This window comes from Talpa europaea (genome assembly GCF_964194135.1).
Source record: "Talpa europaea genome assembly, chromosome: 2".
Lineage (NCBI taxonomy): Eukaryota > Metazoa > Chordata > Mammalia > Eulipotyphla > Talpidae > Talpa > Talpa europaea.
In genome coordinates, this window is record NC_140068.1 from 91,880,313 (window position 1) to 92,457,028 (window position 576,716).

General features: G+C 39.8%; 6 protein-coding genes and 1 pseudogene across 7 annotated transcripts in view; 5 read left to right on the forward strand and 2 right to left on the reverse strand.

Moving 5' to 3' along the window:
- Window positions 1-20,270: 20,270 nt before the first annotated feature.
- On the forward strand, window positions 20,271-25,631 carry SAYSD1 (SAYSVFN motif domain containing 1; the record flags this gene model as incomplete). Its single annotated transcript, XM_084227743.1, has 2 exons — window positions 20,271-20,602; window positions 25,287-25,631. Exons 1-2 carry the CDS (start codon window positions 20,396-20,398, stop codon window positions 25,629-25,631), a joined length of 552 nt encoding a protein of 183 aa, XP_084083869.1. The 5' UTR covers window positions 20,271-20,395.
- Window positions 25,632-41,617: 15,986 nt separating this feature from the next.
- Window positions 41,618-74,994, reverse strand: GLP1R (glucagon like peptide 1 receptor; the record flags this gene model as incomplete). The annotated part of the gene is made up of 13 exons (XM_084257545.1): window positions 41,618-41,755; window positions 46,071-46,112; window positions 46,986-47,124; window positions 47,433-47,521; window positions 47,655-47,724; window positions 48,558-48,618; window positions 54,470-54,629; window positions 55,144-55,297; window positions 58,597-58,703; window positions 59,048-59,166; window positions 66,173-66,280; window positions 67,187-67,283; window positions 74,917-74,994. The coding sequence occupies 13 exons, from the start codon at window positions 74,992-74,994 to the stop codon at window positions 41,618-41,620; spliced, it is 1,362 nt and encodes a 453-aa protein (XP_084113671.1).
- Window positions 49,328-50,561, forward strand: LOC311167605 (non-histone chromosomal protein HMG-17-like; annotated as a pseudogene). Its single transcript has 2 exons — window positions 49,328-49,443; window positions 50,261-50,561. The product of its transcript is annotated as a non-histone chromosomal protein HMG-17-like (transcript).
- A 22,035-nt stretch (window positions 74,995-97,029) lies between the features above and the next one.
- DNAH8 (dynein axonemal heavy chain 8) lies at window positions 97,030-396,224 on the reverse strand (the record flags this gene model as incomplete). The annotated part of the gene is made up of 89 exons (XM_084228672.1): window positions 396,099-396,224; window positions 391,103-391,292; window positions 386,381-386,544; window positions 382,524-382,700; window positions 379,592-379,705; window positions 375,618-375,725; window positions 372,853-372,954; window positions 366,285-366,431; window positions 360,789-360,986; window positions 357,984-358,060; window positions 356,201-356,300; window positions 355,367-355,486; window positions 353,509-353,644; window positions 350,728-350,915; window positions 344,736-344,816; window positions 344,214-344,330; window positions 343,274-343,393; window positions 329,347-329,479; window positions 327,955-328,067; window positions 325,275-325,381; window positions 316,303-316,378; window positions 314,849-315,041; window positions 307,428-307,624; window positions 306,757-306,883; window positions 304,223-304,458; window positions 302,338-302,442; window positions 300,055-300,168; window positions 298,423-298,485; window positions 295,022-295,122; window positions 291,324-291,461; window positions 290,908-291,148; window positions 289,479-289,678; window positions 287,700-287,853; window positions 285,931-286,094; window positions 284,023-284,125; window positions 282,369-282,473; window positions 281,852-282,013; window positions 278,406-278,630; window positions 272,222-272,394; window positions 270,670-270,848; window positions 265,303-265,490; window positions 262,842-262,928; window positions 262,635-262,742; window positions 261,480-261,614; window positions 259,429-259,590; window positions 257,243-257,489; window positions 256,912-257,153; window positions 256,688-256,828; window positions 251,664-251,901; window positions 244,573-244,715; window positions 243,918-244,052; window positions 243,405-243,527; window positions 238,215-238,428; window positions 233,579-233,688; window positions 228,985-229,148; window positions 227,593-227,785; window positions 223,271-223,393; window positions 221,585-221,715; window positions 216,390-216,543; window positions 214,909-215,073; window positions 213,599-213,825; window positions 211,241-211,359; window positions 208,856-208,959; window positions 207,543-207,719; window positions 204,731-204,898; window positions 203,999-204,214; window positions 199,980-200,117; window positions 198,717-198,844; window positions 197,585-197,756; window positions 195,316-195,471; window positions 190,838-190,993; window positions 189,551-189,733; window positions 185,375-185,480; window positions 183,481-183,733; window positions 183,179-183,369; window positions 177,250-177,371; window positions 173,968-174,086; window positions 171,771-171,973; window positions 164,799-164,872; window positions 162,664-162,816; window positions 162,129-162,284; window positions 153,937-154,053; window positions 151,769-151,870; window positions 143,454-143,614; window positions 120,913-121,069; window positions 116,724-116,876; window positions 116,453-116,642; window positions 100,365-100,486; window positions 97,030-97,317 (listed from the first exon to the last, which is right to left on the reverse strand). Exons 1-89 carry the CDS (start codon window positions 396,207-396,209, stop codon window positions 97,030-97,032), a joined length of 13,473 nt encoding a protein of 4,490 aa, XP_084084798.1. The 5' UTR covers window positions 396,210-396,224.
- Window positions 141,581-142,117, forward strand: LOC311167569 (actin-related protein 2/3 complex subunit 3; the record flags this gene model as incomplete). The annotated part of the gene is made up of 1 exon (XM_084228673.1): window positions 141,581-142,117. The coding sequence occupies one exon, from the start codon at window positions 141,581-141,583 to the stop codon at window positions 142,115-142,117; it is 537 nt and encodes a 178-aa protein (XP_084084799.1).
- Window positions 396,225-427,724: 31,500 nt separating the features above from the next.
- On the forward strand, window positions 427,725-449,069 carry GLO1 (glyoxalase I; the record flags this gene model as incomplete). The annotated part of the gene is made up of 6 exons (XM_084228950.1): window positions 427,725-427,808; window positions 441,763-441,845; window positions 444,541-444,681; window positions 445,523-445,590; window positions 446,316-446,405; window positions 448,981-449,069. 6 exons carry the CDS (start codon window positions 427,725-427,727, stop codon window positions 449,067-449,069), a joined length of 555 nt encoding a protein of 184 aa, XP_084085076.1.
- Window positions 449,070-535,766: 86,697 nt separating this feature from the next.
- BTBD9 (BTB domain containing 9) overlaps window positions 535,767-576,716 on the forward strand; it is a gene marked incomplete at its 5' end in the record, with an annotated part of 335,693 nt that continues 294,743 nt past the window's right edge. Inside the window, 5 exons of the mRNA XM_084256954.1 lie at window positions 535,767-535,951; window positions 538,338-538,701; window positions 539,860-540,124; window positions 548,307-548,526; window positions 551,177-551,296. Of these exons, the coding sequence (XP_084113080.1) occupies window positions 535,767-535,951; window positions 538,338-538,701; window positions 539,860-540,124; window positions 548,307-548,526; window positions 551,177-551,296 (1,154 nt within the window). The remainder of the gene's footprint in view (window positions 535,952-538,337; window positions 538,702-539,859; window positions 540,125-548,306; window positions 548,527-551,176; window positions 551,297-576,716) is intronic.

Genomic DNA, 576,716 nt, shown 5'->3' on the forward strand with positions numbered 1-576,716 from the left:
CCACCCATTAAAGAACCACTTATGTGGGCTTTCTGCTTCTCAAAATTCAAATTAACCAGAAAATGTACCACCGGGTAGTTTCACCTAAATATTAAAATATTGTATCAGTCACAGTCCTTGCAGGAAGCAGAAGGGACACTCGTAGGGCTTAACTGAAGGGAATTTAATATGGGACTACTTATAAGGCTATGGGGGACACTTAGGGAGCCATCATGGGTGCTGATGTAGGGAGCAAGAGGGGAAGAAATGCCCTTGATCTCTCTTTACTTTCTGTCTTTCTTCCTCCTGCTGGTGCCTTCTACTGGCAGAACCAAGACAACAGAGGAGATTGAGTGATGTGGTTGGTGGAAGTCAGCCTGGAGGGCCACAGAGCAAGGCGGGCCGGGCGAGCATGGTTGGGATGGGGGAAGACACTACCCCTTCACACAATCATTCACCTTCCCTCCAGCAGCTTAGGAGGAAGTTCAGAATTGCTGTCCTCGCAGAGCTGGCTCTCATGGAATTCAGGTTACTACCACAGGATTCTAACCACTGTGAAGTCCATTTACTAAACTACTCTGAAAAGGCCCAACACTGTGCAGCTGGTTGGTATTTCATTGTTATTCCTGTTGCCTGTTGGTATCTGAGAGAGGAAATCCTTATGTCCCTTTTCATGTTTCCTTCTGTTCAAGACCCGAGGGCATCTGTGAGTATATGATTTTATTAACTCACAGGGTGGCTTTGGCTTTCGTGTCTCCTTGGTATGTAAATTTTTACTGTTAAGTGATCCATGTATAGAAGAGTACCTTAAATATACGCAGAGTGAAAAATATAATACATTTACACTTATGTACTATCCACAAAAAAAAAAAAATTAGTCACCTAAAAACCATAGGCATTTATTTCTTGTGTCCATAGTCTGAGGGTCCGCTGAGTGACTACTTTAGGCCATGGGTTGGGTTCAGTTTGGTGCCATTTGTCTCACATTCTGGAACCAGGGGCTGTGCAGTATATGCTTTTCTTGTGGTAGAGGAGCAAATCCATTCCAGTTTAAGTCAGCTGGACTTTTGTCCTACATCATTTGTAATCCCAAAATTCCTTTTTGCAGCCTTAGTAGCCGGCTGGGCCCAAGACTGCAAATCTGGAACTGCTACTTCATACATCAAAGATGGTTTTGCAGGTAGGGGAACATGTAGGTCATTTTTCAATGCATGTGACTTTCTTCAAGCAACCCTGAGCATCACAAGTGGGACTTGGGAGGCAGGACTAGATAGATAAACAGACCCACAAAACTTAATGTCCCTCTTTAAATAAAACCTCCATCTTCCTCCCCAGAGGTATAACCACTATATAATTTTTTTTAATCCTTTTTTTTTATAGAGGCATGTTTTATTTATTTATTTATTTGTTTGTTTGTTTTGTTTATACATGCACTGGGTACAGTCAGAAGCGCGGGAGGGTGAGAGAATTCACCAGAGCCAGAGCGGGGAGCAGAGCAGGCAGAAGGACCGAAGTACACTGCTGAAGGGAGCAGTGGGTGGCAGGAGAGGTCTGTGCGCCATGTGGGACCCTCCTCCCATGGCCGGGGGGCAGCCGGGGATCGAACCGGCGCCGCAGAGGCTGCGGGCAGCTTCGCAACCCAGCGCTCAACCGCTGCGCCACCGGAGAGGCCCCCACTATATAACTTTTGTGTTAATCATTCTCTTGATTTTCTTTTTGGTTTTACTACATAATTATATATACTGAAACAGAGTGTATTGAGTAGAAGCACACATTTAGCTGAGAAGGGAAAGGTGATGTTGTTTCGGTGTGATGAAGATGTTCAGGAGAGAAATAAGCAAAATGAAGTCTCTGTGCTAGTCTTGTTTCAGTTTCCCCAAGTGCTCACATGAGCTCCTTCTGGGGAAGCAGGTAGGGTAGACAAGACCATGAGTGGATCTTGGGAAACAAAGGACACAGCAGGGTTGAGAATCTGCTAGGGCTGTAATGTGGCCCAGACATTGGGTATCCAGAAGAAATAAGGTCTAGATAATGGATTGCTCTGAATTTTCTGCTTTTCCAGTTACCTTCAGCTTATGAAGTAGAACAAAGCAGAACTGGGGAAGTGGGGGTGATATGACCTTCTTCAGCTGATCCAGAAAACAGGCTATTGCAGGAAAAGCAGCAACCTCATCAGAAATAATTAAGATAAGATAGGAGTATATCAGTCAGTCACCCAGGAATTCTGTTAACAGGTTAAAATTAAATAAGATCAATAGCAGTGGGGATGTTGGCGAGGCTACCTCTCAACATATAATTTTTTTTAGGTTATTTTTAGCCATTCTGCTGTTTTTGGACTGGTTGTCCTCTATGTCTGGAACACTCCTGTCAATCTGAGATCACCATTTACCATCTTCTTCATTTCTCTAATCCCTCTCCAGTGTTGGGCCTCATGTTTCCTTGTTCAGTGTTTTTCTCTTTTTTGGCTTACTATCTCTTTGTTTGTGTGTGGTGGTGTGATGCATACACTCTAACTCCCCAAGGAAGGGGGAGGGAAATTTGTTGAGACTACACAGGGATAGGAGTGTTTTTATTCTATAGTACTTGATTTATAGTTGAGCTGGTTATCAAATTGCTGGTGGGGTTAATTTTTCCATCAGTTTTGAATTTTTGCATTTAATTTTGAAGTTACTTCTCCATTGTCTGCTTGCTTCAAGTATGACTGTTGGAAAATCTGAAGCCATTCTGATTCCCAACACCTGGCAGCTTGTAGAATTTTTTCTTTGTTAACATGTTAATTGCTCACTCTCTCCCTTTCTTCCTCCCCCTTCCCTTAGGCTTGGCACTTTATGGGTTCTTCCTATTTGTTCTGTGAAATTTCTTACATTACTTGTGAGAATTTCCTACTCCTCTGCATTTTTTCTGTTGTTTCCTTTAGAACTGTCATTATTCAATGTTGGATACTTATGATGGCCCTGTCCTCTTTTTTTTTTTTAATTTATTTATTTATGCATATAAGAACTGGGGTATAGGCAGAGGCGCAGGGGGTGAGAGGATTCACCAGAGACAGAGTGGGGAACAGAACAGGCAGATTGATGAAATACACTGCTGAGGGGAGCAGCGGGCAAGGCAGGAGAGGTCTGCTGTGCCATGTGGGCCACCTCCCTGGCCAAGATCAAATTCTTGGTGTCGTGCATGCAAATAGCCTCATAGTGTGTGACTTAACCCCTTGGACCATCAGGGAGGCCCAATGTTCTCTTCTTTTTAATTTTTTTTATTTTATGTATATTTATGTTCACTCTTTTTGGGGGTTGGGGGTTTGGGAAGTGACATGAAATTTCTTCATTATTTTCTTACCCAGTTACTTTCCCAATTCTATCAGGTTTTTCATTTTTAAAACTTTTGAAAATTTCTCAGGATGTTGCTGCTTGTCCTTGTTCTTGTTCCTCCTCTTCTTATCCTTATCCTTATTCTTCTTTTTAAAAGCATCCTGTTCTTGTCACATGGAAGTCCTTCTTTTATTTCTCAAAGTTAATTAATCATAGTTTATTTGGGAAATTTTATTTCTTGGCATAGTTTTGTTTCTTCCAAATTGGTATTTTCCCCATTAAAAAAAAAAAATCTCTAACTCCTATATTAGAGCCTTTCCTTAGATGTAAAACTTGGTTGTATGTCATGATAATGAATAGAAGGCAAAAACCAAAAACCAAAACAACAATTACTGGGAATTACTGGGAAGGGTGAAACAGGGCCTGACAACTTTGAACTTTGAATTAGGATAATCTGGTTAAACTGTTTGTTGGGAGAACATCACTTCTTTAAGCATTTATGTTTCAGATGGTTAATAACTCAAGGATAGTCTTCCAGTATTCTACCATGAGGGTAAGGATCTTGATGCTAATATATTGAAAACCAAGTGTGGAAATAATATGATCATACTCAGAGTTAGTCTTTACAACTTTTCCCCCCCAAGAATGGAGAGTGAAAAGGACAGTGTCAGTTCATGCTTACAAGACTGAGCATCCAGGAAGTAACAGACAAGAATTTATTGAGTGTTTCTCTTATTTAAGCAAAATAGTAGTAACTGTATGTACTTGAGTGTCCGGGCCAGCCGGGCAGATCAATGTGGTACCCGGGGGAGGAAGCAGGAGCTAGGTATAGGACAGGGGTACGCGAGGAGTGGAGACAAAGCCAGGATCATTGCCAGTCTCATTTATTCAGGAATGTGCACAATGTTATATAGGGTTCAGAGGAGGAGGTCTCTCGTTATCTGGAACAAGGAGAGACCACCAATACAAACAAGCCACCAGGAGCAAGCAGGGGGAAGGGTTCAGTCGTCACAATAGGAAACTTGAAACCTTCACTCGAGCTAACATTCAATACCTGCTTCAGGCAAGAACCCGGATGTTCAGGTCTGGGCCCCGAAACTTGAGTTCATTTAGAGAAGGGAGAAGATTCAAAAAATGGAGGGAAGAGCACAAGAGACTATGGTGACAGTACACAGGTGATTGGTTGTGGGAAGTTTATGGGGATTACACCTCAGGGGATAAATCAAACATTATACAAAAATGAACAATGATGTAAGTAAATTAATTTAATTTAATTTAAAAAAGATTTATAACCTGCTTGCATGCTAGGTACTGAAGAATTATTGAAGGTTTACCCTTTTTCATTTTTCAGTATAAAAATGTCCAGTGAAAATTAAATTAACGGATCCAAGGCCAGACAACTATTGACATACTTAGAACTCACACCTCAGTCCTTTGATTCCAAAGCTCTTTATTAGTTTATTTTAAATAGTTTTAAGAGTCAAAAAATAAATTCTATATCGATATTATTAGAAAATATATAAAATCCAAAATAAATTTTAAAAATACAAAAGGCCACCAAAGCACTGTAATATACTTTTATAGGGACATGCAATAATTTATGACTTATAATACTAATTATAATTTATTTGACTGCCCTCAAATTTGAATCTTTTGGGTTGATAAATATATGTTCTTTCTATTACATGCCATTAGTCAAGGACAGCAAGCATGGACAACAGTCAGGGTAAAGGAAAGAAGGAGCAGGATTCTAGGGCCTCCCTGATGGTGCAAGGGGTTAAGAGGCAACTTCTGAAGCTAACTGCAGCCACTGCAGCACGAGTTCTATCCCTGGCCAGGGAGCAACCCACAGGGTGCAGCAGACCTCTCCTGTCTCGCCCGCTGCTCCTCTCAGCAGTGTATTTCAGTCAGTCTGCCTGTTCTGTTCCCCACTCTGTCTCTGGTAAGTCCCCTCACCTTCCCACACCTCCAGACTGTACCCCAGTTCTTGTATGCATAAAAATAAATAAATGTTAAAAAAGGGGGGGGGCAGGGTTCTAATAGAGCACTAAAAGCTGCTGTTCAGAGAGATACCGTTCAGTACCCTGGAGAGCGTCACAGACGTACCATTCTCTTAGAGAAGCCACAGAGCAATAATTGGGAGCTCTTTAGTGTTCTGAACTACTTCCCAAGAATTAAATAGCAAATGAGACCATACCACACAGAGAGGTCTCTTTGTCCTGAGGGGTTCATCATCACGATTTCTCAGTTCAAAGAGCTTTGTGAGAGTAGGCCATTATTCTCACCTCTGTGCTTTTTCTCTTATCTCCTCAGCTGGGAATACCTTTCTAATTTCTACTCATCCTTTTATTTTTCCATTTTGTCATTCATTTTTTCTAAAATGCTTTATGAGCTCCCTCTGTCTTCCCTCTCAAAAATTTCTCCCTGTTCCTCCCTTCCTCTGTATCTTTCTTGGTCATCATATATGCCATACTATATTATAATTCCCTGTTTGAACATTCTCCTAACTAGGATATGAATTCCTTTAACTCAGTCTCAGTTATCTTTGGTCTTAGTAAATACTCAATAAATAACATTAAATATTTCATAAGTGAATGCACATTATTTAAGCAATAGGGAGCTATTGCTCTCAAAAATTTTGTCCCCCAAAGGACATCTGATAATGTCTGGAAATAATTTTTGTTGTTGCAACTCCAGGGCGGGGGTGAATTGTGAAACTGACTAGATCGAGACAATGGATGCTTCTCATCAGCTGTGATACACAGGTCAACCCCCGCAACAGGAATTATCTGCCCACACATATTACTTGTACTGAGTTTGGGGAACCCTACTAGAATATTGAAATGGATTTAACCACATTCTTTATTGATTGATTTAAGATTCTTCCTAGAATAGTGAGTCCAACTGGCTCATCTTACAGATAATGAGGTAGTTGGTTGTGGGGCTACACAGCTCTACTTCACTGACATTACTTTTTCAGCCAGCCAGCACTCTCAGTGCCGTAGGGACAGAATGGTTTTCTTATTCAGGTTTAGGGGACAAGGATGAGACTATTCAAACTGTAGAAAAAATATCATGCAATAGACACATTCACCCTCCTCCCCCATGCCCTCCCCCCCCAACCCCAGTGGAAAGGTGTGACACAAATCTAGGGCTGAGTGAGAAGAAAGAGTTCCCTCAATAATTCATTTCTGAACAATTCAATCTGCTCCAGGAAATGAGAGATTAGGCTGTGGAAGAGTGAGTTATTTTAAGCCACTCTGCATTAGAACCAATTAAAGCTCTGGAGGGCCCAGCCTGACACAGGAGGATTCACTCTAATTGCTACAGACCAAGGGGATCCAGTATAATTTTCCTCCTATCAGCAAATAATAGCATTTGGGGAGATGAACTCAATCTCCAAGGGAATCTTTGAAGCACGTATGATAGTTATCTTCCTTTTCAAGTGCCTCAGATTTAGAATACCTCTGATCCTAAAGGGGACCCAGCCATAACTCTCATGAGTGAGACCTGCCATTTTCCCAGCAGTAGTCACATGCTTGGACTTTTTCCATTCAGCTCTGTTGACTTAGAAAAACCAAGTGATTCATGCATAGTACACAGTGAATCAGCAAAGGAAGCAAATGTAGAAAAAAGAATTTGTGTGTCATCTTGAATAAAAGTGCCTTCCAATAAATTTGGGGAATTGTCTTCAAGGGAATCAGCTGAATTTGTTAAGCATTTATTGTATATCATAACTGTCTGGCATATTCATGATTAGCTGGAAATGATATTTGTGGGTCCACTGAGGCTCTAAAATGATTCAGTAGGGATACTAGTTTCTGCAGAAGAAGCTCAACTTTCTTTTCTCAAGTTGGCCTTGGAGCATTAAAGACTGTTCCTGTATTTGCTACTACTGGGGTGAGAATGGTGAAGTTAGTGGGGTGGGGTATGTGATATATGCACAGAAAAGAGTAACAGCAACAGATCCTAACAAGGAAATGCTATCTTACCACTTCTATTTCATGTCCTATTCCTTTCCACTACATCCTCCCCCATAACACACACCATGGGGAGAACTAATGGAATAACTCTGAATTTGGACTCAAATAGGACTAGGTTTGAATCCCAGTTCTCCTTTTCTGAATCTCACATACATCACCTATAAATTTGGTCCAATAATTTTATCTGTAGTTTGTCAAGGGTTTACATGATGTTTTCATGGCAGAAACATTTTAGACCCATGGCAGGTGATATGTACAAAACACATGACTCATGAATGCACTAAATAAATGTTCTGTCACTATGAGACTCAACCCCTGCCTGAGTAATTTTTGGAAGACAGAAAACTTGGTCTTAAGGATTATTGAGATGGGAATCATGGGATATGGATGGACAAATTAAAAAAAAATCTCTATTAGGGCTTCACTTGAAGTTTTAACATCTACTGATTTTCCAAACCTCTTTACAAGATGTAAAAATGTTGGACTTGTGGTTAGCTGAACTTTAGAATTGCTGGACTCTGTATTTAAGTTGCTAGAGAGTGAATTTGTCACTGAGTAAGCTTGGAGAAGGTGAAAAACTTACTGGCCATTGCAATAATCCAGGTTATATATTTCAGAAGAATGTCAAAAAAGCATCACCTCCCATGGGTCCAAGAGAGAACCAAGTTTCTGCCATGAAAGACAAAAGTAATTCAGTTGGTAAATCCGTAGTAAAGAATAAATACAAGGTTGAGGCAGGTCTCCTATGTACAAAGGTGCCTATACTCAACTCTTTATCAGAATCACTGTGAGAATTTTTAAAACTATCTTAGATTCTTGAGCCCCACCGTGGAGATTCAAGGGTTATGGAGGGGCTTGGGATCTTGTTTCCTTTTTATTAAAGTATCAAGGTGATTTTGATGATCAGTCAGGTTTGGAAACAGCTCGGAAGGTGACTGGCTCCAACCCAAGTTCTCCTGCTTTTGAAGTGATTCATTGAGCTGAATCTCACTTCAGAGGCAGTGATTTTGGAGTATGTACCTGAGAAATGACAGTATGTGATGATAAAAGCTACAGATCTTCATCTGTCTATTTTTGACATTCAAGTCATGCTCATTGAGACCTGCTTCTTCATGATCTCATCTCTAGTCACACCCCACTGGGCACTCAAAGTGTTTCCCAGTATGCCTTGAACTTTTCTAACTCTTTGCACATCTTCCTTCCCAATCTGCATGAGCTCATCTGCACTGAGACAGGCAGAATGGCATGGAGGTTAAGAGCCTGGCTTTGGCAATAAGGCAGGTTGAAATTCTGGTGTTGTTATGAGCCAACCTACACTATGCTGGTCAACACCCTAAAGGCGGCCATGCAACAATATACAAAGGTGCCCATACCAGAGGGGGCCTGGGTTGCTCTTAAGTAATGTTTAGAAGGAAAACACAAACTTCTATCCTGTTCAAGCCACTATTATTTTGGTCTTTATTAAAAAATCTTAAACTATATCCTACCAACTAGTAGGCCAAGCACTATAATACAGGTGATACGCGTTGCTATAGAAGATGCACTTGGTGCTGACAGAGCATACCTGTGGGAATAAAACCTCACCTTGGAGCAAAGCCTAAACCTCCTTAGAGAAGGAGATAGTCAAGTATTGAGATGAGTTGCACTTTGACGGGTAAGGGAGGAAAGGATTCCCCAGATAACAGGGTGGGCAAAGGTACAGAGGCAGGAAGCAACATGGGATGTTTGGGAAATTATATTAACATTGCTAAAGAGTAGGGTTTGAATGGGAAGTGAGAAATAATAAGGTAGCAATTTGGAAGTAGGTTCTGTTTGGGAAAAGCAGAGGGTATGGTGACCATCAGAGACTTATGGGAACTCTCCATACCTTTAGCTACTCCTCGTGAGGAAGGACTCTGAAAGCCCAAGATGGTTTCCCCTATGCTTCGCTTTCTAATGAAGATCCCAGATCCGGAAAAGGGCTCAGACCATCATCCCAATCAGCTAGGTTTATTGCGAGGCAGGAATTTCCAAACAGACCACAGGAGGTTGATAGATTGATAGGTCTATCAAGACCACCTCAAATCAACCTCAAAGGGAGATCAGTGGTTGAGCAAATTTCACCATGCTTATTAAGGTATTGGGAGGAAGCGGTTTATTTTGGTTCAAACAAGTTTCTGCATAGTGTTGAGAGTCAGGAGAGAAGGCAGGAACAGAAATCTTAGGTCATTTTTTTGATATGAAAATAAATTCGATTTAACCATCTCAGATGAATAGTATCTTCCTTAGTCTAAAAATCTACCAAGGGGCCTCCCTGGTGGCACAGGGGTTAAAGTCACAGCACTATCAAGCTATCGCCATCCCTGTGGCCTGAGTTTGATCCCGGCCAGGGAGCTACCCACATGGCGCAGCAGACCTCTCCTGTCTCGCCCAATGCTCCCCTCAGCAGTGTACCTCAGTAAACCCACCTGTTCCGCTCCCTGCTCTGTCTCTGGTGAATCCTCTCACCCCCTACACCCCAGTTCTTGTATGCATAAATAAAAAAAAAATCTTAAAAACAAGCAAACCGATAAATAAGAACCTACCAAGGTACCAGTTCTCCACAAGTATTCTGATTCCTCTGGGTTAGGAAAATCTTTTCCTCCCTCTGTTTTTTCCCCAGGCCTTTGGTCACCCAATGATTATGGGTCATGCTGATTTCATACTCCATTAACTACCTTTGCTGACCGTGGGTCTGCAACGAGCCTGACATTGCTAGGCACCTATTAGCTCACCTTGCCCTGGTATTTTCCTGTGAGGTGTTTCCCTATTTCAGATGGAGAAATACAGGGACAAGTGCCTTGCCCAAGACAAAATGAAAGGTGGAAGCTGGGGATTTTGTTTATTTGACATTTACAACTTAAAAAGTCACAGTTATCACAGTGATACTTATGAAACTTAAAAGTAACTTGCATGGAAATCATTTTATTTTTAAAAAATGTACCAAATTCTATCAAGAGATAAAACTTGGTCAGCATTATTTCCCATTTAAATTACTACTACTTCCTTCTTCCCCACCTTTCTGAAAGCCTCTTCTGGTTCCAAAACCCTGCTTTCTCCTCACTCCATACCATCACCTCTCTAAGCCTCTCTTGTTATAGTAAAAGAAATGGAGCAATAAAGAGAATGAGGAACTTCCCTGTGATTGCATTACAGTGCTGGAATTTGAACCCATATGTTCGAAGTACTCTTGCACTTTGGATCATTTCTTCTCTCAACTCACTTTATTCCTCTGCATCTTTGAAGGCCAAGAAAATGTCATGTTCCCCCATAGAAACCTTTAGGCCACCCCTGCCCTCTCTGACCTCTTTCTCTGCCTGGTGAGTTCCTGCCTGCTTTTCCACTGATGGGATACCTTGCAGATAGGACCTGGCATTATTTAGCATTTCACATACTTGTTTCATTTTCCCTATGAGTTTTTTGAAGGCCAGAGGTCATAACGTGACACCTGTTTACAGTCATAGAGCCTTGTAAGTGGTTTGCACAGAGGAGAAAGTGGCGAAAGAGTGGATTCCTGACCTCTGAAGTCAGACTCCGGTTCAAATTTTGGCTTTGCTAGTTGTTTGCTGTGTGACATCAAAATACTTAATCTCTGTCTAAGCACCTTTATGAAGGGTTGTTGAGAAAAAGTAGATATGGTAGTCGGTTTCAGGGGTGTAGCACAGTGCCTGGCACACATGAATCATTCCATAAAGGTCAACTATTATTGGAAGCCAACAAATATTTATTGTTGGTAGTGAATTACTCAAGTTGTCCTCAAGGTCAAAAAAATTCTTTTAAAGGATGAACTGAGACACAAAATCTTTCCATAGGATACAAATCTAAAAAAAGTAACTTGCAAGTTGGAAGGAAGGCCAAATGTTGGGTGGGAATTGCCTCACTTCCCCTCCATCACGTCCATCTTACTACAGACACAGTAATGGCTCCCCAGTGTGCAGAGCATCAAAATGACTAACAGCCAAGCGGACGACCACAGAGCCAGTCAGTGGGGTTGGCGGAGTTCCTGCTGCTTAGTCACGCAGAAGGGGCTGGTTTGGCCTCTGAGCCTCACAGGCGCTAATGCTGTTAGGATGAAAGATGTGTCCTTTTGGGCCACAAGTCCTGGTGTTCAGAGAAGACTCTAGAAGGTCAACGCTTAAGAGAAGAAATGCAAGGGTTGAAGTAGGAGTTTCAAGGGCAAGACTGAGCAGTCAGTTTTGTCAGGAATCAGAAATATGCTACTCTGGGTACACATGCATTTATTTCCGCAACAGCCCATTTCTTCAAAGGACTTTAAAGGGCAAAAACTGGCCTTCCTTCCAATTTTATTCCCATATGTAACTGTGGTAGAGCAGTTTCACCTAAAGCACACCACACCTGCTGCTTTATATGCATTCTCAAAATGCAAAGAGATTCTTCTCCAAATACTTTCAGATAAACTCTTCTTAATAGAGTTTTGGGACGAAGATTACACACAGATTATCTTTGCTGCAATTTGGTGGGTTTTATTTGATCACCTGTCCTGCAAGCCGCAGGAGGCATTTCTCTAAGCATCAGAGCTAAGCACAATAGAACTCAAAATAGAATGATGTGTCAGGTGGGTGGGGAACTGTCAGAAGTAGAGATCTTGGAAGCCAAAGGGAGCTAGGGAGATGCAGAGGAGGGCTAGGAGGAAGCTTCAGTTAAATGGATCAGGCAGGATTGACAGGGAAAAGCAGTAGAGCTGGTCTGGCTTTTTGGGAACACAAGTGCTCTGTCATTGGACTGGGGCACAAAAAAGCAAAATTTAAACCAGAAGGTCTTAGGCAAAAGCTATTGTGAGCATCAGCTAAAAGCAGGAGGAGGCAGAGGGGACATGCTGCCACACCTTCCACTATAAATGAAAGAGCTAATAATAAAAAGAATCAATCCATCACCAGATCTGTTTGTCTACAGCAGTGCCCAGGAATTCTATCACCTCACCAGCTTTCTGTCTCTGGCTTCAGTTTCCCCAAATTTAAGTCTGAAGAAATCATCCTGCTCCTGGTCTGAGCCCAAGTTAGTGTCCCTCCTTTGTTCCCACTGGCATCCATCACTGATTTCTGCTTCTTTGACTAGATCTTAAACTCCTAAGGGTTGGGGCTGTATTTATTTCTGCATCTTCAAAGCCTGGCACAGGGAGGACCATAGAGCAGGTATCCAACCAACAGTTGCTGACTGATAGTCTGTAACATTCTTGGATCAGTCATTCTGATTCTGTCCACCACAGAATTCAACTTGAAGTATGGCCACATCCTGTCCCAGAAGCTGTCTTGAGAAGCACTGTGGCCCTGCTCTTTTTGCCCTTGCTCTTTCCTTAACTTCTTTATTCCCATCCCAAATATTACTCTTCTAGGTCTATGCCAACTTAAAGCCATTTTGCTTTTTTCAAACTTCAAGACAGGAGTTTATAAATGTGAAATAATAACCAGGTCTCTAGTTTTCTTTTCCTTTCTACAAGTCCATAGGCCTTGCTCAAGGCTTGCTTGGGTCTTAGATTTTCTTGGAAGAAGAACCTGAGATAATGATATGAATGGAAGAGGTTTACTGGGAAAGTGATTCCAAGAAACGTTGATAATGGAGCAAGGAAATGAGGTAGGAAAGGGAAGGTCATAAAGCAGGTACTGCTGTGGGTAAGTGGGGCTCATGCCTCCTGAGGAGTCACTCTGTGGAACACACCCGAGAGCCATCCCCCAGGAGGCATGAGGGAGCTGGGGTATTTAGCCACTAACTCCCACAGAACATTGATTGGAGGTTATTTGAAGGTGGGGGGAATAACCCCCCACCTCTGCTGCTCTGCCTAATGCATAGTTGAACACACTTCTGCAGCCAGAGGAAACCTCTGGATATTTGTAGAAAGAAGCATCAACTGTGCAGCCCCAGTGAGGGGCCCACGGCAGCAGAAGCAGCACCTTCTGTGACACCTTCTTAGTCTGATGCCCCACAGTTCCCATTTCTGCCTCCCAGTTTGCTTTACTTGGATTAAAACATAAAGTCCTCTAGTTGGAAGAGATCTGGTCATTGGGTAACCAAATCCCTTTTCACTTCAAAGACCCTCTTGCAACATGCCCGACAAGTTCTTAGTCAGCCTCCGCTCCCACACTGCTAGGGGCGGGGATGTCAGAGCGCTGAATGCCAGTCCATGCTGTCTCTGGAACAGCTGAGTTGTAGAAAAATCCTTTTCAGTTTCCACATTTGTCACCATGTAATTTCCAACTTTTCTACCTTTTGGAGACACAGAGAATGAGTCTCCTTTCCCACTCACAATCCTCCTTTTAATAGTCTTTAAAACTAATAATATGTTTTTGTGATGATTTCTTCTCTGGCTCAAATCATCCACTGCCTTTACTACTCTCACGCCAATATGGTCTTTAGATTAGGCCTCCTCAACAGGGGTCCAGATCTGCTTTGGGGGGACACTTGGCACTGTCAGAGACAGTTTTGGTTGTTACAACTAGCAGAATCGAACTATCACCAGAAACCCTTATTATCTGCAGTGGCCAGGATGGTGACCAGGTATGCTGCCAAGTGTCTACAGGACACAGGACGACACTTGCCACAAAGAATTCTATGCACCCAAATGTCTAAAGTAGCAGGGTTGAGAAACCTTGCACTGGACACATCACCCAGCTCACTCCCCCTATAGCTTGCCAGATATAGAAAGCATCGTGCTGAGAACTTTGCATGTGGAACCTGCAGGGATACAGCTACAGTGGAATAGCTCCTCTCTCATAATGACAGTAAGATTCCCTGTAGTAGCTAAAGCATCCACCACATATGTTTTAGCTTCTTCTCTAGTCTGTGGTCAGTAGAAAGCTCAAGTCCTACTCTCAAGTCAATAATTAAAAAAAAAAGCAAATGCAAACCTAAATCAAAACATACATGCAAACCTAAATGGAAGGAGAGTTTCCTCTCAGCATCTCTATAAGCCTTTAATCATAACTTAAATCAAATTCATCTCAGTTTATTTTTTCCCTAGAGACATTGTAGACTTTTCCTATCACATTTTTGTCACCTGAAAATATGATAAATTGCCTTTTATATTTTTATCCAAGTTATTCCTAACAACACCAAATAGGACAGACTGATGTTGATCCATTTCTTAATGCTTTTTGGGTAAGACTGTGTTGACCAGCCATGAATCCATTTAATTGTAACTTACATTGTTTTATCTGACCTAAGAAAGCATAAGGTCTAGATGATTTTACTCTAAGTTCTATCAAACAGTCAAGAAATAAGTTAATTTCTATCTTATTCAAAGTGTTCTAGAAAACTGGGCGGGGGTGGGGGGCAGGATGGAGGCATATTTTAGCTTATTTTATAAAACTAGTATCCTAAAACCAAAACATTTCATGTACATATAGTACATAAAAAGAAAAGTATAGGAAAATCTCATTAATGAACATAGATGCAAAATTATTTTTAAACAGTCACCAAATTGAATTGCCCCTTCTAGCTTTTAATTTTATATCTTACAAAGTGACTGAGGTTTATTATGGGAATGGTTTAACAGAAAATTAGCATATCTCACTACATTAATAGATTGAAGGAATCAGGAATGGAACACACGTACACAAAGAAACCTTCTTAAATAGTGGGTATGTATTGGTTAGCTGTTTCTGTGTAACAAAAATACCACAGAATTTGTCAGATATAGTGTAAGTATTTATTTTTCATACAACTTGGGGTAAGCTGGGGACAGCTATTTTACACTGGGCTCAGATGGGCAGCGGAGTTTTAAACACCAGGTCTGTGGGTCATCTGGGTGACTGTATCCATGGGATTGTCATTATTCTTGGACCAGCTAGTTGCAAGTTCCTCTCATGGCATGCAGAGTATTAAGAAGATGTGTTCAATAGGACAAACATACTTCAAACCACTTGCATAATGTCTCTTTCATCCCACTGGTAAAAGCAGCTTGCAAGGCTGAATTCAAAATCAAGAAATGAGAAGTATACTCTGCTTTATATGGCAGGAACACAAGGAGGAATGAAGAATTGAGGCTTAGGACTTAATACATGACAGTACATATGGTTATTTGATTACTTATATATATATGGTCTGTACAAACTATTTCATAATGAAAAATGAAATTCGCACATTAAGTACACTTTGGGGCCCTTCTTATTTACTAATTTTACAATCCTAATCCACAAAAGGAAATGTAGTTCGCTCGTTAGCAGGAATTATTTCACGGTAATCTTTTTCTTGCCTTTTCCCAGTCTTTCAACCTCTTCTAAAAAGGATTTAAATTGGCTTACAGAGTACTGAGACAAAATAAATTTAGAATAAATCAGAAAATACAGCAAAGGGAAAATAAATTTATCAAAGAGGCATGGAGCCAAAATGACTTTAGCTCTTGGTGGATATTTATTGGCTATACTGGTCCTCTTTCCATCCTTCTCTAGCTGTTTAATGCCCCTTCTAGGGGCTCCTTTGTCTCAGGCTTCTCCTGTAGCTACAAGTCTGATGACTGCTTTGTCCTCTTACAGCAAGGGCCCTTGCTGGTAATACTTCCTGTGAAGCATCCCTTGTTGACTTCCTTAATCCTGCTGCACCAGTGTGACTGCTCTCTTTCATTAAGCTCTCTTGTGTAACCCTTTTGAAGGTGCCATGTTTCCTGCTAAAGACCCTGATTGCAACAACCCCTAAATCCCATACCTTAAGTCTACATGCCCACACAAGTAGATCTTAAGTATAGCTCTAAGGTCTCAATGTGATTGACATGTGATAAACATAATAAAAGAATCTTCAGATCCTCAAGAAAAGCAGGCCTGACAGCACAATAGGCAAGAAATTTTCTTTGTGGTTACTCAGTGAGGTATAGTGACCCCATTGTTTTCTGTCCCACAAACCATCTCTAATCATTACTCAAATTTTCTTATCCACGCTCACTCTCTATTTGATCTGATCTAGTCTCACAGCTCTAAATACATTACACCGATGACTGCCAATATCTATTTCCAACTCTGACTTTTCCTTGAATTCCAGTTTTCATTATTCAACTGCCTAACTGCTTATACTGGATACCCAATCGGCATCTCAAGCTCTGCAGGTCCAAAACAAATCTTTGAATGTTTGTTCCATAATCCTCTTTTCCTGTAAGAGGAACAGTGACGTGCAACCTCTGAGTCAGTGGGTGGTGCTCAAAGCCAACTTGATGATAGGAAGCGGTGTTTTCCAGACCCAACCCCCTAATTGGGAGCTGATAGGAAGTTGGGGAGAACCTTGGGTTTTGAGCAATTAAACAGCTAGACTTTTTTAGCAGTTTTACTACGGAGGTTTTTGGTAGCTAAACCACTGGTTTATGGTAGTTAAACTGTTGGGCTGTTCTTAAGTGAGTGTGGGAGGACCCACAAACTGGGGCAACTCAATTCCCCTGGGTTTGCTGTTTCATTCTTAGTCTTCCTCCATTTTAGTAAAGTGCCCCATCATTTACCCCTCATGTTTTGGGGACAGATAAGAAATCCTATTACAGAAATCTGTCACCCTTAATTCCTTTCCCCCACACTCCACAACCAGTCCATCTGTATACCATGCTGGCTCTGATCTTCAAAATACATTCAGATTCTGACCAATTCTTACCACCTCTATCGCTACCACTCTAGGTCAAACAGCCACTCTCCTCATACTGTAACTGTTTAGGGCAACTAGGGGAGCTAAAATGTCAAAGTTGGCATTGGTGGAGTCTCAGTTGTGTGCCTACAACTGCATCTTCAGGACACAGCTCAGGCTCAGGGTTCAACAACAACACAGTTTCAGAGGAGAGAGAGAAGGTGGGAGAAAGGAAAGAGAGACAGTGTGAAAGAAGCAGCAATGGTTTGAAGGTCTCAGCAGAGGTGCTACCACAGCAAACAGCAAGAGCAATCCTAAGGGCAGAATGGGCAGCATTGGACACCAGACAGGTCAGCACCAAAGGCAACAACACCAGGGTATGGTGAGGGATGTATCAGAGGCAGGGACCAGTGTTATAGCTCTCAAAGGTGCTAGGCATAAAGCCAACAGCAGCCAGCTCTTTTGGGGATACCTAGCATAGGGCAATGGTGTCATTCAGCAAGTTATGGCAGAGGCACAGAGATCAGGTCTGCAAAGGCATGGTGCCTGAGGGCTCAGTGTTACAGCTCAATGAAGTGTTACCACTCTGGACAAATCTGACTGCATCTTCAAGTCCTCTTCCAAACTCCACATAGGAAATGTTGGAGCCTGGCTTAAATACTCTCCAGGGTGATGGCCTTTCAAGCCTGATTGGTCATTTTAGTTGATTGGCACCCATGGGAGCTCCAGTCGGATTAGGAGGTTTACAATCCTATATTTGCATAACTTCCCTGGGAAGCCCAATCATATTGGAAGGTTTACAATCCTGTATTTGCATAACTGCCAAAAGGGGGTGAAGGGGAGATTTGCACCATCTGGACCTCATAACTGAACACTATGAAACAAGTGGGGGCAGGGCTCCAATCCGAGCTGTTTGATTAGTACTGATCAAGCTCTCATCAAATCAGTCTATTTTCAAGCCCATTTATCAATCTCCTGCAACCTGATAGTAAAGGGAAGAGCCTGACCCTTGCCCAGACTGGACCTGCATTGAGGTCAGGGCAGGCTCCTGGGCTGGAGGGCTCCAAGGAACCATGGCAAGAGCTAGTCTCAGAGGAGCCAGAGGCACCCATTGCCCTTCATGGGGCTGGGTTTAGTAATTTAGGAGGCTCTGCTTCATTGTTACTGTATCTGCTCCTAACTGGTTTACATCCTTCTACACTTGCACACTTCCAGAGCCCTAACTCTGGCAGCCAGCGTGAGCCTTTAAAAATATGCCACATAGGGCCTCCCTGGTGGCGCAGGGGTTGAGCGCTGGCTTGCAAAGCTGCCCGCAGCCTCTGCGGCACTGGTTCGATCCCCGGCTGCTCCCCAGCCACCGGAGGAGGGTCCCACATGGCGCGCAGACCTCTCCTGCCGCCCGCTGCTCCCCTCAGCAGTGTACTTCGGTCCTTCTGCCTGTTCTGCTCCCCGCTCTGGCTCTGGTGAATTCTCTCACCCTCCCGCGCTTCTGACTGTACCCAGTGCTTGTATAAATAAATCAATCTTAAAAAAAAAAAATGCCACATCATGTCATCTCCTACTCAAAATCCTCTAATTGCTTACCATTATACTCAGAATTCAATAAAGTCTTCAGCATGGCCCATAAGAGATTCCATTATCTGGAACCTAACTACCTGTACATCTTTATTTCCTACCATTCCTTTCTTTCCTCCCTCCCTCTGCTCCAGTTATACTGTTTTCCCCAATGTTCTGTGTATAGATCAAGCACACTACTTGAGGTCTCAGGACCTTTGCGGTTTCCTGACTGAAAGACTTTTCTCCAGATATCTACATGCCTCAGTCACTCATTTCATTTAGGTGTCTGCTCAAATGGCAACTCTTTAGAGAACTCTTCCCTCATCATTGACTCTAAATAGCCCACCATTCCTATTTTATATTTTTTAAATAATCAGTAACAAATATAACATGTAAATAAATCAATATAAATATTAATAAAAATACATAGTTATGCAGTTGTCTATTTAGAATTTAAGAGCTAAGAACCGGGTTTTGTTCACCTCAGCATTCCAAGTGCCTGGTACAATACTCAACACAGTGGGTTTATTTTTTTAAGATTTATTTATTTATGCATACAAGAACTGGGGTACAGGCCAGAGCTGCAGGGGGAGGGGTTGAGAGTATTCACCAGAGACAGAGTGGGGAGCTGAACAGGCACATTGACTGAAATACACTGCTGAGGGGAGCAGAGGGCAAGACAGGAGAAGTCTGCTGCATCATGTGGGTCACCTCCTGGCCAGGGATCGAACTGGTGCTGCAGTGGCTGTGAATTGCTTCACAGTGCTGCCTCTTGATCTCTTGCGCCACCAGAGAGGCCCCAACACAGCAGGTTCTTGATAAATATTTTTAAATGAATGTCTACATTTGAGTTTGTCTAGTTTCTTGACTCAAACTCAGCAAGATACAATAAATATTTGAGTTTCAATTATGAGTGACACTTAGCTAGATGCTTAAGAGCTTTAAAATCAAACAGTCCCTGACCTGAACTGTGGCCTTTTTTGGGTGAGTACTAATTGGAAGACAAGGACGCCTTTGGGGATACTAAAAATGTTCATCTTCTATCCGGGAAGTAGTTATATAGCTATTTACAAAAGCACAAGCCTACTGAGCCAGACTCTTAAGATCTGTGTCTTTTAAATGGCATCCCAGTCCGTCTATTTTAAGTTTCTGACCTATCTAGACACATCAACAAATAATTTCCATTGAGGCAAGAGCAGGGATAGAGGTCTGCACAGTGTCAGTTGTGAGAAAGCCACTCTCCAAGTGCTAAGATCGGCAGGTCCATTCATAGGAAAGGGCAGGCTTTATCCGGATGCCAGAGCTTCCCAAAGACACTGGGACTTCTTCAAAAGCCCTGAGGACACCTTTAAAAAAAAAAAGTTTGAAACTTTTTTTTTTTAAGATTTGTCTATACAAGAACTGGGGTACCGTCAGAGGCGGGGTAGGGTGAAAGAATTTACCAGAGACAGAGTGGGGAGCAGAACAGGCAGACGGACCGTAGACACTGCTGAGGGGAGCAGCGGGCGAGGCAGGCGAGGTCTGCCGCGCCATGTACTTATCTCCCTGGCCGGCTGGGATCGAACCGGCGCTACAGAAGCTGCGGACAGCTTCACAGTGCGGCGCTCAACCCGCTGCACCACCGGGGAGCCCCGGGACACCTTCTTAAGGACTGAAGGATGCCTGACCTGCTGGGGAGCGGATCCCTGAAGTGCGATAATGCACAGTAGAGCGTCCCTGGGAGGAGCTGGGGCAAGAGAGACCAATGGGGCGGCCTGCACGCCCTAAGTCATTTACCACATAGCCTGAGGAGGTGCACGCCGCGTTCACGCGTCTGGAGGTGAGCAGCACCGGTACCGACAGCCCAGTAACGTCACAAGCCCGCGCTGGGGCCCCGGCGCGCATGCGCAGCAATGAGTAGCTGCGACGCAGGCGCGCTCTGGTCCGGCGCGACGCAAAACGCGGGCAGGAGCCCGGCGGGCGGGCGAGCCGGCGCGCGCTTCCGGGCGGGCGCGCGTCATGGAACAGCGGTTAGCCGAGTTTCGGGCGGCTCGGAAGCGAGCTGGGCTGGCGGCTGAACCCAGCATTTCGAGCCAGAGCACACAAAGCTTGGGAAAGAAGTCGGAAGCTGCTACGACGCCAAAGGCAGCCCCGGGTTGGCTAAAACGGTTCCTGGTGTGGAAACTGAGGCCCGCGAGTGCCCGGGTCCAGCCCGGCCTCGCTCAGGTGAGACGAGGGAGGCTTGGCCCCCGGGACCCGGCTTCGTAGCCTCCCAGGAAACTCTGGACAAGGCCACGCCCCAGCCCACGTGGCGGCTCCAGGCCTCGCCCCCGCCGAGGGGCGGCCCCGCCCACCACCGGGCCTCAGGCCACGCCCCCTCGCGTCTCGCGGCGGGCGGGGCTGTCGCGCCTGCAACTTTCTCGGGCGCTGGACGGCTTGTCCCCTGCAGCATGCTTTGCGAGACCTCCACAGCCGTGTAGAGCCACAGCCCCCTGCCAGTGCAGGGTAAAAGTTCTTACGTGGCGGCTGATAAAAAGTGGCAGTAATTAAGGCTCGTTTGATTTCGCCCTTGGGCCATGTGCAGCCAGGAGCTCACCTAGCTGGTGCTTTAGAAATAGGGTTTGAATACAAAATTTGGCCAGTGCAGCCGGTAACTGCCGGTGAGGGCATAATGCTTCTGCAGCACTCTTGAGCTTTACAAGGGAAGCTTATTCAAGTTCGTAATGAATGTCCAAGGTGGGGAAAAAATTAGTATGATAGCCTTTTTACCGTTCAGGCTGCTTTGGTAATCTGTAATTTTGCAGATGAACTCATAAGTTTTGCCCTTGAGTAAAGTGACAGGTAACTTGCTTACCAGACTCGAGTGCCCGTGGGAATACAGGACAAACCTCAAATTAGTGCTTTTGATAAGGCCTTTGTTTCTTACAAGTGTATAAGAGCCAAACATTCTTTTTCAAAATTAAAATGGACTGGAGCCCAAGTGTACCTTACTCCTCTTAAAATTCTCCTAAGTTCATTTATTATTGTGGGACATCGGGTTTCAGGTATTTTTTTTTTTTTTAAATCAAGGAGGACTTACTGTTACTCAATTTTAATTAGATATTAATCTCCAAAACACGCAGAATTCCAACTGACTTGCAGAAAGAGTGTAGCAGGGTTCAGACAATCCATTTCCTTGCGTGCAGTTTGTCTCAGGATAACTTTATTGTTGATTAGAACTCACTGAGCACAATTGCTTAAGATTTTAGAATTGACTTCCCCTACCCTTTTTCCTCCTCACAGCTAAAAAACAATATCTAACCCACACAATGAGTTTTTGATTGCACGTCTCATTTCCAAGGGAATGTGAGATCATTGAGTTGCCCCAGAGAAGCTGAGCTTGGCGATGCTTCTATTATTAAAAACCCAAAAAGCTGACATCCTGACAAAAGGGATGGCCAGCTATTCTTATTAATTACTCTGTTTTTCATAAGGAAGTCTGTCTTAAGCTCATTTTCATTGACTCAGTTATTCCTGGATTTGCTAGGGTATGAAAATTCTCACTGAATTTTTTTCTCTCTGATTTACAGTCTCTCTTTTTAATAACTTGGTGGCACACTATGGTTTGTTGGAGATTTCTTTAGCCTTCTCTTTGCAATTGCTGCTTTTCCGTAGTCATTGATGAGGAAGCCTCTACTTTCTCCTTCCACTCTCTGATTTCGCTTGGGGGAAAGTAGTCCTCCCAAATAAATTATTTCTGCAACAAGCTGCAATCACTTTAGGACAAAAATGCTGGTAACTTTTTTTTTAATCCTGCAGAAAGCTTTCCTCCCCAGCCAGGTCCCACACCAGCCTCCAGTACACCATCTAGTCCCCAGATTCATCCCCCACACTCCTGTCGCTCCTTGCCTCCAAACTGGCTCTCACTGACTCTTCTTTGGAGTCATCAGGCTAGTCGCAACCTTGCAGTAGCCCCTGCTCCCCAAATCAAGAGCCCTCTTTTAATTTCTTCCTCTCCCTCACCATTTTTTTCATTCAAGAGCATGCATCCATGTCCACTATGTCCCAGCTACTGTTTTAAATCCTGGGAGACAGTGTGGTCAAGACAAAGAAAGCCCTGCTCCCACACAACTTGCATTTTGAGTTTGGGGATGCAGGGGAAGGTGGGCAGCGAACCAAAGCTCACAACCATGACTGCTATAAAAGACAAAAACCCAGAATGCTGTGATAGTGAATGGGGACCGAGGGCAGCAGAGTTCTAGTTCAAACTGGGAAATAGGGAGAACCTCACTGGGGAGGTGACTTATCATAAAAAGAAACCTGGGACCTAAGCCAAGGGCACATGCGATGTCTTTATCCAGGATTCTAAGAGTAAAGGGAGCCAACCAGGTGATGGGGGGGGGGCATTCCTCTCATAGGAAACAACACATGCAAAGGCCCTGAGGCTGGAAAGGAGCTTGGTATTTGAGGAATAGAAATGCCTGCCCTAAATTGTGCCTCTGTGTGCTGTGACAACCCCAAACGCTCCTGCACACAGTTTTTACAGCTGAAGGTGGATTGCTAGTCAACCTAGATCAAATGCAAAAAGAGGCAGAGAAATTTCCACCTCCCCCCTCTTGCTTGTTTCCTTTGCCAGTTCATTTAACCTCTCCCTAGGTTTCTGATCCTTCCTTACTAGCTCCATAAAGCCCCTAATTATGTAAAAAGGGCTTCCCAGGGAGAGCATCCCAGGATCTTAGACCTCTCTGGCCTCTGCTTATCACTAACTATGTCACTAGAGGAGTTAACATCTCAGTGACTTCCTTGGGAGCAACTAAATTGGGAGCAACAATGCCTGACTCCTGGGTTACAGGTCTGGCAGTCAATAAATGCCTGCCATGAACATTCTTCTTTTTATGCTTTCTGAATAATCAAATAAATTCAGTTTATTGTGGATTTCAAGTCATACATATTCAAAGTGTATTCTGTATCCATCAAGCATCATTTCCTCTGACTTCTGTGTCACACTCTAATCTGTGCCTGCTTCTTTCTCACTGGGCCTCCTGCATCAATGACTAACAATTTCCCTGCTTCTGCTCTTGCAGCCCAGAGTGGTTTTAAATATAAGTAGAATGCATTAGTTCTCTGCTAAGGCTTTCAGTGGTTTCCCATTTCCAGCATCTTTACCATAGCCTGCCTGGCCCTAAATGTTCTGGCTCCTACCCCCTCCTTCCTGCATCATCCCCAACTCTCCCTCTTGCCTAGTACACGGCAGTCACACTGTCCAGATAAGCCACCCTGATACAGTCCCTTCTTGAGCAAACAAATGCTATCCACATGGACCAAATCTGAAATGGACACTTGGCTTATTGACTAAATGGGAGGGAGGGGAGTGGTGTTGCTGATAGTATGTTAAGTGACTTTCCAATCTAACTGAAAAGATAATTACAATGTTGATGATTAAAAAAAGGCTCTAACAAAATAGAATTTCTGACAACTTAAATCTGATGACCTTTGTTTTTTATTGAGACCAAATAACATTTCTGGTTTCCTTTTAAATTTGTATGTGAAAAGTGTGGGATGTAACTGAGGAAGAAACAAAGTAAAAAGTTCAGCTGTGTATTGAGAACCTATGTGTGGTGCTGTGGTTGACTTTAGAGACATCTAAAGCCAACAAATGGCAGTCTTGGCCTCCTGCTGCTTATAAACAACCAAGGGACACCACAAGGGAAGATTGAAAGGGAAGATGACATATCCCAGTGAGAAACAGAGCTAGTTCCTGCTCTGGGTGGCAGGGGGCGCCCTCCCTGATAGCCCAGGGAGCTTGGGCATGCTCAGAGATTCCCCACGCTTGCAGGAGGGAAGGCCAGAAGTTGAGCAATGGAAAGGAGAGTAAGACCAGTTGGAGTAGAAGGTTTGTTTATGGAGTGATAGATGGTGGATGTGTTGGACAGGAAAGCTTTTAGACCATTGTTTTTCAAACTTTAAATCATGACCTTTAAATCATGGTGATGTCAATTTAGAGGATCTTGTCTCTCATTAAAAATAAATTTTAAAATAATATGAGCTTCACGTATGGTAAGGTTATTTGTTGATGGTGCTTCACATGTAGTGAGGGGTGTGTGTGTGTGTGTGTGTGTGTGTGTTGGGTTTGAAAAATACTAGACTAGAAACCAAGCTCACTAAAGTTGCCCAGGTAGCTTTTAGCACCTGGCAAAGGGGCTGTGTCCTGGCATTTCTGTCAGTTCAATAAATGGAAGTCCTTGGTTTCTAGCCCAAGGAAACTGGATTTTCATCAGTGGCAATAGAAATTTGGTAAAGGTTTGTGTATGAGGTTGAGGGGCATTTCAGGAGATTCACCAGGCAGCTGCTCATAGGATGATTTGGAGCAAGAAGAGATAAGAGATGGGGTGTCCAGTTAGGGGGTACTGCCTTGGACCTGTATAGAATGGTCACGGGGGATGGAGCTGATTGTGTTTAGTGTGTGAAAGGGTTTTTTGTTTCCTGTCTCTGGTATAGTTGAATGGCAGTCTCCGTCTTAGAATCATGTCACTCAAAAAGCTCATCTAATCAAGTTGGCAAAAATATTGACACTGATGGTGCAAAGCTGTGTGTGACTGATGCGTTTTCGGTTTCCAGGAAGTTTCTGTAGGAGGCCCAAAGCAGCTTTGACTAGCAGCCGACGAATCTGAGGAAATGTCTCTCATGAATGGGAGTCTCTCTGAATGCTGTAAGGTTTTTTGGGGGTCACATCTCAGTGCTGATCTGTTTGATTCAGTCGGAGCAAGGCGCATGAGCTCTTTGGAGATGGTTGTTTTAGAGAGCAGGGCAAGAAACTAGAAATCAATGAGCCGGAAGCCTTCCCAGGGCACTGAGAAAGGCCTCTCCAGATTTGTTTAGCTTCTCTCAGCCCCATTACCCTTTAGTCTTACTTTGGTTTGTTGTGTCCTAGGAGGCGACTCAGCCTGGGAGCAGCTTGTCACCACCGCCTCAGAACACAGCCGTTCCCCCACCCACGCCACTGGACCAGTCTCTCCTGACCAAAATCACCTTCTTGAAGGTTCTCCTCTGGCTGGTCCTCCTGGGACTATTTGTGGAACTGGAATTTGGTCTGGTTTATTTTGTCCTGTCCTTATTCTACTGGATGTATGTGGGGACACGAGGCCCAGAAGAGAGGAAAGCCGGCGAGAGGAGCGCCTACTCGGTGTTCAACCCCGGCTGCGAAGCCATCCAGGGCACCCTAACGGCTGAGCAGTTTGAGCGGGAGTTACTTTATAGGCCGCTGGAGGGGAGATAGGGCCCAGCCGCTGTCCTGCATCCCTGCCACCTCAGACACATTCCGACTTGGGGACAGACTTGGGGGTTCCAGGTGCCGGAAAGGAAGGACAGCTGGTGGGTTAGCGAGTGACCTCGAGTTTCTTCTTCAGTTTTTCTGCGATCTGCTGCTGCAGTTCTATCCTTGAACAGCTTCTCTTTGCTTTTGTTGAAACTCCCTGAAAGACACTGTGGGTCTGATGCAATTTATAAAACTTGCATACTCAAGAAAGAGATCACCGATTATTTGAGGTGATTTTTAGAGTGCTAGAAAGGCATTGGGGAGAAAATTGTTTAAAATATCAAACTGTTTAAAGTAATGGTTTTGCATAAATCAAGACTGTGTATTAAAAGTAAATGTTCTCCTTAAGACTTAATATTTATAGCATTTTTTCCCTTGAAAAGTTTTAGGTTGTGAGTTTGTTTGCTTGTTTACTTTTGCTTCTTGCTTTAAGTCTTCCCATTTCAGGTATTAATGGTATTGAAAAAATAAAATTTCTTTAAAGCAGCTGCTTTCAGAAAAGGCATGATCATTGTCAGTGTGTGTCTTCTACTCTCTTCAGTTATCTCCACCCCCCCCCCCCCCCACACACACACAGAGTAAAGAAAGAGAAGACAAAGTCCTCAGTGACTGGGGTAGGGAGAGATTTCACAAAGTCAATATTGGTAGATTTGTTATGTGGACACTAATGATAAATTCAAAAAGAAAAACTTTTGAGTGTGTGCAAAGGGGAACTCTGGATGTGGGACTCCACTTATTGGCTACTTAGGCGGTTTCTGATTTTCTGAAGCTTCAGAGTAAGCAGGCAGGCCCTTCCCCTGTGGGCCTCTGGCGAGAAATTCTGTAGATAGTGATCATCAAGCACGCTTTCAGTGTTCCTCCTCTGGGACAAAGTTAGAGTCTGGCTTCATTAAACATGGGCAAAGTAAGCCATTGAGTTCTTTTTTTGTTGTTCATACTGATGAGTAAGCGAACTTTGGATTTAAAACTTTTTTTTCAAATTGATGATTTTAAGAAATTAATCCTTCAGTTTGTTTATAACTTCAGACTTCAGTTACTATGAAAGTAACTAATATTTATGAGACTTTACTGTGTAATAGGTCTTTTATTGTTCTTTGTTCATTCTTGCCCAATTTACTTATTATTAGTAACTCTGTGCTCATTTTCTTTCTTTCTTTCTTTTTTTAAAGATTTATTTATACAAGAACCGGGGTACAGGGCAGATGTGTGGGAGGGTGAGAGGATTACCAGAGACAGAGTAGGGAACAGAACAGGCAGACTGACAAAATACACTGCTGAGGGGAGCAGCGGGCGAGACAGGAGAGGTCTGCCGTGCCATGTGGGACCCTCGCCTGTCGGCGGGGATTGAACTGGCGCTACAGAGGCTGCGGACAACTTCACAGTGCAGCACTCAACTGCCTGCGCCACCAGGGGAGACCCTAACTCTGCTCATTTTCAATTGAACTTTTATTCAGTGAATGCCAGGAGACTTTTGATATAATAATGAAAAAAGTGAACATATTCCGAGTTCTTCTAACATAGCAATACCAATAAGAGACTGAGATGCTTTATTTATAGAAGGAATTACAGGAGGAGATGTTTAGCTATAAGAGCGTGTTCTCATTACTCACACCTAGTAGCTGACTAGCCCCATGTGTTTCAGCCTTGTTGAATAGTCTTCTGATAAGCATGGCTTCTCTCTCCAGGCCTTGAGTGATTAGGAGTCTGGCTGTCTCTCAGAGCCACCCAATTAAGCAGATTTCCCTTTAGCTCACAAAGCAGTTTTTCTTCCATGACTTCTATCTGAACTGGACCTGTAGAAAGTATGGGAAGCAGGCAATTCCCTTTTAAACATGAACATTTGTGTTGTATTTAAGATACATGATTTTCTTTGCTGATTAATTTCCTTGAGGTTTTCTTCATTTCCCAATGTGTAACTTGGGCTTTTCTGCTTCATAAAAGCCAAATACAAGGGAGAAATATCCCTAATCAACTATTCACTGCAATCCTCAGGGCAATAAACATTGTTCTAGGAAATAATATGCATTTTAAAATACATATGTATATATTTGGGGAGAAAATGATTTAAATATATATATATAATTCAAACTTTCCCCTAAAATGAAAGGCCTGTAACTGAATTAGGGACATTCGATTCAGTTAGTAAACCCAGCAAGGTAGGAACTTCTTTTAAGCATAGAAGATACTCAACTTCGGAGTGGATCTCAGTAGTGTTCTTTGAAAAACAACTTTTATAATGAGGTGGCACCTAGGTTGCCTTAAGCCCGTCTTTCATGGAATTTTCTTTGAATGATGTGTCACCTCTTCATGCCTGCCTCTTCCTGAAGGTTACATGAAATGAGACCATTAACTTCTAGGAACAGTGACCAATTAAATGCCTGACGGGGAGGAGAAGGAAGGACAGTTCGTATTTGCTTGCTGTTCTTATCAGACCATTAAGCTTTAGGTGCAGTCTTGATTTATTGAATTTAGAAGGCCTATTGATCTCGAAATTTCTGCTCGGGACCTGACCATTAGCCTGGCAGGCAACTTCCATTAAAAGGTGCTTCTATCATAAGGGAATTTGAAATCTTAGAGATGTGTGCAGTTCCTGTGATGGCCATGTCATGGAGAGCTTGGTTCTGTCCAAGTCTGAGAACATTCACATTATCCCATCTTGCCTATTCACAGAACTGTTAAATGAGCCTCTACTTGTAGGGCTGAAAGTGACCCCAAAATGATTTCAAATGCCTCTCCCCTGCTTTGGGCAGGGTCACATTTATCCCTAAAGTTTATTTTTTCTTCTAGTGATCCCGAAAGAAGAATCCAGGTATAAGATTAGGGTACTTCCTAGGAGATTTTTTATGGAAATAACCTTTGCCATCCTCCCTGTCACTCCAGATTATTCTCATCTCAGTAGACATGAAACACCATCCAGACTGGTTAGCCATTGCCCAGTTGTTATTTTTTAAGATTTATTTATGCATATAATAACTGAGGTACAGGCCAGAGGTGTGTGGGGGGGGAGGGGGTGGTGAGAGGATTCTCCAGAGACAGAATGGGAAACAGAACAGTCAGATTGATTTAAATACACTGCTAAGGGGAGCAGCGGGCAACTCAGGAGAGGTCTGCTGCGCCATGTGGGTCAGCTCACTGGCCAGGGATTGAACTCGTGCTGCAGTGGCTGCAGATAGCTTCATAGGTTGCATCTTAATCCCTTGCTCCACCAGGGAGGCCCCGTCATTGCTGTTTTCTCTTAGTCCTCTCTGTTCTTCAGGCTACATCATCCAAGTTGTACTTTTGGTACATCATTTTCAAGCTAACCTGACCTATTCTGAGGGTTCCAGGTCTGGGGTGAGATGAACGTCCTGTTGGTAGGTGCAATGAATATTTCTTAAAAGCTCTGGATTTTACCAAAGATGATTTAGGCATGTATATTTTGTGGTATTAAGATTGTGCTTTGAGTATAGGATCTTCCACATTTGCTTTTCAGACTGATCTGTATGTTAAAATTACACCCCAAATCCCCGTACTAAAAAAAAAAATTTTAGAAAATGACACAATTGGCAAAATGAATCATCTTCAGTTGGGCAGAAGAAAGTCAAAGTCTGTGTTTTTGTTTTCCGTCACACACTCTTACAGAGTTACAGTTCACATAAATATAGGTTAACCCCTAATTGCCAGCAAATATTTGTAGGTACACTGGGCTTACAGAGTCTGAGTCAGTTTTGAGAGTCCCATGATGTGGGGTGGGGCTGGGATGCTATGGAGCATCTTACCACCAGGGGGTAGCATAGAGCTGCCTCTGTACGTGGTGGCTTCCTTCACCTCACACTTCATAATTAATGTAATGTGGAAACCCCCCTGGGATGTTTATCTGAACCACTTGCGCTGCTTCTCCAGGCAATCCTTTCACTTTAAGATTCACAGAGGAAAGGGCTCATCAGAGGTCCTGGGAATGGCATAGAAAGCTATCAGAAGTGATTTAAACATGTTTTAAAATAAAACAACAGTCCCCCTCTAGACTCAGAGGCTGTATTGCACCATGTTTGTCCACATCTGAGCTTTGTCAGGACAGGGGGAGAAAAGACCAGGAGCTGGTACAACTGGCAGGGATACACAATCCCTAAGCCAAAGAAAGCAAAATTTGAACTGTGTGCTTTGCTTTTTGTCACACAAACTTTTATATCACAACATGGGAGCGCTGAGCTGGATAAAGACCTGGATCTCACTTTCAAAACATTGTCAGAGAAGACAAGGTGAGTACCTAGAGCACAATGCAGATGTTCACACAGCTGTGGGGAAAGGGTGCAGGGAGGGGCTGTCAGGAGTGATCACTAGCAAATCATCTAAATTTTATACTGTTTAACATTGTCACTTTTATGTGAAAAATACAAATTTTCCTGAAGTTATAGAGGAAGGTTGTGAAAAGTATGTTCTGTGACCACCTGCATGAGAATCTCCTAGAGCAATGCTCAAATGTAGGTTCCAGGCCTCCACCCACTCAGAATGACTGGAGATAGGACCTCAAGAATCTGCGATTTACCAGCCTCTCTGGGGTCAGCTCCAGCTCACTGAAAATCTAGAGCCTTCAACATAAATCATAAATGTTAAAATAGGAAGAGAATTTCATGATCAAGAGTGCCAAGCGGAATCTTACAAGGGACACACAGCTCACCATTTTCAGCGTGTTGTTTTGGAACACCAATGCTAAAAAGAAACATATATGTGGCTTCAAAACAATGAGGAACTGGGGCCTCCCCGGTGGCGCAGCGGTTGAGCGCTGGGTTGCGAAGCTGCCTGCGGCCTCTGCGGCGCCGGCTCAATCCCCGGTTGCTCCCCGGCCTCCCGAAGAGGGTCCCACATGGCGCGCAGACCTCTCCTGCCGCCCGCTGCTCCCCTCAGCAGTGTACTTCGGTCCTTCTGCCTGCTCTGCTCCCTGCTCTGGCTCTGGTGAATTCTCTCACCCTCCCACGCTTCTGACTGTACCCAATGCATGTATAAACAAAACAAACAAACAAATAAAAAAAAAAAAACATGCCTCTATAAAAAAAATTAAAAAAAAAAGAAAATACTAAAAAAAACAAAAAAAAAACAAAAAAAAACAAAACAATGAGGAACAAATTCCAAAGACAGCTCAGTCATTAATTATAGTAACCACTGTAAGTAAAGGGGCTTTACTTTAAAAATAATTTTATATTAAATTTATAATTTTTTAAATTAAATTTAATAATTAAAAATAATTATTACATAAGGGAGTCCACTCATTTTAGAACATTTTGGAAATGTAGAAAAGACTATTTTGCTTTTGTATTTTCATGCTTGTATTTCAGAACTCACATGGACATGGGAGACAGTCTCTCCCATCATCACATTTGTTCTTTCTCTAGCCTACAAATGATATAAATAAACTTCTGTCCCCCTCCTTTTTTTCTTTTTTAGAATTTGGGCTTTGGGCTTTATTTATTTACCATTACCAAAAAAATTTGCAATTTTCATGTAAGGGAATGACGTCCAGTTTTCATTTTTAAAAGATCACCTAGGCTAGCACATAGAGAGTAGATTCTCTATGTCATTCATTTATTCATCTGTCTATCCACCCTCCGTTCATCCATCCACCCACATCCCAACCAACCATCCATCCATCCATCCAGCACATAATCTTTGCCAGACCTAGTCCTGATCACATAGAAACAATGCAAGTCCTTTTCTCGGGAGCGCACAAACAGACAGTTAAAGTACAGTGTACTAAACAGTATGAGAATGGGTGTTTTAAATGAAGTCCTTAGCATAGAAAAGGGATATCAAACCATTTAGGGGCTCAGGAAAGGCTTCTAAAGACAGTGACAGAAAGAAAGCTCCTTGCTTACTTTTTTCTTTTTCAGGAGTTTGAGTTTTATTTGCATGCACCTCTGGAGCAGATAGACTTTGTAGATCAGACTGTCTCTGGCACAACTACTCAACTCTACACTATTTGTAAAACCAGGCAGCTTGACCTATTCCATTGTTCCCTTTGCTGAGGACTCGTTTTTCTGGAGCATCCTAGGACCTGTTCTCTTACTCCATCCAGGCCTCAGGTGTCACCTCATGAGAAAGGCCTTGCCTGACCGTCCAGTCTTTTTTTTTTTTTTTTAATTTATTTATTTATGCATACAAGAGCTGGGGTACAAGCCAGAGGTGCAGGGAGTGAGAGGATTTACCAGAGACAGAGTGGGGAGCAGAATAGGCAGACTGACTGAAATACATGCTGAGGGGAGCAGCGGCTGAGACAGGAGAGATCAGCTGTGCCAAGTGGGTCAGCTCCCTGGCCAGCTGGGGATGGAACTCATGCTGCAGAGGCTGTGGATAGGTTCACAGTGCTGTGCTTAACCCCTTGTGCCATCAGGGAGGTCCCGTCCAGTCTTTTGGATCCCTAAGTTTCCATGTCCCTTTCTGCCCCGCTCCTAGGGTGAATACTACATTTCATTGCCTTATTAATACTATTGATCATATTTTGATAATTCCTAGAGAAAAACCTAGGTGTTAACAGCAGAGTACTTTTATAGGTGTAGCAGATCATGACAGCGACATCTCTAACACAGAAATAGCTTTGTTACATGGAATTGTTTTAATCATATTCCCTCTAGCAACTTCCCCCCCGAGATTTAGATCGAGGTTGGCAGTGCCAAACATATCTCATGGTGACATGGCACAGAGTGACATGAAACTATTGCCTTGTTCTAAATCTTCATCGTTGAAAAAAGAATGTCTTTGATTCTTCTGGCTCTTGTGGATGATACCAGCTTCGGCCCCACTATGTCACTTTCAAAAACTTACATACAAAGAGAGCATTTCCTATATAATTTTCATGTTTCTCATAAGCAGGGGAAGCCTCATGGTGTAATAAAAGACCAGTACTGGGTGACTGGGAGAACAGGAGAGACTTCCTGTGGAAAGATGAACATATAGGACATTTGGGTCAGAAGATGATCAGGTGCTGGAGGATCCAGCCCAAAGGTGGAGAGAGAGTTTCAGAGGAGTCCATGCAGGGCATCTGTGACCTCACTGCCCAGTCTTTCAAAATCTACACCAGTGCATCATTTTGATGGAGCTGAAGACAGTGTCCTATGTGGGCCACCAGCACATAGGATACATGAGCTGCCCATGTCATCGTGCAGGTGGCTCCAGTCTGGGCCCATGGCTGGGCTTCGGTGGCTTGATGTGCTCTCAGATGTCTGCACCATGGGCCTGGCCAAACCATGTCTGCATCACGGACATGGCAGAAAATCTCAAGTGACCCCAGCCAGTGAAGGAGCCTGAGAGCAGGGGCTCCCCTCCTGCTGGAAGACGGGCTGGACCTGAGAAGCAGGCAGAGATCCAGGTGAGGCATGTGCCAGAGAACTGCTGCTGCAGCTGGTTCTGAGACTCTGTGGATGTGTCATATTTCCTGACCTCGTGGCCGCACCAGGCTTTGGCTCACGGGCTTCATGGTCTCTACCGATTTCTTTAAGAAGGTATATTGGTTAAATCCCTTGTTTTAGCATGGTGTTCGGGATATTTTTCTCGATTGCTAAGAATATGCCAACACAGTATAATTCTTAATGTAACGCAATTCTTTTATAGACAATTAGTATACAAAGGTGCCTTTCCTTTGTACTTTTAACTATGCTTTTCAAAAGATGCGGTTGGAAGGACACAGATTTCGCTTAATCAGAATGAGATGGCTTTTCTTTGGTGTGTGTCTCCTACGTTTTGGTTTTCTAGTCTCCATTTCCCACACCAGGCTTTGAAAAAGGAAAGAGCTTGAAGGTGGTTTCACTGTAAATTGGCATTTAATTGGTGAGTACCACCAGCGGGGTTCAATAAAAATCTAAATTCAATTGCCTAAGAATCTTGAATGTTCTGTAACTCTCTGGAGGGTCAAAACCACGGTGGTTAGGCCCCTTTCCCTTCAAGACAGAAAATGTGCGTAATCGCTTATAGATTGTGGAAGATTGGACCTTAAAGGTAAAGTAACTATCATCTTTTTGTTGTGATTATTCAATTTGTGTAGTTACGTTCCTTAGTCCTGAACTGTATTTCTAATTCTGCCTTAGGTCATTAGAATAGGAAAATCTTCTGTAAACAATATTATTTCAAGTTAAAAAAAAAGAAAAAAAAAGGCTTGCCAATCCCCTCCAGGTGTTACCAGCCTGCTTCAGCTCCAGAGCAGTGTTTGGGTTGCTGGGTTGGGACTGCTGTGTTTATAATACTCAGCTATTGATTTTATTCTTGGAGATTGTAACACAGATAAATACTGACGTCTATTGGCCCTATAAGAGGCAGGGCAAGATTAATTCATCCTAACACTGGTGGCCTGTATAGTGCGGGAATAATATGTTGGCTTTACTCTAGGCAGTGAGTCTTTTCCTCTTTCTAAAATCATTGTGTTAGTTAAAATGAGCCTTTTTACCAAAGAAAATAATCTGTCACAGTTCGGGATTAGAGGACTCAGGAGAACAGGGGAAGAGCTCAGATTTATGGAAAAAGGACTTAATAACATTGACTAGAGATAGGGCTCCTAACCTAGCTGCCTATAAATAGCTTCCCAGTTGTAATTCTCATTCATTTTTCCACCTCTGCAATTTCCTTCTTTCTTTTACTGCAGCTTTCCCTGCCCCACCCCCCACAAAGATTTAATCAGTGTGCTGCTTTTATTTACTTTTCTTATGTTCTGTTCTCTTCAGCATCTCTACCCTTCCTACCACTGGGGACAATTTCTATTCCTGTTTTGTCCTAATATTCAGTCTATTTTCCCATCTCCAACTATCTGGCTAATTTTGTTATTTATTCCAGCTTGTATTGTGTTTTTTTCCCCCTTATTATCTTTAATAAGGAAGACCCCACTGTTTTCAGTATTTTTCTTTAGTGGGCAAGAGAGAGAGAGGAGGGGGGAGAGAGAGGAGGGGAGGGAAAGAAGGAAGGAAAGGAGAGAAGAGAGAACTGCATGTGTTGCTGCACAGGCTTTTTTTTAGGATTTATTTATTTATGCATACAAGAGCTGGGGTACAGGCCAGAGATGTGGAGGGGGGGGGGTGAGAGGATTCACCGGAGACAGAGTGGGGAACAGAACAGGCAGACTGACTGAAATACACTGCTGAGGGGAGCAGCGGGTGAGTCAGGAGAGGTCTGCTGCGCCATGTGGGTAGCTCCGTGGCTGGGGATTGAACTCATGCTGCAGTGGCTGCAGATAGCTTCATAAGTTGCGTCTTGACCCCTTGTGCCACCAGGGAGGCCCTACTTCATAATTCTATGAGAACTCAGCTCTTCCCATCTGTGGGAAACCAGTATTTTCTATTGCATGTGAATGTAGGTGAGTCTGAAGGTCAAGCATTCTCATTTGTTTTCCCTGTGGCTGGGCCTCCGCAGAGGCTCTCCTTATCCTTTCTTCAGGTTGGAGATAAGCCCTATTAAGCCGAAGTGCACCCTCTTTTCCTGAGGTTGCTTATACCTGACTTATACCATCCTACGAATGTGCTGGTCATAATTGGTTTGGGCAGGTGTTTTCCTGGCGGCAGGGAAGGGAGAAAACCCTCCAAGCACCATCTTGCTCCTGCTTTGTAGCAGGGTAAAGACACACACAGGTGAGGAAGATGAAAATCGTGAAGATGAAGAAAGACAATAGAGGAGTGAATGAAGTCGAAAACAAGATTGGTAGATATTCTGTTTGCACATTCTAGGAGTTGGCTAATTTGTGTTTGTTCTCAGAGTAAGAATTACGATGTTTGAAGGAGACAATTACCACTCTTTTAAAAAGGTGTGTTGTAGGGTAAAGAAAATATCAGGCTTTTCTGCCCTTCCGCCATCAGGATAGATGATGGATCCTTGTCCTGAATGCATGCCTGATGGCGGGCACCTGGAATAGGGTGTGGGCATAGGTAGATGGGATTCAGCTGAGTTAAGACTGTGCTTTTTAAGGGCGGTGTCACGGGGACGCCAGCAGCAGCAGCAGCAGCAGCACCAGTAGCAGCAGTAGCAGCAGTAGAAGCCGAAGCAGAAGCCGAGAAGCAGCAGAACGAACGCTAGAGAGCCCAGATAGAGTGAAGACTTGCTGGGGGCTGGGAGGCTGGCAGGCCTGCCAGCCTCCCAGCCCCCCAGCCAGCACCCCTGCCTGCCATATGCCTGGTGAACCCCAAATAAAAAACCTGCAAAACTACTGAGGACTCTGACTCCTCCTTTACCCGGTCTGCATGGGATCAGAAAACCTGCACCGTGTCTAGTCCTGCCTTTACATGTGTTTAAGGAAACTTTAAAATAAGTACATTGGTTTTCAAGCAGTAACTGAAATGGTAGAGGAATGAAGGAGATTTCTGAAGTTCCTCTGCTCTTCCGTAAGAGTGACTTGTGAATTCAGAGACCGAGCGATTATTTAAATTAGAGAAAAGTTTTTCTGAAAATGAATCTCTGAACAGCAGCTCCATTCAAATTCTGTAGCTGCTTTGCAAACAAGGTTTGTGCTTCTATGGCATTTTTTTTAAAAAATGGATTTAATGGACTGAGTTTATTTAGACGGGGGAGATCAAATGAATGAGTGGAATGAGAATACACATCCATTTTGGCCGTCAATCGTTGTTTAAGCCACTCGACCACCCAAGTTCTCTAATTAAATGACTTTGCAGTCCCTGTACAGAGGCTGCGATGGATAAATTAGTACTCGGTAAGTGCTTTGAAGATGAAAATCACGATATGAGTAATGAGCGAGGTTTTTTTTTCCTTGGGTTGGAAACAGCATCTTTTGTGTTTTCCCACTGCACCGTGAGTCACCTAGGTTGACATTGCAGAAAACCTCCTCTTCCAAAGGAAGAGCAAATGAGACACAGTAATGACAGGCTTTTATTTGATTTAAAGGCAAATTAGGAAAATGCCTGAGCCTGTTCACATCTGTACAAGGAATTATACACCACACACATTTGCTACCTATAGACACAGGTCATATCTTACATGAATTTATACACGAAGGAATAGCATGAAAATTATCATGTTTACACATTCATGAAGAGCAAACATCCCCCAAGAGCACTACAGACAGAAATCCAGCTTTATCCTAAGAGCGTGGCTCACCTTTTCTTGGTGCATTTAGAGATCTATGTAGAACCCTCTCCCAAACCAGTGTGATGCTGAGGTTTATCTTCTTTGAGAAGGTAATCATTATTTTCAGTTGGAGGGACTTAGGAGAACTGCAGATTTATAAGTAAAGTGTGAACTGCTTAGCAAGATCCAGCCCTGTCTGTCTGGAGGGGTAGATCTTGCCTATTAGAGATTATGTCTGCAGACTCGCCTTGCAAAGAAGCGAGAAGCTAACTTGTTCTTTTGATATTTGTTCTTTGCCAGGAACTCTTCTCACCACATATATTCATTCTCCATTATATCTGTTTCCCTTCTCCTGGACTGCACTGATGCTGTGCTGATTAAGCTAGATGGTCCAGGTTGCCTAATTACTGATACCCTGACAGGCCCCATTGGAGAGGTCACAGAGCCCCAGTGTAAGTCAGGGTCCAAGCTGCTGGCTGCAATGCTCCCCGCTGCACCAGTGTGGGAAGGCGGTACATCATTTTCAGCCCTGGCAGCGCCTCACTCTCATCTGCACCCCCAAATTAGTCACAGCTGAGATATTGGCATTCACAGCACACCTGGCAGGGTCACCTCTTACTGAGGCAGCAAGAGGAAGATTGAGGGGAAGCTCATTTCAGGGATGGGGGTATGGAGAAGAAGGAGGGAGGATGGAAGCAGCAGAGGGAAAATGTACCACTGCAAGATGAAACCCCGAACAACTGGCTAAAATGACCAAGGGGAAGGAGAAAAAACTCTTCCCTCTGGTAATGTCACATGTAGGTGAAGTCCAAGAGATGTTAGGGAGTTAATTGGAAAACAATTATGCTTATCTGCTTCCTGCCAATCTGTACCCACTGACAGAGCAGAAGTAATTATAGATACTGTAGACACACTGTGGCATTAAGTCAAGTGTTTGAAATTATCCTGCTTAACAACGTTTCCTGACCCGCCCCTCTGTGGGACTAGAGGGTTGATCGGAGGGAGCCAGCGGGCCAGCGGGTAACACCGCAGGGGCCGAGTGATGTTGTTTGCACAAGTTTCTCACATTGGACCATTTTCTTTCTCCAGCCATAAAAAGGAGGACTAGTTTGAGCTGATACTAATTTGGTTCTGTTGAATATTTAGTATGTCATTCACATAGCTGCCTTAGCAGAGTGAGCTGACGTATTTTATTTGAGGGTTTTTATAGAGTTTGCCTCATACGAGGCAAAAGCAGGGTCAGCACTGTAGATTATAATCAATTCAGTGGAAGGAAAACAAACCTTTGGAATATATTTTGCCTTCCCTGAGCACGTCTCAGGCATTAGCAATAATGGGAGTCCTGTCTGTGCATGGAGACGGAGCATCTGCTGCTTGGGCCCCCACCCAGCCTCACCCTGGTTGTGCGTCCCACTGACCTTCACAGTGGGTGTGGTGCTTTGGGCTCATCCTCTCTTCACTCTATGCAACTGTGCACAGTGTCACACCACACACACACACACACACACACACACACGAGTTCTCCCTTGTAGAAGAGACAGGGGAGAATGGTGATGAAGCTGCTGAAACACGGTCCACACCCATGAGGAGGCAGCCTTTCAGGGCATGGGTGTGAGCTGACTTTGTTTGCCCTTTTTGGTAGCTGTGCCCATTCTGCTTGGCTAATGTTACCCAGTTTGCCAGTCTTCTCTAACTTCAGGGAGGACTGGAGATGCAAAGGGGAGGCTCAGGACCTTTCTAGAAGTTGAATTTTCAGTCCACTCTGGGTTGCTTTGATGCCACTTCTTAAATAACACAGCTGCATTAGAAAAAACATTAAGCAAAGCCATGCTAGGAGTGCACTGCATTTCCTATCTGAAAAGGCTCCTTTGCTGTTTCTGAGTATGCATGTGTTGTTATGTACTTCATTTCTTAATTTTAAGACAAGGATGAAAGAGGAACTCGAGTAGAGATATAAAGCACACCGTCTCCTCTTCTCAGCAATGTAAATCATTGAGGAGATGGCACCTTCACCATCCACTGTGTCTGGCATTGCTACTGTGTTTCCATTAACGGAAACTCCAGATAATGCTGTGAACTGACTTTTACTTACAGTATCTCGGCTGTTTGTGTTTTCCTCCTATCCTTCCCAGTCTCTCACTGGATTGGGAGGGAGCAGTTGGATTGGGTCTAGACCAGCTCAACCATTATCTAGCACTGTGACCTTGGGCAGGTCACCTCTGTAAGCCTCACTCCTCACTTCTCTGATCAGGCAAGTTATTCACTGTTATGAGTCTGCAAATTTCAACTGTCTGATTTTGCACTGAGGCAATTGAAAATCATGCCCATAATCTGGAAAGTTGCTTTAAAGGGAAGGCAACTTTGCAACCAGTTCTGTGATTTTGCTGCTCCAAAGATTAAAATGACAAAAATGAGTTGGAAGGATTTAAGCCCCTAACAAATTTGGGGGAGCTGGCCAGGGTGCTGAACTCAGATTCATGACCATCATTAGACCTTGCATGCTGTCCAGCTCACACGTAGCACCTACATCCTGCTGGCCAGGAACAGGACGGAGGCAGGCAAAAAATTTCTCAGCAAGTGCCAGGCTCATGGCATCAGACATGTAAATAGCTAGTGGAATTTCAGAGTACATTGCATTCCCAGACCTGTTGGAGCTATATTTGGCTTAGGAGAGTTTGGGAATAGCTTGGGAAGAATATACTGCCATTCAAACGAATATTAATAGTGTGGGTCTCAGAGTAAAGAAAATATTTCTTCAGTTCTATATCTGGTGTGTATCTGAGAAAGAAAAAGTTCCTTAGTTAAAAGGCTTGGGGGTGTGGAGGGTGATAAGCCTTCTGAAACCAGGGATCACTAGTACCAGTTGGGAAGTCTATTCATAGTTTCAACCAAATTTTCTGAACTTCCAGGTTTCTAACTAAACACTTCCTCCCCATAACTTCTCAACAATTAATTTCTCACAGACTATAACAATCTGACTTTTTCTTTATGGCTCTATGGTGTATTAGTGATTCTCAAAATCTTCAAGGTTATCCAAAACTTGCACCAGAGCTATACACTGCATCAACTGGCCACTTTTGGAGCCTCCCCACTGCCAAGAGAAAGTCAAGTTACCTCCTGGTAACTCTGCCCTTTTTCTTATTCTGGGGGCCAGGGGTGAGGGGTGAGGTTGGAGGGGTGAGTTTGGAGGGATGAGGTTAGAGGACTCCAACTCTCTACATTTTCCCAGTCAAGGAGGCCATCTGTACAATTCTCTTCTCTAGCCTGAGGTCCAACTTCCCTATTAACATACACACAACACTTCACTGAACCTGAAGTATAAGAAATTTTCTGCTTGATGTATTTTATATCCCATTATTATCTCTCCTGCATAACACATGCCTCTCTTAGGGGCACAGGAGAATGTATCTGGCGGAAGCCTCTGGGGGAAGGCAACCAATCACTTACAAAAGAGTAGGGAGAGACTCAACTCATAAAAGAAATCACCCAAAGCCTTTCCCACTGCCTTCCCAGGAGGCCCAGATTCCAGAGTTCTCTCATGCCCAGAAACTTCCTCTGCATCTATGATCTCAGCTGCCAGCCTCCTTGGGATGGGTAATCCCCTTTAGTCTGGGTCTCTGCAGCACTGCTATGTGTCTGCTTTCTTACTGTGTCTGCAGCAGGATTGATGGGTTTGCCTCAACTATCCTCTCTGCTGCTCATTCTTTATGAGATAGGACTGAAGCAAGGCAAACACTAATTAGCTCAAAAATCAATTACTACTTCACTCCCCCAAACAACATCACAACCACCACAATGATTTAGTTCTTATTTCAGCAGGTGTGAGAAATCAGAATTGCACATTTACACAGATTGTTCACAGCAATAAAATGAAAAACGAATAAAGCACATATAAAGCTCCCTGGTTGGAAAATTTCTCCCTGGTGACAATGGGAGTGGATGGTTTCCCCGGAAGCATTTTTCTTGGTCACATCCCCTAATGATAGAGGGTGCACCAAACTCCCATGTATGATACATAGTCCTCTCACAAATAAAAAGTATTTCTGTGGAGAGGTAGAGGCAATCTCTTTCAGTCCCCTGGGTCCCCAAAAGTGGAGGTAATCTACACCCTCTGTGTGAACATCCCCAAAGTTCCCTAGGTGAACCCCAGAACCTTGAGCATCTTTAGATACCCAGGGTCAGATCATCAGTGGTGGGCCTGCCTTGGCTCCCTGGGCCTGGTGGAAACAGGCACCAAAGTAACTCAAAACACCAGGGGAGAAGCGGGTACCAGCAAAAGAAAGCTTCAGGCACCTTTCCAATGTTTATTCTCCACACCATCCACAGCCATGTCTAGAAATAGCTGCTGGTGGCCCAAACAAAGGCCCCAAAGAGAAATTGGGTGGAAAGACAAGGGAACAAGACGAGGGAGATAAGCAACCCAGACCTACGAACAGCTTCTGTTAGTGAGAAGCAGATAGGGGTAGTGACCCCAAACTGGAGGCAAGCACTTCTCACAACCCCCAAGCTGTGCCTCTGACCAGGATTTATCAGAGCCACCTCCTACTGCAAACCCTATGCCCACTAATAAGCCATTGACCTTGAGTTTGAATTTGGGCTGATTTGCTGCTCTGTCTGGGGGAACCCCAGGGGCCTTGTGGCTTAACGGGAAGAAATCCTCCTCATTTTAGCAGCAATCGTTTTTTCCTCTCCTCCAGCCACAGTGATCAAATTAGCAGGCTGCTTTTCCTCAGAGAAAATGTGTCCACAGGTCCCAGGAGGCACTGCCCATTTGCCTGTCTGATGGGTTTGGGAAAGGAAACCAGGGATGTATGTGTGCACGTGTAACCCCCCCCTTCCTCTGTCCCCAGGAAGGCCTGTCCCACCTGGGATGGCCACCCAGCCAGCACGAGGCCACAGGGAGGGCAGGTGCTGGAGCCCTAGCCGCAGGAGGCCTGGCAGGTGGCTGCATACACACTGCTGGTGGGACACTGGAGGGGCTTCATGCTGCTGTCCCTCTGGATGTGCAAGTGCTCCAGCCGCCAGCGCTCCCAGCTCTTCCGAAACTCCATCTGGACCTTCCATGGGAAAAGGAGGCAAACGAAAGCCATCATGCAAACCAACTGCCCACAGAATGGCCCCGTGATTGCATTAGCAGGAAAGGGAAAACATCCACTACATTATACTAAGAGACACAAGTCAAGGCCTCCAGGCGCCTAAATTAATATCCCAATAAAATTGTTTATTGTTGTCTCCTCAAGAGAGAGATGGGCTTGATGATCTAATTGATCTCTTCCATCTTTAAACTCTGTGACTCAGCTAAGTACCTTTTACGGTCCATCACGGTGCTGCTTAACAGAAGAGGGAGATGCAGGGAGATGGACATGGGAGAGAGAAGAAAAGGAGGAGACAATCTGACTTTAGAGCACACTCTCAGAATGCAGCCTGGACCACAAAAGGGAAACCCTCTCCTACACCAAACCCTTTTAATCTCCCTGAGGGCTCTCACCCTGGCCCAGCTCAGACAGGGAGGGAGAAGGAATAAGACTAAGACCAGCAGCAGTGGTGAGGAGGGGGCTGCAGGCAGGGGCTTCTCAGCCCAGAATTGAACGAATCCCATCCAGGAATGAGTCCCAACCCATGAGCCCAGCCCAGGTGAGCTGAGTCAAACTGAATCCCGCCTGGGCTGGCTTCAGGCCTCCCCATCAGGAAAAGTCTCAAAAGGGCTGAACTTTAGGGACCAGGTTGTTGCTGGGGGTGGAAAATGCAAACTCAAGCTATTTGATCAAGTTATTTGTCCCAGATGGGAGGGCCACCCAGCCAGCACGAGGCCACAGGGAGGGTGGGTGCTGGAGTGTTGAACCCAACACTTCGAGCCTGGGGGGTTCTGGTCCAGTGGAGGGGCTGATGGATTTTACACAGCTAGCCTGGAGGGGTCCACAGTGTCTCTTGGGAGCCTTTCCCTTACATTTGCTTCCAGACCTTCTCTGCTGTGTCCCATCGTTGTCCCCAGACCTCCCCACACAGAAAAGTCTAGGGCCTGGAATCTCCTCTCAGGCTCCAGCCACAGCAGGGCCAGCTGCCAGCGGCGGTAGCAGGCAGCAGCACGCTGCCAATGTCCCTGTGCAAACATCCCTCTCCTCCTCCTGCAGGCTGTCATCCATCTATCTAAGCCCAGGAAGATGCCTGGCATAGCTGCATGCCATCCCTTAAAAGAACTCTTCTGCACTGAGTGGAGCTGAGATGACCCAGAACCTGCCAGGATGGCCCCAGATCCCAGGCAGCGCCATAGAGTCCAGGCTGGGATGCCGGAGGGAGGCTGAGCTGACCCCACTATGACCAGCCAGCTCTGTGCCAGCTGGCTGCCCGGCTGAGCCTGTGGGGTGCGTGTGCTCACAGCCAGGATGGGAATACCCGAGGTCGAGGGGGGCCTCTACCTGTGTGGCAGCAGAGAGACCAGTCTTGCCTCACAGCCCTTAATTGGCGAGAGGGTGGAGAAAGATGATAAACTGAGGCACACCTGGGGAAGCCACCTCAGAGACTGAAGAGGCTTCATGAAAAACAGCAGGACCAGGATTTCTCTGCGTGCTGACACACATGTCCCCTCACACCCCCATCTCCCTCAGCACTTTTCTGGAACCTCTGTTCTTTATGCCCAGAATTTTCCATAGAAAATTTCAGTTAATGTTCGTAACGACCCTGTGCAGCAGCTCCTGTTATTATTTCCTGATTAATGACGAGGAAGCATTTCTCATCCAGGTCTTGAACCTTATCTGAGCTGACTCCTGCCATTGGCGTCCAGCCTTTCATGACTGTTTGGGTCACGCTTGTTTCTGGCGGTATCTCCGCCCCACTCGGCTGGGTGCCTGGATATCTTCCTCATGCAGTTTCTCTGAGCCTCACACAGGGCCCAGCAGGCAGCAGGTACTCTACGTGTGTTTTTAAATGAGCCAAACAGTGAGCTGACACTGGCTTCTGAGACTGAGTCCTTACACCAAACCAACAAAGTATTCTGGGGACGATGCGCTCCTTCATACACCAAGTTCACTTGCCTTTGCCTCCCATGTCTTCTCTGGCAGGCACCAGGCCAGGCTCTGGGATTTGGATGAATTGGTAAAGCTCACTCATTTCCTTTTACACTTGGGGAGAGACAAAGGGACCGCTCTGGGTCACACAGCTGGTCGTGGCAGAACCCACACCAGCACACAGACTCTCAAGAGCTGCATGAGAGGACAGTAGCCAGTCTAGGCCTTTTCTCCTGTGTGCACTGCCCCTCCATCCAGCCCTCCCCCTGCACCAGTGCTGACACTGCCAACCAGGCAGAACTAGTGTCCAGGGCATCTTTTTTCCTTGGGTCACAAGCACCTGGTATTGCCATGGCAATTCCAGGACTAGAGAACAGCTCTTGTGGATGGAGGCCTCAGCCCAGGAGCTACATGTGTCTTGTGGCCCAGTGATGGTGACATGTTCGTCCTTGTGTGTGGAGAAGCCAATGCACAAGGCATCACATCCTGGGAAGTTTTAAAGGAGCTGTGTGGTGCACTTAAACTAGGTAAGTTCCCAGATCTGCCACTACCACCACTCCTCTGCTCGGTCTCTGCTGAACGCCAGACAGAAGCCTAGGGAAGCCCGGAGGGAGAGATCAGTCAGGGATCTGATGATTCAGGGTCAGTTATTTTCCAGGAGCAGAGTGAGGGGAGGTGCCGATCCCCCACTTCTGCAAAGCTAGGCAAATCTTTCAAGGGCAGGTGAGTGAGGAGGTGATGGGGTGGCTGGGCTTGGAAGAATGCAATCAGAAGAGGAGATTGAGCCCGGGTCTAGGGAAGACTCACAGAAGTGGCAGGGAAGACATGCACCCTCACATATCAGTGGTGGGGGACATGGTGAGTGTGCTGCATGGCTTTGGGGAAAGAGGAAGAAGTAGAAACAGGGGCTGAAGGATAAGACGGTGAGAAGATGTAGTAGGGAGCCTTAAAATCTCTTCACCAGTCTCTGTCCCCTGGCCACACGGGGATACCTGCCACCCACCTCTGTCTCCTGGAAAATAAAACAGTAGAGCTGAGGACCAGGTAGCACATCATGCCTTTGGCTAAGAACAATGCCTAAAAGTAACACCAGCCTGCAGAGATATTATTTATGAGCACTTGGATGGGGAGGGTGAGAACCAGGACCAGGCGGAGAAGGAGGCCCCTCTGAGTGTGGCCTTCACCTGCCTTCCTTCCTTCCTTCCCTGGCCCACCTCAAGCTGAGCCTGGTGGACCCACTAGACCTGCCCATGGGAATAGCCAGAACCCATTTATGGGCACCACCCATTGCCATGTGCTGCCTCCACCCAGCCACCCTGAGACACCAGTTGGGACCCTCTCTTGGCCTATTAGTTCTACCACCTTCTAGCTGTTGAACTGAGGGTTACTCACTTCAATTTGCTGAGTCTTAATCTTCTCATCTGTAAAACGGTAATAAATCTGCTAATAGGATTTTGATTTAACAAAAACACATGAGTATCTTACAGTCAGCTCTCAGAAAATGTTATTTCCCTCCCTTTTAGAGATGGGAAGTCTTCACATTACTGCCTCCATTTTTAGATGAAGAACTGATGTTTGGAGTGGGCATGTGACGTGTCCAATGGACTCACATTCCGTCTTTGAGCCATTGAATGGCTCCCTGAGGCACTGAGGCCCTCACCCACCACTCTCTGGTGCCCCTCACCCACAGCAAAAGGCAACTCTGTATTAATGCACTGGCTCTAAGCTGCCTGAGCTCTGGGACCTCAGACTCAGTGACACAAAAGTGGCCCAGAGACTGCCAGGTATTTGAGGAGCCTGAACGCAGCCCCACTGAGGCAAACTCTTACCTGGGCATGAGTTAACACAGTTCTCATTTTTCCCCAGTCTGGGGTTTAGGGGGTTACCTACACTCTCTTCCCTGCTGGGGGTTAACCCTCTTGTGGTTACTTCCCACAAGCCCTAGTGCTGCCTCTAAGACTATGCTTTGATTTCCCCTCTGGAAGGATTTAGGTGGAGGAGATGCTCTGGCATTTATGACACCTAGTCAGGGCCCAATGCCCAGGCACCCATAGCTGAGGAGCTCAGAGGGGGTGTGTGTGATGAATCACCTTATAACACTCACCGCCAGGATCTCCATTCCATGAGCTGGGTCTTTCCCAAACTCACATACCTTTAGGGTATGCCTGATTTTGTGTGTGTGTGTGTGTGAGAGAGAGAGAGACCATGATAGAAAACGATACATGGACAAGGTACCTCCTCAACTCTAGTGCCTCATTGGGGTGAGAGGAGGTTTCAGCTGAAAAGGCTGAGGGGAGTCCCCTTTGCATAACTCACAGCAGCCCATGGAAGAGGCCACCAGGGTCCAACGTCCAGCCTCAGGCCTTACCTCATTGTTGACAAAGCAGTACAAGATGGCCACCATCAGCCCCTAGAAACAAAGTCATATGAGCAGAGAGGAAGCAGGAAGGAGGAGACCAGCTGGCAGGCCCAGGTCAGCCCCAATATCCTCCTCAGATGGGGCAACCCAGGCAGACCTGGAGGTGGGGGTCCTGGGTTCCTTCTTTCCCTTTGGGAAGAACAAGGGGTTCCCTTGCTCAGAAGCTCTTCAAGAACCCTCTCCTTGAGGGGGTGGAGCCCAAACAGTACATCATCTCTGCTCCTGGGGCCTTCCCCACCCATTCCTCATCTGTTCACTCAGGAGCCCTGGTGCTATGTGGGGGAGCGCAAGTGCATATGTGTTTAAGTGTGTCCATGCATGTAAGTGCACATGTTTGTGGCAGTGCCATATCCTTCCGAAGGCACTGGGGCCAATTTCTTATATCTCTACACCCTCGCTGACGCGCATGCTTCCTTAGTGCATCGAATGCTGGTAGAGAAAACCAATTTTTGCCTTTAGAAACCATGTGCCCCGGCAGATATCTTTTAGCATCTGGAAGCCTCAGTTTCCTCCTCTGTAAAGTGGGGAGAATCCTGCATACCCCTTGGCATTCTGTGAGGATCAGATGCGCAATGTTGTAAAGTACCTAGTAGGGTGCCCACCACCTGCCACCCAGGGGCTAGGAGCACCTGTGACAGCAGACTGGGGGTCCAGGGCTCCATCAGGAAGGCTTCCTGCCCACCACGCTGCCAGAGAGCCTCACCTAGGTCTGGTGTGGGGCAGCGGGGGATTCTAGCTCTGGCTCTGCTTTGGGTAAGGAGCACGTCCCCACGGGCCTCAGCCTGCCCATTGGCACGATGCAGGTTCGTCCCAGCCCCACCTCCACTTGGGACTTCACAAAGAAGGTCCCAACTGGGAGGTCACCTGGAAGGAGGTAAAGGAGAGCTCCGTGAACAGCTTGATGAAGCGCAGCGTCCCCCGGGCGTGCTCGTCCATCACGAAGGCAAAGATGACCTCATGGGTCCCCAGCAGGGGGATGAGCGTCAGCGTGGACTTGGCAAGTCTGGCGGGGTGGTGTGAAGATGTCATTCCACCCCTCTCCAGTGACCCTTGTCTCCTTTCTGTGCCCCCCGCCCCTACCAAGGTCTGGGTTAGGGGTACCCTCCTACCCCTACTCCCCAGGGACAGGCTCTCTAGAGGGGACAGGCTGTCCAGGTACCTCAAAGCGTAGGGGCTGCCCAAGTATAAGGGTGAGGGCATGGCCTGGGTGGGAGAAAATCACATAGGGTTCCAAGCTCAGCACCCCAGGATCTCTGCTATGCAAGAAGGAAGGGCTATGGCCCCCCCGCAAAGCCAGCTCAGTCACACCACCTGCATTTGATGTCCGTCTTGCACATGAGATTGGCTTTCAGTTTGGACACCACAATGCAGATGACCCGGATGAAGATGAGGAAGTTCACCTGCAGGGCATATGGGAGGGTAGCTGGGGGTACTCTCAAGATGCTCACTTTCCCCCAGTCCTTCCCTGGGCATCACCCCAGCCCCACCATGACTCCCTTCTGCCCTTGCTCCCCCACACATACCATCACTCACCCCAATAGCAAAGAGAATGGGCAGTCGAATAATAAGCCAGTAATTCATGTTTGAGTTCCTGGTCCAGCAGCTGGGGAGGAGAGAGAGACTCACACAGGCACCTCACAGGGCACACAGAGACCCCCAAATCACAGCTCAGGCACAGGGGCACACGAATACACATGGGCATACCAAGTGACACACAGAGCCACACAACATGCCACCAGGAGCCACGCAGCAAGCAACAACCAGTCCACAGACTCACACAGAGCACACCCGCATGTGCACACACACTCAGAAATACTTGTTCCTAAATACGTAGTCACACTGTGGTCACACACAGATACACACGACACACCACCCTTCATAGACCCATGACCACAATCAGGTCTGTACCCAACAGGAACACAAAATAACAAAAACATTTCACCCTGTTAACACAGAAACTCCTGCACAGAGCTGCAAGTCCACACAGACGCAGCACCCCTGATGGTCACACGACCCCAGGGAAGGAGGGGATTAGAGAACTAAATTTGTGGGCAGCAGCCCTCCTGCCCGCCTGTGACTAAGCAGATGTGTCTCATCACCAGCCTCCCCTTGCAAAGCCGCAGAGGCGGCTCTCCTCCCTAGGCTGCCCGCCTGGGACTCTCAGGCCTCTCTTTTAGCAAAACTGTCCCTTCCACGGCAGCTCTTTCTGCCCGCTTGTGTCTGTGCAAGCATCCCTGCCTTCCCTTTCCTTTTTTAAAAAACCTGCCCTTTCGATATAGATATATAATATAAATATATTAAATAAATAAATAAATAAATACATTAATTTGTAAATGAAGCTCCTGGTCCCTCAGTTTAACCCCCCAACAATTCCAGAGAATCCCACGGGTTTGAAGGGGATTTTGGGTGCACCCACCCCTGCAGCAGGACACTCACCCCTCATCCTCAAAGAGGTACTTGACAATGCCCCAGGGGACAACAAACAGCAGGGGGACACCTAGGAGGAGAGAGGGAAAGAGACAGAGGGGAGAGGGGATGGCAGGCTTGAGCAACCGCCAAGCATGCACACCTGACGCCTCTCCTGACCCAGGGTCTGGCCCACCTCCAGCCCTTCCCCTGACCTGGCCCCAAACCGCACTTTCTAGCAGGGCTGGAGCTAGGCTGGCCTGGGTGCGTGTGAGAATGGAGGCAGCAGTCCCTCCCAACCACCACACTGGGGCTGAGTTAGTCTTCACCAGTCTGCCCCTCCCATGGCCAGTCACACTGTCAGAGCTGGCCACCAGGGTCCTGGCTGAGCCCTGAAGACATAGCCACCCAAGAAGCAGAGGGAGAGGGCGGGGAGGGAGAGGACATGCTGGATGAGGTGGGAACAGTTCAAAGCTCTGATGCCCTTCACCCCCTGCCTCAGGCCACATGCCCAGTTCAGCCAACTTCTTCAGGCACTAGAAACCCCCTCCAGTCAGCTGTTAACTGACCCCCTGCACCTACAGGTCGCTGGATGAAAACAGGAGCCCTATCTTTACTGCCATCAGCCCAGGGAACTGTGTGCTGGCCCCATAACAATGGCCAGCACACTTTCCACTTGGCTGAGACCTGACTGGGCTGCAGGCAGCCTCTGGGATGGTCTCCAACCCTTGCCCTGAGGGACAGCAGTGGCCGTGTCCTGCGGGCACTTGCATAGCCTAAGGAGAGGCCCTGGTCAAGGAATGGAGACTCCAGCCAACAGGCAGCAAGGACCAGAGCTTCTTGCCAACAACCTCATGAGTGAGCTGGGAAGTGGATTCTCCAGCCTCAGTGAGGCCCGAGGTGAGAGCCACCCTGGGTGACTGCTTGATTGCCTCTCTGTCAGAGACCTGTTTCAGTAGCTAAATTGGACCATTCCTGACCTTAAAAATGGAGAGATAATAACTGCTTGTTGTTTTAAGCAGCTAAGGAGTGGGGTCATTTGTTAGGAAGAGATCACTGATACAACTGGTTTCCAGTACCTAAGGGAATAGGGAGACTCATTCATTTTCAGAGCCTCAGTGCCCAGCTCACCTGAGAGCTCAGTAAGTGTCTGTTGATTTCAGATCAGATTATCCATCTTCACATGACAGATGGAGATGGATCAGGAGCTCAGGAGGGTACAGGAGGGACTAGCAGCAGGGCTGAATCCCACACCCATGCTGGCACTGTCAGTGGCTTTCTGCACCAACTCTCTGCCTGCCTGTCTCTATCCGTGCCTCCCTCAGAGACGCAGATGGGCAAAGACATGCATCCTAAGGCAAGGCATTGAGGGGAGGGGGCAGGTGTAAGCACGTGTGGCTTTAGGGCATCTCCCCCAGGAGCACACTTCCAAGGCAGAACCACTTCTGGGCCTTTCCTATCACCAACGTGAATGTCCTCACTCATAGATGTCTGCTCAGCATTTGGAGCAGTTGCTACACTTGGCTGGGTGCCTACTGGTGCAGACGGGGATGGAGGAGGCAGAGCAGCTCACAGAATAGCAGTAGGCCTTCATGAGATTGGACAATGATGAATGGCCTCCCAGGACACAATTTGGGGCACAATATGAAAATGCTCAGTAGAGGAGCAGGGTGAAGAAGAGGTGAGAATGACTCCCCTGGACTGACCAAAGCCCCTTGGCCCCTGTACCCAAGGGGCCACACCTTTGTCCCTGCCATCACCACCACGCTTAGGAGAAAGGCCGGAGGGGAGGCTACAGGAGATAAGGCCCAAGTGAAAGACGGACCCCAGAGAAGATTCCCAAGGTTATCTGCTAAATTTGCTCTTCCAAAGCCGGAGCCCAAGACTAGAAAGGCCCCTGTGAAGAAGTAGGAGAAGGCACCCCCAAAAAAGGGTAAAGCTGACGCTGGTAAGGATGGGCACAACCCTGCAGAAAAGGGAGGTGCCCAAACAGACCAGGCACAGAAAGCTGCAGGTGCTGGAGATGCCAAATGAAGCATGTGCAATTTTGAGAAACCACTTCTGGTGACTGTACAGCTTGAAATACTAGTTTTCATCCAGTTTTATAAAAATGCAGAATTTTGTTTTACTTTTTTTTTTTAAGCTGTGTTGTTACCTCACAGAACACTTTTTAGGGAAGGGATATGCCATTAATAAAATGTCTCCGAAGTAGGATTGCTGCCCGGAAGAGAACACTTTCCCTTCTCATCTTCCTCGTGGTTCCCTTGAGGGATTCCTTGATGTTGACACACATTAGCCACCGTGGCACCAATGCCTTGTGGTGCGGAAAAACTAGAACTCATTTTTTTATGTCCTTTTCTCTCTTTGCCTTCAGCATAGCCTCGACTCCCTGAAGCATAGAGAGACCTGTTGAGACCTGACTACAAAAAGTAGTTATCAGGTGGGCCTCCCTGGTGGCGCAAGGGGTTAAGCACCATACTATGAAGCAATCCGCAGCCCCTGCGGCACGAGTTCGATCCCCGCAGCCAGCCCGGGAGCTACCCACATGGCGCAGCAGACCTTTCCTGGCTCGTCCACTGCTTCCCTCAGCAGTGTGCTTTGGTCAGTCTGCCTTTTCTGTTCCCTGCTCTGTCTCTGGTGAGTCCTCTCACCCCCCACACCTCTGGCCTATACCCTAGCTCTTGTATGCATAAATAAAATAAATCTTTAATAAAAAAGGTAGCTATCAGGATGCCAGGCTGTCTGGACTGGCCCGTGTCATCATCGAGATGGTATCCCTCAAAAGAGCAGTGGCTCCCTTTTTATGTTGTGGATCTTCAGATTGATAAATCTGCCGTTTTCATTTCATTTCCTGAAAGCCAGGGTTGGCTGGGAAAAGTTGTCAAACAGCAAGCTAAATGTGAAATGTCAACCCTCACGCTAATCTTTCCCTGTTCAGAGCATCAAATGGAGACTTCATTGGGTTAGATAGTGGCTTTCTGATTTGGGCAGTCCATTGAAGAGGGGAGTTTGAAAGTTGCTGTATACTATTCATGACTGCCCACATCCTGCCTGAAATGCCAAGATGATTTATGAAAAGTATCTTTAGTAAAGTATCTTTAGTAAAGTTAGATACATTCTGTTCTGTAGAACAGAATGGATGATTAGATGGATAAATGCACGAATGAATGATGAAGGAGTCACTATATCAGTGAGAGAGGGAAAGCTCTCCAGGCAAGAGCACACCAATTCCCTGGGCCACACACATAGGGGGCCTCCTTCCTGGGCTTCCCCAGACACCCGCTGTCCTTTTTCTCCGAGGCCCACTCCAGGACTGGGGGGCTCACGCATTATCAGCCAGACCGGGTGAGCTTCATTCATCAGAACTCCTTCACAGAGTTGTTTGAAAAGCACAGGCACAGCTCTGCTGTCTACACACATTATACATTTCCTACTTGGTTTCATCTTTCTCCCATTTAGAAAATGAACAAGACAGGCTGAAGATAAAGCTCGAATTAAGACACACGGAACTGGCTCTGCGAGTGAAATTCCCTCCTCCATCACCTGCCTCCCTTCTGTTAGCTCCCTGCAGTTTATTATGAGGCCCCTGGCAGCGAGACCACAGCAAAGGCTCATGTGAATTTGGGGGACTCCCCCAAGTGTGTTGGGGTCCCAATTTTATTTTATTTTATTTATTTTTTATTTTTTAGATTATTTTTTATTTATACAACAGCTGGGTACAGACCAAAGGTGCGGAGGTGAGAGAATTCACAAGAGACAGAGCGGGGAGCAGAACAGGCAGACAGACAGAAGTACACTGCTGAGGGGAGCAACAGGTGAGGCAGGAGAGGTCTGCCGCACCATGTGGGAATCTCCCTGGCTGACCGGGAATCGAATCCGTGCTGCAGAGGCTGCGGACTGCTTCACCGGGGAGGCCCGCAGTGGGGGTGGGGTCCTAATTTTAATTTCTCTGGTCGTACAGGAGGCTGAAAGTTGTTTTCCCAAGCATTTTGACTTGCTCTAGGCCTCATAACAGAGCTCTTAGATTTCTAGAATCTCTCTCTGTCCTTCTGTCTTTGTCCCTCTACTCCTCTATGTATCTCCCCATCCTAATTCCTAAAGACACAGATGTTTCTAGTTGGAAATAGAGGTCTCCTATTTCTGTTCTTGAGCCCTCTCAGCCTCGGAGCCCTGAGCTGGGGTATGAGGAAGTGGGGAAGGACTGGCACCCCCTCCCCTAATTCTCATGCAGAGACCTCCAGGGCTCCATGTATCCCTACCAACCCCCCACCAACCATTTCTGCTCCTCTGCACACATCACACTGTCCCTTTGGTTGTTCCTGCCCTTGGATCGCCATGGTGACAGGCACTAACAGTGCTGATGCTATTTCCCAGAATGGATAGACACTGTCCCCCACCCTGAGGACAGCCTTCCCAGAGCTCCCCTCCATGGCTTGGCTCCACCCCCACCCATACTTAGCTGCAGGGCTCTCCAGCTGCCCTCTGCCTGTTAGACAGCCCTAATGGGATGAAGAGGACTGGGTGGGGAAGAAGTCTGAGCAGGGAGGAGATGGCCCTGGGAGAGGAGGGAGTCAGGGCGAGGGTAGGGAGCTGTGTGCAAAATCCAGGCCCACCTGCACAGCTTCAGTTCAGAGGACTGAAGAGACACTGCACAGGCCTGAGAAGTCTGCACAGCAGAGTCTGGGAGTCAGGAGGCCTGGCTGAGTGCTTGTTCTATCCACAAGGCCCTTCCATCTTAAGACACCAATAACTCCCCCTTGAGTTACTATACTGTGGTGTGGTTGTACAGAGCTACGGGGCCGAGGAACACCAGCAAAAATGAGTGCAGTGCAAGGACAGGTGAGAGAGAGGCTGAAAGGGCCTGACAGAGTACGGAATCAGGGCCTGGGCAACCTGAGGCAGCTTTCTGAGGAGGCAGGCTGGACCAGGAACACCTTACAAAGGCTCAGGGGCAGCAGCCTGTGGGAGGAAGGGATGACCAGGGAGGAAGGTGGCTGTGACTGAGAAGGGATGTCCTTGAGGTCAGTGGGCAGAGTGGCCAGAGCAGCCTGAGGCAGGCAAATGAAGGAATGAGAGGAGGGAATAAATGAATGGTCTGTTTAAGGTCGAGGATAGGGTCCTGTGGTGAGGAAAGGGGACACCCACAGATTAGGGAGGGTGAGGCCAGAGCCTGTTCTCTGGTTCCTTCCTGGGTGGACCCCACCAGAAGAAGAAGGGCAGGGGGTGGGAGGGCTGCCTGGGGTGTGTGTGGGGGGGTGTCCCAGCCCCTGCCCCATTCCATCTTTGTTCTTATCTTAATCCCACATGGCGAGAGGCAGAAGCACAATCAGAAATGTTCCAGCAAAAAAAAAGATACAATGGTTCTCGGCAAACTTTTTTGGCTAGAACATTTCCAGCTGGGCTCCAGGCATATCCACAGTCACCCTCTCTACTCAGCTGGCTCCCGGCCGACCCACCACTCATTTCTTCTCTGCTCCCCTCTCTTCCTCACCGTGTGACAGAGCCATAGCCCCTCAGTCCCACCCAAGGCCCAGGACTTTGCTTTTCCTCCGGGCCTTAACTACCCAGCCCCAGAGGCAGGGCTCCATCCCCCGAGACTCTTAGGAGCAGGGAGATTTGAGGTCAGTGTCGTGACTACCAATGGTGTGTGTGGTGTGTTTAGCCAGAGAGTGGAGGCTTGTGCTTCCATTAAGAGAAGAGGGTTTCACAAAGGAGAAGAGATTTGACCCCCTGCAGTGCCTTGACAGCCCTGTTGCAGGAGTCCTGTGTCCAGGAGGGGACTGCTCAGTGGCTCAGCTGCAGGCTCTGAGTCCCACATTGGGTTCCTGGGTGTAGCCTAAAGCAACAGTTTTAAGAGCGGTCTCCTCCCACCCCCCACCCCCCACCCCATGCCACAGGTCAGGGTGTGGGATGGAGGTGAGGTGAATGGTGGTGGGCCTTACCCCAGCCTATGCTCAGATAGAGCCTGAAGATGCGCTGCTCGGAGAAGACTGAGAAGGCCAGCAGCGTGTACAGGTACACGCCCTCCACCAGGAGCCAGTAGTAATTGGCTGCTACGCAGTACTGCATGAGCAGGAACACCAGGCGGCAGCCCAGAGAGTCCTGGGGGCAGAGGAAGGTCCCAGGGACCACAGCTCTGGTCCTGCCTCTCCTGCCCCTCCTCCCCTCCTGCCCCAGCTGCTATCCTGCCATGTGAAGGCAGGAGGAGGGAACTAATGCCTCCTGACCAGGGCCAGAGCTGAGAATGTGACGTGCTTGTTGGATCCTCACCAAACTGGCTGGAAAAACTATTACTTTCCTCAAGCAGGTGAAAAAACTGAGGCTCGGAGAAGTTAAATGTCTGGCCCCAAACTACACAGCAAGGAAGTGGCAGAACTGGGAATAAACCCAGAACTTTCTTCCAGATCACCCCCCTATTCAGACGGAGAACTCCGGAAGGGCAGGGGCAGTGTCTCCCTCCCTGGGAGGTGGGGGAAGCCCAGGATGCACTGCCTCTCCCATCAGTTGAGGGGCTCCGAGGCATGGGCAGCTCTTGCCTTTCTTTAGCCAGTGGGATGGGGCAGGCTGACCGCTACCGACCACCCATCCCTCCCCAGGCCCTTCGGGACACACATACCTGGTAGGAGAGGAGGCCGTCCCACTGGTGCTGCTGGGCAGCCGTGCTGTACATCCACTTGAGGGCCGCATCCTTGATGAAAACGGACAGAGCTCGAAGGATGAAGGATGCAAACAGGTTCAGGTGGATGTAGTTCCGTGTGCAGTGCAGATGTCTATGGGGGAGAGCAGGACACTTCCCTTGCGAGATGGCCAAGAGTTCTGCTTTACCACCTGCGGCCCTCAGGCTAATACATACCCCAGGCATGTTCTGAGACTACACCAGTGTCTTCCTTGCCCTGAGAATGCTCTTCTTCCCCATAGCCTTGAAAATCCTTCAGGTCTTGCCTTTCCATGAAGCCTTCAGCTGTGAAGCCACTGCTCCCAGCCCATCCCGGAATATCCTTCTCTCTGTGGCATCTTTTATATAAAGTCATGTGTAACCCAAGTGATTCGTGTTTGAGAAACACCCTTCCAAAAGAGGGCTTTGCTTTGCTCCTTGACCACAGGGCCCACACCTTATATGCCTCCAGGCTGTCTCATAGAGACATACTGGGGTTAAGCACATAGTAGGGATTTATAAAGTATTGCATAGAGTTTCGATAATCTTTCTTGTAAAAATGTGTAGCCAACAGAAAACATGAGAGTCTTTTTTAGCCTGATAAAGACAATTTACCCAAATCAAGAGCAAATATTCTGAGAAACTTTAGAAGCATTCCCTTTAAAATCAGGAACAGAATCAAGACCATCTAGCTATCAGGAGATGACATCACATCTCTTCAACATTGTACTACAGATCCCAGCCACCATAAGAAGACAAAAGAAAAAGAATTGCCACTATTTGTGGATGATAGACTATCTTCACAGAAAATCCAAGAGAATTTCCATCTGAATTATTAGAACTAACAACAAAGTTTAGCAAGGTTGTTAATATGTGTATTTCTAAGCAGCAGCAACAACTAAAAATTAAAAAAGAATTTTAATTCCTTTACAATATTTTTAATTGGCTACCTAGAAATCAACCTAACAGAAAGTGGGAAGTTTCTCTATTTATTATGAAGAGCATAATAAAACCTGCTTCAGGTCATTGAAGGAGATTTAAATTAATGGAAGATATGTCACATTCCTGGATAGAAAGACGTGCTATTCTCCACATTAACTGATAAGTTAAAATATAGTTATAAAAATTCCAACTGTTAGATTTTTTTAATGAAACTTTATAAAACCTATTAAGAGCTGAGGACCAAGAAAAGTCCAGATTTCCAAAGATCCATAAAGTAGGGGCAATTGCTATAAAAGAACCATGATTTTTAATGAATCTGTACTAGTTAAGGCACCAGGGCATTGGCAAAGGGAGAAATATTAGACCAATGGAAGAGAAATCAAGGACAGAAACCAGCCCAGCAGGACAGACTCTTGCTTCAAGGCAGAGTTAACACTACAAGCCAAGGGTGAGAAGGATGGGCGAGCAGCAAATGGTACTGAGGCAACTCACCTTTTGTATATATGAAAACATGAAATTAAATCTCTTATTTCCACTATAGACAAAAGTAAATTCCAGGTGGATCAAAGAACCCTAATGAAAGAACAAACCTAAGACCCTAAGATAAGATTTCTTAAGCAAGACCAGAAAGAAATTTTGTCTTTGAGAAAAATGGATAGTTTTTTAATCACGTTTTTATCAATTGATATCATTTATTGGTAAAATTAATATAATGAAATTAGATTCACTGATCTATTTCAGCCCATTAAGATTTAAAAAATCTGTACATAAATGGCACCATAAAGTATGAAAAACTAAGCCATGGACTAAGAGAGAGTATATCCTGGATTAGTGTCCAGATATATCAATATAATGAATGCCTAAAATAAAAAGAAAAACCCAAATGAGCCAATGAAATAGTAACCAAAGCGTATGAACAAGCAGAATATTCACAGCATAAAACATTAAAAAACGCTTCATGTCTCTAGGAATCAGGGATATGCAAATTAAAGCTACATAATAAGGTATTTCACACACTTCAGATTAGCAACAATTAAGACTGAAAATACTAAATATTCCTGAGGATGCGAAGCAAAGTGAACTTTCAGTGGTCAGAGGGCAAACTGGTAGGACCGCTTTGGAGAAGGATTTAACACCACCTAATAAATTTGCAAAAGCATGCAGTGCTGTTCAGAGAAGGCAAACGCCAGGAGGTATGTGCCCTTGGGGAACACACTGTTCATTGTAGCAAAGTTTACAGATAGGAGAAGGGAAAACTAAGAAACACCTCAAATGCTATGAATAGATAAGAGATAAATCAACTGTGATATATCATTCAATGGAGAGTGCAGAGAGAGTTAAAACCAAGTAGAACTAGCCACATCCACATGAATCTCATAAAAATACAACATTGGGCCAAAAATAACATTACAGAAGAACCTGCACAACATGCCACCAATAATAGGCAAAGCTCACACTCTGCGTATTTACAAGGACCTACACTTGTGGGGATTAGAAGCGATCCCCTCAGGGGCTCCCTCTGGTGAGAGGGGTGCAGGAAGGGTTACCCAGGAAGCAGAGGCTTTAGTTTGTAGCCTGGATGGTGAGTGCATAGGTGATCGCAGCTTGGCTACTACATTTTTGGATCTCGGGAGTACTTCAGAATGAAAGGGGAGGTATTTAGTGGGTGGGTGATTGTACTGAGCAGTGACTGGGGGCCAGCACTCAGCACAGGGGTCTGGGGGCTGGCCCGTGTCCTGAAGTCCCTGCCCTCAATCCCTCCAGTCTTTGAACCCAACTCCTCTGGCCCACTTTGGCCAAGCAGGGGAGTGCAAAGAAGCTGGGACTCTGGAAGGGACGGCTCACGTAGGTTAGACCTAAGGACAAGCTTTTCCACAGGGGCTGACAAGTTTCAAAGAGAGCAGACCTCTGAGCCCCTGACATCTTGCCTGATATCACAATGAATCTAGTTACACTGGAGAAGGTTTCTTATAATCTGACCATCTACTGCTGAAGCTTGGAGATACGCAAGAAGTGTGTGTACACACGTGTGTGTGTGTGGGGTGTGTGTGGTCCTTTTTCTCTTTTTTGCAGTGTTGTATGTACACATTTGCATGGCAGAGATTAGATAAAGTTGACTGTTGTATCCTGTTTTCAACCTCACAGTCTACATGGGCTCGTGGACTCTTTTTTTTTTTTCCGGTAAACTTCTGTAGCAATTAATCTTTTGTTTTTTTATTGCAAAAGTCAATATTTCACAGAAAAAAAAAAGAATGTTAAACTTAATGTTAAAACCCAACATTACATGTTCTCTTCCAATTCTTTTCAAAACAGAGAGCTTAGTGCTTGCACAAATATAATCAGGAAACACAATAAATCCTTTAGAAATGAAGATTGCTTAAGAGAGGGCCCTGCAGTAGTGATGTTTTGGTTTGGTATCCCCTCCTCTGTGAGGAGACAGGATGGGAAGTGAGGATACAGCAGCGCCCTTACCTGAAGCCCAGGAGGATGGCGGAGGCGATGACCAGGGCAGAGAAGGACAGTGCGTAGCCCACGGTGTAGATGATGTGGAGGGACAGGAGCTGCTCCTCTGGGGAGTCCTGCATGCACATGGGACACGCTGGACACGGAGCAGCCGAGCCCTCCTCTCCCATGTCCTTTTTCCCCTACACGAGGGCACAGGAGGAGGCCCAGGTGCAGCCCCACCTGGGATCCCAGGATGAAGAGAGTAACCGATGGGGATGGTTCTCAGATTTCCAGGGCCCCTTTCTGAGACAGGGAGGTGAGCACACACCCCACCTCTATCTGGAGAGCCTGGTGTGCAAAGCCCCCAGAAGCAGGAGCAGACAAGATGGCTACAGGCCAGCCTGCCAGATGCCGGGGTCCCTGCCCCAGTTACCCCCTGGTACCCCTTTAGTGACTCAGAGCCACCTCTCCCACTCACTCTCTCCCCTCGCTTGGACTCCTCACACTCCGACAGGTCCCTCCAGGGCAGGCTGGAGTTGTCCTTGTGTAGCCACAGGCCTTCGGCGGTGCAGAACCGGTACACGTGACCCTGCAGCACTGGGCCAGAGATGGGGAGCTGAGCCTCGCCCAATGCCACATGCCCCGCACCCCCACCCCGGGGCCACCCCGGCTCCCTCAGAACTGACCCTTCAGAGTTAGTAACATCTCTCTCCCCCACCTCCCCCTCACCACTCCACCTTCCTCTGCCATATGCTCTCTGAACCCAGGGACAGGAAAGGGGTTACTAAGGCGACGACCACCCAGCCCCACCCTCAGCATTTCCTCTCAGCCACCCCGGGATGCAGTTTGATGAATCCATATCTTTGAGGTGAACATTGGTCCACTTCCATGTCCCTGCCTCCAGCCTTACATCACACAACAGACAAGGACTAGCATTGACCAGTAGTGACCCTAAAAGCTCCACTGCCCCACTTTAACTTCTAATTCTCAGGGCTCAGCGCCCTCCCTCTAGCATTTCTCAGGCAGAGCAGACCCTGGGAACAAACTAAAAGCTGCTTCCCCTGCTGCAGGGGGAAGGCTCTGAGTGAAGGAGGAAGAATGGAGATACCACCCAGGCCCTGGGCGGCAGTGGCTGGTCAACAGTGTCCTCCAGGACAGAGGGCAGCAGGACCTATGTCTGGGCAGGACGTGTGCATGATGGGGAGCAAGGCCAGCCGAGGGCCTGCCTCACAAGGGCCCAGGAGGGTCAGACCACTGAGGACAGGGTCTCTAATTCACAGTCCCAAACCTGCCCACCGATATTGTGTGCAGAAAGACCTTTACTGCAGTGACCAGTCCGGTGAGAGCCCTCTCCCCTCACTGTCAGGTGCCAGGAGGGCCTGCCTGTGGGGCCTTTGTCCCTCCTTAGCCCATCCCAGCCACCCAGCACCGCTGCCCAGTTCACGCTTTCCCTTTCTCCTGCCCCCTTGCATGAACAAATCCTGAACCAGGTCCCTCTTCAGAAGGCAGAACTTTCTGGCAACATAGTGAGGTAAATCAGCTTGCAGTTGGACTATTCTAGCAGAATCTGCTTTGAAAAAGAGACTTCACTGCTGGTGGGAGTGGTGTGGTGAATAGAGATGTCGAGGTGTGAAGCCGTACCCCCAAAATCTAGGCAGTATTGCTAACCAAAGTTACCACAAGGAGAGAGAGGGATGGAGTGGGGGGGGGGAGTGAGGGGAGAGAGACTGAGAGAGAGGGGAGAGAGAGGGGGGAGAGAGGAGAGAGAGAAGAGAAAGATGGGGGTGGGGGGGGTCGGGGGGAGACTTACCTGGAAGAGAAAGAAAAGATAAAATCTAAATGGAGGAATTCCGGGAGTGGGAAGTCATGTCCTAATATCCCCATTTATGAACCAAATTGGGCAAAGGCAAGAGCAGAGAATGGGGGGCATGTGGTTTGATTTTAGCAACTTGAAGGGTTCCTCTCAGGTGCCCATATGCCTCTCTTATCTGCTGAGGGGATGCCTCGAATTCTTCACCAGAGGTAGAGTCTTCTGCTAGGAGATCAACCCAGGCTTCAGCATTGCTAACCCCAGAGCAGGGAGGGGACTTGGCCTGGCTCCATGGGACATGAACCTGAGCCAGAGCCTTCTCTCCAGCCTGTTTGGATGGGAGGAAGGGGTGAGAACAGAGGGAGGCAGAGGGGCCAGGGGAGGGAAAGAATATGGCGATGGGGCACACACCTCAGAACTGCTGGTTGACCCAGGACTCAGCCCCCAGCATGTGAGCCTAACAATACCCACTCGCCCCGGCTGGCACTGAGCCTGGCACTGGCACTGGGCCAATCCACCACTGCTGGTTCCCCCGGCCCCACATGCTCTCTCTCCAGGCAGAGCACTCACAGGATCATGTCTGTGACTCTGCTCCATGTCTGACACCGCAAGCACCACAACCACCTTACAGGGCTGGGCACAGTTAATCTCATTTTACGGATGAAGAAACAGAACCTCAGAGAAGCCCAATGACTTGCTCAGGATGGTCTAGCCAGGAAGGACCAGAGTCAGGATCCAAACCCTCCGTTCTTTGCCTTCCGAGGCCCTAAGTTTACAGTCAAATGCACTAACAGTCAGCAATGGCCGTGCGCAATTTCTCTGCTGCTCGTCCTCTGGACTTGGACTTCTAGAAGATGCCCACAGTAGGGAGGACCCCCAGCAGTCTGCACTATCCTTAGGCCTGCTGGGAGGGTGGGGAGGTGGTGCATGCACAGATGTGTGTTATAGGCACAGTGTCAAGGAATGACTGCATCCCTGAGACACTCAGGAGCTCATGCCAGTGCGCTTGTCAATAATCCTTCATTAGCAGCGAATATTAAAAGCCAGGGCTGGTTTCCGATCGGCCCTGTGGTCCCCAGATGCCCATCTTGGCTCAAGGTAGGGTGAGCATGGGCACAGTCCTGCTTATCATCCCAGCTTTATCTGGCCCGGGAGCTGCTGGTAAATCACAACCAGAGACTTGGCTTTGGTCTTGTCAACACTGGGAGGCAACGGCCGCATGCCAGGAGGTCCAGGAATATTTCATTAAGCCAGACCCTGGTGCTGGAAATAAAACCCCCAATTAAACACTTCCCCTCCCGGAAACTGCAGCGGCGTCTATAATCAAGCTAACAGCCGCCCTTCCACATGGACGCAGGCACTCAGGGCTGTGGAGAGCTGCTCACGAGCCCATTAGCTCCCGTACCCTGGCAACCATGGCAGCCAGCTAGGGCTACTGGGCCCCATCACACATAGAGACTGGGAAGCTAAAATTTGGACAAGGTGGTCCAGGCACACCCTAGAGCGGTAGAGTGAGGGTCAAAGGAAGGGCTGGAACTGAAGGCGTCAATTTGGGGCAGGGGAGTGGGGAGAGTATCACATTGTGGCTGGGAGAAGCAGCTCAGTTTCTGACTATATAGACTCAAGGTTGACCTGCTGTGGGACCTTCGGCAGATGTCTCTGGGTCTCAGTTTCCTCACCTGTCAAATGGGAACCATAATGACTTCCCATATCTGTGGCTTAAGGACCAGCAGATAAAGCATGTGTCTGCTTGGTGCTTAATAGGTCCACAAAACCTGGTCATTGGCCTCCCTGGTGGCGCAAGGGGTTAAGCACTGCACTATGAAGCAATCCACAGCCTCTGCAGCACTAGTTCGATCTCCGGCTGGCCAGGGAGATATCCACATGGCGAGGCAGACCTCTCCTGTCTTGTCCGCTGCTCCCCTCAGCAATGTATTTCAGTCAGTCTGCCTGCTCTGTTCCCCGCTCTGTCTCTGGTGAATCCTCTCACACACCGCCGCCCCCACCCCGCACCTCTCTATACCCTAGTTCTTGTATGCATAAATAAATAAATCTTTAAAAAAAAAAACCTGGTCATGATGGAGGCCCTGCTGCTGTCCCATCCCAGTTTCTCAAAGGGGTGCTCCTTCACTGGGGCTAGGACTCAGGAGATCCCCCTCAGCCGGAACTCCTCCAGGGTCAAGAATGGGGGCCCCCCTGGTAGCGTAAGGGTTTAAGCACAGTACTATGAAGCTATCTGCAGCCTCTGCAGCATGAGGTCAATCCCCGGCCGGCCAGGAAGCTACCCACATGGCCCAGCAGACCTCTCCTGACTCGCCCGCTGTTCCCCTCAGCAGTGTATTTCAGTCAATCCGCCTGTTCTGTTCCCCACTCTGTCTCTGGTGAATCCTCTCACCCCCACCCCCCACACCTCTGGCCTGTACCCCAGTTCTTGTATGCATAAATAAATAAATCTTTAAAAAAAAAAAAAAGAATGGACCTCTGTCCGCCCTCCACAACACAGGCCTTTGGTGAGAGCTCCCGGGCTCCACATTACTTGGGGAAGCGCCTGTCAGAGTTTCCAAGAATTGTGAGTTATAGACTATTTTAAAAGCATTTTACGACTCTCGTATAATTAGAACTAAGCTAACAAACAGGTAGGGATCAGGAGGGGGTGCAGCTAATGAGACAGGAATGATTTGTAACAAGCAGATCAGCTGTTTGTGGGTAAACGAGGCTGCTGAAGGGCCCTCAGGCTCTCTGAAGTCACTCCGGCTTTCAGATTTACAGAGAAAATCTTGTTGACACCGGATATCTCCTTCCTTAACTCACCCGTCCCTCCCTTTTCGCGCCATCCTGAGCCCCAAATTCTGAATTAGAGGGCTCAGAATCCAAGGGTTTGGCGGGCTTCCCCGGGACAGCTGAGGTCTGAGATGGGCCCATCTCCCAGGGGGGTCCGCGGTCCTCCCTCCCTGGAAAGCCCTCTCTCCACCACCATCTTCACCGATACGCCCCTGCTGCTTCAACACTTCATCTTAGCCAAAAGGCCGAGAAGCAATAACCCTGCTGCTTCAATAACCACTTTGCATTCCATTCTTTTTCGAGTCACTCATTCTCCTGTCCGGCTGGACACCCTGCAAGGCTGACCCCTACAGACTGCTTTGCTTGGGCCTGCTGCCTTCCATGGGTTTGGTCAATGGGAGGTCAATCTGCAGAAGGTAGGAGGGGAGGAGGGAGAGGTTGAGTCGTTTCTCCCTTGCTCCCTTCAGGCCTTGATTTGGAGGTTCTGGCAGTGGCTTCGTCCCTCTGGGGCTATAGCCCTGCTCTGTCACCATGACCTCCAGCTATTATGTGGGTCCTGTAGCCCCATTTCTGCCCCATTAGGGTCTAAGGACATTAAAGCTTTGCTCTCTTCTAGTCCTTGCTGCTTTAGAGACCTACTGCCCTCTTAATTCTGCCCAGACTTTATAAGGGGCCCTCCATTAATTTTCTTCAAATTCCCAGCTGAGTGTATTTTCTGCAGGGACTCTGCCTGAGACACCCCCTCTTGTCCCTGCTGTCTCCCCAACTCCAACTCACACAAACACTTCCTTGAAAACTCCAGACTTCCCTCTTCCTGCTCCCCCAGGCCCTGGTGGTGGTCAGGGAAGCCCCAGGTGCCAGCCTCTGCCAGGGGGAGCTACCCAGTCAGAGACAGTGATTATGCTGCAGGAGCCAGCAGAGGGTGTCTCTGTGAGAGGCCTCACTGAGGGAGAGGGGGAGGGAGGCAGAGTCAATGATTTCAAGTGTCAAAAAAGGGAGTGAATTAGCCTGGTGAGTCCGGGGAGGGGGTGGAGGCTGGCAGGGGGCCTGTGCAGCGACTGTTATCTTCGTGGAGAAAGCAATAAAATTGTGTTCGCTCATAAACGGGCACCACCAGGACCTATTTCCTGCTCAAATAAAATTAAAGGTGATGGATGGAGCCTCCAGTGGCAGGCAGAGCTGGGGGCGGCTTAGAGCTGAATGATGGGCCCTGTCCTGCTTCTGGCTCCCTGGGGTCTAGAGGCACAGCCCAGGCTGGCCAGGCAGCCAGTCTCAGAGCCTCAGGAGGCAGGAAAAGTATGGGTATTGTGGGAGGTGGGGTAGGTGTGTAGGGTAGGTGCAAAAAATTAATAGCTACCATATTTTGAGATCCTGCAAACCTCCCAACACCGACATCACCCGACTGAATCCCATCTCCCAGATCAGCAAACTGAGGCACAGAGAGGCTGGGAACTTGCTCGAGCTCACAGAGCCACTCAGAAAGTCGGCCAGCAGAACCACCAGATTGCACAGTTCAAATTTTTGGTCAGGGAGAAGGCAGACAGCTCATTGCTCTACCTTAGGGTGTCCAGCCAGCAGAGGCCCAGGCCACTCATCTGTCTCTGTACTCAGAACCACAGGCACAGGAGCACACGTGCACACACATGCACACGTGTGTACATGCATACTGAAGGGAACTTGGTGCAGCAATTAAGCAGACTAACTCCTGGATCTGCTACTCTCTAGCTGTATGAGCTTGGAAAAATCACTTAACATCTCTGTGCTTCAGTTTCCTCCTCTGTAAAATGGATAGAGTATTTGCTTCATGGGATTGTGGTGAGGATTCAATGAGTGTACAAACAAAAAGTGCTTACAACAGGCCATGGAAGTGCTGTGTGAGGAGCCACTGGGCCACTCTCTCTTGCCTAGACTTTCCAGGCCCAGCCTTTCCCTGTGCCCCTCAGAGTGTGATGGGTGTGTTGGGAGGGGGGAGAAGGAGAGAGACTCCTTAGGAGTCCCACCTGGGACTCATCTCACTTCATTTCTGTGTTCTGAGGTGAAGCTCACGCCAGCCCTGGCTCGATGTTCCACTCAGGGGCCACCACCTCCAGGAAGACCTCTGGCTTCTCACTGTATGACCTCATTCTCATGCTTGCTTCTGGGCCAATGTCTGCTTGGTCTCCAGCCCCTTCAAGGCACAGTGGTTAAGAGCACAGGCTGGGTTCCCAGGCTGCCTCTGCCATTTACCATCACACTCAGACCAGGTGATTAAACTCTCCTCATCTGTACAACAAGCAGAGCCAAGGGGTAGTTGTAAAGACAAAGTGCATACTCTGTTGTAAGGCAGGACTTGGCACATAGTAGGTACACAATAAATATCAGTTATTTATTGAGCTCCTTGGGGCAAGGGTGCTGGCCTCTTATCAGTCTTCCCGTTGCCTGGGAAGGTGGGTAGAGGTGGGAGGGCATTAAATACCTCTCAGTCACAGTTCCCAGGCAGGTCTGTACCCCAGCAACCCTCTCACTACACAGCTACATGGTACAGGCAGGAGTGAGGTGGAAAGAGCCTGAGGCATAACCCCCAATACCCTGGCCCATGAAGCCCTAAAGAGTCAGGAGGTGGCTGGGTGCCACTACCAGATAAGGGGTACCCATAAAAACACGTTATTCACACAAACATATACATGCATCAGAGCAATGACAACCCTGGGTAACACCCCACTCCCAGGCTCCTTTTTTAACTGGTAGGTGGAGGGATCTTTCTCTCTTAAGTCAGACCCCACACTCCCTACCACCACCATTTGCCAACATAAGCCTCAGGTCCGGTGGCATCTGCTAACTACCCCCAGTGCCTGTTCCCCCACTCCTGGAAGACAGCAGACCACTCCTGAGGAGACATAAGACCTCTAGGGTGAGAGGCTGTGTCACAGATGAAAGGAAGGAGTAACCCCCCCCCCCCCCCCCCCCCCCCCCCCCCGCCACCAGGGCCTCTTGGATATGGGAGGAGGGTGCTCTGCAGGGGGAGGGGCTCACCGCTGCTGGCCCAGGGCAGGTACCAGGGACAGCTGACATTCACGAAGGAACCAGGCAGCCCATCTGGCCAGCAAGCATAGTCGTCAAAGGTTCGGTTACAGAATAGACCTGTGGGCAGGGAAAATAATCTGAGTCCCAGCCTGGCCTGGGTACTTCCCCTCCTTGGCCCTCCTCATCAAGGAGGCTGGCGGGGGGACCCTGCTAACCACTGCTGAGCTCTCACGTGATGCCAAGCACTGTCCCCACCCAGCAGGTGCCAAGCAAGGGGGCTAGGCCACTTGTCAGTATTGACTTTGAGCAAGTCACTTAATGCCTGTGCTTCCTCATCTGTAAAATGGAGGTCACCTTGGGCCCAGAGGACCTTGTGGGAATTAACAGTATATGTTCTGTAGATACCTGAACACAGTTAAGTGCTCAATAAACCACCCCTAAAAGCCTATTCTTAAATTATACATGACAGATGAAGGGAAAGGAGATGCTCCAGAGGCTGATACACCTTTCCTAGGTCACCGTGTCGTGATTTCAGAGTCAGGCCTATCTGACGCCAATTCACCCCACAATCTCCCCAAAACATTTGTTCCTATAAATATGTTGCTTGTAGTCCCTCCACAGGTGGGAAAAACTGAGCAGGACATAACATGGAAAGGTCAGGTCCTTGCTCTTGAGGGGCCCAAGCCAGGGCTGAGGAGGATTAAGACAGCAACAGGTGGCTGACTGCAGAGTCAACAGGTAAGAGCCAAAGACCTCAGAATTCCTTGTGGGAATATCTCCTGGAGAAGCTGGGATTTTTACTGGACCCTGAAGACTCTGAGAATTTTCCATAGTGTAGCAAGGGCAGGAAGGATCTGGGTGAGGGAACAGACTGGCCATAGGAATGGAGGCACGGGGCAAATGTGTGATCTTAAAAGGATTTTTGAGCCCAACCATGGACTTGGGGGCCTTCGGAGCCTTTTAAAAAAGTTGGGAGTTGGTGGAGTGGGGAGCACTGAGGATGAGGACCCCATCTGGACTCACCTGTGGCTGGGGGCGGCTCCTCAGTCAGGAAATCCTGGCACTGGCGCCGGTATTCTCGCCATTTCTGCACGGTCTCCGAGAGGGACACAGAGGCACCCTGGGGGGAGGGGCAGAAATGGTGGGCACCGTGGGTCTGGTCAACTTCTTGTCTGCCCTCGACTCTCCACCCCCCCCCCACACACACACACTTGGCGTTTTGATTTCCAGGGCACCTCAGAGCCTTAAACTCCACCAAGCACTGGCCAGCTCTGAAAGGAAAGAGACCAGACACCCCCACAGAGAGGCTCCAGTAGGTGTTCTTCCACCTCTACCTCCCCCAGGGCCCTGGCAAGATGCTTGTGTACTGACTGCTCATCAAACCTCTCCTGGATTGATGTTGCTGGGGCAGAGAGAAGGGGTGTCTCATTCATGGTCTCCTCTGACCTCCCCAGGAAGGCGGGGAGTGTTCCTCAGGGCCCAGACTTCCTTTTTTGTCATGGGCTCCTTTCCAGAGCCCAGAAGCCAGGTTCTCTCACTTTCAACCATTCAAGTAGGGCTCAGGGTGGGAGAGGAGCTCCGGCAAGGTTGCACAGCATCTCAGGGAGCGGAGCTAAGGCTACAACCCCAGGTCCCTGGATCAGTGACAGTGAGGGAGCCCTGGAGGGCCCTGGGCGTGTGTGACAAAGCCATTAGCTGCCCTCCTGCAAGATGCAATCATGTTAGCTCCCAGATCAGCACGACCCTCAGGGTCCCCTTCTGACATAACAACACAAATCAAATCTTCAGTCCCGCTTCTACCAACTGGGGGGGGGGGGTTCTAAGAACAGAGAGGGATGGGGTCTGAGATGTTCCACAACAGGAGGGCAGCCCTGCAAGGGGAGGGGTCCTCCTGTCTATAGGTAGGGAGAAAGAGACCTCAATTTTCAGGTAAGGTAACAGAATAGGCTTTTTAGCATAGAGACCCAGACAGACCCACCCAAGTGAGAACTGTCCTTCGGAACCCTGCTGTATACTTCCTTTAGATATGTCTTGGGACTGCGTTTCCTTTTTATTGCTATTTTTCCTAAGCAGGCTTAAGATTATAAATATTCCACATTTAGAGGCTACAGATGCAGAAATGACCAGAGAGCCCCTTGTGTAAAATTTAGGGCCCATACATAATGTAAAACAAAACTTCACTTTTCGAAATCACAAAAATGTGCCCATGTACTGAAATTAAAATAGCTTCTCTCTAGAAGCTTCTACTCCTGGCTCGTGGAGCCCTACACACCCTGGTCTGGTTTCTGGCCAGTTCAAGCTGGAGTCCTGGCTTACAAGACTCCTCCCGTAAAGACAGATTGTCCTGCTCTCATGCCTGGGGAGTCCCAGGGACAGGGCAGAGCCAGCCACATTCTTGGAGTGTGTGTGCTGAGGTCACTTTTTCTGAAGGACAGATCGCCTCTGAGGGCAAAGATCAAGTGTATTTGTTTAAAAATTAAGTAAAAGAAGGACCTCCCTGGTGGTGCAAGGGGTTAAGTCAGCACTATTAAGCTTTCGGCAGCCACTGCAACACAAGTTCGATCCCCAGCCGGCCAGGGAGCTACCCACATGGCACGGCAGACCTCTCCTGCCTCGCCCGCTGCTCCCCTCAGCAGTGTGTTTCAGTCAGTCTGCCTGTTCGGTTCCCCGCTCTGTCTCTGGTGAATCCTCTCATTCCCACCCCAGCTCCCACCTCTGGCCTGTACCCCAGCTCTTGTATGCATAAATAAAATATTTTTAAAAAATAAATAAAAATTAAGTAAAAGAACAAGGAATCAAACACAACAGCAAAGGCAGCACTGCTTTCAGCAACCGGGGTGCAGCATGGATGTCACCAGAACTGATGCTAGTGTACCAAATTCCAACCCCTCCCCACCCCCACCCCCGCCCCCACTCTCCTCCCTGCTTGGATTGCTGGAGGTGGGACTTGACTTCTTTTCCTAGGAGGAAAGGAAGCAAGGTCACTGGTGGGAACTGGGGCAGAAGGAGAATGTGTGGCAGGAGTCGGGAGAGGGATCCCATGGAAACCAGAAGCCTGGTTGGGGAGATTGGGCAAGACTGAGGACACCACGGGGAGGGCCAATCTTGCGACCAACAAACACCCCAAGAAGCTTCAAGACAGAGGCCACTCTCTGGTACCTGCTCTGAGCAAGGCTGTGGGCCAGCAACTAACTTCAGACTGCCTCAGGGAGCCAGGGCTGTGTCTCTCCGTCTCAGACTGAGGGCAGGATGTATCTCCCCTCAGACTGGGGCAACCTGAGGCAGGGCTGTGTCTCCCCTCAGACTAGAGCTCCCTGAGGGCAGAGCTGCGTCTCCCCACTTCAGACTGGGGCTCCCTGCAGGCAGGGCTGAGCTGTGTTTCCCCCAAGATAGGGAACATCCTGACAATAGGGGTCCTCTACCTTCTCCCTGCACCAGTTCAGAGTCTCCAAATACTGCTCACACACACACACACACACACACACACACACACACACACACACACACACAAAGTCCCTAGACCTCTGGCCTCTACCCTAACTGGTGTTTATGGAAGCCATATTATGCCAGGCTCTGGGGTGGGGACAAGGGGTGGAGGTGTTAAGAGGTGACATGAGGAACACTTATGAATGACAGAGCTCTGGTCCAGGAGAGCCCTGGCTACTTGGGGGTGGGGTGGGGGGTCAGAGGCCTTGCAGGACACAACAGAGGAGGCAACTGCTGACAGTGTTCAGGGAGGGGCTGGGCCAGGCTCAGTGTAGACTCCAAAACATTAGGGACACTGGACCTGTGGGTAGCTATGAGTAGAAGTGGGAGAGACTGGACCTGTGAGGGGAGGGGTGGGCATTTCGGCAAGAGGACCCAGCAGGGATAAAGGTGTGGGGGGTGGACATGAATGCTGTGGATGGCAGGGGAAAGCTGTGGATTTTCTGGGCCAGGGAGCACAGTAGGCAGCAGCTGAGACAGATGCAAGACTCTGGCCAGACAAAACTGGGGCCTCCCTGAGCAGCAGGCCCCATGCTCGGGTGCACATAGAGGAGGCTGAACCTTCTGGTCCAGCTTCGGGCTCAGCAATAAGCCTGATCCTGGCTCCCCATATATAAAGTCTGTGACCGCATACATGAGTTTCAGGTTCCTCTAGACTCAGCATATACACATGCAAAATGGGAGTAACAATAGGCACAACTGCCACCCCATCACTGTGAGGATGGAGTGACTTAGAAGAGCTCTGGGAGGGCTTTCCCAGTGGCACAATGGGTTGAGTGCCATGCTGTGAAGCTGTCTGCAGCCTCTGCAGCACGGGTTCGATTTCCTGCCGGCCAGGGGGAAACCCACATGGCGTAGCAGACCTCTCCTGTCTCAGCAGTGTCTTCGGTCCTTCTGCCTGTTCTGCTCCCCACTCTGTCTCTGGTGAATCCTCTCACCCTCCCACAGCTCTGGCCTGTACCCCAACTCTTGTACAAAAATAAATAAATATTTAATAAAACAAAAAAGAACAGCTCTGGGAGCAGAGAAAAGGTGAGATCAGGGGGCGGCCCTTCTGATTTCTGCTGTTTTTGGGAGAGCAGAGCAGATTTGGAAAGTGGCCTGGCTTCCTGGAGCATCTGGGTCCCACCTCTCCCCCACATGTGGGATCAACAAACTCTCAGAAGGAGGAAATGAACATATTTTCATAGTTCATGCCCACGGACAAATCATTTGCTCATTTTGTGATATCTTCCGGCAGCAACCACAGTAGGTGGCAAAGCAAAGAGGAGAGATTCAGAACTCCATGGCCCTGGGCAGGAAATGTGGGGAGGGCCTTGGGCCCCACTTCAGCCTCCTGTGATATGAGCCTCTGTTGCAAGCCAGGAGCGATGGGCCTGAGGTTGGAGGCCCCTGCTCTCACAGGAGCAGAAGCTGGCCCAGACAGGACGGCCGTGATGCTGGTGGTGCTCAGGGCCTGAGCAGCCTGCGGGAGGGCTGGCTGCAAGTTTTTAGAACTGCAACTTGCTGGACTTCATGGGATCTCTCTGAGAGGATGAAGGCAAATGAGAAGGCCTGGGCTGGGTGGAGGTTACATTAAAGAGGGGGTGTCTCAGATTCAGGAGTTTGGGAGGAAGCAGAATAGGAGAAAGAGGATGTGAGGAGGGAGTAGTATGCAGCAGAGAGCCCTGGACAGAGGGTCATAAGCCCTTGGTTTACAGCAGAACACACTTTAATTTAGGGGCCTCAGTTTTCCCACCTGTAAAATGAGCATATGATTCTTCTCAAAGGGTTACTATACAACTCAACAAGATAAGGCAGGAGAACATCCTTATGAACTATGCAGCCCTGCGCAGAGGCAGTGTGAGGAGAGAAAGGATGTCTGTGGAGTAGACGCTCTCGAGGCGAAGGGCTTTCCTGCCCCTGGGAAGGCATTCCAAAGACTGGATGCTGACTTCAAAAGTCCCTCCTACCATTTTATTTCTCACTCTGAATACTGGGCACTGTTTTGGTTGAGGGGTAGGAGGAAAGACACCTTGCCTCTCTGGGTTCCAGAGAGGGGGAAAAGGGGAGCTCTCCCAAGGGGAGAAAGAGGGCTCCATCGGCACCTCCCGGGCTCTCCCAGCTTGGTGCACTTCTTCATTTTCCCTGGAGACTCGTCCCAGGACCCCCAGATGCCTTCCTCCCTGCCTACCTCCCAGTCCCAGAGCCCAGCCATCACCATCAGCCCCTGTGCTGGACCAGGGGCCTGCCGGAGCCCTAGCTCTTTGCCCTTTTTTTTTTCTCTTAAGGGTTGTAGGTATCTGGGCAGAAGTTTAGGGAAAGGAAAACTGCACACACATTCCCACATGCACAAGACCCTCACATGGACACGCTGTGACACGTGTTATCACACACCCCATCCAGCACATTCTTACATTACACATTGAGACAGAACAGGTCTCTCTCTCTCTCTCTCTCTCTCTCTCTCTCTCTCTCACACACACACACACACACACACACACAAATTGACTCACATAGACTCACCCCACACTATCACACATTCTGTCACAAGCACCCACACATGGACACATACTGGCAGACCCCTATGCACACGACATCAAGATTTCTCTCTCTCTCTCTCTCTCATACACACACACACACACACACACACACACACACACACACACACACACAGAGGAATCTGACTGGGGCAAGCCACAGCTAAGGAAGGGCCTGTTTTCCCCAGCAAGGCATCCAAGGGAAGGATGTGTGGTTTCCCAGCTGCTCCTGCCCCAGACCCTGCCTGGGGTCCAAGTCCAGCAGGGAACTCAGCTCAGAGCAAAGTCTGCACTGACCGCTGTGCATGGACCCCGTCTGCCCTTCACCAGAGTGCCGAGCCCACTCCAAGCCCTGTTCTGCAGCCCTGAGGAAGGCTTCCAGATTCCTAGGACGAATGGGTCAGTTCCCCCAGCTGCAGTTTCAGGATGCCAGCATCTCAGTCCTCACCACAACCCTGTGTAGCAGCATTAGTGATCTCTATTTACAGATGAGGAAACTGAGGTTCGAGATGGTTGCGTGTCCTATGCAAGATCTCCAACTGAAAGCAGACCCCATATTTGAACCCAGTTTTGTCCAGTTCTAATTTTGGGTGTCAGAGGCTTGCCTGACTCCTGCAGACAGCTCTCACACATGGGTCTCGGGCAGGTAAGGAATGAGGCAAGGGAGGGGGGTGCTCCTTCTCAGCAACAATGAAGGGGTGGCCTAGGTCACTTTCAGAGCTCAAGTCGACCCTCACCCACCCACAGAGAGCTGCTCCCAGCCTGGCCGGAGGGACATGGACAGCTCCCTTTGCCTTCTTCCTTAGTCCCGCCGACGCAGGCTGGCATTAAGCACCTGCTCAGCCCTGTACCCCCTTCTCCTATCTGTCCCTGATATGCTGGATCACCTTCACAGGGAACCCTCCTTTACTGAGCTTTTGTGTCCACATTGGTGCAATGGAGGGAGTAGTTCCAGTCTTGCCGACCACTTGAGCAAAACATAAATTGCAGAATTCACCATTTTTTAGAGCTTTGCAAGAGGCACGAGGTTGTCATGTGACTGCAGTCTGGCCTCCAAGCTCCTGTGGCTCAGATCTCTGCAGTGTCTAGGGGTTCTCAGTGCCCTCCAACAAGAGCACCCCCCCAAATCCATCCTCTCCACTCAGAACCTGGCTCTTCCTGTCCTGCTCTGCTTCCCCCGGCCTGTGATGGACCAGGACATGCGGCTTTTGGTCTGGTCCAAGGCTGAGGAATGAAGGATCAGAAGAAAGGGCAGATGCCAGGAACCCAACCCCTCTGGGAAAGGGAACTTGGGGGAGAAGAGAGGCAGCTTCCAGAACCTGTCTCTCCCCTTTCTACTTCCTTCACTCCACAGAGGGTCTGCAAACCAAGCAGGGGGGTAAGATGGGGCCAGGTAGCTGAGGTTTCCACTTCCACCCAGAGGAGGAGGAAAAGCCGGTCATGGGTCTGCAGTCCTGGCTCCCAAAAGGACCTAAGAAGTCCAGGGAAGCCAAGACCTGCTGGGCTGGAAAAAGGTGCCAAGGGAGAGAGGGCATCTCTTGGGGTTAGGGGCAGCACCTGGGCTGGAAGCAGGGAGACAGAGAGCCCGAGTCTGAAAGAGAAATTGGGGGGCTGAAAATGGGCTGGAAGCCCATTTGGAGTCTCAGCCAGGAGTGGAGTAGGCCCTCATCAAGGCAGGAGCCCCTCATCCTGCCTCCCATCTGGTCTGGGATACACTTCAGAGCAGATGCAGTCTCCTGCCCAAAGGTCTCAGTTCTTTAGGTCTGGGCATAGGAGAGGGAAGCTCTGGGAAGAGTTCTCTGGCACAGGCTCCATATTGGCCCTCTGCTCAGTCTTCTCACAGCATCTTTGGATAGCTCCCCTCTCCCAAAGCAGGCCCACCATAGTGCCCCTGGGGCAGGAAAGGCAGGGAGAACCACCTGGACCTGAGAGCAAGGCTGCAGGGGTGCACCTGTGGCCTGCTCTCCTCTGGTGGCACCAGGAAAGCCCAGGTGTCTCTGTGCGTCAATCTGTGCCCTGGTGTGTCTTGTCAACCAGAGGGATCAGAATAGGGTATCAGGCCAGTATGTGAGGGGGGACTGACTGCTTTCAAAGGAGCAAGGAGCCTCCTGCTCATCTGCAGCAGGGGCTGGGGGGGGGCACTCAAGTTACATCTGGCAGGTCATGGGGAAGGACAACGAGCTAAGCTGCCACTGTGGGGTCCTTGGGGATAAGAGTCAAAGCTGTACTGGGGTGCTGGTGAGGGGCAAACAGAGCTGGGTGTCCACACCCTGGCCCTCTGCATCCACCTGAGCCTGGGGGACGGGTGGGGGTGGTCTTTGATGGCTGCTGGGTTGGGGAAGAGGCACCACCAGGGAAGGAGGCCCAGGGTAGTGGGAGAAGTGAGGTCAGCTGTGCCAGGGGCGCTGACCTGGGTTTACTAGAAGGAGTTAGGAAAGTGGTCTGGGGAGATGCAACGCACAAGTCAGCGCCCGGGGCTGCAGGCCAGCTGGTGCCACGCAGAGGGGTCAGGGCGGCAGGGAAGCGGCCCCTCGGGGATCCGGGAAGTGGTCAGTCATCCAAGCCCCCACCTCGGCCACCCAGTCCAGGGCGGCCAACTCTCCAGACCCTGCTCCCTCCCAGCCTCTCGCTTCCCTCCGCCTGCAGGAGCGGAGTTTCGCCCAAGTCCGGGTCGCCCCTGCCAGGACGCTGCGCCTGCAGCCGCCGCACCACCCACCTTCCCCTGTCCCCAGGGTCAGCGGAGCTCACCTGCGGGCGGGGGCCGGCCCTGCCCACCGCCCCGAGCAGCAGGAGCGCCAGACGGAGCGGGCCGGGGGCGCCGGCCATGGCGGGGCGCTCAGGACTGGGCCATCGCTGCCACCTGCGGAACCGCGCGCGGCGACTAATCCCAGGCGGGCGGCGGGCGCCGGGGGAGGAGCCGGCGCGGGGCCGCCCCGCCCGCGGGAGGGGCCGGGCGGGGTCCCCTGGCCTTCCGCCCCGCGGGCGGAGGCGACTAACCTAGTACCACCGCGCCGCTCAGCTGGTGCCACCGCGCGCCTCAGCCCGTCCCGGGCCCCGAGGTACCCGGCGCTGCGCTCCGGGTGAGCGCTGCTCGCGTTTGGGAAGCGCAGGAGCCCGAACCCCAGCTCCGAGCGCCGGCCGTGCCCTCCACCCGCCCCACACCCCGGCACCGTGGACCTCCACTCAGGATCCCCGGGCCAAGGAAAGCCAAACACCCCCACTTTTTCGGGGTAACACCAAGGACACGGAGGCCAAAGGAGCTCAGGGGTGTAGTCCAGGGTCACGCCGCCCTTCAGATCCCTCCCAGAAAGTGTAACCCTACATCTGTGAGTGACTAGAAAGATCCAACCAGCAGGGCTACCCCCTCCCCAAGCCCTCTCCGCATTCCCGGACTCTGTCCCCAAAGCCGCCCTGGGACAATCAAGGTTGGCGGGAGGAGGGGGCAAAGATGACAAATAGATCAGTGGGGTCTTGAAAGTGAGGGGGTCTAGAGGGATCCCCCTGTCCAGCCCCACTCCTGCAGCGCCTAGGGCTCCTGCTCAGTATCACCAGGCTCTCATAACCCGGGTCTGTGTGACATCAGTGCCATGGCTGTTCCTGTGCTGCCTGTATCTCTCTCTCTGCTTTGTGGGAACTCTAGTTTTTACCAGCTTTTATGTCCCTCCACCCCCAAACACAATATGATGAGGGGTCAGGCGTAACCAGTGGTGCACAGACTCACCCTCAACCAGGTCGTGGGGGCCTTGTTAGAAGGTACTGGTTTTCTGTTCCCTAGTGCTAGTGAGGAATGGGGGTTAACCCCACCCCCACACACTCAAAACACTCAAACACATTTTGATATCACTGCTGGGGAGGGAGGGGGCCGCAGCACTCAGCCCTGGACCTGCCTTGGGCATGTCTGGAATATTCCAAAGGGAAAGGGAGTCTGTTGGAGTTAGCTGCTCCTCAGGGAGAGAACAGAACTTCTCAAAGCCCAAAGAGAGTTTGGATCATCTAGGGAGAAAGGGAGCAGGGGGAGGGGAGTGGGGAGAGCAAGTGGGAGGGGCCAGGGACTCTCTTTAGACCAGAGGGACCCTCCCCTCCCGCTAGTTCTACCTTTATATCCTGGGAGTCAGGTATTTCCTCTCTCCCCAGCCCAGAAATCAACCTGGCAGCCACCTTCCACTCACCACTTAGGGTTAGCTTGTTCAGCTGCTTGTGACAGAAACCCCCAAATAGCAATGGCCTATCAAGGGCTCTGTGGTGTAAGGCAAAGCCAGAGGTTCAGCCCAGGGCTAGAAAGCAGAGACATCCTCATCTTCAGGATCCCAGGCTCATCAAGCATCCACCATTCTCAAGATCTAGGGTTTCCACCTAATGATCCAGGGTGGGTGGTCTAGCTGCACCCATGCTGTCCACACACCAACCAGCAGGAAGGAAGAAAAGGTAAGGACCCCCACAAGTAAGGACACATCCTGACAGCCACAGTCATCCGTTATCCGTTCCATACCCACTGGTAAGAACTTAGACATGTGGTACTCTTAGCTCCGAAGGAGGTGGAAAAAGTACTTCTCATTCCAAGCAGCTGCTGGCAGGGTTAAATATTGGGGCTTTCATTACTCTCGAAGAATGCAAAATAGAGAGATAGGTAGTTAGGTAAATAGATATTTAGGAAAGCAGGATTGGAGTGGAGCGAGAAGAGAACCAGGTAAACGGGTAGAGAAATAGTCAGATAAAACCAGGCTTTTGTTATGAACTTATTAACAGATATACAAGTTAAGTTCATTCAATAAATATTTACTGAGCACAAAGTATGTGCCAGACACTGAACTACATCCTTGGCATAAAGTGGTGATGCTGTCCCTCTCCTCAAGCACATTATATTCTAATGCAGGAGGGGACACTACACACATAATTAATGGAGTCATTTATGTAATTACAATCTGATCAGCCCTGTCAGGATGGACAGATGCTTGAAAGCCCACTTTCTCTCTGCCATGGAACTTTGCAAGAAGATTTTGTGCTCAATAAGTACAGAGTAGGCGCCCCAGGAGCTGCTCTCAAGCATGGAGGGCAGGAGTGGTTGGATAATACCCCAGCTCCTCCTCCTCCTGAGTGCCAGTCTCCCAGAGACCCCAGGAATAACCTGTTTAATAATGCACATTGTGTTGGTTTCCTTCCCTGACTAGTCTCCATTTCCAGCAGTGGGGGACTAGTCCTCTCCAGTGAAAATAAATTGCTCATCCTTAAACCCTTGCTCAGGGTCTGCTTCTGGGATAACTCAACTTAAGACAGTGGGCATGTGAAACTATCCAGGGCTGGGGACAAGCCCCTTGATCCCAGAGGCATTTGGGTGGCAGATTACTCAACTTCTCCTTTGAACACCTGGGAGTCCAAAGCCTCTGAGTTTGCTCTGAGCCTGACATCTCATGAGCAGCTACCTCTCTGGATTATAACTGTCTCTTCATTGACCAAGGCTCCCAGCAGACCAGCTGTATTTCAGCACTGGCATGGGTCTGAACCTAGTAAGTGCTTGGGGTTGGAAGACTCTGCCTGGGCCTTCTGTAGATGAGCCCTCGGCTCTATGGTCCCGTGTTAGGCATTTGGGAGATTTGTCTTTCCAACTTGCAAGCTAAGTAAACTTAAGAGTAGGTCCAAGGTCCGATTGCTTTTTGGTAACAACTTAACTGTTCTCCCTCCCTCCTTATCCAGTCTCCTAGAGGATATGCTGTCTCAAATCCTCATCTAACCTCATCCCTGAGCCTATCCAGGGGTATCCAGGACCAAGTCCTTGAAACTCATTAGCATCTAAAGAGTGTACTTGGATCTGCTCCTAGCTAGCTTCCTAACCAGACCTCTTACAAGTACTTCCATTGCTTTGCACGCACAGTTCCTGCTGCTGGAGTGTCCTCAGCCACTCTGCTTGCTGATCTGCTCATACTTCAGGACCCAGGTCAGGCAGCCCCCTCTTAGAGACAGTAGAGGTGGTCTTGTCAAAAACAAGAGCACCGAGAGGCTCCCCTACCTATGAGTGTCCTCCAGGATTTAAACTTTTGCCTACCCTCAGACCCTCAGAGAATGGGTCACCTCCACCAGGAAGCTTTCCATGATTCCAGACTTCCCAATTCTTCAGGGCCCAGTCCCTTGTGCTTACCAGCATCTGAGCATTTTGGAATTCTCTTGGCTATGTGCTGGTCAGTTTCTCAGTTTCCCAGCAGGGTCTTGTTTTATTCATCTCTATATCCACAACACCCAGTGCTGTGCGTGGCACATGTTAGATGCTCAGTGACTCTAGTTCAAAACAATGGATTGAACAGAAGCACTTACATGTTTTGTCACTGTCCTTGTTACGACTTTACCTCGCTAGGCGTGAGTTCCATGAGGGAAGGGATGTTTCATTGTTCGTCTCTGAATACCTGGCATCAGCACAGGCGCTGGCAGGTATTGGGTACTCAGTAATGCTTGTTGCAATTGAAATGTGGCGATCCAAGTGTCCAGTGGACTGTCTGACACATACTGGGTGCTCAAAAACTTAGCAGAAGAAGGGTAGACTGGGAGAGAGAACAGATTATGGGCAGTCCTCTCTCTACATTGTTATCAGGGCCCCTGAGCAGGCCCTGCTGTCATCTGAATGGTGGTTCCCTCCCTGCCCAATTTTTATATTGAAATCCTAACCCCCAAGGTGATGATATTTGGAGGTGGGGTTTAGGGGAAGAGATTAGATCACAAGAGCAGAGTTCTCATGAATGTGATTGGTGTCTTCATAAAAAAGGCCCCAGCGAGCTCCCTCCCCCTTTCCACCACATGAGGACGCAGAGAAAATGGTCATCTATGGACCAGGACACCAATCTACCAGGGCTGTGATCTCAGACTTCCAGCCTCCGGGACTGTGGGAAGTAGATGTTTGTGGTTTATAAGCCACCATGTCTGTGAAGCTTTGGTATAGCAACCCAAATAGACTAAGACAGGCCCTTTAACACAGAAGGCTCTGTGAGCGCCATAAGGGTCAAGTTGAACAGACAGTATCATTTGTCTAACTAATATTAACCGTGAACAAAAACAATAGCTACATTTGTTGAGGCCCCAGTCTGAGCCAGGTGCTGCTGACTGCCCCGTATGCCTGATATCAAGGTTTAGGAGCAAGTATTATTATACCCATTTTCTGGATGAGGAGACTGAGGCTCAGGGTTGAAAAGTGACTTGCTCACAGTGCAACACTGGCCTTCATTCCAGGTCCACCTGCCCTGAAGCTGGTGCAGCAGATCCAGGCACAGCCCAATTTGTGAAAACATAGAGGGTGCAGGTATCATCTCTGCCAGCCTCTCTCTGGGGCACCTTTCCTGTTGCTCCTTCTTCAGCAGCATAGAGCTCCTGGCCCTGCTTCTACCCCATGCTCAAGGCTTCTCCTATGGCTTTAAAGTGTGGCCGTAAAACTACCCCCAAGCTTCTACTAGAAAAACTATCAGATTATCTTCAGAAATGGGAACGGGAGCAATTGACATATGCACCAGAGGAAAAAAGACTGCAAGGCCCTGTCCCTATGGAGACAGACCCAAGAGCAGGCTGCCCCGCTCTTGCTTTCCTTAGCAGAAGACCTGGCCAGTGGGGAGGGAGGGAGGGAGGAGGAAATGAGAGAATGTGGCAGAAAGAAAAGGGGAAGGAAGGGAAATGGAAGGATGAGAGAAAGAACTGCTAAAAAAGACAGGTATCTCCCTGGTGGCACAAGGGGTTAGGATGCAGCACTATGAAGCTGTCCGCAGCCACTGCAGCACGAGTTCAATCCCAGGCCAGGGAGCTACCCACAGGGCACAGCAGACCTCTCCTGACTCTCCGGCTGCTCCCCTTAGCAGTGTATTTCAGTCAATCCACCGGTTCTGTTCCCCACTCTGTCTCTGGTGACTCCTCTCACCCCCCGCACCTCTGGCCTGCACCCCAGTTCTTGTATGCATAAATAAATAGATCTTTAAAAAAATAAAGAGTTATCTCTTGCCCATAGAGTTCAGATTCCTTTTCAAGCTCCAAGTTCTTAAGTAGTTTTCCAAAGCTCAAGACTATTTATCTTTTGAGGGGGGAAGAACCAACATTAGTTTAGAACCAACATTAATATAGACACATGTGCATGCACAACACACCCCTACACAGATCTTAGAATCTGTCATTCTTGGGTTCAAATCCAACTCAGTCACTCACTGAACATTTTTGAGCCTTTGTCTCCCATGTTGTAAAATGGGTATAGTAACAAAGGCCAACATTGACTGAGCACCTGCCTGAGCCAGGCACTCATCTAAGAGCCACTTGAGTATTATTCCATTTAATGTTCACGATGGCCCTCATTCTAGTCACTGCCAGTAGAGTCTGTGCCTGAGGACCTGATGCCGGGAGAAAGCAGAGCCCCAATGGGCACAGGTAAACCTGGCCGCCAGCCTCTCCTGGGGCAGAAGGAATGTGCCATGGAGGGTGTCCCTGTGGGCAAGGCCTCAACCCCGGGCCTCCTGCTTTTCTTCTGGGACTCTGTCCTCTGCCCCTGACGCAGCATTTCGGGAGCCACCCTGGGCTGTGAAGTGGGATAGTTTTGTATCCCCATTTTACAAATGATGGTGTGAAGCACAGAGCAGTGAATGAACTAGCGGGAGATGGTTCAAGATGGCCTACGGGAGATTGGATACAAGCACCCCTGGGCCTTACACGCTGCCTGCACCACCCACATTCACCACCCAACAGAACTGTTTGTCCATCAGATCAGAAACAGCCCTGCCCAGAACCTGGCACAAAGAAGTCCTGGGCAAATGGCAGTGCTAATACCACCGTTATTCTCGAGGCCTCCCATCCTCCTGTCTGTCACTGCACCAGCTGGGTCAGCTCTCAGCAGGATGCCTAGGGTGCTGGCTTTAATTCACCCCTTCCAGCCCATGGGGGCTACAACCAGTATCCCAGGCCTGGGGGATGGAAGAAGCCAGCTGGACCAAAAAGGCCCTTCCCCTGTGAGGTGCCCCCATGACCGCCCCCACTACCAATCCAGCTGATCTTTCCTCCCAGGTGCTGGGTCGCGTCCAGCTCTGGCCAGTCAGCTGGAGAGGATTTACAGCCTCTCAAGTCACAGTGATTATTGCTCTCTTGGGTGGCTGCAGCACGCTGTATTTCCTAAGTGTCACCGTATTGTTTTCATAACTGACTCTGTTGTTGAGAGGGAAGTCAGTGGGACTGACTCCCACTTTACAGGAGGGGAAACTGAGTCTCACAGGATCCAGGGATTTACTCAAGGTCACTCAGCAGGATGTCGGCACGGTCTGTGCCCCTCCAGACCAAGGAAGAGAAAATAACGAGGCAAGAACAAAGTTCCTCTCTCTTCTCCATCTGGGAGCTCTGCCCAGAAATGACTGGGGCTCCCGCCACCTTCCCTGGGAGGGAGTCTGTCAGCAGTGGGGAGAAGGTGAGAGAAAACTTAGGGGAGGGAGAGGAAGGGAGGGGGCTTGGCAAGTGTGGTGGCACCAGTGAGGAAGGCACACGTTACCCTCAGAGCCGTCCACCTCATCCTACTGATGAGAAGACTGCGTAGCAGAGCTGGCTGCATGCTCCCTAAGCCTGGGCCCACAAGCATGTTGTTTTTCTGGGGCTGACCTCACAGAGCACCACACACTGGATCTCACAGTCTGGTGTCTTGAAGTCTGAAATCAGGTTTTCTGCAGGATTGGTTCTTTTGAGCACTGAGAGGGAGACCCTCTCCTGCCTCTCTCCTAGCTCTGGCAGCTCCCTGCAGATGGCTTCCTCCCGAGGCCTTCACATTGCCTTCCCTCTGCACATGTCCGATTGCCCTTCTGTGTGCGAACTCCAGTCGTCACGGAGTAGGGCCTGCCCTAATGACCTCAATTCCATTTGGGTCATTACCTCTGTAAAGACCTTATTTCCAAACAAGCCTACATTTTTACCTCTAAGTGAATATAAGCTTCATCTCACCGGCCACAAAAGTTCTAGTGACCTTTCCATTCTTAGGTCGACATCCTCCAGCTTTCCTTCCCACCCCCGTTTCCTTCCCTCTGGTAACCACCGTATTTTTCATAGTGTCTGAGTTCTTTTTATTGTGACTTGTTAGTTCATTTGCTTTGATTATTTATATTCCACATGTTAGAGAAACCATTTGATAACTGTCTTTCACTTTCTGACTTAGTTTGCTTAGCATGAGTACCTCAAGTTCCACCTGTGTTGTTGAAACAGGCAAGATTTCATGGTTTTTTTTTTATAGCTGAGTAGTATTCCATTGAGTACATATACCATGACTCCTTTATCCAGTCATTTGTCAGTGCACAATTAGGTTGTTTTTATGTCTTAGTTATGGTGAATAGTGCTGTTATGGACACAGGGGTGCATGTGTCTTTTCAAATTAGTTTCCCCTTGCCTCCCTGGTGCTGCAAGGGGTTAAGACACAACCTATGAAGCTAACTGCAGCCACTGCAACACAAGTTCGATCCCCAGCCAGGAAGCTACCCACATGGTACAGCAGATCTCTCCTGACTCGCCCACTGCTCCCCTCAGCAGTGTGTTTCAGTCAGTCTGCTTGTTCTGTTCCCCACTCTGTCCCTGGTGAATCCTCTCACCCCCTGCACCTCTAGCCTGTGCCCCAGCTCTTGAATGCACAAAAATAAAATAAATCTTTAAAAAAAAATTAGTTTCCTCTTGATGTTTAGTGTAACCAACAGAATGTGGAGGAAAGTAATATAGGACACCTCCAGATTAGCTCATCAAACCTCCCACACGCTCTCTTCCTCCATTTACCAGTTGGACACAGATGAATCAGTGGGGAACCCCAAGGCCCTGGGGGACTATGGAACCATCAGACAGAAGGAGCTTGGGACTCTGAATGACTGTGCAGAGTGGCTTGGATGGGATCTGTTGAGCCACTGAGCTCTGGGGGCTGTTTGTTGCTGCAGTTTGTCTACTGACAAGCACGGCTGGCTTGTGACCCCAGGTCTGTCTGGGGCAGAGCTAGTTAGTCCAAGCAGGGGGCTTTGAAGGTCCCCTCTGTGGAGCTGCAGTTAGGGGAGGGATCTCTTCACTTGAGGTCTTGTCTCCTTCTCCTCAGCTCCCCTCACCTTTGTCAGTGGTTGGCTGAATCAAAAAGGGAATTCTGGGTCTGTGTGGCTGTGGCCTCTGTTCCTGGGGAGCTGACCCATCAGTTCTTACCCATCTGGCTCCTCTCCCCTCTTCCCCCAGCTGTTCCCACCTGTCTGCCTTTTTTCTCTGAAGAGAAGGTGGGGAGCCGCCTGGGACTAAGTGGTTATGACAGAGCCCACATTGTGCCCTCACAGAATTAAAACTTGGTAAGAAAAGAGGAAATGTGTCAAATTTCACATGTTTGGGAATCAAGTGAAAAAGAAGCATCACTCAAGCTTTCTCACTGTAGCTTTCAGTGTTTCTGCCGTGGCTGAGAAACCCACTGTGACCAAAATGAGAAAGGAAACCACTGCCAACCAGAGATTACAATCAGAGGTGTCCTTGGACTAACAAGATAACCAGCTCACAGCAGCCACCTCCTTAGAAATTCTCCCCAGCTGTCCCCCCCTACAGTGTCTTCAGACTGCCCAGGCACAGGCTTCATAAACCTGGGGTGGAAACACTTGGCAGAGGGGCCTTGTGGGCCACAGAAGTTGTCTCTGAAAAGAATGTTCTGAGCCAGGGAAGGTGGGCGAGCTGTCACTGGCTTTCAAGAATCAAGATCACTGCAGGGCTGAGCCAAGGGTGCTGTAGGAGTCCCCTGAGAGGAGGAAGCACCAGTACATGGGACAGGTGGGACCTAGGCGACAGCCTGGCTCTTGTCTTGGAAGCTTCTGGAAGTCCATTTCACTGACACACTTAAGCTAAACAAAGTCATCTTCCTTCGTTCCGCATAAAAGAAAAGTGATAACCAGATAACCCCACATGATCTCTTTTCTAATTAATAGAAAAATGCACAATAGAAAATCTGAATGCTTCTAGCCAACTCCTCCCAGCAAACTGCTCCCTGGTGCCTTCATCCTCTGGGCATAAATGCAGAGATTCATCTATGGCCACCTAAGATCTCACACGTCTCACTGGGACCCAATGAAGTGGCTATAGGCACCTGGCCAACACTGCAGACCTTCTGCACCTGCCCAGAGTCACAGCCCACAAGTTTCCACTCTTGTCTCAGGTTATTTCTCAGTCCCAGCTGATTATGACATGAGGTCCCACAAGCCCCTGGCCTGTGCTTGGGGGAAACTCAGAGTTTCCTTCTTTTGTGGTTTTACTTCTAGACCTGGCCTCACATGGACCAGCAGCTTTGTTCAGCAGGTGATATTTTCTGAGGATCAGTCTATTATGTTCTTTCCTTTTGTAAGGCCAGATCAAGAGATACTTCCTTCTCTTTCCTGAAAGACCTCACCCTAATGCATTCAATGATGCTCTGGTTTCTGGCTCATTTGCCCAATGGGAGGGCAAACAAATCTATCCAGCACCTAATGGCACAGATGGCCAATCACCCACTATCCAGGTGCTCTCAGAGGGAGAGCCTCAGAGGCTCAAAGAATTAATTTCCAGCCATATGAAATTGCCATATGAAAATGCACAGTCACTTTTCCAAAAACCAGTGTTGTATGAGAGATCCCATAGTTGTAGACCATATAGGTATTGGCAGCAGTGGCCAGAGCAGAGGGTCTCAGCAATGGTCAACAGCAGGGCGGAGGCTCCACAGCCCACAGAGGCAAGGGAAGGACATGGAGTGGGTTCCTACCGTTAAGCAGTTGACAAATCCCAGGTCTGATGATCAAGTCCCTGGAGATCTGTCTCTTCTCTCTGCTCATCAAGAGTTTGAGGTTTGAGGTCATTGACTTGGAGTTGAGGGGAATACTCCTCAAGGATGCAGATCATGTTTGTGCAAGAGTGGGGCTAGTCTGCCAGCAGACCAGGTTCAATGTGATCATAACCATCAGGAGCTGTAGCAGTCATGTCAGTCTGGATGTCAAGTGATTTTCACTGCCACCAATAGGCCTTTGTCCTGCCACCTTCTCTGCCATCCTGATGCTGTGGGACTGCTGGAGGAGCAAGATCAGCAAGCCCCACATAGTGGCACAAGGCCGTGGCTCTGTGCTGGTGGGCCTCACTCCCACCCCTGGTGATGCCTCCATCTCTGGCTCCAGAAACCTGCTGTGGATGGCAGTTCTTCTAGCTTCACCAAGGCCACTTCAATATCACCTTCAAGGTCCACCTCTGACCTCTGGAAAGAGACTGTTGGCCAGGTCTCCCTATCAGGAATTCCCTGATCCACACCAGAATACCTGCGAGTGGCCACTGCATGTTGCTTTTCCACAAGAAAAAAAACAAAACAAACAAACAAACAGTGAATTAAATGAGAATGTAAGCCAGTCAACAAAAATTCCACAAACATACCATCTGGGAAGGTGCTCAGGAGGCTCCCTGCTGCCACGTGGCTTCGGGGACAGGCCCTGGCAGGGTGTGGGGAGCAAATGACCTCAGCTTTTTTTCTTTTAAAGATTTATTTATTTATACATACAAGAACCAGGGTGTAAGCCAGAGATGCTCGGGGGTGAGAGGATTCACCAGAGCCAGAGTGGGGAGCAGAACAGGCAGATCGACCAAACTACAGTGCTGAGCAGCGGGCAAGGTAGGAGAGGTCTGCTGCGCCACATGGGTTGCTCCCTGGCTGGGGATGGAACTCATGCTGCTGTGGCTGGCAATAGCTTGACAGCGCTGTCTTTAATCCCTGAGCCACCAGGGAGGCCCCTGACCTCAAGTTTCCAAGTCTCCTTTCTCTCGTACATATAATCATGCCCACAATTGCCTGCTTTAGGATTGTCGTGAAAACCGCATGAGATAATGCATGAGAAAAGCTTTGGAATCAAGGCCACCATCTACCCCAACCCCTCTTGACCCTCCACAGCCATGTGTCCACAGACTTTCCTTGCAGCTCTCCCCTCGTGTCATTGTCACAGTTTAAACTTGACCTGCCTCTGTCCACATGGGCCTTTGCTCTGCTGTCTCTCTGCCTCTGCCCCAATTTCCTTGGGTCAAATCCCATTCATCCATCACAGCTCGGTCTAAATTCTACTTCCTCGGAGGACCTGGCTCCATCCTCCCAAAGAAAAGTCAAGTCTCTCCTCTGCACTCCATCCTCAGCGTGAAGAACTCTCTCTGGCTTGAACTCTTCCTGTGCAGTATGTGTTCTCTGCTCTGCCAGGTGCCTGCAGGCTCCCTTTCGCCTCTTGCCTGAGGGCCACCACAGAGCTTGCTCCCCAAAAGCTCTTGACACCATCATATTGTGTGGCAACGAGTTGGAAAGGACCTCGGTTGGTGATCAATGACTTGGGACCTGGATGCAGAAGACGGTTGTCCAGACTCCAGGGAGCAAGTCCATAAACATCTTCTGACAGAAAAGCCCAACTTCAGAGCCGAGCAATTTTAGATTATATTTGCACGGAAGGCTTTTAAAGTAGCAAAACTTTAGATTTATGTCTCTGTGAACAGATGTGGAAAGGAAAATCAATTCCTCATAGGATTGGCTTATTTGTTTTTTATCGCAGTGCTAAATATTATGCACCGAGTGACAAATTAATACATAAATTGACCTAGAGACATCTACACCCGCCCCCCTCAATGAGAACGATTGGGAAGCTGCCAGGCTGCTCCTGTCTGGACGCTCAGTCAAGTCAGAGCTTCCCAAAAGAAGCTGAAGAAGAAGACAATTCCCATTGAGCCTTAAAGAAGTCCAAACTTTTCCCAGGAAGAGGGAAAACACCCACACATTTTGTTTTGGGGAGCATGTGGTAGAGAGGGCGTGTCCGATTGTATTGCTGGCTCAGAGCTTTTCCTGGATGGTTAGACATTAGTTGGGAGACTTGGCAGTATCCTGGCTGCCTGCCACGGTGCCCATCTCTTCTCCAGGATGAGAGGAAGAGAATGGAGAAACGTCACACTGGCCCCGAGAGTGGGGCCTTTGGGGGCTGCCCACCCCAACTGACCACCTGCTCTCCCCTGACGTGGCTCCCCAGAGTGATGTGGGCAGATGATGCTTGAGCTGGACCTTCCTCCTGCGGGTGTCAGCCCCTGCAGGGAGCCTGGAGGGTGGGGCATCAGGTGGGCCTGCAGGGGCAGGGCCAGGTGAACACTTCATGCTGAGCCTGTGGGCCAGCTGTCCCACCTAGCAGGAGAGAGACCCCTGGGAAATGTGGGATCTCAGATCCACTAAGGATTTCATGCTGACTTCTGGCAGCCGAGGACTTGCTTGCGCTTCTGGAGAAAGCAGAGCAGACAGAACAAGTCTGTTCTTGAAAAAAAAATTCCATAAACATGGAAAAACACTAAAAGTGACTGCTTTCCCCAGGAGAGGGGATGACACATAATAGACAAAGCTTGTGATGTGGACTAGCTAAATGCCAAGGAGATAGTTTTTAACTCTGCACGGGAGGGGAGGGGCGGAGGGTGGGGAGGGAGTGGAGGGGGCGGGGGGTGGGTAGAGAGAGAGAGAATGAATAGAATTGATTTTTGCCAGTCTGCCAACCTCTCATTCAGGTCCTTATCATGATGGACATCGGCTGTCCTTTGGGGGACAATAGAAGGGACAGGAGGAACAATGGAAAAGGGGAGGATTTGCATAATCAGGAAGGAATACAAGGAAACCACAAAAGACAGATGAGAGTCCTTAACCTCTCAGACACAGATTGAGGTCTCCAATCACATGTCTAAATACCCCTGAATCTGTCAATTGGGAGACTGGAAAAGACCACCCACTCCCACCCTTCATAAACACCATCCTGAAAAAACTATAAAGCTATCAAGAAATGAGAGGTTCAAACATCGCATGTCTGCATCAGGTCAAATGAGGATTCTGCCTGGAAATAGAGAGGAGGTGTTTTAATTAATCAGCCACAGGCTGAGTAAGAATGAGAGGGAGATGCGGCTTCTGTCAGGAAAGGCTGGGAGCTGCCAGCTCGACACTTGTGTGAAGCAGAGAGGAATTTCCCTGCTCCGAGAATTCTTGTTCAATCACAACTGTTTATAAGGAAACAACTGTAGCAGTGTCACCCCAACATCTCCCACACCCCCAAGCAGGACAATTTTGGAAGCCTCAGGGATGGAAGCCACTGTGAACCCCTCCTTCCCTGGCTCCTTTTGGGGAAAATGGAGCCATTAGGGTCATCTGCCACAAGCCAAATGAGTCTAAGGAATTGATATTGATTCAGGGTAGACGAAGAACATTTTCATTTCTTGAGCATTACTCCAAAGTATTTATATTCATCTCAGAAGATTGTATGTAAATCAAGACTTGTGTGTTCAGAGAATCTGGTTCCTTTGTGCAGTCCTAGCCAAATGCTGGAGGAGAGAAGCAATAGAGTTCACTAACTTTTTGTCATGTGCTCAAGGCACAGAAGACATTTTTGCAAGGCAAAATACAGTTCTAATGGAATGTATGACTCCAAGAAAAATAGCATTTAAGAATGGGTGTTTTCAGATTTCAGTTGTCTTTATAGACCACCCCCCTCTTGCTCAGTGGCTTACTGGGAAGGGGTGAAAATCCCATTGAAAATCCCATTTCCTTGAGGTATTTCCCCACCTCTTCGGGCTCTCTAGAAAGTCTCTGCACTTCAGGGATTTGTGTGTAGTCTGGTGCAGATGTCAGAAATACTCTCGTTGAAATTAAGCTCCTCTGAGGAGACCATAAAGAGGAAGCAAGGAAAACTGTGTTCATGATTTGTTTTCAAAGCAAAGGAGATAGAGAAAGAAGATGAGAGGAAAAAGGAAAAGGTATGGAGGAAAAAAGTCTATGCCCTGGATATCTGCACCGCCCTGACCCCCTAGGCCCAGGATTTCCTCCCCGCATTGTCAGGGGTGTTGGTTGTGACTGACTCATGCTGCCCAAGCCCCTCAGCCCCCTGGCCCCTTCACTCCTTGTGGGACCAGCCTTCAGGGCCATCCCTCTCCCATGGGCAGCAGAGGCCTTTGTGGGATGGCAGGGAGGCCCAGCTTCTCCTTCTGCCCAGTCTTGCCTCCACTGCACCCCTGCATGCTGGTACCAGGACTCTTCCCAGGACGTCTGCACTCCTATCTCCAGCTCACTGTTTCTAGAGACCCTGACCTAAGACAGGGAAGAGGGGCAACATTTTTAATGGTACTTATAGGTGGACATTTTTTAAAATCAAATATAGCAAGGGCTCATAAGCCAGTGTCTATATATTCCTGGATAGTTTTTGGTGAATTCCTATCCCTTTAACAACTATCTCTTTAATATTATATATGCTTTTGGATCTATGCCCCATGTCCTCACCATTCCTAGAGTGTTGTCATGTGATGTCTTTTTATATTTAAAGCAGGATGATTTTTGAACCTTAAAAAAAAATTAGACATTCTGTGGCCACTTAGAATTAAGTTACTCACTGAATGACTTCAACTATGAGTGGCTTTTGAACTTTTAAATGAAAAAGAGCCCCACGGTTCCCTAATTTTTTTCATTTAGAAGAGTGAATTTTCATACTTTTGCTCTCTTTTACCCTTTGCCAAATTTTGTTCTTGAAAATAATATTGTAGTTCCATATTCTTCTTTTGCACGTAGCCCAGGAAGCTACCCAGCACAGGGCCAAGGCCAGGACTCCATCCTGGACTCCACTTGGCCTCTAGGACTATTTCTCCAGCCATACTCCTTCCAGTTAATGTATAGTGCACCTGCAGGTTTAGAATGTTTAAGTGAGTCTGGAAACTATACCTTAAATGAACCTATGATATTCCTTCAAAATTCCTGAATTTTACATGTATGTTTGCCTGCATAATGTCCAGGGCTGATCATCTGTGCTATGCACTTTATCTTTTCCATCTGGGTAAGTGTCTCAAATCAATAAATCAGATAAACATAAAGATAATATTTTCTATACATAATTATGAATTTTGGAGATTTATGCCATTAGACGTTGGCCTTTGAAAAAACTCCATGCTATCTTGCAGAGTGCATCAGGACATGGAAGCATTCAGCCTGGGTTCAGATTCCAGCTCTGTCCTTTACTAACTGTGGGATCTTGGGCAAGTTATTTAGCTTCTCTCTGCTTTAGTTTCCTATCTGTGAAGTGAAGATATAATAATATTGGTGCTGACTTCACAGGGCTGGTAAAAGAATTACATGTGTTCAATTGTGTCAAGTGCTTAGACTATAAGTACTTAGGCATAAGCAACAGTGTCATGAAGTCCCAGACCTGATCCTGAGCCATGTTGAGCAGACAAATCTTTAAGTCTTTCTTCAGAGACTCTGGCAATTATTTATAAGCATTTGACTAGGAAAAAGCTCATCCCCCTGACTGTAAGGGCAGGAGAAACAACCAACAAAATTCTCTGTTATAAACTTAATCGTCTTTTAACCCTTATTGTTTATCTCATTAAATTGGTTTCCAAAACCTGCAAATTCTCACCATGAAGTGCTTTACTTCCATTCTCATTGTGTTCTCTCTCAACCCCATCCTCTTCTCAGCCTGTTTGGTCTACAGCAAACACCTCCTAACTGACCTACTCCCTTCCATTCCTTTAGCCATGTGCCCTGTTGTCCATGAATTCTAGACTCTCCCAACATGGGCCCACCTGACCTTCTTCCTATCCCAGACTTTGCCTACTTTCACTATTTCAATTGCATTACTTGCTCTTCATTCCTTCTTTCATTCAATTAATACTTATTGGGGTGCTAAAAGGCAGGATCTGCTTTCAGAAAGCTTTCCTTTGAGTTGGGAAGACAGGCATGTTATTAATTCCTAGGGTTAAGTTTACTAGATTCAGTTGTAAGCAAAATGCAATAAATCCTACTAGGGGGAACAGGGGAGGATGTCCCCACAAAGGGTGAAGAAAAGATTGAGTGGTGTAGGGAAAATGTCTCTTTACAGCATTGTTGAGGTGTAATTGAAGTAGAATAACCTGCACACGTTTAAAGTATACAATTAGAACATTTTGACGCTTGTGAAACCATCACTACAATCAAGAGAAGGAACAAATCCATCCCCTGCCAAGTTTCCTCCTCTTCTTTGTAATTTCTTTCTCCTGGCCTACCCTATTCCCCACTCCAGGCAACCACTGATCTGCTGTCACTGTAAATTAGTTTGCATTTTCTATAATTTTATGTATAAATGGTACCATATATTATATATGCCTTTTTTTGTTTGACTGCTTTCACTCAGCATAATTATTTTTCACCCGCATCAAGTTTGTTCCTTTTTCACTGCTGAGTAGTGTTCTGTGGAATCAGTATACCATCATTTGTTTATGCATTCACCTGTTTATAGATATTCATGTTGTTTTCAGCTGTTGGTTTTTACAATAGCTTCTATGAGTATTCATGTCTAAGTCTTTATTTGGACTCATGCTGTTACGCAAATACCTAGGAGTGAAAAGCCCTGCCCATCTGGTAGCTATGATGTTTAACTTTTAAGAAACTGGTGGCCTGTGTTCCAAATATGGTTGTCACCTTTGCATTGCCTTCAAGAAATATGCAAGTTCCAGTTGTTCTATATGGGAGAGTTTTCCTTGATAAGGAAACAACAGGGGGTTAAAAGTATGTGTAATATTCAAGAAACATCAAATATCCTAATGGCAGAAGCAATTCAGAAAGTTGAGTGATAAGGTGCTAGGCAGAAATCTTATTTTTTATCAGTTCCTGGGGAGGCTTTGGCAATTGGAATGTAGATTCCAGCCAATTGAAACTCATGAAGGCTCCTGAGGAGGGGACCTCATGGTCTGGCCTCTGTCTCTGCCTATTCCTTGCAGGTTCCCATCTTGTTGCGTTAGGCAACACCACACTGACAAAAAAACGGGAGTCATGGAGCAGGTTACACAAGGCAGGATGCTGCTGAAGTGTAAGATCCTGACCTTTTTATTGACATACACAGTATCGGTTATAAGGGGACCGAGCAAAGGGAGATTAAGGGGAAGGAGATTAAAGAAAGGGGAAGGGTGTAGAAGATTAGGGATTGTGAGCCTGCCCTCCAGGCACTTCTTATCTACTTGATGACTTGGTATTGTCATTGAGATCACACCCTAATTCCCAGCCAAGGTTTTAATCTTATCAACAGGGCGGTCCACTGATCATCTTCTGGGGTCCCTTGTCATACATTGATCCTCGCCCCCCCTCCCCCCAGCGTTCCCTGGTCATACCTCGTGATGTGTAAGTCGGGAGTACATGTTATATGCATTGGTCCTCAGCCCCCTGGGCATTCCCGGTCATACCTCGTGATGCATAGCCTTCCCAGCGTGATCCAGCTTTGTCCTTGTAAGGGCAGGAATGGGCACAGTGCAGGTTTTCTGATCCCATGCAGACCGGGTAAAGGAGGAGTCAGAGTCCTCAGTGGTTTTTGCAGGTCTTTTATTGGGGTTCACCAGGCATATGGCAGGCAGGGGTGCTGGCTGGGGGGCTGGGAGGCTGGCAGGCCTCCCAGCCCCCAGCAAATCTTCACTCTTTCTGGGCTCTCTAGCGTTCGTTCTGTTACTTCTCGGCTTCTCTTTCGGCTTCGGCTTCTGCTGCTGCTGCTGCTACTGGTGCTGCTGCTCCTGCTGGCGTCCCCGTGACGCCGCCCTTAAAAGCACAGTCTTAACTCAGCTGAATCCCATCTACCTATGCCCACACCCTATTCCAGGTGCCCGCCATCAGGCATGCATTCAGGACAAGGATCCATCATCTATCCTGATGGCGGAAGGGCAGAAAAGCCTGATATTTTCTTTACCCTACAGTCCTCTTGTTTGATTTGAAGGGCATCTTGAAGATATTGGGCTCCTGTACCTAACTGACCAGGCCATTTGACCTTGCTTAGGATTTAGAAGTATAGGTGACAAAAAATGGTGGTCAAATAGGCTGTTTAGGAGTGGCAGACCCACACCATCTTTATACTATTCTCTCCCTCATGTTGCTCCCTCCCTCACTATTCTCTCTCCATACTGTTCTTATCCATCTACTGTCTGGGAACCATCCACAGACGACCAAGACTCAAGTGAACTGCTACCTTGTCTTCAAGTTCATCCCTCAAGCCTGGGTTTCTTTAACTGTTCCTTTGTGCTTAAAACCCATGGCCTTGACTCCCACTCATTTGCAGGTGAGTCCTCTAATGGTCTGACTGCAGACAGTTGGGTTCACTCATACACCATCACCCACAAGACCAAGCCCTTTTCAAAGATATATCATTAGATACTTCTCTTTTTTTTTTTTTAAATTAAGGTTGCCTTTGTTTCCAACACTGTAAGTTTCAAAAGTACAGCTTCACACCTGTAAAAATGTGTATACCACATCACACTCACCACCCAAAGATCTCATTACCATCCAACACCATCCAATCAAACCCTTCTACCCATTCCTCCCACCCCCACCCTCTTTCCCTCTGGTAACCACCACTTTGTTATTAGAATTTGAGAATCTGTTTTTGTTTTGTTTATTCATTTGCTTTGTTTCTTTACATTGAATTTAGGAATAAAATCATATGAGGGCCTCCCCGGTGGCACAGTGGGTTGAACGCCGCGCTATGAAGTTGTCCACAGACTCTGCAGTGTGGGTTTGATTCCCGGCCGGCCAGGGAGAAAACCACATGGCACAGCAGTACTCTCTTGTTTCTGCCCACTGCTCCGTCTGCCTGTTCTGCTCCCCACTCTGTCTCTGGTGAATTCTCTCACCCTCCCGTGCCTCTGACTGTATGCCAGTTCTTGTATAAATAAATAAATCTTTAAAAAAAATCATATACTTGTCTTTCTCTTTCTGACTTATTTTGCTTAGTATAATCCCCATAAGGTCAGTCCATCCATGTTTTTGTAAGTGGCAAGAGTTCATCTCTTTTAATAGCTGCATAGTATTCCATTGTATGTTTTATATATACACCACATCCTCTATCACTTCACTTGTTGATGGGCACTTAGGTTGTTTCTATATGTTGGCTCTTGTGACCAGTGCTGCCATGAACATAGAGGTACAATATCTTTTTTAAAATTAGCATTTTCACATTCTTAGAAGTGGAATTACAGGATCATATGATAGTTTTATTTTTAATTTTTTGAAGAATCATCACACTGTTTTCCCTAGTGACTAAAAAATTTATATTCCTACCAACAATGTATGAGGGTTCCTTTCTTCCCCCACACTCTTGCTAACACTTGTTTCTTGTCTTTTGGATAAGGTCATTCTCACAGGTGTGAGATGTTAGACCTCATTGTGGTTCTGAGTCTCTGTAATAACTGTTGTGATGATGAGCATTTTTTTCATGTGCCTGTTGGCCATCTGTATGTTTTCTTTGAAGAAGTGTCTATTCAGATCTATTGCCTGTTTTTTAAATCTGTTTGTGGTTGTTGTTGTTAAATTGCATGAGTTCTTTATATATTTTATATGTATCAATCCCTTGTCAGATGTATGAATGGTGAGTATCTTCCACCAATCAGTTGGTTGCCTTTTTGTTAGTTGTGGTGGTTTCTTTTGTTATGCAGAAGGTTTTTAGTTGTACTCTCATTTGTATATTTTGCTTTTGTTTCCCTTGCCGTTGGAGATGAATCCACAGAGACATCTCTAAGACCTAAGTAGATGAGCTTATCCCTTGTTTTCTTTTGTATATTTTATGATTTCAGGTCCTACATTCAAGTCTTTAATACTTTTGGCCTTATTTTTTATGCAAAGCCCAAACTAAAATAACATTTTAAATCAATGGAGGTATAAATCTCATTGCTTATTTTGCCAAAACCAAAATGAGAATATGTGGACAGATAACCAACGATGAAAAAAGAGTACTTTGCCTCTCTCCCAGTTTCAGTTGGCTTAACCATCATGTCCCCAATCCTTTGCTCTTTTATTCTCACCAGGTCTCCCTCTCTCAAGTGTGGAAAATTATGTAATTAGTGAAAGAGCAACAATTTTGCTGCATAGATGGTTATGTGTTTATGGAAGTTTAATGGCTCAGAATGTCTAAGGAAACCATTTCATGAGCCTAGAGAAAGGAAGCAGAGCTGGATTCCAACCAGCTCTGCAAAACAAGGGATTGCTGAGAAGTACCCCATTAAGAAGGCCATTTTGAGGCACTGCTTGCATGCCAGGTACCCAGTCCTGTGAGGTAGGGCCCTCAACATCCATCTTTCTCTTCTTTTGTTGACATAGAACAAAATAATCAGTAACAATGCAGAGTTCCCAGGAAATGGTATCTAAGCACGTGACTTTAGACACTCTAATTTATGCCCTTTACTAGGCTGACATCTTTTCATCTCGTTTCCAAATTTTCCGTAAGACTTTCAAATCATAGAGAACATTGAAATTAATTGTTATTCTCTAAAAACCTATTAGGATATCCCAGAGTTTAGACTATGCAATTTGCCTTCAATTGTTTTATCAACTGAGCAGGAATACGAGGACAATGTGTGTTTTATTTTGCCACCAAGGTTGACTTGCTTGAAAGTATTTCACTTCCTCCATGCTCACCTAGAGTAGCAGATGCTCCCAAATTCTAGCCTTAATTAAGAACACTTCCTTTCCAGAGAACACTATCTTTTCCTGTCATGTGCCTAGTGCCCAAGGGAAGTGCTAAAACACTTGGGTCAGTGGTTTCATTTCCTTAGTTTTTAAATTACCCTGGAAAGTTCTATGTCTCTGATATTGAATCAGTATCAGAAGCATATGAGAGACCACTGCTACCATTTGCATTTCCCAATATGTTTTCTATCGTTGGCAAGTATATAAGGCCATGGTTGAATTTCCACTTGGGCCTTCCCTGGACACCTTCACCTGGGCCATTGTATGACCTTCTGTTTTTGCTTATTGGTGGTATCTCTGATCAGAGTGACAGAAGGATGGGAAGGGAGCAAGGCAAGTTGAAACACTTGCCTTCTTCAGAATAAACAGGGAACGGAGCTTGTAAATTTAGCTGAGGGCAGGCAACAAGATTCTAGAAGATCAGTAGAGACACTTCTTCACCATCCTGAAGCTACATAGAGCATTCAATATAGGACCCCATCTGTTTTGTTAAATTGACAATTTCCTTTAGCAGGAAATAAAGGTTCATACTGAGTTTCAGACTAGCTACAGAGTAAGAAATAGCTTCACTTTTAAAAGACTTTGCTTTTTAAGGCATTCAGCATGTAACCTAATTTTATTTGATGGAGTTTGTTTTGCCTCCTCCATTTGCTGCCTAGAAATGTGTGTTTCATTATCTCCTGCAGAGCTGGGGTGGGGGTGGGGCTGGTGAGATGGAGACACAGCTTTCTCTGGGCTTCCAAAGCATTTAAAATAGAACATTAAATAATATTAAATAAAATTAACATGAATAACAAGTGCAGTCATCCCAGTGGATAGTCTGTCTCTAACATTTCACACCACACAACTGTAACGCCTAAGGAATCTGACTCAACCCTTCTAGTTTTCATTTTACAAAACATCAAACACATGCAAGCAAAGGATTAACACATTAGCACAAACATGGTTTGATTTTATTCCAGGGATATATGGTTTTCATTTGAGAGAAGTTTGTAGGAGGCTCCTTTTTGGGGTGCAACAATTACTACTTTAAGTTTTTTTTTTAAATTCAAAACTTCCAAAGTGTTCTAATATGAAGAAAGTTCTTTAGCTTAAATATATGTAGATATGTATGTAAACATATGCACATGCATGTGTAAACATATGTGTGTATATGTATTTTATACATATCCCATACAAAATTGCAATGGATGGCCCAGAATAAAAAGCAGTACTTTTGAATTACCTTTTTGAATATTGAGATGAGGGGGGAAACACACAAACGACTCCTGCTATAGAAATGTCAGCTTTTTAATTTAGAATGAGCAATAGAGCAATCATCAGAGAGAAAACAGGCCGGTCGCCAGTCCCTCCAGAGCGCGGCCATCTTCACGCCCTCAGTGGATCGGGGAGTGCAAGTGAACTTACTTGATGTCACACAAAAGGGCCACTCCTCTCAGGATCCAGTGATCCGGGGACAAGACCGTGCGCAAATACACCACGGTGATGAACGTCAAGTCAGTTCGCCTCGGTTTCTTGTAAATAGGGCACATGTACAGTTTGGGGTCCTTGGGCGCGGTGGAATTAATGGCGAAGATGTGCAGCACAGGCAGCTGCGTGAAGAGCACCTTGGGGGTGGCCTCTGTGAGCTTCCCGTTCCGTCTGTCCCAGGTGGCTCCGTCCATGTACAGCCCATAAATGTATACGCCTTCCTGGAAGAGACAACCATAAGGTCAAAGGATTTCCAAAACAATAGGTGCTATGAGCTGGGCGTCCATTTCTGTAATAAAAGCCATCCGTGAGGAAAGCAAGCATTCACCAGTCTTAAAACGCTACCAAAAGAAGACACCACTGGGCACATTGCATTAGTGAAATCCTGAGCCCAATTTCTCCCCCGGCGGCACAGCTTGAGGCTGTGAGTGCTATAGAAATGTTCCCGTTATTGGGTATTTGAGAGTGGGGGGCGGCCTTCCTCGGACAACGAGCTTAGTCAGTAGCGCCAAATCACCTCTGCAGGCTGCCAGAAATCTCTAGGGGTCTGGTCTGAGTCGTGGGAGGGCGGGAGAATAGATAGGGATTTGGACCTGCGCGCCACGTGGGATCTCAGGCTGCACAGGCCAGGCCAACCCGTGGCTCTCACTTCATCTCAGTCACAGGATAAAATGAGATTTTTGTAGCTAAGCCCTGCGAGCAGGAGTCAGGGCGCCCCTAGTGTCCAGGTGTGGTAGAGCGCGCATGGGCTTGGCGGGCAGGGAGGAGAGTTGGTTCAGCGTCCGACCATCATCCTGTGTCTCTCCTGCAACAGGACCTGCCCTTGAGGTCCTCGCCATTAAATCAAGAGAGAAGATACATACATGGGGGAAGAAAAGCAAAAAGCACGAATTGAATACCAGCAAACACTGGATAGAGGAGCTCCCCAGTTAGCAGCACTGAGGGTAAGTGCAGTGATTGGAGGTGTGAGGTTACTATTGGGCCAGATTGCGCAGGGGATTTTGTGGAGAAGATGTTGTTGAATTGGGTCTTAAAGGGTGGGTTGCATTTGTAAAGACAGGGGAGAGAGGGTGGTCTCCCAGGCAGGAGCGATGGTACAAGAAAGGCAGGATAAGTGGAAAAGCTCAAACACTTAATGTGGCAGAAAATTCAGTGGTATTAAAATAAGTTAGGGCTTGACCATGGAAGAGACTAGGTGCCAAGCTGAAGCATTTGAACTTTATCTTTTAGGCAATGGGGAGCCATAGAACATGCATTCAGTAAGAAAAGAAAGGCTAAGAGGGGTCACAGGGGAGACTCAAAAGATCGCCTAAGCTCATAAGATGTATTTATGTTGAAGATGGTGAGCATTTTTCCATTTCTAGTGAAGGTTAGGAATGGGGAAGTAAATGTAGATTATAATAAAAGAGACTGAGACTAGTTGCAAGGTGTTTTCCCGAATTCCCTTGTGGGGGCTAACAGTATAAGGGTCACATATTTTAACCAAAACCTAAAGAACATGTTTAACAGTAAAACCACAGGCAAGTCCAGAAAATCAGGACATAAGATTATTATCATTAAGTCAGTGGGGTGACAATTACTCCATGAATCATACAACCATTTAGGTAGCATCTGAGAGTAAAATTATATGCCTTCTAGACATCGTTCAAAGTTGCAGTTAGAAGTGTCATGGATTAAATAATGGCTGCCAAAAATTCATGTCTGCCCAAAACCTCAGAAAGTGACTACTTGGAAATGCGTTCTTTGCAGATGTAATTAGTTAAGGTCACCAAGTCCAGTGTGACAAGGGTGCTTATAAGAAGAGAAGGGATCCACAGAGACCCACACAGGGACAAGGCCTGGGGACAATGGGCAGACAGGAGTGATACAGCCACAAGCCTGGGTTGCTGGTAACCACCAGAAGCTATGACAGAGGCGTGAGATTCTGCCTCAGAGTCTTCAAAAGGCACCAACCCTGCCAATACCTTGGTTTCAGACTTCTGGCATCCTGAACTCTGAGATACCTTGTTGCAGTTCTAAGCCACCAGGTCTATGATACTCCGTTAGAATAGCCGTAGGAAACTCATACCATTCTGGTTAGCCTCAGGAATCAGGGCTAACATACCTGAAAACATGAATGTGACTTTGGAATTGCATCATGGGAAGAAGCTGGAAGAATTTCAAAGTTCAGAATAGAAAATTCTTAGGTTGGGCCTCCCCTGGTGGAGCAGTGGTTGAGCGCTGGGCTGCGAAGCTGCCCGCAGCCTCTGCAGCGCCAGTTCGATTCCCGGCACCGGCAAGGGTCCCACATAGCACGCAGACCTCTCCTGCCTCCCGCTGCTCCCCTCAGCAGTGTACTTCTGCCTGCTCTGTTCCCTGCTCTGGCTCTGGTGAATTCTCTCATCCTCCCGCGCTGCTGACTGTACCCAGTGCTTGTATAAATACATAAATAAATCTTTAAAAAAAAAAAAAGAAAATTCTTAGGTTGCCTTGAATCTAGAGATTGTTGAAGAAAATAGAGATTTAAGGTGCTTCTGGAAATAGGGTTATTGAAAATGCTATTGAAAAACAGGGGCCAGTGATCCTTGTCAGAAAGTGGCAGTAGGAGCCAGAACTTGAAAAATCTCTGGTCCAGCCTATTTACTTGACAGTTGAGATAAAAGGCAGAGAGAGAAAGAGGGACTAAGATTTATGAGTGTGGGGTCCAGCACCAAGCCAAAATGATCCCATTTACTTTTCACAATCATGAGGTTGAAATATCATCCTCATTTTACAGATGCAGAAGTTGAGGCTCAACAAAATTAAGGAACTTGCCCGAGTTCACAGAGCAGGTACGTGACCAAGCCCCGGTCCCAGAGGTGTCTGCTTATTTTAGAGCCTTTGCCCTTCCCCCGGCCAGTCCCCCTTCCACCCAGCAACACACAGCTCTAAGGGGACAATGCTGGAACTGGCCCCAGAGCTCAGGACCACTACTCCTGTTAGTCTCCACTGCCCTCAATACTTGTCAGTTCTGTGGGTAGCTCACAGCAGCAGCTGGAAACATGTGGAAAATCTTTTTTAGCAAATACAAGTGCAACTTGTAATTCTAAAGAAATGCAATCTGGGGAGTCTGCAAGGGAACTTGATCGATCCCTGATCTGGCAAGTGGAGGAGGTTTTGGCATTGAGGTCTCCTGGTTACATGGGAAGAGACCTTGGCTGCAGAGCCGATGGGCTTCACTAAGGCACTCATGGTTCAGTGTTAGGAAGACCTTGATCTTTCTGCCCCAGTGGTGCACGGTGGTGCCTACCATAGGGGGGGACGTGATCTCTTCCTTGGTCTGCCGCAGAACTTCATTGTGGATGGTCACGGAGTCCAGGGCCCAGCCTTTATGGGCGCGGGTCACTTCCTGTCTCATGGCTGTGAGGAAGCCTTTACAAAAAAAAAACACAAAAAAACAGAAATGGTTTTGATGCCTTGTACAGACCAATCTGGAAAGAAGAAAGGAGCAGTGTTAAGTGTTAGTGGCCTGTCTCCAAACAAGTGCCCATCCGAGAGGAGTAGAGCTCAAACCTCGAGGGGACATTTCTTTCAGTGCTTTGTTTCTATGGAGACCTACGGTGAGCTAAATATTTCTCACCAGCTGATAGCAGGAAAGCAGCCACCCTTTCTGCCTCATACAGGGCCTTGGTTTGAAATTCCCCTGGGATTTCAACCACTCAAGTCCCATAAGGGTTGTAAATCAGACTAGCTCATAGTCGCTATTGAAAATACAACATCTAGGAATAAGACAGAGATGGTAAAATATTCTGAGAACAGCATTCCAATTAAAACTCAAATCAAACCATTATCAAGCTTCTATTTGCTATAATGGAACAATTGCATTTCGTCTACGGAAATAAAGCATAATGCCAATATAGAAAACCCAACTTCCAATTTGATCAAACAAAGCATTCACAGCGGAAAGGAAAGCTACATGTTTTAATGTCCAGGATACAGTTATTTGAAGACAAACTTAATATTTGCAAACAGTGTCATTCAATTCAATAAGAGAAAGTCTTGGAGAGTAGCACTGGATGTTAGAAATTGTACCCTAAACTTCAAAGGGACCTCAAAACCTACAAATCATATTTAGGATTCTGCATTAATGTTGAAAAAATCATGGGCTCTCTGTGGAATACAATTCTGGGATCTGTATGTCCCTGCTACTCCTAGATTAGTGAGCTGTAACCGCTGTTATGCACAAACCAATAGGTAAATGGTAATATTTTATCAGGCTTGAATGGGAGTGGAGGGAACAGGGGATTTGCAAGGCATAATCACAAGCTCTGAGTTAATATTCCTTGGAGTTGGAGAGACGAGCAGGTCCCTAGCCTGGCTAAATGAGACAGTCTAGTTCTTTCCAAGTCTCTCCAGGCTTATTAAACTAGACACATGTGGAGGCACTCAAACGTTCATTCATTCATTTGTTAAATCAGTGTACCAGGTACTGGGGGTGGGAGGGGGGAATGACACAGATAAAGAGGCCAAGGAGCTCAGTCTAGCAGGAATGGAAGGAGGCAGAACACATGCAGCACTATGCCATGTGAGCCATCTGGGAAGACAGGTCAAGGAAGGCTGAATAGAAATGAAGTTGAAGGTGACTCTTGGAAAATATGGGGGAGTTTTTCAGATGGAGCAATTCCAGTTAGAGGAACAGCAATGCAAAGGCAGGGAAGTCTAGGCTAACATAGAGGCAATGATGCTTGTAAGGTTAGAACAATGGTGGAGGAGCATCAGAATTTGTACTTGATTTTTGTGGATGATGGGAAGCCATTGAATATTTAAATTAGGCAAGCAATAAGGTTTACTCAGAGCCCTCACTAAAACAGGATTTGGGATGCCCAACAGCTCTCTCTTGCATTAATCCGAAAGAAAAGTTGGTCAGTCAACTGATTCTGATAAAGCTATAGCTTCATGAAACTGAGGGCCTACTAGAAAATGATGATTTTTATGACACAAAATGTTAACTATTTGGGGCAGGAAATGTGGTGGGGTATTGCTTGGTAGCCATTGCTGGCCCATGCCTATCCACACTTGAGGGGATTTGATCAGCATGTGATTGTGTTGACTTCCCTTTAAATACTGGGGGTCCCATACTTCCATTTTCTGTGTTTGCCAGTCAGCGGTCTATAGGACCACAATAATAAAATTCAATTCACCCTTCCACCCCACTCCATGAAAATGTCATTTTCATCATTCAACATTAAGTGTGTATCCATATGGTTTATTAGACACTATGTATCCAAGTAGAGTACTTGAAATTAAATTGACCCTATTTTATGATATTTTAAAATTCATCACTGATCTATGAATCTGTAAGGTCATAATGCATAAGACACGAATCTGATCTTAACCATCCATCTGCACAACTTGAGTAGCTGATTTTTTCCTATAACATGTTGAATTCCAACTAAATTGCGAATTTGACCTCACTCCACATGGCTGTATTTAGAACAACACCCTCGGTGCCAGAGGACTAATTGGGAGCCCCTCTTCTGTAGTACATCTGTTTCAAAGACTCCAGCCATTTTCATAAACCTCTGAAAAAGAAATTTTTCAATTTATTGAAATTAAAAATTTTAGTGCAATTAAAAAGGGACCACATCCTCTCTTCTCTCTGTTGGGGACTATGCACGCTGCTATCTAGCTGACTTCGACAGTAAGTCTAGTGTTTAGAAAACACTCTGAGTAAGATAATGGACAGGATCTAAAAAGCATCTGCTCTTGAGCTACTGAGAGAGGAAAATGTTAAATAAATGTATCTGAGGCTTGAGAGTGAAGGCCAGGGAACTGTTCCATGAACCACTCCCATTCAGAGAGCATGGACCATAGTTCTATTTTTCCAAGTCTCAATAGTTTTGTATTGGCTCCCTAAAAAGAACATGATTTTGTAGAATTCAAACCATAGTGAATCCATTAAATTGTTCATATTGAATTTTAAAAATGAACAGCCATTTTTCTCCTAGGCTGATATCAAGTCTGATGGAATCAATATCTGTGTTTTCTGACGTCTGTATCATTTTAAAAGACTATTGATGTGTTTTTCTTTATAAAATCTTGAAAAGCGGTTCTTTTTTTTTTTTTTTTTTTTTTTTTTTCACAATTTCATAATGACTTTATTTTTTTTTTTTTGATGTTCACAATAGTGTTATTTTTTTTTTTATAAATTTTATTGTTATATTCCCCATACAATTGCAGCCCCCCATTCTGACCCCAATCCCTCCCCTCCCGCCCCCGCCCCCCTAAAAGTGTCTCTGGTTCATAGTTTTTTGTTGATTTTGATTTTCACTTTCTTATAGTTATTCATTTTCCTGGTCCCTTATTTAAGTTTTCTAGATTCCTGCTATGAGTGAGACCATCCGGTATTTTTCTTTTTCTTTTTGGCTTATTTCGCTGAGCATGATCCCTTCCAGCGCCATCCATGTTGCAGCAAATTGCATGTGTTTATCTTTTTTGAATGCTGAGTAATATTCCATGGTATATATGTACCACATCTTCTTGATCCAGTCATCTATTTTTGGGCATTTGGGTTGTTTCCAAAGCTTAGCTATTGTAAACAGTGCTGCTATAAACATAGGGGTGCAGGTGTTCTTTGGAATTGATGTTTCTGTGTCCTTTGGGTAAATACCTAGGAGTGGAATTGCTGGGTCATATGGAAGCTCTATGTTTAGTAGGTCCAGAAATCTCCACACAGCTTTCCACAGTGGTTGGACCAGTTTGCACTCCCACCAACAGTGCAGAAGAGTTCCTTTTTCTCCACACCCTCGCCAACATTTGTTGTTGCTAGTTTTTTTAATATGTGCCATTCTCACTGGTGTAAGATGGTATCTCATGGTAGTTTTGATTTGCATTTCCCTGATGACAAGTGATGTTGAACATTTTTTCATATGCCTGTTGGCCATTTGCATTTCCTCTTCAGAGAAGTTTCTTTTAAGCTCTTCTGCCCATTTTTTGACTGGATTATTTTCTTTGTTGTTGTTGAGACTCATCAGCTCTTTGCAGATTTTTGTGATCAGTCCTTTATCATTAGTGTTGGGTGCAAAAATGTTCTCCCAGTTGGTGGGGTTTCTCTTTGTTTTTGTTATTGTCTCTTTTGCTGTGCAAAAGCTCTTTAATTTGATATAGTCCCAGCTGTTTATCTTTGCCTTCACTATCACTGCTTTGGGTGATGTGTCTGTAAAGATGTCTTTGATGTGCAAATCACGTAGTGTTTCGCCTATATTTCCTTCTATATATTTTATGGTTTCAGGTCTTATGTCTAGTTCTTTAATCCATTTTGAGTTGATTTTTGTGTATGGTGTGAGGTGGTGGTCAAGCTTCATTCTTTTGCATGTAGCGACCCAGTTTTCCCAGCACCATTTATTGAACAAACTTTCTTTGCTCCAATGCATAGTCTTTGCTCCTTTGTCAAAGATTAGTTGACCATAAACCTGTGGGTTTATTTCTGGATTTTCTATTCGATTCCATTGGTCTGTATGTCTGTTCTTGTTCCAATACCATGCGGTTTTGATGATTATGGCTTTGTAGTATAGTTTGAAGTCTGGGAGTCTGATGCCTCCATTCCCTTCTTTTTTTTTCAGGAGAGCTTTGGCTATTCGGGGTTTTTTGTGATTCCATATGAATTTCATCAATAATTGTTCTATTTCTTTGAAGAATGACATTGAAATTTTGATTGGAATAGCATTGAATCTGTATATTGCTTTTGGAAGGATGGCCATTTTAATAATGTTTATTCTTCCAATCCATGAGCAGGGGATGTCTCTCCATTTCTTTGTGTCTTCTTCTATTTCTTTTAACAGTGTTTTATAGTTTTCTTTGTATAGGTCCTTTACCTCTTTTGTTAGATTTATTCCCAAATATTTGATTTTTTTTGTTTCAATAACAAAAGGGATGGTCTTTTTGATTTCTTCTTCTTCAGATTTATTGTTTGTGTATAGGAAGGCTACTGACTTTTGCGTGTTGATTTTGTATCCTGCCACTTTACTGAACTGATTGATGAGTTGAATTAGCTTTTCTGTGGAGTTTTTGGGGTTCTCTATGTATAATATCATATCGTCTGCAAATAGTGATAGTTTGACTTCTTCTTTTCCTATTTGGATTCCTTGGATGTCTTTCTCTTGTCTTATTGCCCTGGCTAGGACTTCCAGTATTATATTGAAAAGCAATGGTGAGAGTGGACATCCTTGTCTTGTTCCAGATCTTAATGGAATTGCTTTCAGCTTTTCACCATTGAGAATGATACTGGCTGTTGGCTTGTCATAGATGGCCTTTATGATGTTGAGGTATGTTCCTTGTATCCCAAGAATTTCAAGGGCTTTTATCATGAATGGGTGTTGCACTTTGTCGAAAGCTTTCTCAGCATCTATTGATATTATCATATGGTTTTTATATTTCTTTTTGTTGATGTGTTGGATAACGTTGATTGATTTTCGGATGTTAAACCATCCTTGTGCCCCTGGAATGAATCCAACTTGGTCGTGGTGAATTATCTTATGGATACATTGTTGGATTCTGATAGCTAAAATTTTATTCAGGATTTTTGCATCAGTGTTCATTAGGGAGATTGGCCTGTAGTTTTCCTTTTTTGTGTTGTCCTTGTTCGGTTTTGGTATTAGTGTAATGTTGGCTTCATAGAACGTGTTTGGTATTGTCCCTTCCTTCTCAATTTTTTGGAAGAGTTTGTGAAGGATAGGCACTAATTCGTCTCTGAATGTTTGGTAGAATTCATTTGTAAATCCATCAGGTCCTGGGCTTTTGTTTTTGGGGAGGTTTTTGATTACCATTTCAATTTCGCTAATTGTAATTGGTCTGTTTAGGTGTTCTATTTCTTCTTTATCTAGCTTTGGGTGATTGTAGAGTGAAAAGCGGTTCTTTTCTCTTGGCACCAAATTAGTTTTACTAATTCTTAAACCAAATTTCAATCAAGAAGGTAGAAAATGATTCATATGTTCACATTTGACTCTGAAGTGAAAAACAGAAGGTTGGGAAAGTCTTAAACAAAAATAACCTATTCTTCATGAGATTTAACCGCCCACATGAAAATGGGTGATTTGACTATTCAAACATCTGAGTTACATGTAGTCTAAATAAGATGCTTAAAAATGTTTTTCCTTCAAGCTTATACAGCAAAATGAATTCTTAAAACGCTTGTCAAGGTCGTTCTTTAAAAAAAAATTCACTTTTAAGCTAGGATTATACTTTGGAAACTCAGGTCCAAAGTAACACGTGTTATGTCTTAATTCTTATAATGGCATCAATCCAACATTTTAGCAAAATAATTACTGCGGTTGGACTTTGCAGCCAGTTGACTTGAAGAAAGCTTTATCATTTCAAACAAAGTCTGGAAAGAGAAAGAAATGAGGATGGTTGTCCCTCTCCATTTTATAAGGAGGTGGTTGATATTATAAGCAATGTTGTGTTTTGTTTTGCTTTTTTAATAAATGAACGAGTACTTATGTAATGGGCCTTAGGTTGTGCCATATTTCCTGTTTTATCAGTTACTAAGCCTTCCAACATCATTTTAGAGGATGAGGAGAAATGATGTGACTGTCACAAGTTTATGACAGGCAGTTTTTCCCCCAAATGAGAAACAAATGGAGTTCACTGGTAAGTTAAATAAAAGGTCGGAAATCATTAAACCAAGATGGGTCGATCCACAAGTTGAATAAAAATGCACAGGGCATCTCCCCTGAACCTTTGCTAGATGCTATAAGGTGGGGATCTGAAACTTGGCAGAAAATCAGAAACATCTGGGAAGACTCTCAAACTCCCATTGCCAGCTCCTTGCCCAGATCACTGAAACCAGACTCTCTAGAGGTAGAACCCAGGCATCCATCGTGTTTCAAGGCAGTGCTTGAAATCACCTGAGAATCACCTGAGGAAGGAGCCCTTATTAAAACACAGGCTTTGATGCAACAGGCAGGTCAAGGGTGGGGCCTGAGATTCTGTATTTCTATCACACTCCCGGGTAATGCAGATGCTGCTGGTTGGTAGAGGGCAGACTGAATTGCAAAGGTCTAAGGCCAAGGTTCTTTACACATTAGAATGACCACAGGAATGTTTAAGAAAACACTGTACAGACCTAGAGGCCTCATCCCCAGAGTCTGATGTCCTTGATCTAGGGCCTCAGACAATAATGTTTTCAAAGTCCTGAGGTGACTCTCTACACCAGCATAGCTAAGGACTACCACTTTATAAAAAGATCTTCAGGACAGGCCATTGACAGGTCACTGACCCACATTTGTTTTAAGAACAAATCTGACAAGTGGGAAGAGAAATGCCTCCTGATACAAGCATACTATCAGGAAGGCTGTCAGTAGTACAAACTTACCAGAGTGCCCCGAGACATGCATGTTCTCTGAAATGTCATGAATCCAGGACACGGTTGGCCCTGGGAAAACCCAAATATAAGTGGGAGAGCTGGACCTCATTCTCTTGGCTGGGTTGTGTTCAGCTAAACCCACCTGTCTCGTGTTCCAAAACGTGATTCCCTGCATTGCTCCAGCTTATCCATATTCTATTTGATACCTTGTTCGACTTCCTCTTGACCCAATCTCCACCTATCCCCTACTCTCCCCAAACCTTCCCACTGTTCCCCTGGAGTGGTTCAGTGATTAACAAACTCTCATATTTTCCCCCTCTTCACAGAACATTCTCTCCATCGTCTTGCCCTTACTGAAGCCTCAACTCTGAAGACATTGGCTTTCCCAATTGTTCCTTCACCTCTGCTTTCTTGATGACCATGCCCTGTAGCCATATGCAGCCCCCTTTGATGTCCCTGCCAAATACCCATTTGCTCTCTTTCACTGAATAGCTTGCCATCACCTGGGTCCCTTTCAGCATGGTGATCTCTCAGTTCCTTGACCTCACCATTTTTGGTAAGCTTCTTCTCAACTCTACTCTCTCTTCACTTTCTTCCCTATTTATCTATATCCATCCATTTCACCACTTTCTCAGCAAAACCCAGTTCTGGATAAACACAAATGTTCCACTTCTTATAATTATACCAGTTGCTGAATAAAACTGGGACCACCAGAGAGTTAACCACCACCTCCCTCCACAGGATTCTCAAAGCTGGCAATCGTTATCTGTGCCCTCATGAGTCCTCTTTCTCTTGCGTCTTCCACATTCCTTAAAGCTGTCCTTTCACATCTTACTCTTGAGATCATTTCAGCTCCTTCTTCAAAAAGAAAATAGGAAGCCTCATATGAAAATTCCCTTGACTTCTTGCCACCATAAAATCACTTGCATCTTATATTCATTCCGACCTTATTGCTCTTGTTTAATGGATGAGGTGTCCCTCTACTGGGGTGGCTCTGGAGTTGGAATGGATACCTCTGCTTGGAGCCATCACCCCCGCCCCCAACTCTTATTCCCTCTCTGGTATCTATAGTCTCTCTCTCCGCCCCCCTCTCTTACACACACACACATCTGGCTCTTATTCTTTCTCCTTTATCATGTGTTGAATATACTTAAGCCCGTCCTATCTTTTTTAAAGAAAAAGCAAGGCCATTCTTTCTTCTTACCCATACTCCTTCAATGTGATTTATCCTCCAAAGTCAAATTTCTCAAGGGCTTTATCCATACTGTTCATAGTCACACTCTGCTTTCCATTTCTTGGTCTTTCATTCACTTGTCCGACTCTTCCACCCTCCTGCCCACTCCACTGAAACTTTTCTTGCCAACAATCTCCTTGTTGATAAAGTCACCTGACCATTTTTGGCCCTATCTTCTTTCACCTCTCAGAGCATTTTTCAATTCCTTCCTACTCTCCCCTTCTGTCCCATGATACTATGCTCTCTGGTTCCCGTCTTCCAAACTATTTGGACATGAAGGAACCATTCACGAGAGTTTGGATGATTTGGAGTTTGGTGATGCACAAGCAAATGGAGCAGAACCCTGATGAGGCTGGTTTAAGAGGAAGCTGACCAGATGGTAGCATGCGTGAGGTTCACAGGAAGATGGCAGTGAAGAATCACAGCTGGAAGTGAGGAATCAGAATCTTACACTGAGACTTTAGATAAGTCCTTCATAGGTAGAGGTGAGCAGCTATATCTGTGAGAATGACTGAGGTCATCAATGAAGGGGCTAGAACCAAGGGCAGAACCTGCCTGAGAGCCCACAAAGTAGTGTGAGAAGCAGCTCTCCGACAGGTCGTTGGAAAACCAAGGAAGGTGACAGACTAAAGTCAAGGTATGAAAGAGCTTCCAGAATCAGCATTCAAGTACAGTTAACCTTTGAACAACACAAAGGTGGAGAGCACTGGTCCACCTCCCTTATATGGTCAAAATTTCTACATAATTTTGACTCCCCCAAAACTTTACTACTTATAATAGCCTACTGTTGACTAGAAATCTTAATGACAGCATAAATTGTTGATTAACACATGTTTTGTATGTTGTATGTATTATACACTGTTTTCTCACAATAAAGTAAACTAGAGAAAAGAAAATGTCATTAAGAAAATCATAAGGAAGAGGCCTCTCTGATGGACTAGAGGTTAAGCCTCAGCACTATCACCACTATGGCCTGAGTTGAATCCCCAGCCAGGGAGCTAAACCACATAGCACAGCAGACCTCTCCTATCGGCCTGCTGCTCCCCTCAGCAGTTTGTTTCAGTAGATTTGCCTGTTCTGCTCCCCACCCTGTCTCTGGTGAATCTTCTCACTCCCTGCATTCTTCTACGCAAAAAAAAAAAAAAAAAAAAAAAGAAAGAAAGAAAGAAAGAAAGAAAATCATAAGGAAGAGAAACACTTAGAGTATCATACTGTATTTATTGATGCTGTTAATATTGTCTGTTCATATGAAAATCAAGTGGAACTGTGTGGGTCAAGCGCCAGCTGCACAGTCAAGGAGGATGACCTTGGCAGGAAGGTCAATTTGATGACCCCGGAGAAAGTAGCTTCAATGCAGTGATGAGCTAAGCAAGTTACAAGGGACTAAAGTGTTGGTGAGGAAGTGTAGAGGGCAGGAATGGCCACTGAGCAGGTTTTCTAAGATCCAGCAGACCAGGTAAAGGAGGAGTCAGAGTCCTTAGTGGCTTTTTGCAGGTCTTTTTATTGGGATTTACCCAGTACACAGCAGGCAGGGGTGCTGGGGGGCCAGGAGGCTGGCAGGCCTCCCAGCCCCCAACAAGTCTTCATTCTATCTGGGCTCTCCGGCCTTCTCTCAGCTTCTGCTTCTCTTGCTTCTCTCTCGGCTTCTGCTTCTCCTGGCGTCCCCATGACGCTGCCCTTAAAGGCACAGTCTTAGCCCAGGTGAATCCCATCTACCTCTGCCCACACCCTATTCCAGGTGCCCAACATCAGGCATGCATTCAGGACCGCAAGGATCCATCATCTATCCTGATGGCGGGAGGGCAGAAAAGCCTGACATTTTTCCTTACCCTACAGGAAGGTAACCTGGTGCAGAGACCAGAATCGAAAGTATTGCAGTTACAACCAAAACCAGTGCCTGTAAGCCACTCACACACAAATGCAGAGAGGACAGATAGTCATTTACTCTGGAGTCAGTTCTAAAGTGTCCACTGTCCTATTGATCTATGATTCTGGATGGCTGTTACTCAGATTGAGGTCCATTCGCCTGGATTCCTGCAGACTTCATGGTAGCTATGATTCAGTGGTGGGACCTGCTGGAATTGCTATGAGATTAGCAGTTTCCTGGTCCCTTCCAGTCCCGAAGTTCTATTAACACTTGGTGCACTTTCCCACCCAACAAACATTAGGCTTTTATAACTATCCTGAAGACAAGCATTTAGAAATTGCCACTGCTAGCTGATGGCACTGCTTTGAAAGCAAGCACACGGGCAAGAGGTGGTAGATGATTTTTACAGTAACAAAAGATAACAGGACAAGAATGATCCATCCCCTTGCTTCAGGGAAAAAAAAAAAAAACCCTCTCTGAAAATCTTGATTTGTGTCAGTGAATAATAAGTTGTCGCTGGTGTCTGCTATAATAGACTGGCATGGGCTGTCAAGAGACTGAGAGAAAAAAAAAAAATACCAGGAAAAAGTAGCACAGTGTGGCATCCAAACGACATCAAGCTCCAAATTGAGTTAAACGTGTGGGAAATAATGATCCTGCGTGGCCCAATCTAATATAGAGGCATGAGACCTGACAGCACCTTCAGCCACTGCCTGCGTGTCATTAGCAGCACCTGTGAGTCATACCCCACCTCAAATGGCAAAGTGTGGTTAGCAATTAGGAGGTACTGATGTCAGGCAATGCCCCTGTGTGCAGCCAGGTTCATCACAACTCACAGTCTTGGTCTACATGCACACACAACCTCCTCACCCCACTCACCACCCAGAGTCCAAGTCATGAGTACATGATGCTCTAAAAAGATACAGAGAACAACAGACCTCTGAAAAGCACAATCTTAGATAATATGTGAATATGTATACCAGGGACTGCTGGGAAAACCCAGAAGAGCACAAAGTTTCTCCAGGACCTGAATAATCTGCTGGGAGGCAAATCCAGACACTGCCTCAAGCTGCACCATTGAACAATGATGACAGGAACCTGGGTCCAGAGAGTGTGTCCATTTTCATCATTCAATCGAACTGCCACACAGTCGAGTTTGTCCATTGCTACAGCAATGATCGTGAAGGCGGCAGAAAGCACTAGGCTAGCTCCACGTGGCTGACTCAGCCTCTTCAAATAAGACAAAGTACTAGCTCACCCTAAGGGGGCACAGCAGTGCTACAAACAGCATGAATCCCATCATGGGCTACCCGGGGGCAAATAAGGTCTGTGATCTGAACTTGCAGCAGCGTGGACCTCAAAGTCACCTCAGCCTGAGGAGCCATCACCACAGATGATGGGAAATGCACATCAGACAGTATCAGAAGCCACAGAAATTAGAAGAATGTAACATAAATGGTCAGATGCTGTTAAACGTCCTACAGTCTGGGTGAGTTTGCCCATTTATACTTATTAAGAAATTATGGCTTCTTTGCAAACGGCACCTACTTTATTTAAACATAATATAGGGCTTTTTTGTTATTAAAAACACTTTCCTTAAATGTTTTGAGCCAAAGAAAGAAATTATTTCATCAAATGGCACCAGGAAATACATTCATGTTGAGAAATAAATTGTGAGTGTCAGATAGTGGCCAGGGAGGCTTCATTTGGAAAAGACTTTATCTGCTTGCCCGCTGCTATGAAAGTGTGTGGAGTCGCTGTCATCTTTATGCTTTCCAAATTTGACCACGGGATACAGAACAGAAACTCAATTTTCTGTCATGTCAAGAGAAAGAGAAGGAAGCAGAGAAGTGTTTAGTGTGCAGGGAGAGTTCACCCCACCCTTCCATGCTACAAACAGAAAGCAAGTGTAGGTAAGGGTGTCTGTATGTGTGTACACAAAGGATAGGATACTCTGGGCCTCCCCTGTGGTGCAGCGGTTGAGCACTGGGCTGCAAAGCTGCCCGCAGCCTCTGCAGCGCCAGTTCAATCCCCGGCTGCCAGGCGAGGGTCCCACATGGCGCGCAGACCTTTTCTGTCACCCGCTACTCCCCTCAGCAGTGTACTTCGTCATTCTGTCTGTTCTGTTCTCCGCTCTGTCTCTGGTGAATTCTCTCACCCTCCCACACTTCTGACTGTACCCAGTGCTTGTATAAATCAATCAATCAATCAATCTAAAAAAAAAAAAGGATAGTATACTCGAATGAGCCAGGACTGTCTAAACCATGAAGACTCACAAGAGAAAGAGTATAAGTTTGACTTGAAAACAGAAATGAAAAGAGGAAGGATTAGTATTATTAATAAGTAAAGACAAGTAAGAAGTTAATTTAAATGGGTATCTATATTTGTATATCTTTAAATATTGCTCTTATAACACTGCTTAACAAATAGTAACAATCAAAGATTAGATCATGTTATACTTTGTCATGTTAAGTCACATGTTGAATGAGAAGACATGTCATTAATAGAAATTCTGGGGCCTCCCTGGTGGCACAGGTGGTTGAGCGCAGCACTATGTAGCTGTCCGCAGCCTCTGCAGTGCAAGTTCGATCCTCATCGGCCTCGGAGCAACCCACATGGTGAGCAGACCTCTCCTGTCTCACCTGCTGCTCCCCTCAGCAGTGTATTTTGTCAGTCTGCCTGTTCTGTTCCCCACTCTGTCTCTGGTGAATCCTCTCACCCTCCCACGCATCTGGCCTGTAACCTGGTTCTTGTATAAATAAAATAAATCTTAAAAAAAAATAGAAATTCTGTGCTATGTCATCCTTAGTCATCCTGTCTATGGAAAATCAAGGATCAACTGACTCCTCTCCTTTGGTTTTTGTGCATCAAAAATACCATCTTACATTAAAAAAAATTGCTGGTCCTTGCCCCTCTCCTGAACGCCAAGTCAGCCAACACATTGCCCACCTGGGTGTCCTGCCAACTCCAGCTGATAATCCTGAGCCCTTTGCCTTTCCTCCCAAGCTGTCCCACTTTCTGTACTCCCTGTCTGTACCTTACCTGCAGCCCCAACCACTGTCACCTCTTGCAAAGATCCCCATGAGGTATTCCATCAAATCCGCCTTCTCCTTTGCCCCTGACTAAGCCCCAGACCCACTGGGTCCTATCAGTCTCATTGCTCTGGACCTCCATATTCCAGGCTGCCCTCCACCTTCTCCTCGGAAAGTCACCTCATCTTTGGTGATTCCCATTCCCTTTATTACCCAGTTCAAACTCCACTGGAAGTCTTCACATTCCAGCCTCACTCCCCACTACCCCTACTCCTGCTTCCTGAGTTCTAGCCACACCAGTCTCCTTTTCTTGCTCAGGCCTCTGCCTGGAAAGTCCTTTTCAAGTGTCCCAGTCTCTGCAAACCCTACTCACTGCTTCCAGTGGGAAGCTCCCTCAAGCCCTGTCTCAGCTGGATTCATTTCTCTTGTCCTCTGTATTAGTGTGGCACTTAGTTCTCACTCCAGCGGAGCACTTATCACATTACGCTCAAGTTGCTGATGTGTCTGTCCTAGCAACCAGATTATGGGCTCCTTTAGGGCAAGAATCAGGTCTCGAATCTCTCTCTATTGAAAGCACCTAGAAGAGAGGGCTGGCAAATGGAAGGTGGTTAAACAATCCTAATTAAGTTAAATGTTATTTCTTCAGGCTCCCAGCCAGGAATTACCTGGTGACAACTTACTCATATTGAGGGCTAATGAGGAAGAGACCCATAAGTAGACACGCAAAATCAGAAAACCATAAAAAAAATCCCTTCCCCAATTCGGTGGAAATTCTGGTAGAAAAAAATAAAGAAAAACCAGAAGGGTGGTCCTTTCCAAATCTACAGTCTATTGATATAACAATATACTTGTAACTTGGTGTATGTTCATAAAAAATATCATGGCTACTGGTTTAGATTTAGAAAATTTTAAGCATTGAAAATGCAGGAAGTGAATGAATGTATGTACACAGAAGACAATTAAATGTGTAATTTTAAGGTATATTATTTGTGAAGTGTTATCTATACAAGAAAAGTACACACATGGAGTGTACAGCTCCATAAATTCTCTCCAATGGAATAAAAGTCATGTAGCTAAAATCCAGATGAAGAAACAGACCACCTCAGAACCCCTGCCCCAGAAAGCTCCCCCCGACAACCTGTGAGCTTTTGCAATCATTGACCTCCCCCCCACCCCCACCCCTGCCATGGGAACCACTAGCTTGGTTTTTAATTCCAACCTTTTGCTTGTTTTTATGCTTTGTGTAAACGGAATAATGTAACTGACATACATTACCATTATGGTCTACATATATTGCAGTGTTTTCTGTTTGACTGTCTTTATGCAACATTATTTTGAGATTAAACCACATTGCTTTGAAAAGCAATAATATATCCTGAATCTTTAATTGTGAATGCTTCTTAAATTATACTTCAAATAGAGTTATATGGGGCTATACTTCAAAGAATCCAACATTCCTCCATTTTGGCCATGAATTTCTTGAAGAAAAACCATCCATTGTTGTGAGACAAGAAGTAGTTGTGTTACTAAATCTTATGAACTCTACAACATACAGCTAACAACTCAGTAAATATTTCTAGAATGAAGGAATAAATGAAATTAAATCACAGCACACTCTTTCAGGAAAACAAAAAAACAAATCCTGAAGGGGACAGCCCCCTGAAGTTCACTGAATAAAACTTCTGCCACGTGGTCATTTTTTAAATCAGTCTAATTTTCTGGACCTTAGGAATAATTTTTGCCAATTGGGTGCTTCATTTTTGTCATTATTATAAACATTTAAAAAGTAAGGTTTGAACAATGAAATACCACCTCACTGTGAGAATAGCCCGTATCAAACAAATAAAAAACAACAGAAAGAGGTGCTGGAGAGGGTGTGCAGAAAAAGGAATGCTCTTATACTGTTGGTGGGAATGTAGACTGGTCCAGCCCCTATGGAGATTCTTCAAAAGACTAAATATGGACCTGCCATATGACCCAGCAATTCCACCCCTAGGACTCTATCTAAAGAACACAAAAACACTAATTTGAAAGAGCACTGCACTGCCATGTTTATAGCAGCACTATTTACAACAGCCAAGATATGGAAACAAACTGATTGCCCCAAAACAGATGACTGGATCAGAAGATATGGTATACATACACAGTGGAATACTACTCAGCAATCAAAAAGGATAAACTCATGTTATTCATGGCAACATGGATGGAGCTGGAAGGGAAATAAGTAATTATTCCTAAATGAAATAAGCCAGAAGGAGAAAGATAAATACCAGGTGGTTTCACATATATGTGGAATATAGAGAAACCAAAGAATCAAATAAAGACAAACTTTAAAACTGACCCCTGAAAGCAGTCCATAGATCTGAGGCATCTAGAAAGGAAGGGGAATGTGGAGGGGGAGGAAAAAAACAGAGAGGGAACATAATGGACTATATGGTGAGGGACAATTGGTGCTTTGGCGGTGGGAGAACCACTGGGACCACACCTGAGAGGAGAAATCCTGTAATTGTGAAAAAAATCAACAAGGAGGTAAAATAATGGTACTTCATTAAATATACATATATTTTTAAAAGTAAGATTTGATCAAAAGTTATTCTTTTTTTTTTTTTTTTAACTATTTCACGTGTCTTAACCATGGACTGGTTGTTTGCTGCAGTGGGTGAGGAGAAAGAGGGAAGGCCATGTCCCCACATTATAGAAACAACATAGTAGAAAGAATTTCAGCTTGACTTTGTGAAACAAATACAGAAGGATCATCTGTGCTCTCCTCCCTCTGAAAGCACATGTCCAGCACCCGGCAAGCTGGACCTTCGTCTTGTCTTAAATAGCATACACTTACCACACAATGCTACTGTCCAGTCACACATAGGCCTAATTTGCCTATTCTCCTATGAGCACATACCTTGGGGATTAAAGAAACCAGTCATCCAAAACACATTGGGTCTCCCTTCAAATATCCAAGTAGAAAACTGAGCATTTCTTTCCAAAAGTTCGGTAAACCAGAAGCCCAGGGTGGATGAATCCCAAGACACTCGCTTCCAGAGCTGAGGTATACGAGCATCATACATGTTGTCCAGGGCGTCTCGCAAGTTCTGCAGAAGGTGAGGTGAAAGGGTGTGAATAATAAAAATCAACAAAAAAGGAAAATGACTACTGAGATAATGGCAGCTCACCTCACTCATAATGATTGTCCCTTCGATTGCCAGTTTTAGATCATTCAGGCTACTGCGCAGGATTGAGATGACTCTCTGCATTCGGTCGATTTCTTGTCTAAGAAATATGTTCATTGAATTAAGGTGCCCCATCTTTACCAAACGAGCTTTCACCTAAAAGAAAGCACACAATATAATAAAGGAGAGTTTTAAAATCATCTGTCACTTCTCTTTCAATGTCCTTTCCTTTCTCTATTCATTTTCATCCTCCAGTTGTGTCTCCACAGCCCAAATGAACTCTAAAATATCTCTTGCAGAACCAAACTTGCCATTAAATTCTCCATTTCCCGCTATTCAAAAACTACTGTTCAACTAAAATGATTTTTATTTCCTACTGATTGTACTTAGTTGATAATTGGAAATGTTACTTTAAAGAGCTGAAATAAAATTGTGCCTTTCTTCCCTTTCAAATGACTGTCAATGAAATATTCTTTTGCAATCCAACCTTTATAAGAATGCAATTTGAAATACTTTTTTTTTCATAACGCTCACCACGTTGTTATTAGAAATGTCATGGAAAGTTAGTACAGCCCAAATCTTTTACAGAACAGTAACCAGTGAATGTGATTAGGTGAAGTCTCCTGAGATCATTGTTCCCTGGGGGAGGGTGGCTAAAGAGCACCTTCCCTAATCTAATCAATGAAAAATTTGCCTTTGTGGGGGAGCCATTAAGTACCCGTCATTTGTTCCTTTTGGTATATCATTTATTGACCCTTTTGAAGAAATCAATATAAAAACTCAGGTTGTGGAAACAATAAAATATAACAATTATTGGAAAATTAGCCAGCATGTATACATATTTCAATTTAGTGACATATGTTTGAAGAAAAGACTGAGTTTGCACACTGGCAGGAACTGATAAAGAGATTGGAACTTTCTGCTGGCCACATTCAAAGAGATGCTGGCATCAGAAGAGCGAGAGTAGACACGTGGGCATCTGTTAGTGAGAGAGAGATGAAGAAGGGGAGGGGTATTGTAAAACTGAACAGCCTGAATGGGGATACCCGTGATGGTAAAGCAAGTGGTGGTGAAATGACAGTCAAACATGCCAGTGGAGGACCCTAACCCATCTGCCATGTCAACCTCTAGGCAGTCTCCCAAGTTCCCAGGAAGAGCTTATAATGTTGTAGGACCCACTACCCCGTTCTCATCTCTGTCCTGAGCCTTCAGCACCCAGTGATCGCAGAGCACATATATCACTCTTTGAAAATCGTGGCTACTTTGCGGAAATTCACACTTAAGGAAAAAGGAAATTAATGGAAATACATTTGCAACCCCCATTAGTGGGAAATTAAGGTATTGGCTACAATGTAGATCAATAACTCAGGTACCTTTTAGCAGGCTAACAGCCCCAAACAAATTGCTTTGCCCTACTTACAGTTTTAAAAGAGCAATTTAATTTGCAATAGAGGTATGCTTAGAAGAAACTTAATTTGAAAATGTAAGTTTAGTACAGGTTTTATTTTGAGTATGGTTATTGTTCCTGCCTAAAAGTGTCTTTTTATGAATAAAATGAAAGATTTGCTGTAGTTTTGCATAGGATTTTCATGTTTCTGGGATCAGGTAGGATTTTCTATGGCCATGTGGCTCCATTTTTACTATGGAAGGCGATGGTATAATTAAATTTTAATTTACGAAATTCACTTCACAGTCACATTTTCAAGAGCACATCTCTTCTATATATATAATAAGGAACACTAAAAAGTTAAGTGGCCTTGGAGGAGGAAGCAGTTTTAGATGTTTCTTAGCACAAATTCCCTCCCATACAATAATCCACACAAGGGAGATCCTCACTCGGCTCCCGTAGGTCATTGCTGTGGTGAAGCCTGTTAGCTTCAGCACCACCCCGTCATCTCACACTATCCCAAGGTCTTGATCCAACACCATCCTTGTGGTCTAATCATACAGAGTTAAGTTAGTTTGTTTGTTTACTTATTTATTTATTTATTTAGGCAAGCACTGGGTACAGTCAGAAGCGCGGGAGGGTGAGTGAATTCACCAGAGACAGAGCAGGGAATAGAACAGGCAGACTGACGAAATACACTGCAGCAGGAGAGGTCTGTGCACCATGTGGGACCCTCGCCGGTGGCCGGGGATCGAACCGGTGCTGCAGAGGCTGCGGGCAGCTTCGCAGCCCAGCGCTCAACCGCTGAGCTACCAGAGGAGGCCCCAGAGTTAAGTTTTATTTCATCTTCACTTGCCAGTTTTTTTCAGTTTTTGAAGGCAGGTGTTTTAGTCTCATCTATCTCCTGAAGACCACACACAATGAACCATTAAAAATACATACTTAGAGGGCCTCCCCTGGTGGCGCAGCAGTTGAGCGCTGGGCTGCAAAGCTGCCCGCAGCCTCTGCAGCGCCGGTTCATTCCCCAGCTGCCAGCGAGGGTCCCACAAAAAAAATACATATTTAGAATATTTATCCATTAAAAATATTTTCTCCTCTTGCAAGGAAACATTTTCATAGGTGGGGATACTCATTACCTGCTAAAACTGACTAAGAGCATAGGTTCTAGACTCAGGCCTGTGTTCCAGGGCTTGTTCTACTACTTCTCGGCTTGGCGTCTCCTGGGACTGTCCTGGGGGCTGGGTGGCATGGTGAGTGTAAAGCCCCAGGGCAGTGCTGGCATATGAAGAGAGCTGAAAAGTGCCAGCCACTGCCTACAGCTGCAGTCTGGAGCTTGGGTAGGGAGCATCAGCAGAGAGCCAAGGAGGCTGAGAACAGGAGAGGCCCTGGCAGGAAGGCCACGTCAGAGGACCTCCTCCAGAACATTCCCCACCACCCAGAAATTTTGCCACAATCAAAGATTTATTAAGATCAGCAGTTTTGATAGTATAGGTCAGGGCCTTTCAAAAGCCCAGGGATCCTTTTAGAGGTGCCACAAGGCTAATTTTTTTTCATAGTAATATTAAGATATTATTAGACCTTTTTTACTCTTCTCCCCTCAGGAGTGTACAATGGCATTCCAGGGCTGCAAGACAGGTGATATCACAGTAGAATGAATGCAGAAGGAGGGATGAGAATCCAGCTGGCTTCCATTAAAAGCCAGGCATTAAAGAGATTTTGAAAAAAAATGCAAAATAATACCATTCAGTAAATGTTTTGTCTTGGCAAGTATGCTCATTTTTTAAAATAAAAATATTATTTGTGTCAACATATAATAGGCTTATTTTTTTTTAAAGATTTATTTATTTATTTATTTATTCATACAAGCACTAGGTACAGTCAGAAGCGCGGGAGGGTGAGAGAATTCACCAGAGTCAGAGCAGGATGCAGAACAGGCAGAAGGACTGAAGTACACTGCTGAGGGGAGCAGCGGGTGGCAGGAGAGGTCTAGCACGCCATGTGGGACCCTCCTCTGGTGGCCAGGGAGCAGCCGGGGATCCAACCGGCACTGCAGAGGCTGCGGGCAGCTTCGCAACCCAGCGCTCAACCGCTGCGCCACCGGGGAGGCCCTAATAGGCTTATTTTTATTCTTTATAATATATTAATATTGTTTTTCATTTCTCAGTTTATATTTCTAATAATATATTACATGCCCATGGTTATTACCCACAAATAACAAGTTATTTGGGGTCCTCCAACATTTTTTTCAGGATCTTGAATTTTTTTTTTTTGTTTTAGTTTGAGAAAAACTCTTCTAGATTAACAAACACCTGGGAAGGTTCAAGAAGCAGAAAATCATTGCCACCCAAACTGGGGAATGAGCTCATAAATTACTTGCTTTCCTATCACCTGGTTGAAAGGGCTGAAGGAATGAAAAGGATGGGGGGCAGGAGAGAAAAAGAAGCGATATGTTTAAAGAGTGGACACAGTGGATATGTTTAAAGAGTGGTAGAGAGGTTTGCAGTCAGGAGGGGTAAGCCAGGATCCAAAAGCCAGAGGAATCCAGAGATGGGAGAAAGAGACAGAACAGGCAATTGAAAGAGAAACTGCAGTAAAAAGGAGAAAGGCATGCCCAAAACATAGACTGTGATTCGCAAGATGCTTGAGAAAAGGTAAGGAAGAGAAGACCAAAAAATTAAAAGAAAGAACTGAAAAGGAAGAAGGAATGAGCAGAGAGAGGAAAAGAAAACACACAGTCCCAGGACTGTGCCCAGCAACCCCGCACCCCAAGATGCCAGGACACCCCCAGGGAGGGGCCCTGCTTACCTCATGGGGAATGTAATCAGAAGGCAGTTTGCTCAGCATATCTTCAGATAGTCTGTACACAATAGCTTCCCGGGTCTCTCCCACTCCACCTCCACTCTCTTTGGGTTGAATATTGGTAATTGTTTCGAGAACAGCAGAAGCAGTGTTACTCTGATACCTGATTTAAAAAAGAGTGAACTGCTCAGAACATAGTAGGGAAATGTACCCTGGGAGATCATTACCAAAGTTAAAATGAAATGATAGAATCACTTAAGTTAACTCCCACTAAGAAACAAGCAAACAAAAAAACCCTGCAAGAATGAAAAAACTAGAGATTCATTCTACTGCCTCCTAACAGGATAGCAAGAACATCATAGGAATAAAGAGCCCTCTATTGTCAGGGAGAGTGTGTCCCCAAACGTCCTTGGCAATCCAAAGAGGAGCAGCCGATCTAGCTCATGGCTAACCTAAACACCTCCCACTGGAGACCAAGCACATCTTTTCTTCTTTCCCACTTACGGACTGGTAATAAGAATCTGCCATTCTAGAACAATCTGCCCCATCAAAGAGGACCACTCACTATTCCTCACTCAATTATACATTATTTAAAATATATTTGGCCCTTTCTAGTTTGTTTTCTACTTTCCCACTGTTTTTATGATTTACATGTCTGTTGGCATCTATTCCACCTGTCTGAATGCAGTCACCTGCCTTTAAAACCTGGAAGGGATCATGCTCAGTGAAATAAGCCGGAAAGAAAAAGAAAAATACCGGATGGTCTCACTCATAGCAGGAATCTAAAAAACTTAAATAAGGGACCAGGAAAAAGAATAACCAAAAGAAAGTAAAAATCAAAATCCACAAACAACTATGAACCAGAGACACTCTACGGGGGGTGGGGGTAGGGGAGGGGAGGGATTGGGGTCAAAATAAGGGGGTTGCAATTGTATGGGGAATATAAAAATAAAATTTATAAAAAAAAATAAAGATTAAATAAATAAAAAAACCCCAGATATTCAATAAAGATTTCTTATGTATCAAGCACTGAGTGAAGGGCTTGGATGTTATGGTGAACAGGTCTCTTGCCTCAGTGCCTTTCTTTAGTGGAGGAGAGGGACATTTGTCAATACCATTGGAATCTGTGTTGTGGAGGAAAAGAATAGGATGCTTTAAGGGAGTATTTGTCTGTCTCTCACTCTCACTTTCTAGTTCTCTGTTGGTTTGACTAGATGAGCTGAGGTACAAGAACATAGTTTGCTTAAACTTGCTGGGTTTAGACACATAAGTGTGTGTGTGGGGGGGGGGGGTGGTGTGCGCGCGCATGCGTGTGTCTGTGTGATTGTGTATTGGAGGCCATTTATACTAGCTGATCAGAGAAGGTCTCTCTTAAAATGTCACATGCAGGTTGAAACCTACCATGTGAGCAGGTAGCCCAGGAAAGAGTGGTGGAGTGGGAGGCAAGAAAGGATATTCAGATGAAAGTTAAGGCCTGCAGGTGAGAAGACTTCAGTGACTTGAGGAACAAAGACAAGGTTAGTGAGGTTGAAGCCAGTGATGATGGACAGGATGGAGATCAAACAGGGGCCAGACTATACAGGCACATGTGGGCTACTTGAAGGATTCTGAGTATTATCCTGAAAACAATGAGCAAATACTGAAGATTTCCCAAATTGAGGTGCGGTATGATGAGATTTAAATAATTTATCACCTATAAACACCACACAATTAGATTGTTTGGGGTTATTGTTTTGTTTCATTGCTTAAATTTTATCTCTTTTCCAGATGTCAGTTATATTTACATTTCCTTTCATAGGCGTTAGAGGCAAATCTAAAAGGGATTTAACAAATGCTTGTGATTAGTGACTTGTTTTTTGGTATTATTTCCTCAGACATAAAATAAGTCTTTGTGATAAGGCAATCTGTATCAAAAATTCAAATGTACTTTTTTAAATGTAGCAATCTCCTAAAAAGAGAATCAGACATTTCCATTTGCAACAGTAAGGTGCAATTGTTACCCTGAAAAACTCCTGAAATTAAGTTAAAATGGTGGATAAGATATGAAAAACATTTTTTAAAATATGTTACTGAGCTGATAAGAAATGAAGAAATCCTCTATATTGTGTCAACACAACGTAGAATGAAAGACTGGATCCAGAGAAATAAGGCAAATTTTACCTTGGGGTATCATTTAACCCCTGGTGTTTTGAGTTTCTGTTTGGATGGTATGATGAGAGAAGGGAAATCCTACATCCAGGGTGGGAAGGCTAGTAGCAATCTCCTACATAAATCTTGGACCCCATAGGACTATGCCTTCAGTATCAGGGTCAACTAGAAATAGCCCACCTACTAGAAGGGGATGATAGGTAAATTGAGTACTGGGGGGAATCTATCCTGACAATTCTTAATTCACAGTGTTTGTGACATTTATTATCATTTATTTGAGTTACCTCAAATCAAAAGTTTATTTCCTTTCAGGGTGGTCCCAGGAAGTTCCAAGTAGTACCTGGTAGAAGTAAATTCCCCTAGAACAATATTTCTCAATGCAGGTTTCAAAGACTTCAGTAGTTACTAATAGACAGGAGTTCACGGTCAAATGTCAGAGTCAAGACTCAGGTACTGTGGCCAGAGTCAATAGAAACAACAAAAAGCAGAACCAGACCTGAAAAGATCTTAGTGAATTTTCAGAGGCACCTCATAAAACATGTTTTTACTACATTGAAGAATAAAAAGAGGTGATTAAAAGTATAAGGATAAAAGACAGGAAGTTATAAACATTAATAGCATGTTTTAAAAAGAGCCAAATAGAATTTCTGGAAATAAAAATTAGTTGAGACTTAAAACATATTGTTTCTTTTTTTAATTGCTGCTATAAGATATTACAACAACAAAACTGCTGGCTTAAAACAACACATATTTCTTTTTTCTTTTTTAAAGATTTATTTATTTATTCATACAAGCACTGGGTACAGTCAGAAGTGCGGGAGGGTGAGAGAATTCACCAGAGCCAGAGCGGGGAGCAGAGCAGGCAAAGGACCCAAGTACACTGCTGAGGGGAGCAGCAGGAGGCAGGAGAGGTCTGTGCACCATGCAGGACCCTCCTCCGGTGGCCGGGGAGCAACCGGGGATCCAACCCGCGCTGCTGAGGCTGCGGGCAGCTTCGCAACCCAGCGCACAACAGCTGCACCACCGGGAGGCCCCAAACAACACATATTTCTTATCTTATAGTTCTGTAATTACTAAGTCTGACACAGGCATACCTTACTGGGTTAAAATCAATGTATCTACAAGGCTGGATTTCATTTTGTGAAAGGTCTATTTCTTTGTTCATTTGAGCTGTTGGAAGAATTCACTTTTTTGCAGTTGTAGGACAGAAGTCCCCAGCCCCTCACTGGCTGTCCACTGAAGGCCCTCCCCATCACTTAGAGGTCATATACATTCCTGGACTCATAGCTTGCTTCCTACATTTTCAAAATCAAGTTCCTCTCTTGCACTGAATCTTTCCCCTTTCTTCCATTTCATCTCTCTAGCTCACTCTTCTGTCTCCCTCTTCCATTTTTATGAAATCTTGTGATTAAATGGGCCCACTTGGATAAACCAGGATTATATCCACATCTCAAGGATCTGTAATGTTGTAGAAAGGTTAAGAGTCATGTGGATAAGCTCCAACATCTCAAAAAAGCCTTAGAAAGATATAAAAGAAGAATGAAAAGAAGTTTATAAAATAATGACTGAGAACTGATGAAAGATGGAAATACTCAAGTTCAGAAAACTCAGTGAATCTGAAATAGGATAAACAACAAAATAGAAATCGGTATCTAGACATGTATCACAATGATACTATAAAACACCAAAAACAAAGAGAACATCTTAAAAGCAGTCAGAGAAAAACAGATTATGGAGAAAGAAGGTAGAATTAGACTGAAAGGCAGTTCCTCAGCAGCAACAATGGAATCCAGAAGAAAATAGAATAATGTATTACATGTGCTTGGATAAAACAACTATTAACCCAGACTTGTTTACCAAGCAGAGTAGAATAGATGTTTCACCAAAGAAGATATGTTGCAGCCAATAGCACATAAAAAGAGGCTCAACCTTATCATTTATTAGGAACATGAAAAGTAAAGCTAAAATTAGATGCCACTTGAATGGTTTAATAAGTTTTAAAAAACAGACAATAACAAGGGTTGACAGGGATTTGGAGAAACTTGAACCTTCATACATTTCTAGAGGGCCCTGTAAAATGGTGCAGTTTATTAAAATGTTAAGGGTACATTAGCCATATGATCCATTATGTTCCTAGTTACCTATCTGAAAGAAATGAAAAGACATATCCACACTAGGATTTGTTCATGAATATTCATAACAGCATTATTCATAATAACTCAAAAGTGTAAATAAACTCAAATGTCCATCAACTGGTGGCTAAAGAAAATATATATTCTATATCAGAATATTATTTGGCAATAAAAAGCAGTGAAGAATTGATCTGTGCTACAACTGGGGTGAGCTCCAAAACTTTTTGCTAAGTGAAAGAATACATACACAAATTACCATACAGTATGTGGTTCCAATTATAGGAAATGTCCAGAAAAGGCCAATTTAAAGAGAAAGTAATTTAGTGGTTGCCTGCAGCTGGGAGTGGAGGTGGGGAAGGAAGTCAGAACTGATTGCAAATGGGCACAAGGATTCTTTTGGGGGTGATGAAAATGTTCTAAAATTAGACTGTGTTGATAAGTGCACAACTCTGTAAACTTTCAGAAAATCATTGACTCTTCCACTTAAAAATGAATGAATTTATGGTAGACAAATTATACCTCAATAAAGCTGTTTTTTAGAAAAGGAGAGCAAAACAGACATTTTCAAGAAAAAAAAAAAGTTTATTCACAACAGGCCTCCCCTGAAAGAGAGTCTAAAGGATTAACATCAGAAAGGAGAGTAATTATTATTATTATTTTTAAGATTTATTTTATTTATTTATGCATACAAGAACTGGGGTATAGGCCAGATTGGCGGGGGCAGGGGTGAGAGGATTTACCAGAGACAGAGTGGGGAGTAGAACAGGTGGATCTACTGAACTACACTACAATGCTCACAAGTGGGCGCAGTGGGCAAGACAGAAGAGGTCTACTGAGCCATGTGAGTTAGCTCCCTGGCTGGGGATCAAACTCATGCTGCAGTAGCTGGTGATAGCTTGACAGCGCTGAGACTTTAACCCCTGCACCACCAGGGAGGCCCAGGAGGATAATTATTCTGATGGAAGATTTGAGGTATAAAGAGAATGGGTGAGCAAATAAGCATTGTGGTGTAACATAATAATTATAAATATAATTTTCTGGTGAGAAAAAAGACAAGATAAAACTAAATAAAATACTGAGATGCCAGGAGAGAAGCGACAATAAAATAGGACAAAAATTGATTTTCAGCTAAAAGTCAAAAAGGAAGAAGAAACAAAACATAGTGATGCAAAAAATGCTTTAAAATATTTTACAATTACATTTTATGTTTACTCTTTATATTTTATACAAAGCTATAAATTTGCTTATATCTAGCCAGTATTTAATAAATCAGCTTAAAAAAGAAATGCTCAAATAAGTGTACACAAACATATGTACAAGACTATTGATTATAATGGTTGTAATAAATTCTAGTATGCTCTGTAAAAATCTACACAGCCAGTAAAAATGGTTATGTAGCTCTGTATTCATTGGTAAGGCAAGGCTATTAAATCGCAATTTAAAAAAATAAAATAGCATAGTACAAAAACCATACGGTATGATCTATTTTTTTGTTGTTGTTGATAATATTGAATGTACAGGCATAGGGGGGAAAAAGCCTAAAAGCATATTTTGAAAATGGGATTTTTGTGTGGTGAGCTTTTTTTGTAATTATCACTTTATGCTTTCTATTTTCTGTATTGTTGATTTTTCTCAATAAGGAAGTACGGTCTTTATAATAAAGCGTACTAGCACCATTTCATTTGTAAAATAGAGAAAAACTAGGCCCCCAGAGGCTAAGCCCAGCACAAGTATCAAGAGCTCTGCCAGGATGAGTCAGGGACAAACGTAGTGTTATTGAAACACATCTTAAGAACCCCTACTTATCTTCTGCTGGTGCTCACAGCACAAGGACACAGAGAATTACACCTTCCTCTCTATCCCTAGGTACAAATTAAGCAACCTTTTTAAAAAATGGTCCCACTAACTAGCAGAACCCCAAGGATCAGTTGTTAAGGTTGTCCAGCTTTTTTGCTGATGAAATAGACACATTTTGTGCAAAACGAGGGAATCCTATTCAGCTGGCCTGTAATTACTTAGGAAACAAGCTGAAAAATGGAGGAGACGCTTCTGTCCTCAGCATTTTTATTTGATTAGCAGGTAGAAGACCACATCAGGACCAATCCTGCAAACTACTGCATCCTTCCCAAGAGTCCTGACAAAAGTAGATGCATCTGTCACTGTGCTTTACATAGTGGTCTGCCAGTCAGATACAGTCTTCATGAGGGTCAGACCGAGTGAGTAAGTGTCTGTATCAACCAGAGTTGGGGCATTACCTTTAAACACGTGAATTTCACTACTAGGGACAGAAACGTAAAAGTTGATTTTTTTAAAATGCAAATTTATTTTGTATAATTTTATACATAAATTTTAATTTATTTTTTACTACTTGTGAGCAACCTCTAGTAAGATGTTGGCACTAGAATATCCCCAAAGGCACTTATTTTATTTAATTGTTTTTTTTTTTAATTGGAGGTAACAATGTTTTACAATCAACACATGATTGGGGGTATAGGTTCACACCTCTTCAGTTGTAAGTTGCCACACCACACCTGCTACCAAGCACCCATAATCCTCCCCCATAGTCCATTGCCTGCCCCTTTTACTCCTTACCCCATCCTCTCCCCTTCTGGAAGCCTCAATTCCGCAGTCAGATTTCTAGGTTTGTTTTGGTTTACTTTCATTTGTCCCTTTGTTTTGTTATCTATAATTCTCAGGTGAGTGAAATCATCCGTTGTCTTTCTCTTTCTGACTTATCTGGCTTAGCATAACCCCCTCCAGTTCCATCTATGTAGTCGCAAGTGATAAGATTTCATCTTTTAGTATTCCACTGTGTAAATATACCACCTCTTCTTAATCCATTCATCTGTCATTAGGCACTAACGTTGTTTTCATAAGTTGGCTATTATAAGTAGTACTTGCAACGAACATAAGAGTGTATATATCCTTTAGAATAAGTGTTTTTGCATTTTTTCAGTTGATACTTAGGAGTGGAATTTCTGAATCATATCACAGATGTATTTTTAATATTTTGAGAAGCTTCTAAACTGTTTTCCATAGGGCAGGACCAATCTACATTCCCATCAACAGTGTACAAGAGCTCCTTTTTCCACATCCTTGTCAATACTTGTTTCTGGTCTTTTGATATGGACTATTATCATAGGTATGAGCCGGTGTCTTATTGTGGTTTTGATTTGCATTTCTCTGATGATAAGTGATGCTAAGCAATTTTTTCACTTGCCTTTTGGTCATCTGTATCTTCTTAGGAGAAGAGTCTATTTAGCTCTTCTGCCCACTTTTTGATGAAGTTGTTTTCTTGTTGTTGAGTTGTAGGAAATTTTTGTAGATCTTAAATATTAGCCCTTTGTGAGATATATGATGTACAAATATTTTCTCCCACTCAGTAAGATGTCTTTTCATTTTTTATGATAACTTCTTTCACTGTGAGAAAACATTAGTTTGATATAGTCCCATTTATTTATTTTTGCTTTTGTGTCCCTTGCTTTGGAGTCAAGTCCCCAAACATATCTTGGAAGTCAATGTCATGGTGTGTTTTGCCTACTTTTGTCTATCTATATATTTGTTATGGTTTCATGTCTTAGATCCAAGTGTTTGATCTATTTTGAATTAATTTCTGTGTATGGTGTGAAATGGTGGTCTAGTTTCATTCTTTTGCATGGAGCTGTCCAGTTTTTCCCACGACTATTTGTTAATAAGACTTTCCTTTCTCCAATGTATACCTTGTCTCATATGTAATAAATTTACTATACATATACATATGGGTTTATTTCTGAATTCTCAATTCTATTCCATAGGTCAGTATATCCATTTTTATTCCAAGCCATATTGTTTGAATTACTATAGTTTCATAGTATAGTTTGAAGTCTGGATATTTCTATTCTTTTTTGTTATGATTGCTTTGGTTATTTGGCTAATGTTTGCTCTTTTTCTTTGACAGATGCCACTGAAACTTTGATAGAATTTAAATTTAAATTCACTAAATCTGTATATTGCTTTGGGTAAAATGGCCATTTTAATAATGTTAATTCTTCCAATCCAGGAGCAGGGAGTAACTTTCCACTTCTTTGTGTTTCTTCAAAGACATTTATTTTAAAAGTTGAAAAATAAGTATATCAAACACACACACAATTGCACAATGGACTAGAGAAAAAAAATCTTAGTAAAATGGCACAAAGGACAACCTATTCCTGAAATATGGAGCTATCTCTGTTTTTTTTTTTTAAGTCATATGAACTATTGGAAAATAATATACAGAAACCTTGTTTAAATAAGGACAGAAGACCAGAAGAGAGTTCTTGTGTACATATAATCAGTTCACAAAACAGAATGCAGGCAGAAGAGTCAGGCCTTGCAGCTCTTAATAAAAAGTGACAGCTTAGCTGCTTCAGAAAAAGAAAGAAGGAGGCTTGATCAGTGGAGAATGCTATGACCTGCAAATGAGAAACCACGGCACTGTCCTCCAGCCAACTCTATGTTTACAACAAACTTTCTAAAATATACCTAAGTGGTTTCTTCTCTTATTCAGAGGAAGTGTATGCTGTCTTGCCATGAGGTCACACTTCCTACTTTTTGCCATTGTTACTAGGCAACTCATCATGTGGGTGAAATAATGTACTGTTTATTTGTTTGGGGTCAACAAATACAAGAAAAATACAAAAACTCTCAAGGGGAAAACTTACAAAAAATAGCTGATGTGACAACAAAATGAAGTCATAAAAAGTTAAGGATCCACATGTTACTAAAATCTTTTCAAAAATTTAAATTTGTCTGTGATTCATATTAGGCCACGATCTCATTTTAGAGTTTGACACAGTAATAATGACAGAGCAAGTGGGTAAATTTCCATGTTAGAGAAGATGCAGGTGTCACCCTTGCTGAAATACAAGGCAAGTCTGGGTAATGTTAAAGCTGTGATTTAATCATGAACTCCGTGTCTCCACATCTCCATCAGCAACAAGAGCTCTCTGCTCCTAAATCAAACATATCCAAAGCCTTGCTCATTGCTTTCATTCTCACCGTCCCTCACCTGAAAGTCTTTATTTCACATTGTCATATCATCAACGCCTTTGTCAGCTGCCCAACCTAGAAATTTCAGAGACAACCTCCTCTTTGATGTGGCTACCCAGCTCTTTTTGTTTTCCACATTCTGTTTCCATCATTTCTAGCATTCTCTGGAAATTTCTAGTGGCTTTATCCCCACTGTCTTTAGAAAATCATGCCCCAAATCTTCAAAAGCCAGTCTCAGCATTTGCATCAACCTCACCACTGGGAGGCCCCTCTTTAATCACCCCCCCCTCCCCACTGCTGTAGGCCCATGGGTTCACCAAACTTACACATATCTTCAAGACCCACCTTGCCTGGTTCACTTGTTTATGTGCTCTCATATGTGCCTTTACTTTTTTCCATTGTGCTGAAGTATTTTACTTTTAAATTGTCTATATTTAAGGTACACAATTTGATGCTTTGATGTATATAAACATCCTTACAATTGGTCAATTTCCTGCTTCCTTGCATCCTGCCCTTTTTGTCCCCTGGGGCTGCAGTTTCTTCCTCCCATTCCTTCTCTCTAACCTGAGAGCCTCTGCACATCCCTTAAAGCACAACCCAGAGATGGCCTGTCTCACTAGCATATTTTGATCCCTAAGATGGAATTTATTGCTCTTTTGCTATATATATATATATAGATAGATAGATAGATAGATAGATAGATAGATATAGATATAGATACATCTATTGCTATCAGAACAAATGCATATATATATTTATCGATTTTAGTGTTCATCATATTGTATTACATAACTGTTAACCATTCATCTGTTTTCCCTAATAGGTGATGAGCTCCAAGGGTAAGGATTGTGTCTTTCTAATCTTTTCATCCCCAAGTCGGCTAGAGAGTATGTTCTCAATAAATATTTATTTGTTGAACTGAAGCCAATCGACTTGAATTCTATTAAACCTAAAATATAAAGGAGAGAAATTCTCTAATATTTAAAGGGCATGAAATTTAATTATATGGTCCTTCTTATAGTAAAGGTAGAGTATATTATCATTGCTATTTGTCTATTTCCTGGCATGTTTCTACACACAAAGGGAAATAGATCCTTATTTATTTATATAAATATACATGTTTCTTAAAAGGCAGGAAAATCAGAAGGATATAATTTGAGGGTGAAAGAAAACTATCTTTAAAATCATTTTTAAATACATCTTTAGAGGTGAAAGAGAAGAAAAATCACAGCAAGTTTTCATTCATGCTAAGAAAATCCGAGTTCATGCTTCCTACTTTTTCTAGCTATAAGTAAAATGGGGCAAGACCCTACCCCAGGATGAGAACCCCATTCTGGGAGTCTCAGGAGCTGTCTCGGCTCACCTTCAGCTTAAATCTTCTTTGGAACGTTCTTCCCAAGCACCGGGTGCCAGCATCTCACGCCACTGTGTACATAACTGCCCACTCTTGTCCTGGCCTGGCCATGTCACCAGCACTCCAGAGAGAGGCAAGGGGGATGCTGCTGCTGCTGCTGCTGGGTCTCACCTAAGAAATCACCTTCATGGTGGGTGATTTTATTTATTTATTTTTTTTTAATGAGGTTATCTGAAAGCAGTCCTGAGACATGGATGTCGGGAAGTGGACTTGAAAAGCCTTGAATTCGAGTGCGCAAGCCCTCCAGTTCCTCTCATTTTATCAGGCAAGGAGTGCTGGGGCCGTGCCACTTCCGTTTCTTTTTCTACAATGTGATTTTATGTTTGCAAAGATATGAAAGGCGAAAGCCTGATTAGCTAGCTATAACGGAGAATGGTGAAGATCTCTCTATGACTCAAAAGCCCAAGGGGTTTCAGGAACAGTTCCCATAAATGCTCTGAGATGAAGAATGAGAACTATAATACTCCAGGAGCTTTTGGGTACCAAGTTGCTTCTGGAAGAAAATGTCTCTTTGGAGTAAATATGGAAAGCAGCTCATGCTGGTCTTGTAGCTTGGTGGTTTGGGGAACTCATCTACCTCATCTCTGTTGGGTGGGAGTGTCAGAGTCACGGGTGATAAAAATGGAAAGCAACTAAAACACAGAACTGTCTACAAAATAAACAATTAACCATCTAATGAGATATTAGTGCACTATCATATCCAAACTGGTCTAGATTTATCTACAGCTTTGCACATGAAATATCAATGAGCATAAATTTCAAAAAAAATCTAAAACTCAAAAGCATCAGCTAACACTAAAAAGAATACAATTAAATTCTTCCTGCATAGAAATGAATATAAAAGTTGTAATGAGACATTTGACAAATTTCAAAAGGTAGAAAAATATGCATAACTGCTAATGAGAAAAAGAGTGAAAATAAATAACTGTTTCGACATTGAGACAGTTGAATTTGCCGAGTCCTTGGTATCTTATAAATCTAGATAATAAAATGTGAATAAATTACGCATTTTTATGGTTTCTGTCACCAAGGTATCTAAGCTCTTGGGAGAGATTTTACTTGTTTGAAAACATTTATTCTGCTTGAATCCCCTCCTCCTTTTACTTGTTTGAAAACATTTATTCTGCTTAAATCACCTCCTCTTTTTCTTGAGCAGGAACCCAGGAGAGAGACTTGTAGCTCTCCTTCCCAAGTCTCCTTCCTTATCTCTCCAATTTATTAATACTAACTTCAGAGTGCAGATAGGGCCATGGCGTTCCCCGGCATGACCCAGTGACAGCCCATGAGTCTTTGTGGAAGCCAGAAAGCTTGAACGGCACGCAGGTGTGATTAACTTATCACACCAGTTAATAAGGGTTCCTCTAGCTGAAGACATTCAGAGAGGTTTCACCAAGATGTCTCGGAGATCACTCCTTTCATGGTTTCACCTGATCTCTCTGCACAAATGCATCCGAACCTGTCACTCGGGCTCCCTGTCCACGATTCTCTCCCTACTGAAATACATCATAATGTCTATCCCAACTCAACACTCCCCACATAGGACTCCGTAACTCTCCCTCGAATGCACTCCTGTTCCCAGTTCTTCCATCACCACAGGCCCCTGGCCAGACATGGCAAAGGAATCTTTGATTACTTCTTTCATTTCACACAGAACTTGGAGAGTTACATCTTGCTGGAATGGGGAGGGTCAACTTGGGAGACCAGAGGTAGGTTTTAGCTGGGAAGCCTTTTCCTTTATTGCTTACTGCCTCCTAGCGGCCAATGGGGGAACGGCGTGGGACTGGAGCGCAGCCCTCCAAGAAGGCTGGCTTGGTTGGAGAGAGTAAGGCTGGGTTACAGTCACCAGGTATTTCAGAGCACAGAGGAAAGAAGGAGCAAACCCAGGACAAAGCTCGGTGAGAGACTGAAAATCGCCTAACCGTGAATTGCAGGACAGAGCCTACTGCCGGAACAGGAACCAGAAACAGACCAAAGTCTCTAGGGAGAAGGAAGCAGGAGTGGAGGTGGAAGGCCCTAGAGCCCATCAAATGGTAACTTGAGATTGAAGAGACATCAGGGGGAGAGGGCCTTGGGTCTTCCAGGTCAGCCAATTGTCTCTCTCTTAAAAAAAACTTCCACTTGAGGCAGAGACCAGTGCTTTTTATCTAACTTCACTCAGTGTGCGAGCCTGACACTCTGTTTTGGTAAAATTGGGTCTTTGAGATAATCTGTTCATCCGCATAGCCCTTAAATAAAGGAATATGTGCTCAGCTTCACTCAAAATCAGAGAGTATAAATTAAACTATGCTAATACTCCATTTTCTTACTTGTCATATTATAAAAATTCAAAAGCTTCACTAACAATCCGTTGATGACACTGTGGTCAGAGTGCAAGCAGCACCGCCCCCTGTGAAGGAGTGTATCCATCTCCTTGGGAACACAGCCCACCCACACAATATACCTGAAATGTATTTCCAACAACATGAGAAACCATCAGCATGAGATTATTAATTGAGGATTATTTGAGATAGCAAAAATACTGGCAACAACCTAAATGCCCATCCATAAGAGGATGAATGAATAAAATATGGTAAACATGAACATAAAGTAACACGAAGCTGTAAGACAATAATGAAGACGATATTAAGAACTGATACTGGGTGATTTATAGGATGGATTGTTTAGTGAAAAATACAAGACACAAGGTAGTATATATTGAGAGAATGGCAACTTTGTATAAGAAAAAAAAGCTAATAAGAACATGCATGTGTATATGCACGAACGTACGTATTCACATATGTAGGTATGAGCAAAAAGAAACATGGGTGATAAACCAGAAATTCCTTTCCCCCATAAAGGAAGGGAGAAATGATTGAGAAGGTGTGAGATTTCTCTATGATCATATTATCTAGTTGTGATTTTAGAGTCATGTTCATGCTTAAATGTAATATAAATAAAAACAAAGGAATGCACCTATACATAAATTGATAGCATATAACCATACAGAAAAGACAATTTGAGTAACTTTTGAACCTATTATTCTATACCTCAGAGGGGATATATTCTAAGAAAAGAATGTCAAAGAGATCTTGCCTTTGATATGTTTGTTGGTGGCAGTGTAATTCAGAGTAAATGAGTAAATATGGTGAAGTTGCTGGGAACCAGAGTTCTCATTAAGAGGTATCATTATGAAATGAGGGGAGAAAGAGAAGGGCCCTGAGGTGTGCAACTGGAATTGGAGTCACTAGCATAGCTCATGACTAATGTTTTTTAAAACATCATGATTTTTTTTTTAAATATCTGTATTTTCCTTTTTTTAAATTTTGTCATTTTTAAAATTTTTTTATTTTATATATATTTTTTACATCATTTTTTTTTCATTTTTGCACAATGTATGCATTTTTATCTTGGCTATAGTCTCCATAACCTTGTTTTGATCCTACTCCCTTCTCCCTCCCCATAGTGTATCTCTGGTTGATAGTTGCCTGTTGATTTTGATTTTTACTTTATTACAATTAGTCTTTTTCCTAGTCCCTTATTTAGGTTTTCTAAATTCCTGCTATGAGTGAGACCATCCGGTACTTTTCTTTTTCTTTCTGGCTTATTTGGCTGAGCATGATCCCTTCCCGTTCCATCCATGTTGCTGCAAATTGCATGAGTTTGTTTCTTTTGATTGCTAAGTAATATTCCATTGAATAAATGTACCACATCTTGATCCAGTCATCTATTTTTGGGAATTTGGGTTGCCTCCATAGCTTACCTATTGTAAATAGTGCTGCTACAAACATAGGGGTGCAGGTGCCCTTTCGAATTAATGTTTCTGTGTCCTTTGGATAAATACCTAGGAGTGAAATTGCTGGATCATGTGGAAGCTCCACCTTTAGCAGATTGAGGAATCTCCACACAGCTCTCCACAATGGTTGGACCGTTTGCACTCCCACCAGCAGTGCAGGAGAGCTCCTTTTTCTCCACATCCTCACCAACATTTGTTGTTGCTAGTTTTTTTAATATGTGCCATTCTCACTGGTGTGAGATGGTATCTCATTGTAGTTTTGATTTGCATTTCCTTGATTACAAATGATGCTGAACATTTTTTCACATGCCTGTTGGCCATTTGCATTTCCTCTTTGGAGAAGTTTCTTTTTAGCTCTTCTGCTCATTTTTTGACTGGGCTATTCACTTTGTTTTTGTTGAGTCTCATCAGTTCTTTGTAGATTTTTGCCAGTCCTTTATCACTAGTGTTGTGTGCAAAAATTTTCTCCCAATTGGTGGGGTGTCTCTGTGTTATGGTTACTCTCCCTTGTTGTACAGCTTTTTAATTTGTATGTCTTTCTCTTGTTTTATTGCTCTGGATAGGACTTCCAGTATTATATTGAAAAGCAGTGGTGAGAGCGGACAACCTTGTCTTGTTCCAGATCTTAATGGAAATGCTTTCAACTTTTCACCATTGAGAATGATATTAGCTATGGGCTTGTCACATATAGCCTTTATGATGTTGAGGTATGTTCCTTGTGTCTCGAAAATTTCAAGGGCCTTTATCATAAATGGGTGTTGTACTTTGTTAAAAGCTTTCTCAGCATCTATGGATATTATCATATGGTTTTTATATTTCTTTTTGTTGATGTGTTGGATATATTGTTGGATTCTGTTACCTAAATTTTATTGAGGATTTCTGCATCGGTGTTCATTAGAGAGCTTGGCCTGTAGTTTTCTTTTTTTGTGTTGTCCTTGTTTGGTTTTGGTGTTAGTGTACTGCTGGTTTGGTATTATCATTTCCTTCTCAATTTTTTGAAAGAGTTTGAGAAGAATAGGCACTAGTTTGTTTCTGAATGTTGGGTAGAATTCATTTGTAAATTCATCTCCGCTGTTGTTTTTGGGGAGGGTTTTGATTACCATTTCAATTTCACTGCTTGTAATTGGGCTGTTTAGGTGTTCTATTTCTTCATGATCTAGCTTTGGGTGATTGTAAAGTTGTAGGAATTTGTCCATCTCTTCTAGATTGTTGAACTTGTTTGCATATAACTGTTCATAGTAGTTTCTGATTATTCTTTTGATTTCTGCTGGGTCTGTTGTGATTTCTCCTCTTTCATTTGTGATCCTATTTATTTGTGCTTTCTCCCATTTTTCCTTTGTGAGTCTGGCGAGGGGTTTGTCTATTTTATTTAGTTTTTTGAAGAACAAACTTTTGGTTTCATTGATCTTTTGGATTTTTTTTTAGTTGCGATTTCATTGATTTCTGCTTTGATTTTTATTATTTCCTTTTTTCTACTGGTTTTAGTTTTTTTTTTTGTTCTTTTTCTAGTTCTTTGAGTTCTTTCTTGTTTCTTGATGTGAGCCTCTATTGCTATACATTTTCTTCTTATTACTGTTTTTGCTGCATCCCATACATTTAGGAAATTGGTGTCCTCCTTGTCGTTCAACTCAAAGTATTTTTTAATTTCTTCTTTGATCTTCTCATTAATCCAGTAGTTTTCCAATAGTGTGGGTTTCGATCTCCATGAGGTAGGAGGGTTCTTTGCCTTCTTTTTATGGTTTATTTCTAGTTTGATGCCTTCATGGTCAGAGAAGATGGTTGGTATGATTTCAATCTTAGTGTGTCTGTTGATGTTTGTCTTGTGTCCCAGTATGTGATCGATCCTGGAGATTGATTCGTGTGCACTTGAGAAAAATGTGTACTCAAATTTTTGGGGGTGTATTGTTCTAAAGATGTCTGTTAAGCCAAAGTGGTCTAGATCCTTATTTAGAGCTTTAGTGTCCTTACTTATTTTTTGTCTTGTTTATCTATCCATTGTTGATAGTGGTGTGTTGAAGTCTCCCACCACATATGTATTTTTTCTGATGTCTGTTTTCAGAGATGATAATAGTTGTCTATTTTGGTGCTGCTTCATTTGGTGAGTATATGTTAATGAGTGTTATGTCTTCTTGATGTACTGTCCCCTTGATCATAATGTATTGACTGTCTGGGTCTCTTTTTACCTTTTGAAGTTTGAAATCTGTTTTATCTGATATAAGCATAGCTGTTCCTGCTTTCTTTTTTGGTCCATTTGCTTGTAGGATTGTTTTCCATCCTTTTACTTTCAGTCTATTTTTATCTTTTGTAGTTAAACGTGTTTCCTGGAGACAGAAAAGGGTTGGATTTTGTTTCTAAATCCAGCCTGTGACTCTATGTCTTTTTATTGAGGAGTTTAGTCCGTTTACATTTAGAGTCAATATTGATATGTAAGCATCTGTATTTGCCATTTTGTTTGTCTTTTCTGTGGTTTTATTTTTTTGTCTTGTTTCGTTCTTATTCTTCTCTCTGTTGGTTCCAGTTCTAGGTCTCCTTGTAGTATTTTTTTGGAGTGGGGGTTTAGTCATAATTAAATTCTGGAGTATCTGTTTATCTGGGAAGGTCCTCATTCTTTCTTCAAGAGGAAGGAAAACTTTGTGGGATAGAGTATTCTTGGTTGGCATTTGTTGCCTTGGAGTTTGTTGACTATGTCCCTCCACTCTCTCCTTGCCTGTAGTATTTTTTCAGAGAAGTCTGATGTCAGCCTGATTGGTTTACCTTTGTATGTTATTTGTTTCTTCCCTCTTGTCAGTTTCATTATTTTTTCTTTGTCTTGGATTCTTGGAAGCTTTACTATTATGTGTCTTGCTGTATTTTTTCTTTCATTTTGGAAGTTTGGTGTTCTTCTTGCTTCTTGTATATCTATTTTCAGCCCCGTCTTCATGCTTGGGAAGTTCTCTTTGATTATTTCCTTGAATATTTTCTCTGTTCCTATGTCTCTCTCCTCTCCTTCTGGGATTCCTATAACTCTTATATTTCCTTTTCTCATGGAGTCAGATAGTTCCTGAAGTTTTTCTTCATTCTTTTTCCTTCGTACTTCTCTTTCCTTTTCTGTTTTGGTTCTTCCCATTTCATCTATTCTGCTTTCATTGTTTTTCCCAGAGTTCTTTAGCTCCTCCATTAATCCTTTGATCTCCTGCATTTCTTTCACTTCCCTCTTTAGGGACTCAATTTCATTCTTCTGATCGTTGATTATTTTTCTCATATCATTTTTGACTTCTTTCAGTTTTTCAATCATGGCGATTTTAAATTCTCTATCAGGAAGGTTTAGAAGTTCTTCCAAGTCACTGTTGTTGCAGTCTGGTGGTTGATTTTATTTTTGTGATGTGTCCTTTCCCTGAGGACTTGCTTAGTTGCTTATTGTTTTTCTTCTCCCTGCTGCTTGTTTTCTGATTTGTCCTATGCATTGGGACACTGTCACTGGTACTGGCCGGCATCTCTTTGGTGAGCTCCTTCTGAGATGTCAGAAGGTCTGACTGTGGTTCTAGCCCTTTCTCAGTTCCACACAGTTTTGGTGACCTCACGCAAAGCTCCTAGTCTTAAATATGGCGTGTCTCAGGCCTGGTTATTGATTACTCAGTGAGGCTCATTCACCTCAGTGATGGTTCCCGTGGGTCTCCCCACAAACCTAGGTCATGGGCACAGGGACCTGGGCAGCTGCAATCCACATATGCTTTTCGAGAAAGCACACGTGCTTTTCCACACAAGCTTACCAGATAGCCTTTGGCTATTTTCAGGTCTCTCCACAGAGTCCTTATCTTCCTCTAATGATGCCCAAAGCCATCTGCTCACCTCCATGGTGATTCCTGTTTCCGTTCACGGGGTGCAGTGCCTGCAATAGTTCCTTTCCACTCACTGTCCCGATCGATCTGTGGTTTGTTGTTGTTGTCATTTTCCTCCTTTCTGTTGGTCATAGTGTGCCAATGGTGGAGGGTAGCAGGGTTCTGAGCTTTCCTCTCTTATCGTCCTATTTTATGGCAACTTTCCACTTCGGGCAGTTTGACAGAGTCATGCGTTTATCTTCTGTGTCACGGTTCTTGCAGGAAGCTGCCGCTTTCCCTCCCTATTACCTTTTTTTTTTTTTTTTTTTAATGGGATGACTTACTCGCAGCGTTTCCCTGCCGCCATGTTGATCCGTCTCCTTTTATCATCTAAATATATGTATTTTCTTGCTCTGTCCACTGAGGCCTACACAAACACATATACTCCACACACACACACACATACACACACACACAAATAGATGTGTTTATATATGGATATAACTGTACAGACAGAAACATACAGATAGAGAGAAAAGGCAAATGGAACAAATGATAACAATTAGTGAATCTGGGTGAAGGGATTATTACTTGTGACTTTTGTGAGGATTTGTAATAATTCAAGATTTAAAAAAAATTCACTTATTTTCCACAACACTGGCTCCATCCCAATTAGTTGCTTTTCTTTGGATTCTTCTAGTTCTGGGAGCTGGCAGTCGTCACCCAGGCAGGGAGGTGCCACCTTGTTAAGTCAGGGTGAACTGGTTTCAAATTTGGTTTATGCTTTCTTGGTAGGGCCTATAGTACTGGGCAGGATCATATTCTCTGAGAACAAGCTCTTTGGACTCCTTGGGCTTCTGCCAAGAATGAAGTCAAGGTTCAGAACCTGCCTATGAGGGACCACCTCCATTTCAAATTTACAAGCGTGTTATCACATATTGGCTATTTTTCTGCTACTACCATAACTCAAGAGTTCTTTGTATAGGTTATCCCCATTGATTAGATTCTTCATAATCTAGAAGAGCTGAGTATTGCCGACTCATTGAACAAATATTTCCTGAACATCAAGCACAGTTAGCCCTGGGGGCCAGTAGTGAAAAGAGACAGAGGTTACAGACAACATGGAGCTCATGTGTAACGATGGGAGATCCATAATAGCAAATAAAGAAGTAAATATAAAGTCTGTTGGCTGGTGATATGATCTATGGGACAAAGCAGGCCAGGAAGATAAAGTCTGGGTTGGCAGTAGGGGAATAGCATGTGATTTTTAAATAAAGGTGAAGGAGGAAAGAGACTTCAGTTTGCTTTTCTGGCAACACAGACCTCAGTCTGGTCATTTGTTGTCTGTGTGCTGAAAATGTCACCTTTCAAATATCATTGAAAAGGTGACATTTAAGCCAAGACTGGAAGAGGTAATAAGGTGAGACACAATGATATCTGGGGGGTAAGGGGGGAAAAGCATCCCAGGAAGTACAAATTTCCTGCGGTAGGGGCAGATAGTATTATTGGGTCTCGAAGGTCATCTGTAGGTCACTGTCAGCCTTTGACTCAGCATGAGACAGGAGCTTTGGAGGGGGGTTCTAAGCAGAGCAGTAAAGGGAAATGGAACAGTGAAGGGAAATAGAAATAGAGTGTGGTCTGACTCACACTCAGCTAATGTGAAACTATGTTCTTCTTTTTAGATAATGTCTGATTCTCAAATGGATCCCTAAGGATGCTTTTTTTTTAATCTCTTCACTTCTTTCCTGTCTCCAACTAACTTATGGTAATTCCTTTAAGCCACAGAGCCTGTACCAAAGAGCCATCAACCTTCCACCATGGGGTCCATTCATGGGGCTGCTGGGTCATGCCCACCTCTTTGAAGATAAGCATCAGCACAGGAGAGATGAGAGGATATGGAGAAGGTAGAATTCCTGTGGGTGGCAGAGGCAAAATGGTCAACTCTCCTGCAGAAGGGGAGGTGTGTGTCAGGGTGCAGAGATGATGAATAGAGCACCCTGGCACCTGGGAAAGCCTGAGAAGGGCTGAGGACCAGAAGTTAAGACGTGCACATGCCCATCATCCATACCCCATGACAGGGTTGTTAAAACTGCAGCCGTGGGCCTCCCGGCAATGCAGCAGGTTGAGAGCAGTGCTGTGAAGCTGTCCACAGCCTCTGCAGTGCGGGTTCGAGTACCAGCCAGCCAGGGAGATACCCACATGGTGCAGCAGACCTCTCCTGCCTCACCCACTGCTCTCCTCAGCAGTGCTTTTGGTCTGCCTGCCTGTTCTGCTCCCAGTTCTGTCTTTGGTGAATCCTCTCACCCTCCTGCACTTCTGGCCTGTACCCCAGCTCTTGTATAAATAAATAAATCGTGCCGCTCGCCCCGACCAGCCCCTCGGCTAACACCAGGACGCCGCCAGGATGCCGGCTTATCACTCTTCTCTCATGGACCCCGAAACCAGACTTATTGGCAACATGGCACTTTTGCCTATCAGGAGTCAGTTCAAAGGACCTGCCCCTAGAGAGACAAAAGATACAGATACTGTGGATGAAGCCATCTATTACTTCAAAGCCAATGTCTTCTTCAAAAACTATGAAATTAAGAACGAAGCTGATAGGACCTTGATATATATCACTCTCTATATTTCTGAGTGTCTAAAGAAACTCCAAAAGTGCAATTCCAGAAGCCAAGGTGAGAAAGAAATGTATACGCTGGGAATCACGAATTTCCCTATTCCCGGAGAGCCTGGGTTTCCACTAAATGCAATTTATGCCAAACCTGCCAACAAACAGGAGGATGAAGTGATGAGAGCCTACTTACAGCAGCTGAGGCAAGAGACCGGATTGAGACTCTGCGAGAAGGTTTTTGACCCACAGAATGATAAACCCAGCAAGTGGTGGACTTGCTTTGTGAAGAGACAGTTCATGAACAAGAGCCTTTCAGGCCCTGGACAGTAAAGCCAGCCCAGCAGACACCGTCTCGTCAGCCATGGACAGCGCTTCACAGCAAGATGTACACAGTTCTTTGCATTTATATCTTGCAGTTTTATACAGAAGGAGAAGTGAACATGTCTTTTCTTGAAAAGCTCTCTATCAACTGCCTGTTCTGTTCCCCACTTTGTCTCTGGTGAATCTTCTCACCCCCTACATCTCTGGCCTATATCCCATTAGTTGTATGCATAAATAAATAAATCTTAAAAAAAAAAAAAAGCTCTCCATCAACAATTTGGGTGGGGGTTGAGTGAGGGGAAGATGGATATCAGACTGATATGAAATTTTCAGACTTGTTACCCATAATTGACAATAAAGAAATTTATAATGTTCCAAATAAATAAATAAATAAATAAATCTTTAAAAAAATAAAAACAACTGCAGCTGCAGGGGCTAGACTAGGAGAGAGGTGTGCCACACCCCTACTCAGTCATTACAGTTTCCCATCTGCCCAAGCTGTCTTGGTTTCTTCCATTTCCTGAAACCTCTCTCCTGGACATAAACACTGTGATCTTCCGGTTGTGGGCCAGAGACCCAAAGGAAAATAGCAGCTTGGGACTTGCATTGCTTGCTGTGGAGTTAGCTGGTCTTGTTTTCAGGTAGAGAGATGAGGGGCGAGAACTGATTCAAAGGATAGTTCCTGATGGAAGCTTGAAAAAGAGCTTGGGACTTGGACGCTTTTCTTCTCTCTTCACTCGTATTCTCTTACCACAGTGATGGGGCAGGGGCCTCACACTGCCGGCACCCCCAGACTTTCTCTGCAGCCTGGGTATATGAGCTAGGCTCCTGTACTCATGGCACTGTGTCCACCATGGCAGTTAATGCCAGAAGGATGCAGGTGAAAAGTAAGGGGAGGAGGCCATAAAAGAGAGGCTCAAGCTGAAATACAGTTCTCCATCCTTCTTTTTCTACCCTCTTGGCCCTTTTAGGTTCTATTTATGACCATTATTTTTAATGGATTTTTTTGAGGTCAGAGACAAAGAGCTGGGGAAGTATAGTCCTATCGATGGAGAGCATCAATATCAACAAGCACAACTGGTTTTATGATATGACAGAGGAAAAATGTTCAATGCATAAATTAAAGCTTTAACTTTGTCATAAACTCGGGAGCATCAGGATTTAGTGAGGCAAGGGCAGGCCAAGATGTGACAAAGTTATAATTGGGAGACAGAAAGTGACACTATTTTTCAAAGTGAAAGAAAAAGAAGGGAAAGGAAAGAGATTAAGAGAGAAAAAAATGCACAGTCTTTGCCAGGCTGAGTTACAAATGACCCATTCAGATTAAAAAATTGCAAGATCTTACGTGATATCAGCATTAGGGTGAAGCCCAAAGACTTCAGGGTTATCTAGGGATGGCAATGACTGGATGTATTCAAAATACTGGTCCAAGGTTTTGCACACGGGGATTTTATATCCGGTGTAAAAACAGAATGTTGGTTCGAACATCTTCTCACTGAACCAGACCTACATGGGGGAGAAAAGAGATGAAATAAAACTGATGAACAACTAAATGAAAGCTGCCACTGTAAAAAAGGAAGAGCCACCTTATTTCCATGTTAATAGCTTTTTATATTAGGTTTGAATAATATAAACAAAACCACTGATAGAATAATTAGCACATATGTGGTCACAGCATAAAAGCAATGAAGCCTGAATTTTCTTCAACACCAAAGAAAATACTCTCTAAGTGTGAAGAGAAGAGAACCACCCGGCAAGCCCACTCTGCTCAAGTGATTGTCAACCCTTGATCCTGTATTTGAAGAGTGGGAGCACACTGCATCACCGGGGGAGTGGTGGGGAGAGGGTGTGTATCTGGGCATTTTCATCACCTCCCTTCTCCCCAAATGGGGTGACGCCAGGGGTCTATGCCTGTCTGTGCTCAGGGCGGCTCACAGCAGCACTGAGCTCCACATACAGTCAGGAGTCAGGGAAAATTTCTTACAAGTGCCTCCTCCCACCCTGGGGTGGAGAACTCCCTCTGTTAATTAAGTTATCTCCCTGACCACAAGAAACAAATGTATCCGACCAGCTTGTTGTTCGCCTTAAGACATCCTTTTGTCATTCCATATGAATTGATTATCTGTAATGTCACAGTGAGAGAACAAATATATACTTGGTGTGAATAGACTTATTGTGAAGAGGGAAGAAAAATAATGCTGAATGCCTATGAGCCAGCGTTGAGGCAATGACTTCAGTGCCTAGCAGTGATTTTCCCAGTAGGGAGGGAAATAATGGGAAGACAGGAGGAGTAGAAATGCAGCAGGATGTCTGAATCACCCCAGGACTCAATGCAAAAAGAGATGGGGACTGTGCCTTACTTCTATTGGTCACACTTTCTTTAGTACCTTCCCTCCATTTCTTGCTTCTAGCTCTCTTAGGTGGAGTCATTACACTGAAATACACTGTATGCTGGTTCTCTTGCTTCCCTCACCTCAGTTCTGTCCTATCCAACATCTTTGCACAAGGCACTGAGCTGCACATGGGAACAGGATGCAATTGCATGATAAGCACTATACAAAATGCCAGAAAGTAAAAGCCAGAGGACATGCACAATGAGCAAAATACTAAGAAGGCTCAAAGCAGGAAGAAAGAATAGGTGGATGTCAGGTAAAGCTTTATCAAGGAGGTGAATTTGGAGATAAGTGTTGAAGGGTAGGATTTTGACAGAAGACTTTGTGGTTAGGGAGAACACACAAGCAAAGGCATAGAATAACTACTGTGAAGAGTATGAAGCAGGTTGAGTAAATGGTGAAATTTAAGGTAAATGTCATATAGTGGTAAGAGAGGGCAGGAAAAGTGAAGCAAGGTTATATAATGGATGGCTGAGGGTGTCAAGGTGATGACTGGTGCTCAATTTAAGTGGTAGGGAGCAGGTAAAATTTATTAAAGCCAACAGGGCTATAATCAAGGTAATTAATTAGGAAGATTATGTTTTTAGTGGATGACTAGGGAGGCAGATGCCAGGGGGCTTTCATTACACAGATGACAAATTTCTATGTTGAGTTCTGTGTTGCCAGATGACATCTGTCTATAAAAGCAAAATGAAGTTTCCTCCAAAATTTCCATTACCTTTATTGATATGCACACTAATAGCTAGATTCACAAACACGCAAATACTGAGTTTCACCAAATTAGAGAACATCTTGGGGTATAGTCAAAATACAGAATTTGTGGTCTATATAAAATTACTACAGGAAACTCTGGAAAGCATTTTACAAAGATAAGCAGTCATCCTCCACGGTCAATAAGGTCCTACAATTTTGGGGGTTTAGGAGAGATACTCCACAAGATGCTGAGAGAAAAAAAAAAAGAACAAACAGGGTTTCAAAGACAAGCCCCAAATTGAAATCAGAGGAGAAGAGGCTCCAGTTTGAAGACACTGATACACAGCTGGGTGCTTCTCATTCTGGATGACATGACAAGGGTGAAAGCAGCAGAGAAGCTTGCTCAGAAGGTTGGAAGGTGCTTCTGGATCAGAAGGTGCTTCTGCAAGATAGAGTGTATTGGCCTAGGTGTGTTTCTCTAGGCCCAGTCCAGGCCCAGAGTATGGGACAGTCTAGGTTTCCAGGAGAAGGTTGGTATCAGCTGACTAGCCCCAAATGTTGGGGTACAAAGGGGAAGTAGAAGAGGAGAAAGGCATGTTAGTGTGAAAGGAAAGAGTTGCCTTTCTTGAAAGCTGAAGGTGGAGCAGTCTGAACTTCTTCCCCTCTCTCTCCTTGCCCCAGGTCAGCCTTGAGGTAACCAATCAACTACAAGCAGTTTTCATCTGTGATTTGGAGAGCTGGATCATTCTGATATGGAAATAAAGAGGTTTCAGGGCCTCCCCAGTGGTGCAGCGGATTGAGCGCAGTGCTGTGAAGCTGTCCACAGCCTCTGCAGTGCAGGTTTGATTCCCAGCCATCCAGGGAGATACCCACATGGCGCAGCAGACCTTTCCTGTTTCACCTGCTGCTCCCCTCAGCAGTGTTTTTGGTTCATCTGCGTGTTCTGCTCCCTGCTCTGTCTCTGGTGAATCCTCTCACACTCCTGCGCCTCCAGCCTGTACCTCAGGTCTTGTATAAATAAAATAAATCTTAAAAAAAAAGTTCTCAGAAATCTCCTTTGCTTTGCCAGCAAATTGTTGCCTTACCAACTTTGGTAAGGCAATCTCAATAAAGCAAATGTTAAAAGATAAAACGACTAAGATAAATGGCTAGTCAGCACTTTTCTTGAACTCTAGTTTTTAGAAAGAGTCAAAGAATATTCTTTAAAGCTAATATAAAGGTATGTGAAAAATAAAATAGACCAGTTGTGCTCTGGGGTCAGTAAAAATTCAATCCAATCTATTCTGTTTTAGATGGCTTAACCTCAGGCACATAAAACTCTCAATCTGCAGAGATTAAATTATGTTTATCATCATCAGCACATGTATTGGGTGTATCCTTAGGTGCTAGAGAAAAGGGATACAGAGACCTGTATATATAGAAGATTCCTTTCTTATTTTAGTGGGCTTACAGTCTTGTTGGGGGAGATGAATACATGGATTAAGATCACAAAGGTCTCTTCCACTCCCTAAGGCAATGATCCACACCCATCTCCCCAAGGCAACCATCCACACCCATCTGTCTTCCCCTCAGCTGATGACTGACATACCCTCAGCCAATGAAGATCTCTATTTTACTCTGAACAGAGGCACAAAGGAGAACAACCTCCTCTTCCCCATCACAGTGACCAGTGTCAGTCCCTGTGTTCATCCCATCATCAGGAATGGGCTGCCTTCCTTCTAGCAGGAGGTGAGGGGCAGGAGGTGAGGATGGTGAGCAAAATAATTCCTACATGTATTGGTAAACATAATCACCATTGGTTATTGTTAAGGTGAGTAACAGGAGGTAAAAATAAGGTGGAACCAAAATCTCCACATCAACCATATGGAAATTATAAACCAGAAGGGCTCAGCATTAAAAGTCTGTAAGATGTGGTGAGATTTTTTACTTAAGTAATTCTGTTAGAAATGTAAGGACTAGAATACATCATTTTCAACCATCAGAGAAAAATAAAAATATATTTTTTAAAGAAGAAGGAAAAAGGCCAAAAAAGCCTGGCTAATGAAAATTATCAAATTCGATAGTAGAAATGTCAAGACATAGCAGTAATTATTACAACAGGAAAGTGATTAATTTGCTTGTTAAAATATAGAAACCCTCAGATGGAGTATAAAAATTCAAGCTACTTATAAGAGATAATCTAAAACACAATGACACAGAAAGGTTGAAATAAAGAAATAGAAAGAATTATAGTGGGTATATTAAAATAAGGATTTTTAATCATCAGCAGACCAATAAGAGAATGAAAAGGCAAGGCACAGAGTGGAAAAAGATATTTGCAACCATATAATCAACAAAGGACTTGTTTATGGAATATGCAAAATACCATAAGTCAAGTTCTTTCAAAAAACAGACAACCCAAGAGAAATATAGGCACGTCACTAATAAGAAAAGCTAATAAACTTGTGAGGCAGTTATATTCCATTATTATTCAGAGAAATAAAAATTAAAACCAAAATAAGATACTCTTATAGACCTAGCAGAATGGCTAACATTAAAGAGACTAATATCCCCAGTATTGATGAGGACGTGGACAAATGAGGTATCACAAACCTCTGCAGGATATAGAAATTGGATCGATCACTTTAGAAGCCAGAATGACGTGACCGACTAAAACAGAAATTCCACAAAACTATATAATCTAGCAATTCCATCCTTAACAGAAAGGCACATATATGTGCACCAAGAAATTTTCCCAAGAACATTTGCAGCAGCATTATTTATCATAGCTCCAAATGGAAACAAAGCTTAATTTCCACCAATAAAATACAATGGAAAATTATACAGCAATGAAAATGAGTATAATGATCATTGCTACATGCTACAGCATGTATGAATCACAAAATATTATTGAGTGGGGAAAAGTCTGACACAATAGAGAACATACTCCACAATTACACTTATATAAAACTGAAAACAAATAAAATTAAATGACAGTATGAAGGAGTGCCCACTTCGGTGGGCACTATAAAAGTCAGAATTGTGTTTACCTTGAAGGTATGGGAAGTTATAAGGGAGAAGAGGCATGCAAGAAGTTTGGGGAGTGCTGGAAATGTTTTATGCTTATTTGAAGAAATTTATTAAGCTGTATCTTTATGTTTAAGATATTTTCAGTATTATGCTAAATTGCATATTTTTAAAGTTTTTTTTAAATTTACAAGGCAAATGCAACCAACAAGGGGTTAATATGCAAGATATATATGTTTTTTAAGATTTATTTATTTATGCATACAAGAACTGGGGTACAGGCCAGAGGCATGGAAGGGTGAGAAGATTCACCAGAGACAGAGTGGGGAGCAGAACAGGCAGACTGACGAAATACACTGTTGAGAGGAGCAGCAGGCAAGGCAGGAGAGGTCTGCCATGTCATGTAGGTATCTCCCTGGCCGTCTGGGAATCGAACCCATGCTGCAGAGGCTGCGAACAGCCTGCGTTCAACTCGCTGCACCACCGGGGAGGCCCAAGATATATTTTTTAAATGTATACAATTCAACAATAAAAAAAAACAAGCAACCCACTTAATAAATGTGCAGCAGAGGTGTACAGACAATTCATCAAAGAGGACATCCAGAAACTCAATAGATACATAGGAAATGTTCACCATTGGTTTGAATAAGGGAGATGCAAGTTAAAACCACAGAGAGATACCATCTCACAGCCAGGAGAATGCCATATGTTAAAAGCAAATCCTCACCAAGAGTGCTGGAGAAGATATGGAAAGAATGTAAACTGGTGCAGCCATTTGGAAAGTGATCTGGATTTACCTTAAAGAACTAAAAATGGAAAAACCACATGACCCAGCAATCCCACTCCTGGGCATCTACAGGAAGAATGTGAAACCCTATAAACATCGTGGGCTCCACTATATTTGTTGCAGCACTATGTACAATAGGTAGGACATGGAAGCAACTTAAAAAGTCCACTGATAGAAGACTGGATCAAGAAGATGTGGTATATTTATACTGTGGAATACTATTCAGACACTAGGAAAGACAAAATATTGCCATTTATAGCAAAATGGAAGGAGTTCAAAGGAAATACTGGACATTTACATAGTGGATGATTTAAGAAAGTAAAACACTTATAACAACTAGCAGTCATTAATAAAGTTTCTGAGGTTCAGAGAGAGGGGTCAGGGAGAAAGAGCCAAAGGGAGTATAAGTGATAGTCGTGGAAAAAGGAAATTACCAGACAAATGGTAAGGAAAGGTCAATTCCCTTTACTCATCTTCCCTGACCTCTTCCAGTTGACCTTTTCTTCTTTCTTGATACATTAAAGTACTTAGGGCCTTGTCCTTAGTTTTATTTTTCTTTTTATTTCTACACTTTCTTCTTATATGATGACCTCATCTAATATCTTGATTTAAAATACCATCTATATGCTGATGAACTCCAAATCTTTTTCTCTAGCTCTGAGCTCTCAGCCTGTAAATCCAATTGCCTTGTTCATCTTCATTCATTCATTCATTCTCTTATCCCACCTACTATGTGCTAGTTTCTATTCCAGGCATTGGGAATTTGGCAATGTGTGATCAGGCATTGCCTGCCTTTCTGGAGCTTACAAACTTGGACCACTCCATTTGAATATCTAATTGGCACCTAAAAAGTAATCAGAAAATATTTGACCTAAACAAAACTCAATTTCCACTCCCAGACAATAAAGCTCATTCTTTCTTCAGTCCTTTCCCTTCTCTGTAAATAGTCCCATTTTCTATCCAATTTCTTGGGTCAAAGTGAGAGTGGTCCCTTCCCCCCTCTTTTTTTGCCCTCAGCAGTTTGCTGCCACCATCTGTACAATTTATCCACAATCTAACCACTTCTCTCGGCCTCCAAGGCTGAAACTCCAAGTTCAGGTACTTTCACAATTGTTCTGACACAAGATATACTTACTTAGACATCTTTTATTCCCTCCTCTGAACTGCAGATGCAGAGCTGGGTCTATCATACTCCTTTATTTAATTCTGCTCATGAGTCTGGGCCCATTTCCCCCCCATTCATTCCCTGATATCCACTCCCAGTCTCCTTTCCTTACAGGGCATCTGTTTAAATACACTTGAAAATTAACAATGATGTAAAAAATTTTAAAAAAATTAATATTAAAAAAATAAAAATAAATATACTTGATATATGTAACTGAATATCTATCCTTGCTTAATATACATATACCGGTATTACTTTATAGACAGCATTTTAATTTTTTAAGCTCTGCACTCATTACCACGTGTCTAAATCTCTGCATGATGTCACAGGGATCATTTCTTTTAAGTGCTGCATTGTATTCCATGATTGGAGTTCACAACATCTGATTTATCAGCTTCCTTGGGACTGACCTCTAGGTCACCTCCAATTTCAAAGTGGAAACAATACTATGAATACTGTCTTTGCACATGTCCATGGATGCGTCTGAGACCTGCTCTGATTCTATAACCAGGAATGGACTTCTGGATCAGATTACTCATATTACACACTTGGGCACAGTGTGTGCTTACTACCAGGTTTCTTGAGCTTTTCTAGAAGTTTTCTGAGATTTATCTACCCAGGATATTTAATAACAGTTAAGTTTTTCCCAGTTGCTTTCACAGAAGGACTGTGCCAGTTTAATAATCAGCAACTGGGCTTCAGCTCTACACATCCTTATGGCTATTTTATTATCAGTCACCTTTTCCACATACAGCTTCAAGAAAAACATACAAAGCTAAGTAAGGGCTGAAAGAGAAAAATCCATTTTCTGATGACCCCACAGTTTACCAAAATGTCCCCACAGCTTGTGCTTTGTCAGTGAGGTTTTAATTTTGTTACGGGGGGTGGGGGGAATCATTGAAACAGAATTACAATATAGAGCCTAATATAAGGAATTCAAAGTACCATAAAATATTCCTATCTGACTTCCCTTGTAGGTAAATGTATATTGCCTCTGTAACATGTAAAATTCTTAAGCAGGGTTTGAGTCTGGTGTATGTATTTACACTATTTATCTTTGCTGTGGAAGCCATAATGGTGAAGGAAATGTTTACCAACGTGATATATGTGGATATTTCTGGGCACAGAGAAAAAAATGAATACTTCATCAGTTTTCAATTGTCTGTTCTAATGTTAGAAATGAGGTCTCAAATCATGATTCATTCCCTTTATCGACTTATTTGGGGGCTTGAAATTACCGGGAGACTTGCACCTAGAGAAAGAGGCAGTGGAATTACAAATTACAGCCAGCGTTTTTCTCACAGGTGAGGCGCTGAGGAACGGGGAACAAAGAGGCGGGGCTGTGGGGAGGGACCCTGGGCATGAGCAGCTTCTCTGTCCAGGGAAGATTCTCAGGTCTGTGAGAGCTGACTGCTGTTCTGTTCTAGACAAGTACATTGCTAGTTGGTTTGCTTTTGCTTTTGGTGTTGGTTTCATTTATTTTGGCTGATTCTTTTCAGCAACTCCTCTTTATACTTTTTTTCTCCCTTAAGTTTGATTTACCTATTACCAAAAAAAATTATTCTTGTTTAAAAGGAAATGAAATGTGTCTTCATCTTTTTTCTCAATTGACTTACTCTAGCAAAGCAATTAAGTAGACGTTTATCAAAATCATCTGTCACTCTGCCTCCATATTGTACTTCTCCAATCATGTACCGAACTGTGCTCCATGATACACCCTTTATGAAAAATAAGAAGAGAGTTACTCATTGTCAGTCCAAATGACTCTAGACATCTCAGGTCTTTCCACAGAGGAAAGTTCTAGAAAAGAAAGCCATAGCTAGACTGCTTATAAAATTATTCATTATATTAATTTTGCTACTAAATGACTAGAACAGCTATGGTTTGTTCAAAGACAAATCTGCTGTACAACATTGGTGAATACACTGCTCATTGATTATTTAAAATAGGGGGAAAAGACTATGCTTCACTCTGTGGATTTAATCACCTATAATACACATTACAGTAATACTAAGCTGTTAAAGAAGAAAAAGTCACATTGAGTGAAGGAGAAAAATCAAGTAATCAACGCTTTATATGCTTTTTTAGTAATGTATTTTCGAAATCAGTATGAGAACAACTCAATTATTCATTTGCAAGATTTTTCTACAATGCAATCCTTTGCTGTCTCACTCTGTGAGCTATAACTACACTGAAGTATTAATTTCCATAGCAATATTATACTGTAATACATTTCAGATATTAATAGTTTTTAAATTTTTTATTAAAAAAAATCCAGTACATTTGGGATAGAAGGATGCTTGATTTTTATTTGTTTTCTTTTGGTTAAAATTTTATTTTTCAGCTTCATTAATTTTCTTTCTTTCTTTTTTTTTAAAGATTTATTTATTTATGCATACAAGAACTGGGGTAGAGGCCAGAGGTGTGGGGGGTGAGAGGATTCACCAGAGACAGAGTGGGGAACAGAACAGGCAGATTGACTGAAATACACTGCTAAGGGGAGCAGTAGGGGGGTAGCAGAGGTCTGCTGCACCATGTGGGTTGCTCCCTGGCTGGCCGGAGATCGAACTCCTATTGCAGAGGCTGTGGGTTGCTTCATAGTGCGGTGCTTAACCCCTTGCACCACCAGGGAGGCCCTTCATTAATTTTCAAGGAATTATTTCAAGTTAACTATTATTTGTATAAAGCAAAATGATCAATACAGAATATGAACCCATGTGATACAACTTTTCATTAAACTGTCATACTTTTAATTTAATATCACTTTGTAATTTTAAGGAAAATTGATGGTTTGACTCTAGATTTCCCACTTGTCCAGGTAAAAAATTTATCATGGGTCACCATCACCACACTGATACTGTCATATCTATAGTTATTTTCAAGATCTACTACAAGAAGGGAGAAAGGGGAAAAAATAGTAGGAAGCGGGCACTTACTGGGCCCTTGTTTTCACCATACACTCTACTTTTTCACACACACTAACTCGCGTATTCCTCACAGAAACCCCAGCTATTTTACAAATGAGGAATCAGATTCTGAGATCATTAACTTGCTCAAGATCATAGAAAAAAAAAACCAGACTCTCAACCTTTTGTGTGTGAAAGGACTAGATTTGCCTTTTAAGCTCTTTGATCTTGGGGAAGACCCTTATTCTCTCTTGTCTGTGACCTCATCAGTAAACTGGGGATAACAGCGATTCCTCCTGTACCCACCTCCCAGAGCTGAACGGATAAAAAGGAGGCCCTGTACATGCCAGTTCTGTTAAAATGTGAAGTGCTGTACATTGGTCAATGGCCATTATTTGAAATGATTGCTATTTACATGCATAAAGTCCCATTTCAGTCAAGATGTGACGGAAGGTGAAAAAGAAGTTTCACATGGGCTGGGAGATAACACTTTCACTTTTGGGGAAGTGAGAGGAGATGACTGACTGGTCAGAGGTCTGATTCTTGGTGCATATCCTCTTGAGGTGCAGGGTGACACTTGAGCGTGATAGGGAGAGCTGCACACTGAGTTTCTTCCTTCGTGGTCTGCCTCTGTTATGTCTGTGAGGGAGAGTGGTGGGGGCTGGGGGACACAGCGGTGAGGTGAGAGAGTCTGAAAGCACGCCTGTGGGCAGAGGCTGTGAGTGGACAGGGCTGCACCAGCTAACTGCACAACAGTCCTTTTTTGGGGAAGGTGGGGGCGCCTCAGCACATTCATTGCATATCATAGACCAAAATGGCTGTGGAGGTTTGATTTAAGGATAGCAATAAAAATAGAAACAAGAAGCAGTTTCACTCACTTTTTTAATATCGCATTCATCGAGGTGATTCTGAATAAACTGAACGCTGGCTGTGAAGTCAGCAGAATTGAATTCATAGGGAATATTCCATCCCAAAGGGCCAAATTTGCGCCGCTCCTTGAAAACAGCAAAAGTATTGAGGGAGATTTTAAACTTATAGAGAGCTGATTGCTTCATTATTATTATTATTAAAACATAATCTACAATAAAATTAAGGGATGGTATCAAAATAAGTGACACTGTCACAAGAGAATCGTATATTCATTTGAATATATAAATCATTAGAAATATTACTCCATAGCTCCACAGTCAGATGGTTTACAAGGACAAAGTGCCAGAAACTTGACAAATTGGAGTTCTCAGGCTGAAAAAAAAAAGTTTAGATCTCCAATGCCAACGCAGAAAAGTACAGTGAGTACTCAGGAAATATCTGTCAAATGACTTCCTTTACTCTAAATTGGACTTTCAAAAGTTTCAAGTGTTAAAATGTAAGGGTTTGACTTTTTGTTTTCAGGTTGAATGACTTAAGTACTCAAGTGCATTAAGATTCCCAGCTAGTTTCCTTTTGTAATCTTGCAGATTCAGATTTTGAAAACTGAAGAAATACATTGTAAAATATGACACATCTGTCCTACAATTTTCACATTGCTTTCCTTTGCTCACTCCTCTAAAACAGCGGCTGTTTCAAATTGCCAAATTACCCATAAATAATTAAACTGGGCTCAGCTCAAGTGATTCAATTGCCTTGATGTTCTGGGAGCCATTTAGAGGTGTATAAGATTTAGAACTTATAGATCCAGGCCCTGATCACCTAGCAAATCACATAGATGAGCAATTTTCCTTGCCCTAGCACAAAACAGTCCTTAAGAAGGTCCTGTGATTTCTTCATGTCAACTCCAAGGCCTTGATCACAGTGCCTGAGCTGAGGACCCATATGGAGAATAGAGTCCCTGTACATCGATGGGAAGATGTAATTCTGATTCTCTACCTCTAAATACCTACTAACTTTCCTTTCTCTCTTCAGCCTTCTCCAGCCATATATACGAGTGTGTGCGCGCGCGCGCGAACACACACACACACACACACACACACACACACAGTTTTCACAGGTCATTCCGATCCTTCCTTCTACAGCTGCTTTGTAATAGCTCCTGAATAATACCACCAATTACAGGAATCTAAGTGTATTTTAGCTTGGACAAGTTCATGGACAAGTCAAAAAATAAATTCAGAAAAACAAGAAGCTTTTAATTGTTGATTTTCAGGATATGCTTTTAAAATATTAAGCAAACCATGAGAAGTTCTGGCCTGGGGAGATCAGGCTGAGGGCAAACGACTCTTTTAGATGTGAAATACTACCATTTAGTCTAGACCTATACCTCTTTAGGCTCAACTGAAGGCAGCAGACATTTGTATGGTGAGATTCCCACCCCTATTGGCTAATTCTATCAGAGGAGGACAAGCTGCCTGGGATTTCTTTTCCCAGGAATCCACACCTAGGAATCAAAATTGCTCTCCAGAGTTTATCCAAATCAGCGCTTAAACTAGGGAGACTTGCAAATTCAGGAGCTGGGAAACACAGTCTTCAACCTTGAATGGAGAGTTGAGGCACCTTGACAAGAGAGACACATGGGTTTCATCCATGGTTCTAGAAGAGGGGCATGGATCTTAAAGATGTCAGCTTCTCCTGATATATTTCTGCTTCTGGTCTCCACATTCATGCAAGCATGATCTGCTTTTCTAGCTGTTTCATGTATTTTATGCTGAAATATTTGGTACTGCAATCAGATTTTGAGCCTTGAAGTGAAAAAGAGTCTCCCATTTTTGTTTCTCATTTTGCACCTGTACCTGAGGGGTGCACAATGTTGGGGAAGAATGCATCTGGGGCGAAGGATGGTGGGCTGCCTAATAAACAATAGTTGATTATTATCAGAATGAAAGGCATTCTCCCCCTCAACCCCTGTGGAGCCCATTTCAAGGATGACACAAGGTTTTGAATTTCTTGAGTGGATCCCAAAAAACTTGAGGTGAGTTTCTTCCACGTCATTCTAGGAGCAAGGGTTGGTTGGTAGTTTCTATGGGAGATTAACATGAAAAAGCATCCTCTTTACCCCTTCACTTCTTGGAATTTCTTCCATCATGAGGACTTCAAAGAAAAGAATGCTAACTCCTTATTTGTGAAACACAAGTATTTCCCCATTTTCTTAAACAGAAAATCAAATCTAAAATAGTGTTACTAGGTTTGACTTAATTTTTAAAGTTTACTGTTCAATTAGACAGGAGACTGAATGAAGAATAATTCTTCTTTCCCAATTACTGACGCTGCCTAAATTGACTTTATGGAAACACCCCCATTTATATGCATCGAGCAATTGCAATTTAGTTGCTCCTTAAAACGTGCTCTTGGAAAATTGCCCCAACGCTGAGATTTGCTTTAGTTTGTCATTTGCCATCATCTCATTTAAAACACTCATTTTTAGATTGGTTCACTAAAATCTAGACTCTTTAGCTCACATTGGGGGAGAAAAAGAAAATCTTGGTGGGAGTCTTTTCTTTCACAAACATAGGCATTTCATTTCCTCCTATCTTTTGACCTCACTGAGGTCTCTAAATAACAAGAAAGAAAAAATCCATGCACCTGAATTATCACATTGTGATACTACCAGGATAGATTCAAACTATCAGGACCTAAGAAATCACTGGAAGCTCAAAAGCAGAAGCTTTTGTCAAACTCACTTGAAACATTGCATTTCTTCAGTACAGTTAGTATTTTTAAAGTGATGGGATGAGTCCCATGTGATACAATAGAAAGCTATTAAAGTGTGTTCAAGAAGTTTTAACCTATCTGAGAAAATAAGACTTAGAAATAAAGAACAGAGGAGGTGGAGAACAAGAGGGGAGAGGGTCTCCCCTCAGTGGTTTCTGGTGAAGGTCTATGGGCTGTGGGTGTGGTGTGATAAAAACCTACACCCGACTAGCTGTGAACCTATTCCCCAAATCATATATAGTGTTGTAAACAAATGTTGCCAAAAAAAAAAAAAAAGATAAAAAATAAATTAAAAAGCAAAGAAAGGAATGAACCATGAAGGAAATAATCAGTCAGAGGCATCTGGCAAGAATGAAATGAAAACTGGTCTTTGGAAAGAAGAGAGACTGGACTTCCAGGCCTGGCGAAGGTCATAAGCAAAGACATGGATGCAAAAGCAAGGAGGCTGCAGGTCCACGCTGCCACTGCAGCAGCAGGTAGCTTCCCGGGAGGGGGCGGAACTCCATGCTCACGTGATGAGTCAGGGACGGAAGTAGGAAGATTCAACTGTCAGAGTAAAGAGCTAGCACCGATGCCACATAAGGGCATTATTAGGTCTCACTATATCAGAGAGTGATGAGTTTAGGAAGACTTGTCTACTCTTTGATTAATTTAGCCTGCATGGTTCCTTCTTTTTTATTGTGAATATTATACAAAACACCAGACTACTAGTGAAACATGGAAAACTTGGACCTTTCTCTAGAACACTGAGGAAAAGTTGCTCCAGTGAGTCATCATTTGAATGATGCCAAAGCTATTTCCAACTCAACCCGACAATTCTACCTCCTACAGCCCAGGGCAAATCACATCAGTTGCATTTTTAAAACAAGGCTCCCTTTGAAGATCATGCCCTATTATTTTTTTAATAACTGGAGTTAGTATAAAATGAAAAATATAATCCATATTAGACAACAGAACAGAAACTATAATTGGTAAAAATAATTATGGAAAATGACCAGAACTACTGGGAAACAATATGGAGCAAGGTGCAAGACTTTTTAAAACTTGCATCATATTATTGTAATTATTCTGAAGACATTTCAACTTTATGATCATGCCTCCCAGAGGCAAGAATTTTATATACACTATTAAATTTGAAGGGAGTGTTTGTCAAGACTCAAACTTGAGAATGAAAATGAAATATTGAAGAAGGAACCACTTCTCTATATGAAGAATTGCTAATAGTGGAACTCCCTGAGTTCTGTTGCTATGCCCATTTTTACCTAATATTTAAATTATTTTTAAGAGCCATGATAAAATTTCCAAGTTTGCAACTGCCACTGCAGACCCTCAGAATTCCTATCCACTATTTTTTACAAAAAAAAAAAAAAAAAGATCAGAATTGAGTAGAAGTATTAAAAAAATACCAAATGTGGGTCACAAAGTGAGCAAGACAAGGTGATAGTGGAAAATCCAAACTACAAGAAAAATGTGAAAGTGGCTAAAGGATCCCCTCTTAGGGCAGTGACTATTTTGCAATTATTCTCAATCCCTGCTGCTTATTGAAATCATTTGGGAAGCTTTTAAAAGGACTGAACATCGCACATACACCTACACCCGCTGCTCTCAGGGATTCTGGGGCCCAGGCAATAGCTGAGAGCTAGTGCTTAGGACATTCACTGGGTGCAATGTGCTGCTCCAACAAAGACTGGGACGTTGACCATCAGTAAGAAAAATCCAGAAAATATTATCCTGCCATTCTGCAGCAGGCGTGGAGGGCATGGCGGAGACTACAAATGTAATTATTGAGTTTCAAAAAGCCAAGACTTTGGAGGAAGATATATTTAAAAATAAAATCCTGAAGGGTGAATGTGGGCTTGCCCTGTGATGCTACATTAGAGGTTCAGGAAAACGATCAAGAGATAATGTTGATTATAAGAGAGTTTCCCTCAAGAGTCATCTTCGAGGTATTGAAAAGTTCTCAGGGAGTAGTGGCCAAATGCAGATGAGGCATCACCAGGTGCTGGAAATGAAAGACTCCCCAAGGAAGGTGGGAGGGGCAGCTAGCAAAGGCCATCACCAGACCAGAGTGAGAGCAGCACTGCTGCAGGAGAGTCCTGGCCTGCATAGATGGGGAATTCCTGGAGAGAGGAGAGGGAAGCCAGGAGGAGTCTGGAGCAAGCAGACCTCAGTGCAGAATTGCCTTGTGCTTCTATGCAAGTTCCCAGGGAAGCACCCAGTTCACCATCCTCCTGGATAAGCCTGCTCCCTCGTCAGCCACAAAACAAACCACACCGTCCTTGGGGGGCAGGTTGTCCTTGAACAGCTGGATGTACTCCTCCTTACAGAAGAGGAGGGCCATTCATTTTTGTTCTCTGCAGCAAGAGAAGGGTCTATATAATACACAGTGCCCCTGAGCGAGCGTATGTTGATGGCATAATGCCAAACCACAATCAATAGGAGAAATTATGTGAGGAGCCTTTTATCACTAAGTTCTGCTTTCTTATGTGTGAGCTCCAAGAAGAAATCTCCCCCACCTCTGAAATTCAGATGAGGTGACATGAGTCAATTCCCTGTTCTTTTTTCAGTTGCTGTAGGAATAAGGTATACACATTATGTTTGTATAAAGCAAAGGATACTTCTGCTGATTTGGGGGGATCAATTTACAATTCAGGTGTTTAGTTATTGTGTCCAACATTAAGAAGTTACGGGGAAACGTAGTCACAATCTATCAAGTCCTAGAGTACCTGGACCTCAACCTAGAACAGGCACATGAATCTCCTGTGCATCTGAGCACAGTGCAGATTCTGCTGAGCAGGTCTGGGCTGGAACCTGAGATTCATCTCATACAAGTTCCAAGTGATGAGGATGCTGCTGGCCCAAGACTGCAAGTCCTAAAGAATTCTGAATTCTTCTACTAAACTGACACTATCCTGTCCAAGTCAAATATTTAGGCAATATCACAGTAAACATTACTGAAATTGGTGGTAAACGAGACAGGGGAAATGCTTGGGTTATCCATATCCCCGTATTGTCATAGAACTAGATGACAGAATGTGAGAAATGGGACAATCTTGAAAGGTCTTGAAAGATAGTGTCCTTCTGCTGCTCAGCTGGCAGGTTGGGAAACAGAGGCCCTCACCTGGACATTGTAACAATGTAAACCCCAGAGAAATGGGAGGTTCCTGGTTCCCTGTCCCACTCTAAGGATATGTGGAGCTGGGCAGGAAGGGGAAGCTAAAAAAAAGCTGGAAAATGGAAGAAGGAAGAGGGGGTTGAAGAGAAGAGTTGGAGGAGGCATGTGGAGTAGAGAGAGACATGCAAAGAAGAAAGCCATGCTTGCTGCTCAGCCTCGGACTACTGCAAGGGACTTGGGAGACATGGAAGGAGACACTTGAAACAGACATGGATGAGGCTCACAGTGGAGCCTTTATCTTGACTTGCATTTTGATTTTGTGCTTTTCTGTCCACACTTGCCTGGCCCCTTCTGCCACTTTTCCCACCAAAGGGGCCTTAGACTTGTGGCAAGCTTTCCGGTCTCAGTGGCCCTGCTTTGCAACACCCCTGTTTGGCTGGGCATTTACCCACCAGGGGATGGGTAACTTTGGGTGGGTGTTTCATGGGGAAACTATTTTAAATATATTATTTCTCTTTTCCCTATTGCATATTAATTGTATTAAAGTTTTTTGCTATTTAAAGTCTTATGCACTAAGAGTATTTTGTCTTTATGCAGCAGAAGGCAGAACCCATTTAGGGCAGGCAGTTTTGGGAGTTCAAGGGTGCCCCTCATTCTGTCTACTAGCAACATCACTTGACCAGCCTCACGTAGTTCATTGATTTTACAGCAAGTACCGAAGACCAGGTCTCTAGAGTGTCTGAAGCACTTCTCTAGCACAGAAGGACTAGGTTTTAAGAGTCAACCTCTTCTTCCCATAGATAAGCCTTTGCTAGCATCATACCCCTGGCAGTGGAGATTTTTCTCTGCTTTAACACAAATGTATGTGCTGCCAAGGGCCAGTACACTTTAGCCCCCTGGCTGGACTGAGGTCTTGTTGCCCTTCTGTTTAGCACTTGGACAATGGCGACTAAAACATAGGTTGCTGCAGTGACCATATGGAAAATACCCCCAGTCCTCTCCCATGTTAAGTGTGGTGGAAGAGTTGAATCATCACTGCTGGGAACAGAATCATAAAATACATTATTTGTGAATTGGGAATTAAATAACAGAGTTAAAGCAATATTTGTAGTAGAGTGTGATAAGGTCTAGCAAAGAGAACAATTCCCAGATAAGAATGTATGAAATAGGCTTCTGTGGCTTGAAAGCTGTAATTTACAATCCAAAGGCCACAATGGAATTTAGTAAAAATAACCACCCACAAAGCTTTTAACCCCATGTTACCTCTCCCAGGGTTGGGGGCAGAGAAATGCCCTCTCTGTTAGGCAGCATGGAAGCTGGTAAAGTGTTAAGGTCACTGAACCTGAGGACAAATATGCCCCATATTTTCTGGGGTGAGCACCAAATTAGCCCCCACCTTAGGACAGGGAAGGGAGAGACTAGGAGAAGCTCTGTAGGCCTCTAGGCACAGCTAAAGTTTGACTCCAGGGGCCAGCTAGTTCATTCATTTTGTTCTCACTCCAGCCTAAGGGCAGGAAGGAATGTAGGAAGAAGTTAAAGGAGACTCTATCTCCCTGTGAAATCAAGGATGTTAAAATGAAGTTGCTTTGAAATAGACAACAGAATACAAAATTCAAATATAGAAGGGGGGGAGGCCATAAAGCTGTTAAATATTCCACATTCCATATTGCTATGGAAGTAATGAGACAGTAAAAGCAAATAGCAAATAGCCTGAGCCATCCAGGTCACCAAGGCGTTTCCCCTTCTCAACTCCTGCTCTCCTTTCACTAGTGGGGAGGAGGGCCAGAACATCCAGACCTCTGAGACCAGAGTGCAGAGCTGGGTTCCCAGATCTAGTGAACTTAACTTCTCCCAGTCCCCAATTCCTCATCTTTAAAATGGTGAAATCCTACCATGAAATGGGGTTGTATGATACCAATGTCATACTATGTATGGATGTAACATTCTCAGTCAGCACAGGCTGTTTCAAAAACCATGCTTCTATCTAAATTACTGTTTGTCCTGCCCACAAATATTTACTGAGCACTGGCAAGGAAGGGCCAAGATGACACAGAGACTGACAGTTAGCAAAGGACAAAGCCTTTGCCCTCTGGGGTCTTACACTCCGAGTGCCCAGGTGGAGGCAGGTCCAGGTGGGAGGACACCTCTACAACAGAAATAAATATATCCTGTGCCTGGTGGGGAAAGTGCCTTAAAGGAACAAAAAAAGCAGGGTGAGGAGAGCAGAGGGTGCAGCGGGAAGTGAGCATCCCCTCTGAGGTGCGCAGTATCACCCTCATCCCGGGAGCATCAGACTGAGCCCTGGATTACCTGCACGGTGGAGTGGAGGAAAGCCACGGTGTACAGCATGGGCTTCCACATCGGCAAGTTACTGATATCCAGAAGGTCTTGATTAATTCCAGCAAAAGTCCTTTTTAAACCTGCACGAACGCCTTGGGGTGGTTCATTAGTGAATTTGAGAGAAGTCTGTGGTAAAAAGCAAATGGTAGTTTTGTTTTGATAAATTGTTATTAAGGATAAAATAGAAATTATAATATGTCAGAGAACAGTGCTTACAGTACACTAAATGTGGGCTGGAATTCAGCACTGTGTAAACTAACGACATTCACCAGAGCTGAAATCCAATGACATATCACCAAGTCTTTTTAACTCTCTGATGGAAATATCTGCTATGTAATTTTGATGATTATAATCAAGATTCTGACAATGATAATGTAAGATTTTGCAACACATACTCTACTGGATCAAAATGCCTTATTATGTTTCCATTTTTCACTAATGTCAATTAGGCCATCTTTGTTGGTATAATTCTCAAGGAAAAGCCACTTATCTCATAGTAACAAACCTGAAGCAATGTAATTGGAAATCGATCGTGGGGCTCGGTAGTTATCCACACTCGGAAAGAGTCATCATTGGCTTCGGTGACATTTAATGTCTCTAGCAATTCTTCCATGAATTCCAGGCCAAGGTGACAATTTTGCAGTAATACCCAGCCACCCTGTACTCAAAAACATTTCACATTAGCTCCTTGCAACTTTCTGGCTACAATTTAATAAAACAAAATGTACATTTTTTTTTTTAACCTTGGTTTAGGGCATGTCAATATTCTGTTCTGAGCACACATTTTTAATAAAATTATTATATGTCAGTGCAGTCATTTCTTCTACCACGGGTACAAACTGACTCCTTGGAATTGAGTGGGCTCCAAATGACTGTATTTTGCCACCCCTGCTCAGAAGTGTGCAGAAATGAAAACTTGAAGTCAAACTGTGTAAGTACAGTGTGTGCACCATCTAGCGGTAGGAATGGGTATTTTGGCTTATGCGACAAACTCCTGCCTGAAGTAAATCAGAACCGACTTAGTCACAAACCAGGTCATCCAGTTTCAGAGTACACTTTATGTGAACAAAGTTGGAGACAATACATTTGGTGACGTTTACTACTATAATACTAAATCTTATTCTTTATCATCACTTTCCCCATATACTCCTGAAGTCATGAAACTTATTAAGTGCATCTAAATACTTTAACAATAAATGATACAAAACCATTGCAGGCCTATGAGAACATAGTTTTTTAACTAGATAGCATTTTTATATCCTTGGATAATGAGAACAGATAAATATATAGCTACAAAGTATTGAGTGCAATAAATACATGGTATGGCTTGTAGAGTATTCCTTCCACTGCCAGAGAAACTGCAACTCTGAAGGGCTTAAATAGCAAATGGGATGGGTGACATTGACAAGTAGGGAGTCTACAGGAAGGTGGATTTCACAGTTTGTCTATGTCATCATGGACCCAGCTGCTGTCTGGCTTCCCATTCTATACTCTACATTGTGAGCTTTATTCTAAACCTGGTGTTTCTCAAGTGGCAATGTGGATTCAAAGACTTTTTTTTTTTTTTTTTTTTTTTTTCAGAAAATGCTACTACTGTGAATATTGATCTCAGCTTGAGAAATAGTACATGGAAGTTATAAAAGCTAGTATTCCAAAGAAGGTTAATGTGCACACAGTAGTTAATTTTAAAAGTTTCTCACTCGCTGAAAGTAAAAAAATTATTTAAGACCCAAAGTTAAATTGTTAAATCATTTGACAGAGTGAATCATTTGATCTGAGTAAAAATAATTATATATAATTGCTTTGATATATCTAAATTAAATATATTATATTATTGAATTTAATTATGTGATAAAGATTAAGGCTTAGGACACTTGAGAATTAATGACTAGTTTGAAAATTTGATGACCCAAACAGAGTTTTAGCCCATTAACCTTCTCCAGCCATTAATTTCCAAGGAATAGCTATACCAAAGTTGCTACAGACATCATGAGATCAAGCTTAAAAATAAACCAAGATCTTATTTTATTTTTATAAATGGTGCAATTTCTTGTTATAGCTGAAATTGCTATCCACCAGGCATTTCTAGAAAATTAATGTTCTGTGTATTTATTATGTGTGATGGAGAACATTTCTCAAACATTCTATCTACTTGAAATTTTCAATAAAACCCATTATCAATATTTAAACATAACATCCTAAAATATTTCTTATTTGCTTGAAACTGTCCATTAATGAAAAATAAGTCAACTTTGACCAAAAATTTAAATTTAACTGTCTCAATCTGTCGCGTCTTAAGCACTACCCATTAATATTGATCATGAATTTCCAAGACTGCTAAAGCTGCATCTTTAAAAACCAGAAAGCATGCCTGCCAAATTATCAAAAGTAATATTTAGTGAAAATAAAATGGAACATATACTATAGAAAACAGAACTCACTTTTTGTGAGGATGTCAACAAACTAGCTTGAGGTTTAATATGCACCGGTAACCAAGGTTGACTATATAGACACAAATAAATATAGAAAACTGTGGTGGAGGGTCATCAGGGAGTGCTTCCTCCATCAATGGTGTCCAAGGTAGACCTGATGACCAGAGGAATAACGTAGGCCTCAGGAACAGGAACCCTGGCTGCCTACCTGCTGCATTGACAACTGGATCAGTTTCCGCGCATGCACCTCCTGTCCCTGCCCCATGGAGACAGTTCTACATTCTGTAACACAAGAGAAGTTTCACCATGGTAAAACCTAGAATTTTGTAACAGGATTGGGTCAAAAATGAATTTCTGGGCATCATAGTTTCCCTCCCTCTCTCCTGACTTCTAAGAAGGTGCTTTTGATATTTAAACAGGTGTAGCCTTTGGTTGCATTGATGAGAATAATGAATGTGGCAGCAAGAGGGAGGCCCAACGTAGAAAGGTCAGGACAAGCAGAGAGACAATGCACCAGGTTGGCCTCTTAGAGAGTTTGGGGGGCATTTAGGGACAATAAGAAGAAAAACTGGGGGTAGGCAGCTACCATATTCTCATCAGAACTCAGGGAAAGAGGATTTTTGAATTTTTCCATATGTTTTGTTTGATTAGACTTCCTTTGATGTTCTACAGATGTTTCAGTAAAAATTTAATTGCCCTTTTATTCTTTCAGGATGCCAGGCTTGCAGTGTTTTCTCTTTATCTGTTTTGGTTTTGTTTGGGTGTTTGTCCACTCTCCAAGATGGAACTTGAGACAGGTTCGTCCTATGAAGGCAGCATTCAGGAGTGACTGCCCTACAGATGAAATCACCACCTTGTAATGGAGCGTGAAGAGAAGGTGGGAATACTCCAAGATCGCAAGTGAGGTTAATTCAAGGGAGAAGTCACTATGAGGGTCAAATGTCCCAGGCAGATCACCGTGTTTGTGCCCTGCCTTATGAGTTCACTAAACCCAAGGAGTCGATGAAACTGGAATTGGAAATTATCTTTTGAGCAAGTCTTTGTGGGCATTCTTGAATTTAAGAGACAAGACTGAGGCTGGGGTAATGAGTGGAGTGGGACACTGCGCACCACAGTGTGCTCTTACCCTGCCCTACAGCACGAGCCTGAATCCTCAGGAAAATGAACCCAGCACTGCGGTTAAGCAAACAAAATTGGTTTGGGAGCAGCAAAAGAGTCTACAAGGGACTGGAGAACTTCACAGGGTGGACAGGGAAGTAAGTGAGGAACCAGATAAGTTGTCAGGACACGTCGCTTCAAAGGTGCCATGTAGTTAATTGCCAGAGAGTCTACCAGGGTTTGCAGGATGCAACAGTAGGGATTATTTGCACGTTCAGGGTCACAGGGAGCAGTTTTGCAGTGGGTGCCCACAGATGATGGGAGAGCATTGCTTGGGGAATCACAAAGTGCACTAAGTCAAAGGTTACTAAACAAAGCTAGATCTTCCCCACACCCTGTGAATGGGGAGGAGACACCTTTACCAGGGGTATATAGGAGAAGACTCCATATAACCTACAAAAGGAGACAAAAGCAGAAATGGGACTGAAGTGGGAAGAGTTTCTGATCCTACAAAGAGATACTGAACCCCTGTTATTTTGAAAGAATTCAGAAATATTCAGTAGATCGACGAGGGGGGATGGGTTTGACAGGGACAAAAATTATTAAAATGTGATTATGAGACACAACCTCTCCTTTTAATTCTTCGGAAATACGTCTTCTGAAAGGAAGAACTATTTTTTGTTCAGGCAGCCTGATCTTTTTTTATTTTTGTAAGGTTAATAGTCATGCCCTTCTCTTATGCCTGATTTTACTAATCTTAGTCTTCTCTCCTTTTTTCTTGATCAGTCAAGATTTGTCTTTTTTTTTAATCTTTTCAAACAAGATATTTTTGGTTTGTTGATGCTCTGTAGTTTTTCTATTTACTACTTCATACATATATATATATAATTTTTAATATAAGTAAGTCTACAATTCTTCATTTGAAGCCCATGGGGCCAGAAATGTTTCCAAAATCAGAAATTTCCAGGTTTCAGAAATGCAATATTCTCTATGCTACATAATACACTACAGATAAGAATATTTATATTCATAAAGATAAGGATAAATGAAGAGGATAAGAAACTTCCTATCTATTTCAGGTCAGCTTTTGCCACTAAATGATTTTGTGGCAAAACTTTCCATCTTCAGACCATTTTGAATGTTGAAAAGAGAGTAATTGACTGTGGATTGTGCATATTAAAAAGATTAGAACCAAGATCTCTAGGGAGGGCCATTAATGATCTTCCTGTTCCTCTTTATACGCGCCTACCATTTTCTAAAGTGTTAGCTCTGCCATATGCAATTAGAAATAAAAAGCTTTTTTTAAGGAAAGAAGTAAGAAAATACAAATCTAATTTTGGAAAGATATGGAAAGACTAAAATTTCTCAGATACAAGCAACCAACCAAAAATACCCCCTAGTCCCTCCACCCCATCCCCCATACCTGTGTTACCTACACCAGGATTTCCTGCAGTGCCCACTGTTCCACCTTACCCTTTATCCTTGGCTTGTGCTTTTGTCTATGGTGTCTTGTCCTTCTGGTTTTGGACTCTGGTATTAAGGAAATCTTAGCCATGCCAATAGTGTAAAACTATTCAATTTATTTTTCAAATTCTTCTGTAGCTCAACTGAAACTATTTAAAACTTGAATCAATCTAGAATTTACTTTGGAGTTTAATGTCAGGTAAAATTCTTATGTTCTTCTAGAGTTAACCTGCTCTCCTAACACTGTTTATTGACTAATCCATTTTTCCTCGACTGATTTGAAATGTGAAGCTCACCATAGAGCAAGCTATCATATATGCTAAAATCTAATCTGGGACCTTCCATTTTGCTCCATTGATCTGTTTATCTATGCCGTGCCAGCTCCACACTGATTAAATTATTGCCATTTGATAAAGCTTTAAAAGTCTGATGGTACCAGTTCCCCATCATTCTTTTTCCTTTTCAAGCTCTCTTAGCTATTTCTGTCCATTTATTTTTCTAGATGATCTAAGAAGCCTCAACAATACAATTAGAAAAAAATACTGCTGGAATTTCAGTTAGACTTGCATTCAATTTATGGATTAATTTAGAGACTATTGACGTCTTTACCAATATTGCATATTTATACTGGGGATGTAATTTAACTCTCCATTTATTAGATCCCATTTTTTTTGTCTCCAAGAAAAGTTTATAGTTTTCTTTTAATAAGTATTTTTAAAAATAATTTCTTGGTTTTATTTTTATCTCTATAGTGAGTGGGATTTGCACATATTATTTTACAAAAGGCACCATTGATTTTTTTAATGTATTTATTTTGTGACCAGTAATCTTACTGACCTTATTAAATCTAATCATTTTTCAGTTGATTCACTTGTGATTTTTTTGTTAGACAATGATACTGTCCAAGAGCAATAATGACTTTTGTCCCTCCTTTCAAGTAGTTACATCTTTTATTTATGATTCTCACAATATGTTAACTATATCTTCTACAACAATCGTAAATAACAGGAGTGATGCAGACACCTTTATCTTATTCTGACTTTTATGGACACATCTCCAGTTGTTCGCCATTAAATATGATGCTGATGTTTGCAGTTCATATTCATTACCATATATATAAGATATTCGCCTCTTTCAGCTTTATAAGAGTCGAATGCAAATGTTAAATTTTTTACAAAATGACTTTTTAGCATCGATCAAGATAATCAGGTGATAGCTTAAGGGAATCTTTCATTTACTGTGGTGATGAGATTTCTTAACACCCCAGCACATTTCTACTTAGTTAAAGCACATTGTTATTTTTTTTGCATGTTATTTTTTTAATGTTGCACTCAATTCTTCTCGCTTGCCTTTTAGTTAAAATATATATATATATATATAGGTAAGCAGGATCAATCTGCGGTATTTTTTTATGCAATTACTATTGTGTTCCCTTTTTTTCATCAGGAGAATGCTATCCCCTTAAAATAAAGAGGAAAATATACCCTCTTTTCTCTATGTTTTGGAATGGAAACATATTGGAAGTATGTGAAGATTTTAATAGACATACCAAAAAAAAAAAAAAACCAACTCCCAGAGCCTTTGTTTTGCTAATAATGTTAAAACTTCTAATTTTTCTCATCTTGATTGTTAGTCTACTCAGGTTTTTCTACCCGTTCTGAGAACATCTTGTAAATTTGTATTTCTCCACAAACTTTTCAACTTTAATGAGGTTATCTAGTTTATAAACATAATTATATGCCATTCTCTTGTTATTTACATTTCTTCATCTGTCTATGCTGCTATATTTATTTTCTCATTCCTACTTTTGTATATTTATGGGTTTATATTTTGGTTTTTTTCCTTTGGTCGCATTTGTTTTGGATTCTATTTTCAAACCCCTCCTCCTAAGAGTCTTTTTCTCTCTCAGCCAGGCTTGTGTTAGATCCATCTATTTTCTCCCCCTTGATGAAGCACCCAATGCTTTTGTGCAAAATTTATCTGCTTTGAATCTCTCCCTGCTGAGTCTGACAGGTATCAGAGAGTACTCACAGTGCCCACAGTACCCACTTTTTTCCTACAAAAACCTCTTGAAGTTTACCCCATTTCTCAAGTTCCCTTCAGTATCTTAAGTCATCAAATAAAGGAAGAAAAAAGGAATGAAAGAGAAAGACCACTGAAGTGGGATTCAGAAGCCCCAGATAAGTACTAAATCAGATCTGTGATTTGATTTGATAACTCTCTGCGGGGTGTGTGTGTGTGTGTGTGTAGAAGAACTGGGGTGTAGGCCAGCGGTACAGGGAGTGAGAGGATTCACGAGAGACAGAATGGAGAGCAGAACAGGTGGATTTACACTCCTGAGGGGAGCACTGGGGAGTTAGGAGAGGTCTGCTGTGCCATGTGGGTTAGCTCCCTGACCAGGGATTAACTTCAGGCTATAGCAGTGACAGTGCTGAGACTTAACCCTTAGGCCACCAGAATCCCATTTACCATGGGCATTTTATGATTACAGTACCTATTATCTAGTTATCCAAATAAAATATTTCTAGCTGAGACTAGATTAATGCGTTATTTAAGCTACATAATCACTTCATTTTTTTCAAATATTTTGGGAATTTTTAGCCACAGCATGAGCAGTATGAGACTTCTCAGCATTTCTAGAAGTGATTTAGCAAAAGAGTTCTTTGCAAAATTTACTGGTTCCTTCCTGTCAAAAATCTACTCTGTTTCACTCTCTTAACAAAGTAATCAATAGAAGCATGAACTATTGTTGGAAAAAATAAAATAGAAGTAAGAAATGGAAATTACCAAATTGCCAAACAGAGCAGTATGATAACACTAAAGGCGATCACACAATTCTGGTCTCTATTTAAAGTCATAGTTATAATTTCTCGCAAACAAGGCCTTGAATTTTTTAATTCTTTCTAAACCCTTGTCCTAGACAGCAGCATTATTTTGAGGTAACAATTGAAATGATAACTTTAGTGGAACACCTCCTACTTCCAGGCACAGTGTCCCCTTCTAAAAGAATACCCCCATCCCAGCTCCATATATATGGTTTCTGTTACAAAACCCATCTCCATAGTAATAGTTCCTTGATTGGCCAGACGAGAGCACATGACCAAAGTTAAGCCAGGAAATTTCTTCCCTGGATATCTGGACTCAGGACCAAGGGATTAAGGGAGTTTCCCTGGGTGTGCTGAACTTACCATCCCTGTAAGCAGTGAAGCCCAAGAACCACCAGAGGCTATGAGTTATGCCATATAAGGCTGGTTTGTGACAAGAAAACAAAAAGGAACCTATATGCAGAAAGAAGGGGCAGGGAAAAGCCACAGAGGGACAGATCCGAGGAGAGATTTGCAAATGACCAGCCTATAGAGAGGCACCACTTTCAGACAACTGTAGGTGACTAGTATGCTGCAGAAAATACTAAGGTAAAACAGCCTATTTTAAAAGGTGGTCAATGAAACTTAACCACGAGCAATTGCCAACAGAACGTGGGAACACTTTGCATTGGTACAGTGTTTAGACAGAAGAAAATGACCATTCAAATGGGGATTCACATGGAATACACATGAGCAGAGCAAAAATGAGATGAGAAAAGAATGAGGTAACATAGGCCTTGCTAATGGTTCCCCATAACTTCTTAGAACAGAGGACATGTGGCAAATACTTGGAAATGATTGAATATTTCATATCATGTTTACATTTCATTTCACAGGATGGGTATAGTGATTCATAATCAGTCTTTTGTATAATATCCATAAAGAATTGAATGAATTAATCAGCAAGGCATAGACACAGAGATCAGAATCCAGTGACTATGCCAATAACACTCAGATTTCCAGAGTTTGAAGCACAGATAAACAGTGCTCCTATAAAAGTCATCTCCATAAGAGGGTGGTTCAATCTTAGAAAATTATGCTCTAGTTCTTCTCCTTTAATCTCTCACCATTTCTCCCCCTGGGATAACTTTCCTTCTATCTCTCACCATCTCACCTGGTAAATTTTTATTTTTTAGACCTTATTCAAAATTCCATCAATGTGATGCTTTCCCCACTACCCCATGTATCTTCGTAGCTTTGGATCTTGTAATCAAACATGCCTATGTAAATCCAGTATAGTAGTTGTTACATTGTCTTTAATTACATTTGCATGTCTATCTTTTCCAGCTTTGGTGTGTTCCTCTCTGTACTCCCTGAATCTAGCAGACTGCCTGAACTAATGGTTAGTGAGTGAAAGCATGAATGAATGAATTCTTAATTATTAAGCATTACAATATGGTTATAGTTTTTCAATTTTTGACACACAGACTTTGTCATCATTGTACATAGACATGGCAATAAAATTCATTCCTGTGTGTTCATTCTTACTCATCTGCTATCCATGCAGTATGGTAACTTGCTTACATCATTTAAAAAATGGTATATGTTAGGTGATTATGATTCTCTCTGATCAAAGATTTCTACATTACACCCTCTAGGATATCTGAAAGGGGGAAAGAGGAAAGAGTTTAATATTTTTTTTCTAACTCTGTTTTATAGGTATAGTTGGACATACGGTACAGTTGTAAGAGTAAGTTATGTAATTATAAAAGGCAAAATTTGAAGCCAAAATGTGAAGGTTTTGCTGATCATACCCAGCTTCAGTTTCTTGGCCAATGCATCAATCTGAATGGTGGGATCAGACCCCATGGACAGGAAACATATGAGAGGTGTTCGAGTGTCACTTTCTTCCCAGGTTTTCTCCAGATTTAAGATAACTGGTTCTGTGTACTTTTCCTCCAGAGAGTCTGCGATATACTTTCTTGCTTGAAAAACAGTGCGATCTGGGCACCAGGACCTAAAAATGAATACAAGTTAGAGGGAAAAATTCAGTGTGTTCATTTCTTATTCAAAGCACATAAAGAATACATTTAATTAGCAAAGGACTAAAAGCTAATTCTCCCTTATGAGCGGTATGGCAAGGCTTTCTATTCCTGGAGGAGTACAAATTTAATCCCAGGGTCTTGGGGACAGGAGTTGGCAAGGAGGAAAGCAGAGTCAGTTCTGTTGTCTTTCTGGAAGGGAACTTCAAAGTCAGCTAGTCTAAGTGTCTCATTTGCAGAAGCAGCAGCAATTACTCAGATACTTTTGTTTCATTTTTAATCAATGATAAGTCCTCGTAACTGAGGCTATCATTTTTCAGGTCAGCAAATCCACCTTCAAACTAATACAGGAGCATACTTAATCTCTGACAAATATTTATCAAGTGTCTACTACACAGCATTCCCTATTCTAGGTGCCAGGAACTCAGCCTACACCCAAAGGAGTCCTGGGGCAGCTCTGGGACTTGGTGGAGGCTGGGCTGACCCTCTGTAGGCTCTGAAGCTCTGAAGTCTTCAACCAGACACTTCAATCATGCTTTATCCATTTAAAAATTGGACCCATGTTAAATGAATAGTGTAATCTAATAGCAAATAAGAATGAAAGTGCTTGTTTGTGATCTAACTGTGTCACTGTGTAGAACCTACCACAGTGTCACAACACAACACACTGTCAAAAGTTGATCAGCAAGCATTCAAATGAATCCCATTCACGTGGCCTACACTGTGGTAGGTTCTGCACAGTGACACAGATCACAAACAAGCACTTTCGTTCTTACTTGCTATTAGATTACACTATTCATTTGACACAGGTCCATTTTTTTTAAAAAGATTTATTTATTTATACAAGAGCTGGGGCACAGGCCAGAGGCATGGGAGGATGAGAGGAATCAACAGAGACAGAGCAGGGAGCACAACAGGCAGAAGGACTGAATGCACTGCTGAGGGGAGCAGTGGGTGAGACAGGAGAGGTCTGCTGCGCCATGTGGGTATCTCCTTGGCTGGCCGGGAATCAAACCTGCGCTGCAGAAGCTGCAGACAGCCTCACAGCACTGCGCCCAACCTGCACGTCCAATTTTTAAATGGATAAAGGATTGACATATGTATTCCAACAAAATAAGTAGCCCTATCACATTCTGTAGATGATGAAGTCACCATTGCTGTTTATTCTAATCACTCTCAAAAAATGACATCCAGGGAACAACATTTCCTAAGAAGTGCAAGCTCAAGAGTAGAACATTAGAAAGACAAGTCTGCTCCAAAATAACCAGCACGATAACAAGATGGTCTCTCCCCAACTACTCCATCCTCCTGCTTTGCCCGCTAATATCCTGTGCGCTCTCTCTCTCTCTCTCTCTCTCTCTCTCTCTCTCTCTCTCTCTCTCTCTCACACACACACACACACACACACACACACCTTGCAGATTTTCCAATATATAAGTCTTGTTCAAGCCGCAGGATATTAATAAAGTACACAAAGAAAAGAGGATGATGTTTTTCCTTAATATCAATTTTAAACTTTTGCTTCCATTTTAATAGCATCTATATAATTTAATAGTGTAATATTCTTTCATCTCAGATGAAACTGAATTTCAGCTTATAAACTAATTGCCTTGTAACTTTCTGAAATCTATTTTTTAAGAAGTAAATTCAACAATAAATGATTCACTCAACAGTAAACGATGAACACAGTGAATAATGAAAACATATTTTTCTTCCTCTCTCTCTCTCTTTTTTTTTTTTTGCTAAAAGCACTATCATTAATACACTATCAAAATATGCCATTCCCTGCTACCATCTCCATTTTCGTTTGCTTGTCAAGGGCTGAAGAATTGCCATCCAAAACTGCAATTTGGAAACACATACAGCTCTTATAATATGGGGACATAATGAAGTAAACTCACTGAGATAAGATCTGTAATTTGACGATATGATGAGTGATGCTTCTAGATCTGTTAATGTCTAGTCTCACCTGATAAGTAAAAGTTTCCGGCAGGTGTCTAGTGAGTCATTATATCCATCTGGGATAATTTCCTCTTCTGGAGCATCTTTATCAAACCAGCTTTTCCATCCCTTCTCATTACGAGATATCTAAAATAAACAAGTCAATTAGCAAGCCTGAGGAAAGCAGGCAATTGGTGGATATTGGAGAAGATTCTCAATTATCTTTTGCAGGTCACTTTTTATAGGCAGATAATTTCTCAAACATAACCACACATTTTGCATTTTGCTTCAGAATCAATGACTCAAATAATGTGGATATCACTCTTTGAGTTTTTCAGTGATTTTCTATATTATTCAATAAAATCAGAACCATGTATCAATTACATTAAATGATCAAGCAAGAAAAAACATAGACCAGGACTTCTCCATCTCATTTTGGCCCAGATTATTTTTTGAGGGGGGGAGGGGAGTGTCCTGTACAGTGTAGGGTATTTAGCAGCACCCAGGGCCTATATGCCCTAGATTCCAGTAGCACCATCCCCCAAAACTCATGATAATAAAAATGTCTCCAGACATTGTTAAAGCTCTCTGGAGGACAGCATTGAAGTTGCCCTTGGTTCAGAACCACCAACCTAAGTAACTAAACCTCTAAATGTTAACCTCTATTTAAATAATGATAGGTGGCAAAATTAGTACTCGGATTTCCTAATGATTCCCATGCCTTGAGAGCTTAAACCTCAGAATGGAAGCCATCCCTCCAAGAGCTGGTTTCAAGCCTCTGTTCTTTCCAAAAGATGGAGAGAACCACAGGTTTTCAGAGGCACTGAAAGGCGTTCCCAGACCCTAAATCTAGTTAATGGTCATTCTTTAAGTAATGCTGACAATGTCTCCTGATGCTCCCAAGGTGTTGATTGACTTTAGTTCCACATACCAAGATGACACACATTAAAAAATGTCTGCTCTGGTCATCTTGGGAAAAGCCCATCTGGGCATTTTGCGAGACAATGATCCTATAGCACCTTGGTAAATGACCATCATTTCCTATATCAACTATATCTTCACTCAAATTATGTTCCACAAAGTTGTCTTTATATTTTTATTGTTGTAAATTGAATCATACAGTTGCACTAGATAAGTTTGTTGTTTGAAAGACTCCATAGTTTCTCATTTGGTAAAATGTGCATAGCTACTAGGGAAAAAAAAAAAGACCATTTCTTTAAAAATGATGCTCTCCCTGAGGCCCATATGCTGTCAAAACTAATTACAAAACCTATATTGGTGAGCCTGACTGTGGTTCCTCAGCAACAATCAGGCTGGATTGTTTAGACAGTGTTTATAAGCAAGTTTTAGAAGTCACACACAATAAGTGGTAACAGCAAGTCACAGATGCTTATCTAGCAGACACTATCTGCCAGACCCAAGTAATTCTACTTCTATTATCCTCACTTTTTACTGAGGCATAGAGAGGTTAAATTTCCAAAGCTCACATCATAAAAATATTTCATCATATTAGGAAACCAACAGAATGCAAATTAATACCAAATCAAATGCTGTGTAACTCGGGTGCTCTGACTTTGTCCTTGGGACACTGAAAGATCGAGGAGACTTTCTGAAACACTTCACAACTGCCGGCTCTCTCCTGAAAACTGCAGTGGCTCTCCCTGCGTGGCTGCCCACCAAAGAATGTGGCTGGCACATGGCTTGGGGGCCTGGGTGCTGCTGCAGCCCCACCTTACCTCACTTGTGTCTGTGCACTGTTACCCACAGCGACCCCTGCAGGCCTCCTCCACACCAGCGACTAAGAAGGGCACCAGGACCCCACCACAAGAGAGCTCCTGAGGGGAACTGCACGTGTGATGGGCATGGGATGACTTCCAGCCCCTTGCCGCCCACCTCCATTTACCCCTCCTTTTCCTGGCCCTCCCTCTTAACATAAACCCTTTCCAGATGCCAAGGCCAGGGCAGCTGCTAATCCACGCTATTTTTGTTTCAGTTCCTGATGCTCAGTCAGTGGGAGATTGATCTCTTTCTCTTTCCTCCCTTCCTTCCTACAGACAAGTCAAATCATTGGCCCCCTGATGGCAGGGCCGCAGAGAACCACTGGACATCGCTGAGAATGACTCCTCTCATTTCTGGCCCACCCAACAGATTGAGAGAGGAGAGACATAGCTCAGGATGTCAGGGAGAAAGCATGAGGTCAAATCACAGCTTTGCCATGTACCCGCTCTTCTGTTGAGCAAGTAGTACTCAGCCTGTTTGAACCTCAGTTTTCACATCTAGAAAGCAGGATCAGCCCCACAGTAAGCAGATTCTGCACCATAAGAACTTAAAATCCACTGACAGAGGCAACCAAGAACACATACCTCTGTGTCACTACAACCTGGATGGCATCTGAGTGATTTTTCCACGTTGTTTTTGCAAAGAATTTATTTGGGCCTGGGGGACACATCTGTGACAGAATCTGCAACAAGGCTCACTCTCTACCACAGATGGAAACCAGGGATTCTATTCCATTGACTGATCCAACCTGGCTGAGTCTGCGGAAGGTTCCAGAAATACTACTCAACGAACACACCTAGTGGAGGACTCTAGGCAGGGAGGTAAGGGGAGGTTCATGTTGTGACAGCGCCCTAAGGCCTCACCCCACTGCTGCTGCTATCACCCCACTTGTCAGTCATCAGCAACCACAAAAGAGGTGATTCCACACACCCTCCATGGTGGGGAGAAGTTGCGACCTACAGACCCAGTAATAAAACATCTTAACTTTGAGTCGCATCATTGTTTTCCAGTGAGAGCTGACCCAACAACTAATCTGTTATAACCAACCTAACTATCAAATAAGGAAAAGAACAGAGAACTCAGTACCCCTTTCACTATTTTCATCATTATATTTCACCACTTTATATTTCCAATGTTAAAACGACTGGCATCTTACAAAGGACTTCAACTGTTAATTTGCCTCAAATTCAAATTGGCAAAGATTGCTTAATCATAGGCAGAAGTATCAATCACAGATTAAATATCAGCAGGTTACAATAAAGGATCCATTCCCTAGTTCTGAGTCTGACAGTGACTCAGGCAGGCTTGTAAATGATCCATGCCCATCACACAGAAGGAAACAGCAGTCACCTGCACATACTCAAGGCTTCCTTCTGCTGTCCCTCATCTAAATCTCCCCAGAAAGCCAGAGTGCCTTAAAGCCACACTAGTCTTTTGGGTAAAAGAATTGTCGGCAGAAGGTCCTGACTAATTAAAAGCCTCAGGTGTATCTGGGTTTCTAGGTCAGTATTTTCAGGCAGCTCTTCATTACCTGGTTCATAATTTCTGCAAATTGCGGAAGCTTACTCAGCTCTACAAGATTCAGCCAGGTCATGTCCAGAATCCAGCGAAACGGTTTGGGAGGGCAGGCTTTCAGGTCCAGAGCTGCTCCCCCTGGGGAAAGGCGTCGGCATCAATCAGGTCAGCTGTGCTTCATTTTCAGAAATTTATTTTGCGATAATAAGAATGAGATAACCATATTACAGGGTAAAAATGGGAAAATTGGAAAATAATCGCATAACAGAAAATGTGGTTATCTTTTTCGGTACATTTCCTTCAAGACTTCGTGTTTTATTTACTGATTTATACTACTTTGTAAAACACAGATAGCAACTCTGCGTCATTTTTGCCCCACAAAGAATTTTTCTTAGGTGCCTGTGGTTGTTTGCCTTTTCATTGTCTTTTAACATTATTTTTGAATGATCTGAAATTGACAGTTTTGATAATAGCTTGATCTTTTCAAGTGTGATTTTTAAAATCATTGTCACCACCACTCCAGAAGTTTGATATTCAGTACTACCAGATCAAAAAGATGGAGTGATGGAAGGAGAAAGTGAAAAAGGTAGGGTTTTAAGGGGGTAATGTGTATTCAGATCATTTATTCATTGATTATTCGACAACTTCTCTTGAACAAGCTTTATGTATCTGGCATAATTCAGGCACTGGGGATACAGCAGAAAAAAATCAAACAAGGCCCCCCATGTTATGGAGAGAAGTGGAGAATGTGAATGATTATGTCAGATTATATTTTGAAGCAAACCACAAGTCAAATGAGGAAATCATCCAACAAGACGTGATTATATTTTGCAATTTCAAAATTCCTTGATTGCATGTCTTTGTAAGTTTTATTATAATAATCCCAGATCCCCTGTTTTATGATTCAGATGTCTACAGAACAGTGATTCTGCACTTTTAAATCCTATAATCCTCCTAAACAATTCATCGAGTCCTTCTACTTCAGGTATCAACACTTGGACAAAAAGGGGAGGAGAAGGGACTCATATCTCTCCTCTCCCCTGTGGAATGTTCCCGAGAAGCTGAAGAAGCTGAAGTACTCTTTTAATGCAAATCCCTTAGCTTACCTGTGGGAAGAGTCATACCACCTTTGAAACCTGTAGACCTTCGTCTCACCACTCCGCTCTCTGCAAGCCCCAAAAGAGATTTCCACTCACAGGGAGTGAGTCACCTGCAGACTTCAGGGCCTCTGCTTCTTTAACAGAAATAAATGGCCTCCTTTTTTTTTTCCTAATTGTTTCATGTAACCACCAGCCTTGAAAACCTCAGCAGAGGATGCTACATCGGTGTTCCCAAACATACTGGGGACCAAAAACTAAGCCAGAACAGTCACAGCCTATCCTTGTCCCCAAAATATCCTGGCTCTCGCAATTATTAGCTGCATACACCTGGACAAAGAACTCAAGCTCTTTCTGTCTCCTCTTCTGTCAAATGAGTAGAATAATAGAATCTTCCATTTTGGTTACTTGGGGAGTAGATAAGTTACAATATAGAAAGCTTAGAACAATCCTGACCCATAGTAAGAGCTATGAGTTGTTATTTTGTCATTGACAGTTTCTCTGCTTCGGAAGGCTCAGGTCCAATCAAACCTGGAAGGCAAGAGCTGACTCACTAAGATGTCTTTATGTCCATGGTTTATGACAAGAGAAAGATGATATCTTTTCAAAATAACCAGGCAGGGAAAACAGGTATATCAATTACTGTATAATGCAGGATTACCCCTGGTATCTATTTCATTTTTCAAATTGTTCTGACATTCTCTGTTGAAAAGAACTCCAAAGGCACCTTACAAATGTTGTAGAAAACAAGTAGGAATTGATACAAAGACAGCCACTTTGGGAAATCAAACATTTCCTGATGATGAATAAGTCTTTCTTCTTATCTAACCCTTAGGTATCAAGTTGAAAACAACACACAAACACCAGAAAGATCTCTGATTTAAGGGTCATATTTGTTAACTTGTTAAAAAAAATTAGAAACAAAGTCTTACCATCTTTTAAAATTTAATTTAGTAAAAATGTAAGCCAGTTCAAAATTAACACAAACTGTAAAATAAACCAGTTTTGTTTTTTAAGATCTCTTTTACTGCAGAGCTGATTGTACTTTTGTCAATCAACTTATCATACAATCTGAAATTAATCTTCCTTAAGTATTGTGCTGTTCATATTTCTTTCTGCTCATAAAACATCCAATGGTTCCCCACTGCCAACTAAATTAAATCCAATCTCCTCTCCCTGGCTTTCCTGGTCCTTTACAATCTGTTTTTTCTTTACTCTCCAGTTTCCTGAAATGGGGTCACAGATGTGCTATCCTCACAACCCAGATGTGAAACCTTCTTTAATTTTTTGTGATAAATCTAGTCCTCCTCACAAATCCTCTCTCCTCTGTGTTGCTGTTTCTGTCTCCTCTGACTTACATACTTTCAAAGCACCCAGTCTCTTTCAGGTAATAGCCCTGGTCTGGCTGGGTTTGCTGGGTAGGGAGAGGTGAGGTGGGTGGGATTACATCTTAATGGGAGGATGCCTGAGCTCTAGTCTCCACTTGTCTCTCCCAGGCTGCAACCCCTGCAGGCTGAGCACCTGCATATCCTGCCGACCTGTGTGGGTGCTGGCCTGCTCCCCCAAAGACTGCTCATTATCTCCAGAGCAAAGTTTCCCCACCCTGCAGCTTCTTGTTTGGAACCGCAGGCCTCTGTCTATAGCTGCCTTCTCAACATCTGACATCCACATCCCTGCTGGCCAATCACAGTCCACTCCACCAATGCTGCTGTGCAGCTTCCATGTTGGCTGTGGCTCTGGGCAGAACACAGGGGCATCTCCTTTCAGGATGCTTCTCCAGCATCTCTGCAGTCCTCGAGGTTCTGCCTCAGCACAACTTATATCCCACAGACATAAGGCTGAGATTTAAGGTCCATTTTGTTCCCAGTGCTGCCAGGACTCCGTGCACTTCAACATTCATCCCTCTCCAGAGCCCAGAGTCCTACCACACTGGAGACGTGACCCCAAGACCAAGTGAGAACTTCAAGGTGACTAAAATGAGTCAAAGCAGCTTTCCAGACTTGGCTATTCAGGCTCAACTTCATGGAAACATTCCAGAGAACACAGGCCTGGAGGTCTGAACTCCCCAGTAGAGCCTGTCCATCTCTCCTAGCTGATGCCACCATTGCCCTCTGGGTACATGCAGGCATGAGGTCAGCTTGCTAGTCTGGTGAGACCCAGTCAGTGTCCCTGGTTCCTAGTGCAGCGCTAGCTTTACTGTCCCTGCTGCCCTCCTGCTACATACACAGTAAGACACCAACCTCTCCAGGTGTATCAGACCAAGAAACATATGAACCAGATGACATACTCTGATATCCTTTGAAATATCAGAAATAAAGCTTATGTTTGTAAAGAAGATAAAGATGATATTTCAGAGATGATGCAAAATCTGTGCAAAGTTTCTACAATAGTAATCTGACCTGGATCAGAAAAAGACATTGTCTGAAGCAGAAAGAGATTAATAGAGTAAGAAGAAGGTATAGGTTACTAGCTGTGAATTACACATGGGGTGTGGAGGATAAAAGTACCTAGTGTCCCACTGTGTGGCAGCATGAATTTGGAAACAGTCAACATTTGCCTCCTAGATGATCCCACTCATTGCCATGGCTTGGTGGTTATTGGTGGTTATTTCCCATCTTTGCAACTGTCTGACTTCTAAATTGTTCCATCTGGCCTCCCTCGTGGTGCAGCCAGTTGAGCGCTGCCCTGTGGAGCTGTCTGCAACCTCTGCAGCACTGGTTCAATTCCCAGCTGGCCAGGGAGATTCTCACATGGCGCAGCAGACCTCTTCTGTCTCGCCTGCTGCTCCCCTCAGCAGTGTGTTTCGGTCCTTCTGCCTGTTCTGCGCCCTGCTTGAGTGAATTCTCTCGCCCTCCTGCGCCTCTGACCTGTACCCCAGTGCTTATACAAATAAATAAATCTTTAAATAAATCTTTAATCTTTAAATAAACAAACAAAAACCAAACAAACAAACAAATAAATAAATAAATTGTTATTAGGTCTATCCTTTCTATCTGTCTGCCGAGAGCCGACTAAAATCAGTTCGTTTCCTTTCTTCCTGGCACGTGGGGGAATTGCATTTCCTTGCTGACTTTGAAGTTAAAGGCAGTTGTATGTTTGTGTGTTTTGCTTTGGTAATGAAATATGAGCATAAATCTGACATGTATGTATCAATTTGCCATACACACATTCCTCTGCCATAGTAATTAGGAGAGAAATTTGGATTCCTGGGACTCTGACAAGCACGCTGGGGAGAGAGCGAGGATGACAAGCATGTCTTTGTTGTGTTAAGACACTGAAATTTGGGGATTGTTTTTATGGCCACAAAACTTGGCCAATCCTGGCTGGAACTAAGTCGCCAAATCTCTTCATCCATTCCCACCCTGACACTCAAATGAGCTCTGGTCCAAGTAGACCAGAAATATTCCAACTGGAAATCTAAGGCTCATTTCTGACCTCCCCCTGGGCTCTCAGTGCCAGCCGGCTGCCCTTCTGCTCCCGTCACCTCTCACTGCGTGCCCTTCTCTGCATTCCCACTGAGCTTATCTAGTTCAGGAACACAGTTCTGTGGGTGGGAAGACTGCAATGGGCACCTTTGAACCTCTCTTCTCTAGTTCTATACATGCCTTCCAGATTAATCTCCCTAATAAAAAAAGGACAATAAAAAGTTCCTAAAGGACCACGTCACCACCTTACACAACTCCTTGCTTCTTACCAGGTCAAGAACATCCTTAGCCCCAAGGCTCAACCATTTACATACCCCATCATGTCCTTTCTCAAGCCCTTCTGTCTCAGCACGGAATGCTACCTCATATCTACCTATATTCCAGGGTCCATTTCAAATGCCACTTTCCTCTCGGTGGAGGGAAGAGAAACTAGAAAATGGTTTTGAAGAGGAAATGATTAAACTATATTCAAAGATCATCAGAGACAAGGAGTCACGCTGATGATTCAGGTGCTGTGGTGGTGAGATAACTACAGGGATCACACGGGAGGGGAGAAATCAATACCATTCAAAAACTAACAGAGATATAAGAAAATAAATAAATAAAACATTAAAAAATAACTAAACTATATGCAAAGAACAAAAAGAATAAGAAAAAGATGGGAACACTTTCCCCATGTATCAAATAATCCAAAAAATTCATGGGTTACCCCACAAAGCTTGGTTTCCAAGAAGCTTTTCTTGATCTCACCAACCACACTTACTCGCTCCTTCTTTTTATAGCTAACACTTTGTTTTTTACCTTTCTTATAACAATTAGGTAATTCTGCCTTGTTTCCTAGGTATTTGAAAAATTATCTCTATCCCCCTCATGAGACTGTCATTTCTGCCAAAGCTATATTTGCTTTATTTTTGTATCCCAAACACCAGCAAAGTGGGTTTACAAAGTACTTGCTCAATAAATACTTGTTTAACTCAACTGAAATGAAAAATTTTTTTGTATTCTCAATTATAGTTTTAACATGGAAATAAGCAACAAATATGATTAACTTCAAATATGAAATACAAGTGTGTTCTTTTTTCCAGTTTTAAAAACCATTATACTCCTGTGTTAGGGAATTGCTTTCTTTCAATTGAAGGCTCATCACTTTTCCTCCCCTAGAATTCAGGTCTCCTAATCACAGGCAACCAGGCAAGCTTAATTAGGTAACTCAAAAAATCATGGTATCAACACCAATCTATAAAAAGTCACGTTGAGTAACCAGAACAAAATGAATGGGAATCAGAAAAAAAAAAAAAAGTATGAAGAACTCCACTTTCATTAGCACCCAGTTTCTCTTACTTTATCATAAAAATGTTTATATATAAAAAATATACCAAAACACTACCCTTTACATATCACACATATATTCTGATCACTTCACCTTTTATGAGAGCCTGAAATTCCCTGTGTTTAACAGTTCCTCTCTGAAGATCAATCTTTAGGGTCATGAGCAGCACAAAAAGGAATTTGTGGTTTTCGTACAGGCCTCTGACTGAGTACTGGAAGACTTCATAGGTCAGATACTCAATGATATTTGTAATTCTCTTTTGAGGTAGTGGAGATTTTTCAGACCTGCAAGACATTTTTAAACACCAAAGAAGTGAAATGCAATTTTTAAAGGGAATAGGAAGACCAATAAAATTTTTCAGTTCCTGCTTTGGGAGGAACACTGCAGGGCCCCACCTGGCCATGGACTGGTCAAATAACTTCAAGAACTGGGCCAGCGAGGTCTGGTACATGATGTTGACCATGCTCATCTCCGTGATGAGGAAGTAGAGGATGCTCCCTCGGGTGGCCGCTGGCCGGAACTCCTCCTGAGCTGTGTTAATCTTGATCTCTGTTTCTTCGGCCACATGTAGCTTTTCACTCACTTCAGCTGCCGTCTGCTTGGTGATCCGAAGAACACCGATGAGGGATTCATCATCTACCAAGGAACCTGAGAACCAGAGGGGAGACTGTGGGACACGGAAGTGGCAAGGCCAGATGTGTCACTCCCGAAATCATCTCGTTGATTTTAACTCTGCTTCTTCAAAGCCCAGAGGGTAGGGGAGCAGAATCTGAAGACACCCAAAGGCTTCTAGTTCAACTGCCCCTCATTGGCCCAGTGGGTGAATCCTTCTAAACATCCTGCAGAGGGGTTAACCCCTACTCTGCCGGAAAATTAGTAAAGGGCAGCACAGACCATCACTTTTCAAATATTTATCTGAAGAAATAACCACGTCTCCATCCACTCCCAGTCATCTCAGCTGTTCCTGAGTGACAGCTTTCACCTCCGTTGTCCTCACGGTGTGAGTGGAACCACATGCCACCAGCTACCAGCTGACCTCTGAATAGGACACTCTGCGCCTGCTTTTTTTAAAAAATGTAATTTTCTTTTTATTTTTAAACAATATTTGCTTCCCTCCACCCCCTCAGGTGTAGTCCCCATAGAATTTCCTTCCCCAAGGCACCCATGCACCATCACCTCAGTCCTCTGTGCTCCTCCCTTCCTCCCTCTGATCCCTCTCCCTCCTCCTCCCCTGCAGGATGTCTCTGATTTATTGTTGTCTGTTTTTGCTGGATGCGCCAGCTTCTTAGGACAGTTGCTCCTGAGAAGTCTGGCCTCTCAGTATAATTAACAGCAGGGGGAGCAGTGACAGTGTCTCGCCAGAAAGAAAAATCCCAATTTTTTTCTTTAGTTTTACTGACTTCATTATTGTTATTAATGGAAATAACATGTCCATGACAATAAATTCAATTTGAAGAGAGGGAAGGACACTTTGGGTGGCAGGGGAGGGCTATGCTCAGGAGCTGCGTCACTCTGATGGGCAGTGCAAGGGAGGGCAGGTCTCAGGACTGCACTGAGCTCACCTTAAATAAGGATTGTTCTCAGAGACTGCTGTGAGAACAAGGTGCAATATCCTAAAGGACTAGGTCCTTCTGGGAAGTTAAGATTTTTGTTTTAAGTGTAAGAATTAAAGCACTGTTGGACTGCCAGTTGTTGGTAGAGTATAGGTTGCTGTCATTTGTTTGCTATACAATAGAGTGATGTTGATTTTATTTTCCCTAGGTAAAATTTTCTTTTTATATATTGCAGAGCGAGTACATGCTCAAATCTGGCTGCCCAGGGGAGTACCCAAACCTGACCACTAAGAGGAAGGTGGAGATGAGCCAGGCCTTGGGTGCTCATGAGCTCTGACAGATGACACACATCACAACAGTAGGGTAACTGCATTTCAATGCCAAGTGAAAGAGGCAATTAAAAAAAAGAATAGATTGGGCACATTAGTTTCTTTTGGGCAAGAAAATTAGCCTATTATGAGTTACCTAGCTCTATTGGGAGCCCTTATTTTTCTCAGGAGAGAGCAATTATATCAACAAAACTGTGTTATTCGCAAATGCTCAGGCTCTGTTTGCTAATTCAAAAATCAGACTCTCTGCAGTTCCTCTTTAATGTCTAGATGGAAATTGCCTCCCTGGTTTCTGCATTGATAACTCAACTCTTTCCTAGCATCTACAATCATGAGGGCATTTAAAAAAGCGTGTATGAAATCCTTGTTCAGAACCTATTATTAGACTACTTTCTTAATATCAGTACCTTTTGTAGCACTTAATTTATAGAGGAGGTTATCTTCAAGCTCTTTCATCTTCCGCTTATTAGTAGTCACATCCTCCAAAAGTTTAACTCTCTCAGACTCTAACTCCTGTCATTAAGAAACAAGAAATAACAACTGAACTGTAATTGCCAGTTATTATGGCAAATTCAATTTACCAGTGTTTATTATTGATTTTTAAAAGTTTAAACCAAAGGGTCTTTCAAATGGCAAAAGAAATGACTACTATTAGGTCAAATCTACCTATGTGTAGTTTTGTTTCTCTGGACAATTTTTTAAATTATGCTTGTTAACGTTAAGTTCCCTTTGCACTTACACTGACACACAAGAGAATACCCTGCTAAAATAATTTTGCCTGGTTAGCCCCAGATCTCTATTTAAATTAGAGTGTCCGTTCCCTTGGCCCTGTGTCCACACTGTCTCTGTGAGAAATGCTAACCTGATCTGGGGTCAGAGGCAGTAGAAACAATGGGGCATTAATACCAAGAATTTAGAGGCAGCCTGAGCCAAATGGAGGCTGTTGAGAGAGACCTGCCTGTTAGATCACCAGGTTCCTGGGTTGGCAACACCAGATGCCAGTACAAATCCATTTTCCTTCATTTTGCATCTCCTTCTACCAGAGGGATGTTTACGAGGTATACTTTTCCTACATAAATGATGTATTTTTTTTAAGATTTTTTTAACAATATTTCTAACTTTCAGAAAAGTTGCAATATTGGTACAATGAATTCTCATATACTTTTCACCTAGATTCACCAAATAATATTTAGCTTTATTACTCTCTCTCTCTAAAATACTTATCATTATTGTTATTATTATTGCTGAGCTATTTGCAGAAGTCATAATCCTCTACCCCTAAGAACTTCAGCAAATCTCTAAGAACGGGAACATTCTCTTACATAACCATAATGTACTTTTCAAATTCAGGAAAGTTAATGTGGGTAGAAAACTCTTGCTAAATAGAGAGTACATTGAAATAGTCTTAGTAACATTCTTTATAGCATTTTTTTTTCCTGATCTATACAGAATCACACATGGTGCTTAGAATTATATTAAAAGAAGATGTATTTCAACTACCTATTTGAGAAAGTTTCTTGAAAAACTGCTTCAGAAATTGTACCACCTTCAGTAAGTGTCCCTGAACCAAGTCATCAATTGACAGCCAAGCACTGCACTCACCTGCATACCTGCCACTGCCGACGCTGCAATCTGTGTGCAACATATTTCCCTCCAACTAAATTCTGTGTGTCTAGAGGGCAGGGGCTTATCCCATTCATTTTTTGTATTCTTTTTTTAAAAATTTCTTTATTTATGCATACAAGAACTGGGGTGCAGGCCAGAGCTATGGGGGGTGAGAGGATTCACCAGAGATAGAGTGGGGAACAGAATAGGCAGACTGACTGAAGTACACTGTTGAGGGGAGCAGCGGGCAAGTCAGGAGAGGTCTGCTGCGCCATGTAGGTTGCTCCCCGGCCAGGAATTGAACTCGTGCTGCAGTGGCTGGGGATAGCTTCATAGGCTGTGTCTTAACCCCTTGCGCCACCAGAGAGGCCCCCATTTTTTGTATTCTTGAAAGTGCTTTTCTGGCCACTTTGCAGAGAAGACTTTAATTAGAGCCCAATACATCCTCATGAAATTGAAGTGTGAATTTAGTTTAACTCCTTTATTTTATATCTGGGGAACTAAGGCCCCAGAAATATTAACTCCAAATAACACCCCATATAATGTGCATTGTTAGTTACTGGTGGAGACAACCCTAATAATACTTTGTCCTCCTAAGATGGGTGTATATGGCCACTGTCCTGGCAGGCTTGCAGTAGTGATGGGGTACCGAGGAGGGTGATGGCTTTATTTGCAGGTGAATAACTAATGAATTGCTTTCATTAAAATAGTCACCCCTGGGTGGCAGTATAGGCACACATGAACAAAATGAAATCACAGCTTCCTTTTCAGTATGATATGGAAAAAGAAGCATCATGACACAGGGGGTGCTTGTGAGTTTTACAGTGTGACTGTGACATCTGTCCAGTTGGCTGGGTAAGGGGAACATCCATGTGGGTTGATGGGCTAAGACTGAGACCATGTGCTTTGATGGCCTTCTGGCCTCCACTTGTTCATTTGTCAAAGGGCAGGATTGACAGGAGGGTTAAACGTCCATCTTGTGACGCTTTCGCCATCTTCCTCTACATGTTATTTTTAATGCAAAAGGGCATCAATAATGTTTTGGTATGTCAATTTAGCCATTGCTATTCATCAAATGGTTTTAAAACATTTTTCATATATGGGCAATATACAATATTGTGATCTTTTATAGTAAGGTAATGAATATGTAAAAAAAAATACTCAGAATGCCCTCCTGCAGATTAAGAGTTTTCTCTAGCAAGATGGGTGTGAGCACATTTCTTGACAAGGAAGCTAAAGCCTAAGAATGGCCCTGGGGCGCTCTGGGGACATGGAAAGGTATACATGGAAGGTACACATGGTAGGTAGCTGACCATGGCCAGAGGCGTGGCCTGCCCGACAGGGGTTCTAGACCAGCAAGGCATCATCTCAGAACAGACCATGACTAGTCACATCAGGAAGGAAGGACTTTCAACAGTTGGCCCCTTGTGGCAGGTGATGAAGGCAGTGAATGGAGGGGCCCATGCTCTTGCTGTGCTGTGGGAAGTAGGACCATTCTTGTTCTGGACTGCATAAGCCCCTGGCTGCTTGTTGGAAACTAAGATCATGCAGCTAATGAGAGTCAAAACTGGGATCGGCCTTTGCACAACCACCAGGCTGACGTGCCTCTCAAGCACTGTCCCCCAAGGTAACCACCTCTGTTAACCAAGTCAGAGTTTGCTTCTCATTTTCCTGAATTTCTCTGTTTCCTTGAGCATGTATTATTTCTCTTTCCTTTTTCCCCCTATTTGAATGTCTTTCCTCTGTGTTTGTGGCTATCTACTCATTTCTCTTCCCTTTTTTCCTTCATCAAGTCTTTTTCTGCCATTGTTTTTCTCACCCCTGCATTTTATGTCTCTCTGGTCTTATTATTATTATTTTTTAAAGATTTATTTGCTTATGCATACAAGAACTGGGGTGCAGGCCAGAGATATGGGGGGGGGGTGAGAGGATTCACCAGAGACAGAGTGGGGAGCAGAACAGGCAGATCCACTGAAATACACTCCTGAGAGGAGCAGCGGGCAATTAAGGAGAGGTGTGCTGTGTCATGTGGGTCAGCTCCCTGGCCAGGGATCGAACTCGTGCTGCAGTGGCTGTGGATTGCTTCACAGTGCTGAGACAACCCCATGCACCACCAGGGAGACCCCTCTGGTCTTATTATTTCTAATCTTGAAACTAAATTTCCTTGAAACTAAATTTCTTTGAAATCTAATTAATATTAAGATTAATTATATTTAGGGCCTCCCCTGGTGGCACAGCAGTTGAGCGCTGGGCTGCGAGGCTGCCCGCAGCCTCTGCAGCGCCGGTTTGTTCCCCAGCCACCGGCAAGGGTCCCACACACCCAAAAAAAGATTAATTATATTTAAGTAAATATACTTCCCCAGATTTCATGCAAATATATCTTATATATGTAAACATATAAAATCGTATTTTAGGTGAGGCATTTTATGCATAACATTTAATATTTTCCGAGCTTTAACCTAAAATTAGTTTAATATTATATCAGTCTCTTAAAATCTTCCAGTCTTATGTTGTTCTTTGTTTTATTAGAATTCTCATTATACTTAATTAGTTTATATTTTTATATGAAATTTACTTTAATCTAAGATTACTAGATTGTAATAGTTGAAGCTATTACACTGATAACAATATTCATTCAAAGCAATTTATTTTTCTTGAGGATCATTCTTATTGAAGTTTCAGGTGTATATCCATAGGATTATAGATATGAAAGCCAACATACCTGAAAGTTTATTGATAGAATTAGAAAGAGTGGGGTGTGTGTGTGTGTGTGTGTGTGTGTGTGTGTGTCTGGTTGGAGGAAAGGTGAGGTACATGATTTCTTGACAGAGCTTGAGACTGCAAAAGAAATATTTATGCTAGCAAATAGGGTTTGCTCAATTTTTCTTCACAGATAATGTTAATATACTTCACAATTTCCCAATACATTTTAAACATTTATTATAAGTAGATGTTCTTTGCCTTGAGAGAATTATTACCTGTTTCTCTGTTAGGATTACTCTTCTGAGTAACTGATTTTCAAGTCCTTTCATCGTAACGGTAAAATCAATGACTGACATTTTGGCGTTGATCTCAGGGGCAAAGGCGGGGTTTGCTAACTTTGTGGTAATATAAAGCTTAAATGTATCCATGACATCACATTCCTTATCACCAACTTTCACCTACGTTGAGTCAGATATAAAATTAAAATCAGCTTGAATGACAAGACAAGGAATTTGGGTTCAATTTTAGAAAGAATTTACTAAAGGTCAGTATTGTGAAACTTGAAACAATTGCAAAGGAAAGTTGCCAAATTTTAATCACTAATCTTAAATAATAAAGCCCATTCCTTTAGAATAATTTGAATATGTGGTCCTGCCTGAAGATATTTTTGGCCATGACTATAAGAAGATTAATAAGAAATGTATCTAAAACAAAAATTGAGTACAGGAAAATGCAGACACATCTAACATTTGACTGTCTTTTCATTCTTCAGGAAATTGTTACCTACAATGGAAATTTATTGTGTTTACAGGAAGTATTATTTCCTTTTGCATTTCCCAATCATATCTAAGTATATTTGGCATGTCAAATATGGCATCTAAGGGAATTCACATTATGGAGAAAGTTTTTCTAAGTAAGTATCTCTGTGTAATGAGAAAATTTGTATTGATTCACTGATATTCATAAAATTAAGTGTCCAAAGCTAAAATACGCAATCAGAAATGCTATGATTCATCAAGAAATAAAACCAAAAAACCCTAAAGGTAGAGAATGACACCAGTTAAAAGAAAAACATATTGAAAACAATTCATGTTATCACCAACTATTGGTAATGAAATGCTGTAACTTGCAGCAAAGTCTATGAGTTTAGATTGAAAGTTAATAAAGAGAAAATGAACAAATCAATGTCTCTAGACTATTAAAATACCATTTTCTCCAGTGAGGAAATCGAATTTTATTGTATATATGTATAGACAGCTTGCAAAGCCAATTTTTTCAAAGTTGCTAAAATATATATTTTTTTCTGTCAACACTAATACATATTGACCAGACAGCATCTCCCCTAATATCTTATTTAGTGTCAACTAAATAGCTCCTCCTGTCACTTTTGTATACTATTTTTAAAAAGAGAAAGACTGAAAATGAGTTTGAAATAATTTTTTTTCCAGGTACCAAATACTACCACCTAAGGAAAAATTGCCTTTGCTGCTATGCTCAAAAAGATAAGTAGATGTCACCATTGTTCTTTCCTTTTTTTTCTTTTTTCCCCCCCATCAGCTCACCTTGAAATTGGTGCCTGATTTAATGAAATTCTTTTCTAATACATTATCCAGGGCTGGATCCAGCTCTTCATGAATGTCCTCAATGAGAAGGGGTCGGCCCAAGGAAAGGCTGTCCTCTAAATGTGTGCGGAAATATTTATGGTTCAGAGTTGTCACCTAAAAATAGAGTTAATTACTATATAAGTGGTACAAAGATTATGCCTATTCCTAAGTGGAAACCGGGAGAGATTTGTTGGACAGGTGTCTAAGAATTTTGAGGCTGAATAGGAAGCCTTACTTATAAAAATGAAGGCAACAAACAAAAATCAAATTTCCAAAATTTGGCAAGTCATGACTTTTTGAAGTCCTGGATGTATCATAGGGTCTCTCTGATGGAAAGAAGAGGATCAGTGGCCTTCTTTAGAGATGCCAGCGTCTGCTCCAACACATGGAAGAGAACAATCAAGGATTATCCTTTTAAAGTGACATAGCTATAATCACCCAGAGAAAGCACAGTAACTTGCATATTTGTGATATCCACTTATCTTCTCAGGACCCCTATGAGATGAATAAGCAATAAAAAATGAATATTAGGGCCTCCCCTGGTGGTGCAGGCAGTTGAGCACAGCGCTGTGAAGCTGTCCGCAGCCTCTGCAGCGCGGGTTTGATTCCGGCTGGCCGTCGAGGGTCCCACATGGTGCAGCAGACCTCTCCTATCTCGCCCGCTGCTCCCCTCAGCAGAGTATTTCATCAGTCTGCCTGTTCTGTTCCCCACTCTGTGTCCAGTGAATCTTCTCACCCTCCCGTGCATCTGGCCTGTACTCTGCTTCTTGCATAAATAAATAAATAAATAAATAAATAAATAAATAAATAAATAAATAAATCTTTTTTTTTTTAAAGAACATTGAAATGTCAGAAATGATCCCTGAACCATAAAAAAGAATGCCAGAAATGATATATCGAATCAAACCAAGTTCCATCCATGTTTCCTCTAACAGTGATACAAAAGAAGAATATGATTGATAAACTCCATAAAATTAACCTAAAGATTATACATTCACTTTTTATATTCTTTTTTTAAAGATTTATTTATTTATGCATATAAGAACTGGGGTACAGGTCAGAGGTGAAGGGGGAGACAGAGTGGAGAGCAGAACAGGCAGGCTGACTGAAATGCACTGCTGAGGGGAGCAGCAGGTGAGACAGGGGAGGTCTGCTGCGCACATGTGGGTAGCTCTCTGCTTGGCCGGGGATTGAACTTGTGCTGTGGAGGCTGTGGCTAGCTTCACAGTGCTGTGCTTAACCCCTTGAGCCACCAGGGAGGCCCATATTCTTACCTTAAAAAAAAAAATTAGAATTCTAATGCCTGGTGGGGTCCCCCGTGGTTAGAGCAATGTCTGTTATTAGCTTAACCAGACCAGACTGGTTGATCTCTGGTGAGCTAATTGACTTCACCTTCCTTTTCTCCTGATTCCCTGCCTATGTGTAAGGCTCCCCAAAATTTCAGTTCTCAATTTTCTGTCTCTTTATACGCTACTCTATGAATTCAATGGTTGCTTTCATGCTACTATGAGTTCTGATCTTCAGACATAAGGAAGACCCACCAGGAGAGCAGATGATTAGGAGACTGGAATTAAAAAATATATATCTCACTTGTCATGAAAAAAAGATATGTGGAATTGTGATTTTTTAAACATGTTTTGGTTAAAATGCTTAATAACTGAAACAAAAAATTCTGCATTGAAAGAAGTTGTTCCCCTTGGAAGAATAACTTCATCTTTATCTGTGCTGTGAAAAGCCTCACTATGAGTCCATAGGTAAATAAATGTAAACAGTGAACTTTAACTAGCTTATTAAACAAGATGAAGCACATTCCCAATAAAACCCAATGTAACTATGTCCTGCTCTACTTTGCAGCTCGTAAACTCCTTCCCAAGTGTGATGGTTGATTTTATATGTCCACTTGACTGGCCTAGGAGATGCCCAGAGAGCTGGTAAAACATTATTTAGGAATGTGTTGGCAAAGGCATTTCTGGAAGAGATTAGGATTTAAATTGGCTGGCTGAGTAAAGAGATCTGTCTTACCAGCAGGGGTGAGCATTATCCAACCCACTGAGAGCTGAAGCAGAACACAGAGGCAGAGGAAAGGCAAATTTTTCTCTATTTGAGCCAGAACATCCCTCTCCACCTGCCCATGGACGTGGGTGCTCCTGGTTTAAGGCTTCAGACTCAGACAGTTCCTGTCTCCAAAGTCACAGGAACCCATTCATTACATTCTGGAGAATCCTGAACTAATACACCAAGTATAGAATAATAATTTTCAGGGCCTCCCCTGGTGGCACAGCAGTTGAGTGCTGGGCTGTGAAGCTGCCCGCAGCCCCTGCAGCACCAGTTCGATCCCTGGCTGCCAGTGAGGGCACGCAGACCTCTCCTGCCGCGCTTGCTGGCCCCCTCAGCAGTGTATTTCATATCTCTGCCTGTTCTGTTCCCTGCTCTGGCTCTGGTGAATTCTCTCACCCTCCTGTGCTTCTGACTGTACCCAGTGCTTGTATAAATAAATAAATAAATCTTTAAAAATAATAATTTTCAAATTGTCTATTGAGTGCAAATCATGGTTAATAATCTTCAATACATTTTATAAATTTGAAATAAAATACTGCAGTCATAATTTCAGTTTAAATGACTTGATCTTTCTTGGGTAGAAATACAAACATAGTGGATCATCTGCACAGATACTCTGGTGTTGGGTCTTTACAAGATGGCCAGTGAATTCTTTATAGGGAAACTTGGTGAACATGTTCTTTCTCCAGAAGTCAGAGCTATGGATAGACTGAAGGCAACTTTGGCAAAGCTGCCAAGGTAGAGTGAAAACCTAGAAAGGTTTTTCATTTATGCTTTTCATATTTCATATTATTTTCCTTCTCAAGTAAAGAAATAATTTTGTTTCATTTTGTATTCATGTATACATGAGTATGCATGTGTTCATTTGCCTATTCAGAACAATAATGTTTTATGAGTAAGGAGAACATAGTTCAGTTTGCTTACAGCCCAGGAGCTGATGGTTTCTAAAACAAAGACATATCTCTGGTTTATTTCTATTGCTTCCTCAAAAGTTTCCTGGGCCCAGGTTGCTGAGGGCTATCAAGTAGCTTAATGCCAAAATGGAGAAACAAAGCTGAGATCAGGAAAGATGAGAAAAAGATGAGCAGGGAATTCAACAGCTAGGGGAGGCAAGAAGGAGGAAGTTGGACACAAGTTCCAGTTGAACTGGGTCCAGGGAAATAAAACCAGGAGCAGGGAGATGAGGATTCTCCATGGGTGCACTCATAAAGGTTCCTTCAACACTTCCTCCTCCATTTATACTCCCTAATCCTTTTAAGATTCCTCTGGGTTTTCAAAGTAAATAGACCCATGAAGCAGGGGTGTCTTGGGGTTGCTCCTGAGCACTAGGCAGTGTCCATTTGCCTGCAAAGTCCTGATTTCAGAAGAAAGTCATTCAATATTTCAGCATTAAAAGTGTTTGTTGTAGACTTTTAATAAACACTCTAAATAAAGCCACTCTGACTTAGTTTGCTGAACTTGATATTTACCATGCGCTTTTTTTTTGCATTTATCAAGATGACCACGTATTTTTTTTTCTGTAATGATAATGCACTTTGATAAATTCATTTTATGCAATAAATGTCACAATTCATAAAGAGCTGTGCAGGAAATCTAAAGATAGTATAAAACTATAAACCTGACTAGGAAGAAGTTTATAGTACAATAGAGGAGACAAATATTCAAAGAATAAACTCAAGATGTACTCTAAATTCACAACAGAAATCCAAATAAGACATTGTGAGGGTTCAGGACAGGCTATATTAAGCTGGGGACAGACACATCTTGAATGTTTGAGATTTTTGTCTGGGATCTAAGTGAAGTGGGCAGCAGGGTGGAGAAAGATATTCTGGTTAGTAGAGCTAGTTCAAGCAAAGATTTGGAGCTAGAACGCTTTGAATTCTGGGAAATGTTTAGAAAACAATGAATAGTCTCTATTGGTGGTTGAATTAAAATATCAATGGCAACAAGAGCCCCCAAGGGGTTTGAGAATGTTGGAATCCTGTCCTTATTTTAAAATTAAGACTATACTGGCCTCTAGTATGCTCTGGAGTACAAGTATCTGATCCACACTGGAACACGTGGCTGAAGGATCTCAAGTTCTATTTTTGTTGCTTTCCTCTAAGCCCAAACCCAAGGCCCAGAACAAAAGCCACATCCCACACTGGCACAGGCAGAAGAACCAGGGGAATGGGCAGAGGTGAGAGTAAGGGCACCAGCAACTACAAAAGAGAAAATAATCAGTCTTTGCCCCAAACTGCTATTACAAAAATCAAGGGTTTAAGTCAGAAAGCAATTATGAAAGAGGTGACATCTTTATGACTGGCAGATAGAGTGGGAATTTAGGGAAATTTTTCATGACTTCAAGGTCACTTTCCCATGTCCCAAATGGTACATACCTGCAAGTCATTTCCTTTTTCCTTTGATTTAATCCATGTTTTGCCCTGAGTTTGTGGATCTATGAGGAGTGGGTATCTGGTGGCCTTTGTCACAATAATGCCATTCTGAATTGACAGATCATCTCCTGGTAATCCCTGCAGCCCCCATTCGCCAATCTGAACAATAGGAGAAGGAAATGACCATTTTAAGGAAAACAAAAATGTTTTCATTAATGATTAAAGTGCCATGATATATATAAAAATTTAAGATTTAGACATAATGTTTTCATTAAGACCTAGTGGAAAAAACAAAACTTATAAATGTGAGCCAAATAACATCAACAGTAAAAGAAAAACCCAATTTATAATCTAAAAATACTTTCTTCACTAATAACCCAAGAATAAGTTTAATTCTTTACTTTGTATTTTCATCCTTGCGAGTAATACTGCAAATTGGCTGCACTTTAAATCTGATTTGGGAATTTTGTAGTATGGTTGCTGAAGAATCAGAGAATATAGGGGCTTAAAATACAATGACAATGGGTTGCCTGGTGGGATCCAGACTGGAGGGTGGAGTCAGGTGAATAATGAATATACTGAAATGTCAGAGGAGATAAGCCCCTTTCTTCCCTTTGGTTCTGCTTACATGGGATATAGGGGATTGCATAGCTAACTGCAGAGAAATTAAGGGGAGATGAGACATGATCTTGGTAGAGCTCATCAATGACATTTAAAAAAAAATACTTCCTGACCAGATTAAGAAGGAATAGTCAGGGCCTCCCCTGGTGGCGCAGGCAGTTGAGTGCTGTGCTGTGAAGCTGTCCGTAGCCTCTGTAGCGCTGGTTTGATCCCGGCCGGCCGGCGAGGGTCCCACATGGCAACACAGACCTCTCCTGTCTCGCCCGCTGATCCCCTCAGCAGTGTATTTCGTCACTCTGCCTATTCTGTTCCCCGCTCTGTCTCTGGTGAATCCTCTCACCCTCCCGTGCATCTGGCCTGTACCCCAGTTCTTGTATATAATAAATAAATAAATCTTTAAAAAAAAAAAAAAAAAGAAGGAATAGTCAGCCTGCCTCTACATGGTCAACAAAATCACACAGGCTGATTGGGAATCAGTCTCTACCTTTGTTCCACCATCCTAGCACCTTCAGAAAGTCACAATTAATAAAGAATATTCTGGTCTACTTTGCCTCAGCCGTGCCCAGTGCCTCTCCAATACATTATCTGTTCCTGTATGGACCAGCTGAACATTGTTTGAATTAGAAAAGATGAATATACTTTTTTTTTTTTTACTTTTAAATACAGAGAATGTGAAAATAATAGCATGACTTCCCTAAGGAAATGGCAACTGGGGAATATATTTGCAAATCAGATAATTACTTGTGAATACAAATTGCCTGAGAAGGGCTTAATTCCACGGGAGCTATACAAGATGTACCAAAAATTGACAGTGGCTTCAAATTCCCAGCATGGAAAGTTAGTGTAGTAGGGCATGTCATTACTCAGTGATAGAGGCATGTGCTAGTATGTTATACTATTGGACACCAAAAAAAAAAAAAAAAGGAAATTAATGAGCAAAAGAGGGCTAAGACCAGTATTTCTGCCCGAAGTAATGTCTATATTTGCCAAAAATTTTTGAGAGTATAACTTAATAGAAGTGATGTAAATAATGACGGTTTTAAGAAGAGCTCAGCATCAGCAAGCTGTAACTCATAATCTTTTTTATTCTTAGCAGTGCAATTGCCATTAATTTGAAAGTAAGAGGCCTCAAAAATACATAGAATCTTATACCACAAAGAAGAGGTTTTTTATGTGTTTGGTTATTTTTTTTTTAATAGAGGCTTTTTTAAAATTTATTTGTTTGTTTTGTTTATACATGCACTGGGTACAGTCAGAAGCGCGGGTGGGTGAGAGAATTCACCAGAGCCAGAGTGGGGAGCAGAACAGGCAGAAGGACCAAAGTACACTGCTGAGGGGAGCAGCGGGCAGCAGGAGAGGTCTGCGCGCCATGTGGGACCTTCCCCCGGTGGCCGGGGAGCAGCCGGGGATCGAACCGGCGCCACAGAGGCCGGGCAGTTTCGCAACCCAGCGCTCAACCGCTGCGCCACTGGGGAGGCCCAAAGAAGAGGTTTTTTTAAAAAATAGCTTTTAAGCATTTTCAAAACAACATTTTCAATTAAATGGGGAAAAAAGTGAAAAAAAAAACATTAGGTGTTTCTTGATCTCTTAGTAAATAAGAAATTAAATGAGACTGGAATTCAAATAATATTATAAGGAAAGTCACACTTACTGTTGGAGGATCCACCAACATTGAAATAAGATTCAGGTTTTCAGTGAATGGAATTTTTCGTGCTCTCAATTCTATCTCCCATTGATCTTTAAGCAAATAGTTCCTAAAGATCTGATTGAAAGGACCAAGATAGGAAAGGAATCCAGTGCACAGCAGAATATCACCTACAAGTCTATTAAGAAAACACACAGATTTTTTACTTTATTATAATTAGTCTTTTTCCTGGTCCCTAATTTAGGTTTTCTAAATTCCGGCTTAAGTGAGACCTTCCAGAATTTTTCTTTTTCTTTCTGGCTTACTTTGCTGAGCATGATCTCTTCTAGCTCCATCCATGTTGCTGCAAATTGCATGAGTTCATCTTTTTTGATTGCTGAGTAATATTCCATTGTGTACAAGTAACTATAAACCAGAGACACACTGGGGCAGGGGCGGGGGAGGGAGGAGGGATTAGGGTCAAAATAAGGGGGGTGGGAATAGTATGGGGAATATAACCAAGATGAAAATGCATACATTGCACAAAAATGAAAAATGATATAAAACATACAAAGAAAGCACAACTGGAATAAACGAAGAAGACCCTAACACTGGATGGAGTGTAAACACGTTTATTAATAATATGTATGCCAGCCTTTACTGATATCTAGCTTAAGGGGCCAAATAAATCCCAAAGTGTCACTGTGAAAAAAAAAATATATAAAACATATAAAAGAAAAGAAAAAAAAGAAAACACAAAGAGTGACCTAACACATTTAATGATCTTCCATTAAGGAGCTTGCACAGAACAGCTTCCTTCTGTTACCAAGTGAGAACCTCTCTGCTCCCTGCTGAACACTTAGTTGCCAGAAGAGGAAAGACTGTACAGGAAGTGGCCACATTTGGGGTAAGGTCAGGGAGTAAGAGAAAAGGCCACTCCTTAAAGTCTACAGGTCCAGAGCCTCGACTCTGCTGCATGTTTCTTCCCTCCCTATTTTATTGAGAGTGGGGGTGTTAAGGTGGAATTCCCAGTAGGATATATGGAAATGAAAGAGACAAGATCTTCACTAGAGAAATGGATTTTTTATGTTCTCTGGTGTCACATGTTCTGGTGATGACTAAGTTGGAGAGCAATGAAAACAAAGACCAGAATGTATACCTATTAATCTGAGCTTTGAACTCCTTGCTTTGCTGAGTCCATCGGACTTTCTCCCCACTCAGTCCATCGATGAGTGTGGAAGCTGCTTGCATCTTCTTCCGGCATGTGTCTGCGTCGTTAAGCAAGTCCTACATTTGCAAGGGCAGAAGGTCTCAGAGAACTTTTTTAAGTGTTTTATCAAACATGCACTATATTTACACGTAAAAATTCATGGCGGAATTTATAATAATTTGCAAAATAAATATAATAAGAAAGCGATGTGTGATTCTTTTCTATGTCAGATTCTGGTACCAATTCATTTGTAATACAATTATTTTTACCTTCTAAAAATTTAAGAAAAACAATTTTGTAACCACCTACATTAAATAGTACTTCTTTTAAATATTTTCAAAATCAAATCAAATCAATGAAAACATACCATTTTAAATCATGCATTTAATCATAATTCTGAGTTCTTTACATTCATAAAGCATTTTTTTCATAAAACATTTTTTCCAGGAAAAAATGCTTCACAATTGTGGTGTCCTCCAGTCAGCTTCTGTCAACTCAAATTATTAAATTTTCAGAAAATTTGTGAACTGGTGTTAAATACAGTCATTATAAATAATTAAGTTATATAAACTCACAATTAAACTAATTCTATTACAAGTAAAGGTTATTAGACAATCAGAACTCATCACTTCCTAACTGTTGACTGCATTTTCACGTTATCTATGCTCCTGAGAGTAATACCATCAAATCTGTGTGGTGGAGATAGGATATCATGGTGCACTGCTGTGCTGATTTTTCCAAATCTGCCTTCAGTGTTGTCACACTGGTAGTGAAAACTGACAGTGATGGGAATACCTACATCATAGAAATCAGAAACACTGCCAGTCGTGGCTTTCTAATCCCCACAATTCCCCCTCCCTCACAGCCAGTTGTTGAACATCTATCAAACCACCATTGTTTGCAACCTGTCCCTGTTGTATTAGGCTCTCCACTGACAGATAAAGCCAAATCAACTGCTCCCAAATGCACCACTTTAATAAGTGCCTGAGCTGGATTTCAAACGCAGTTTTCTAACTCCAGAATCACAGTTTACTCTCATAGGATAGAATTATGAAAAGCACAGAAAAGGATTTGGTCAACAGAGTCAGTGAATAATGGCACCCAGGTAAATAATTTCTCATCATAAGCATTTGCCTGAGTTCCAAACACTACACATACTTGTGTAAGTTTTCAGTACATCATTTCAGTTTTCAGTACATCATTTACTCTTACCATTTTCTCATTCATTGCTGCATCAAATTTTGCTTGCACTTTATCCAGCTCACCCTGCTTCTCATCAAGCAGTGCCTGTGCCTTCCCCAGCTCGGCATTGGCAACCGCTAAACGGCCCTCTTGCTTGGCCAGGTTAGCCTTAAAAGGAAGACGAGGTGATCAGTGTGGAGTTGTACTAACTCTGCAAGATATTCGTGATTTTAGTTAGCAAATAACATAAATGGCATTATTTTTGCCCTAGATGATATTCAGAGGTCAATTGGGGAAGCAGAGAGTCTTAGAAATATTTCATTAGCATTTTGTTTGTTCTTTTTAATTGCTAGTGTTCGGTATAGAAAACATGGGATGTGCTGCAATACATACATGGAGAAAAATTACCCTGATTTTACTGAGAGTCTGTAAGCATTATCTTTTGGAAGCTGATAAGTAGCACTTTTTAATTTACTGTAATATAATCATTTCCCCACAACTTTCAACACTTTTTCATGAACATGAATTATATGGCAGCCTAATAGCCCACAATTTGGATGTATCGCAATTTATTTAAACTTTCCCTTTCCTTTTAGATGTTTCCTTTTCCTTTTCCTTTTCCAGTGTTGTTTTTTTTTAGTAGGTTTTAATTTAATTTAAGCATGTTTTTAACTTTTAAGTTTTTTATTTAGGTAACATTGGTTTCCCTGTGTTTGACTCAGGGTTAGGTTCACAGGGAAACAACCTAAGTGCCCAATGACTGGATTAAGATGTGGTACATATACACAAGGGAATGCTACTCAGCTATAAAAAAAAAAAGAGAGAGATGAAATCTTGCCTTTTGCAACAACGTGGATGGAATTGGAGGGAACTACGTACGATAAGTGAAGTTCCCTCTCCAGTTTTAATTTTTACAAATAATGCCTTGATAAATAACACTGTTGGGTAGAAAATATTTTGGTTTCCTTAATAAAGATTTTTTTAAATAAAATTACTATAACAGTAGTTTTTTTTTTTTATCTTTTTCCAAGTCCTGCAAGATGGTAATTATCTGCATCTTATAATTTTTTTTTTTTTTGGAAAGTGCTTCATTTACTATTACCAGTTTATTGCAAAGGCTACAACTCAGGAACAGCCAAATGGAAGAGACACACAGACCATGTTATGAAGGTAATTCTAAAATAATCAGTAAAGTAATATAGCCCTACTCCTGCACCTCCATGTTTACAGCAGCACTATTTATAATAGCTAAGCTATGGAAACAACCCAAATGCCCCAAAATAGATGACTGGATCAAGAAGATGTGGTATATATACACCATGGAATATTATTCAGCAATCAAAAAAGATAAACTCATGCAATTTGCAGCAATGTGGATGGAGCTGGAAGGGATCATGCTCAGCGAAATAAGTCAGAAAGAAAAAGAAAAATACCGCATGGTCTCACTCATAGCAGGAATTTAGAAAACGTAAATAAGAGACCAGGAAAAAGACTAATTGCAATAAAGTAAAAATCAAAATCAACAAGCAACTATAGACCAATGATACACTGCTGGGGGTGCGGGGGAAGGAGAAGAGCGATTAGGGTCAGAAAAAGGGGGTAGGAATTGTATGGGGAATAGAACCAAAATGAAAATGCATATATTATATAAAAATGAAAAATGATGTAAGAATTATATAAAATAAAATAATTTATTAAAAAAAAAGTAATATAGCCCTAAATCTTTTTTGGGATAGATGTTCCTTGAAAACTGTCTCAATCAATATTTTTTTTAATTTAGCATTTTTCCCCAGAAAATGTTTGTTTCAATTAGATTTTCTAATGTACACGAAACTGTAAAATTTACTTTTTAATTATTTAAATCTACACATCTTTAACTATATGGATTCATCTATTTTCATTTGTTTTTGTGAATTTTCTTCTTTATCTCTTACATTTTGTTTTTGCGAAGCACCAATTCTTTTATTTTTCTCTGATTTTTAATCCTATTTTTACTATTTCTATTCCACTTTCTTTAAATTTTGTGTCATATGTGTCTATAAGCAAGTATGTCCTAGAGTATTTATTTATCTGAGGGCTAAGAATATACTATGTTGACCACTCAAAAGCTCTGGTAAGTAGCTTCTTGTTATCATTTTCTGAACAGAAGTGACAGGCATTTTTAGAATGTAAACTGTGATCTTATTGCTTATTAGAAAATGAAGCCTCAGCAAGTTTTGCTTTTCAGAATTGAATCAAAGTCTTCTGTGAGCACTAGATAGCATCAATTTTTGTAAATATTTCATAGATACTAAATAATTCCATATTCTTTGTTCATTTTCAGAAGAATTCTATATAATTGTTGAACCTTAAAAATAATGAGAGAATAAAATCTATACCAAATTATTAATTTATGCCTACTCAGGACTGGCTACATGACTGGCAGAGTCCAGTACAAAATGAAAATGCCAGCCTCTTGTTAAAAAATTATAAAGGACTTCAGAGAGTGAGAGCAGAGCATTAAGCCTGCACAAGCCCCTCTAAAACAGGTCCTGCGTGCACAGGGCACAGCCATAAAGCCTTCAGCCTATTGTAGATTGACAGTGTGTACACAACCTCAAATTTCAATATTATTTTAATTACTCTCCACTCAAAACATCAATGGATTTTGCTTTATGTGATTTGCTATTATTCTGCTTATTGCATAAAGCATGATTGCATTTAAGTCTTCACTTTGGATCATGATTTTTTATCATGACTCTTATAAGTGCCTTTTTTCTTATTCTACATTTGTAGTAACCTTTTTCCTTTGGTATCTTTTTGTGTTTGCTATAGTTGCTCATCCTTTCCCATTGTTAAAAGTTTCTTACATTGATTTATTTTCTATTTTCTCAAAGTTACTGGTGCATGGAGTTTAAATAGGCAGGCATCTCTTAAGGCTTTTTAGGGAAAATAGTAACCGCTGGCCCATCTATTCAGCTTTTCCCACTCCAGAGAGCAACACTTTCAACTCTTAGCCTAATGTGGTGGGGAAGGGAGGCAGCAGTGGAGAAAGTGTGTGTCTGAGTGGTGTACTAAGTATCTTTGCACTACTGAGAATGTCTTTCTGTTCCCTCAGAAAGAGAAGGACATGAAGGATAGCCTAGCTCAGTACACTGTGTGTGTGTTTACCATTCAATACTTAAACTGCAACCTTAAGAATGTTTTTTATTCCCTCATACATGAGAAGCAGCTTGTTGAGCTACTGAATAATCTTGGGTCCACAGCGATTTCCTTCTCAATATATTTTCTGCATATGATTTTCTGTTGTTTTCTAGCATTTAGGATTGTGGGAAAACTGGACATCCTGATTTCTCTTCTTTTGTAAACTACCTTTTAAATTTGGTTGGTTTGTTTCCTAGGTGCATGTAAATTTCTCTTTCTGTCTTTGAGATTTAAAACATTTCTAGGTTTTGGCTTAATTTTTATAATTTTTTTAAGATTTATTTATTTATTTATACAAAAACTGGGGTACAGACTAGATGCGCAGGAGGGTGAGAGGATTCACCAGAGACAGAGCGGGGAACAGAACAGGCAGACTGACGAAATACACTGCTGAGGGGAGCAGCAGGCAAGACAGGAGAGGTCTGCCGCGCCATGTGTGACCCTCCCTGGCTGGGATTGAACCAGTGCCACATAGGCTGCAGACAGCTTCACAGCATGGCACTCAATCGCCTGTGCCACCAGGGGAGGCCCTAATTTTTTATAAATTTTACTTGGAATAGAGTAATTAGTTTCAGCTTCCAAATCTTAAAGAAATGGCAAGTTTTCTTTTATGACAGTTTGATTATTATTCCCAAATAAATTCATTTTCTGTTTTAGTTATATTGGTTTCAGCTTTATGTCTGGGGTGTTAAGAAACGTGTAACAGATGTAAAAAGAATGAGAACTGAGAGAGGACAGAAAAAAGAAAAATTTGGTAACAGACATTTACTTTTCATCAGTCTAAATTATGCTTTGTTTTGCTAATAGAAGTAATATTGATTGATTTGATTGAGCATGATTTACTAGAGAAAGGAGGAAATTTTTACCTTCAGAGGCAACACTTCTTTGTTGATACCAAAAAATGTCACCATAGCAAGTGTCCAAGACAGCAGACCTGCCACATTTCCACAGACTTTTTTGGCACTTTCAAAATTATAGTCTTCCATATTAAAATATGGCAGCAGAAACTCAACTGTCTCTTCATTGATAGTGTCCTTGGGGAACTGCTGGAGGCTCCACAGGAATCCCGTTGCACTCATCAACTGAAAAACAGTATCACAACCTGTAGATTCTGGAAGAACATAAATACTCTATTCCTGAGTCAGAATGTGCTTCTAAGCTGATTTATTTTTTTTTTAGAAAATGTAACATTACTTTTCAATTTAACAAGCAAATCCAAGACCAAGACAGTGGTGAATTTAAATCTGCAAATTGCAAGCTGCCTTTCCTTTTCCATGGTCAGAGTAAAGAAAAGAAAACCTATGTAGATTTACAGTCCTGTGAGTGTTATTCAAAAGCCACCAAGCACACAGGTCTCCTTTTGAAGACTGGGTTATGGTAACCCCAGACTGTGCCACAGCTAGCCAAGGGTTCCGGACAGATGTCTTAAAGAGAAGGCATTCAGCTTTAAAATCTTTTCTAATAACTTGTTGGGAGATGCAGTTTACAATAAACTCTTCAACACATAAGCGTCGATTACTGTCTGGTCTATATTGAGTGTCCTGGAACTGGGGGGAGCAGAGTACCTTACAGGACTTGCAAAGATAGATTTTACTTACTTTTAATGACTCTACCCATGATGGCTTGCAGCAAGGCTTTTCTGGATCCATGGTAACAGGGTCAATTTTCTTTTGAAACAGTAACAGAACACAGTCCATGATTCTCATAATAAGATGTGGGGGTTTTGCAAGTTTTCTGACTGTGGCAATATCATTTGGTTTGATAGTCTGTATTTGGGGTTAGGAATTAAATATATATATTGAATAGTATTAGTAGTCCAATGTAAATTAACAGTTTAAAATAAAGTAGAAAACTTTAAAATGTACTTTTCTCCAACCCATTATCTCCTCAAGGGTTTGCCTTTCAAGATTTTAAAAAATTAATTTACTTATTTTAAATTAAATACCATTGTTTCACATCCTTGTTATTAACAGTATGGGATTTCTCCCCTCTGGTGTGGTCACCATTGCTCTCCCACCAAAGCCCCCCAGAGTCCTCCTTTGGATGTGAGGGTGATCTGGCTGTGTCCATCTGTCACCCTATTGATCACCAGGGTTGGCTTAACTGATCTGGCTGGCTAGACAGGTGACCCCTTCCTCCCTCACCGCAGATTCTACATCATGTGAGGATATTAAAAGAGGAGCAAGTCCTGAAATATAAGAAAACTCACTTTCAGTCTTCATTTGAAGACTGTCAATGGAAAAGGGAGGAATTCAAAGGAGTTAAAAGAAGTTATTGTAACAACTGACTTATACAAATATTTTTGAAAGTTTCTGTGAGCTGGTTTTGGAATAGTCATTATCTGATGATTCAAGGCAAGATAAAACAGAACATCATATAATCAATAAAAAATTCTCCTACGATTCATTTGGAACAGTGATCACTCCCTTTTTATGTTATTGAGGAGCCATAAAGGGAATGTGAGTAGAGAACATGTCCTGGTCATTACCACAATGTTATTAAAAGATTATCATATCTACTCATTAATTTAACAACTACAGCCATTCTCCCATAGAAAAGAAAAATAGCCCCCTTCCTCATAATTTCCAAAGGAAGAGAGAAAACACAATTGCCTGTAGCTAAAATGATCTGCCACCATCAACTCATGGGCTGAGGGAAAAACAAAGGAGGTGTAAAGTACTGAGAATTTTCTGAAAGGGTGAGGTCTGAGCCCGCTCTTGAAGAATGACTCTTACTAGGTAATGAAGGTTAGGAGAGGCAGTCCTGGCTGGCAGAGGGAGAGGCACATTTAAAGGTAGCACACCATGATTATTTCAGAAGTTTACAAGCGCTTCTGTACAATTGCATCATGTTGTCTGTAAGGACAGCATGACAAGAGAGAAAGTTCAAGGGACAGGCAAGAGCAGGGTTATCAGCAGCAACAGAGCCAATATTTACTGAGTACTTTCTATATGCCCAGCAAACAGTATTGAGTTTTAATGCTTACATGGATCCTTCAAGGATTAATGAGGAATTATAAGCCCATGGAAACCCAAGAGAGTTAAGTAAATTTACTCCAGACCATATTTTTAAGAAGTGATAATCATGAGAGGCTAATGCAGACCTGCCTGCCTTCTAACGGCAGGCCCTGCTTGCCTCATAGCTAAGGGTGCCTAACTTAGGACTTTATCTAAAAGCAATAGGGCCCACAGAGCACTTTAAAAGAGCACATGATAATCTAGAGAGGATGATGGAAGAAGCAAGAATTTTCTCCTATATTATCTGACTCCCTTTATGCTATAGGTCAGGCCATTAATCACTAACACTGTTTCTCAGTTCTCATGGGAGGCTGATTTATGAGGTGAAAATAGTAAGTTAAGGGAAACAAAGACTTTAAAACATTAGATCGTGGGAAATGTAATCAACAGTCTATTGGTTTCCAGGGCTTCCCTGGTGGCCTAAGGGTTAGGTCTCAGCACTATTACCACTACAGCCTGAGTTAGATCCCTGGCCAGGGACTAACCCATATGGTGCAGACCTCTCCTGTCTCATCTGCTGCTCCCCTCAGCAGTGTATTTCAGTGGATCTGCCTGTTTCACTCTCCACTCTGTCTCTGGTGCATCCTCTCACCCCCCACACCTCTGGCCTTTTACGGAAAAAAAAAAGTTCTTTTACGGGAAAAAAAAAAAGTTTATTGGTTTTCAGACTCACTGTTTATTGGTTTCCAGAGCACTAATGTGATTTTTAAAATCACATTAAGAATTCAATTAAGAGGGCCTCTCCTGGTGGCACAGGCAGTTGAGAGCTGCACTGTGAAGCTGTCCGCAGCCTCTGCAGTGCCGGTTTGATCCCGGCTGGCCGGACAGGGTCCCACATGGAGCCCCAGACCTCTCCTGCTGCACCCGTTGCTCCCCTCAGCAGTGTTATTTCGTCAGTCTGCCTGTTCTGTTTCCCACTCTGTCTCTGGTGAATCCTCTCACCCTCCCGCGTATCTGGCCTGTATCCCAGTTCTTGCATAAATAAATAAATAAATCTTAATAAAAAGGGAATTTAATTCTGGGTTACCCTGGTGATGCAGGGGTTAAAGTCTCAGAGCTATCAAGCTATCACTGCAGCACTAGTTCACTCTCTGGCCAGGGGGCTGACCCACATGGCACAACAGACCTCTCCTGACTCACTTGCTGCTCCCCTCAGCAGTGTATTTCAGTAGATCTGCCTGTTCTGCTCCCAACTCTGTCTCTGGTGAATTCTCTCACTCCCACACTTCTGGCCTACACCCCACTTCTTGTATGCATAAATAAATAAAAATAACTCCTTTAAAAAAATAATTCAATTCAGTGTTCTGATTGCAAAAATTATGTAGCTAATTTCATGTACTAAACATGGCGCCTGCAGGACTTGTGTTGGGCGGGACAACAGCACACTGCTCACATTCAGGGCTGCTTCTGCTTCTTCCAGTGCAGGTCTAGCTGCTTCAAGTTTGGTCTCAGCTTTCACTTTTTCACTATCAATTTCATCCACAATTTTTTGTGCTTTGTCTTTAACCTCCTGTACTTCATTTTTTACTTTGGAGGCAGCTTGAGCACTTACTGTGACTTCTGCTAAAACCTGTTAAATTGAGGAAACACATGAAAGCAAAGAGAAACCTTTCAAGCAAAATTTACAGATGTGAGTAGCAAGGGAATATTTATTCAACAGAACATGAAATATAAATGAGAGCATGTTTATTCCCCCATCTACATTTCTCTCTCTCTCTCTTTCTCTCTCTCTCTCTCACACACACACACACACACACATACATATATAGTTTTTAATAGAAGTGATAATTGATTTACACACTGTATGTGACTCAGAGGCATAGAAACACACTTTCTCAGATGCAGGTCGCCACACCACACCCTCTGCCAAGGCAAGTCCCTACATCATTATCTATATTTTATATATTTTAAGGGTATTAAAGTAACTCCTTTGAGCAATTCCTTCCAGCCTTCAATTTCCTAAACTTTCCTCAGGCTCAGAATATATTAAAAATATTTTAAGCCTTCAGAAAAGTATTTTTGCACCACGTAATTTCTAGAAAATTAAAACAGTAAAGGTAATAGAAAAAGGGCTGGAAGCCATATTAAGACTCATGCAATAACAATAAAAGTCATTCATGTTTGTTGAGTGCTTACCATAAGCCAGGGATATGCTGAGTGCCTCTCCTATGCCTTCCCGCTCATTTCAGTGACTGTCTAAGGATCAAGACTTAATTGTCTGTTCTTAACTGATTCTCAGTGAGTGGAAGCTGAGAACAGTCTGATAGATGAGGTCACAGATAAAGGAATAGCACACCTATATCTCTGCTACCTGGGGAGGAGCACATATACATAGATTTTTTTTTTTTTAACTCGACCAACTCTTTCTCTTATTCCTTTCCCTCCTTGACAGAAACTTCAGATAAGACTTAGGTCATGCTAGAAGCCTAGAGCATGTCAAGACTAAAGAAAAGCTCAAATATAACGGATAGGAAAGCAGATGTCTCATAAACAGATAAGAGAGACAGACAGAGAAGTATAGTCTAAGCAGAAAGATGCCTTGATGCAAGTTAAACCAAAATATTGAATGATCTTTGTGAACATTATCTTGCCAGAAATAGTATGTAGTTCATACTGTGTTTACCTTTTATTAACATCTTGAAACAATTTTTTTTAAATATGGAAAAAATATTCTTCACTTTAGTGAGAAAATAAATGCAAACTCACCTCATCTGCTTTTATGGAAGCCACTGCCAATTCCTTCTCCTTTACGGCAAGGTCCTGGGAGAGTATAGCAACAGATTCACTGGCCTCCATAAGCTTATCAAGACCTTTAAAAACACACATTTTTGCTGAGTAAATGAATAACTCTTTTATCAAATATTTTTCCCATATCTACTACTTCTAAGGCACTGTAGAAGTACTATGGCAAATGCAAGAAAATTACTTCTGAACAAAAAGCTTTAAAAATACACATATCCCAGCAGCAACAACACTGACCATGTTTCTGAGAGTTTCAGCAGGGGTGAGAAAAATAGCTCTTCTTGAAGAGTATTACCTAGTTGCATTTAAGGGACAGTCATAATACCATATGGAGTAAGATTAATTTAGTGGGGACATTTATTTGACAAACTTATCCTCCCTTGGATTTGTAACCAGCTTGGAACTATCATTTTTTTTCTTTTGTCTTTGAATCATATTGTAGCTGAGATGGCAAATAGACAGAAAATATATATGAAGATTTTTGTGGTTCTCTTTGCTATACAAATGCAAATAATTACTAATGTTTGTGCAATTGGCTCTGTGACTTTAAGGCTGTTCCACCTGTGTTCCAGACAGTGGTGTGTTCGTAAAGGTTTAGCATCTGATCTCTTGCTGGGAAGGGAGAAGGATTCATTTGTATGTTTTCTCTTTTCCATGATGTAAATACTCTCACCATGACAGATTTCATGCTATCAAGAGATTCTCAGAAGCACACCATTATATGGTGTTTACATGATACAACAGAACTGAAATAAACTCAAGGATGTTCATAATAATAAAATATAGTAAAAATAATTAAGAAATAATGTTTTTAGTATTTATCACCTTCATTTTTAATGTAATTTATTTAATTTTAATGTTAAATGATTTAATTTTTTAAAAGATTTATTTATTTATACAAAAACTGGGGTACAGGCCAGAGGTGCGGGAGGGTGAGAGGACTCACCAGAGAGAGAGTGGGGAACAGAACAGGCATATCTACTGAAATACACTGCTTAGGGGAACAGCAGGGGAGACAGGAGAGGTCTGCCACACCATGTGGGTATCTCCCTGGCCAGCCTGGATGGAACCCAAGCTGCAGAGGCTGTGGACAGCTTCACTGCGCTGCACTCAACCTGTTGTGCCACTACGGGGGTGGGGTGCTATATGATTTTATTTTTAACAAAGCCTCACCCCACATCATAAAATATCTAAACACTTAATGGTCAACTCTCACAAACCAGGGTTCTAAAGCATCACACAACACAGTGGCGAGAACACAAGCCATGAGAAAAATAACAGGTCTCTTTCTTCATAGTGTTTCTATCATCACTATAATTTCATTGACCTGGGAGCTCAGCTATGCAATGTCACCAAGTTTTATATAGAAGTAGTGAAAAGAAAGCACTAAGGTTTTGACAGCACAGGTCCTCACATATAGTCATGGTCACACTTCAGACTAGAGCACACTGGTTCTCCACCACACTTTATCAACAAAAAGTAAATAATACTAAATTTTTAAAAAACTGTGAAAAAATGAAAGCCCTTAGGTGTTTCAGGTCATTGGGCCAAATGTTTCTGGACATAAAATCTGTTCCAACTTACACAACTTATATGTTCCAATTTATATCTTTTCCTACTTATTCTATAGCTACAGGTCACTTGGAAAACCATTGCTCAGGTAAATTATCTCTCTTTGGTTTTGTTTCTGTTTTGCCTTTTGCTTTGTTAGAAATTTGAGAAGAATTAAGATGGCAAAGTTAATGCAAATTGTAATAAAACCAAAAACTGAAATTGTGTGTGGGTGTAGTAAAAAAGGCAGCTTTCAAGTTAGACAAAAGCAGGATGGTTGATAGCCTGGGGCAATGCTGATGTGCTCTGCACCGCAGGGACTGATCAATGGAACACCTTCTTAATAAGATTGGAGCCAGAGGTGGGAGCCAAAATTCAGGGTTCAGTTTGACCCACCCTTTTCTGTCAATAAAAAGGCTAGGATCCTTCATCAAGCAGCATCCTGCATCCTACAGTCTGCTCCAGAACTCCTGTTTCTTTTCTTTATCACTGTGGTGTTGCCTGACGCAACAATTATGGTCAGTTCCCACCCTATGTAAACAGCAGCTCACTGACTATGGCAACTCACTACTTAACAGGGTGGGCACAAAGTGAAAGAGCTAGGAGAATTGGTTCCCAAGGGTAAATAGGCCACTTCTGTTTAGACTTTCTTCTCCCCAGAGTTTCTCAATAAACCAAAAGATCTTTAAGAGCATCCCTCAAAGTAATCTATTACTACTAAAATAATAACCACACCAAACAAAACATTGGTTTCCCTATCAAACAAACTCTAGAAAGATCCGACCCATGAATACTTACCAATATTCATGCGTTGGGCTTGTTCATTAATGTATATCAACTTTTCAGTATAAATGTTTTTATAACCATTTATAAATGAGAGATAGGATTTGGGGGTTACGTGCGCTCTTCGGCGGTATCTGAAAAGAGAATGTAAACATGATTTCCATCTCTATCGTTCTAGTATATTTTCTCATAAATTGTCAAAGCAGTCACTCTTCCCACTGTGAGATCAGTATAACTCTGGAAATACTTTCACATGGAGGAAGGTGGGAATTGTAAATGGCTTCCCTAGAGGTGAGGTAGGAAGAATATTAAGTATCTATTGACTTCTGTAAAGGGTCTGAACTTGTGTCCTCATCTGGAAGAGTGTGAGAATCACTGTCACTGCCCTATAACTTCCAGAATTTTATGGTGGTCAGAAGGAAAAAAATAACATTTGAAAATAGACTTTATAAATACTAAGATTCTGTACAAAAATTAAGGCGAAGGGGTTGGAATGAATCTGTGCTGCACTGTTTTCATTCCACTTGTATGTGTTACTCACTGCCCAGTACTGGAAACCTGTTGGGCGGGCTTACAAAGGAGACCACCAGTCTCTACTTGCTTGACTATAGCATCCTTGAAATCCACACCTGATACAACTATGCAATGCACTATTGCATTTATTCTAGCAATTACATTTAGCAATGGAAATAGGTAAAAGGAATAATGATTTTATGGAAGAAACTCAAGTCAGATAAGAGTTTTTCACATGCTGTAAAATTATTTTATCTTTTGTATTAATTTTCTACTTTTGGAGAGGTGAAGATTTTTAACATTAAAAATATTTTTTTTCAGGGCTTGGGCATATAGATATTGTTTAAGTGTCATATAGATGTTCATTCAAAATGAATTTCTACAACTTAAGATGTGAATTCTTTGGGAAATATACTAAATGATCCAAAAATGAAGACAGGTTTTTGTAGTTATAAGGTAAAAATTTCTCTCCACAGATGATGAGTTGTTCATGTTAGGTAGAAAAAATAAATCTTCCTAACAGTGAGAATTAACATGAATTCACAAAGGAATTCAGGAGGTTATCTAAAGTAAAGAGATATGTCCTGGATAAGGTCTTAGGAAAAGTGAAAAGTCTGGGATAAACAACCTTTTGTGATATATGTGTGAAATGGGGGCAACATGAAATGTAGCAGACCACACAAGGGCTAAGCTTGAGTTAGCTCAGGAGGACAAGTTTAGGGCTGTGGGGAAAATTCCAGGCCAAAACAATAGAGCCCGGGTTCCCGTCAAAAATAAGATGTATGTACCCTTTGTACCTGAAACATGGGATGTGGTGAAATGCTCAGCTGCTTGGAACAGCACAGTTTGGCTTCTGTACCCCCACTTGCTATGACAACGGCAAACTCCCAGGTGCGGTATGTAATAGCACAGTTTGCCTTCTGTACTCCCACTTGCTATGGCAACTGCAAACTCCGAGATGCAGTTTTTGGCTTTAAAAACCCTTACCATCCCCTGCTCTGCGCTGCTCCCTATGAGAGGGACAGTCGCCGGCCGGCTAATAAAGGCTTTTTCTAAATTTGATTTAGACTCGGGTCTGTGTCTAGGGGGAGACTCTACAATATAGGAAGTCCTGGAAAATTAACTAAAGTGTTACCCTGACACTCTATGCAGAAAAACAAGCACAGTCTTTCTAGAACCTTCTGTAACCTCCTGAAACCCACCCAGCAGAATCCACTATTCCAGAAATCCACTTTGACCCACTTTCATTCACATCAATCATACACGGTAACTATGATGCTTTGAGGGAAAATGCTGTATTTTTGAACTGTCAACACAGCTGTCACAGAATGAACACCATCACCACTTTCAGGAATAGACTCTTCTATAGTCAATTAGAATTTTGTTTCATAATTATTTGGCATGAAAACATTGATAAGACTAAGTGATGCAAATTCAGAACCAAAATGTTCCCTTAACATAAGGCAATAATGAAACTTTAAACCGGTGTACTTCTTTAATCAAAATAAATAATGCATTTGAATAAGAAACTAATTTCAAACAGTTTATAATGTGTTCATTAAGTCATTTTCAAAAAAAAATCAAGCCAACGAAATAAAATGATTCATTAAGCATCTGTTACTTTGAGGCCTAGAGGGAAAGAGGTACTTAAGTATGGACACTAGTTAATTTTTAAATCCCTTTTATTTATCATCTTTTTAAATACATAATTACTAGAAAATAAAAAAAAAGAAAACTCTCAGTGCACCTGGGACCTTGTGCTCAATAAACATGAAGAGTCTTTTACTGGATGATGCATTTAATTCCTCTTTGCAGTGAACTTCGATTCTGCAGCTATTGTGCTTAATTAATGTCACTTACCTTTGGAAATAATTTTCACAGCTCTGTGAAACCAGATCATGGAAGAGGCCCATTGTTTCTACAACTTGTTTTTTAGTGTCAACAGAGCAGACGATACCATAGTCAGCAAGGATATAGGAGGCCACAGCGATCAGAGCCTCCTTTGGCCAGCGACTAAACCAGTCCATTGTGCACCCAGAAATCAAGCCAGGAAACTTCAGAGAACGGGCACGGAACTTTTCACCAACCTAAGGATAGCAAAGTCAAAAAAGTGTCAGAAACACACAAAGCTTACCAGACAGCCAGAGAGAGGTTTATATATTCTAAGCCATAGTGTGACACCACATTTTGTTTTGTTTTTTTTCATCTTGAGCTGCATTCACACATACCTCAGCTACCAGATGCAGGGAGGTAATTATTTCCATGGCCTGCCCCATCCTAAGACTAGATCTGCTAGATTCTAATGGCTATCTTTTAAGAAGAAACTAGAACGCTACTGGAAGAGATGGCCAGAACAGTAAAAGGCCTGGACACTAGGACAAGCGAAAACAGGAGAAGGCACAGGCGGTATTGGGTCTCAAGAGGAAACAATTTAAAGAGTCTGCAAAAATTTTCCCCAAATATCGGAGGAGCATTATTTGGGAGAGGAATCAGGTTCATTTTATAGGATGGAAACAGAACCACAGGGCGAGAGATGGAGAGACAACATTCAATTGATTGTAAAGAAGACCTGCTCAAATATTAAACCACCTAAAATGTAATCACGTCTTGTATGTCCATGGGACCCTGAGAACAGGGCTGCCCAACAGAACTTTCTGGGGTGATGGATAATGTTCTAAATATGTACTTTCCATATGGTAGCCTCTACTCAGTGTAGTTCTTGAGCACTTGAAAATGGAGCAAGTGGGACTGAGGAATTTAATTTTTATTTTTACTTAATTAATCAAAGTTTCAATGCCTATACCTGGCTAATGGCAACCATATATTATAGGTGGTCAGTTAGAAATATTCAAACCTACATCAGGGACTTTCAAGATGGTGTGTGTATATTAGAAGTAAAGCTGGAAAAGATTACAGCTCCAAACACCTTACAATTCAAATAATCTGTTTCTAGGTAATTCACAGACGTTGTGGGCTATGAGATAATTTCTACTGATATTAATATTTCAAATGCTTGCAACTTGGTATGAGATTGGAGAAGTAAAGTATTAACCAATTTTAATTTGATGTAGCCAATGTTTATTTTGGAACAAATCATCTCATCAGAAAAGGTAAACTATCAAAGTACATTTGAATAAGTAACTCCAATATAGATATAAATAAGTACTCACTGGAGAAAAGCAGAGAACAACATGTAAGTTTTTCCTTGATCTGGAAATGAAGTAGTCATACAGATTATCAAAGGTAGGAGGGTGGCGAGGCAGCTCCCTTTTCATCACCGATATCAGACCTTGGGTGATTTCATCTATTTCATCCCGTGCAAACAAATTGGAAATCTTTGAGGAATAGACAAGAAAGTCTTCTGTATTTTAAGAGTTCCCTACAGCCAATTCACTATCCACATTGTGTCTTATCCCCAACCCATGTCATCTTTTTCATATTTTCTTTCTGCATTTCAAAATAACTATTTTGTCAGAGATTACCCAATTTTTTACTGTGCAGCTTAATCAGGAACAAATGATGTTTCCCTCTATTCAAATAACTATCACCAAAGAGTTATTTCTCTACCATTCCAGCCATTTATCCTTTAGTATCTTTAAGTTATTTCCTTAATTCCGGTCATCTCCTTAAAATGTCCAGTAATGACCTCTGTTCTCTGACTCACAGCCATTCTCAATTCTGACTCTGAGGCAGTTCACCAGCTTGTGCAACATGAAGCATCAGTCTTTACCCCTGCACAGGGATGCAACCACAGCAGGATGGGCTTGAGAAGGATATGCTGCCAGGGTGGGCCCTTGGCTGGCAACTGGAAACTTGGCTTTTGCAACATCTCCTTCATTATTGATAAGGTTGTTCCACAGTGCCTAGATTATTTATACAAACATTGTGATGGATGATGAACATCTGTCTTCCTTCTGGGGGTCTGGAATTTTGACAATATGACTAGGCAGGGAGAGACTATTTGATCAGCCCCTAACAAAACTGCTGTGACCCAAACAGGTTTCACTGAACAGAAACACAGTACATGTATGTGTTACTGAATTACATTCTTCAAGGGAACATGGATTCTGTATTGCCCTTTTGGTGCAAGCAAAGGAAGCCTGAACATAGATGCCTCCAGACTCCAGCCGATGTGTCTTTTTCCTTACTGATCCAGCTCTGAGTTACTGCGATAAATCTTAGCTATGACAACTATATGCTGAGTCCCATAGGACTTTGTAATGAAGCACAAGCATGCAGATAGCCATGAGTGTGCTGATGCACGTGCTGTCAGAGGTGAGACTAAAGCACCCACCCACAGCTTCTGGAAATCTTCCAACCATTCTGATCTGCTGACTTGTAGATAGACAGACAGCTAGATAAATAAACTTTGCTTCTCCTAAAATAAATTGCAGCATTAAATTGAGGATTAAGGAGAAAAGTAAGAAATTATGTTTAAAATGGAAGAAAGCATTCCAAAAAATCTAGAGGAGGGCAATCTTAGTGTCATAGGATCTTCAAAAACATGTTAAGTTTCATACATTAATCATTTCTAAATCGAATAAAGTACGCTAAATGGCCTCACTTCTGAAGGGTTGTGACATTTTCTATTCAAGTGTAATTCACATTTTTAAAATACGAGCTTTTTTCTTTCTCTACTTTGGAGACCTACCTCCCCTGAAGATAGCAGATTGTTGAGATATTCCAGAAATGCCTCATCCTTTATTTCATTGTCAGTGAAGATGAAGGTGATGCCTTTTCCATCAGCACCAGCAACTCTATATAAACTTTTTAAGTCATCTGTTAGATTATTCACATTATAAGACCTAAAAAAGAGAAGTGGGATGAATATAGATATTCTAGATATATCTATAGATAATATAGATATATCTAGATATATCTTCTAATGTATCTCAATATACAACATGAATATGATATTTAGAGCAACATCTGCACCTGGTCCAAGAGACATAAGTAAAATTGTGCTTATAGCTATATGGCTATATGTTACCATTCAAAACAAATATGTTCTATTTGAAAATTCAGAAACAGGAGTTTACCAGAAATGATTCATGAAGAGTTACTGGGAATAGGGAAGTTTCTATTTCCAACAGTCCTTAGCAACAGATTTGTCCAAATGAATATAGAGTGAATATATGTGAAATACCTGAAACTTGTCTGAAATCTGGATGAGTCTGGATTAGTAAGCAAGTCAAGATAAATGATAAATTAATGATAAAGTGCACACATAGTGCACCTTGCATTAAGTGGCAAAATTCAGAAAAAGTCTACAGAGAAAGATGCATTACTGATATAATAGAAATAGTAGAAATGTTATAATTATGTAGTTATAGATTATTAAAAGATCTCAGTCTTTTTCTGGTTACTCTGTTTCCTACTAAGTGTTGTGCTACCAGTTATGATATGTAAAAAACAAAGCAAACATTTTCTGAAGTGTTGCTTACAAATCCTCAGTAAGTTAATGAAGAGGATTACAAAGAAACTCTCATATAAAGGAAGTTTTACGGTACAGATACTAGAGAGTGTACTGTAAGCCATAGGGCCTAACAGAAAGATGATGGGCATTGGAACCAGAAAGTTCTGGATTCAAATCTCTACTCTGCAAAATAAAAATAATACCTACCTGTAAATGTTGTTGTGGGCATTGTAGTAAAATGCTTCACTTTATTGCATTTCCATTTTATACAAATTGAGACTTGGGCAACCCTGTGCTGAAAAATCAATTGGACCATTTCTCTAATAGCATGTGTTTGCTTTATGTCTCTGTGTCACATTTTGGTGATTTTTGCAATATTCCACCTTTCGTGATGAAAATCTTAGGGCCATTTAAAATGGTGCTAAACCTACCCTATCTCTGCTCTGTAAATGGAAGAACAAAGTCTGGATGACAGCACATTTGTTTACAAAATGGTTTACTGAATATTTTAAGCCCACTGCTGACATCTACTACTCAGAAAAAAAAATCCCCTTTTCAAGTATTACTGCTCATTGAGAATGCAGCTGGTCACTGGTGAGTGCTGATGGAGATGTGCAAGGGAATTAAAAGTGTTATTGTAGCTGCTAATATAACATTCAACCAGCAGCCCATCAATCAAGGATCATCTTAAAAGTTTGCCTTTTAACTTTTATTATCTAAAATATACAGTTTGAGAGGTTATAGTTATCCATCCTTTGATGCATCTGGGCAAAGTCAATAGGAAACCCGTGGGTGGGATTCACCATTAGAGATTCCATTAAGAACATTTGTGATTCATGGGAACAGATTAAAATGTCAGCATTCACATGAGTTTGGAATAACTTGATTCCAACCCTCATGGATGATTCTGAGGGACTCAAGACTTAAATGGAGGGAGGAACTACAAATGTGCTAGAAAGAGCAAGACAACTAGAATTATAAATTCAGTCTAAGATGTGACCAAATTGCTGAAATTTCATAACAAAACCTTAAGAGTTCCTACGGATGAGCAAAGAAAGTGGTCTTTTAAACTATGTTGGTAAAGCAGGGGCAGAATTTGAGAAGACTGATCCCAGTTTTGAAAGAGGTTCTACTGTAGGGAAAATGCCATCACACAACATTGCATGTTACAGAACAATCTTCAATGAAAAGAAGAGTCCATCCACACAGCAAACAGCACTGTTGTCTTATTTTAAGAAATTGCTGCAGTCATTCCAACCTTCAGCCACCACACTGATCAGCCAGCAGCCAAGGACAGACCCTCCACCAGTAAAATGATTGCAACTCCCTGAGGGCTCAGATAATTATTACTATCTTCAAAAATAAAGTATTTTTTAATTGAGGTTTATAGACTTTTTTTTAGAGAAACTGCTATTTTATACTATTTTTATACTTAATAGATGACAGTGTCATGTAAACATAACTTTATATGATTCATTTCACTGCTATATGCCTGTATTGCGGTGGTCTGGAAGCGAACCCACAGTATCTCCACAGCATGCCTGCAGAACTCAGCCAAAAGACAAGAGTCATCAAACAAACAAACAAACAAACAAACAAAACAAAACCAAACCATACATCCCTTTCAAAATAATTCCCAAGAGGAATATTCATTTAAAAGAAAAATGGGTAAATGGTTTGCTGAGATGTAGCTCCACCGGTGAGACATCACACCCTTCCTGCAGAAGTGGTGCAGTTGGTGATGGCTCCATCTCACTAGATGGGGAAATCTCTGAATCAACCAGGCAATGAACTCACATCTCCATTTGGGCTGATTTTTTTCCCTTAAACTTACTGGTATATGTTGCGTTCATCATATGTAGACACAATCACCACACAAAGCTTTCCACGCCCTGGCCTCTCTCACTTCTTTCATAGCTAAGTTTCTTGAGGAGTTTCTAAATATGCCTTTGCTTCTTCACTCCTTACTTCAATGTGACTCCTGCACTCAGCCATTATACTGAAAGCTTGGCAAGTTTGACTGCTACTATTTCTTATGTCTTAATCAACATTTTCAGGCTCTCATCTCCTTGGTTTCTGGAAATCATTCTGAGTTTCCTCCTCTCTGTCTCTCATGTCCTTCTCACTCCTCATTGCAAGCCCCTTTTCTCTATGTTGGGTGACTCCAGCATTCTTTTTTATAGCTACGAACCCTATTAATATGCCTCATTCACTTAAAAGTGTGTTCACAACCAAGACTTCTATCCTTGTATCTCTGGAACCATCTCCTGAACTCTACAATGATGAGACTTTCTACAAAAGTCTCATACTCAACATGTACTGAACTGAATTTTCATTTTATCTCTTTAAAAAACTGCCATCTATTCACTCATTCAACACTACTTTTAAAGTGTTAGTTAAAAGTACCCACTTGATAGTAATGGTAGATAAAACAAAGATTACAAAGATCCATCCCTGGGGAATTTACAGCCTAGTGAAGTAGACAGAAATGTGAGCAAGCACTTTCTTAATGAAGTGTGATAAAGCCCACTAGAGAAATTAGGGTGTCATTCTAGATCTTTCTTCTTTCCTCCTATCAATCCTGTCTACTTTATTTATTTATTTATTTAATATATATTTTTACATCATTTTTCATTTTTGTACAATGTATGCACTTTCATCTTGGTTATAGTCCCCGTAAAATTCCCACCACCCTTGTTTTGATCCTACTCCCTTCTCCCCCACTGTAGTATGTCTCTGGTTTATAGTTGCCTGTTGATTTTGATTTTTACTTTATTATAATTAGGTTTTTTTCCTGATCCCTTATTTAGGTCTTCTACATTCTTCCTATTTACAATAGGTAAACTATGGAAACAACCCAAATGACCAAAAATAGATGACTGGATCAAAAAGATGTGGTACATATACACAATGGAATATTACTCAGCAATCAAAAAAAAACACATGCCATCTGCAGCAACATGGAGCTGGCAGGGATCATGCTCAGTGAAATAAGCCAGAAAGAAAAATACTGGATGGTCTCACTTACAGCAGGAATCCTGTCTACTTTAAACTGTCCCATTGGCTCCAACTTTTTTTTTTTTAAGATTTATTTTATTTATTTATACAAGCACTGGGTACAGTGCAAGAGAATTCACCAGAGCCAGAGCGGGGAGCAGAGCAGGCAGAAGGACCGAAGTACACTGCTGAGGGGAGCAGCGGGTGGCAGGAGAGGTCTGCGTGCCATGTGGGACCCTCCTCCTCCGGTGGCCGGGGAGCAGCCAGGGATCGAACCGGCACTGCAGAGGCTGCGGGCAGCTTTGCAACCCAGCGTTCAACCGCTGCGCCACCGGGGAGGCCCTGGCTCCAACTTTTTAGTCCCAATTTCCCTGCTGTTTTAAAATAAACTCAGGATTTGTTTAATCAGGTATGGAGAGACATGTAGACACAGAAAGGACTACCATGAAAGAAGTGGTTTCTACTCACAGATTCCTAGAAACAGGAGAGGGTGTACCATTTTATATGGGGCCACATGCTGCAGTACCAGGGTCTGGCAGGAGGCAGGAGTGAGGAGAGAGCCAGGGCAATGGCCGTCATTGTGATTTCCATGAGAAGAGCAAAGGCAGGCAGGCTAAGCAGACTTAGGATTGGCATACAGAATAATTTCAGCAGGCGCTGGGGCATAGGTGCTTCCCCTACTGGACAGGTACTTGGCTCTGGGTTGAGAAGGATAGAGGACTATTGCTTCCTGGACTGTCAAACCAGATACAAATGGTGAGGGGTTTGGAGTGTGAGCTCTGGGTTGGTTGGTTTATATATGAAAGGCATGGTCCTAGGTTAGTCCTGAGCAGTCTCCAAGAATTGCCTGGTCCTGGGATAGACAGTCTCTGCCCAGTCAGCAATGCCCCAGATGGCAGGGCATCAAGAAGACAGAAATATGAAAATATTGTCAACTACATGCCTTAGTTTAGCCACTGTCATGTCTGACTACAGTATCACAAGCTCAGATACACATAGGAATCAGGCAGAGGATGCCATTGCGGCTGCTCAGTGCCAGCCACCTGGAAATGTGGGTTCATTGTTGCCAGGTCTTCCAGTCATTTCAAGAGAAGTAAGAAAGATGTTCGTCTTTATGCGAAAGTTCCCAATTTTTAAATGTTGACAACTAATTAAATTTCATTTAACCAATTTCTCGACACTTGATGTTTTATATTATTTTAATGCTGTTATAAACTGTACCTTATTACATTTTTAGCTCTTTGGCTGCAGAGTGATGTGTCTGTGAGTGTGTGAACTGAAAAGGTGACCTAAAATGTACATAGAAGTACACAAGGGCAAATATTTGGGGAAAACAAATTTTCCTCAAAGCAATCTTGAGGAAAAACACCAAAATTGCTCAAGACTGCAGAGAAATTATAGAAAACATTATCATTCTGTTTTGCTTACCATACCTGGTCAGTGTTATCTGAAATATTTGATATCCAGCTATGAAAGAAGCCAATCTTGAGAGACTTTGTTTTCCCGAACCACCAACTCCAACCAGCAATGCATTTCCACATGATGTTCGAATGATTCGTGAAATCTGTTTTTGAAATGAAATTATATTTATTTGAAAATAGGTCAATTTCTTATATTTCTTTTTGCATAAAATGGGTCCAAGCTTTGACCATATGTCTGCAGGTGACATTAGGCCCTTTTCTTTAATGCTGTATTGCAGAACTTTTAAAACAAAAGTTTTACATTGATTTATACATTTCAAATTCTTACCTCCCCTATCTATATTCAACCTATTCAATCATGTAAGGCAGAACAGACTTTCTTAGCTCCTCTTTCAAAAACCTCTCTCTCTCTTTCTGTGTGTGTGTGTGTGTGTGTGTGTGTGTGTAACTGTATTAAGTTTAGACTCAATGGACAGTGGCGCTCCTCTTACAAATCCGCAGAAAGAAGTTAGAATTGTTTGCTTCTTTACCCATCAGCCTAACACACTGAATTGTACAGACAATTCAGAAAAGGAATACTTCTGGCAATGAGGAAAAGTTTTAAGTACCAAAATCAGAATGGAGGTGGAAGAGCATTTGTAGAAAAAGATGAAAAGACAATTTATAGTCTTATGTTGTTTTTCTTTGATTTCTTCAGTGAGGATAAGGATCAAGTTGGGGTTGAAATTTAATAAGGTCAGTTGAAGACATTGCTAAAGCACTGCCTTTTATGTTAAAGTCACTGATTTTAAGGAAAGTATAGACAAATCATTAAGTTAATTTCAGCATTAAAAAGCTTTATGTTAATGCCAGTTCCACAAGTGACAGATCAGTAATGACACCTTGGTTGTGAATTAATTTCAGAATTATATTTCCTAATATGTTAATTATTTCTTTGGTTTTGCACCTGTAACAGTGTTCCAGGCACCTAATTATCTAGCCACAGCAGATTCTCTACAATAGGTGAGTGGCTGAAATAGCCCTAGGACATCTGGAAATTTGCCAGCTTTGCAGAAGACAACAACATAGTAAACACAGAGCGAGCAGGCTCCTCTTCACCAAATCTCCCCACTTCATGTTCTGATTTCCTGGAGAAACTCCTTTCCCATCTGCAATTTATACAAATATACAACTCCTTTCTATAGCCTTTCAGACATGGATCAAATAAACTCCTTTTTTGGTGCTGGCTTTAATTAGCTTCTTCTTTTTTTCTTTTTTTTTTTTTTTGTCAGCCCTTACCACTTCCCCATAATCCATTTATCTGTTTTACTCATGCCACTGATATTTTCTAAAGCATCAACTTTTCCTCCACAGAGAACAGGATTCCTATCATATCCAAAAAATTAGAGAAATTCCTTCCTAGAGTTCTCTAGCTTACTTTCTAGAAAGGTTAAAAACTCTGATTCAATGTGTCAAAAGCTCTGAAAACAAAAATCATCAATTTGCCCTTGAAAATCACATGTTGTCACAAAGGTAGATTCAAGTAAGGGTTTTAAAGTAAACCTTTGATTTCTGAGACAGTGAACTGACTGAACTTATGGACACTCTTTTATATACCACCTGATACTATATATTTATTCTCACCAAAAGTTTATTTGTGAAATTGACTATGTTTTCACAAGATCTAATTTATATCATAAAACAGTCAATTATTAGAACCTTAATTAGATGAGTCATTGCATCTTTAAAAAACACCAGATCAAGAGATGTTCCTCTAATGATTTCATTAAATTGTCTCTGGTAAAACTGGAGTTTTTCAGCAAGAAATTCAAAGGAAGGTACCTATGGGCAAAGAGAGAGAAAGAGAGAAAGAAAGAATACTTAAGATCCACATACTTGTGTGAGGAGCAATTGTAAAGATACTCAAAAGTAACTCTAAATTTATTTGCACTTAAAAATAATGTATATTCTGGGGCCTCCCTGGTGGCGCAAGGGGTTAAGCACAGCACTATGAAGCTATTTGCAGCCTCTGCAGCATGAGTTAATTCCGGCCAAGGAGCTACCCACAAGGCGCAGCAGTCTTCTGTCTTGCCTGCTGCTCCCTTCAGCAGTGTATTTCAGTCAGTCTGCCTGTTCTGCTCCCCACTCTGTCTCTGGTGAATCCTCTCATCCCCCACACCTCTGGCCTGTACCCCAGGTGTACATAAATAAAATATACATACCCCAGGTACGCATAAATAAATAAATCTTTTTAAAAATGTATATTCTGTGACCAATGACACAAGTATAATGAAGTTGGCTAAACATGCTGTTCAAAGATCCTATTCTATTATTAATATTCTAGTTATTTTTAAAAGATTCAGAATTTATGTACACAAGTTTGCATCTTTAATATATACAGTTTGGTGAGTTTAAACATATACATATACCTGTAAAGCTACCACCATAATCAAGGTAAAAAATATAAGTTTCACATGTATGAAAAAAATGTAACTTTAAAATAATTGTTTTAAAAACCTAAAGTATGTCTGTAGATTTAATCTACATTTAGTCATTTCCATTTGCAAGGCTTAACACTTTTAACTGCATTAGTTGGTTTCCAAAATGAAATCCTTTACTGACCTTTCCCTTCAAACCCCAACACCAACACTTACGGGTGGTAATTAATGTTGGAATTTAACAAATTTTCTCTCAGTTTTTATTTGCTTTTTAATGTTGTTTATGGATTTCCCCACCACCACCACCTCTTCGGTCCCCTTGTCCTTTTCCCTCCCACTCCTTCTTAACCTCAGATCCCCAGTAGCTTTTTTTTAAGTGTTTTACATTCTTAAATTGTCTGATGTGTGAATGTCCAATATTTGTTTTTATCATTCTCACTTACTTTGCTGCACATAATTTTCTCAAATTCCATTTTCTTGAAAATGGCTGTCTTTCTTTCCTCTCTCCTTCCTTCCTTCCTACCTTCCTCTCTCTCTCTCTCTCTCTCTTTCTTATTAATTATTTATTACATCATTGTTCTTTTTTGTACAACATGTGCTTATATGCTCTCTCCTTTCATGGGTAGTCCCCATAAAGTTCCCACCAACAATTCACCCGTGAACCATCACCATAGTCCCTTGTGCTCTTCTCTCCCCTGTTTTGATCCCTCTATATCCCCCTATTTTTGTTTATTTATTATTTTTTTCCTGATCCCTTATTTGGTTCCCCTATATTCCTCCTATAAGTGAAATCACCCAATATTTTTCTTTTTCCTTCTGGCCTTTTTATTGAGCATAATCCCTCCTAGCTCCACCCATGTTGCTGCAAATGGCATGAATTTATCTTTTTTGATTGCCAAAGGGTATTCCATTGTGTATATGTACTACATCTTCTTGATCCAGTTATCTATTTTTGGGCATTTGTGTTGTTTCCATGTCTTTCCTATTGTTAATAGTGCTGCAATAAACATAGGAATGCAGGCATCCTTTTGAATGAATGTATTTGTGTCTTTTGGGTAGATTTCTAGGAGTGGAATTTCTGGGTCATATGGTAGCTCCATTTTTAATAGTTTGAGGATCCTCCACACAGTTTTCCACAGTGGTTGGACCAGTTTGCATTCCTACCAGCAGTGTAGGAGAGTTCCTTTTTCTCCACATCCTCACTAACATTTGTTGTTGCCTGTCTTTTTAATGTGTGCCATTCTCACTGGTATAAGGTGGTATTTCATTGTGATTCTGATTTGCATTTCCCTGATTATAAGTGATGTTGAACAGTTTTTCATATACCTGTTGGCCAAAAATAGCTACATTTCATCCTTTTTATGGAAACATAATACTCCATAGTGTGACATCTTCTTGATCCATTTGTTCACTGAAGGAGATTTAGGCTGCTTCATATAATTTCATTATTTTTTGTTTAGTTTGAGAAAAATATTTGGTTTTTTGATTTGTATCATGTTAAATTTGTCTATCATTTTAGGGAGGATCATAATTTTGATTATATTGATTTTTTTTCCATCCATGAACATGGTATATCCTTCCATCTACTTATGTCACCATCAAAGTCCTTTAGAAACATCTGGCAGTTCTCATTGTATAGGTCTTTTTCCCCTTGTTAGGTTGATCTGAGGTATTCAATTCTTTTTGAAGCAATTATAAAGGGAGTCACTTTCTTAATCTCTTTTGTGTCTTGCTTATATATAAAAAAAAAAAGCTATGGATTTTTTGTATGTTGATTTTATAGCCTGTCACTTTGCTATATTAATTTATTGTTTCTAGTAACTTTTTGACATAGTCCTTAGGCTCTTCCACATATATGATATTGCTTGCTAAAAGTGATAATTTCACTTTTTTTCCCAGTTGGACTGCTTTTATTTCCTGCTTTGTCTGTAGTGGTGATCAAAACCTCTAGTACTAAGTTAAGCAGTAATGGTGACATGGGCATCTTCTTTTGTGCTAGATCTTAGGAGAAAAGCTTACCTTTAAAATGTTAAGGTAATTTCCTTCTGTTCCCATCTTGATTAGAGTTTTAATTATAAATGGATGCTGAATCTTATCAAATGCTTTGTTTGCATTGATATTATATAATTTTTATCTTTATTTTTGTTAACATATTACATTACTTGATTTTATGTATATTAAACCATGCTTGCACCTGGGATGAAGCCCACTTCCTCATGGGATTCATTTTCAATTTTTAGGATATACTGCTGAATTCAATATGCTAGTGTTTTTGTTTTGTTGAAAATTTTGCATCAATGTTCATCAGGGATACTGTTCTATAATTTATACCTGTTTTTGTCTATTTTCAGTTTTAAGATAATGTTGGCATCATAAAATGTATTAGGGAGCATTCTCTCTTCTTGTGTTTTTAAAAACAATTTGAGAAAGGTAGGCATTACTTATTCTTTAAAAGTTTGATGGAATTCATTTGCAAAGCTATCTGGTCCTGGGCTTTAGCTTTTCAACTGTCTCATCCTGGGTTAGGTCTTGCTAGATTACGTTGATCTAGAAATTTACTCATTTTTCAAGGTTATTTATTTTATTGGCATATAGCTGTTCAAAGTAATCTCTTATGATCTTTTGTAGTTCTGTGTTATCTGTAGTGATTTCTCCTCTTTCATTTGTGATTCTATTTATTAATGTTTTCTCTCTCCTTTTTGGGGGGGAGGGGGAATGAGGTGTAGCCTAGTTATATGTTTATCTGTAATTATACACCCTGTACTGGACACCAACTCTATGAACCCACTTCTTCAGTGTAGTTCTGGGTCTCCAAAGTCCCCAATACAGATATGTTCCCCTGACTCAGCAACTTTAGGGGTTTCCATACAGAATTCACTCCTCTCTTGGGTTGTACTTGTATCACTGTAAACACAATTTAGTTAAAGATTTTCCTACTCCTTTCCACCATACCATTGCTCTGCCTTGTACTGTAGTCATTCCTTTGTCTCTCAGGGATTGTTTATTTTGTTCTGCTGCAATTTATTTGTGATATCTTCACTCTTCTCCTATCTTGTCAGATGCCTCTAAAAATCTTTTTTTAGTTCACTATCTAACAAAATCTGGCAATGGGCTGGATGTGGCCCATGAATTAAAATTTACCAACCTCTAATATGGAGGAGAATTATTGAGTTTTATGTTGATATCATACTTGGTCATCTTACTGGGAACAGACTTTAAATTCTCTTAGATTATATTAATAGATATTCATATTCTCTTAGATTATATTAATAGATATTCATATTACCTGTAATTAAAAATATTTGTTTGTTTTTCTTACCTGATAATTTCATGCTTTCTTTTTAACATTGTGTTGCATATCCCAGAACTTTCAAAGCAATATTTAATAACAGTGATAATAGTAGACATATTTGTCTTATACCTGACTTTATGGGATTGCTAAATTTCACTGAAAGAAATATTTTACATGGTAAATGATGACATGAATCGTAACACTGATATGTCACAGCTGTTACAGCAGCTCCCTGGTAGGACTCTGGCACTTGTAGAAATAATCTAGTTTGGTGAATGATCAAAAAATTAATTTTAAAGATGAATAAATACCAGTTCATAGACTTTGGGCACTTCAAAGAAAGTTTCTTCAGGTTCATCACCAGTTGGTTCAGGCAACTCACGGAGAAAATCTACAAAGTATGGTTCAGGAAGAACAGTTGATACCAAATCTGGACTGATACTTTCTTCAAGTGCACGAATAAGATAGACATTAAACCACTGTTCATCTTCAGGAGTTATAAATCTGAAAGAAAAATACCAGATGTATTTTTTTAAAATGTAAAATATGAAGGCATCTTTTCCAACCCAACAAGCCTCTCAGCCCCCATCCTGTGCCTGCATCTCCTTAGAACAGGGAAACAATATATTCTCCCTTCTGACAGGAAAGTCATAACTCCATCCAATAGTGTTATAACATTCATAGTATTATTTATGAGTAAATGCTGAAAAGTAGTCTCTCCTTGACTAAACTTAGGCAAGTTCCTTTGAATGTTCTTCCCAATAAGACCTCAAATTTTGGACTTGACATTCTTTACCTCACCCAGTTTTAGCAAGAATCCTGTCAAGTCAGTATACCCAGAATCCCCATACCCCAATATCCGATCATACTTGATAGCTGCCCAATTCCTCATTCTTCATTATGCCCCATTTGATTACCTGGTCTGCTTCAAATCCCCCTTCACTCCTAATAGTCATTCTTAGTAATTTTCTATCCACCAACAGTCCTATTTCTTGGCTTCAAGTTCCAATTTTTCCTTCTTGTATTTAGAGCTGAACTCAATCTCTGTCCCCTACTGCAAACCCCATTGTAGGAGTACCCGTGCCTTTCATGAGAGTCCTAAATAAAGCCGTCTGACTGTCTTATGGTTTTAACAAGTGTCATGAACAATTTTCTTTATTTAACAATAGAGAATCACTTAGGTGAGGTCAAAGGTCCCTAAAATGTGCAATAGGGATATACAAGTTATGGTCAATAGCATCCTCTTTCTGAGTTTGTGGGCACATGGTCCAACAAGATCCACTTCAGATTTACAATAGTAAAGGGGGAAAGTATGGTAGACCCTTTAAATTTTGTCAGATTGCAGTAACATCCATATTTTATAGAGCAAGAAATAGAATCTCAGAAAGATGAGTTAGCTCATATACCAGATTTCACCATGCAAAATCTATACAGAACTCCAACTTACAAAAATATCTAGATAACTAAAATTTGTCTCTGATGATAATGTGGTTATTTAAAAAGACATCCTGCTGAAAGTAAGATTGGTAGAGCATTTTTTTAAAGTGACCAGCAGGTGGAAAATGACATCAGTGCTGTACAAACCCCTCAGCAAATGAAAATAATGTTCCTTACTCTACTAATTTGAGTAAATAATGCAGGATTACTCGAGTAGTATAAACATCTTACATAGACATTTGGAGTCAATAACTGTATATACACACCTGTCTGCAATTACTCGGTTACACTCATGTTTGAAAAGCGATAGGAGAATGGGTACTGAATCACACTCTTCAGCTTTTATGGTTAACATTCCTTGCCAAAGTCTGGAAAGATCTCGAAGATTGAAAATGTAATGAAATTTAGAAGGAGTTGGCAGCATCTTTACCTAGAGATTTAAAAAGAAACACATAATACTTAATTCATTTTTTCAGATAGAACTAAGAGTAGAGCTGCTTTTAGATTTTTAATGCACACACTCCTATTTTAAATAAAATTGACTGAGTAAATAAACCAAGATGAAGTTTATATTTTGGTCACAGCACCCACAGAAATAAAATGCATCACAAACAAACCAATATGGAATTTAAAAGACCATAAACCCTTGAAAAATGATGACTTCAAGAACAATGCAATAGATACAGATTCCAACACCTGTTCTACCACCATGGGTTGGCTTTAAACAAGTCACTTTCTCCTGAGTTCTTATAAACTATGTGAGTTGTGGGAATAAGCCTTCGTAGCCAATACTGACCTTATTTAGTATATGTCTGGAAATATGTTATAACAAAAACTGAATGTGAGTTGGTTGTTGTGGTGTTAAGAACAATAAATGTTCACTTCTAAAATCAATAATGACTCTCTTCTACAGATTGCTTTGTTAAGGTCCTCAGTGTTTTTGATTTCCACAAATACAATTGTGTATCATAATCTGAATTTTACTGTGGGGACCCAAATTCAGTCAACAAGCTTTCATATATCTTGATATCAATGATAAATTGACAGGCAAGTGTAACACACAACCATAAATACTAGGTGGTTTTATTTGTTGAACACAAAGACTGTGTTCAATATGTTAATTTACTTATTATTTCTACCAACTTCTAGAATCTGAATAGGTAAAGCTATAACAAGGACACATTGTTATACAGGGAGATGCCAGTTAAGGGGTAAATGAGATGTAATAGTAGGGGAAAGCATTGCTTGCTATGTGTGTGGATTCTAAGTCCTATCGTTAGCCTCATTTTTTGAAAGTAAAAACAACAATAATTCTGAAGATATAAAGCAAACTCTCCAAATAATGAATTCAGGAAAACAAATGCTTTCTTTAACATCTACTCCTGAAATAAAAGCCTTTACTACATCGAAAAAGTATCCTTTTGAGTTTGTAGGGTAATTTTTACAGACTAATTCATAATGCCAGTTTAAAAAGCAGGTAGTATGGGGAAATAGAATGAATAGAAATGTTAGTTTATCAATCACCTTCAATTTTCCTTTTTATTCAGTTCAATTCCAAGTTAAAATGTTCATTCTACTCACCAAAATGTAAAGTATAGCCTTCTATTACAAATACAAATAAAGAGATATGGCCATATAAATATTGTTTTCTTTTTCTTCCCATAAAAGTCTGTAGCTCTGATGGTAGTCATTGCTAACAGAAATAATCACAAAAGAATTAAATAAGCTAATTTATTTCCCTCTTCTTTTCATTTATTAACCTGCTTCTTTCCTTTTCCTAATATTTCTCTTAATTTTTATCAACTTCTTTTTTCACCAGCTTCTGTTTAAAGCTCTGTAAAGTAATAGAAAAGTGAAGTGACATACACAGAAATGCATAGATTAAAAGAGTGTTTAATGAAGATGATTAATTTGGAAAAAAAAAGAAATAAGGAGGGCTGCTCTTTTGGGGGTTGGAGTGAAGGAAGATAACATTAATTTTTCAATGACTATTTCTGATCTTGTCATACTGTTTCTATGATACTGTAGTAAATAAGCAAATAATTCTGCTCTGACTGGAGTTTCCATTCTAGTGGAGGAGTCTGGTAATTAATAAACAAAGATATTGATTAATGAATAAACATATAAAGAATAATGGTAAAAAAAAAAAAAAACAATAAAGCAGGAGGCAAATAATGCAGTAATTTTTGAGGAAAAGGTCCAGGAAAGTTCCATTGAAGTTAAGAATGAAAAAGTAAGTCAGATGAAGTATAACAGTCAAAAGGATCTGAAAAACCGGGGATGTTCAAAGAACAGTGAGAAGGGCAGTGCAGTTAGCGCAGAATGAAGGAAGGGAAGAGAGGTAAGCAGGGCCAGCTCAGATTGCATTTCATGGGATTTATTGTAAGTACAACTGGGAATCTACTAGTGATTTTAAGAAGTAATACTCTCTGGCTTACTTTTTGAGAAATCAGTAGAGAATAGACTCTAATCAAACATGAAGAAAGTAAGGAGATTGGTCAGGAAGTTACTGCATGGTCCAAAAGGCAGATGATGGAAGCAACTACTAGGGTACACAGTGAGATGGCAAGAAGTGCTCAGTTTGGGGGGATATATCTGAATGCAATGTCACTGAGAGTTGCTGATGAAATTTGATGTGGGGGATGAGAGAGACAAGTCAAGGATGGCACCCAAGTTTTTAGCTTGAGAAGCAGGGTAATTAGTGTTTCTGCTAATTAAGATGCAAAAGTTTGAGGAAGGAAAATTAAGAACTCTGTTTGGGCATGTTAACTTGTGTTGGTTATTAGACTAGACATCAAAGTGGTGATGTCTGCCAAGCAGTTAGAAATAAGCCTGGAATCAAGCAGAGGAGCCTGGGATGGCGCTACTGGTTTTGAAGTCATCAGCAGAGAGATGGATGAGATTATCTGGGGAAAGAATGGAGATAGGAAAGGGGTCCTATGGAATCCCCAGGCTGCCTTGTTCTTGGTGCTACTGTGTTGGTGCCCAGAGTTCCTGCTGATCAAGCTAAAACACAGAGTCAGGCAGGGAACCTCCCACCAGGGCAAAAGTCATGGTATGAGGAACATACTGGGAAACCAGCAGGCAGACATTATGGCCAGATTAGCAAGATCAGCTAGAATATCTTACTTGTAAAGATTAGCAGAAAGTTAGGTAAGAATAGGAACTAGAGATAGTAGGCTTTGATTAGTGGGAACTATGGAGTCCCTACCTCACAAGCAAAAGCCCATGGTCACTCCACCCTAGCCTGTACCAGACAATGACACATCCCCAATAACATATTTCCACGCATGTACATTCCTCTACACTCTTGCCCATCTTCTCTGAACCTGGTTCTAAATAAATACGAGACTGCCCAGGAATCGGGGCTGCACCTATTTTGGTGTAGTTCCACTAGGTCTTTCAATACTTGGATTTTGAGTAATCTTTCCTTTGTCCTGTGCTGCTTCCAAGGCTGCTGCCCTGTGAGGCAACAGGGTCCCAACATGGAGATCAGGAGCACTCAGTATTTAGAGGAAGGGAAGAAGGTAAGCCGTGACATAGGAAAAGAGCCAAGAGCATGAATCTGAAATCAATCAGCATCCCCTCTGAAATCAAATGAAGAAAGTGTTTAGAGAGACATTTATGTCCATTGCTACTAAAATGTCGATAAGAGGAAGAAGAAAATCAACCACTGGATTTGGCAATATTGAGGTCTTTGGTGATCTTGATAAGAGCAGTGAACATGAAAGCATATGCAAATGGGTCAAAGAGGTAAAGAATGGTGAAGCGGAAGCAACGAACATTCATAAAACAAAAAACACCAGGAAAGCCAAAGCTTTTCAGAAAAACATGTTTGTAAGCACATTAAATAGAACAGCCCTACTGGAACACAGCTGGGTCTCTACCACAGAAAATCATCTCAGACACTCACACCCTGCCATTCATTTTGGAGCTTCTTTCAGAACGGCCTGTGCAGAGCTGCTGTGTTGGCAAGGCACAGGCCCCATGCAGGGAATTGCTAATGCAGGCAGCTGCATGTTTCCTAAGAAACACCCAATTCCTCTTCTGATAATTCTGTATCTAGCATTCCCCCAGCACACCCAGGTGGCTGAAAGGCTGGCACATTCTCGATTTCCCCAGGACATAAGCTTCTGCCCAGATGTGTGTAATTGGCCTAACAAATGTATCGTTGACTATGACAACTAATCCTTATCTCCTTTGCCATTTTGGGGGCAAATACATCAACTTTGTTTTTATTGCAGATCTACATTTAATTGCCATCTCATAAGTTTGCCTCAAGCCATATGGTGACAGCTACAGCTCTCCTGAGCTTTATTTAGGGCATTGACTTGTGTGTTAAAATCTTGCCTATTTTAAATATACTTCCATCAATTTACTACTCTTGCTCCACCTCAGAGAAACAACTCAGTGAAGACTTTGTCTTGGTTAGCTAAGAATACCAGGAAATCCATGTATTCACTCAGTCTGTAAACATTTGAGCATCTGACATAGTTTGGGAATGGGAGTGGGGGAAAACAGATACAGGGAGTTACAAATAAAAATAACAAGTGGAAAGGCATGTGCTCATTTCAGCAAAATCCTATTTTATCTTGGATGCTGGGTCTAGTTTAGAGTAATATCTCATACATTATGGAAAGCACCACTCAGTCAAAAATTTGCTCCCTGGAAAGAAAAGATGTCATAAATTTATGTGAGTATCTAATTTATCTTTTCAAAAAAAAATACAAAAAACACATTACTACATATGATATTTTGATAATGGCATGAGGCATGGGGTATGAGCTGGCTTGAATAATAGTTGACTTTTTAAATTATATTGACAACTATATTAAAACAATTATATTGACAATTCTGTACCTTAGTCCATTGCCATAGCACTCTGCCCACTAAAACTAAAGTTGAAATCATCTCACATATTTGAGGTTTGAACTTTCTGCAAGGATCAAAATAGCCACAGCCAATAACTCCTGAAAAACAAAAAAGATCGAACAGATAAGCTTACTGAAAGATTACAAAGTGCATGAATAAATCTGGGGCTAAAGAAGACAAACACTGAATTTCATGGACCATAGATCTGAGGCATCCAGGATGGGGAGGGAAAGGGAAAGAATAAGGAAAGGGGTGAAAACAGGAGGGGGAAGAGTACACAGGATTATGACTAAGGCTACCAAAAGGGAAGTGTGGTGGGTGGGAGCAAAGGGGAACTAGTGGTGTCCAATGGAGAATTACTGTGGGTGTGGTACAATGACATACGTTCCTTCGTTCGTATAGGTGTAAACTTACACTCCTAAGACATATATTGTGATGTAAATCAACATTACCTCAATAAATTTAACTTAAAAAAATCTGGAACTGACTGACTGACTGACTGATGTGGGTGACAAGAATTTCTCTCAGGGAATAAGTAATTCCTCAGGGAATCACTGGCAGCTGGGCCAGTGTGACTTAGTTTGTGATAGGCATTTTATAGGTGTTAGATCCTCCCAAGATCCTATGTGAAAGAATCTGGGGCAGTTATTATTCTTGTTATTGTTATTATTCCCATTTTTTAAAAATATTTATTTATTTATTTATTTATACAAGAACCAGAGTACAGGCCAGATGTGCAGGAGGGTGAGAGGATTCACCAGAGACAGAGCGGGGAACAGAACAGGCAAACTGACGAAATACACTGCTGAGGGGAGCAGCGAGCAAGACAGGAGAGGTCTGCCACGCCATGCGGGACCCTCGCCGGCTGGCCGGGATCGAACCAGCGCTGCAGAGGCTGCAGACAGCCTCACAGCGCTGTGCTCAACCGCCTGAGCCACCAGGGGAGGCCCATCCCATTTTAATATGAGTTTAGTGAATTACCCAAGGTCACACAGCTTGCAGGTGGTAAATCTGAAATTTGAACCCAGCCTGGTTCTGGAGCCTATAAAACAGCACTCACCTTAAAGTGAATGAGAGCTGGAAAAGAACTTAGAGGCTCCTTTATCTTATAGAGAAGGAGACCAATAGTACCCCTCCCTGACCATCCCCTCTCAGTTAAAGGGAATTGTTCAAGGTCACAAGGATTGGTTGTTGACAGAACCAGCACCCATATCTGTGACCTGCCTTTCATCAGTTCTGTAGCCTGGGCAGGGTCCCCACAAAACACCAAGCACAAGAATAGTCTGACATAACCACCCTCAGGATGGACCAGCTGATAGGTTTAGAAATGTTCCTTAAAGTCTCAACTGGTTTTGGTTTTAAACCACGAAAATAGATTTACTCTACTTTGCTCAAGTCAGACTCTATGTTGAGTGATGTATTCCGTTCTGAATATGGGCTTTGCAGAGGAATATGAATATGAACATGTGCTGAGCATTGCAGAGCAGGTTTCTAGATGGGCAGAAGCTAAAGAAACTGCTCATTCACACTGACAGAAGAAGAGCTGCCTTGAGCAAACATGAAATTATGCATCAGACAGGCGGTTGGAGGAACTAGATGCCCAAGGGCCCTTCTACTTCCTGAAATCTTATGAGTCTAAACCTCCAACTTCCTGTAGGACAAATGTGTTCCAGAAGCAGCAGGAAACAGGATTAGCATCACACCTCTGCCAGGCACCAACTATGCAGCCTTGATGGACTCTTCCCTCACTTCTCTGAACCTCAGTTTCTGATGTTTCCCTATTTAGTTTTCAAAAGTAATCATATGCAAGACTATATAAATTAGTTTAACAAATAGCAAATACAGTCCACAAGATTGAAAATACAACACTAATATATCACACTAGGCCACCTTGGATGCTGGGTTAGTTTATAGTAATGTCTTACACATCTTCCATCCCTGTCCACAACCCCTTCCTTTCTCCACTATTCTGACTTGGTAGGAATCAAGAATACATTTTTCTTTATAGTTTTGCCACTTCAGTTTTTGAACTTTAATCTCTTTATTTCCAACCTAATTTTTGAAATTTAATGAAATCATGTTCTCTAATCCTCTGTGACTTGTTTCTTTTGCTCAACATTATATTTATGGTCATCATCCACTGTGAAGCATGTGGCAGTGTTCATTCATATTCAAGGCTGCACAGCATTAGACTGTGTGCCAACATCACAATTTATTTCTCCAATTTTACTGTCAGTAAATATTTGGGTTATTTCAAGGTTTTGGTATCATGAACACTGTTCTTTGAAAATTCTCATCTGAGTCTTCTGGCACACACATGCAAAATCATTTACAGGTAGATTAAAGACTTCAATGTGAATGGCAATGTTTGCAGAAAAATATAGAAGAATATCTGTTTGACTAATGGGTAGGAAAGGATGTCTCACACGAGACTGAGAAAACACAAACCACAAAGAAAAATGATAAATTGGTATATACCTGGAAGTGGTACTACTTGCAGAAAATAATGTTGAATAATTTTTCAAGGTACCCAATTCCACCCCTGCCAGCAGGGGATGAGGGTCCTAATTGCTTTCCATTCATACCAATGCCTGGTTTTGTTAGAAATTTTCTTTTTTGCAAATCTAATGGTTATTTTGTTGGTGTTTTAAATTTGTGTTTTCCTGAATACTAATGTTTCTCATCTTTACATTTGATTATTGGCCATTTGGTTTCCTCTTTTTTTTTTTTTTTTTTTAGAGGCATGTTTTTATTTATTTATTTATTTGTTTGTTTGTTTGTTTTGTTTATACATGCACTGGGTACAGTCAGAAGCGCGGGAGGGTGAGAGAATTCACCAGAGCCAGAGCGGGGAGCAGAGCAGGCAGAAGGACCGAAGTACACTGCTGAGGGGAGCAGCGGGCGGCAGGAGAGGTCTGCGCGCCATGTGGGACCCTCCTCCGGTGGCCGGGGAGCAGCCGGGGATCGAACCTGCGCCGCCGAGGCCGCAGGCAGCTTCGCAACCCAGCACTCAACCGCTGCGCCACCGGGGAGGCCCCTGGTTTCCTCTTTTTAAAGTGCCTGGGTTGTTTTGTTTTGTTTTGTTTTGTTTTTTGCCCATTTTTAAATTAGCTTGTTTGCTTTTGTTGATGGATTCAAAAACTTTCTTTCTACACTCAGAATGCTAACTTTTTTGTTTTGATATATGTGTTGAAAATTTCTTTTTCCACTCTAGTGCTTCTCTTCTCATTCTTTTATAGCTGCTTTGTAGATGAACAAAGGTTCTTGATGTTAATCTATCAATTTCATCATATTTCCCTTCAAGATTTTCTGTTTTCTAAGTCAAACTCTTAAAGAACTTCTTAAAGTTCTTCCCTACCCAAAGGTCATTCAGGTATTTTCCTATCTTTTCTTCCAAATATTTTACAACCATGCCTTCCATATTTAGGTGTTTAATCCATCTGCCTGGTTGTCATGCTTACTGTAAGCAGATTTCAGTTATTTTCTCCTAAGAATTACTCAATACCCCAGAGTACCACCTATGGAAATTCTGCCCCTTCCCTTCTGATCTATGTCAAGTAATTACTGTCCATATATGCATGGGCCAGATCCTCTTACATGGCTTCCTGTACATAATTTTTTTTTAAGATTTATTTATATATACAAGAACTGGGGTACAGGCCAGATGCACAGGAGGGTGAGAGGACTCACCAGAGACAGAACAGGGAACAGAACAGGCAGACTGACAAAATACACTGCTGAGGGGAGCAGCGGGCATGACAGGAGAGGTCTGCCGTGCCATGTGGGACCCTCACCGGCTGGCCGGGATCGAACCAGCACTGCAGAGGCTGCAGACAGCTTCACAGTGCAGCACTCAACCACCTGCGCCACCAGGGGAGGCCCTACATAATTTTTGATGGTACAATTTATGTGAGCCCAAAGTTGCTGTTGAAAATCTCATTTCATTAACCTATCAAAATGTTACCTTTGACTGGGTATATATTTTTTTAATTTTATTTATTTATTTTTAATCGAGGCATGTTTTATTTATTAGTTTGTTTGTTTGTTTTGTTTATACATGCACTGGGTACAGTCAGAAGTGCGGGAGGGTGAGAGAATTCACCAGAGCCAGAGCGGGGAGCAGAGCAGGCAGAAGGACCGAAGTACACTGCTGAGGGGAGCAGCGGGCGGCAGGAGAGGTCTGCGCGCCATGCGGGACCTCCTCCAGTGGCCAGGGAGCAGCCGGGGATCGAACCGGTGCTGCAGAGGCCACGGGCAGCTTCGCAACCCAGCGCTCAACCGCTGTGCCACAGGGGAGGCCCTGACTGGGTATATTATATTAGCTTAAGGTTGATCATTCTTAGCCCATTTTTTTCTGAATAACTATGTCAAGAAAACCAAACACAAAGGACTGTCTACCTCTAATGTTAACCTCAAAAAAAAAATCATTTGTAAATATTCCTAAATCTTAGGATAGGCTAGAATGAGTCTTCTTAGTATTAAATCCTACTCCTTGGGCATTTAGAGCTCCATCTCACATACTTATCCCTTACTTCAGACAGAGCCTTTTTATCTGTAAAAGAAAGTTTGCATAGTACATTATGTACTGCAATAAAAAAAAACTAAACACCAAACATAGCCATACCAAAAATTTTGTCTATTGAAGCATTGGAAGGCAATGTGCAATTAAATATAGTAAATTGTCTTTTCAAACGTTGTGGAATGTCATTCCGACCACCTCCAGGGTGGATCATTGCTGCTATGAGGTACACATCAACAATAGTAGTGAAGTCTCCGGGTTTATCCAGGCTATACATTCCTTGCATTTCCATCATCTGTCGCACAATCTCGTTAGTTATCTGAAATTTTATATAGTAATATTTTAGTAATACATCATTATCATATTTCTTCAATGTTACTATAAAATAGTATAGCTGAGATTAGAAGAAACCATTTAACTCTTGTCAACGAAGTCCATGTGACTGTGGGCAATCACCTTCGAGGAAATTTGACTTAAATATTGCCACTTATGAACTCCAAACCCAAAGTTAATCATGTCTGAGAAAAGTCCAGCATGCTTTCCACCACACGGATAAACCCAATTTCCAAGTAAATGTGTATAGGTGAGCGATGGAATATTTTGCTACAATGACAACAGTATTCAGAGTTACAAGTTTTACTACAGTTATGTTTCACACTCAACATTCAACACTGTGAAGTACTTTAAATCAGAATATGGGGTGATTTTACTCTTGAGCTTTTACTATATATATCACTGACTGTCTTGGTTTGGGGATTTATGTTTTTATCTTATTTCCTCTGTGGTCTCTAACACTGCTAATACTCCCTCAATATTGAAAACCTTTCCTCTTTTGGTTTCAGAAGTTCAGTTCTTTCCAGGCTCATCGCAGGACTCTGCATCACTTCCCAAGTCACTCATTCTCCAGTCATCTCTCACTATTCTCCATGGTTCCATCCTTGACCCCTTTCCCTTACTATTTCAAGGATACCATCTCACCCTATACCTTCAAGTATCTCAATTCTGTAAGTTTAGATTTGGATTCTCCATGCGTGTATATTCAAATTCTTATTTGGGCAAATGGATGACACACAATCACCTCATATATGTAACACTACCTCATTCAACAAACATTTAAATAATGGCCACTGTGTGTCCAATTTTGTTGAAGCATACATAAAGCATATATCCTAGTGCTGGGAGACATACATCTGTCTGGATATACAGGTGTATGTAAAACATGGTATATTGTAAGTCTTCTAAAGAAATGAAGTGAAATAGGAGGTGCTGAAGGATACAATTGAACATAGAGAGCAGGGGAGACTTCACCTCCCATGATATTTAAGCAAGGACTTGAAAGAGATAAGAAAATAAACCATTTATATATGTAGGGAAAGAACATTCCAGACAGAGAAAACAGCAAATGCAGAGTCATTGAGTGAATATTATACCCAGTATGTAGAAGGTTTAGTAAGTGTGGTTAGCAGAGTCATGGGAAGATGAGATCAAACAGGATAGGGCCTTTGGGTGACCGTGAGGATATTGGCATTTATATTTTACAAGTCTTATGGGAGGGTTGAAAGCAGAGAAGTGTGTCTGCTTCATATTTTAATTGGCTGCTGACTTGATAGTAGAGTGAGAAGGGAATTGGAGACAATGAAGACATGCTTGTGATGATCATAAAGAAGGTGCCTTGCACCAGATATTAGCAAGGATAAGTAGTGCTCAAATCTTGGTTACAGTTTGATAAGTCAACATGATTTCTTGGTAGATTAAATGTGAAGATGCTATTTCTTGAATTGGAAAATACAACTTGAGAGGCAGGTTTAGGGAGTAACAGGAATTTGACTTTGGCCATGTTAAGTTTGGATTCTAATTAGACATCCTTGATTGGATAAGTGGGACTGGAATTCAGGAGGCCTTTGGCTTATAGGTGATATCCATATATGCCTCTACTCTCATCACTTTCCTGAAACTACTGGAAGGCCTATTAATCTCCATGCCTTGCTGAATGGGAGAGGAAAAAGAAAAGAAATAGAAGCCTTCCCTGAGAGGTTATAACTTCATAGTCACTCTTGCATGGATTTGCACTCTAGGTATAGATCACCTAAGTGGCCAGAGAATTTCAAATCTTAATGTAGCTTTGAGATGATCTTGCTGTATAAGCCCTTAATGATTTGGCAGAAGAAAACTCAAAACCTGTCTGGATGAGGGCACATGCATCTGGGGCTTCAAGAAACAGCTACACATAATTTTTCAAGGGTGATGATTTAACAAATTGACAAAGATACATGCAGAAAAAAGACAGTTTGAACATAAACAAGAATTATTAAAACCAAAGCAAGAAGAAACAGACTCACGTAGACTTCAGATGCTGGAATTAAAGACACAAGACTTTAAGGCAACTATGCTAAACATGTTTAAATAAATAGACAATAAGTTTGAATATATACTCAAGGAATAGAATAAAAATGGCAACATATTTGAAAGGAAAAAAAATACTAACTGAAATTAAACTCAATGGATAAGTCTGACAGTCAATTAAACAAAACAGAGAAGACAATCAGTCAAATAGAAGACCAAGAGGGGAAATTATCTAGAAAGTAAGAGAGAGAGGAAAGGCTTGAAAGTACAAAGAGAAGTACAGAAATATAGAAGGCATAGAAGAAAGTCTAACATACATTTAGAGTCTGAGCAGAAGCAATATTTAAAGAGATTGGACTGGAAATTTTCTAGAACCAATGAAAACACCAAACCAATAGATTCATGAGATGCAAGAAAATAAATATAAAAAAATCTACAACAAGGAACAAAATTTTTAAAAAGACAAAAGAAACTGTAAGAAAGTAAGACAATAAGAAAGTCTTAAAACTGAAAAAGAAGAATGACTTTAGAGGTGCAATATGAGGTAGCGGCTTACTCTTCAATAGCAACAAGGAAAACCAAAGACAGGAACAATACATTCAAAGACATGAAAGAAAACCACTGTCCACCTAGATTTTTACATTCAACAACAATGTCTTACAAAAAAGATGATGAAATAAAAATACATTTACAGACAAAACTAAGAGTTTGTCTTTAAAAGACTTTCTCAAACGAGTTCTAAAAGCAGAAAGAATACCAAATGGAAGGTCTGAGAAGCAAGAAAAAATAAAGAGCAAAGAAAGTGGTAAACATGGATAATACACATGTTTTTTGTGGATAAATAACAAAATGTGAATACATAAGACAATGAAAACAAAGTCTCATTCTTTTTTAAAAGAGAGATATATACTTAAAAAACAAGTCAACAATAAAATTCTCAGTCAGGAGAAAAATCAAGGAAATTAAAATATTCAAAGGTCATTGGATATATAAGAGGGGAGCAAAGAATTTGGTGATTTTTATTTTTATTTTCTATGTATGAAGAATACACTGTCTAGGGTAAGTACTAGAATACAGAAATTGAGTACAGTATATAGATAGTAACAAATACAAGGGAAAAATCAATTTCCTCAAAAGAATATGAAGAAAGCTACCATACATTTATGCTTAGCTGACAGTAGGAAATGGAGGTGTCAGAGGGATGAGTAAAAGAAGAAGGGATGAAAAAGTCATCTGACAGAGCAGGAGATGGAATGGAAATGCAGCACAGGAAGAGACAGGACAAAGAACACCAATGTATCCTAGGCTTCAAGGTGAGACAGGCAATGTATCTGCAGGGCAGCATTAAGAACTCAGTGGAGGTTCATGATCATGATTTTAAAGTGAAACCAGGATTGTTTGATTTTCCGCAGTCAAGTCCATATGCATAGGTGTAGGTGAGTGAGAGCAGGGAGAGAGGTTTAACAAGGATTTAACACAGTTAAGGCTTTCATGATGAGTAGAGGGCATGTGCCAGAGTGATTATCTTGATGGATCATGACATTTTACCTGGTTAAAGAACAAAGTGAGGAAATGGGGTATAATTTAACAACAGGTAAGAACAATGAATGGTTCCTCTATCTGGAATCTGGCTAGCAGAGAGAATGAGCTACAGAGTGGACATGGTGATCAGAGAAACTGAAATAATGAAGGGGTCACAGTTATTGATAATGACAAAGTGTAGAGTACAACTGCATGAATGAGTAAGTCCAACAGATTGTAGGACACCTTCAGTGGAGGAGACAAGGTCAAGGAACTAAGAGGCCCAGATCAAGTATGTAGATACAGGCATCACCGAGATCAGGACAAGCAGGTCCGGTTGATAATTTGCAGGATCCAAGGTAAAATGAAAATGCAAGGCATTGGAGAGCATTAAGAATTTCTAGATGGTGACAGCAAAGCATTAAAGCATGTGCAGGGCTTTGAATGTGAGCTCTTGTGCAATGGCATAGTTCACATAGCCACAGTGACAGGGACAGTATTAGAGAGAGTAACAGTACCTGAAACTGGAATTTTCAGGGAAAGACAAATTGTGATCTAAGGGGTCAAGAACACTGCAATAACAAGGGGAGTGTGAGATCAAACAGACAGGTTTTTAGGGAGCAGGTCAATAAGCAAGGAGGACATACTCCTCCCTTCCTGGCCCAGGGGTTCAAAATTTGAGAAGTCTGCAGGGAAAGCTACATTGTAGGCTTCCATCTGAGCAAGAGAGTTAAGGGAATGTTCAGAAAAGAAGCTGAATTTGTAGGGAATTTGGGCATGAACTCAGGTATACTGGAAAGGTTTCAGGAATGGGAAGAGGAGGAGGTAGGGTCAGAGTCGTGCAATGCAGAGCTGTTGGTGGAGTAAACTCAGGGCAAGCTCAGACCTGGGAATTCTGTCCTCCTAGTGGTGTCTTAGGTGAATCTAGAAAAATGGCAGATCAGGGTCAGTCCTGGCAGAATCCAGGGAGGTAGTATTGATGAAGCAGTGGATGGCCATGACAGGCAGTTGTTGGGGATGCAGAATTCTGGCAGCACCACTGAGGTCCTCTAATGGGGAATGACTCTGGGGTTGATAGATGTTCATAACTGGGACAGAGGGATGTGGCAGAGTTGTTTTTTGCTTTTTTTGTTTTTTTGTGGCACAGTTATTAAAGAAGTGTTTCCTAACAGGATCTCCTTAGGGAGATTATGTAGAGTAAGAGGTAAGAGAGAAAGGATAAAACCCCGGGGAGAGGAAAAGTGAATACTCAGGAGAGCACTGTGGGGAGGCCACATAGGGACTTCACAAAGAGAGAACTTTAGCTGTAACTGAGAAATCAAAGATGACCGAGAATTATTCCTAGACCGATTAAGGTGAAGGCTATTGACATGTTTATATATAACTAAAAATACAGATTACTTTCTTCTGCAGGAGATATTTTTGTCCTACCTGATCTCCCCATTCATTAATCACAGGCATATTAATATCATCAATAAATACAGTCATTTTTCTGCCTCCTGGTGGCCCATAGGTGCTTCCCATTCGCTTATCCACATAGCTTTCAATTGTTCTCTAGAGAAAAGGAAATGATTTATCTAATGCATTAGATTTTAGCATTATGAGCATATTATTCAAAGTTGAATATAATATACACATTTGCTTAATGTGCGCATATATAGTTATTATAATGTATACTGTGAACATTTTAAAAGTAAGTTATTGGAATAACCATTAATTTATATTAGAATAGATACACCCTAAGGGTCAGCTTCAGCTTCAGTATTAAAGACTTAAATATGCAATTTGGATTTGGGTTCAACCTCAGTGTTAGGAGCCTAGATAGCTGAATACCAACTGCAGTACCATTGCCGCTGAGATACAAATATATATGTATGCACATTTTATTGTAACCACCACTTATAATATTCAGTGCTAATTATTACAGCAAATGAGGAGTGTTACCTGAAACATCATTGGTTCTGTAGCAGATGAAAAGTTTAGACATTTGGATAATTGTATTTCAGGGTCAAATTTTTTCAAATAGGCTTTAATCATTACAGTTTTTGCAGTTCCCTGCTCCCCTGTAAGCAAAACAGCCTGCAATCATAGAATAACAATGTTGCAAGGTATTGTAGCATGTTTCCTTTTAAATACCTTATAGTTCTACTAGCCATTCTTTATTTCTCCAAACTCTCCAAATGCAGCTAATTGCTTTTTACAATTATATTTACATCAAAATAAATCCTAGTTTTATGAAAGACTAGTTTTACACTATAGTGTAAAACATACACTATACAAGTGCTAGGGGAAAAAGGGAGATATTCACATTACCATAGGAAGATGGATAGATTTTAGAAGCAGACATCACTTTCCCTCTAGCTGGGAGTCAGCAGTTGGAGGGAATACTGAGTTGCAGTGTACCCTGGCATTTGGGGTTCATTTGCCAAACAATTTCACCTAACTGACATTACCCACAGCACTTTGAGCTGAAATTTAAATTTTCTTTTCTTTCCCTTCTCTATTTTTCTTTTTAGAATTTAATTTTTCTGTCTGTACTGTGTGAAAACGGGATGTTTCTTACATGATTTTCGATCATTTAAGAAACCACCAAACTTACTTTATTTTGCTTTGCAATGGTGTCTATCAGAAAATTTGTTCTAACATTGTCAACATTTGGAACCAAAATTGATGCATATTCTGGAATGCTGTCTGTTGGATAATAGTACGGCTGAAGCTTCTTATTCCAGTGTTCCCAATCACCTATGCAATAAGTAAAAATTGAACTTAATAAAACTGTGCTCTTGGAAAGTTATCTTAAAATACAAAAATGCAAGCGCTAGAACAATAATCAGAATCACATAAACATTTAAAACATTTTTGAGCACTATTTACAATAGCTAAGCTATGGAAACAACCCAAATGCCCAAAAATAGATGACTGATCAAGAAAATGTGGTACATATACACCATGGAATATTACTCAGCAATCAAAAAAGATAAACACATGCAGTTTTCAGCAACATGGATGGAGCTAGAAGGGATCATGCTCAGTGAAATAAGTCAGAAAGAAAAAGAAAATACTGGATGGTCTCACTCTTAGCAGGAATCTAGAAAACCTAAATAAGGGACCAGGAAAAAGACTAATTAATACAAAATAAAAATCAAAATCAACAAGCAACTATAAACCAGAGACACACTACGGGGAGGAGGGGAAGGAAGTGGAGAGGAAGGACTAGGGTCAAAATAAGGGGGGGTGCAATTGTATGGGGAATATAACCAAAATGATAATTCATACATTGTGCAAAAATGAAAAATGATGTAAGAATTATATAAAATAAAATATTAAAAATTAAAAAATAAAATAAAATAAAACATTTTCCTAAAGCATGTTAAAATATCTGCTTATCCATTGTATGCCACATTTGATCATTTAAATTTGTTTTTTCTGTTTACAAGGTCAGGTTTTAAATTGCTAAGTCATCATCTAGAGCAATCTGGGGTGGAATCTGAAATGGAATGAGAATCAGCTAATGATAAAACAAATGATCTGACTAGTACCTGGTAAGAAAGCCACATCAATTGAGAGGATGGGAGAGACCTGGTGGTGCAGGGGTTAAGGACAGCACTATCAAGCTATTGCCAGTCACAGCAGCACCAGTTTGATTCCGATCCCGGCCAGCCAGGGAGCTACCCACATGGTGCAGCAGATCTCTCCTGCCTCACCCACTGCTCCCCTCAGCAGTTATTTCAGTAGATCTGCCTGTTCTGCTCCCCATTCTGTCTCTGGTGAATCCTCCCCCCTCCCTGCACCTCTGGCCTACACCCCAGTTCTTGTATGCATAAATAAATAAATCTTTTTTTAAAAAAGGAAAGAATAATTAACTCCTGGTCATAGGATGTTTGTGCTGAAAAATAGGAGGAAAAGATCTGGGCCTAAAACTAGTGTAATATATAGAGTGTTCAGACTCCTGATGTACAGAAACTACCAATGTGCTGATCCATGTAATTGTTATTATATGGTAATAATTGTTATTACCAATTTAAATTTATTTTAATTTCCAGTTTAGCATCTCTGGGATGCACCTTGCAACCTGTGATGTCTTACAGTCACCATAGGCTAGGCAGACTTACTCAGAGCTGTTCGGATTGCTGCCATTTAAGTTGAAGTGTTGGCATGGTTGGGCCTGCATTGTTGAGTTTAACTGCCATTTTAGGTCTTCAAAAAGATTATACTATGATTTGGAATTGTCCTCAAAAAGTTACTGTGCACACAGAAATGCACGATAACAGAGCAGGGGAGCACACATTTGATAGTAGCAAAGCAAATAATCACTACTAGAATGTAACCTCAATTTCAGATTTCCTGGCAAAATAATTAAATCATATGGTAAGCACATGCTTCACTTTTAAGAAAATCATCAAACTGTTTTCCAAAATAGCTGTACCAGTTGTTCAGAGACATATCAGAGCTCCAGTTGTTCCAATACTCACCAATATTTGGTTTCATTAATCTTTTCAGTGTTGGCCTGCTAGTGACAGTGAGATCACATCCCATTATGCTTTTCATATGCATTTCCCCAATGAGCATTGATGCTGCTTATCTTTTCATAGCTTTTATCGTTACTCACATATCCTCTTTGGTGAAGCATCTATTTAAATTTATTACTTCTTTAAAGTTTGGGTTGGCTGTCTAGTTGCTATTAGTGAAATGTAGGCATTTTTATGCATTCTAGATAAAATCCTTTAATCAGATACATATTTTTCAAATATTTCCTCTCACATCATGGCTGGATTTCTTATTAACAATGACTTTTAAATAGCAAAAGTCTTCCATTTTGATGACATTCAAGTTAACAATTTTTTTTCTTGTATAGTTTGGTTTCTTGTTTTCTTTCTTTTTTTTTTTTTAATGCTTCTGCTCTTGGGAAGGCAGCTTTTTTATAAGTTCTTAGTCCTAATTTATTGAGAGTTTCATCACGAGAGCCTGTTAAATATTGTCCCATATTTTTCTATATCTATTTAGATGACTGTATGATTTGTTTGGTTTTAGTCTGTTAATATGGTAAATTATATTGTTTCTTAAATGTTAGCCCAAATTTCCATTCCTAAAATAAAAACCCATTTGAACTTAATACATTGTCCTTTCCATATACCTTTTTAAATGCCATTTGTTAAAATTTTAAGAAAGTTATATAAATGTTCCTAAGGAATACTGGCCTCTAGTTCTTATTTCTCTGTTTTTTTCTAAAGATATATTTGAAATATGACATTATTAGTTTCAGATATACAACATAATGATTCCATATTTGTATATATTGCAAAATGATAACCACAACACACTTTTACAAAATATCCTAGTGAAAACTTTTAAGATTTACTTTTAGCAACTTTCAAATATGCAATATAGTATTATTAACTATAGTCACCATGCTGTACATAACATCCTGAAAACTATTTACTTTGTTTTCCATTAGTTTGTAATTGTGTTATTTTTACAAGTAAGTTTATTTATTTTCTTACATTATTATTTATTTTTGTGCAGTGCTTGATTTTTCCCCTCTAGTCCCTGTAGCTCTCATGAGTGCTATTTATTTTATAATTGGAGGTTTATAACCTTTGACCCCATTCACCCATGTAGCTTATCTCCACTCACACCTGGTAGCCACCGATCTGTTCTCAGTGTCTATGAGTTTGGGTGATTTTTGTTTGTTTTTTAGATTCCATACAAAGTGAGAGCACATGATTTTTTTTTACTTTATCTAACTAATTACACTTAGCATAATGCTCAAGTTCTATCCATGGTGTCACGATGGGACTGTTTCATTCTTTTTTATTACTAAAATAATATTCCACTGTGTGTGTGTGTGTGTGTGTGTGTGTGTGTGTATGTATACACACACTTTTTATTTAACTATTGATAGACACTTAGGTGGGCTTTACATCTTAACTATTTTAAATAATGCTGCTGCAATGAATATGGGATAGGAGTGAATATATGTTTTTGACTTACTATTTTCATTTTCTTCAGATAGATCGGAGAGAAATTGCTGAATCATATGGCAGTTCTGTTTTTAATTTTTTTTTCAGGAAGTTCCATACTGTTTTCCATAGTGGACCAATTTACAGTCCCACAAACAGTGTATAGGGGGTCCCTTTTCTCCACATTCTCACCAACACTTGTTATAGCTTGTCTTTTTGATAATAGCAATTCTAACTGGTGTGATATTTCATTGTGGTTTTGATTTGCATTATCCTGATGGCTAGTGATATTAATTGTCTTTTCATGTGCCTGTTGATCATCTGTTTATCATCTTTGGAAAAACATTTATTTAATTTCCTATCTATTTTTAAAAGAAGGGAATGGAGGCATTACACTCCCAGACTTCAAACTATACTACAAAGCCATAATCATCAAAACTGCATGGTATTGGAACAAGAACAGACATACAGACCAATGGAATCGAATAGAAAATCCAGAAATAAACCCACAGATTTATGGTCAACTAATCTTTGACAAAGGAGCAAAGACTATGCATTGGAGCAAAGAAAGTTTGTTCAATAAATGGTGCTGGGAAAACTGGGTCGCTACATGCAAAAGAATGAAGCTTGACCACTACCTCACACCATACACAAAAATCAACTCAAAATGGATTAAAGAACTAGACATAAGACCTGAAACCATAAAATATATAGAAGGAAATATAGGCGAAACACTACGTGATCTGCACATCAAAGACATCTTTACAGACACATCACCCAAAGCAGTGATAGTGAAAGCAAAGATAAACAGCTGGGACTACATCAAATTAAAGAGCTTCTGCACAGCAAAAGAGACAATAACAAAAACAAAGAGAAACCCCACCAACTGGGAGAACATTTTTGCACCCAACACTAATGATAAAGGACTGATCACAAAAATCTGCAAAGAGCTGATGAGACTCAACAACAACAAAGAAAATAATCCAGTCAAAAAATGGGCAGAAGAGCTAAAAAGAAACTTCTCTGAAGAGGAAATGCAAATGGCCAACAGGCATATGAAAAAATGTTCAACATCACTTGCCATCAGGGAAATGCAAATCAAAACTACCATGAGATACCATCTTACACCAGTGAGAATGGCACATATTAAAAAAACTAGCAACAACAAATGCTGGCGAGGGTGTCGAGAAAAAGGAACTCTTCTGCACTGTTGGTGGGAGTGCAAACTGGTCCAACCACTGTGGAGAGCTGTGTGGAGATTTCTGGACCTACTAAACATAGAGCTTCCATATGATCCAGCAATTCCACTCCTAGGTATTTACCCAAAGGACACAGAAACATCAATTCCAAAGAACACCTGCACCCCTATGTTTATAGCAGCACTGTTTACAATAGCTAAGCTTTGGAAACAACCCAAATGCCCAAAAATAGATGACTGGATCAAGAAGATGTGGTACATATATACCATGGAATATTACTCAGCATTCAAAAAAGATAAACACATGCAATTTGCAGCAACATGGATGGCGCTGGAAGGGATCATGCTCAGTGAAATAAGCCAAAAAGAAAAAGAAAAATACCGGATGGTCTCACTCATAGCAGGAATCTAGAAAACTTAAATAAGGGACCAGGAAAATGAATAACTATAAGAAAGTGAAAATCAAAATCAACAAAAAACTATGAACCAGAGACACTTTTAGGGGGGCGGGGGCGGGAGGGGAGGGATTGGGGTCAGAGTGGGGGGGCTGCAATTGTATGGGGAATATAACAATAAAATTTATAAAAAAAAAATAATTTCCTATCTATTTTTAATAGGATTGCATCAGTTAGTTAGTTAGTTTGTTTATGGGTTGTATGAGTTCTTCATATATTTTGGCTATTAAACCCTTATCAGATATGTGATTTGCAAATATTTTCTCCCATTCAGTAGGTTGCCTTTTTATTTTGTTGATAATTTGTACTGCTTTGCTGAAGCTTTATAGTTTGATGCAGAACCACTTTCTCTGGTTTCATATCAGGATAATGTTGATTTCATACGAGGGACTTGGAAAATGTTTCTTTCTTAAACATTTTCTTTATTTTGGAAGAGTTTATAATAGAATTGGTATTATTTCTTCCATAATAACTGGTAGAATTCATCAGTAAAGTGGGTCTAGAGCTTTCTTTGTCGGGAGGTTTTCAACTATACATTCAATTTCTTTAGTAGAGACAGAATTATTTATATTTATTTCTTCCTGATACTTTGATAGTTTGTATCTTTCAAGGAATATGTCTATTTAACCTACATTGCCAAATGTATTAAAGTTTTTTTCCAATATTCACTTCTTATTTTTAATGCCCTTGAACTTAGTACCTATTATCCAGAGCTTAACTCAAAATTCTTGAAAGCCCCAGAGAAGAAAAAGCATGTTTCCCAAGATATTGTTTACCTCTGATTCTTGGAAGCCCCAGAGAAGAAAAGAGATGCCCCCTTTTTTTCTTGACAGAAGTAATTTAAGTTTTCTCTTTATTTTCCTTATATTTCTAATAAGAGATCTATCAACTTAATCGATCTATTCTAAGAAACATCTTTTGGTGTGTTCTGACTAAAGATGGTCAGCTGAAAAATTTCATTTACCTCAGTCTTTTTATAAAGGCCCTTTACAACACAAACTTTCACTTAATCACTTAATCCCCATATTCAGTATAATACTTCCACCCCTAAATGTTCCTCATGTCCCCCAACCAGGTGTTAGATTCTCAAAAAAAAACATTCTTTAGTCTTTTCCACTGAGAGGCAGTATAGCTGTCTAGTAGCATGGTTTTGGAGTGTAGTACAGGCAATTTGTTTCTGAAGACGATTTGCAACCCTCTGGTTTTAGCTCTACCTTCAGCCCAATTTCCCATCCTGAGCCCTTTGAAGTTTCTGCAATAATCTTTACATTGCTCCTCATCTCTTCCCATGTCAGTTTAGCCCAGTGAGTTAAACTGTGTGTGCTAACCCAATTGCCAATTACCTTTCTTGCTTTCAAAATGATGTTACTGTTGCCTACTTTTCTGTTCTACTACCCTTTTGAGTTTACCCATTGAAACAAACAAAAAAGTACCTTTGATGTTTTGGGGTTTTAAGAAGAATCAGAGGTGAACACTATTTTGGGAAGCATGCTTTTTCTTCTCTGGGGCTTTTAAGAATTTTGAGATAAGCTCTGGGTGATGGGCACTAAGCTCAAGGGCATTTATTTTAAGGAGAGGTAAGTAGGGCCCTGTCACACAAAGTAGGCTGGGGGCTGAGCCATAGCACAGGGCTTTGTCCAGTCTGCTACTTATAAGTAGGACCCAATCTGCTTGGCTCATTCTCTATTTATTCTGACATTTCCAAGACGGAAGTTGCAGGACTGCTCTGTTATGTGCATTATTATGCTTTGCATCATGAAGAATCTGTGTTCTCTGCACTGCTACTGTCCTCTTCAAGTAATATAAAGTAGACGATGTAAGAGGTATCATTAATTTATTTATACCAGATTTCACTTAGGGAATTCCAAAAGGAGAAGCTAGGAGTGTCTCTAAACAGTTCCTGGGGCAGCCAGTGTACAGAATTCTATCATTTCCCTTATAGGTCCTTTTGAAAATGGTATTAACAATTACATTGTCATTGGCTTACTATTTTCCCACAAAAAGAGTTTATGTAAATTTGTATTTTTCCAATTTTAAAAAATGTCATTTCGCTGTAAGTATATCTCATTGCACTTACCATAATCAGTAACATAAAACTCATACATGGTTTGATTTGTGTCTTTGGGTATTTCTGGTAAGTCTAAATGGCTTTTGTGGTTTCGTAAAAAGACTTCAAGCTTCTCTCTGCTGTCCAATTCCAGAAGTGCTCCTAAACTCCACATCAGGCCAAACACAAATAACTTATGTAGATGTTCAACACATGAAACACCCCCTTCTTCTTTGGAGGGAATCAATCCTTCCAGAAGAGTGAGAGACTGAAAATGTGTAAAATAGAATAAATTTTTATATTTAAATTTTTAATAAAATTATTAATAATAAACATAAAAGGAGGAAGTAAAGACAGAAGAAAACAAATATATCTCCAGATTTTGCTTGAGCATTGTCCTATAGCCAAGAGTACTTAGAAGAAAAAACTATCCATTATTTAAACAGGTTGCCATGGTTAAGCAGAACAGATTCCAATTGAGAATCTGGAGGTGTGGTTTCTACTCCACGTTCATGCCACTAATCTCTCTGAGTCTCAGTTTCCTAACCTAAAAAAAAAAAAAGAAAAAAGGCCTAGACTAGATGTTTGCAAAGGCTATTTCTGAATCTAAATTTAGTTTGGCTGGGGCCTCCTTGGTGACTCAGGGGTTAAACTCTCAGTGCTACTACCAAGCTATTGCCAGGCACTGCTGCATGAGTTCAATCCCCGGCCAGGGAGCTAACCCAGATGGTGCAGCAGACCTCTCCTGTCTCCCCTGGTACTCCCCTCAGTAGTGTATTTAAGTAGATCTGCCTGTTCTGTTCCCCACTTTCTCTGGTGAATCCTCTCACCCCCCACACCTCTGGCCTATACCCCAGTTCTTGCATGCATACATAAATAAAAATGAATCTCTTTAAAAAGTAAATAAATTTAGTTTGGCTATTCAGACATTTGTAAGGGTCAGCAAATTGTGGCCTTAGAAGTCAATCACTTATTTAGCAAAAAAAGTTTTGCTGAATCACAGTCATATTCATTCATATATACATTGTGTGTGGCTGCTTTTGTGAATCAACAGCAGCATTGAGTGGGTGAGATAGAGAATTGTCCAAAGTCTAAAATATTTATTCTCTGACTCTTTAAGAACAAATGTGTCAACCCCCCGTTAATCATTAGAAAGAAATTTACACTACAGTACAATAACCTCAGTCTTTCAAAACAATATTATTTCAAAATAAGATTTTACTTATATTATGAATATTAAAGCAACTGCTGACTAATTGATTTGTGTTCCGAGTATTTCTAAAGTACACACCCTTCACTGACTAGTTCCTCTTACACTAGCATGGATAAGCAGAGATCACCTACACACTAGAATTAAATAGTTGTTAGAAATCTGTGATTTTAGGGCCTCCCTGGTGGCACAGCGAGTTGAGCGCTGTGCTGTGAAACTGTCCGCAGCCTCTACAGTGCGGGTTCAATTCCCAGCTGGCCAGGGAGAAACCCACATGGCGTGGCAGACCTCTCCTGCCTCGCCCGCTGTTCCCCGCAGCAGTGTCTTTGGTCTATCTGCCTGTTCTGCTTCCTACTCTGTCTCTGGTGAATTCTCTCACCCTTCTGTACCTCTGACTGTACCCCAGTTCCTGTATAAATAAATAAATCTTTAAAAAAAAAAGAAATCTGTGATTTTTTGGGTATATTTCATGAGGCCAACATTACCCTGCTATCAAAAGCTGACAAACATATCACAAAAAAAGGAAACTACAGACCAAAATCCCTGATGAACATGGATGCAAAACCCTCAATAAGATCTTAGCAAACAAAATTAAACAATACATTAAAAGATCATACATATGACCAAGTGGTATTTATTCCAGTGATATAGAGATTGTTTAACATATAAAATCAAATAGCATTATTCACCAAATCAACAAAAGGAAAGATAAAAAGTACATGATCAATCATAGATACAGAGAAAGAATTTGCCATTAGAAGGTTAAAAAGGTATTTGACAAGATTCAATATTCATTTATGTTTAAAATGACAGTAAAATGGGAATAAAAGAAAAATACCTCAACATAATAAAGATTATATATGACAAACCCACAATTAACACCATACTCTATTGTGAAAAACTGAAAGCTTTCCCTGTAATATCAAGTATAAGACAAGGATGCCCACTTGCTCATTGCTGTTATCTAACATGATATTGGAAGTCCTAGCTAGAACAATAAGGCAAGATAGAGAAATAAGAGGAATCCAAATGGGCAAAGAAGTAAAACTATTACTATTTGCAGATGGTATGAAAATATACATAGAAAACCCTAAAGACTCCACTAAAAAGCTATTAGAAACAATAAATCAGTACAGTAAATTAGCAAACTACAAAGTCAATATGCAAGTCTGTCACATTCCTATACACAATGAACTAAAAGAAAAAGAAATCAATAAAATAATCCCATTTACAATTGTATTAAATATTTAAGTAAATATACACAATGGAATATTACTCAGCAATCAAAAAGATAAGCACATGCCATTTGCAACAACATGGATAGAGCTGGAAGGGATCATGCTTAGCGAAATAAGCCAGAAAGAAAAAGAAAAATACCAGATAGTCTCACTCATAGCAGGAATCTAGAAAACCTAAATAAGGGACCAGGAAAAAGAATAACTATAAGAAAGAAAAAATCAAAATCAACAAACAACTATAACTCAGAGACACACTATGGGGGGGGTGGGGAAAGGAGAGATTGGGGTCAAAATAAGGGGGATGCAATTGTATGGGGAATATAAAGATAATAAATAAATAAATAAATATTTAAGTACCTAAGGATAAACTGAGAAAAGGAGGTGAAAGACCTATACAACAAACTACAAGATATTGCTAAAAGAAATAAAAGACAACACAAGGAATTGAAAGATATTCCAGACTTATGGATTGGAAGAATTAAGATTGTTATAATGGCTATCTTACCCAAAGTAATAGACAAATTTAATGTAATCCCTATCAAAGGTCCTATGTAATTCCTATCAAAATTGCTTTCTTCAAGGAAACAGCACAAACATTACTGAAATTTTGTACGGAACCACAAAAGACCCTGAATAGCCAAAGCAAACCTAACAAAAAAAAAAAAAAGAAAAACTGGTATTGCACTACCAGGTTTTAAATTATACTATAAAGCAATATATACTGTAAAGTAATCAAAATAGTATGGCACTGTAATAAAAAGTCAAATAGATCAATGAAATAGAATTGAAAGCCCAGAAATAAACCCACACTTATATGGACAGATAATTTATGCAAAAAAGCTGTAGAAAGGAAAGTCTATTTAACAAATGGTATTGGAAATACTGGATAGCCACAGGCAAAGGAATGAGACTACACCACTATTTCATGTAATACACAAAAATTAATTCAAAATGGATCAAAGCCTTTGATAAAAGACCTGAAACCATAAAATACATAGAAGAAAATACAGCAGAATACTCTGCAATATTGGCTTCAGGAATGTCCCTGGGGACTCAACTACAGTGACATTAAAAGTAAATGTAATTTAAAAATTTTGCAAGTGAAAGAAATTATCATTAAAACAAAACAAAAAACCACTGTACCAAATGGAAGAAAATTTCTGTACATTATACATCCCACAAAAGGTTAATATCCAAAATCTACAAAAAAAACCTCAATAAGAAAACAAATACCCCAATCAAAAAAAAAAAAAAAAAAAGGCAAAAGACTGAAATGGATATTTCTCCAAAAAAGACATCCAGATGGCTAACAGGAACATGAAAAAAGTCTCATTATCTTTTATCTTTTATCTTTTATATTTGAGGAAAAGGCAAATCAAAACTACAATGAGATACACCTCACACCTGTGAGAAGACCCGAAACAAGTGTTGGTGAGGGTATGGGGGGGGGAGGGGAAGAAATCCTCATACAGTGTTGGTGGGAATAAACACTAGTCCATTCTCCAGGGAAAGAATATGGAGGTTTCTCAAGTCATTAAAAATAAATCTGTTGTATGATTCAACAATTCTACTCCTAAATATCTACCTGAAGAATACAAAAATACTAACTTGAAGATGTATTTATGCATTTCTACGTGCACTGCAGCACTATTTACATAGCCAAGCTAAATGCCTGAGACAGATGACTGGCTTAAAAAAATGTGGTATGTATACATGATGGAATACTACTCAGCTATAAACAAAAGATGAAATCCCACCATTTTGGAACTGGAGGGGACTATCTAAGTGAAATAAGTCAGAATGTGAAAGACAAATATCAGATGATTCACTCATGTATGAAATACAAAAAAATGAATCAAAGGAACAGACAAAAAGAAAGCCCTTGAAATTTGACAGCAGAACTGAGGCTAACAGAAAGGCTGGAGTGTAAGGATAACGAGGGGAGGGGACTCAGTTGACTAGAGTGAAAGATTATTGGTGTTTTGGTGACAAGCACATAAAAACATACATTTGCAGAGGTGTAAAGCCTTACTCTTGTTACAGGGCAGAAACAAAGCAGAAATCAATGTTACTCCAATAAACATAATTTCAAAATGAAAAAAATATAAAATAAAAACATCTGACAATTTCTGTTCCAAAAGCTAATAAGGAAAACTAAGTGTAGGGGAAAATGCTATAAACTACTCAGAATTGTTTAAAGTTTTCCTCTATCTGATATGTGCTAAATTTACATAGCCAAAATTGCCACCTAAGTTTTCCTGATTGCCCCAAGCTCCTTTTTGTATTCTTCTATAAAACTGCCAGTTTTATTTATCTTGTCTACTCTCATAATTGAAGACAATCTGGGAAGGTTACAAAACTTGATGATGGGAAACATAGTTCATTTCTCCTCCCCTGACAATGGGAAGTGAAAATAATAAAGAAATGTCATTAAGAGCATTAATGAGATCTTTAAGAGGAATCAGACTTGTCAGCACCTTCAAAGCCACATCACAAAAGGATTTCTATAGACTATATGACTTTTCTATTTCAGATGCCTCTAAACTGCAACTGAGTGGGAAAAGGATCTCAAAATCTACAAAGTGACTATCCAGAAACAAACTTACTTGTACAATATAGTTGCACTCTAAGAGCTGCATTTTTGGATGGAGGTTTAGCTTCATATATGTATGCATATCTTCAAACACTTTATCAAACAGATTTAGGAATACAGTAGCTTCCTGTGCAGTGCGCTTCTTCAACCAGGCCTGCAGCAAAAAGACAGGTGTCCTGTTTATTAAGAAAGTGAAGCGTGGAAAGACAGCATGCATGTGAGGGTCTCTCGTCCCACCTGTAATATGGGCCTCCAGGAGAGAGCAGAGCTGCTGATATAGACCATGCCCATCCTAGAGACCGTGGCAGGCGAGGCGTTCTCAATGTTGTGCACTTCAAACAAGAGCTTGCAAGTAGGAGCCATGGGGATGCGATCGCCATTCGCTAATGTGAGGGTTTTATTATCGTCCAACACAGAATTTAAGTTCTCGATCCAAATGGCATCTACAGGGCCATCCAAAATGAGGAAAATGTTTTCACCTGCAAATAATTAAAACAGAAAATTGAATAGGTCATTGTGTCATTAATAAACCGGCAAAGAAAATGATCACAAAGGGGAGCGCATGTACCTTTTTTAGCTTTTAATGTTTTTCTCCACAGAGTAGAAAAAATCCCATCTGTCCAGTCATTGGTAGCAGTGTCCAGTCGGCCAAACATCTGCGGGGCAGTGATAGCTTTGGGATTCATTCGCATTTCTCTGTGAGGCCTCCCGCATTCTGTTAATGCCTTCATCAGGATTGTGATAACGGTTGTCTTCCCAGAACCGCTGGGCCCAAGAGTCATCAGCCCGTGGCGCACCAGAGAGGTCTCGTAGAGCTGCAGAACGAGAGAATTAGCTGGAAGATGTGGCTGAAGGCCCTCTCTCTGACATTCATAGAAACAATGCACTGAAATTTAAAAGGCTTTCAATAAGCTCTTCCTAAAGTAACTAATTCATTATTTAAAATATTTTTTAAAGAGCAAAATAAAATTTTATTTGTTTTAGTAAGTATGGAGAGCAAATTAGCACCACGTCATAAAATTATAGCTGGTAAGGTAATGACAGTGTGGCATTTGAATCGCATTTTGGAAATCATTCAATTTTTGCTTTACAAACTGCTATTCTTTTTTTAATATTTTATTTTATATAATTCGTACATCATTTTTCATTTTTGCACAATGCATGCATTTTCATTTTGGTTATATTCCCCATACAATTGCACCCTCCTTATTTTGACCTTGAGTCTAAACAAACTGCTATTCTTGAGATGTTGATTTGCTGAGACTTGACAAGCAGCTTTCCCAAGCAGGTACCTCTCGGCATCCAATGTGATGGCACTGCCCCCTCGTGTCAGAAAGCAGCAGCACACACCATCACATGAGGCTGAGCTACATTTGCCCTAAAAGTAGATACAGCTTGAGATGAGGATTCTGTACACTGAGTCACTTGTACTACTTCCCCCCAAAACTGATGAAGAAGCTTTGGGGGCAATGGGACAGGAATGGGGGACGTCAAGCGAGGTGTGATTGAGGACAAAATCTATAGAAGGCAGATTGATGTGGCAAGGGACATCGCACTTCAATGTTTGTTCCACACAGAACCAAAGAGACTGAAATTACCTACTTTATTGCCCATCAGTACATAACAAAGGAGAGACTGGTTGGAAGATGTGTGGGAAATAAGCTCCCAAGCCATGGCACTGCCTGCTTTTTGTACTGGACAACAAAGTGGCTGCACCTTTCTAGGGTGGACTGAATGTCTAGTAGCAGCTAAGCATAAGTATGCAAAAGCCAGGGAAGGAGCGTATCTATATATAAAATTCCCTAATAGAAATAAGAAGTCAAAGTTCTTATAACTTCTGAGAGATAAAATTTGAGTCACTGCCTAAGATAGAAATGTTTACTACTGCAACCCATAGTGGGAAAGTAACAGAAACACTGGCTGTGACAGTATGTTCTAAAGTAGCGAGACAGCCTTTGAGATGGCGAGGATCTTAGTCCTCAATGTACTGTTTGTATGTCATATGTAAAATGATGTCTTCCTAGAAATTAAAAAAAATTAAGATGGTTTCTCACACACGGGCAAAGAAAAATACTTAAACTTTCTCCCATAGATTTCCTTGTAAGATTTGGATGTATTTAATACACGGAAGATACATATACTTGCATGTCCTATAATCTGGCAAGAACATAAGTTAAAGTAAGAATTGTTATTCTTCAAATACAGCTTCTAACTCTCTGCAATTTCAGCTCAAATTCAAAGAGCTCTAATCCTGCAACTCTGCTCCAGTTTGTTAATTCGCTTATAAAGTAGGCAGGTGGATGTCACAAGGAGGAAATGTGATGGACAGAAAGACACCTAAAGATAAAGTTTCAGTGCAGGTGTGAACATGTCCAAGCCCAGATTCCTTGGGCTGGTGCCAGGAAAGCACCATGAAGGCACCAGGTGCAGGCAATACCTCAGACTGGCGCAGTGCCCAGCCCAGCTGTCCCATCCCCTCCCAGTCATCTTGAGCTTCTGGGTCTGCCTTGCCTTCTCAGCAGCTGTAAGTAACCACAATTATGGCTTGTTCACCTTGAGGCAGGGAATCTACACCATTCCTCTGGGACCTGCATTCACATCCCCACCCCCAAGGGTTCTTCTTGCAATGATGATGATTTTGATTTAGTTTCAACATTTCATCAAGTCAGACGAGTATTGTGAGTTCTATTCAAATGGAGACCTTTAACAGCACACATTGGTCATTATACTGAGAACAGATTAAAATGTCTTTACCTGCACAAGTTTGAGATTCCAAGGTGGATGGTTAATCAACCCTTCTAGATTAACCTGCTTCTCCACTGCATTTTGCAGTTCCACATAAGTACTACTATCCAGCTGTAATCCTGGAAACAGGTCATTGATTAAGCTGAGGAACAGAGGTTCATCTTCATCAACCTAAGATATCATAGGATAATTTATTCATTCAGTCAACAAATGTTTACTGTCTGGCAAGGAAGCACATATAACTTCACTCTCAAATGATCCTCACTTCTCTCCTAACCAGACTCACATTCTCTAGTCCTTTCTCCTGAAACCACCACATTACCTATAATATTGCATCCCAAGATCCTTGACATTCACAATTGTCTTCCACAATTTAGCCTCAGGCTTCTGCTCTAAGGTTTGATCACATTACCTTATCATAAGAAGGTTCTGCTTCTCACAGACAGCTATGTCCACTGACCTTGAAAACATGCAACATATAATCCCAATCCCATGAGAAAAGAACATTAATATTTTACTTATATAAGGAAATTAACATAATCCTGCAAGACTGGCTCATGCAACATTGGTTGAAAATTCTAAAACTTCAGGGTCTTGCTCTGCCTTATGAACAGCAGGCTGCCAACCACTGACTCACTCTGATTTCACCTTATTTGCTGGGGCTTTTCTGATCCTTTCTGGAATTCTTGTCGAGAAATTTCAAGAACACCATTAATTAAGGGAGGTGATAAAGTGTTCCGAAAAGAGCAGAGGATTTGGCATTAGAAAGTCTTGGGGATCTTTGTTCTAACTTCTCACTAACTATGATTGTGTGAATCCTCCAAACTCAGTTCCCTCATACAAAAAACATGGCCACAGGCACACCTAACCATCTAGAGCCCACAGAGCTGCTACGAGGCCGGAACAAGACAATACCCCTGTGAAGGATAAATGGAGTCATCAGGCTCTTTTCCACCTCCCTATAGCTAGCCTCTACAGATGCTACCCATGGCCTACACAAAAAGTGCTTGGGAGCGTGAGCATAGAGCATGCGCACCTGTAATTACAGACACTGGGCCCAAAGAGCACAGGATTGCACACACGTAAATGCTCACACCTGTGCCTAGAGGCGAAGGATAAAGGCGGTGGGGACAGCACAGTGAAGGGGACCACTCAGCAGTGTGACTTCAGAATGCCAGAGAGAACGCCAGGGAGCAAGGGTGGCTATTATCATGGGTCTGGGGTCTCATTTGCCTACCAGCCCCCACCCTACCTGTCTCCTTGAATGCCACCCTCCCTGTCTGGTGTGTCTGTGTACCTGTTCCCTGATGCACCATTAAAAGGCCTGTATCCACCAAGGGCTCCTGACTCTATCCATCCGCCTGAATCAATAGTAAACCCCCCACCCTGTGCATGCTTGCACCAGACCTTGTAAAGGCTTTTGTATTGGTATGGAAATAAGCAGATATTGATTGTTAGTTTTTGTAACTAGAATGTGAGCATCGTAAGAAACATTTCTTCCTAAACTTTGTATTTCTGGGGCATGGACATAATATGGAGCACAAACCTACCTATCAGCTAGTTCAGAAGAACCAGATATACTTATGATAAAGCATGGAAGTAGTGAAATAACTACTGCAATTTCCACAGCAAAATTTTAATGCATTTTTGGAAATTAGAAAAGATGCTGCTGTTTTAGGAGAGACATAGTCATGAATTAGTCATCCTGAGAAAGAAAAAGGTTCGCCTGGTTCCCTATGAATCCAGATTTTTATGTTTAGAATCTGTGCTACATTATGAAAAAACGGTAGCTGGTCAGACTGATATTTGGGGGCTGAAGCCCCCGGGAGCTGTTTTGTGGCACACAACTGCTAAGAGGATGCATTTCCACAATCTGCTGGTCATTCAAGGCCATGAGGTATATTCCCCCTTTTGGAAGCACAGTGGTTGCTTTGCACGCCCACTGTCCCTGCAATTATTAATGCTCACAGCTCAACATGAGCCAACCCCCATTTGTCATCTGAGTAGAAAGAAACCAGGTCAAATCTTGGAAGAGAAGTGAATTCAGAGATGAAAGATACCAATTTAGAAAGATTCATATCTCTTAGTCCTCGCATGACAGTGCTTAATTCACTATCTTCAGGTCTGGCTCTTTTTTGAGATCCAAGTGTTCTCAACACGGATAGAATATTTCTCAACCCAAAGTCATAATGAACCTAAGATAGGGAAAAAGGGAAAAATTATTTGATTTTAATTTTCAAATGTAGACTCACTGCAAATGTAAAGGTAAATATCTTGGTACTCAGACTCTGTAGGGGTTTTCTTGCAATTTTTTTTTGAGTTTTTTAACATCTATGATAAAATTTATATACAGTGAAATGCAGATGTCTTAAATGTATAATGGTTAAGTTTTGACAGATGCAAGCTACTATGTAACCCTATATATATATTTGTACCTTCGAGTTTTGGAGGTGATTAAGCTGTAAAGTTTTATGAGTTCAATTCTCCTGCCCTTCCTTTGACTGACAATGACCAAGCTGTATGATACAGTGTTCACATTTTAAATATCTTTTGAGAATAATACTATCTACTACAGTCTGAGCAGCAAACATGTAAAATGCATAACCAACAGGTTACATACTATGTGTTTTCCTTTAACATTCTTGAAATAACAAAATGATAGAGATGGAGAAAAATTAGAGGCTGCAAGAGATTTGGAATTGGGAGAGAGGAGACTGTGACTCTAACGGGGTAGTGTGAGGGAACCTTGTGGTAATAGTACAATTTTATATCTTGATGATGGTTATAAGCACCTACACATGAGCATAACAGCCTAGAACTACACACACACACACACACACACACACTCATTCTATAAAGTTTGTTAACTATTTCTTTTGGGTGTCAATTATTATTACTATTATTATGTACTCAATTCAACCTTCTGGTTTTGTTATCATACTATAGTTATAAAATGTTAACATGTCAAGAAGCAAGGTCAAGAGGACAGAGGACCTCCCAGTGCATTTCTTTGCAACTTCCTGTGAATCTATAATTACTTCAAAATAAAAAGATTTTTAAAATGCATAATCAATAGGTCAAATTAATTATAAATATATTTTAGAAATAATCCATAAGATTTTGCTTAACTCACAGATCAGCATTTATCAAGATAAAATTGCAAAGTAAAAAAAATGAAGTTTGATAGCTAAGGGAAAAGAGATTCATAAATTTACCTGTTTAGTAAGTTGCTCTTCACAGAGCTTATAAAGAACATAAAACTTCTGAGCCAAGATAACATTTTCAAGAAAACCACAGCTTGCAAGTTTAACTCTCATAATGATCTGAAAATTAAAATAGTGATATTTTCAATGACTCTTGCATCAAACTGAAGAACAGAAACTCTGTTATGTTTTTAAACTGTATTTTGTATACACACATACCTGTCTGTCAGGAACCATCATAGCAACAGTTCTAAACTGAATTTTTAAGTTTTCTGGAAGTTCCTGGCGCCCAGCATATCCAGGATTCTAAAAGTTAAAATTATTTCATTTTTAATTGTTGATATCATTTCATCTCATGAGTACAAACACATTTCAAATCCCTAGTTCAGATTCTAAGGTGGTACTGAAAAACATTAGATTCAGATCACATCCCTTCTTTCTCAGAAATGTGTATTGGAACATAATAGCTATTAATGTCACCTCACTCCTGCTTATGTATTTCCCTATTATTATACTAGTAAAGTTAAACACACAGAGAGATACAACTTTGTGTAGCAAAAAAACTAAGCATTGTGTATCTAATGGTTAAGAAATTAGAAAACAAGTAAAAGAAAATAAATAAATTCTAGGATAATTATAATCTAATATGTGATTGAAAGAGGAAGAAAATTCAGGATTTCATTGTGGAAATTTTACTTAGGTAAATTTTGTTTCATTTGTAAATTGTGAAAGGAATAAAAGTAGAAGTGGAAAGGAAGCTAAGGCCTGATAAGTAGTTGAAGGTTAGGGATAGGTCAGACCCAAAAATCCCAAGGGAAATGTTAGGGGTTCCAAGACAAGTAAGGCAGAGAAGGGTCAGTTATTTTAAGAAACTACATTAAGAAACCTTCACTCCCTCAACATTTACTGGGCACTGTCAGTAAGCCAGATATCTTATTTCATACTGGAAATATAAAAGATTGCTGGTTGCCTATAGTATTCTTTTTCTTCTTCCTTAGACAACTTCCTTGAACCCCAGCTGTAACCCAAGTGCAGTACGACCCAGTTTAAAAACTACATTTCCCAGCCTGCCTTGCAATCGAATGGGCCTGTTAGATTCTACATTGTACCTACAAGGGATACATGGTATGAAGTATCCTTGATGTTTGTTCTGAAGGAAGTTGATTCAACCAGCTTTGTTGCAACAAAATAGAAATGCTTCTGTAACATCTTGGATCATAATGTAAAGTGAAGACAGAAACAGAAGCAGGATTGTAGGAGAATGCTACATGTTAAGCAATTGCTTTTAATGTTTGTTATTCTCACAGCCTAATGCAGTAGCTAATTGATACTTGTAATATTATTTTTAATCCAGCCAGAATGTTAAACTTCTTTTAAATTCTCCTAAGCCAAAGTTTCATATTGAGTAAGTTTCTTTTCCCATTTCCTGAGTTCTAACTGGTCACTTTAAATTGTTATTTATACCCAATTACTTATATAGATGCTTGCTAATTAAAAAAAAATTCATCAGAAACTTTCCTGATTTTGTGATTTATAATTTATCTTTGTCCACTGGGACAAAGATAATTTATCATAGCTCGCAAATTAGAGAACAAATATAGAGAACATTAAGTAAAGGTGATTCAACATTAATTTGACTTCTCCAGTTCATAGAAAATTTATTTATTCAAGCCTTCATTTTCTTTTTTAAAAATTAATTTCTTTATTTGTATATGTTTTACATCAGGTATAGTCCCCATAGAATTTCCACCAACACTTCACTCCTGTACCATCACCTTAGTCCCTTTTGCAGTTCCTGCCCTCGTTTTCCCTCTCCCTCCCCCTCCCCTGGAGATGCCTTTCATTTTCTGGACAACACTGTATCTCAAAACTCTGATCTCAATCACATGGTAACTGAATTTGCTACAATTATTTGTTACAGGAACTTTATGAATTATTTTGGAAATTTTAATCATTTCCATCAGAGAAAAACCACATGCAGGGGTAAATAGGCAAGTTTTTATGTTAGACAGACAATAATGTTTTTAGCTAAGTGGCTGTGTGACTTAGTTTTTAAATCTCCCTGATCCTCATGTACCTGTTATAAAATATCCATCACACAAAATACAGTATCAGAACTGCAATTTCCTAGCCCCCTGAGGTTGGGCGCGGCCATGTAAAGTGCTTTAACCAATGACTTGTGACTTGTGTCACATCTGTACAGAAACTCCAAGAGCCAGAACTTAATTTTCATGTGTTCTTTTTCCTTTGCTACAGCAACCAGCAATGATGGAGAGAGTACGAGAATAAGAACATACAAAGTACATCCTGTGCTTCCTACTTCTACCTTATCACCCTACAATGGAGATGTGACATGAGAGAGAAATAAAACTTTGTGATTTTAAGTCACTAAAATTTGGGAATTATTTATTACTGCTGCTAACCATTCTGATACAATTCATAAAACACTGAGCTTCACATTTCATACATAATAAGTGCTCAAGTGCAGTGCCATTATTATTGTTAATGTATTACTATCTTATCTTCTGTCTGAGCCAGTTTTACTACGCAAAAATAATCATGCAATTAAAAAGAATCGCTCACCATCCCAGGATAGTAACTTATCCACTAATATATTTCTTTTGTTTTAAGTCTATAACAATTAAACCAGTCAAATTGCATTTGAAGTCTATGTTCTTACCATTGTTAAGAAGATTCCAAATTCTGGATTTAAATCAACACAATCACCATCAGAAAAAATGAACTGCTTTTTTCTCTCTTTTCTTGCTGTCAAAACAATATAAATTTGTTGGGCTGCCACTGACAATACAGGCAATTCAATTCTGTTAAACTCATCAAAACAGCCCCAAGAACCTGACTGTGCAAGACCTGGTAGTGAAAAACAGTTAATTTGAAAGGTGTTACTTTATAATATACCTTCTGGACACCAATTATTTTTCCAAATTGCTCCCTAGCAGTTATATATTGAAACATAATTGATATAAAACTTCATATCTGGTTATTTATAAAAACATATTTAACTACAGTGATGTAGACAGGTTAACTATTTGCACATTATCAGCAAAACAATGAAAATAGTACACTACCAAACTGAAAATGCGGACATGTCATTACACCCAGCGATGCTGAATGGTGATAAAATTTGATTCAGTCTGGAAATGCCACCTCTACTGGGGACAGGGGTGGAAGGAGCCCTAATATTTAAGGAAACTGACAAAATAAAGGATGCCCTGTCTGGGTCAGATCATGCTTTTCCCTTTTTGTTGCAATGAGATAGAAATGTCAGGATGCTGGGTGAGACAGGGAAAGACCAAAGGGATTTCTATTTATTCCTTACATAACCCAGCACAAAGAAAGACCTGAATAGCATGAACATTGTTCCTGTCTAATCTCTAAGGATGAAAACCTTCATTATCTTTAGGGGTACAAAATGATCTTTCTTTTATTATTGCCCCCTCCAGTTTTTCCTCTCTCCCTTAGGAATTTACATTGCTCGAATGTTGGAATTCATATGTCTACCCTTTAACCCTTACATTTTTCCATCAAATTTTCCATTTCTTTTTGCAATGTATTCTCTTGACTAGAGATTCCAATTCAAGAAAGTGTTTTTAATTGATATTTTTGACAATGATTATTCCAATTGTTAGTTTTTTCATAGCAGTCTGTTTTTCTTTAATTCATTGTATATGACAAAATGCTGAATCTCTCTGAAGACATGAATTTTATTAACTTTGGAGTTTTCTTCTCAATTAATTCATTTGGTAGTCAGTATGTCTCTTTGCTGCTTGGGTGTCTCCTTAATTTCTTCAAATACTTTATAATTTGTTGTTGCTGAATATCTCTGTCTATGTGTATATTTCCTCATTCTAAATGCAAATTCCTGTTGGAGGATGCATGCTCGCCTCTGTGATTTGGGGGAAAGGATGGAGGAGGCAGGAGAGCTTCTCCTCTCAGTCTGAGTCTTTCAACCTGACCTTGTACTATGCTTGCCTTTTCCTCACAAACACCCATGGGGCAGTTGATCTTTATCAGGATCCACTTCAGAGAGCTGTGTTAGGACAGCTTTTGTATGGATGAAAAATACTGGAAGCAACCAGTATTTTGTTTTATTTTCCTTCTGCTATAATTTTGGCATTCTAGGGTTTACCTTGTGCTCTAGTCTACATTTCTTCACCACCCCCAACCCTCAGCTGGGAGTGATTCATAGAAGATCCCTTCTCTTTGATCAAAGATGACTTTCAGGGTTCAAAGATGTTTTAACAGGCAATGATAAAAAATAATTCAATGAATATCAATGTTCTCTCCCTATCAAATTTTAATAATTTGCCTCAGATTTCACCCTATAGAATAAAATATTAGAACTATAGTTCACATCCATGTATGCAATACTCCTTCCTTCTTCAGAGGTAAACTCTATGCTGAATTTGATGTCAGTGGTTCCTTTACAGGGTTTTAAACTGTGGTTCTTATGCATGTATTCACAAACACTATACACACTGCTTGTTCAAAATTTGTATGTGTATATATAGCTACCTATCATCTATCTATCAAATACCATCTATATCCTCCAGAAATTTGAGTATTTGCTCAATATTATTTTTTTAAAGATTTATTTATTTATTTATACAAGCACTGGGTACAATCAGAAGCGTGGGAGGGTGAGAGAATTCACCAGAGCCAGAGCGGGGAGCAGAGCAGGCAGAAGGACTGAAGTACACTGCTGAGGGGAGCAGCGGGCGGCAGGAGAGGTCTGCGCGCCATGGGGGACCCTCCTCTGGTGGCCGGGGAGCAGCTGGAGATCGAACCAGCACTGCAGAGGCTGCAGGCAGCTTCGCAACCCAGCGCTCAACTGCTGCGCCACCGGGGAGGCCCCTCAATATTATTTTTAATGTTTTAGAGAGTCCATTCTGATATGTGCAGATCTAATTCAGGCAATGATAAAAAATAATTCAATGAATATCAATGTTCTCTCCCTATCAAATTTTAATAATTTGCCTCAGATTTCACCCTATGGAATAACATTCAACATTTTTAACTGCTGTATTGTACAGAATTCCACTGTATACATATACCAGTTTAAAAATTCACTGTATTCTCAATTGCTATTTGGGTTGTTCCTAATAATTTACTGTAACAATGTACCAGTCTTATTTCTGTATTCTTGCAATATGTGTGTGGAGTGGAAATGCTGGGACAAAGAGTGTGTACTCTTCATATTTACCACTGGTTTTCAAGCTGTTCTCTGAAGCAGCTCTACCAATTTACACACACACACAGTATTAAGAGTTGTGATTTCTGTACATCATTGCCAACAGTGGTTTTGTCAGACTTTTCCATTTTTTGCCAACTGGCAGAATAATGGTATCTCAACATTGTTTTATTTTGTTTCTGAATGATATGAAGAAAATCTTTTAAATGCTGGATATTAATTTTTTGTTAGCTACATTTGTTAAAACATCTTCTCCCAGTCTGTAGATTATGATTTGTTCCTCCTTTTTAAATGGAAAAATAACACAAAAGATTGTCTAACTATATAAATGTATAGAACACACTTACACCTAAATATATATATATATTATATACACACACCTATATAACACATAAAGTTATATACATATATAACTCTAATGGCCAGATAATTAAAGGTGTGAGGAGGATATGTAATTTCATGGAAACTATTACAGGGACATTCTCAAATCCACTGAAAGGAAGGGCTGGATGAGTGAACTCATGATACTGAGCACAGGGAAGCCCCACTGTACATCTCCCCAACTAAGTCCTCTCCCTCACTCCCAGAGGGAGGAACTGTTAGTCTGAACTTTGTGTTTTTCTTTCCTTTTTTCACTATCTGCATATAAATACATTAATAATATACATTTTAATTTTACGTATTTTTGAATTTTAAATAAATTTAATCATAATACATATTTCATGAGACCTGTTGTTTTCATTCTAGATTATATTTGTGGACTGTTCTATGTCAATGCTTCAAGTTGTAGTTACTCATTTTTACCACTATATAGCATTTTCATACAGAATTTCATACATATTTTCCCTTTATATGGAGTACACAAATGATATATTCACAATTCATTATTTCTCTGTCCATTCCACTGTAGAGGACACTGAGTTGTTTCCAGTTGATTGCTGCCATAAGCAATGCTAATGTGAACTTTACACACAAGTGCAGTTTATCAGAATATCTACTAAGAGGTTGGGTAGCTGAAAATACACATATATACTTTTTAAAATTATTGTCAACTAATTTTCAAAAAATCATTTTATACTCCCACCAGTAGTGAATTATTATTTCTGTTGCTACACATTCTTACCAAAGAATTTTTGTTCATTTCTTGATAATAAATAGGCAGTTCTTTGATTGCTGGTCATTTGGTTGTCTTCATTTGTGAAGTGCCTGTTCAAGACTTTCCCTCATTTTGCTGTTGGTTTATCTTTTTCTGATTGGTTTATAACCATCATTCATGTATTTTAGGATATTACTCCTTTATTGGTAACATATGTTGTTAATGCCTTTTTCAATTTCTGGCCCATCATTCCTCTCTCCTTTTTAGTATCCATTGAGGAATAGAAGTTCTTAACTTAGAGTAGGCAATGTGTCCATCTTTTCTTTACAGTTATTGAAATTTGTATTACCAACCCCTTTCTACTTTGAAAATATATCCCTAAAAAGCCATATCATTTGTCTTCTACACTTAAGCTTTTAATCCCCAGAATTGATTTTTACAGATGGTGTAAGAGTTAGGTTGGTAGGGGGCCAATTTCCCTTGTTAAATATTAATCCTTTCTTGTCACAGAGCCATTTGTTGTACAGTTGATCTCTTCATCGGTGATTTACAAACCATCTTTGTCATGTCATGTGTTTGTCCTGTTTCTGCATTCCCTATTATATCCACTCTACTGGTCTATTAATCAACAAATAGGGTCTGTTTTTCCTGCCCCAATACCACATTTTATTAATTATGTCCTCAGTGGTATCTCTCTTTCATTTCAATTATTGTGTGTTTTATAGAAGTAAAATTTATTTCCTATTCTAGTAAGTTTCCTAAATTCTATTTTTCTAGATTCATTAAAGTTTCATTACAGTTTACCAAATAATTGGATGGTGGTGGTTGTTGTTTTGTTCCTTACCATACCTTTAATTAGGATCTAGAGTACAATGATGAATAGAAGAAATAATAATAGGAATCTGTGTTTTATACATCATCTCAAAGACAATGCTTGCAAATTCTCAACAGTATGGTGTTTGCTGTGGAAGACTGAAAAAAGTAGTATGGGGAGGAGTTTGTTTTTGGATATGGTGAATTTGGACCTATTAGACATTAAAGTGGAAATGTCAAATAGGCAGATGTTTGTGCCTATGAATGCAGGGTTTCATGGCAAAGTCCAAGCTAGAGATATAAATTTGGAAGCCACCATATTAACAGTATTTAAAGTTTGGATCTACATAAGTTTACCAAGAGAATGAAGGTAGATAGAAAGATCATATTCTAGTACTAATAGTAAATTCCCCTCTAGTATTTTTTTCTTTGTTCCTCTAAAACCATCTCCTACCTATCTTTTAGGATTGTCTCAAAATTTCCCACCTGTTAATGGTACCCCTTTTTGTTTTCTAGTGTTGCCATACTTTTTTAATATCTTTCATTTAAATGGGAGGTAATGCAGAAAGGAAATTCACATGTGTCATCTGTTTCATAGTCTGATTTTATCTCCTTCACCATTGTTTCAGGCAATAAAGAATTTATTCCATTTTTAATAATCCAATAAAAATTCAATTCATGGATTATATCAGCAGCAGTAGTTCTGAACTACATGAAGTTGATGAACTATTTTTGACCCAGAAAAATGGCAATAACTTATACATCAACCTATACTAAATTTGGTTATTTGGGATTATATCAGTTTAGTTTATATCAGAAAACAACATTAAAATGAGAGCAAATTCCTTCTTGGACTTTTGGCTAAGATCAAGTGTAAAATGCAATCAAAATGAATTGACCAAAATAACTTAACATTGTTTGACACTTACCTTTAAAAATCCTTCCTAGGCCTCTGAAATCCATTTGATCTGAACAGTTAAATACAACCACATATTTTCCCAAACACCTTCCCATGTCTTTTGTGGTTTCTGTTTTTCCAGTGCCTGCGGGTCCTGCTGGAGCACCTCCCATGTTCATTCCCAAAGCTTGGGCTAAAGTGATATAGCATCTGTGAAGGTTAATCAGATAAAACAATGTAACTATCAATTAAGTGATAATGCAATTTACAGTAAAGCTCATGCAAGTTTCTGATGTGACTGGAATAGGCCTATTTTTTAATTTAAGCAGCTCACATAAGAGACACAAGCAACTAAATAAGGCTGCAATAACTTGATATTCATTAGTAGTATAATGACTGCAAAGAAATTATTGGGACAAACTTCTAAATTCCTCAGTCCTCACTTAAAACCTTGAAGTCTTTTCTTCTACTGTGGTCAAGACAAAAAAGACCCACTTCTTCTAAGTCAGAGAACCAAATAAACAATGATGTGATGGCAGATATTAACAACTGATTTGCCAGGAAAAATATAAATCTGATCTTTTTTGCTGATTTTTGCTGTGTAAATACCTCCACCATGGTGATGACAAGCTACCAATGTGATATCACAAAATTGGAAAGAGATGCACATATGAAATTGGCTCCTGCAATGTGTAAAAGCAGACTCCAGCAGACCAAATAAATTATTTTACCACAAAAGGTTTCACTCATTTCAAGAAGTGTAAAGACTAACGTAATGAGTCTCCTTGTGTCCATGATTTAGCCTCTGCTATATTTGCTGCAGGTCTAAATAAAACTCAGTAGAGTTCAATGAGAGGTGAAGTTTAATATATACACAACAATGGAATCATAAGCACACTGAAAAAATTTATGCTACAGTAGCCCTGGGTATCTAAAGAGTGGTTGGGTAAATCAAAAGGAGATTAAAGACATAATTTGACTATGGATTAAGCTAATGGCAGAATTAATTGTTCTGTGACTCAATGTAAGTCAATACCACAAACATTTTTGAGTGTCCTCTATGCACAGCTTATTGGACTGGTGTTGTAAAATGTATAAAGATGAAAAAAGACCCAGTTATTCAATGTCATTTACTGGGAAACACTGTTAGTGGGGTATGCCATTTCCTGATTATTCAGACCTGGCCAAGAAACTTCATTTTAAGTATCATTCCTGTATCTGAAAAAGTAGGAGACTAAATTAGGGGTCCGTTTTCCTTTGCAATTCATTATAGTTGCAAGGACTTCCTTTATAGTTCTAGAGAGATTTTTCTATCTTATAATCTAAAATTCATTACTAAATTACTCATAGTCAACAGTAAAAGCTGGTTTTATTCTTTTATCTTTTTCTACTTCATAAAAATTTAATGTGCATATATATTTAAGTAAACAACTATGGTTATTTCATTGTAAGACTGACTTTGATGAGCTAATATAGACTAAGAATAACACTATGGTTTTGTTAGTATTTCAAATGCAATTTAAAATAATTTTATACATGTTATTTAATTACAGGATAGAATACAAAATAGCTGGGTTTCCTACCTATCTGTCAATGGAGTAATAACAAGACGATCAGTGCATCCCAGAAATTCATTTTGGTAAATAAAATCAACATCTGTAATAGATACCACAGTTTGATCCAAATCTTCCTTAAAATAAAATCTACTTTGTTTTAGCCATTCAAAATCGGTAACTGATTTGATGTGCATTTTTACCTTAAAAACATGAAAAATACAAAAAGTTTATATACTGAATTGCAATCACATGAAACACAACAATATGGCAGTTTTTATCCATTTGTTCATGAACTGACTCTCATTCATTTGACAAATATATATTGTATCCCTCCTTCATCCTCTGCAGAGTAAACAAAGACTGGTATGGTTCCTGCCTTCTGGAGTTTACAGAAAAGAGTAAAAAACAAACAGATAAATGGGTAATTGCAATGATGCATGAAAAGCACTACCAAAGAAATTCAGGGATCATGAAATATATAGCAGGAGGACATAATCTACATAGCCTGATAAGAGTAATGAAGAGAAAAAAACATCGAAACTAAAACTGGATAAATAGTAGGGACTGGACAGGGAAATAAAATGAAAGGAGTAATGGCAGTGTGGAGAAAATGTTCTAGGCAAAGACCCAGAAGATCTTGTTGAAGAAGTTCAGTACCGCTGAAGCTGAAGCATCCAGGACTCCAGAGATGAGAAATGAGGCTCAGATGGTCATGAGAAGGGGGTTGGGCATTGTTCTTATGGAAATGGGAAGCCTCTGATGGGATTAAGCAGGGAACCACATGGTCATATATGCATACATTCCTTTCTATACCACTGAAGAAAAAACAAACTGCTCAGTCATGGTCATCATCATATACCTATGGGGCAAGAGGTTCTGACTGCCATGGCTGTTATGAGACAGAAACGAGCTAAGCACGTGCAGGAACAACACCCTATCACAAGCACAATCTGACTTCCCACTGGCAAAACTGAGTTCTGTCCTTTGAGGGGTATCAAATAGGAAAGTGGCAAATGGCCCACTTCAATGCTTTTAAACCCAGTGGCCCACTTCCAGATAACACTAAAAAACAGACCTCTGACAACTGTATAATGTTCAGATCTCCATAAAATCAAGTCTTCTTGTCCATGCTATTTACAGTCTCACATTTTGTTGTTTCATTGTTTATGACCTTCATTCTCCCTGCAGTTAAAAATTCCAACATCTCTTCTAAAGCAGAGTTTGTTTTCATCACCATAAAATAGCTACTTTCAGGTAATATAATCTGGATCCTATCCCCAGGGACTCTATTCTCTAACCCAAGACTCACAGTCATGAAATGCAGTCAGCCAGCATCATTTTCACAATCTGTTAAGAGGGTAGGGAGGAGGAGGCAGGGAAAGAGAAGAATAACTGGTATTTATTGAGTTCTTACTGTATATCAGGCTCTTCTAAGTATTATACATGGAAAAGTAAAATGCAAATGTGCTAGCCATCAGATCTCATTTAGGTTTGGAAGTAAACTCACTCTGAGTTCAATAGTGACTAATACAGAATGAAAATAATTTTATAGTTTTAAGTTTTATATTATTTTTAAAAATCCACTCTGTATGGAAGGTTTTTTCCATAAATATTTGTTCAGTACTTAAAGAAATTTCTTCCACTGGATCGCAACCTTAACTATCAGTGAGAGATGTATAGACAACATTCTCAATGGTGTGCTGAGAGCAGATAAATTAATGGATTTCACCCAATCAAGCATCATCATGTTTCTTGAGGCAGACTTCAATGTAAATCAAAGTATAATGGAAATTGCAAGTTAGTGAAACTATAAAAGACCAAAGCAATATCATCCAAGTTGGCAGCTTTCTAATGGTTAGCTTGATCTAGAGATCCTCAGACCTAGAGAAGAGCTGAGTCTTGAACTTTAATGTATATATTAATCACCACCCCACAGTCTTGTAGAAATGCAGATTCTGATTCTGCATGTCTGAAAAGGGAAGAGGATAGAGGTTCTGTTTTTCTCACAAGCTCCCACGTGATGCCAATGCAATTAGTCAGGCATATAATACTTTGAGAAGTGAGGTTCTAGGTTCCAAAGTAAAAATGGACTGCTTATCCTTCAGTCTTCAATAAATATAGCCCCTGATCAGAACTTTTATTATAAGTTTGAAAGAGGCTGTCTGTAATCCTATTCTCTAAAAAAAAAGGACCCCAGTTTGCATGAATTATGTCTCCGATAAAAGAGATGCTTTTAATATGAATCAAATCAGATAGAATATAGGAATAATAGTTAAAGACAAAGATAGCTAAATAATGGTATACCATGGCCGCCTGGGATGTCTATCCCATAATAGATAAGTACTGCATCAGGAGAACTCGGTCTTGCTCAAGACCACTGGTTAGAAAGAGTGCTATTTCCAAATCAAATACCATTCCTCTTCCTCCCAACCTACAGCTTGCTCAAGGCAAGCTGATGTTGCCCTGTTGGACACTATCAATTGGATAAATATGCATGAGAATTCTCTGAAGCTCGATTCTACTCAACTTGAACTTCTCCTTTTTCAGTTGGCCCATCATATCTCGACCACTTCCACATAAATTACATCATGTTATTTGTTTCATGGAACAATTCATTTTTATCACATGACTTGGCCTCCAATTTCAGAATGTCAAATGCTAATATACATATGATTATAAACCACCAAGACAGATATACAAAGACACTTGTGAAAAAAGTAGGTGGAATGTTCATAAAGTTAGGAAAAATATCTAATTATTCATTATTACTAAACTATTAATTAGGATCCACAAAATGGAAGAATAGTAAGATTCTGATAAACCTTTCTTCTTAGTACAACCAGAAAGAATAAAACATTGCTCACAGGAAATTTCAACAGTCCATTGTTGGTATTGAAGACTGATCCATGGATATCCTATGCTAAAGTTGGTGTCTCATAGTGATATTAGAACAGGAAGAGGGAAGGAGTGTCGCAGCCAGCTTAGAGCCCATTCCAGGCAGTCAAACAAGTTGGAGACCAGGCACAGATTGTGTGGCGCACAGACCATGTGCAGTGAGGGAAATCTTTGCAGTGAGGGTGAAGTGCAGACCTAAATGCAGAGAGGGGCTGAGATTTTTGGTTCAGTTGCAGAGAGTCTGGCTGTTAGAATAGGTGGTGGAGTTCCCGCCTATCTCTCTTCAGGGATACTAAAGAGAGAAATCTGATGTATATCATGGAGATAAATGGCAAACAGGGAGATCCTAGAACTCAGACTTATGTAGTGGATCAGTTCTTACTCTGGACCCCAGGGGAGAAGGGGCAGTAGAGAATTCTCCACCTGAAATAGCTCTCTCTTTCTTCCCAAGACCAAGACTGAGTCACTGTACTCCCACTTTCCTTCCCTCCTCCAGTTGCCACCAAGTTAAATAAAACATAAATAAAAGTAAAGGCACAATACAGCAACCAGAAAAACAAAATAAGGTAACACACATGGCTAGGAAACAAGGGACCTTGGAATATCAGATGGAAAAGCTGAAAGAGAATAAAAGCCCAGAGACCTAAATAAATGACACAAAATTCAAGGTCCTAACCCAAAGATTTTTAAATGACTATCAGAAAGACACTCAATGAAGGCATAAACATACAATCAAACATAAAAAGGCAGGCTCAGGATCTTACAGAAAAGAGATATAGGAACAGAAAAGTTCTCCACTAAAGATATTGAAGCCATTAAAAAGAAAAAAAGAGACACCGAAAACAAACATGGAAAGTATACTTAGACTAGCACAAGAATTTGTGAAATAGAAGGTTAAAATGTAAAAATGACCCTAGTGGAAAAGGTGAGAAACATAAGAGTTAGAAAAGTGAAGAAAACTCTGTGAGAAAAAACAGACTCTATCAGAATAGGAAACATAGAAAAAAAGACTAATCAATACAAAGTAAAAATCAAAATCAACAAACAACTATAAAACAGAGACACACTACAGGGCAGGGGGGGGGAAGGAAGGACTAGAGTCAAAAAAAGGGGGGGGGAATTGTATAGGGAATATAACCAAAATGAAAATGCATATATTGTGCAAAGATGAAAAATGATATAAGAATTTTATAAAATAAAATATTAAAAAAATTGCACATTTAGCTTGAAAAAAAAAAAAGAATAGGAAACATAGAGATAAGGGGTAAACTAGAAGGTATATATAGAGAGAAAGTTAGACTCTATTCAAAGAAACAGTTGCTGAGAACTTCCCTAAGGAAAGAACTAACCCTAGATGTCCAGGAGGCTGACAGAACACCCAAATTTCTAAGTGCAAAACAACGTACACCGGGCCTCCCCAGTGGCGCAGCGGTTGAGTGCTGGGCTGCGAAGCTGCCCGCAGCCTCTGCAGCGCCAGTTCGATCCCCGGATGCCAGGGAGTGTCCCACACGACGCGCAGACCTCTCCTACTGCGCCCACTGCTCCCCTCAGCAGTGTACTTCGGTCCTTCTGCCTGTTCTGCTCACTGCTCTGGCTCTGGTGAACTCTCTCACCCTCCTGCACTTCTGACTGTACCTAGTGCTTATAAACACATAAATAAACAAATAAACAAACAAACAAATAAATAAATAAATCTTAGGAAAAAAAAAAAACCTACACCAAGACACATCGTTGCTAAATTAGCAAAAGTCAGTGATAAAGAAAAAATATTACAGTCTGCTAGGGGAAAAAGAATGTAGCATATAAAGATGCCTCAATCAAGCTTTCATCATACTTCTCAGCAAAAACTCTACAGGTTAGAAAAGAGTAGAATGACCTATTACAATTCAAAAAGATAAAAACTGTCAGTCAAGAATACTCTAGCCTAGAAAATCATCAATCAAATATGGATTATATCAATCTCAAAATATGGAGTATCAAAGACTTCCCAAACAAAAGTTAAAGGCATTTACACCATCAAATGTTGAAAGGAGTTCTTCTATATGAAAAGAAAAAAGAGAAGAACACAAAAATCTTGAGCAAGGTGATAAATATTAACACAGTATCACAAGTATAAACAAGAATAATATGAAATAAGACAACCATAAAACAGGGCCTCCCCTGGTGACTCAGCGGTTGAGCGCTGGGCTGCGAAGCTGCCCGCAGCCTCTGCAGCGCCGGTTCGATCACCAGCCACCGGAGAGGGTCCTACATGGTGCACAGACCTCTCCTGCAGCACCTGCTGCTCCCGTCAGCAGTGTGTTTGGTCAGTCTGCCTGTTCTGCTCCCCGCTCTGGCTCTGGTGAATTCTCTCACCCTCCCACGCTTCTGACTGTACCCAGTGCTTGTATGGATAAATAAATAAATCTTTAAAAAAAAAAAAAGACAACCATAAAACACAAAGGGGAAGGACAGAATCTGTATAGTCAAATGACAGTGTGTTGATACTGTCACACAAAAAAGACTGTTTTAGATATAGAAAGTTTGTTTCTGTTTTGAAAAATTTCTTAAATGTAGTTTTTTTTTCTTACATCATTAAATTTTGGACAATATGTGATTTCTCCACTTTAGGGATAGTCACTGGGTATCTCCCACCACCAAAGCACCCATAGCCCATCCCCATCTTCTCTTTTCTCTTCCACCCTCTAAGTGTTACCCCCCCTCCTGCTTATCCTCCCCCCTCCCTCCCTGGATATGCCTCGTATCTGTAGTCAGCTTTCAAGGTTTGTCTTTGTCTGATGCTTTGCTTGGTTTGTCTATATGCTACATAAAAGTGAAACCATCCAGTATTTATCTTTTTCCTTCTGACTTCTTTCACTTAACATCAATTCTTCTAGTTTTATCCATCATATTGCCATATCCATCATATGAGTTAATCTTTTTTGATTGATGAATGGTATTCCATTGTGTATCTATCCCCACAGTAATCACAAACAAAAATATGGAATAGAGACACTTAGAAGAAAAAATAAAGAAACAGAGAATCAGTGGGGAAAACCAAAACAAATGAAAAGGCAGATAGAAACACCCGGAAAAAGAAGCAACAGAAAGAAAAAACAGCCAGGAAACAAAATATACAGTGGCAGTAATTAAGCCCCATGTATCAATGGTAACTTTAAATGTGAATGTTCTGAACTCATCAATCAAAAGACAGAGATGGCAGATTTGATTTAAAAAGCATGATCTATCTCTATTATGCATACAGGGTCTCACATTAGATCTAAATTATTAATTAGTACACTAAATTACTGTTAATTAAGAAAAAAGAGATACTCACCAAATCATCAAAAATATCTCTCTGATGCACATGAATGGTAATTAAAGTTTCAAATTTCACTCTGTTAAATTTGGTGAGGTCATGTGTTGTCTGAGCAATTAGCAAATTTAGAATATCCAAAAATTTCTGATTGGTCAATTGCATGATTTTCCTGTCATCTTTAGCATTGTGTAAAGCCTCTTCTGAATCATGTGTCCACAACATCTGAATTCCCAGAAGCCCAACCTACAAATCCATCAGATAAATTTGCCAAATATTTAAAACACATCTGGAGTAACATTTGGGGGTCACTCATTCACACAAAGGCAAAGCAGGTTTTACTCACTTTCTACTAAAAACACATTCATTTCTCCAGTCCTAAAAGGGGTAAAACCATTTAAAGTTCTAGCTAGTGATATTTCATTATTTCACTGTAGATAGAAAAATATTAAAACAATGACTACCATTTATTGAAGTAAATGTTATAAAAGATAATTAGGAAATTTTTCTATTAAGGGTCTGAGACTAGCAGATACACCCATTCAATGATTTTTCTTTCTTAGTAAAAGCAAATGGAATTAATTGATTCTTTATTATATATTTTTCTTCATTAGGATTTTCCAACAGTCTCTTTGAATCTTCTAAAAAGTTTATGCTGCCTATCTTCTTTCCTGATCTCTCCCTCTCTCATATCCATATCTTTATGTCTATTTCTCTGTCTACATATTTATCTATAGAATAGAGACAGAAAGTAAAAGGGAAAGAAGTTTCTCCTGTGTACCCTAATGAAGGTGTAGGAAACTGTGAGTGGGGTCACCTTAGGCCAACAGTTTCTTCCCCAGTCAGAATGCCCTATCCTCACCCCACTTGCTGAAAGATATATCACTTTGGGAGTTTTTGTTCACTCTCAAAATCAAGCAACAGATCTTAGATTATTTGGGCCAATAAGGAACCCACATTTGGCAGACAACTGATAGTGGGGTGAGCAGCATATGGATACTGCCGGCCATAGTATTCATTGCAGGTAAAAAGCAGGAATAAAACCCTTTCCTTAGGAACTTTGTTGTTTTTCCTGCTAGAGCAGTGACTAATCCTAGAGTCTGCAAGATTAGGCAACATCAAGAAACTCCCAAGAACAAGCTGATTCTGACCTGACCCTAATGCAGCAGATGACAAGCACAAGATAAATAAAACAAAGAGAAAAATTACAGAAACAGCAGTGTTAAGTTTGTCAGACTTAAAGACAGACCAGTAGACCAGAATATTCACCTTAAAGTAGTACACTCTAAAAACTAGTCTTTAACATGATTAACCAAAGTGACCAAGAAAAGTTTCAATTACGTTCTTTACTTGGTTTAAGAAGACAGAGAACTGGTGAAGGCTAGAGGAAGTTTCATTGCAACAAAAACAAACTAAGAAAGCTCATTCTCATGAATAGCATTTGATGCCTGTAATAAGCACATTAAAAATACTGGAAGGGAATAAATGCACTGAAATATAATAGTCATCTTTCCCGGAGGCAGAAATACGGAAAATTTATTTCCATATTTTTCAAATTTATTTTTCACATATTTTTCAAATTTTTCCAAAAGTTTGCTACAAAGATCCATAGCATTCATGATCTTCCAAAATGTGTTTTGGAAGAAAACAGAGGTGAAATTTAGAATAATTTTAGATAAAAACTTAAATTAACATTGTAGTGGGCAAATTCGTTATTTGGAAAAAATGCTTTAAAGAATAATGAATATGGGCCTCCCCGGTGGCGCAGCGGTTGAGCGCTGGGTTGCGAAGCTGCCTGCAGCCTCTACAGCCCTGGTTCGATCCCCGGCTGCTCCCCGGCCACAGGAGGAGGGTCCCACATGGTGCGCAGACCTCTCCTGCCGCCTGCTGCTCCCCTCAGCAGTGTACTACAGTCTGCCTGCTCTGCTCCCTGCTCTGGCTCTGGTGAATTCTCTCACCATCCTGTGCTTATGACTATACCCAGTGCTTGTATAAATAAATAAAAATTAAAAAAAGAATAATGAATATATACATGTGTATTTATTCAGTATATATGTCACTCAATATATACATTCAGTATATCCATTCATCTACATTAATACATACATTGCTCTAGGAAGCAATTTTTCCAAATATCTTAAATTTGCTCTCTACAATGTTAAAATTTTTATCTACAATAACTTAAAATTTCACATCTCTGTATGTGTGTATGGCATACACACACTAGTAAATCCTGAAAGCTAGCCAACTTTCTTGTTATGTACTGTTCAGTTTCATCACTGCTTTGAACTTGCTCTTCAACTTTTCCACCTTTAATGCTAAATCCTCTGTCTAACCTAGACTGAGCCTCTCCTTTGGAATATATAAGGTGGTCAAGCTTTCCTGGGAGAGGGAAAGTGTGTTGACTTAGTCTAAGGAGCTATTTTCTCAGCTTATCAAATAAAGTATTTTATAAAGCCTTATCACAAAGGTAATAATGCTAATAAGAATATATTAAAAGTTTTCCCAGGATATTATACAATACAAGAAAACCACATTATTAAAATATTCTCCCTAATAAAGGTTGATTCTATATCTCTACTTGTGTCACCTGAATAAATAATTCCATATCATTTCAGCTGTCTTCACTACATGCAATAAATCAAAGTCTAGAGTTTGGGGCAGAGCAATCAGAGAAGAAATAAAGTTAGGGGAAAATCTCACATTTTTTTCCTGAATATTCCTTGCATTCTTTCCCACTCTATGTCTGACCCAGATCAAAGTCATCACCTTTCATTTATCTTGGCTGGAAATTTAATGAAACTGATGGCTCTTCATTTTCTAAATCCAGTTTTAATAATACTTGGTGCATTACAATGCACTGCTAAGAGTTATAGGCCATGAGAGCTATTCAAGAGCAAGAGAACACCTGCTCCAACCCCAGCCTCTTCAAAATCTTCTCTCTTTAAAAAGTTAGTTGTATATGAAGGTATCCTTTAACAGACTATGCCAATTTTTAATCATTTGAAGGGAAAATAAAAGGCAAGGCAAATTTCATTTCAGGAAAAAGATATGCTTATCCCTTTTATATATGTCCATATCCATATCTGTATCTCTATCTATGTCTGAAGAGAGGAACAGGGAGAGGGAGGAGCTGTATGAGGGTGAGGGAGGTAGAGGGAATGGGAGGGAGAGGCTAAGAGAGAGAGAAGTCTTTTACATATGCGAGATGAAATTTTCCCTAAGTGCTTAAAGTCTCAGTGTTAATCCTTAGATGGCAGAATAGTGGCACATCCTCTTCTGGGGGGTGGGAAGAGTTGTCCTAAAACAGTCTAGGTGACAAGCAGCTGGTTGGGAGTTTAGGGTGGGAAGGCCCCCCAACTCGTTCAGGGCTACAACAGTCTCTACAGCATCTGAATGACAATCTCCTGAGTATCCTCCTACCTTACTTCCCTTGTGACCACTATTTAAACATTGTGTATTCTCACCTGTGCTGGGAAGTTATTGAGGAAAGGCAAGAGTTGAAATCCTGAATCACTGATTTGATAGAATGCAGATCTAATTATATTATGTAATGATGACATCTGTGTCTTTAGCAATTCCAGAAGCCAAATCTCTACAGGACCTTTGGCCATAACAGGATTATCCAACTAAAAAACATATTACAGATGTATTACAAACTGATAGTAATTTGGTATGTGTACAAATGTCACACACTTGACAAACCTTGGTATCTCAATGTAAAGCAAATAATTGTATGCAAATAAAACTTGAGTAAAATCAACTAATGCTATAAAGATCATCTGGTGGTAAAACTTTCATTTTACAGATAGCAAAGTGAATCTCAGAGAAGTTAAATGAATTATCCAAGGTAGTTTCAACAAAGCTGGGATAAAGAACTAGACCCAAGTCCACCACCGTCTTTTGTCATAAGTAAATTACATTCTCCTCAACCTAACATTTTTTTTTAATTCTAGTAACAAAATTTTAGCCAAGTTAAATTACAATAATTTTCTCTCCTTCTCTTGATATGACGGCCAGGATGCGATCATAGTCCTTGGCATGAAATGTCACCTCATTTATGTTGTCAGATACTGCAGGGAGATGTGGCTGTAAGAAGCACAAGACAGAACGACACGTCAGACATGAGACTCAACACCAGAGCTGTGGAGATGTTTTTAAAACCCTTAATATTCTTTCATCTTTGTAAAAGATTAAGAATTTACTTCATTGTCTCAAAAAAAAAAAAAAAGGCTGCTTTGTCCCTGGACTGAGTTTGAGACCCACATTGTGCATGCTATGTTGAGGTAACATTGGCTCACTGCGTTATGTATGTTTAGGGGCTTAGAGTCACACCTCTGCAAATGGATGTGATCACACAACACCCACCACCACCCCATAACCCTGAGGCCACAGTCCCCTGAGGCCCTTCTCCTTTTGTTCCCCCTTACCACCCTCCCCTTCTGGTAGGCTCGGCTTCACAGTCCATTTCAAGGATTTGTTATTTTTGTTTTATCTGTCCTTTTGTTTGCTTGTTTTATATTCAACAGAGGCCCACTTTTTAAAAATCCAGCTCTACAGAATGTTTTCTCCAAGTCCTGGAAATGCCCCTTTCATGACAGAAACTGACTCACACAGTTTGCAGTCCCTGACCTCTTCCCTCCCAGAGACAGCTCCATTCCGCCTTCTCTCTTGGTTCTCTAACTACCTTACACAGTCATTACTTCCCTTCTCTCTTTTCTCATCTCTCTTTTCCACAGTCCCTGGAAACCAGCAAGGAAGATGTTATTAGCTGTGTCCCAGATTCCCAAATGAGATACTGCTCTGGGGTAGTGTTTCTGGGCCTCCCACACCCAGTTCCCTATCCCTTTTCCCTTCCTTCTGGAAGTGTTGCTCAAGGGAATGACTAAATGCATAGAAGCATTCAGGAAGGGAAAAAGGGTGGAGCCAAGCCACAACCCCTACTTGATCTAAGAATATTTAGACTGAAATGCACATAATAATGAATTGCATTTAGTGAGCAAATACTGCATGCCGGACACTTTTCAATGCATTATCTCATAGAATCTTTACCTAATATTATGAGGTAGGAACCATTAATTGTCTGATTTTACAGAAGAGGAAACTGAGGCACAGGAAAATCAAGTTTGCCACCGTCATCTGGCTGGTGAGTGGCTCCATCACTGACTTGCTCCCCAATACCACTGGATTGCCTCAGACTCAAGCCTCCAGACAGAAAATAGGACCGTTTAAAATCAACATAATTTTGGGGGGCCTCCCTGGTGGCGCAGCGGGTTGAGCGTTGTGCTGTGAAGCTGTCCACAATCTCTGAAGCGCTAGTTCGATTCGATTCCCTGCTGGCCCACATGGTGTGGCAGACCTCTCCTGCCTCGCCCGCTGCTCCCCTCAGCAGTGTCTTTGGTCCGTCTGCCTGTTCTGTTCCCCGCTCTGTCTCTGGTGAATCTGCTCAACTTCCCACACATCTGGCCTGTACCCCAGTTATTGTATAAATAAATAAAAATCTTTTAAAAAAATACATTGAAATCAACATAATTTTAATACTCTTTTTCCTACCTGCACTTTTAAGATGTTAACATCATTTTATTATTGATTATGTATGCTGTGGGAAAGAAATGATTCAGGTAATACTCAATTATACCTGTATGGTGTGGGAGTCACTGGCTTGTCCAAGAATTTCCAGGAGAACTGGATCAGATACAAAGAAGAATCTTGGGAATAATAATCGCTTCTTCTCCAGGTACCTTTAAATAAAGCCACATTACCAATTTTTTTCCCCTGAACTGTTGATTTTTGGTTTGTTTAGCCAAAATACAATCACCAGCATCTTCAAGAACGTAATAGCAATGACTAGTCATTTCCCATTTGCTTTGAAATGTTTGGTTGGAACCAAAATTCATGCTCCACCAGTGGAACATGAAAGAGTGCAGAGAAAGTCTGTCCCACCCTCTACCACTGCTCTCACTGACAGACATGGGGGAAAGTCCCTCACCCCTCTGTGCACTTCTGAAGCAGGAAGAACAAATTAACATCAGATAGATTAGAAATGGGAAAAGTCCAAATTGAATTACACGGCTATAAATCCTAAAGTAAATGGGGCAAACCAGGGGCTCATGCCCTGTGCTGAGTATCAAGGAGAGAAGAGGGGGTTCCTCATACCAAGGGGGGATGACTTCACATGACAAAACATTGCCTCTGGATATTTGCTCTGCCTTAAGATAGGTTTCTCTGATTTTAAAAGGCTGTCTCTGGAGATATTCCTACATTCAGGTAATCTTCTTTAAGTAATAGTTACAGTTTCTCCTGAGGCCTATAGGACCGTAATTGACCTTAGTTTCACATATCAAGTCCACGTATTAGAAAAGGCTGCCTCTGAACATCTTGGAAGAGCCTGTCTGAACCTTTTTGGGAAAGCCAACATCTGCCATTGAATATAACTTTTCTAGGTATTGTGAATCTCGTGGCTTAATCCCATGGTGAATACATAATTTATCTCCAAACCAGGACATTTTGAGAGTAAAATGGGCAAGAGGGAATTAATTATTAAGCCAGGACAGAAGCATAAACCAAACAAAACAGGTTATATTGACACCCTATTTCAAATTAAAATTGAAAAACAACCTGCCTTTTAAGAAAATGACCTGTGCATTTGTCTAATTGCTATCTCAGTGCACATGTGTCCTCCACACCTGTAGTGGATTGAATGGTAGCCTCCCCAAAAGTAAGTGCACATCCCATTTCCTAGAACCATGACTGTGACCATATCTGTTTCTTTTTAATGTTTTATTTATTTATTTTCTTACCTCTTCGTTCATTTTTGGGTAGTATTTGATTTCTCCCCTCTGGTGTAGTCCCCATAGTTCTTGCACCACCATAGCACCCCTACTCCATCACCACCATCCCTTGTGCTCTTCCCTCCCATTTTGACCTTTCTACCTCCTCCCCCTCTCCTCTGTTGCAAGTTTCAGATCTATGGCAATGTGACCATATTTGGACAAAGGTCTTTGTCAAAGTATTGAGGTTAAGGATCTCGAAAAGAGATTATCCTGGATTATCCAGATGAGTCCTAAATCGAAAGACAAGTGTCCCCATGAAAGACACACAGGAAGAAAAGTAGAAGGACATGTGAAGATAGAGACAGAGACTAGAGTTAACTAGTTATAAGTCAAGGAGCTCCTAGCCACCAGAAATTGAGGGACAAGGAAAGATTCTTCCTAGAACCTTCAAGAGGAGCCAACAACTTGATGTCAGCCTGCCAGTCTCCAGAATGGTGAAAAAGTCAATTTCGGTTTCAGTGGTCATTCATTACAACAGCCCCAGGAAACTAACACAACATCTTCAATCATCCCCTGCACACCCACGCCTTTAAGTTGAAGGTGTCTTCTTTTTTTTTTTTTTACAGAAAATTTAAATCTATGTGAAATAGTAGATTCCTATCCCCTTTTGAGCCAAAACCACCAAACCAGAAATGCAGTCAATACTATTAACTTGTTTGGGATAAAACACCATACATATAAAATAACAGGTCATTAAAAAACTGAACTCTCACCCTGAAAGTGACTTCTGACATACTTCCAACTGTTCGTGTAAATGAGGTAAGAGTTGCCCCATGGTTTCGTCTCCAACACAGCAACTAATGACATTGGGATTCTCATGAGCTCGCTGCATTATTTTTATCCATGACTTGTCAATGTTCTGAAAACGTTTTGCTTCCTAGAAATGAATCCATAGTAAAGATGAGCATTCAGACAATTGAATAAGGCAAAGTCTTCCATTTGGAATTTCTTATAATTCTTCAAACCAGCCTCTATTAGTCTCAGTTGATATAATTTAAAATGGCAATTATTTTCATCTGAATTAATTCTGAATGACAAAAACCCAGTCATAAAACTACTTACCGAAATACTACTTTATCACAATGGGGTTTATCACTTATTTGTTGCCTTACATTTTTAATACCTTTTTCAGAGTGCTGCGTGATTAATTTGCACAGCTATCAACTAAAAGTTCAAGCCTAGTCTTTCAGCACCTGAGGTGTTTTAGTCTGATGAGCAAACTGAAGAAGCATGAAAATTATTTGATCTCAGGAATCTTTGAATAATTACAGCTCAATAGCACCCCAAGAAAAAGAAAACAGTCAAAACCCAAAACAAAGCTTCATTTACATTTTTGCAAATGAAAAATTTCTATTTACTATGGGTGATAGTAACTTTGCATTCAAATGCAAAAATGCCTCCAGAAATTGGCATAAACTGGCCTTATCTAAAAACATAACTTTCTAATTAAAAAAGATTTATGTTTCAAAAACGAAAAGGAGGGCCTCCCTGGTGGCGCAAAAGGTTAAGCACCACACTATGAAGCAGACCCGCAGCCTCTGCAGCACGAGTTCAACACCCGGCCGGCCAGGGAGCAACCCACATGGCCTGGCAGACCTCTCCTGTCTCGCCCGCTGCTCCCCTCAGCAGTGTATTTCAGTCACTCTGCCTGTTCTGTTCCTGCTCTATCTGTGGTGAATCCTCTCACCCCCCTCATCTCTGGCCTGTACCCCAGCTCTTGTATGCATAAATAAATAAATCTTTAAAAAAAAAAAAAACGAAAAGGAAATCAGCCATTTTCAAAATTTTTTATCCATGATTTTTAATCTATATAGATCCTATTTGTAAGTATAGAAAGTCAAGAAGAGCAGGCTTAATTTTATAAAAGGAAATGAATCAACAATTATTTAAAAGACCCCAAAAGAGCTGTATTAAATTTTATGTTAGAGGCATGTAAGGCTAATTTTTCCTTGTCCCACAGTATGTTTCTGATCTGTTATTAGCCAACTTACTAATAATTTGTTTGTACAGAATATAAGTTGATTTTTATTCTACTCTCAAAAGAGTATAATGCACAACCTTGGAAGGGATGACCTACTATAATTTAATAGTGTCATATTTGATGGTATCTCACATTCAAATAACACAAAGATTAATTACTTGGAAATACATGAGTTTCTTCTTTCTGCTGATGGAAATAAAAGGTCAGCACTTTTTTTAAATTTCTTTTATAGAGTCAGTGAGTAAATATTTTAGTCTTTGCAGGTCTCATAATCTGTTACAACTATTCAGTTCTGCTGTTGTGATGTCAAAGCCGCTACAGGCAGAACATAATGAATGGCTGAGGTTGTGTTCCAAATAAAGTTAAGTAAACTTTTTTTTATTCACATACACACACAGGTGGGCTATTGTTTGTCAATCCCCGGTGTAAATAATTAAGACATGACACACACCAAATTATTCTATCGGTGGTTTATAAAATCCTGAGGTGGTTTTTATTTACCTGAGGCAGCTGTTTGGCAATATCCCCACCTACAAAAACAGCCTCAAGATAAATCCAAAGGTTCTGGACTACTAGCCATTCTTCAATTATATCTGAGGAAGTAGACAGTTTATATACCCAATTCTGGATATTTTTTTTAAATGGAGCGTTATATCTAAAAAGTAAGATAGAAAAATATTACATCTCAAGGAAGATTCAGAACACAGTACAGCCTAACAAAGTAAATTACAGGAGAAACATCTTTGGGAATGAACATTTTTTCTATAAGGTAGGCCCTAATAAATTTCCTATACATAATGATTTTTTTTGGATTTTTACACATAAAACTCTTATAATTAATTCATTTGGCTGAAATTAATAAATATTATTTATTATAAATATTTATATCCTGTGGAATTAGGGACCCATCAGGAAAATGTCACAATCCAGGCACTAGCTAGAGTGAACTCTCACCCATGGACATATATAATTTCATGTCACACCCAGGAAGCCCTAGAGATTCAGCAGGCACTGATCAGACTGTTCTAGAAAAAGTTTTCTGCATTAATCCATTTGGTGCTACCAAGTTCCTCAGGAGAGCAATCTCCTAGAATATAGCGACTTCTTAGATACTCTCATGCTCTTTTCAGTAGGCCTCAACATGGAGTTTATTAGTACTAATGTATAAATACGTATTATAGTAATCAGGTCATATGGGAGTGAAGAATGAAACTAAGAAAACCTTCAAATTCTAAATTCTGTAGCCAGAGAGACTCTGTTCAAGTGAATGGACAGCCCTGTTCAAGAGGTCATCATCCAGGAAATGGCATGGCAAAACCTGCAATGAGCCATGAGGAAGTAATAGCCATAAAGTCTAAGAAGCACTGAATATGTTTGTGCACCTTTGCCAGGGTTGTTCAGATTCCTGAATTTTCCAGAAAGCAAATGATGTACCCTAAAATTTTAATCATAGTAAATTCACACAGAACTTTCTTGATTAGGAGTTTTGTGAATTAGTACAGTATCCAAATGCAAGATTACCTCTGGAATCAGAGGTCATGCAGAGTGCCATCAACCAGCGACCCCTACCTAGAAGATGGTACTAGAATCCCCATGCTCCCTGAACATTGACCTCAGTTGATGATGGGGTTGTGACTTATTTCATATGTGTTTTAGGATGAAGAACAGTTGGAAATTATTGTACAGTCAGCTAGGGGATGAGAGATTGCTAATGCCCAGACATTATAGTGCCCTGACAGTGTACTTAATCTGAATCCCACTGGAATTTCCTAAAGCTGCATTTAAGATCACAGGCACTTTCAAGTTGGTTCAGCAGCCCATACAGGACAGAGGAATCAGCACAAATAAAGAGCTTTTTCATCATAAAAAATGCAAACCTTTAAGTTCCAAACCACAAATAGCATGTTCTTTTCAGGTGTTGCCAGGAATCTTTTCTAGACCACTTGAGCAGGGTTAGCCAAAGAGAGAGAAGTGTGACAAGTTAAGAGTAGTTAAACAGTCATCTTAGTGGGGAGCCAAGATGTTCAGGAAATAAGATACCAATTTGGGGGAGAATAATTATGATGGAGCCCAGCACAAAAAAATAGGAAGAGAAGATGAAATGTAGGCCATGGTTATTAGGAAAGATAGGTTATTCACATAAAGACAGACAAGAGTTAACATGTTAGTACAGAAACTTGTGTTCTGTCCAGGTTGCAAGACTGGGCTTTTACCTTGTATTTTATAACCCTAAATTCCAAACTAAATCCTCATCCCCCCAAAAAAGAAATGTAAAATTACCTGTTGCTTAGTAAGGAACCTAAGATCATCAAACTATCTTCCATTAAGGTGATAATTTCTCCTGATTCTGTTCCTTTGAGTAGGAGTTCTCCTTTGCCCTTAAATTGTGCAAAACTCAGATTCTGGTTGGTCCAGTTCTCAACCACCTGATTCAACTTGGCTTCAATATCCTTCTCCTTAATGGCAGATATGCAAATATCCTTCAAAGAAAAAACCAAAGCATCTGTTATGACAATTTCAATTATAAATTGAGTGGCATCATAAAATCATAGAGTGTTTGAGCTTGGACCTAGAAGTCATGTAGTTCGGTTAGTCACTTTATGACCAAGACTCAAGATCATTCTGCTGTGAGTTCAGATCAGAACCTATTACACTCGAACTACTAATTATTTTCCTGTACCACATGCATGAGACCATGGAATTTAAATCACTTTTCTTGATGATATAATTGGAGTTTTTCAGCCAAAATGGAGATAATCACAGCTGCCCTATCCCAGTGGCTTACTGTAAGAGCCAAGTGAGAATATGTGAGTCTTTTGAACTCTTAAATAAAACTTATTCTAACCCTGAATGAATATCTGATTTGTTCAAAAGTAATGGTACTAGAATACAGACTGTTATTTTTTATGTTGAATTATTTCTATTGAGTTAACATTGGTGGACAACTCTTTGTTTTAAGGATGTAGGTTCACAACTCATCACATGCATGTTACCATACCACTCTAATCTATACCCATAGTCCACTGGGTCCCCTCCACCAACCACCCTCTTCTCTGGTTGTCTCAGTGCTGCAGGCAGATTTCAAAGGTTTCTTTTTTCTTTTTTTATTTTGTCTGTTTCTTTGTTTTGTTTCTTTGCATTCCACATATGAGTGGAATCATCTCGTAGTTTTCTTCTGATTTATTCATTTAGCTTAATCTCCTCCAATTCCATCCATGTTGTTTCAAAAGGCAATATTTCCTTATTTTGCATATATATGGATTATTTTTACACCTTTCTCTTGCCTAATTTCTCTAGCTATGACTTCCAATTGTGTTGAATAATAATTATGAGAGTGGGTATTGTTGTCTTACACCTGATCTTGAAGGGAAAGCTTTCCATTTTTCACCATTAAGTATTATCTCAGCTGTGGGTTTGTCACATGTGGCATAAAGAATGCTATAAAGAAATAAACAGGTTTTATTTTTAAATGGAAGTACAGTTAAGGAATAAGGAAGATAGCCTGTGGAGTTCCAAAACTAATAAATTTCAAATAATCATTTACTTGAATTACAGCATTATTTTACAAAACCTAGTAAGGTATATGACCCTTCCAAATTTTAAGGGTATATCATAGAAAGTAATTTGTATACCCTTTGTACTACTCTGAGAAAAGAAAAAGGAGACATTCTTTAATGGATCCTTGATAAGACCTTAAAATTTTTTGTACCTCAATGTCGTCCTTATTTTTAAGAAGTGGTGCTTCCATAATATTTCTAAGACAAAATGAATCAGATTCCACGTCAAATGGGGTTCCAGTTAACTCAGAGATTCGGTCCCAGTGTCTCTGTTTCATTGCCTTATTGGTCATCATTTCTAGTAGAGGACAAGACTCACTAAAATCATCAATTCTTTTTTTGAGATCCAAAAAAGCTTGCCAATCTTTAAGTCCTTTTGGAAGTTTGCGACATCTTTCCAAAAAAAAAAAAAAAAAAGAGACACATATTATTTTCACCTACACATTTCTTTGAAGAAGGTATTAAGTATATGCAACAATATGTCAGAATAAATTCACTGATGAAATACCTAGAAGATCCTAAGAACACGAGCACCATAAATAGTAAGCTCAATTTGATCGAAACTCACCTGTTTTGAAATTCCTGAAGTTCAGCATTAATTTTTTCAATGTCTACATCTCCCCAAAGTATTTCATAATAACCACTAATACTGCCCATTACAGTATCGTACAGTCCATACAGCTTCTGCAGCAAGTTGAGTTCCTTTCTGGGAAACCAAATAATGTAGTCATTACATAATGCATATTTTGAAAATAAATTCAATTATTAGATAGGCAGAGTTCAAACAATCAAGTATTTTATACATTATGTGTATAAAGTCTTATAAACAATAACATTCATACCACCATAATGGCTTGCAATACACTTTATTAAACCTCGATCAAATAGGTGAAATTTATAACCTCTCAAATATTCTAAATCATACTATGATTTAACTTTAAAAATGATTTTATTGTTATTACTACACCAATCACTGCAAATGATATGACGAAAACTTTATGATAAAAAGATCAAAGCTAAGGCTAAGGTTTTATTTGATTATTTTTTCTATTGAAGGCAAACAAGATTTTTATGAGACCTTCTGCCTTTAAGTTGAAATTAAATATTCTTTTGTTAACAAAAGTTTTCCTTCATGTTACCAAATGAAATTATAACCAAACAACAATTAAAACAGGGATTCCAGGTTTAAATAAAGTAAAAGTTCTACATTTTGTAAAAACGAATTGATCACCCAACAGAGATTGAGTTTTCCTCAGAACTTCCTCAACTTCAGCATACCGTGAGAGTCTAATTTTAGTTTCTGAGTTTACTTTTTAAGTAGTTCTATTTATAATAATTAATATTCAAAACTTTATCATGTTTATCATAAATGATACAGACAAAAGAAAATTTTCTTATGTTTTAATAGACTAATACTAATTTTACCTTACAATTATAACATGGATAGATAGGACCCTTTGATAAATCTGACATTTTCTGCAATCTTAGTTGTCTTGTTTTTCCAATTCTTGATTCATTTTGCTAATTCACCATCCTAGAAATTATATTATTATTAATCACTAATTATTTCCAACTATGTTAAAAATGAATAAATGAATAAAAAAGCAGAAAACAATGAAACCAACTTTAGGGGTGATATAATAGTGAAGAAAATAATCATTGTTGTATCACCCTTCAGTTTCATTATTTAGTTGCCCAAATTATTGCACCATCACTAAAGAAAGTATCAAGAATTCAAGAAACATCATTTTCATTTTCTGTTGATATTTGTTGAGCTTTTACAGTTCAGAATTCAGAGGTTTTTTTGTTTTCTACCTAAAATAGCAAAAAGAAAACTGACAAAGGGTATTAAACAGAAAAGAGACAGAAAGCAGTACTCTACACTCTTAACTTTTTAAATGAAATCTCAGACTATGAATCTTCAGATGATGATTATCTAGATAAATTCTATTAAGCTCAGTAACTTAAAAGTGCAAATATATTTCAATAGAATCAGGGTCTTCATCATACAATATTTTGCAATAAGAATCTAGACCACCTGGTGAAAGATAAGTGGCAATATTCTGTTGTTACTTACAATGCTTGTGTAAGTTTTATTTTATACATTCTATTAATAGAGGATGTTGAAGGCAGATGTATATTCAAAGTAAAGGAAATAAATGATTTAGAAAAGGAAATAGATGGTGTAGAAAAAGAAAAATTCAGGGCCTCCCTGGTGGTGCAAAGGTTTAAGCACCGCACTATGAAGCAATCCACAGCCTCTGCAGCACGAGTTCGATTCCCAGCCAGCCAGGGAGCAACCCACATGGTGCATCAGACCTCTCCTGACTTGCCCACTGCTCCCCTCAGCAGTGTACTTCGCTCAGTCTGCCTGTTCTGTTCCCCACTCTGTCTCTGGTGAATCCTCTCACCTCCCACATCTCTGGCCTGTGCCCTGGCTCTTGTATGCATAAATAAATAAATCGTTTTATAAAAAAAGAAAAAGAAAAATTCATTGAATTGTCTATTCAAATCTATAAAGATTTTTATATCTATAGTGCAAAGAAGATGGCTTTCTTCTCTTTAACAAAATTATCAGTGTCCAAATTTTCAAAAATCTTGAGTTTTAACAACACAGATGCAAGAAAAATCAGAGTAAAGATAAGCTGGAAACTACTGGAGATGGACTTGAAACCTGGGATCAGTGCTGACAAGATGGGCATGCTCTGGCTTCATTCATGACAGCTGATGAGCGGTTTGTATTTGAAAGTATAAAAAAAGTTTAATTAATTAATTAAAAAAAGAAAGTTAGCCCCAGTTACTTTTGCAGTTACTCTGCAAAAGTTTACAGAGTAAAAGTTTAGATTTTCTTTGATTAAATTGTCTAATAAAATTGTTTCTTTACTATTCCTTTATTCTTACTTCCATGAATTATTCATAAAATTACTTAAAATAATTAAAAACTAAAAACAATAAATGAATAAGGATGATTTTTTTAATATACTGAGAGTTAAAATTAAACACTGAATCTTAAACTGACTCTGCAAAAGAATGAATTAGAGAGTTCATGCAGATTTCCTAGGATCCAATCCCAGAGATCCTAACTCAGTAAGTCTGGAGCAAGGACTTTGACATCTGCAATTCTAATATGATTGTTTGTTTGAGTTAAGCTTGGAGAATGACTGCTAGAGAAAAATACATACCCTAATGATTGAAATGCTAATTCATTTTACAGCAATTTCATGTCTGTTTTGCCATGACATTTTCATACTGTGACTTTGAAAGAAGTCAACATAAAGTCCTGATCTAAAGCCAACATCCTAAAAAGCGAATACCACTCTTTTAATTTTACTTTTGAGGAAAACTATATTGAAAATTCTTTTAAAATAGACTTGTTTCAAAATCAATTATTAAAGGTTAAAATAAAGAGGCCTTCAATCTCAATGAAGTCAAAATCTACTCAATGGATAAAGCTCTTAGCATAAAAGCAGTAAAAGAATGGTTGAAAAGGTTGGGCCTCTCCGGTGGCACAGTGGGTTGTCTGCAGAGCTGTGAAGTCCACAGTCTCTGCAGTGCAGGTTCAATTCCCGACTGGCCAGGGAGAAACCCACATGGTGCGGCAGACCTCTTCTGTCTCGCCTGCTGCTTCCCTCAGCAGTGCTTTCAGTCTGTCTGCCTGTTCTGCTCCCCACTCTGTCTCTGGTGAATCCTCTCATCCTCCCACACCTCTGGCCTGTACCCCAGCTATTGTATAAATAAAATAAATCTTAAAAAAAAAGAATGGTTGAAAAGCTTAGGACAGCTATTGCTCTATCCAAATTGCAGTGTTTCTGCATAATCACTGATGCTACTCAAAAATCATGAAAAGAGAAAACAAAGCACAGGCTAAATATGCTAGGCCATGAATGCCCATAATTTATTTTCATTTATTTTTTATATTTTACATCATTGTTCATTTTTAAACAATATTTGCTTCCCCACCCACCCCCAGGTGTAGTCCCCACAGAATTTCCTTCACCAAAGCACCCGTGCACCATCACCACAGTCCCCTGTGCTCCTCCCTCCCTCCCTCTGATCCCTCTCCCTCCTCCTCCCCTGCAGATGTCTCTGTCTATTCCTCTACAACATCACTTTTGTATATGGATGGGTGAGAAATAGCCAGGCATAAGGGGAACATTTAAGAGTAGTCTAAGCTAGACCTCACTCTGCATTCAAAGGTGATGTGATTCTTCTAACAGACAATATTTAGTTATTTGCATATAACACTTGTACATTTTCTCAACTTACCTGGTTTTGTGCAAAACTTCATAGTCAGTAACAGGCAGCCCAAAAAGCTGTTCGCCAGATGAATACGTAACAAATTTCCTCCACAGATCATCAAAGTTGGCCTATAAAAAAGGTTTTCAAATTATACTAAAATGTAATTAATTCAGACTCCATGAACATGAAATTTATTATAACCAGCTACACTGAGGTTTATTTAGTAATATCTATGAATAAGGATTTCTACAGAAAATTTATGCTGATACCAAACCACCAGAGGAAAAGTTAAGCACTTAGGAAAATTAACTTTCAAGCATTCTGATAACATTCATTTTATATAAAATTACTTCTTTAATAAATTAAATGGTCTCCACAAGACCTATATTTCAAGTTTCCAAAAATATGTCAAACTACATTAAAAAAAAACTATACATCAAGCTTTTTCACAAATTTAGATGGTCATCTCTCCCACAGAGTTCAAATGAGGGAAGCATTTGTGTAATTCATTCAGGCCTGTTCTCTACAAGCAACAAAATCTGTAAAACAAATGATTCCATTGTAACAGCATTTGAAATAATGCTAACAATTTAAATCAGCAAAGTTAATGATCAAGTGATATGACATAACTCTAACATAGGTAAAGAGATACTCAGAAATACCACTTGGTATGTGGCAAAGCTATGTTTAAACTACGGAAAGCTTTCATACCAATTGATTTGCTGCAAATGTATGTATTCCTATTAAAGAATAAAATAATGGTTTTTTGGACAGCAACTCTGTGTCTCCCAGTAGAGTGACAGTGCAAGCTGCCTGCATATAAATACAGACAGACATTGGGGTGGGTGAAAAAAAACAAAACACTAAAGGGGATGCAGAACAGAGAGATGTTTATTACTCCTACTTTAAGAAGGAAAGACAATTTTTAAAATCTGCTAAGGGTTCCCCTGAATGGTTTTTTAAATCTGCTAAGGTTTTAACCCTAGTTGGGCAGGGTTCAAGTCTCAGCGCTATCAAGCTATCCACAGCCACTGTAGCATGAGTTCAATCCCCAGCCAGGGAGCTACTCACATGGTGCAGCAGACCTCTCCTGACTCGCCCACTGCTCCCCTCAGCAGTGTATTTCAGACAGTCTGCTTGTTCTGCTCCCCACTCTGTCTCTGGTGAATCTTCTCACCCCCCACCCCGCACCTCTGGCCTACACCCCAGTTCCTCTATGCATAAATAAAAATAAATCTTTAAAGAAATTAAAAATAGGGCCTCCCCGGTGGCGTAGCGGTTGAGCACTGTGTTGCGAAGCTGCCCGCAGCCTCTGCAGCCGGTTCGATCCCCGGCCGCCAGGCGAGAGTCCCACATGGTGCGCAGCCCTCTCCTGCCACCCGCTGCTCCCCTCAGCAATGTACTTTGTCAGTCTGCCTGTTCTGCTCTCCGCTCTGGCCCTGGTGAATTCTCTCACCCTCCCGTGCTTCTGACTGTACCCAGTGCTTGTATAAATAAATAAATAAATGTTTAAAAAAATAAAATAAAATAAAATAAAATCTGCTAAGATTCAGTAAAGAGGAAGAAGTTAAAAGTAAAGGAGAAAACAAGAAGAGACAACAAATACTGTGAAGACCCCCATCCCCCACCATGAGAAGATAGGCCCATCTCTCTGAAATTTATATCACAGACCTGAAATTTTCCCTGTAAATTTGGAGACAAGGTCATCTGTTCAAACAAATACCAAAACTCCTCCTGTTTCCATATTTCTGTCAGTGAATAGCCCTACCTTCTGAAACTGCTCAAGCTGGTAACCTTGATCATTACCCCTCAACGTCAAGCCTATCAAGACTGTCTCTTTCAAAAACTCATGATCCACCTAGTTGTCTTCATTTTAAAGAGTGCCATTTGGATTGGTCTCCATTTTTACACATCTCTTGCTTGTATCACTGAAACTACTGTCAGTCTAGACCATTCTCCCTTGGAAGCATTCTCCATACTAATACCTAATGCCAGAGAAATCTTTTAAGATCACAAGCGTTATAAAATTCAAATGTGTTCATGTCATTCACAGCTTAGAACCTCCAACCCTCAGGCTAGGCTCCTTGTTCTAATCTACAAAACCCTCCACGAGTGATCTCTGCACACCAGGCCTCCATCCTGCAGCATTCTTTTGGCTCACTGCACCCCACATTTCACACCTTACTTTTCCCAAAATCTCCCAGCTTGTACCCTCATTGTTGGACCTCTGAATCAGATGCAAATTCTGCCTGACCTGTTTTTTCTCCTTTCCTCTTGGCTGACTCTAACTTGACCCTTAAGACACAGCTGAGAGGTCTCCTTTTTCTGGAAGTCTCTGCCAACTGTACCAGACCCCTGTGGCCTGGGAGTTCCTCACATCTCTTTCCACAGAAGAAGTTCTTTTACCTAAATCACAGAGCTCCCTATATGGCACTATGATTAGCTCTCTGTCTCCCTATCAAATCTTAGCAAATTAGAGGTAAGGGTCATTTATTAATCATTTTTCTATCAATCAAGCCCCATAGAAGGTATCTGACAACTAGGACATCAAGAAAAGATGAACATATAGACATTCACTGTATGAAAGAGGATGGAGGACAGTAACAAATGACAGGACTGCCTGATGCTCCTGAAAATCAAGTTCACAAAGAAATTCATGAATCTGTAAAACATTCATCCCAAAGGGTGTGTAAAATTTCTCTAGATGAGATGGTGAGGGGTTGACCAGACCCAGTGAGAACTGTACAGTGTGAGGCAAATCAAGGGAACTGGGAAGTTTAAAGTGAAAGTTACAGAAGTAGGAATGATAATGGACACGTAGGAAGAGGGGGAAATCATTTGTCAGTACTTAAAATCTTATTTTGATACATTTTATTATTCCATGATTTTTTCCCTATCATTTTACATATAAATAAGACACCTGGAAATCAAATAAGGTATACACTTATTCTATAAAAATACAGAAAGGCACTCTTTGGAGAACAAGAAAAGGAATCAACCACCTTATTTAGCAGGTAAGAATACAATTAAAATCTGTACACACCTGAAATAGTAACATTTCTACTATAAAGTAAAATACATAAATTTTCTCCTAAAATCATTTAAAGAATAGTAGTGTAGGGCCTCCCTGGTGGCGCAAGGGTTAAGATGCAGCCTATGAAGCTGTCCGCAGCCTCTGCAGTACCAGTTCAATTCTTGGCCAGCCAGGGCCACATGGTGTAGCAGACTTTTCCTGACTCGCCCGCTGCTCCCCTCAGTAGTGTATTTTGGTCAGTCTGCTTGTTCTGTTCCCCGCTCTGTCTCGGTGAATCTTCTCACCCCCCACCCCGCAGGCTTGTACCCCAGCTCTTGTAAGCATAATAAATAAATCTTTTAAAGAAAAAAGAATAGTAGTGCATTGTCAATTAACAAAAAACTTTTAGTTTTACCTGAAATATCTGAAGTCTGTTGCTAGCTTCTTGGGGTGGAATATTTGGAACCATGGGTCCTTCCTGTAATTAATAATATCTCTATTTTAATTCTTAATCATATGTATTTATAAATTTATTGGATTTGTCTATAAATACCTTTTAAATAAATAACTTTGCTTTTAATGTAATGGTCTAATTTTGTCCTGTATGTAAAGCTTTCATTTATTTTTCCTAAGATTTTTATTGAGCTATCATTCACATATTATACAATCCACTCATTTAATCTGTACAATTCAATGGTTTTTATTATATTCACAGAGTTGTACAACCATAACCATAATCAATTTGAGGATATTTGTATCACTCTAACTTTCATTCATTTTTAAAGGACCTTGATGCAGCTAATAAAAAAAATCTGACAAAATTATATCCTGTAGAAAGCTTGTACCACAAGAGCTCATTTTAATTTCATTTATGATTTTAAATGATGATGTTGTGGATTACAATAAATACAGAAATCTGAGAACAGCCTGTTTTCACTAAGAGTTTAGCTCAATATAGAACACACATGAACAAAGCAGAAGGCAGTCTCTGAGTCAGAAAACAGTGGCAAAAAAGGACCCCAGAAGGGCGATATAATCATGAGTTTATGAATATATTAAATAGACCAGATTACCATAATAGAATGATAGGGCAATAAAATGTGGGTAATGCAACTACGAGGTAAATTTGGTTGCTGTTTAAAAAAGGTGCTATAAAAGTAGTTCCAAAGTTTAAATTATCTTAGGAATAATTGTGACCACTAAAAGGAAGTAAAATGTGTTGGGCAAATAAATCCAATTTCTGGATTTAACTTCAAAGAGGTCAATCATTATCAGTCATTTTACCAGGCTGAATAGTCTGTGGAACAGACCCAATATGACATTTATAATTTATTTTCAGTGACTCTTTTGGTTTTCTAAGAGTTAGGGGGAAGTAGTTATATAATGCCCGGGTAGTAGGCATTTATAGTTTCTTACAGCCTTCCAAAAACTATATTACATTTTCCATTATGAGAATTTTGGCCCTGAGATTTCACAATCTTCAAATTTGTTGCTCCTTTTAACAGTTAGATCTTTCTTTTTCTGTATAACATGCTTAAAGGGCTAGCTTTTTTTTTAACATTTATCATTTTTTACATTTTTTTAGACAATATTTGCTTCCCTCCACTCCCTCAGATTGAGTCCCCATAGAATCTCCTTCCCCAAGGCACCCATGCACCATCACCACAATCCCCTGTGCTCCTCCCTCCCTCCCTCTCACTCCTCACCCTCCTCTTCCCCTGCAGGATGTCTCTGGTTTATAATTGTCTGCTTTTGCTTTGCTGTGTTTTGTACTGTTATTTTTTTTTAACACTGATGTCTTATTTGGTTCCCCTATATTCCTGTTATAAGTGAAACCATCTGATATTTTTCTTCTTCCTTCTAGCTTATTTCACTGAGCATAATTCTAAAGGGCTAGCTTTTTTATGATAGTTGCAAATATACAAATATAGCCTCTTACCTCAATGTACAAATCATAAACACCCTGTATTTCTCAGGGTTTATCACTTTCATCTCAAATAAACATTCAACAGAACATTGAATATACAGTATGAAAATACTTAAATACCATCTCATATGATTCTGCAAAGTTCATGACATCTTCACGAAAAACTTCCACAGACTCAAGTAGATTACTTTTAAACTTTGGCTGCACTTGAACTAATTCATCTTGAACAGAAACCTATAATAAAAAAGAATATTCAACCTGAGAGTGAAAGTATAGCATTTAAATGAAAACTATAATTCTTTTCCAGCAAGTTTGTAATCACATAGATGTCATGAAAGCAATAACCCAAATGTACTACAAAGAGACTCCAATTACTGTGGCTAGAGAAACAGTTACTACTATAGGTTACATGCAGTCTCAAGGGCCAGGCTAAGATCTGGGATTAGCAATAGCTAGTAGGTTCACAAGGGCACAGTGTTTGAGCAGTTCCCTGAAAGAGATCTCTATCTTGGTAGAGATGCCCTCCAAATGGTTTTCAACGACGTTTCTCTTAAACCTTCAATCATAATAACTAGCATTCAGTTCATGTTCACTTTCTACCAGGCTCTTTATGTATGTTATCTCATTTAACCTTCACAACAACCCTGTGTGGGAAATATTAATATAATACCCATTTAACAGGTGAGAAAACTGAGCCACAGCATGACTAAGTATCAGTATGACGTAAGGTTAAGATTAAAAACCTGGCAATGTGGTTCAGGGTCCCTCCTCTCAATTAGCCTTATCCATAGCATCTATCTAGAACATATACTACTTTAAACATAATGGTAGTTGTAGTAAAGGATGGGTCACTGGGCTTAACACTAACAGTTAAAGAGAAAGAAGAATAGTCCAAGTGAATCTTTTCCATTGAATAACAAAGTTGGGCCTTACAAAATCTCAACAGAGGGCCCCTATTTCCTTCCTACCACATTCTCCTAACTAAGCAGCAAGAATTTTTCAAAATAAATGATAATCAATAATGAGCATAAATTTAAATAAACATTTCATACACATCATCACAGAAGCCTCATAACAGCATACCAAAAAATCTCTAAAACATTTCTAAATGACCATATGAAGAAATTGAGAAACAAAATTTTTTAACTTGCATAAGGCCACCCAACTGACTGGTGACAGGACCAGAATCACAAGTCATGGCCCCAATTTTCAATTCTGTTCTTTGCCACAACAGCTTGCTTCAATCTCATTCAATAAACTCTTCCATACAAATAAAGGATCTGGATCCTTCCTTGGAGAGCATTTTTATTTTTTTTTCAGATTTTATTTTATTATTATTTTATTTTATTTTTAATTGCAACCCCCTTATTTTGTCCCCATACCTCCTTTCCCCCCCCCCCCATAGTGTGTCTCTGGTTCATAGTTGTTTGTTGATTTTGATTTTTTCTTTCTTATAGCTATTCTTTTTCCTGGTCCCTAATTTAGGTTTTCTAGATTCCTGCTATGAGTGAGACCATCGGTATTTTTCTTTTTCTTTCTGGTTTATTTCGCTGAGCATGATCCCCTCCAGCTCCATCCACGTTGCTGCAAATTGCATGTGTTTATCTTTTTTGAATGCTGAGTAATATTCCATTGTATATACGTACCACATCTTCTTGATCCAGTCATCTATTTTTGGGCATTTGGGTTGTTTCCAAAGCTTAGCTATTGTAAATAGTGCCGCTATAAACATAGGGGTGCAGGTGCTCTTTGGAATTAATGTTTCTGTGTCCTTTGGGTAAATACCTAGGAGTGGAATTGCTGGATCATTTGGAAGCTCTATGTTTAGTAGGTCCAGAGATCTCCACACAGTGGAGAGCATTTTTAATGTGCAATTTGTCATATGACAAATGAACGTTTACCATGTTCAAAAATGCTTAGAGGGAAATTTATAAACTATAAACACCAACACTAAGAGAAAAGAGATCTCAAATCAGTAATTTAACCATCCACATTAATGAACTAGGCCTAGAACAACAAACTGAACCCAGAGCAAGCAGGAGGAACAGAAAATTTTAAAATAGAGCACAAGGATATGATATAGATAAAAACACTAGAGAAAAATCAAACTAAAAGTTTCTTCTTTGAAAAGATCAACAAAATTGAAAGCCTTACCTAGAATAAAGGAGAAAGGATTCAAATTATGAAAATTGAGAATGAAAAAAGGGGCCAGCACTTCCTACATTATAGAAATAAAAATTATTTAAAGATCACAAGTTGCCAGAGGCAATCTATGAAATGGAAGAAAATATTTGCAAATCATGTATCTAGTAAGGAGTTAATATCAGAATATATATAAAGAATTCCTATAACTCATCAACACATAAGTAACCAGTTTAAAAACAGGCAAAGGAGTGTACTTACAGCTTTACTCTGCAATTTGTTGAAAGAATATCTCAAGGTATCAACTGCTTCTGATTCTTCTTTGGTTACTTCAACTTCAAATCTGTTTAAAATAGCATAGGCTTCCTGGAGGGGGAAGGAAAAGGGACAGAAGTTCAGAATCATCACAAGACAGCAACTGCCAAATGATTTAGTTACCGTCTAGAAAAACACTGCAATATCTCTGAAGAAGAGAGTATTCTAGAAGAGTGCTTTCCCAAATTAAACATGTATAAAAGGCACCTCTAGATCCCACTGACACTAATATTGAGTCTAGGTCCTAGGCACTGAAATCTGCATTTGATAAGTACCTGAGTGATTCTGATGGGGATATAAGCAGATCACACTGCGAAACTATTCTAGAAAATATCCCTAGGGTTATTTTGTGTCTCTCTCCCTCCTTAATCTGGTGCCAACACCATGCAAAAAAAATTTTCAATATCCTTCTATCTATACATATATATATATATGTTATATAAAGAATGGAATAAATTGATGATGTTGTAGGAGACACTGAAAAAAAAAAACAAAACTAGAATGATCAAAGGGATGCACTGGCAATTGTCTTTACCAAAAGAATTTATGCTAAAGAATTAAGCTTCTGCAGTTAGAGAAAAAAAAAATGTCATGATAATTTGTTAAATCTTGAGGAGTGGGTGGTAGCCCATACCCAAACTTCTCAAATACCAATATTTAAAGGAGTAGTAAAAGGATGAAGTTCATTAGCTACTAAAGAGTGTGAGCTCTAAGTGGGACTTCGATCATGAAATCATGAGCACTGGGGATCAAGAGATGGCAGTGGGGAGGCTAATTCCCCTGCAAGCAATAAATAATGTCTACAGACAACTGTAAGCAATATATAGTCTATAGATGATTTTAAAGAGAGTAATAAAATGAATTAGGTTTTATTTTTATTATCACCATGAACGAGAAATTCTAAATGTTAGTCATAAAATAACTGTGGGAGACACAACAATGGTCTCCACACTATTGTCCACATCATAATCTCTAGAACCTTACATGGCAAAAGGGACTTTGTAGATTTGATTAAACTAAAGAATCTGAGATGGGGAGATTAGTTCAGATAAACCAGGTGAGCCCAATATAATCACTAAGGGAGAGAAACAAGTGACTGAGAATGTCACTATTCTCTAAGATGTCAAAGATGAGATGATCTCAAGGGAGAGTGTGATGGTATTGCTCAAATGAGTAAAAGACTGCAGATAGGCATTAGAAGCTGGAGGAGGCAAGGAATGGATTCTTCCCTAGAAACTCTAGAAGGAATGCAGCCCTGGTGATATATTAAGTTTATCCCCATGAGACACATTTTCAAACTTTTGATCTCTAAAATGGAAAGATAAAAAATTTATGTTAGGGTATGGTAGTGTGCTGCAGAAGTAACAGGCAACTAATGCAATACTCTTCCATATAAACATCATTTGTTGATCTAAGTTGCAACAGTTTACGATTAAGCCTAAATGTACCATTCCCACCACACTGCTGATGGTCTCCAACAGTCATGAGTGAGAGAATCCTATAACTGGTTTCCAAGAAAAGCCAAAAATATTTGGGTAACTTGCCTGACATGTGGGGACTGAAGTAAGAGTGTACAACCCTTTTCTGTACAATGTTGGTGCCGGCATAAAAAATAATACAGTCTATTGTTCTGCAGTAAGTGTCTAGTAGTATTAATATATTAATATTCCTTTGTATACTGTTCATTGTTGATAATTGTCAGCATCAGAAAAGAGAAACAGGCAGAGTGTGCCATAAAACGGATGAAATATGTTAACAGAATTACTTTTTTAGTGTGTACCTGTTTTTTAAAAACAGTATTTCAAGAAAGAAATAGGCAATTATTTCTTACTTCAATTGGTCCCAAAGTCATGTCCATTTGAATTTCATTATCACGGATACAGGACAAGGCTTCCATTGCAAATCTGACATCATCTAAATCACGGATCGGTCTAGACAACTTTTTCAAGTATTCATTGATAAATGTTATCATGTCTGACATTTTCTTTTTGTATTCCTCATTCAAGTATCTGCAGAGTAACATCTTCCATGCCTTAGCCTCAATTGATAAGGCCAATTTCATGGGCTCTGGTGAAGACAAGAAAAGATCAAAATAAAATGAAATTTGACATTCTGAAACTACACATTCACTTTTTGTATAATCTGGAGCATCTATAACTGTACTGTCCATTATACATGTTGAACACTTGAAATATAGTTAGCCTGAATTAAACATGCTGTAAGCAATGTTATTTCAATTTTAAAAAATTAAGAAAAAGCAAATGTGCTATAAGACTACTAGATTTTGAAGACTTAATTCCTATCTCCATAGAGTATGTTAAACTGTGCATGAGAGGAACACTAAAACTTATGGGGAATTACTTTGAGAATTAGTTCTATGGGAATTAGTTCTAGGACTGTCCAGTTGTATCTGGCCATCCCATTAGCAGCCTTCATTCATCACCCCCTCCTCCTTTTCTTCTAGGTGGCCCAACACAATGGAATGGAAATTTGGATTTCTGCCTTGCATTTCTTATAATTCAATCTTGACCTCTTCTGCATGATTAGAAAATGTATTGATATATAACCAGGCCATGTACCCAGAGCCTACCCGATTGTCCCAGGCAATCCTGGCCTTTCATGGTCCAGTTCAGAAACCCTTCTTGAGAGTTTGGAAGGATATTTGAAGAGGAACCAGATAGAGAAGCAGAAAAAGTCATGCACAGAGGCAAGAAGAATTGAGAGGCAGAAAAAAAGGATTTCCTCAGCTTCCTATATTGTACCTGCTTCTGATCTATTCCTAAGATTTCATTGCATCTTGGATTCTTGGATATACTTTTTTCCCCTTAACATAATTCAAGTACATTATTATTCCTTGAAAACAACACAGCCCTAAATCATCAACTGTTGTGCATTCTTTCTTTCTCCTCACAATACCCATAATCCCTCGTCCTGCCAAGTTTGAAACATGGCTGCTCCCCTCTCTCTCAACCTCCAACAGTTAAACTGAAAGGACTACGGAGCTGAGGAAAGTGCAGCCTGAAAAAAGACACACGCCAGCATGCTGACTTGAGGCTGTGAGGTACGACCTCATGAGAGATCTACATCTCCTAGACCTTTCTTCTTCTTTTCTTCAGGCCTAGAGGATTCATTCACGTTCATCATTCTTTATAACTGTGATCACCTGTTCCATTTCTTAACTGCTTCTTTCTAAAATCAAGCATCTGACCAACTAGAACACTGTATTTAGGCTAGAGTATTACCCACTCTAAGGGAAAAACTCGAGTCTTTGTAGTCATTGTGCCGGGTGTATAGCTTCTGATTCCTAACTAAATAATTTCCCCAAGTATTTGGGATTCTTCTCCAAATCACATCCTTCCTTGATATAATAATAGTATTTAATATTTATTAAACATCAATTATTTGTTAGACACCAAGCTAAGTGTCTCATACAAAATAGTTTATGAGGTGGGCACTGTCATTATTATCAACAGGAGAGATGGAGTTTAAAGAAGTCAAGTAACGCTGGTAAGGCAAACTTGTCTCCTTAAAGGTAGAGCTGAAAATCTACATAAGGAAATTGAAATATCTTCTGAGAATAAAATCTTACAACTTAGGACAAGACTATTATATCTCTGTGACTATAACAATAAGTAGACATCACTACTAGTTTTAAACCCAAACCATAAACCAACTCACCTCAGTTCACATATTTTTACAAGTAAATCAGTGTCAGCCCCACCCTTCTGAATATCAACCAATCAGGAAGAAAATCTCAAGAAGCCCACCTCTGAGTGACAACCAATCAATAACAGTCTCACATGAAATATCTTTTTACAGATGATGGTAACTTATTTAAATCCACAATCCTTGGGCACCATGCTGCCCAGATATTCTGTATGAAGCCAATTATCTCTTCTGCTAGGAACACTAGGCCTGAACAAAGCTCTCCCTCACTAGATAAGCTATAAAGTCAGCTTGCTCTTTTTATTTCAGAAAGGAAGTGACTGATCATCCTTTGACACTGTACTCCAAATGGATTAACTATTCCAGGAAAGCCCAAACTGTTTGATTCCTATCTCATACATACAACCCGCTCTCCTCACAGTAATCTGAAAATATGTTTCACCTGTGATTTTATTTGTTTGCCAGTTGAGGAATTGTGAAGTGTATTAAGCCACCTGGCATAATATTATATATGAAAGATATATATAATATATACTACATATGTTATGTGAACATAAATATTTTATATATGAACAATATTGGTGGTCCAGAAATATTTACAATATTGTATAAAGGTACCTCACTCACCGATTTCCAAATAACATAAATTTCATGTGGAAATACAGATACTTCACATATTTAATAAATATTCTTCAGTACCTGTATGCAATTCAAGTGCTCCTACAACAATAACAGGCTTCAACTCATCAATCTCCTGTTCAAAGGTAGCATAGCGTAGAATTTCTGACCTGATCTCAGTGAGGGAAGGGTTGTTAGCCAAAAACTCCTGCAGTAAGGAAACAACATTATCATTAATGTTTGGACAGTATAAAGTTTACAGTTTTAATAGTTCAATTAGAAAATTGCATTAGCTTATACACTTTTCCATGTGTATGTGCTATCAGGTTAGTGTCTGGGTAAAGAAAGCAATGAACCAGGAGCACTAGGAGCAGAGGCTCATGGAAGGATGTTCATAGACTATCAGGAAAGATGATTCAGAGCTATAATATTTCCTTGAGTCTCTAACCAAAAACATAGCTGAGTCTGTTTAAGTGTGACACACCCTTGAATCCTTGACCTCTAGAGAGTGTCTGGAATACAATTTACTGAAGTGAATTAAAAAACAAAATCTACTTGAGCCTCATTATTATCAACAGCCTTAGAGTGTCACTGTGAGAATGACACCAGATACAAGGCGTCAGGTCACTGACATGTATAGGTTCTTGGCCTCTGCTCAAGAATTCTCATCAATGTCATTACTGTTTTCCTGGTTCTCCCATGAGTTAGGGAAAATTAAAACCCACACTGCATCAGAGTTAGTGAAAATCCACCTTCACTCTCATGTCCCGGTCCTCTGTCCAGAGAGTCTTGTACTTTTGAAAGTCCTGCAGGGCCTCCTGAGCTACCTTTCTCAGAGAGTTCACAGAGGAAGAAAGGAGGAGGACCAACTTGGAGATATCCTTATGCTCGGCTACTCCTGGATAAAAATTCTTCAGCTTCCTCGGAGGAATAATTTCTTCAAAAGACCCTAAAAGTAGATGTTTTTATACTATAGATAACTTGCTATATTCCAACTTTAACATTATCAATTTTAATATTTATAGACTTTTTTCAAGATGTATTTTCTGAAAGACCCTCCCTCCAAGTAATTAATAACTATTCTCTTCCTATGTTCACTTATTCTAACTAAACTATTATGCCAGATTTTGAGGTCCAGATTTCTTTAATATGGGAGAACTATTATCAGAGGAGAAAACTGAAAGACATTGATTAAACCCCCTCAAAGTTTTAAAAGTCTTCCAAGGAAAAACAAAAAGAGTTGAAATTGCTACCCTACAGAACAGCATAGTGATTAAAGCACCGTATGTGTTACCCAAATTGTTACAGGATATGTCATCGCAAAGGGGAGAGTAGCATCACCATGGCTGTGGGCGCAGAAGCCATCTTCCCTGCCCCCATTTCTGCCCATCAGCATCTCAGGTGCCTTGGACTACAACTCCCAGCATGCTATCAACCAGACAGCTGGAACGGGGGAAGCTGGGAAGGAGGAAGGGAAGACAGTGGAGAGGCTGCTCCTGATACTTTAGGGTAGCGGCCGGCAGCTACATCAAGGACAACAGCAGCCATCATTGACATTGAGGTGGATTATTCAGCTGGGATGGTATATTATAAATCTCAGATCTCTCCCCCTCTTCAACCCACTGGGCCCTGCCCAGCTCATGGCTTGTTTTTCCTTGTTGGGAGGCAGTTTGGACTCCTGGTAAGCTTTCCAGCTTTGGGCCAAGCCTCTTTGGCAGGGAATTTGCCCACAAGGGAACGCATAATTTTCAGAGTTTGATCAGGAGTCTCTCTCCTACTCATCTCTATCCATTCCTTTTTACCCACTCCCTGATAAAGATCATTGATCATGCTAGAGTTTCACTGCTGCTTTGACATGGTGTAGATGGTCAGACCCTTTTAGGAAGGGAAAAATAGGTTTTTCCCCTTAATGGTTTGAGGGCTTCCCTAGAAACCCCTCAGTTTGATGCAGTTTCAATTTGTTTCCCTAACTGGGAATGAGCCTCCTCGTTACAAAATTACCTTATGTCGGTTATTTAATATTCACAGAAATATTTGTGAGGATTAAATGAAGCAACATATGTTCCTCTTCGGCTTAGCATCTGGTACATAGAGGTGATGGAATCACTGCCATCCACCACTATAAACATCTCTTGCCAAAATCTGATTCTGTCAATAACTTAATGGAAATTGTCAAGTGTTCTCTATCAAGCAAAAACCAGATATTTTTGTTTGGCACAAGCAATACCTGACTAATTTTTTTGACTTTTTTAAACATTTATCATTTTTTACATTTTTTAGACAATATTTGCTTCCCCACATCCCTTCAGATTTAGTCCCCATAGAATTTCCTTCCCCAAGGCACCCGTGCACCATCCCACAGTCCCCTGTGCTCCTCCCTCCCTCCCTCTCACCCCTCCTCCTCCTCCTCCCCTGCAGGATGTCTCTGGTTTATAATTGTCTGTTTTTGCTTTGTTGTGTTTTGCACTGTTATTATTTTTTTACACTGATGTCTTATTTGGTTCCTCTATATTCCTGTTATAAGTGAAACCATCCGTTATTTTTCTTTTTCCTTCTGGCTTATGTCACTGAGCATAATTCCTTCTAGCTCCATCCACATTGCCGCGAATGGTATGAGTTTATCTATTTTGATTGCTGAATAATATTCCATTGTGTATATATACCACATCTTGTTGATCCAGTCATCTATTTTTGGGCATTTGGGTTGTTTCCAGGTTTTACCTATTGTAAATAGTGCTTCAATAAACATAGGTGTACAGGTGCTCTTTTGAATCACTGTTTTTGTGTCCTTTGGGTAGATCCCTAGGAATGGAATTGCTGGATCATATGGTAGCTCCATTTTTAGTAAACTGAGGAACCTCCAGACAGCTTTCCACAATGATTGGATCAGTTTGCACTCCCACCAGCAATGTAGGAGAGTTCCCTTTTCCCCGCATCGCATCCTAGCCTACATTTGTTGTTGCTTGTTTTTTTTTTTGATAGGTGCCATTCTTACTGGTGTAAGGTGGTATCTCAGTGTGGTTTTGATTTGCATTGCCCTGATTATAAGGGATGTTGAACATTTTTTCATATGCCTGTTGGCCATTTGCATTTCCTCTTTGGAGAAATGTCTTTTGAGTTCTTCTGCCCATTTCTTGACTGGATAGTTTGTTTTTGTTGAGCCGGGTGAGTTCTTTGTATATCCTTGTGATCAGTCCCTTATCAGTTGGATGGAATGCAAAGATTTTTTCCCAATCAGTGGGATGTCTCTCCGTTTTGGTTAATGTCTCTTTTGCTGCGCAGAAGCTTTTCAGTTTGATGTAACCCCAGGGGTTTATCTTTGCCTTCACTATCACAGCTTTGGGTGATGAGTCTTTAAAGACGTTTCTGAGATAATACCTGACTATTTAAAAACAGTTGCCAAATGCTTTTTTCTGTAATGATCCTGTGGTTTTTGTCCTTTAGTCATAGGGTATATTTTAGTAAGTTAAAACTATCTTGAATTTCTGGGATAAACTCTTTTTACATGTTGCTCAGATTCAGTTTGATAAATATTGTTAAGGATTCCTGTGTGGTCACTTCAATTGAAGAATCTTTAAAGAACATTTTTTTAATATAAAGAAGTGAAATTTAAACATATTTTCTCCTATGGTTTGAGCTTTTTATGTCTTGAGAATCTTTCTCTGCCCTGATGTCATAAATATATTATGCTATGTTTTATTCCAAAAGTTATACAATATACACTTTATATTCAATAGAAGTGTTATAAAATATAGAATAGCTACTAAGATACATGCAAGATCTACTTTTTCTCCTATATAGATAAAAGCCCCTACTCCACTTATTAAATAGTATATTCTTATACACACACACACATATATGTAGGTGTCTGTGCACTCTGCCCAATTCTGCTGACCTACTCTTGTTCCAGGGATCTATTCTTGGACCATTAAAAGACTACAATTAATTAGTCTGACTTTATAATACTACTACTATTTGGCAGGGCTAAATCATTGCAGAATTTTTCTTCACAATTTTGGAGGCTATTTTTGACTTTGCATTTCCACATACCTCTAAAATAAAAATTCACAAATTATTGAAAAAATTATGTTGGGATTTTGTAGCAATTGTAGTGAATTTGTAAATTAGTCAAGGAATTGGTTTGTTCCTATATTTCATGTCATTCAATAATAATAATTTTCTACAAAAATGCTATGCAAATACTTTTTTATACTTACTTGCTAAGTACCTTATGATTTTTGTGGCTGTAAAATATCTATTTTTTATTACAGTTTTCCAAGATATGATTGACATGTAATTCTACTACATTTTAACTGAATTATTGGTCATTATAGAAATATTTTCTTTTTGTATGTTGGTCCTTATAAATAATCACTACTGAACACACTGGTTTGAATAATTGTTTCTAGGTTCCTTGGATTTTCTATCGATTGATTTACAATCATTATTCTCATTTTTATTATTTTATTTCATAGCAAAATACTGAATAAGTGATAAGAGCATACTTGCTTGTTTACTCTTCATTTTAATAGGAAGGAAATATTTCTTAATTTTCCACAAATACCATTCTCAGAAAGTCTCTCATATTCCTAGTTTGCTAAGAGAATGTGTGTGGGTGAGTGGAATATAGTTCTATGTACAGAAATGTATATAAAATACTTGTTAAAAAAAGAATAACACATATATAAAACACAGGCTAAAGGAGAAAAAGAATTCCAGCATACTCAGCAGCACCCAGGGTAAGAATAGAAGCTGCCAATATAGGTAATCCTCTCAAATCCCCTCTCCAATCACAGGGTTCTCCCTACTCCCAGAGTAACCATAATCTTGAATTTTCTTTGACAATAACTGGCAAACCTACGGTGGTCATACCTGGTTTGCAGGGGGCGGGGGAGGGGGGCAATCCTAACATTACCTCAATTTTAAAAGTAAATAAATTTATAAAAATATATCTCATGCCAGGCCTCCCCGGTGGCACAGCGGTTGAGCGCTGGGTTGTGAAGCTGCCCGCAGCCTCTGCAGCACCGGTTCAATCCCTGGCCATGGGCGAGGATCCCACATGGCGCCCAGACCTCTCCTACAGCCCGCTGCTCCCCTCAGCAGTGTACTTCGGTCCTTCTGCCTGTTCTGTTCCCCGCTCTGGCTCTGGTGAATTCTCTCACCCTCCCACGCTTCTGACTACCCAGTGCTTGTATAAATAAATAAATCTTAAATATATATATATATATATATATATATATCTCATGCCTCTAAAAAAAAGATAATTTACAGACAGACCAATGTGCTCATCTCTAAACACATAGTGTTTAAGCATAAACCTAGCTGTAAAGGAAAGAAAATGAATTGCCTATGTTTAGGTGAAGGTTCCCAAGAGAAACACTAAGCAGAATCTCTGGGTCTGGTCTGGCTTCAGCTCTCCTACACATTTACAACAGTCCTATGTAGGAAATTTGTGGGGTAGGATCATAAGTGAACCCTAAAAAGTATACATCTCATTATACACAGGGTATCCATGGCTGTTTATTAGCCAAATAATGAATTTCCATCAGAAATAGGGTCAGGACAGAGTGCTAATCTGTATTTCCTAGATCACAATTCCCTCCCTAAAGTTCTCAGTAGCAGGTTAAAACAGAATTTTTCCAAGTGATGAAATGAATTTCCTCAGCCAACGTAGGGCAATGAGAATAGAGCAGTGAATTCATCAGCACAAGGGAAAAGCAAACAAGCACAGCCAAGAATACAGACCAGGCTCACCCAGGCACCCAGTCTTCAAGTTAGAAGACAGTACAGTGGCATCAGGCATCTTGTTGAAGCCAGTCAAAATTTGACTATTTCTTAGGTAGCAGTGGCTGCCTGCTCTTCTTAGAATAGAATTGCCATTTTGTAATCATCCTTCAGCATTCACTGGGAATTCCCTTCACCTCTCTGCTGTATTTTATTCCTGTTTACAATATTCTACATTTTTTCTCTTTTTATTTTCTTGTTTTGGTGACTTTGTGGAAAAAAGGTGTATTAAGGGTAAATTTTTTTAAGACATTGCATGTCTGAAACTCTTTACTTACCATCTTATTTAGCAGAGAATTTGGCAGAGAATAGAATTCTTACTGGGAAGGTTGATGATAAGTCAAAGATTCTTGCATCTAGTGACTTTAGTTTTACATTTAGCTTATTATAATAATAGAAAAACATATGGAATGAACCAGAGAGAGAAGAAACAATAACAGCAAACAGTTGAATTCTAGTCCTCTTATCTAGGTACATCCCCAGTGCTGTCACGAGGTGTGTGACCTTGAACAAATTATTTAATCTCTCCAAAGAAAGTGATGAAATATTTATTTCACTAGGCATTAGATATACATAGATTATGTATGTGTATGTGTATATATACAAATATAGCTCCATCCAGACCTCCTTGCTTCTAATTTTCAATGTTGTTACTTCCAGATCAAGTCTCGTCATTCCTCACTGCCCAGGAGTTCATAGATATTGCTTCAGATCATTTCTCCTGCCTCAAAAAGATAAGACTCTTTGAAGTTCTCCCGACTGAGGAAATTCCTCCTCTCACTGTCCTATAGGGCCACTCCTGAGTAGGCTATAGTGTAACAGAAATCCTTTTCAGCTCACACCAATATATCAAGCCAATTCATCATAGACCAAACCTGAGGTTGTTCATTCTCCATTAGTGGGCAGTAGGGATGTAAACAGAGAAATCAGAGATGGTGTAATATAAGAAGGGGACCTGGGCCACTGTTTATGTAATTCACTTGGTGTCTTGAATTTGCAGTGGAGGCAGTATCGTTTCAGAAAAAAAGACTGAAAATTTTCTTTTTCAGTTCCACCTATTGTTGAGATCATGCAATATTTGTCTCTCTGGGTCTGGCCTATTTCACTTAGCATGATGTCCTCCCGGTTCATCCATGGTATCACAAGATAGCAGGATTTCCTTACTTTTCAAGGTTAATAATAATATTCCAGGGCCTCCCCCATGGCGCAGCGGGTTGAGCACAGTGCTGGGAAGCTGTCTGCAGCCTCTGCAGTGCGGGTTCTATTCCCAGCCAGCCAGGGAGCTACCCACATGGCGTGACAGACCTCTCCTGTCTCGCCCGCTGCTATCCTCAGCAGTGTATTTCAATCAGTCTGCCGGTTCTGCTCCCCACTCTGTCTCTGGTGAACCCTCTCACCTTCCCACACCTCTGGCCTGTACCCCAGCTCTTGTATAAAAATAAATAAATCTTTAAAAAATAATAATATTCCATTGACTGTTATTCAATTAATTCAATAATTCAATGAATAATATTCCACTGTTAACAAACTCATAGTAACAGAGGTTATCAGCGACTGGGGTAGAAGGGGAGCTATTGATCAAAAGGTACAAACTTTCAATTACAAGAGAAATAAGTTTTTAGTCCCATTGTACAGCACAGTGACTACAGTTAGTAATAATGTATTATATACTTGAAATTTGCTAGGGAGCCAAATAAATCTCAAATGTTCTCATCACTAAAAGGTAACTGAGAGGTAATAAATACATTAATTGCTTTGTGGTAACCACTTTACAGAATATCCATATATCAAAATATCAAGTTATATACCCTAAACATATACAATTATTACTTATCAAAAATAAATAATTTTTATTTGTAGAATGGTAAAAAAAAAGTTTGGCTTTCAATACAAGGAAGTATCCAAATAGCAAACATGCCCATGAAATTGGGGGTATCTTATCATACCCATAATTATTTAAGGGAATAGCATATGTACACTACATATATTTACAAGGAATACATGATCCAGGTCTTTCAAGCACTGGGTTCTAGCAAACTAACTTTATCAGATCAAATTCAATACTGAAAGTACATGAGTACTAAGAATTAGTACTGTAATTTTAAGAATTAGTATTGTAATTTTAAACTTCGAATTTAAGATTATATTAGAATAGTGATAAAAATCCTTGTTCACCCATGACTGAAATCTAGAAAGAAAGCTATGCATTTTGTTTAAGACAGAAGATGAAAAACCTCACCTTTTGTTTTGAATACTGAAGTTAACAAATAAACCTGTAAAAATTACTTTAAAAATCAATATTTATCATAATCAGGAAGAAAGAAAGATCATCTACTGACTGTCATAATTTTAAGATTCTATTCTTCTATATTTGTTTTAACATCCTTACTCTCTTCCCTCTTCAGCTTCTTTCCTGTTGGATGGGACTGTTCAGTAGTGGTACGGGAGGAACTGGAAATGGCACCCTTGATGTTGCGGGTTTGCTGTTGCCCCCAATGAGCCACGCCTCTGCTGACCTCCAAGGTTAACTGGATCATACGGTTAATGGCTTGTTGAATGTCATCCAAACTAGGAACCATCACCTGGGGAAAAACCAAACGAGTTCCTGATACTGTCAGCCCATGCAAATGGCTCCCTCTGATTCTCACCATCCCTTTCTCCTGAGTGGGGAAAGCCTCAGGTTGTCCAGTGGAAGGCTGCTTCAAGGAGAGGAATGTTAGAGGAGGGTAAGCTTCAAACACTCTCTGACCTCAAGTCTTCCCATTCTAGGCATCCCTGCAGACCAAAAGATCAAACACAGTACCTGTCATCCTTTGCCTTGGGAGAGTGGCTGTATGCAGCCCAAAATTGTGGGCCATATGTAAGATGTCTATGAAGCAGAATAACTGAAGAAACTATACTGCCCTAGATTCTGACTTTAGTTCTTTGAAATGTGTGAAAGAAGCTACTCTTTTGGAGGCCACACTGAGTAGCTGTGGTGTTAGGTGAGTCATAATTATCAGTGTCTGGGCCATCACCGAATGTACTTCAGTCATTCTGCATGACTTAGAGTTCCAGATGCCAATAAGGAGCTGGAGTGAAGATGCAGATGTGCGTCATGAGAAGGCACAGGGATCCACAGAGCTCAGGGCAGGGGTGCTGTCCTTCTATTCTGCCATCCTCAAGGTTGTATCTTTAAAGGCCAGGATATGGTCATATTTAGATAATCATCTTAAGAAAAAGCAAGATTTTGGGGGAGGGGGGGCTTGAAAATTGATGGCTGAATGGATATCGTAAATGAGTTAAATCAGGCTTTTTTAGACTGTCCCACCACTAGCCTCTATGACCAGCACCTACAGCCTTGCACGTCTCCCCTGATTAAGGACACCTGGGCCCAGGGAGCAGAGGCATGCCTAAGTGTAGGTGCACATACCTGGGCCTAGAAGGCAGGGCTAAAAGGGAGGTGTCGCTCTGGTGGGGGCGGGGGGGGTGCTGGGGCTCAAGTTGCTGTCTCCCTGATGGCTACTTTCCCTTGTTCAGTATTAAAGACCTATAAAAATGATACTGAGGGCTCAAAAACTCTCTTTTCCATCTGCAAGAACCGACAGTGAACCTACGTGGCCTGGGATGGTTGCACAAACTTAACTCTTATGTCAACATTCAACACACCATTAATTATGCAGAAGTTTTTACAGAACAGATATATGAATATCATCATTTTGAATTTTGTTAAATACTAAGACAAAGTCAAAGGATACACAGAACCAAAAAGTTATTGTAAATGAAACTCATATCAAAGGCTATACTTCTTCAATCCATTACCAAAATATGATTGTGTTCATTTGAATACTTAATGATACTTACCACATTAGGAATTGCAAGATGCACTTCAGCTTTTATAAAGGAAACAACATCTTCTGACTTTTTTCGTCCATAAGGGCTGTAATAAAATGGACATTTAACTTAGACACCTTTACCTAAAACTCCACAGGTAGCTTGGTTATGCTATAACTTTTAATCCTAAAAATAAAGATCATTTGCAAAGTACTGAATTACATGAAGTGAGGAGGATATTTATAATGGAACCACACATCTCAGAGAACTAAGAAAACGTAACTTTATATTCTTGGAAATAAAATATTAGTCTCATATATATTTCCTAGCATTTTAACATTGCTCTCTCATAGTTATAATAATAAAAATATAATAAAAATATGTTTACTAAAAGCACTCCTTGTTTCCAGCCCTGTAACAAATGCCAGATAAAATTACCAATAAAAAGCATATACCAGCATATATGTTTATATATTTTTCTGCAAGATTAAAACAGAAGTTTCTGATCAAACTCTTCTATAAATTGTTGTCATGTTCAGGCTATACAGACATACAAGTACAAATAATGAAGGACACACATCAGAATTGCATATTATTTTGGTTAGCACCCTCTGCCTTGACCTCTGACCCCATCCCAGACAAAATTATAATAAGTGTAAACTTACCATAGCAAGAAATACTGTCATTATAAAAGCTAAACCTCCTTCTACAAATATAAGCAGATGAAGGGATAAATCAAAAGAAACATAAAGCCTTCACAGTTCAAAGTAGAGACCCAGCTTTAGCATTCAAGGCCAGAAGTTCCCAGATAGACATACAATTGCAAAGAACTCTTTGAACTAAAGTCAAGCATGCCAGCAGAGGGAATAACTCATCTCATTTACATGTCACTGTAAAATTCAAAATGCAGCAGTAAAACATGGGTAAATTGTATTAAAAGGGAATCTATCTAAGAACAGGAAAGAGTTTCATCAAGTAAAAGAGCTGAATAGAGGCAGTAAGCACCACCTTCGTTCATTAATTTTTTTGACAAATTAGAAGATTCATTTAAGGAATTCTCCAAAATTTCAGATGCAAGAAACAAAGAAGATAGAAACTTCAAGATAAGGTAAGAAAAAAGATAAAGATAAGTCATGTTCATTGAATGCTTAATGGATGCCAGGCACTTTTCCAAGCACATCCCATGAATTAATGGGATCCTTACATAAACTGCATGAGACAGATGGTATGATTATTTCTATTTTGTAGAGTAGGAAGCCAAGGTAGGAGGAAGTTAAATCACTTACAGAGGGTCACTCAGCTCAGCTATTCCTTACTACCTTATGAACTGTACATAAGGTAAATTAAAGCATAGAACTGCTATAATCTGAAGAACAGATTGTCTTTCGTCTTGAAAATGTGTGCCCAACAGGATTACTGGGGAAAATGATCTATACTTAAACGGAATAAAGGGGGAAACCTGTAAGCACGAAGACAATGGGCAGTTATTTAAAAATAACATAAGATTGGCCGCAGAACTCTCATCTGAAAACATGAACAAATGAGAACAATGAAAAAGAATTCATAGTCTGTAAGGAAAGGGGATTGTGTTCAGAGGAGATTAAACAAGCATTTCTATGCACAGGTAAAAGAAAGGCATTTTGGATAAGGGAGGATTTTGAAAAATTATATCATGTATACCTATTCAAAAATTACTGAAGTGCTGCAGGCCATGTAAATCCAGTCTTAGTGAGTTAAGAATTCCAAAACACCTCTTTGTGCTAAATACATCAGAACAATGGATAGAACATAAAGACATGAGAATGCTCAGATACAAGATAAGTATCTCCACGAATCAGAAATGGATCAGACACAAAAACAGTCTGAGTGGAGAGTCTAGCAAGATGGTTGCAGAGTGAATGCTCTGGGTTCACCTCCTCCAGATGCACACAACAAAATGTATGAAAACCCAAGCCAAGAACCCCTGAGGGGAAAACCGATTACAGTATACACAAGAGGAGCATCAGCCTGACTGAAAGGGGTAGAAAAACTGTTAAGCAAAGTTTGTTGAAAGTAATTATAGGGCAGCACAACCCACAGAGGGAGAAGTTGCTGCACTCAGAGCCCCTACAGCTATTGACTATCCAACATGTGAGCTACTAAGACCCGGTGGCACTGCACTGGATAAAAGGGTGCATGATCAGACACCCAGGATGAAGGGTGTATCGTTGGAGAGCTATAGAGGTAAGACACAGAGGCCTCCTAGAATCTGAGGCTCATAATACAACTGCTGTAGCCTGAATCAGTTGAGAGCACCTGTACTTCCTTTAAAAGAAACTACCACTAAAGGCCAGGATAAGATATCTAAAACACTTGCCAACCTTCACAAAGAAACATTTTACAAAAGGAATTTTAAATTATTGCCCTGGTCTTCTTTTATACATACTACCCTTCACTGGCACCAGTCCCTTAACTATTCCAAAAAGTATAGATTTGCAAATCTATCCTCACCAAAACCCATACAAAATAGAAAATAAGAGTCAGAAGACAGTACAAATGACAGAGCAAAATTTAAAAAACTTGAAAGGAGCACCAAATCAGTGGATTTGGGAAGTATGACAGAAGAGGGATTCAGAACAATAGTCCTGGCAACCGTTTTGGAAAAAAAACAACGGCGATCATTTGTAAATATATATAAATATAAAATATACATAAGTGTAAAACAATGGAATAAGCACAAAGAAAATGTGAAGTAGCTACATTAAAAAAATAATGGTACTAACTGCACTCTGTCTCTGGTGAATCTTCTCACTCCTTCCTCTAACCCTCTCCCCACCACTACCTGTGGGGCTTATACCTCTGGCTTATACCTCAGTTCTTCTATGCAAAAATAAAATATTCTGAAAAAAGTAATGGGGCTAAGAAACACTATAGCTAATTTAAAAAATACACTTGAGGGCCTTAATAGCAGACAAACAGAACCAATAAAGAGAATTAATGAACTTTAAAACACAATACTGGAAGACATAAAAATAGAACAAGGTAAAGAACAGAGAATTTTTTTTAAAGATTTATTTATTTATTTATACAAGAACTGGGGTACAGGCCAGATGCACGGGAGGGTGAGAGGATTCACCAGAGACAGAGTGGGAAGCAGAACAGGCAGACTGACGAAATACACTGCTGAGGGGAGCAGCGGGCGGCAGGAGAGGCCTGCACGCCATGTGAGACCCTCACTGGCTGGCCAAGATTGAACCAGCGCTGCAGAGGCTGCAGGCAGCTTTGCAGCCCAGTGCTCAACTGCTGCGCCACCAGGGGAGGCCCAAAGAAAAGAGAATTTAAACAATGAAAATAGTGTCAGAGCTCTCTGGGACAATGTAAAGAGAAATAGTATCTATATCATAGGGATCCTAGGAGGAGAAGGGAATAGGAAACCTATTAAATAAATAAATACTGAAAACCATCTCACTCTGGGAAATGTACCAGAAGTTGATCCAAAAGGCCCAAAGGGTTTCAAACCAAATAATATTATATAGACATACACCAAGACACATAATAATAAAGCTACTGACCACATAATAATAAAGCTACTTACCAACAACAAGAACAGAATATTAAAAATATCAAGATTGGGGGAAAAAAACAAGGTTATAAGAGATTACTATGAAAAACTATATGCCAATAAATTTTATAACCTTGAAGAACTAATAAATTTCAAGATTTTATTTTGAGAAAAATCTACCAGAGATAAACCAGGAAGAAACAGATGAACTGAACAAACTAATCACGGACATAGAAATTGAAACAATGATTTCAAAAATCTGATAAATGAAAGTCTAGTGCTAAATAGCTTAACAAATGACTTCTATCAAATTGTCAAATAAGAACTATTGCCCACCTTGCTCAAATTGATTATTAAAATACAAGAAGGAAGAATGCTCCCTAATACATTTTATGATGCCAACATTATCTAATACTGAAACCAGAAAATAAAGCCCAAGAAAATTATAGACCAATATCCTTGATGAACACTGGTGCAGAAATTTTCAACAAAGTACTAACAAATTGAATTCAAAAGTAAAACACAAGGATTATGCACTATGATCAAATGGGATTCATCCAAGGATACAAGGATGATTTAATATATATAAGTCAATTAATGTAATATACCATATCAACAAAAGTAAAGATAAAAATCATACATTATCAACAGATGAAGAGAAAGTTTTTGATAAGATTCAACACCTATTTATGAGAACAACTCTAACCAAGATGGGAAAAGAAAGAACCTATCTCAATATAATAAAGGCCACATATCAAAAACCAGCAGACAATGTAATACTCAATGGTGAAGAACTGAAAGTTTTCTCTATAAGATTTGGCACAAAACAAGTTTTGCCTATTGTCACCACTTCTATTCAACTTAGTGCTAGAAGCTTTGACCCGACCTAACAGACAAACACAGGAAACAAACGGAATCCAAATAGGAAAAGAAGAGAAATCATCACTACTTATAGATGATACAACATTATATATAGAAGATGCTAAGACTCCATTAAAAAGCTAATAGAAACAATACGTGAATACAACAGAACAATAGGCTACAAAATCAAAATACAAAAATCCAAACATTTTTATATACAATCAAGAAACAAAAGAAATTTTAAAAATAACTCTTTACAATGCCTCAAAAAGAATTAAATACTTTGGAATCAACTTAACAAAGAAGGTAAAAGACTTATGCAATGAGAACACAAGATGTTACCTTAGGACTTACATAGCAACAAAATGAGATGGAAGGATATCCCATACCCATGAATGAAAAAAATCAATACAATTAAAATGACTATCTTGCCTAAAACTACATACAAATTAAACATGATACCCCATCAAGAGCCCAGCAATATTTTTTTAAGAAACTGAACAAAAAATATTGCAATTTAATGTAACCATAAAAGTCCTCACATTGCAAAAGCAAGCTTAAGAAAAAAGGAGAGAAAGGTATCATGTTACCTGACTTCAAACTTTAGTATAAAGCAACAGTATTAAAAGCAATATGATACTGACACAAAAAAAGTTATGTGGATCAATGGATCAGAAACAAAATTATAGAAATTAACCCCTATGTATATATATATACCAGTGCCTAATCTATGATAAAGCATCATGACCATAATATAGGGAAAAGCTCATATTTTTAATAAATGGTACTGGAAAAATTTGACAACTATACATAAAAGAATGAAGTTGAACTATTAGTTACACCATATGTAAAAATAAATCCCAAATGGATGAATTATTTAGGTACGACTAACAACAACAAAATACATAGAAGGAAATACTAGCAATACATTTCACAATATTAACAATAAAGGTATGTTTGGTGGTGACTCAACCCTTATGGCAAGGGAATTAAAAAACCAAAAATAAACAACTGGGATCATCTCAAGCTGAAAAGCTTCCATACAGCAAAAGAAAATAAAAGATGATGAAATAGATACCTTACTGGGAAAATATATTTATACAATAAATAACTGATAAGGGATTAATATTCCAGATATATTTTTTTTAAACTCATACAATTCAAGGGAAAAAACAAACCAATTACAAATGGGTAACCAATATGAACAGACAATTCACCAAAGATATCCAGAAAGTGAAAAGACATAAGAAATGCAGGTTAAAACTACAACTCATCACACCCATGAAAAGGCCCCCCAACAATAAGTGCTTGAGAGGAGAGGATGCAGACAAAAAGGAACCCTATTACACTGTCGGTGGGAACATAAACTGGTAAAACCATTATGGAAAGCAATCTGGATTTCCCCTTAAAAATTAAGAATTAGAAATACCATACAAACCAACAATCCCACTTTTGGTTATATATCCATAGAATATGAAATCATCAACAAATAAACCCATAGGTTCTACAATGGTCACAGCAACTTTATTTACAATAGCTAGGATATGGAAGCAGCCTAAATCTCCTTCAAAAAATGAATAGATCTATAAGATGTGGTTCATACATACCTTGAAATATTACATAGCCACCAGAAAAGATGAAATGCAGCCATTTTTAATAAAATGAAGGGAATTTTAAAAAATTGTATCAGCAAAGCAACTCCAGACAAGAAAGCAAATATTGGACATTCATATAACAGACAATTTGACAACATAAAACACTTTCAAAAACGACTGTATACCAGCAAACATCCTAAGGGCTCTGAGGTTAAGAGGGAGGTGGCAGGGAAGGGGCAAGGGAACAGGAGAGATGGTGATAGGGGGTGGGGAGGAGAATAAATGTAACTAAGGGAAAAATGGAAGGATGAATGGATACAGTGTATCCAGATTAAAAACAACCCCAAAAAACAGCCAGGCCAGGGTTCTGGTGTGGAAATAGGCAGTGAGGCTTTCCAGGAAGCAGAAACTATGAGCAAATATGCAAAGACTTGGTTCTGAACTAAATGTTCCTAGTATCACCTGGTGGCAAAAGTGAAACTTCTAGACAGGGAGGGAAGGAAGGAAAGAAAAATACCCAAAAGTGAAAAAATCCTCTTGCTCAAAGAGAAAGCCTACAAAAAATGCAAGTCCCAATATGCATGAGTAAGTCTAACAAAAAGGGAGAAAGCTAAAGAAATCAATAATTGAAGCAGAAACTTATTGCCAATGAATTTCAATTATGGCAGTATGACAACATCTAAATTAAGCATCCAGGAAATGTTCAAAGAGATAAATGAAGACAATCTTACCAAAAATGATAATAAATTGTTCAGCCAAAAAGGTAGAATGATACAATGTGTAGAGGATAAGAAAAAATGAAATATTTAAGATGTACTAGATCACTAGGTATAGACTACCTACATAGATAATTACTCATAATGTATTCCAAAAAGGTCAAAAATATAAAATACATGTCAGAGTAATTAGAAGACAGAGAAGAAATTGACCAAGAGGTGCCCATCTTTGAGACAAATACATGTCCCGTGTGTCCAGGACAGTTCTAGAAAAGGTCTATCCTGACATTTCATCTAGATAGTGCCCTTTAATTCAAAAGAGTATCCTAGCTGGAATAATAATTTATGTGGTGACATATCAAAAAGACTAGCAGCAACAAGTATTGGCAAGGTTGTGGAGAAAAATAAACTTTCATATATTACTATGTTTCCCTAAGGGAGAAATTCTCTAAGGAGAAAAAGGCCTTAAAATGGGACACTGCATTATTTTAATGCACGATAAAAGAATAAAAAGTCAATCAGGTATATGAAGCTTTTAAGAGATAAAAATTATGCAGAGAGTCTTAAAAGATAGAAAAAGATGTACAGAAAAACTAGGAAAGTAAAATTAATGACAGTCTGAAAAGAATTTGAGGAATCAGGATTAATATGGGTAAAGAATTTCACAAAATAAAAATAAAATAACTATGGGGCCTCCCCTGGTGGCGCAGCGGTTGAGCGCTGGGTTGCGAGGCTGCCAGCAGCCTCTGCAGTGCCAGTTCAATCCCCGGCCAACGGCGAGGGTCCCACAAAAATAAATAAATAAATAACTATGCTCTAAGAAGACTTAACTACTATGACCTTGTATGCACCTACCAACATAACCTTAAGATACACAAAACAAAAACAAGGAAAATTTGAGAAGCTTGTGATGACATTGGGTGGCTTTTACAGTACAATTAAACTAAAATCCAGCAATGAATAGCTCAGGACTATATCTAACAAAAATGTGCAAAGTCATTACAGAAAATTATTAAACTTCATGGAAAAATATTAAAGAATACTTAAATGAATGGAGAGATGATTCATGATTTTGGATATTTTAAGGATGCTAATTCTTCCCAAATTTATCTATCAATTCAATGTAATTTAAATAACATTCTCAAAAGAAAAATTAATTTGCAACAACTTTTAATTGCTTAATGAATTAACCAAATGGTAAAATATACTGCTCTCCTACTATGCGGATTAAATAAATCCCTATAAAAGATGAAAAGAAGGCATAACAGAGTAGGTAAATATTTATTTTAAAAGATAAATCACTAGGAAAAGATAGATATACTTGAACTTTTTGAACTCAGCAAAGCATGCTATCAAGAGAAGGAAAGATAAAGAACAGCTGAGGAAAGCAATGTGCCATATTATCATCAACAAAATAATATATGAGAACACATATGAGTGGAAAGAAAAGAGAAGGGGGGAGAGAAGAGGGTGAGGGGAGGGGAAGGCAGGGAAAGGAAAGGAAGGACTGGGAGGTGGGTCCTTCCTCCCAGGGAACAAAGAGAAAAAAGAAAGAGCACAAAAAAACAAATGGCTCAAATGACTTCTAAGTGAGAAAATATGTTCAATAAAATCAGAACCAGGAAAATGATTGTTTAAATCCCATGGCATGCCATTTTACACCCCTTATGCTGGCAGGAAGTTTTTAATTGAATGATACCATCTGTGTGCAAGGATGTAGAACCATGGACACTCTCAGGTTGGCACTGCTAAGTAGTGAGGCATATAACTCAGGGCCCAGCATTCCATCCCTAGCAGGTGCAGCAGGAGACAGGGACAAGAATGCCCACAGAGGCTTTATTCACAACAGCCCAAACTGGAAACAAACCAAATGGTCATCACCAACAGACCAGGTAAACAGATTATGCATTGTCCAACAATAATAAACTGTATCAACAGATGAATCTCATACAGACAAAATTTAATATGCATTGATTAGGGATGTAGAGATGTGGTAAACTGCAAGAAAAACCAAGACAATAATAAACACTAAGTTCAGGACAGTGGCAACCTTCAGGTGAGCAGAAAGAGGACTGGTAGTGTTCTTTATCTTGACCTTGGTGTCAGGAACATGTTTTCATTTGATCCTATTGTTGCAGTATTACGCACATTTTCATAGTCTTTTCATGAATGTTGTATTTTAAATTTTATAAATAATAAAACCAATATAATTAATAAAAGTCAGAGGTGCCATTAGCACTGTTGTTACAGATAATACCATCAAAGATATTTAGTATATTTTCAACTTGCCTTGAAACAAATATTCTTTTTTTCATTGTGTCCAAAGACAACCGTGTAGCTTTTTGAAGACTGTCCAGTAATTGATGAGAGAAATAAGCATAGACCTCTTTACATTCCTGCAATGAGAAATCATAATAAATTTGCTGCAAAATAACCTCTTACACACCCAAAGCAATAATACAACATCAGAGGTGACCTGTTGAAAGATGAAAGGTAACAAACTATATCATTTCGACTATATTTCAGAAATAAATTCAATCTCAAAGTACTTGTTTTCTTCTTTTTTAACAAATAGAAATATTTGAAAAGTGTTCTTGCATAAACACCCTAGCAAACCATGATGTATTCAAAAGCCAAAATTCAAACAACAGTCTATTCAAAATAATTCTTTCTGCTCAGTCTATTCAAAACAATTCACACAACAAAACTGAAGCACTTATTAAGTGTGGTACATTTCTCAGTGCTTAAGGATATGAGCATGAGAGATATTGAGTTTCCATCCTCAAGAAGCTCTCAGCTTGGTAAATAAACATATTTTAAAAGCTACAATACAATACAATACCAGGGCCTCACTGGTGGCGCAAGGGGTTAAGACGCAACCTAAGAAGCTATCCACAGCCATTGCAGCACGAGTTCAATCCCCGGGCAGGGAGGTGATTCACATGGCACGGCAGACCTCTCCTGTCTTGCCTGCTGCTCCCTTCAGCCGTACTTCAGTCAATCCACCTGTTCTACTCCCCACTCTGTCTCTCACTTCCCACACCTCTGGCCTGTACCCCAGCTCTTACATGCATAAAAAAAATAACTCTTTAAAACAAAAAAGGAATCTCCGGGCCTCCTCTGGTGGCGCAGGCAGTTGAGCACTGCGCTGTGAAGGTGTCCTCAGTCTCTGCAGTGCCAGTTTGATCCTGGCCAGCCAGCAAGGGTCCCACATGGTGCGGCAGACCTCTCCTGTCGCGCCCACTGCTCCCCTCAGCAGTGTATTTCATCAGTCTGCCTGTTCTGTTCCCTGCTCTGTCTCTGGTGAATCCTCTCACCCTCCTGCACATCTGGCCTGTACCCCGGTTCTTGTATAAATAAATAAATTTTTTTTTTTAAAAAAAAAAGGAATCTCCACATCCTTGGGCTAAGCCCTTCTTTCCTTCCAGAGAAATAGCCACATTTATTGGTGAGAACAAAGGAGAGTAGGAGCCCAAGCAAGTATGTGGACCTCAGCTCTTGCACGCATGGGACTCACATCCAGGGCCAGGCTCTGGCCAAACTGTTCCTCCCCATCCTGCACCTCCCTACCTGACAGTGAGTGGGTCAGTCAGGCTGAGCTGGGTCAGATGTGGGGGGTTGGTTACCAGGCATGAACAAAGAGGAATATGATCAGGCTTTGTGAATTCTCAGGCTAATGCACAGGCACGACAATGAGATCTTTGTTAGAGGCCATTCTGACAGCAATGTGGAAGATGGATTTGAGAGGCAGAGGCTATTCTGGAAGCTCCACAATTCTCCCAGTTTGAGACTCAGGTGGGGTCTTTTTCTAGGGACCCCAGGTAGTGTCAAAGGAAATACAACTGAAACACCAGTACCACTAACATGAGATTATACTCACTCTTTCCACCTGACTCCCAGCAAATGGCTCTGAGGGTCTGATGCACAGTACTGAGAAGAACTTATGGCAAAAATCTAGACTGAGGGGCCTCCGTAGTGGTGCAGCGGGTTAAGCACAGCGCTATGAAGTTGTTCGCAGCCTCTGAAGCATGGGCTTGATTCCTGGCCGGCCAGGGAGCTTCCCACATGACGCGGCAGACCTCTCCTGTCTTGCCTGCTTTTCCCCTCAGCAGTGTATTTCAGTCAGTCTGCCTGTTCTGCTCCCCACTCTGTCACTAGTGAATCCTCTCACCCTCCTGAGCTTCTGGCATGTACCCCAGCTATTGTATAAATAAAAAATAAATCTTCAAAAAAAAAACTAGACTCGGCAAGAAAATGTTTCTGGATGAGGTGGTCATATCATCCTTGTACAAGAAGGTGAAAGTGAAATGAATGTGTTGTTTATTTCCGGCACCACAGAGTAGAAAAGTGTATAAAATCAAGAATGAAAAAATGAGTAGGAGGGATTAACAGAAAACCAGAAGGAACAGGAGAAAAAAGAAATAGTACAGATGTGCAAGTGGTACTCAGAGTCAGTGTATAACCTAGAGTGAGGTCTAAGGAGCAGAAAGAAACCTTGTGTCTCCTTCTCAACCTGTATTCTCAACACATACCAACACCTGTGAAAATGGGCCCATCTAGGGTTTCTCCTGTGCTGGTTTAAAATGCAGCTCCCTGGGCCCCAAGTAACCTAAAATCTGGGTCTGCAATATAGATAATTCTATTAAACACTGTTCTTCATTACTGTCAAATGGATTGATACTTAAGGCCCCAGAAGTGACATTTACTATATAAGAAAACATGGTCAATATCAAGGGGGGGGGTAATAACTATAAAAATTGCAATGGACAGATCACATTAGAAACTGATTATGTTGGGGAAAACTGTAAAGAGAGCTATTTCTTGCAGATCATACATGTAAAATTGACAATTCTATTTTGTGGATTTTGTTACAAATCCAGATTGGTTATAAACCCACACAGGCTGTCATTTGGAGTTGTCTATAGTCATAATTCTGTGAAATCACATGCAGTTGTCTCACAATAAATACCTTTTTAAATTCATCTTCTTTCTCATTAACATCATCAGTCACTCTATTAGTATCAAATTCAGTGCTTTCACCCTCTTCTGCTTCACTTCCAAAAACAACACGTTTCCTCTTTTCTACAGATAAAAGACAAAACAAAAACATAGCATCTGGCCTGTTCTTACAGAGATCCTTACAGAGATGGGCAATCCTTACAGAGATCCTTCTTACAAAGCTCTTACTTTTAAACTTTTTGATTTGTTGAATTAAATTAAAACACTCATCTCAAAAGACTCATCATTCTACCATATATCACATAAATATACTCTAGTGTCTAGAGTTAAAAATATTTTAAGAAGTTTTTACATGTTATCTTTCTAAAATATCTGAGTTTTCTAAATTAACAAATTGATATTTTTCTGGTTTGACACTTCTTAAGAAACTGATGGGGATCTCCCAATGTTAAAGTTAAAAAAAAATTAAATTTTATAAGATTTCAGGAATTCTGCAATGCAGTTAAGCACAGCCATTATTAAAAATTAAATCATATAATTTCAAAGGTAAACAAATTATGACTAATATAATAAATACTTCAAAAAAAGAAACTAACTGAATTAAATGGAAATTCTACGGGAAAGAAGATAATCTGTAAATGTTTATCATCAGCTCAGAGTTTCTCAACCTCAGCACCATTGACATTCTTGCTTGTCAGGTGCTGTCCTGTGCATTGTAGCAGCAGCCCTGGACTCTAACCACTAGGAATGGCCAGCAACCCTGATCTCTACCTGCTATGTGACAACCAAAACTGTCCCCAGATATTTTAGAATGTTGTATAGGGGCCTCCCCTGGTGGCACAGCAGTTGAGCGCTGGGCTGCGAAGCTGCCCGCAGCCTCTGCAGCGCTGGTTCGATCCCCAGCCACCAGCAAGGGTCCCACATGGTGCAACAGACCTCTCCTGCCTCTCCCGCTGCTCCCCTCAGCAGTGTATTTCGTCACTCTGCCTGTTCTGTTCCCCGCTCTGGTTCTGGTGAATTTTCTCACCCTCCCGTGCTTCTGACTGTACCCAGTGCTTGTATAAATAAATAAATAAATCTTTAAAAAAAAAAAAAAAGAATGTTATACAAAAAATAAAAAGCTAACAGCAGACCTGAGACTTAACACTTCAGAAAGACCTCCCTGCAAGGCTGGTCCTTGGTTGGCACTGGGGCCCTGGATTTCAGGGTTCCCACCACTCTTTAAGTGATTAAAAGGGCTCACAGTGTCCATTTATACCATTTGTGCAAATGATATGGTTCATGCTGAACAATTGCTTTCCTTCTGGGAGTCTGGAATTTTGATACCTGCTAAGCAGAAAGTGCCTGTTTGAGAATCTATTTGCAACTCTTGTGACTCAAACATTATAACTAGTGAAATTACCTCGTTGTTTTCCTGATTTCCCACTGTATTTAACTTCATAAATACCCTCAAATATAACTATAAGTTCTTTGACAGCTTCTTCCACGTGTCTACTTTTGTGGTTTAGAACATCAGCCCATTCTTTTGTGTATGTCTATTAAATAAAGAAATGACCATTAATTCCAGATACTTAAAAAAATGAAAATTATTAACATGACTTTACTGTATAACTAGAATTCAATGCCACTTGAAAGTATTGTAACTAAGGATAGTTGCATAACGTTTCAGACTCAAAACTGTCAATAGCTACAGGCACAACTGCAAAGAAAAGAAGGAGAAAGAAGAAAAATACAAAGTCTTGGTTTGTTCTCTGATTCAACCACACATAGAAATCTATGTTCACATTCATATGGGTGAAAAGAGAGTAGGTTGGAGATGCAGAGCTGATATGGCAGAAGTGGCAGCAAAGGAAGCATAAAGATGCCACCATGGTATAGCACAGAGGTGGTGCAGAGACAGTGGCAATGCCCAGTGTCTACTGGCTGTGGCTCTCAGATGACAGAAGCTCACAGAATCCCACTGTGGAAGTAGCAGTGGCGGTAGCAGTGTCTGGGTGAATTTATGGGTCTCCTCCTATGCAGGTGACCTTCTCCCTTCCTACAAGTGAGTAGAAGTCACAATGATAGTAACAGAGTAGGTCCCTGGTTTTCCTACCAAGAGTAACATTTAACACTTAAGCAGAGGGGAACTGCATACAGACAGTGTCCCAAAGCTAAGAGATGAACTTGAGCACCCCCTGGACATCAGAGACCAGTGTAGGCTTCAACAAAGGTGACACTGAAGAGATTCATGCTTCACTGAACAGGAGGTACGTGGAGAGAGAAGACAGGAGTACATGCTATGGGGCAAGGGAGACAGACAGTAGGGTTATCAACTCAATCAGGGTCCCTCCGGAGATGGAAACAGAGTCAGCGTGGAGGCACACACCCTTGAAGGAGGGGAAAACCATGCAGGGGGCAAAAGTGCTCCATGCAGGTTGGACCCCCAATAAAGATAAGAGCAGAGCAAGTGCTCTGGTTTTCCCCTCCCCCTGGGACAGATGCTTACCTCATGAATGCACTGAGTTTCTTCTCCTGAATCCCACAGAGGAGGGATATCATCAGTGCCACAGCATGAGCCAGCACTCCCACCAGCTCCAACAGCTAAATCCTTCCAAACCCTTCACCCTCTGCCCCACCTCCCCATTTTGCAGGTACAGAAGCCAGAAATGCAAATTAATTAATTTTAAAACCACAGTGCTACCTCCAGGAGAAATAAAATTATTTCAACCCTCCAAGTTAATGCTACAGATATTTTTAAAAACAACTCTCCAGAATCTAACCTCAAAAACATGGAAGATTACATCTCCCTACCAGATAGAGTTGAGAACTGCTATAATAAAGAAACTCAAAGAGATATAAGAAAACTCAGATAGGCACGTCAAAGTGATATAAAAGAATTCAGAAAAGCTAACTGAGAAATATGACAAAATTCAGAAAAAAAATTGAGCTCAGAAATAAAATTAAAAAAAGAAATTCAAGTTTTAGATAAGAAAGTCACAGAGAGTCAAGATGTTAAAAGTTTAATAAGTGAAATCAAGAATTCCAGAGAAAGCTATGAAAAATTAGTTCTCAAAGTGCTTCATTTGTTTACATCCCAGTTCTCTCCTTCCACTTCAATCCTTAGTATTACTACCTTCAAGGTCACTGATTCAACCTTCATTTGACTATATAAAACACCTATTTATGATTAAAAAAATAACTTAATAAATCAGGGCAGGAGGAACATTCTTCAACATAATAAAGGCCATATATGCCAAACCCATAGCTTGCATCATACTAACAGGAGAAAATATAAAAGCTTTTTCTCAAACATCAGGTATAAGAGAAGAATATTCACATTCATCACTACAAATCAACACAGTATTGGAAGTCCTAGATATAGCAATAAAGCAAAAGAAAGATATAAAAGGAATCCAAATTGGAAAAGAAGTAAAACTAACATTATTTGCAGACATGATAATATAGGTAGAAAACTCTAAAGTCTATGGTATAATACAGCAATTCTACTCCTAGGTATCCACATAAAGAATGCAAAATACTAATTAAGAGGGATATATTCACTCCTTTATTCATTGCACGCTATTTACAATAGTCAAGCTATGGAAACAGTCTAAATTTCCAAGGACAGAGGAGCAGATTAAAATGTATCACATATACATAATGGAATACTATTCATCTAGTTAAAAAAGCAAAAGATGAAATCTTGCCATTCACCATACATGGATGGAACTTGAAGGAGAAAGACAAATACTAAATGATTTCACTCATATGTCCTATGTAGGATATAAAAAAATAAAGGAGCAAATATAAACACTCTCTAAAAATCTAACTGTATATTTGAGGTTACCAGAAAGGGAGGGTACAGACAGGGAATAAAAGGGGAGAGACCAATGGGCTACTGGGAAGATTGGTTGATGGTCTGGTGGTGGGCATGGTGTGTTGGCATATATTTAAGTAGATGTGAGCCCCTAAAGCATAAACAGTGTGATAAACCAAAGTCACCTCAATAAAAAAATGTTTTAAAATAGAAGGCTAAAGGAGTCAAAAGTTGAAAATGAAAAGTGATTTTACAAAAGGACAACCCAAAATGTTACATAGAGACTCAAAAGATATCAAGTTTTTAACTGAGCCATGATATTGAATGCCAGGCAACAACTGAAGAGTTTTATGTGTATTACCTTATTTAATTAAAGCAACTTCTTTGGGTATTCAAGCAAAGAAAAAAAATAACCCTCACTGACTACCAAAAGTTTTTCTGTACTGTTAAAAAAAATGTAATTGCATTCACTGATGGCAAGTGTGGGAACATCTGGCAGGCATGGGGAAAGGACTTCACTCTGCATCTGCTGTTCAAAAATTCTCTTATTCTATTAACACTTTTCCTCTTCATATCATCCAAAATAATTTTTTACTAATTATGGTGACACCCTCATAAAACCAGAATTTTTCTTATCTCTCAACTATAACTGTCACGATCTGCATTAATGTGTGGTGTCTTTTTTCTCAATATCACAAACACATAAAAAAATACTTTTGGGGGCTTCCCCTGGTGGCACAGTGGTTAAGCGCTGGGCTGCGAAGCTGCCTGCAGCCTCTGCAGCACCTGTTCGATACCCGGCCACTGGCGAGGGTCCCACATGGCGCGCAGACCTCTCCTGTCACACCCACTGTTCCCCTCAGCAGTGTATTTCGTCGGTTTGTCTATTCTGTTCCCCGCTCTGGCTCTGGTGAATTCTCTCACCCTCCCGCGCTTCTGACCATACCCAGTGCTTGTATAAATAAATAAATAAATCTTTAAAAAAAAAGAAAAAGAAAAAGTACTTTTTGAAACTAAAAAACCCAACAAAAACCATCAACTTCTCTGGACAGGTAACATTATTATGCACATTTCACAGATGAGAAAACTGAGGCTCAGAAAGAATAAGAAAGTTGCCCAAGATCACATAGTGGGTGGTAAAAATGGGTGGTTGAAACCCACTTTATCTGTTTCTAATAACCATACTTTCTGAAATTCTCTAATAGCAAAGACTTTAGGAAAAAGTTGAAATCAAATTCAGAACAAGGATATTGAATAAGTCTTTTGACATGTTCACAATGTCAGTGTATTTTAGGACAGAGAAATATAAACAGGAGCAGCCGTTTCATATGCTTGCCAAAGCATATGAAAAAAAAAAAAGGAACCTGAACAAGTCTAAGTAAATCCTCCTTCAGAAAAACCTTGGCAATTTCCATGTCCTCCATGTACTGTCCTCATATGTTCCTGTCCTCATATGAGTACAGGTACTCATCTGTACCTGTATTTGAATCCATCCTCATCTCTTCCCAGTCTCAGAGGAGATGGTGTTCTTCCTCTTACCCAAAGATATTCTCTGACCTTCCCCACCATGACTTATTCTTCTGACCTTGCTCCATCATTCATTCACTCCACCTTTTCTGATTTATTTAACACGGTGTTAAATATTAGAGTGGTAATAGTGACCGAGCCACTTCAGTCTAGCAAGGAAAATAAGTGTTAAACAAGTAGATACTCCCCTCGAACCAAGGCAGATATGACACATATATTTATCTACAACAGCTTCCTACTTGCTTTGAAATCCCCAAAGAAAAGAACCAGACACTATTAGCTAAACATGATAGATAGAACGCACATGTTTATCTCAGCACTCCCCTGATATCTCTGAAAACCTCAACAAATAAATATAAAATAATATTTTAAAAAGAATATACCCATGGGAATAAATAGGAGGAGGTCATATAAATTCTGCATGTTCCCAACACCATATATAACAAAGTTATTGTGATTCAACAATTGGTGCTGGGACAACCGAATATCAACTTGTGAAAGAATTAAATTGGATTCCTTTCCTTACACCATACACAAAAATCAACTCAAAATGAATCACAGACCAAAATTAAATGTAAGAGATAAAATTGTAAAACTCTTCAAATAAAATATAGGCATAAGGGGTCCTTCCTGGTGGCGCAAGGGGTTAGGACACAGCACTATGAAAGTGTCCACAGCCACTATAGCACAAGTTCAATCCCCAGCCAGGGAAGTGACCCACAAGACACAGCAGACCTCTCCTGTCTCACCTGATGCTCCCCTCAGCAGTGTATTTCAGTAGAAATGTCTGTTCTGCTCCCCATTCTATCTCTGGTGAATCCTCTCACCACCACACCCCTGCATCTCTGGCCTGCACCCCAGCTCTTATATGAATAAATAAATCTTTTAAAAAAAGAAAATATAAGCATAGAACTTCATGATTTTGGATTATGCAAAGTTTTTTAAGATATGACACCAAAAGCAGAGAAAGAAAAGAAAAAATAGATAAAGTGGACATCATCAAAATTTAAAATTTTTGAGGTTCAAAGGCCAGCATCAAGAAAGTGAAAAGACAAGTTATGGAATGGGGAAAAGGTCATAAATCATATGTCTGATAAGGCAGTAGAATTTAGAACATACAAAGGACAACTGCCATTCAAAAATAAAGACAAAAACTCCAATTTAAAAATGAGGAAAAGATCTGAATAGATATCTGAAGGATGTTTTACCAGTCATTAAAAAGACAACATCACTAGTCATTATCAAATGCAAATCTAAACCACAAGGCGGTACCACTTGCTAGCCACTAGAAAGGTTATAATCAAAAAGACAAACTATAAGTGTTGCCAAGGATACAGAGAAATTGGAGCTCTCATCCAACGCTGGTGGAATGTAAAATAATGCAGCAGCTTTAGGAAATAGGTCTTCAAAAGTCTTATTATGGAGTGAACATATTATCCACTCCTACACATGCCCATAAGAAATGAAAATGTGTCCTGGCTAACATATGTACATTTATGTTCACATTAGCATTACTCTTAATGGCCAAAATTGTAAACAACCCAAATGTCTATCAACTAATGGATAACTAAAACGTAATAGATCCATACAATACAATAAAAAAAACAAAGTACTGAAACATAGGAAAATAGATGATCTTTAAACACTGTATTAAGTGAAAAAAGTCAGCCACAAAAAAATGAATATTGTATGATACCTTTTATAGAGAGTGTCTAGAATACAGGCAAATCTATACAGGCAGAAAGCAGATCAGTGGTTGCCTAGGGTGGGGAAAGTTGAGAGGAAGCAGGGAATGACTGCTAAAAAGCATTGGTTTCTTGAGGTAATGAAAATATTCCAAAATTGGTCCTCCCTGGTGGCACAGGCAGTTGAGCTCAGCGGTGTAAAGCTGTCCGCAGCCTCTGCAGCACGGGTTCGATCCCGGCCAGCCGGAGAGCTACCCACGTGGCATGGCAGACCTCGCCTGTCTATCCTGCTGCTCCCCTCAGCAGTGTATTTCAGTCAATCTGCCTGTTCTGTTCCCACCTCTGTCTCTGGTAAATCCTCTCACCCTCCTGCACATCTGACCTATACCCCAGTTCTTGTACAAATAAATAAATCTTTAAAAAATTTGTACAAACAAAAAAATCTAAAAAATACTCATTAAAAAATATTCCAAAATTGACTATGGTATAGGTTGCATAACTGTGAATATATTAAAACCACTGGGTTGCATACGTTAAAAAAAAAACTGGATAATCTGGTATATGAATTATACCTCAGTAAAGTCATTTAAAACAATAATTAGTACCAGAAATTTTGGAAAGAAAATGGAGATGGGAAATGAGAAATGGAAAGTGAAGGCAGCGTGTGTGATAATTCGGAGAAGTTTAGTTGTGAATAGCAGTGCAGGAAGGTGTGTGGAGGTTTTATTTTCTTGGGGAGTAAAATGAAAAAAGCATGTTAGGCTGCTGGTGAGAGGGGTCCAACAGAGAGGACAAACTTAAAGACAGAGAAGAGAAGGAGGAAGACTGGTGGAGTAGGGTGTCCAAGAAGGTAAGAAGGCATGAGAATTAGAGCTGATTGGGAGGACCTAGATTTTGAAAAGAGGTGGGAAGTCAGAGGATGGAAAAGGTGGATGCAGAAGCAGTTGACAAAGTACCAAGAGCTCTGATGGTGAAAATTATTCACATGGCCTTAATTTAGAAAACTATAAATAGGGCCTCCCCAGTGGTGCAGCAGTTGAACACTGGGTTGTGAAGCTGCCCACAGCCTCTGCAGCACCGGTTCAATCCCCAGCCACTGGAGAGGGTCCCACATGGTGTGTAGACCTCTCCTGCTGCCCGCTTGTACTTCGGTGTACTTCGGTCCTTCTGCCTGCTCTGCTCCCTGCTCTGGCTCTGGTGAATTCTCTCACCCTCCCGTGCTTCTGACTGTACCTAGTGCTTGTATACATAAAAATAAAATAGAAAACTATAAATAACTCCTCCAAGTCTTGCAAGATCACCAGGTGCTGGTTATTCTCTAGCATATTGTTGGCTCTTCTTTGCCCTTCTCTGTGTAAAGGGAAATTGGCTAGTGGGGCCCCTTATTCTCTGGCTTCCAGTTGTTTTTTTTTTTGTTGTTGTTTTTTTTTAAAGATTTATTTTTATTTATTTATACAAGCACTGGGTACAGCCAGAAGCACGGGAGGGTGAGAGAATTCACCAGAGCCAGAGCGGGGAGCAGAGCAGGCAGAAGGACTGAAATACACTGCTGAGGGGAGCAGCGGGTGGCAGGAGAGGTCTGCGTGCCATGTGGGACCCTCCTCCAGTGACCGGGGAGCAACTGGGGATCAATTGAACCGGCGCTGCAGAGGCTGCTGGCAGCTTCACAACCCAGCGCTCAACCGCTGCGCCACCGGGGAGGCCCTCCAGTTGGTTTTGAATTATGGGAAGCTCCAGCAGAAGCTAGGCGAGGTGGAGGAGAGAGGGTAAGTTATTTCTTTGTCATACCCTCCTTGCTGGAAGGTCTGTACCTTCACAGATTGAGCTCCTTCTTCCATGTGGTGCCAGGTTTTACTGGGCTCTGAAAGCACTATTTCCTCCTCTGGTGACTTCAGCCCACAGGTAGCCAGGGTGTGCCACCAGAGTGACTCCTGAGGTATCTCACCTGCTGGATCATCACTGGTACTGTCCCATACACAATTCCCCAGCTTCATCTGAGTACCCGAACCCTGGTCAAAGAACACCTGCAGAAAACCTTATATTTGACCCTTGCTGACTGGATCATCCCAGATGGTCATGGCAATGCACACTGCTATAAATTCCAGGGACAAGAAACTTGGATGCACACATTTCACTGGAAAGAGATTTCATAGGAAATTTCAGTGGCCCTGCCATCTTCTATTCAACACACAGCAAAATAATGCAAGCAAGACAGATAGCAAAAACATCCTCTATACTGTATCACTACCAGTTGAGGCCACACAAACTGAAATAAGTTTTCCTGTTAAGGGCTCCATCTCTTCTTGGAAGATTAACTTGACCTTGAGGATTAAGAAAATTCTTACAACTCAGTGAAGAACAGACTGAAATGCTCAGGGGCAAGTCAGAGACAGACTGGAAGACAGATAAATTGATTTTCTGTCAATTTACCATTGTAGAAGACTCATTGGCTTTTAGCATATTCAGAGAGCTGTGCAACCACCACTTCTATTTAATTCTAGAACATTTTCATCACCTCTAAAAGAGTAGTACCCATTGGCCTATACCCATTGGCATTCCCTCCCTGTTACCCCATCTCCACAGCCCTGCCAAACATGAATCCACTTTCTGTTTTTATAAAGCCAAGTTGATTCTGTTGATAGAATTTTGAGTACCTTTCAATGTAGTTACTGGTGTTTTCCTATCATAATTTGAATCATAACATTTCCCTGATTGTCTATTCCATCTGTATATCTAAATGGTTCAGATATGTCAGTCAGGGTTCAATGAGAAAAACAGAGGCAACATCAACTTTAACAAAATGAGAGAATTTGATACAGAGAATGAACAACTGTTAAAGGAACAAAAAAAAAATGCCCAAGGGAAGATAAAAGTCATACAGAGATAGTCCACCTCCTATATCTTGATTTACATTATTAACACATATCAGCCTTCTGATAATAACAGCTTCTTTTGCATCATCAGTTGCAACCACCACATTCACACTCAGGCACCCTTAATTTATCCCAGTTTGCCTTATTTGTATAATCTCTTTCTATGCATATAAAAAGTCTTTTTTCCTACATTCAAGGTAAGTGAATTTTACCTCACTGAACAGTCAGTAGTGTCAAAACAATTATAGGTATATATACCAATAAGAGATGCAAAAAAACAAGGAAACTGATATTGGAATTTTCCTACTTCTTTGTTCATTTATATTCTGCTCACGTATAAGTAAAACCTGATAGGAAATGCATATAGTCAAAATTAGAATGAGCAAGAAGAAAATGACAGGCAGGAAATTATCCTCCCTCCCTCTCTAGGGTAGGAAACAAACTTCTTAAGACAATTTTCATTGCTAAGAAGACACCACACAGTGTTAAAGGGGCTCTCCATCCTGGAATAAAATAATCAAAGAAGTAGAGGAGACAAGGAAAATCTCAGGTGATCAATTTCTCCACTGACCTGTAAGTAATCAATCCAGGTTGAAAAAGAGGGTTCTGAAAGGTCTCTTGGTGGGGGAAGGAAATGAAGCTCTGATATAATAGTTTGTGTGAAAGTAAATGTGAAAAAAGAAAGACAATTAGAAACCCTAGGAAAGATAAAAAGTTGTATGAAGAAAGATAGATTACAAATACAATAGATGGTTCTGCATTGCCCAATATTTACATAGGCATAATCATATATTATTATTTAGAGTTAATGCTGAAGTAAAATAATTACAACTACATTGAGATGACAAGGGAGGAGTAATAGAGAACAGGGTCAAAGAGCTAAATGTCCACTACGAAAGTAGGAAGAAATATGTATAAATTGGCCAAATCAAGAAATAGTACTCTAAGTATATTACTTAGAGGTGCAGAATGATACCATAAAACAGCTAAAAATTAAAAATGAGAGCTTTTCCTAGAACTCAAACCGTGAATCTCCAAATGCCATTTTTCACTGGTAACATGCAAAGGACCAAGGACTGATTAGAGAAATAGGAGGTGCATATCTAGGGCAGGAAATGCACAAGATGAGTTTTTAAGATGTCCTACAATTCCAGAAAGCAAGGAAGTTTTCAAAGACTACCAGAATCATATCAATATGTCTCTCAGTCTTTTGGCTAAGACCAAGTGTAGAATCATATCAAAAACATAGAAGCTAGCCTAAAGAATTCCACTAGTCAAAGATGGGAAAATTCAAACATCAAAAAGAATAATGACTACAATGGACTGAATTTTTCAGTCTATGTATTCATAAGATTATTTAAACAATTTAAAACTGGTATATGAAGGAAAATTGAAGCATTGAGTCCAACTTTTCTGGCAAACACTTTCTGAGTAACCAAACAGTTAATGAGGGTAATGTCTTCCCTATAGAGGTATTTCATCCATAAAAGCTATAATTAGAAAATCAACACTTTGCAACCTCCAAAAAAGAATGGTTCTAGGCAAAAATAATCAATCACAGGCTGCTAAAACCTTGAGGTGAAGGGTTTGTGGCTGATAAAGCTGGTTATATCTGAGCCCATGGATCGATCTTAATATTACTAAAAGGGAAACAACCTGATATTATGTGCCTCCTGATGTGATGCAATAGAAAATAGCTGTGGACTATTCTGGACTATTCTGCCAGAAAAAGAAAATAAATTAAACCTGACCTGAATCAAGATTTAGATCTTCAGATCTAATTAAAATTTACAGGAAATTCAGGGGATTGAGGGATATATTAACAAATTAAATTACACTATTCAAACATGATCAGCAAAGTCTAGATGGGAAAAAAAAAACATGGAAAAGTCTATAAGACAAATGATACCATTTCTTTAAAATAAAAATCATTAAAAGAAGAAAGCTGGCAAAGGAATTTTGTCTATGCAAAGGACTTGAATAGACATTTCTCCAAAGAAAATATACAAATGACCAAAAAGTATATGAAAAGAAGCACATCAGAAGTAACTAATAAAATGTAAATCAGAACCACAATGAGATATCACTTCATACCCATTAGGATAGCTATTAAGAATTCTTTTATTTAAAAATAAAAAGTAACAAGTATTAGTAAGCACATGGAGAAACTGGAATCCTTGTGAGGGAAGGATGATAAAATGAAATGTGAGAGACACAGCAGTCAAATTCAATATGTGAGTCTGTTCGGAACCTTATTCAAAGAGATCAACTCTAAGATGACAACCTATAATTCAGAAATTTTGCTTCTCAGTATAAACCCACCAAAAGGAATGCTTAGGTCCACAGAGAAACATATATAAGAATGCTCACTGTACACTCATAGCAGAAATTTAGAAAACCTAAATAAGGGAGCAGGAAAAAGACCAATTATAATAAAGTAAAAATCAAAATCAACAAGCAACTATAAACCAGAGACACACTATGGGGGGTGAGAGGAGGAAGGAGTAGTATCAAAACAAGGGGGAGGGCTTCCCCTGGTGGCACAGCAGTTGAGTGCTGGGTTGCAAAGCTGTCCGCAGCCTCCGCAGCGCCGGTTCGATCCCCAGCCACCAGCGAGGGTCCCACATGGCGCACACATCTCTCCTGCCTTGCCCACTGCTCCCCTCAGCAGTGTATTTTGTCAGTCTGCCTGTTCTGTTCTGTGGTGAATTCTCTGGTGAATTCTGGCTCTGGTGAATTCTCTCACCCTCCCACACTTCTGACTGTATCCAGTGCTTGTATAAATAAATAAACAAATCTTTAAAAAAAAAAAGATTAGACAATGCCTAAAAAAAAAAAACAAAACAAGGGGGGGTGGGAATTATATGGGGACTATCACCAAGATGAAATGCATACATTGTGCAAAAATGAAAAATGACATAAAAAAATATATAAAATTTAAAAAGTAATAAAAAAAAAGGTATAAGTGATCCAAATGCCCAATAGTAGAATGGATAAACAAACTATAATAACTTCATGCCACAGGATACAGTACCATAATAAAAATGAAGGAACTCTTGCTTAACATAACTACAGGGACGAATCTCACAGACATAACAGTGAGAAAATAAGTCAGATATAAAGAACATGTGCTGCAAGATTCCATGTATATGAACTTCAAAAACAGGCAACAATCTAGAGATAGAAGCCAAAATGGTAAGCAGTCTGGAGGGGATGGCAGTTATTGCCTGGGGCAATTATCTGTGTTGTGGGAAGTGTTTCCTATCATTATCTTGGAGATGGTTACAGGTGTACATATATAAACATTCACTCAACTGGTGCACTTATGACTTGAGCACATTACTGTCTACACAATATATCTTGGTTTTTACAAAAGGACATGGGCCTAAAATGAAAAGTAAGTGGAAGCCCCAACTTCTGTAGGGACTTTCTTATTTTTCCATAACCAAAATACCAAATAAAGTCTTGGGTCCCTCACAAGGGTAGGAGACTAGAGCTGAGACCTTCCCTACCCATCTTCAGGCAAATCAATGGCTAAACTTTCAAGGAAAGGGTAAACTATAATTAGATGTCTACATAAAAAATAGAATAAAAAACACAAGAACGGAAAAACATTTTATACACATACACACATAGTTGGAAAAGACTAAAAACAAATTTCTAGAAATAGATAACTCAATAAGGTAAGTAGAAAACAAAAACCCAGAAGTTAGAAAGCAAAAGTATATCCAACTATGTTGAGAGTTAGAATAAACATAAACAGACTAAAATTACCAGTTTAAAAAATTTTTTTTCAGAGTAAATTAAAATTAAACACCAGTTTAATGTTCTTTACAAGAGAAAATGGTAACATTAGAGAACCCAGAAAGCTTAAAAATATTGGAATAAAAAAGAATATATACATAAAATAATAACCTAAAAAACTATGTGACAATATTAATATCAAACAAAAGAGACTTTAAGAACAAAAACTTATTAATGATAAAAGAAACAAATGGCCAGAAAGATAAAATCATTTAAAACTTTCACGCACCAAAAACAGAATGCTAAAATGGCTCATTTAGTGTTGTCTCTGTTACAGTCAAGGGCCCAACACTGAGAACAAATGATTTTAAGATCCAATATATTAAGAAGACAGTAGTTCTTAAATAGTAGCAGTTGATGCAATCCTCAGCCCATTGCCCAACTAGAGATTATAGATGAGAAGCTTGCTCATTTGGCGGAGATTGGTAGAGATGAGTGTAAGGAACTTTAGAAGAACCACTCAGAGACCTTGACCTATGTCCTCTAGAATTGGATGATGAAGGGGCTGACCCAAGGCTAAGTAGTCCTGAGGCAAGAGACTGGCCAGCTACCTTGGCCCCCCAAAACAAGAAGAGGTATCCTGGGAAGAAGAAGCTGCATTTCCATACAAAGAGGTCAAAGGCACCCATTACCGATGGGCCAAATTAGGCCTTGTGATGGCACCATCCTTAGGTGTCTTGTAAAGCACATTAGCAAGGTGATCCAAACCCACAGAGTGGTATTAGCAGAAGGCAGGCAAGAAAGAATTCGTTTCAGCAGCAGTGTATTTCAGTAGATCCGCCTGTTCTGCTCCCCACTCTGTCTCTGGTGAATCTTCTCACCCCCCACATCTCTGGCCTGTACCCCAGTTCTTGTATGCATAAATAAATAAACCTTAAAAAAAAGAAAGAATTCATTTAAAGACATAAAATGAGTGCTTTCAGGAGAAGTTGTAATCTGCCAGGCCTCAAAAATGCTTTAGACAGAGTTCATGTCTTTGTGCTTTCAAGCCAATTGGGGATAAATGGGTATTTTTAAAATTTCAACATAATATGATACTAAAGAGGTTAGGTTTTTATCTGGTAGGGATCAGGTGCTACTGTCATTGAAGAACTGAAGCTGTGGAGTGGTACTGGGGACAAACATGGAGACAGAGAAATGGGTTAGCGCCCAAGGTGACCCTCAGAGGCCTGGCCTTAGAAAGGGGTGGTAGGTATGGAAAAGAAGACACAATAGAAATAAAATGTGAGTAAGAGGCAAAGCCTGACTAAGCCTTAAGACTGCCTGGATTTAGGAAATGAGTGGGGAAAGGAGTTCAGATGCCACCTCTGTTTCTGGTTACTTAAAAGGAAAGTAAGGGGTATTTGAAAGTAAGGGGTATAGGGATAGATGCTATTGCCCTGGGAACATAACAAAGAAAGAAGAGTGGTGAACTACTGAGAACCCCAAGGACAAAGGTGAGGACACTAGTAAGATAATGTCTACGGTTGGGTCATGAGCCTGAGCTGCTGAAGACTTACAAGATTTTGGAACTGAGGATGTCCAAGAAAAAAGTTAGGTCATCTAAATACTACTGACACATATTTCTTTAGATCATAAATTAACATTTTAGATTTATAAGCCAGTATTTCTATGATTAAGATGCAATAAATAAATGCCTACCTCATTGAGAGTCAACATATCTTCTACTACGGTTGCACCATGCTCAGGCAGGGAAATTAACACGGTTTTGGCTATCTCCTTTAGGACTGTATCAATGTGCATCTCACACAAGTCATTGATCTACCAACAAGAAGGAAATATATGGAAGAAAACTCTTCTTTTGTCCAAATGTGTACTTGAGCTATAAATTAATTTAGAAGACTAAATTTGGAAGCTTGCTGCATGTATATTTGGTGGAAATTTTAGGAGTATGTCTGCAAAGAAAGCTTGAGAAGGAACTAGTTTTATTGAGGAGCAATATGTGCTATAACATCAAAGATTTATCTCCTTCAATCCTCACTTCAGCATGAGTCATTACTAATTTCAGTTTTACAACTAAAGGAACCAAGACTCAGTGAAGGAAAGTAACCTAGGGAGGAGCACACAGCTAGTTAAAGACAGAGAATCAAACCCAGGTTTACCTGACTCCCAAGTCTCTGAATAGTGTCTATTATACCATGTTGCCACCATAGACAAGAGAAGCACATGTAAAAAGATATGCACATTCTATAGTGCAAACATGGCAGAAATCAGTGGACTGTCCCTAGGTAGATGGCATTGCCTTATCTTGTTAACTTTATATGCATCAATATCAATATTTAAGCACCCCACTCTGCCATCTTTCACAGTCTACAATCATTCCCTTTTAGGTAGTGAAGTTTAGTGAAATTTAGGTTGTGGAATTTGATCATCCTTTAAGCATATAAAAAATAAGGGACAAAAAGAAGGCAAGCCTAAATATAAAGAAACAAAAAACTTTTTTTTTTAATTTAATGGATGTTCTTTTAGTTAAACCTCCCATCCTTTAAAAAGTTTTTATAAAAAAGTTTTTATAAATGATCAAATATTCCTATAGCCTAAGTATTGATGTACGTAGTTTTAAATTTTTTATGTAACATACCTTCTTTAAAAGTTGATTGAACATATCCAAAACTGAGTCAACTTCTTGAAAGAAGCTTTCTAGTGTTAAAGATGACCATGTTAATATTGTGAGTCCCTGCCTCAGCACGGATTCCACCTAGGAAAAAGTGAAAATAGAACTGCTTCCACCAATAAAAGAAGCATCTGTTTATATAAAAAAGGATTTCCTTTATTTCCTGGAAATACTGCAAGTTATTGCTCTCTAACTATGCTTCTCCTCCATGAAACCTAATAAAGGTGACTTTGTCTTTTTAATCATCTTTGGCTGTCTATGAAACAATCATGGATTCTTAGAAAGTACTCATTATTTAGATTTAGTTGTTTTTCAAAGGCAGCAGAACTTAGACAAGAAATAATTCCGTAGAACAAATAGAGCCATAACATTGAACTAGGAAGACAGAGGATCTAGGTAAGAATAGATTTTCAAAAATCCATAATCTATAGAACCAGAATCTAATTTTAAGTTACAGGAAAATCAACATAAACTTTCAGCATTACTAACCTTCTTCATTTTAGGGGTCATCAGATTGACAAACACAGAAGGCACTTCCTGACACAACTCATCATAATACTGCAGAAGACCCTGTAAAAAGTTCAAATGGCATATTTTACTTTAATTAATTTTAAAGCAACAGTCTCATTTTAACTTATGTGAGGAAGGCTTCATTATCCCTCTTTCTTCATAGTCCTGACAAGATAGAGGCTGATCATTCAGATTTATACTAATTTACTGTGTTTTTCTCTCACCTATCAATTACCTGAGCATCCCCGTTAAGCAACAATTCAATGGATCTTTCTATACTCTCATTTTCCATACTTATTATTTACCTTTCTCTATTTATGTTATTTTCAATAGTTAGGATAATTATATTTTTGTGATTCTGGTCATTATACATTCTTGCCCTTTTTGTTCCTTCTGACATATTAAAACACACATCACTGATGCCACACTTGTACACTTGAATCCAAATAAATTTACAGAGTCAGAATTAATAAGCATTTCTTTTCTCTTTTAAATCATTTTTAGGAGATGAACTATAGTGGTACATTTTTTTATAATTTGGAAACGTATTGCACACTGTGATGGAAGAAGTGGATACAAGTTAATTCCTCCCCAAATTAATAATATTAAAATGTTCCAATGTTAACTTAATAGTTTCCAAGTTCTTAATTCCTTTCTTCCTTTTCTGTTATTTGTAGTTTAACTTTTATGTATTCTCGACAGTTCACAAAAAACTTGACTTTCACAATATCATTTAATACTAACTAAAATCCTTTAAGTGCAATATGAGATAGCAACCTGAATTTATAATAGTACCTTGACACTCAACCCTCTAAAGTCATAACTAGGCAGTACAAAAGCCTAGGGCTTTTGATGCTAAAGCAAAAGTTTCCACAATAATAATATTCCTCTGAGGGTTTTTTTTTTTAAATACTAATTAAATCCTGTTTTGGCAAAGGCTTAAACTATTAAACTCTTGGAAGAAAGCATACACATAAATCTTTGGGACCTTGGGTTAAGCAAGTGAAGTGCTTAAAAGCACAAGGGACAAAAAGAAAAAGGAGCTAAATTGGATTTCTCAAAATTAAAGATATTTGTGCTTCAAAGGATACTATCAGGAAAATGAAAAGACAACCCACAAAACAAGAGAAAAGTATTTGCAAGTCATATATCTGATAAGGGATTTGCATCTATAATGTATAAAACAAATGTTAATAAATTCATGACGATTGAAATCATATCAAGTATCTTCTCTTATCACAATGGTATCAAATTATAAATTAAGCACAAAAAGAAAGCAGGAAAAACCTCTAATATGTGCAGACTAACCAACATACAATTGAATGAGTATTGGGTTAATGAGGTAACCAAAGAAGAAATTTTTTAAATACCTGAAGACAAACAAAAACTAAAACTGCTCAAGAGATGCTAAGGTTACTAATATAATTTGTTTTACAGTGTTAGTAAATCATTTGTGTGTCTAAAAAAAAATCTGACACTTTAGTAAAACTGACACATAGATACTAGGGTTACTATTGTAATCTACATTATTAGTGAATCATTTGGGTATTTGAGGAAAAAAGAACTCTTTACATTTTAATAATAAAAAGACAAATAACCCAGTGAAAATGGGCAAACGATATGAACAGACATAACTTCAACAACCTTCAAATGATCAATATACCATGAAAATGTGCTATACATTATTAGCCATGAGGGAAATGCAAATCAGAATCACAATGAAATACCACCTCACATCCAAATGACATTAAATGAAAAAGATAATAGCAAATGTTGGCAAGGATGTGACGGAATTGCAACCCTCATACACTACTGTGGGGATATAAAATAATACACCCTCTTTGAAAATTAGTGTGCTAGTTCTTCAATAGGTTAAACACAGAGTTACCAATTGCTGAAACCCAGCAATTTTACTCCTTGGTATATACCCAAAAGAATGAAAATATGTCCACAAGGAAGTCTGTATACAAAACTTCACAGAAGCATTATTCATAATAGCCAAAAAGTAGAAGCAAACCTAATGTGCATCACCTGACAAATGGATAGCTAAAATGTGGTGTACTTACAAAAGAGAATGTTGTTTGACCATAAAAAGATATGAAGTATTGATACATGACTCAGTATGAATGAACTCTGGAAAGATTGTGCTAGTCAGAGAAGCCAGTCACCAAAGACCATATATTATGTGGCTCAATTTGTATGAAATGTACAGAATAAACAAATCCACAGAGATAGAAAGTATGTTAGTGTTTGCCAAGGGAAGTTGTGGGGAGAGCTAGAGGAAAATGGGGTTTCTCTTGGAGGTAATGAAAATGACCAAAATTTATTATGGTGAGACTGACAGAGGCCTTGCAACCTCCCTTGAGACCCCACCAGACTGAGGAGACCACAGACATGCACCAGGGAAGGTACCAGAGTGGCCAGAGATCTCACAACATCCCATAAGACCCTGCAAGCACCCACCCAAACCAATGAGACCCAAGACTCAAGCCAGGGAAGGTGCCAGAGTGACCAGATGCCTCCTGATCTCCCACAAGACACTGCCAGTACTTGCCCAGACCAGTAAGACCCCAGACTACACTGGGAAAGGTGCCAGAGTGGCCAGAGACCTTGAGACCTCCTGTGAGATCTTGCAAGTTGCTCACCCAGAGAGTGAAACCCCTGACCAGGGTGGTTGGGGAGCCATGCCCAGAGGAAGCCCCACAGATAGCAGCTGGGTTCCAAAGCTAATAATGGGGAAAGGGAAAACCCCAGCAAACAGCAATGTGAACCCTCAAGGACACAGTAAAACACACAGAGAGAACAAATCTCCAAAATTCAACCTCAAAGACAAGGAAGCTACATTCTCCCTATCAGATAGAGAGTTTAAATAAATTACAATGATAAAGAAATTCAAAGACATGGAAGAAAATGCAGAAAAACAAAATGAATATCCTTAGGGAAAAAAATCAATTAACTGAATATAGAAAATAAATCTCTAAATAAGATATAAATGAAATTTCAGGATCTATAAAAAGAGAAATACAGGAAATAAAAAGCTCAGGAGAAAGTCACAGAAGTAGAATAGATCAAGAAGAAGAATTAGTCAATGTAATTGAAGATGTGAATGTACAAAGAACCCAGATAGAGGAGAGAAATTAAGAGGAAGAGGAACAGGAGGAAGAGAAGGAAGAGAAAGAGGAAGAAGAAGAAGAAGCACTCCAAGAATTATCCAATTCCATGAGGAAAAACAACATAAAAATAATGGGACTATCAGAGTCCCATTGACCCATTGGGGAGAGAGAAAGGATCAGAAATGTACTTAATCTTTGGTCAATCTGCCTGTTCTGTTCCCCACTCTCTCTCTGGTGAGTCCTCTCACACACACCCCTACACACACACATACCTCTGGCCTGTACCCCAGCTCTTGTATGCATAAATAAATAAATCTTTAAAAAATAAGAAATAATTGGGGAAAACTTCCTTAAAATAGAGAAAGGAATAAATGTACAAATCAAGAAAGCTAAAAGAATTCTGGCGTACCTAAATAAAGTGAGTGTAACACCAAGACATACAGTAGTGAAACTTCTAAGAGTTCAGGACAAAGAAAGAAAATAGAAGCTTGCAAGGGGGAAGAAGCAGATAACCTATAAAGGTACCCAGATCAGGCTAACAGCCTTCTCTGAAGAAACACTATCAGAGAGAATAGAGTGGAATGATGTGTTCCAAATACTAACGATTAAAACTACCTGCCAAGAATGCTCTATCCTGCAAGATTTTCCTTCAGATATGAGAGGAATACAGTCCTTTTCAGATATATAGAACATCAAGGAGTTCACAAACACTAAGTCACATCTCCAAAAATATTGAAAGGAGATTACACATCTAAACCAAGAGAGAAATATGCACAAATAACTAAATAACAGACTATCATATATCTTATTGATTAATCATGCTAAATGTAAATGGACTGACCTCACCAATTAAAAGACACAGAGTTTCTAGCTGGATGACAAAACAGAATACAACCTTCTGCTGTCTCCAGCAGGCACACTTAAACTCTAAAGACAAACATAGGCTCAAAGTAAAGAGCTAGAAAACAATCCTACAAGCAAATGGGACTCATAAAAAGAAAAGACAGCAAAATTATAACAGAGAAAACAGAATTCCAATTTTAAAAGGTAATGAGAGAGACAGGGAGGGACACTATATAATGATTAAGGAAAAGATACATCAAGAAGACATAAAACTCATCAACGTATATGCACCAAATGAAGGAGCAGTAAAATACATTAGGCAACAACTATCCACACTGAAAGCAAACATTGGGAAAAAACACATATACAGTAGGAGATTTCAACAGCCCATTCTTATCAATGGACATATCAACTAGACAGAAAACAAACAGGGATACACGATAGCCTTAAATAGAAAACTAGACCTCATTGCCCTCATAGACATTTACAGGGTACTGCACAGCTAAAAAGCAGAATATATATTTTTCTCAAGTGTAGTCTATTCTCCAGAATAGACTACATTCTAGGACACAAAACAAATATCAACAAGTTTATGAAGATTGAAATCATACCTAGTATCTTCTCAGACCATAAAGTATCAAGCTCGAAATCTATCAAAATCTTTTGATCAACTATCAAAAGAAAACAAGGAAAATCTTTAATACATCAAGACTGAATAACACACTACTGAAAGACTAGAGAATTAGTGTAAATCTGCATGTTCTATTATTTTACAACCATTATACATTACACAGCCTTCTGAAAATATTTAATGGCATGGAGAAGATACATATGTTATAATGTTAAAACAACATGCAGAATATATATATGGGGTGTGTGTGTGTGTGTATGTGTGATCACAACTGTGCAGTTAAATATGCATGAAAATAGTTCAGAAAAAAAACGCGACTCAAAACTACAATGATATCATCTCATGCCTGTTAGAATGGCTATTATAAAAAAGGCAAGAAATAACAAGTGTTGGCAAGGATGAGGAGAAAAGGGGACTCTTTTGCACTGTTGGTGGGAATATAAATTGGTGTAACCACACTAGAAAACAGTATGGTGGTTCCTCAAAAAATTAAAAATAGGATTACCATATGATCAAGCTATGCCATGTCAGGATACTGAACTAATACATGAAAAGAAATGAAAATAGGATCTCAAAGAGATATCTGCATTTCCATGCTTACTTATTCACAATAGCAAGATATGGAAGTAACCTAAGTATGTGTAGATAGAGACAGATAGAAGCAGAGGTATACAGACAGACAGATATGTGTCTATATATCTTTATCTACATCTATATCGTTATATACCCATATCTATCTATAACTGTATATGGAATATTATTCAGCCATGAAAGAAAGGAATTCTGCCATTTGCAAAAACATGAATGGATAGCAAAAGCATTATACTAAGTGAAATAAGTCAGACATAGAAGGATTCAGTGTATGGTATCATTTGTACGTGGAAACTGAAAAAAGCCAAATTTATAAAAACATAGAATAGAAAAATGATCACCAGGGGTTGGTAGTAGAGGAAATAGGGAGAGGTTGGTAAAAGGGTACAAAACCTTCAGCTATAAGCTGAATGAGTTCTGAGGATAGAATATATAACATAGTTGTTTGTAGGTAATAACACTGTATCATGTAATTGAAATCTGAAGAGAGCAGAATTCAAATCTTCTCACCAAAAAAATGTATGTGAGTATATACATGCATACATTGTGTGTGTGATAAATGTGTTAACTAATTGAATAGGAGAAATAGTTTCACAGTGTATACAAACATCAAATCATCACAATGTACAATTATATTTCTCTGTTATGTATCAACAAATCTGAAAGAAAAAGAATCAACATAGTAACAAATTTCTCCTCCATGTCACATCAGCAAAACTGAAGAGAAATGCTTTTTTTTTTTTACAAAAAAAAACCCTACTTAAAATTAATTAGAAAATATAATTGATCTTACCTGCAAATATAATTTGTCTCCTTTCAATTTACTTTCCAATTTTAGCATTCTCTTTGCTTGTTCTGGAACCTCTAACTTCATTTTTATCATGCACTTAGTTTCTCGAACAACTTCCAAAATTTTGGGATCAAAATTAACCAGCAACTTCCCGGTTTCTGGATGGCGCACAAAAAGTGTGGCTTGTAAAGCTATGAATAAAGAATGTAGATATTACTTATTCTGGATTGTTTCTGTTCCCAGCTATATTTCTATGTCTTTCCTCACCGGATTACTGACTCTTTAAGAGCAGAGCAATAGCTTCAGATGCCCCATGTGCCAAGGGATAGTCTGATATATATGGTCAGAGCTCAAAATTGAGATAAATGGAGTGTGCAGAGGCCAAACATCAGATCCAGAGAGATAAAAATGGACCAAAATGACTCTGAAAGGGTGAAAGAGAGCTGTAATACAATGTTGGTTTGTTTTTACAGATTGTGAATTGACCCCTGACAGAGAACTGGGAGATGTGCACAACTATGAATCTGATACACCTCACCAGTTTCAAATCCTTTTCCACACCTAACCAGTTGGCTTCTTTAAGGAGGTTTATCTGAATTAAATCTCTGTTTTGAGTTTCTGGTAACTACATTCAATATCAGTAAGAAATATTTATTAAACCCACTAACATTCTAAATTCCTAGAACGTAGAGATTTTTTGGTACTACTTCTGAACTACTACCTGGATATTATTCACATAAGTAAGCATTTTCAGATATGCTTTTTATTATGACTTCATATAATCTCAACTAGTTTTTGCAGTATAGTCTCAGATTATTTGCTATCCTAACATGAACTACTTCTAGAGGCAAAATAATAGCACACTTTTAGACTAGAATGTGCAAGCTTGAATTACATCTTATTACTAAGAAACACTACAACATGAGAACATCACATGTATCTCCCAAGCTTCATGTTACTTACCAGAATGTAGTGGCATCAAATTTCTAGTAAAATAAAATAGGCTACATATCCCTTTTAAGTTAGTTGGCTTTTACTCATCAGACAAAATTAGTCCAGATAGGTTCTTTTTTTTTAAAGATTTATTTTATTTATACAAGAGCTGGGGTACAGGCCAGAGGCGCGGGAGGGTGAGAAGATTCACCAGAGACAGAGAAGAGAACAGAACAGGCAGACGGACTGAAATACACTGCTGAGGAGAGCAGTGGGACAGACAGGAGAGGTCTGCCAAGCCATGTAGGTATCTCCCTGGCTGGCCAGGATTGAATTCACACTGCAGAGGCTGAGGACAGCCCCACAGCGCTGCACTCAACCCGCTGTGTCACCAGGGAGGCCCTTGATAGGTTCTTAATGATACTGGTTTCATGAGGATTTGAACTAAAAATTTTACCCAATTCATTTGGAATCTTTTGAAAATTGGCTTAGAAATCATTTGTCCTCACATGTAAATTCCAAAATTTCCTCTGAATATTCATGTAATTAAATCTGTCTTTGTTAAGGATGTACTGAGCTTGCACCAAAGATCATAAAGGTCAGCAAGACACCAAGAATGACAGCCAGGAAGTTGCTCCACAACTGAGCAAATGTTTCATTCCACATGAATCACTATCAGAGCATCTATATAGATAAATCAACTAAACATGCCAATACCTGGCCCCTATATTTTTCCAAGTTCCTATAGAATTAAATGTTATCACATCAACATGACAAAAGCCTTCCAGGACCATTCATCCCACTAAACTGTGTTCATATGTCTCTGTTGCATCCAGGATCTGCCACTCTCTGGCTGTGTGATCTCGGGCAGGTGACTTAACATTTCAGTGTCTTTGCTTCTTCATTTATAAAATGAGGACAAGAATGGTTTCTAGTAGGGTTGCCATGAGGATTAAAGGAAGTTATATATGTAAAGTGCTTAGACACATAATTAGCACTTTGCGTTAACTATGTCTGTCATTTAAAGGGCGCAAAGAGGAAACAGACATAGAGAGTATCCTTGAAATGTGTAGGGAGATAAGACAGATTCATAAGGCATAAATGTCAAGAAGAAACTGCATATAAAGTGTGTGGAGAACTTGAGAGGAGGAAGACATTATTTTCTGTCAAGAAGAATAAGGACAAGCTTTATGCACCAGGTGACTGTTGAAGTTTTTTTTTTTAATGTTCAGATAAAAGCAAAAAGCAACAGGACAAGGCAAAAAGTAGAAAGAGTAAAGTATTGCAGAATCAAATAGCACATGCTCCATAGTGTTAAAAATCCTCTTTTGGGAAGTCCTCTTCAACAAATGATGTTAGGAACCTTAGACAGTCACATAAAATACATTTCAAATAAAATGAAAAAGCAGATCATTATTTAACTCTTTACACAAAAATTAATTCAAATTGGACTAAAGATTTGGACATAAGACCTGAAACCATAAAATACATAGAAAACATAAGTGATGCACTTCTGGACATCAATCTCAGAAACATATTTGAGGACTCAAAGCCAATAGCAAGGGAACAAAGCAAAACTATGCAAATGGGATCATATCAAACTAAAAGATTTCATACCTTGAAAGAAACCACCATTTTTCAGGGGGCAGTGATAATCTAAGTATATCAACTTGAAAGTCATGATAATTTTTTATTTATAAAACCAGTCACAAATGTAAAGAAACAAATAATTGTACCATTCCCAAAGTGAAGTTTAACCATCATAAGATTGTATTGAGGGGATATAAAAAATTGCTCATAAACTCATTCCAAATCTCCTAACACCCCTCTGCAGCATGGTCTCATACATACCATACTGTAACTGTGAGATCTCTTTGACCCAGGCCGTGTGATAGACCACTTCAAACTCCACAAGAACATAGGAAATTTTGTTATACTGACGAATGACTGCTTTACCTTCTGCACTTGATAAAATATCTGAGTTTTTCTGTGTTAAGAGAAAAAGAAAGATTTATTTTTAAAAGACTGTTGAGCACTGGCTCCATATCATAATGTTGTTCATGTATAAAATGACATCACATACTATAACCTTAGATTTTGCCTCAGAGTAAAAGAGATGAGGAAGGCCATGTAAGGCCATGTAGACACGGAAATAGGGAAATGTTATCAGTAGAAAGGGAAAATCGGATAAGGAAAGAAAGGATATTTTTAAAGGTTTATTTTATTTATTTATGCATACAAGAACTGGGATCTAGGCCAGAGGTGTGGACGGTAAGAGGATTCACCAGAGACAGAGTGGGGAGCAGAACAGGCAGATCTACTGAAATACACTGCTGAGGGGAGCAGTGGGCGAGACAGGGGTGTTAGCTCCTGCGTCATATGGGTAGCTCCCTGGCCTGGGATTGAATTCCTGATGTGCTGCAGTGATAGCTCTGAGACTTAACCCCTGCACCACCAGGGAGGCCCAAGAAAGGAAAGATTTAAAAAGAGAATGAGAAATATCTCTACCCCCATAGCCAGGCCCAGGCTTTGAGAGACTACATCCAATTCTGTATTCCCTCCCCCACTTTTCTGGACAATACACACAGAGTGATTTTTCTTGAACTGTGACTATTAGGGCAAATTCCTACATTCCAAAGAACAAATACCAATTTTTTTTTTTATGTACAAACTGGAGGCTATAATTTTGGTTCACCTATGTCAAAACCAGCACAATCTCTGCTTTGTCACTGGAGTCATTCAATAATCAAATCCCCACCCCAGCCTCTTATCTAAAACCAGAGTTTCTATTTATTTTTTTTGATATTGAGAACAGTCAAAAAACAGCAGTCAAACAGAAACAGTGGGAGCTTAATATTTAATAATGATTAAATAAAAAAAAAATTACTTGCAAGACTAGGATTGTTTTGTTCTATATTTAGGCATGCACAACAACAAGCAAACCAATGCTGCTTTGCCCTTCTGTCTCTAAGAAATCAAACAAAACAAAGAAACAAAGAAAAGATAAGCTGGTAATTCCAGAATGCCAAGAGGGCTTAAGAGCATCCTGGTGTTTTTCAGAAATCAGATAACCAGAGACATGGAGAATCAGGGGACTGTGGTATTCCTTGCCCTACATCTCCATCCCACACACAGGAATATAACATGTAGAGTGTCTTTGATTGTATCTTTACCTTCACTAGCACAGCAGGTCCCTGAATAATGTTGTTTTATTCAACATATGTCCTTATACTGTTGATAAGAAAAGTTGAATGTAACAACATGAGGACCTGGTCTCCCTTTACATCATTTCATTTCAAGTGGCAGTTTCCAGAAACCTACTGATGCTATTAAGTGAGGACTTATTGCATTCACAGATGTAAGCTTCAGCACTAGGCCTTTAGTTTCAACAAAATTTTTTTTAAGTCTTTATAAAGTGCCCTATATTAGAACAATTAGTTTTTAAAGCCTTTATAAAATACCTTATGTTATTCATGAAGTTAAAAGATTCATTCCCTTAGAGATAAATGTAATTAAATAGGGTTATCTACCCAAAAGGAAAAAAATTGGCTTAGTGTCTTTCAAGCATATTTATAAACTAAATGTTCTTTGCCTGATAAAAGAATGAGCTCTAACTACTGCTTTGGATACAAATATTACAGCATAAAATGTATTTCTTGCATTAAAAACCACCATAATCCATACCCTGTGAATTTAACTATTGACTTACAAAGAAATAGTTGATGGGCTCACTTATCCGGCGATACAGCTGCCTCACCCACAGTATTTTTCCTGCTATAGGGGGCATGTTGCGAGCAAGAGGGGGGTCATCTTTTTGAGAATGATAAAGCTGTAATTGAAGAGCTGGTATTAATGCTTGAAAGTCAGTACAATGATACAACAAAAAATACACAGCTATATTTATATTAACATTTTACCATTATTCACTTGCTTATATATGCACAGGAAGTAGTCAATAAATATGTAAATGCACCTCGGAGATGATCCCCTAAGCTTCAGAAACTATGCTGTTTACAGTGTATGAGCTTTAATTCTGTCTTAACCCTCATATTTCTTATTACATATTTTTTTTGCCTTTTATGCCAAATGTTAGGGAGATATGCAAAAGAGGGCACTTGTAGTATTATGCGCTCTACATTACATCTACCATAATATTCTCCAGTGCTTGTATTTCTACACACAAATACATTAACTTCAACAGGTTTTTCCATACACATGTGAATGCTGTTACAAAAGACAATTCTTAAGAGCAAAGGGACCCACATGTAGCTGGCATACGCTATTATACAACCTGTCATACATATATATAAACACTGTCCTACACACTGTCATACATATGCATGTATATACATATACGTACACACTGTCATTCAAAGTGACATCCACTGTCAGCACCTTCCCACATAAAGGAGGGAGCATTGAAGGTACTCAACAATGATGGATCACTCTGAAAAGCTTGGCCCATGATAGTGATGGCAAATACTTTCAGAACGCTTTTATTTTTGTACTAAAGTACTATTCTATTTAAAAACATGACACTTGCCTTCTTTGTAGCTTCAAGTTCAGCCACATAATAATGAAGAATACGCTCAATTGTGTGGCTTATTTCCGATTGAAGACAGGGGATGTTTAGCTTCTGGAATCTGAAAGTTATTGAAGGCAAAGAGTTAAAAAGTAATTAAGAAGCCACTTAAGGACTGCTGCAGTCAGTCCTAAAAATCCAATCACTTATTTGACTAATGGTCACACATTGTCTTAGGAGGAGTGATGAGGAGATGGGTGTGGTTCAGCCCTCTTGGAGTGTACAGTTATCTTATGGAAAAGGCAGATCTCAGTAAAGAGATATGGTCAAGTCTGGGGAGTCAGAAAAGATTTCCCTGAGAAAGTGGCATTTCAACTGAAAATTGAAACATGAGTGGGGAGCTGACTTAGTAGAATGGAGGGGAGAACACTGTCTGTCACTCTTTCAACGTCAATGCTCACATAATTCCACATAGCTATAACCAGTCATGATTTTATCAGCCAAATATCACTTCCTCTTAGACTAAGTGATGCATATAAAGCACTAGAACAACTACATTGTGATAATAAAATGGACACTCATATTTTACCAGTAAAAACAGAGGTAGAGAAAGAAAGAGAAATACAAAGACAGAGAGAAAAATGAGTAAGAAATGGTACCCATCATCTGCATAGTACCATCACTCATCAAAATAATTTTATGCTTGTTTTGACTCTTATGATGATGTTATGAGGTGGGGTCTTACCAGGTATGATTCATCATTATAGGGATGAGGAACTATGGAAAAGTCAGACCCAAACCCAGACCTCTGGAGAGAATTCCAGCAGGGTCCCTGGTGTGGTCATGAGCCCTCCAGAGCTAGAAAGAAATGGCCTCATATTCAGCCCATCCCTCTCACCTGGGGTGTCTCTGCCTTGCAAGGGAGCACTGCTATCAGGAATAGGGTAGAAAGGAAGCTGCATGAGCACTCGGGAGGGAAAATGGAAAATTTCACTTTTAGAAGTCCATTCAGTACATTGAATTAAACATTATTTGTTTCCTTTCCAATAACATCCATGAAACTATAGCCTCAAACATATTACAAAGTATAGTAGGGGAAGGCATATGAAATAATTTAATATTCTTATTGAAAGACTTTCTACTAGAAAAAAAGAAATACGGAATATGCCATATTTAAATTTTTTACTAGACTATTTAATGGTAATGTTACAGGGCGAACCCAATGTGAAACAGGTTGGCCTGACTGTGCATCCTCACCCATGCACGTAAAAGGGACTTATAATGAGACTCAACTACAGGCACACACAAAAAGGTTAATAAAGGATTTACAAAAAGGGAGAAATGAAGAAAGGACAAACTCAGGGAGAAAAAGAGAGATAAATTGGTGAATGTGTCCTACTAGTTCTGCCAAGCTGGGACCCCAAGAGCACATGCTGAAAGCATGCAAAAACGCAAACTCCCCGAAGCCCACATGTCTGGGTTATATACCAAGCCTGTCTGCTTAACTCCACCCTGAGTTCCCAGCAATCCTCCCATTGGTGGCAAGGACATTATGGGATTTGTACTCTTTGTTGTCTTGGATCTCTTTGGTCTGGAGTGAGGGAGAGGTCCAAAAAACTTATTTGTGGAGTTTGTTCAGGACATTCTCCACCCCCCAACAGTAACTGAAAATTACAATATTTATCAGTTTTCAGTTTTTAAGTTAACAGAGGAGAGATTCCCAATAACATCTTAATTGAAATTGTATTTTCAGATATAAAATGATCCCACCTAGAAACTATCCTGCTTAATGCATTTTAAATACCTTTGAAGCAACTGAAGAGCCTGCTGAGAAGACAAGATTTTTCCAAAAGTACTGTTCATAAATGCCTGTATTTGGACCTAAAGTAAAATATTAAGATTTAAATGATATTTGACTTGAAGAAGAGATTCATTTTGTTTAACAGCAACTAATGACTTACCAACAGAATCAAAATAGCCTTAAACACATTTACCTTCTGAATAACCTAACTGCACTGGTGACTGAAATATCCATTAATGAGTTTGTACTGGGGCCTCCCCTGGTGGTGCAGGCAGTTGAGCGCAGCGCTGTGAAGCTGTCCACAGCCTCTGCAGCGCCAGATCGATCCCAGCCAGCTGGCGAGAATCCCACATGGCGAGGCAGACCTCTCCCTTTTCACCTGCTACCCCCCTCAGCCGTGTATTTCGTCAATCTGCCTGTTCTGTTCCCTGCTCTGTCTCTGGTCCCTGATCCTCTCACCATCCCGCGAATCTGGCCTGTACCCCGGTTCTTGTATAAATAAATAAATCTTTTAAAAAAATGAGTTTATACTGATAACTTGTTAAAATTATATTTTGAATATGCTGGGTTGAATAAAGCATATTTTTTCAAATTAATTTCGACTGCCTTTTTATTTTTACTACCAGAAAAATTAAAATCACATATGTGGCATGCATTCACTGCTCATTATTCATTAGATATTACTGATTAGGAGAATTTATGAATGTCCCATTGCAAGCATATTTCTTTGGAACATTTAGAAGTTCTAAGCATTATTGGCAGATAAATATAATGACACCAGTAGAGAGCCAGGACAATGGGTGTCATTATTTAGCATAGCCACTCTCAGAAACCTGTCTGTACGTTACAGAAGAACAAGAAGCAGACAATATTTTTCCAAGCTCCTACCTCCCCTAGCAGTCAATTCTCAATTCCTAGTACCAAAACAATGAAATAGAAACACTCTTTGTAAATTTGTTGCACTCATAAATGATACTGGTGTGGTTTCCTGAATCATACCACACCCTTAATCAAACATTGGAAAAGAAAGTAAAACACCTCCTTTTTAAATATTAAAAAGTTATCATAACCTCTAAATTTACTGAAAGATAAAATTTGTACCTATGGCCATAGTAAAGCCTTTATAATATGGCTTTCTTAATATTTTTTTTAATTTTTTTAAAGATTTATTTTACTATTTATTGATACAAGCACTGGGTACAGTCAGAAGCACGGGAGGGTGAGAGAATTCACCAGAGCCAGAGCTGGGAACAGACCAATGAAATACACTGCTGCGGAGAGCAGCGGATACGACAGGAGAGGTCTGCACGCCGTGTGAGATGCCATGTGAGACCCTCGCCGGTGGCTGGGGATTGAACCGGCGCTGCAGAGGCTGCAGGAAGCTTCGCAGCCCAGCACTCAACCGCTGCACCACTAGGGGAGGCGCATGGCTTTCTTAATAAATTATAAAAAGAATTTAAACAGTAAGTTTAAAAACACACGCACACAAACTCCCATTATCATGAAGACATAATTCCCAAAGCATCTGAGAAGCAAATTCCACTAATCCCAAGTAATTAAACACTAATGCAAGAACTAATATATAAGCAGACAATACAGATCAATATCTTTCAAAAACTAAAAGAAAATCCATGCCGAAAAAAAAAATTATTAGAATTTTAGGACCCTTATTTATATTGCCCAGATTACGATTATAGGCAGTGTCATTTTTAAAGAATTTTTGGGAAAAAAATAAGAAAAGATATATAAAATACATAATTTTCCTCATCTCTATGGCAAGAATTTCAGACTCAGGAAGTGGACAAAATACAATGTTGTCCCTCCCAGTGTCTCTCCTGTTACTCAGCAACAAAGAAAACACTCTTGGGTGGAAATCTGGATTCAGAGTTGTGTTCAATCAGAATAACTGAGGTCCTATAAGGCCAAAAGGTGAGAGTAATATGTTAGTTTCACCTGACACCTTTTAACCACCCTTCATCCCTCTGACGGTGCTGAGCTGTGATACAGGATAAGGGCTTCTTTGGAGCCAGCGGACATGTAAACAGCAGCGAGAATGTGTGATTTGTCTTCCTAATCTGTTCTCGAAATTTTTTTTGAAAGAATAAGCATTACAAATTCTCTCTTAAGCAGGAAAAATGGCATTGGCTCTTCCACACAACAGAGATCAAGTACAAATATTTTTTTCTTACAACTTTGCTCATTTTTATACAGTACTTGATTTCTCCCCTCAGGTGTGGTCTCTGCAGTTCTCCCACCACCATAGCACCATAGCCCCTTGTGCTCTTCCTTCCCCTGTTTTGACCCCTCTCCCTTCTCCTCCCCTACAACATGCCTCAGATCTATGGTCAGCTCGCAAGTTTTGTTCTTCTCCTGGCCTTTGTTCAATTTCTCAATATTCTACATATAAATGAAACCATCGACATTTATCTTTTTCTTTCTGACTTACTTCACTTAGCATAATCTCTTCCAGTTCCATCCATGTTGCCACAAATGACATGAGATTATCTTTTTTGATCACTGAGTAGTACTCCACTGTGTATATATTTTAATGCAAACTAAAGGTAAACACTAGAAACAATAGTCCTTTGGATTTCTGATGACTCATGGGCATCTTTTAGTGGTAAATCTCATTTTACATTTCTCTAAAAATGTAAAATATTCCATGAACCAGTTAAAATACTATTCACATTGTTAAATATTTTTATGAAATTTGCAAGAATAATTTGTAATAAATAGCAAATACATGCTTTCCAGTACCAATGATTACATTTCAGCTCCTCTAAAATAAAAGAACATAAAATTACTCACCTCTAAACCATTGATTTTTGTCATGAATTCCAAGAAATCTGTGTCAAATTCTGTCCTTCTTGGATCCAGAACGTCATACTGCGTTTTCTTAACCCCTTGATATATATTTTTGAATTTTATTGCCAAAATATCTATTCCCTCTATGGTAGAACTACTCAAGGCTGAAAAGGTTTGCACAATAGTTATCATTTCCGTAATCTTAAAGAGAAGTGAAAATTTTTAAATGGGATATTAGCATCCTTCTTGATAATAAACTCTTAACAAATCATTGATTAAAAAAAATAAACAGGTCCTAGAATCATTGAACTAAAACCAACCAGAGATAAAATAGAAGACTAATGTGTGTCACCAGTCATCACTACTCTTTGATTAGACAAGAAAAATGCTGCTCTATCATATGCAGAGAGTACTGAGACCTTTTCTCAGAATTTGATCACTTTGTTTTTTAAGGGGAAAGGGAGATAGTTTGAATAAAAGCCCTGTGGATGTCAAAGAATTTCCTTCTTTTGTTCTTGAGAATCTTCTGAAAGTCTTTGTGCTGGATCACTAAATTCAAAAGCTTTGCCATTCTTCTTGGCCCTCTCTGTAGTAACACAAACAAAATCCATACCTGCTCCTTTTGCACCTGCATTCAGGTAAATGCAAGGCTCAAGAAGCCTGAAGGATGAATGCAGTCACTTCAGAAATCTGTAGAGCCCTGGGGACCCCTGACAATGATCTTTATCTTGCAAATGCTGCCTGCATCTGCATGACCACCATCACCTGCTTCACACACACACACACTATTCCTTCCTGTACACAGCCTATTCAGTCCCTTAATCTTCATCAATGGCTCCCCATTTTGATTCCTGATTTGGAAACCAATATTCAAAGTTCTCTAGGGTTAGCGTGATTCAGCCAATAGCTAAACAGAACAAATATGTTTTTAGGGAAAATCTCCAAATACCACACATCAAGAAGACAACACCACAGGTCCTCATATGGAGTCTGCAGAATTCACAGTCTCTGAGCATATCAACCAAAATGGGCCACTTTCAGAGAAATTGTCATTCTTAGACCACGATTATCATTCTAGAAGCCAGCCCAAGCCTGGAGGAAATACAAACCACCTGGAAATTACAGCTCCATCTATATGCTCTCTGTAAAGATAGGAAATATTTGAGTCTCTTCCAAACACATGTGCTCCATTCACCTACTTTACACACTTGTTCAGTTGTTCTAACCTGCTGAGACCCCTTACCTCTTACCCTACTATTCAGAGGCTGGGATGAAATTCCTGTCACTAATAGGTCCTCTATTTTTTCCATGAGCAGATAAAGGTCATCAAGAGGCAGAGAGAACAGTCAGCCCCATGCTTGGGCCTTCAAACTTAGCACACCCCTTGCATCCCTGCCCACCATATCCCATAGCAGCATAGGCAAACTGTGCTAATTATCCCTAACCATGCTCCTGCTTGCTTATCTGGATTTGTTTTTTCACCAGTTCTCTCTTTATCAACTTTTGACCTCTCAGTATTGACAACCAAATTGTAAATCCTTCTCCACTAACCAACATTAGCATTCCAGTTCTCAACTTGCTATAATTCCCTCATCTCAGTGTCACCATTAATAAAGACCCTATCCCTCCTACCAGCTCCAGTTCCTTTCATCTTCCCTAGCAAAACTAGATTCTCACCCCTTCTCTCTGTCTTGCAAATGTTCATGGAGAAAAGAAAGAAAAACTAAACACAGGGCACTAGGAAGCACCAAGTTCACCAAAATATAACACAACAAGAAGAGGAATGAAAAACAAAATACGTATACATTTAATTCTAGCTCTTTAGGAGAGACTAACACTAAATGTACCAGCATGTCTCCACCTACCAAAAAAGGATGCAGCACCCTAAGCTGACATGTTAGAACCTTCCTGCCCAACTTGGAGGTCCAGCTCTCCAACCCCAAGTACAGACCTGTCTGTCCTTTGACTTTGGCACTTGGCCACCCAGATACCTGAATCTCACTTTCCCCAATAGACGCTATCTTAGCTTGCCCTTCTGACTCTCCTCTTCAAGTATTTAAGAGTTTACACTTTGGGACAGACTTAAAATGTTCCTACCATGACCCATTCATCAGGGCAGCTCAGTAGTCACCTCTAGGGGATTATGCAAAGTATTGACCATACTTCCGGGTAAGCTTCATAGTTCCACTGTTGAAAGCCTGGACACCAATTACATATGGGGAAGATGCCAGCACAAGGGAGTCAGGGTAAAGAATAGTCAAGATATACTTCAAGGAAGGTCTCTAGGAGGCACTACTTAAGATCTTTGTGTGGAATCCTTGTGACTCCAACTTATATTCTTGTTTTTTAAAAAGATTTATTTATTTATGCATCAAGAACTAGGGTACAGGCCAGAAATGCGAAGGGTGAGAGAATTCATAAGGGACAGAGTGAGGAACAGAACAGGCAGATTTACTGAAGTACACTGCTGAGGGGAGCAGCAGGTGAGACAGGAGAGGTCTGCTGCGCCATGTGGGTAGCTCCCTGGCTGGGGATCCAACTCGTGCTGCAGAGGTTGTGGATAGCTTCACAGTGCGGTACTCAACCCCTTACGCCACCAGGCAGGCCCCTCCAACTTGTACTCTTACTACAACATATGTTCGCACAAAGGCATGTGTATATAAATGTTCATAGCAGCATTCTTTACAAGAGCCAAAAGTGGAAAACAACTGAAATATCCATCAACTAATGAGTAGATAAATAAAATATGATATATCTATTTAAAGAGTGAAATATTATTCAGCAGTAAAAGGGCTGTTAAAACATAGATGGACCTTGGAAACATGATGCTAAAGGAAAGAAACCACACAAAGACCACAGAATGTATGAAGTATCCAGGAAAGCCAAAGCTATAAAAAATAAAAGTAGATTGATAGTTTCTTAGGACTGGGCAGAGGGGAGAACGGAGTGGGACTATGAACACTGCAGGGTTTCTTTTAGTGGGAATGAAAGGTTCTAAAACCAGATTGTGAATACCATTGCACAACCTGTGACTGTATTAGAAAATACTGCCGTGTACACTATGAATGGGTGAATTATATGGAGTGCGAATTAGATCTCAGTAAAGCTGCTTAAGAAACAAACAAAAAATTGCCCCACAGAAGTATGTACAAAGGACCCCATACAGTCATTTAGTTTTCTTCTATGGGTGTGCTTCCAGTCCCAGTTGGTTCCAGTGGTTACAAGTAAAAAAATAACCTCATGAGAATTGTTGTGGGTTTTGGGGTCAGTGGGTTTGGAGTGCAGGGTCCTTGGGTTCATTCTGGGAAAGGTTTCACCACAGCTCCCCTTTCAGCGACACGCAGCGTTTCCCAGGTGAGTTTCTCCAAGAGACAGAGACATTAGTTATAGTTAAAGGGCAGGTTTATTAGGGAAGGGATAAAACAGTTAAACACACTTGCAGAGACACAGCAGGCAGGAAGAGCTGCCCCAGAAGGGACAGGTTTGCTGAGAGAGGCCTGCGTGGTTGCAGGTGGGTGGCCTTGACAGGTCACGGGCAGGAAGAAAGCTGCTGCCCTGCAGAGGGAGAGAGTTGGTGAAAAGAGGCACCTGCAGAGTCACTGGTGGGCAGTGGGAATGCTGCCCCAGCCAGTGCAGAGACTGCACTGATACGGTCTTCTTCTGTTTGGGCGGGGCCACTCCTTGTGAGTCCTCAGTTGGTTGGTAATTTTGGATAACTGTAGAATTTGAAAGGGACCTGAGATTCTACAAAGGGCTCAATCTCCATATCTTTACCCTGGGGCCTGTGCTCTAGACAGCAGTCTGATACCTGCTTGGATGTTATGCTTTGTAATCTAGGCATCCCTCACCTTGGGATACTAGTGTCTTCCATGCCTCAGGATACTAGTTTCCTCAACTGTGTGTTATGTTAATCTCTTTCACCCCTACCTCCTTGTGTAAGCCAGGTTTCTGGTCTTGTGGAGCCTCCTTTTTTAGTTTAGTTTTTTTTTTTTTTTTCCTATTCTTGTCCTTCATCAAGAATGACTAGGAAATGCCCTTCAACCTGTGTGATTCCCTCACCAGTGTCCAATAAATGATGAGCAAGCTCCTAAATATACTACCAGGACCAAGGGAGTTGACAAAATAGTGGAAAATAGGGAAGCTGGAAGGATGGTGCCTAGATGGTATCTTTATAGACTTTTCAAAGGCTGACTCCAAGAACACTCTCATATGGGCTGCCTTATATCCCCTGAAAAAGTATCACCAACCCCTCACAGACCACCCCCCACCCGACCCTATCAGGCCTCCCTGGAGGCCTAGGGATTAAGTCTCAGAGCTATCACTTCTATGGCCTGAGATCGATACCCAGCCAGGGAGCTAAGCCACATATGGCCATCATACATCTCCTGTCTCGCCTGCTGCTCCCATCAGCAGTGTATTTCAGTAGATCTGTTACAGGGCAAACCCCAATATAAAACAGGGTTGCCTGACTGTGGGTCCTCACTAGTGCGCTTAAATGGGACTTATTAATGCTAAACTGCAGACACACACACAAAGGTTGATAAAAGGTTTATTTACAAGGGAAGGGGGAATGGGGAAATGAATAACTCAGGGAGAAAAAGAGGGAGATAATTTCGTAAATGCATCCTACCTGGTTCCGGTTCCGCTGACCTGGAATCCCAATGACCTGCCGAGCTGGCAAAAACCTAGCACACCTCAGGGCCAGGAAGGCGACCCCCTGGCCACATGGTCAGTTAAATACCCAAACCAAGAGCCTAGTTTCTTAACTCTGCCCCCTCAGGTCCTCGCAACCTTCCCTTTGGTGATCATGGGGTTTGTAGTTCCCAGTGTCGTGGGGGGTGGAGTCCACAAAGCCTGTATGGAGTTTGCTCAGGACATCCTTTCCCCCTAACAGATCCACCTGCTCTGCTGCCCGCTCTGTCTCTAGTGAATCTTCTTACCCTCCAGCACCTCTGGCCTATGCCCCACTTCTACACAAAAATAAAAAAAAATTTTAAAAAAAAGTATCACTCTCTCACCAGCCAGTCTCAATAAATGTATAAAAGGTGCAAAGCTTTCTAACCTGGCAAAGGCATCACTTGCACAATGCTTATGTAGCAGACACCATGACAGGCCTAGAGAGAGAAGGTACGTGTACACCCCAGGTGTTACACAGCTGCTAGGTTCTACAGATATTCAAGATATTTTGTCTCACGCTTTTTCTGTCTAATACAATAGTTAAGTGCAGAGGCTTTTAAATTCAAGCTCCACAGGTAGCAGCACTGAGATCTTGAGACAGGTAAAATTCTGCAATAGCCTTCATGTAAATGGCAACAGACCACAATCAGGATTGGAAAAAATAAGTTATAAAACACAGTGATCTGTGAGCAATAGTGGATGTAATCATGTTAACAGTGAGACATGAGCTATGGAACAATAATTCTCAGTGGTGCTACATTAAGTATGAAATAATAAGGAAGGTATGGCTGGGGGTGAATACAGTGAATGCATAACACTTACCTTTTCCAGTCTTTTGCAGAAAGCTTCAAATTTGCCAAATATATACATTTCTGAAACCTCAAAAGATTTTTCCCCTGAGGATTCTAAAATCTGTTTCCTTGTTTTGTGAAAAGATGTCTGATATTCCTTGAATAAAAAAATGCAATCCTATAGGAAAATTAAAAGGGGAAGAAGGGTGATGAGACATAGTTCAGAAGTCAATAGTTCAAAAATTTGATTCTCACACAGTCCCTCAACAGGTGCAGTTTCTGTTAACATTAAAAATTCAAGTTTTCTGTCTGTGTATTGATAGGTATATGAAAATCAACATACTTTTTAAATTAACATCACCTTTGCATTTTCTTCATTCTCACATGACAAACACTAATTGCTTTTACATTTTCATGACTAACCAAAACTCCTAGAAGATAGAAATTATCTATCAGTTGTATCTGTTATCTATGGGTACCTTATAAATAGCATTCTTTACATACAGATATATAAAATAGTAAGACAATGACTTATTAATTTATCATCCAACCATCATTTCTCTACAAGGAGAGCAAAAGCCTCTACTGAGTATTTTTCTGAAATCCTAATATTTGACCACAGCTATACCATTTGCTGTTCAATCAGGCTAGTGAGACTACTAGAAATAAACAAAGAGGACATTATTACTGGTCAGTAGGAATCCACTGCCATGTCAACATTTCCTGAAAACCAAACCATCTTTAAAAGTAATGTTAAACTTTTTCAGGGCCTCCCCGGTGGCGCAGAGGTTGAGCGCTGGGTTGCGAAGCTGCCCGCGGCCTCTGCGGCGCCGGTTCGATCCCCGGCTGCTCCCCGGCCACCGGAGGAGGGTCCCAAATGGCGCGCAGACCTCTCCTGCCGCCCGCTGCTCCCCTCAGCAGTGTACTTCGGTCCTTCTGCCTGCTCTGCTCCCCGCTCTGGCTCTGGTGAATTCTCTCACCCTCCCGCGCTTCTGACTGTACCCAGTGCATGTATAAACAAAAACAAACAAACAAACAAATAAATAAATAAATAAAACATGCCTCTATTAAAAAAAAATACCTTTAAAAAAAAAAAAAGTAATGTTAAACTTTTTCAAAATCACCAACGGCCACTTGAATCTTTATCATATACTGTCTCTCTGCTTCTGATCCCTCCATTTCCTTCTTCCTAATATCAGGACCTTGGTGATTACATGGGGCTCACTTGGATAATCCAGGATAATCTCTCCATCTCAAGGTCAACTGATTAACAACCTTAATTCAACCTGCAATCTTAATTCTCCCTTGCTGTTTAACACACTATTTTTCCCAAATTCCAGAGAGTAGAATGTGGTCACCTTTAAGAAGTCAGTCACTGAATAAAAATTTATATGGGTGGGACTCAGGAATCTATATTTTTAGCAAGTTTCCCAGGTGATTCCTACAAACATCCAGATTTGTGAATAATTATTCTCATAGCTACTTCATCTTACATTATACCTTCTCTCCTCTCTTTCAGTCTCCAAAACATCATCAGTACTGGCCCAGGCACTATGGAATCTGTATGGAAGTTCCTCAAAACACTAAAAATGGATCTACCATATGATCCTGTGATTCCACGCCTAGTAATCGACCCAAAGAACACAAACACACTAATTTGAAAGGAAACCTACACACCTATGTTTATTGCAGCAATTTTTACAATAGCCAAGATATAGAAACAACCTAAATGCCCCAAAACAGGTGAGTGGATGAAGAAATTGTGGTATATAAACACAACGGAATACTATTCAGTGATCAAAAATGATAATCTCATGCCATTTGTAGGAACATGGATAGAGCTGGAAGGGATTACGCTAAGCAAAATAAGTCATAAGGGAAAAGATGAATATCAGATTGTTTCACCTAAATGTGGAATATAGAGAAACTGAACAAAGAGTCCAGAAAAAAGACAAACCTTGGCAGCTGACCATAGATCTGAAACACACAGCAGGGGAAGGGGAAATAGAGGGGTCAAAACAGGGGAGGGACGAGCACAAGAGATGATGGTGATAGGCTATGGGTGTTTTGGTAATGGGAGAACTACTGTGACCAAACCTGAGGGAAGAAATCATATATTGTCACAAAATTAACAACGCTGCAAGAAAAAAGTATTAAAAGTAAAAAAAAAAAAAAAAATACAGTAGCTCCACAGTGCTCTGGGAATGGGGACATTGGGTCAGGGAAAGGAAACTAATTGTGTTCTGGATTTTATAATCTTGGAGCATGGCGTGGCTTCTTCACTGGTTTCCTGCCAAGGAAGGGGATCCCTTGTCATAGTGCTGAGTCCTGGAGAAGCCAGAGACAGACTATGGGAAGGGGAGAGGCAGGTGGAGACACTCCCATGAGGATCATGGAGAGGACAGGCTGTGCTAGGGAAGCAGCATGTCCCAGACAGCAAGAGTTTGCATTCTGGCTCAACATTAATTTGTGGCTGACTCAACCTCAGCCTCCAGTCTGAAAGATGAATGTATGAATGTGCTCATGTGCATGAGCTGTTGAAGAGTTAAATGAGGCACCAGCCACACCAAAGATGGAGCACATTCAGTAAGTGAACAATAAATCTCTCTCACTCACTCACACATATACACCCGTCCATCAACCAGGCCACCATTCCAAAAAAATGAAAGAAAAGGAAATGGTTAAAATGATAAGAAAATCTCATGTATGTTTTTGCTCAGCGAAATAAGCCAGAAAGAAAAAGAAAAACACCGGATGGTCTCACTCATAGCAGGAATCTAGAAAACTTAAATAAGGGACCAGGAAAATGAATAACTATAAGAAAATCAAAATCAAAATCAACAAAAAACTATGAACCAGAGACACTCTGTGGGGGGTGGGGTGCGGGGAGGGGAGGGATTGGGGTCAAAATAAGGGGGTTGCAATTGTATGGGGAATATAAAAATAAAATTTATTTTTAAAAAAATAAAGGCATATGTAAAAAGTAAATAAATAAATAAATCAGATATCTACATTAAAAAAAAATCTCATGTATGTTTTAGACAACTTAAAATTTTTACTTAGAAGAAAAGGAAGCAAGATTTTTAAATCTTCCCACAAAGAACAAGTCAAGTGCAAGTGACTTAACAGATAAGCTTTATCAGACTTTCTCACATACTATTTTCAGGTTTTTATAAAAAGCACAACAAAGATTGTCATTAATTTTTTTTGTGGTTCTACTTGCATTCAGCACTTGTTCTTGAATGTCTTCCTTGACCTCTTCCACCTCAACAAGTTCCTTGTCTCATTTCAAGTAGCCCATTTTGTCCTTCTAGAACACTGCTTCTATTCCCCTCCACATGATACCTTATCTTCGATGAAAGCCAAGTTTTTGGAGACTTTTCTTTGCCAATAACATCTTTGGCAGTTCTTATCACTTCAGAAGAAGAATGTGTGTTCTTATAATTGGCAATAACTTCCCATCCTGAATTTGTTCCAGCAAGGAAGAGGTTCATAGCTTTAATTAGCAATTACAGATCAATTCTCTTCTGATCAATTTTTCCTGGCATTTTCCACTTTCACCCGTTGATTTCTCTGCTTTCCTAGATGTTTATCACAAAGAAGCATCAACTTTCTTTTTCTCTTTTGTAATTTGCTCATTGATTTCTTCTATATGTTTACCGAAGGAGTCATTCTTACTTCTTTTGTAGGTGATGTGTTTCATTTAATTAATGTAAGCTTGCTAGTTTGAGCTACCACAAAGTTTTCCCACTTCATCATATTAACCTGCTGTACATCATTATCAGTAAAGTGATTCCAGAACTTTCATGAATTTTGAAGCTTTTGCTTTTGACATATAACATTACATTAAGATTGAATATGCAACAGAGTAATTTAATATTGTCTTTCCTTTTTAACAGCCTTTTTTCCTGGATATCCTTTTCCTTCTTTGACAATAATAATGCTTGTTATCTAATTTTCTTTTCTTTCTTCTTAGCTATCCAAGCAGCTTCAAATTTTCAGCTTGTCTCTGGTTTTCTTTAACTTCTCGAACCATCCATTTCCCTTCTGCTTTTATTTTTTCTCTGCTTTCTTCTTGGCTTTTTATCTATATAAGGCTTTATCTGTATATGTATTATCGTCTAGTGTTCTTATTCAGTTCATTTCTTCTTTTTTCTTTGTTCCCGTGTTGCTCTGCTTTTCAATGTCTCTTCTCATTGTGACAATCTGGATTTGTTTGGGGATTGTCTTTATTTAAATAAGAAAATTATCTCCAAGAATAAAAACTATATCAGAAAGATAAAACATCTCTAGTTCTTCAAAGGATGAATTTATATAATCAAGTTTAGGAACTTTCTTTTTTGGATGACCTGAAATTCCTCTTAATCACTGGAGGAAAAACACTGAGGCCTCCCTGGTGGCACAAGGGCTAAGCACCGCACTATGAAGCAACCCTGCAGCCTCTGCAGCATAATTTCGATCCCCACATGGCGCAGCAGACCTCTCCTGACTCGCCTGCTACTTCCCTCAGCAGTGTATTTTGTCAGTCTGCCTGTTCTGTTCCCCATTCTGTCTCTGGTGAATCTTCTCGCTGCCACACACCCCGCCCCTGCGACATATCTGGCCTGTACCCCAGCTCTTATATGCATAAATAAATAAATCTTTTTAAAAAAACACTTTGAAGAAATTACCCTTTGTTTCACTTTTAGAAGGATCTGGGTCATCAAAATTAAAATCTACAGGGCCTCCCCTGGTGGCGCAGGCGGTTGAGCACAGCACTGTGAAGCTGTCCGCAGCCTCTGCAGCGCCAGTTTGTTCCTGGCCAGCCAGAGAGGTTCCCACATGGCACGGCAGACCTCTCCTGTCTCGCCCACTGCTCCCCTCAGCAGGGTATTTTGTCAGTCTGCCTGTTCTGTTCCCCACTCCGTCTCTGGTGAATCCTCTCACCCTCCTGCGCATCTGGCCTGTATCCCAGTTATTGTATAAAATAAATAAATCTTTAAAAAAAATAAAAAAATAAAATAAAATCTACATTGTTAAATTCTCCTTTTTTCATCAACCAGACATTTCATAAGCTTTAGTTAGTCCAGTGTAGTAGTCACTATCTCCTCCTTTTATTGTTTCACCTGCACCTTTTGGTGATGTTTTATAAGCCATTGCTTTATGAGCTGCTGTGGTCTGTCTGTGTGATTCTGTATCTTACATGGCCAAATCCAAGATCCTGAATCTTCCTGTCTTTAGAATCAAGTATTCATCAGCTTGGGAAACTATCCTAACTGTAATTCATCTTCTGATTCCTATGACAGCTCTTTCTTGTCTTCTATTTCTAGAGAACAGAGCATGGCGATGTCAGTGCTCAGAGCCAGCAATCTGAGTGCAGAGGTTCATGTCCAGGTTGAGGGTAGTCAATAACCACTGAAGACAGTCAATAACCACTTCCAAATGGAGCCTTCCTGGGATGGTCATTTCTTTCAGATATTCCAAAACAAGCTCTCTTTATCTTTCTACAAACTTCTCCAAGGAATAGAAAAAGGGGGATATTTCCTTTCCAGTCACCTCCCCCACCATCACCCACCCAACATTCATTCTGAGATGTTACTGTCAAAAATACTGACAAAGACATTATGAGAAAGGAAAATTAAGGCTATCCCCCTCATAAAATTTGTTACAAAATATCCTAAACATGGCAAAATGAATTTGAGTCTTTACAAAAGAAAACTGTTGACTGAGTGCCACGCTGTGAAGCTGTCTGCAGCCTCTCCAGCACGGGTTTGATTCTCAGCTAGCCAGGGAGATACCCACATGGCACAGCAGCCTTCTCCTGTCTCGCCCGCTGCTCCCCTCAACAGTGTATTTTGGTCTTTCTGTCTGTTCTGCTCCCTGCTCTGTTTCTGGTGGATTTTCTCACCTTCCCTTGCCTCTGACCTGCAACCCAGTTCTTGTATGCATAAATAAATAAATCTTAAAAAAAAAAAAAGAAAGAAAACTGTACTATGACTAAGTTGAGTTTATTCTAGGGTTATTAGAATAGTTTCATTTTAGGAAAGCTAAAAATGCTATCCATTACATTAACAGACTGAAAAAAATCTTAGTAGCATCTTAATAAATATGTTCAGAGAAGTTTATTTCAAAACACAGTCATATTTTAAAAATTACCTCCTCATACTAAAATTGGGAATAGAACTTCTTTAATCTAATCAGTTAAAACCTGTGAAAGCACCAGACTAAATGGGGAAATGCTAGCAATATTCTCTTCCAAAAGAAAATCAGAATCACATGCCAACTATCACCATGTCTATTTAAAAATTCATGGCAAACTTAGTCAATGAAAAAAGGTGAGAAAATGAAATTAATGAGAGCTGGAGAGAGAGCATGGGTTCAGAGTACATGAAACAGCACACAGGCAGTGTCTGATAAGGCAGCCATAGACAAGATGAGGACTAAATTATACTCTAAAAGTAGGACTTCCCTAGAGGGAAGTAGGTAACTTCTTTCTATATTCTCACACTATTGTGTACAATGTTTTTGCAAATTTATATGCCTTGTGTATGAACAAAGTAAAAAAGTTGGGCTGTCTTGTGAAAGGTTTGCTTTATGAAAATAAAAATAGCTATACAAACCTGAATTTTCTTTAGTACAACTGGTGTCTCCTGATCCCACACATGGACTGTTCCCCCATCAGTAATATATGCTTTACATGCTGTCACCATTTGATTTGTTACCTAAAATAAATATAAATCCAAAATAATTATAAAGATAAAACTAAATTTTATTTAAATCACAAGTATTAAAGTAGGATAATTAGTAAATATATGGCATGAATTAAACAAAAAATGTTAAAAATAAACAATGAAATATACAGTCCTGTCAAAACAAGGAAACCCAAGATCACATTTAGCTACTGCATTTAAGTCAATGTCACCAGGACCATAAATTTCAAAGTCAATTTTATATGTTCTACTTATCCATTCCTCCCCTACCTACATCTTGATCTAGTCCAAGTATAATTCTTCACCATCCTTCAACATGGAGAATGAATACAAAGTTATTCACATCTGACATTCCCCAAAACAGGGAAAATGAAGTTAGCCATTTAAATGGTCGAGAGATCAGAATAAGATGGCAGGCTGACACATAGAAATTTGGGGGAATTCCTAAAATATAGAAACCAGACAGAATGAAAGCTACAGAAACAAACAAGACTAGAGAAAACCAGAAACCATTTATCAAGAGGTTTAGTGTGTAGGTAGAAAAGTCAAGGGAAATTTTCAAGATAAGAGATGCTGACCTTGGCCATGACTCGGCACACTGAGTACAAGCAGCTTGTACTGCAGGCAAATCGTGACATTTGCTAAATAGATGGGCTCATCAGTGTGGGTCACAGATTAGAAGGAGTGTGGCCATGCTCAGGTAGCTGCTGCATCCCAGAAAAAACTCTCCATACACTCCTCCCAACAGTAAGGCAAATCCCTTCCCCACAACAGACAGGCTACAATAAACAAAACAGAGAGGCAAATTAGGGGACTCAAATATAACTAAAAACAGGCAGGTGGTCAGGAATCACCAAGCACTTGAGGAAAACAAAAATGGTAAGAGAGGAAGTATAGAAAAGACCTATGTAAAATCTTCTAAAATGTATTCTATCCAAACTAATGCATGAGAGAGAGATGAAAGAAGTTTACATCATGAAAATAAAATAACTTGGAAGCTGATTTTTTTACTTTCAAAAACAAAAAAACAAAAAAACTCTATTGATAAACTACCATCATTTGGGACACAAATGAAGAGCAAATGAGTGAGTTGAAAGGTCAAAGGGCAAAGATGAACCAAAAAAAAAAAATAGTGAAGGGGAAAGGAAATTAGATTCCAGGGACATAATTTAATGAACAGGTGCATAAGAAGTAACCAAAAGCAAGAGAGGAAAATTTCCCAGCACTGACAAGGACAAAGTCTTTAGACTAAAACAACCTGACATACATAGAACAAGATAAATGTAAAACAAAATGAAAACAAAAAGAACCACATCACTGAAATTTTAGAAGGTCAAGGACAAAGGAAATAAATTCTAAAAGCTTCCTGGGAGAATAAAACAAGTTTCCCAAAAGGGATAAAGCATCAGATTAGCATCAAATTTCTCACCAACAAAACTGGATAGTAGAAAAAAATATCTTGAAAGTTCCAGAAGAAAATTAAGTTAAAACTTTAATCCCAGTTAAGACTATTGGTTGACGGACAAAACAAAGCTATTTTCGGACATGCACAAATTGAGGAGTTCACTACACACAGACCCCCCTCTCTGAAAAAACCAGTTGAGAATTTTTTTTTTCTGTGAAAGAAATAATGAATCCAAGATGGAGCAAGGTGTAGAAATCACAAAAACCATGGAGATCAAAGAAATTAGCAATGCTTAGATTTTTGCCTAAATACTTATTGATTCATATTGTTTAAAAAAATGTTAACAATGGGGCCTCACTGGTAGGCAGGGTTTAGGACACAGCCTGTGAAGTTGTTCGCAGCCACTGCAGCACGAGTTCCATCACCAGGTCGGGCAGGGAGCAACCCACACAGCGCAGCAGACCTCTCTTGCCTCACCTGCTGCTCCCCTCAGCAGTATATTTCAGTCAGTCTGCCTGTTCTGTTCCCTACTCTGTCTATGGTGAATCCTCTCAACCTACCCCCCCTCCCCGCACCTCTGGCCTGTACCCCAGTTCTTGTATGCATAAATAAATAATCTTTAAAAAATGTTAACAATGGAACTAGAAATCTCTGTGTGGGACATATTTGGCAACTGGAGGGAGATAAGTGACAGGGAAGAATTCTAAGATTCTTGCCTTGCTTAGGACATAAATGATGATTAAACCTATCCTTGTTATTTTTTTTTAAGTTATAGATTGTTATGTTTTTAACATAATATTCAAAATATTTCTATTAAATATGTACTTATGTTCTGCTTGAATTATTTACAAAGAAATTCTATTCTCGTATTTCTTGGATAATTTTTCATATTATTTAAGATCATTTGCGTATGACATTACACAGGAAGATTTTACACAAACAACAACTTTGGTGGGAGTAGCTAAAGAAGTAATATTAGTAGTGGACACAATTCTTATCTCTTGAACAGAACTATTCGGAATGAATAAATTAGAAAAACAGCAGTTACATCTGTAACAAAAAGCCTGGGGCTTAAAAAGAGAGAGGTACCCCTTCAGTCAAGTATAAATGACTATAGTCAACACCTTTCTTTTCTTGTCCACTCAGAGTACTAAAACACAGAACTCTGAGAGAACCCCAACTTCCCATTTCCCTACCCTTACCCAAAAGTCAAGCATTGTGAACTTTTTCACAGGTTTTTGTGTTGCAATCTCATCCCTAGGAAACTTACTTTGATAAACAATGAGGTCATTCTCTCTGACGTATTATAATACCTGGACACACTGTGAATCATCCTAATGGCATTAATTAAATTTTGTATTCCATGTGCCATGGAAACCTAAAATGGAAATATATTAAGTGAATTCCATCATATGGTTATAGCTTTAATCACCAATATCCTATAACTCTGAACATACATAAAACAGTATTATATTTTAATCTTAAAGTAAATTTTACTAAATGCTCCTGGAACAGGAAAAAAAATTAATTTTGACAAAAATACCAAAGTTATACAAGATGTTAGCAGGAGAAAGTGGCTGAAGAGAATTCTATACTATCGTTGCAAATTTTTTGTGCTTCTAACATTAAAAATTTATTTTAAAAAATTTCGAGGTGAATGGTTTTAAAGTTTAATAGTTTAGCTGCCTCTTTTCAAAGATGAAACAATTAATACTTTGAGGAATAAAATGACTGACTTATGGTGGAAAAGCTAGTTACAAACAACAGATGAAATGAGAATTCATTTTTTGCTGAATTCAAATCACCTTTCAGTAAGCATAAGTGCCACTAAGTTTTTGGAAAGGATTTGGAAAGAAATCTAAAAATAAGACACCGACTCCAGAGGTTTCTCCAGAGTGGAAGAGACACACACAAACAACTGAAACAAGTAGAACAGAATAGAGCAAAGCAGAACAAGAACAACCAAGATAGAAAACAATCACTAACATGTTTTGAGTGCTCACTGCACCAGGCACTGATCTGCGCACTTCAAAATCACTTTACTTTGTGCTGACAATGACCACTTAAGGTAAGTTTGATTTCATCAGCTCTAAAACATCACTGGTTTTAAGATTGTACCATTACTTTACTGGTATTGAGAAAGCAAAACTGCCCAACATGGGGAATGTGGGTCCCACATAAAACAGCTCCTCCAGGAGAAAGGGAAAACAACACCCCCACACCTGCACTCACCCCCCAGAAAATTCCTAGCACCAGCCACTGTTCACTCACTGCAACCCACATTCACACCAGTGGAACAAGAAACAAAATCAATCAAACAAAAATCCACCCTTTAAGGAGAGAATTGATTGTTTAACATTGGGTCAAGTCATATCCATGATGATTCATAAAACCTAATCGGCTGTAAAATGTGTTTTTGTGTTCTGAGTACAAAGATGCTAAAATGTGTGTGTGGGGGTGGAAATGGATATTTTAGAATCTATAAAGTGAAAGTGGTGTTCTTAACTGCTATTTGGCAATGAGAATATGGAGAGGTCCCCACCTCTGTTCAAAGTGCCACAGTTGCAACATAACCATAATTATATGCCTGAGATTTTAAGACTCTGATTTTAACTATAATGCAAATTAATATGGAAGAACAGATAAGGTCATGGCATTCTGGCCTGCTAAGAGCTTGCTTTTTAATAAGTAGGACAACTTAAAATATATAAAAGTTTTTAAATAATGATGGCATAATTAAAAGCAAAAAGAACAACTACTTATCAGTGCAAAACATATTCTAGGTTTGAATTATAACTATGATATAATTAAATCAATTTTATGTGACTCATAGAAATTGACATTATTACTTTCTAGTTAGCCTTGAAAGTAATAATACATGTGTTATCTGCTGTTCAAAAAGATTCTAATAAAAATATGCCTAGGAGGAATTCTACCTCAAGAAGGCAAATCTCGATCATATGGAAGCGCTATCTTCAGTAGGTCAAGAAATCTCCACACAGCTCTCCATAGTGGTTGGACCAGTTTGCACTCCCACTAGCAGTGCAGGAGAATTCCTTTTTCTCCACAACCTCACCAACATTTGTTGTTGCTACTTTTTTTAATATGTGCCATTCTCACTGGTGTAAGATGGTATTTCATTGTAGTTTTGATTTGCATTTCCCTGATTACAAGTGATGTTGAACATTTTTTCATATGCCTGTTGGCCATTTGCATTTCTTCTTCAGAGAAGTTTCTTTTTAGCTCTTCTGCCCATTTTTTGATGGGATTATTTTCTTTGTTTTTGTTGAGTTTCATCAGTTCTTTGTAGATTTTTGTGATCAGTCCTTTATCATTAGTGTAGTGTGCAAAAATGTCCTCCCAGTTGGTGGGATTTCTCTTTGTTTTGGTTATTGTGTCTTTTGCTGTGCAGAAGCTCTTTAATTTGATGTATTCCCAGCTGTTTATCTTTGCCTTCACTATCACTGCTTTGGGTGATGTGTCTGTAAAGATGTCTTTGATGTATTTACCCAAATGACACAGAAACAGTAATTCCAAAGGGCACCTGCATACCTATGTTTATAGCAGCACTATTTACAATAGCTAAGATATGGAAACAACCCAAATGCCCAAAAATAGATGACTGGATCAAGAAGATGTGGTACATATACACAATGGAATATTACTCAACAATCATAAAAGATAGACACATGCAGTTTGCAGCAACATGGATGGCGCTGGAAGGGATCATGCTCAGCGAAATAAGTCAGAAAGAAAAGAAAAATACCGGATGGTCTCACTCATAGCAGGAATCTAGAAAATCTAAATAAGAGACCAGGAAAAAGACTAATGATAATAAAGTAAAAATCAAAATCAATAAGCAACTATAAACCAGAGACACACTATGGGAGTGGGGGGGAGGGGCAGGGAAAGGAAGGACTAGAGTCAAAATAAGGGGGGGGGGTGCAATTGTATGGGGAATATAACCAAAATGAAAATGCATACATTGTGCAAAGATGAAAAAAGATGTAAGAATTATATAAAATAAAATATTTAAATAAAAAAAAGAAGGCAAATCTATGAAGTACTTCTAATTCCAATGAAGAAGGCTCAGGAACAGCATCATTAGGAAAATGTCCTTCATCTGAATTTTAAACATCATTATTTATAATAATAAATCCTGAGTGCATTCTTACCTATCTATACACAATGTTCAGATATATTACATGTGAAATATATAATAGTAGAAAAATTTTAAAGTACAATTACCAGGATGATAAAATGAAACACTAAACATAAAATTCACAAAATTTATCAATGAGAAATGGAAGCATCTGTTCTCTGCACTTTTGCTGCTCCAATGGCAGTTACAAACTAAACAGCAATTGCAGGCTGCTTTTAAGGAGAATTTTTAAAATGAGAGAAGAACTTTTGAAACTAGAGAAACAATGGTGTATAATAAAGCAATTTTATTACTCAATACTATTAGTACTTGTCTAGTTTCAAAACATGTTGAAAACATTCCTACATCAGAAAATGTGAAAAGCTTAACAACAAAATAATAATCTGTATATAGAGCAACTGAACGAAGTTTCTTAAATCACGGGGAGGAAAAGAATACCAGAACTAAAAGACTTGAGAATTGTATTCACTTAAAACAGAAGTTGAACATAGTATACCTTAAAATTTAGAGTTCTTGATAACAATAAAAAACATTGTATCTTTCTTCCAATTTTACTTCATAAAATGAAAAACTTTAAATACATGGAAAGTCACAAAGAAGAGAATAATAACCACCATTGTGGAATAATGCTCTATATTTAAATGTAGGTAAAAATATCAAAGGGCCTCTCCGGTGGCGCAGTGGTTGAGCGCTGAGTTGCGAAGCTGCCCGCAGGCTCTACGGCGCCGGTGCGATCCCTGGCCATCGGGTGAGGGTCCCTCATGGCGCGCAGACCTCTCCTGCCGCGCCCACTGCTCCCTTCAGCAGTGTATTTCCGTAGGGCTGCCTGTTCTGTTCCCCGCTCTGGCTCTGGTGAATTCTCTCACCTCACTGGGTACAGCGCTTCTGACTGTACCCAGTGCTTGTATAAATAAATAAATCTTTAAAAAAAAAATCAAAGATAGTTTCTAATTCATTATAGATATATAATAGGAAAAAATCTTTTAAATTTTTCTTCAATTTAAGTATTCCCCAATAGTTACATATTTAATTATTTTTAAATGCATTAATTTTTTAAACTACACCTTATAAAGCATACTTACTAGGTCATAGTTATAGAGAGGCTGACACACTTTTTCTAGAGTATACAAATATCTGACATTATCTTTTGACTCATTTGCTGTATCAGTGATTCTTGCATCCAAATCACGCCAATTCTAAGGAGAAAATGTATATGAATTCTCTGAAATATCCAAATATACCAGTGTGCTATTATTTAATTAAGAAATTCAATCAGCCTTCCATAATTACATATATACTAAGATAGTACATATGTAACTGTGGTTTATATAACTTTTCTTCTAGTATTTAAATTAACTTAAATAAAATTAAAGTTATTATAAACACCTTATATGATTTAATAAAACTGATACTCATTCTATTTGTAATTGGTACCCTGTCTTAGGCTTACCCAGACCTGCCTTCTGCTGGAGTTACAATAAAATATAAGATGTTTAGAAGAAAATACAATAATGATGAGAAAACTAGCCATCCCTTGGGGAAAAGATGTAAGAGGAAGTAAAGTTCAAGGGTTAAGTGTATGATCTTACATCCTGTTTCTTCTCTCGCTAGCTCTGCAACCTTGAGTAAGAATTGTAACCTACCAGTGCTCTATATTCAAAGTGGGAAGATAATAATTTTACATACTTGATAGGGCTGATGTGAGGAATAAATGAGTGCAATAGGTAAGATATTTAACAGTGTTTGGTAGAGAGTAAGCCCACAATAAATGTTGGCTGCTATAATAGCAATAATTGCTATTACCTTTATTATTGTGATTTTAAACTTTCGTGATTCACAAAAATAAAGTCCAATTTAACTAAAGCATGTGAAAACCAAAACCCTAAAAGTAAGGGAATGTCAAAAAGGAAAATTCTATCTTGAATGTAGATTAATCTTTATTTACCCTTTGTAAGAAGGCCTTTTACATGAAAGACAAAAAGCAATGAAGACTGATAACATTCATCTAAATACAAAACTTTGATTGTAAGTGATTTCATCTTATAAATATTCAAATACAAGCCATAAATAAGCACAGCTAGCACCAGATTCAGTTTCTAAGTAACATCCAATAAAATAAACCAGGTCTTTTGTAAAAGTGGTTGATTAGACAAGGTTAGGAAAAATATAAGGGCCTCCCTAGTGGTGCAAGAGGTTAAGCACCTCACTATGAAGCAATCCGCAGCCTCTACAACACGAGTTCGATCCCTGGCTGGCCAGGGAGCAACCCACATGGTGAGGCAGACCTCTCCTGACACGCCCACTGCCCCCCTCAGCAGTGTATTTCAGTCAGTCTGCCTGTTCTGTTCCCTGCTCTGTCTCTGGTGAATCCTCTCACCCCCCACATCTCTGTCCTGTACCCCAGCTCTTGTATGCCTAAATAAATAAATCTTTAAAAATACATATATAAGATGAGCCTTGAGTATCTTGTACCAGTAAATTAAAAAGTGCTCCAGAAAGGACAGGAGCATGTCAAAAGGACACAGGAGCCAACCTGAAAGATTTCCTAGTGATCAAAGCTGGAAAAATTTGAGCAACAAAATTAATGATGGAGGTATTAGATTATATTCCAAAGCTTAAAATAAATATCCATGAGGCTATAGTTATAGAAATCAATGCCAAGTAGATAACTAAAAGGAGAGAGGGACAATTTTATTCTTAAACAAAATTTCAAATCAATAAATGTGGAAAGAATGAGAGAACTAGAACAGCAGCAAATTCTATGGGCAAGCTCCACCTATGAGAGCTAGTTATGGAGTTTTAATGCAGCTATCCCTAAATGGTCATTGACTACGAAAGATAAAATAGAAATTTAAAGTAAGTTGGAAGACTCCACCTTATGCAAATGATCAAGGTTAAATTGCCAGAATTCTGCAGCATTCTTGCAAAAAATGCATAACCTCAATCTACTCAGAAAAAATCATCATACAAACCCAAACTGAGAGATGATCTACCATTTAAGTGACAATTATTACTCAGAATTATTGAGGTCATGAAATACCGGGATAGAATGAGGAATTATTATTCATTATAGATCTATAATAGGATTGTTAAATGGAGGAAATCTAAGGAAACCTGACAATTAAATGTAATGCAAGACTCTAGATCGAATCCCAGAATAGAAAAAGCACATTAGTGGGAAAACAAGGAAATATAAATTAAGTCTGTAATATAATTAATCATATTGCACCAATACTAACTTCTTAGTTTTGAACTCTGTGCTGTAATCATAAAAGGTGTTAACATTAGGTGAAGCTAGGTTAAGAGTATACAAAAACAATGTACTGTCTTACTAACTTCTGTAATTCTAAAATGATTCCAAATTTTAAAATATAAAAAAAAATGAGTCACAGACTAGGAAAACTTTGCACTATTGTCTTGGAATTTTACCTTACTGACAAGCTAATAAATTATCCTGTCCTGTTTCATGGATGCTAAGGGAAGACATGAGAATCCTGGGTCAGAGGCAAAGATTATATTACTCATGGGATAGCAAGTAGCAAGAGCACTGTGTTGTACTGTTCCTCCATGTCCTTCAAAACCTCTTACCACCCCACCCCCCCATCCCTGCAAATGCAATGGTTCTATTGTGGGAGAGGAATACTGAACTTGGAGGAATTTAATAAAATAAATTAAATAAAATAAGGGCAATTCTGCCTTGCCCTTATTGTGTAGTTCTTTGCCTCAGTGAGCCTGCATTTATTAACAATTTCAAAAACAATTTAAAAATTAAAAATGACCACTTTTATGGCAATCACCCATAGTCAAAATTGGTGTGCAAAATATTGAGAAATAAATCTTCATTTCTATACTTCCTTTTCATCTTCTGGAAATAATTTTAGTATAAGAGAAGTCTTAAAGTTTAACTTCTAAGTACATGGTTCTGGTGTATGATGCAAAGAAGCAGTTTGTAAGGGTAATTTTCTAGTTGGCTGTTCTGAAGTATACCAAACTTTAAAATAAAAGTCCTTTTACCTTTAACAATTTGGAGTGTGCAACATTAAGCACATTTATGACAGCCTTACAACTTGGGCCTTTAATTTGCTCAATGATATAATTGAATTTAGCTGACATGCGTTTCCAGTGTTCCAATTCAGTGAGTGGCCCTGAGTCATCAGCTTCTTTTCTCATCTGCTCACTCTCAATAAGTACCTACAATCAAAAGGATTCACAGAATATAAAAATGTTACTTACTTTGTTATTAAAATTTCCCTACTTGCCTCTTCAAAGGAAGCAAAAAGTGTAAATGATATTCAAGACTGAATGATGTTCAAAACACTTAGAAAACTAAGAAGGTGACTCCTAAATGTGATCAATAAGATCTAGCAAAAATCTCAGCAAATACCATGAATAAATATGAAATGTTAGGAAATTTCTTTTTTTTTTTTGGTCAGGAAATTTCATTTTAAAATAAGGTTGCCACTATCACCACTCATTTCTATTCAACCTGGTAGTGGTGGGCCCAGAGTAAGATAAGATTTAAAAGATAAAAGAATTGGAAAAGAAACAAACTGCCTAACAGCTGATTATATGGCTGGCCACATTTTAAAAATTCAAGAATATCTAAAGAAAAACCTTCATGTTCATGGATAACTTGGTGATGGTAATTTTATGGGGATTACATCTGAGAAGAGAAATCAAACATTGCACAAAAATGAGTAATAATGTAAAAAATGTATATATAAAGAAAAAATAAAAACCTTCGCAACTAACAAAATGAAAAATTCAGTAGGGTTGTGGCATGCAAACATAAATATCAGCAGCATATATTTATAAGCTATCAAACAATCTAAAAAGTTTTGGTAAAAGCAATTTCTAAAAAGATACAACTTTCTATGACAAATAATAACGATAAGGAACCTAGAGAATAACAAATGATTTGCAAGATATTCTTGAAGAAAATTAGAAAACTTTCTTTCAATACACAAAAGAAGACCTTAATAAAGGGAGAGATACTCCATATTCATGGATGGAAAAATTGAATAATATAGATGGCAATCTCTGAATGTATACATTCAATGAAATTCCAATCAAAATTTCAACAGAGCTTTTCATGATATTTGACAAACTAGTAAAAAGGGACTGGCCATACCAAATGCTGACTTAGCAAAAAAGCTACAGAAATTAAAACTGCATGGTAGGTGTATGTAAAGCAAATAGGTAGACCAGGGGGTGAACAAAAGGGTCTAGAAACTTGATATATTACAGCGGTGATATTATAATGTGTCAGGAAAGAATAAGCAGTTCCAGGTCAACTGGTTGACTATATAGAAAAAGACAAAATTAGATTCCTACCTCACCTTAACACACACACGCACACACACACATATTCCAGATGAATGAAAAACCCAAATGTTAAAAATATAGTAAAACTTTTTTAAAAAGTAGAAGACATAGAGGCAAAACTAAAAAGGGGGGAAAGCACGGAAATGACTACCATTAATTGTGAAGAAAAAGCTACCACATGGGGGAAGAAAAAGGAGTTAGAATTGACAAGAGGAATGCAAGGTGGTTGTAAGGCACAGGTAATATTCTATTTCTTAATTTGTGCAAAGGCCATAGAGGACTTTGCTTCACAGTAATTTGTTTCTTTTATCATGTTCATGTTGGCAAGTTACATTTCACTATTTGGAGTAAGTGAAAACTTTAGGAGACTCTTCATAACCCTAGAAAGTTATGGGAAGAGTTTCCAAAATAAAAGACCAAAAAGCCACAAAGTTCCTAAACCCTGAAGGTAGCTAATGAAGACTGGATTACCTTCTGCAACTAATTTTTTGCAACTAATTTTTTAATAATTAGATTGTAAATTTAACTATTAAATTGTAATTAAAATGTAAAGGTTTCACATGACCAAAGACACCACACCAAATGAAAAGGCAGGACACAATGGAGACCAACAAAGGATTAACATCAGGGAAGTATTATTTGGAGTCCAGCAATTCAGTAAGATATCAAGCAATCAGAAAGAAAAGTAGATAAAGGGTATGAACAGAAAATTCAACAAAGGGGAATCTTATGGATTCAATTTATAATAATCAGGGTAATGCAAAATAAATCAAGACCATTTCACATTCAACATACTAACAATTAAAAATCTGATGATTTCAAGTGTATTAAACATTTTTAAGAAATGGGAATTCTCATATGCTTCCATTTAAAAAAATAGGTTGGTATAGCCACTATTTGGAGGGCTTGATAACATCCAATAAAACAACCACATATAACTACTCCCAGAAATTCCACTGGGAATCTCACACATATTAAAGGAGACCTGGACAAAGTACTCATTACGTATTACTATTATTATTTGTACAGCAGGAAAGTAGGAAAAAACTGTCCTCCTCAGGAACTAGCTATCAGACATAATTTAAATATCTCCTAAATTCTGAAAAATCTATATAATAAACTGTGGGTTCTTCATAGAGGAATAACAGACAGCAGTTAAGTAAATGAAAATTAAATTCACTTACATGAACCTGGATGAAAGGGAATGTTAGATGAGGGGGAAAGCTGTACAAGGATATTTATGATATTATACCATTTATGTAAATATTTTAAACATACACATTCTCTATATATAATTATATATAATTTTATTATATAACATAGCATAAATGAATATATTATTTTAGTTTAATGCATGATGCTTATAAATATGCAAATGAAAGTAAGATTTTCAAGAGAATGGAAGGTGACAGTAACATCAAAATAATGTCAATAAGGAGGAGGGAAAGTAAAGGATTAGAGGCTTTAATGAAAAGAGACCTGAAGCAAATATGGAAATGGTTTAGTCACAGTGGTGGTTAGAGGAGTGTTTGTTATATTATTTTCTGTACATTTATATTTATAGCTTTTATAAATATATCTAATCTAGTACATTACAAATGTATTATAAATATGTTTATACTTTAAACTGTGATGGGATTTTTAAGAATAAGAATGAGGTAAAATACATAGTTGATTTTTTCAAACCTATGAAGGTTCTAGCTTTAATCCATAAAATGCTTTTAATTTTAATCATGATTTATGGAACTCCTTTCTAATGTCTGTTATTCTACTCCTTTCTATCCTATTAAAACCATTTCCTTCAATAGAATATACTAGACATAATCTAAATTTTCCCCAAATGGCTGAAAGTCTAAATCACTGAATAAAATAAGTAAAATGGACATTAAAAATTAACTAAATCAAATTAGCCCTCACTTAACTGAAAGTTTTCTTCTCTAGTTCCACTGTTCTGTGTTCAAGAAACATAGATCTATGACTTGGCTCCTAGAGTCCTCTGTCAGTTTAGGGCAATTACATAATATCTGATCTTTGGTAGTGCTGGTACTCTAAGTTGGCACCTCTTAAAGTGTTGACATAACTCCATTCATATCACTGCCTTTCTTACTGCCACAGAAAACTGACTTTACCAGAGAGCTGAGCTGCAGACTTGCCACTGTAGCACTGATGTTAAGAAGCCTAGTTTGAACCTCTTTGTCAACACTGCACAACCAAGAGGTATTTATGTATGTATTTGATGTCTATAGTATCTTCATTGTGTTTTTTTTGTTCTCGCTTATGGGGAGTATAAGCAATAAATATAGTACTAGTGATAAATTCTGGCTATTCCTGATTCTTTATTATTTCACTCTCATATTTTCCTCAAGAAATATCTTAAAATTGATTTAATAGAAAACAGATTTTGCACTATAGGCAAGAATAGACTGAGTTTCATAATAGAATATGGAGGACTGTTCTCTTTCCTTTACTTTTAGGGATATAATGTAATAGGGAGGATACAGATGAGAGCTGAATCATATCTGATACAATTATTTGAATGAGCTCACCTGTTCGATCTGTTTGTACCATATCATTAACACCTCCTCCAGTTGACGAACAGTTTCTGAATTGCTAGCTGCAACTGTCACTTCTTCGAAAGTGTGCAGTTTAGAAAAATCAATATTGTCTATCTGCTTTAACTTTACTGTTCCCTCAATACTTATTCTAGCACCTAGAATGGAAAAAATAATATCGAGAGCAGGTGATTAATGTCAATGTATTAAGTGTCAATTGTGGATTCTAGCTGAAATTACTGAAATGTTAGAGATCTAATATTTTGTAGAGATATAATTTCAATTGATCATCAGATAATGACTTGACTTGTTAATTTTTTTTATTTTAACAATATGAAATAATTAAGTCATATATTTTTAAAATAATTAACAACAAAGTACCTATATTTTAATATAATGATTTTTTTTACTTAATGATATAGGAATGATATTTCTTAATGATATTTCTACCATAATGAAAAACTAAATATATCTTACTCTTGCAAAGATCTCTGGAAATAAGAGGAACCAATGATTTGATATTTTCCATCATTTCTCATAATTAGTTTAACAACACTTTTAAGATGGACATTTACTCTAATTTTTTTCTTCTCAAAAAGATTTAATTTTATTGAGATAATACTGGTTTACAACAATGTATGCAAGTCAAAGGTATAGGATCACATCTTCTCAGAAACATGTAACCATACCACACCTATCACCAAGGCACCCTCAGTCCTGTACCATAGTCCATTGTGCCCACACATCTTGGTTTCTCTTCTTCCACCTGCCTGTCTTACATACAGATGCATTCCAGATGTAAAGGGTTTGTTACTGGTTTGGTTTTGAATGACCCATTGTTTGTTTCTCCATATTCCACATATAAGTGAAGTCATCTGGTATTTCACTCTCCCCTGACTTATTTCACATTGCATTATCCCTTCCACTTCTAACCATGTAACAAATACATCTGTGCAGTATTCCATCATACATATACACCTCATCTTCCTAATTAACGCATCTTTTTTGGGCACTTAGGTAGTTTCCATAGGCTGGTTATTATACATAGGGCTGCAAAGAACATAGGAATTTGTATATTGCTTCAAATTAGTGCTTTTGCATTCTTTAGGTAGATACCTAGGAGAGGAATTGCTGGATCATATGTTAGGTCTATTTTGAATATTTTGAGACACCTCCGTTCTGTTTTTCAGAATGGAGGTAGACTGGCTGAACCAGTCTACATTACCACCTACTGAATATAAAGATTTCCTTTTCTCCACATCCTTGCCAACTCTTGTGCTTTCCAATCTTTTTGATATGGGCCATTCTCACAAGGGTGAGGTGGTAACTCATTAAGGTTTTGATACGTATTTCCCTGATGATAAAGGATGCCAAGCACTTCATCATGTGCCTATTGGCCATCTGTATGTCTTCTCTGGAGAAGTGTCTATCTCTTCTGCCCATTTTTGGATAATATTGTCTTGTTCTTGCTGAGTTGCATGAGTTCTTTATTTATCTTGGATATCTGTCCTTTGTCAGATGTATGAGGTACAAATATTTTCCCCCATGCAGTTGAGTGTCATTTTGTTTTATTGATAGTTTCTTTCACTGTAAGGAAGCTTTTACCTTGATGCAATCCCATTTGTTTGTGTTTACTTTTGTTTCTTTTGCTCTTGCAGATGAATCCACAAAGACATCACTGAAGTCAGTGTCCTGGTGTGTCTTACCTAGGCTTTCTCCAATGTAGTTTATGGTTTCAGGTGTTCCATTCCAGTCTTTAATCCTTCTTGGGTTAATTCTTGCATAAGGTGTGAGATGGTGATCTAGTTTCATCTTCTCTGCAGGTGGCTGTACAGTTTTCTCAACACCATTTGCTGAGGAGATTGTCTTCTCTGTTGTATACTCTGGGTCCTTTGTCACAGATTAGCTGTGCGTAGATGTGTGGATTTATTTCTGGACGCTCAATGCTATTCTGTGGGTTAGGGCTTCTGTTTTTGTTACAGTATCGTGATGTTTTGTAGTGTAGCTTTGTAGTACAGCTTGAAGTTGGAGAGTGTGATAACACCACGCTTTCTCTTTTCTGTCAGAAATGTTTTGGCTATTTGGGATCTGTTGTGGTTCCATGTGAATATCAACGTGTTTTGTTCTATTTCTTTGAGCCTTGTTTGAAGGCACCATTGGAGCCTTGATTGGGATTGCGTTGAATCTATAGATTACTTTGGGTGGTATGACCACTCTGACATATATATTTTAATGGTGCTGTGTTTGGTGAACATGTATTGATGAGTGCTATGTCCTCCTGATGTATTGATCCCCTAATTATATAATGTCCATATCTGTCTTTTGTTACATTTTTTAGGTTTAAGTCTTTTTTATCTGTTATATGTATGGCTGCGCTTGCCTTTTTCTGAGTCCTATGTGTTATAGGATTGTTTCCCAGCCTTTTACTTTGAGTCTGTGTTTATCTTTAGAGCTGCAGTGAGTCTCATGGACATAGGTAAAAGATGGGTTTCATTTACTGTTCCAGCTGGCCACCCTGTGTCTTTTTTTTTAAGATTTATTTATTCACACAAGCACTGGGTACAGTCAGAAGCGCGGGAGGGTGAGAGAATTCACCAGAGCCAGATCAGGGAGCAGAGCAGGCAGAAGGACCGAAGTACACTGCTGAGGGGAGCAGCGGGCAGCAGGAGAGGTCTGCGTCCCATGTGGGACCCTCCTCCAGTGGCCGGGGAGCAGCCGGGGATTGAACCAGCGCCGCAGAGGCTGTGGGCAGTTTCTCAACCCAGCGCTCAACCGCTGCACCACCGGGGAGGCCCCACCCTGTGTCTTTTGATTGATGAATTCTGTCTGTTTATATTTAGGGTGATACTTTTTAGATGAAGATTTATTTCCACTTTGTCTTTAAGATCGGTTCTATCCAATTCCTTATTTGGTATTTTTGTAGATTTTTTTCCCCATTGTTTTAGATAAGAAAGCCCCTCTTCCAACATTTCTTGTGGGGTATATGTGATGTTGACAAACTCCCTCAGCTTCTGTTTTTCTAAGAAGAGACTCCTTTCTCCCTTGTATCAAAAATAAAGTCTTGCAGGATATAGTATTCTTGGCTGACAATTTTTACCATTAAGTATTTTGAATATTTCTTTCCATTCTCTCCTTGCCCTTAGGATTACCTTGAAAAGTATGTCAGTTTACAGGATTTCCTCTATAATTTACCTGCTTCTTTTCTCTAGCTAATTTCATTATTCTTTCTTTGTCTTGAAATTTTAGTAATTTCACAACTATTTGACTTGATGTAGCTCTCATTACATTTTGATAACCAGGTATTGTTTCAGCTTCACGGACTTGTATATTTAGTTCCTTGCCCAGATTTGGGAAGTTTTCCTCTATTATTTCTCTGAATAAATTCTTTGATACTTTCCTACTCTCTTCCCCTTCTGGAATGCCCATTATTCTTATGTTACCATTCCTAATGGAACTGGATAGGTCTTGGAATGAGTCTTCATTTCTTCACATTTCTCTTCATTCTTCTACCTGGATCCTTAGTCATTATGATCTCAGGTCACTTATTTGGCCCTCCAAATGGTCTAGTCTTCAATAGCTTTACAGAGAATTTTGTATCTCCTCTCATTTTTTCCTATCCTGCAAGTCCCTTATATATAGATTTGTTTTTGCTTAAAATTTCAAATTTCTATTCATTTTTTTTGTATTTCTCATGTTATTCATTTTTTTCTGCATTTTTTCCTTTTTTTGGATTTCTCTTTAATGTTAATTGCAAACTCTCTGATAGGAAGATAATAAGGTCTTTCACATGTTTTGTTTGGGTTCTGGAGAATTGTTCCCTCCATGTGATGTCATACTCCCTTGAGATCTCAAGTTGTTATGTGCTGTGTTTTTTGTCTGTTTTATAATTTTTGATGTTCTCCCCAGGAGCTCTGAACTCTCCAGCAGCAGCAAGTTGGGAGCTTTAGGGAAAGCCCAAGAGAACACAATGGGGGCAAGTGGATACCACTCCTGACTCTACACTGGCCACCAGCAACCAGGATGCTCTTTGTTCATAGGCTATAGAGACTTGTAATTTCTGACTACACACTATGGGCACAGGCCCATAGATCATTCAGAGGGGAGGGATGGGTGACTTCCCTGGTTTTTCAAAGTCTGTTCAGTTACCCCTGCAGATAGCACTATGAGCAATCTTCCCAGTGGATCTGCAATCTCCCACTATGCAAGGAGGTGGCCACCAAAAATCTCACTGGTCCCAGGCCTGAGTTTCCACTGACTCACAAATGGGGACACAAAAATATCATCTGGGCAGACTGAGTTCACTATGGCTATTTTCAGTTTCTTCCTATGTACTTTAGGTGTGGCCTGGAAGTTGCACAGGGTAAAGAGGGAATGGTGATATATTCACTCTTTCTAATCCCTGTAGTTTAAGAGTCCCCTGCCAAAAAAACTATGTATAATATGCCCAGAAGTACTGAACTCTCTCTATGCAGTGAAACAGGTGAAGAAATTATGCCTGCTCGAGACCACATCTTTTCTGAGTTCCAAAGATAGGCACAAAAAAAAAATCCATTTGGTAGGCTGAGTTCACTATAGCTATCTGTAGTTTCCTTCTCTGCATTCTAGATATGGATCTCAGGTTGTTTAATGCTTATTTTTAATAACATCTTAGGTTATTCTATTACAGACAATTTGCTGGCTTTTGCTAATTTGATAAACATTAAAATGTGTACTTACCATCTAAAAATGAAAGATATCTGTTTATAGTTTCTGTGAAAATGCATTTTTCAGATTCTCCTTGCTTGGACTGGTTTAAAGCTCCCCAATTATTTGTTGCAAGAATGGCTGGTAGAAATATGTTTGCCAGCATATTTCTAATCCCAATTAGGAGTCCTTTTGATCCATCCAGAGCAGTAAATAGCACTTCCTAAAAGGGAAGTGTTCAAATGTTCTTTTATATGCTAATCCCATTAATTATGAAAATCACAAACTATTTCACATTACAATAAGCATAGACAACACATTTCATAAAATATTATGAAAACTGAAGTGCTTGTGAATAATAGAGCTTTGAACTCTCCTGCACTGTTGGTGGGAGTACAAACTGGTCCAACCACTATGGAGAGCTGTATGGAGATTTCTTGACCTACTAAACATAGAGCTTCCATATGATCCAGCAATTCCACTCCTAGGTATTTACCCAGAGGACACAGAAACATCAATTCCAAAGAGCACCTGCACACCTATGTTTATAGCAGCACTATTTACAATAGCTAAGATTTGGAAACAACCCAAATGCCTAAAAATAGATGACTGGATCAAGAAGATGTGGTACATATATACCATGGAGTATTACTCAGCATTCAAAAAAGATAAACACATGCAATTTGCAGCAACATGGATGACGCTGGAAGGGATCATGCTCAGCGAAATAAGCCAGAAAGAAAAAGAAAAAAATACCGATGGTCTCACTCATAACAGGAATCTAGAAAACTTAAATAAGGGACCAGGAAAAAGAATAACTATAAGAAAGAAAATATCAAAATCAACAAATAACTATGAACCAGAGACACTCTATGGGGGCTGGGGGGCGGGGAAATGAGGGCTTGGGGTAAAAATAAGGGGGTTGTAATTGTATGAGGAATATAAAAATAAAATTTAAATTAAATAAATTTGGAAAAAAATTTAAAAAATAATAAATAAAATCAACAAACTTACATTCTGCCCCATTTTAACCATTCACTTGTTGCTCAACGGGACAATTTACTTGCAGCTTTAATTACTGCACAAGGAAGGAGACAAGGCCCGGGGCTATACAATTTAGGGAAATGACTGAGTTTCCTCCATTAAAAAAAAGCTTTCAATGGAAGGATGCTCTGTCCATGAAAGGAGATCAGGAAAACTCTTATCAGGTTAGGCATAATATTTTGATTTATGAGAAATAAGCATTTGGTAATTCAGATGTATTTCTCTGATATATTTAATGTTCTCCACGATTTCTAACTCACAGTACCCAAAATCCTTGGAATTTCCTAAAGATTGAGAGTGAAGAAGTTATTTATTGTTACGTTAGTAAAGTTGCTATTGGATCTCACATGGCTGATTGCCAGTGGGTGCAACATATGATTAGAGAGCTGAGACTTTCAGTCTCTGAAGAGAGGTGATGGGCTAGAGTTGAATTAATCCCCAATGGTCTATGACTTAACCAACCATGTCGACATAATGAAGCTTCCACAAAAATCCGAAAGGGAAATATTTGGGGGCTTCCAGCTTGGAATGGATAAAAAAGAAGTTATACTTATATCAGATAAAACAGATTAAAAACTCAAAAAGGTAAAAAGAGACCCAGAGGGTCACTACATTATGATCAAGGGGACAATACATCAAGAAGACATTACACTCATACCATATACTCACCAAATGAAGGTCCACCAAAATACATAAGACAACTATTATCAACTCTGAAAACAGACATCAGAGAAAATATATATGTAGTAGGAGACTTCAACACACCACTATCAACAATGGATAGATCAATGACACAAAAAATAAGTAAAGACACTAAAGCTCTAAATAAGGATCTAGACCTCTTGGGCTTAATAGACATCTATAGAACACTAAACTCAAAAAAGTCTGAGTACACATTTTTCTCAAGCCCACACAGATCATTCTCCAGGCTCGATCACGTACCAGGACACAAGACAAACATCAACAGATACACCAAGATTGAAATCACACCAACCATCTTCCCTGACCATGAAGGCATCAAGCTAGAAATAAACCAGAAAAAAAAAGGCGAGGAACCCTCCTTCCTCATGGAGATGGAAACCCACACTACTGGAAGACCACTGGACCAACAAGGAGATCAAAGAAGAAATTAAAAAATACTTTGAGTTGAATGACAAGGAGGACAGCAATTTCCTAAATGTATGGGACACAACAAAAGCAGTAATAAGAGGAAAATATATAGCAATACAGGCTCACATCAAGAAACAAGAAAGAACTCAAAGAAACAAACTAATCTCACAACTCAAAGAACCAGAAAAAGAACAACAAAAAAAAAACCCTAAAACCAGTAAAAGAAGGGAAATAATGAAAATCAAAGCAGAAATAAATGAAATAGAAACTAAAAAAAGCATCCAAAAGATCAATGAAATCAAAAGTTGGTTCTTCAAAAAAATAAAATAGACACACCCCTAGCCAGGCTCATAAAGGAAAAGCGGGAGAAAGCACAAATAAATAGGATCACCAATGAAAGAGGAGAAAGCACAACAGACACAGCAGAAATCAAAAGAATAATCAGAAACTACTATGAACAGTTATATACAAAAAAGTTCAATAATCTAGAAGAGATGGACAAATTCATACAACTTTACAATCACCCAAAGCTAGCTAATGAAGAAATAGAACACATAAACAGTCCAAATACAAATAATGAAATTGAAATGGTAATCAAAACCATCCCCAAAAACAAAAGCCCAGGACCAGATGGATTTACAAATGAACTCCATCCAACATTCAGAAACAAACAAGTGCTTATCCTTCACAAACTCTTTCAAAAAATTGAGAAGGAAGGGATAATACCAAACACGTTCTATGAAGCCAACATTACACTAATACCAAAACCAAACAAGGACAACACAAAAAAAGAATACTACAGGCCGATCTCTCTAATGAACACTGATGCAAAAATCCTCAATAAAATTTTAGCTAACAGAATCCAACAATGTATCCATAAGATAATTCACCATGACCAAGTAGGATTTATTCCAGGGACACAAGGATGGTTCAACATCCAAAAATCAATCAGTGTAATCCAAGACATCAACAAAAAGAAATATGAAAACCATATGATAATATCAATAGATGCTGAGAAACCTTTTGACAAAGTACAACACCCATTTATGATAAAGGCCCTTGAAGTCCTCGGGATACAGGAATTATACCTCAACATCATAAAGGCCATATGTGACAAGCTCATAGCCAGTATCATTCTCAATGGTGAAAAGCTGAAAGCATTTCCATTAAGATCTGGAACAAGACAAGGATGTCCACTCTCACCACTGCTTTTCAATATAATACTGGAAGTCCTAGCCAGAGCAATAAGACAAGAGAAAGACATACAAGGAATCCAAACAGGGAAGGAAGAAAGGACATGCTACTAGTTAGTGGGGAAATTAGCAGGCAAATTTGCGTCTATGAGATGAGAATTCCTTTTTACCCACTCTGTCATCCTGCATTCCTAGGACTAGGTAACTTATATTATCTAGGTTAATTCTAGGTCAGTTCTCTCTTCTCTTTCTAAACCCATTAAATAGTTAAAATATTAAAAGGAGGCTACATTAAGTAAATAGTACTTAAAATTATATGAGCAAAGTTAAATGTGTCCCCAGTGAGTGGAACAGTGGTATTTATTTGCATACTATCTAGAAGAAAGAGAATTTTCATGAATCTTAGGCAGTATCTGTTACAGGGCAGGGAGAGGGGCAGCCCAAACCCTGCAAACCTGCCTATTCTAAATGGGTTCTGCCATCCGCTGCATCAACACAAAACATACGAGACTTTAACGGGAAGGAACTTTAATACAATTAGGAAACAACACAGGAAAGGCAAAGAGTCTAGTTTCTAAATCAAGCACCCAAAGTTACCCGTCCCCTCGTGGGTAAAACTCCATCCAAATGGGATTGGCCCAGAGCAAGGCCCCAAAGCCTGCCTCAAGTCTAAAGCATCTTCCAGTGGGGACCCACAGAAAAGAGTCAGAAACAACCAGACAAGCCCGGAAGGAAAAGAACAAAATCAAAATCAAGATAAAAGCTGCCATTGAGGGCCTCCCCGGTGGCGCAGCGGTTGAGAGCTGGATTGCGAAGCTGCCCGCAGCCTCTGCAGCGCCAGTTCGATCCCAGGCCGCCGAGTGAGGGTCCCACATGGCGCGCAGACTTCTCCTGCTGCCTGCTGCTCCCCTTAGCAGTGTGTTTCTTCAGTCTGCCTGCTCTGCTCTCCCCTCTGGCTCTGGTGAATTCTCTCACCCTCCCGGCTTCTGACTGTGCCCAGTGTTTGTATAAATAAACAAACAAACAAACAAATAAATAAGCTGCCATTGACACCTCCCCACATCTGTGTCACCCAGTGCACGACCAAAAGGCAAGCACAGTTTCTTCACATGTCTCTCCATTCCATGTGCCTCCTCAAGGTCTCCTCCTGGCTCTCCATCCTTCTTCCTTCCTTCCTTAGTCTCCTCTGTAGCTTCTCTGCTCTCAGCTCCACCTTTCTTTTGGGTGGGGCAGAAAACCTGGAACCTCCCCCTTTCCTGGGGACCACCCTATTACATATCTAAGGTATACAAACTGCTCAGTTTCTTTGAATATATGAATACATAATTTTCTTAGAGTCAGTACCATACAGAGGAAGAGAGAGCAAAATAAAATAACAGTATCAGTATAACAATATACTCAATGCTTAACTTTAGACTGTCAATATCATGTCAGATATCATAGCAATATCTCAATTGCTATAGCAGAATCAAATGTCAATATCATAGCAGAATCAGATGTCTCTTGTTTGTGCTTTGTTCCTCCACAAAAAAAAATAATAATAATAATTTGGTATCCATCCATGACAAAAAAATCCTCAACACTTTGTACCTCTTTAACATATATAACATTATTTGCAAATTATATCACAATAAAACTGGAACAAAATACTAATTGAATGTTTGGGGGAAATGTAAACATACCTCAAAAACACTTTTGCTATTTATAGCATAATCATTATGGCAGCGAACAAAAAATATACACAGTCCTTTAAGGTGCTCTGGGAATGCATTATCTATATAAAATCTCATCATTTTTGCCCCTTTTGTTGCTCCAGGAATTGTTCGACCACATTCTGAAAACAAAAGTCAGGAACTTAGCATATGATCACACAGCTGATCAAGTGCAGTAAATTACTGTGGATGTTATATCACTGTTTCTTGTTTTATTTTATTGTAAGAAGTTTTCAATATGATTTATAGATAAGCTTTTGTTGTTGTTTTTGCTAAAACAGTATCAATAAATGTATTTTGTACATTTCAACCACCTCTTGTGCCTTTCCCTGAGCTCTTCACTGTTGTTCCTTTTGGCCTGGTCTCAGGTATGATCTTCACCAAACTGTACTCCTACCCCACACCACATCCTTTAGCTACCTAATTCTTAAATCTCTTTCAGGTATCAGATGAAATACCAAAGTTCAGAGAGGCCTTCACTAATTCTGCTGATATGAGCTGGTCCTAAATACTACTAAATTTCTACTAAATACACACAGGACATCCAAATTATATTAACTCCTCCCTTGAGCTAATTTCAATGAAAATCAAAAATCTTAATTTAAAAACTATTAAAAATAAGTTTTGTTAAATGGCTGACTGTACTATTAATAGGCAAAAATCAACAATTCCTACTCAGTAAAATGAGCAACTGAAATATAATTTAAAAATATTTTTAAATCCCCAACAAAAAGGTTCTGTTTGCCCAGTCTTTCTGTTAGAAGAATGTCCAAACTCCAAACCAGTGAACAATGCCCTGAATGGACTCCATCCCTATCTCCATGTTGACGAGATCTCAAGCACTGAGAGTTACAACTCCCAGAATACCATGAACCTGACTTCCTGAATTGGGGGTTAAGGGGATGGGAACTAGAGGTAGAGCTAAGAGATCACATTGGGCTTAAAAGAGTAAATATATGTGTGCTCTTTCTCTTGTTTTATAGCTTTAGCTTGCAAACTGAAGCTTGCTCAGATGAAGTCTCTGCTCAGTAGGCATTGCTGGTGGGACAGATGATCTGGCCATATGTCAGCCAATTAATCTTCTCTCTTTCTGTTCTCCCTCTTATCATTCCCCTTGTAAATAAACCTTTTTTTATTAATTTCTCCCAATAGGTCTGCTTTTGAGTCTTGTCCCAGTCTTTAATCATGCAGGGGAGTACTCACAACCCAAATAATTCCCATTTCCCCCAGAGGTTGCCCTATAACATTCTTTTCTTTAGAGTGGGGGGTTTCTACTGTCCTGTGATTCTGTAGAATACCAGTCTCAGGGCTCTGAAGGGTTGGCAAGTGAAAATTAGATTAATTTGATTCTCTTTAAGAATGTAAATGTTGGAGACACACAAAGACAAAAGGAGATTTTTTGAATGATGTCAATGTAAATGATGAATCAAAGAAACTGCCCTCAAGTTCATGATAATGCCCTATTCCTATCTTTCCCAAGGCCTTATCGTTCAACTAATTCTAAATTTTGTGAACTACTCACACATTTTTTTTGCTAATATAATCAAGTCTATTTCTATTGTTTGCAGACAAAGAAATCTGAATACACAGTATGTAGCCATGTAAGAGCTCAAAACCTCATTCATGGAGGTTGATACAGCGAGTTATCTCTACTCTTAATATCTTCCCATTTTCCTGAATAAGAAATCCTGAAATGTTCCCATTCAGCAACATGTGAGTTCACAGGGTGACAAATTCTTCCTTAGTTTCCCTAGCCCCTGGGATAACAACAATGCTTCAAAGGCTCAACAGTGCCATCAGAAACCCAGATTTTTTTCTCTCTATTCTACCACTCTAAATATTTGGCTTTTGTGTTCATGTTTGCCCCACATCATTACAAAGTAAAGCTTTATGGATCACATTCAAGGCACCTGTGGGAAAGGGCCCAGCCACACCTTTCCCCATTATCAGGAAATCCCAAACTTGTCTTATGTCTTATCAATGAGAACTGTGTTACATATGGCTTCTAAAAATCACAATACAACTATAGAAACTATATAGTGTTTTTTTAAACAATGGAAATCTATGTGTAATGACAGGAAATATCCAGGCTACATTTTCAAGTGCAAAAAGCAAGTAAAGAATGAATTTTGTATTATATGATCATATTTTAAAATAATAATCATTTATATGTTTGTAAAAGCACTATAAGACAGACATGTAGAAGAATACTCACTAAGCTTCCAAGTGTATTACTTTTGTAGACAGCAAAAACAATGATTAAAAATATGTCCATCTTTTTTTCTGGCAATTCCCCTACTAGTAATTATTCCTTAAAAGTCTTCCTAATCCACATAGAATTTAGCTTCAAAATATTCACTGAGGCATTATTCAAAGAAGCAATAAGTAGCAAACAACTTAAATTCTAATAAAAGGAGATATGCTTTCAAGTAATAGATATGTTAACATAATGAAATACAATGCAACTGTTTAAAAATTAATTGTAGAAATATATTTAGTGATAGGAAAAGTGAATATTATCAAATTTAAATAGAATAAGCAAAGATAAATTACAAAATGGGATCCAACTCTACATATATATTTATATATACAGAACTATAGATATTCAACTAGATATACAAGTATATATTTATATATATATAAAAAACACAACCAAAGGCATATTCTCTTTTTCTCTCCCTCTCCTTTTTCCTATATATAGCAAAGAAGTCATAAAGAGACATTCATCAAGGAGTTAACAGTGCTTATTAAATAGGAATGAGAGTGATTTTTTGTTTTGTTATCTTTATATACCTTTCAGCTATTGTTTTTATTTTAGTGAATATGAAAGCATGGAGCATATAATAATCTCTCCAGAGTAGGAATTATGAGGGACAGAAAATCCATAGATCAGAGCTAGTCATTAATTTTGAGTTTACATATTTTGTTGAGGAGGAGATATATATGTGTATCTGTGTATATACAAAAAATACACATGTGTGTATATATATATATACACATATATGTGCATATATATGTAAAATACAATTCTAGTGAAAATGTGTATCCCCTGGAGAGATACACATTGCCAAAAAGACATATTTCCTCCCTAAATCATTATAGTAATGCCATAAGCTTCTGTGAAATTTCTTTATAAATATCTATGTATGAGAGAAAAGATATACTGCACTTTAACATTCACTATTTGCTAGCATAACCTTCATAAGTCATCCTTACCATAACCAGGTACCTCTCCCTCCTGATACAAAATTTTCAATGTCTTACAACCATCTTTCATAAAAAAACGAGTAAATGCATCCAACTGTAAAATAAAATAGAAAATGATGATCAATAAAATGAGGAAACTACAATAAAATGAACCAGCCTTGTCTTGTGCTGGCTCATTTTACATTACCTTAATCATTTTTGTAGATAAAGAAAATGAGGCTCAAAGAGTTTATTCAAGGTACACAAAGGTGGGTACATGAGAGCCAGATTTAGAATCTAAACTAATTTAACTTCAAAATGGAGTATACAGTGAAATATAGTTCCAAAACTACACTAACCATTTACATATATACATGTGAAGCAACTTACCTGACCTCACAGAATCTTAGAAGAGTAAGTCAGTGAGTTCAACAAGAGATAAATATAAATAATTATTAAAGAAACTTGTAAATAGTTGACTTGGGAAACAGGAATCCTGTCTTATTAAACTATTTTGTTTGAACAATTATGTAACAATTATGTAAGTGGTTATCAAGTTGTGATCTGACAAACACTGCAGACAAATTAACTAATATAACAGCAAATGATTATGAAAATGTTCCATATTTGTGAGCATGAAGGTCTCATTACTTATAAGTCAGTGTAATATCTTCATAAATATAAAATTTAATAGGTCACATAAACAAAAATCCTCACCATCACTCAAACTACCAAATTATCATACCACTTTCACCGATTCCCACTAATTCCATATAAGTTTCTCCTGGACAGTGGGTTAGTTCTCACATACTCCAAGTGAAGGAAAGATCCCAAGACTGGCAAAGCCTCTGTCTACTACTTAAATTTAAGTGTGCACCAAAGAAGCATCTAAGAGATCTTTTTAAAATATATAGTGCTATACCTGAGAGTTTGAATTTCTGAAAAGTTAAGGTGATACTGATGTTTCTGGTCAAGAGAAGAAATTTAATAATCACCACCCTAGGAAAGGAAATGGAGCCAAAGATATGGAAAATTCTAGCCCTTAATTTTCTACCATTCCATTATAACATAATAATAACGTTCAAGATACAAAAGCTCTCAGAACAGCTATTTTTGTCCAGCACCACAAAATACATTCTTATTGTATCTGCATACCAAGCAAAGGATCATCAAAATACATAAGGCAATTATTATTAAATCTGAAAGCAGATACTGGCAGCAATCCAATAGTGGTAGGAGAATTCAACACCTTACTTTCACTAATGGACAAATCTACCTGGCAGAAAAGCAACAAGAAAACAATAGCCTTAAATGAGGAATTAAGACACTTGGGCTTATTAGTAATTTATAGGATCCTGTACCTAAAAAAAGCTGAGTACACATTCTTCTCAGTGCACACAATATATTCCCCAGAATAAACCACATGATAGGTCACAAAACAAATGTCAGTAAGTTCATGAAGATTGATATCATATTGAATATATGCTCTAATCACAAAGTATCAAGGTAGAAATCAACTACAAGAAAGCAGGAGAAATCTTTAACATATGGAGACTGAACAGCACACTACTAAACAATCATTGGATAAATGAGGAAATTAAAGAAGAAATTAAAAAGTACCTGGAGACAAATGAAAATGAAAGCACAATCTATCATAGCCTATGGAACACAGTAAAAGCAGTAGTAAGCAGAATAAATATCAGTATAGTCCCACATCAAGAAAAAAAAAATAAATCAAATAAATAAATTTACCTCTCATCTCAAGATACTAGTAAAAGAAGAACAAAGCCAAAAAATAGTAGGAAAAAATGAAATTAATAATTATAGCAGAAATAAACAAAATAGGAATTTAAAATACACTACAAATTACTGACAATATCAAAAACTGATTCTTAGAAAATATCAACAAAACAGACAAACCTGTAGCTAGACTCATTACAAAAAAAAGAGAAAAATTTAATAAATATGACAAGTGAAAGAGGAAAAAACATAACAAGACATTGAGAACTACAGAGGATCCTGAGATTACTATGACCATCAATAAGCCAGAAAATTGAATAACCTACATGAAATGGAGAAATTCTTAAAAATCTCAATCCTCCAAACATAACCTAAACAGACAAATACAAACAAAAAAATGAAAGAAATAGGGCCTCCCCTGGTGGCACAGCGGTTGAGTGCTGGGCTGTGAAGCTGCCTGCAGCCTCTGCAGCGCCGGTTCAATCCCCGGCCACCGGCAAGGGTCCCACATGGCGCGCAGACCTCTCCTGCCTTGCACACTGCTCCCCTCAGCAGTGTACTTTGGTCCTTCTGCCTGTTCTGCTCCCCGCTCTGGCTCTGGTGAATTCTCTCACCCTCCCGCGCTTCTGACTGTACCCAGTGCTTGTATAAATAAATAAATAAATCTTAAAAAAAAAAAAAAGAAATGAAAGAAATAATCAAAAGTCTCCCCAAAAAAACAAAAGCCCACACCCAGTGAGATTCACAAATGAGTTCTAACAAATCTTCAAAGATAAACTAATACCTATCCTTCTCAAAAAAAAAAACAAAAAAAAAACAAAAAAAAAAAGGAAAAGCTTCCAAAAACATTTTGTGAGGCCACTGTCACTCTGATAACAAAACATGACAAAGACATCCATCAGAAGAGAGAGACAGGCAGACAGACAGAGACAGAGACAGAGACAGTGAGAAGTATTGACCCATTTCCTTGGTGAACACAGATGCAAAAAACCCTAGCAAATTCTTAGCAAACCAAATTCAGTTATCCATCAAAGGGATCATACATCATGACCAAGTGGATTTATTCCAGGCATACGGGGATGGTTCAACATTCAAAAATCAATTGATGTAATTCACCACATTGACAAAAGGAAGATAAAAATCATATGCTAATAGATGCATAGAAAGCATTTGCTAGGATTCATCTATGATTAAAAGCCCTCAAGAAACTGGGGATAAATAGAACATTCCTCAACGTAGTAAAGGCCATATATATGAAAAACACACAGCAGTTTCATAGTCAGTGATAAAACATTGAAAGCTTTTCCTCTGGGACCAGACACAAGCCAGGGATATCCACTTTCACACTACCAATCAATGTATCAATAGTATTAGCAGTACTAACTAGAACAAGTAGGCAAAAGAAAGATATAAAAGGAATCCAAATCTGAAAAGAAGGAAAATGATCACTGTGTGCTGATGAAATGATGTGCATAGAGACTCTTTAAAGATGCCACTAAAAAACTAAATGAAATGATAACACAGTCAAGTGGGAGGGTACAAAATCAACTTGCATAAATCAGTTGCATTTCTATATGTAAACAATGAGTTAGAAAAGAAAGGAATTGAGAAGACAACCACATTCACAATTACAACAGAAGGAATGAAATATAGTCATAAACTTAACAAAGGCGGTAAATGACTATACAATGAAAACTATTAAGAAACTGTTAAAGAAACAGAAGACACATAAAAGTGGAAGGATATTCCCTGCACATGGCTTAGAATAATTAATGTTGTGAGAGTGGCCACACCACCCAAAGTAATCTATAGATTCAATGCAATCCCAATCAAGGCTCCAATGGTGCCTTCAAACAAGGCTCAAAGAAATAGAACAAAACACGTTGATATTCACATGGAACCACAACAGATCCCAAATAGCCAAAACAGTTCTGACAGAAAAGAGGAAGTGTGGTGTTATCACACTCTCCAACTTCAAGCTGTACTACAAAGCTACACTACAAAACATCACGATACTGTAACAAAAACAGAAGCCCTAACCCATAGAATAGCATTGAGCATCCAGAAATAAATCCACACATCTACGCACAGCTAATCTGTGACAAAGGACCCAGAGTATACAACAGAGAAGACAATCTCCTCAGCAAATGGTGTTGGGAAAACTGTACAGCCACCTGCAGAGAAGATGAAACTAGATCACCATCTCACACCTTATGCAAGAATTAACCCAAGAAGGATTAAAGACTGGAATGGAACACCTGAAACCATAAACTACATTGGAGAAAGCCTAGGTAAGACACACCAGGACACTGACTTCAGTGATGTCTTTGTGGATTCATCTGCAAGAGCAAAAGAAACAAAAGTAAACACAAACAAATGGGATTGCATCAAGGTAAAAGCTTCCTTACAGTGAAAGAAACTATCAATAAAACAAAATGACACCCAACTGCATGGGGGAAAATATTTGTACCTCATACATCTGACAAAGGACAGATATCCAAGATAAAAAAAGAACTCATGCAACTCAGCAAGAACAAGACAATATTACCAAAAATGGGCAGAAGAGATAGACACTTCTCCAGAGAAGACATACAGATGGCCAATAGGCACATGATGAAGTGCTTGGCATCCTTTATCATCGGGAAATACGTATCAAAACCTTAATGAGTTACCACCTCACCCTTGTGAGAATGGCCTATATCAAACAGATCAGAAACCCTAAGTGTTGGCAAGGATGTGGAGAAAAGGAAATCTTTATTCATTGATTCTTCTAATTCATTTACACTTTCTGTGTCTTCTATTTCTTTAACAATTTCTTATAGTTTTCATTGTATAGACTGGCCTAGCCCATTTGGAAAACAGAACAGAGATTTCTCAAAATATTCAAAATAGACCTAACATATGATCCAGCAATTCCTCTCCTAGGTATCTACCTAAAGAATACAAAAACACTGATTTGAAGAAATATATGCACTCACTCATATTTTCCTTGCATCCCTATTTGTAATAGTCAAGTTATGGAAACAATCTATGTGCTCAAGGACAGAGAAGTGAAACACAAAAATTCAGAATGTATACACAATGGTATAAATAAAAGATGAGCTCTTTCCATTTGCAACAGCATGGATGGAACTGTAGAAATGCTAAGAAAAACAAATCAGGAAAGAGAAATACTAGGTAGTTTCACTTATATGTGGAATGTGGAGAAACAAAACAAAGGTGAGACAAAATCAAATCAATAATAAATTCTTGACATCCGACTGCAAAACTGAGGCATCCAGAATGGGAGTACCAGGTGGAAGCAGGTGAGGGAGGGGTCCCAATGTAGCATGGTAGAGGATAACTTGGGTTTTGATTGTGGGGATGGTGTGAAAATACACACTTGGAGAGGTTTGAACCTATAACCCCTTAAACAAATACAATTATGTAAACCAAGTTTATCTCAATAAACACGATTGTGAAAAAATTCTTAAGAATTTCACAATGGCGGGCCTTCCCTGGTGGCATGCCTCCCCTGGTGGCGCATTGGTTGAGGGTTGGGCTGCAAGGCTGCCCGCAGCCTCTGCAGCACCAGTTTGATCCCCGGCCGCCGGTGAGGGTCCCACTTGGCGCGGCAGACCTCTCCTACCTCGCCTGCTGGTCCCCTCAGCAGTGTACTTCATCAGTCTGCCTGTTCTGCTCCCCACTCTGTCTCCGGTGAATTCTCTCACCCTCCCGTGCTTCTGACTTTACCCAGTGCTTGTATAAATAAATTAATTAATTTAAAACAAAAAAAAAAAGAATTTCACAATGGCAATAGATCTTTAAACCAGGTACAGAGCTCTTCAACACAGGGAACTATTCAAACACGTAGCTCACACGCCATGAAAACAGTCTAACAACACATGTACATTCCCATAAAACAACTTTGGTAACAATAAACCATACTCTACTTCAGTTGCTTGTATGTCATGTTTGATGTGCATATCTCTGCATTTTTCTATCCTTTCCAGTTAAAATAGCTCATAGCTACTGACTTCTCCACACTAATCACATTCCCATATCACTTAAAGGCCTGAGGAAAGCAAAAAAAAAAAAAAAAAAGAGCAATCCCATCAGGGCACTACCAATTCTAAAATTTCCTGGAAGAAGTGAAAGTCAGACAACTTTCCAGAACTTGGCAACACCGCACCAAGCATGGTGCAAGAAAAAGGCTCTTTTAGGAACCATTCCACAGAATCTTGTTTCCTACAGCAAAAGCTAAAGATTTTTGCCTAAGTTCCCTGGCTCCTATAAAAGCAGGGGCGATGGACCCCAGAGATGATCACATCACCATACCATCATCATTCAACACCGTCACCAGTGCATCCAGTGGGACAATGCACTCACCAGCAGGATACACCTGTTCACTGCTCTTACCGGGGTTCCAGCCTAGTCTACCCCTAGATTTGATTTTTAAAAAAATTGAAGCAGCTAATAGCAATTTAATTGAAAATTGACGACCAAAGCTAACAGAAAGGAAGCTACCACACTTTTGCTTCTTGTTGTTGTTGTTAATTTTTTTTTCTTGTAGAAGAACTGGGATGTAGGCCAGAGGTACAGGGGTGAAAGGATTCACCAGAGACAGAGTGGGCAACAGAACAGGAGGATCTACTGAAATACACTGCTAAGGGGAGCATCGGGCAAGACAGGAGAGGTCTGCTGTGCCATGTGGGTCAGCTCCCTAGCAGGGGATCGAACTGGTGTGACAGTTCGATAGTGTGATAGTGCTGAGACTTAAGCCCTAGGCCACCAGAGAGGCCATACCATACTGTTTTTTAAGTACTTCTATGAATGTCACAGTTTATCATACGTTATTATAGTGAAGATTACCAGATAAATTCACCCATCCAAAATTTGGACACTTTCAGGAGTGAAGGAGGGACCATTAATAATTATGCCAGGAAAATAAGCATAACCGATGCATTTCCCTGGCATGCTAAAATGTGTGGTAATTGCCTCAGATTCTACTATACTTACATAGTAGTCACTGTTTCCTAGCTCACATTTATGCATTGTGTTTTCCTACCCCAATGATTTGCAGATGTAGTTCCTATAACCTGTATTTTGAAAAATCTCTCTACTGGCATTTGACTAACCCTCTACCTTCTAAGCCATTTTGAGTTAGAATTTTAAGCCAACTCTGTTAACTTCTCTTTCCTTCCTCCCCAGAGTAGACAGAACTAAAAATATCAACTGCTACATTATTCTAAGTTTCTTCTCTAGTCAGTATAATTCCAACCTTCTCTTTGTAAATATTGTTTTTCATTATGATGACTCCAGTTTCTTAAATCAATCATGTCTCAAAAAGCAATTTAAAAATGAAACTTACCGATGGACAATCCAAAATTAGTTCTTCAACAGTTCCCATGTCCAGTCCCACCTTTTCTGATAAAATTTCAAATATGTATTTGAAGGAAGGGTCAATTTTCGTTCTTCGGTTTTCCCTTGCGTCTCTAAATCTTGCCTAATGAAAACCATACGTACACATTGTGATTATGAAAAAACCCACCAACATGTTTCATTTGAAATTAAAGTGATGCATAGGAAGAATCTTATCATATGCATAACCTGTTTCTCTTTCAAGGTTTCCTGCAGATTTGGAATGCCACTCATGCTTCGGCGGTATCTGGACGATTTACGGGAAGACGGAGAAACCATATCAGAAAGCCTTGATTCAACCAATCGAGGTGCAAGCCTAGGTCGAACTCTTTGAGGGTCCAATTCCTCATCGTCAGAAGAAAAGAGATTCAGTAATTCACTTGCAGAAAGAGCACTTTTACTCGGAGAGATGCCTTGCTCAGAGGCTTGGCCTCCCAGAGGGGACAAGATCTCCTCTCCGGAAGGAGGAACCCCCTCTTCTGGAGGAGGAGGGGCTTCTTCTGAAGACACTGGGGCGTCTCCTCCCAGAGGGGGGGCCTCCTCTTCCTGAGGGGGCGGGGCCACATCTCCTGGAGGGGGTGGGGCACTATCCTCTGAAAGTGTAGGGGCTGTCTCTTCGGAAGAAGCTGCTTCGTTTGGAGGGGGTGGATCATCTTGATTTTCGCTCATATCCATGCTTTCCTTTGGCAGAGCAAGTTAAACTTCAAAACCTAGAATTATATAATGTTTTCTTTTAAAACTGTACAGTAAATTGAGTATTATGTGTTAATGTACTCCTTTCGTTATAACTAGACAAGTAGGAAAAGCATGCATTTCTCCCTCACTATTTATCTAAAGGAGCTACGTTTACAGTCTAGATGGATTTTTTTTTAACCTTTCCGATTCACTTTATTATCGTTCTTCCTCCTCACATACAGAGCTTCTCCACACACATTTCTTGTTGTTATAAAGTCACATGAAGTTTGTCAGATACCATTTTATCTAGAGAGATATTTTTTAAGGAGGACCCCCAAGGGTTTTTCAAATAATCAGTCCTCCTTCTGATTATAATATGACCCTAAGGGATTTTGTTTTACACACAACCCTTTCTTGTCATAATAACCACTGACACGCAGTCCTGTCCTCGAAATAAAAAGAGCCCAAAAAGGGATTGAGAGCTGTTGAATGAGAGGACCAACTGATGATCATGGCCAAAATATTGACTTGGCCAAGTGACCAAGCAAAAATTATATGGATTGAAATATTCCTTGCTTCCAAAAATTGAGTGATATCATTTGCTAATCATCTCAGCCATCTCATCTTAGCATAACTCAGAACCCCAAAAAAGCACAAAACAACCTCTTAACAACCAAAATGAATATCCCCAATTCAGACATAAAATTCAAGCTAGAATGTGACTGACTACTTACAGAAGCAATGGTATTATAAGAAGTATAAATCTGATTTACCCAGTCAGAAAAACTCTAATTAAAAAGGAATGTGGGGCCTCCCCGGTGGCGCAGCGGTTGAGCGCTGGGTTGCGAAGCTGCCCGCAGCCTCTGCAGCGCCGGTTCGATCCCCGGCTGCTCCCCGGCCACCGGAAGAGGGTCCCACATGGCGCGCAGACCTCTCCTGCCGCCCGCTGCTCCCCTCAGCAGTGTGCTTCGGTCCTTCTGCCTGCTCTGCTCCCTGCTCTGGCTCTGGTGAATTCTCTCACCCTCCCAGCTTCTGACTGTACCTAGTGCTTGTATAAATAAAAAAAATAAATCTAATAAATAAATAAATAAATCTTAAAAAAAAAAGTTCTTGAAGAAAATTAAAAAAATAAATAAATAAAATAAATAAATAAATAAAAAGGAATGTGGAAGTTATCATGGACAACAATTATGAAAATTAGGGACACCAGCAAAACAAGAGCAAACACCAGTTACAGAAAAAAAAATTGTAGAACAATAATGAAGTTTCCATCAAAGTAAACAAGTTTTTGATTTATGGTTAAGATCCAGAAACCAGAATAACAGTTAATACTTAAAGAACAAAAAGAATACATTCCAAAGCAGAAAGAGGCTGTCTAGTGAGAAATTCTGAAGACATCACTGCAGACCTGACCCAAGTAATAATGTGCTTCTTATGGAAAGACACCAGTCAATCCCCATTAGACAAACTGCACCCCACAGCTGCACTCTCCAACTTTTCCAAAGAATCCATAAACACCTGAAATTGTTCTCTTTGATATCCTACATTGACCTGAGCTGGACTTTGTTTAAACTGTCAGCTCACCTGTACCCACCCACCACCAAGATGTGGAGACAAGAATGATTGTGCAGTCTGCAGTCTTTTTCTTTACCCTTTTCTTCTTTCTTTTTTATTAATCCTGTTTTTTTTTCCCTTTGTTCCCTGGCCCAATCTATTATCTGTCTTCTTCATACCTCAGTAAATTTGCTTGGAAAATAACTAATTAAAAGTCTCTGAGTTATTATTTGACACAACAAAGATATACAATACCCGGGGGTTGCATGTGGATTACATTTTTACACTTGAAATTGGCCTAGAGGAGTTGGTTGGGCAATCTATAATAACTCAAGAATAAGAATGATGACACCTATTAGTGAAGTCTTATCAACTGCCTGTCATTTGTGCCTTTGAATTTTGCAAAAATAATTCACTTTACTTAATAAGAGAATCTGTGTGCCTCCGCTCAAAGGATATTGATAGGCATGGGTGTTTGGTTTCTAAAGAGAAAGCAAAATCTACTTTAATTTCAATATAGTGGTAAAACACTTGTACTGATGGAACTCAGTAGGACTGGAGAGCTTCTCTGTAGGCACTAATGCTTTTTATAGAGCTACATGGTTAATTAAGTCGCTATTATTTAAACTATGAAGGAAAAGTTAAAATTGAATCATGATATTTTAAGAAATCAGGAAAGTATGCAATAAATCTTAATGAGTTTTCTATCTAAAAATAGCTACCATCTTTTAAGTGGTAGCACAGATTAATTTTCAGAAAATGTTATTATCCAATACAATTTATTTCCTGAGGATTCCAGATAGTTGACATTCATGGCACATAACTTCAAAACCAGAAAAAAAGCTTAGAAATCATCAAGGTCAACTCACCCTTCTTAGTGATAATGAAACTAAGATCCAGAGAAGTTACAGGTCTTACACCCAATTACAGTCAAGAACTATCTTTCTAAACTTCATATCATACACATTACTGCTCTACTTAAAATCCTACTCTGGGCGCCAAGTACAAACTCTGAGTCCTGGGCTTTCTGATAAAATCCCAGTTTTCTTTTGCTGCCTTTGCACTTTGTGCTGCCTGTAGTCACAGAAACTCTAGTAGTTTCTAAAACAAGCAGTTTTCTCACCCCTAGGCATTGACAAGGGGCTCAGTCTAATGAAGGAGGTAACATACCAATAAATGCTGGTGGTTTCATTATGACTACCCAAAACTGTAGAATCTGTAGAATCACAAGAGAAAGTACAGGAGGGAAATCTCCAAGGAGGAGCTATCATATATATGAGTATTTTAGAGAAGATTGGGGAAATGATATTTTCAACAAATGTATGACAGTTTCTGTTTGGTGTGATATATATTGTGCTTGATGTAGATGAGAGAGAGAGAGAACATGAGAGAGATGACTATTCTATGTAATGTTCAATATATTTAATATTTAACTTATATGTTAAACATGTAAATTTTAGCATTTTTAATATACTAAGCCTAATTTACTTGAGTCTTTCAACATTTATATTTTGCTCAGATGAAGGATTTCATTTTTTTAAATAAATGACCAATTGCAGAGCTCACACTTACAAATTTCAAAGCCTTTTAGACTACAGTAATCAAGGCAATGTGGTATTGGCATAAGAATAAAGAGACAGAATGCACTCCTATATTTATTGCAGCACTGCTTTAGGTTGTTACCGAAACAACCTAAAAGCCCATCAATAGGGCAATGGATTAAGGAGATACAGCCCAGCTTTTAAAACAAACATGAACTCTTGCCACTTGTGACAATATATATGGAGCTGGAGAGACTATGCTAAGTGAAATAAGTCAGAAGGAGAAAGACAAATGCTGGATGTTTTCACTCATATGTCGAATAGAGAGAGGTGGGTAAAGGGATCAGACAAAACAAACCCTAGAAATATGACTGAAGAACTCAGACTACTAGATAGGAAGGGAAGGAGGGGGCAGGGACAAAGAGGGGAGGGGGTCCAATGATTAAGGGTGAAGGATTATGGGTACATTGGTGGTGGGTGTGGTGTGATAACATACATCTGTGGAGTTGTGATCTCATTTGCCTAAATCATGTATAGTGTTGTAAGCCAATGTGAGAGAGAGAGAGAGAGAGAGAGAAAGGAGAGAAAAGGAAGGAAAGAAGAGAGGAAGGGAGAAAGGAAGGAAGGAAGGAAATAAGGAAGGAAGGAAGGCAGACAGACATATAGGCCAGTAAAATAAATTTATGAGACTATAAATAAGCTCATATTTATGGCCAGTTGATTTTTCACAAGTGTGCCAAGACAGTTCAATTGAGAAATAATAGCCTTTTCAACAAGTGGCACTGAGACAACTGGAAAATGTATGGGTATACGTGTAAAAGAATGAATTTGGATCTCACACCACATGCAAAAATTAACTCATGATTTGTCAATGACCTAAATGTAAGAGCAATTTCTACAAAACATTTGCAAGAAACATAAATGAAAATCTGTGTGACCATGGGTTCAGAAGAATTGCCTGAATCATGAAATAAGTAATGGTTTCCTAGCTATGACACCAAAACCCAAGAATTCAAAGAAAAATAATTGAACCTCATCAAAATTAAAAACCGTTATACATCAAAGAAAGACACTATCAAGAAAGTGAAAAGATAACATACAAGGTAGGAGAAAATGCTTGCAAATCATATATCTAAAAAGGATCTAGTATCCAGAATATATAAAGAACTCTTACAACTCAACAATTACATGATGAATTGCCAAATCTAAAATGGATGATTTAAAAATGGACAAAGAATCAGAATAGACATGTCCAAAAGAAGTTATATAAATGGTAAACAAGCACATGAGAAGATACTCAACATTATCAGCCATTAGGTAAATGCAAATCAAAACTGCAATGAGTAACACTTTACATCTACTAGGATAGCTATAATACTTTTTTTGGCCATAATTTCTTTTAAGACAACAAAAAAATATTGGCAAGGATATAGGGAAATTAAATCTTGTGAAAATGTTGAGTAGTACAGTTTCTGTGGGAAATATTTTGGCAGTTCCTCAAAAAGATAAACATAAAATTACCCAATTACCCAGTAATTACACTCCTAGGTGGAATTCTACTAGCAATTATACCCAAGAGAGTTAAGAACACATGTGCACACAAAAATGCAGATTCAAATATTTACAGCAGTATTGTTCACAATATCAAAGAGTGGAAACAAGTCAAAAGCTCACATAGGTGATGAATGGGCATATCCATGTAGTGAAGATATGGCATATCCATGTAGTGGATTTTGATTTAGTCATAAGAAAGAATGAAGGACTGTCACATGCTACAACATGAAAGAGCCTTGAAAACATCACTAAGTGAAAATGGACAGACACAAAGGCCACATATTGCATGAGTCTATGTATAGAAAAGTCCAGAAATAATAAATGCAGAGTCAGAAAGTAAGTAGTTGTTGCCACGGAGTAATGGCACTAACTGCTAATATGCCTGGATTTCTTTTTTGGGTTATGGGAGTGTTCTGGAATTGTTACTGGAATCCAGCCACCTCAACGGTGGGAGCCAGCAGGAGTTGTGGCATTCTTTTACCCTGCTGCTCCACCACAAGTCAGTGTGGCAGTTCTCCTTAGAACCCAGTAACTGCCATTTTGTCAGTTATGGCAGTTGCTCCTCAGAGACCTTTTATATAACAATGTACTTCCTGGATCATGAAATGGACCAATCAGGTGTGAGCTATGAGCTGATTGGTGATTAATGGCCCAATCAGCCACAGTAAATCAATTTTTAAAAGGTCCAATCAGACTAATGGGTGGGACACCCTGAAAGAGGATGTTAGCCAGGGTCTGAGGGAGCTGGAGAAGAGATGAACAGGAGAGAAGACACCAGATCCCGAAGAAAAGAAGACAATTCCAGTCTCCAAAGGAAGAAGAAAGGGAAAGACTCCATTCATTTCTGGCCTCTGAAGAAGGAAGAAAGAAGCGTCCAGCAGCCGACCTCCGAGGAGGGAAGAGAAGCCAAAGACCTTTGCAGAGACTGGGCCTTGGTCCTGTCTCTGACATCGCCTGAAAGGAGCACCAAAGGCCCTGGGCCTGGTGTCTCAGAGAGCTGTTGTTGGTGTAACCCAACCACTCACAAAGAGCTGTTAACATTGGGTGTCTCTGGCACCACGTCTGAGGGACCAGTAGTGACCATCCCTACTGGCCAGGGCTGTGCAGCACTCCTGGTGACCGGTGGCGACCACCACTGATGCCAGCTGGGTGAGATAACCAGGCACTTGTGGACACAGTAAGCTCTTTGTTTCCCCTGTTTGTAAAATAAACCCCATGGTGGTTGTTCCTGGAGCCCAAGGTCGCTTGCAATTATGTGTGCGGGTGAGAACCCACAGTGACCAGAAAAAAGTCTCTATTTTATTAACTTATAGAGCTTTTAAAAATAATAAAGGAAAAGAAAAAAAATTTTTTAAAGGATCCTTATGGTTTAAGTAATTTGTGAACATGGAAAACTGATAATCAGGTATCAATCATTATGATGGAGAAGCAAATTCTAAGTAATTTATTATGATTTAAGATGTTAAAAATAAAATGCATAACTTAGACTCTATAAATAACCACTGCTATTTGGGGAGATTTTTGCTTAGAGAAGTTGTGTTTTCTATATGCATTTCAAATGTCAAACTGTATTTGGCATATAATGAACCCAAAATATTAAAATAACAGCTTACCAAAACTTGATTATGTAGTTGATTATAGAATTGAAATGGAAAACTCTTATTGCATTTATTGAACATATTATATATACACTAATGTATACAATATACATTATAATTATACGCACATGATGTTGTTCACTGCAACATGTTTGTAATTGCAAAAACGAGCAAGAAAACACACTCCCTGAATAACACCAAAATGATCCTTGATAAAGTACCCATTCATTTTACTGTAGTACCCTGTTCAATAAAAATTTTAGGCAGAATTTAGAGATAAAAAGACTAATGTAGAGTTATATATTATAGGAAGACTTTCCAGACATATAATTATATGGGAAGGAAAAATCAAGATAACAATATATTGCATAACAATATCAAGTGTGTACATTTTATAAGTATATATATTCATACATGATATTGCACCTATTCTAAAATGCACACTTTAAAAAGATTTAGTAGCAGCATTTTTTCTTTCTTTCCTTACATATTCCCTTATGCAGTTACAAATAATGTATGATTTTCATGTATGAGATTGTATAAAATTACAATTAGTAATAGTTTATTAAAAACTACCGAGGGAAGGGAAATCTTGAGTGGGAATGACTGGAGGAAGTAGAGGAAAATTATGGTTTTTGGGCCTCCCTGGTGGCACAGTGGGTTGAACACAGTGCTGTGAAGCTGTCTGCAGCCTCTGCAGTGCGGGTTTGATTCCCGGCCTGCCAGGGAGATACCCACATGATGCGGCAGACCTTTCCTGTCTCGCCCGCTGCTCTCCTCAGCAGAGTATTTTGGTCCACCTGCCTGTTCTGCTCCCCACTCTGTCTCTAGTGAATCCTCTCACCCCCCACACCTCTGGCCTGTACCCCAGTACTTATATAAATAAAAATCTTTAAAAAATAGAAACTCTTTAAAAAATTATATTTTCAATATTGTAATTTTCTGTATGGTTTTTTAAAAATATATGATCAGGTATATTTTATTTGTATTATATGTGTGTGTGTCATGTACAATAACAAACAATATATATTGATAGTTTCTCCTGTATCTACATAAATACATATCCTAGAATGTAAAATTTAGAACCTAAAATCCCCTATGGATTTTAAGATTTAGCAAGACTACTTCTATAATAAGAGACAGGTCCTTATTCCAAGTATTTACACTTTGCTGGAAGAGCAGAGTTAACACAGGATAAACTCCTCTTCGTCTCCTTTCTCCCTTCTTTCCACTTTTTCATTGATAACCTGCTGCAGCATGTGATCATTTTAAATCTCACCACCCCTTCTCTTTAAGCTCAACTTTGGACATTCATTAAACCATCCATGAAGGCATCCTCTGCCATCTCAGGAGCAGTAAGCCCTTGGCCTCCTCAGCCACAGGAATAGTGGGGTAAGGCACAGTCACTGCACCCACAATTTTCCCTCTTGCCCAATTCTGTGCCCCTATGCCTTCAAGATATAGTTCGTTCACAATTATTCAAAACTTCGGTATGCTTGGCCACTGTGGTTATATATAAAATTAAGAAGTTCCTCCAAAGGAAAAGGTATGAGTTGGGGAGGCTGGCTTAAATATGCATAGGATTTTCAATGCCAAAAAAGAAAAAGTATATTTACAATAGCTAAACTATGGAAACAACCCAAATGCCCAAAAATAAATGATTGGATCAAGAAGACATGGTACATATACACCATGGAATATTCCCCTCAGCAATCAAAAAAGATAAACACATGCAGTTTGCAGCAACATGGATGGAGCTAGAAAGGATCATGCTCAGTGAAATAAGTCAGAAAGAAAAAGAAAAATACCAGATGGTCGCACTCATAGCAGGAATTTAGAAAACCTAAATAAGGGACCAGGAAAAAGACTAATTAAGACAAAGTAAAAATCAAAATCAACAAGCAATTATAAACCAGAGACACAGTGAGGGGGGGGCGAGGTAGGGAGAGGAAGGATTAGGGTCTAATTAAGGGGCGGTGCAATTGTATGGGGAATATAACCAAAATGAAAATGCATACATTGCGCAAAAATGAAAAATGATGTAAAAATTATATAAAATAAAATATTAAAAAAAAAGAAAAAGTAAATTAACAAAGGACTGAGACATCGGCAGGAAGAGAAACTTCTGGAGAGAAAAAACTTGATGGAGAAGTTGACATTTGAGTTGGGTCTGAAGAAGAGCTGACCTGGAGGTTGGGATTGGGGCGCACTCTAGGCTGAAGGTAGTGACAGTGCAGAGCGAGAAAGCAGGAAAGGGCATAGCTTGTTTGGGAAGATGATAAATTGAGTGATGAGACTTTCGTGTAGAGGAAAAAGGCAGAGAAGCAGAAAATATGCCTGAAGAGATAGGTACGGTGTCTGTTTCCAAAAGCGGGGAGTAAGAGTATGAAGTCACCTAGCTGTCCAATGACCGGATTGGGAATCACCAGGGTCAGTGACTTCGCTGATTTGTGTAGCAGGATGTTAACTTGGCTGGTTAGGAGGAAAGCTGGGAGGTTCAGGGCTGAAATATTTGCACAGACTCTGACCTCCCAGAAGAAAAATGCAGGCGCCGCCCTACTCAGCCACCCCGGATCCTTGCCAGAGGAGGGCTCTCAAGGCCAGAGTCAGCGAGTCCGCCCCCAGCGCGTCCCGGCCGCTGCGCTGGGCTCACCCCAGTCTGCCCGCAGAGGCCGCGCTGCCCCCGGGGAGCTGCTCCGGGTCTCCGCCGCCGCCGAGGCCTGGCCGTTGGGAGTCCGAGAGCAGCTCGCTCTGGAGCGCACCGCGCGGGCCGCGCAGCACGCTGCTCCCGCGGGATGCCCGCATCCAAGTGATGTAGGCGAGCTGGGGGTGGGGAGCTGGGGAGCGCTTGGGGGAAGCAGGTGGGCACTGACATGACGTCTCCCAGCCCAGGCCCCACGTATTTGCCAATTTAGTCACACTCTGCCAAGGCCAAGCAGTGAAATATTGTCTAGGGGCCCCCGGGCCACTGGAGGGCAGCTATCTAAAGATGACCGTTGTAAAGGGAGGGATTTGGGGTTTCAGAGGATTCCAAGGCATAGTTGGAGGGGATTGGCATGGAAATGAGTAATTATGTAAAATAATGTTTTCTATGGCATTTACAATCTGAAGCTATTTGTGGCTCAGCTGACAACATCAAATGTTTGTTGTTTGCTCAGGAAAAAATATAATATGATAGATAGTCTGAAGGAAACTGACTTCTTTTCAAAATCCACCTACCTTCCCTTTCCTGTACATTTCTGCTTTTCCTATTGTTGTAGAAATAAATTCTAGCCTTTTACCCAGGCATAGGAAGAAGAAGTGGTAATTCAGGAATGGTGAGGTCAGAAGAAGCTTTATTACTCATGCATGAAGTCCCAAACCTGGGTAGCCGGGTAATGTCTGAGCACCAGTTTAAAGACCAAGGGTTCCTTTTCTACACAACTGTCCATATCTGTTACATTGATAGCAATCATTTTTCAGCAGGCAAAACCATTTCTGGCAAAGTCCCCAGACAAGTGGGGCAAGGCAAGGGGTGTGGGGAAAGATGCAGGCATTAGGGCATGGCCTTGGAGAAAGAGAACAGCTTGTCCAGCTGCCCCATCTTGTAGATAAGAGTGCTGAAGCCCTGGTCATGAATCTTGCAAGGGGAGGAGCTGTAAGTAAGCAAACTTATTAATTATGCCTGCATTGGAATGTTCATTGCACCTGGGCTGGAAGTTCTGCTGCAATCTTTATTATATTCATTTGCTCAATAATATATTTTCTCATCACTATAACTCCCTGACATTATATGATTGGTGTCTGTTTTAATTGAGTATTAAAGTGGACCTTTGAAAGTACAGCAGATCAATTTAAAACGAGGACTGAAAGATATGCCTGCCAACTGGGGGGGGGGGGAGAGAACAATGAATATAAAACTCAAAGTTGGATAAACCAGTCCATCTGTATTAAGAAATACCATGCAGCTTTTATACTGTACGAAACTGTGGGACCCGCAGGGGCCCTGCACATATTGCAGACCTAACTGTCCTCTGACCATAAGCTCCTGTCTTAACTAGTATGTAGGCAATTAAGGAGGTGACTGTGTGACTGAGGAGCAACTACTTGTTTCCCAGGGAAGGGGGATTCAATTTTTTATTGCTTGCTACAAAATATGTTGAGCCCCTGGACCTGGATTCCTTCGCAGACCTGCAACCACTGCCTGCATCTGGGCCCACAGTGTTGCCCAGGGGAACTTGGGAGCAAAACTAGATTCCTATTGCGTAATCCCTGCAATTCACTCCACTGTGAACAAGGATCGCTCTCTCTCTTTGTCTCGCTCTCTCTGGCTCTCTCTGGCTCTCTGTTTCTCTCTCTCTCCTCTCTGTTTTCCTCTCCTCTCTCTATCTCTGTCTGTCTCTCTCTCCCATTTTTTGTCTCATTGTCTATTTTTGAGACTTACAGAGTTGTGGTACATTTAACCCTTAACATCTTGCTAGTCAGCAGTATATCTATGTGTAGAAAGAAGCAAATCTATATGAAATAAGAAACAAATGACAGAATTTTACATTGTTCAAAGAGCTTTAAATATATCCATATGCCTTAACCAATAAATAGCTCTCTGTTGAAAATACATTCTAAAGAAATACTACTACATATGAACAGAGTTTTTGTTCTAAGGATGTTCATTGCAGAGTTAGGTTTGTAGAACCATATGCACATATTGGGTTGTGACCTGAGGATCATCCCAGGTGTAATCTGAACCCAAACAGAAGGTAAAAGAAGGGCCTCCCTGGTGGCACAAGGGGTTAAGACCCAACCTATGAAGCTATCCACAGCCACTGCAGCACAAGTTCAATCCCCAGCCAGGGAGGTGACCCACAAGGCGCAGCAGACCTCTCCAGTCTCTCTCATTGCTCCCCTCAGCAGTGTATTTCAGTCAATCTGCCCTGTTCTATTCCCCACTCTGTCTCTGGTGAATCCTCTCACCCCCTACACCTCTGTCCTGTACCCTAGTTCTTGTATGCATAAATAAATCGATCTTTAAAAAAAAAAGAAGTAGGCAGCCACTCTGCATTGGTCAAAGGCAGTTTTAATAACAAAAGGAACTTAGCTTTGAGGCTTGGTCTTGAGTGGCCACAAAATGGGTGTAGTTTTCTGCACATGCCCACCAGATCTTAAAAATTTATGTAGTTTAAAAGTTTATGTGCATGTATGTATTTTGTCTTATGCAATAGATTATATTGTTGCACAGTTTAAAAGTGCAAAAAATAGTATTGTGCCTCACAGATTCTTCAGCAGATTTTAATTAAAGTTTATGTTTACTGGGTTTAATCATGGGCACCATCCAGATAGCGTTAACAACACATTTTATCTCAAGGGCATGTCCTTGGGGAGCCTTTGGAAGCAGGATGGCAAGTGGAACAAACATTCCAAGGATAAGAGAGGGGACAAGGAGCCTCCAGTGGCTCTGGCCCTGCTCACAGGCAGGCACATTCTTTTGATTGCTTTCCCCAACAAAGGCAATAGTTTCATTCATTAACCCTGACAGAAAAGCAGTTTCATGGAATACAGCCAAATGATGGCACTCCTGAGGATGCCTGAGATATGGGAAAAGCATACCTTCCATAGAGTTCTCTTGAGGCTTCATAGAAAGAAAACAACATGTAGCATATATAAAACATTAAGTCTTTAGACTGCCCAAGACACTGAAAATTAAATGTATTTTGAAAACACATCCAGAGAACATATATATAAACACTATAGCACAGAAGTAATGACTTAATCAATGCTAGTTGTTATTAGCACTATTAATATTAGTGTATGCCGTAAAGGAAAAACATATTGAACTGGTAATCAGGAGACCTGAGTTTTAGTCCTGGGACTGTATTACCCAATAACTCAACTAATTAGTTCTGACACTCAGATGGTGAAACTGCTCCAGTACTGGAAAACCTCATTTATAAAATAGAATGTGGAAGATGAGCTGATCTGTCAGTTCCTTCCCTATTCAAAAATCTATATCTGCATGATGTCTGGTTTCAAGCCTCATCAACTGAAAGAAAGATGATACTATTGACAGGAATAAAAATGTCAAGACAACCAACTGGAAATGTGTGGCTATTGTAAGGAATATGCAATTAAAGTACACAGATTATCACTATCTGTAATATGTAATAACTGCCCTAATATACCACACGATCATATTATCAGATGACAATTTTTAAGTAGCCAGCCGTTCAAGTCAATAGAATATATGTAAATATCCAATAGCTATCCACAGTTCATTCTCTTGAGTTTTGCTTTCAGGATTATAGGATTTTGATTGCAACAGCACTAATTCATATCCTATTTTGTTTTCATTCTATTTGACTAAAAAGAAAAGAAGAAAAACTGCAGTGCAAACATATAAAACATCTGACAAGAGGAAAGGAGACAACTAATAAAATAAATTATATTGGGAAACATTAATAAAGAAAAAAAGTGACTATTTATCCAACTTTAGTTATATAACAGCTTTAGTTATAAAATAATTGTTAATAATAATATGAAGCAATTGTTAATAATATCAGGCAAATCCCCAGTACATCCTTCCCCTATTGCTTCTCCCACTGCCCCTTAGAGGAAATCATGCTCCTGGATTTGGACTTGTTTATTCCCATGCACTTCCTGATGGTATTACTAGATGTGTATTTTGTCATAAGCAATACGTTATATTGTTGCACAGTTTAAAAGTGCAAAAATAGTATTGTGCTACATGGATTCTTCTGCAACTTTAATTTCAAGTGTGAGATTTATCCATATGGGACATGTACCACTGAGTCATTCATTTTCACTGATCTGTAGTGTTCCACTACATGAAAATAACATTCTGTTTTTTTTTTTTTATAGAAGCATGTTTTATTTATTTGTTTGTTTGTTTGTTTTTGTTTTGTTTATACATGCACTGGGTACAGTCAGAAGCGCGGGAGGGTGAGAGAATTCACCAGAGCCAGAGCGGGGAGCAGAGCAGGCAGAAGGACCGAAGTACACTGCTGAGGGGAGCAGCGGGCGGCAGGAGAGGTCTGCGCGCCATGTGGGACCCTCCTCTGGTGGCCGGGGAGCAGCCGGGGATCGAACTGGCGCCGCAGAGGCCGCAGGCAGCTTTGCAACCCAGCGCTCAACCGCTGCGCCACCGGGGAGTCCCCGAATAACATTCTGTTTTGATGTTGGACATTTAGGTTTTATCCATTCTTTTTGCTATTGAAAATGTGTTCGTTACAGAGTATAGGTACAATAATCCTCTAAGATTTACAAAGAGCAGTGGATACTAGGATGTACTATTGAATACCTTTAACTTCACTAGATATTATCGAATTATTTTCCAAAGTGTTTATAATAATGTAGGTTTTCATCGGCAAAGGTAAGAATTTCAGTTGCTCCACACCCATGCAGTGATACACAACCAAAAACTTAGCTGAAAACACACATCACCCAAAAGGGTAATCAAGCTGCCATGTTATGAGCAACACCATGCAGAGACTCATGTGGAATGGAACCAGGGCTCTCCGCAACAGCCAGTGAGGAACTGACCTGTCCAGACCCATAGGCGTGACAATCTGTGACAATCTGTGACAAGTGACAATCTGTCACCTCACTGCAAGTTGTTGGCATCCCCAGATAGCAGCAGGGACAAGGAGCCAGTGGTAGTGTTGAAAGCAGGAGAAAGGACAGTGGCATGTGCACAGCAAGTTTATTTGAAGCAAGGCACAGCAAATCTTTATTTGAAGCAAAAGCAGCAAGGCAAACCTCCTGTTACCAGGAGGGACTCAACTGAGTTACTGTTACTGGAATTAGGGAGGGTGCTCTCATCTGTTTGAGTTTTTTGTTAGTTTGTTCTCTTTTGGGGGTGCAAGGGGATTGTCAGGGGGCAGTTTCGAACTTATGTTTCTTCGAAGTTGCTATTCACTGGTTTTCACCTGTGGCTGCACTCTGGACTTGGGAGCCATCATGTCCCCCAGGCCTGCACTTCCCTACCTCCCTGCAGCTGTCTCCTAATCTGGATCATTATCTCATGCTTTCTGGGGGGTAGGAGTCTAGGAATCATCCAGTTGGGTTGACCATTCTGACTCAACATTTCTCACAAAGTCAAAATTAAGGGATCAACAGTCATCTCAAAGCTCTGCTAGAAAAGGACCCACTTCCAAGCTTACGCCTATGGGTCTGGACAGGTCAGTTCCTCCCTGGCTGTTGCGGAGAGCCCCGGTTCCATTCCACATGAGTCTCTGCATGGTGTTGCTCATAACATGGCAGCTTGATTACCCTTTTGGGTGAGAGATTGGAGAAAAAGGAAGTGAGAGACAAGAATCAGTTGTTAACATAATCTTGTCTAATCTTAGAAATGACAGACCTCACTTTTGTGATATTCTGTTCCTTAGAAGTGAGTCACTAAAGATCTTTCTCAGGGAAGGGGATAAGAGGAGAGGGAGAATACCAAGAGATAGAGACAATAGGGGCCATCATAAGGCTGCCTACCACAGTTTCCATTTCTTGATCTATATCACTGTCATTACCACACTGTCTTACCTTAGGTTTATATTAAATCTAAAGGGTCTCCTACTTATTTATTCTTAAAATATGTCTTGCCTATCAGGGGCTCCAAAAACAGAAATCTAAAAGCAGCTTATTCAGTTCAATGAAAGCCCCATCAGGGGCCTCCCCTGGTGGCACAGCATTTGAGCACTGGGCTGTGAAGCTGCCCACAGCCACTGCAGTGCCGGTTCGATCCCCAGCCACAGGCGAGGGTCCCACATGGCGCACAGACCTCTCCTGCCACGCCCGCTGCTCCCCTCAGCAGTGTATTTCGTCGGTCTGCCTGTTCTGTTCCCCACTCTGGCTCTGGTGAATTCTCTCACCCTCCTGTGCTTCTGACTGTACCCTGGTTCTTGTATAAATAAATCTTTAAAAAAAAAAAAAAAGAAAAAGAAAACTCCATCAGGTCTGCCTGTTAAAGTGGTGCTGCTCTGGCCTGAGACAGATCGCAGTCTGCTTGTGCCAGGACAAGGGAGAATTGCTAGCCGGTTCAGGATTTCCAGCCCTGGTCCCCACAAAGCTGAGTGCTGCAGGGAGCCCCATTAGCAAGAGGTGAAGTAGTCAGCCTCTCCAGACGACGATATTGGATCTAACAATTGGCAGGCAGCCGACTTAGGTAAGAAAGAAAGACGAAAGTTCTTAAAAAAACTTATGGGCAGAGGAAAGAAAAAACATATTGGTGGTTGTCTTGTTATTGGGGACCCACAGGGCCAGCAAGGCAAGGGGCAGGTTCTCTATGGATTCACAGGTAGAGGAAAATCCTGGAGCCCTCCATGGCTTTTTCAGGCTTTTAATCATCTTTCTACACCATTTGTAGTGCTGCAACCAGGCGCAGGGCAGGCAAGGGGGCTGGGGGACCAGGGGGTTGGCAGGCCTCCTAGGCCCCACTGAATCTTTACTCTTTGGGCTCTCTCTGATGTCCTCTCCTGGTCTCTCTAACACTCTCCACTGCACAGCTTCCTCTGTGACACTGCCCTTATATCCTCAGTATCTCAGCTCAGGTGTGCCCCCTTATACTCGCCCACACCATACTCCAGGTATCCACCATCAAGTATGCAAACACCTCTTGCATTCAAGGCTGCAGGTGATAGCCATAGAAGCCAACAGCAAAGAAGTCTGAGCAATCGTCATTTACCCTACAAAATCACAAATCAACATCTCACTTCTGAAGTGGAGAAGAAGACAGAAAAAAGGAAACAAACCAAGGATGAACTGGAGTCTCAGCAAAGTATGGATAGTAAATTATCTGGAAGATACAGTGTTGTGGCTTCAGTGAGAAAGAAGGTCTTGATGGAGAAGGAGGAGATGTACTGGAGGTAATGATGATGAAGACTCGCCTGACCCAGCTGATTAGTGAAAGAAGGATCTGCTCCAGCTACTGAGCATCCTGATAAAGTAGAGGATCTCCAAAACAAAAATGACGCAAAAAGCAACTATAGAAAAGGATGTTTGTTAAATCCAGTGATTCATAACTCCCAAATACATAGTCTTTGTGTTAAAGGTAAGTCTTATTGCACAGTGCGCAGTGGTGGGCTGCTTAGAGCACAGACCTTTGTATGATACTTTTTTTTTAAAGATTGTTCTAAAAGATTACAAAGAGCTTTTGGATGCCTGGATTACATTTTTATGAGCATGATTATAACCATTTTTGTAAAGAGTAGTGTAAGGTAAAAAAAGTATCAGGCTTTTCTGCCCTCCCACCTTTAGGACTGATGATGGATCCCTGCGGTCCTGAAAGCACGTCCAATGGCGAGCACCTGGAGTGGGGTGTGGGCATGCGTAAGTGGGGACACCTGGGCTGAGAGACTGAGCTTATAAGGGCATCATCATGGGGATGCCAGGAAGAAGCAGAACCACAGGAGAAGCAGAGACCACCAGAAAATGCCTGAGAGCCCAGACAGAGTGAAGACTTGCTGGGGGCTGGGAGGCCTGCCAGCCTCCCGGCCCCCCAGCACCCCTGCCTGTTGTGTATCTGGTAAATCCCAATAAAAGCCTGAAAAGCCACCAAGGGCTGCAGGACTCCTCCTTACCCTGTCTGCTTGGGTCATAGAGATCCTGCCCTGTGGTCATTCCTGCCACTACAAGTAGAAGTGGTATAAAATGAGAAATAAATACAATGGTCAAATTCCTTTCATATTCGCAGCCTCAAACCCCTCAATTCACCTTTTGACCTCTTCAAATAGTTACAAGGAAGACACTATTTTTATTTATAGTAGCTATTTCAGCTTTTTGTTTCTTCATATTTTTTCTTATAAAAAGTTTATCTGATACTGTGTTATATTCATGAAAGGTATTTTATTATATATTGTCATAGCAGAACTATTCATCATGGAAATTTCTGCTGCCAGTAACAATCTAAGTCAATATTGGCCATAGATTAGGTACTTAGTTCACTTATTCAGTTCTGTTCTTTTGAATGAAGTTGCAGCTGTTATATATTTGGTACATTATGGTGCCACGGTCTTTATATAATTTGAATTACATTGTTAGATTTTTAATAAATTTTGGTGAATGTTTACAGAATTTATTCCCCTGATTTTTTCGTCCTTTTTTAAGATTTATTTATTCATAGAAGAACTGGGGTATTAGCCAGAGATGGGGAGAGAAAGGATTCAACAGACAGAATGGGGAGCAGAATAGGCAGATCTACCAAATACACTGGATACCCTGCAAAGGGGAGCAGTGGGCAAGACAGGAGAGGTCTGCTACACCATATGTGGGTGTAGTGGCAGGAAGGCACAGAGCAGGATCTCTATGATCCAGGCAGTCAGGTTAAGGAGAGTCCTGGAGCCCTTGGTGGCTTCTTCAGGCTTTCACTGAACTTTTTACAAGGCAGGGGGCCAGGAGGCCTGCTGCGAATCTTCGCTCTTCCTGGGCTCTCCTAAGTTCTCTCGTGGTCTCTGCTACTCTGCTGGTCCTGCTCTCGTTCTGTAGCTCTCGTTCTGTTGCTCTGCTGGCAACCCCCTGACGCCACCCTTATAAGCCCAGTCTCTCAACCCAAGTATGCCCACCTATGCATGCTCACAGCCTACTCCAGGTGTCCTGCCATCAGGCACGCATATAGGACCACAGGGATCCATCATTAATGCTAATGGCAGAAGGCCAGAAAAGCCTGATAATTTTCACTTGCCCTACAGTGGGTTAGCTCCCTGGCCAGGAATTGAATTCAAGCCCCAGTGTTGATAGCGTGATAGCGCTGAGACTTAACCCGTATGCCACCAGGGAGACCCAGTCCTATCTATTTAGAACTATGTAAAACTGAATCTTTTAAAGGATGTTTTTGACAAAAACACAAAATTTAAAAAATCAGGATTTTTTAAAATTAGAATTGCATTACATTAATGAATTAATCTTGAATTTATTATTTATGATATTGAATCATTCTATTAATTTACCTGGCTTATTACTCATTTTCTGGGATCTTCACCAGAGAGGTTAGAAGGAAAGAACAGTTTGAGATATGTTAGTCTCTCCCACAACGTTTTTGGTCTGGACTTCCTATAAACAAATTCAGTGGTAATGCACAACTTGTGTATTGCCTCAGTTCCTGAGTTTGGCAGCTTTAAGGTCTATCTCCATGTCAAAGTTCTGTGCTCCTGCTACATTGAATTTTGATGAGACATCTCTCAATAAGTTAACACCAGTGTGGGGTAAGGTAAAAAGTATCAGGCTTTTCTGCCCTCCGGCCTTTAGGATGGATGACAGAACCCTGTGGTCCCGAATGCATGCCTGATAGCAGGCACCTGATATTGGGTGTGGGCATATGTAGATAGGATTCACCTGGGCTAAAACTGGGCTTTTAATGGCGGCGTCACAGGGATGCCAGCAGAAGGGGGGAGAGGAGAGAGAGAGAGAGAGAGAGAGAGAGAGAGAGAGCAAGAGAGAGAGAAAGAGAGAGAGAGAGAGAGAGAGAGAGAGAGAGAGAGAGAGAGAGAGAGAGAGAGAGAGAGAGAGAGAGCAAGGCCACGAGAAAAGCAAGGCCACGAGATAATGCCGGAGAGCCCAGATACAGTGAAGATTTGCTGGGGGCTGGGAGGCTGAAGGCCTGCCAGCCTCTCAGCCCCCTGTCTGCTGTGTACCTGGGAAATCTAAATAAAAAGACTGCAAAAGCCACTGAGGGCTCCAGGACTCCTACTCCTCCTTTACCTGGTCTGCTGGAATCACAAAAAACATGCTCAGTGTCCCATCCTGCCCCTATAACCAGATATACACAAGTTTTCTGTTGAAATCTTTACCCTGTCCATCTATAAGAGCAGCACTCCTATTCTTTTGGGCAATGGCTCCCCACCCCAGGTAACTCTAAATAATATTGCTATTTACAGTTCCCTGATCACAGGTGTAAGTACACAGCCCAGGCTAAGCCAATCATAGCTCTTTATAAAATTGGAAGTCAGGGGAGAGGTTGACACTCTCTGGTGAAAGCCTTGAGAGGCTGAGAACTCCCATTTTTAGGCTTGTGGAGCAACTGTATCCAACAAAATGAAGTTAAAATGTAGAAAGCAGCCAAGATGAGAGATGGAGACATCTTGGTTATGGCCAGGAGCCTGGTGCCAAGTGCATTTCTATCCTACTTTGGTTTGATTAGATGAACCAATAAACTATTTTGCCCAATCCCTTTGCAACCTGAAGTCCTAACATCGATCTATTTTCTTGTTCATTTACATAGACCCTCCTATTTACTTTAAAACTCTCTGTCAAATCTCGTTCTTCACACATTTAACTTCAAGTCCTTTTCTAAATTATGCTTATACCAGTCATTATCATTTCAGTCTTTTAACAACAGGAAGGATTAATTAAACATCTACTAAGTACTGGTCTTCAGAGACTGCAATGATAACTGAGTCTTCCAAAGAACACAATTAAAATACATACTTGAGGGGCCTCGCTGGTGGCGCAGCGGGTTGAGCAATGTGCTGTGAAGCTGTTCCCAGTCTCTGCAGCAAGGATTCCATCCCTGGCAGGCCAGGGAGATATCCACACAACACAGCAGACCTCTCCTGTCTCACCCGCTGCTCCCTTCAGCAGTGTCTTCTGTCTGCCTGTTATGCTCCCTGCTTTGTCTCTAGTGAATCCTCTCACCCTCACGCGCCTCTGGCCTGTACCCCAGCTCTTGTATAAATAAAAATAAATCTTAAAATATATATATATTTGAACAAAATTTATGTAAAACACACTATAAGATGGACATTTGGATATAAGTGAGATTATGAATTAAACCTCATTTGCTCCTCACCAAAATCCTGCAGGGGAGTTGGAAGAGGGGTTAGTAATTATTCCAATCTTCTCGAGCTAAAAAATAGTGGAATCATAACTTGAACCCAGGAGGTTTACTTGTCCGTTATTTTAATTGTCCTGTTCTGCTTAAACTCGGGGAATAAAAATTTCTGAATTCATTTAATTTACAAGAATAACTCCCAATTCTCTTTCCATCGGATTCCAATTCCCTACCAAATTACAGCACTGAGGTATGGATGGTTACTCAGGACCAAAATTAGGTCCTGAGCAAAACACAAATCCAGGGCTTTCCAGCTTGCAACTTCCCTCCCCCCGCGCGCCGCCCCAGACGTGCCTCCATTATTGGCAAGGCACGCTGGGAATTGTAGTTTTGGGCGCGGAGAGCCCAGCGAAGGCGCTGACTCACTGGGGCCCAATCAGCAAAGAGCCGACTTGCTCTCCGCGCAGCCATTGGCTGGAAGTCAGCGTTCGCCCGCCCCGCGGCGCCGTCGCTCAGTCGCGGGTAAAGGCAGCTCGGGGCTGGCGGGGTGAGAGTGACTGCGGCGTTCGCGGCCGGCGGGGCGTGAGACAGCAGTGCGGCCATGGCGGAACCTCAGCCCGCGTCTGGCGGCCTCACCGACGAGGCCGCCCTCGGCTGCTGCTCCGACCCGCACCCCAGCACCAAGGTGGGCACAAAACTTAACTTCTTCCATAGCTGAGCCCTGCGTGGGCCGCTTGGGCTCCGGGAGGGAGCGGTACCCGGGCTGAGCGAGGCCGCGCTCAGGCTGGATTCGAACCGCGGTCGGCCGCTGCTGCAGCTCCGCGCTAGTGGCGCCCAGGGGAGGACCCAATTCTTATGGTTGTTGCAGACACTGCTGCCCTGCTTGCATTAACTTATTTGAGAAGAGTATCTGGAAGCCACCGCTGACCCAGGGTCAGCTCCCTCTCTGTGGGTGTGGGTGCTCCTTGCCCGATGAGAAGCAGTTTCAGAACTTCTAATCCAGGTTCAAAGGTGCCTGTCAGGCCGGCCCCTCCCAGCACGATCCTTTTTATCCCCACCCCCTCCACACACCCCCTCCCCCCCTCCGTGACTGCCCTGGCTCCAGGCTCAACTCCACCAAACTAATTTGTTCACCCCGAGTTTAACCACGCCTAGAATTTCGCTTTGTGGCCAGCCTTTTGCCCTCCCTGTGCGTGTGCCTCAACCCGCCCCCCACACACACACCACCTCAGACCCCAGGAGAAATTATAGAATCTTGAAGCTTAGATCCAAGGGGAGTCTTAGAAGTTCACTCAGCGACCCCCTCATAGTAGAGACCCAGTAAGGAATAACCTGTTGCACATGAAGGCTTTCATCCCTCCACTGTGCTTGACATGTCTGTACTGAGAGTCAGTGTAACTCATGCAGGTGTGGTGCCTCCCTGCTTTGTCAGGATTAGACACGACAGCCATTCTGGGGTGTGTGTGAGTGGGAGGGAGGGTTCCACTCTACTCCGTGTCAGAAACGTCTTTGTATTTCTTCATTAGACTGGGGTATTTCTAAATTCCTTGATGATTGAATTTGTGCTTTTCCAAGACCTCTACTACGAGTTTGATGACTTTGCTCTCCTGCATGCTTTTTGCCTTTAGGGTGAAGAGTCAGACACCTCAAATTGCTAAAGCCTTTTTCTAGTATCTGGTAGGTCGCTTAGGAAAAATGTGACTGCAAAATTAATGGGAAATAAACGTATTTTTTCTCTCTCATTTGTGTATCTTCTAATAATGATAGTTAATTCACAGAATATAAATTGAGTAAGTATAAATCAATTCCCCAGATTACTGGGAATTTAATGTGCTGGACTATTTAAAAAAGTATTCAGGGCCGTTTTTATAAAATTTTAAAAGTATACTTCCTTGGGCCTCCCCTGGTGGTGCAGCGGTTGAGCCCTGGGTTGCGAGGCTGTCCGCAGCCTCTGCAGCGCAGTTTGATCCCCAGCCACCAGCCAGGGTCCCACACCAAAAAAAAAAAAAAAAGTGTACTTCCTTGCATTCTTAATTTACAGTCCACATAATCTAAATTTCTCTTGGTGATTTGGAGTAATTATTTTTTGATATCAGTAATTTTTGGCCCCTGAAGTACCGTGTGGGGGACATAAAATAGAATATGTAATAGCAGTTGGTATATAATGTGTGTGCGAGGGCCTGGGTGGTGGTTCTAATTTTACTTCTTAATTTAATCCTATGACAAAGACATAATTATTATCCTTTTTACAAATAAGAAACTCGCACAGCAGTGTTGAGTAACTTGCCCTGGGAGGAACTCATACTCCTACCTCCACCATATTCTGTCTCTGGAGTAATGACTGCAACTGAAATTTTGAACATGAGGGAAAATTACACTCCTCAATGAATTAAATTCAGCTTGATTGCTGATCATCTGTATTATGTAAAGAGCATGGTATGTTTCTGGGATACTGGGATGGACAATATGAAGTCCCTTCACCAAACATATAGCAGCTCTAACATAAAATGAAACAGATTAATGTGTTATTGAAATTATAAAGCACCTGGGAGCACAGGAGGTAGAGAGATTCTTGAAGGTAGCCTCTGTGGAGTGGTGTGCATACAGGGTATTTGGGGTCTGAAAACCTGCCTTTGAATCTCCAGTTCTATTACTTTCTGTAGTGATCTTGGCAGGACATTAGGGCTGAGTTGTAAACGCAACATGAAGAGAGCTGCTATGAAAGTAAAATGTGTGGCTGTTCTTCTTTGAGCTGAAAAATGATACAATTCAAGATTGTATTTAAAATATGGAGATCAGAGATCAAATAGAGGGTGGACGTGGGCCCCTACCTTAAAAGATGAATGGATTCCAACCCCATATGGGAGACAGAGTTACATGGGAGGACATTCTAGGTGGAAGACACTTCTGAGGAAAATGGTAGAAAATGCAGTATGGGCATATTCTTGGAGAGGTGAGTCCTGTATTTTTGTTTGAAGTTCAGGTTATCTAAGCAGTGGAGTAGTGTTAGAGAAAGCTAGAATGGTAGATTGGAACCAGATCGTGGAGAGAGCTTTGATTGTCACATCTCAGGAAGCTGGGTTTCATATAGGTAGTGGGAAACCATTCAGGATTTCGAAAAGTATTCTATAGAATTGACTGGAGGGAACCAAGCCTAGAGGTAATTATGACACCTAAAAGACTTTTCTAGAAGGTGAGATAAATGACGGGGCCTGATTTGGAAAGGGGAGAGCAGCAGTGGTAGAAAGACAACTTGCTTGTTGATCATTTGCATCTGACCTAAAAGCAAACCAAAGAATGTATAGCTGTTCGACATCCTGGACAGTCTTACTTGGCTAACTTACTTCAGAAAACCAAATATTTCTTTTCCCAAGAGGTAATGTCCTGAAATTCATTCCTTTTACTGTGTCTACCAGCATTTGATATAATACTTAGAGTCCCACCCCATAGCAGTGGTAGGTCATGGGGCCAGGGAAACTTTCAAAGTTAGTAACACTTAAGCTCAGTTTTCCCAAATACGAGGGAGGTGACCAGGTAGAGTTGGGTGTAGTGTTACAGTAGGAAGAAAGGATGGAATCCGTAAGGAAGAAGGGCAGTGGCCAGACAAGATGACTGACTGTTGTAGGCAGAGAGAATCATCATCTATATAAAAGCACAGTGACATAAGAGAACTATACATGCATTATACTGCTTTGTAATTTAACCTTAGGCGCTCAGAGCTCTAATTATCCCCATTCTAAAGATGTGGAAACTGAGATTTAGGAAAAGTAATGATTTACTCAATAGTGGTAGAGCAGAGACTGACAGGTAACACAGAGAGATTGAAGTTATAGGTAGTGGGAGTTGAAGGGATGGTACCTAGAACAGTCACTGGGCTGCTTAAAGGAAACACGAGCACTTGCATTATGTTCATTTGTTTGCTCTAAAGATTTCTATTGGGTAAATGTATTTTATAATGTTTTATTAGTATATTTCTACATGTATATAATCAAAATAACTGTGCATCTGTTGCGGAGGCATGTTTTTCTTTCCAACTGATAAGTGTATGAAATAAAAAACATTGGAGAGGACCAATTTAGGGAAGTAGTATCAGAAGCTAAAGTTAGAGAAGTATGCAGCTGCCGTATGTGCCTGCTTTGGGGACTTTCTCCTAAATGCTATGAGGATTGATTTTTTTTTTTTAAACCCAGAAATGACACAATTGGGCTTTCATTATGGAACTATCACTCTGGTAGTATTATAAGATCATTCTGATTGCATTTGAATAAGCCTGCATGAGGTAGGCTATGTCTGTCACCGAAGCAGGAAGTAGTAAATACATGAGCAAAATACGGATTCTTCCAAAGGAAAAGGGAAAGATTACAGAGGGATTTAAGCAGTCAGGTTGATAGAACATGTGATTGGACTATAAAGGACGTGTACAGGGAGATATCAAAGACTCCAGCTACCTGACTTGGGAATATTGAAGGGAGTGCTTATTTGGGCTGCAGTGAATTTGATATTTTGACCCAGGTGGAAATGATGAATAGACTGATGAGACAAAAGTCCAGAGAGGAGGTCAGTGGTATGGGCTGGGGCTGAACCCTTATAAGTAACTTGCCCTGGGCCGGGCACTATACTAAACACTTTCCTGTATTGTGCTATTTATTTTTCAACTCAACCCTTGGAACTGAGAACTTTAATTATCCCCATTCTAATTATATGGCGCTTATGCTCAAGAAAAGTAATGATTTACTCAAGGTAACAGTGGTAGCCTGCATTTGAGCCATACAGCCTCTGAAGAATTATGTTTCTCATATTTGACTCTAATTATCCCCATTCTAAAGACGTGGAAACAGGTTTAAGAAAGTTGACTAATATCACAGGTAATTTTTAAAATTTCCCCCCTGACTCTGTCACCCTTGTCTATAGTGTAAGTATATTTAAAGTGTGTTGTTGGCTGTTGAGTTATAGAGTGGGAAGGGAAAAAAATTACATGAAGACAATTTAGATAAGAAGATAGAATAATGTAAAGGGAGTGGCTGTATTATTTTCTGAAGTAGCTTGTCACATTCTGACATAGGGTGAGTCAGGAGAAGTAACAGTAGGTGGAGGAAGATAGGAAAGAAAAACATATTACCCCACATTGTACATCAACCTGTGTTCCAGCTGTGGTGTAGTAAAGTCTTGTTCCGCTCAAACAGGCTTGTATTTCCAAAATGATCTTTTCACTAAAGACAATTGTGATTTTAAAAAGTCAGGAAAAAACCAAAACTTTTCAATTTTAGTTTTACTGGAGATATGAAATCCAGGAGTAAGAGTTAAGCCCTTTTGTCTTTGACGGGAGTCTCACCTTTGATTAACTGTAGCTGTTTTCCAGGAAATAATTTAAGATGGAGTTTGTTGCTTATGATAAAAATAACTGAATTGATAAATTGCATCTGGAGAGGGAGAATTATAAATATCTAATACGAAGCTATAGCTTTAGCTTCCCTGAATGCAGTGACTCTTACAGCTGTCCTTATGGAGGTTCTGGAAGTTCTCCTTATGGAGTTGTTACTAGAGGTACTGGCTCCTGTGGTACATAGGCTTCTATACCAGGGTGAGTCTCATTCCTCCCCAGCGTGAGCTGTCCTTTGCAGACTCATGTTGAGTAAGAACATCTAACACTTTTGTTGGCAAGCTTTGTTTTCCTGATAACCTTTTGGCCAGTGGTTGTCTTGTGAGTGAATATTTTGTTGAGTTTTAAGAAGACTTCCTGCTTTGGGTGAGAGATGATATGACACCTTTGAAAATTCTCTGGAGAAGAGAGTTGATGAGTTCCAAAGGGAGTTTGCCTTGCTGTTATTAAGTCCAAACCACACACTTTATACTGGAGAAATTTGAAAAGGCTAAATGCTCTAGGTATTTTTATATATTAAAAAACATAGGAAGACTAAAAGGTGGAAAGAAAGAGCAAACTAGCTGGGGACCTTGAGGCGCTAGAAGTGGTGTTTTCTAGGGGTTTGCTTTTTGCTTCATACCGCCCAGATTCAGGGTCAGCAACCTGGAAATGTCAATGGGTGCAGACCCAAATAAACCAAAACACCAACACCTGATGGAAGGCCTGCTGTCTCTAGCCACAGGATCAGGACTTTCTGAGAGGATGGAATACTTTTGGACAATAATTGCTTTACAGCCAAACACCACAGAAAACACTGGTGACACAGTCCTACCTATGCCAACAAAAGATGAGTGGGAGCCTGGTCTATCAGCTAACAGGCTGTCATGAAGTGCACAGCGTCTCCCTGCAAGAATGGCATCAGAAGACTGAATTGAAAGCCAAGACTTTATCTTGCCAGACAGCAACAAGGTTCCCCCCACCCCCTTGCTATATCAGTGGAGAAAATGGGAAACCTGAAACTCTACCCTAACCCAGCCAGCAACAGAAATATTTTAAGACAACTATAAATGGAAGAGCATAAAGGGATATAAAGAGAAGTAAGATTTTTATACTTTATTCAAATTGTTCAAATAAAGACACAGAGTAACTGATATGTTACTTATATATAAATGGAGCATCTAGAAAAACCACTAAAAATGCTGTACAAAGAGCATGTGCAAACGCTTAGATGAATCAAAATGGACTTAGAAAAAAATAATTCCAGTGACAAAAAAGCAAAACAAATCATAAGGCAAAAATAAAGAAGCCAGTTTCTCTAATATTTCATTAATTACACTAGATGCATAAATATCAGTTATGACAGAGATTGGCAGAGTGGATTTAAAAATATGCCCCTAATTTGTGTGCATGGTAATGAATGTTAACTAGCATTGTGGAAATCATTTCATAATATAAATATATATGTCATTATACTATATACCTTAAACTTATGTGCTACTGCATGTCAATTATACCTCAATAAAAATAAAATTAAAACTCCAGTTATATGCTGTGAACATGAAACTTCAAATATGATTGAGGCAAGTTAAAAGTAAAAAGATGGAAAAATATGTGTACATTAATCGAATGTAAAAAAGGGGTGACTATTTAGGTTCCAAATAATGTAGTTTCTTGTGCAAAGAAAATTATAGATAAGCGCGTTATATAATGATAAAAGGATCAGTTGACCAAGCAGATATAGCAATTTTAAATGTATTGTCACAAAAAATAGAACTGCAAAAATATGTGACATAAAAACTGATATAATAGTGGGCCTCCCCTGGTGGCGCAGGCGGTTGAGTGCAGTGGTGTGAAGCTGTCTGCAGCCCGTGCAATGCCGGTTTGATGCCGGCTGGCCGGCCGGCAAGGATCCCATATGGCGTGGCAGACCTCTCCTGTCTTGGCCGCTGCTCCCCTCAGCAGTGTATTTCGTCAGTCTGCCTGTACCCCGGTTCTTGTATAAATAAATAAATGAATCTTTAACAAAAAAACTGATATAATGGAAAGGAGTAGACAAATTCATAATTATAATTGGAGACTTCAGTGCTCCTCCCTCAGCAATTGATAGAACTAGACAGAAAAGTAGTAAGGAGATAGACAAATTCAACAACACCATCAGCAAATACGATCTAATAACATTTAAAGAATGTACTTTTCAAGTTATATGTTACAGAACATATAACAAGAATGACCATTTCACAGGTCCAACATCAAATTCAGCATAGTTAGAATAATTGAAATCATACAAAGTGTGTTCTCCAGCTACAATAGAATCAAACTAGCAATTGTTTGCAGAAACATAAGAGGAAAATCTCCAAACACTTGGAAGCTAACATATTTCTAACTGATGTATAGATCAAGAAAGAGTTTCAAGGGAAATTTAAAAAATACATTGAACTAGATAAAAATGAAAAAAAAAAATCCTCAGGTAAAACAGTGCTAAGAAGGTTAAGTCCCTCCTCAAGAACCTAGAAAAGGAAGAGCAAACACAAAGGAAGCAGAAATGATACAGGGCAGCAAGGGGCACCAAAACTGGCCAAGGACAGTGCCCAAACAGTTTACCGGTCACTATCTGTGTTCTTCAGTCACATGTACAATTGCAAGACTACTCAGGTTCAGAGAATAACAATAATGGGATTTATTTAACAAACCAGGAAAAGCAAAGAGTTACTGAGGCCAAAAATGGCCATTTACCTTACTTGAAGCAGTGTCCAATGTTTTTGAGTCCTAAACACACAAATTCCCAAGATGGCGCCTTCCCATCACTGAGGGCCTGGAGCATGTGGCAGCCAGACCATAGGCCGAGATACAAAGACAACAGAAAACACTACAAGAAATGTTCCTTGGAGCTGCTTGCCCCACCAGACAAGTGACACTCAAAACAGCAGCTGTACCTGCCAAATGAATGGACAAATGGCCCACACTCATACAGCTCAGTGAGGTGCCCAGCTCTGGGTCTTTGCCTTTCCTGCCAGGCTGTAATAGCAGCAAAAACTGGGACAGTCTGAGCCACTTGGCTACTTTCAAAGCCTCCGAAATTTTCCTCTCTGAGGTTGGTTGCTGGAAGCCTTTCCATGTTCTTCAGAGGCCCACAACAGCCTTCTGGAAGATCGGCATGGTGGGAGCAGAAATCGCTGACCCCAGAATTGCTGAAGATCCAAAAATACAGAATCCCAAGCTGAATGCTCGGGGCTGAATCCTAACCACTGAATCCTGGGGGCTGCTTCTGTAGATCCTCATATTTCTTAACAGAATCTCCACCCACACGGAAACTTTGTTCACATTTTCCCTGGGGTTATCCATCCTCACTAGCACCCCCCTCCAGGGAGCACCACCTATAGCAGTCTTTGGCTTCAGCCACTGGTTACAGAAGGGAGGAAATAATAAAAGAAATCAATGAAATTGAAAACAGAAAATAGGGTAAATCAATGAAGCAAAGCTGCCTCCTTTAAAAAAAAATCCAGTAGAATAGACAAAGTTGTAGCAAGACACACCAAAAAAGAAAGAAGACACAAATTACCGATATTGGCAATGAAATAGGGGACACCAGTGTAGACTGTGCAGGAAGATAAGTGAATACTAAAAACAACTCAGACATGAATTTGACAGCTAACATGAAGTGGACCAATTCCTTGAAAAACAAACTATCATAATTTACCCAATATAGAATAATTTGAATGGCCATATAATGTAAGGAAGACAAATTAATAGTAATGTTCAAGAAAAAAAATCATTAGGCCCAGTTGATTTCACTGGAGAATTCTTCCAAACATTAAAGAATTCTGGGCCTCCTTGGTGGCACAGGGGTTAGAGTCTAAGCGCTATCAAGCTATCAGCCCTGTGGCATGAGTTCTATCCCTAGACAGGATGCTAACCCATATGGTGCAGCAGACCTCTCCTGTCTCACCTGCTGTTCCCCTTAGCAGTGTGTTTCAGTAGATGCGCCTGTTCTCCTCACTCTGTCTCTGGTGAATCCTCTCACACTTACACCCCATACCTCTGACCTAGACCCCAGTACTATGCATAAATAAATAAATCTTTAAAAAAAATCAATCCCTTCAGGAATTCCATGCAATTCCAGGAAAATTGAAGAGAAGGAAACACAACCAATTTATTTTATAAAGCCAGCATTACCCTAATACCAAAACTAGATACGGACTACCAAAAAATTTTTTTAATTTTACAAAAAATTCATTATGGCTATAGATATAAAATATATATAGAGAGATAATATATAAAAATCCTTGACAAGTCAAGTTCAGCAACATATAAATAGGATTATGTGCCATAAAACCAAATGGTCTAGTTACATAAGGCTGACTCAGTATTCAAAAGTCAAAGTATCTATATTAAGAGCCTAAAGAAGAAAAATTATATGATAATATAATCTTACTAATTGATACAGAAAAAGTAGGTGAAAAAAAATCACCATGATTGAATATATATGTGTGTTAAATGGAGATTAATCTATTCAACTTGGTAAAGAACATCTATAAAAAAATTTGTAGCTAACAAACTCAATGGTGATGCTTTCTCCTAAATTTGGAAGACTAAGACAAGGTTCTCTATACCACTCATTCAGCATAGCGTCAGGAGTTCTAGCCAGTGCAATAAGGCAAGAAAAAGAAGTAACAGTCATATAGAGTGGAAGGGAAAAATAAAAGTGTCCCTTTTTGCAGATGGCATGATTGGCTACATGGGAAATCCTAAGGAATCTACAAATAATTTTTCTAGAACTAATAAGTGCATTCAGCAAGGTTGCAGAATACAAGATAAACATACAAAACAGTTTTGTACTTTTCTAAACTAGGGTTGTGTAACCATCCCAGGTCGGGTAGGTTCATTGTCAGTTCTGGCAGATGAAAAGAGAATTTTGGAGCCTTTGGTGGATTTTGCAGGCCTTTAATGCTGAGCCAGGACTATATACACAGGCAGGCAGAGAGAGACTAAAAGATCAGAGACTGAAAGGCATAACTTACAACAGAGCCTCTACCCCCTCACCCCCCTTTATGCTGTTGAGTGTCTTAACTGATACATTGCTACAAATGCAAGGCCCATCAGTTGTTTGCTGGAAGTCTAGGAAAGGTACATAACATTTCAAAATTATGTCTGTTGTTTGGAAGGCAAAAAAAATTAGCCTGAATTTAACTCATTTTCCTTACAACTAGCAAAGAGCACATGAGCACCAAGATTGAAAATACAATACCACTTATAGTTGCTCAACAAAAATAAATACTTAGTTATAAATCTAAGGACTTATATACTGAAAAAATTACACAGTACTGAAAAAGGAACTGAAAGAAGATCTAAATAAATGGAGAGAGACAATGTTCATAATTGGAGACTAAGCATAGTAAAGATGTCACTTCTCCACAAATGGATATGCCTGTTCAACACAATCCCTATCAAACCTTTTTTAAGATATACACATGGGAGATTTGGTGGAGAGTGAGTGAAATAAATACACTTATGGAGGAGTCACAGTGTAACCCCAAAGTTATATAGATATGTAAACAACTGACAATAATACAAAAAAGATAGACGAGATTATCCTAAAGTCTATATGGAAGGCAAAGAAACAACAATTTTGAAAAGAATAAAATGAAAGAAATCAGTCTATCTGACTTTAAGACTACATAACTACAGTAATCATACTCTGATATTGGAGCTAGATACTGGTCACTGGAGTAGAACAGACACTGATCCATATTAACCCTTTGCACTCCGAACCATTCTGGACATTGGCTACCAGGTACTTGATGCTACTTTGCGGCGGAAACGTGCATTTACAGACCCTCGTATTATTTAGTATAATTTTGGAACCAAGTAACGTATTATAATGATATTGGACTTATATGAATTGGGTGACATCGAGGAATGTATATTTGCAAAAAAAACAATATTTTATTGTTTATAATTTTGTACAGTATGATAAGTTTTGTGACACTCCCCAATATGCATTGCAGGCTGATTAGTGCATGTTTGACATGTCTGTATAGAGGTCTATCTGGAACTCATCTTCACTACTACTTGTGTCACGAGACTCATTCGTGGTTGGACGCTTTGCCATTGTTCTAATAAAAAATATGAATAAATGCATGGGTTGAAAATTTCTAATTGTTATTACTAACTGACAAGATGATATTTACCAAAATAGCTTTCACCAAACAATTTATTCACTAAGAAAAGAATCACTTTTCTGAATTTTCTTCTCGTTAGATCTAGGTGAACTGCTCGAAGCTTCAAACCAAAATGAGCTCAGCTTTGAAAATCTTTGCCTCCAGATGTAGACTTGTTTATTTGTAATTATATATCTCACTATATAGTGCGCGCTATGTTCGAAAACCGACCTTTCTTCTACAAACTCCCCTTATCGCTCTTTTCAAGTGGCGTCGCGAAGTGCTCGGACCGTCGTGAGCACGCATCTCACGTTCTCGTCCAACACAAAACCCGCTGACATTTCTTGTATATATCTTAGTAATTTTACAATATTTTGATTAAATTTCTTGTGCCATTTCAAGATAAAATCTCAGGGAAACGTGCATGTCTCAAAAAGTTGTGTTGAAATAACTCAATTCCCCGTAATCACTAATAAATTGCAATGTCCCCTGAGAGGGGACATCCGAGTGATATGCTAGAATTCCGATGTCCCCTGAGAGGGGACAGTGGAGTGCAAAGGGTTAAGATGCCCAGCAGATTTTTGACAAAGATGCAAAAGCCAGTCAATGAAGATAGCCTTTACAACAAATAGTTCTGACATGAGTGGACAGCCATAGGTAAAGAATAAAGCTTGACCTAAGTCTCATATCTTATGCCAAAAAATCATTTAGAGGTGCTCAGAGAGACCTTGAATCGTTGGTTCATATCCCTGCCCTGCCTTAACAGTTTTGTCAGGATTGTACTGTAGGCACATAGTACATGCTAGAGAAGTAGCCTTGCTTGTACCTCTAGAGTTTTTTTTTTATAGTAGTTTTGAGCCAATTCAATTTGGAGAATATGCCCTCAAAACTGATTATTTGTTATTCCCTTTTGTAAGGCAAAAGAGAAAATCTTTATTACCTAGTAAGTATCCCAGAAACGCTGTAGTAGATATAAAATACATCTTCTGTTCTGAATTTAGAGCTTAATAAGGGAACAAGACTGTTAAAAATTGTCCAGTGAGGTAAGATTGAATGTCTTTTTTAAGCACAAGATATATTTACTTTAAACTATTTTAGAACCATAGCAATAAAATAAAATAATTTTTAGGAACTTTTAAGGAAAGGAAATTTTTCTCAAGATCATTTGAGTGTTTATCTGAAGTACAAAGAATAAGCAGAATATTTTAGTGATAAAAAGAAAATTATTGTGTGAGCATAGAATAAGTTGCTCAGACCAAGCCCTGGTTTTTTGTTATCAAAAACCCACTGCCCCTGGATCCCAATTTATTCCTTCATTGTTAGAGGGACATTAACCAAGGTGATAGAAAGTTAGGCCTTTAGAACCAAAATGCTGGAGCTGGAATTTTTTCTCTGCCACTTACACTCTTTGCAGTAAAATGGGAATGATAATAACATGTATCTCACAGGGTTGTTGTGAAGATATGAGTTAATTTCTGTAAATCACTTATAACAGTGTCTGTCACTCTAATTGTTATTATAGAGGTATTGTAATGAATGTCTTCATCCATAAATCTTTGTCAGGGTTTCTAATTCTCTCCATAGCTAGATTTTTAAAGGGGGGATATCTTGGTCAAAGAGTTTAAACTCTTCAAAGCCTCTTGAGATCCTGCTTTCAAGAAAGATTATAGGCCAGAGCTCAGATAGAGCGGGATAGGGCTAGGAGGGGCAAGGGTGTTAAACTACTGTTACTTGGCACAACATCTACAGAAAAAAAAAAAATCTTGTGGCTAAAGTCATCTGTCATCCAGCAGTGCTAATGTTGAGACTAGAAAGATGTTGGAGAGACAAAATAGGATGTGACCAATATGTCATACTGGTACAGGGATCAATTGAGTCAGTACAGTACAGAACAGATTTTAAGAGGTGATTTTTAGATTCCGTGCTTTTTTTTTTTTTTTAACTGAAGAGACCAGTAATGATGGATGCTGCTTGCTTAGAAAGTAAAAAGTCATTTACCCAATAAATAAATATTTATTGGCTACCTACTCTGTGCCAGGTTGTGTTCTAAGACATCATAAAACCAAACAAACATCCCTGCCCTTATTAGAGTTTATATATTCTAGTGAGGAAAGAAGAACAATAAAAGCTATAGTATTTACTATAGCTATGGTAAATAGCATGTTAAAAAGTGACAAGTGCTGGGCCTCCCTGGTGGCGCAGCCTCTGCAGCGCCGGTTCGATCCCCAACTGCTGGGTGAGGGTCCCACATGGTGCGCAGACCTCTCCTGCTGTCCGCTGCTCCCCTCAGCAGTGTTCTTCGGTCCTTCTGCCTGTTCTGTTCCCCGCTCTGGCTCTGGTGAATTCTCTCACCCTCCCGCACTTCTGACTGTACCCAGTGCTTGTATAAATAAATAAATAAAATCTTTAAAAAAAAAAAAGTGACAAGTGCTATGGGAAAAGAAAAAAAAATGGATGAAAGTAGGAAGATTAGAGATTACACTTTTAAATAAAATGGTTAGGTAAGGCCTCATAGAAAGGATGACATTTGAGCAAGCATTGTGAAAAATTACAAATGACTCTGGGGAACATTCCAGCAGAGGGGAATGTGCCTCACTAGTTCACTAGTTCACTAGTCTGAATGTGCCTCACTAGTTCACTGAGCACCGAAGACCCATGGGACAGAGTGAGTGGGCTGGAAGAAAGGCCAGAGAGGTATCAGGCCAATCATAGCGAGCAATCGTAAGGACTTTGAGATTCTGAAATGGGAAGCCTTCTTCATTTGGGGGTAGAAGGGTGATGCAATGTAACTTGTAAATCTGAGAACAGATTGTAGTGGGTAAAGTGAGAGAGGAATCTGGTAGTCTCTTAAACGGTTTTCCTTCTTCCAATCTTTAGTGCTAGCACCTGGCTGCCTCATTGTTTTCTTCTGTAGTAGTATCTGCACATTTCCATACTGAAATGCATAGTATTTTATTACACATTGCTTTCATTTCCCCTTTACATTGCAAGAACGGTATTGTGTATATAGCTAAGTTATATTTGAATTCTATTTTACAATCTTATTATAGAAAGCACAATTAATGTTGGTAACAAATGGTAAAAGCTAAAGGTGTTTAATATATATTGTTTCTCCTTAGGATTTTCTATTGCAGCAGACCATGCTGCGAATTAAGGATCCTAAGAAGTCATTGGAATTTTATACTAAAGTTCTTGGAATGACGTAAGTAAACTATTGACACCTGTACTGCTTAAATACATAGCTTGGCCAACATAGGGAAAATTTTCAGGTTCACAAAAAATAGATTAAAGTTTGCTTCAGAAGTCAGAAAAGTTCTTTTGGCCAGGAGTCTGCCACGAGTCATCACTAGCTGGGGCTGCTGTCCGGCTCCTCCCCTTCTCCCAGCCAAGCTTTCCTGGCCACAGGACACCAGTTCTTGCATCTTCTATAGCTTCCTTCTGAGAACTGCTGCTTAAATTCTTAACATGTCCAGACCCTTTTGATATTGTAGCTACTCTTAGCTTCTTGTTTACTTTAGGAACAATATAAAGATACGACTTAGAGAATGAATGACTTTGCCAAATACTGGCCATCTGTCCCACTTTTATATAATGCTAAGCAGGTAGTACCTTTTGATCTTGTAATCCTTAATATATATTTATTTTTCTTGATTTGTTTCTATAAATAACACAAATGTTTTTGTTTATTGTTTATGTGTATACATAAAGAATGAAATTAAATGTTTTTTAATTTACTGCCTAGATAAGCTCCACTGACCTTGATAGAAAAGTTCAAGTAATATATTACATGTCTATATTTAAGAAAGCTGATCAGTTCAGAAAAATACAAAATGAAAAGCAAGTTTCCCTCTCCCAGCCCTTTTTCCCAAAGGTAATGCTGTGAACAGTTTCTTGTAATTCTTTCCAGAAAAAGTAGTTTTGTAAATAAATTTATGGCATTATTTTTAAAAAACAGAATGAAGTGAAAGTATTGAAATTTTGCTATTTGCCAGGCACTTTACATGTTATTTCATCCAGTCTTCCCATTAAGCTTGATGATGTAACTTTTATCCCTATTTTCAGTAAAATAAAGAAAGAGTCAAATTGTTACTCACATTTAAGTTACTGGCCCCAAATTCCTTCATGTGTACATGATAGAGATGAATTTGATTCTAGGTCTGATGACTCCCAAAGTGGACCTTCATTTAAATCTGGTTCCCAGCCGATTGGTCCTATAAGGTTTGTGCAGTCTGCAGTAGGGTTAGAGATAGTGTTTCATGATTGGAGTATTTGAGGTGTTTGATACTTTATATAATATAAACATGTTACAATAATTCTTTTTTATTTTTTTAATTTTATGTATGTTTTACATCATTTTTCATTTTTGTACAGTGTATGCATTTTCATCTTGGTTATAGTCCCCAAACAATTCCCACCCCCCCTTGTTTTGATCCTACTCCCCCACCGCCCCCAGCCCCTGTAGTGTGTCCCTGGTTTATAGTTGCTTGTTGATTTTAATTTTTACTTTATTATAATTAGTCTTTTTCCTGGTCCCTTATATTTAGGTTTTCTAAATTCCTGCTATGAGTATTGGTTACAAGTCAGTGTGTTTCGGTGGACCAAGACATATATTATACCTAGCAATGATAATTACACTTTTGCTATGCTTGAACCATTCCCTCTTACTGATTATGAATGAATTCATCTTTGAGCATTCAATCCTTAATCTAAAGAAAATTGTATGTGTACTCGTTCTACTTACTCCCTGGAGAGTAATCTTAAGCTCTTTACACACTTTATAAGCCATAACTTCAGTTATCTTTTTTAAAACCTCAGGATTAGTAGTTCATTCACTCTTCCATATCAGCCTTTCCTTTCACACTGGTTATTTCCCCTTACCTACAGCAACACGTGAATCGTCTCTGTTCTAGGCCAATTCCTGTCCACTGTTCTGTTACTCTCCACATGTACTATTGGCCAGTACTAACCATCGCCAGGGAGACAACACTTACTCTTTTACTGGCTTACTGCCCATTCTCTCCCAGCCCAGGGCAGTCCCAGGGCTCGTGCCCCACCTTGCTGCTCAAAGTGCCTTCACGGGACCCTCGCAGACCTGCTGACCTGTTCTCAGTCTTAATCTTTTTGACCTTTCTGCAGTATTTGGTACTGTTAATCTCTTTATTGTTGACATTCACATCTCTAATATTAATGTCCTTTCTTCTCTGTTGCCATCTTTCCTCAGTTTCTTTTCCTAGGACTTTTGGCATAGTAAAATTCAGTAAATTTACTTTATTTAACTGAATGCCGTATATCTGAAAGAATAATAATATTATATACATTATATACAAGTACCAAAATTCCTTTTCAGCTCATTATATTTGAAGAATTGATGAATTGCCAAAATTTGCTTTTGAAAAAAAGATTATACATGGGTTTATGAATGGGTTTTTTATTTATTTGTTTTTTCAAAAAATTCTTTTAAAGATATATTTATTTATTTACACAAGCACTGGGTACAGTCAGAAGTGCAGGAGGGTGAGAGAATTCACCAGAACCAGATCAGGGAGCAGAACAGGCAGACTGACGAAGTACACTGCTGAGGGGAGCAGCGGGCATGGCAGGAGAGGTCTGCGTGCCATGTGGGACCCTCGCCTGGTGGCCGGGGATCGAACCAGCGCTGCAGAGGCTGCAGGCAGCTTCGCAACCTAGCGCTCAACCGCTGCGCCACTGGGGAGACCCATGAGTGGGTTTTTTAATTAGATTTTTTCCCCATTAATTTCCCACTGCTTTTCCTGTTAAAATTGCTTCATTGTTTATAGCTCTTACTCTTAGTAGAACTTGGATATTGTCATGTTGATTTTAGTATGAATCAACCTTTTCTGTTGTTAATTACTTTGGGCTTATTGTTTAATTTTCAGGCTACTCCAAAAATTAGATTTCCCACCAATGAAATTTTCGCTCTATTTCTTGGCTTATGAGGATAAAAATGACATCCCCAAAGAAAATGATGAAAGACTAGCCTGGGTGTTCTCCAGAAAAGCTACACTTGAACTAACACAGTGAGTTTGAGTTATTATCTTATTATACGTTGTATATTTTTTAAGTTAAAAAAAATTTTTTTAGCTTTTTCCCTTAATTTACCGGCTTAATTTAAACCATGTCTACCTATTATGCTTGTGTTTGTAACAGTTTGTTTCATTTTTCTTCATCAAGTTCTGGTTTTTGTATTGTTCTTGTAGTTTAGGTAGGGCAAGTGAGATCATTAGCCTATAATATAGAAAAGGTAAAACTGAAATAGCAAGATATTTGCTAAACTGTAGCTAATGAATGTTTAGGCACTACATCTAAGGTCTTCATAATTTCAACAGTTGGGTATTCTTTTTTTTTATTCTTTATATTATGTCCATATACTTTTTATTATATGTTTGTTTCAAAACTGTTGTGTGATTTAGCGTGTTCCTTGATTCGAAATAGTTTTGGAATCACACAGATCTAAATACAAGTCTTGGCTCTGACAGTAACTCTGTGACCCTGAATGGGTTATACTGTCTCCTTTGGTAGCTGTTTCTTTTATAAAAATAGATACTTGGACCAGCCCATGGAGCTATCTTGAGGATTTAATGAAAAATAAATAACACAATAAATGATAGATGTTCTTGTTATCATTATTGTTCCTATTCAGATACTTGATTGTACTGTCTATCTAGTTTAGTTAAAATATACTTTGTCCATTTGCCCTTGCCATAGTTGAAAACTTAATATTTACAGTGGCAGAGATTAGACCAAGTATATTAAGTAGCATGTATACATGGTAAGATTTCAAAGACACATAGTTGCAACTTTTTTTCAGAATGTCTGCCCTATGGGTCACTTATAATTATGTTTTCCCTCCCTTTATAGTAATTGGGGCACTGAAAATGATGAGGCCCAGAGTTACCACAGTGGCAATTCAGACCCTCGAGGATTTGGTATGGTTGCCTTACTTATATGTAACATGCATATAATATGTATGGATTTGTATGGTTTTGTGTTGTATACCAGTTTATGATTATAATAAATCTAAAACACTAAGTATAATCAATATGAGGGGTATCATATTTTTATGTTCCACAACTAATTTTATTTAGTTAACTTCATTTTCTTAGTCTAAACTTGACATTTACTCTGTCACAATCATTTTACCTTCCAGTCTCAGTATTATTTTTTTTTTGGTAGACTTTTTGATAGACTACTAAATTTAATAGACTTTTAGTAGACTATAGATTCTAATAAATTTTCAGCTAGTATACACTTTGGCCTTGATCTAAAATCTTTCAATTAAAATAATAGGTTTACAGCTTTAAATTGGATGCTATATAATCAGTGTCAAAAATAAACCTATTAAATATGAGCAGATGATTATTTTTTGATGTGACTCACTCTTAACAGATTAAGCTAATATATGAGGCATTTTTGGGCTTCTTTTAAATAATTCACAATTCAGAGCAACTGGTTGATTTATGATACCCAGCCAGTTAGACCTAGATTGTTGTTCTTTAATATAGTGTAGGCTTTGGTTTCTTTTTTTTTTTTTTTTTTAACTGTATTTTAGGTTTTGATCCTTCTTGAATGAATGTTTTCAGTGCCTTTGTTGTGGCATCTGGATACCGTACCCTTATAATTGTTTCTTCCTTTCTCCACTTTGTCATCTAAGGTCACATTGGAATTGCTGTTCCTGATGTACATGCTGCTTGTAAAAGATTTGAAGAACTGGGGGTCAAATTTGTGAAGAAACCTGATGATGGTATGTCTATTTGTTTTCTTTAGGTCCTCTTTAATTGTATAGCAGATGGCCCTATTATAGTGAGACCCTTTTGGTTGTGAGTAATTTTAAAGACATCTTTTGAAACCAGCTTAAGGAAAGAAGGGATGTTATTGGAAGAAAACTGGGGTATCCTAGGCAACTGGGGTAGCTTTACAGGGGACTTGACTCAGGCTCTAGAGAGCCAGCCATGCCCTAGACTCCGTCTCACAACCTTTGACCCTACCACATTCTCTCATTGGCCACCAGTTTTCACTATCTTAGGGGTATCTAGCCACCCTCAAATCGGTTCCTTTAAGTAGGTTGTATCTGATATAATTACAACTATACTAAATCTTTTTAGTTTTAATTGCCTGGTATTTCTTTTTCTTTCATTTACAAAATTTGCATGTCCTTATGTTTTAGGTATGTCTCTTTAAATACTATCTGTCTGGATTTTGTTGCACTTGCATGTATTATAATTATCTTGCTTAGATGTGTTTTTGCCATCATAATCCATTATTTCAGTTTTTGTTTGAAATATCTGTTTCATTTTAACCCTTCTTTTTTTTTTTTTTTTTTTATTAAAAGCTTTGAGATGCAAATATCTATCCCAAAAAGAAAAGTGTTTGTTCTCTTGTACCCTATCATGCTACTACAATCCTGATTGGGGCATATTGGTTTATTTTCCTTTTTCTTTGGCCTTGACTTTTTTAAAAAGATAATAAATATATCAAAGTATTTGATCACTTTCCTCCATATAGCTCTTACAGTATCTTTTGGATTTTTCTGTGCCTTTATTCAGTACCTCAATCAAACTGTTTTTCAAAGAGCTTGTAAGGCAAAACTTTGCTTAGAACCATGCCTTTATATATAAATGGCAGGTTTTGCTGTTGAAAAATCTGCTATTGCTGTTGAAAAATCTGCTGATTTGTATTCTTCTGTATGATATCTTCAGCTTTTTTCTAAAGGCTTTGTATTTAATTTTTTGTCCTTGCCTTCTTTCTGAGAGATTTCCTTAAATTCACATACCAATTAGCTAATTTTTCCTCTGATATATCTGTTCTGGTCCCATCTATTGTATTATATATTTCATTATCCCTAACGTTTACTTGTTTCCGTTAGTATTTTCTTGTTCTTGTTTTATAATTGGTTATAGTTCTTATTCCTTCTACATGTTTTAATAGTCATTCTTGGTCCATTGGTCTAAAGTTTGTCCTTCTGTTTGAACCTAGAATCCATTGTTTGTTTTATGGTTATGGTCCTTAAATTCTTGGACCTCTTAGGAGGTTGGGTTTTTTTTGTTTTGGGGGTTTTTTGTGGGTGCACTATAAATGTTAGCTATTCCTACCCATCAGTCAGAGTGAATGGGGAAAGGCCAGACCTCACTCTTTAACAACCAGTCATCTTAGATTGATGGGATGGGCAGAGGCCCTATGTACCTGAAAATAAGAGTTAAACACTTCACATTCCTCAGAACAACATTTCAGCATAGATCTTCCTTCTTCTTTGTCACACAGGGAGCAAGAGTATTATCAGCAGGCGAGACATCTGAGATTTATTCCAAAACCCTATTTGTGTGGAAAGTGGAGTCCGGGGGAGATCTGTTGGTTCTCATCTGTCTTCTCAGTTCCCCAAGCACACAGAACGCTGTGCTGCTCTTCCTTATGCTCCTTAGGACAGCTGAACTAGGTGTTTGGGCCCTCACAGTGCAGGGGTAGGTGCTGATGCCCAAGGCACCAGGAAGAGCAAGAACCAAGCTAACAAAACTTAATGTGAATTCTCCTATAGCTGTGATGGACTGTCTAATGGTCCCAGGCAAAAGTACCACCTCCTACCTAGATCAGGTTAAAATTGTCATCCCACTCCATCTCCACCTCTCCTCTCCCCTACCATCACCCCAGAGATTTATTACTTTTTTTCCATCTGTGTTCCTCTGGGGTTGATCTTGGGGAAAGGAGCTAGACATAAATAAGGAGTCAAACTAATGAAGCATCTTGTTTCCTAAATGAATTTCTAAGGTCACATTTTTCCATTTAAGCAAACAACTCTACTAGCAGACCTCCTTGCCTCTCAATCCCAGTTGAGAATTTCAGGGAGAAAGAATTTGATTGGCAGAGCTTATGTTACATAGAATAGTCCTGAGAGGATTTGTATGACCCAAGAGTCTGGGTTTTCTGGCTTTGTGGGTAAGCCATGCTACTTTCCACTGCCATGAGCCACTCCCTGCTTTCATTTTTCATTCTCCCCTTTAAAATGAGACACTTAGTCTGACTACTCATATCATGCATAGTTGTATCATGAAGGTGCAATACCTGGTACCCAGAAGGTGCAATCATTCTCCCAGTTTTATTTTAGGAGAGTTGGTTTCTAGTTACATGTAAAAGATAAAATGTTAGTCATTTTAGAAAAGGTGCATTTGGGCAGCATTGACAATAGAATTTTCTGAAGCTAATTAAAACTTTAAACAAAATAATGTATTTCATTAAAATGCAAATTAAAATTTGTGTTAATTAAAATTTTTTTTTGCTTTTTAATAAGAATCTTTTCAAATAATGAAAATCATTTCATTTTACAGGTAAAATGAAAGGCCTCGCATTTATTCAAGATCCTGATGGCTACTGGATCGAAATTTTGAATCCTAACAAAATGATGGCTATTGTTTAGTTCTGTGAAAATACTGCTTGGAGAGTTAGGGGAAGACATTGTAGGTGATAAAAAAGGAAATGATGTGATTCAATATTTTCAATTTAACAGAAGCATCTAGGACTGGTGGGTCCCTGTCCCAGTTCATATTCTTCTCCAATGGGTTTCCCTTTCCTATTTCAGCTATGACTATTCAGTCATCCTAATTTTAAAGTACTGCTTTGTCTTAATGTCCTTGAATGTAATTGTGTAACTTTACTTTTTTAGGTAATAATTAGAACAATTCCCTTCAGAGGCTGCATTTGCCTTTTATCTTCTAAATAGGACTTTTTACGTCCCTGTCTTTTAATCATCATTTAAAAAAAAAAAAATGCACGTAAGATGTTTTGTTATGGTTACCTTCTGGGGTTTCAGTTCCTCAGAAATTGCTTTTCACAATGGAAAGTAAAGAATATTGAACAAAAGTGAACTTCATGTGCACTTCAAATAGTATACATTGTTGATGTTACAAAAGAGAAGCTCCTCTTGGGAGCAGTTCAGAATCATGCTGACAAGGATGCTGATAGAAGAACTAATTCTCCTTATTTACAAAGTACTTTCAGAGTTCAAAGACTATCCTCTTTATTTTGGCATAGGAGGAGAATGGGAATAATATTTACTGGGCATGCAAACACTGGACTGGTCTGTCACATACTTTATATCATTCTTCCCCATGATTGTATGAGAAAGAAAGCAGGCTAGATGAGAAAAAAACCTTTAATGAATTGAAGGCAATATAAAGGTTTAAGCATTCAAGATATTGTCATTATTTTTAGTATTTAGATTGTATCTCAGAAATTGGTACCCTCCTCCTCATTACCCCCCTAGTGCAAGTGTGTGCGTGCATGCGCACACACACACACCACACAATACCTCCTGTACTAGTCTCCCATTGTGACAACTTCCAGTGACCTTGAGCAGTCCTCTGAGCTCTTGGGCCCGACTACCACTGTGAGGGAACAGCACCCGAGGAAGTCTGGAGCACCGACTGCTCTGGGAACACCTGGTTATTTCTGTGCAAGTGATGTTGTTATTACGTGTGAAGAGTCCCACCCCAAGGTCTTCAAGATACTGGTAATCATTTTGGGGAAATTACATCTTGTGATAACTCAGTTATCAGAAATCAGCTCTTCCCTGCTATGAGTGACATTTGATGGGTTTTTAAAAAACAAACTGATTTTGAAAATTTCTTATGGTCTAGAAAATTAGAACATCCAGTTTGTGATTTAACTACCTTTAGATTTTCCATAGACTGCAGTGAACACCTTTGGACAGGCATGCCAACTATGCTTACAATGCTAGATGCATTTTACACTTCCATTTCTAATGGAATGGATTTAGGTAAGCAATTCAAACAAACAGCAGTACTTTTAGACTGAAATAAAATTAAATTTAAATAACATTATGTTTAATTTGTAAACTTCTTTCCAGTATGCTCATTCTTTAAAAAAAAAAAGTTCCCTCAGGGTGTACTGCAAGTGTGTCTGAAGGTACTTGTGCAGACTCATTTTGAACTGGAAATAGTTGTAATTCTGTACATCCTGCAGAACAAATGGTTTCTATGGATAAGCTAAAGCGGAAAGGCTAGGCAGAGCAAAGTAAATAAAGAATAAAGGACTATCATAGATGAATGTGCAGAGAAGAAAAAAGGTCAGATGTCAATAGGTGAGTCATGGGAACCAATGAAGGTCAAGTTCACATGTCAGAATTATCCAAAGAGAGGGTTATTAGATTCATAACAGAAAAAAGTCATTTAAAACTTTCCAGAGAAAGAAGCCTTTTTTACTTGCAAAGTACAACTTGCCAAGTTCTTTGGTTACTCCTTAAATTCATTCCTGTATGCATTATATATATATATATATATATATATATAGCATGCCATCACCATTCTAGGGATTAGGACTATTCACTTCCAAATTAACTTACTTGAGAGGTGGTGATATAAGAGGGTGAAGGAGAGCACAAGAAGTTTCTTGTCTTCCATGATTGGACAGCAGTACTGTGTAGCTTACTATCAATGTGAATAAATCAGTCTTCTGTGCACTTACATAGGTAAGCCTGGGACTGTTACCATGCAGGTGGTTTGTGTTAGGAGTGGTGGCTGAGAATCACTGTTGCTTCCTCACACAGCATTCTAACCAACCCTGCATACAGTGCATATAAATAATCCTTAGCAGTCTCACTCCCAGAAAAAATAACTGCTTGCAAAAAGGGTTATATCTGTAAGCATGCTTGCTGCCAGCAATAAAAAAAGATCCAATTATCTGCTCTATAAGCACGTCAGAGGTTCTGGAATGAATTGATGGGAGATCCCAGATATCAAGAACCCTGGTTTCCTTCCATCTTTCTTTGCGTATCTCTCAGAATTTTATCTTTGGGCTAATAATACTTGTTATCAGTAATACCTACATGTTTGTAGGTATCAATATATAAACCTACACTGCCCAGGAAAAGAAAATAATCTTTTGTTGCTCGTGTTTCTTAAATGTGTCAGATCTTTCCATAAGTTCTCAGCAGAATTTTCCCTCATATTTTGCATAGAACTGGGTCAGTTCCCTGTCTTCAGTCACTGGCAGAGGGAATAAGACCACTCTGACTTAGATGGATCATGTTTACCCAAGTACCTGCATGAGGGTAGACACTGGACCAAAATTGAGAGGGCTTCTGGGGAGGCATAAACAAAACTTCAACAGGGTCCTAGCTGGTGCAGAGTGATATAAAGAATCATTTTCTATTCACAAAAGCTTGGTCTAAGATTGTGGTTCTCAACCCTTCCAGTCTTAGCAGACCCATTTTAATATAACTTAGGCACATTTATAACATCATACCCACCATCTTGAAATTCATATATAATTTACCTATATATACAACTTCAAAAAGGGTAAATCTAATACCTTTATTGCAATGCAAAGGGGAAGTGAAATCAATTTGTAATAAAATACTATGCATTTCAAAATATAAATGCCCAGATACTAATATACTAGAAAACAATGAAGTAGCCAGGTTAACCTGGAAAACTGTTTTAATAGACTACTGTTAACACTAATGTTTTATTTTTTAATTTTTTTAATAAGTTTTTTTTTTTTAAAGAGGCATGTATTTTATTCATTTATTTATTTGTTTTGTTTTGTTTATACAAGCACTGGGTACAGTCAGAAGCGCGGGAGGGTGAGAGAATTCACCAGAGCCAGAGCGGGGAGCAGAGCAGGCAGAAGGACCGAAGTACACTGCTGAGGGGAGCAGCGGGCGGCAGGAGAGGTCTGCGCGCCATGTGGCACCGTCTTCCGGTGGCCAGGGAGCAGCCAGGGATCGAACTGGCGCCGCAGAGGCCGCGGGCAGCTTTGCAACCCAGCGCTCAACCACTGCGCCACCGGGGAGGCCCAACACTGATGTTTTAAAATAAAGGTTGAATTCATGATTCATGAAGGACTGTGTCACAACTTTAAGAGTATACTGATGATGTGTTTTACTGGTCTCTCAACATGAATAATATCCCTGTTTGAAACTCATTTCTTTCAAAGTGGTAATCAAGTCTTGCTAAAGTCTTTAATGAATAATAATTGTTCTGTTTATAGGGTAGTTTTGTCCTTAGTGAATATTAACATTATATATAATAATATGAAATTACATATAAGTAAAATAAGAGTTCTGGACTCAGAGGAGAAGGTGTTACAATTTAATTGAAACAATAGATAACATTGTATAAGTTGAAGGTATAATGTGTGTTGTGATATTTATATTTTACAACCTATTAATATCATAGGCTTAGCTTGCACCTTTATCATTTTTGTGATGGGAACAATTAAGATCTTTGCAACTCTGAAGTTTATTATACAGTAGTATTGTATAATCACTGCTGTGCATTAGATCTCCAGGACTTATCTACTTGTTCCAGGTTTGTACTTTACACTTAAAAATTTTTTTAGAATAGCTTTAGATTTATAGAAATGTTGCAAAGATTGTAAAGAGAGCTCCCTTATTTAAAAAATCTTAATTAGTGTGGTACATTTGTCACCACTAATGAACCTGTATTGATATGTCTTATTAACTGAAGCTTATACTTCATTGATATTTCCTTAGTTTTTACCTACTTTCCTCTTTCTGTTAAAGGAATACCAGGATACCACATTATATTTAGTTATGTCTCATTAGGCTCCTCTAGAATGTGACATTCTAGAGGTCTTTAGACTTTGGAGGCTTGGAGGGGGTACTAGTCAGATATTTTGTTGTTTCTTAGTTGGGATTTTCAGAATTTTTTTGTCATGATGAAACTGGGGTTATGGACATTTAGAAGCCCACAGAGGCAGAGTACCCTTATCAAAGATACATACCGTTTACATGATATCTCATGTTTGGTGTTAATTTTGATCACCTGGCTAAAGTAATGTTTGTCAAGTTTCTCCACCATGGAGTTAATCTCCACCCATCCCCTTTCTGTATATTGCTGTTTGGAAAAAGTCACTACATGAAACCCACATTTAAGGTGTGGAGAGTTATGTCTACCTCTTTGCGGGGAAAACCAGGCTTTCTGGGTACCTTTCCAAAGCTATGCAGGCCATTGTGGGCCATCCCTGTCCTTTGTCCACTAAATTCCAACAGTGAAACCCAAATGAAAATGCCCCACAAGTTTCTAAAATAACCCCTAGGGGTCAGTATTGCCCTGTTGAGAACGACTAGTCTAGGCGTAGAATATGACTGACAGCTTTTACAGAGGAATCTGAGTTCAGAAGTTACAGTTTTATGCTTTACTCCTTATTTGTGTATATATAAATTTTTGTCCCTAATTCAAAAACAATTTAGTTATTTGCCTTTGAGAGTGCTTCAGAACTTTCATCTTTCCTCTTACATACTCATTGGTTTATACATTTCATTAAAGTATATATTTACTATTACAAGGATAAGTGGCTTGAATTTGTTGGCAGTGGACTCAACTGACTTAATAAACACATAGGTCATTGGGGAAACAAGTGCACAGGCATCCCAGAGAGTGATCATGTTATATTCATCCTGCCAGGATATCAGGGCTTTACTGCAGAAGTGGAGAATCAGCTTACTCCAAAAATCAGTGAAGTGGAAATCAGTCAAGAGAATTGGTTAAGACTGCCATAGTTGAAATGAAACAGTATTTACATAGACTTCATCTAAACTACTGACTAGTTTTACTATAGGCTTCAAGAGTCACTGAGAGGCTTAAATGTTTAGATTCTTTTATCTGGTAATATTGTGATGATTTGGGAATTCCGTTTCCTAGAAAATCATCAGATTTTAGTTTTTAATTATATCCAATTTGTTGCTTCCATTATCTTTCATAATAGCAAAAAATTAGAAACTAATGACCAAAATGGGGAAGTAGTTAACTATTATAGCAACCATATGATAGAATATTATCTACTTTAACACCACTGTGTTTTCAAAAAACATTTAAAGATGTGGAGAGATGCTCATGAAATGTGGAAAAAAAAAAACAATATTCAAACATATACATTATGTTCTTGATCTTGAGGACTATGTGCAGTCCATGGACGTAGCTGCTTTCCACAAGATCTAAAAATCATGGATCACGACCCTTAAAGATTTGAAAGCCAAAAATAAGTAAATAAAATTTTAAAAAAAAGTACACAGAAAGGATCAGAAGGAAATTATGAAATTGTGATATTCGTGATTGCCGGCATACCAATGATTTTGTATCCTTATATTTTTCTGTATTTTTCAAACTTACTGAAATGAGCAAGTATCATCACCATATAGATGGAAAAATAAATGAGAAGTATTGTTACAGGGCAAGGAGAAGGGCACCCCAGAAACCCCAAACCTGCCTGCTCTAAATAGATTCTGCCATCCCCTCCGTCAAAATAAAACATATAAGACCTTTAATGGAAAGGAACTTTAATACAATAAATGTGCAATGCAGAAAAGAGAGAAAATATAGTTTTTAAATCAAACACCCAAAGATACCCATCCCCTCATGGGTAAATGTCCAGCTAAACAGGATTAGCCAAATCAAGGCTTGAAAGCCTGCCACAAGTCTAAAGCACCTTCCAGCGGAGACCCATAGAAAAGGGTCAGAAGCAGTCAAACGAGTATGGGAGGAAAAGAGCAAAATCAAAACCAAGATAAAAGCTGCCATTGTTAACCTCCCCATGGGTCTCTCACCCACATCTGTCCCAACCAGTCCAGGACCAAGAGGCAAGCGCAGTTTCTTCTCATGTCTCTCTGCTCCATGTGTCTCCTCCAGGTCTCCTTGTTCTCCATCCTGCTTCCTCCCTTCCCCAGTCTCCTCTCAAGCTTCTCTCCCTGCTCAGCTCCACCCACCTTTGGGTGGGGCAGAGAACCTGGAAACTCCCCTTTCCATAGGGACCACCCCGTTACAGTATCACTCAAATTACTAATATTTACTTCTTTTACCTGATGGGTAAGTCTTAAAATTCTAAATGAACAAATTTAATGGCATTCAAAATTTCCTTAAACAGCAACACTGTCTTCTCTTAACTGATTTTGAATGAACTTTGTTACTTTACTTTCATTTTGTATTTTAAACTGTAGTCCAAAATTGTGCCCTGTCTGTTGTTCAGTTCAGGCATGAGTGCCACTCTTTTAAGAAAGTGCTAGTGAGTATGTATCAAAACCAATGAACTCTTTTAAGAAAGTGCTAGTGAGTATGTATCAAAACAAATGAACTATAGTCATTCTGCCAGCATCTTGAGCAAGCTAGGTACTCAAAGAGCCTGGTTCCTGTACTCGCAGCACCTAAAAGCTAGATAAAAGTTAATACTTTCATGGCAGACCTACTGAATTAATAGTTTCAAAGGACCCACAGGTGTTTTGCATGCACAATAAAGCTTGAGAAGCAATGTACAGACTCCTTTTTTAAGTCACTAATATCAGAAAAGTATGTATCCAAAAATATGAGTATATTTTCTTCACTAAATAACAAAACTGATTATTTGTGGTAATGATCCCCAAACTGAAAAGTAATGAATCAGGGGTGTGAGAAGTGGACATTTTATTTTGTTCTAATTGCATAAAATTTAGGCCCCCATTTACTGAGGGTGTAAGGAGAAACTTGAATCTCAGTAAATTCAGGATCTCCTTTGATTTTTCTGAGCTGAAAGTTTTAAGTTCCTGTAAGGTCTAGAAAGTTGGAAGGAGCTAAGTAAGCATCTCATCTTCCATAGGTGACTCATTCTGTTGTCATTTACTAAAATGTCACATATCCTGTTTGGTCCTTTATTATAAATCTATGTTGTTTGCTGTTAGACCATCATGCATTCTTATTCTTGAGGCTACTTCAGGTCTGCATCACCTGGCTATTCATTCTGCTCTTTCCATGCTATGCCAGCCTACAGGGGCAACTTTGTAGCCAGGACTTCTCCGTAACATTTGCTCATGGAGCAGGACCACTGTATTGGCTTTGCATCACAAGAGACTGTATGACTTACATAATTACATAGACTTATCTGAAGTTTATATAAGGTCCTATCCAGTAGACAACTGACAGCCATTTCTTTCTCAGGTTTCTTGCTGACTTCCTGGGTTCTATCTGGGAAGCCAAATAAAGACCCCCTCTCCTTTTAGACCTCCAGACACCTATCTCGGAATTCTGTGATTTCACTTTCTCTAACCCAGAGGTGCAAAGGAAGGGAGGGCCTCTTCACAGGGACTTGCCAGGTATTGAAGCTCTCCCTGCTGATTACAAGTCTCAAGACTCAACACATGAATATTTAGATTTTTGAAAGTCAAAGGCTTTTTTTCTTTTGTAACTACCCTAGACCATGACCTAGGTGCCTGAATGGGGAAGGGCAGGGAGAAAGTTAATATTTTTAAATGTCATGCCATATGAATAATAGAATATAAGTGCCTAAATCCTGTTTTATTACTATTATAGTGCAGTGATTGGAGTATGGCTGGGAGGACACAATCATATTAAGTGTTCTCTTAGACCAAGAAGGCTAAAAGTATAAGACAAGGATCCTGTCTTGAGAACATTACAATCTGTAGGGGCAAACTGCACAAAACAACTAGAGCAAAATGTCAACAAGAGCACAACAGGTTTACAAGCAACACTGACTACCCAATTTGAGCCATAGGTGGTAAAGCTACAGTATCTGAAGGATTAGTTTGAAGAGTCCACTCCTACATTGGTGGTTCTCAAAATTTGGTGTGGATCAGAATCATATGGACAGCTTGTCAAAGCATGGGTGTCTGCACCCCGCTTCCAGAGTTCTCATTCACTAGGTCTTAAGTGGGCCCTGGAATTGATACTTCTCACAAGTTCCTGGATGCTGTCACTGCTGCTGGTGATGAACTACCCTTGCCCTAAGTATCAACATTCTTCAGAGACCCGTGGGTTTCATTCTACAACTCACTGTAAAATCTATTCAGCAGTATTTCCTGAGGTCCGTTATTCTTTCACTTGCAGCCCTGTTCCCCATGATTAATGTGTCCCTGCGCTAGTCTCACCATCCTTTCTAAAAATGCAATAAAAGAAATCTCTATTCATGGTAGCCCCTCTTCTATGCTTTGCTTTAAAGTCAGAAGCATACTCCTTGCTCTGCTTCCCTTCCATAGTCCTGTGTTTCTTCCAGTGTAGTACATGCAAGCCCTGTCTCATTGTGAACATAGTCTCAGCATTTTGTTTTCACCTGCTATCCTTGTTAAGTAAGATTTCGAGAATCTGCCTGAATAGGCTTGTAAATGGACTGGAAACAAGAGAGTGAAGAATTAACAAGTGAATTGATCAAGATTGCAGGATAGTCAATTATTCAAAAACCTATTGAATATCAACAAAAACAGCCAGAAAAATTATAAAATAAAATTTTAAAATAATTTCCTTTAAAATAGCTCCTACAACATCAAAACTCTAGTGATAAGTCTAAAAAGATATGCAAGGCTTCTGAAAACAATGTAACTGTAAATTTTTAATGACAGAAATTAAGGAAGACAAATAAGTGGAGGGATATACCATCTTTATAAATTACAAGACTCAATCAGAGGTAAATTCTCCCTAAATTGATCTTTAGATTCGATGAAATCCTAAACCCACAAAAGGATTTTCATGAAAGTTGGCAAACTGATTCTAAAATGCTCAAGGAAATACAAAGAGCCAAAATAACAAACTAATGATCATGAAAAATTAGGTAACTTTTGACCAGATGTCAAGACTTATTATAATGCTACAATAATTAAGGCAGTGTGGTTTTGGTATAACAATAGACAAACAACAAAAAAAGATCCTCATGTATGACCACTATACCCATGACAGAGCAGTAGGTAAAGGAGAGTGTTACAGGTAGATTCCCAGGGAATAGTCTTGGAGCTGGAGACTCATGGACAAGATGGTTTATTGGGGAGTGCTTTCAGGAAAAATGCCTGTTAAACGTGCATTTGTGGGGGCAGAGGCAGTTTAATGTGTTAACAACAGAGGCTTCAACCAAGTCCATGAGGAGCCCTAAAGCTGGGACAGTCTCATAGAGATGTCACAGCTAGAGGCAAGATGACCAGGCCTGTCCATTGTACCCCCGCACTGACCAGAATGCACCCCAGGAGGGACTCCAACCTTAGATGAGGCCTCTCCCTTCTCCCAGGAAAAATTCCTGGAAAGAGACAGTTGTGAGCTACCCAGCTTTTGGATGAATGAGTAGCTCACTCCTGATGTATAATTGTCTGTTTTTGCTTTGTTGTGTTTTGTACTGTTATTATTTTTTTACTCTGATACCTTATTTGGTTCCCCTATATTCCTGCTATAAGTGAAACCATCCAATATTTTTCTTTTTCCTTTTGGCTCATTTCACTGAGCATAATTCCTTCTAGCTCCATCCATGTTGCTGCGAATGGCATCCTGAAACAGGAATCTGGACAGTGAAGGACAGCAATGTAGTCCACCCCTTATGCCACTTAGATCTACTTCCTTTATATAATAAATTTAATCTATCTACAATCATTCCTCTGGGATTCGGATTGGTTTGTTTCCCTAGTTCCTGAAGAAACTTACAAAGGTAAGGTTAAGTGAAACCTACTAACATCCCTCCTACTGAGGCCGTTTTTATGGCAACTGATATTCACCATCTCTTTCATCTATTGCCATTCTAGATTCTCTTCATCCTTGGCTAGCGCCTCTGCTAGTGTAGGTAACTCAGTTGGTAGAATGGCCCAGACTGTCATCACTGGGCCCCTGTACACTGTTTCCTTTTCAGACCAGCCAGGGTTGCAGAACTTGTTCACTACCATTGGAATCAGGCATGAGAATGCCAGTGGGCACCCCTGTGGACCACATAGAAGCTGAGTCTACCCCTAGCTGCCCCTATTGTATAGCAGCAGCCCTACTTCTTCCTAATGATCAGGATCACTTACTCCTGTGGAAATGATGATTATTCTTCTTGTCCAAAGTAAAAGAGCAGCAGCCAGAGCTTAAACATTAGTTGGATTCACCAATGCAATCTATAGATTCAATGAAACAGCTATCAAAATCCCAATGATCTTTTGGGGGTAAAAACAAAAAATTTTATCCTAAAATTAACATAGAATTCCAAAGGAAATCAAAGAACTAAAACAAATTTGAAAAAGAAGAATAAAGATAGAGGACTCAACTTTTTGATTTTAAAAACTCATTGCAAAACTATGGAAATTAAAACTGTGGTACCAGTAAAAGGACAAATAGACTGATAGAATAGAATAGAGGCCAGAAACATATGACCTCATATATTATGGTCAGATGATTTTTGGCAAAGATACCCAAAGCATTCTATAAAGACAAAATTCAAAAAACAAAAGTAAAAACAGAAAAATATTTTTTAAAAAGAAGGAAAAATGAGAAAAATTCAATGTTTTGAACAAATGATGCTGGAAAAACTGAAATCCATATACCAAAAAATTAGGTTGGATCTTCACCTACACCACATACAAAAAATTTGAAATGGATCAAAGACCTAAATGTAAAACCTGAAAATATAAACTGTTTTGGAGAAAACATAGGGGGAAGTTTCATGATATTCGATTTGGCGCTGATTTCTCAGCTATGACACCAACAGCACAGGAAAGAAAAAAATAGGTAAGTTGTTTCTCATCAAAATTTAAAACTTTCGTGTCAAAGGATACTATCAACAGAGTTAAAATAATGGGGGGAAATACTTGAAAAATACTTGCAACAAGAAACAACATAGTTTTAAAATGAGCAGATTTTCTCCAAATAAGGTATTCTGATGACAAACAAGTACATTTAAAAATGCTCAACATTAATCACTAGGGAAACACAATCAAAATCATAATGAGATATCATTTCTACCCATTAGGATGACTGTTATTAAAAACAACAACAACAAAAAAAAAAAAACAGCAGATGGAAGGGATAATGTTCTGTGAAACAAGGCAGAAGGAAAACAAAAAATATCAGATGGTTTTACTTACAGAAGGAATATAGGGAAACCGAACAAAGGGTCAGGAAAACAAAATACAAAACTAGCAGGCAAATGATAAATCCCAGACATACAGCACAGGAGGAGGAGGGAGAGGGATCAAAACAAGGGAGGGAAGAGCATAAGGGGCTATGGTGACAGTTCACAGATGATGTGGTGGGAGTTTTATGGGATTACACTTGAGAGAGAAATGAAATCAAAATCAAATATTGTACAAAAATGAACAATGATGTAAGAAAAATACAGCCACAATACTAAATAAATTTAAAAAAATTAAAAACAGCAGAAAATAACAAGTGTTGGTAAAGAAAATGGAGTCCTTGTGTATTGATGGTGAGAATGTAAAACAACACACTAGGTAACAATATGGCAGTCCCTCAAAAAATTAAGCATAGAATTACCATTTGATCCAGAAATTCCATTTCTGGGTATATACCCAACTGATGTGAAAGCAGAGATTCAAATTCGCTTATGCTAATATTTGTAGCAGTATTATGCACCGTGGCCAACCATGAAAAGAACACAAATGTCCACTGATGAATAGATAAGCAAAATGTGAGCCCTGCATGACAAATGAAATCCTGACAAAAGCTACAGTGTGGGTAAACCTTGAAGACATTATGCTGCATGAAATAAACTAGACACAAAAGTACAATTATTGTTGATTTCATTTACATGAGATCCTAAAGTGGTCAAATCCACAGTGACAGAAAGAGTGGAGGTGTCCATGGGCTAATGGGAAGAAGAAGTGGGGGAGTTATTGTTTAATAGGTGCAGAACTCAGTTTGGGAAGATGAGAAAGTTCTGGAGATGGATCATGGTGATGGTTTCACAACAATGTGAATGTGTTTAATGTCACTGAACTGTATACCGAAAGTGGTCTAAATGGTAAATTTTATGTTTTGCATATTTTAACACATTAAATGAGATTAATGGGACTCACATTATCTCCCCTGGTGAAAGTGTTCCCTTTCAGGAACAAGGAGCTGTAGGAAGCAGAACTTAGAATTGTTGCCTTAGTAAGCACTGTTGCTGCAAGTGGATAATTGAGAGCAAAAACAGTAAGAGGCTGCTCATATTTCCTCTTCTTGGTTCTTGAACCCATAAAACACCCATTGGGAAAATAGCACTAATAATGAGCATTGGTATCTTTTGTATATAATTTTTATATAATTTGTCCTGACAGATGGCATCTCATCATTGCATGGTATCATCTCCAAGCTGGCACCTCAGCTGCATTTTCAAAAGACCATTTCATCACTTTCTCCAACCAGCAGCTGGTGGGTGGTGTGTTATATGACAGGTGCAGTTGGTGTCTGGTCATGTACCACTCCCATGACACCTTTCCTGTGAAGTGATCCTCTTTGGCTGCCATCATTGTAGGGACATACTTCAGGAAGTCATTGCCCTTCCAGTCTGGATACTAGAATGTGACACACAGAGCAGAACCTGCCCAGGTTGTGTCTCGGTCTGAAGCAGAGAGATCTCAGCTGGTCTACTTGGGCAATAAATGAACATTTATTGTTTACTGCTGAGATTTTCTGGTGTTTGTTAGACAGCATTTTTGATGCAATAACTGAATGGTTTATTTCTATATCATTCCCCTTCAAATTTCTTTAGTTTATCGTGTTCTTCTTTCTAACCTCTGAAGTAGAATGATTGTTTTGCTTATCCCTAATGTTTTAAAATCTCATAAGTGCACTTAAAATATTTTTTTCTTCAGAAAAATACATACCACAGCTCTTGATAGATGGATTCTCATAGTTATTCTTTCATAATTTTCAGGGGAAATTTCAGTTTTGCTTTCCTCTTTAACGTGGTACTTTATTTTGTCATCCTTTTCATATGCAATAAACTACAGTTTATTGCATTGCAGTAAGTGAATGTAGATAGTGTCATTTCTTCTTTTTTGAAATTTACTGTAACTTTTTTTGTAAACAAGCATATGCTTGATTTTTGTAAATGTTCCTTGGGCAAGAACAGTATGTTTCTTCTTTCATGAGATATCAAGTTCTACTCAAAACCATTAGGTCAGATGGTGTTTAATTAAAATCCTCCACAGTCATCGTTTTCTCTTCCTCCTCCTCTGTTTCTTCCCCCAACCCCGTTATTAATATTTATATCTAGTTGGTGCATCAAATTCTAAGAAACATACTTTTTCCTTTTATTTTAAAGTTTTTTTCTTACATAGTTAGCTACTGTAGCGTTTCATACATAAAGATTAATAACAGATTACCTTCATTTGGACTTTTATCATATGAAATATTGTTTTTTCTCCAGTGTGATGCTGTTGGCCTTGAATTCTATTATATCTAAGATTAATATTGCCACCTTTTTTCTTGTTTGCTTTAAACTGAAATTTTTGTTCTTTTCATTTAAATTTTTTTCTACTTTATTATTTTTAACAAGTCAACAAAGTATGTTTCCCTTTTCCTCCTCAATCTCATCCATCTTAGCAAATGTTAACAATTTTGTGTATCTCCTTTAACACCATTCTTTACATTTATAAATAAGTATAAGCACATAGGCTAAATAATATCCCCAATGAATGAATCCAGGACTTAATCTCTGCAGCCTGTTAATTACTTCATGTGGGGAAAGGGTCGTCATTCACGTGACCTCGATATGAAAAAGTTATCCTAGATTACCTGAGTAGAACCTAAAAGTAATCATAATTGTCTTTGTTTGAAGGGAGCAGAGGAAGATTTGACACAGAAAGGAAAAGACAATGTGATAATGACAGCAGAGATTGGAGTGATGTCTCCATAAGCTAAGGAATGCTGACAGTCTCCAAAAGCTGGAAAAATAATAAACAGATTTTGGTCTAAAGCCTCTGGAAAGTGTGGCCATCCCCACACTTCGATTTCAGCTGAATGAAACTTAACTTTCAACTTCTGACCTCCCAAAATCTAAGAGAATAAATGTGTTATTTTAAGCAATCAACTTTGTGCTGCTGTGATTTGTTACAATAACAATGGAAAACTAATGTATATGGACGACAAGTCAAAATTTTTCTTCTTCATTTTTTACAAATATAGCCTCACACTTTTAAAATACTCTGCAACTAGTTCTTTTTCCCCTGTCACTAATATATCATTGTTACAGATCACAAATCTATAGATACCATTTTTTAAATAATCGAACAATATTCTACAGTATAGATGTTTCATAATTCATTTAACCATTCCTCTAGAGATGGACATTCCAGTTGTTTCCAATTTGTTATTACAAATAGTGCTGCAGTAAACATCTCTGTGCATGTTTTATATGTTGGGAGTTTTTTGAGGGGAAGAGAGAACCGACTCATGAGGATTTATGGGAAATACATTTGAGAGTTTAGTAGATGCTCTCAGATTACTTTCCAGGAAGGTTGTAACAATCACATTTGATTTGCATTTCTCTCAGTACAAATGAAGTTGAGCATTTGCAATCTGGCAATTTGCATTTTCTATTTTATGTAATGCTTATTTAGTTCCTTTGCTCAATTTTTCTCTGATTTATTTACCCTAAGAAACCTATTCTGTCATTGGTTTTAGAAATATTTCTCCTGTCTTTATCTAGAATTTGATTTTATTCACCTTCTATAGCACTGGGACAGAATTTTCCCTGCCTACTCACATCTAAAGAAGGTTGAGAATCTAAAAGGCCTTTCTCTCTATGTCTCAATGAAGAAATTCCACCTGTCAATTCCTCCTATGTATTTTGGAAGATTTTTGTCCCTTATGTCTCATTTTAACTCCACCATTAGCCTGATGGATCTCAGCCTGATGGCTCTCAATAGCTTAATCTGCACAGATGTTGAAAGAGTATATATAGTATCAGTTAGTATAGGCTAAGTTATGATGAAGTAACAAATGATTTCCCCAAATCTCAGTGATTTACAATAACAAAGATTTATTTCTCCCTTACAATACATATCCACTGATTGTTTCAGCTACAGCTAGTGATACAATCTTTTTCTGAAACATTGTCTTGGCAAAGAACTGAGAGCATAGAAGCTTCAGCTTTAACTTACACATGTTAAGTTTTGTTCACATTTCACTGGTCAAAGTTAGTGGCAAGTTCATGCTTGAGTTCGCTATGGCCAGGAAGTCAAATCCTTCAATGAGGTGAGTCACTAAATATCTATGAATTTATTGCAATCTGTAGACACTGAGATGTACAGACAATGGAAAAACCACAAGTCATAGCATAAAATGGATTGAAGGAAGGAAACCAAGACAGAAAAAAACACCCCAAAAACCAGAATAGACAAGTCCTGGTGTTGGTAGGATCAAATAGACTCTTCCAGAGCTGCTTTTACCCTTCTACTGAGGTACACAGCGTCAACTTCCTTTGACTCTTCAGGAAGCCACTGACCTGAAAATCATTCCCCCCAGGTTCAGAGATAGAACTTCTCTAAGATGCTGGCTCCCAAACTTTTGTCTGACATAGTATCATCAATATACAGAAGTGACCCATACCTGTACGATAAGTACCCTACATTACACTCTCAAGAACCTGAAGCCTCAGGTAAGATTCCTTTCAGATCAAATCTCTCTCTAGGAAAGGTAGTCAAGTTGTGAGTCCAGAAAACACTAATTCAACATTCTGCTCTTGGTCATTTATTCTTGGTTTCTTTCCATAAGGCAAAAATTTTTCTAGAGGTGGCTGCCAGTTCTTCATATCTTTGCTGTCCATCACCCTACTATGTGTGTCTGGAGATCTCATCTCTCTTGTAGCATTTGGATTGCCTTGTTTCTTTTACCGTCACTGGAGAAATCATTAGTGTTGCTCACTAACATCAGGTATGGCAGAATTCTGAATACATGGTAGAATTCACTTCCTAGCTCCCTTGGAATTGGTTTTCTGACTTGTTCTGGCATTATTCATGAGTAGAAATGGTGTCTCTCACTTCTGGGCTAGATAATTGAATAGTTACTTTGAGATCCTCTAGCTTTTTTCTTTCTGGAAGAAGTCACTGATATTTTGAGGTTATTTTTTATTGTTGCATAGACCAGTCTATTTTGACTAATACCATAACATACCCTATTTTAAATGTAAGATATTTAAAATGACAAATTAATGGCACTTGTAATAATAATATTTGATGGATCTTTGGGATACAAAATGTTTCTTACCTCTCAAGGGATAAGTAGAGTCCCAGCATTCTTTTCTCTCCAAATCAAATTTCAATTGACTCAAGCACCCCGATGCCACACTTAGTCCAGAATCACTCCATTGGGCTAGACCCATTTCAATACATTGATTTTTTTTCAATGTAGTTCACACACCAGTTTCACAATCACTTAGGTTGTTAAAAAAATAAATAACAGATTTCCACAACATCCCTTAAATCAGAACCCTGACAGTAGGACTCAATATGCCTCAATCATTTTTTTAAGATTTATTTTTTATGCATACATTAAATGGGGTGTGGGCCAGAGGTGTGTGGTGGGTGAGAGGATTCACCAGAGACAGAGTGGGGAACAGAGCAGGCCGAATGACTGAAATACACTGTTGAGGGGAGAAGCGGGCGAGAGAGGCAAGGTCTGCTGCACCATGCAGGTCATCTCCCTGGCAGTGGATTGAACTAGTGCTGCAGTGGCTGTGGATAGCTTCATAGTGCTGCGTCCTAACCCCTTGCACCACCAGAGAGGGCCTCATTCTTTTTCTTTTTTTTAAAGATTTATTTATTTATGCATACGAGAGCTAGGGTACAGGCCAGAGGTGTGTGGTGGGGTGGTAAGAGGATTCACTAGAGACAGAGTGGGGAGCAGAACAGGTAGGTCTACTGAAATACACTGCTGAGGGGAGCAGTGGAAAGTCAGGAGAGGTTTGCTGAGCCATGTGGGTAGCTCCCTGGCTGGGGATCAAACTCGTGCTGCAGTGGCCACTGATAGCTTCATAGTGCTCAGACCTAACCCCTCGCGCCACCAGGGAGGCCCTGCCTCAGTCATTCTTAGGCACACTTCACACATGGATCTTTCTTATTCTAAAATTACCTTTCCTCCCCTTGTCTAATTCCCCACATGATTTTTAGATGAGCTTTAGCCAATAAAGTTTTTTTTGCAGTGATAGAAACATTCTATATATGCACTGTCCAACACAGAGGTCACTAGCTACATGATTATTGAGCTCTTGAAATGTGACTTGTGTGACTAAGAAAATGAATTTTTTATTTCACTTCACTTAAATAGCTACATGTGGCTAGAGGCTACCATAATAGACATCACACTTCTAGAGTATGAGTCCTTTAGAGCAAGAACTGTAACTTCAATCTCTATATATGCTCTGTGCTGGGCATAATGTATCCTAATAAATAAAAACTAAAATAGGAAGTAGACTTGCACTATTTCCCTTTTTGAGGTTCCCTGTATATTAAGAAAAGATGAAATGTCAAAACAGAATTACAAAATGTGTTTTCTGGTCAAACATCTTAAATGTTTACCTTATACTTATAAGGCAGCTTTACTGTCTATTATCAAGATAATTTCAGGATGAATATATTAATTCACAGATGCATTTGTGTTTAATGACAATGCTTAATAGTTTTGGGGTACTCAATTACCTTTCTACCTTTGACTTAGCAAATATAAAATGTATTAAGATAATGACGAATCTTTCTACATTCCTTCAGTTAGAGTTATGTATATGTGAGAATATATAAACCAGTGAATACAAATCAGATCACTGTTATATGTGATAGAAAGGAGTTTAAAACAAAGAATATGATTTAGGTTGATACAGGAAAGTTAATTTTTCAAATTCGGGCCACTTTGGAAAGTAGACTGAGAGTTGTTATAAAAAAAATTATTTGATTGGAGAATTCTAGTTTCCCATTTATATTTTTCAACTATTACTTTGTTTACCTACCTCCCTCAGAAGAAAAAAAGCAAAATTAAAATAATGATATTGTATAAATTTGCAATAACTTATTTGAAACTTTGGAAATAATTCATTGTTGTGGATATCTTTATCCCATGTAAAACTCTGGAGACCTCATAAACCAGGTGGTCTTGTCAGTATGGAAGGGTGCATTAATTTTCACTCTTGCCTGAAATGAGGGTGAGGGACTATGTGGAAGATAGTCATAACTAAGCATATTTTATCATTTATTTCATAGCTTTTTCCACAATCAACTTTAGCTAGCTAGTATAATCATATGTATGTATAATTAGATTATACATATGTGAATTCTATGTATAATTATAGATTGTATAAAAAATTTTAAGTAAACCTGAGCAAGAAAAACCCAAATTTATGGACTTGCCCTTTTCCAGTAAGTTGCCAAGATGACCAACACAAAGGGAAGAGGAGGGGCCTCTAGGACTTTCAGAAAACATGCAGATGTTCCTTTGGGCACACATACGCACATCTACAAGATTTGTAATATTGTGGTCATCAAGCGTATGTGCACTGTTCAAAAAGGAATACCCCACAAATGTTACCAAGGCAAAATTAGAAGAGTCTATAATGTTACCCAACATACAGCTGGCATTGTAAACAAAGGGCAAGATTCTTGTCAACAAAACTGATGTTCCTATTGAGCATATTAAGCACTCTAAAAGCCAAGAGCTTCCCGAAAGCATGAAAAAAAAATGATCAGGAAAAAAATGGAGGCCAAAGAGAAAGGTACTTGGGTTAATCTGAAGTGCCAGCCTGTGCCACCCTGAGGAACACACTTAGTGAGACCCTATGGAAAGTAGTCTGAGCTGCTAGACCCCATTATCTGTGAATTCATGGCATGATAGGTGTGAAAAGAAAATAAAAGAACTATGCACTAAAAAAACAAAACATAATACAACACCCCAATTATTTTATTTTATTATTCTTTATTATTTTTATTTTATTTTATTTTGCATATTTTTACATGTTTTCATTTTTGAACAAAGTATCCATTTTCATCTTGGTTATTTTTTTTTTGTCTGGTTCTTTATTTTTACCTCTTTTTTTTTAAATAATAAATTTTATTTTTATATTCCCCATACAATTGCAACCCCCACATTCTGACCCCAATCCCTCCCCTCCTGCCCCCCACCCCCCAAAAAGTGTCTCTGGTTCATAGTTTTTTGTTGATTTTGATTTCACTTTCTTATAGTTATTCATTTTCCTGGTCCCTTATTTAAGTTTTCTAGATTCCTGCTATGAGTGAGACCATCCGGTAATTTTCTTTTTCTTTCTGGTTTATTTCGCTGAGCATGATTCCTTCCAGCGCCATCCATGTTGCTGCAAATTGCATGTGTTTATCTTTTTTGAATGCTGAGTAATATTCCATGGTATATATGTACCACATCTTCTTGATCCAGTCATCTATTTTTGGGCATTTGGGCTGTTTCCAAAGCTTAGCTATTGTGAATAGAGCTACTATAAACATAGGGGTGCAGGTGCTCTTTGGAATTGATGTTTCTGTGTCCTTTGGGTAAATACCTAGGAGTGGAATTGCTGGATCATATGGAAGCTCTATGTCTAGTAGGTCCAGAAATCTCCACACAGCTCTCCATAGTGGTTGGACCAGTTTGCACTCCCACCAACAGTGCAGAAGAGTTCCTTTTTCTCCACGTCCTCGCCAACATTTGTTGTTGCTAGTTTTTTAATATATGCCATTCTCAATGGTGTAAGATGGTATCTCATGGTAGTTTTGATTTGCATTTCCCTGGTTACAAGTGATGTTGAACATTTTTTCATATGCCTGTTGGCCATTTGCATTTCCTCTTCAGAGAAATTTCTTTTTAGCTCTTCTGCCCATTTTTTGACGGGATTATTTTCTTTGTTGTTGTTGAGTCTCATCAGCTCTTTGCAGATTTTTGTGATCAGTCCTTTATCATTAGTGTAGTGTGCAAAAATGTCCTCCCAGTTGGTGGGATTTCTCTTTGTTTTGGTTATTGTGTCTTTTGCTGTGCAGAAGCTCTTTAATTTGATGTAGTCCCAGCTGTTTATCTTTGCCTTCACTATCACTGCTTTGGGTGATGTATCTGTAAAGATGTCTTTGATGTGCAAATCACGTAGTGTTTCGCCTATATTTCCTTCTATATATTTTATGGTTTCAGGTCTTACGTCTAGTTCTTTAATCCATTTTGAGTTGATTTTTGTGTATGGTGTGAGGTAGTGGTCAAGCTTCAATCTTTTGCATGTAGCGACCCAGTTTTCCCAGCACCATTTATTGAACAAACTTTCTTTGCTCCAATGCATAGTTTTTGCTCCTTTGTCAAAGATTAGTTGACCGTAAATCTGTGGGTTTATTTCTGGATTTTCTATTCGATTCCATTGGTCTGTATGTCTGTTCTTGTTCCAATACCATGCAGTTTTGATGATTATGGCTTTGTAGTAGAGTTTGAAGTCTGGGAGTGTGATGCCTCCATTCCCTTCTTTCTTTTTCAGGAGAGCTTTGGCAATTCGGGTTTTTTTGTGATTCCATATGAATTTCATCAATAATTGTTCTATTTCTTTGAAGAATGACATTGAAATTTTGATTGGAATAGCATTGAATCTGTATATTGCTTTTGGTAGGATGGCCATTTTAATAATGTTTATTCTTCCAATCCATGAGCAGGGGATGTCTTTCCATTTCTTTGTGTCTTCTTCTATTTCTTTTAACAGTGTTTTATAGTTTTCTTTGTATAGGTCCTTTACCTCTTTTGTTAGATTTATTCCCAAATATTTGATTTTTTTTTGTTTCGATAATAAAAGGGATGGTTTTTTTTTTATTTCTTCTTCTTCAGATTTATTGTTTGTGTATAGGAAGGCTACTGACTTTTGTGTGTTGATTTTGTATCCTGCCACATTACTGAACTGATTGATGAGTTCAATTAGTTTTTCTGTGGAGTTTTTGGGGTTCTCTATGTATATTATCATATCATCTGCAAATAGTGATAGTTTGACTTCTTCTTTCCCTGTTTGGATTCCTTGTATGTCTTTCTCTTATCTGATTGCTCTGGCTAGGACTTCCAGTATTATATTGAAAAGCAGTGGTGAGAGTGGGCATCCTTGTCTTGTTCCAGATCTTAATGGAATTGCTTTCAGCTTTTCACCATTGAGAATGATACTGGCTGTTGGCTTCTCATAGATGGCCTTTATGATGTTGAGGTACGTTCCTTGTATCCCAAGAATTTCAAGGGCTTTTATCATGAATGGGTGTTGCACTTTGTCAAAAGCTTTCTCAGCATCTATTGATATTATCATATGGTTTTTATATTTCTTTTTGTTGATGTGTTGGATAACGTTGATTGATTTTCGGATGTTAAACCATCCTTGTGTCCCTGGAATGAATCCTACTTGGTTGTGGTGAATTATCTTATGGATACATTGTTGGATTCTGATAGCTAAAATTTTGTTGAGGATTTTTGCATCAGTGTTCATTAGGGAGATTGGCCTGTAGTTTTCCTTTTTTGTGTTGTCCTTATTCAGTTTTGGTATTAGTGTAATGTTGGCTTCATACAACGTGTTTGGTATTGTCTCTTCCTTCTCAATTTTTTGGAAGAGTTTGTGAAGGATAGGTACCAATTCATCTCTGAATGTTTGGTAGAATTCGTTTGTAAATCCATCAGGTCCTGGGCTTTTGTTTTTGGGGAGGTTTTTGATTACCATTTCAATTTCGCTGCTTGTAATTGGTCTGTTTAGGTGTTCTATTTCTTCTTTATCCAGAACCAGCATTGGGTGATTGTAGAGTTGTAGGAATTTGTCCATCTCCTCTAGATTGTTGAACTTGTTTCCATATAACTGTTCATAGTAGTTACTGATTATTCTTTTGATTTCTGCTGTGTTCGTTGTGATTTCTCCTCTTTCATTTAAGATCCTGTTTATTTGTGCTTTCTCCCTTTTTTTCCTTTGTGAGCCTGGCTAGGGGTTTGTCTATTTTATTGATTTTTTCGAAGAACCAGCTCTTTGTTTCATTGATCTTTTGGATTGTTTTTATAGTTTCAATTTCATTTATTCTCATCTTGGTTATTAACCCATACATTTCCCTCACCCTTGTTTTGATCCTACTGCCTTCTCCCCCGACTAGTGACTCTGATTTGTAGTTGCTTACTGATTTTGATTTTTACTTTATTATAATTAGTCTTTTTCCAGATCCCTTATTTAGGTTTTCTTTTTTTTAAGATTTATTTACTTATGCATACAAGAACTAGGGTACAGGCCAGAGGTGCAAGGGGTGAGAGGATTCACCAGAGACAGAGTGGGGAACAGAACAGGCCTATTGACCGAAGTACACTGCTGAGGGGAGCAGCAGGCGAGTCAGGAGAGGTCTGCTGCACCATGTGGTTTGCTCCCTGGCCAGCCAGGGATCGAACTCGTGCTGCAGTGGCTGCAGACAGCTTCATAGGTTGCGTCTTAACTCCTTGCGCCACCAGGGAGGCCCCCCTTATTTAGGTTTTCTAAATTCCCGCTATGAGTGAGACCATCTGGTATTTTTCTTTTTCTTTCTGGCTTATTTCGCTGAGCATGATCCCTTCAGCTCCATCCATGTTGCTGCAAATTGCAAGAGTTTATCTTTTTTGATTGCTGAGTAATATTCCATTGTGTATATATATCATATCTTCTTGATCCAGTCATGTATTCTGGGGCATTTGTGTTGTTTCCATAGCTTACCTATTGTAAAGAGTGATGCTATAAACAGGGATGCAGGTGCCCTTTTGAATTAATGTTTCTGTGTCCTTTGGGTAAATACCTGGGAGTGAAATTGCTGGATCATATGGAAGCTTCGTCTTTAGCAGGTTGAGGAATCTCCACACAGCTCTCCATAGTGCTCGGACCAGTTTGCACTCCCACCAGCAGTGCAGGAGAGTTCCTTTTTCTCCACATCCTCGCCAACATTTGGCCTGTTTTTTTAATTTGTGCCATTCTCACTGGTGTCAGATGGTATCTCATTGTAGTTTTGTTTTGCATTTCCCTGATTACAAGTAATGTTGAACATTTTTTCATATGCCTGTTGGCCATTTGTGTTTCCTCTTTGGAGAAGTTTCTGTTTAGCTCTTCTGCTCATTTTTTGACTGAATTATTTTCCTTGTTTTTGTTGAGTCTCATCAGCTCTTTGTAGATTTTTGTGATTAGTCCTTTATCATTAGTGTTGTGTGTAAAAATGTTCTCCCCATCAGTGGGTGTCTCTTTTTTTTTTGGTTTCTGTCTCTTTTGCTGTATAGAAACTCTTTAATTTGATGTAGTCCCAGCTGTTTATCTTTGCCATCACTATCACTGCTTTGGGTGATGTGTCTCTAAAGATGTCTTTGATGTGCATATCATGTAGTGTTTCGCCTATATTTCCTTCTATATATTTTATGGTTTCAGGTCTTGTGTCTAGTTCTTTAATCATTTTAAGTTGGTTTTTGTGCATGGTGTGAGGTAGTAGTCAAGCTTCATTCTTTTGCATGTAGCGACCCAGTTTTCCCAACACCATTTATTGAATAAACTTTCTTTGCTCCATTGCATATTCTTTGCTCCTTTGTCAAAGATTAGTTGACCGTAAATCTATGGGTTTATTATGGATTTTCTGTTAGGTTCCATTGGTCCGTTTGTCTGTTCTTGTTCCAATACCATGCAGTTTTGATTATTATGGCTTTGTAGTATAGTTCAAAGTCTGGGCATGTGATGCCGCCATTCCCTTTTTTTTTTTTTTTTTTTCAGGAGACTTTGGCTATTTGGGATTTTTGTTGGCTCCATATGAATATCATCAAAATTTGTTCTATTTCTTTGAAGAATGTCATTGAAATTTTTATTGGAATAGCATTGAATCTGTAAATTGCTTTTGGTAGGATGGCCATATTGATAATGTTAATTCTTCCAATCCATGAGCAGGGGATGTCTTTCCATTTCTTTGTGTCTTCTATTTCTTTTAACAGTGTTTTATATTTTCCTCTGTATAGGTCCTTTACCTCTTAGGTTTATTCCCAAGTATTTGATTTTTTTGTTTCAATAATAAAAGGGATGGTTTTCTTGATTTCTTCTTCAGATTTTTTGTTTGTGTATAGGAAGGCTACTGATTTTTGTGTGTTGATTTTGTATCCTGCTACTTTACTAAACTGCGAATAGTTATAGTTTGACTTTTTCCTTCCCTGTTTGGACTCCTTGTATGTCTTTCTCTTGTCTTATTGCTCTGGCTAGGACTTCCAGTAGGATATTGAAAAGCAGTGGTGAGAGTGGACATCCTTGTCTTGTTCCAGATCTTAATGGAAATGCTTTCATTCGGCAGGCCTCCCATGCTCTCTCTTGACATGGTCCAGGCATTGGGGGAGATTCCCAAGAAATGGGGAGTCCCTGTGCTCACCTGAAGAGGGAAAGTTGTGCTTCCCAGAAGAGGGGAGTTCTTGCACTTCCAAAAGAAGATCTGAACTAGGGAGTCTCCATGGCAATGCCTCTAAAGCTCTCATCTTTGTTCTTGGTTAATGCTGAAGTAAGTTAGTTATTAATTGGCCTGTGAAAACCTAATTCGGACTCAGCTTATTGTTCTTATGTATGAACTATCACAAAAAAAGTAAATATTGTTAAAGGTATAGTTAGGAAAGAAATGTTTCAGCCCTGAGAACTATGGAGAACAAGTTGCCCTGAACCAGCTGTGCTTGGAAACCATAGCCTAACCTGGGGGGTACCTGTTTGAGGCAACAATACATTTCCTGGTGTATGCAAGAGGTCAATAGTTCACAGGCCGTGTGGAGGTTAGGAATTTCTAGCTAAGAGTTAGACTTCAGTAGAACTTACATAGATTTGATGAGTTGTTTTAGACCACTTTAAAGTAATTAATATATTAACCAGGTTAATTGAGTGCTAGGAGATAGATTGATTTTAGTAATTGACTATAGAATAGGAATTTTACACCCACTTTGTAATTGGGAAAGTTTAATTGTTGCCAAATGTTGTGCTGTCATGTATGATTGATCATGCTAGTAAATGAGCTGTAGCTAGGAAACTAATTGTTCTTAGGTTACCAAAAAAATGGCCTACAGGTGTAAGGCCAAGGGAGTCTTTACATGATCATGAGAAAATAGGCATTGATTGTCTTTGCTCTGCTTCAATGCTTACGCTGATGTAATCCCACTGCTTGCCTTAAGGTATAAATAAAGACCCGCTGAGACCCTCAGCAGGAGATACTTGCACGAACTAAGGTGTCTGTGTCTACCTCACTCCTACCTCGCTCCACTTCCCCTCAGCCCTCCGTAAGAGAAGAAAAAAACTTCACCGACTCCGTCCTCTCCTTTCTGAGATCCCTGACACAACTTCTAGCTGAAGCTGGTCTCCAGCACTTTCAGCTTTTCACCATTGAGAATAATATTGGCTATGGGCTTGTCATATATGACCTTTATGATGTTGAGGTATGTTCCTTGTATCTTGAGGATTTCAAGGGCCTTTATCATAATTGGGTGTTGTACTTTGTCAAAAGCTTTCTCAGCATCTATTGATATTATCATATGGCTTTTATATTTCTTTTTGTTGATGTGTTGGATTACATTGGTTGATTTTCGGATGTTGAACCATCCTTGTGTCCCTGGAATAAATCCTACTTGATCATAGTGAATTATCTTATGTATACATTGCTGGATTCTGTTAGCTAAAATTTTATTGAGGATTTTTGCATCACTGTTCATTAGAGAGATTGGCATGTAATTTTCTTTTTTGTGTTGTCCTTGCTCAGTTTTGGTATTATTGTAATGTTGGCTTCATAGAACCTGTTGGTGTTATCCCTTTCTTCTCAATTTTTTGAAAGAGTTTGTGAAGGATGGGCACTAGTTCATTTCTGAATGGTAGAATTCATTTATAAATCCATCTGGTCCTGGGCTTTTGTTTTTTTGGGATGGTTTTGATTACCAATTCAATTTCACTACTTGTAATTGGGCTGCTTATGTGTTCTATTTCTTCTTTATTTATCTTTTGATGATTGTAGAGTTGTAGGAATTTTTCCATCTCTTCTAGATTGTTGAACTTGTTTGCATATAATTGTTCATAGTAGTTTCTGATTATTCTTTTGATTTCTGCTGTGTCTGTTGTGATTTCTCCTCTTTCATTTGTGATCCTATTTATTTGTGCTTTCTTCCTTTTTTCCTTTGTGAGTCTGGCTAGGAGTTTGTCTATGTTATTTATTTTTTCAAAGAACCAACTTTTGGTTTCATTGATCTTTTGGATTTTTTAGTTTCTATTTCATTTATTTATTTATTTATTTTTGATTTTTCTTTTTTTAAAGATTTATTTATTTATTTATACAAGCACTGGGTACAGTCAGAGACACGGGAGGGTAAGAAAATTCACCAGAGCCAGAGTGGAGAGTAGAACAGGCAGAGTGACGAACTACACTGCTGAGGGAGCAGCGGGCAAGGTAGGAGAGGTCGGCCCCACCAAGTGGGACCCTCACCCGGCGGCCAGGGATCGAACCGGTGCTGCAGAGGCTGCGGGCAGTTCGCAACCCAGCGCTCAACCGCTGCGCCACCGGGGAGGCCCTCTGCTTTTATTTTTATTATTTCATTTCTTCTACTGGCTTTAAGCATGTTTTATTGTTCTTTTTTTAGTTTTTGAGATGTGAGATTATGTTGTTTCTTTGAGTTATTACTTGTTACTTGATGTGAGCCTGTATTGCTATATATTTTCCCCTTTACTGCTTTTGCTGCATACCATACATTTAGGAAATTGGTGTCCTCCTTGTTCAAATCAAAGTATTTTTTAATTTCTTCTTTGATCTCCTCATTTGTCCAGTGGTCTTCCAGTAGTGTGGTTTCACTCTCCATGAGGTAGGAGGATTCCTTGCCTTTTTTTAATGGTTTAATTCTAGTTTGATGCCTTCATGGTCAGAGAGGATGGTTGCTATGATTTCAATCTTAGTGTATCTGTTGATGTTTGTCTTGTGTCCCAGTATGTGATCGAGCCTGGAGAATGATCCATGTGTGCGTGAGAAAAATGTGTACTCAGATTTTTGGAGGTGTAGTGTTCAACAGATGTCTGTTAAGCCCAAGCGGTCTAGATCCTTATTTAGAGCTTTAGTGTCTTTACTTATTTTTTGTCTCGTTGATCTGATAGTGGTGTGTTGAAGTCTCCTACTACATATGTATTTTCTCGATGTCTGTTTTCAGAGATGATAATAGTTGTCTGATATATTTTGGTGCTCCTTCATTTGGTGAGTATATATTAATGAGTGTTATATCTTATTGATATATTGCACCCTTGATCATAATGCAGTGACCATCTGGGTCTCTTTTTACCTTTTTGAATTTTTAATCTGTTTTACCTGATATAAATATAGCTGTTCCTGCTTTCTTTTTAGGTCCATTTGCTTGTAGGATTATTTTTCATCCTTTTACTTTCAGTGTATTTTTATCTTTTGTAGTTAAATGTGTTTCCTGTAGACAGCAAAAGGTTGGGTTTTATTTCTTAATCCAGCCTGCAACTCTGTGTCTTTTTATTGAGGAGTTTAGTCTGTTAACATTTAGAGTTAATATTCATATGTAAGCATCTGTATTTGCCATTTTGTTTGTCTTTTCTGTGGTTTTGTTTTTTGTCTCGTTTCGTTCTTATTCACCTCTCTGTTGGGTCTGTCTTTAGGACTCTTTGTAGTATTTTTTGAAGTGGGGGTTCAGTCATAATGAAATTCTGGAGTTTCTGTTTGTCTGGGATGGTCCTTATTCTTTCTTCATAGAGGAAGGAAAGCTTTGTAGGATTCTTGGTTGGCATTTGTTGTCTTGAAGGTTATTGATTATGACCCTCTGCTCTCTCCTTGTCTGTAGTGTTTCTTCGGAGAAGTCTGATGTCAGCCTGATTGGTTTTCCTTTGTATGTTTTCTGTTTCTTCTCTCTTGTCAGCTTATTTTTTCCTTGTCTTGGATTCTTGGGAGCTTTACTATTATGTGTCTTGCTGTATTTTTCCTTTCATCATGATAGTTTGGTGCTTCTTGTATGTCTATTTTCAGCTCCTTCTTTGTGCTTGGGAAGTTCTCTTCAATTATCTCCTTGAATATTTTCTCTGTTCCTAGGTCTCTCTCCTCCTCTTCTGGGATCCCAATAACTCTTATATTTCCTTTCCCCATGGAGTCAGATAGTTCCCAAAATCTTTCTTCATTCCTTTTCCTTCATACTTATCTTTCCTTTTCTGTTTTGGTTCTTTTTATCTGTGTCTTTGAGAGTACTTATTCATTCTTCCATGTTCTGCTTTCATTGCTTTTCCTAGAGTTCTTCAGCTCCTCCATTATTCCTTTGATCTCCTGCATTTCTTTCACTTACCTCTTTTGGGACTCAATTTCATTCTTCTGATTGTCGATTATTTTTCCCATATCATTTTGGATTTCCTTCAGTTTTTTAATCATGGCAATTTTAAATTCTCTATCTGGAAGGCTCAGAAGTTCTTCCAAGTCACTGTTGTTGCATTCTGGTGGTTGATTTATTATTATTTTTTTTTTGTGGCGTGTTCTTTTCCTGAGGACTTGCTTGGTTGCTTGTAGTTTTTCTTCTCCCTACTGCTTGTTTTCTGATTTGTCCTATGCGTTGGGACACTGTGTCACTGGTACTGGCCAGCTTCTCTTTGGTGACCTCCTTCTGGGATGTCAGAAGTTCTGTGTGGACAGCCCTTTCTCAGTTCCACACTGTTTTGGTGAAGTCTGGACGCGAACCTCCCTGTTTTAAAGATGGCACATCTGGGAGATGCTCCCCTGTACCCTCTGTCTGTCCCTGTGGTGGCTGGATCCCCCTCTGGGCACCAACTGGCTGCTAGTCGGGGGGCCTGTGTGTTGTGGGGTTCAGCTCACCTCTGACTGTGGGGACAGCCCTTTCTCATTTCCACACAGTTTTGGTGAGGTCCAGAAGCAGAGCTCCCTGCTTTAAAGATGGCACATCTGGGAGATGCTCTCCTGAGGCCCCACACCCAAATTTAAATAGAAGGTTAGAATCAAGGAAGAAATTAGAATACAGATAAGCAGGCCTCAAGGTCCTACCCAGACACTAAAGCTAAAATTTGATTCAGAGCTTCATAACAGCCAAAGAGAAATGGGAAACATATCCAGTTACACAATCTACTTGGCTGTAAGGAAGACACATCAGTTACTCAAGGGCAGCCAAGCATTTCATGACACTTGGCTCTAAAGAAAATTCTCTCATGGGATAGCCCATTGGCACCATAAAATGAATGAATGCTCAGCAGCTCTACAGTAAATGTATGAGCGGGCTACCTGGTACTCTGTCTTCTGGAATCCCTTAATGTATGCAGAAGACACAAAATTCAAAAATTCAAAAGACAAGTCACTAAATCACTGCTGGGAGGGCCAAGCCAGTAAAGTTTTAGCTAATCAGAGCAGCTGGTCTGCAAATTCAGACAAGTCATGTGCTTTTTTTTTTTTTTAAAGTTCACATTAGTTACCATTGTTTAGAGATCAGTAGATTATAAATCTGGCAACTCTGGACACTCATAACACCACATGATAATGATCTGCTGTTGATCTGAGTTAGAGTACTTACCTACCTATTAGGCATTTGAATGTCCTATTGGAGATTAGGATTGAAAAAAATTTCAAAGAGGAAATTAATAAATTGCTTACTCTGGCTTTAGAAAACTCTAAGTATCACTCCTACAAAATGTATTGATTTTAGTAAAGTGACTGGCTGGTAAATCTACATGAAAGAATTACTTGCAAAACATAGCCTTTAAAAATTTACCTGGTATTTAGTTACTGGATGTAGGTCAACTATGTCTGGGGATATGTACCAAAACAATTATTCTAATTTTTGAACAGTTGAGCTTTAGTTATTCCTCCTGACAAACAGTAATATGCAGTCAACTGTATATTAAAATTCATCACAGTAAAATGTCATCCATAATCATGACAATGAGTGACTTTCTTATCTCTAAAGCAAGGTAGTTTTAGCTACAGGTTAGATATGAGTGCTACAACTTGCTATTTATGCTACTTGAAATACTTTCTGATCTCTTTGAACACCAATTCTATTGATCTGGATGTCTATGTTCATGCAGAATTGCTGGTTTTATAAGAATGAATTCCATACTGAATTCATGGCACTTAGTTCTTGCCCACAGAGTGAAAGCCTGAGAAACAGAAACCTCTTTTAAAAGCAAAGTTTACTTTTTCTAATTATAAAAGAAGTGTACCCTGTCAACAACTTAGAAAATAAAGAAGTTAGATTATTTTCCCCCAACTTTTTATTTTCAAAAATTTCAAATGAACAGAATACAGACATGTAGGTCAAGGGTCCTCGTAGTTATTAATGCTGAGCCACAAACTTACTCGGAATGTCTTGCAGTCCAAGTGAAAAGAGAAAACTGCCAGTTACATAATTCACAGAGCCTATAACGAGAAAACACATCTATTACTCAATGGTAGCCAAGTTTCATGACAGCTGACTGAGAGAGAAAATTCTGTGTTCATTTAATAAGGAATACAAGATGATCACATTCAAGAACCCCACAGTAATCACATTGGCTCGTTCTGTAAATAAAACCTGCTAGAATCCCTCAATATTAGCTGAGAGTACATGGTAGAAGCCTAGGGGGAAGAGCATGAACTTTATAAATATAGAGTCCAACTACCTGGGTTTGAATCCTGGCTCCCTCACTTAATTGTATGACCTTTTGTAAATCACTTCACCTTTCTGTGCCTTAATTTCCTGATTTACAAAATATTGTGATTAATAATATCACTACATCAAAGGGCTGTTATATGGCTTAAATAATGTATGTAAAACAGTACCTGGTACATAATAATCATTATTTCTACAGTTAATGCTAAAAGAAAGGTGTGTGCATGATGTCATAGTACAAGGAAGGGCACTTAAAGCAACTAAGAGTCGGAGGGAAGTTTTCCCAGAAACAGATTGCCTGTGCTGGGCCTAGATCTTGGTCTTAACTACTGTTATTATGACCTTGCTTAAATTATGTGAACTTTGTATTCTCACCTGCTAGAATAGAGATATGTCAGTTGCTGATACAAGAAGCTAACGTTTGTAAAACAAAACTAGATAATACATAAGGATTAGCTAGCAAATGTAACAGCATAGCAAGCAAACAATAAATGTTTCCTCTTGGATCTAGTAAAAAAAGTAAATAAATTACTCTTGCATTCAACTCTAACAGGTGTCCATTTCCCCTCTATTAAACAGTGTACTATTTCTGAAGTAGCTGTAATAAATGTTCATTCAGGTAACAACCAATCTGGAAAAATGTTACATGACTGGCAGTCTTGTGCTGACAAAACTTAGCACAATTCTATTTGTTTTGTTTTTTTAATCACCACAGAACTGCCTTGGTAAAATTGCATCTATATTTGAGGCACACTGTGCCTATCTCAAAGAGTAATTAAATATAACACATTGATTTTCACTAGGCAAAACCCATTGCACCCTCATCTGTATAACTTTGTATATCCCTCATTTTACTTCTTATCGAATTCGATTATAGCCTGTAGTATGCTGTGATAACATGTTGTAGTTACAGTTCAATTTGCACCTGACTTTAAAAAAGAAATATGGCAATATTTATTTATAAATATAGGCTTATGTATTTATCTCCCTCCCCCAAACTGTTAAGTTTTTTAAATAACTGAGTCATATCCAGATGCCAGCACTTAATAAGACTTAATGTTTGGAGGGCCTCCCTGGTGGACTTGGGGTTAAATCTCAGCACTACTCACACAAATCCACATGGCACAGCAGACCTCTCTTGTTTCCCCACTGCTCTCTTTAGCAGTGTATTTCAGTAGATCTGCCTGTTCTGTTCCCCACTCTGTCTCAGGTGAATCCTCTCACACCCCACCTCTGGCCTACACCCAAGTTCTTTTATGCAGAAATAAAAATAATAAATATTTTAAAAAAATGAATTTAAGACCTAATGTTTGGCAAAATGGTCTGTAAGGGCAGGAATGGACCACTGAGCAGGTTTTCTGATCCAGCAGACCAGGTAAAGAAGGAGTCAGAGTCCTCAGTGGTTTTTGCGGGTCTTCCATTGGGGTTACCAGGTACGCAGCAGGCAGGGGTGCTGGGGGGCCGGGAGGCTGACAGGCCTCCCAGCCCCCAGCAAGTCCTCACTCTATCTGGGCTCTCCGGTGTTCTCTGCTTCTCTCTAGGCTTCTGCTGCTTCTCGGCTTCTTGGCTTCTGCTGGCGATCCCAAGACACCGCCCTTAAAAGCCCAGTCTTAGCCCAGGTGCCCGCCATCAGGCATGCATTCAGGACAAGGATCCATCATCTATCCTGATGGCGGAAGGGCAGAAAAGCCTGACATTTTTCCTTACCCTACAATGTGCATGAACTTAGTGGCTTAAAACAACACAAATTTATTAAATGATGGTCCTGAAGATCAGAAACCCTAAAATCAAAGCATTGGCAGGGCTTAGTTCTTTCTGGGAAAACTAGGGAAAAATTCATTTCCTTGCCTCACCCAGCCTCTAGAGGCTGCCTATATTCCTCGGCTCCATCTTCAAAGCCAGCAATGAAGACTCTTCAATCTCTCTTTCTCTGATTTTTGCTTCCATCAGCATACTTCTCTCACTCTGACACTCCTGCCTCCAGCACAAGTGGGTAATTCAAGATAATATCTCCATCTTAAGATCCTTAACTTAATCACATCTGGAAAATGCTTTTTGCCATAGCTTCTGAAGATTAGGGCATGTGCATCTTAGTGGGGCTGAGGGAGATGGGGATTAGTATCTTAAAACCAACTAAGTTGGTATTGGGTATTACCTGTGGAGAGTGATTCCAAACTTTGGAATTAACTAGGTTTACTAATTTTATAATTCTATAACTAGGCATTCTCAATCTCACCCCCAGGCCCTGTTCCTAGAGAAGCAGAGACCCCCATCATGATAATTCCTGGAAGTCCATTTTCTTTTAGGAGAAAAAGAATGGAATGAGCTACAATGTCCAGTTTTCCTTTAAATTTACCAATAAGGAAGTCACTAACTTTGCGGAAGAGTGAGCAGGGGCAGGTGCAGCAAGAGGCCTGGAGCATTCTATTAATGGATGCCACTAAATATGGAAGGAGGCATGTTGGAGAATATGAACTTCCCCAACAAACATATCCACATTTGAACTCATTCATATATAAATATCTCCTAAGACTATCACTACCTCTATCTAGTAACTTAAAAATTTGTAGATAACCCAGACTCATCCGTGTTCCCCTCTTGCCAAATGTTTCCATCATCTACCCCAATATCCACACTAGAAATCTCCTCCATTCAGTGTTGTCAATTCTACCATGTCAACAGTGCTCACATCCATCTCTCCCTCTATATTCCCACTGTGGATGCCTAGGTTAAAAGACTCTTACCGTTTCTTTTTTCTTTTTTTTTTTTTTTAAGATTTATTTATATATGTGTAAGGGCAGGATTGGGCACAGTGCAGGTTCTCTGATCCCATGCAGACCGGGTAAAGGAGGAGTCAGAGTCCTTAGTAGTTTTGCAGGTTTTTTTTTTATTGGGGTTCACCAGGCATATGGCAGGCAGGGGTGCTGGCTGGGGGACTGGGAGGCTGGCAGGCCTCCCAGCCCCCAGCAAGTCTTCACTCTATCTGAGCTCTCTGAAGTTCGTTCTGCTGCTTCTCGGCTTCTCTTTTGGCTTCGGCTTCGACTGCTGCTTTCTTGGTTTCTACTGCTGCTGCTGGCGTCCCCGTGATGCCGCCCGTATAAAAGCACAGTCTTAGCTCAACTGAATCCTATCTACCTATGCCCACACCCTATTCCAGGTGCCCGCCATCACGCATGCATTCAGGACAAGGATCCATCATCTATCCTGATGGCGGAAGGGCAGAAAAGCCTGATATTTTCTTTACCCTACAATATGATTATAAGAACGGGTACAGGCCAAAGGTGCGGGAGGTGAGCAGATTCACCAGAGACAGAGTGTGGAGCAGAACAGGCAGACTGACTGAAATACACTGCTGAGGGGGGCAGTGGGTGAGACATGAGAGGTCTGCTGCGCCATGTATGTATCTCCCTGGCCGGGGATCCAACTCGTGCTGCAAAGGCAGCGGAGAGATTCACAGCGCTGCGCTCAACCCCTTGGCCACCAGGAAAGCCCTCTTACCATTTCTTAACTGGAGGGCAGTCATGGCCTCAAAATTGTTTTCCTAGCCTCAAGCCTCTTCCTGTCCATTTCACTTCTATACCGTCACTCATGAAATGTACTGTGCCTGGAATTCCACCCTTCCAAGTTAGTCTCTCCAACCTCCTACAACCCGGTTCTTCAATTTGTCCAAAAGCTTCAAGCAACTATCCAACATCAGATGGAATCGAACTTGAACACAGGTTTCTCTGACTCCAAAGTCCAGGCTTTTAACTGCTCTTGCTCGACGACCTTCTTATAATAAAGATATTTTAAAGTGTAAGGGCTTTACACTTTCCAAAGTAACAGAAAGTGTACTTTGCCTTTACTTTTAGCCTCCCAACTCTCCAATGTGGAAAAGATGGATATGACTCTACCCAAGAAGAAACTGCGTGTCCAGGGAGCTGAAGGTTTGGTCCCTCACACCTTGCTGAGTCAGCGAGTGTCTCTCAGCAGTCCCGGCTTCTGGTCTCCCTTCTCGGAGACCCGCCCGCACTTCGCACAAGCTGTCGACGGGGCCAGCGCCAGCCTGGATGAGCCCACCGCTCTCTCCACCACGGGAGTCCCGGGGACCTGCCGCGACAATCACGGCGGAGACCTCCCCATTGGCAGTGACGCGCAATCAGTGACGCCATGCAGTGACTTGCGCTGACGTGCTGACCCGAAGCCAGGGGCTGGCAGGGCAGCCGCACCCTGGAGGCCCCTGCTAGGAGGGCAGCGGGTGGGGGCCATAAAGAAAAACACCAAAAGTGGCCTCGGACGACCTCCAAGCCCCCAACCCCCGAATCCCGCCCGCCCGCGGTGGCTCGGTTGCTAAGTGACGCCAGCGCGCAGCGGCGCGTGCGCGGCCACGGCGGTGTGCGTGAGGGCGGGCGCGCGCCGCGGCAGCGGCGGCGGCGAGGACGGCGACGGCAGCGGCCAAGGGGGCGTTGGCCACGAGGGGGTTGCTGAGCGGGCGGAAGAGGAGTCCGCGCGGGCGGCTGGGTCGCAGAGGAACATCGTTGGGGTGAGTGGCCGGGGCCTCGCAGGGGAGGTGGGGCCTAGCCGCACCTGCCGCGCGGGCCCGGGGCGCGGGGACGCGCGCCCCCACCGTCACCGCGCGCGCCGCTCCACGCCCCTCTGCCGCGCTTTCCGGGGGCGGGGTAGGCGTGGGGACGGGGGCTGGCGAGGGTCAGTTCCTGGCGCGGGCGCTCCGGGCGGTGGCAGCGGGGGGCCGCGTGCTGGAAGGTGGAGGGGGAAGTGGGTATCTGGGGGCTTCGGGTCGGCTTTGTCAAGCTCCCAGACAGGATTCGGAGTCAGGAGAAGTCGGGGTGCCCAGGGCAGCCGCGCACCCTGCCCTGTACGCGGTCGCCCGTGACTGGAAGAGGCGGAAGTGGGGGGCCTGGGGTCGGGGTTGGAGTGTGTGGCGCTGCCGGGGCCCTGCGCGCGCCTGCCCTGGCTCAGACGCGAGGAGGAGCCGGTTGTTATGGAGAGAGTTGTGAATCAGTGCCTGCGTGCGGCGTCAGACACACCCACGACCTGGGCATGGCGATCTGTCAGTGTGGAGAGGAGGCGGCCAACTGTTGCCTGGAGTTTCCAAGTTCACGTGCATGTGCACGTGCTTACTGCGCGCGTGAACCGCGCGTCTGGCCTTGGCGTTCTGTTAGGTTGTTGCTATGGGTTTTGAGGCCCCAGGGCTGATAGCTACTCAGTTTTTACGTGCTCTTAGACTCAAATCATGTCTTATTTCCCAGATCCTTGTTTTTCTTCTGTTGTTGTAGGGAGGATGTGTGGAGGTGTTGTGTGTGTGTGTGTGTGTGTGTTTTCTCCCTTAAAAGCAGTACAAGCCTGGGGGCCTCCCTGGTGGCGCAAGGGGTTAGGCACCGCACTGTGAAGAAATCCACAGCCTCTGCAGCATGAGTTTGATCCCCGGCCGGCAAGGGAGAAACCCACATGGCACAACAGACCTCTGCTCTCCCGCCCGCTGCTCCCCTCAGCAGTGTATTTCAGTCATTCTGCCTGTTCTGCTCCCCACTCTGTCTCTGGTGGATCCTTTCACCCCCTGCATTTCTGGCCTATACCCCAGCTCTTGTATGCATAAATAAGTAAATGTTTTAAAAAAAAAAGCAGTACAAGTCTGCTATTTGCCAGGCAGAAAATACACGAGAAGCCTGAGTATAAAGGTGCAGCAGATCATCTGACCAGCGCTCTGTTCTCAGCGTGCTGGGCTCTCGTGTGGGTGTGTGGGGTCTCTCTGCAGGGGCTGTTTTATCTCTCACGCTCGAGAGGGAGGAGAATTGGAACTACGGAAGAAGTTCAATCTTTTCTGACTGTTGACTCCAAGGCAATGGCTAGAACCAGGAGAAAGATGTCATGATTTGTGCAAGAAAACTGAAGAAAATAACTTCTGAGTATTCATCCAGTTCTAAAATTCTGTGATTCCGTTTCATAACTGAGGATCTGTTGTAGTATGTTACCTGAGGTTTTTACAGCTTGGAAGCAGTAATAGCCTGGGTTTGTAACACTTAGAGTCCTCAGGATTCAGTGTCTTTTCTTCTCTGGACTAAAGTTTTTAGGAAAGGAATCATATGTTCTTCTCTGTGGTCTCTCCAACATCTAGAAAAATTTCTTGCCACAGAGTAGGCATGCAATAGATACGTGTTATATTATCACACCGTGTAAAAGGGATCTGTCAATGTACAGGAAGCATTTAGTCCAGCCCTTCAAGTAGATAATACCGGTGCCCTCTCTGCCCAGCATTACTAGCTGTGGGAAGAGGACTGTGGGATTACTAGTGGCATAAATGACTGTACTTTTACCCATTTATAAGAGCAAACAGGTTAGGACAATAAAGCATATGCATGTAAAGAATTATGAAACCAAATGGTAATATGTAAAAAAATGCTACATGAGGGCTATAAATGCCCCGGAGAATTTTAAACAAAAATTTGTGGGATGAGTTTACTCTGCAAGAAGTAAGATTTGAGCTTAAAAAGAAGTGTAAAATTTGAATTAGAGAAAAGATAAGAGATGTTGAGAAAATAGTGTGAACTTGGTCATTTGGGGATATATTGAGGAGGCTTAATGTGTCTGGTAACTGGAGAGGAAGATGTCTGCTAGGGAACTATTGGGAAGGTCAGGTTAGAAGTTTGGGGATGGAATATGTTAAGACTAAGGCAGGCCTGTCTGCATCCCACTGATAAAATAGAACCTGTTTGCTATATCTTAGAGAAAAAAAAAGGATTATTATTACTTAAAGGATAACCTGAACCAGCAGCAGGTTGTAAACTTCTGATTTCAATTATTATTTGAATAATGTCCTTACTAATGTGAATATTATGTAGTCAGCGCACATGTCCCCATTTCTAATATTTACCTGATGTGGTTTGGACTGTTCCATTTGAAATTTATTGAAATGATGTGCAGAAAGCAATCATCCAGACATCTTCAGTGTTACAGTTTTGCTTGGGATTATCTCATGGCCTGTGCGGTTTGTAGTTACTACTGCTCCTGTAAAATGCAAATGTCAGTTGGAAAGTTGGGAAAGGAGTCTGTTGGAAGAAAGGTACTCAAAATATTGACAAAAATATTTGAGAAAATCAAAGACACTCCTGCTGAATGCTGAACTTTTGGTCTTTATTTATAATATCTTTCCTTATGAAACTTCTTTTGAGTGTTAGGTAAGCCTGAAGGTGAATTGCTACCTAAGACAAAGTTTCAACAGTGTAATAATGTTTCATTATTTAACACCTCAGCAAATATTTACTGGATTCCGGAAGACAAAGAATAAGACACAGTTTACCCTCAGAGATACTGAGTGCTCGTCACTAACATTATATATTACAATAAGGGATAATCCCTTTGGTAATAAATAAAATGCTGAAAGAATGTATCACTTTTGGGGAAAAAAATTGATGAATCAGGGAAAGCATTCAAGAGGATGGAATTTAGCCCTTGAATGCTAACTAGAATGTTGTCACACGTAAAAGTGAAAATAAATATTCCAGGCAGAGTGCAGGGAGCATAAACAAACCTTCAAAGTTTAAAATTGAGTGGTTTTTTTTTAAACCTTGAGTTGTTTCTTATAGATTTGGTTTATGGCAGAAATGGTGAGCCAAGAAAGACCGGCTAAAGCCAAATTGTGAGGGAGTTTTCTATTCTATTCTGAAAAACCTAAAAACTTCCCCCCTAAACCCCCTTCCCTGTGTTGGAGAGCCTTGGAAAGTAGAATAACCAGGTCAGAAATTAACTTTGCAGATTGCATTAGAGTAGTGAGACAGGGACATCTGTCAGGATGTGGGTGGGGGATATTGAAGAGGTACACTGGGAATGGATGGATTGAAGGGATATTTTAGATGTTAAAAATTTGTAAATGTTATGACTAGAGTTGAGACAGTGAGAAGTCAAAGATGACACTTCTAGCTTGAGTAACTGGTGATTATAATGACATCAAATTAGAAAAGTAAAGATGGAGAGATGAAATGATGACATTTTAATTTGAAGGTCTCTGTGTAGAATTGAGAGACCACTAGGTAGTTGGAAAGTCTACTCCAAAGTTTACTAGACAATTTAGGAATAATGTAAGTTACAATATCTTAAGAGTTAGTATAGTAGTTAATCTGGACTTTGGAGCCAGGAAGACCCGAGGTCCAATCTCTGTTCTGCCACATGATGGTTGGATTGGGTGACTTTAGGCAAGTTATCACTAAATGTGTGTTTCTTTCTAAAGTTGGAGTTACTAATACTTTTAAGAATTGTGGAAATTAGGTATAGTATGTGTGCAATGATTAGCACCAGGTACTAATTTATAAATGCTTAATGAATGATAGCTATTATTATTAGTCGTAGTAGTAATACCTACAGTTGTAGAGATTGTAGAAGATACAATTACCCAGAAAACTGGAGAGTGAGAACTGCAAAAGACAGAGGGGAACTTTTGGAGATCAATACCATATCAAACTTAGACTTGAGCATGCATCAGAAATATCTGGAGGCCTTCATGAGGCACATATTTCTGGTACCCACCCTCGTTTCTAATTCAGTAGGTATGGGTGGAACTCAAGAAACTGCATTTTGTTTTTTTTTTTTTTTTTTTTTTTGCATTTTATCTGTTTATTCAGCAGCTTCATAGAGGCATAATTAATATATAAAAATTTCTACATTTAATGTATAGAACTGGATAAGTTTGAGAACATGCATACATATATATTGTACAAATTTTTTTTTTTTTAATTTTTTTTTTAAATAAATTTTATTGTTATATTCCCCATACAATTGCAGCCCCCCCATTCTGACCCCAATCCCTCCCCTCCCGCCCCCCTAAAAGTGTCTCTGGTTCATAGTTTTTTGTTGATTTTGATTTTCACTATCTTATAGTTATTCATTTTCCTGGTCCCTTATTTAAGTTTTCTAGATTCCTGCTATGAGTGAGACCATCCGGTATTTTTCTTTTTCTTTTTGGCTTATTTCGCTGAGCATGATCCCTTCCAGCGCCATCCATGTTGCTGCAAATTGCATGTGTTTATCTTTTTTGAATGCTGAGTAATATTCCATGGTATATATGTACCACATCTTCTTGATCCAGTCATCTATTTTTGGGCATTTGGGTTGTTTCCAAAGCTTAGCTATTGTAAACAGTGCTGCTATAAACATAGGGGTGCAGGTGTTCTTTGGAATTGATGTTTCTGTGTCCTTTGGGTAAATACCTAGGAGTGGAATTGCTGGATCATATGGAAGCTCTATGTTTAGTAGGTCCAGAAATCTCCACACAGCTTTCCACAGTGGTTGGACCAGTTTGCACTCCCACCAACAGTGCAGAAGAGTTCCTTTTTCTCCACACCCTCGCCAACATTTGTTGTTGCTAGTTTTTTTAATATGTGCCATTCTCACTGGTGTAAGATGGTATCTCATGGTAGTTTTGATTTGCATTTCCCTGATGACAAGTGATGTTGAACATTTTTTCATATGCCTGTTGGCCATTTGCATTTCCTCTTCAGAGAAGTTTCTTTTAAGCTCTTCTGCCCATTTTTTGACTGGATTATTTTCTTTGTTGTTGTTGAGTCTCATCAGCTCTTTGCAGATTTTTGTGATCAGTCCTTTATCATTAGTGTTGGGTGCAAAAATGTTCTCCCAGTTGGTGGGGTTTCTCTTTGTTTTTGTTATTGTCTCTTTTGCTGTGCAAAAGCTCTTTAATTTGATGTAGTCCCAGCTGTTTATCTTTGCCTTCACTATCACTGCTTTGGGTGATGTGTCTGTAAAGATGTCTTTGATGTGCAAATCACGTAGTGTTTCGCCTATATTTCCTTCTATATATTTTATGGTTTCAGGTCTTATGTCTAGTTCTTTAATCCATTTTGAGTTGATTTTTGTGTATGGTGTGAGGTGGTGGTCAAGCTTCATTCTTTTGCATGTAGCGACCCAGTTTTCCCAGCACCATTTATTGAACAAACTTTCTTTGCTCCAATGCATATTCTTTGCTCCTTTGTCAAAGATTAGTTGACCATAAATCTGTGGGTTTATTTCTGGATTTTCTATTCGATTCCATTGGTCTGTATGTCTGTTCTTGTTCCAATACCATGCAGTTTTGATGATTATGGCTTTGTAGTATAGTTTGAAGTCTGGGAGTCTGATGCCTCCATTCCCTTCTTTTTTTTTCAGGAGAGCTTTGGCTATTCGGGGTTTTTTGTGATTCCATATGAATTTCATCAATAATTGTTCTATTTCTTTGAAGAATGACATTGAAATTTTGATTGGAATAGCATTGAATCTGTATATTGCTTTTGGAAGGATGGCCATTTTAATAATGTTTATTCTTCCAATCCATGAGCAGGGGATGTCTCTCCATTTCTTTGTGTCTTCTTCTATTTCTTTTAACAGTGTTTTATAGTTTTCTTTGTATAGGTCCTTTACCTCTTTTGTTAGATTTATTCCCAAATATTTGATTTTTTTTGTTTCAATAACAAAAGGGATGGTCTTTTTGATTTCTTCTTCTTCAGATTTATTGTTTGTGTATAGGAAGGCTACTGACTTTTGCGTGTTGATTTTGTATCCTGCCACTTTACTGAACTGATTGATGAGTTGAATTAGCTTTTCTGTGGAGTTTTTGGGGTTCTCTATATATAATATCATATCGTCTGCAAATAGTGATAGTTTGACTTCTTCTTTTCCTATTTGGATTCCTTGGATGTCTTTCTCTTGTCTTATTGCCCTGGCTAGGACTTCCAGTATTATATTGAAAAGCAATGGTGAGAGTGGACATCCTTGTCTTGTTCCAGATCTTAATGGAATTGCTTTCAGCTTTTCACCATTGAGAGTGATACTGGCTGTTGGCTTGTCATAGATGGCCTTTATGATGTTGAGGTATGTTCCTTGTATCCCAAGAATTTCAAGGGCTTTTATCATGAATGGGTGTTGCACTTTGTCGAAAGCTTTCTCAGCATCTATTGATATTATCATATGGTTTTTATATTTCTTTTTGTTGATGTGTTGGATAACGTTGATTGATTTTCGGATGTTAAACCATCCTTGTGCCCCTGGAATGAATCCAACTTGGTCGTGGTGAATTATCTTATGGATACATTGTTGGATTCTGATAGCTAAAATTTTATTGAGGATTTTTGCATCAGTGTTCATTAGGGAGATTGGCCTGTAGTTTTCCTTTTTTGTGTTGTCCTTGTTCGGTTTTGGTATTAGTGTAATGTTGGCTTCATAGAACGTGTTTGGTATTGTCCCTTCCTTCTCAATTTTTTGGAAGAGTTTGTGAAGGATAGGCACTAATTCGTCTCTGAATGTTTGGTAGAATTCATTTGTAAATCCATCAGGTCCTGGGCTTTTGTTTTTGGGGAGGTTTTTTATTACCATTTCAATTTCGCTAATTGTAATTGGTCTGTTTAGGTGTTCTATTTCTTCTTTATCTAGCTTTGGGTGATTGTAGAGTTGTAGGAATTTGTCCATCTCCTCTAGATTGTTGAACTTGTTTCCATATAACTGTTCATAGTAGTTACTGATTATTCTTTTGATTTCTGCTGTGTCCGTTGTGATTTCTCCTCTTTCATTGATGATCCTGTTTATTTGTGCTTTCTCCCTTTTTTCCTTTGTGAGCCTGGCTAGGGGTTTGTCTATTTTATTGATTTTTTCAAAGAACCAGCTCTTGGTTTCATTGATCTTTTGGATTGTTTTTTTAGTTTCAATTTCATTTATTTCTGCTTTGGTTTTTATTATTTCTTTTCTTCTACTGGTTTTGGGGTTTTTTTGTTGTTCTTTTTCTAGATCTTTGAGCTTCGAGATTAGGTTGTTTCTTTGCGTTCTTTCTTGTTTCTTGATGTGAGCTTCTATTGCTATATATTTTCCTCTTATTACTGCTTTTGCTGCATCCCATACATTTAGGATATTGGTGTCCTCCTTGTCGTTCAATTCAAAAAATTTTTTAATTTCTTCTTTGATCTCCTCATTAGTCCAATGGTCTTCCAGTAGTGTGGTTTTTAATCTCCATGAGGTAGGAAAGTTCCTTGCCTTCTTTTTATGGTTTATTTCTAGTTTGATGCCTTCATGGTCAGAAAAGATGGTTGATATGATTTCAATCTTGGTGTATCTGTTGATGTTTGTCTTGTGCCCCAGTATGTGATCGATCCTGGAGAATGATCCGTGTGCGCTTGAGAAAAATGTGTACTCCGTTTTTTGGGGGTTTAGTGTTCTATAGATGTCTGTTAAGCCCAATTGCTCTAGGTCCTTATTTAGAGCTTTAGTTTCTTTACTTATTTTTTGTCTTGTTGATCTATCCATTGTTGATAGTGGTGTGTTGAAGTCTCCCACTACGTATGTGTTTTCTCTGATGTCTGTTTTCAGAGAGGACAACAGTTGTCTGATATATTTTGGTGCTCCTTCGTAAGAAACTGCATTTTGAACAAGTTTCCAGGTGATGCTGATGGTTGATGCTGCTATTCCCAGGACCATTACTTTAAAAACTACTGACTTGGAGCGTGGAAGAAAGAAGAGGAACCAACATAGAGACCAACAAAGAAATTGAGATTGATGGAGAACCAGGAGAGAGTTTAAAGAAAGATAAGGAAGTAACCCTCTAGATTCACTAGTCTGCTTTCCAATTTCATAGGCCCCATCTCATTCTTATTTCTGTTTTCTCTAGAATTTGGTATAATACTTGGCATATAGTATTGTTTGAATTAACCTTTGAATGTTTCTTAGTACTGTCCTTGTGCATGATTGCATGTACTTCACACCTAGATTTCATTCATCTTCTTACATCTCTAGTGAGTCTCAGAGAAGTTTCTAATTTTAAACACACACACACACACACACACACACACACACACACACCCATAGAAATTTTCTTTCAAATAGCTGATGACTAGCAGCAAGGTGCTTTGTGTTAGAGATCCTCCCTTTGGCTTTTTAAAATGTCAGTCCAGGTTGCAAAATAATTATCAGTAATAGTGTCAAGATTCTAATCTGTGTGTTGTATTAGAAGCTTTGCAAGTTTACAAGGTTAGCAAGTAATATACTCTATTTGGGAAGTTTACAGTATGATGAACAAAATAGGAAAAACCCTAAGGAAAGAATCAGAAAGAGATATAATCACAGAAATGTGAATGAGAGAAACTTGAAGAGAAGGATTTATTCCTTGTTTTCTGATATACTTTGAATCTTACATTTCACATATGCTGAGCACTTTTGGCAAATAGCACAAATATTAATTGTAATATCTGATAGGAAGTTATAAGGGAGTTCCACTGTATAAGGAACTCAAAGTTTGTGCAGAGATATAAACACATCTCTAAAGAGGCTTCAGGACTTATATTGGAACTTCCCTGACTAATTAGCCAGGCTTCCTGGGCGCTTGTTCTCTCCTTTATTCCTTCAGCTAACATGCGTTAAGTATTTACTATTTGTCAGAAACTGCAAAGTGCTGGGCGCAGAGAAATGTAATTGGGCATATAACATTGCCTTTAGATGATGCATTGGCTTTAGGATACTGTGTGATTCAGTGTGCACGCATGGCTTTAGGGACAAGATCGGATGTCTAAATTTTGTAATGTTAGAGGGACTTGAAGTGAAATTCATTGAGCTTTATATATGCAAGGAGCCATAAAAACATAAAAATATAGAGATAGAAAATTTTAAAGCAAAGAATATATAACTTGGTAGAGGAGAAAAACCGTTTAAAATACTGTATATCCTATGAAGGCTACTGTATAAATATTGATTATGGACTAGGTTCACTAGGTTCTTAAATTCTTATTGAGTCCTGAGTATTGAATTTTTATTTCAATTCGCAAGCTATTTAATATTTCAAAAATTAAAGCATCATAAATTAACATTAATTTCCTGGGCTGCCTTTTGCCTCTCTATATAATACCAAAAATTTTTCTCAAGTAGACTGTGTCCTTGTTTTTAATTTTGGTTGGGACTTATGGTACATATAAGCAAAAAGGTCATTAACAAGTAACTACTGTTTATCAAATGGCGGTATTATATTTTGCCTTTTCTATATCCTCTTTAATCCTTATAATAACAATTTAGTAAATTGGATAGCATCTCCATTTTACTAATAAGGCAAATGAGTTTCAGAATAGGGAGAACAGTTTGCCTCTAGTTTGTGGCCAGTGAGGTTGAGTTGTGGCTTCAGCCCAAACTTGGACTCCAGAGTCACTGGTCCTCATGTCAACTCCCAGTGTCAACATGAGGTTCTGCAAATGTGCACATGGAGAAGTTCAATCTCATTTCTGATGGATTGGGAAAAGTTGTTTGAAGAAGTTAGAATTTTAATAACTGCCTGACTAATTGAAAACAATTTGATAATATTGTTAGTGATGAGGGTGAAAAGGAAATGGTCACTTAAAGGTCTCAATACTGATTCTTCTGTGAAGAGTTGCTATATTTTACCCCAAAGTTTTTAGTTGGCTGACAAGAGATTTTACTTAAGCTTTCATATTTCCCACTTCTCTATGTCTAGATGAAAAGTCTTTTAGAGGCGGAACTATACTTTTCTAACCTTACCATATTTAAAGTAAATTCAGGGGCCTCCCTGGAGGCACACGGGTGAAGGTCTCAGTGCTGTGGGCAGCCACTACAGCACGAGTTTGATTCCCGGCCAGGGAGCCAACCCACATGGTGCAGCAGACCTCTCCTGTCTTGCCCGCTGCAACCCTCACCAGTGTTTTTCAGTACTCCACCTTTCTGCTCCCCACTCTATCTCTGATGGATCCTTTTACCCCCCACACCTTTGGCCTACACCCAAGTTCTTGTATGCATACATAAATAAAAACATCTTAAAAAAATAAATTCAGAACTTTTAAAATTTCTGAGTGAAAAATGTCTTCCTCCTCACCCCAAACAAAATATATTTGAGATTTCCCAACTGATTTCCCTTCTCCTTCTACCCACCCGAGTGTTTATTTTTTAATCTATCTGCAAGCTAATACTTGTCTGTATATTCTATTTTTGATTTAATGTTCTTATTCTGATGCGATTCCTACTCTTTGGATCCTATGTTACACATTCCTAGAAAGATCAACTATACTTCAAAAAGCATAGTCAATTTCAGTGATAATTACAAATATTTCTATAAAATTACAATTATGGAAATAGATAAATATTAAATCCTGTATTATATATTGCTATGTAGACAATTATCTAAAAATTAAGCAGCCTAAACTAAACATTTCTTAACTAAAATTTTCTATGGGTCAGGAATTTGGTTGCAGCTTAGCTGGGTATGTGCACTCAAGATCTCTGATGAGTTGCAGTCAAGGTGGTGTTTAGTGCTGTGGCAGAGCCAAAGACTTGACTCTGGCTAGAGAATCTACTTTCAAGATGTCTGACTCACATGGCTGTTAGCAACAGGCCTCACATCTTTGTCAACTGACTTCACCCACAGCAAGTGATGGAAGAGTGATCAAGGAAAAAACCACATGCTTTTTATATACTGTTTTGAAGATATGCACTGACACTTCTGCTATATTTTGTTACAAATGAGTTGCTGAGTTCAGCACACATTCCTACCTGCAAACAAGCATCAATTACTTGTTTACTTTTTCCTTTAAACATTTCCTTTAGTCCAATTTAGACAGAGAATTCTCTTATCTTCATTACATTCTGCCAAATGTTAACCTTTTTTTTTTACCATACTTGTTTTAGCTTTTTCTCTGTCCTTCCATATATATTTTTCCCTAACTGTTAAGAATAAGTTGTCAATATCATGTCTTTACCCTCAATCCTGTGTGCATTTCCTAAACAAAAAATTATCAAAACCTGTCAACTAGTATTGATATAATAGTATAATCTACAAGTCTTGTTTCATTTCCTTATCCATGAATATTTTTAGCAACTAACTACAACAAAAACCCATCTCAAAAATAAAAAACAAAAAATAATTGCAACAGAGGGCCACATTAATAAGCAAGAAAAATCCCAAAAAAAGAACTTAATATTCCACCTAAAGGGCCTCCCCGGTGGCGCAGCGGTTGAACGCTGGGTTGCGAAGCTGCCCGCTGCCTCTGCAGCGCTGGTTCGATCCCCGGCTGTTCCCCGGCTGCTCCCCGGCTGCTCCCCGGCCACCGGAGGAGGGTCCCACATGGCGCGCAGACCTCTCCTGCCGCCTGCTGCTCCCCTCAGCAGTGTACTTCGGTCCTTCTGCCTGCTCTGCTCCCCGCTCTGGCTCTGGTGAATTCTCTCACCTTCCCGTGCTTCTGACTGTACCCAGTGCTTGTATAAATAAATAAAATAAATCTTAAAAAAAAAAAAATTCCACCTAAAGCAACTTGAAAAAGAGGAACAAACAAGACCTAAAGTTAGTAGGAGGAAGGAAATTATTGAAATAAAGATCACACATTACACATAAAGCTCAGTGAAACTAAGAGTCAGTTCTCCAAGAAAATAAACAAAAAGGACAAACATCTCTTTACTTTAACAAAGAAAAACATTAACAAACAGAATCAGAAATGAAAGAGGAGAAATTATTACAGATGGCATAGAAGTACAAAGGATCATAAGAGATTACTATGAACAACTGTACACCAATAAATTTGATAATCTTGAATAAATGGACATATTTCTAGAACAATATGTTTTTACTAAGACTAATCTAAAAGAAAGTGAAGAGTTGAAAAAGCCAATAACAACCATGGAAATTGAACCAGTAATCAAAAATTTCCCACCCAAACAAAAGGCCTGGGCCAGTTGACTTTGCAAGTGAAGTCTGTCAAACCTTTAAAGAATTATACCCATCTTGATCTAGAATTCTGAGTATGGAATTTAATAATAGGTGTTTTTATGATGCCTCCTAGGATATTTTTGATACATTTAAAGTTTGAGACCATGGGCATAATCTATAAAATTATAGAAGAAAATTTCAAAGAAACTAGTAGATGCCAAAATGGAGAAATATGTGAAAATCATGAACAGTTAAATTAATTGACCCAGGTAAGAGGTGTCTCAGAAAAAGGGGAAAACTCATTTTTTCCGTGATAGTCTTCCTTTTGTGTACTGCAGGTCAAATGACCTTTGGCCCAAGATACTGGACCTCACTCTGATGCTTTCTTTTCCCTGGGTTCCTGCTTGCGTAGAGAATATCTATGTATTTTTAAACAATTTTTGTTAAATATAAGCACATATTGAAAGTACACGGGAACACAAATGGTCAGCTCAATGAATTAAAGTAACATTCAAGTTATTATCACTCATGTTAAGAAATAAAATATTGCCAGTATCCCAAATCCCATCATATACTCCTTCCCAATCACAATCACTATCTTAAAAGTAACGACTCTCTTCACTTTGAAGAATTGCGTCCATGTTTTTCAAGTTTAATCTACTAACTATATACTTCAAATACTTATAAGTCACTGTTTTTGAAATTTATAAAAATGGAAACATACTTGTGTGTTCTGAGTGTTTGACTTCTTTATCTTGACGTTACATTTGTGAGATTTAGTCATTTTAGCATACAGCTAATTTTGTTCATTTTCACTGCTGTGTAGTATTTCATTTTGTGATTAGTCAGTTTATTCATCCTTTCTGCTATTGATGAACACTTGGTTTTTTTTTTTCAGGATGTATTTATTTATTTATGCATACAAAAACTGGGGTGTAAGCCAGAGGTGCAGGTGGGGGGGGGTGGTAATGAGAGGATTCACCAGAGACAGAGTGGGGAACAGAACAGGCAGACTGACTGAAATACACTGCTGAGGGGAGCAGCGGGCAAGACAGGAGAGGTCTGCTGTGCCATGTGGGTTTCTCCCTGGCTGGCCAGGGATCCAACTCGTGCTGCAGTGGCTGATGATATCTTGATAGCACCGTCTTTAACCCCCGTTCCACCTGGGAGGCCCAAACACTTGGATTGTTAATGGGGTCTTTTTGTTTTTTAAGTTACAGCATTTCTGTACATGCCCATTAATATATTTTATCATAGGGCTTCCCTGGTGGCGCAGCGGTTGAGCGCTGGGTTGCGAAGATGCCCGCAGCCTCTGTGGCACCGGTTCGATCCCCGGATGCTCCCCGGCCACCGGAGGAGGGTCCCACATGGCGCGCAGACCTCTCCTGCTGCCCGCTGCTCCCCTCAGCAGTGTACTTCGGTCCTTCTGCCTGCTCTGCTCCCTGCTTTGGCTCTGGTGAATTCTCTCACCCTCCTGCGCTTCTGACTGTACCCAGTGCTTGTATAAATAAATAAATCTTAAAATATATATATATATTTTATCACAGGGTCCAATAGAGTAGAAATGATGAATCATACAGTATGCAGATCTTCCATTTCAGTATACACCACTGAATTAAATATTTATTCAATTAAATATTTCTGTTATTTTTGAGCCTTTATATTAACAGCATGAATATCACTTCCATCAAGCTGGTTAATTTAATACTTATGCTATATCAGTACCTTGCTAGAATCCTAGACATAGAGGGAAGCTTATTTTTATTTGTTTCATAATTTTGTTCATTTTATTTTCATTTATTTTTAAAAATTTTCTTACATCATTGTTTATTTTTGTACAGTAATTGGTTTCTCCCCTCAGATGTAGCCCCCATAGTTCTCCCATCACCATATCACCCATGAAACATCACCATATTCCCTTGTGCTCTTCCGGCCCCTGTTTTGATCTTCCTTCCCTCTCCCTCCCTTGCGGTATGCCTCAGATCTATGGTCAGCTTGCTAATTTTGTCTTTTTCTTGACCTTTTATTTGCTTTCTCTGTATTCCGCATGTGGGACCATTTGATATTTATCTTTTTCCTGTAGAAGGAAGCTTAATGAACTTCTTTTTGTAACAGCACAGCTAACATCAACTCATTGTCTTTTTTAAGGAGGTAGTATATCAATATGGTACAAAATTTAAAAGTACAATAGCATATACAGTGGTCAGTCAGTCTTCCTTTTCTTCTTAATCCACAGGCATCCAGTTTGTTCCTATGGAAGCAGCCAGTCTTACTGTTGATTTATTAATTTATGCAACTAATTTTTATTCCATGCTTCCTGAATTCCAGATAATATTCTATTATTTGGAGGTGGCAGGGCCAACTATGTAAGTGAAGATGAGCTTCACTTATGGAGACTTCCGTTCTATGAGGGGTGATTAAAAGTAATAAAGTTTCAAGTGTATCTTTTCAATTATTCTATTTTATAGCATATTCGATGTTTACTCCTAAACATAAATGTCTCTTACCATACATACTGTAGTGCATCTTGCTTCTTTTCTCACTAGTTTATCTGTGAGACTATTTCATAACAGTATATGACAAAGCGGCCTCATTCTCTTTATTAGCTGTGTCATGTTCTGTTGTATGAATGTTGTCAAGTGAAATTGTGAAAGACTATGAAATGAGCACAGAGGGTTACTGTATGTTCTGTCTAGTGCACTCTTCCAAATTACCTGTACCTTTCATTGTCTTTGAGCTATTTGTAACTCTGTAGACTGTAGAAAACTAATAGTAATATACGTGATTCCTGTCCATAAAAGCACAGAATCCACTGGATTTTGTCCAGTGGTATGCAATGAAAGTGTTTCTGGAGATCGTGATCAGTTTTGCATATATTTATAAAGCAATTTCAGCCCATTTCAGATAGCTTATAAATGTGTGTGTGTGTGTGTCCTTTGGTTTCTTTCAACCAATTGTTTTACTGGATGCTTCCTTAATGAGTTAAATAAAATTTTTGACATATATTTCTGTCTGTCAGGATTTTTAGAAAAATTATCTTCTAAGAGATATAACAGTTCCCTTTTTGATGGACATTTAATTTATTTAAAGAACACTGCATATCAGTTTAATCTCTAGGAAAATTTGTGCTGTCATGAAATAGTACACTGTGGTACTCTGCCAAGGAGATGAATGTAGGAGACAGTTTTGGTAATTTTTCCACCAAACATGACCTAATCCCTGCTCTCAAGAAGTTTGTAGCTTTGTGGAGGAGGAGGTGCAGGGATATTAGGTAATCTACTAAAGGAGAGCTAAGTTTGGGTTCCATTAAGGGAACTTGTGTGGCTCTGCTTTCCTTATACCTTCTTTCTTCATAGGCCCTTGGTCTTTGCTAGCTGAAGTAGAACTGGGCAACTCCCTCTTTGGAAGCTGGGTGCTAGTGTTCTTAATTTTAGTGTTTGCTGTGGAACTAGTGCAGTTCCAGGGACTCCAGTGTAATCCCTTCTCTCTAGTTACCAGTAGTGTGGTTTATCTATTTTTGCAGATGATGACATTAGTAAGAGAATACAGTGTAATCATTTGGTGTGATGTGGGAATGAGGTTACTGGTTGTATTCTAAAATCAGAACAATATGAAAATTAAGTACTATCAAAATTTTCTTTTTTTTTTTAAGATTTATTTATTTATGCATACAAGAACTGGGATACAGGCCAGAGGTGCGGGAGGTGAGAGGATTCACCAGATACAGAGTGGGGAATAGAACAGACAGATAGACTGAAGTACACTGCTGAGGGGAGCAGCGGGCGAGTCAGGAGAGGTCTGCTGCACCATGTGGGTAGCTCCCTGGCTGGCCGGATCGAACTCGCATTGTAGAGGCTGCAGACAGCCTCACATCGCTGCGCTTAATCTCTTGTGCCACCAGGGAGGCCCTCTTTTTTTTTTTTTTTTTTTAAAGATTTATGTGTTTATTTATTTATACAAGCACTGGGTACAGTCAGAAGCTGGGAGGGTGAGAGAATTCACCAGAGCCAGAGCGGGGAGCAGAACAGGCAAACGGACAAGGTACACTGCTGAGGGGAGCAGCGGGCGGCAGGGAGGTCTGTGCGCCATGCGGGACCCTCTGCCGGTGGCCGGGGAGCAGCCGGGGAGCAGCCGGGGATCGAACCGGCACAGCAGAGGCTGCGGGCAGCTTCACAATCCAGCGCTCAACCGCTGCGCCACCGGGGAGGCCCTCTTTTTTCTTTTTTTTTGAAAGATATATTTATCCATGCATACAGGAACTGGGGTAGAGGTCAGAGGTGTCGGGGGTGAGAGGACTCGCCAGAGACAGAGTGGGGAACAGAACAGGCAGATTGACTGAAATGCACTGCTGAAGGGAGCAGCGAGAGGTCTGCTGCGCCATGTGGGTCAGCTCCCTGGCTGGCTGGGGATCCAACTCGTGCTGCAGTGGTTGTGGACAGCTTCACAGTAGTTAAGCTGTGCTTAACCCCTTGCGCCACCAGGGAGGCCCCCATATCCATTAATGCCTACAAAGTCCCAAGTCATATTTTTCTTAATATACGCTTGTTCCAAGAGAAGCTAATTTAGATTATGAGAATTTAACATTACTGGAAATTTGATCTGACACCCCTACTTTGGCTTAGCAACACCTCACTTCAATGAGTGCCGTCGTTATTAGGCATTTACTGGCTTGCCTCAAAAACTCTACTATGAAACTAACTTTACAGTTATGCAGTTGGTGGTTCTCTCAGGAACTTAATTTGCTGATCTGAGTAATAATAATCTTGTGTACATCTACACTGTTTTCAATGATTTCTTTTCTCCCTCTACTGTTCTGTCACCCCTCCATTAAATGTTTAATTACTTAAATGTTAACATATGTATACTTTGTTAACTATTGAAGTAGTTGTGTACTATTTATTTCAGTGGCTATTGAGTTCTTTTGACATGGACACCTACTAAGAGTTTTTAAAGGAAGGGCTAATTCTCCCAAGGCTAGGTAAGTGTTCTGCCCCCTTCTCTATCTCTTTGTTGTCAGTGTTTCTCCAGAGTCTTCAATTAATTTCTTCATCAGTGGTTTAGAAACTTCTAAGGTCACTGATATCTTCTGTTTCTGTCTTGACTGAAGGGGCATAGGTCATCAAGTGGTGGGGAACACCCACTATTTCTGACTCCTTCCATATGAATAGTTGAATTCACAAAATTAAATTTGAGTGTGATGTTACTCAACAATTGGCCTTATTCAGGTGAAACTGGAACTGGGAAGGAGATGCTCAGGCAGCATCCCTTTTTTCCATGTAAGTATATGTTGACCTTCTGGCTACTAATTTATATTAAGTGCTGTGTGCTAAAGGAGAATAATGTTTCCTGCTCACAGAGAACATGTTGTGAAGGAAGTACATTTAAAGGTTGATATTTGTAACAGTGTTAAGTGCTGTGACAGAAATATATCTAGAGGATTATTAGCTTAGGCTATATGTGCCATAAATACTTAGCTGTCCGTACTTCTGGTACTATCTAATCTTCCTGGGGCAGGTGCTTTCTCACTAAGCTTAAAGAATAGGACTTACCTAGGCAGGGGGGTGACAGAAATGTGGATATTTGGCAGCGAGATGGTATTGTGCACAGGGCAGGTTCACTATTGATTTGGGCAGACAGCTAAGGAGAGTCCCAGATATTTCAGTGGATTTTTCAGGCTTTAATGCTCTCCCAAGGAACCAGGTACACAGGTACATTCGGCAGGGAGGCAGGCACGGACTGGGCATCTGGCAGGCAACTGAACCTCCCAGCCCCCCCCACAAATCTTTGTGTTCTTTCTCTGGGCTTTCCCTGGCATTCTCTCTCCTGTAGCCTCATGGCCTTGCCTCTTCCGTTAGTTATGCCGCTGGTCAGCACTTCCGCCGCTTTTATCATAGTCTCTAGGCGCAAGTGTGCATACTTACACATGCGCACACACCCATACTCCAGGTGTCCACAATCAGGCATGTGTGCCCCACGCCCATGCTCCCAAGCACCTTCTGCATTAACATGATCAGAGGGGCAGAGGTCTCGGACTCCAGAGCCTTTTAATTGGAAAAGTATTTAAAAAGCATTAAGCAAAGGGGTTGTGTGATTATACCTTGATATCATCTTAGAGTGCTTATTCAGTAAGCCAAGTGGCCTTGGAATTGAGGGGGACAAAATGGGGATCTGTTGAAGTAGTTCAGGTGAGAGATGATTGAAATCTGGCCTACATAGAATTTATTAGGTAGGCATAGGAAAGATGAATTGGAGTGATATTTAAGAGGTAAAGTTAGAAGATCTAACTAATTGATTACATAGGGTGGGGTCCAGAAGAGGAAGGCATAAAGGAAAATTGTAGGTTTTTAGCATTGATTACTGTGTGGTGATGCCTCATATTACAATAAAGGACATTAGAAGTATATGTGTGTAAAGGTCAAGAAGACACAGTGCAGGTTTTCTATGATCCAGCAGACCGGGTAAAGGAGGAGTCAGAGTCCTCAGTGGTTTTATGCAGGTCTTTTATTGGGATTTACCCGGTACACAGCAGGCAGGGGTGCTGGGGGGCCGGGAGGCTGGCAGGCTCCCCAGCCCCCAGCAAGTCTTCACTCTATGTGGACTCTCCAGCGTTCTCTGCTTCTCTCTCAGCTGGCTTCTTTCAGCTTCTGCTGGCGTCCCCGTGACGCTGCCCTTAAAAGCTCCGTCTCAGCCCAGGTGAATCCCATCTACCTATGCCCACACCCTACTCCAGGTGCCTGCCCTCAGGCATGCATTCAGGACCGCAGGGATCCATCATCTATCCTGATGGCAGGAGGGCAGAAAAGCCTGACATTTTTCCTTACCCTACAATGTGCATTAAGAGATGATTAGTTGGTTGTTGAGTATGTTTGATTTGAGGTGCCAGTGGAATATATAATAGAATCACATTGTGGACATATGGATCTATACATGTATCTAAAGTTCAGAAGAATGGTCTGGACTAGAGATAGAGATTTAGAAGTTAATAGGTGGTAATTGAAACCAAGAGATAGATAAACTCACCTGGAAGGCATAGCCATAGGAAACACAACTCTGAGGGAGATAGTAATGTGAGAGGAGACACATAGACATAAAGAGAGAAGCAGAAGGGAGAGTGTCACAGAGGTTAAGGGGGTCGAGTTTCAAGAAGTACATGTTTAAAGTGTCACATGCTGCAGAGAGATCTAGGAAGGTAAAGATGGAAAAGCCACTTGTGGGTATTCCAATTAAGGGTCATTGTGAGAGACGTTTCAGTGGAGTAACGGGCTCATAGTGAGAATTCAGTGGATTCAGAAGGTTAGAAAGCAGAGGCCAGGGGTATAGATATTCTTATTTGAAGTTTGAATAAAAAGTGGAAAAACTGGATAACAAAGTATGAAATGCAAATTTGACAAGTGGCTCTCAGTTCTACCTGCTTTCAGCTTTGGGAAAGCTAATTTGATCTTAAAACCTTTGGGGAGTCTAGATTAAACTGCTGAGAGTTGAGGTCAGTGCTTCTTCCGTAGTCTCCTAGTATTTCTATTCCTGAATGTACTCTAACTGCTCTAATTTGTTGTCAGTGCAACATACATGTCAGAAAGTCATCACCAAAGTTACATCATCCTAAGACTTTTTTTGTAAGAAAATAAAGGCATTGGGCTGGGAATTTTGGTGAAAGAAATCCTGGAAAGAAAAATGATAGTTAAGGAGTGGCTGTTAACTGTCAGGCACTGTACTATGTCCTTCATGTGTTTTTTTTTGTTTGTTTGTTTGTTTGTTTGTTTTTTTCCCTTACAGATTTACTTATTTATACAAGCACTGGGTACAGTCAGAAGCGTGGGAGGGTGAGAGAATTCACCAGAGCCAGAGCGGGGAGCAGAGCAGGCAGAAGGACTGAAGTACACTGCTGAGGGGAGCAGCGGGTGGCAGGAGAGGTCTGCGCGCCATGTGGGACTGTAGGGTAAAGAAAATATCAGGCTTTTCTGCCCTTCCGCCATCAGGATAGATGATGGATCCTTGTCCTGAATGCATGCCTGATGGCGGGCACCTGGAATAGGGTGTGGGCATAGGTAAATGGGATTCAGCTGAGCTAAGACTGTGCTTTTTAAGGGCAGCATCACGGGGACGCCAGGAGCAGTAGAAGCAGCAGCAGCAGCAGTAGCAGCCGAAGCCGGAAGAGAAGCCGAGAAGCAGCAGAACGAACTCCTGAGAGCCCAGATAGAGTAAAGACTTGCTGGGGGCTGGGAGGCCTGCCAGCCTCCCCGCCCCCTAGCCAGCACCCCTGCCTGCCATATGCCTGGTGAACCCCAAATAAAAAACCTGCAAAACTACTGAGGACTCTGGCTCCTCCTTAACCCGGTCTGCATGGGATCAGAAAACCTGCACCACGTCCAGTCCTGCCTCTGCAGGTGGCCGGGGAGCAGCCGGCGATCGAACCGGCGCAGCAGAGGTTGTGGGCAGCTTCGCAACCCAGCGCTCAACCGCTGCGCCACCAGGGAGGCCCATTCACATGTTTTATATTACACTATTTTATTGCATTTTCATAGCCACCCTGTCAGGAATGGGGTTATCTCCATTTTCTAAATTGAGATCCTATAGCCTATTGCTCCTTGTCTTATCCCAGGTTCTGCCATTGATGACTGTGATCTTAGACAAGTTACTCAGTTTTCTCATATGTAAAAAGCTGCAGTTTTGATATTTAAATCCTCTCTAGCTCTAGGTTTCTCAGACTTTGTGAATATTTACTAATAGTGTGCTATTTGGGCATGAAAAAAACTTCGGGGAATTTCCCCCCCTTAGTGAATTAATAACTTAATAGTAACACTGTCTGGTTGTCCAGACTAAATAATTTATTTTCCCATCACAAAGTGAGTACCCATTATATATGTGGCCTTAGAAGCTACTGTAAAATAAATCAAGTAAATAGGCTTGGTGACAGGCTCTCCATCAATTGTTACTGGCCCTGGGCACATGGACAAATAGCTACCTGCAAGATTGTGTGATGATTTTAGAGTGTGTTGTAGGTTAAGTGCTAAGTATTTTTATTAATTTAAGAAGTACTTTGGCATGTGGCCTTTAAAAATTACATTATTATATTATCATAAATCTTGATTAAGGCAACAAAGCGTATTTACTATGGCCAGCTTCACAGCTGGGGTGAAATATTTTACAGCGTGTATAATGAGCCACTAGATGATGGTGATTCTCTGTTCACATCTGAAAAATGAGAGTTGGGAAATGAATTAGAAGCTTTAAAGGTCTATTTAATTGTGAAAATTAATTTCAAGGAACAGTATCATGTGCCCAATGAGTGCTTAATAATTGAGGAGTAGGAGGGGGAAGAGGAAATTATGACACTTTCAGACCTTCTTAGTCCATTTGGGAAAAAGGTTAGAAAAAAAATATGATGTTAATGTGACTTTCAAAAACATGCTTTACACCATGATGTATAAAGTAGCAAAATTAACAAATATTAGGCATCTAAAGATTAAATATTCTCCCAGTTTGGAGCTAATATGTTTTAGACACACTGTTCCTGGCAAACAGGTCCTGTGAAATCTTCCCTCAGAAGACACTATGTAAATTTATAGAGGCAATTTTGTTTTCTAGTGAAGTTGAGATGCATGTTATTTTATTATAATTTATTTTCTTTTAATTTCTCTCTTATAATTATTATATTTTTCCAAGTGTTTAGTAGGTTCTAAATCTCTGAATTTTATTTCACAATAGTAGGAGTTGTAATAAGGTATTTGTTAAAAAAGTGGGCATTGGGTTTGATAGAGTTGATGAAAATTGTATTAGTTTTCTATTGATGTGTAACAATGTACTGTTTATAGCTTAAAACAACTGCCAAGTGTTATCTCACAGTTTTTGTAGATCAGAAGTTCAGGCTTGATATACTTGTATTATTTATTCAGGGTCTCATGAGACTAAAATTGAGGTGTGTACAGGCCTGTGCTTTCATCTGAGGTTTTGGATACTCTTCCAAGCTCATTGGTTCTTGGCAGAATTTGATTCCTTGTGACTGTGTGACTGAGTCTTCATTTTCTTGATGCCTATCAGCTGGTAGTCACTCTTAGCTTCTGGAGGTCCTAACCAGGTAGCCCCCTCACACCTTGGCAGTTTTTGTCTTCAAAGCCAGCAAGAGGGCCTCCCCGGTGGCGCAGCGGTTGAGCGCTGGGTTACGAAGCTGCCCGCAGCGTCTGCAGCGCTGGTTCGATTCCTAGCTGCCGGGCGAGGGTCCCACATGTCGCGCAGGCCTCTCCTGCCACCCGCTGCTTCCCTCAGCAGTGTACTTTGGTCCTTCTGCCTGTTCTGCTGCCTGCTCTGGCTGGCTCTGGTGAATTCCCTCACCTCTGACTGTATCCAGTGCTTGTGTAAATAAATAAATCTTTAAAAAAAAAAAAAAAAGCCAGCAAGAGAATCTCTCCAGTTGTCTCTCACAGAGTCACCCAGAAGGTAGTCCGGTCACATGAGTGACTATCCTATATTCACAGGTCCTGTCCACAGTAAAGGAAGAGAGTTACACCGGACATGTACACGTGGGACCCATCTTAGAATTCTGCTTACCATAGCCACTAGTGTCAGATCTTCATACCTATATCTCTTATCTATGTCAGTATAGTTTTTTGAAACAGAACTATATTACTTTAAGCATTCATACAGATATTAAGTACCTACGATATACCAGGTACTTTTGTGGTCATAGAGAAAGAAGAACAGGGAAGAGTCCTTGCTCCCATGGTGGTTATCTTCTAGTGACAAATACAGTGAAGAAAGTAAAATGGAGAAGAGGGTTAGAAGTGGGGTAGGGGGTGGGGTGGTGTTCTTTTCTGTAGGGTGCAGGGAGCAGAGACTTGAATGGTGAGTAGCTGGTAGAGTAGACTCTAGAAACAAAATGTTCTGGCAGAGGAAAGGCAATTATAAGGACCCGAGTCAGGCATAAGCTTCAGGAACAGGAAGGCCTGTGTGACTGGTGCAGGATGTGTGAGAAGTGAGGTAGGAAATGAGTTCAGGGAGGTGGCTGGGTGATGTTCATGCAGAACTCTGTAGGCCTTGGTTTTTTTCTTTTTAAAAAGATTTATTTATTTATTTATTTATTTATACAAGCACTGGGTATAGTCAGAAGAAGCGCAGGAGGGTGAGAGAGCTCACCAGAGCCAGAGTGGGGAACAGAACAGGCAGACTGATGAAACACACTGTTGAGGGGAGCAGCGGGTGCGGCAGGAGAGATCTGTGCGCCATGTGGGACCCTCGCTGGCGGCTGGGGATCGAACCGGCGCTGTAGAGGCCTCAGGCAGCCTCGCAGCCCAGCGCTCAACTGATGCGCCACCAGGGGAGGCCCACTCTCTAGGCCTTGTTAAGGTATGTCTTTTATATAAAATCAGATAGGAAGGTACTAACAGGTTTTAAGCAATGGGCTACTGATCTGCTTTACATATTTAGAAGTTTTGTGTTGAGAAATGACCTCTAATAAATGCTGACACATAATAGTATTTCAGATGCTATATTAGGTCCTGGGAATATAAAGATAAGTAAAACATCATTCAGTATTTGTTGACTACCTATAGGTATTGTGTCCTGGTTATTGCTTTTGAAATGGGGTGGGGGACATTAAATGCAAAGAGGATGAATTCTGCGAAGGAAGTGAATACAGGGCATATGACAAGGGGCCTAGGCTAAGTGACTGAGGTCAAGAAAGGGTACCTAAGGAAATAGCACCCAAGTCACACCTGGCTGTTAAAAGAAGGGTGGACTCGGCAGAGGAACAGCTAATGCCAGTACCCGGTGGCATCAGGGAGCTTCTCAAGTGCCAGAGAACATGATTGTGGTGTTAGAAAAGAGCCAGAGTCCACAAGCCTTAAAAGTCTAGTTATGTTTCCTGTTGTTCTTTTATATTAGGAAACTTGGGAAGTGACTGAAGGGTTTAAAGTGGGCTTGGGAGCCTTAGAAGGAAGGGTTGAGGGAAATGTTTCACCATCACCTTTAAAATTTGGCAGATGCAACCTGACTGCTCTGTGGGAGGATGGGAGGATTGTTTGGAGTGGAAGCATTAGATCAATCAGGTAGGAGCTAAGTGATGATCCAGTGAGACACAAAGGTGGTATGGAGTAAAATTGTAGCATAGAAGTTGCCAAAAAATAAATCAACTGAAAGCTCATTTAGGAGTTGAAAAGACTTGCTGATGAATTGTATGGGAGGTGAGATTGAGAAAGGTGGCAGTATTGTTTCCACAGCTCCACAGCTGAATTTGCTGAGCAGTGGAACATTACGTGAGGATAGGCCTTTAGTGGGAGAAAGGACATAGGGAGTATAAATTAAGATTTTTTTTTAAACTGTTACACTGATGTTTTATGGTGGTAAATAAGTGATTATGCAATTTCTGCTCATACTCAATTCAGAGCTGTCAAAAATGATATTGAAGTAGGCATTCATCTACCAAGGTCAAAGACTAAGCCTGAACGAAAACTGAATAGCATATTTTGGTGTGTTTTTAGTATATTAGGATAGCCTGCTGCCATGAAGAATGATAGTTTTAAAAATAAAGGTACAATGTGATTACATAAGTGAAGTGAATGCCCTAGTCTTTAGGAAATATGCAATGATGTGTTTAGGGCATTTAAAAAGGCATGACAAAATGGTTCAGAAGGGAGGGAGGAACTGAGAATATACTAAAATGTAATCAAGAGCGAATCTGGATAAAGCGTTTGTGAAAGGTTTTTCTACTGTTCATACAACTTTTTTGTAAGTTTAAAATTATCTGAAAAATAAGAGTTAAAAACACACATGTATATGGACAAGTATGTGTATTATCAGGCAAATTAAATCTAAAATGCTAAAAAAAAAAAAAAAAAAAAAAAATAAAGGTACATGAAAATGCTCATGACAGCATCAGTGTATCTTACAAAACAGAATATTTGATTATATAAATGATATGATCCAAATTATTTCCACATGAGCTCTTCATTTCCTGCAGAATAGTGACCTGCTCTTGCTAGTGCAGGTAGGTTAAGCATAAGGAAGAACATTAAGTAATACAGAAAATGACAATGAATTCCAGGATCCTAAAATTAATGGAATTAAAAAAGAAGAAGAGAAAAAGGAGATAAATTGAGTTTTGAGGTAGCTTTGAGGTAACCAAGTGGAGATGTAAAGTAAGCAGTGGGGTAAAGGTTTCAGGAATTCAGAGAGAATGGTCGCATATGCCTCTTCTTTATTTTGAGGACTTCAGTTTCAGATGCTATATTAGGTCCTGGGACTATAAAGATAAGTAAAACATCATTCAGTATTTGTTGAATCCTTTAAGGTACTGTGTCCTGGTTATTGCTTTCAAGAAGCTGACTTACCAGCAAGACAGGTTAAAAACAAAATCACAATATGGTATAATGGGGACAGTGATAGAGGGAAATAGCAGCTGACTCCAGAGCATATAAAAGCACCCTTGACCTAGATTTGCAGCATCAGTGAATGCTTTTATTGAAGGGTGTGAAGTCTGTTCTGAACCTTGACAGAGGAGGCAGAATTAGCCAGACAAGAGGAATACAAAAAGTCCCAGAAGTAAAAGTCACGGTCGTGTGCGAGAAGAGGGTAACATCGCAGAGAAGCCAAAGACTTCCTTGTTTTCACCATAGGCTGAACATGTGCCCAGGCCTGTCACTGGCAGTGTCTGTGCTTACATTGGATGTTTTTATGATGGTGGTGGCAGAGCTCTTACATAGCCATTCTTGCTCCGCAACCATTTCTGAAAGAGGGGAAAAAGAATATTCATAGCTGAAGGAACTTCAGAGAACATTTAGCTTGTAAACAAAGAGGACAACTGACTTGTAGATAGGAACGGCAGGATTCAAGTCTCCCAGAGTTCAGGCTATACTTTATACTGCTATAGGAGTAGCCCTTTAACTCTGTATCATATGTTCTCTCATGTGTTTCTATGGTAAGAGAATGTCCTGGATATGCCAAAAGGCTGCCATTAAGTAATGTGGGTTTGCATATGGGCAGTCTGTGGGCGCCAATGCCAGCATAGAGTTAGTTTTTCACTCGTGTGGCAAAGTGGACCTGTTCCTTATTGGGTCTACCCCTTCCAATTTATAATAAATGGGGCATTGTCTCAGGATAGCCAGTATTTGTACCTTCTCTCTCCATCTTTCTTTCTACCTAATTATGTCTTTGTCCTTTTCTTCTTTATGTGCGAATGGTGAATAATACCGATAGTATAATTGTTGGGACAATAGTGATAGTAGTGGCTAGTATTTACTGAGTATTTATTATGTGTCAGGCACCATAGAAATTGCTTTGCTCTACCTCATTTAATTCTAACAACAGCCCTAAAAGGTAGTATTTTATTATCATCACATTTACAGAAGAGAAAACAGAGGCTTAGAGAGAAATTAAGTAATATATCAAAGGTTACACAATAATAAATGGTGGTGCCAAGATTTGAAGTTAGGTGTCTGACTTTGAACACTACCGCCTTTTGTTAGATAATCTGTAAAGTGGTACTGTCTAATGAAATATGATGTTAGCTGCAAATGGAATTGCTTTTGTAATTTAGAATTTTCTAGTAACCATGCTGTAGAAAAGAAAAAGGTAAAGTTAATTAAAGATATGTTTATTAAGCCAAGTATTAGGAAGATGTGTTATATATGTGTATATGTATACACACACATGTATACACACAATGTAGAATACTACTCAGTTGTATTTAAATAAGTTAAACTCTTGCCACTTGGGACAACATGGATGGAACTGGAGGGGATTATGCTAAGGAAAATAAGCCCAAAGGAGTAAGACAAATACTGGATGGTTTCACTTATATGTAGAATAGAGAGGAAAAAAACAAAGGTCAAATACCCAAACAAATAACAAACCCTGAAAATCTAAGTGTGGAATTGAGGTCACCTGAGCGGGAGGAGGGAGATCAAAGTGGGTATGGGACAATAGACTATGATGGAGGGTTAGGGATGCTTTGGTGGTGGGTGTGTTATGGTAAGGGTGTGACCTTACACCTCTGAATCATATACCATGTTGTAAATTTATTAAAAATAAATTAATAAAAATAATTCTAAGGCTTATAAATAACTTGTTTTTTGAAATGTCTTTTGTTCATTTGTGGAGGGGGTGAGATTGGAGAGGAAGTCATGATCATTTGCTTTCTGATTGCTTAGTTACTGTGTTACTGCACTAGCAGAAGAGTAATTAAAATTTTTGTTTGTTTTTAGGGGTAATGCTCATTATCCATTACTTTCTTTCCCCCCTGTAGCTGGCTTGTAGTAAGTCTACGTTAATTATTTGTTGGCTTGAATGTTAACTGAGAGGGAAATATCCCTAGAACTGAGCTATTTGTATTATATCCTTTATGAACTTCCCTTCTTAAATCACTTGCTTCCCATGGTGTCTACCACTATAAAAAAGCACCACAGGTTCATCCTATCAAACTAAGTAACAGAAGCATAGAAAGAATGGACAGTGCTATCCTTTCTCCATTCTGAAAATACAAACCTGTGCACTATGGAAAAGCGCATCGACAGGAGTTATGATTTTATGAATGGAAAGACAGCGATGACAGTGAAGATTTTAAGGGATTGTTGACTCTCAGGAATACACTGTTGTTGGTGTTTGTTTTCATTCCATTGAAGTTTTTATAAAACTTACAGTAGAAAAGGCCATACATAGAGACTTAGAGAACCCAAGAAGCTACTACATAACAATGAAGTGGTTTTGTAAGTTTAAGAATATTTGAAAAAAAATTTTCAATTTTTTTGATACTAACTGATAACCTCAGTTAGTAAAGCGGAAATTAGGGAATATTTGCTGAATATTGAGGCGGGGAGAACTTCTTAATGAAAACATTTTGTTCTAAGTAGTTGAGAAATATTTCTTTTTAATGAACACATTTTATTATCATTCTTTAGAATGAGATAGAGTCCCATACTTGTGTTTCCAAGTTATGCTGAGATCATTTTATTTCAACGTAGTATTCATTTGTTGAATGTTGTCCTTCTGGGAACCAAGGGAGAAAACCCTAGTCTGTGCTCTTCAGGAATTTGTGTTTTGGCTCATTTTTATAGCTAATATGAACTTGCTATTTTGTGTTTTTCTACCGGTATTGTACATAAGGTGATTTATGTTTCAGTGTCTTTGGATACTTTCCATTTTATTCAACAAAACTTGATTAGAAGGGAAGTTTTTATAATAAAAAAATTCTTATAATTTGTTATTTACTAAATCTCTTTCTGCTTCAATGCTTACTCATTTTTTCTCACATTCATTACATCTCAGTAACTGCAACAAGTCTGAGGTCATCTATATCATGATTTTCATCCTTTTCTGAAAAAAGCCTTCTTTTGGTAAACATGTCATCACCTTTTTGTTTCTACTTTAAACATTTTTTGAAGTTTCATTTATATGAAAGGAAAACCAATTCTTGTTTTAAAAGAAGAACAAACCTCAGAAGTACATTGAGTTTGAACATAAAACTTGGCATTCATTCCCTTTCATCCCCATTCTCCCTGCTCTAGAGGTTAGTGCTTTTGGTAGGGTGATTTTCTTGCAGTCCTTTTTTCATGTATGTGTTTATTTAATTAGTCCATTACATATTTAAGTGCCTTCTTAACTATCTACTTAAACATACAAATATATATTTTCATAAATGGTTCCTACTGCACTGAGGCCTACTTTTTTCACTTAGTGTATTTCAGTGTTCAGATCAGAACATTCAAGTGTGTTCTGCATTGTATGGATACATCATACTTTATTTCTCACTTGCATATTGATGGACATCTATATGATGAGCCTGGTGTTCTGCTATTACAAGGAGTGATGAATTAATAAACTTATCTGTTACTAGAAGTACAGTGCTGGGTTATAAGAATATATATTTAAAATTTTTAGAGATCTGCCACTGACCCCCCCCCAAAAAAAAAACCCAAAAAAACAACTGAACCTGTTTTTGCTTCCAACATTATATGAAAGCACCATTTTCTACATAGATGCTTTAGAATCTATGTAGTTTTAGAACATGACCACACATTGTGGTCTAGTCCTTCTGCCCCTTTTCCAAGTTACAAACTGAGTCTCAGACTTGAGATGATTTGCCCAGATCTTACCTCGCAGAATGATGAGCACTTCTGAGTCTCTAATCTTGATGCTTTGGAGGCAGTTTAGTTTAGACACATTTTATATACATAAGTTCCACCATTCCGTTTATCTGTTTTTGTCTACTCTGTTATTCCTCAAAACAAACTTCCTTTTCAGTCACGTTTTCTGTAGTGCCCTGACACTCCTGCCTTTGCCATCTTGTCTGCACGGAACATCTTTCATTTAATTGCCTTAAAAAGCTACCTTCTTCCATTATTTAAAAGCACCTATCCACAGGGTATATGCATTACTTTAAATTTACCCATGGGTACAGCACAGCAAGGGAAGTGTTTTATGGATCTTGCTTCCTCATCATCAACTGACCCCACTCTGTTGGCCAAGTAAAACATAAACTTCTTCCTTTATAAGCTCAGAGAAGGAAATAGACTTCAGGAATTTGTCCCAGCATCTCTCCTGCATGTGTTTACTTTATGTTTGTCAAATAATGTGATACTATTCGAATGAAATGAAAGCAACTTAATAGCATTAAAAATATATCAATCAATTTATTTTTTCTCTTAGAAATGACCTTCAAAGGTATTCTGCTTATGAAGTATTAATAGATGTTTCTTACTCGTGAGTCAATGTATTTATTCCTAAGGTGTTTGCACTGTAGGCTTGTTTCTCTTATAAAGGCATGTTCCCCATATCTTTTCTTGATGGGCTATGAGAATTTGTGTCAGTGCTATCCCAAGTTGGTGCTGTAGCTGAGCTGGTCACATATCAAGATTATGACCTTAGGTAAAGAATCAATGGATAAAATTCTAAGGATCAGCCTTGATGCATATTTTGATCATGCTTAAAAGAGTAGAATTCTGTATTAGATGTGAATTAAATTGGTTCATGGATGTTGTTCAGAACTGAGGAGAGCAGTCTAATCATAAACTCATCAATTATTCAATAGCGTCTTGGGGGTATTAGTGCACAGAATATAGAAGACCCATCTACTACCCTTTAGAGGTTTTGTTCTGAAACAAAGGAAAAAAACATATATTATTCTGTTTTTTTTTATATGGGTTTTATTCTCCCACAGAGTAAGCGAAGTTTATATGTGCACCAAAAGGGGTGAAAGGAAGGCGGTGTATTTGCTTATTTGTGGAGGTTTGTAGAAGATTTTGAGTAATATTAAGTTTGAAACCTGAAAAGAAGGACTGTTTTATTGGAAAAGTCTATTTTTTTTTATCTTAAGAGACATGGACTTCTAGACCTTTTTGCCTCTTTTAGCCTTAGTTTTTATGTTTCTAAAATGAAAGTTATTTGCTTGACATGTATCTGTTCACAGTATAGATTTGGATTTGACTATAGCTTCGATCAATGTAGTGTTGGACTGAAAAAAATTCCTAGACTACATGAGCATAATTATCTCTGAGTTTTACTTTTTTTCCCCTCTTTTCCTGGCAGTAGAGAATGGTATGTTGGAAGAATCAAGACAATGCTTATAAAACTGAGCAAGGAGATTAATATAGGGGAAAAAAGCACCGAAGACAAGTATAATTTGCGAACATTCCTCTACAATATATTCTAGAATGGCCACAAATGAACATAAATCAAGATTTTACGTGGCCTGGTTTTTCAGTGTGGATTTTTTGATTTTACAAACTCACACAAAATAGCCAAGGGTTTAACAAACTACATCAAAGTATGCACAGTAGAACACTTTTATAACATCTACAAATGAAAAGCCAATTTCCTTTACACCAACAGTAATGCAGATGTTCACAGTAGCTTTGCTACAAAGAAATTAAATTGTTACAATTGATGATTCCACTGCTTTAATGGGAGTTCATGCTATAATAACCTTTATTAATTAGGAAAATATCATATAATTTAAATCTGGGCAAGAATATTACAGACCTATAACTTACCACTGAAGAAATTAAACAGAAATGGCTTGTCTTGTATTTTCAAATATTATTACAACTAATAACCTCTGTACTCATCATGACTTTTTTCTTTCTTTCTTTTTTTTTTTTTTTTGGCCCTAGGTACGTATAATTTTTTACTTCCAGCAATTTCAATGGACTTGGGACCAATAGGCTGAGAATTCAAAATAGGATAGTTATATAAACTCAGATCTATAAGCAATAGCTACTTCATGGAGTTGCAGGCTGGTGACTTGTCATTCCCAAAAGTCATCCCATTTTAGAGAAGATTGTTTTGTAGGGAATTACTCAGTATTAACAAATAAGAGTCAAGAGACAGAAAGAAGCTTGGTGGCTGGATGATGTGGGTCTTTGGGTAAACATTTAGAACTTAGGTTAATAAAATCTGGTAAGTTTCTGCATCTTGTCTCTTTCTGAAGCATAAGCTCAAGAAGGGGGCTATGTAGGGAACCAAGAAGCAGCAGCAGCAAGCTTCAGTGTTAGGAAAACTTAAAACATAATAGAATGAATCTCACTTGGGTCATTTCATATTTATTTTGTTTTAGGATACCTGAATTGATGTTTCAGTTTGTTTGCAGCTAATTGGGTAAGGTTATTTTAACTGGAGATTTTATCCAGAGAAACTGAAGAAGGCCTGAATTGAATAGAAAATAAAAATAATGCTGCAAATTGTATATTGGGCTGTTTCTGCCTCGAGGTTCTTAGATATTTTGTCATTGAATAGTAGAATAGCTTCTCTCAGCCATCTCTATAGAATTAGATACGAAAGTGAGCCAGGAGCATTATTTACTCTAGAAGCACACGTCTCAAAAAATGGCCAAAGGCCACTGGTGGGCCCTGATAAAAAATATTTGGTGAATGGCAAGCATCTTACAGTCTTTCATTTATGTATATCCTTTGGTAGTGTACTTGCAACCAATCAAGTGAAGCATTAGGGTATGCAAAATTCAGCATTGCTAAATCCATATTAGCATATACTAGAGTTTATAAGGAGTCCTACTTTCTACTAAGTCTGGCTGCTATTCAGTCTGTCACACCATTACAAAACTCTGTTCTACATATGAACATGTGTAATTAGAATTAATTACATTTGGGCCTCCCTGTTGGCGCAAGGGGTTAAGTCTCAGCACTATGAAGCTATGGGCAGCCATTGCAGCATGAGTTTGATTCCTGCGCAAGGAGCTGACCCACATGGCGTAGCAGACCTCTCCTGTCTCACCTGCTGCTCCCCTCAGCAGCGTATTTCAGTAGTTCTTCTTGTTTACTGCTCCCCACTCTGTCTCTAGTGAATCCTCTCACCCCCCATACCTCTGGCCTACACCCCAGTTCTTGTATGCGTAAATAAATAAAATAAATCTTAAAAAAAAAGAATTACCTTACATGTATGGAAAGATACATATTATCAGTATAGGCTGAATTGCTTTTCAGTTATTTCTATTCTTGTGTTTCATCATAAATTTGTTGCTTATTCTTATTATTATCAATATAATTAGTTATAGGTTGTTCAACCCTGGAGTATATATTGATGCATATTTGTCTTGACAATATTCTGGGTGTATAATTTTTCAGTACTAGATTTTAACTATGTTGTAGTTAACTTGGTGAATAATTTTCCTCGCATTAGTAAGGCAGATGGCTATGCAGTCCACAAAATTTGACTTGAAAAATGACACTTCATTCTTACCACCCATTTCATATTTTATCTGGCTCATGTAAGGTGAGTTAAAATATTGAGAACTGCTGATCTGAGTAGCTAGTTAGTAGAACTAAATCAGAATCATTTCTGATTTCCTCCATGTCACTACAGGATAGCTCTTGAAAGCTTACTACTTTGACAGGTCTTATTTTGAAGCTATTATTAATTGGCTGTGTCCTTGGACAAGTTCCTTAATCTTACATATCTCAATTTCCTATCCATAAAATAGGAATAAAAACCGTACATACACAATCCAGTTCTTTGAATTATTTTATTTTATTTTATATATTTTTACATCATTTTTCATTTTTGCACAATGTATGCATTTTCATCTTGGTTATACTCCCCATACAATTCCCACCCCCCTTATTTTGACCTTACTCCCTCCTCCCCCCTACCCGCATAGTGTGTCTCTGGTTTATAGTTGCTTGTGGATTTTGATTTTTACTTTATTATAATTAGTCTTTTTCCTGGTCTCTTATTTAGGTTTTCTAAATTCCTGCTATGAGTGAGACCATCTGGTATTTTTCTTTTTCTTTCTGGCTTATTTCACTGAGTGTGATCCCTTCTAGCTCCGTCCATGCTGCTGCAAATTGCAAGAGTTTATTTTTTTTGATTGCTGAGTAATATTCCATTGAAAATATATGTACCACATCTTCTTGATCCAGTATCTATTTTTGAGCATTTGGGTTGTTTCCATAGCTTAACTATTGTAAAGAGTGCTGCTATAAACATAGGGGTGCAGGTGCCCTTTTGAATTAATGTTTCTGTGTCCTTTGGGTAAATACCTGGAAGTGGAATTGCTGGAGCTTATGGAAGCTCCATCTTTAGCAGGTTGAGGAATCTCCACACAGCTCTCCATAGTGGTTGGACCAGTTTGCACTCCCACCAGCAGTGCAGGAGAGTTCCTTTTTTCTCCACATCCTTGCCAACATTTGTTGTAGCTAGTTTTTAAAATATGTGCCATTCTCACTGGTGTAAGATACTGTATTGTAGTTTTGATTTGCATTTCCCTGATTACAAGTGATGCTGAACATTTTTTTGTATACCTGTTGGCCATTTGCATTTCCTCTTTGGAGAGGTTACTTTTTAGCTCTTCTGCCCATTTTTTGACTGGGTTATTGACTTTGTTTTTGTTGAGTCTCATCAGCTCTTTGTAGATTTTTGTGATCAGTCCTTTATCATTAGTGTTGTGTGCAAAAATTTTCTGCCAGTTGGTGGGTGTCTCTTTGTTTTGGTTTCTGTCTCTTTTGCTGTACAAAGCTCTTTAATTTGATGTAGTCCCAGCTGTTTATCTTTGCCTTTGCTATCACTGGTTTGGGTGATGAGTCTTTAAAGATATTGCTGAGGTGTATGTCATGTAGTGTTTTGCCTATATCTCCTTCTATGTATTTTATGGTTTCAGGTCTTATGTCTAGTTCTTTAATCCATTTTGAGTTGGTTTCTGTGCATGGTATGAGGTAGGATTCAAGCTTCTTTCTTTTGCATGTAGCAACCCAGTTTTCCCAGCACCATTTATTGAACAAAGTTTCTTTGCTCCATTGCATATTCTTTACTCCTTTGTCACAAATTAGTTTACCGTAAATCCGTGGGTATATTTCTGGATTTTCCATTCAGTTCCGTTGGTCCTGTGTCTATTCTTGTTCCAATACCACGCAGTTTTGATTATTATGGCTTTGTAGTATAGTTTGAAATATGGGATTGTTATGTCTCCATTCCCTTCTTTTATTTTCAGGAGAGCTTTGGCTATTTGGGGTTTTTGGTGGCTCCATATGAATTTCATCAATATTTGTTATATTTCTTTGAAGAATGTCATTGAAATTTTGATTGGAATAGCATTGAATCTGTAAATTGCTTTTGGTAGGATGGCCATTTTGATAATGTTAATTCTTCCAATCCATGAGTGGGGGATGTCTTTCCATTTCTTTGTGTCTTCTTCTATTTCTTTTAATAGTGTTTCATAGTTTTCTTTGTATAGGTCCTTTACCTCTTTTGTTAGGTTTATTCCCAAGTATTTGATTTTTTTGTTTCAATAATAAAAAGGATGGTTTTCTTGATTTCTTCTTCTTTAGATTTATTGTTTGTGTATAGGAAGGCTATTGATTTTTGCGTGTTGATTTTGTATCCTACTTTACTAAACTCATTAGTTTATTAGTTTTTCTGTCGAGTTCTTGGGGTTCTCTATGTATATTATATCATCTGTGAATAGTGATAGTTTGACTTCTTCCTTCCCTATTTGGATTCCTTATATGTCTTTCTCTTGTCTTAATTGCTCTGGCTAGGACTTCCAGTATTATATTGAAAAGCAGTGGTGAGAGTGGACATCCTTTTCTTGTTCCAGATCTTAATGGAAATAATGCTTTCAGCTTTTCACCATTCAGACAGATGTTGGCTGTGGGCTTGTCATATATGGCCTTTATGATGTTGAGGTATGTTTCTTGTATCCCGAGAATTTCAAGGGTCTTTATCATAAATGGGTGTTGTACTTTGTCAAAAGCTCTCTCTGTATCTATTGATATTATCATATGGTTTTTATATTTCTTTTTGTTGATGTGTTGGGTTACATTGATTGATTTTCGGATGTTGAACCATCCTTGTGTCCCTGGAATAAATCTTACTTAGTCCTGGTGAATTATCTTATGGATACATTGTTGGATTCTATTAGCTAAAATTTTATTGAGGATTTTTGTATCAGTGTTCATTAGAGAGATCGGCCTGTATTTTTTTTTTTTTTTTTTTGCATTGTCCTTGTTTGGTTTTGGTATTAGTGTAATGTTGGCTTCATAGAACATGTTTGGTATTGTCCCTTCCTTCTCAGTTTTTTGAAAGAGTTTGTGAAGGATAGGCACTAGTTTGTTTCTGAATGTTTGTAGAATTCCTTTGTAAATTCATCTGGTCCTGGGCTTTTGTTTTTGGGGATGGGTTTGATTACCATTTTAATTCCACTGCTTGTAATTGGGCAGTTTAGGTGTTCTGTTTCTTCTTTATCTAGCTTTGGGTGATTGTAGAGTTGTAGGAATTTGTCCATCTCATCTAGATTGTTGAACTTGTTTGCATATAACCATTCATAGTAGTTTCTGATTATTCTTTTGATTTCTGCTGTGTGTCTTGTGATTTCTCCTCTTTCATTGGTGATCCTATTTATTTGTGCTTTCTCCCATTTTTCCTTTGTGTGCCTGGCTAGGGGTTTGTCTATTTTATTTATTTTTTCAAAGAACCAGCTTTTGGTTTATTGATTTTTGGATTTTATTTTTTTTAGTTTCTATCTATTTCTGCTTTGATTTTTAATTTCTTTTCTTCTTTTGGTTTAGGGTTTTTTGTTGTTCTTTTTCTAGTTCTTTGAGATATGAGATTATGTTGTTTCTTTGAGTTCATGTTTCTTGATGTGAGCCTGTAATGCTATATATTTTCCTCTTATTACTGCTTTTGTTGTGTCCCATACATTTAGGAAATTGGTGTCCTCCTTGACATTCAACTCAAAGTGTTTTTTAATTTCTTCTTTGATCTCATTAGTCCAGTGGTCTTCTAGTAGAGTGGGTTTCAATCTCCATGAGGTAGGAGGGTTCTTGCCTTCTTTTTATGGTTTATTTCTACTTTGATGCCTTTATGGTCAGAGAAGATGGTTGGTATGATTTCAGTCTTGGTGTATCTATTGATGTTTGTCTTGTGTCCTAGTATGTGATCGATTCTGGAGAATGATCTGTGTGGGCTTGAGAAAAATGTGTACTCAGACTTTTTTGGGTTTAGTATTCTATAGAGGTCTGTTAAGCCCAAGAGGTCTAGATCCTTATTTAGAGCTTTAGTGTCTTTATTTTTTGTCTTGTTGCTCTATCCATTGTTGATAGTGGTGTGTTGAAGTTTCCTACTACATATATATTTTCTCTGATGTCTATTTTCAGAGATGATAATAGTTGTCTGATATATTTTGGTGCTTCTTCTTTTGGTGAGTATATGTTATTTCTTCTTCAAGTATTGTCTCCTTGATCATAACGTAGTGACTGTCTGGGTCTCTTTTTACCTTTTTGCATTTTTAATCTGTTTTATCTGATATAAGTATAGCTGTTCCTGCCTTCTTTTTTGGTCCATTTGCTTGTAGGATTGTTTTCCATCCTTTTACTTTCAGTTTATTTTTTATCTTTTGTAGTTATATGTGTTTCCTGGAGACAGCAAAAGGTTGGGTTTTGTTTCTTAATCCAGCCTGCAACTCTGTGTCTTTTTATTGAAGAGTTTAGTCCATTTTTATTTAGAGGTAATATTGATATGTTAGCATCTGTATTTGCCATTTTGTTTGTCTTTTCTCTGGTTTTATTTATTTATTTTTAATTAATTTTTAAAAAAGATTTATTTATTTATACAAGCACTGGGTATAGTCAGAAGCACAGGAGGGTGAGAGAATTTACCAGAGCCAGCGTGGGGAACAGAACAGGCAGATCCACTAAAATACACTGCTGAGGGGAACAGCGGGCGCGGCAGGAGAGGTCTGTCGCACCATGTGGGACCCTCGCTGGTGGCCGGGGATTTAACCAGCACTGCAGAGGCTGCGGGCAGCTTCGCAGCCCAGCGCTCAACCACTGCACCACCAGGCGAGGCCCTAATTAATTTTTTTTTTTTGTCTTGTTTCGTTCTTATTCATCCCTCTGTTGGGTCTGTCTTTAGGACTCTTTGTAGTATTTTTTGGAATGGGGGTTTAGTTGTAATGAAATTCCAGAGTTTCTGTTTGTCTGGGAAGGTCCTTATTCTTTCTTCATAGAGGAAGGAAAGCTTTGCAGGATAGAGCATTCTTGGTTGGCATTTGTTGTCTTGGAGTTTGTTGACTATGTCCCTCCACTCTCTCCTTACCCATAGTATTTCTTCAGAGAAGTCTGATGTCAGTCTGATTGGGTTTCCTTTGTATGTTATCTGTTTCTTCCCTCTTGTCAGCTTTTATTATTTTTTTCTTGTCTTAGATTCTTGGGAACTTTACTATTATGTGTCTTGCTGTATTTTTCCTTTCATCATGGAAGTTTGGTGTTCTTCTTACTTCTTGTATGTCTATTTTCAGCTCCTTCTTCATGTTTGGGAAGTTCTCTTCAATTATTTCCTTGAATGTTTTCTCTGTTCCTATGTCTCTCTTCTCTCCTCCTGGGATTCCTATAACTCTTACATTTCCTTTCCTCATGGAGTCAGATAGTTCCCAAAGTCTTTCTTCATTCTTTTTCTTTGTTCTTCTCTTTCCTTTTCTGTTTTGGTTCTTTTATTTCTGTGTCTTTGAGAGTACTTATTCGTTCTTCCATTTCATCTATTCTACTTTCACTGCTTTTCCCAGAGTTCTTTAGCTCCTCCATTAATCCTTTGATCTCCTGCATTTCTTTCACTTCCCTCTTTAGGGACTCAATTTCATTCTTCTGATCGTTGATTATTTTTCCCTTATCATTTTTTCCTTTTTGACTTCTTTCAGTTTTTTAATCATGGCAATTTTATATTTTCCATCAGGAAGGCTCAGTAGTTCTTCCAAGTCACTGTTGTTGCATTCTGATGAGTGATTTTCTTTTTGTTGTGTGTCTTTCCTTCGAGGACATGCTTGATTGCCTGTAGTTTTTCTTCTCCCTGCTGCTTTTTTTCTAATTTGTCCTATGCGTTGGACACTGTGTCACTGGTACTGACCAGGTGGTCTTTCTGGGATGTTGGAGGTGGTCTTTCTGGGATGTCAGAAACTGGTGGTACAATTGAGTCAAAAACTGTTATGCCAGAAGTCCAGTAGGGCAGTGGTACTAAGAATATGTTAGTGGCTACTGTCACAGAAAATCCCCTCCTTCTGTATTTGTTTAATTCCAGAGGTGGATCTTGTGGTCCCACGGACTGCCCTGGCCCTGGCTGGATCCTCCTCTTAGCTCTGACTGGTGGCCAGATGGGGCCTGGCTTGTGGGGGCTTTTCACCTCACTTCTGGCTGTGGTTGCAGCCCTTTCCCAGTTTCGGAAGTCTAGGTGGTTTCTAGACGCAAAGATACCTGGTCTAAAATGGCGAGTCAGGAGGACACTTCCCTGCGCCCACGGTCTGCCCTGGTGGTGGCTGGATCCCCCTCTGGACTCTAACTGGATACCAGACAGGGCCTGGCTTGTGGGGGCTTTTCAGCTCAGCTCTGGCTGTGGGGGCAGCCCTTTCCCGGTTTCATGCAGGCTAGGTAGGTTCTGGACACAAAGGTACCTGTTCTAAAATGGCGAGTCAGGAGGGTACTTCCAGTTCTTTGAATATTAAACAGTTGATGTGTGTCAAATGCCTAGGACTCTTGCCTGGACTATAGTAAAGTCCTCAATAAAAAGTAACTGTTAGGTGAGAAGTATTTTCTGTGTTCCAATTGCAGACTGTAATTTTGATTTTGGATTAAAATATGCAACACATATTTATTTTTCCAACTAATATTTTAATGCCTTTTGTATAGAAGTTCATTGTTAATCATGGTGTCTTAAAAATAGTTACAATGACAATTTTCTAATGGCTTCCTCATGTTGACAATGATACATTATCTACAGTCAGTGGTTCCTTGCAGGACAGTTTTGAAACCTGTTTGTTATTTTGTGAGTGATAACTTAATTGACGTTAGATAACATTTGAAAAAAATGAAATGAGCAGACACAAGTAAGCCTGATATGTTCCTTGAACAAGTGAGAACGTGACCTTCAGCTCAACTTCTTTATGGAATTCCCACTCTTCTTTTAAGAGATTTATTTACTGGTTACTGGTTTTGACATACAGATCATGAGAGGGAGACAGCTTCCATACATGTATTAAATATCACTAGAGCTTACATTTTCTAAAAATATATATCAAGAGAAATGTTAAGATTTTCTTCCCCTATGTCTATGGTTTGTATTGCACCCTCCCTGGGATGTGAATACTCCAATTTGTAAAGTGAGTAGCCAGTAATTTGAATATTAACTCTTATTCTTACACAAGAATGGTAACTTTCTGAATTCCTGTTCATTTAGCATTCTATCTAGCATAGTCGTAGTGGTTTTTGTATGGTACTTGTAGATACCTATATTTGACTTTCTATCAATCATAAATCATGACTTCCTACTTCTAAAATTGACATCATTTAGTCTTGCCTTCTTAAGTTGATGGTGAGTTCTTTAAAGATAGTGACTTTTTTTAATTAACCTTTGTGTTTCTATCACCTGGCAGTGGGTTTGTATCATAGAGCTGCTTAAATATCTTTTAGCAAATAAATTACATACACATTCAGAAATTAGTTTCTCATTTGGCAAAGAAGTGAAGAGTTGATGTAGGTAATTAGTAAGTGGAATTATATACTTTCAATAAAATAATCTTGTCAAATATTTTTGTTATAATGCAGTTCATTTGTGTTCAGAACTGAGGATATCCATAAACATTTGCTTACAAACAGAGTGACAAGAATTTGGAGCTGACCATATATTAGAGATCATTTCATCTTTCGTAGAGAAAGACATTTCAAGAGTCCTATGACTAGAAAATGCCCACCAACTCCTGTCATGTGTCTCACTGGAGCACTTTACAACCTGGGTGATATTACTCTTCTGTGAGGCTTAGAATTGGATTTGCAGAATCAAGGTTACAACTAACAGTATGGTCAGTTTACACCTGTTTATTCAGACTTTTGGATGACAAGGGTAGAGTATACATCAAAAAAAGTGAAGTATCCTTCCCCTGAGAAAGTAGAATATGATTTTCTGAGAGTGTTTAAGATGCAGACAGGATATCATTTATCTCCCTAAGGGATATTAATTTAAAGTTTAAGGAATACTTCTTCAAATTACATACCACGTGGGTACCAAGAGCGGAAAGAAATTGCCAAACCATATGCTAGTAAATGCCATCTTTCCTCAAGAGAAAGATCATTTATATTTTGCAATTAAAGAGCAGAAGGTCTTTTTTCCCATAAAGACCTTTCAGTCATGAACGATGTGGGGTGGAAAGGGCTTCCCAGGGGAGACTTACAAAGCATTCAAGGACTCATTGGCATCTCTACCTGGTAGGATTTTGCTTTTTTGTCTATTTTCTGATTAAGCTCTGGAGAATTAACTTTAATTCTAAAAAATGTGGTGAGCCCTGGTTAAAATAAGGTTTGTAAACAGTTCTGCTGGAAGTGAACTTTAAGAAATTGTTATTTAGGTCAACTTGGTTTTTTCAAACTCCTTAACTGGCAATTACAACATTATGAACTACATATGGTGCTCTCATTTTATTGACACATTGTTTATTATTTTGGTTAGACAAATGGGTGTGGGTTTCTTATTGCATAATAAACAGTCAATAACCTGAGAATTTTAGTACTGCTATTTTAGTCATTTTTAAATTTTTGATGCATTTGAATCCATAAAAATTCACCAACCAAGTAAGACAGCGCAGTTTCTACACCACCATCTCTGGTAAATAAGTCCACAAATGGTCCTAGATCCTTCAATTAATAGTTGTATATAGTATCATGAATGGTACCATTTCCTGGCTGAAATATTCCTGTACTCTCTCAGAGGTAATAAAACAGTGCTAAAAGAGTGCCAAGGTGAGGACAAGACACTGTGGGTTCTTACTTGGGTGCTAACAATTGCAAGACCACTCAGGCTCAGGGACAGTAGCAGTGGGGCTTAATTAACAAAGGAGAGATTGGGTGTAGGGTAAAGAAAATATCAGGCTTTTCTGCCCTTCCGCCATCAGGATAGATGATGGATCCTTGTCCTGAATGCATGCCTGATGGCGGGCACCTGGAATAGGGTGTGGGCATAGGTAGATGGGATTCAGCTGAGCTAAGACTGTGCTTTTAAGGGCGGCGTCACGGGGACGCCAGCAGCAGCAGTAGCAGAAGCCGAAAGAGAAGCCGAGAAGCAGCAGAACGAACGCTAGAGAGCCCAGATAGAGTGAAGACTTGCTGGGGGCTGGGAGGCCTACCAGCCTCCCAGCCCCCCAGCCAGCACCCCTGCCTGCCATATGCCTGGTGAACCCCAAATAAAAAACCTGCAAAACTACTGAGGACTCTGACTCCTCCTTTACCCGGTCTGCATGGGATCAGAAAACCTGCACTGTGCCCAGTCCAGCCCTTACATTGGGGAAACAGAATTTCTAAGACCACAAGTCTGTGGTCACTATCACCCTAGATAGTGTCCACAGTATCCAGTAATCCCAAACAGAGGCCACTCATACAAGATGGTGCTGTCCTGTCAATGAGGGTCTGGAGCTGGTGGCAAAGCAGTCAAGCACACCAGGGTCTAACTCACAGTGGCAGCTGGAGGTGCTAACAGGTGGGGTTGCTGAGGTGACACTGCAGCAACCCACAGCAACAGTCTGAAGGCCAGGTTGGACAGTACTAGATGAAACCAGAGGTGGTGCTGGATGAGCAGAAGCAGTGGATAGCTCTCAATGGTGGCTGGATACAGAGGGCTGGTCACCTGTGAACAGTACTAGTTAGCACTTGCAGTGGTGCCATTCACCACTGGTCACCAGGAGGTGGTGTCATACAACCAGTGTTACAGTGTTGTTGGGTTACACCAACAACAGACAGCTCTTAGTAAGCTATTGGCATAAGCCGATAGCATCGAGCTCTTTTTGAGACCCCAGGCCAGTGGTTCTCTTTGCAGGCAGTTTCAGAGGCAGGGCCAGAAGCAGGTACAATAGCTAGGTGTCTGTGAAGGTCTACAGAGGTCTGGAGGTCTGTGGAGGTCTGCAGTTCTGCTGAATCCCATGGAGGTTGCTCAGTGCTTCTTCAGAATCTGTCTGCTGAATCCTTCTCTATTCTGAAGCTAGAATCAAAATGAGTCCAGGCTGCCTCCTGCCCTGCCGTACATCCTCTTTCAGGGTCCTGACAGGGTCTTACAAGTCTGATTGGACCATTTTCAATCCTAAGTGCCTGACAGGTGCCAGTTAGCACCAGTCAGCTCACTTTCATTTTTCACTTCACCACCATGAATGTAACTGAACTTGAACCTTAAGTGTGGGCAATTTCCTGGGCCGGGGAGTTCTGAGGAACCAAGGCCAGAGCCAGCCTCACTGGGGACAGAGGCATACTGCACCCAGTGCCCCTTCAGCAAGACCAGGTGTAAATATTCAAAGGGAACATGGGGGGAGCCTGGAGCATTAGTACTGGGACATGGGTCCAGCTGCTGCCATGTGGGCTCTGCTGGGAGTCTGCCATGTTGGCTACACATTCTAGCGGCTTCTACTGCCTGCAGTTCCAGAGAGCTACAGTGCTGGTGATGCCTGAACCCAGTGGGATGGGATTTGGGGAACCACTGCTGTCTGGGCTAGCCTGAAGGCAATGTTTTGTGGAGCCAACTACAAAAGCCCCAGGACTGCTTGCTTGCCTCCCTGCTTTTACAGCATCCTGGGTGCTGCCCACATGGGTGGGGAAAATCTAGTAGATTGCCTGCAGCCACCCCACATTCTGCTGGCCTACAGAGAAAACTTCTGCTGCTGGCCACCTGACCCTGGCAGAACCACTCATACTGGGAAGGCCGGCAATAAAAAAGCCCACAGCTTCTGTGCTTTCAGGGTGGCCTGCACATGTTGGGGCAGTGGGGTGGGAAACCACTGCTGCCACTCAGCCTCCAGGTGCTGCCAGTTAGGCGGGAGGCCGCAGTAAAGCTGTTCTTGCCTCAAAGCCTCTAGATGCTGTAGGGTCCTGTAGGTAAGGTAAAGTATCAGGCTTTTCTGCCCTCCCACCATTAGAATTGATGATGGATTTTTGTGGTCCTGAATGCATGCCTGATGGCGGGCACCTGGAGTGGGGTGTCGGTAAGTGAGTACACCTGGGCTGAGAGACTGGGCTTATAAGGGCAGCGTCACGGGGACGCCAGCAGAACAGAACTATCAGAAGGAGCAGAACCATGAGAGAAGCAGAGAGAACATGAGACAACGCCGGAGAGCCCAGACAGAGTGAAGACTTGCTGGGGGCTGGGAGGCATGGCAGCCTCCTGGCCTCCCAGCAACCCTGCCTGCCATGTACCTGTTAAATCCCAATAAAAGCCTGCAAAAGCCACTGGGGGCTCCAGGACTCTCTCCTCCTTTACCCTGTCTGCTCGGGTCGTAGAGATCCTGCTCCCTGCCCATTCCTGCCGTTACAGGTCCCTGTTACAGTAAGTCCCTTTATTCCTGCCTTTCTGCTCTTCTCCTTCCTCCCACCTTGAAGGAACAGCTTGAGTGAATAGATTGCCCTTGTCCTCTCCTGTGAACATCAGCAAGTTTAGACTCTCGGGACTTTCAGCAGGAGAAAATCTCGGAGTTCTTAGTTTGCATCTGGAGAAAATATGTCTTAAGTCTGGAAAAAAAATACTGAAAATCTCTGAGGTGATGATCTTTAGCTGTGATGTATCAGATAGGGTGTCCTGGTAGGCCATACTACACAGGTATCTGATATTCATTACTTTTTGCTTGTCTTAATGTAATGAACTTCTTGTCCTTGCCTTCAATTTGTTAATTAATTTTTGTCTGTGGAGATAATATATAATCCCTCTGCTTACCATTTTGTCTTAGTCACTAAAACAGGTACTACCTATTGTGGCAAATTGAAACACTTGCCTGTTATACACTAATTTATTTTATAATTTTATTCACCATACTTAATGAGAAATTTGTTTATAGTTTTATCACAAATAAAATGTGCTTTTTATTAAAATTTTAAACATTACAGAAATAAACCATGCATTTTGTAGAATTTTCCCACAACCCTGATCCATTGGGTTAACCTTTCTTAACAATTAGGTGTTTGCTGTTTACCTAAACCAAATAAGATTTTAATTATACCAGTTGGTAGTTTGTCTTTTTGCATGCAAATATAAAAATTTTAGACTTTTCAATGTCAGTAGTATCTTTATTCTTTTAAAATCACATAATATCCTCTTGATTTGACTTACCATTAATGGGTTAACAATTCTTTTTTTTAAATAAGATTTATTTATTTATGCATACACGAGCTGGGGTACAGGCAGAGGTGTGTGTTGGGGAGAGGATTCACCAGAGACAGAGTGGGGAACAGAACAGGCAGATTGACTGAAATACACTGGTGACGGGAGCAGCGGGAGAGTCAGGAGAGGTCTGCTGCACCATGTGGGTTGCTCCCTGTCTGGCCTGGATCTAACACGTGTTGCAGAAGCTGAGAACAGCCTCTTAGGTTGCGTCTTAACCCCTTGCGCCACCAGGAAGGGCCAACAATTCTTTTTAAATAGTTAGAGCTTTACAATTTTTACTGTTACAGAAAGTTCTGAAAGTTGACATGCTTATGTATTTCATTATGTATGCTTGTGTAAATATCCATCTTACTTTTTAAAAAGTGGCTAGCACACATTGAGAAAATTTGTATTTTCTTCCACTAAATTGAAATGCTATATTTCTGTGTACACTGCATTCTTGTGTATATTTGGGCTCATTTCTGGACTATGTTCTGTGATATTAGGATAGTGATCTGCCTCTAATATGACTGGCCTTAATTGCTCTAATTTTTTATTGTTTTCTCATCCCATTAGTTGATCCCTTCTTGGTGCTTCTTTTAAGATTATAAACCAATTCACATATTTATTCTTCCAGATGTGCTTCTTTATTACAATTTAAACGTTCTGTTGTGATTCATCTGGATTACTGATTATTCGTGTATTAATTATAGCTATGTCTCAGCTTTATAAAACTTGATAGATGTGACATTCTCACTTCTTATTCATTTTTAAAATATATTTTCCCATTTATCTAATTATTGTTTTCAACATAAATGTTTTGTTGACTTTTGCTTTCTGAAGTGTGTCACTAAACTATTGTATTGTTTACAATATAAAATATAATAAAATATCAAATATGCTTTTTTCATATGGTGAGTTATAGGTGATTAGTCTCTTTACAACATGGGATCTTTCTTCCTCAATAGAATTTTGTAACTCCTTTATATGACTTGAGTTTATTTCTATATGTTGTATGTACTTTGTAATTTTCAATATAGATTTCCTTCATATTTTCTAGTGGGTTGTTTTGGCATAGAAGGATACTATATATACAATATTGGTCAGTGGTCATTTTAGCATTCCCTTCCTTGTTTTTATTTTTATATTTTTCAGTTGATTCTTACAGGTTTTTCATGTGGGCAGATTATCTGCAAGTAATGATTATTTTGCCTCTTTGTTTCCTAACCCACTTTTCTTTAACTTAGTTTTTTTTTAGATTTATTTTTATTTATTTCTGCATACAAGAACAGGGGTGCAGGCCAGATGTGCAGGGGGTGAGAAGATTCATCAGTGACAGAGTGGGGAGACAGACAGGCTTGATTTACTGAAATACACTGTTGAGGGGAGCAGTAGGAGAAGCAGGAGATGGTCTGCTGTGCCATGTGGGTTAGCTTCTGGGCAGAGAATGGAGCTCATGCTGCAGTAGCTGCCTGCAATAGCTTAATAGTGCTGAGACTTAACCCTTTAGGCCACCATGGAGGCCCAAGTTTGGCTTTCTTAATTGCATTTTCTCTCTTGTTCCTGAAAATTGTTAATAATGTTAAGAGTATACACCCTTATTGTCTGTCTAGACTTTCTAGGAATGTTTCTGCTTTCTCATTATTAATCAGATGCTTACATCTATCTGTTAGTTCTTATGTGTGTATAAGTTAACTTCATTCTTATTAAAAGAAAACCTTTTAATAAATTAGTGATTGCTTAAAAAGATAATTTAAGCTTTATGAGCTAATTACATGACTTTTTCCTCCTTTGAACTTGTAATTTGATGACTTATTTTTTCTAATATTCATCTGTTCTTGGAATTGAGCCATTTTTATCATGAAAACTGCTTAATTCTGTTTTCTATTTTACATAGGATTTTCCCCCAGTGGTTTTTGAGTGTTTGGTCATGTCTTTTGTGTCAGGGTTATATTGGCTTCATAAGAAGAAATAGAAGAGTTTCCTCCCATGTGTACAATAGTTTAAATAACATTGGAATTATCTGATCCTTGAAGTTTAAGGGCTGTTCATAAAACTTTGGATCTGGTATATTGAGTGGTAATATGTCATGAATACTTTCATTCAGGCCAGGAAGGTTATTTGTATAGTATCCGTTTCTCTTGTAGAAGCAGGTAGACATCTTGTTTCCAGTGCTCATGCTGTAACATTCTTTGATCCTCCTGTTGTTTCTGGAACAATAGGGAAAAGAAATAACAGTAGAACTGAACTATCTTTAGAGACCTGCTTGCAAGATTGGGTCTTGTTTGATATCTGGGAACTTAGATTTTGAAGGGGTTCTGCCATTAATTGGTAAGAGTGGCTCACTTAAACCGTGCAAACATTATGGTTTATGTTGCACTACTTTCCTTCTGGGATCTGTAATTTGGATGTACACCAGACAGAGAATACCTGCTCAAACACCTCCCATTGAACACCCTGGGCACTGAGTCTCTAACTAGCGCCCTGGTTAGAAACATTTAACACTTGTTAAAATTATTGCAGCTCCTTTTTTTTTTTTTTAAAGATGTTATTTACTTTTATACAAGAACCGGGGTACAGGCCAGATGCGCGGGAGGGTGAGAGGATTCACCGGAGACAGAGTGGGGAACAGAACAGGCAGACTGAAGAAATATACTGCTGAGGGGAGCAGCGGATGAGACAGGAGAGGTCTGCTTCACCATATGGGATTCTTGCCCGCCAGTCGGGATCGAACCCGCACTGCAGAGGCTGCAGACAGCTTCACAGTGGGGTGCTCAACCACCTGCGCCACTAGGGAGGCCCAATTATTGCATATCTTAACTCCACAGAAAGGACCCTACAGCCTTGTCTGGATTCCCCCAGACTTTGCCCCCTGTGCTTTTTCAAAACCTTTCCTGATTTTTGTTTTGTTTTGTCTTTTGCTGTAATAAATCATAACCATGTGTATAACCATGTGCTGAGTCATGAAAGGTCAGTTTATATGACAGGCCAAAACAGAAATATTACAAGACAATGACAGACTTACAAAGCAGAACTTTAAAACAACAACAACAACAACAACAAAACACAAAACCCCTCCGTATTATAACCATGTCATAACAGGTGTGGAAACAGTTTCATGGAAGTTAGAAAATTTTGCCATGTCGTTAGTAACATCTTGTTAGTCACAGAATAAGTTTTAAAGTTTAAGAAACAAGTCAAAAGAGTCACTCTCCCTGAATTTTTTCCCCAATTAGTTGTGTTAAAATTGGTGCTTAAAAATTTATTGATGTGTGGTTTCTAAAATATGGGTTTTAAAATGTAGATGGGTAGACCCAAACTCTCACTTAGCATATAAGCTAGGACATCTGGCAAAAATATTTTCTGCATACAAACTGTGGCAGTGATACTTCGTTTATAGCACTCAAAATGGAATGATATCATACTAAGTGAATTTTCTCAGTGAATATTTTGTTTGCATATCCCTGTTTGCATATACCTGAGTAAGGAATACGAACCTACAGCATCATAGTCTAAATCAGTGGCCCTTTCCCAAGCTGTTTTTTAGGATCACTTCCAAATAGTGATTCCACATTCCAGTTCAGTTAAATCAAAAGCTCTGATAGGTGGGCCCCAAAGCATCTCTTCTATTTTTAACCTCTTCACGTAATTTCAATGTGTGGCAAGTTCATTGAGAATCACTAGTCTAATTAAAATAGTTCTGTATGCCAAAAAAAAATTGTGTTTATTCCACAATTTTCCATGCCTGGTTATATTTAATTTATGTCTCTAGGTGGAAAATAATTGAAATGTAAATTTAGCAAAATGAAATTTATTAAGAACTGCAAATCTGGAGAACCTGTTAGGATAGTTACATATATATATATATATATAATTAATGTTTATTATTTGTTGAAGAATTTTAAATTTACCTTTGAGCTCAACCAAACATCAGTCGTTATTTATCAAGAATCATTTAGTGAAATCATTTGCATCCTACTCATCACCTAGATACAATTTTAAGAAAATGTTATACTAGAGAATATATTCATTGGTTATAGCCATTGCTTTATTTTAGCCAGAGAAAGAGTATTTTGTAGTGTCATGTACCACCATTGAAATTTTGGATAGTGATGAACAAGAGTTCATATTGAAGTGGAGTAGAATTGTTTACTTGCTTATAATGGCAAATTTGATTGTTCACTTTTTTACTTGTCAAAAAATATGTGATTACAAGAATATATTCAACACAATATGAGGGAATCTCATTCAGTTACCACAAAAAATGTATACATCATTGTAATTCAAGGGAAAACATTAATCAGTGACACCTTACTTCTTTTTAAGTTATATTATCTTTATTGCAGTAATAGTGGTTTACAACTTTTCACACCTTTCCAGATGTATGTTACCACGTCACACTCACCACCAAAGTACCCATAATCCTCCACAAGAGTGCATTAGGCCTCCTTTCCCTCTGTCTCTGATACTACCTTCCACAACCCCCTCTCCTACACCTTTCTCCGTTAGTGGCTTCAGTTCTTTAGTCAGACTTCTAGAGTTTATTACAGGTTAGTTTTTCTGTTCCTTTGTTTTGTTTCTCTATATTCCACATATGAGTGAGATCATCTAGTATCTGTCTTTCTCCTCTTGACTTATTTCACTTAGCATAAACCCCTCTTGTTATCTCCATGTTGTCACAAATGGCAAAATTTCATCTTTTTTTTAAATAGCTGAATAGTTGAATGGAATTTTGAAATCATTTACTAGTAACTTTCAGAATTTCATGACTGACATAGGAAATGATTGTGTTATATTGGACCTTGATTGGGTAATCCAACCAGAAACCAAAACAATAACCCAAAGCAGTCTCATCCTTTGTCTAGTGTATAGCCAATCCTTAATCGTATGTTAGAGCAGTGGTTTGCCTGAGGGTTAAATCCAGGCCTTTTCTGTAAATAATTTTATTGGAACTTAGCCATGCTCATTCATTGACTTAATGTCTCTACTTGCATTTAGGCTTCAAGAGCAGGTATGACAGAAACCATAAAACCTGCAAAAGCTAAAATACCTGTTTTCTGATCCTTTGCAGAAAGTTTGCCAACTCCTGTCTTAGACTATTATATTACATGTTAAAAGATTGAATTACCTATTTGCTGACACTCCTAAACAAATCCTCTTAAATTGAATTTGGTCTTTCACACACACACAAGTAACTGTAGATGATTCCAGTTTTTTTGTCTTTCAAATGGAGTCTGTAGTTGAAGGAAAGTAATTTGCCTTAGAAACAGGGGAGTATGCAGTTAACACTCCCATATTCCCAGTGTAGGGGGCCCGGGGCCTGTTCATTCACCTGGGGTTGCCTTTCCTTGCCTCACTTATTCTTGTCCTCCATTTTCTGTGCATTACAATCCTTGCTGTTGCCTCCTCTGCTGGGGTTGACCATTGAGTAACCTGTGATGGGGCAACCCAGACCTTGAAGCTCTTTCTCTTGCTGATAATGGATCTGGATGTAGAAGTTTAAAGATTAGGAGTGGTTTAACCTTTAATACTGGCCTAAGTAGAGAGTTTAAGAAAGTATGGAAATAGACTGGAGATGGCATATCTGGCTGTTTCCCCAGTCTCTGGTACAAAAGAAGGGTAGGTGACACCTCTCAGCTGTCAGCCACATCTATACCTCAGACACCTGAATGCCAATGACTACTCTCACCCACTTGCTGGATTACTTGCAGGACTTACAAATATAATAGAAATTGAAGAATATAAACATTTTTAGTTTTCAACAAATATACCTCCCTTTCTGGCATGTAAAGTTTTAGACCTTTGATTTTCAGTTACATTTATAGAAAGGTATTTTATACAAGAGCAAGGAAGCACTTGTGAATGAGATTAAATGATACTCTCTAAACATAGGCAACCTGAGCATCAGAGCTGCAAGTTTGGACTGGAAATTACAAGCTTGAAAAAAATACTGGGGTCATTTTTTGGGGGGTGGGGAGGTTAGGATAAACTTTCATTAGTAAATGTTGAGTTATTTTGTGACACCAGAAGACTTTTTTTGTAAAGTAATTAAGATGATTTCAGACCAAAACCTCTGAAATGAATGGTTTAGTTTATTCTGTTGGTCACTTACGTCATCTGCCCAAGTGACTCTTCTACTGGGCAATAGTTAGATCTGACCTTATTGAATACTTCTGTTCAGAGAGCTGTTCTTCTGGTTGTTAATCTTTTTTCTCCTGGGGTGCTGAGAAATAAGGGACTGTATTTGGGCGTAATTTTCTAGATTGTGACAGCTCCAAGTGCTGTTGGTGCTTAAAGACCCTGGTGTTTTTGCTTTCCTAATGTTATAAGGCAGTGATAGAATTTGACTGAATTGCTTCCCAGAATAAATGCGTTAATAAAGATACCAGTAGTGATGAAATAGCTCTTTGTTGTGGTTTTTGAAAGTACTTTAAATCTTTACTTATCTATGTTTATATGTGATTTTCTAAGTGTACTCTCCTTCCCTTACTAACTCTCATCCTTTCTTTTTGAATAGGTCAGTGACTATCATCTGTTCTACAAGATGAGTAACAGCCACCCTCTTCGCCCCTTTACTGCAGTGGGGGAAATTGATCATGTGCACATTTTGTCTGAACATATCGGTGCCTTGTTGATTGGGGAAGAATATGGCGACGTCACATTTGTTGTGGAAAAGAAACGATTTCCTGCCCACAGGGTAATTTTAGCAGCAAGGTGCCAATATTTTCGGTGAGTATGTAATACTTTTTGAAGATTCAAGTCACTTGTAGGAAACACTGCTATTTTCTACCCTATGAAATATATGGATCCAAGCATAATGATAAATTCTGGCAATCTTTCAGTTCAACATCTATAAGAATTTCAGCTTTGTAGACTTTTTGTTATCTTTTGAAACCACTTTTTCCTGTAGGAATCATCTAAGAATTATAGGATCCGAAGGTTTTCCAGGTTAGGCAGTACTCAGTCAACCATTTTTCAAGGTCTTAAGAATATTTCTCAGGTTGTCTTTGTTGCCCTTACCTTCCCCTCAGTCAATGACTAATCGAACTTAAGCTGATTTATTGGCAGATAGGCTTCTTGTTGTATAGGTAGACTGACAGCGGGATTTGCTAATGAAGCTGTGTACCCCTCAGTTTCACACTACTAAAGTCCTGAGTCTGTAGGTAACCCAACAGATCTCTGTCTCAGACCTGCAGTTTGATAACTCCAAATTAAAGGAAGCTTAAGTATTTACTAAGTAGTATAGTTACATTAGAAATAAAACCAAACAAGATATTTATGTATTTAATTAGTATAAAAATTCTACTTATATCTAACTATTGTTTGCTACTCAAACCCTAAATTTCCAGGGTTATAAGTATTAAACTGAGCTCTAATTACTCTATACTTTACCTAATATTAGTTAAGAAGTAATCATTACTATGTTATTGACTGAGTGATAATTTATTCTTGATAGAGCCATAGAGTTCATATCAGTAGAGTCATGGATTTGCTTGGGAACCTGTATATCTAAAAATGGAAGTGCCAATGACTGAGAAAATTTCAGTTACTTTCTATTGAAAGTTAGTCATTTTTTTTTGTACTCAGAATTAACCAAGACAGCAAAACAATAATAACTAGTTTCATAAACATAATATGTATATCTCTAGGAAATAGTTGCTCTTTCACTAGACTTTTATAATACCTCATACATATTTGTAGAATGTCCCATATTCATAACCATTTTGCATTTAAAATACCACTGTAGATGAAACCGAGAGCGTGCAAAAGAGAAATCTATGAAGAATTCTAGCTAAACCTCTTCTATTCTCTTTGTTAGTGGTCAACTTTCCAAAGCAGACCTTGGTCTAGTTTTTATTTGTTACCAGCCTTTGTCCTCTGTACACTTCTCCTGAAGATTGGAGGTGTAATAAAGTCGTAATTCAATGGAGAGTAATATAGAAATTCAAATTCATTACCTTACTGGATTGTCTAGTTCTCATTTTTTAGATGAGCAGATAAGCAAAAATACAGAGATTTTTTTTAATCTGAAAAATATTGAAAGACCAAAAAAGTTACCACCCAAAATTCCATCAACAGTATCATTTTTAATTTATAAAGTGACAAATAAAAGTCTTTCCCTCCTAGTCATCTAATCATATTCCCAGAGACAAACCACTGTTAATGGTTTAATATGAAATTTCCCCTGATTTTCCTTGACTTAAGTAGACATAGCTATATATTACCTATGTGCATACACATAAAAGTATGTGTTTATGCACTATTTCCCATGTGACCCATAGGTGTCAATAACTTGATTTACCTGCTATATCCTGGACATATTTCCAAGATGTGTTGGTCTTCCTTGATCTTTCTAATGGCTGAAGAGAATGTGTCACAGTTTTTTCAGCCACATCCCTATCAATGGACCTTTTATCCATCTAGTATTACCAAAACATTGATCTCCCCCCCCCCACTGTTCAGTATATGTGTTTCAGTATATATTGTTATATATTTATTTTTATCTTGCTGTTTTATTTCTTTAGCATTATAAATTAAAGTGAAATAACTGAGTTGAAGGGTATGCATGTTTAGATTTGAAAGATATTACTTTCAAAAGGGGGGGCTTTCAAAAGGGGGGGCAATCATTTCTTCTCTAACAGCAGTACGTGAGAGAACCTGTTTTCCTATTTTGCAGCACTGACTATTAGCATCAATTTCAATTTCTGCCTTTCTGATTGGATAATGGCACCTGGTTGTGTGGAGTTTTTGTCTGGTTATACCTTTTCCTGAGTTACTTTTGAGACCTGTCTTGTTGACCTTTAATATCTTTATACTGAGTTCACTATTCTTCTCAAGAGAGTACTTTCTTCTTTCTATTTAATATCTATTACATGTCTTAGGCCCTCAGAATATTTCATTAGTCCAGTTGTTTATAGAATTAATTCAAAATAGTTTAAAAATCATTTTCTTTAAAGAACTATTTAAGGTGATTGCTTTGTATTTCTTCACCTGAATCTCTGTGTCATTAAACAAATTGATGTCTCTATGAAATAATGCTGGTAACCATTATTTCATAATTTTGTAGCAAGTCCTATTTGAGGTTTTCCTCATGCATTTCTTCTCTGTCATTCAGAGCACTACTGTATGGTGGAATGCGAGAATCTCAGCCAGAAGCAGAAATTCCCCTCGAAGACACCACTGCAGAAGCATTCACAATGCTACTTAAGTACATCTACACTGGGCGGGCAACACTGACAGATGAGAAGGAGGAGGTGCTACTGGACTTTTTGAGCCTGGCTCATAAATATGGATTTCCAGAGCTGGAGGATTCTACCTCTGAGTACCTCTGCACCATACTTAACATTCAGAACGTCTGTATGACTTTTGATGTTGCCAGTCTCTACTCACTTCCCAAGTTAACTTGTATGTGCTGCATGTTTATGGACAGAAATGCTCAGGAAGTGCTCTCAAGTGAAGGTTTCCTCTCCCTTTCTAAGGTGTGTCATTGACTACAAGAAATTTACATACATGTGTTGTTTTATTTATACCTGAACAGTAGAAATATAGCAGTGGTTATGGAAGAAGTTTTCTGTCTAGCCATCTGCCTCTGGCTACTGGCACTCTAGGTCATACAAGAGAGAGGCAGATTGCTTTTGTTTCCTTTTAAGTTTCTTCTGGTAAGTTTTATATGCCCAAGAGACTGTGCTGCTGGCTGGTTGTTTTCAAAGTGCTAGCAGTCAAATAGTCTCCTTTGGGGTGCTGCATACTGTCTTTTGGTTTTATATTTCTCTGGCAGAAAATGCAGCTAATGATTTCTCATTAGCTGAGGGGAATTTATAAAGGAGGTTTGATGAATCATTGGATATGTATAAGTCATGCCTCCCACTCCCCCCCCCCCGCCCCCACTGGCTCACAATTCACTCTTATACAGTGAATATATATTAATACATATTCACAATATTATGTTTCTCTATAATATAGTTTCTCTATATTATAGAGAAACTGCTTTGTTCACATCTTTCTTTGAACCCCAGAGAATAGTTGCCTCTCCCTTCCTCTTTCTCTGTTCCTCCAAGGACTTAAATTTTTCAAATGAGAAAACCTATTTGAAAAGCCATGTTATCTTGGTTTGAGTGTAAACTGTGCTTTGTATTATCCTGCAAAATTTTCAAAGGCAAGGGTCTTTAAGTGTTCCTGCAGGTCAGTCTGTAATCTGAGAACCAAAAATATGTTAGTGCAGTAATACTGTGGAATAAAAGATTTTGAATTTTTGAAACTGGCTGTGTCTTACTAACTTACAAATGTAAACTCTCCTGAAGAACCTCTATGAACTTCTAACCTGTAATAACTTTTCATGTTGCCATTTTTCTTTTGTTTTATTAAAGATGGATGAAGATAGATTGGGAAGACTATATATTTGATGTAGTGGTCCAAGATGCCCAGGCAGGAACACAGGATTCTACCATCCTTTCTTATTATTGACATAGCCCCAATGGGCAAAAGAATATAGGGCACAAACAATAAGGAATGAAGATGGGCAAAAATGTTAATTGTTTAAATATAAGTGATACTTGCAATTTTTTAAGGTTTTGCTGATTGATCGCACATGACTGAGCACCATACTAACTGGACTTTGCCCTCTTTATTCTTTTCAGACAGCCCTTTTAAACATCGTATTAAGAGATTCATTTGCAGCTCCCGAAAAAGATATTTTCCTAGCCTTGTTGAATTGGTGTAAGCATAATTCAAAGGAGAATCATGCTGAAATCATGCAGGCTGTGCGCTTACCTCTGATGAGCCTCACTGAGCTTCTGAATGTTGTGAGGCCTTCTGGACTGTTGTCTCCTGATGCCATTCTGGATGCTATTAAAGTTCGATCAGAGAGCCGGGATATGGACTTAAATTATAGAGGCATGCTCAGTAAGTACCTCTTGATCCTGATCTCACCAAGAAACTTTGCATCTTATTACACTTAGCTACAAAATTATAGTGCAGGTATATATGGGTCTGTGAATATACAGCTCTGTTTCTTATGAAATGTCATCCTGTCATTCTTCTGTTAATTCCTTCTGAGATTGCCTGGCCTTGGTTCACCTCCCAAATAGGTATTTCTTGCCATTCATGGAGAAATTTCTCCAGCTGCTCACTAGAAGATTGAAAGTAGATACTTTGCTGTACAACTTCTCATGTTAAGACCTTTCCTTCTTTCCTCCATCAGATCAATACTGAGTACATGTTATGTGCTTGCTATTATTTTTGATATTATGAACATGGAGACTGTAAATAATAATAATAGCTAACATATAAGTAGCATTTCCAACTTTATATGGTGATTTTTCTTATTAATAAAAATATCAATTAACATTTATAATGCTTACTGTGTATCAATAATAGTCCTACATGATCTCACAACAACCCTTTGAGGTAGGTACTGTTATTGGCTCCATTTTACAGTTGAGGAAACTGAAGTACAGAGAGTTTAAGTAACTTGCCCAGGTCACACAGAAGAATGTGGAGCTGAGAATCAGACCTATATAGTTTGGCTCCAGAGACTGTGTAATTAAGTTGTAACCCAAAGTGGCTGAAAACTTTGTTATTGTAAAATACAGTATCTGTTTTTGATTCTTTTCATTTCATTGTAGAAATAAGACATACTCTCATGAAAAGTTAAATGCAGTATTCAAGATGAGTACATGGTGTGAACTTCAGAAGTTTGGGATAGTTGAGGGAAGATTTCATAGAGGTTATGAAGTTTGAGGTGAGCCTTGACATGTGATTTGAATGACTTCAGTTATGGTGCATTTTGTTGGGAGGACAAATGAGGTTAATAGATTAGAGCATCTGAAGAACTAAATAGAAGAGCTTGTCTAGAGTAGAAGGCCTATATTAAAGAAAGTCTGCAAAGGTCAGCTCAGGCAAAAATGGAGTATTTGAAACTAGATCAGGATTTTTCTTACATGCAATAAGAAGCCAGTTTTAGAGGATGAATGGTGTGAGTACAGTGGTGGTTTTGAAATATCCACGTACAATACTTAATGATTTAGAGTAGAGAAATTTGGAATAGGGAAATCTAGGCCTCCCTAGATATTCAGGGAGGCCAATGAGGAGGGTGTTTAACCAGTGCACAACTGATACAACCTAGGTCACAGAGACAGTAGGGAAAAAGGATAAAAATAAATATAAAGAGGAGATAATATTTTTCAATAGTAGATCTTGATGATTTCAGAGATATGAAATTGAAGATTAGGTTTAGGAGGAATTTCCCATATTTTATCAAATTGAAGAATCCAGAAATCCTGAGGAACCATTATTTATTTATCAAGAAAGGAAATAATAATTGTCAGTTAAATCATGACACACCATTATGTCTGTATCCCAGATTCAGAAATGTAAAAATTTGAAAAAAATGCCTCTTAGAACTAATGAGTTATAGTCATTCTTGGAAGAAAATGCTGAGCTTGGGTTTAGACTTACTGCGTGTGAGGATTGCTGGAACACCTGAATTCTAAATTCTGTCTCATGGTAGTCATTTCCCCAAGTGACCTTTTCCTTGACCATGGCTTCACACTCTGTTGAAATACTGATTGATCTTAAATAGGTGTCTTTAGCCTGGATTTCTCTCCTGAGTCATTGGATTTAGATTTCTTTTCATTAGGCATAGAAGAGAAAGCACAGGTTTTGCAGCCAGACAAATCTGGCTTCAAATCCTGAATTAGTAGCACTAGTTATATGAACTGATATTAAAGAATTTTACTTTTAGTTTTGTATCTCCTAGTATTGTTATGGGAAATAATTTAAATAAAGAGTATAGACAATATGTGTAAACTCAGTGAAGGAAACCATTGTTACCATATTATCGTTATTGATGTGTTCCTCCTCATCTCTATGTGGCTGTGTAGGATTAATCCTATTGACCACATTGTCACAATTGGTCCTTGAAGGCAGAGACGATCTTTGTAAGGCTTATTGATTTTTGTATCCTCAACATTTTAACAAACTGAATAGCATATAGCATGTACTTGGTAAATGCTTGGTGAATGAATGCAGGGAGAAATGTCTAACAATAGTGGAAGCATGTTACCGCTATTTAGGAAATAGTTAAGACTGGTGATAAAATAGTTGAAACCTTGGCTAGATTATAGAGAAAGATGTAAAAAGCAAAGTGTGAGACTTGGAGAATATCTGTAACTAGGGGGCTGCAGTAGAATAGGCACAATTAGGGAGTTAGGAAGAAAACTGGGATAGGGTTACCGAAGCCATCTGAGAGGAGAGCTTTTATATGGAGAGAAAGTGATCAGTGGTATGTCATAATGCTGAGTTTAAGAAGAATGAGAATTGAGAGAAAACTTTTGGATACAAATTGTGGTTAATTGTCTGGACAGGGCCTCCCCTGGTGGCGCAGCAGTTGAGTGCTGGGCTGCGAAGCTGCCTCTGCAGCGCCGGTTCGATCCCCGGCTGCTGGCGAGGGTCCCACATGGCGCGACAGACCTCTCCTGCCACCCGCTGCTCCCCTCAGCAGTGTGTTTCATCAGTCTGCCTGTTCTGTTCCCGGCTCTGGCTCTGGTGAATTCTCTCACCCTCCCGCGCTTCTGACTGTACCCAGTGCTTGTATAAACAAACAAACAAACAAACAAATAAATAAATCTTAAAAAAAATTGTCTGGACAGAAGCTTGGCTAAATAGGGAGTTAGGCCATGGATTTGAAAAGATAGTGAATACAGTGTGTTGGTCTTTGATGTGTGAATTAGAGTGAAAAGTAGTAGAGAAATAATGTGGCAGCTAGAGGAAACACGTCAGGGGAAGAGGTTCAGGATGAGAATGGAGGTGCTGGAGAATAGTACCAGTTGGATAGTGGGTAGGAGGATAGTAGGGGGGAGAAACAATAAGATTACTAATGAAACTTTAAACTTTCTAAATCCTTATTGTTGGATCCTCTTTTACATAAACTCCTTTTCTGCTCTGCCCTCTTTTCTTGTCCTAGTTTTGTCTTGAGGTGCTGGTAGGGTTCTAAGAATGGATTTTTTTTTTTTTTTTTTTTTTAACAGGAATAGGCTTGGGACATTGCTGTATGGGTGAGGAGATGCTTTGGACATTTCACATAGTATAGCTTGGACTTGACCAGCATAAATGTGAGACCTGAGTAATAATAAACCTATGAAATTGCTGCGAAAGGGAATAATCCGCTAGTTGAGGAACACTCAGTTCTGCAATGGTGTACTTACTGTAATTATTACTCATAAATGTTAAATTACTCACTTTGGGATAATTCAGTGAGAGCTCAAAGAAGAGATTATACAAATGGGAGTCTTTTATCTAACTTCTAAATTTGAGAAATGATTAAATAGTAGGCTTTCTGACTTTTAAATTATATGAATGGTAAAATTGATAATATAAACGGTACTGAAGCATGTCATGTCACTTTCCTATCAGATCCTTAAAAATGGGATAGTTATTCTAAGTAAATGTTATCCAAGCATTCATATTATTATTTTCTTGTATTACATTTCTTCAGTGTTAGGAAAAAAAGGATTTGAAATTTCAAAAGTTCTTCCTGGACTAATGATCTGGAAAGATAGTCCTGTTTATTTTGAAATTACTGAAAAAAATTATTTCTTTGTTCTTTCATAGGTGTAAGTTCTGCATCTTTGGGTACTTTTCATCAAAAGTCTCTTGAGACCAGGGTCATAGAGAGCAAATCTTTCTCTTTGAGTTTATTAATATTGGTTACTGGAAAGTTTAATTCTTAGAGCTGTATGTCCTAAAACTGTCTTTTTTACCAAATTACAATGAATCCACCTTCCCCCTTTTAAAAAAAGAGGCTACAATGGATAGATTTTAACTTACCAGGGATGGTGGTAGTTTTTCTGGGAGGGTGTTTTAGACTACTTTTGTACATATATCGTGACAAGCGTTTGTCTATACACCCGTGGAAAAGGAATTAACTTTTTAATAAAAATTTTTCCCCTTACGATATTTGAACTACTTGTACTCAATTTTTGTGTCTTAGCTGTGGCGATATTTCTGCCTTGAAAGTTACTGGCTTTTCTTTTCAAGTTGAGTTATGCTTTGTTTTGTGTTCCTCAGGTTTGAGATTTGGGGGAAGAGAACATAACTTCTTGTTTCTTCATGTTTATAGCAGGGGGAACATAACACGACTTCCATCCTCACGATTTTCTTTTGAATAAAAGCCAATTTGTTCACTGAACTGCAAAGTTAAATTATTGTTTAACATATAAAGGTGTATTTAAATCTGTTCTGCAGTGTATACCATGTACCTAACTCCCACAATTTCCGGTAACCCAGTCCAAACCAGGGAGCTTGCAACTAGATGTTATAATTGTTACTTCTCTTGCCTAAGCTCCTACTAGAATGAGCTTCTTGATAACTGTTATTATGTCTTTTTATCTGTCTTTCCCACACCTAGCACAGTGTCTGAATCCAGATTTTTTAAAATAAGGGAGGAACTGAATGAATCCATTCCTTCCCTCTAAATTAGAATGTAAAATTTGTTTCCCTTGTCTCACAGACAGTAATAACAGTAATAGCCTTAATACTTTTAAAACTGGCTTCTGTTGCTATTGTATCTTCAAATCTGTAGCTTATAGTGTCTTTGCCTGTAGTGTGAGGGCTTCACAGATCATGTCTGAGTGTCCATCCATGGATACTCAGTGTCTGATATGCGCTCTTCTTTCCATTGTGAGCTGCTTGAGGACGGAGACCAGCAGTGACCAGCACATGGAAGGCAGCTGAGGGATTGTTTTCCCCTTTAAAAAAATAGGATGAATGCAACTGTCAACACTTACCTGTTTTCATTTGGTGGTTTTTATAATATGCCTAAAGTTCCTGAGTGAAATAAATGCCCAACTTAGGACCAAGGTGCTGATCTGGCTGGGTGGTTTCCTGTTTCAATTTTGTGGTGTATTTGACTACCAGAGCCACCAAAGTGGGAATGGAGACCTGCAGAGAGTGGAGATAATGGGGATAGTTAAGGTAAGGTAGGAATTGTCAAGAAAGCCATTGCAACATTTGCAAGTCCCTCCATTCTGCAGGGAGGTCAGATTGGGGGGAATAGATGATTGAGGGGACAGAGTGGGGTTGATCGTGGTGGGTAGAGAACTAATTCTGAGCCCAAATGACCCATTATCTCAATCTGGAGAGATCAGTAACGCATGGTTAAGAACATAAAACAATTAAGAAGACCACAAGATAACCAACTGTCACTCAGATTTTGGCACTGTGTAGCTAGGGGCAGGTCCTACTTCATTAGTTTTTCTTCCTAATAATTGGTTTGTTTCTACTTGCCTGTGGAACTTCCAAGCTTAATTCTTATTGTTTGTAAAATGCATCAAACATTAAATAAGACTATTACTGTTACCTGGTATCCAGTTTAATCACCACCACCCTGTATCTTTTGAAAGCTCTTTTCTCTACTGGTAGACAAATTTAGGCAGTAAGAATATTTATGATTTGAGTTCTTCTGTTATGACTTGAATTTTCTCACTGCTTTTTCTCTTATCACTTAACTACAAATTTTGCAAAAAATATTTGGAGTTGTATTTTTATACTGTGAGATACTCAGATTGTAGTTACCATGAAAGAATTTCCACTTGTGTAAATGTTCCCCATTTTGAAGTGAACGATACTCTTAGAGAATCTATATGAACAGCTTGAAATGTTGTCAAGTACTCTTGAAATAAACTTCAAAAGGAGACAGTTTTGTGGTAAAATTTCACTTGCATTTTGACTTAGTTACAATCACTTGCAACTGTTGTGCCTAGCATTATTCCTAGCTTGTTTCAATTTTAGAGGTGAAGAAGCTTATGTTTAGTAGCCATGTTTTTTAAATTTGAAAGCTTGAGCTCCTCTTTTTTAGTTTAGTCTCTGCTAGTGGTGACAGAACTGGAGGAGCTGGTTCTAGTGGTCAGGAGCAATAGACTTTGGACCCTCAATTGTAAACCTAGCAATAAAGAGACAAACATTTATTTTAACTAGGTAGCTACTCCTCATTGATATCCAAAAAGCCCTCATGTGAAGCCTTTGCTTGTTTGCTTGCTTATGAAGTGCTTCACCTCTAGATTGGAGGCAACAGGAGGGCAGGGTTTGTCTCCTAGGTATCCCCAGTACCTCACGTGGCACCTGGTACACAGTGAAAAACATTCAGAAAATGTTTTTTTGACTGATTGATTGCTCTATTTATACTATTTGTACTGTAATCTTTACAACTAAGGCTGTGAGGTAGGTCAGGCAAAATATTGTTATTTTTAGATGGCAAAACAGATAAAGAGAGATTGAGGCCTCACTCAGGTGTGGTGAGTGGTAGAGTCTGTGTCTCCCTCTTAAGAGTATTTTTTTAAATGCTAAAGTCTAAAGTCCATTTTTTTTTCTTCTACTCTATTATATTGTTTCTTATGTCTGGGCCCAAGTAACCTTAGAAGGAAAGGGTTGGAAAGAAAGGAAAGTATGGCCTTCCTGTCAGATTTCTTCATGAAACAGATTACTTAGATTTTCTTATCTTAGCTCTACTAATCAAGCTCTTACTTGGTTGGATGACCTTGGGCATTAGTTCATCTAGCCCTTTCTCTCCATTTTCCCATCTGTGAAATGGACTTAGTAATTGTACGTACTATACTTAAAATATTTTTATGATAAGTTAAAGTAACTAATAATTTTTGTTAAATAAATGAAAAATAAATATGAAGAATATTTATGATTACTGTAAGCTAATAGAACATAGGAAGTTATCAATATTTAGCATTTAAGTTTCTGGTGATGAGTAATTGAGCATGACTATGTGATGTTTTGTTTTGCTTCGTAGTTGCCTTAGGCTTTTGCAAGTCAACTAAACCCATCCCAACACCCATTTTTCAGCTGTATTTATTGTCTTCTGGAGCCACTCTTGTTACCTGTCCTCATTAAAAAAATTTTTTAATGCACATTTCCAAGAAATCTACAATGATGAATTACTTACCACCACCTTTCCCTAAGAGCCTAATTATAGGAGACACTTTCCCTTATTTAAATGACATAGCCAAGATGTATATGTACTGTGAGAATTCAGTATTTATTTACAGTCTGTAAACTTGCTTGGTTCTTTTATTATTGTATGCTTTTTTATATATGTTTCATAATAATAGTGTTGAACTTTTTTTTTTTTTTTTTTTTTTTTTAGAGCTTACCATGTGCTTTGCAAACATTATCTCTCTTAATCTTTGGAACAAATAAAAATATCTGGGGGCTAGATATTGCCCTATTGAGAAACTGAAGTTCAGAGAAAGTAATTTCCACTAATTGGTAGATCTGGATAAAAGTAGAGCTGTATTTAAATTCTGACTTTGAAGCTCAAGCTCTTAACATCTACTCCATGCTGCCTCTTGTCTCTCCAGAGGGTGTCAGTTTTAGAAGTCAGTACCAACAGGTTCCAGATCTGTAAGCAAAATTTGCACAGAGGATTTTGGAGTCCCAGGGAACAATGAACACTTAACAGATATCATTTTGGAGATAGTTGGAGTTCTAATGATAACCATAATATTCATTTCTGAATTTTTATTTTAAGAAATCCTCAAATGAAGTAATAATATATCTACTTTTAGACATATTCTTGTTTTTTAGCCAGATTAATTGATTCAGGTATCTATGTATGACCGACAGCTCTGCTATATTAGAATCTTACCTTTTCTGTTGTTTTATCAAATGTCAGATCTATCTGCTTTGCTTTTACATAATAAATTGTGCTCAGTCCACATGGCAGGTATAGGTCATTTTACCTGCTCTTTTTGCCCAGTAGATATTAAATTAAAGCTACTAATAGAATACACTCAGTAGAGCTGATTTGTTTGTTCTAGTATGCATTTTTCCTAGTGTTACTAACTTTTTCTTAATACCTATACCAGGGACTTTGTGGCCATGTTGGTGTCATTAAAACTGTGGATAGAATCTTAATCTTCATAGACATTCCATATTTTCTGTCTCCAGAGATTTGTCTCTGCCATTTTTAAACTAGATGTACATAGTAGAATCTAGTACAATAGAATTTTATCTTTCTCCATCCAAATATAGAATAATAAGTAAGCATTGATTTTGCTTTTTCTATCTTTAATTGTAGTACCAGAAGAAAACATTGCAACAATGAAGTATGGAGCCCAGGTTGTTAAAGGGGAGCTGAAATCTGCCTTATTAGATGGTGATACTCAAAATTATGATTTGGATCATGGATTTTCTAGGCACCCAATTGATGATGACTGCCGTTCTGGCATTGAGATTAAGCTTGGTCAGCCATCCATTATCAATCACATACGGATCCTCCTGTGGGACCGGGATAGCCGGTGAGTCATTAGCCTGACTTGGAGAGAAACTGACATGTTTGATGGAGATGATCTAACATTGTGGTTATCTACCTTGGTTTTACAGATCTGATGCTTTATTTCTTTGTGATCACTTTGTTATTTCTGTTGAAGTTTTATTCTGAGAGAATTAAAGAGTATATTCCTTTAAAAACATAATTTTGCTTTTTTCTGCCAGTCAAAGGTAGTGATAAATATTTGCTTTACAAATATTTGCTTTATTGTGGAAAATTTAGAAAATATAGAGAACCACACAAAAATAAAAATTGCTAGTAACCTCACTCGTTATTAATCTTGGTATATATCTAGCCAGTATAGTCTCTTTCTCGCTCTTTCTCTCGCATACACAAACACACACACACATACACACACAGGTTTACAAAATAAAGATTGACTGTGTAATGAACTAACTTCATTTTTAGCTTAATACCTTATGAACATTCTGACCTTTTAAATTATTTTAAATTATAACTTTTATAAGTAAAATGTTACTTTTAACAGTTTTAACAGTTGTCTGACATTCCATCATGTGGTATGTCATTTACGATTATCAGTTTACTTGGTTCCTTATTTTTGGATATTATAATAATTTTTTAAGTGCATTTCATCCAATGAATGAGGAAAACATTATATTTCAGCATGTGGATAAATAACCCTAGACAAAAGAAATCTGTGAAACAGTTTGGTGGACACCAGCCTGGAAAAATCCATCCTATTCTGCAGTGACTTCAGGATTCTGCCTTCCTTCTAGCCCCTCTTGTACTTTCACCCATTATGGCTTCTAGGGTTCAGCCATGAAGTAGGAAGATCTAGAACAGGAGGGGTGACCAAGAATGGAACTGTGTCTCTCTTTGTCGCTTATCATTAGCCTAAACACACAGAGACTCTTATACCCTGCTCATGCCTCTGGGGTTCAGGGCTTTAGGACTTAATAGTAATTGTGATAATATCTTATGAATCTTGTAGAATAGTGCATTTCTCTTGTTAGCACCACTGACCACTACCCTGGCCTTTTAGGCCATTTTAGCCAAATATGAGGGGAGTTTTATAAAATGAAAGTCAACCTTTCCCATGTGCGTGGGTGTTCAAGGTCCTATAGTTTTTCAACCTGTTTTTAAATTAATATTTATTTTTTTAGTAGACATAAAATTTATTTATATTAAATTAATGTTAACATGAATTAATTTTTCTTGATATGTATCTTGCTGGATGTAATATGATGTTTAGTTAGCAAAATGGTGCTGATTCACTTAACTCTCTGAGTTAGGTTATTAACCTTGAGTCCAAGAGTGTCTAATTACTAATAATATAATTTATTATTCATTTATTATAATCAGGTTAGGATAATTTAATTAATAATATTACTTCTATAGGACTTTCATTACTTTTATGTGACAGGCCTTTTCTAAAAGGTTTATATATATATGTTCAATAATGAAATTAGTATAAAAACTAGAAAAGGAAAGATGTATGTTTGAAACTGAAAGTAGCTATCTTTGTTTCCATGATGTTAAATATTTATAGGCCACTTTGTTTTAGTATATATGTTATATTCATGGGGGACTTAACTTTATCCCATAACACTTATTTTCTCACAGAAGTTGTTATCATTCTAAGTAAAGGTGAAAAATTCTGAATGTTAAGCCAGAAAGCTTCTGACATGTGTTGTAGAATTATATCCTACATTACTGATAACCCAGAGAGGTTCAATAAAAGGTTATAACCAGTTTGAAACTGAGCGATAAAATGAATGGGAGTGAGGGGACAGCCGAAAATGAGAGGATGACACAAAATAAGCTGACCTTTTCTGGTCACAACTGTGGTTCCAGGCTGACATTTATGGTCACCTAAATCTTCCAAGATTGTTCCTGTTGATATTACAGTACAAGTAATAACTGCATCTCAAATTTAAATTTGGCTTATGACAGGGCAATATAGATTTGTTCAGTGGGGTCCAGCATGTAATGGTCCAGGGTAGCTGACCAGGGGAGGATAATAGGCTGGTTCCATTACTGCCAGATTATTAGCTGGCAAATTTTAAGTTAAACACAAAAGAAACATGTATTATCTCTTCACCTATGTCATTTATTTTTCTGCAGTCTGAAATTGTACGTGCAGGTTGATAAGAGAATGAGCAAGAGCAGGAGATAAGCCAGATTCTGTGGGAAACTGTTCCAAGTTAGCTTTCTTTCTGAGAGAGTGGGCCTGAGCACCCAGGCCTGGGAAGGTCAGGGAGAGGCATACTTCCTGCTGCTCTATTTTGTCCATTCTCAGGCATGGCATTATAAATTTATGCTAGTAGGGTATGAGCAAAGCAGCCTACCCTGTTTGAACAGGAACAAATGTTGGGAATACCTGTGCCAAGCACTGTGCTAGCCCCTGAGAATATGATGATAATAAATATGGCCAGTTCCTTGTTCTTAAGGAGCTTGTGTAGACAGATATGCTGAGAGATAAGACAGTACATTGTGGTGAATGCTACAGCTCTCATTATCAGACTTCGATTATTGTACAGAAAACATAATTAGTGAATAGTATGTTTTTAGTACCTTTTAACATTATGTTGAGTGTAATTTTGTATTTTTATTTTAATATGATACTTTTTTCTGCCTTTCTTCCTATTGATTCATAGGTCTTACTCATACTTCATTGAAGTGTCAATGGATGAACTTGATTGGATCAGAGTGATTGATCACTCGCAATATCTGTGTCGTTCTTGGCAAAAGTTATATTTTCCAGCCCGCGTCTGCAGGTTAGTTCTCATGGCTAATGAATGATTTTTATTCTTAGTTAAGGAGATTTGGTCTTTGAGAAACAGACTACATTTATTTTTCTGTGTCATGGAAAGAGGGTTTTCCTGGGTAGTACCTAGCAAATAAATATCAACTGAAATTTTAGGAAAAATAAAAAAAGCAAGCATCTTAATATTTAGAGTGCGTTGTGAAATTGTTTATCCAAAGTGTCTTACACTATTTCTCTGTAGTAACCATGTAAATGAATAAGGAGAGACAGACAACTCTGAGAAGTAGAATACTTTTTAAACTCCATGTTGCATGTGGAAAGCAGTGTTATTGTTAGGATGTTCTTTCCATGGAACCATGAGAGATATTTCCAGAAGCTTCCCTGGCAGTCATCAGGGTCAGGAGGAGATTTTTGGATGCCAGTGTGCATGCTTTCAACATTTGTGTTCTTTTGCTAGGTCACTGGATGTCAGTGGAGTTTGACAGAAGGGTCTGAGTGAGTTGGGGTTGGGGTAAGGGAGACCAAGCTGATGAGGTCCAAGCTTACACCTCCCTGCAACCAGTACTTTGCTGTTACTGTTGTTCTGTATTGCTGTCCCATCTAAGGTTGTTTTAAAAAAGGACTGCAAAGCTACCATCCTAATATTTTATATTCTTCCTTTAGTTGTAAGCCATCTTACAGAATAAAAGTGAATTTGGGAGTTGGAAAAGGTAGTTAAAGTTCCTTGAATCTCTTTTGTATTTTTCTGTTGTAATTTTCCCCTTGGAAATTGCCCTCAGATACTCTTTTTCAAAGGCAGAAAGTGATTGGTTCGCTTAGTAAAGTGTAGCGAGAAGGGAAGGGATATGGTAGGTGTTAACTGGGGGAATGTGGAGCCAGTCCCTTGCCCACTCCCCTCCCTACCCTCACCCTGATCCTGACTGTCCTCCCTTTGTGGTAGAGCAGATGGAGGTGCCCCACTGAACTTCGTTTTATAGTCAGAAGTTACCCTGATACTGAGTAAACTCATGATTTAACAGCATCAGGCTGAATTCTTATCCCCAACACAAGAACTCCACAAAACCTTGCAGCCTCTGGTACGGTAAAGAATGTTACCTACATTTTTTTATTATGGGTATGACTGGACACAATATTGTTACCCGGGGATCCTCTTGTGTGAAAATGAAGAAAATCAATTTCATTTCCCCAAAGAGAAATTAAAGTGTCTCAGGTCTGGCGGTTTGCTCTTTTATCAGAGGAGTTTTGAATGGATTAAAATGAGAGGGACAAGAAATTGAGTGAGGATTCTGTATCTCAGAGCTGCCTAGGGATACTTTGAGAGTGACAGAGGGGCCCCACAGTCGAGGAAGAGATTGAGTCTGCATCGACTCAGGTTATTACAGCTGTGTCGGATTAAAAAATAAGCAGCATAACAGCCAAAGTGTCTGATGTGGACCAGAGGACTGTGTGTTTGTATTTAATTTGAAACAATAGGAACATGACTCCCAGAACAAATCATCGTGAATATAATTCCAGCCTTGACAGTCTATGGTGCTTTACTTACTCGAAAACTCCTGTTACAGGGAGGGAGATGTGTGCCCTTGGTCATGATCTCTGACTTTTAGAAAATACACTTCCTTTATTTGTTATTGGGCATTATTTATATTCTCCTTTTCTTATTTTGCCTCCCATGTGGCCTTCCCTTTGTTAGTGTAGCTTTTATGTGTTGTAGAGCCTGGTTAAATTCATGGTGTAGTTTTTGTCTTGGTAGAGCCAGCTCCTAACTTTGGTCAAGAGAAATTGAGCAAAGGTGATATTAGAGATAGTGATAGTAAGAGGAGAAAAGAGTGTTGATATCCACATCAGTAAACAAAAATTTTTAATATTTAACCACTTTAACTTATATTAATTACTATGTTCTTTCATAAAGTCTGCCTTTTGCAATAGGTTACAATTTTGGTTGTATTTTCAAATGAACTGAAGAATAAGCCCTTAATGATTACCCAAAGATATCTTATACTTGGTATTTCTTATCTTCACCATCTTTTGTTGATCACCTTAATGATATTATAAATACACTTCTTCCAGGAACTGATCTCGGCACATAAAATGCCTTATTTCCTTAGCACTTACTTAAGTGTTCAGTTGCATTATGTTAATTTGCACATTTGTATGTCACCTTTGTTCTTCAGTGTCCTTTGTGTGTTTGTCTTGCCTCTGATAATAAAATTACAAGCTTTTGGAAGCAAGGGGATAAATTCATATCTTTTAGTATTCTCGCATGGTACTCAGGCTATGACCTTATATGCACTAGATACTCTATAAATTTTAGCACAGGTTTCCTGGTGTCAAGGCCTTGATCAGGCAGTGAAGAAAAATTGATTCAACATTAATGTGTATGTAGGTACCTATATAATGTTTATGTAGGTAATATATATGTAGGTACATTATATATATATATATATATATATGTATTTTAAAGATTTATTTCTTCTGGGTACAGTCAGAAGCACGGGAGGGTGAGAGAATTCACCAGAGACAGAGTGGGGAACAGAACAGGCAGACTGATGAAACACACTGCTGAGGGGAACAGCGGGCACAGCAGGAGAGGTCTGTACACCATGTGGGACCCTCACCGTGGCCGGGGATTGAACCGGTCGGGCAGCCTCGCAGCCCAGCGCTCAACCCCTGCGCCACCTGGGGAGACCCTATGTAGGTACTTTTTAATCCATGTAATTGTTACATTGTATCTCAGTGCTGGAAAATCTTCTAGAGTGGTAAATGATTCTATATTGTTTGTAAAGGTTACTGTCTGGTTTTTCATCGGGAAACTGAATTTTGAGGTTAATCCTGAGGAATGTGTGCCAGGTATTGATGAAAGATCACATCAAATCTATTCCAGTGAATTGGGAACTATGAGATTACCCACTCTTTGAGTATAGCCTGATTTACATCTAAATCAGCATTGCGTAGTAACCAAACCACAGACTGTGGAGTTAGAAATCATTTCAGATTCTGGTTTCATCTAATGCTTGTGTTGTGATCTTGGTGAAGTCGTGCTTTTTTGCACCCTAGTTTCCACCCTAGTAAAAAGCGGGAACAACAGCCCCGCCTTCATGGAATTGCTATGCAGTGTTGGATGACATGGCATATATACAAGTAGTAACAGTGCCTGGCCCAAAGTAGTGGCTCAGTATAGTTGTTTTTATTTATTTATTTTTACTATTTTCCTAATATGTTTTTATAATTAAAAATGGTTTTACATTTTTTTTTTCTAATTTCTGAGACTATGAAGTTTAACTTTCAGAGAAGCAGTGCCATCTCTGCCATCCTCATTTGCCATAGTGCTCTCTCTGAGAGATCCATCGTGGAGCCTTATCTTTTTGATGACTCTCCGTATTGCCTGTCTGCCCATAACCAGCCCAAACATACCTAAATTCTTCTCTTTACCTGAGTAACCTGCCCATTTGTGTGTTTCCAGCAATTTACATATATTTTGGTACTGTTAAGTACTTTTTTGTTACGGTAAAATATATACATTGTAAAATTTGCCATTCATATGTCTTGTGGAATGTAATTCACTCAGAATTTCACCTCGCTAATCAGGGAGTGGGTATTATCTAGTGGCAGACTAGAGAGTAGAGTCAGACTTCACAGCCAGAGGGATCTTTCCAGCCATAATGGTAAATCAAGAGAAATGATCTGCTTTGTCTTTCTGGGTCCTTTTTTAGGAATGCCTTGTGGGGTAATTTGGGATTGCTCTATAGACTAGTAACTGCCCCCACCCTCAACTCCCAGCTGGAGATGAAGAAAAGTGACTTGTTAATTTTGATACAGTGTTTCAGAACTATGTTCTACCTTATCAAACTTCTCTTTCTCAGCAAAAGGCAATTCCCACTTTGCCCATAAATTCTCCAACTTTCAAATTGTCTTCTTGGCTACCTAGTATCTCTCTCTGTGTCCTCCATAGCTTTCTTAGACCCTAGACCCTGGAACTGAATAAGAAAAACTAATAAGGAGTGGCAAATATCGAGTTGCCTGGAGATGTTTTTAAAAACGTCCTGGCTTTTTCTCAACAGGCATTGGCAGTTTAGCAGCTGTGTAATATTCCTGAACACATAGGTGTGAATACCAGAGGGGTAGATTCCAGAGCCTGCATGTGTGTGGCTGGTATTAAAAAAGATCATGGTGTAAAACCTAGTTGTTGAGGGAGAGATGTAGCAGGCCTGAAAGCAACATCCTGAAGGATAAATTCACTGATGGAGGAAAGAAAAGCAATGCAGACATGTTTACTGCAGGGACTGCTCAGAGAGATTAGACAGGAATCAGGAGGAGCACAGTTCACTGAAGACAAAGCCTGAAAGGGTGAGACTTTTAGAGTAAGCCACAGAGGGATGAACGCAGTAACTCAACACTGGGTTTCTGTTTTTCTTTCCTTTTGTTTTTGGCTATCAAAATGGAAATGTCTTATTAGTGACATTTTCATTATAAAATTATGATGTAGTCTCTATTTTAAATATTGATGAAACTCTGGAAAGGTTGTACCTACTATCTAGGAATAGCATGAACTTTAAGTTGAATGCTTCACCATAAGCATCATCAGCCTTTTACAAATGTGATTTATGATTTGTAAATAATATCTGATTTTAATTTGGATTTCTTTTATCACCAGTGAGGTGGAGTATCTTTTAATACTGGCCATTATTGGCTGCTCTTCATTTATCAAAACCTTTTTTTTTTTTTTTTTGGGTATTCTGCACATTTTCCTTCTGGGACAATTATTTTATTCTTTTTGCCTTGTGAGAATTTTATACCGGTATATTGTTATAGACACATTGATACATAATGTGACAATATATGTTATATATATATATACACACATACACAGAGACATATCCTTTTGTCTGTCATAAATTGTGTGATTTATTATGTAGTTATCTAGTGTTTTATTGGTACTTTTTGAAGCATAAATTTTTACTTTAAAAATGTGTTTTTTTGGTCAGTGTTTATGAATTTCGGTGGTGCAGTATATATAGGAAGGTGTGCCTTACTCCAACACTAAAGTTATTTATATTTTTTCTACTACTTGTTACTTTTTTATTTATATCTAAATAATTGATTGAGACAGAAATTTTTTTTTAATTTTTTTTTTATAGAGGCATGCTTTATTTATTTGTTTGCTGGTTTGTTTGTTTTGTTTATACATGCACTGGGTACAGTCAGAAGCGCGGGAGGGTGAGAGAATTCACCAGAGCCAGAGCGGGGAGCAGAGCAGGCAGAAGGACCGAAGTACACTGCTGAGGGGAGCAGCGGGCGGCAGGAGAGGTCTGCACGCCATGTGGGACCCTCCTCTGGTGGCCGGGGAGCAGCCGGGGATCGAACCGGCGCCGCAGAGGCTGCGGGCAGCTTCGCAACCCAGCGCTCAACCGCTGCGCCACCGGGGAGGCCCGAGACAGAAATTTTTTGTACATCTTTTCAGGTAGGGATAGTCAGTTGCCTAAGGACATTAATTTTCCTCCCTAATGTCATCAGCCATATTTATCATGTGCTAAATTGTATACTCTACTCTGTTCCATGCATTTCTTTGACTATTGCAAAAGTGTTTTAATTATTGTAGTTTCCCTTTCTTCCTCTTTCTTCTTTTCCTAAAATGAGAAATTATAATGTGCCAAATGTGTCATGGAAAAAAGAAAGGGTGTTATAGAGCATCTGCCAGCCTGTCTTCTGGTCTCAATGGTCACATTAGAGGCCATAAATGATGATAAACATCTCACTGGAATGGTCCTACTTTCATTTACAGGAAATTTAGGTATGCTTCACCAGCTAAGGAAATAGATTTTTCTTCATTTACTCATCTGTTTATTCATTCTTCAATCACTCATTTCACAAATAAGCTCCTACTTCGTGCTATGCATTATGCTTGATACTGAGACCAGAACACTAAAGGAGACCACCAGGGTTTCTGCTCTCCTGGAATTTGGGAGAAACAGATACAAACAAACAATAAGAACTCATGAGGTAAATGTAAGTATTGTGATTGTAACTGGGGTTGGGGAAGGCCACACAGGAGAATAGGGAGACTGAAATGAAGGAAGGGATATTCTCTGGTCATTGCTTCAGATCTTTAGGCTTTCTTTGGTGTGCATGAATCTTATTCAGGAATAACTTGTCTATTGTCCAAGGCCTCATACTAAAACTGTATTTTTTTGGTACAGGGCATTTTAATATCTTTTATTGCTACCATACATTTTAGGCCCCCCATCATCTCTGCCACCATTAGATGCAGCATAATTTTTTTTTACCCTTCTGCATTAGTTTATAGTACCACATAGTACTATAGATCTATAAGACATAAAACAGATGAGAAAATAAGCATTGCTATTTATGGAAGTAGTCTTTCCCCACCACATTAACATTGTACAAAAACATGTGTGTCTTCTTCCTTTTCTTTTTTTTTTTCTCTCTCTGCCCCTGAAATTTGGCACCAGTGTATTTATTTACTTTTAAAGGCAGGCACTTTTACATTATTCAGTGGTTCACCAGGGTGCTTTAGAATTATAACTAGAATTATGCTGAGCCTTTAGTTCCTTTGTATGACTGGCGTCTTCAGAACTCAAGAAATGCCTTATTCAGATGCAAAGGAAAAAGGAATAGTTTCACTTTTAAAAAGTAATCATTTTAGTTCATACTTAGTATGAATTTTACCTCTGCCTACAACTTTGATATTATAATTGAATGACCATAGTGCAACCCTGCATTCAGAGGAAGTTTCTTTTAAGAACGCAAAGCAAAATGTAGCCACATGGTGTCACTAAATCATAACAATTTTACTTGGGACCAAAGAAGTTGAAATTGCTTTTTTTTATAAAACCATATTTAAATATAAATTGTTCTGAAGTCTGTGATTTGTGAAATAGCATGTGAAACTGTTTGACTATTTAAGTCTTTCTACTCATGTGGAGCATTAATTATGCCTGAAGTCCGTAAATGTACATTCGGGTGCTAGCCAGCTCTTGATTCATCATTTGCAAAGTATAGCAGATATTTGGGCTTTTTAGTACAGTTATTCTGTTTCATACAAATAAGGTGTTTTTTTTTTAATATCCTCCTTGGAATTTTGAAGTAAATAGAATATTAATGCAAAGGAGATAGATGCATTAAATATTTGTAAGGAATTAGGAAGCAGAAGAAATGGAGAAATGAGGAAAAGAGAGATAGGGGTATTGGACCTCAGGGGAGAAAAAGGAGATGAACGGAGATGAACAAACATTTATTGAGCATCTGCTATGGGTGAGACAGACAGCGTTAACATATCATTCTCATCGTAACTGTGAGAATACCACTAATTACTTAAATACAGTAAATGAAAATGAAAAATTTGCAGGTCTGTCTGAGTGCATAGTTAATATCATAGGCTTACATGTCTCTGTAGGACCTGAGGGTAAAGAAGAAACTTTAGAGTAGGAGAAACCGAGGAACCCTGAGGAAGCTCATTGCCTACTTGACAGAAGCCACCCCTAGGAATGCTGGCAGCACCCGCGTGGACACACTCTGCTTGTGCTGGTCATGGCCACCCAATGGCAAGAATGCTCATGATGAGATGATGATGATGGTGATGATGATGGAGGATAGTTGTGGAAGTTTTCTCTTTTAAAATGCCCCAAAGAGCATGTAGCAATTCTTTATCTAGGTATCTTTTGTCAGTTTGTCAATAGTGGTTTGCATTTTCCTGTCCCTTAGCTGCCTATAAGATTATTTTAGACTTTATTATTACAGAATGAACCAGATGTTTTTAACTGCTGATTTGTTTTGCTTCAGCAGTTCTTAGAACTGTTTCTATATATTATGGAATTTCTCTTCACAGATCTCTTTACATCTTGAATTGCTTTTTTTTTTAGTTGAGGAAGTTTCTATTATTTTCACCCAGAATCCTTTTATTAGGCAAAAAAGAAATCCACTGTGTTTTATATTCGGTAAAACCTTTGAGACATTGCTGTTGTTTTTTTATTCAGTTGAATTTAGACGTTTTTGTTTTATTTTGTTTAAAGGATAATAACATGTTGAGCTTCTTTTGTATGTGATGGAGGAACTGGAACATCATAAGATAGGAGAGGATTGTCCTTTTCCTTTGCATTTTATTTTATAACTTTAGAATAAAAATTAGTGTCTTTAATAAACCAATTGCATAAGATGTTAGTAACACTAATGACCTGTTATTATCACAAACAGCTGTTGTCTGGAAGGGCAAGAACTATATTTGGTGGTGCTAACAGTTGCTTCCCAGCAATTAGGCCCAGGAATACGTTCAGATAGCACTTCTTCAGTTGATTCATTAAACATCCTTTTTCTCATGCTTTCCTGAGCCTCAACACTACTCTAGTACTTAAGGGATTTATTCATTCAACAAACATTTACTGGATACCTTCTATATTGTAGGCACTTAGCTTCGATGTCAGGCATGAGGATGAATAAGACATAGTTGCTGATCTCAAGAATTTCATGGTATACTAGTGACAGCCTTGTAAAGATTATAAGATATGGTAAGTACAATAATAAAGATACATGTAGAGTAGGCAGGAACATGTTATGGGGGGGTTCTACTAAGAGAGGATATGAACAGCAAGGGATTGAGTAGGTAATATAAGGGATAAAGGATGTTCTGTGTATGCAGGGCGCTTGCCAATGGTAGATCTGCGCTAGACTTTACCAAATCTAACTTTTTACTCTAAGCTTTTCATCATTGGACCTTTCTGCTTCTTTGGCTTCATCCTTGGTTTTTATTTAAAATGACATGTTTTGTCTCACCAGTCAAAATCATCTACTTACTTTCTACCTACTCGGACCTCCTACTTGTGTCCCTAAGTTCAGAGACTATATGTGAAGGGGAAACCTTCTCTCCTTATGTGATCTTGTATAAGTTTTCCAGATGTCTGGTGCCGCAGACCAGCACAGCAGTAGACGATGAGGCCACCTCAGGGTTGAGAGAAGCATGCAGGGTGGTCAGGGAGTCTGCGAAAGAAATGACAAACAGACACACTTCAAGAGTGAAAATCTGAGTGTAATTTTCTTTAAGTTTGTGACTAGTATATATATGTTTTCTAAAAGCACAGGAATGAATATCAAAGAAATTAGCTTGCTCGCTGGCTCAGTCTATCACTATCAGGGAGGTGATCTACATAACAAGCAATGACCATTATAGAAGAAAGGAGGAAGTTTAGAAAGACAGATAAGGGATTAAAGTTTGTAGTTCTAGGAAGACGGGATAGGATTTTTAGCATTCTTGTAGTGGTTCTTGGTGGTCGTTATCTATTGATAAGCTTCTGCCTTTTCAGGGAACTTCCGCTGCACTTCCTCTGCTTCAGGCTGTTCTCTCCCCGCGCGCTGGTTGCCCAGCTGGATCTAGGGACCGTGGCGAAAGCCATTCCTAAAGATCACTGCGGGGAGAGGTACAGCAGGTAGGGTTTTGCTGTTCTCCCCCTGCGCGCTGGTTGCCCAGCCGGACCTAGGGACGGTTAGCCCTAAAGGTCACTGCAGGGGGAGGTGCAGCAGTCTGGGATTTGGTTTTAGTTGAAGTTACATGTTTTTTATTTTAAACTTTAAACAAATTAGACTGTTCCCTTTAAAGAACTGTAATTTGGTTAATTTTTACAAGTAATATTTATAGAATATTAAATTCCCCAAGAAGTGAAGGAAAGTCCATTTTGGAGCCAGCATTTGGGTCAGTGTAACTTTTGCTTAGAAAAATAATACATTTTCATTGGTACTTTATGGTTGGGTACATGCTGTATGTAAGGAAATTAATATTAATATATCAGTCTTCCTACTTAGTTTCTCTTTTTGGATTATTTTGGTACTGTAGCTCTCCCAGCACAGTACCAGGTGTTGAACTATTGGGCAGAGGACTGTGGGTCTGTCAAGTAGAAAGCAAAGAAGAAAGAGAAGACAAAGCGCCATCTGGGAATCTAAGCTCCTTGGATAAGCCAGGGACTTCCGACGACATAAACAAAGATAAACAAAGATAAGGGGAGTTATGGCACAAGGACTGGAATCTAGAATTTAATGGAAATGATGGGGAAGAGTTTCCAGGACTTTCACCACTGCTTTCAGAGTGAATAAGAAAATGGTATCTGTGTAGTAAAACTTCATTGGCTTTGCTTTTTGGAAGATAGAGAAGAGGGAAAGGCAGATAGATCTTGGGGTCAAAAAAAAGAGAAAATGTTGGACACAGGTTTTTAAATTATATGAATATTTCCAATCCTGTTTACTTTGGAAATGGTAATCTAAAGAAGATATTGGTTAGGCAGTTAATAATTCTCTCAAGTGGAAGCTCAGGCCTATGTATATTCAAATTTCACCCCATACTGGCTGGCAGTGATTGCTCTGACCTTTCATAGCATTTATAGCTTGAATCACCCAGTTTAACCATTAGTTACATAATACCTCTCGTGTACCTCTTTATTTTGTGGTTCCTGGACCTTATTGTATATTCCTTTGAAATTAGTTGCTTTTCAGATATTTTGGTGAGCCTCTTTAGTCCCCTAACCATTTGCCAAATGCAGGTGCCTGAATACTGATAAATTTTTCTGGAAAAATTATTTTTTAACAGTGCTATTGTTTTTCTAGCATTAAGAGATACTAAGGAATAAGAGGAATTTAGAACATTTCTTTCACAGAAAATATGCTTTAAGAGAACTGTATGAATAAGTTCCACGGTTAATAAAATCATCAGAGCTTTCTTAGTGGTCATTATAAATGGTACAAGTTTTCTAGATCAGGGTGTCTTCTGTGGATGTAGGTTTAGCCTCGAGGAGAGTGGACCAGAAGTGAAAGCGGATTGCTTGTCAGCTGCCAGAAATTCCGGGCAGAGTGCCAACATGGTTCACCTTCTAAAAATTCATCTCCCAGTATGAAAATAGAGGGCTTGATCCCTGCAAGGAATGATGGTAGCATGAACACTTGGACTTCCCTCGGCCCAAAATACTTTATTGATGTGAGGAAGGGTGGGGGGCGACTGATCAGTGTGGACTGGCAGCTCTGACCTCATTTGAGAGCTATAATATTTTCTTTATCAGCCTTCCTTCATTATGTTTCAAATTATAATTTCATAAGTTAATAATTGTTCTTCCAAATAATGTGGGTCATATATACACATGGATATGTTCAGCCTGATAGGGAGCTGTAGGTTTAATTTCTAATAGTCATAGAAATTCTATGCACATTATGAAGCTATTAGGATGTAACAGCTGTTTTAGTTCATTTCACCCTGCAAAAGAAATGTGATGCAGACTAAAATGATCAGTAATTATATATTTTGAAAGCTAAACCTCCAGTTACAGAAAGAGCTAATTTACACATTAGATACTGATAAAACTACAGTATGCTATGAGTTTCAAAGTTAGTGTTATCTCCTGCCTAAGACTATGAAAGAGAATCTATGCCAAGACATATTTTTCCCTATTTGAAATGCTCTTTTGCATTGCCTATTGTAATTTTGAAGTTGCAAATCAACGGTAATGAAGAACTGCTTGATATTTTTCTAAAGGAAAAAAATGAGTGTGTTAGAGGAAGTAGGATTTAGAAGGATTTTATATTATTTCTGTTGATCAGTGCCTACCATCTGCCTTCCATTTAGTGTTGTGGAAGCATGCATGCATTTCCCAGTTCTGAACAGATGATATGCATGGTTTGTTGAGATATATGTGTATTCTGGATATGTGTGTGTATATATACCTATGGTGCTTAAAATCACACTTGAAGTGTAAAACAGATAATGAGTCTCCATTTTGGGTTAATCTGCATATTCAGCTCTTATACACAAAACAAAAGACTACAATGACACTGATTTTCTTTTCTACTTTAGAATCAGCACTAACCAGCTGTCAACAAATATTTTGATTAAACACTTTTCTTTATTGGGGAACTTTGGGGCACATTCTTTGTATAAAGATATTGTTCTCTTTGATTTCAAGGGACATATTTTCAGTATGATTCATGAATACATCACACCGGTAAGCTGTCATGCACAAAAATATATTTTTCTCTGTAAACTTCCTTTTTACCATTTATTTCTCTAAGGTAAAAATATGACTTAGAACAGAATATTCCAACTCAGGGTGTTTGTCTAAAATAAAGGTGATGAATAAATATATAAACCTGCTTTAAGTATACTGCGAAGTATAGCTTTATAAACTAGGCTTCTTCAAGAGATTTTTAAAGATATAAGTTCCTTTAATATATTTTAAATATGATTTGAATACAGACATTTTAATATATATTCTTCTGTTCTCTTTTGTGTGTAACCATACAGACATACTGTTTACAAAAATGGTATTATGTTGTACCTGTGTACTATTTTGAAATCTTGCACATGTATATTATTCATTTTGACTGTCATCCATGTCAGTACATAAATATCTGTTTTATCCTTTTTAACAATAACACAGTTTTCCAAATGTGCCATTGTTTACCTAAGTAAGCCCCGTTGGGGGACTTTTAGGCTATTTCCAGTTTTACAGTGTAGTTTTTGCACACTTACCTGAGTACCTTTATACATAAACTGAATCAAAGAATACGATCATCTTAAAATGTGAAACATATTGGTAAATGCCATCCAAAACATCATAACAGTTATAAAAATTAGTAGATAAAAACACATGGTGCAGATTTATGTTAATTATGATGCTGCTTTTGTCAATAAACTATCTTATCTATTCATCTATATAATCTGCTTTTTATCTGAATACAGAATGATATGAGGATACACATCAAACTTTAATATTGATTGCCCTAGGAAAATGAAGTAGACCGATTGTATTATATTTTCTTAGTCTTTTCTCATACTTGATATAATATCATTTTTTAAAGATTTATTTATTTATGCATAGAAGAACTGGGGTACAGGCCAGAGAGGTGGGAGGTGAAAGAATTCACCAAATACAGAGTGGGGAGCAGAACAGGCAGATTGACTGAAATACATTGCTGAGGGGAGCAGCGGGCAAGTTAGGAGAGGTCTGCTGCACCATGTCAAACTCATGCTGCAGTGGCTGCGGATAACTTCCTAGGTTGCGTCTTAACCCCTTGCGCCACCAAGGAGGCCCTATAATATCATTTTTTAAATTAAAAAGGGAGTCGAACTTTTAAAATGTTTCTGGGAGTGAGGAAATGGGGAAAGAAAGAATAGGTAACTCTTGAGAAACTTTGCTGTGAAGGTGAATAGGATGGACGCCTCCCTGGTGGCACAGGGGTTCAAGACAGTGCTATCAAGCTACTGCCAGCCACTATAGCGTGAGTTCGATCCCCGGCTGGCCAAGGAGTAACCCACATGGTGCTGCAGACCTCTCCTATCTTGCCCACTGCTCCCCTCAGCAGTGTATTTCAGGACATCTGCCTATTCTGCTCCCCACTCTTCTCTGGTGAATCCTCTGACCTCCCACACCTCTGGCATACACCCCTGTTCTCGTATGCATAAATAAATAAATCTTTAAAAGAAAAAAGACATAGGATGGAAGGTAGAAGTGAAGGTGTTTCTTGAAGATGAAGGTATGAAAGCACCTTTAAAAGGATCCAGGGAAGAGAGATGGAAGAGTTAAAAAGAAAGATAGCTAATGGATCAAGAGACACTTTCATTTTGTATAACAGGCAGAAAGAGAGGACAAATTTAGTTCCAGACTGTGGGTGCCTGTGTGATGACTTGTATTTAATATGCATGGAACAAAATTGTCAGTTGAGAGTGAGAGGGAAGTTGAAAATTTGAATAAAGTAGAGAAAGGTAGATATTAATTGCTACAGACTCTGAGAGAGTAAGTTTCCTAGGAAAACTATGAAGCAGAGTTGATTGTCCCTTTGAAAATGGTAAACATGGATTTATAGTGATTCCATCTGCCTTGTGTGGTTTTCTCTGGTGAAATTCAGTTACTCAGGTTAATGGTCAGAGAGGTAATTGGTTGAGGGGTCAGTGGGAGTTTGGCTTGTCGAGTGCAGTAGGAGGTGGGAGGTCACGAAAGTGGAAAGAATTTGCAGACTCAAAATGAAAAATCTAGCGGTAATTGCTGCTGGGACAATAACAACAATTGCTCATGCCAGGTCCTGTTTTCTACTTTCTGTTTTTGTTTTATGTGGGACTGCTACCTCAACCACCACTACCGTTTTTGAATACATGTGAAGAACAGTTGTTTTAACCTGATTATTAACTGTGAACAAACTGTAGCTATTTTTTTGTCTTTCTTAGAGCACTTGAAAACAGATTCTAGGGCATATCTTTAAATATAAAATTGACCTAAATCTGTGTGTGGGCCCAGAATCTGGAAAGTAAGCAAACTAAGAGAAAGTAGTAGGCTAAGCTGAAACTGAGAATTTGGCCCAGATGTTGTTTATTACCATTGTCCACATCATATCTAGAAAAATAGTGCAGTCTTTGCAAACTTTTCAATTGCTTGGTCAATTGAGAGATTATTTTGAACATTGTCATTGAACAGTATACATTATTTGACTATTACTCCATTGGTTTTATCAGCTTGTTACTTATTTTGTCATCTGAGAGAAGACATGACCAATAGAAATGACATCTTTGGAACAAGCCTTTGGAATGTGTTTTATTGCTGTCATAATGTGTTTTAAAATATGCCCTACAGAATCTGGGTCTGAAGGACTCTGACTTATAGCTCGATTTTTGGAGGGTTTTTTTTTTTAATACTAATCATTGATGTCTTGTTTTAAAAATAGCATTATCTGTGGAGTGTTGGTAATAAGAATGCCTCTGAATACTAGGTACTTTTACAGAAATATTTTGTTTTAGTTCTTAAAACCACTCTTGGAGATAGATTTGATTATTCTTATTTTACAGAGTCTCAAAAAGGTTAAGTACTGTGCTCAGGATCTCAAAGCCACAAAAGTCTAGGATTTTAACTCAGATATGTATGGCTCCAAAGATATATATCATATAATGTCACTAAGAAAGAAACCATTCCTATATAAAAAAAAAATTCTGCCCTTTTAATTGTAGGACTTAGAAGGTACAGTTTGGATTTGGGACCTCATTGGTTTTTGGAAGCTTTGTTTTTATAACTGGCTTGATTTATCAAGGGATTCTTAAAGTTTGCGTAATGACATCCTAGCATCTTGTTTTTATAGACAAGTATGGTCTCATCAAAGACTTTGGGACCCTTACGTACTATCATAAAGCCTGGAAGAAGGAGGAAAGATGTTTACTAGCCAAGAAATGCTTTTTAGCACAGGCGATGACTGTAATTTTCGAGATACTTTAAGTATTTCATTTGGTCTTACCTGGCAGCTAAGCATTGTGTCCAACATTATATTTCACAAATGAGGAAAGTGTGATTTAGCAAGCATAGTGAATTTACAGTCACAGAGCTCAAACACATCTGAGATTAAAACCCAGGGCTGTCTGATTTTCAGATCTTTTTAAACACACAGTGCTGTCTTTTTCTTCTCTGTTTATCATCTTGTGACATTATTATTATTAATATCAATGAGACTTCAAAGATTAAAAAAATTGGTTTATTCTGGTCTTAGGATTCTAAATAGCTTTTACTATAGGGTTATCAGAACACCACACACACACACACACACTCTCTCTCTCTCTCTCTCTCTCTCTCTCTCTTTAGCACATGGATAATATCCATATGTTACTTATTTTTTAATCTTCTAAAAGCACTTAGTACCCTCAATGGTTCCAGATTACGGCACATGCCAGATATACATTTGGATGGTTAAACTAATAAATCAAGATTTTAATTTTGCTGCTGTGGTTAGTGAATGGTGCCAGATTAAAATCACTTCTATTATCAAAGAGTAAGATGCATACTCGGTATCATTTTAGTTAGTCTTTTCATGATGCAATGATAGGGTATGAAGAAAGGTAATATTAAAATGTAGAATGCTGGGATGTGCTTCTAGTTCCTTGAGAAACTTTTCTGGTTCCCGAAGACAGAAGCATTTCTATGACTGTAGCCTTTCATATACTGGTGCCCTGGTTGTCTAAGTATTTATTATCTCATAGCGGCTAGTTGCAAAGATTGTGTAGAGACATAGAAGTTATCATGCTATAAAAAAGTTCATCACTGATGAACTGTCCACATGTAAAATTAGTTCCATTCAAACATTCATCCCTGATGAATACTATGCTTGCTCATCCTGTTACAGTGTTTCACTGATTGTTGGGAAGATGTGAAATCATTGTACTCGATTGCAAAGTCAAATGGCACTTTGCAAAATACAGGAAATAAAGTTTTAATGAAATCAAGAAAAGTGATGTTGAAGAACTGCCAGGCTTGCATGCAAAGCCACTGGCAAATGAAATTCAGGCAATTATAGAGCAGTGAACAATTGAAAGGGAGAAAATCCACCAAAATGATGACATGTTAAACATTTCAAGAGAAGGATCTGAGTATTAAAAATTAAGTGAAATTTCACCATGTCCAGGGATTTTTTGGACCAATCTCTCTTACCATAATTGTGCTGGGAAAGTTAGTCAGGAAATGTAAGAAAAAACTATGACAAATGGTACCTAGCAGTTGTGCATTACCACTAACACTTCTACTTTGGTTAGCATATATTTACATTTTAAAAAATGTGCTCAGTAGCAGATAAAAAAACACATATTTGATCTAGATTTTTTAAATTATTTTATATAATTCTTACATCATTTTTCATTTTTGCATAATATATGCATTTTCATTTTGGTTATATTCCCTATACAATTCCCACCTCCTTTTTCTGACCCTAATCCCTGTTCTCTTCCCCCCACCCCCCACTGTAGTGTGTCTCTGGTTTATAGTTGCTTGTTCATGTTGATTTTTGATTTATAAAATCTTTCCTTCCTCATAGTAACTGAAAATTTGGTTCCTATGCTAAGTGAATTGACTTTAAATGTCCTTTTCCAGGTAACTGTTGTCCTGAAATAATGAGAACATTCTGTAGTGGGTTCTATACTTGGCTTCATGTGTCTGTGTGTTGTTCCTGTCCAGTCACACTGGTAATGGACAGCAGAACAAGCACTGACATGGAGAGTTAAAGATAGGAGTGACTCAGCCTGGGTAAAATTGTTTTTTGTTTTTTGTTTTTTTTTTTTGCCAGTGAGCCAAAAAAAAGATCCTTGATCAACAATAAGCTCTTTTATAAGAATAGTTAACCAGCAGATTATACTTCTGTCTTGGAGAGAGGAACTTCATATCATTCATTAAAAGCCATTATATCAATAAAGATTTTCAGTTTAAGGGTGATTGAGGGGAATGCAGTGACATTCTTTTTTGTTGTTGTTTATTTCTATTCAGTAGCATTGTCCGTAACTTCACTGTTACTCAGCCGTCAAGGCGAATCCATTTTAGAGCTCTCTAATCAACTTGAAAAGGAATGCTTGTTAGTAATATTACCAGCCTTCATATGGCTCACAGGTAGACTTGGCCACCTCAGCTGCAACAAGAGTGGAGTCTAAAATACCTTTTGGCTGTGTTCACTGAAGACTATGTTTTGGATGCCCATTATTTCTTGAGATGAACTTCCATTTAGAATGCCCCAAGATAGTGACAGTATTAGAGGATTAAGTATTTTCTGGGTTTTAAAACATGTGTAAAGAACATGTGTCAGTTGGAATTATAATGCATTGTTTGACTTTTCTGGTAATTTCCAATAACCAGCAAGCCCTGTTCTAAGCAAAATGAGGTGGTTTTTCTTTTTCTTTTTTTTTTTTTTGAAACCCAAAAAGTAATGTATACCTTAAAGCAATTCTCCAAATAGAGCTCATTCATTATGACCCCTATTTACATTCATGTTTCCTTTGAACTTAGGCCAGAATATTTATCTGTGCAATTTAAGTAGCAACCCGTTAGTTAAGTGCTTGATTTAAAGTAGCTGGCATTTCCATTTATTTTTCTCTTATTGGAAAAGTTCATCCCTCTGAGAGGGCTTGAATTAGTCATTGTGTAGTTTAGCTTAGTCCCTTGATCTGGAGAAAAAACATTCGCAAGATCTGTGGAGTTGTCTATCACACCTGTATGAGGGACATATCATGAATCTCTTAATAGTTGTGAGATTGCTTTTCGGTGAAAAGTATGACGTGTGACTGGTTCCTTCTCCTCCGTTTTATGGCAAATCATGTAGATCATATGTCATGCTAACCATAAATCTTAATTTATATTTGCCCATGGATTTTACTCTGAGATTCACCTTGTTACAGCTGAAAAGCTTCAGTAACATATGGCTTCTTTTTATTAGTATGATTAAGAATGTATTCTCATCAAATTATACCATCTGCTATAAGAAAAAGAGAGGTAAATACATTGATATATTCCTCTTTTTTTCCTTTTAACCTCCATCCAATTAGCTACTAAGTATAAATCTCTTAGATTGGATTATTTAGAAAATATTTGATAAAATTAAAAAATGTATGTAGGGAAGCAGTAGTTTTAATTATTTTTTTCTCCCACATATACCATGTATTATATCACATATAAAATGAAAATTTGAGAAATTATGTTGAAGTCATCTGTTAATATGGTGCTTTATGATATATTACAAAGCCATGAAAATACATTTTCTGGTTGGAATTAACATTTAGCAGATTGAATAATTGATTATTTCTCATTCCTGGTCCAGTACCTGGGCCAGAATTGTCATTCATTGTTTTTTTTTCACTTAACTAATTAACTAATTGATTGAATCTTGGGATAATTTAGTCTGATAAATAAATGAAGTTTTAAAGCATGTAAACTATTTTTTTTAATTTAAAGTTTTTTTTTAAAGATTTATTTATTTATTTGTTTATTTTATTTATTTATTTATACAAGCACTGGGTACAGTCAGAAGCACGGGAGGGTGAGAGAATTCACCAGAGCCAGAGCGGGGAGCAGAACAGGCAGAAGGACCGAAGTACACTGCTGAGGGGAGCAGCGGGCAGCAGGAGAGGTCTGCGCGCCATGTGGGACCCTCCTCCAGGTGGCCGGGGAGCAGCCGGGGATCGAACCTGTGCTGCAGAGGCTGCTGTCAGCTTCACAACCCAGCGCTTAACCGCTGCGCCACCGGGGAGGCCCAAAACATGTAAACTATTTTAATAATGCATTTTAATCTTGCAAGAATGATATTTGTAAATAATTTCCTGTGTATTAAGCTTATATATTTCTAAGGATATAGAATTTTCTCAAAAATGTTTATTTTTTATTATATTTACTATTTAAATCTATTGAACTTTCCTTTTTTATTATTTTCATTGGAATTCATAGGTAATACTCTTCCTCTCTAGGACCTCTGTTATTAAGTGTGTCTTGAAGGGTCCAGTTTATATCTGTATAACTCAGGGGTCACTTGGAGTTTTACAGTTCATGAACTGTGTAGGTAAGAACCCTCAAAACCCTAATTCCAAGGTCTTCAAAAGTCTAAAACTTTCCCCTAAAGTTCTGAGAAACTCTAGTACTTACTTCTGAATAGCTCTTCTGCCTTTGGTTTCTCTTATCCTTATGTGCTAAATTTTTCTGTAACATATTGCCCAGATGTGAAACTCAACACAGCTTTCCAGTTTCTCCAGAGGAGTGTCTCCAACAGAAGTGACCAATGTATATATATATTTTAAGATTTATTTATTTATTTATACAAGCATTGGGTACAGTCAGAAGCGCGGGAGGGTGAGAGAATTCACCAGAGCCAGAGCGGGGAGCAGAGCAGGCAGAAGGACCGAAGTACACTGCTGAGGGGAGCAGCGGGCGGCAGGAGAGGTCTGCGCTCCACGTCGGACCCTCGCCCGGGGATTGAACCAGCGCTACAGAGGCTGCGGGCAGCTTCGCAACCCAGCGCTCAACCGCTGAGCCACTGGGGAGGCCCAATGTATACTTTTTTGAATCATTGACCAGGAGAGTTAAGGAAAAGGTTAGCATCATTCATCCCATATTAATGTCTTTAAATCTATATGAGACATTATTTTTCATTTATTCATTGGAAAATAATGTGTCAGGCACTGTGCTAGACACTACATAGTCAGGGATGAATAAAAGTTGAGTCCCCATTTTCAAGGAGCTTATAGACCAGTAAAGGAGACCAGTAAAGATATAAAAATCTGTGATAAATGATATGAAAAAGAGATAGAGTATTCGAGAACTTTTAATAGAACTTTTCCCTTATGGGGAGTGGAGGGTGGGTGAAGAGTAAAAGGGTTTATCTAACCCAAGATGTGTTTGGGAATGGAAGAGTGAGAGACAAAAACAGGTTTCTAGAGTCTCTTTCTCACAATGCTGCTCTCTGTATTTTCCTCTTGGACACTTCATGTCTCCCAGTGCCCAATTTGTTTGCTGCTTTCTCCAGGATTTCCCCTTAGAGCTTCCATGTTCTCCCATTGTTAGGCAAAACAGTTCTTCTATATACAGCTACTAACATGTAATATCTCCAAAAATTGATTTTTATAAGATAGTCTGTATTCCTACCAAGATTTCACCCCCAACTCAAGGGAACTATTCTAAATCACATGTTGGCAACCTCATTCATTCAACAAGTATTTACTGGACATTTGTGCTCTGCAGTTTGCCTTCTAGAAACTGGGGAGATTAATTCTCAAGAAATTTAAATACAGTCAGGGGATTACTCATTAATCCTCTTTCCAAGGGAGATGGGTTTATAAAGAACAACAAAAAAAAATATTCCTCTGTTACATAGGAAGCAATTATATTTGTATGTCATAGATGTACCAGAATGAAATACACTAAAAATGTGACTTTCACTTAAAATAAATTAATTTTTAAAGTTGCATATGGTTCAATTTTCTATCACAATCACCAAATTAAGTACTATGTAAATCTTTAAAAAAAATTTTTTGTTTAATTATTTTAAAGCAGACCTGCCTGTTGTTTCATCATTTCTGCTCAATTTAATTCTAAAGGAAATAACATCAAACGTAGAAAATTTTGTCATATTAGAATTTTTTTAATATTCCTGTCTTCCCTGAGTCTGTTTTAGTATATGAGCATTTTGTTTGGCTTTACACATTTTATTTTATTTTTATTATCAACTTTGTTCCTTTATTTATCTTGGGAACCAGATCTTAGGGGGAATACCAGAGAAGATATTGAAGGGAAGATGAGAGGGAAGCTTTATTTTTATTTTTTAAATTTATTTCTTTTACATCATTGCATATTCCCTGTAAAATTCCCACCACCAATTCACCCATGAACCATGCCATAGTCCCTTGTGCTGTTCTCTCCCCTGTTTTGATCCCTTTTCCTTCCCCTCCCTCTTAGAATGTCTCTGATTTGTGGTTGCCTGCTAATTTTGTTGGTTTTTATTATTATTGTGTTGTTGTTGTTTTTCCCTGATCCCCTATTTGTTTCCCCTATATTCCTCCTATAAGTGAAACCATCTGAAATAAACCTTGTGGCTTATTTCACTGAGCATGATCCCATTCATGTTGCTGCTGGTTTTATACATTTTTAAAGACAATAGGCGGTATTAAAATCATTAACTTTCTCTAACCATAAGACATACTTGATAAGACTAAAGAGTTTTTCCTGAGGGATCATTTAGTGCGAGTTATAGGAAGGGGTGTGTTTATGTAGCAGAAAAATTGACACCAAGAAGACTTAATCAGTCAACAACAGTTATTTTAGTGAATGTCTTCTATATGTCTACTACTAGGAACAGTCTAGAAATCCTCCGTGCCCAGAACTACTACTTCTCAATGGCCTAATTTTCAGTGTTAGAGCTTTTAAGTTGTACTGTACAACTAGATTACTATTGGGAAGTTTTGGCATTATCTCTGTTTTTTTTCCAAGGGTGGTAGGATTATTATGTTGGTTCTTATGCCAGACAGTATCTTACATTTCCTATAATCATTTGAAGACTGTTTGCCCTTAACCTGCTAGAGAGAGGCTGTGTGACCCACCCCTGAACTAGTATAAGGAGCTGAGGTGTAAGGTCTGTTCAGTGTTTTCTAACTCAAAATGTCACCCTTTAGGTAAGGCTGTCAGAGGTAGCAGCTCTTTTCTTGGATCTGTTTCAGTGACCAACCTGTCCCTTCCAAATCTGTTTAGTAATAGGTGAAAATTATAGTCTCCTCACCACTATCTTGGAATTAGTTTCAGATAAACAGACCTTGATATTGTGATACTGTCTTTTGACCCCTTTATTTTTGTCACCCTAGTGTCTGGCAACTGTTCCTAATAGATTAACAATATGCTAATCTTATTGATTAGATTCTAGGATATTGACTGTTTACCAGTGAGTAAGGTAGGTGGATATTAAATAATCATGAAGCCATAGACTTCTGTTTTTCATTTCCTTTATCTTTGGGATTCTGCTGGTCTTGCCATTTTGTTCTCCCTCTTGAGAGTTTCCTTTCTCCATGAGCTAGTTCTGCCAACACACTCTTTGTGGACTATTTTCATACTTGCTCCTTCTACATGGTCAGTGTAATAAATTGAACCACAGCACTTCATGTAATCCAGACATTCATCTCACAATTATCTCATTCTCATTCTCTTTTGTTCTGTCATTACATAATTCTAAGTGTGCAGAATACTGCTTTAGATTTCTGTACTTGTGGTTGGCCTGAAGATGGGAAAATCCCAAGATAAAGATTTGGATTTAGGAATGATAGAGCTCCTTAACTGCATCTTGATCCTCAGCCAAATCAACTAGTTCAGCATTACTAGATTCCTGTCTTGTGGTATTTGGGTGTTAAACTGACTAATGATAGAGTGATACTATGATTTGCGTTCAGCTTTTGTTTTCTTCTCTTTTAAAATATAAATATATGGTGATAATGGCAAATAACAGAGCAGAAATTCCTTTGTCTTTAGCCACAGTATTAGCAAAATGCCTAATTTCTACTTTCTGGGTATTTACAAAATTTAACCTCCCTTCCTCTACCCCATCTATGTTCAGTGTCTCAACTTGGACACTGTTATTCTCTTTGTCCTTTTTCAGTCTAGTCTCCACACTTGCTAAAATCCAAAGTAATTGTGTTATTAGTACCCAGCGTAAAACCTTTCCGTGGTTCTTCTTTGTCTGTACCATAAAACCTAAGATGCTTAGCACAAAGATAATATAATGGTTAAATGTACAGTGGTAGAGTCACTCTGTCTGCTTTTCAATTTTCCTTTCATTTATTAGCTGAGTGACTGTGGTCAAGTCACCTAACCTCTCTGTCCTCAGCTTGTACACTGGCAAAATGGAGATAACAATAGTGGCTTCTTAGTAGGAATAGGCTGCTATGGTGATTAAATGTCTTAAGAATAATGTAATTAAAATAATGCCTGGTACATAGCAACGGCTTAGTAAGTGTTAGACCTCTGCCTGCTTTTCTAGTCTCACTTCCTACTGAAACCTTAAGCCAGCAAAACCAAGCTGCTTATAGATTCCACATGTATACGAAGCTAAGTTCATTGTTCTGTATCTTAAAACATGTTATACCCTTTGCTAGAATAAACTTCACTTGATCTTCTGCCTGAGCATTGACTTCCCTATGAAAATTTCTTGATGAGGCTGAACAACCTGGATACTGTAGGCATTGAGAATTCAACAAAATATAGATTGCATAAAAATGCTTGTCTTCATGGAGATTATATTCTAATGGGGAAAGACAGACAGTAAACAAAATAAATAAGTAAAGCAGGGAAGAAGGACTAGGATGTTTATAGAGGGAAGGTTGCAATTTCAAATAGAGAAGTTCTTATTACAAAGGTGACATCTGAGTAAATACCGAAAGAAGATTAGGGAAAAGCCAGTGTGGACAAAGGGTGTTCCAGGCTGACAGAACAGCAGCCGGCCCTGACGTGGGAACTTGCCTGGTGTGCTCCTTGAATGGTAAAGAGACTACTCCAGCTGGAGCAGTGGGGGAAGTGGTATAAAACAGTGTCCAGAAGAAGGGAGGTCAGATTGTTTAGGGTTTGGTAGAGTGAGATGGGGAGCTCGTGGAGGGAGCTGAACAGAGCACTCATATGACTGGTCAGTCTAACTGCTGGGTGAGGGTGGGCTGGAGAGGGGGCAAGGACAGACACCATCTAGCAAGAATAGTGTAGGCAAAAGATGTTGGTATCTTGGATGAGAGTAAAAGCGATGGTGGTAGGTATCATGCTTTCAATTTTAATCTACTCTAAAGGCGGAACTGATGGCATTGGCCAGTAAATTTGATATGGGGTAAGAGAGAAAGGAATTAAGGGTGACACCAAAACTTTAGGCTTGAACAATGAAAAAAATGAAATTGTAGTAAGCTGAGATAAAAAGGTGTGTGAACAGTAGATTTTAGAATAGCTTAGTTGAGCATTTTAGATTTGAGATGCCTTTTAGATGTCCAGGTAGACCTTTCACACTAGGCCAAAAAGAGCTGCCAGTGAGTTGGGAGTGAAGAGAGGAATGGGAACAACATGTGTAAAGACAATGTTTCTGAGAAACTTAACTGTGAAAGAAAGGAAAGAAGTAGGACAGTGGTTTCCTACATTTTGGAGGCTTAGCTGCATAGTCACTTTGGTTATCAACTATCTGGGGAAAGTTATTTTTACAGAAGCCTAGTTATTAACGTTAATTTTTTCCTCCATTGTGACAGCTGTCATTTTGGGTTACTTCCCTCCTTTATTCTGACAATACCTAAGTCAGGACCTACTAAAATCTTGCTTTCTTTCTGCTCCGTAAATAGGATGCAAAAATACTGAGCCCCACCCTCTTTCTGGGAACTAAGATCCTATCCTCTAAAGCAGGTTAACAGGAGTGTCAATGTGGAAACTTGGGACAAGGCCATGTGCATGAAGGAGGATAGCTAATATTTATTGAGTGCTTCTTCTGTGCCAGCGCAGTCTGGGTGTTTTACATCATTATCCATTTAACTGTAATAACTAATAGTGACAGAGCGGCATAAAGAAAATCTTACAGGTAAATAACTGGGTTTTGTCGCAACCCTCTTAGCATCATGTTTTATCTTACCAACTTTGATAGTTCTTTGGCATGTCCAGGGATGTTTTATGAATGTCTGTGAAGTGCCAGGCACATTTATGGACCTGGGCACAGAGACATTAAAATGGAGTCGCATTGTCGGTCACCCTTAAAAGATTTTATAAACTTCTGGTTTTAAAAACGGAGAGACTAAATTTGGGGAAAATCACCTAATCCAAAGAAAATCTTCCAAAAGATCTTAAATCCTTAGAATTTACAGATCCCCTTTATCCATGAGTTCTGCTGTTCCCTTTCTACTGTTATTGATTTTTCCTGATGCTGTTCCTATCATGTCTGCCTGGCCATATCTACTTCCTTATGGATTTATTGCTCATCTTTTTACCCTGCTCTCTTTAGTGGAATACTGTGTCAAACTTTTATCGCTTCCATCAGTTTATAACAACTTAAAGGTAGATTGTGCTTCTGGCCTAAACATGTTGACAATGACCCTTAACAATATTTGAATTATAGTGTGGTTTTCAGGTAGACATCTTAATGTACTGTTTTCTTTTTATATCGAGACCTTGTTT